Source organism: Sminthopsis crassicaudata, chromosome 3 (genome assembly GCF_048593235.1).
Source record: "Sminthopsis crassicaudata isolate SCR6 chromosome 3, ASM4859323v1, whole genome shotgun sequence".
Lineage (NCBI taxonomy): Eukaryota > Metazoa > Chordata > Mammalia > Dasyuromorphia > Dasyuridae > Sminthopsis > Sminthopsis crassicaudata.
Window position 1 is genome coordinate 266565542 of NC_133619.1, and position 542409 is coordinate 267107950.

At 34.5% G+C, this 542409-nt stretch overlaps 7 protein-coding genes and 2 long non-coding RNA genes across 34 annotated transcripts; 7 read left to right on the forward strand and 2 right to left on the reverse strand.

Annotated features, from left to right (window-relative positions):
- Positions 1-10931: 10931 nt before the first annotated feature.
- Positions 10932-18371, forward strand: LOC141561292 (uncharacterized). The gene is made up of 2 exons (XR_012488012.1): positions 10932-11014; positions 18103-18371. It is a non-coding gene; the product is annotated as an uncharacterized LOC141561292 (long non-coding RNA).
- A 33349-nt stretch (positions 18372-51720) lies between these two features.
- On the forward strand, positions 51721-61866 carry ATP5PO (ATP synthase peripheral stalk subunit OSCP). The gene is made up of 7 exons (XM_074300726.1): positions 51721-51863; positions 54112-54162; positions 55484-55594; positions 58218-58347; positions 59358-59470; positions 61232-61318; positions 61680-61866. The coding sequence occupies exons 1-7, from the start codon at positions 51828-51830 to the stop codon at positions 61791-61793; spliced, it is 642 nt and encodes a 213-aa protein (XP_074156827.1). The 5' UTR covers positions 51721-51827; the 3' UTR covers positions 61794-61866.
- An 18833-nt stretch (positions 61867-80699) lies between these two features.
- On the reverse strand, positions 80700-323443 carry ITSN1 (intersectin 1). Of its 4 annotated transcripts, none has more exons than XM_074300709.1 (39): positions 323379-323443; positions 273925-273984; positions 269458-269550; positions 265121-265184; positions 262198-262358; positions 256839-257018; positions 254414-254507; positions 250865-250965; positions 246335-246398; positions 242508-242645; positions 240430-240545; positions 236238-236500; positions 234702-234851; positions 234026-234166; positions 222458-222545; positions 222133-222272; positions 200740-200867; positions 194694-194914; positions 192415-192536; positions 183646-183893; positions 182006-182165; positions 178315-178520; positions 177043-177125; positions 167300-167466; positions 165418-165463; positions 163254-163375; positions 156056-156173; positions 150083-150274; positions 127723-127844; positions 123336-123442; positions 113916-114099; positions 109049-109147; positions 107246-107413; positions 96077-96289; positions 94727-94848; positions 87077-87159; positions 86628-86711; positions 85280-85453; positions 80700-80976 (listed from the first exon to the last, which is right to left on the reverse strand). In XM_074300709.1, the coding sequence occupies exons 2-39, from the start codon at positions 273950-273952 to the stop codon at positions 80828-80830; spliced, it is 5139 nt and encodes a 1712-aa protein (XP_074156810.1). In that variant the 5' UTR covers positions 273953-273984; positions 323379-323443; the 3' UTR covers positions 80700-80827. The 4 variants fall into 4 exon arrangements, with proteins under 4 accessions (XP_074156810.1, XP_074156808.1, XP_074156809.1 ...); XM_074300707.1 differs by having other exon boundaries at positions 323044-323394; XM_074300708.1 differs by lacking the exon at positions 323379-323443 and adding an exon at positions 306307-306557.
- On the forward strand, positions 213661-319382 carry LOC141561300 (uncharacterized). The gene is made up of 3 exons (XR_012488018.1): positions 213661-213835; positions 217447-217611; positions 319161-319382. It is a non-coding gene; the product is annotated as an uncharacterized LOC141561300 (long non-coding RNA).
- A 556-nt stretch (positions 323444-323999) lies between the features above and the next one.
- CRYZL1 (crystallin zeta like 1) lies at positions 324000-384998 on the forward strand. Of its 8 annotated transcripts, none has more exons than XM_074300720.1 (14): positions 324000-324182; positions 345616-345687; positions 347408-347485; positions 353651-353723; positions 362764-362808; positions 364102-364170; positions 367297-367430; positions 368737-368848; positions 372291-372311; positions 372798-372896; positions 376196-376317; positions 378134-378239; positions 384110-384159; positions 384654-384998. In XM_074300720.1, the coding sequence occupies exons 2-14, from the start codon at positions 345622-345624 to the stop codon at positions 384666-384668; spliced, it is 990 nt and encodes a 329-aa protein (XP_074156821.1). In that variant the 5' UTR covers positions 324000-324182; positions 345616-345621; the 3' UTR covers positions 384669-384998. The 8 variants fall into 8 exon arrangements, 7 of the variants coding, with proteins under 7 accessions (XP_074156821.1, XP_074156819.1, XP_074156823.1 ...); XM_074300718.1 differs by having other exon boundaries at positions 384114-384159; XM_074300722.1 differs by having other exon boundaries at positions 378134-378231.
- Positions 384999-385792: 794 nt separating this feature from the next.
- On the forward strand, positions 385793-405227 carry DONSON (DNA replication fork stabilization factor DONSON). Of its 5 annotated transcripts, none has more exons than XM_074300717.1 (10): positions 385793-386301; positions 387276-387356; positions 388350-388553; positions 389721-389899; positions 394954-395132; positions 395703-395811; positions 395906-396007; positions 403135-403333; positions 403772-403984; positions 404574-405227. In XM_074300717.1, the coding sequence occupies exons 1-10, from the start codon at positions 385957-385959 to the stop codon at positions 404709-404711; spliced, it is 1749 nt and encodes a 582-aa protein (XP_074156818.1). In that variant the 5' UTR covers positions 385793-385956; the 3' UTR covers positions 404712-405227. The 5 variants fall into 5 exon arrangements, with proteins under 5 accessions (XP_074156818.1, XP_074156813.1, XP_074156815.1 ...); XM_074300712.1 differs by having other exon boundaries at positions 385816-386301; positions 403772-403988; positions 404578-405227; XM_074300714.1 differs by having other exon boundaries at positions 385816-386301; positions 403135-403189; positions 403772-403988; positions 404578-405227.
- A 64-nt stretch (positions 405228-405291) lies between these two features.
- Positions 405292-440081, reverse strand: SON (SON DNA and RNA binding protein). Of its 11 annotated transcripts, none has more exons than XR_012488015.1 (13): positions 439757-440081; positions 436942-437108; positions 428868-435197; positions 427446-427606; positions 425510-425656; positions 425084-425272; positions 417482-417592; positions 416082-416198; positions 412407-412486; positions 411558-411705; positions 407177-407248; positions 406956-407071; positions 405292-406366 (listed from the first exon to the last, which is right to left on the reverse strand). XR_012488015.1 is itself a non-coding variant. In XM_074300700.1 (12 exons), the coding sequence occupies exons 1-12, from the start codon at positions 439831-439833 to the stop codon at positions 406208-406210; spliced, it is 7794 nt and encodes a 2597-aa protein (XP_074156801.1). In that variant the 5' UTR covers positions 439834-440081; the 3' UTR covers positions 405292-406207. The 11 variants fall into 11 exon arrangements, 7 of the variants coding, with proteins under 7 accessions (XP_074156801.1, XP_074156803.1, XP_074156800.1 ...); XR_012488013.1 differs by having other exon boundaries at positions 405292-406419; XR_012488016.1 differs by having other exon boundaries at positions 407171-407248.
- Positions 440082-440368: 287 nt separating this feature from the next.
- GART (phosphoribosylglycinamide formyltransferase, phosphoribosylglycinamide synthetase, phosphoribosylaminoimidazole synthetase) lies at positions 440369-485337 on the forward strand. Its single transcript, XM_074300711.1, is given in 26 exon segments — positions 440369-440565; positions 441011-441077; positions 445713-445865; positions 447367-447462; positions 448256-448430; positions 449790-449901; positions 451823-451891; positions 452669-452794; positions 454003-454090; positions 454301-454386; positions 454552-454720; positions 455661-455895; positions 457668-457762; positions 459108-459217; positions 459550-459618; positions 459620-459658; positions 459661-459726; positions 459728-459752; positions 465947-466198; positions 466379-466531; positions 472267-472473; positions 473776-473916; positions 475058-475188; positions 481788-481929; positions 484148-484263; positions 484373-485337. Coding segments are annotated over 24 exon segments (3039 nt in total). The 5' UTR covers positions 440369-440565; positions 441011-441077; positions 445713-445720; the 3' UTR covers positions 484565-485337.
- A 24418-nt stretch (positions 485338-509755) lies between these two features.
- On the forward strand, positions 509756-514258 carry DNAJC28 (DnaJ heat shock protein family (Hsp40) member C28). 2 transcript variants are annotated; one of them, XM_074300727.1, is made up of 2 exons: positions 509756-509858; positions 512677-514258. In XM_074300727.1, exon 2 carries the CDS (start codon positions 512712-512714, stop codon positions 513861-513863), a length of 1152 nt encoding a protein of 383 aa, XP_074156828.1. In that variant the 5' UTR covers positions 509756-509858; positions 512677-512711; the 3' UTR covers positions 513864-514258. The 2 variants fall into 2 exon arrangements, with proteins under 2 accessions (XP_074156828.1, XP_074156829.1); XM_074300728.1 differs by having other exon boundaries at positions 509807-510271.
- Positions 514259-542409: the final 28151 nt, after the last annotated feature.

The window sequence follows — 542409 nt, forward strand, 5'->3', positions numbered from 1 at the left end:
AAGGTGGTGGGAAGGGGGGGGAAATCTGGAACACAAATGTTTGTAAGGGTCTATGTTGAAAAATTATCCATGTGGGGCAGCTAAGTGGCATAGTGGATAGAGTACCAGCCCTGAAGTCAGGAGGACCAGAGTTCAAATTTGGTCTCAAACACTTAATGTTTCCTAGTTGCATGACCCTTGACAAGACACTTAACCCCAATTGCCTCAGCAAAAAAAAATTAACCATGCATATGTTTTGAAAATAAAAAGATTTAATAAAATAAGTAGATAGATAGATCGAAGTACAAAAAAAAAACTGGCTATAAGTCTAGGGCATTTTCTTTTTTTTACTCAGATTTTTTGACTAGAATAAAAATTCCAGGGAATCTATAAAGCCAATAGATAGTAAGTTATTTAAATGATCTTAGACCCCTTTGACCAAGTGCTACAACTACTAACCCAAAGAGTCCAGAGATAGAGAGAAAAGAGCTATATGTGCAAAAACACTTTCAGGACAGCAAAGAACTTGAAGTAAAATAGATGTCCATCAATGAGACTAGATGAACAAATTGTGGTAGGTGAATGTAATACCTTGTATACCTTGAAAAATGATGAAAGAAATGGATTCATAGAAATTTGGGGAGACATTTATGAAGTGATGTAGGGAAGTGAGCAGAACTAAGAGAACAATTTAGAAAATCACTTTGAAAGCTTTGAGAAGTCTAATCAATGTAATAATCAACAATAACTCCAGAAGAAGACTGATGATAAAGTATGTCTGCCATCTCTTAATAGAACAATGATGGATTGGGTATAGAATGAGACATACTTGTTTTGCTTGACTCTATTTGCTACAAGATAAGACTTTTATTTTGGGAGGGAAAATGGTGTTGGGAGACTAGCTGATATAAAAAGAAAAAGAGAGTGTTATAAAAAGAAAAGAAGGAAAAGAGCATTAATGAAACATTTAAAATGTAAAGAAAACAATTGATTTTCAGAAGAGAACACAGACAAAAAGAATTGTTATTATTCTGTTAAATTTAGTGTGTACATTTTTTAAGAAGCTATATGTAGTAGAGATTCAGTTTTATTCAATATCTTTCTCAGTTCTTTATGCAGTAAATCTTCTTAGGGCTATTTCCTTAAATTATATTTTATTGGTGGATTGAGTCTCTAGTGGTTTCTTGCTATTTTGGATCCAATAAGGCACTGTATATATTCATTCTCAAAACATCTTTGTCCCTGAAGGTGTGTTTTACATTAATAGTCAGCTTAAAAACACAGCTAGAAAAGCAAAGTGCTAAGATAGGAAGAATAGCAAAACAAAATAAATGCACATACTCCAACTACCCATAAGCTTAGAGCACACTCTCCTATAAATATGTCCAAAGTCCATGAGAAAAATGGACATAACTCAGAGTGCAATGATAGTAATGCCCACATGCAGAAAAGAAACATGGTGGAGGAAATTTAGAATTCATTTACTACATGGCTCCCATGCTCTTTCTTTCTGAAATCTTCAGAGAGCTGTCCCCTTAGGGGAAAGCATCTATTTTGGTTAGGACATACAAGAGAATTCCTCCACAGAGCAATTCTCAAGTGCCAAGGCTAACTCTCACTTTGATTCTTAGGTAACTAGATAGTACAGTGGTTAGAGTGCTAAGTCTACAGTCAGGAAGATTTAAGTTCAAATCTGGCCTCAGACACTTAATAACTGTCCTGGGAAAACCATTCAAACCTCTGCCTGTCTCAGTTTCCTTATCTTGTAAAATAGTAATAATAATAGCACCACCTCCTATTGTAAGGATCAAATGACATAATATTTATAAAGCACTTAACACAGAGCCTGGCACATAGTAGATGATTAATAAAGGTGTATTCCCTTACCCCTTCCATAAATGACTCTCCTTTTCTGCTCCCAGAAGTCTCATATCTTAAAGGTATTTCTGTCCATGATTGTTTCTCACTGAATCCATGCTATCCGAAGATCTCTCTCTGCTTCTTGCTAGATGGAGTTTCTTCTACTGGTCAAGTAGATCTACTTCCAAACAATGTAAATGGAAGAAGAAATCCCCTCCTTGTCAAGAGCAATCCTCTCAGGGACTGAGTTTCCTTTCTTCTGACTCCTGATTTGGATTGCCTTCAGAGTGAGCAACTCAACCTTCTGAAGCATAGCTGATCTTTTGCTCCTCTAACTACCAATCTTCATTTAATTCCAACAGGAAAAGGTGTTCACATTCTTGAAGGAGTTTATTGTGGATTGTAAAGGAATTGGGTAACAGATTAATAGCTCCTTAACTTTTCAATTTAATCTTTGTTTTCTGTTACTACCAAATAAGGGAGAAGGGGTGCAATCAAACCCCAACCTCTTACATTTGTAAAGAAAACATTCATGCTTGCTAAGTTCATGGTTTTTTTTAAAAAAGCAAATTTATATTAAAGATAAAATTATAATTGCTTTAAAAAGAAAATGGTTTTAGAAGTGATGATGTCCTTGTCCAATATGGAAAGAAGAGTGGGAGAGCTGAGTGTAAAGAAGGAACTAGACAGGCTTTTCACAGTACAGCTTCATTGTTACTCACAAAATGCTGTGAATTCTTAGAATGTTGGGCATTCAAATGTTATTGCAATAATACATTCCAATGCCAAATACCCACCATGTTGGATCACAGTACTACTATTTCCCTAATTCCCCATGGATAATCAAAAATTTGTGTTTATATTATGATCTGCTAGGCTACTAAATCTAAGTAGTAAACTGATGTAGTTGGCCTATGCTACTTTTCATGAAATGTATGCATCAGTCTCACTCTCTTCTGATCCATCACCCAAAAAACTCCCATAACTACTCATCAGTGCCTACACATTTTAAAATAGAAACATTCATTTCATTCCAGTCTTATTTAATTTCCATTCCACTATTAAAGCAGAGGTTTAAAATGCAAATATCCCTAAGAAATAATTTGCTGACTAGAATTCATACTGAGATATAAATAATATAAGATGATTACATGTTCTAATATGGAAGAATGAAATAGAAGAGTAAGAAGGCATCAAGTAACTGAAGGAATAAATTGCCACAGAGTAAAGAGTTTGAAAAATTGGTAATATAGTCACCTAAGATCAAGAAAGAATGAATGTAAAAGAGACAGCTCAAACTCAAGACTATAGCTTGAATATTCTTATAGTCAAATGGCGGCTAGAGTGAAGGGGAAAGGGTATTCTGGGGGAACTAGAATCATCTACTGGATTCTGAGTCATTGTCAATCTTGACTTTCATCCTGCCACTGGACTTTGATAACTCTGGAAGAGAAAGTGGAATTGATGACTTTGTGCAATCCAATATACCCATGAGTCAAAATATTACCCATGATATCATTGATGCTCTTTGAAAATGAAAAACAAACAACATCAAAACAACAATAGTTATAAAAGTGACAAATGAGGTTATTACTTAGACTGGGTTTAATTTTACCAGTCAGTCAGGCTAATGAATTTTAACTTTCTCCTTTAGGCAATGGAACCATTGGTGGTTTTTTAAGGATATGATACAAAAAATGTTTGAGCAAGTTTAACTGGGTAACACCTCCAATTGTGGTTGGAATTGTTCGTTACAACAATTTCAATAATCCCAACTCTTTTCCTCCTTTTCTTAGTTCCATCCATATAAGAAGACAGTTTTTTTAAGGTATGACTTGAATAACTTCAAGATAATTTTCATTATTTGGTTAGGGAAGGTTAAAAAAAATAAGAAGAGAGGCAAAGAGGTAGCAACTGTCACCAAATGTAAAATTATCATTTTGCTTTATGTTCATATTTCACGTGGATAATGGTCAAGTTCTCTACTCCATTTATAGATGTCAATAACTTGTGAGGATAGAGATTAGCCATACCTGGCCACTTTAAATGCTATTCTATGATTTTATAATTATTTACAGGTCTCCCAGGGCTATCCATCATTCTAACATGCAGTAGTTCACCCTGACCTTGCTCAGGATATGGGCCATGACTCATGCAGCCTGGACACTGCATGACTGAGAGGCTCTTAGAGACCAAAGCTAAGCAACTCACTAGTCTACAGCAGCTAGGCTATTAGCTTTTATTAAAGTCCTGGAAAATTTTCCAATGTAGTCCCTGCTTCATAAGTTGTACCTTCTTGATCTAGAAAACTAAGATGAATCACAAGACATGGTTGCACTGCTTAGGTTTTTTATTTTTAAGAACACCCATATGACAAAAATGATGCACCTCAAACCATGGATACAAATTAAAAAGTAAATAATGCATTTGGAAACTTGCCTATATTTTGTAGGTCATTATGAAGAAAGGACAATTATGATATAAATAAATAAGTTTTTCTATAATTTGTCTGGGAAGTCTAAGATTATTCAGTTTTTGGAATGAGTTTAGAATCCCCTGACAGAGCTTTCTTTTCTAATCTATGGGATGAGGGAAAACCAAACAGCAGAAATATTAGAGCCCGATAATTATAAAAAGATGTGAAAGCTTACATAGAAATATATCAAGGACTGCCCTTTATTTTCTATCATCACTAACCAGCATTTTGCATCCTATCCTTAGAGAAATCCTACCAAGAACTTAAAAACATTAATGGATCTGGTCAATGGTCAGCAGGTATATTCCAGTCTGTCTCTATCTTAAGTTACCTGTTATCACCTTTATCATATTATTGTTTACTTCTCTCTCCTGAGATATTAATTCCTTCCATCTTTATGTTTAGATCTAGAAGGGACTTTAGTAGCTTAGTCCAATCACTTCATTTTACTAAAGCAAAAATTGAGATCCAAAGAGGTAGTACTGATTTGCCCAATGTCTCCCAGATAGCAAGTAGCAAACATGAAATTAGAATCTATATCATCTTCTTTGGAAATCTGTGCTCTTTTCATCAGAATATCTTTCTTGTCTCTCTTTTGTCTCCTTGTATTTATCTCTACAAAATTATTTCTTCCCTTCCACCCTCCCCAAACCCAAAAAGAGTCATAAATTGTCACCCTTGTTCTGTTACCTAAGAATCCTAACAGATACAGATGTGGTTAATTGAGTTTATAAAAATAAAATTAAGACAGGAGACTATGGCTGGAGCAGTTTATTAGATGTGTTTATAAATAACTCCATGTTCTGAAATAATGAGGTATAGGTATTTCTTATGTAGGAATACCAGCTTAAGGGTGGTGTTTCCTTGCTTTTAGTTGGTAAGGAGCCTCAAAATCACTGAAATCTTAAGCAATAGATAAGGGACTCTCTTTGTTTTCCCCTATGAATAGAACTTAAAAAAAAAAAAAAAAAGCACAAATGACAATTTCATTCATATTGTTATAATAATTGAGGTCATTATCAGTACCATTGACATCAATAATTTTCAGTAATTATTTTTTTCCCTTTTTTCTTGAGGCAATTGGGGTTAAATGATTTGCCCAGGGTCATATAGCTAGAAAGTGTTAAGTGTCTGAGGCTAGATTTGAACTCAGGTCCTCTTGACTTCAGAGCTAGTGCTCTATCCACTACACCACCCAGCTGCCCCTCATCTTCAGTAATTATAATTTGAATACAGGGACACAAGTGTAGCTGATCTTCCAAAACTATTCCCCCCAACTTACACTCACAAGTTGCCCCCTAAAATTAACTATTACCCTATTACCTTGCTAATCCCCACTTCTAAAACTATAGCTCTTAAGCCCTCATCAATGAATTGATTTTTAATAGTAAACTAGAAGACAATTAGTTCAAACCAAAGACATTTTGCTGAAAAGATATAGTAAGAATAATATCTCCAAACATTTCTTTTCCCTCTATACATTTGGGGTTCACTTTCCCAAAGGACTACATAGCATCACTAGGAAGAGTAGAGTATCTCTATATGTAAGGATATGACACATATAGCCAAGGCAACTAGAGTCTAACTGGGAGTGGGAGGGAACCTAGACACTATACTAAGTCCTTCTTATATTTATACATCATTTTAGTTTTGAACACTATAAACAAGGTGCTATTATGATTCCTATTCTACATCAGGAAATTGAGGCAGTAAAATATTAAATTAAAAATTAAGTACTTACAGGGACTGAATATGGATCCCATTGTTGTTGCTCTGTTTAATCATTTTCCTCTTTTTGATCTGATTTTTTTCTTGTGCAGTATGATAAATGTGGAAATAGGTTTAGAAGAATTGTACATGTTTAACCTATATTGGATTACTTGCTATCTAGGGTAGCGGGTTGGGGGAAGGGAAAGAGGAAAATTTGGAACACAAGGTTTCTCAATGATGAATATTGAAAATTATCTTTGTATATATTTCAAAAATAAAAAGCAATTATCAAATTTAAAAAAATTAAATACAGGATCACATAATAAGTGGCTGAATTTAACAGTTCTTCCTGACATAAGATCTTATATGGAGACTTTTGAAGTGGCCTGCAATAAGTGTTCATTATTTTTCTTCTCTATCACTGCTAAATAATTGCTATCTATATTCAAATTGCATGCTGGTCTCCCTCCTAGAAAAGAAGGTAGAAGGACTAAAGAAATGTCTCTATTCTGTTAAGATTAACAAAGGGGGAAGGGAGGGAGAGAAACAGAGACAAAGACAGAGATTTTTCATTGTAAAATAATTTTAAAAAAAAAAATCTTAACAAAAAGAAATAACTCCTGATCTTTGTCTGAAGATTGGAGAGGAAACCTAAAACAAAGGACCAAAAGAAAGAGAATAACCACCAAAAACTTGTGGATAAGTAAAGGATATGAAGCTCAAAGCAAAGAACCTTATAATTAGATCTCTGAAGAGAAGGTAGCAGCTTGTCCTCTAAGGAATGATGATGTGAATATACTGATGGGTTCAGGGAAGAGATTTTCTAGGAAGGATCAAAGGAAGAAGAGAGGGGCACGGGTTGTGCTAACTCCTTGCTGAGAGAACAAGCTAACCAACTAAATTTTTTTCAAAAGATGTGCAAAAGATAAGAATAAAGGAAGATGATGAAATATATTTTCTACCCTTCTGTATCAAGTTGAGGAACTAAAGGTGGTTTGCTATTTACAATGTCAGATGTCATCTCTTTTTTGATTAGTTTTATTTAATTATCATTTTTGTTATAAAGGAAGGTTTGATGATAGAAAGGAATTTGGGGAGATGACTATGGAATAAATAACAAAAGACTAATAAGATGTTAATAACTTTTTATTTTAAAATAACAGATAATGCCAAGATATTCTTATTTGCCAAAATATTCTTTTTTCCTTTTTTGGCAGGGTTAATAAATTAGTTGATTGAGAGAGTGTCATAGCTATAATTCCAGGCATTTGACAAAGTCATGTACTCTTATGACAATCAAACTATTTTTGTGGAAAAGTTGAAAAGATGAAGGCTATTGAAAATATCTGTTTATTTGGAGGCAGCTAGATGATTCAGTGGATAGAGCACCAGCCCTGAAGTCAGGAGGACCTGAGTTCAAATGTGATCTCAAACACTTAACACTTCCTAGCTCTGTGACCCTGGGCAAGTAATTTAACCCTAATTGCCTCAGCAAATAAATTTTTTTTTGTTTTTTCTTCCCTGTTAGACTGAGCTCTTGAAAGTGAGAACTATCTCTTTCTTTGCCTCTTTTTGTATCCCCAATACTTAGTATAGTACTTGGCACATAGTAAGTGCTTAATAAATACCTATTGACAAATTGACTGACCTACTGATAAGACAGTTAAATGAATTCATAATAGGTTGAGTTAACTGGAGCTAGATGACTCAATGTCAACTTGGAAAAAGGTCTCTAATATATTGTCCTTATGATAAGTCTTTGGTCTTGCTATTTAGCATTTCTACCAATGACTTGGTTAATGATAGTGATGATCAGATTTTCAGATGACACATAGGAAGCATGTTTTATGATAGAGTCAGAATTCAAAAACATCTTGTTGGCTAGAATATTAGGCCAAATGTAAAAAGACAAAATTTAACTGGGATAAATGCAGAAGTCTGATACTTGGTCCAAAAAATTCAGTTTCAAAGTTCAAGAAGAAGAAAGTATTGCTAAATAGCAATTAGTCAACAAAAATTTCCAGAAGCTTAATGTAAAGGACCATGGATAGCACAGACAAAGCAACAACCAAAAAAAAGCCTTAATAATATTTTAGGCTGAATAAAGAGAGACAGATTGTCCAAGATTTGAACTCTGTCATAGGCAGATCATATCAGAAGGTACTATATTCAGATCTGAATATCACATTTTAGAAAGGCTATTTATAAACTAGAGAGAATTAAGGGAAAAACCATCAGGAAAATGAACAGATAATGCCATAGGAGCATCAGCTGAATAAACTGAAAAAGTTTATCCTAGACAAAAGCAAAAGGGAATTCATGATAGCTATCTTTCACTATTTGAAAGACTATCATATAGAAAAGAGATTAGATGTGTGTTTCTTACACCCATATGGCTGAAATAAGAGCAGTAAGTACAAGCTATAAGACACTTACTTTAGAAAACATAAGGGGAAAACTTCATAAGTATTAGAATTAATTGTCCAAAAGTGTAACAGACTGCCTTTCCCCCTCCCAAGATCAAGCGTTCACTTTTACTAGGGGTTGTCAAGTAAAGGTTGAATGACCATTTGTCAGATATAATCTAGAGGAAATTCTTGTTCCAATTCAGGACAAACTAGATGGCTTCTGGGGGGGGGGGGAGGTCTCTTCTGAATATGAAACTCTCTGATTCTAAAAATTGTAGCAGAAAGAAAAACCCACCTAGGTAATCAATATAAAATCAATTTCTAGATGAAAACATCAAACATAGATGAGTCAAAGAAATGATTACCTTAAACTTAACGTGTCTGAAATCAAACTTAGCTTTCTTTCACTTAAAACTTGCTCCTCCTCCAGACTTCACTATTTCTCTTGATGGCACCAACCATTCCCCAGGCCTAACCACGTAAGAAACTGTTGCTGACTTTGGCTACTCCCTCTTCTTGATCTCTCCTAGCCATTCAGTTACATTGAATCCACCTCCATATATATGTGTTTACATTTCCTCCTTTCTATTTTTCCCAGGCTACTATAGAATCTCTTTATTCTCTTGTATAGAATCCTAACAAGTTTCTCCACCTCTGTCCTTTCACACCTCCAAATTATTCTTATCTATATGTAAATATGGTCATGTAATTTTTTAAACCCTGTGATGTTAAATAGACCCTGCCTATTTAAGTTCAAAATCTTTTGCCTCCCACAATCTGACACCTTAACTTTCCAGTCTTTTATTAGATTACTTTCTTTTAACATTCTCTTCACTCAGACAAATTGGACTAAACTACCTTTATTACCTGCTTTGTGGATAGAGAACTCTTGCTGTCATCAGGAAAATCTGGTTCAAGTCTGGCTTCTGACACAGTAGACATACTGGCTAGTCACTTAACCTCTCAGTATCCTTCACAATTTTTTAAGACTTAAAGTTGTAAATGAGTAGCTGATCTACACTGGTGAAGTGAGTTTTTTACTCTGGGAGATCTAGATACAGATAAATTCACAGATTGAATTTTATCCATCTCTTAATCCCCAACTAAATCCCACAAGAAATCTTTCCTAAGGTTGGTAATTCTTTTTTTTCCTTAGCTAATTCTATACTGACAACTTTATTATTTTATTTATAGCTTTTTATTTTTCCAAATATATGCAAAGATAATTTTCAACATTCACCTTTGCAAAACCTTGTGTTTCAAATTTTTCTCCCACTTTCTCCCCCACTTCCTACCATAGACAGCAAGCAAAGGCTGATAATTCTAAAATTACTTTTCCTACTTCAGACCTCACATTGTACTTTATACTTTACTTGTATTAATGTTCAATTTTCTAATACAGCTTTTATGTACAATATAAGTTTTTTGAGAGCAGGGATTTATTTTTGTCTTTGCATCCTCATCGCCTACCAAAGGGTAGAAATTGTTTAGTTACTTGACTGTATCTTATTCCCCAATCAGAATTATGGAGACAAGGGAGCAGTTAGGTGATATACTGGATGGAGCTCTGGGAGTCAAGAAGATCAAATCCAGCCTTAGACACTAGTTATATGACTCTGTGCAAGTCACTTAACCACTCCCTGCCTCAGTTTCCTCAACAGTAAAATGGGAATAATAATAACATTGACCTCTCAAGGTCATTATGTGAATGAAATGAGATAATATTTGTAAAGTACTTAGTACATAACTCACCAGTGAACTAGAAGGGGAAAATTCCCAGGCAAAGAACAGATTTTATAAGCATTAAACAGCAATAACAATGCCTTTGAGGTAGAGAACACAGGAGAAAATAGAACATGAAGAGATAAGCAGATAAATGAAGGGTATATGAGGAAAGTAATACATCAAGATCTGTGAAAAAAGGTATTTTTCAATTTCTCAATTTTTTCCCAAGTCTTCTGGTGACAATCCCTGACCATAAATTGTAATACATATAACCCATCTGACTTTAAACTATTTGATACCTAAAAACAACATTTGTATTTCATATGACGCAATTGTACATTTTATACATAGAATCACCTGTCACAGCTTGTCTCTGCAAGCTGCAAATGAATGTTTTTGGCTAGAGGAAAAATAATGTGCTGTGTGGAGTCACAACTCAGGAACTGATGAATGAGCTAAATGATGTATGCTGCTATGTTGCTAAGCAATCTGATGCCCTTCAAGAAAATCCAGCAGCAGCTTGGAGAAGCTGTGAAGCTGGTTATGAGGGGCATTTGGCATGGAAAGATAACGTTTTTTCCTGATTAGTAATAATCCCTCTTCTTCTCCCTTTCCAAGATAGATGAACAACCCTGAGGGTCTCCTGAACCATCCACTGAATTGGAGCTAGAAAATATACAATCTCTTAATTACCTAACAATCTGACTCAGAGTAGTGGAATTTTACAACATAATCCCATGATATTAATTCCATTCTAGAACCTTTCCTCTTCACAAAAGCCCATCACAAGAGCGTGACTCACCAGTTACCTCAAGATAGATGTTTGTCAAAGCTGCCATGAGTCACGAACACTAAGGTTTATTTTTCTTTTATTTTAACTAGCATTAATCAGTAATACTTGGCATTACAGGATGGGGTTAGAAGGAGGGAGTTGGTTGGTTTTGATTTTAATTTTGATGCAGCTCTGGGTGTATGTATGTAAGTAATGAAAATAATAATAACTAACATTTATATTGTAAATTTTAAGATTTACAAAACACTTTACAAATGTCTCATTGGAGCCTTATAGAAAACCTAGAAGGTAGGTGCTATTATTATTCTATTTTACGGTTGAGGAAACTGAAGCAGTCAGCAATTAAATAGATTACTCAAAGTGATGCTACCAAGTGTTTGAGATAGCAGGATCTGAACTCATGTTCCTGATTCCAGACCTAGAGCTCAATCGACTGCCTCTCCCTCATCCTTAGTTTCACTTAACTGTAAATAATGGTGGAATGGCAGTCTTCATATACCAAATCCAGAAAGTTATTAAAGAGTAAGAGATCTGATATGCTTAAAAATAGAAGAATCAGAAATACCAAGTGATTCTTGAAGGTAATCTCTGCCTAGCAATTAATAAAAGGAAAAGGGATGTGATGCATTGCTTATTCTTAGTATTTCACTAGAGTAATAGCACATCTCTTTCCTTTCAAGAGCGGCTCAAAACTTTTTTGCATTCAATAGCTATCAATGGTAGTAGTAATAATAAAAATGACAACAATAATAATAGTTAGCATTTATATAGTGCCCACTATGTACCGGGCACTGTGCTAAGTACTTTACAAATATCAACTTATTTGATTCTAACAGTAACTCTGTGAGGGAAGTGCTATTATCAATTCCCATTTTACAAAAGAAGTAACTCAGATAGACAAAGACACTAAGTGAATTGTCTATGATCACATAGCTAGCACTGGATTTATGAGGATAGGGTTAAGATAGGATAAGAATTTCATAGGAGAGGGTACTAAAAGAAAAAAAGGGTAAGTTTGCAGTACGTAAGATTAACTGAACTAGAAATCAGGAGATTTCTATGTGACCTTGTTTCCCTTTCTGGCATATAGTTTCTTCATCTGTAAAATGGAAAGTGGACTTAATAAACTCTAAGATCTCTTCCACATGATTATCCTATAAGAAATGATGAGCAGGTTGATTTCAGGAAAATCTGGAAAGACTTACATATGAGCCTGACAAAGAATTGGAAAATGAGTAGATGTCCATCAATTGGGGGAATGGCTGAATAAGTTATAGTATATGAAAATAATTGAATATTCTTGTCCTATAAAAAATGATGAGCAAGCTGATTTTGGAAATGGCTGGAAATATTTACATGAACTGATGCTGAGCAAAACAAGTAGAACCAGGAATACATTGTACACAGTAACAGCAAGATTGTTTCATGATCAATTCTGAAAAACTTGGTTCTTCTCAATGGTTCAATGATCCAAGGCAATTCCAATAGACTTTGGACAGAAAATGCCATCTGTATCCAGAAAGAGAAGTATGGAAATTGAATGTAAATCAACACCTGCTATATTCACTTTTTTCTGATTTTTTCCCCTTCTGCCATGGTTTTTCCCTTTTGTTCTGACTTTTCTCTCCCAACATGATTCATAAAGAAATGTGTATTTAAAAAGTATTAACATATAATCAGAAAAAAAGTTAAAAATTTAAAAATGAACTGATGCTAAGTGAAGTGAGAAGAACCAAAAGAACATTGTATACATCAACAATAAGATTATGTGATGATCAATTATGATGGACATGGCTCTTTTCAACAATGAGGTAATTCAAGTCAATTCCAACAGACTTGTGATGGAAAGTTCCATTCACATCCAGAAATAGAAATATGGATACTAAATGTGAAACAAAACATTTTTGTTGGTGATGTTTATTTGCTTGTTTTTTTTTCTTGTGTTTTTCCCCTTTTGATCTGTTTTTTCTTGTGTAGCATGAAGAATACAGATATATGTTTAGAAGGATTGTACATGGTTAATCTATAGTAGATTGCTTGCTGTCTTGAGAAGGGGGAAGGGAGAGAGAGAGAGAGAGAAAAATTTGGAACACAAGATTTAGCAAAGGTGAATGTTGAAAACTATCTTTGCATGTATTTGGAAAAAATAAAATACTATTTTTAAAAAAATTTAAAAAGAGATCTCTTCCAGCCCATTATATGTTATATATACATCATATTTACCTTTACAAAGTAAATATGAGAATCTAATAAAACAAGATGGATGGAAAGTGCTTCAAAAATCATAAAGCACTATGGTAATTGTAAGCATTTTTATTCTTAGGTAGTTAGCAAGTAGTTTTTGAAAGACCAGTACCTAATCAAAAAGGAACCCATTAAAATTTGTTAAACTATAAAATTTCAATCTTGGTAAGTGGTTCTTTTAAGAGTTGGGTGAAAATCCTTTGAACAAATTAGAATGGGAGCAACACCCTAGGATGAACAGTGATTGGCTACATATGGCTGACTTTTAAAAGTTAATCCAGAATATCTAGTTAAAATGACTTGAAAGTTCCTAGAGGAAACCAGTATTCCGCAAAACACTCAATTGAAGTTCTTAAAATCTATAAGAAGGAATAATAGTAAAGAAAATGAAAAAGGAATAGCTATATACTCCTCTATCCACTATAAGGACTAAGTAAGACTTCCAGAACTAACAAGTACTCAAAGTGAAGACAAATCAGGGAAAGAAGAACCCATTGCTTAGAGAGTTTATTCTTGGAGCCTCGGCCCCCAAAAAAGGAGCCAGTACAGCATCCAGGCAGCCTACACCAGAATCACAACATGAAACAAGACCAAAAAAAAAAATCTGGTATCTTGCAGAAAAACCGATACCAGAATAATTTACAACACTGAGTTGGCATCTGTCAGGACCACACCAAGGGACAAAGCCAACATCTGGCTGGAGACTATATAAGTAGAAAGGAACAGGGGCACTAAAGTTAATGCTCACATTGGCTCATTGGGAAACTAGGGGTTCCAAAAGAGGAACTTACTTCTAGCCTACTTCTAGCCAACACATTCAGAAAGACAAAAGTATCAATACCCAGACTACAGATGGAATTAACACTGAGCAGTTTCTGAACTTCCCATCCAAGAGAGCATATATATAAGAGAAGTGTGGCCCAAACACAAATCCAGAAACCGAGACTGGATTTATGAATCAAAAGAAGAAAGCAGTGAACACCAGAAAAAAATACCATGGCTTAAGAGAAAACTAAGAGCAGTTAGGTGGCACAATAGATAGGCAATAGAATTGGGCTTAAAGTCAAGACCTTAATTCAAATTTGACCTCCGACATTTACTAGCTTTGTGGCCCTGGACAAATCACTTAACCCTGTTTGCCTCGGTTACCATATCTATAAAATGAACTGAAAAAGAAAATGGCAAATCATTTCAGTATCTTTGCAAGAAAACCACAAATGGGGTCATAAAGAGTCAGACAGATACTACTGAAAATGATTGAATCACAAGAGATAAATCCAGAATAGAGAAATTATATAATACTTAAACATACAAAAAATTATTTGGCCACAGTGACTATAAGAATTCTTCAAGAAAAGGAAGCAAAAAATTAAAAATGAAATTATAGTTGAAATAAAAGTGCTAGAAAAAATTGAAGGAGAATAACTAGCTTAGAATACAAGGTAAGAAAAAAATGACCCAGATAATAGGCCTGTATTTTTTTGAATATCTTTCTCCTGGTCAGGCTAAGTAAATCATCTTTTGGTAACTGCTGAATGACCTACAAGTGTCTCATTTGTTCCAATATTCAATTTAAATTGCCAGGCCATCCTATATTATAGTCAGAAGCATATCTCAAGTCTAAGAGAGGAGCCTTAACTCCTCATGTGCTGGCTTTTGTAGTTAGGCCACCAAGAAACTACATCAATGGCTTGAATTTTGGAATAATTAAGTTATGAAGATGGCTTTAAAACTTTTTTTTTCTGTTTTAATTTAATTTTTTTTTGTTACATTTTAAATTTCAAACGGCCTCCTTCCCTCCCACCTCAATCTACAATAGAAAAGGCTATTATTTGACAGAGACTTATAAATATATGTAAAAACATATTATGTATACTTCTGTTTTTCAGATCTTTCTCTGGAAGAAGAAGGCATCTTTCTTCATAGGTTCTTTGTGGTTGATTTGAGTATAATACTCAGAATAACTTGATTGTTAACAATTATTCTTTGAACAATATTGTTACTACATATGATATTCTCTTGGTTCTGCTCATTTCATTTTTCAATATTTCATTATTTTCATGTTTTTCTAAAATCAATTAGCTTATCATTTATTAGCACAGTAGTATTCTACTTTATTAAAGTAGTATTCTACTTTAATACCACATTTATCAGACTCCCTTCTAAGCATTTTTTTCATTATTGAACACCAAATTCTTCACCTCTGATTTCTCAGATTAATTTTTTTGTTGTTGTTTTTTCCTAGCTCTATAAAGAAATGATAGTGTGATAGTTAAAGTAAATTAATTGAAGTAGTGTTATCAATTTTATTATATTGGCTCAATCATCCCAGGACAAAGCAACATTTCTCTAACTAATTAGGTCTAACTCATTTCAGCAAAGAATGTTTTATATTTGGATTAAAATAGTTTCTGGATATATCTTGGCAAAAATCCTTTTATTATCTTTGTGTAGTCATTTTCAATGGAATTTTTACATGAAGTGATGCTGAGTGAAATGAGCAAGACCAAGAGATTGTTGAATACTTCAACAATACTACATGATGATCAATTCTGATGGATGTGGCCCTCTTCAACAATGAGATGAACCAAATCATTTCCAATAGAGCGGTAATAAATTGAATCAGCTACACCCAGTGAAAGAAGTCTGGGAAATGAGTATGAACCACTTCATAGAATTCCCAATCTCTCTATTTTTGTCCGCCTGCATTTTTTATTTTCTTCACAGGTTAATTGTACACTATTTCAAAGTCTGATTTTTTTTGTACAGCAAAATAACTGTATGGACATGTATACATATATGTATACTTTAACATATTTAACACGTATTGGTCAACCTGCCCTCTGGGGTGGTAGGGAGAATGAGGGGGAAAATTGGAACAAAAGATTTTGCAATTGTCAATGCTGAAAAATTACCCATGCATATATCTTGTAAATAAAAAGCAAAACAAACAAACAAACAAAAAATTGTTCTTTGGCCAGTTCTTTGGAATTATATTACTTGATTTTAAGTTACTTTTTAATTTTCATTTCAGAGATGCTTTGTTGAATATAATTTTAATGCATTATGATCATTAAATTATCTGTTTTAACACTTCTATATTTTTGATGTAGTCTATTTTTCTGATACATGGTCAATCTTCACAAAAGTTCAATGCACCACTGGTAAGCTTTTCTTCTCTAAACTCATTGAAATTGTCTTTCATATACAAGTGAACAGAGATGATACATACCTCATCAAGCTCAGATATAACTTTGATTTCCTAGGCTAAATACTTATATTTTGTTTTTGTGTTTTTTTCCAGGTGTATATACTTTGAATGTTTTTTATTCTGTGTAGCTTATAGCTTATTAGTGCTTGTGACAATGACATCTATTTAAATTTTGTTCTTAAATTTTATGAATCATTATTTTATTCAGACAATTGGGGGCAACAGTTAAATCCGTGATAATGTTCTGATTTCAACACATTTTATTGATTGAATTCTATGAATATATTAAAGTCTATATTTGTCCTCCATCAATTGATGAAAGAAAGAAAGCTTCTGATATATAATTTTAGCCAAAATGGTATGTCTTACCAAATATTTAGTAGGCAGTAAATCTTTTGACCTGCAGTAATGTGTTACATAGTCTTCATTATTTTCTTTCATCTTCTACAAGAAGTCTTTTCCAATTCTCATAGATGCTAATACCTTCTCTTCTAAGAATACTTTCTCCTTACTCAATAATATGCATGAGCCTATTTATTTTCATGTTTGCTTTCTCCATTAGAATATGAGCTCCTTGAGAGCAAAGATTATTTTGCCCTTTTTTTGGTATACTCAGCATTTATCACAATGCTTGTAATATACTATTTGTTTTATAAAAACTTGAGGATAATCTGATTCTCTATATTGATCTCTAAATCTGGATTCCTTAAGAATAACTCTTCAGCACTTTCTGATGGCAAGGAATTATACCTGAATTATCATCATAATCCCCTCTATTTTCCATGAAGAACCTTTTGATTGCACTCATGAATTTTTTGCTTTCCATTCAAAAGTAAGTCACTTTTAGAAATGTTCATCAAATCTCATCATGCATACCTGTTATCAGCCTTTAAAATTTTCATAGTGCAGTAATAGCTTCTTATTCCAAAAGAATTTGTGTAGATTTTTAACCAATTTATTGTGGGCTTTAAGAATATCAATCTTCTTCATCCTTTTTAGAAATGCTAATCATTCAATATAACTACCTTGGGATGATGGGTTCTTTGTTTTGTTAATTATTTTATTGTTATTTGTTTTATGCCTTTTTGTTTGGATACTTACCAAATGTTACAATCCATTTTACAATTTTAAATGAATGCATTAAGACTAAAATAATTACATATATTTAGCACAGACTGAATGAGGTTTCCTATTGGAAGCAAGATAGTTCAACAGAAATAAGAAAAGGAAGAGGAGAGAGGAAGAGAATGAGAGAGAAGGAGATAAGGGGAGAGAGAGGAAGAAAGAGAGAAAGGGAAAAAGGGGAGGAGAAGAGAGAGAGAGAGAGAGAGAGAGAGAGAGAGAGAGAGAGAGAGAGAGAGAGAGAGAGAGAGAGAGAGAGAGAGAGAGAGGAGAGAGAGAAAGAGAGAAAGAAAGAGAGAGAAAGAAAGAGAGAAAGAAAGAGAGAGAGAGAGAGAAAAAGAGAGAGAGAGAGAGAGAAAGAGAGAGAGAAAAGAGAAGAGAGGGAGAGGGAGGCAGGCAGGCAGGGGGAGAGAGGGGGAGAGAAAAAAGGGGAGAAAGAGAGGAAGGAAAGGAAGGAGAGAGAGAGAAAAACTCAAAGGGAATTGGGGGAATAAACCAGAAATCTGGGGCATTTTGTGGTGCTGGCTCCTCCATATTTCTGTTGATTTCTAAAGTCTTTTCTTTCTCTCCACAGAAATGATACTGAGAAGAATCTGGGCCCATATGTGTCCCCTCTCTCAACTTGGGAAGGAAGAAAATGTCTTTGCTCCAAAGCTTTCCTGCCAACTTCTCCTCTCTTACAGGCTCAGCATGGAGTCACCAATCTCTTCACTACTGAAGAAAGTATTATGCAAATGTTCCAGGCTTAAAGCCAAGGTTTTGTTAGTATTGAGTAGGTGTTAATTGCTTTAAAAGTTTTCTTCCCACTCAGCTTTGATTTCAATAAATCTCTTTACATACTCAGCCTTCTCCTTCATATCTTTATGACTGATATGTCTTACCTGTAAGACACCAATGTTTTTGTATATGTCACCTTCATCCACTGGTTCAATGTGATCTGCAGATTCAGGCTTGCAATGTTAAATATCTCTCTTTTCTTTAATGCATTTTGAATTTATAATTATCAAGTACAAATGACATTTTTATATCATTAGAGAAACATTTTACTCTATGTATCGCTATACATCTTGTAGGAGCAAGTTAATTTATTTTTTAATGGAGCAATGTAGCTTGATATATATAGCAAATGATTTTATGTTCAAGGTTCAAGTTGTTCTTTAATTTAGAAGTTATACATAGCTCTATTTAGGGGAGATCATGACAAAATTAAGGTTAGGCAAAACTATGATAGGCTTAAACTGTTTTCCTCAAAAATGTCATGTTTTATATAAATAGTACTTGACATAATTGTGTTGGAAGTATTATTATTGTGAAACACAATGATAATAAGTGAGTATACTGTTAATTTGCTTCTGTTTTCTTCATTCTTCACTTTCATATGTCTTCTCACATATTCTTGTTTTATTCATTGTTGCCACTTCTTTCGGCATAGTAATATTCAATTAAATTAATAGACTGCAATTTGTTCTGCCATTCCCCAGTCATTGGACATATGGATTATTTATAATTTTTAGTATGATAATGATTCTATGAACATCTTTATGCTAATAAGCCTATTTTTCTTTCAAGTTCTTTTGTGTCATTTAGTTATTTATCAAAACAATATTTTTGTCATCTATGCTGGTGATTGCATCAAGATTGAAAATAGGTTTGGAGGAATGGTCTATAGTAAATTCTTATAATACCACTCTAAATACCTTTGCTTTAAATTAATTGTGTCCTCTCACTGATTTCTGAATTGTAAAGTGGCTCATGACCTATAGTTTTAGGAGTGTGAACCCAGAGAGTATCTTGAACCTGGAATAGTTGTCTTCCAAAAAATTCAATCTGTGAATGTAAATTGAGTGAAGCCTATAGAACTCAATACATATATATAATGGAAATTTGGCACATCTGTGTGTTTTACCAATTTTCTTGGATGATATAGCTTGAAGCTCCGACTTGAGGCTTGCTTTCAGGATAATTATGATGACATGTAAAGGAAATGACTTGAAGAGACTGGAACATGAGTAGATATTCTGTAATTGGCTCTAGTCACCTAGCCAGCTATTGAAGAACAGCTTTTTCTGGTTCTTTGAACAACTAAAGGGTTCAGTGACTTTTCTCCCAACATCCCAGAGACTATACAACAAGAGAAAAATCACAAGCTCTTCTCCAGTCTGATGCCACATGGCAGCAAGAAACAGGCTTCAATCTTTGGACTTTCTGTGTTTATTAATTTCCATTCTAGGTAACTTTAACCAAGGAAGTTTTAAATGGAGAGATAGTGAGCCACAGGAATTCAGGAGTCAAAATCTGTATTGGATTAAACTAATGAAGCAATGATACCTTGAGGAGCAAGGAGTGATCTTCAAGCACAATCTGGGGTACTCCACCTCCTTGGAAGGATTCATCCTGGAATCATGCCCCTCATCTGAAAATGAATATAGTAGGTTCAATACTATATAAGAACTGAGCTAAGTTTTGAGTCTAATATCCCAAACAAACCAAGATGACATAGACAAAAGTCCCAGAAATATTAGGGAGAATGTTTGTACTTTGTTCTTGTTCTACTTTTGAAATAAATGCCTCTTTTTATGTTATTTGATGTTAAATGATTAAATGGAACTGGAGATGCTAGTCACAGGTTCCCCCCCATAAAAAGGGAAGAAATAGCCAATGACATTAGACAACAGGCATTTTGCAACCTCTTGCAGTACACTGTAACTGTGAGGGAGAGATTCAGCAACCCTGACCCTGAGAAAATGTGGTCAGAGTCACATATCATTAGAGAATTTGAGAAGGTAGAAGAAAGTACTAATAATTGTCATGATCAGAAAAACCTTCCCTTAGCATATTCCACATGACAGAACTCTTAAAATAAACTTCAGAGGAAAAAGTGGGATCAAAAAATTTTATCATTGAAAAGAATCTTGGATGAGATCAAAAGTCCAAGAGGTTAATATGACAAAGAAAAAATTACCTCAGGTAGAAAGGATCAGTAAATGTGAGAAGGGATTTTTAAGAACAAGAGTATGGGAAATGAGGGAGCTTGCAGTAAGATGGCCTCATGTTTCTCAGTAAAGCAGGAAAAAAAATTATTGAAAGAGTGGAAAGTAAACTAATATCTGGTACTTGAGGAGAGAAAAAGGTTGAAAAAAGCATTTATAAGGAATATGATAATCAGGGATGAATAAAAGGACAAATGTGACACAGTAGACACTCAATTGAGGTTAAATAGCATGAATCCATACTAGATGTCATGAACATGGTTTAGTCATTACCTCCATAAGTGCTCAGCACAGTACAGAAGTAGGAAGAAAAAAAGGCAGAAAATGCATGAGTCTAATATATTACCATATGGGATGACTTGGTTAACTCTGCAGGGCTATGAAGGAAGGAAAAGAGTTATGAAATAGAACTGTGGCAGAAAATCATAAGTAAACTAAAATGGTTAAGCTCAGATCAATAGAATGAAACTGACACAGATATTATCAATGTGTTTGTTTTATTCCCCTTCTAAATTGCAGACAATAAGGACAAGGATTCCATTCTAATTGATCTTTGTTTAGCACCTAAGGCACACTGACATATATATATATTAACTATATATATATAATCAACTATATATATATAATCAACTATAAATCCTACCCCAGGTTTGAAGTATTCTGTGTCAGCAACTACTCAAAATCATAGCTAATAAGTCCTGACCTATTTGCTTTTGCCAGTCTACCAAAGGATACATTTATTCAAAATATACTTGATCCAACAACATAGCAAAGTAATGAAAAAAGATCCTCCCATGTGGAGTATAGAAAACACATGTGACCAAAAATACCTCTAGAGGTCATTTGTATAAGGAACAGATGTGGACCTGGAAGATATGTAGAAAGGTACATTCAATCAAGGATAGATAATTCTACAAGATGCCTCCAGCACAATAAAACTTACATGATTCTTTGATACTATCACTCTGTTCAGTCACTCTCAGTTTTCTTCTGATTCCCTATCTCATTCACCATGAAAGTTATTAACATTTTTATTCTCATGAGTTTTCCCCCTTCAAGTCTCTATGTGTCATTGTTTGTCAAAACACCACTCCTCCCGGCTGCTCCCTCATCCTTCCACCCCTACCTCAGCTGAGGACTTTACCATTTACTTGACAAAGAATACAAACTTTTCATCTAAAATATTTTACTTCATCCCTATCCTTTCTCCCCCTTTTGAGAATGGTGAGGTCCTTGCCAAAACCAACTCCTCTCTCTACCCACACATTAAGGAAAAGAATAAATTCTTTTATTAATAATATATATTATATGTATATATAATATAAATTAAGAATTTATATTGTGCTAAGCACTAGGCTAAGTACTTTACATATATTATTAAATCTGATCTTCACAACAACCCTGGGAGGTAGATGCTTTTATTATCCCATTTTACTGTTGAGGAAACTGAGACAAATAGAGGTCAAGTGATTTGCCTAGGATAACACAACCAGAGCTAGATTTCAATCTAGATATTCCTGACTCCATGCTCAGTACTCTATCCACTGAATACTTTAGCTGGCTCTAACTGCATTAGATCCTACCTTCTGCAGTAAATTACAGTTTCAATCATCCTTTTCTCTATCTAATATTCAACCTCTCCCTACCTAATGATTCTTTATGCTTTTGAACATGCCTAAAATCTTCCCATTCTTTAAAAAAAATAACACGACAAGTTCTTCAAGCTCTCATCCTACAATATATCTTGCTTTTAAGTTATCTGTATTCTCTGCTTTCACTTCCTCTCTTTTCATTCATTTTTCAACTCTTTGTATTTGAGCTTCTAATCTTGTCACTCAGTTGAAACAGGTTTCTCCAAAGTTAGCAATGATCATTGGATTTTCAAATTTGATGGTCTTTTCTCATTTTTGTATCCTTCTTAACTCTACCTTGTGCATTTGACAATGTTAATCACTCTCTTTTCTTGTATACTATATCTTGCCTGTGTCTTCATGACACTGGTGTCTTCCTCATTTCTTCTGAAGACTCTCCATTTCCTTTGCTGACCCATTGCCTATATCATGCCCCCTAACTGTAAGTATTCCTCAAGGCTTAATCTTCAGCCCTCATCTATATTCTCTTTCAGTAAACTCATAAGCTCCATATATTTAATTATCATTTATATGTAAATTACTCAGAGATCACAATATCCAGTCCTAGTCTTTCTTCTGAGATTTATTCCTGCAATACCAACTGCTTATCAAACTAGATATTCTGGAGACAGCAAAAAATTAACATTTCTAAAACTTATCTCATTATTTTTTCCTCCCAAACCTCCACACTTTGAAACTTCCAAATTTCTTTATTTTTTTATTAAAGCTTTTTAATTTTCAAAACGTATGTATGGATAATTTTTTCAATATTAATCTTTGTAAAATCTTTTGTTCCAATCCCCCCCTTCTCCCTACTCCTCTAGATGGAAAGTAATCCAATATGTTAAACAAGATAAAAAATATATGTTAAATCTACTATATGCATATAAGTTATACAATTATCTTGCTGCACAAGAAAAATCAAATCAGAAAGAAAAAAATGAGAAAGAAAATAAAATGCAAGCAAACCACAACAAAAAGAGTGAAAATGCTATGTTGTGAACCACCCTCAGTTCCCACAGTCCCCTCTCTGGATGTAGATGGCTCTCTTTATCACAAGATCATTGTAACCTACTTGGATCATCTCATTGTAGAAAAGAGCCATGTCCATCAGGATTGATCATCATAAAATCTTGTTGTTGCCATGTACAATGATCTCCTGGAGATCATTTCATCACTCATTTCATTTCACATCAGTTCATGTAAATCTCTCCAGGCCTCTCTGAAATCATTCTGTTGATCATTTCTTATAGAATAATATTCCATAACATTCATATACCATAATTTATTCAGTCATTTTTCAATTGATGAGCATGCACTCAGTTTCCAGTTCCTTGCCATTGCAAAAAGGGCTGCTACAAACATTTTTGCAAACATGATCTCTTTGGGATTGTATCCTTTAGTAGAGATTGTAGCCTAGTACTAATACTGCTGAATCAAAAAGTATGCAGTTTGGTAGCCCTTTGGACATAGTTCCATATTGTTCTCCAGAATGATTGGATCAGTTTACAACTCCACCAACAATGTATCAGTGTCCCAGTTTTCCCACATCCCCTCCAACATTGGTCATTATTGTTTCTTAGATCTTAGCCAATCTGACAGGTATGTAGTGGTATCTCAAGAGTGGTCTTAATTTTCATTTCTTTGATCGATAGTGATTCAGAGCATTTTTTCATATGACTAGAAATAGTTTTAATTTTTTCATCTGAAAATTGTCTGTTCATATCCTTTGGCCATTTATCAATTGGAGAATGGCTTGAATTCTTACAAATTTTGAGTCAATTCTTATTTTAGAAATGAGGCCTTTATCAGAATAAAGAGTGTAAAAATGTTTTCCCAATTTATTGTTTCCCCTCTAATCTTGTCTGCATTAGTTTTGTTTGTACAAAAACTTTTTAACGAAATATAATCAAAATTATCTATTAGTTTTTTTTTTTTTGTTCAATAATGAATTCCAGTTCTTCTTTGGTCACAAATTCCTTCCTTCTCCACAGATCTAAGAGAAAAACTATCCTTTGTTCTTCTAATTTGCTTATAATATCACTCTTTATGTCTAAATCTAAACCCATTTAGACCTTATCTTGGCATATGGTTTTAGGTGTGGGTCAACGCCTAGTTTCTGCCATATTAGAAACTTCCTAATTTCTGTCGTAGAACATCCTTTCAGTTATCCAAATTCATCATCTCAATATTATCCTTAACTCTTCATTTTCTCTCACTCTACATATCCAATTAGTTGCCAGATATTGCTGTTTTTACTTCCATAACTTCTCTTACATCTGACCATAGCTTCCACCTTATAATCATAGTGATCATTGTATTATCTGGACTAGCTTTCTGGAGGTCCTCTAGAAGGGCTTTGATCTCAGCACGATAAACGCCACAAGAATGGACAAGAAGAGAGTTCAAAGTCTTTATTGTCTCTTAACAGTCTGTGTCTGTCATAGTCTGACCCAGTCTCAGTCTGATCCATCCAGCAGTCTGACAGTCTCAACCAGTCTCCCCCTTGATCTTAGTTCAGGAGGCAGGAGAGCTACCACAAGGATGGTCAAAGATAGAATGTCTATCTTCCAGTCCTTCTTAGCTCTTATATATCTTATTGTAATTTTATCATGACAGTATACTGAATATGTGTGAACTAGAGAACCATTATCTCATCAATTCCATTGAGTTAATACTTTGTTTCAAACATACTTCTCCAGAGTTCAGGTTCTGTACAGATCATAATCACTTCTCATTTAGATTATTGCAACAGACTCCCATTTTGTCTCAACTATCTTACCATTCCAGCATATCCTACATTAGTTCAGTTGTTTTTTAAGTCATGTCTGATCTTTTATGACCTCATTTGGTTTTTGTTTTCTGGGGTTGTTTGTTTTTTTTTGGCAGAGATACTGGAGTCATTTATCATTTCATGCTCTAATTCGTTTTACAAAAGAGGAAACTGAGATAAACAAGGTTCACTTTCTCAGGATCACACAGTGAATACGTGTCTGAGGCTGGATTGGAGTTCATGAAGATGAACCTTCCCGACTCTAGACCTTGCAGTCTATCCACTGTACCACCTAGCTGCCTGTTTATCCTACATACTACTGCCAAAAAGATTTACCATTTTACACCCTGATTTAATCTATTCCAGTGGTTCCCCAGATGAGAACGTGATGAAGGCAAATACCAAAAGTGGATGAGCAGCCTTGTAAAGGGCTTAGCAAGGCTTCACAGAATGACTGGTAATCTTCCCTGAACACTCCTTGCACCCCAAGAGTTGTTTCATTCTTTATACTTCCATTCTCCATGCTTATCATAGTGCCTAGCAGATAGCAGGCAGTTACTGACATATTTACGACATAACAAAGCTTTTCTTTTTATTTACAAAAAAACAAAACAAAAACAAAAACTGTCAATTTAATGTAATGAAATGGTCTCCTTTGTCTTTTATAATTTAATGCTATCCTTTGCTTGATTAAGAGTTCACCTCCTATTCATAACTGTGCTTAAGAATATATGATCTGCTTTTCTTTTTTTTATATTTAGATCACATAACTATTTAAACTGTATTCTAGAATATGGTATCTAACTCTACTTACTGCCAGATTGATTTCCAGCTTTCTAAACAATTCTTATCAAATAAGACTTTATTTCCTAAGGTAATTGATGTTTGGGGAGTTAATCAAATACTCACTTGTTGAGTGTTTTTTATTCTTCTTTGTCTAGGCCATTTCATTTATCTACATTCCTCTCTTCTTCCTTTCTCTTTTCTTCTCTCTTTTTTTTCTTTTCTTTTTTAAAAAGCTAGTATTAAGTTCTTTGGATAATTGCTGCTTCGATTTATGGTCTAGAAGTGCTATTCTACATTTCTCCCTTCAGTTTAGATTTGTCTTGCATTAGTGAAGGCAAAGAAGATCTGAGTCTTCACATTAAAGGTATTTTAAATTTGGGGGGAAGGAGATTGTGGGCAATGAATGGTTTGAACTGTGGGAAAAGTACAAGTAATATCAAAACAATGCTGTGTCAGATCTAAGTTGGTTGTTTACTTAAGATGTGACTTCTATCAAGTTTGGCAATCTACAGACTTAACTCCCTTTCTTTGGCAGAGCTTGAAAGCTAAAGATTATCCCCTAAATCCAGTGGCATTTTTTAAACTACCATGATCTTTCAGGCACTAAACCTTTTTGTTTAAGAGCACTCCCTATTTAAAAGGCTCAAATATTTTTGTTATCTTGACATAATCTATAAAGATATTTGCAACAATTAAGATGTATATTATTTACTTACTAACTTACTAGTACTCATTTACTATTGAGGAACTAGCTTTGGGTATGAGGAATCTTTATCTCAGAATTTAAGTTCTTGAATGAAAGAAGTTCAAACTTAAGTAATTTGTGTAAGTGAGAGTACATTTGTGTGTGAGAGAGAAGTTTTGGAAAGTTAAGGAATTAGAGGGCCAGAATGCATGGAATACTTCTCATAGGGCTTAAAATAAGAATTCAAAAGGAAAGGATAAATATTTTCTTTATGGTTGTTTTTATTACTGTCATTAGGAAATCAGATCACTATAGGGCTGAATGGCAGAAAGGAGCATAGGGGTGTTATTTATATTCTAGAGTATATTGGCCTTGAGCATAGACAATTGAGTTCTCTCTTCTTTCTACAAATTCTGCTTTACAATTATAATCTCTTTTGATCCTCACAACCACCCTGAGAAGATTCTATTATTAACTCCATTTTATGCATGGGGAAACTGGGGTAAACAGAGGTCAAATAACAATAATTAAGTGACTACATCAACTGATGCTGAGTGAAATGAGCAGAACTAGGAGATCATTATACACTTCAACAACAATACTGTATGAGGATGTATTCTGATGGAAATGGATATTCTCAACAAAGAAAAGATCTAAGTCAGTTCCAGTTGATCAATGATGGACAGAATCAGCTACACCCAGAGAAGGAACACTGGGAAATGAGTGTAAACTGTTTGCATTTTTTGTTTTTCTTCTCAAGTTATTTTTACCTTCCGAATCCAATTCTTCCTTTGCAACAACAACAACAACAACAACAAAATTCGGTTCTGCACATATATATTGTATCTAGGATATACTATAACATACTTAATATGTATGGGAATGCCTGCCATCTAGGGGAGGGGGTAGAGGGAAGGAGGGGAAAATTCGGAACCGAAGGGAGTACAAGGGATAATGTTGTAAAAAATTACCTATGCATATGTATTGTCAAAAATATTATAATTATAAAATTAATTTTAAAAAATAATAGTTAAGTGACTTGTCCAGGCAAAAATAGCTAGTGTAAGTGTCTGAACTGGACTTGAATTCAGCCTTCCTAATCCAGACCCAGTCAGTCTATCTGATGTACCACTTGGAGAGATAAACCAGCAAGATTTGGCAACTGCTTATATATGAGGATTAAGAGTAGAGAGTCAAGGATTATTCCTAAATTGCAATCCTGAATAAGTGGAAATGGTGATGCCCTTGACAGAAATAGAGAAGTTTAGAGAAAAGATAGATTTGAGGAGAAAGAGGTTGTGTGATATTTTGAACATGTTGAATTTGATGTGCCAATAGGATATCGAGGTGGCAGTTTGTATCAGTAGATAGATGTTGTCCTGGAGCTCTTGAGAGAGATGAGGGCTAGATGTGTAGATTTGGTGGTCATAATCTGCATAAACTTGGTAGTTGAATTCATAGGAATTAATAAAATCAAGAAAGATATTTATCCAGTTGAAGTGAGATATCTAGTTTGAGGACTGCCCAGGATAAAAAGAAAATGGATTCATTTCCTCCACTTGGTGACCCTCCTTTCCTCATTGGATAGAAGACCTATCTTTATTGTTACAAAATATTTACTGAACACCTGCTATGTTTAAGGCATTTCACTAAGTGTTAGGCATTCATAGATAACTAATAGCATTTATATAGCAAAATATATTTAGGATTGAAGTGTTGCGTAACACTTTAATGTTATTTTATTTTATCCTAACAACAACCTTGTAAAGTAAAGATTACTATTATCACCATTTTATAGATTAAGAAAATGAAACTCAGCAAGTTTTTAAATAATTTACAATGGGTCACATAGTTAATAGATATCTGAGAAGAAAATTTAAACTCAAGTCTTCTTGCCTACAAATCTAGTGCTCTACTCACTATATCACCTAACTGCTTGAGCAATGAGAAACTGTGGGTCAGAGGATATATATCCACTATGCTACCAAGCTGACCTAAAATAACTAATTATAGCCCTTACATAACATAACATTTATGTTCTATGTTATTGTGTTATATTTTACTGCCTTACTGCCTGGAGGACACATAGGATACATGTCACTCCTCCCTTAATATAAATTATGTAGCATTTAATTAATTAATTAATTTAATTTAATTTAATTTATTTAATTTATTATTAATTATTTAATTTATAAAAACTATGTTCTTTGCAAATGACTCCAGCTCCCACTAATGGTATTCCTCCAATGGATAGAATGCTGAACTTGAATCAAGAAGACCTGAGTTCAAATTCCACCTCAGATACCCATTAGTTGTGTGACCTTGAACAATCCAATTAATCTCTATTTGCCTTAATAAGAAATGGCCAACAATTCCAGTATCTTTGCCAAGAAAATCCCTCAGGCAGTATGGTCCCTGGAGTTACAGTCAGCTGCAAATGATTCAATTGAACAAGTCAAATTCTAGCTTTTGAAAAAAAAAATCTACTTCATATAATTACAAATATATCCCTGAAGTCAGGAAGACCTGAGTTCAAATTTGACCTCAGACACTTAACACTTCTTAGCTGTGTGACTCTGGGCAAATCACTTAACTCCAATTGTCTCAAAAAAAAAAAAAAAAAAAAAAAAAGGAATTAGAGTAGGTAATGAGGAAACCAAATTATCACTCTTTGCAGATGATACAATAGTATACTAAGAGAACCCGAGAAAATCAATTTTAAAACTATTAGAAATAATCCACAATTTTAGCAAAGTTGCTGGATACAAAATAAATCCACATAAATCATCAGTTTTTTATACATCACTAACAAAATCCAACAGCAAGAGATACAAAGAGAAATTTCATTTAAAATAACTGTCAATAGTATAAAATATTTGGGAATCTATCTGCCAAGGGAAAGTCAGGAACTATATGAGCAAAACTACAAAACACTTTCCACACAAATAAATTCAGATCTAAGCAATTGGAAAAATATCAAGTGCTCTTAGATAGGATATATATACATATATATATAAAGAATATAATATAATAATATATAATAATAAAGATGACAATATTCCCTAAACTAATCTATTTATTTAGTGCTATACCAATCAGACTCCCAAGAAACTATTTTATTTTATTTTTTTTTAATTTTTATTTTATTTTATAATTTTAACATTTTTTGACAGTACATATGCATGGGTAATTTTTTACAACATTATCCCTTGCACTTCTATTCAGATTTTTTCCCTTCCTCCCCCAACCCCCTCCCCCAGATGGCAAGCAGTCTTATATATGTTAACTATATTACAGTATATTCTAGATACAATATATGTGTGTAGAACCGAATTTTTTGTTGTACAGGAAGAATTGGATTCAGAAGGTAAAAATAACAGTTTACATTCATTTCCCAGTGTTCCTTTTCTGGATGTAGCTGGTTCTGTCCATCATTAATCAATTGGAATTGGATTAGCTCTTCTCTATGTTGAAGAAATCCACTTCCATCAGCATACATCCTCGTACAGTATCATTGTTGAAGTGTATAATGATCTTCTGGTTCTGCTCGTTTCACTCAGCATCAGTTGATGTAAGTCTCTCCAAGCCTCTCTGTATTTCTCCTGTTGGTCATTTCTTACAGAACAATAATATTCCATAACATTCATATACCATAGTTTACCCAACCATTCTCCAATTGATGGACATCCATTCATCTTCCAGCTTCTAGCCACTATGAAAAGGGCTGCCACAAACATTTTGGCACATACAGGTCCCTTTCCCTTCTTTAGTAGTTCCTTGGGGTATAAGCCCAGTGGTAGTATGGCTGAGTCAAAGGGTATGCACATTTTGATAACTTTTTGGGCATAATTCCAGATTGCTCTTCAGAATGGTTGGATTCTTTCACAACTCCACCAACAATGCATCAGTGTCCCAGTTTTCCCACAGCCTCTCCAACATTCATCGTTATTTGTTCCTGTCATCTTAGCCAATCTGACAGGTGTGTAATGATACCTCAGAGTTGTCTTAATTTGCATTTCTCTGATCAATAGTGATTTGGAACACTCATATGAGTGGAAATAGTTTTAATTTCATCATCTGAAAATTGTCTGTTCATATCCTTTGACCATTTATCAATTGGAGAATGGCTTGATTTCTTATAAATTAAAGTCAATTCTCTGTATATTTTGGAGATGAGGCCTTTATCAGAACCTTTAACTGTAAAATTTTTTTCCCAATTTGTTACTTCCCTTCTAATCTTGTTTGCATTAGTTTTGTTTGTGCAGAACCTTTTTAATTTGGTGTAATCAAAATGTTCTATTTTGTGATCAATAATGGTCTCTAGCTCTCCCTTGGACACAAACTCCTTCCTCCTCCACAAGTCAGAGGTAAACCATCCCATGTTCCTCCAAACCATCCCATGTTCCTCCAAGAAACTATTTTATTGACCTAGAAAAAAATAACAAAATTCATCTGGAAGAACAAAAAGTCAAAAATTTCAAGGGAATTAATGAAAAGAAAAGCAAATGAAGGTGGCCTAGCTGTACCAGATCTAAAACGATATTATAAAGCAGTGGTCATTAAAACCATCTGGTACTGGGTAAGAAATAAAGCAGTTGATCAGTGGAATAGGTTAGGTTCACAGAACAAAATAGTCAATAACTATAGTAATCTAGTGTTTGATAAACCCAAAGACCCCAGCTTTTGGAATAAGAATTTATTATTTAACAAAAACTGCAGAGAAAATTAGAAATTAGTATGGCAGAAACTAGGCATTGACCCACAGCTAACACATACCAAGATAAGGTTGAAAAGAGTTCGTGATCTAGACATAAAGAACGATATTATTTTAAAAAAATTAGAAGAACATAGGATAGTTTACCTCTCAGATCTGTAGAGGAGGAAGGAATTTGTGACCAAAGAAGAACTGGAATTCATTATTAAAAAAAAAAAACAGATAATTTTGATATATTAAGTTAAAAAGTTTTTGTACAAACAAAACTAATGCAGACAAGATTAGAAGGAAAGCAATAAGCTGGGAACACATTTTACATTCAAAGGTTCTGATAAAGGCCTCATTTCTAAAATATATAGAGACTCAAATTTATAATAGTTCAAGCCATTCTCCAATTGATAATTGGTCAAAGGAAACAAAAGACAATTTTCAGAAATTGAAACTATTTGTAGTCATATGAAAAGCTGCTCCAAATCTCTATTGATCAGAGAAATGTAAATTAAGACAACTCTAAAATACCACTACACACCTGTCAGATTGGCTCAGATGACAGAAAATGATAATGAAAACTGTGAACAGCTCCAACCCTTCTGGAGAACAATTTGGTACTATGCTCAAAAAGTTACCAAACTGTGCACACCCTTTGATCCAGCAGTGTTTCTACTGAGCTTATATTCCAAAGAGATCTTAAAAGAGGAAAGGGACCCACATGTGCAAAAATGTTTCTGGCAGCCCTCTTTGTAGTGGCTAGAAACTGGAAGATGAATGGATGTCCATCAATTGGAGAATGGTTGGGTAAATTATGGTATATGAATGCTATGGAATATTATTGCTCTGTAAGAAATGACCAACAGGAGAAATACAGAGAGGCTTGGAGAGACTTACATCAACTGATGCTAAGTGAAGTAAGCAGAACCAGAAGATCATTGTACATAGCAACAAGATTATATGATGATCAATTCTGATGGGCGTGGCTCTCTTTAACAATGAGATGATTCAGACCAGTGCCAATTGTTCAATGACTAAGAGAGCCAGCTATACCCAGAGAGAGAATGGTGGGAACTGAGTGTGGGCTACAACACAGCACTCTCTGTCTCTCTGTTATTATTTGCTTGCATTTTGTTTTCTTTCTCAGTTATTTTTCTTCCTTCTTGATCTGATTTTCCTTGTGCAGCAAAACAACTGTGTAAATATGTATATATATATATTGGACTTAATATATATTTTGACATATTTAACATGTACTGGACTACCTGACATCTAGGGGATGGGTGGGGGGAAGGAGGGGAAAATTTGGAACAGAAGGTTTTGCAAGGGTCAATGTTGAAAAAAATTATCCATGCATATGTTTTGTAAATAAAAAGCTTTAATTTTTTTAAAAAAAGACAAATATATATGGAGAACCTAGATACATAGTTAAAACTTGGGGAGAAAACCCTGGGGGAAAAGTATAATCTAATTTACTTGGTCATGAGGCAGTAAGGCCCAGGATAGTCAGTATTACATGATGTTATGCTTATTATATTATATTATCATGTTATTATATTGTATTGTATTATTATCATATGCTATTATTTTATATTATGTGGTTTTATATTTTGTTGTGTTATGCTATGTTATATTAATATTAGGCATTTAATAAATGGTTGCTGACAACTTTTTATTCTACTTTGTATCTAGTACTATCCTACTCAGTACTTTATAAACTAAGCTATTCTGTAGCAAAATATCATCTGGTCTGTTTCTTGAAGGAACAAAGTTAAAATAAAAATAAATATAGGAACAAGGTTCAAACTAGAATTGTTACCAGTAAACTGAGCCAGAAGCATATAATTCCTATAGAACTAATGATTAGTTATTAACTAATAGAATCCAAACTATAGAGGGAAAAGGACCAAGCATTGCCTGACCACCCCATTCAATATTTTAGAAAGGAAAAGTCTTGTCCAAGCACAAAACCACAAGTTAAAGTTGAGGCTGAAGATATAAGTGAATAGGAGAAATGCTGAATAATGTGAGTTCAGAAAATACCAAGTAAAAGGTAAACTCATAAGAAGAAAATAGCCCCACAACTATAAGCAAACTATAGCCTATAAAAACTGCAAGAATGGTCAGAAGAAATAAGGAATAGATTTAAAAAGGACATTGTAAATGAAATGTGTTCAGAAAGGGGAAAAAATTAGAGGTACAATCAGTAGCATAAGTGGGAAATCTGATCTAAATAATAGACTCACTGAAAAAAAGAAGAGAATAAACAGAATTCAGTGTCTCCTTGAGACACCAAGAAATATATTACAGAGTCAAACAACTGATTAAAAATAAGAGAAAATGCAAAGTATCTACTATTGAAAACAACTGATTTGGGCAATAAGACAAAGAGAATAAATTTAGGAATCATTAGATTAACTTAAAACTATGACCAAACAAACAACCTAGACACTATATTTCAAGGAATAATATAAGAAAACTGATTAGTCTATGAGCTGTTGAGGAAAAACTAAAAACAGAAAAAATTCACTAATTATCTTCTGAAAGAACTGAAAACCAAAAAACACCCAGGAATGTCATAGTCAAAAGCAAAAGCTTCCAAAGAAAAAATAACAAAGTATCCAAAACAAACACAACCGCCAAATCAGTTCAAGTACCAAGGAATCATAGTCAAGATTAAAGAAAAAATTTCATCTAAAGAAAATATTGCAATGCTATATTCCCAAAATACAAAAGATACCTATAAAACTGAGTATAATTCTACAAGGAGGAAAATGAGATGTTTAAAAGATGAGAGGATTTTCAAAAATCTTTGATTAAAAGAAGACCAGTGTGAATAGAAACTCTAAAAAGAAAGGAGTCAAGAAAAACACAGAAAGCACATACATTTATGAATTCAGAAGGAGCAATATTATGATATAGTTAATTTCTAATTAAGGGGAGAAAAAACAAATGTCTCCAGAATTATATGTCTATAAGAATCACAGAAGGAGTTAAATTAGACAAAAGACCTCAGCATGACTTTATTCTGTTTTGTTGAATTTAAGAAAGCAAAGAAAAATAGAGAAAAAGAAATACCCCCTAGAAAAGAGGAGGAAAAACTTGCTATTTTACATAAATGGATTGCACAAAAAGAAGAATATCCAAATATGAAGTTAGAAGTAGGAGGTGAAGAGGGTTGTGGACATTTCATAACATCACACTTAAAGTGAGTTGGTGACTCAAACAAGGTTTTAGCCTGCCTTGATTATATTTAGTTCAAGGTGATGATTCAGGGGTAAATCTATTGCAATCAGCTATTCCCGAACCTAGCACATGTTTGCCTCCAGGGCTGCAAATATTCCAATTTCTCCCATCCAACACAACTTTTGTTTTCATGGACCTTCACTCTCTCCTTCTAGCTGAGAAAAACTATATTTCTTATCAGCCCATTTGCTACTAGAGATCTACAAAATAAAATAACAGCTTCTAGGTCATATGAATAAGATGGAGAACTAGTCATTTTCTCCAGTCTTTGTGACTTCAAACAACTTCCCAAGATAACAATTATGCAAAAAAAGATGAAATAATTATAGTTACTCTTTAGTCCAGGACATCATAAACCCTAACAAACTAATAGTCTGTTGAATGAATGACAGAAAAGGATAATCCCGAATCCTTTTTTCATTCACTCAGTACCTCCTCCTACAGCAATCCTCTAGTCTGGCAGGGCACCATGAGGGAATCCATGGACTTGTTCTGTGGGATCCACTCAGCAATTTACCTGCTGCAGCTACAATCTTTTCTCGTGTACCCCGATCTTGCCCTTGCTCCAATATTCTGTGGTAGCAAGCACAAGGCCTCAACTCTGCTCTCATCCTCTATCCTCTGCCCATTTCTCCTGTCAATTTATCAGGTTGTTTTCTCTTTAGGATTCTTGGAATCATGAGAACCAGAGAAAAAGCCTATTTTCTTCTAAATTTATTACTGCATTGATTTTATTTATTAAAAATTTTAATTTTATGCAAACAAAACTTTCCATTCTGTTTTCTTCTGATTCTATTTAGCCTTAAAGTAAAGGTTACGAACATTCATTTCATCAAATTCACTTCTGAGCAATGAACAGTTATTCCCTTGCTAGCATGTAAGATATTTGGACAATTCATCATTGGGCTGAGTCAAGTAAATTGTTTCTCAAGTCTATATTGCCTAATCTACTCCATCCCCTGAGCTTATTCAACTCACAGTAGGAAAAAGCAAAACACAATGAAACCTATGAAGAACCAAACATTTGCAATTATATGTCTACCCACATGGGAACATGACTCTTTCCTAGTGCTTTCACTAGGTAAGCATCCCTTACCTAGGTCACTCCCAGGAAAAGATCAGGTTTTGTCTCTTCATGCCATTATTTATGAACACTCAGTCTTGACTAAACAACTTAATAAAATGCTTTTCTTTACCACATAGTAAGATGACAGAAAACAGAAAATATCTTTGTATTCTCTGAAATAAGGGTAGGGACCTCTATTATACATACTCAGGAAGAGAGCCACAGATATCTTCACATGGGGAATTCGGCAGTAGGCATAGATTTTTGCATAGTGAAATGACTGGACTTTAATTAGCCCATCCCTGAAACCTACTCTCCATTACACTTGAATGATTTCTACATAGAGATAAGAGACATCTCTTGGTGAAAAGAGACTAAGGTTCTGTTCCATTGAGCCAACTGCTTTTTCCTTTGTTTCATTAGCAATTAGTTCAATGGATTTTTATTGGCATGTTTTTATATCATCATAAATTCCTCAAATACAATCCTCTCCATCCTTTCCTAGAGAACTATCTCATATAACCAATAATATTTTTAAAGAAAAAAATTAACAAAACTAATACATTGGAAAAAGTCAGAAAACATGTTCAATGCACCATATCTATAGGCCTCCCACACTTCAAAGGGATAGAATAAGAGCTTCCTCACATATATCTTCTTTAGAGCCATACTTATTATTTGTGATTTTTCAACATTCACTTTTGATTGTTTTATAGTTGTTCTTTTAATCTTTGTTGAAATCATTGTCTATATTTTTCTTGGCTCTGCTTATTTCACTTTTTTATTTATTTCATGTAAATTTTTTCTATTCTCTATATTCATCGGGTTCATCATTTTTTATAAAGCAGAATATTATATTACTCTCATGCATCACAAACTTGTCTAGCCATTTTTCAAATTAAAGAACATCTACTTTGTTTATAATTATTTGCTATCAAAAAATGCTGCTCTAAATATTTTGCTGTCTATGGGGATTTTTTCCTTATTAAAGGCTTCCTTGGAGGCTGTCTATAGAATTTTCAGACCAAAGAATATGGACATTCTATTCACTTTGTATAATTCTAAAATGTTTTCCACAATAGTTACACTGATTCACAGCTCTATCAACAATTCACTAATATGGCCCTCTTCCTACAACCCCTTCAACATTTGACCATTCATATTATTTATCATCTTTGCCAATTTTCAAAATATGAAATTAAATCTCAAAGTTGTTATGATTTGTATTTCTCTTATTGTTAGTAACTTGGAACACACTGACTTCCTAAATGTTCCACAAACAATATGCTCCATCTTTCATCTCTGGACATTTCTCTGGTTGGCCTGGAACACTCTCCCTCCTCAGCCCCAACTACTGACTACCTTGGCTTCCTTTAAAGTCTCAACTAAAATTTCACTTTTTGCAAGTTTCCCCTAAACCCTCTTAATTCCAAAGCTTTCCCTCTAATTTTGCATTTGTCATATGTGTGGCTTGCTTTGTATATATATTTCATATGTATGTAATTTGTACATATTGTATCTATTTTACATATTGTCTTCCCCCATTAAATTATAAGTTTCTGGAGAATAGGTACTGTCTTTTGCTTCATTTTATGTCCCTAGCTCTTAACACAGTGCCTGACATAGTATAGCCTTAACAAATATTTTTGATCAATTATTTCATTGTTTTTATATACATACACATTTGTATGTTATATAAGCTATACATATATATGTATATATACATAAATGTGATTATACTTGTGTATGTGTATAAACATATATGTGAATATACATATGTTTATTTACATATCCTAAATACTAATATAGGCAGAACTTGCACCTTATTCAGGTTTAATGTTAGGATGAAATTAGGACCTCAAAAAATTTTTGAATTTAACAAAAGGTTTACTTTGTCCTAACACAGCAAGGATATACAACAAGATTGTAGTGGTATTTTGTTTCTCTAGATATAGTCACTTAAGCTCCATATGGAAACACATCTGATCAGCAAGGAAGGGTATGTTGACTCATGTTGCCTTCAGAAATCCTCCAAGCTGAAGGAGCCCAGATTTTTTTTATGCCCTTGGGTGAGCAGGAAGTTGAATTGAGACTAGAGTTCAATCAAATCCCAAGAACAGTTTTCTTGCCTTTTAATGAAGAAAGAAAGAGCTCTGGTCCTGCCACACACCACTTCTATAGTGTCAATGTTCACCATTTAATAATTTTCACCTCCTGGCATGAAAAAGAAAGAAAGAAAGATCAGAAATGCTACATACTTCCCACCCCAGATCACCAAAAATAAAGAAATGGAGGAAAAAATGTGAATGATAAAAGCCATAGATCCTAGGCATTCTTTTCCTCATTTTCAAATCTCAAATCTCAATGATTATCTAGGCAATGTGATGACTGATGCCAAATCCTTACAGTTCACAATGGACCTCCTAATGCAAGATGATGACAGTGAACCAGTACAACATTACAAATGTCAGGGACACAGCAAGGATAATGACATCTCTAGAACAATCAGATTCTTCTCTTGATGTAAGGTAGTAATGATAAGCAAGAAAAACATCAGGACTATCAGGGCCACAACACAGATGATGACACTGCTAGCAAAATCAATGATTCTTCATCATGTAACATGATCATCTGTTGTAAAATTCTTAAGAGATCATAAACATATAATCTGTCCTGGGATTTAAGTTGACAAAATGCTTTCTCTCCAAAATCTTCCCCTTCCTGAAAGCCATAGGAAATGTTACAAAATCTTTGCCCATACAAAGTCTTTACTCCTTCTTTCATAAGTGCTAAATAAGGACTTTACTTTACCCTCAGAATTACCACCAACTTAACTAAGAAATCCTCTTTCTTCCAAAGTAAATATACATCTACCATAATTTTATACTAACAGTATTATCTTCCCCCACTCCATAAATTTAGAAACAAAGGCATCTCTGAAAATTGGGAAATTATTGAAGTATACAAAAGTAAAAGAATAATCTATAAGAAATGATGAGCAGGTTCATTTCAAATACTTAGATGAACTAATGATGAATGAAATGAACAAAACTAGAACTTTGTACACAGTAACAGCAAGATTATGTGATGATCAACAATGGTTCACTTGGCTCTTTTCAGCAATACATTGATCCAAGGCAATTTCATAGACTTGAGACAGATAATCCCATGTGCATCTAGAGAGAGAACCATAGAGATTAAATGAGAATTGAAGCATGTTTTTGCCTTTTGGAGGCTTGCTTTTTCTTTTTCATAGTTTTTCCCTTTTGTTCTGATTTTTCTTTCATAAAATGACTAACACAGAAACATATGTTTAAAATTATTGTATATGTGTAACATATATCCTTGCTGTCTTGGGGAAGGGAAAAGTAAAAGAGGGAGATGTCAAAAACTATCTTTACATGCTATTGGAAAAATAAAATACTATTGAATTTTAAAATAAATAAAAATTAAGGCATCTCAAAACATCACTTTTTGGTCTCCCAAGTCTGTCTGGGAAGAAGTTGCCCCAGCCATCCTGAAGGAAAGGAGTTTGTCTATTGAAGAAAACCTGAAGTATTCTTCTAACATGTACAAAGCTGGCTAAGGGGGCAAGAACCTCGAGACTAAGGCATTTTTCCTTTGCAGAAGGAATAAGAAAGGGCTAGAAAAGATCAACAAGAATTGTATTCAAAAACATTTCCATTTCTTTCAAGTAAATCTTCCTGGATACTGGATCCCAGACTGGAAAGCCCTTTCTCTTCTCAGGGGGGTGTTAATTTGTCACGGGCATAGCTTCTGTAACGGACCTGGGCAGTTTCATGCATGATATTGCTGCAGGGGAAGTCCTCTTGCTCTGAGATATGAGAATGCTATTTGCCCATTGAGGTCAGGTTTAGGATCATTTGATTTAGATGGGTCATTCAATTGGCACAAGAAATCCAGTTGGGCAGGAATGACTGCTTTGTCCTTAATTAGGGAAATCATATGATACTGTGCCCAGCAAAACATCATGATCCAAATGTGTATATTGGCAATGGACTCACTCTCAACCCCTGCTGTTTTGAAATGGCTCCATTCTGGTTATTTAGCACATGATGTCTTTGATAAATGCTGATATGGCTCACGACTTTTTGTAGTAGGAGACATTATCAAAATTCCTTCACTGGTCCTGACCCCAAAAGGGAGAGCCTTTGATTGTACAATCCTGTGATCTCTAGACCCCAGATTATTTGGCCAGACCTAAGACCACTGCCTAGTAATTAGCATAGATGAAGATTTTTCTCTTCCCCATTCCTGAAGGTTCTCTCACATGCCAACATTAGAGTTCAACCTACCAGAAAGACTTATCAGGACACCTATTTCCCAGAATATCCCCTGTTACTATATTAGTGACTACTGAAAATCAGGTTGCATACACCTCTCTTGAAATCGATAGAATCATCAGTAAAGCAGATAAAATTATTTTCCTTAGTAGCCAGGTACTTTTAGAGGGGCCCATTGAACTAGCAACATAGGCAGAGTTGGAGGATCTGGAATGGAGACCTTGAGCTCTAGCATAATCATGATCTGTTTTGAAAGGTTACTGATAACTGAGAGAACCAAGTAAGTATGATTTCAAATGTACCATTTCCATTTAGAAATTGAAGGCTTCTGTGCTCTAACCATTTTGTTAGAGAAGATCATCCAATCCATCATCGGAAACTTATCAAAGGGTGATTAATTATATGACAAAGAGACATCTGTTCAGTAGAAACTAGGGTTCAGTAACAGGCAGGAAACTGCTTTTTCAATTCTGATACAATGAATGACTGCTTTGGAGAACTTGAAACTTTAGAAGCCTAAAAAGTCATGTATTCTGATCACCTCTTAGTGTCAGCCAAGAACCTGGTCTTTATGAACAGAGATCTCCAGAAATTGGGACCTTGTCACATCATAAAGGCCCAAGGGGAAGGAGTGCTAATCGGTCTGCTTTAGATGTTCCAGGGCTATAATGCATCTAGGTCCTCTTTGAAAGAAGTAGATTTATGAGTGACTTGGTAAGTGGGCATCATCAGAATGCATAGGTGAAAATTGTCAGTTTTCTAAGAAAAATCCACTAAATCCCTCTGTTTCCTTCTTAAATTTATAGGAAATCAGGCATTAGTAGCTTATTCTAGATTTGTACCTGGAATCCTCTAGGTTTGCTACACAGACTATATTCTCCAAAACTTAACTAAGCAGGTTGGATCCTAGATTTCTCTAGAGATTTCTCTAGGGTTGATTTCTCACCCCTTTGTCACCATAACTTCAACTGTCTCAATCAACATTATGTCATTACTATACAGTAGTAGAGTATACAAATTTCTTTAAGATGAAGAAGTTATGTTATATTAATGTAATGGTATACTTTTGTGTTATAAGAAATGATGAAAGGGACAGTTTCAGAGAAACCTGGTAAAGTTTGTATGAACTGATGAAGAATGAAATGATCAGAACCAGAACAATACAATTACAATGTTTGAAAAAACAAACAACTTTCAAAAACTTAAAAACTCTGATAGTGCTATGACTAGTCACAATTCCAGATGATGAAATATGCTACTCATGTACTGGCAAAAGAGGTATTAGAATCAAGACACAGAATAAGGCATATATCTCTGAATAAAGCCAATAAGAAAGTTTGTTTTGCTTGACTATGTATATTTGTTATAAAAGGTTTGGTTTTTTTTTCTTTTTTTAAGGGAGGAAGAATGGAGTAAAGACAAATTTGCAAAAACAAGTTAAGTTGAGAAAAAATATCATAGGTCGACTAGCTTATAGTTTTAAAACAAGATAGGACTTTGTGAACCAAATGGTTTAGCCTTATTATTTTTCAGATGATAAAACTGAGATATAGTATAAGCTACTGATTGCAAGACCCATGTCTAACACACCTGGCATGGTGCTTTATGAAATAAATATTTCAGGTTATTTTTTTTTTCTCTTTCTCATTATACTCTAAAAATTTATTTGTATCTACTCCACAATTCAGGTAGAGAAAAAAAGTGAAGTTTATTCCAAAGCTGGAAGGACCTTGAAAAAGATTATTTAGTCCAATCCCTCTTTTCACAGATGAGAAAATTGAGGCCCACAATACTTAAGACACTCCCCAGCTCATACATGTAATAAGCAGCAGAACCAAGAGTCCAAGCTGAGATATAGGATCACAGATATAAAGTTGGAAGTTACATTATAGGCTATCTATGGCAACCCTTTCATTTTACAGATGAAGAAATTGAATCGGTGGAATTTAAATGACCCGTTCAAGGTGATGCTAACAGTAAGTAATAGAGATAGATGGGATTTCAGATTAGTACCTTTGTCTTCAAAGCCAGTGTTTTTTTTCAACTACTCCATGCCTCATTTTATAGGTGAGGCAACTAAGTTCTACAGGGATTAAGTTATTTTGGTCAGAGTCACAAAACTAGTTAATGACAGGATTGGAACTAGACTGTAGATCTTGACTCCCAATTGGGTTCTTTTTCTCCATACAACTCTACTTCAGTCTCAGAAAGTGAGGTTGATAGATAAAATATTGAACAAATAGGAGAGGATGTCAAATAACAAGCAACTGAAACATATAGAATCCTATATGGTTTAGTAGTGGAAAAGACCACTGAAGTATAAGTATAGGAAGTCTTGACTTGGGAAAAGAATGCTGAACTTAGAGTCAAAAATAATTGGCTTTGAACCCCACTTCAGACACTTGCTAGTATTTTGGGGAGGATCTAACTGACTCCATTTTATGCTGTATTTGCTGTTATATAAGTGTATTGAATATCTCCTTCAGTACCTCTCTAGAGCCAATCACTTTATAGTTTATCAAATAAAACTCACAGGACTTTGAATAGTCCCAGAGATCCTCCCATTTCTTTTTAGTCTATATAAAAAGTACATAGTAGTGCTTAATTAATCAGATAGACCAAAGAGAAGTAAGAGGATTCCTTGTTGTTTAGTCATTATCAGTCCTGTCTGACTCTTTGTGATCCTTTTGGGGATTTTCTTGGCAAAGATGCTGAAGAGATTTGTCATTTCTTTCTCCAGCACATTTAACAAATAAGGAAACTGAAGCAAACAGAATTAAGTGACTTGCCTGGTGTCACATAAGTAGGTCTGAGGCTGAATTTGAACTTAGATTTTATGGTCCATAGAGATACAGAGGGGACATTTTCCAACTCTACTGGGCCACCTAGCTGCCACAACAACAGCAGAGATAGATATAAATATTATATGTGCACTTGTAAGACACATTTTTCCCTCGCCTACTGATGTATATCATTCTTTTTTTTTTTTTTTTTTTTGATGTATATCATTCTTAAGGGGAAAAATAAACTCCATTGTACCTGTCTATTGTAACCTGTGCTGGCTTATTCATTCAGTAGTTAGCAAGGACTCTGAAAATTCTTGCACCAGTGGAAAGGACCACTGAAATCTAGGTAAAGGCAGCATTGCTTTATGTATTGAATGCTAGGCTTAAAGTTAGGAATAACTGATTTAAATTCCAACTTAGACACCTAGAAGTAGTGTGATTCCAGGAGTTATTTAATTTCTCTGTCTTCGTTTTCTTGTTTGTAGGATAAAGATAGTAATAGTACTCTACTTCATGGGATTGTTGGGGGCCTCAAGTGTACATAAAAGCACTTTGCAAACAGAAGTGCTACATAAATTTAAGCTGTTATTAATGTTTGAGTTGTATATTAGGAACTATTTCTTCAAGTCCATTAAAATAATAAAATACTCTACTGTTGATTCTTCAATTTGTCTTTTTCCCCTGACCTTAGCTATCTCCATCTATGGTATGAAGACAGAGGATATAATAATTACCTGACAGAATCAGACCAAACCTCCCATTCTTCCCCACAATGAAGTATTACTACAGATATACCACTAAGAGAAAAGGGATACAATCATTTGGATAATGTGCGATCTGGACTTTACAATCACTGTTTCTCCAGGTCTGTTTCCTAATCTGTAGAGTACTGTAAGTGTTCTAAAATCTCATCCAATTCTACCATAGTCAGAAGACAGGGCCCTACTGTACGAGAGCTCCATGTACCAGCAAATGGCACCATCTAGTGTCAGACAAATCTTTCTGAAGCTGAATAAAAAAAGGTTCTAATCTAGACAGTGACCTTGAGATAGCTGTACTATAAGTGTTTTAACAGGGACTAAAGGGTGAAATGAAAGAGTACAATAACAGAGTGTGGGAGGACTTGAAGAAGTCTGAGTCTTTCTGGTGATAAAATGAGTAAATGATTCACAGTGGAGTTCATAACTGCTGCTGTTTACTGTCTTTTTTATGGGTAGTATAAGAATTAAGAATTTATGTAGGCTTTTTGGACAAAACCTCTCTTATGTCTTCCTCCTTGAAAAAAAACATTTTCTTCTTTAATATCATAAATTCTGAGCCTAAAAGAAAAGAAGCATACATATACACAAATGTTTATAGCAGTTCTTTTTGTGGTGGCAAAGAATTAGATGTTGAAGGGATGTCCATCAAACGAGGAATGACTGAACAAGTTGGGGTATATGATTGCAATGAAAACTGTTTTGCCATAAGAAATGATAATCGGAATGCTTTCAGAAAAACCTGGAAAGACTTACACGAACTAATGCAAAGTGAAATGAGTAGAACCAGGAAAGCATTATACAAGTAAAAGCAACATTGTACAAATATCAAGTATGAATGACTTAGCCATTCGAAGCAATACAATGATACAAGATAATTCCAAAGAACTCATGATAAAAAAAAAAAAAATGCTATTTACTTCCAAAAAGAGAACTTATGAAGCTGAATGCAAATAAAAGCATACTATTTTCAGTTTGTTTTTTTTCATGTGGTTTTCCTTTATTCTGTTTTTTTTTTCTCTTATAACATGATAAATATGGAAATATGTTTTACATGATTGTACATGTATAAACTCTATCAAATTGCTTACCATCTTAGGGATAGGGGAGGTAAAAGAGAGAGGGAGAAAATTTGGAACTCATTTTTTTAAATGAATATTAAAATTTATTTTTACATGTAATTAGAAAAAGTAAAATACTATTAAATTTTCTTGTAAAAAGAACTCTAATGGAAGTAAGAAAACTGGAAGGAATTATAGGGGAGAGACTTAGAAGGATGTGTTGAATGGGATTTAGGAAGATGAGAGGATGGGATCCTTTTGGAAGAGTGTATAAATTGAAATAGAAAGAGGAGTAGGGGATGGGGCAGAGTCTTGGAGGGCTGGATGAACCCTTTGCTGATTTTGTGAAGCCAGTGCATCTTTATCAAAAATAAAAAAATTAATAGTATAAAGAGCTAAATTTAGAAATTCTCTAGAGTTACTTGTGGCTCCCCTTTTCTTTTGTTTTTGGAGGATCTTGAAGTCTCTGTTTTTCCTCTCTACTGTTGCCTGTGTTTGAGGATTAAAAGATATGCCAGTGGTGTGTAAAATCTTATAGTGTGCACAAAAGTGTGCAAAATGTTTAAAAATACACGCAGGTTCATTATCTGTTTTTATTGCTTGTGGCACAGCCATGATTGCAAAAGCTTGTATAAGGAATTCAGTGACCACTCAGGCTGTCTCTTTTGATGCTGGTATTGCAAAAGTAAATCCTGAAAAGGTGTCCACTACAGCATGGATAAAAGACAGACGACCAAAGGATTTATAATAGGTCACATCCATTTGCCAAATTTCACTGGGTCTCAAACCATGAGGCTTCTTCCCTGGAGGGAGTGTAGAAGCATGGAAAGGAAGGCAAGCTGTACAGGCTTTTACTATGCTCCTAGCTTCCTCTTTTGTATCCCATATTGCAAAATGTAAAGCTCAAGTATCCTGATGATATTTAGAATGAGATTCTTGAGCTGCCTGAAATAAAGGAGTATTGGCTAACATGGTTAGAAGGCTATCTGTCTTTGAATTTCCAAAAAAATAGGACCTGGAAGTTCACTATAAGAGTGGACATGCAAAATATAAATACAGCACAAATGTAAAGATCGTTGATCCTTTAAGAGTAACCTTAGAAACATTTTCTTCAAAAATCCATTGCCAATTATATAATAGCCGGATTATCTTTAACAGAGACCCATGTGTAAAATTTGGAGCTGTGGCCAATAAAATTTGCCACTCTGGGATGGTTTCACAGCATACATTGATTTGTGCTTTGGTATAAAAGGTGTATATCTTGTCAGGTTTTATCTCAGATAATTGTACTACTTACTTAATGGCCTTTAATAAAATTCTAGCCACAAGCAATGGGTAAGGAGTTAAGCTTTGGTCTGGTTGTGCTGGGAGGTTCACCTGCTCTATCACACTGTCTCCTTAATGAAGAACTGCTGTAGGTGCCTCTTTTGTAGCAAAAACTGATATTTCCAAGGGTTTCTGAGTAACTCTTTCAACCACATTGGATAAAGCCAGTACAACTTCTCTCAAAGCCTCTTGAGCTTCTTTTGTAAACTAGTGTGGTGAGTTTAAAGCATTGTCTCCCTTTACAATGTCACATAATGGTTGTAATTGATAGGTAGTTAAGCCTAACACTGGGCGCATGCATTGGATATCTACTATCAATTTCTGAAAGTCATTTATGGTGTTCAACTTCTCTGTTCTTAAAGGAAGTTTTTGTGCTTATAGCACCTTGGGATATATATCCTAAATATTGAAAAGGAGTGTGCCTTTGAATTTTTTCTGGAACTATATGCAATTTGTAGTTCCTTAGTGTTTCTATGGTCTTTTATAGACATGCTTCTAACATTTGCTCCTCAGGTACACACCCCAAGATGTCATCCATGTAATGTAATAACATAACTTTTGGAAATGATTTTGTTACAGGAGTAAGAGCAGCAGCAACATACATTTGATATATGTGGGTTATTTTTCATTCCCTGTGGCAAAACTATGCATTCATATCTTTTATAAGGCTCAGCTAAATTAACGCTGATTACTGAAAAGGCAGATCTTTTTATATTCTCCTTATCCAGAGGGATAGAATAGAAAAAATTCTTAATGTCTATAGCCCAAAGAAGCCATTCTTAGATCAATCAGCATCCTCCATTTTCCATATTTCTTTTTTTACAACAAATTCAGGGGAATTCCAAGGACTTAGAGAAGGTTGTAAGTGTCCTTGGTCAAGTTTCTCCTGTACTATATCTAAGAAGGCCTGAATTTTATCACTTGCTAAGGGCCACTGTCCTACCCACAGTGGTGTATCAGTTTTTCATTGAATGGGAACAGGTGAGAGTGCAGGCAAGCCTTCAACAGCAGCCCTGCCTAAAAAAACTGAAGTACCCAGTTGTAAACCTGTGTCTCTTCCCCACAGATTGATGAGGATCTTTTCAACTATAAAAGGAGTAAAAATTCATGTTTCACCTTCAGAGGTTCATATCAAAGGCGTAGCACTAACTTCAAGTGCTATTGATCCTCCTATGACAGTTACATGTCTGTCTTGATCTTTGGCCAGTGACCGGGCCAGTTGATACCTCTAATGACTGTATGATCTGTACCTGTATCTATCAATCCTTCTAATGATATGCCATTTATATAAATAGTGAAGATAGGATGGTCATCTGTAACTGCTGCTGGAATATGCCTGGATTTTGTTGCTTGGTGTCATAATCTGGAAAACTAACACCAGATTGCTTATTAGGAGTCTGTATCAGTAAACCTGATGCTACTACTTCTCCCGGTTGATAAGTCACACTTTGTCTGCCTGTATTAGTGACTGGGATATTATCTACACATTCCCCAAATTTGGGAAATTCCCCAAAAGATTCTGCATGTAACATGGACTGCCATCATGCTCCAAGTGTTTTTGGCCTGGGATCCTGGAGTTGGGCCCACTTCCCATTTCCCTGAATCAATGTACATTCTGATGCCCAATGGAAGCCTCTGTGGCATTTTGGAATTGGGATTTTGGATCTTGTTCTCTCACCCTGTCTTCTCTGCCAACATTGAGCTTTCAGATGCCCTAGTTTACCACATTGAAAGCATTGACAAGTCTCTCTGGAAGTCCCTTGCCAAAAGAGACCCTGTCTTCCCATGTTCAGATTTTGAAAAGTCTGCATCATAGCCTGGGTATAAAAGGTATTTGTGCCCACTATGTCACAGCATCTTATGGTCTCTTTTAAAGGAGCACCCTTATGTAGTCCTAGTATGATTCTTCTACAAACTTCATTAGCATTTTCTCTTGCAAGTTGCCTTATCATAATTTCTGTTGCTACATTTTCATCAATAGTTCATAGTACAATTGTCTTCAGATGTCCCACAAAATCAGCAAAGGGTTCATTTGGACCTTGTACTATTTCCATGAAGGCTTCTCCTCTATCTTGTCTTCCTGGGAGGGTACCCTATGCTTTGATAGCAGCAGAAGCAATTTGCTCATATGCTGCTATAGGATAATTAATCTGTGCTAGAGTGTTTGCATAAGGACCTAAACCTGCTAGTATATTAACTTCAGGTCGCCTATTTTGTTGGGCTTGTATTCCTCAGAGTTCACTATATTCAGAAAGCCACAACAAGTTTTGCCCAAGTTCCAAACATGTCTTTGCTATAGATTTCCAATCACTTGGGGTTAAAATTTCATAAGCCAAATTCTCTAATACCATCTTAACATAAGATGAGGTAGACCCATAAAAAGTGCAAACCTTTTTCAGATCTTTGATAATTTCCAGATTAAAAGAAATGTATCTTCTTCTTTCTTGACCTGAAGAATCAAACTCTTCAATCATAGGGTATGCCTCTATTTTTAAATCAGATGTATCCTGTCCTTCATATTTAGCTTTAAATAATGCCTTTTGTAATCCTGTCATAGGGGGTGAACAAAGCTGCTGCATGGGTGGAGCTATGATGTCACTACCTCTCCCACTCCTCCCCCCTCCCCCCCCAAGAAGGTGAAATTGAGGGGGAGGGTCAGAAGATGGGAAATGCCCTAAAGACGCCTGCTGAGAAGCACCAAACTCCTAAGTTCATCAGCACTGTACTTAACTCTTTTTTTCCCAATTCTTCATGCTTTTCAGCTGTTTTGTGCATACCATCATCCTCCTGCTCTTTCTCCTCACACTTCCTTGTCCAGCTGTCCACATTAAAATTTTTTCCTTATTTTAAAATTTGTGGGATTCCTTAAAGCCAACTGTATTATGTTGTATATATAGAATGTTTCCTCAGGAACTGAATCAGGACCCTTAGCTTCATAATATTTAATTAGTTGCTCTAATAAGTTTTAATAACTAATAACTCTTCTAAGTTTTCACATATCTGGCTCCAGTTTTTCTTCCTTAGAGAACCAAGGAGACGTGCACTCTAATATTTCTAAGGGTCCAGTGATCTGTTCCCAAGTTACCAACAAACTTTGCCTCTTTATTAACCTAACTATGCTTGCTACATACTTCCTTGGGGTGAAGAAGGTTTTTTTCTTAGTATCTGCCCCATTTCAGCTGAAAATAAAAATGAAAGTGACCTAGTTTAGCCCTTACCAAAGTGTCCTATTTGTCTATTTTTGCACTTAGCTTATTTCTGACTCACAGGGACTTCTCCACTGAATTTATGATTGTGTCAATCAAACTGCTGAGTGTAGGTCTTTATGTCCAGAACCTCGAAATGCAGTATGCTTTTTTCAGTGCCCCACGTTTAGTGCCCCACATTTGGATGCCAAAATGTAATGTCCGGGCTAGCTTTCTCTAGAGTCTGAGCTTGAGCACACTCTCATTCGAGCCTTTCTCAAGTCTGCTTATTTCAAGTCCTTTCAGCCAATTACATCACTACAGCACACTGAGCATGTGCCAACTGTAGAACCATTACATCACCATACTAAGTACTAAGTATATATGAACTAGAGAACTATCTTCTCATTAATCACACTGAGTTAACACTTTGTTATAAATATCTTTGCTTCAAGTATACTTTTCTCAGACTTCCCCAACGTCCCCTACATCTTTCATGACTCCATTTGGACTTTTCTTGCCAAAGATACTACAGTAGTTTGCCATTTCCTTCTCATTTTACAGTTGAGGAAACAGAGGCAAACCGTGAGTTGCCCAAGGCCACACAGCTAGTAAGTACCTGAGTTTGAATGTGAACTCATAAAAATGAGTTTTCTTGATTCCAAGACCGGTTTCTATCCTATATGTGACCTAATAGAGGGATTAATAAAATGAGTTTCTCATCCACTGCTACTTAAGTTTGCCTATTCAGTGTAGGGCCTCTACTTTGCTCTGCTCCTTTTTTTTTTTTTTTTTTTTGGTGAGGTAGTTGGGGTTAAGTGACTTGCCCAGGGTCTCACAGCCAGGAAGTGTTAAGTGTAGGAGACTAGATTTGAACTCAGTCCCCCTGACTTCAGCACTAGTGCTCTACCCATGTGCCACTTAGCTGCCCCTTCAATGTCAGGCTTTCAACCTTAAATCCCTATACATTCAAATATATAAGTCCCTGTGTTTTATGAATTATCAGTACATCTCTTAACCAGATTTTTACCAAATGCAATAAATAATACAAGACACAGTATTTTTCAAATATACACTAAAACAACAAATTTTGATACCACATGGGGGTGATGTCTTTGTTCACTAAAACAGTTGTTACAGGTATAAAAATGTGAAGTGGCAGTGTATACTTGATTCAGTTACTCAGTCAATAAACATTTCTTAAGAGCCTAGTTTGTGTCAAACACTATTCTAATACTGGGGATACAAGGAATCTAAAAGGCACCCATGTTCTCAGAAATTCATCCCACAAGTACCTATTAGACACCTACTGTATTCTCCTCTGAATGTGGCTTATATTATAAATTCTTAGCCTGGGGTTCATATTTGTCAGTAAGAATCTGATTCACTTTCTGCCTTGGCCACACACTAGGCAAGTCATTTGACCACCTCATTGCCATCACCTGCTCTCTAAAAGTACAAATCTCTGAGGAGGGGATCGCACCTACATTTAGGTACTAATGAAAGCACAGGTTCAAATCTTTATTCTCATGAAAGTGGGAATTGAATAAATCATGCTAATTCCATCTGGTGACTATTCTAGAGCTTTCTCAGTTCTTTTTTTCCCATCAGTTATGAATCTAGTCCAATTTCTGTCTTGTAAAAAAAAACACTTTACTTAGTTGTAGAAATTGTAAATAAACATTGTTTGAACCTACTCTTGTGTGACTAGGAACCTACCTGTTTCTTAGAGATCTTTACTAAGGAATTAGATTGATGTAAAGAGTTTTCTCACATTATACACAATTGTCTCATCTGAAAACTGGCCACAAATTGGCCTCTTGGTTACTGTGTCCATGTTCCTTTGAGTAAAGGAGAAATTTGAGGGGGAATGGACCCCATTTTTTCTGATATCAGGAAATTGCGCCTTTCTCCCCCACCCAACTTGAAAAGTTCCTACTCTTCCTAATCTTTCCTCCAGTTAGAAGTCAAATTGCCTAATTTTGTATCTTGTATTTTTTTTTTTATTTTGTATTTTGTGTGTTTGTATCTTGGTTGATTGTTTTCTTTTACTTAATTGTTCTTATTTTATTGCTTTTAATACATGCAAGTCTATCTCACTCTGTATTCAGACTCTATACTCCCTGGAGAAGAATCCACTGACCCTTTTATTATACATCTGTTTTGATAAATCACATACTGGATTGTTTTCTCAGTGACAGAGAAATCTGGTGGGGCAGCAGTTAGGGTAGAGCTGAATTCAAATGCAACCTCAGACACTTCCTGGTTTTGTGATCCTGGGCAAGTTCCTGTTTGCCTCAGTTTCCTCAGCTGCAGAATGGGAATAATAGCACCTATGTCGGATGGTCGTTGTGAGGATCAAATGAGATGTTAGAGTGTGTGTGTGTGTGTGTGTGTGTGTGTGTTTGTGTGTGTGTGTGTACACACATATATAAACCCATCCATCCGTTTAGGTTTGTATGTGTATATACACAAACATGGCCTCCCCATCAGATTTTAGAATGTAAACTCTTTGAACGTATCTAAATGCTAATTTCCGTTCGTTATAGGACGCACAAATGTATATTTCCTATATAATTCAATATATTCAATTCAGTATAATTCAATATAATTGATTAAATTTCTTCTTGCTGATAGGATGTAAAATTGCACTATTTTCAATGTTTAACAAGACAATGAAAATTTAGCTGCAGCAAATCAGTCTAACGTGGCAACAGAGAGCGACTGCTCCCTTCAGAGGCTTCTAGGTTTAGTGCAACCTCGAGTCAGCTTCGCCCCGCCCCCATCCTCAATTCCGGCAGGCCCTTGGGCGTCGAGCCTAGTTCGTCTCTTTGGAAGAAACTACAATTCCCAAGAAGCACGAGCATACTACTCTTGCGTCACCCAGGTCACTCTGCGGCCGGCCGGAGGCGGGGGAAATAGTTCTGCGCATGCGTCTCTAAGTCACTTCCTCCTCCCCGTTCCGATCCCCGGTTTGACCTACAACGGCTACAGGAGAAGATGGCTGCGCCCGGGGCTACCGGGATGATTCAACAGGTAAGGTGAAAAGAGAGGAAATTTTTCCTCGAAGGTGACTGTGGTGGAGTTCTCTACCCGGAAACTCCCCCCATCCCTAGTTGGAAGTGTCAGTTATTCTCGTCCGTCCCGTGGGCCTGGCTCCCCGCTTTCCCCACCTTCTCCTTGGCTGGAGAGTAGGGTACGCCCCCGGGGAGCGCGAGGCCGCGGAGCGCTCCCGTCTCCTTCCTCGTCCCCACCGTTCCCTGAGCCCTGGTGCTCGAGTTTAGGGCGCTAGAGAGGCCTAGTGGGACGTGACCTTGAAGGCGTCCCGCGTATCACCGGATAGTAGTTGAGAAAGGGCGGTGCGGTGTCACTACCGCAGGCCCGATGAAGGAGAGCACTAATTTGTGGGAGGGAGTTGCTGGTTTTGCTAATAATGGTAATTTCTTTTCTCCTCCAGTCCTGGAGCCTCATAGATTGGAAAGAACTTTGGAGAGCAGCCTCCTCCTCTTTTCAGATGAGCGAGAAATGGGCCCAGAAAAGTTCAATGTTTGCCCAGGGGTCACACAGAGAAGGCAGATTTGAACTCGGGCCTACAGACTCTTACATCCGTGATCTATCTATGACTTAATTTTAATTCGATGAGCTCCCCCTCCCCCCCAATCCTCAGCTTCCTTGACCAAAGTGTTTGACACGGCCGATCACCTTTTTCTCTCCGTTAGTGAGAGACTAAGCACTGGAGTTAAAAAATAGAAAGAATGAAACAATCCTTAAATGCAAAGTGCTTACTTTGCGTCATAGTTAATCATCACACAATATTCTCCTGATTCTGCTCCGTTCATATAGGTCTTTTCAAGCTTTTCTGAAATCAGCCTGCCCATTATTTTTTATAGGACAATAGTATTCCATTACATTCCTATATTAACTTGTTCTGCCATTCCACAAAAAGGGCTGCTACAGTATTTGTGCGCATAGGGCGTTCGTGGACCAAAATGGACCCCATTTCTTATGCATTACTTTGTCCTCTCTCTATTCTGTCTGTGCATACAACTGCTGATAGTTTTTGGCAGAACAAATCCCATCCTTCTTGATATAGAACCGAGCATCGTTGTCTTATAATCATTTTTATATTCCTGTGTATGGCCTCCTTACAACCTTTTTCATTCTTTGTCCTGCATACAGTGGGAGCTGAATGTTTCTTGAATTGTAACAAATTTCTTTTTTTTTTTTTTTTTTAAATTTTTTTATTATATATATATATATATATATATATATATATATATATATATATATATTTTATAATATTATCCCTTGTATTCATTTTTCCAAATTACCCCCCCTCCCTTATTCCCTCCCCCCGACGACAGGCAATACCATACATTTTACATGTGGAATTGTAACAAATTTCACAGCTAACTTTCATATAGCATTTACAAGAGGAATTTAGGTTTGCTGGTCCAGAAATAGAATCTGTCAGAGAACATATTAATAAGAAAGGACCCTGTAGTGCAAGGACCTTATTTTCACGCTTGATTATTTTTTTTCTCAGAATCAAGGTCCATTGTGCTGTAATATTACCAAAAATATATTAATCTCCATTTTCATCATCTCATTTAGATTACTGAATAAGGGTTTATCCCACCAATATTTAAGAATACCACTTCCTGAATTATCCACTCAGTTCAACCAATTTGTAATCCTAGTTGCTTTTCCAAATGCCTGGATCAATTTTAGGGGTCCTTGAATTGGAAAAAGATTACATATGCAATTTAATGGGTTTTTTAAAAATTATGAACATAGGTAAAAAATATATATGTATTCTAAGATGTCCATAGCTTTTAACAGACTGCCAAAAAATCCATGAAAGAAAAAAGGTTAAAAATTTCTGCTTTAAATATGCAATTCTTCAAATGATTCCTACTATTTTTCTGTATGTACATTGTCATCTCCCTCCCAGAAAATTGACCCAGTCCAGATGTTGGAGAAAAGAGATTGGGTATTGGGAATGCAAGGTGCTTCACAAGTTAGCAAGCTTTTAAGTGCTTACTATATTTAGGCCCTGGAGATTCAAAGGCAGAAATGGGACAGTATCTGCCCTTAAGTAGCTTATGTTATAGGAAGAAGACCACATTAACATACAAGAAAATTTAGGGACAGAAAATGCTGGAAACTTGGGGAACCAGGATAGTCTTCACAAAGACATTACATTTATTAAATATTGAGTATTTTATTTTTTTCACAATTTAATCTATAGAAGTTTCAAGTAAAATTTTCTTTTGTTTTTAAGGTACGCCATTTTACCACTTCAGTGAGCAGACCATTTGCAAAACTCGTAAGGGTATGTTTATTTAATTACTTGGCGGTATATAACCTTTATCAAGAATTTGTAATTATTGTTTGGATTGGAGTAGGATACACTGAGTTACATTGATTGGATATGTCTATAACCTTGTCTGTATTTCACATTTCATCCCCTGTAATGTTCTTGGAGAAGGAAATCAATCTGCTAGATAATGACAGTTATTTACAGATGTATAGCATATTTCAAATTTTTGATTTTCAGTATTTATCAAAACATGGATTTATCAAGAAAAACTAATTTGAGCACTAGGCTTATTAATAAATGACCAAAAATAAGTTACATTGGACCTAAAGGTAAAAAAGGAAACTTAAAGGATAATGTCATAAATCTTATTATAAGTAACATTATAAGATAACTTTAAAAAATTATATTTAAAATAAGCCTATATTATAACTAATATAAATTTATGCTTTCAAGTATATTTTCTAAACTTGTTTCTGTGTAATATGAGAGCTGACTTTGGCTTCAATTTTCTTATAGAACGCTTCGCATTCTATTTTCCAATCAAACGGCTCCCCCCAAATTTTGACATTCCATCTCTAATAATTTTGCACAGATTCTTCCTTATACTTGAAATATATACTTCCCTCATCTCTGCCTTTTAGAATACCTAGCTTCCTTCATTAGAGAGTTCCTCTTCCTTTGTAAAGCCTACCATGATCTCCCCAGTTATTGGAACTCATCCTGAAACTCCCTAGTATTTACTTTATATGCATATGAATCCTCTCCATTAAAATGTAAGCTCCAGAGTTGGAGTCTTAAATTCCTGCTCTGGGGTTCCTTTGTAACTTTGCATGTTGTAAACATTAAATAAATCAACTGATTAGTATTATATTTGTATACTAAAATATAAAATATAATACTAAAATATATTCAATTGTTCCTCATTCTTTAGACACCCAGATTTTTTTTCCAGCTTTTTTGCTGTTGCCAAATTGTAGAAATATTTGTATACAGCTGGTTCTTTATTTTCTGTCATTTTTGTCCTTGGGGATATAACTCTACTATTAGAAGTGGCAAATATAAAAGACCCTTCATAGAATCAGAGCATTTTAAAAGAATGAAAGAGATTTTTCTAATTGGATTTTCTCATCTATATAAGGAAACTGGGGACTAGAAAAGTTCATTGATTTTTTTTTTTTTTTCACAAGTTCATAATAGTGAAGTTGCTGATCAATTCTTTAACTTCTGCTTAGTCTTTCACAATAGAATATATAAACTTCAGGTTTTAAAGTATGATATTAAAAATTTAGTATTAGCTATCTTGAATAATTTTCTTTCCTTATTTCTTTTTAAGCCTCCAATTCAAGTTTATGGTCTGGAAGGTCGATATGCCACTGCTCTTTTTTCTGCTGCATCTAAGCAGAATAAATTGGATGTGGTAGAAAAGGAGTTACTCAGAGTAACAGTAAGTGGTCTTTCTGTGCTTTTAATTTGCATCTAAGCTGTTTCTTGGTTGTTTTGTTGTTTTCCAGTTTTAATTGTCATTTGTAGATAATTGAAAAATTTTTGGCCTGTGCAATTGATTGTGTTGTTTTGTTTCAGAACTTATCTTTTGTAGCTTTAATTTTGTTTTCTGTTAATATTTAATTTCATTCCCAGAGTGAATATGGAAGTCAAAGAGCAGGTAGGTAGTTTAATATTTTAAATTAACTACAAGTGGGCAACCAAACGGCATAGTAGATAGAACAGCAACCCTAAAGTCAGGAGGACTGGAGTTCAAATTCAGTCTCTTGCACTTAATACTTACTAGCTATGTGACCCTGGACAGGTCACTCCCAATTGCATCATCCAAAAAAGGGTCGGGGATTAACTATAAATATTCTCTGTGCAAGGATAACAAAAATGATGTTGAGGATAGGGCAAAGAAACCATCTCACAGGGTGAAAAAAGGTTAATAAACTAGTCATCAAACTAATAAGTTCCTTCTGTGTGCTTGGCACTGTGCTAAGAGCTTGGATAAAAAGGCAAAGGATAATCCTCTCAAGTAGCTCAAAGTTTAATAGGGGAACCCACATGTAAGCAATTGCATACAGAAAATATATATGCAGAATAAATTGGAGACATTATCACTAGGGAAGTCACTAAGATTAAGGAAGACTGGGAAAGGCTTCTTATAAAAGGTGAGGCTTTAGCTGAAAGTTGAAAAAGGTAATGGGAGCCAAGAGGTGGAGATAAAGACAGAAAAAAATTCTAGGCTTAGGGGATGACCAAGGAAAATGCACAGTCAAGAAAAGAATTTTATCTTATGTGAGAATGTAAGGAAAGATTGTAGAATTTATAAAGGGGATTAAGGTTAAAAAGGATTGTAGAATTTATAAAGGGGATTAAGGTTAAAAAGGGTAGAGAGGGACAGGACTAAAAATAGAGGATTTACTATTTAATCTAATTGAGAGCTAAATGAAAAATGAACTGGAGTAGGGAAGTACTTGAGACAGAAACCAACCTGGAAAAATCTAAGGAGATGTGGGTCTACACTAGAGTACTGGCAGTGTCAGAAGTGAGAAGGGCACAAATGAGAGAAGTTTCAAGTGTATATGATAATTGAGTGAGAGGTCATTGATTACATTTAGATTGGGAGATAAGGTAATAGAAAATTTGGTGATAGCCTTTAAAAATAACAGGCAAATTAAGAAATAGTTTGATTTTAGATTTGTATCCCTATAGTGAATCCAATTTAAGGTATTTAATGAGACAGGTCAGAAGAGAAGTTAGGGCTGAACATGTAGGTCTTAAAATCATTTGAATAGAAAATAATTTATTGGAGCTAATGAGATCACCAAATGAAGTAATATAAAGGGAAAAGATAAGAAGACACAGGTCAGAGCCTTGGGAGGCACCCACAGTTAGAAGGAGATAGATAAGGTGGTATTTGTAGAAAGAAGAAAAGGCATTGTCCAAAATGTTACAAAGCATAAAAATCTTTGTAATTTTACTAAAAGTAAAAACATGATTAATTTTCATTGAATTACTAGGTATCCTCGAAGGTTATTTAATAATAGTTAATCTGCATCTTGGAAGTTGTACTCATGTTGAATGAAAATGGAACATTTCTGTAGGAATCCAGGAGGGAAATTGCAAATACTAACAATGAATATCCAAAATACAGAAGCTTTCATCTAACTATGGAAACTTAGATCCTTATCAGTTGATATTATTGAATGAAAAAGTGTTTTTAAGTATTTATGATTTGCTCAGCATGAGGATGGAAATAGAAAAATGAGACATACTGCTTTTTGGAATTCATATTCTAGTCACATAAGAGAGAGTTGGGCCCAAAGACAGATGGAAAGACCTGAAAGTTCTAAGATAAAATTTATAACTTCTATAATCAGCAATAAGATTAGGAAGTATTACAGTTTTATCTCTACTTCTTAGAATCTCTAGCTTCTTAAAAACATAGTTTGTGTCACCTATTTATATCTTTTCCTTTCTGATTCCTTCCTGTTGTTAGTGCTCGCTACTTCTGAAAATTAGTGTTATATTCATTTAGCTATATACGTATTCTGTTTTCCTCTTCCACAGTCTTTTTATGTCTAAATGTTTTGACTTTCTCTTGGTAAACTTAAACAATGTAAAGTGTTGGTCTACACCTAGTTTCTACCAAACTGCTTTCTACTATTCCTAGCAGTTTTTATCAAATTTTTTATCAGAATTATTTTATCAAATAGTGAGTTCTTTCCCCCAAAGCTTGGATTTTTGGGTTTATCAAACACGTTATTACTGTGATCATTTACTACTGTATGTTATGCACCTAATCTGTCTGGGAATTGCTCTGCTCCTTCAGTTTTGGGACACCTTCATTAGGATCTGAAGGGATCCTAATATTAGTCTTGATGATAATTTCTAAGAAGAAAGCATCCACTTTTTAGTTATATTTCAAAGTATAGTTTTTGTTTAGAAGAATTTGACTTGATTTTTGTTAAGAGTTCTGAGATATATCTTACTATTAAATTATTAAAGTAGAAGTTGCATGTAAGCTAGACCTTCTGCTCTTTAAGTGGTTAACAAAATTTGTGTTTTACTTTCAGAAACTTTTGAAGGAACCCAAAATGGTTGACTCTATTATGAATCCCCATATAAAGCGTTCTATTAAGATAAAAACTCTAAGTGACATAATTGCAAAAGAGAGGTTTTCCCCCATCACAACCAACCTCATGAGTAAGTATGTGTGTGTGTGTGTGTGTGTGTGTGTGTGTGTGTGTGTGTATATGTATATATATAGGTTGTTGGGTTTTTTTTTTTTTTTAATTGTCAATAAAAAAATACACTTGAAATACTAGGTGTTTAATAACTAATTAAGCTTGCACATCCATTTTCTGTTTTGGTTAAACACTTTCTTCATTAGTTATAAAAATCCTTTAAAAGAAGATCCAACTCACTTCCAGTTGATCAATGATGGACAGGGGTAGCTGCACCCAGAGAAGAAACACTGGGAGGGGAATGAAAATTGTTAACACTAATATCTGTCTGCCCAGGTTGCATGTACCTTCGGATTCTAATGTTTATTGTGCAACAAGAAAATGATATTCGCACACATGTATTGTACCTAGACTATATTGTAACACATGTAAAATGTATGGTATTGCCTGTTGTCGGGGGGAGGGAATAGAGGGAGGGGAGGTAATTTGGAAAAATGAATACAAGGGATAATATTATAAAATATATACATATATATATATATAATAAAAAAAAATCCTTTAAATATTAAAAAGTAAGATTTTTGTAGCCCTTCTAATTGAAGATCAAAATATTCTAGGGCATTGGTTTGTGGAGTATGGTTTATAGATCACTGGTGTTCAAAGAAAACCTATTTGACTTCCCTAATTCCTTACCACAGCCAGCTGTCTTCCATATTTGTTAGATTTAGATTAGGTATAGAAAATAGTTTCTAGTTCATTAAAAATCCTAACTATGAGTTGAAAAACTTGTGAAAGTGAATGTCATTCTCTCTATATAAATGGTTTAGATGCTGTAGTGATATTGAAGCTAATAGGAAAAAGAGATTATAGAGTAGATCTTAGTTCTTTGTACAGTGTTTTTTCGTTGGGTGACCTGATGGCATTTTATATAGTTTTTAAAATTTTGTACTTGAAGCTAACATGAACCTTGCCAGTGACTTGTTTGTGTAAATTAATCATGTTGAAATGCTTTTATTTTATCTCTTACAGAATTACTTGCTGAAAATGGTCGCTTAAACAACACCGAAGGAGTCATTTCAGCATTTTCTACCATGATGAGTGTGCATCGTGGAGAAGTACAGTGCGTAGTTACTACTGCATCTGTAAGTAATGACTATTTAGCTTTTAACATTAAAACTCTGTTCATTCAATGAGCAAATTAAATGGTTTGTGGCCAATACAGAGAAATTTTTCATCCTCAGACTACTTCTGGTGATTAATGTGTTCCTTTCTAGGTCTTAATCCTGTTTGCTGAAGCTTACTGTCTTATAATACAAATTTTTTGCAACCTTCCCTCCTTTTGACCTCAAAACATTCTAGTAGGAAAAACACTGATGATTAATGAAAATGTTCTATATGATATATGGTCTGTTTTAAGATAAATATTGTGGGGTTTAAATGTTTTGGTAAAGTTTTTTCCCCCCCCCCCCCCCAAATCATTTATTTATTTATTTATTTATTTAATTTGCGGACATGGTTTGCAAAGCCTGTTCGTGAAAAGAGAAATTATGACCACAGAACAAGTGAAGAAACTTGGAAATCAGGAAGATATAAATTCACATTTATTTATTTTAGTGTTTTAAAGTTTGCATGATGGATGTACAATATCTCTGGATCTTCACATCAACCCTGTGGTTTTGTGGAAAGAAACAAATAATTTCATCTGTGCCTCAGTTATGTCATCTATAAAATTGGACTATACTTGTATTATATGACTTGTAGGGTTGCTGTGAAGGTCTCATTAGATAATGCATATTAAGCATAAGGCATATATTTATGTTATTAGAAAATGGCACACACCTATCTCTACACCAACCCCCCTCTCCAAAAAAATAAAAGTTTAAAATTCACACTAATGGTTTAGGCTTAATGTTTTAGGTTGGTAACCCATTAAACCTTTTAGCCTGGTAAAGTGGACTTTAAATCATGGTTTAGGCTATATTGATTCATTTATATAGATTGTGTTGCTGTTTAAAGTCATAAGGAAAAGGTTTTTATTTATTTCCTTACAGAATTGCATTGAGTCCAGTTGTGGGTTTTTTTTTTTTTTTTTTTTTTTTTTTTTTTTTTTACCTCCATAAGGAATAGAAAATTGATAGACCAAAAATGTTTTATTTTTACTTTTTTAAGAGACAATTTAGTATAATAGTCAGAGTTCTAGACTTCAATTCAAGAAGACCTGGATTCAAATTTTGCCTCAGCAACTTATTAGCTGTATAACTTTGAGCCAGTAGTCACTTAACCTCTCTCTCAATAATGTTTCCTTACCTCTAAGAAGAGAGTATTAGACTAGATGTCCATCCAGCTCTTAGTCTATGATTCTGATAATGCTGTGACTTTATTTCCCTCTAGCACTACAACTTCTTCCATCACTCCATTTCTTGTACCACTAAACCCTTTTGATAAAGAAAAAACCATTTAAATAAAGGCTTTTGACATAAGAACTTCATTTGATATTATATTCTTCACTTTTTAATTGAGTAATATTTCTTTACCAGAAAAGTTTTTCCTTAATTAGCTCTCTGTCCATTGAGTGTATTATATTCCCTTTCCATGTGTAGCAATAGATAAGTGGATTTTAAATTCACATGCATGTGAATTGTGACTGTTATGGCTGGGCCCTTTAATGTTTCCTATGCAGTGGTGAGCATGTATTTAATGTGTTTAATGTATTTAACAACACATTGTATTGCAATCTGCATTGTAGAACATTTGAGTCATCAGGTTTTGATAATGTAAAATTATATCATCAAGGTTTTTTGTTCTCTGAGTCTTGATATTTTAAGATCATAACATTTTGATTTTCATTTTTGATGTGTTGGAGTTTTCTTTTTTTAATGTTTCTTTGGTTTCATCTACCTTAGGCTTTGGATAGCGCAACTCTTTCAGAATTAAAAGCAGTCCTGAACAGCTTCCTCAATAAAGGCCAAGTCCTGAAAATGGAGGTTAAGGTCAGTTTTTACCTGTTATTTTTTTTCCTCAAGCCAATTGAAAAATAGTAGGCAAAAATTCATTTAAAAAATAATAAAAATCAAATAAAATACATCTATTATGCTTAACTATGCCATTTATGTAAAAAACCTGGTTATCTGTCAAAACTAAAATTCAAAAACTAAATACTAAACAAATAATCACCATACAAGATTTATGTATTTTTCCAGGTGAATTGTTTTATCCTAGTAGTAATGTACTTTTTTTTTTTTTTTTTTTTTTTTTTTTAAGATATTGTGTCATATTTGATTTAATGCTTCTCAGTGGGATAAGACTGATAACATACATTTTTCTATGTTTTTAATATAATTTTCTTCTCAGACTGATCCTTCAATCATGGGAGGAATGATTGTTCGTATAGGAGAGAAATATGTTGATATGTCTGCAAGAACCAAGATCCAGAAGCTAAGCAGGATTATGAGGGAAGCTATTTGAAGTAACATCTTTCCACAGTTCCTCAATGAAACTAACAAAAATTGTGGAAATAATAAAAGTTCTTGGAAATTTTTATTGTGGTGATGTAGTTGACGTATGAAATACTAACCATCTTGAATTATCCTCTGATAGAAAGCCAATGTGATTTTGGTTGAAAAAAACGAGAGAAAAAAATTACCTGATTTGTGAATGAAATTTCTTTAAACTTTTTGTCACAAATTTGCCAGTAATCTACCTATAATATAAAACTATCTTATATACTGAACAGACATATATTAAATCTAGTATCCAAGATATCTAAATAACTATAACAAACATGGGTAATATTTTTTCCAGGGATTACACCACTCATTGTGCAAAAATTTTGTGTAATGTGTTGTTTCATCTCCTTACAGCAAGAACCATGAGTTTATAGACTAAAAATGGGAATTGCAAATAGTAAGTTGGGACCAAAACTGAATAGGAGGAAAGCAAATTGGATTACTTTTAGGAAATCACAAGGTTGTTTCACTGACCTCCTCTCTGGTTTCTTCAAATCTGTTTTTAAATTTTTCATTTCTGTATTTATCTCTTCTACCCAGAATTATTCTAACAATTTTTTTTAATGAGAAACACTTAAGAAAAACTAGATATGACAATATACAATAGTCCATTCCCGCTTTCCCCACAAAAGCAATGAAGAAAGTATGTTTATCATCTTTTTTTTTTTTTTAACATTAGTATTACTTAAGTTTTGTTAAGAATCATGGGGTAGTAGCGGGGTAACGTGGTAGTTGTAAGGAGGCTGCAAAAACACTACAAACAAAATAATTATTCAGGAGAAGGTATAATTTAAGAAAATTAATTGATCACCAAAAAAAAAAAAAAAAACCTTGCTCTGGGTGTTCTGATATAGCAAAGAAAACAAGGAAGGTCCTTAGCATCTTGGGTGAACCTGTGGTGACCATTTATGGGAAGACATTGATACAAAGCATATTGAGGCTGGCATAGATGGGTTTTGATTTTATTGTTGGAGGAAATACATTGATGAAATCACCGATGTCTGCTATCTTTTGAGGTAAGTGATACAATGGAGACTTGGACTTAAATTCAAAATCAGCTTCATGGACTAGCTCTTTGACTCTGGGAATATCTTTTAACTTGTTTTATTATAGTTTCCTCAGCTATAAAATGAACATAATAATAGTATCTACCTTCCAGGGCTGTTGAGAACATTTGAGGTATTTGTAAAGCATCTGGCATCCAGGAAGTGCTTAATAAATGCTTGTTTCCTTCCTATTTTACAAATGAAGAAAATCAAGTGACTTGTCTACAAAATCAAATTTGAAGCCAGTCTCTTTGGATCTACTCTAATCATTGTGCTAGGAGCAAAAGACCTGAAGGACATGATAGCTGAAAGAATTGGCATTGATTCCTCAACAGTCCTACGTAGGCTTTTTAAAATTGAAAGAATAGCAAGGTCACTTTTGAAAAGCAGGGCTAAAGATTTGAGGCAAGTCAATACAAAGACTGAAGAACTGAAGATTGGGAAAAGATAATTTTTACAAATGAAAATATTTTTTCCAAGCCTATGGTAAAAATTGTCAAAAGTCTAGGTGAGTCTAGACTGGCCTCTTCATTAGGTTTTTAAAATACACCAAAAAGTATTTTGAGGTTGTTTTACTTGTGATAAAGGTATTGATGTATAAAAAATTTAAGAACTTACTGTTTGTGCTAGGCACTGTGCTAAATACTGGTAATAAAAGCTAAAAACAATCCTTGCTTTTTTGCTGAGGCAATTGGGTTTAAGTGACTTGCCCAGGGTGACACAGCTAGGAAGTGTTAAGTGTCTGAGACCACATTTGAACTCGGGGCCTCCTGACTTCAGGGCTGTTGCTCATATCTACTGTGCCATCTAGCTACTCCAACAATCTTTACTCTAAAGGACCCCCCCCACACACACAGTCTAATGGAGGGAACGATGTGCCAGTAATTGTACAGACAAGATAAATAAAAGATCGGGTTTTTTGTTTTGTATCTCCAGTACCTAGTTATAGGTATGCTTGTCATAGAGTAAACTCATCATCTTACTAGCATTTGCATAGCACTTTGTCTTGCAAAATTAGAGGTGATAAGGCAAGACTTGGGGAAAATGTATATTTTGTCAGTTATCCTATGTAGTTTAATAATGAATTAAGGGCCATGTCCAAATCTCATGGATTCAGTATCAGATTATATAATGAGAAGTGATAAGCAGCAAAAGCACACATTTATCCTAGATAATTTGCACTATGTAAAGTCACTGGTGATATACTTTGTATTGTTTGTAATCTTTTACAGTCTGTCACACATGCTTCCCAATTGCCTCAATGGCATTCCATGACTTGTAATCATATATCAATCAGTGGAAAAAGGCTTTTGAAGAGATAGCAAGAATCCAATCTGCTGCTCCCACTCCAGTTCTGAGTCCAACTTGTTTGCTTGCAATGTCTGTTATTCAATTACTTATCCAGCACCACTACCTGCCATTTACATGCTATCATACACTGCATCATGTGTAAAATTGATTAACAAATTTTGCTTAAGTGGAAAAAGTCATAGGTAGTGGCATTACATATAGTTAGAGCTTTCAAACAAAATTCTTTAACCCATTGGTCGTCTCATTGCTAGACTTGTTAAGCACATGATGGACAGGTCAAAACCCTCTTTGGGCAAAATGTTCCTATTTTTGAAACATGTTTTTATGTGTAAAGGTTATGGACTATTACTGGACATCAGAAATGACTAAGAATATAAAATTGAAATGTAGACATGAAAAAGTGGAAGCAAAACAGGATGCTATGATCCATGTCCACGGGTGTTGCTGAACAAAAATTTAGTGTTAGCATTTACACCTTAGAATTCAGCAGTCTATAAACTGATTGGATTTATTGTTTTTAATTATGCAGATTAAACATTTAAAGTGTAAAATTGAGGGTTTTAAAATTTTTTTAAAGAAATGCTTATTAAGCATTTTACTAGTACAATCCTAGATCCAGCTATGTATTTAGAATGTGTAAGTAATGTACAGAAAGGGTGCTTTGAGAAATTTGAAAAACTAGGAATACTAGAAAAGCATTTAATCAAAGGAGTGACACTTCAGTTGGACTCAATAGCTCTGTAGGCAGAAAAGCCAATTCTACTTATAAAAATGCATTATTCCAGTGGGAGAATGGAAAGTAAAAATGATGGGTATTCAGAAGTGTTGTTTCATCTCAAATTAACAAGCTTGTCACTAAAAGTTTCTACCTTAGTTAAAATACTTAAGTTATTTCCAGTGTCCTTCCTCTCTGAACTATTCCTTTCATAGTCTTACCCCCACCTCCAAAAAGGGAGAAACAAGTTAACCAATATGTTCACTACTTGGCCCTTTAAAAAATAATCTTGAGAGAACTTGTGTACTCAGGCTGCTTTTCTATTGGTCATTTCTTACTGAGCAATAATATTCCATAATCTTCCTTCATATACCATAATTTACCCAGCCATTCTCCAATTGATGGGCATCCATTCATCTTCCAGTTTTTAGCCACTACAAAAAGGGCTGCCACAAACATTTTGGCACATACAGGTCCCTTTCCCCTCCTCAGTATTTCTTTGGGATATAAGCCCAATAGCAGCAATGATAAATGTGACCATTTAATGAATTGCTAGCAGATATGTAGCCGTTTCTATTTTTGGTTCAGCAGTAATAATTCCCTTTTATACATGTGAAACCTATAGCTCAGAGCTTAAGATTTGCATATGAGATTCTTGTTACTGAAGATGACTCGATGCACCATGCTGGCTTGAGGGAATGGGTTGATAAGAACTTGGGTGAAGAAAGTCCTCATCTTCTGTATTCTAACTTTGAGAGGAGACACAAGGAGCCTAGGTTAGAAAGGCTCTGGAAAGAAGCTAACGTGTAGAAGAGCCAGGATCTCAACCGTGTCCCTATCCCAAGCTCACTATTAGAGAAACTGGAAAATTTCCCCTTGGAAGATATTTGGGACTCCCTTTTTATTAAATATAAGCTTAAACCTAAAAATAATTTATATTGACAAAGTTTAGGTAGAGTAGATATAATTCTCTGAGGAGAATAGAGTGGTCATACTGTGGCCCCAACTCTTATTCCCCTCCAATCAGGAATCAAATTTTCCCCCCTAAAGAAAAGTGGATGGAGACTAGAAAGGTCTTATTCCTGCTTCCAAGTCACAAATAAAACCTACATGGGTAAAACTTACCACACATCTCTTGCATACCCTTTAAAGTTTGCAGTTTTCTTTATACAAACTCTTAGGAGATTGTATCTCCATTTTATATATTTGGAAACTGAGGGACATTAATTAGAGCAGGTACTAAAACTTGGATTCTCCCACATGACTCCAACTTACAGTGAGCTTTCCACTATTCTGTCCTGGCTTGAACAGTCAAAAAAGGATGCCACAACAAATTAGTCCAATGAATAAAAAGCAATAAACTGTTTATTAGGGCTAGTAGTAGCAACATAAATGTAAAAATCTAGTGTCTTGATTATCCTGAAAATGCTAAATGGGCTATATTAGAAAATGTTTCCCAATTTTCCTCAATGGCAATCATGGAAAGTCCATAAATAATTTCTAGAAATCGCTGGAAACCAATTATGATTTAGTACCCTTATCTGAGCGATAAATAGATGGATTTATGGCATTTCTTAGGTTAAAAAAGAAAAATCTTTTTATTAGACCAAAACATTTGTTCCAATATGATATTTATTTTTACATAGCTCTAATGTGTAAAAAATGAAAGAAAAATGCAAGTAATTTTTTGAAAAAGTTTATTTTTGCATAATTTCACTTGCACAACTACAATCTTGTTTGTGTGAAATAAAATGCACAGGAGTAGACATTTGTAGTGTCATTAATTTCCTCTGTCAATACAGAAAGGTAACTCTGATAGAATGTTTTTTTCTAAAACAACCCCGTCCCACAATCCACTAGAATAGGCTCTTCCTTTTCTCATTCCTTTCACAAAGTACATGACCTTAAGCCAATAAACTGCAGACCAAGTGTCCAGGTACATTTAAAGAGATTTTTTTTTTTTTAAATTCAAGGTATACAAGAATAAAAATTCTACTGGTTTTGTGGCTGCTTTAAACTACCTCAGAATTTAAAACAACTATCCCAAATTTTGATGAATCTACAGAATGAATACTCAAGGTATGCCTTAACTTTGAGCAATAAATTTACATCTCAGCCTCTTGAATTTGATTGTCATTGCTTCCCTGGAACTCAGACAAGTACACATGACAGCAATTTGTAACAGCTCTCTATTCATTTTGATTATTTCATCAACACTAGGTACTTGTACATTACTGTGTTTTCCTTTTTTTTTTTTTTTTTTTTTTTTTTTTTAAGAAAAAAGGGAAGACTCCTTTGGCTGTTAGAAGTATTAAGACAAAACTACTGGGAGGAATTTTAAAAGACTGAAAATATTACATCCCACTCTCCAGGCCTCTACCTTATATTTTCACAAACACTAAACTCATGCTCATTGATTTGGAGGGGAATATTCACCATGGACTGCATATCATTCCAGGAATTCACTTTCTATGCTATCATCATCTCAATCTCACTGAAGGAAACCCTGGCTAAGCAGAGCAGTTTCTCTTGAAGCTACCTCTGGCTATTTACTTTGGTGGACCAAGAATCAATTTGGTACCACTTCCTGATAGCATAGCCTGTCAGTACAGGGCAACCCCACAGAAATTCCTTGCCCAGTGACTTATTTGGGAACCTGTCTCGTTTATTCTAGGTAGTGTTGAAAGACAAGGGACCTATGTTACTTCTGGTAGAGAAACAGGTTTTGTGGAGGTATATTATTTTGCCTATATGCTAATGGACCAATCTTGAAATCCAAGATTGAAGGTACCTTCAGGCTGGCTATGCAACTAAAGAAAACTCACATTTTTCAGAGGAGTCAAACCTGAACCTGGTTCTACTGAATGAGTTCTGTTTAAAGGAAGGAGAGCAAAGACTAGTTAAGATTTTGTCCTTGATATCAGAGAAATGCTAGATCCTTATGGACTGCATTTCCTTGTCTGCAGAGAAATCTCTCCATTTCTGTTATCCTTTCTGACAAGACATTCTGAAAATCCACATCCTGGACATAATAACTTTTATAAAACTAGCAATCTCTTCTGTTAGCTCAGCTGTAGTATACTTTCTATCTTATCAGAGTACCAGCCAATTATTCTCAATCAAATCTGGGAGAGATATGACCTCCTTTGAATTGCTTGCTAGCAAGTGTATATATGCTTAATACTAATATGTGGAGTCTACAGATTTTTTTTTTAAGTATAAGAAATTCAGTTGAACTGAATCTAGGTAAGCAGTTTATGCTCACTGAATATATTAGATTGTGGAGTTTTTGTCTGCTACAGTTAAATGCACTTAAATTAGGTCCTAAAAATATTTTGATATGCATACAGAAAAATAATTTCTCAAGGACAATTCACATTTTAAAGTACTTAAAGAACAAGTAAAATATGATGCCTACAGTATTTCCATTAGTTTTGTGCATTATTTAACAGTATAGACTCTTTTATATACTGATATATACATCTAGTCACACACATATCCCCATATACACACAGGTGAATTTCCACAAGTTATCTAAATGCCATTATATTTTTCATTCATTGTAATAGAGGTGCAAAATACCCCTGATTGGCTGGAAACAGAATGAATGAAATAAATGCAGCAACCAGGAGTTCTGAAAATTACACAGGAATTTTTTAAACCAAATTTCACTCATAAACATCTATTTATATAAATACAGACTATACTAAATGAAGGCCAGTTGAGGTGATAACCAACTTCTCTATCTACTAGGGAATGTTTCAGGGGCTGAGCCAGAACTGACACATGAGTGCAAATGCTACTCCTAAATGCAGTTTTTGTAATTTTCATATGTATCAGCAACCTTTCAATGTATCTTTTTAAAAACATATCTCTAAACATCAATAATATTCAAAAAATTATTATTGCCAGAATACCTACTTTTAAATGAATATGTAATAGGCATTTTTAGGGATTGAAAAAAAACCCGAACATTTAAAACCCCATAAAAGTTGATGTTGATAAAATACATAATTTCAGGCATTTGATTATATTGCCTTTCTATGAAGGATTTAAGTAGAAAAAAAAGAAAGAAATCTATGAATGGAGCTTGTGGTTTTATTTAATGTTGCCTCTGTTGATTTAAGAATTTATGGTTTGGCCCTCTATCAATATTAACCCTGGCAAGTGTTCAACTCCCAAATAGGCTTCTGAAGCATGACATGGGTTATTTTTCTACATATGTAAGAGTTTGGTCGATTATAAAAGCAAACAAGTTCAGAGATTCCAAAAACTACTGAATGGATCAAAGAAACAATTTGTCCTAAGAACTAGAAAGGCTACAACTATTATTCAAAATACGATTATGAAGACCATTTTCTAATGCTTGATAAACTTGGCTACAAATACAGTGTTTTGTTTTGTTTTGTTCCTGAGTTTGTAGCATACCTGTAACATAAGAAATTTGGACTAGATAGTCTCTGAGGTTCCTTCCAACTCTAAAATTCCATCATCTCATACATCTCAATTGCTGAATCATACAATCTCATTAACAAGCGTGTGCCTTCCAGAGATGTAGTTCACGATCCATCCATGCCAGCCCTTTCAAGGCAGCTCTTGTCCATGTTCTCTCATAAATTCATCACAGAGACCCAGTGGGGCTCATGGAACTACAACCCAACCCATTTCATGATCCTCTTCCTTAAATAGACATGTAAAATAAAATTTGTCTGATAATGTGATAATCTTAAACTATCTAAGGTACTTTTTCTCACATAATTTGTAGTGGAGGACTTATGGGATGACTAGTACAATTTCATTCACAGAGTACAGAATCACCTCCACCTTGGATCTAGGAGTGGTAACTTAAGGGAGTTTATCTCTTCACTGAAAAATAAAATCTGATTTTCTATACACAAAAATAATTTCTGACCCATCCCAACAACTTCTCTCCTTATTCTCCCCAATCCAACTGATAAATGATCATTGTACTTTGACAAGATCATCTGGTCCATCTATTTTCCTCACTCAAAACTGGGATAAAGGAATATGACAAAATATTATTTATTTTGCAAACCTCATTGAAATGTCCTTTCTTTTCCTGACATTGGTATTGTTCAGAAACTCTCTGGAGGTATAGTTACTGCACCTAAAAGAGAGAAAAGGTCAAAAAGGACATTTCTCTCTGCAGGGAAGTAGAACAGCACCTGATCCCATAAGATTAAAGAGACTATTTAGAAATATAAATACTTTATTCCAAAAAAGGGGAAATTTGTGGATAACTTCATTGTATATTTACTAATTTTCTGGGCCAAGAATTTCCAGGGCTAAGTACACTGAACTATATTGTACAAATATTGTAGAAATTTTGACCACTCTTTTTCTCCCAGTCCCACTCTCAAATATACAAGCACACACACACTCACATTCACACCCGTGAACTCAATGGGCTTTCTTCATTCCACCATAGTCTTTTCCACTAACATGCCTTAAGTTCCTGAAGTGAAAGGCACAGAAAAATACCGAGCATCTATTATCTGGCTTAGGTAGGAAAGAAGAATCTAAATATAAATAGGAATGGCTCACAGAAGGGGAGGGAGTTAGTAGTTGGGCTTGCTCTGTTCTGGTTTGGCTTCTTTTCTGCAAAGTAGATTGAGGGAATACCTGGGCCACCCAACCTCTTTGACTGAAGGTACAGGGGAAGCAGGGTTCTATACACAGATTCTGTGCCCAGGGACTTGGAGCTAAAAGTACTTTTAAGTTTCTAACATGAATAAAGAAAGGGGAGAAAGATAAAAGGATCCTTGTAAAAAGCAATATAAGAGACAACAGTTACAGTAAAAGGAACTCTAGATTGGGATTCAGGATTCTAATCCTAATTTTACCACTGCCAGTGTAACCTTAGACAAGTTGATCGACTTCATTGGCTCTTAGTTTTCACCTTTATGGTTCCTTTTAATTCTAAAACACAAAAACCTGGGGGGGGGGGAGGGTTGGTCTTGTTTTGGGTCATCACCAACCTATTGTTCGATATCTTTTTGCTCTTAATTCAAAATTTGCTCCTTAGTTTGAAAATAGTTTCTGGATTCTGGATACAAAGCTCTGGAAATAGTGATGGCACTAATCAAATATCTTTCCCAGTGCCGCTACTCTGAACTCATTCTACAAGTTGAAAGGGGTGAGTACTGAAGTTTCCTCCTGAAATACTTGCTTTCTTCCAAGATGATGAAATGATATGATTTGGATTTGGAGTTGGAGGTGCTAGTTTTTGAATCCCATCTCTGTTACCTGTTTGTGGTGTGACCTCAGGCCAGTGGGGTTAAATTTAAATAGAATTGAAGGCTATGTGAGAATCCTGAAGGTAGCATATGGACTTACTTTTGAAATGTGATATTGTCTATGTTTTATTGCATTTTTGTTTATTTTCTCAAATATTTCACAATTACATTTTAATTAGTTCAGCTGCACTGTGCAGCTTGTGGACCATGTATTTGACCCCCGTGCCTTAGGCAAGTCAAAGGGAGGAGATGTATTACATGATCTCTAAGATCCCTTCCTGCTTTAAATCCTCTATTCAGTATTTCTATAGATGAAAGGAACAGAAAACTAGATATAGAGAGAGGTAGAAATAAATGGGATGGGAAAAAGAAGAGTAACTCACAAGAAGCTATCTTTAGAACATCTCAACATCATCAGTTTAAACAAGTAAATATTGATCAAAATTCCCAGCAGAAGTAATTTCCATTCCTATCACTGCAGAGAAACCCTTGATTCAGGTTATTGGCCAATTCTCAAGAAATGTTGGACAGTCTAAATAAATAAACTACCTTCCAATGAGATTTTTTTACTTGGAGAAATTTCACTATTTATTTTGAGACATAGGTTTAAGAATTTAAATTCTCATGATAGCACCTGAGTAGGCATTCAGTAATAATAAATGGCCTAAGATATAGCGTACACCTCCATTATAATAAGATTTGTCATAATATAAACTCTGATATATGTATCTCCAAAGTGTATAGCCCAGAACTTAAGTTATAAAACAATTAGTTTGTGATGTAGATGAAAGTAGAATGTATTCTCCTTGAAGACAGACATGCTTATATTTACATGGGCAGTACTTAGCACAATGCTTTGTATAAGCAATTAATAATTGCTTGTTGAACAATCAAAATTAGTGCTGTCTTGCTTTCTAACACCAGTGTTTTTTGTCTTTTGTTTTTTTTTTAAAGGGGGAGAGGGTGGAGATCTGCCATATTTTGTAAAATTGAATTGAATTGGAAGTTAAATTAAATGTTTAATTTTGACTAAGATATAATGGTTGCATGGAGATTCAAATGTTAATCTGGTTTTGTAGTTTTGATCCCCTGAACTTGAAAGGAATTATCTGCTAAGTGTTAACTATTATTTAATTGACTAATTTTTCTTTTCCTGAGGTAATCGGGATTAAGGGTTAAATGACTTGCCCAGGGTCACACAGCTAGGACGGTTAAGTATCTGAGGCCACATTTGAACTCAGGTCCTCCATTTCTTCAGGGCTGGTGCTTTATCCACTATCTATCCTAATTGGTTAATTTTTACTATTCTCCACTATGAGTATTATTGTTCTGTGATTAAGATATAATACCATAGTTTTCTAGTGTTAGAGAATGTGTTTTTTATTCTGCCAAGATACTTTGGGTAGACTCTAAATGCTAGAAAATTATATAGTTTCCAAAGGCTTCTCTTATTTACTTTTCCTGCTTATCAGTATTCATAGATTTATAACCACAAGTTCCTTTGAGATCATCTAATTCAATTCTCTCTCATTTTACAAATGAAGATAACTTAAGTTTCAGAATATTTTGCAAACAATATAGATTATTCTTAATCACCCCACGCCTTCCCTGGGTAGTGCTTACCCCAGGAATTGGGGAGCTGCCAAGCTGTATGCTAACAGAATAGGACAGAAATATTCTGAACTAAAGCCTATAGAGGCTATGTCTTAAATTTTCCCCTACCCTAAAGAAAGGAGAAGAAGAAATTTCCCAAGAAATGAGAAGTGGGAGGGAGAGCAGGGGAAAGAAGGAGAGGAGACAGCTGTGCTGGGAAGCTGCCCAGTGTTGTTACTGCTCCTGCTGCTGCCACCCCAACCCGGGAGTGAAGGTTTGGAAAAGACCCTGGCAGAACCCTCCGAGAGTCACATGAAGCATGATGCAGTGTGGGTGCAGCTGGACCTGTTTCCTGAGAACAAAACCACTGACTGCCCCTCACCTTGCACTGGGCTTATGTGCCCAGCCTTCATTTCTTTAAGAGTGGCATTTTGCATGTGTTTTCAAAATAAACTGGTTATTTTATCCATGTGTGTGTGTGTGTGTGTGTGTGTGTGTGTGTGTGTGTGTGTGTGTGTGTGTGTGTTTGTGAATGTAGGAAGGATTAAATACAGAGGAGAGGAAGTCCAAGATTAGAACAAAGAGAAAGACAGACAGAGACAGAGAGAATTCTCTGAGAATTCAAGCTTGGTTTCATCTGAATAAAGGACTTTATTAATATCTATCTTACATCTCCATAAAAGCAGAAGGGAGTAAATCAATCCATAACATTCTAGATATAGGGTGTTCCAGTAATTATGTGATGACCAGAGGGCAGAAGTCAGACTTGTGCATCTGAAGCAATGGGTGAACAACTTTCTTTCTTATTTATTTTCCCTCTCAAAGTAAGTTTAAAGAATGCTGTGTCCCCTCTCTTTTTCATTAGTGCATGTAAATGACTGAACACTCAAGTGAGCAGGTAGAAGGAGAGGCATTCAAAGAAAGGAAGATAGTCATGTGGTCAACTGCCTTTAGAAAATAAGATTGACTTATTTCAGAGAAAGATTCAGGATATTAGAGGAAGAAACCTGAGAAATTATTTTACAGATGAGCAATCTGAGACTCCTGGGTAATTTGCCCAAGGTCATATGCTTGGTTATATTCTCATATCACATCATCAAGGTAAACTACCAACAGATGTACAGATGTGTGAATTTGGCAGAAAATTATACCAAAAAATAACAAGACTGTACATCTTGTTATTTTTTTGGCATAATTTTCTGCCAAATTCACACAAAGCTAAAATCCACCAGTACCTTTTCTTTTGGAAAAGAACAAAGCAAACTGTCCAGGAAATAATGAGAACTATATTAGTTATAGTCACAGATCAGTTATTAACCTCAAAGGAAGATCTATGGTAATTCATAGACCCACAACCCTAAACTTATCAACCTATTTCTAGACCAAAGGTTCTTAACTTGGAGGTCTGTGAAATTATAATAAATTTTTTAAAGATATATCTTGATAATTTTATTTCAATATAATTATAGTATGTATCTTATTTTATTCATTTAAAAAATATTATTCTGAGAATTGATCCATGGGCTTCACCAGACTCACAATAACAACAACAAAGATAAGACTCTGGTACCAAAGCTCATGGATCCCAATAAATGAACTGCTACTTTTTCCAGAAAACTAATTAGAGAACCCGTATGTGTTTGTGTGTATTGACTTGGAATCAGGAAGACCTTGACTTCAAACCCTGTTTTTCTGAGTCTCATTTTCCTCATTTGTAAAAAGAAGACAATACCTCTAATACTCACATAAAAACTTCTTTTGAGGCTCATTTGAATGTAGATAAAGTACTTTATGATTTTTAATCAATTATTATTAACCATGACCAGAAGGGAATAAGGGGTCAGGTAGCTTATTTTTCTGCTTCTAGTCTATGGTAACTAATGGTTCAGCAATATGCAACCATATGGAAGATAATCTTTAGCAAGAATCCTCTAATGGAAATAATGATGAAGGAAGGAAGAGAAGGGAAAAGAGACATATAAGAAAAGATCAGAGAATTGTCAGAGGATTTAGAGGTAGAAGGAAACTTAAAAAACATCTATTCCAATGAAGAAACTAGGTACTACATAAGGGAAATCACTTGCTCTAAATCACACAACTAATGCAGAGCACAGGTGGGATTCAAAAAGTATTCAAACCTCAAATCTATCAATTTTTCCAATAGCTATTTGATGTCAGGAGATTCCCAAGGACAGATACTATGACAGCATCCCACTCCTCCCATTAGCGATAAAGGACTGGAGGAGCTGACGAGGTAACTGTTGGAAATATACTTGTTTCTGCCACCAGTGTGCATCCAATTTTTAGACAGAATAATCAGCTGCTATGCAATATCCATCCAACTATTAGATTTGGGAGAGACCTTAAGAAGTGACTCATTCTAACTCTTCACTATACAGCTAAGGAAACTGAGGCTCATGTTGGTAGAATGATTAGCTGAAAGCCACAGCCAAGGCTGGAATCCAGCTCTCTCTAGTTTTCCCTATTCTTTTTAGTTCCCCATTCTGATCAGGCTTTTGGAGAGGCAAGTAATTCCCTTTGGAGAGTTACTGTCAAGTATGCTTCGAGAAATACAAAGGAGCTTGCCCAAACCAACCTCCCGCATCTACCCCAAACCAGCTCCACCCATCTCTCTGAGGGACACTCCACTGACAAAGAAAAATGCCTGACTGTCCCAACTACATCTGTCCATCAGTGATGTCTGCAAAGCACCCTCATGTAAAAATATACAGCAATAATATACAGGATTCATTAGGCAAAAGCTGTGAGTGGGCATTTCAGGATCACGGTGTGCAAAAAGAAGGGATGGTAGCTTTAGTAAGCTCCCTCTGTGAAAGCTGAAAGCTGCTTAGGCCACAGTGTCTGAGGGCTCCAAAGTGTTATTTATTTCCTTCATTGGGTGCCCACTAATATCTCTGTAAATAAAAGCATTACCCTGTAACACCAAGAGAGTTGTGGATAATCAAAAACAGTTGCTTTCTTTGACTTTACCTTACCAAGTAAAAAGTCCTACTCTTCAGAAACAATCTGTTCTTGATCAAATCAGTTGCCCTATTGAACACCCAAGGCTAGGGCAGCTAGGTGGTGCAGTGGATAGAGCATCAGCCTTGAATTCAGGAGGAGAACACCCAAGGCTATAATCATCTTAACCCACTACAGTCAGATGCCCATGATAAAGTGCTAGTGTCTACTATAAAGCCCATTTTGTGACCCCCTAGAAGCTGGTGAAGAAAGAAAGGATCACTTGGAGGTCAGTTCATTGAAGACAACTTAGAAGTTATTATAGAATTTCTTAGAGAGGACACATACATACCATACATACCCTCTATAAATCACAAGTTCACACATTTTTACTACTGATACTAAAAACCAAAAAAAAAAAAAAAAAAACCAAAAAAACCAGAACAACTATTCACATGATCTCATTTGGAAGTCTTTTTACCTTATATATCCCCTCCTTCCCTTTATAACTTAAAAAAAAAAAATTCATATTCAACCTCAAATGTCATTTGCCATATGGCTCTTGATAAAACCATTTCCCCTGGGATCTGGAGAGTGTTCTATTCTATATTCTAGATACCTGAGGATCTTTTGCAGATTTCTAAGCCAATTCAACTTTAAAGTGTCTTTGAATCAGATTATATTGGGTGAGTACCAGATTGACAATCTTAAAAAAAAAAAAAAAAAAAAAAAAGCGTGCCACAGTTCACTAAGCCATTGATGTGAGATTATGAACTCAAATTGTATGTGGCCCTGAAGCAGTGTTTCTCTACCTAAATCATGTTACAAATCAGTAACATTTCTTTGAAATGCTCAAGTTTAAAGATCTTATCAAGATTCGGCTTTCTCTAGGTTGAATCTCAGAACACTGATTTAAGGGAAATATTTTTTTTCTTTCCCCTTATTGTTCCTTCCCTCCCCTCTCCAATCACAGGGAATTTCCTTCGACAATGAAATCACCTCCAAAAAGCAAACTCAAAAAACTGGTACTATTCAACAAGGTAATAGAGAGAGATGTTTTTATACTTTAAGCACTCATGCCCTTATATCAAAATGAGAGAGGGTGAGGAAACAGATATGATAAAGGCTTTATGCAGTTTTGCTGCTCTTTGCTAACTCCAAATGGTCAAATCTACTGTGCAGCCATGAGAGCTAGTCATTGGACTATTAACCCAGGAAGTACGCTTGATGTTAATAAAATTCCTGATCTTCAGAGAAACCCCTTCAGCCTGGCACTCATTCAACCTGACCTAATGCAGAGATGTTTTGAGATTGGATAGGAAATATTTTTAAAAGATGCTCAGCTATATAAGAAATAGGATAGAGCAAAGCTCTTAAGCTGTGAATTGTGACTCTATATGGGGCAGTGAAATTACAATTTATTATCAGTAAATGTCTGGTTTGTATACCTATTTTATATACCTATATATCTAGGGTCATGTAAAAATTTCTCAGGTGAAGAAGAATCACGAGTGGGAGAAATTTAAGAAGCTTTGGGTAGAGCTCTAGTAGAGATAGAAATAGTTTTATCAAGGACTATATGGCAAATGGCATTTGAAGCTGGATGGGGGTTTGCTTTTCTTCCTCCTTGAAGCATAAATGTGGCTAAGTACTAAGGACCCAAGTCTCTCATCATCTAAATCACAGTTCTTATGGTGAAAGTAAAGACAAAGACCTCACACTAAATGTATATATTTTTTTGGTCCATAGTACAATAAGTCATAACTTTGGGAATGGAGATAGATAGAATGAAACCCCATTTCCTCTACCTCTCAGAATGCAGACTTCTTTTTGGATGGGAAGTTAGTCTGCTCATTGAACTTGACAGGGGAAGGAAAAATGTTTTGTTTTTTTGGTTTTGGGGTTGATTTTTTTTTTGTTTGTTTTTTAAAGAACTAAAGTATAGCAATGAAAAAAAATCTAACACTTGTGGATCTGAGAGGTTTAATTAACCTTTTGGGAATGTTTAGGAATTTGTAGCACTTCAATAATACCATGCTTATTCTTGAAGATCTAAACAAACAAACAAAAAAAAGCTGTAATTCAATTCAACAAGCATTTAATAAGCACCTACTACATGCTGAGGACTTTATATTAGGGTGCTGGTGATATAAAGATAAAAATAAGAACAAAATCACTTGTTAAATTCAAAGTTAGTTAGTTCCAAAGTGAAAAGGATGTAGATTTCCTAAATGGAAGGAAACCTAGCAATTTCTGAACAGCAACCCAATCTTGGAATGGTTTTCATCTAAGTCAGTCTTAACAACTGAGACATTCGTTCATGACACTCATCACACATAGTGCAGGGGAGGGGGGAATCACTACATATATGAGCAGGAAGGAAGAAAATGGATAACCTGAGGACATGTTTCATCTCAAAAAACATGAAATTAGGAGACAAAGTGGAAGAAAAATCTGAAGAAATGAGAAGTGAACTTTAGGGTTTCCCCTAATCACCTACATTCACCGATAAATCCATCACTTGTAAAAAGAACAAGGTCTGGAGATGCTCTCCACAGATGGGTGCAGACAAGTTCTTAACATCGTCCTTATCCATCTATAAAATACAGTCAGGGAAGTTATTCTAGTAAACAACACCAATGATATCAACATCTAGACTTTAGGTAACACCTAGTATCCAGAATATATTTACTATAGACACTTGTTGGGGGGGGGGTTAAGAACTACATTTTGTTTTTCATTTTATTTTGATTCTGCTATCAGAAACTGCAGTGGGTAATTCAGCACATCCAAAAGAGACATAAGATGCTTCCACTGGAAACATATCAACATTCAACAGCTCATTTAAGATAATGGGAAAAACCAGGAACATAAAAAGTTGAACACAGTGGGTCAACGCAACTGCACGTGAATAATTTTAATGATGCTTTGACCTATCACAACACCATGGACCTCAGGAATTTTGGGTTTAATATAATGCAGTAATATAGAAAGTAGGATCATAAGTCTCCAGCTGGTACAGACTTTATGGGTCATTTATTCCAAATCCCTCATTTTACAGATAAGGAAATTGAGACCCAGGGAATTCTGAGTGACTTGCCTGTGGTTACACAGGTAGTAGGTGTCGAAGGTGAAATTTGAACCAGGTCCTCTGATAAGTACAAAAGCATGAGTTTCATAAGCCTATTTATAGATTTGATTTCAAACAATTCTTCAACAACATTGAAAAAATATAAACTAAAGATACTTAAAACTATATTTTCTGTCAGTAAATGATCAACACATGCATGCCTGAAGTGAAACTGGGTCTAACCTTGCTCCGTTAAATGTTTCTAACTAAAGATTGTATCTCAGGTTCAAAAAAATACTTATGTCTTTTGTTTCTGATACAAAATTCTACACTAGCTTTAATAAATAAATAATAAAATGTTTCTTAAAAGTATGAAATGTAAACTTTGTTGTTCTCCCAACATAGTACAATTTTTTAATTGTTTGAAACACAATAGTGCTCTGACAAGAAATCACACTACAATGTACAGAGTCTACATCATATCGTACCTATCACTTAAAATGTTTTCTCCACAATCCTAATGTACATCTAGAAGATCCATACCAGAAAGAACACCACTGAATATAGGAAAGAGACAAGTCACTACCAGAGAAAACATGCAAGAACCATACAGCCTACAGAGATCAGGGTTTACACAAACTCTAACTAACCAACATGCGAACAAAACCATCCCACCCCTTTCAACAAGCAAACTGAGTTACTGCCTAAATACCAACTTACCCCTGGCATTTAAGCAAGAGAGCAGAGAATTCAACAGAATAGTTCTTTAGCTTTACAACTGCAAACTCAGGCATTTACTCTTTATTCTGTGAACATATCACCTTCCCACACAGGGAGTTGGGTCTCTATACCAAGTGCAGGATGGTGAATCTCTATGGATCTGTTTTCCTCTTAACATGTGGGACAGGTATGCCTGTGATTCCTCTCATCCAAGAACAGGATGCGTTTTCTCCACTTTGTTCTACTCCATTCTTTCTCTTTAGCCATGTTTCCTTTTCAGACCTTAGGAAAGATGCCTGGCGTTCAACACATGCTTCTTGGTTAGGATACCAAAAGAGCTGCTCCAATTTTTCATCACATTCAAAGTCAGACACATTCAAACACAAAACAGGCTTATGACTGGTCATCAGTAGATTGCCTTTGTCATGAAATAAATGCTACAATATCTCTGGGTCAATTTAGGTCTTTTTCCAGCACTGCTGGCCATTACAGTAAAATCAGTGTTCACACAAGTAGGGTTTCAACACACTTACTACAGTAGCTGGGAGTGGTTTTATTAAATTTGTAATGAGACTTATTGAAAAGACCACTTCCAAACATGCTGTGAATCTCTCTCCCCGACTGCTTGACAGCTGAATAATTTATTTTTAGCCATTAATTGCTGTTATATCTATTCCCCTACAACCAAGTATTAAGGATACAACAGCAGGATTCTTAAGCTCAACCAGCTCTTAAAGGCCCAATTCTGTGACATGTTCAGAAGACCATCCATATGCCAAATGATTCCACGTCAGCATTCCAAATAAGAACTGTGCAGACATTATCCTGAAAGGAATGGAGATCTCATGCCCCTAGAATGTATCCACTTGCAATCTGTCTCTAAACCAGTGCTAAGGGACTGAAATCATTGTCAAAGTGCTTATGTAGGGGCTACAAGGAGGCAGATGTCGGAAGAGTTACATAAAATCTTCAGAATTAGAGATGTTGCATTACTGAATCAATTATACAGTAAAGAGAATGGATGTAGCCAACCACAGGACAGATCAGACTTAGAACAGGAATCAGTTTTGACTCTAGCTATAAGAAGCCTACATGTGAAAACACACATTTGCCTCACAGATTAGAATTGGTCATTTTGGGGAAGAATTGTCTAAAGGTGATCTTGGGAGCTTAGGGAGCCCCTCACCCCTAATTTAATCCCATTGTTTTATAGATGAATGACTAGCAGTGGCTACTTAGAAAAATAATACCAAATTTCAGATAATTTCTGCAGGGCTCTGGTGCCAGAATGAGAAGACTTATGGTGGGAATCCTGCCCCACTATGGTTCATCAAAGAGTTGCAGATCCAGTCGTACAACAATTTCCCCTGTTGGAACTTCATGTAGAAGGAGGCATTTGGTAACTGGCCCCTTTGAACCTTGGTCTTTTTTGATGTCTGCCACACGGATTTCTGTCCGACCCAAAAAATCTAAAATGAAAAAAGAAAAAAAAAAAAAATCGAGAGAACTTATCACTACTTTTCAATGTTAATAGGTGACCAAAAAAAAAAAAAAAATCTCCCTGATTTTACTTTCCTTAACATTTTAGAATTTCAAAAGGCTTTATTTTGTACCCTCCTTTGAACAAAGAAGAAAGCTCCAGATTGGGAACAAGGAGTCCTGAACTCTAGTCCTTCTTCCACCACTGACTAGCTATTCAATCTTAACTGAATCACTTAACTAATTGATGCCTTAATTCCCTCATTCATAAAATGGGTTTATTATCACTGCCCCTTATTCTTGTTTTCCAGAGTCAATAAAAAAAAAAAAGAGAGAGATATAAAGGTGCTTTGAAAGTGAGAAAGCCTATTTAAAAGAACAAGCATTTAAAAAGGTCCAATCAGTGCCAGGCATTATGCTAGGTGATTTATAAATATTAAAATTATCTGATTTGATCCTCACAATAACTTTGTGAAGTAGGTGCTATTATTATTCCCATTTTACAATTGAGAAAACTGAGAGACAGAGGTTGAATGGCTTGCCAAGGATTAATAATATAAAAGTGTCTGAGGCTAGATTTTAACTCAGGTCTTCATGACTCCAGGTCCAGCTCTCTAAGTAATGTGCTATTTAGCTGCTTTCAAAATTCAGTTGAAATGGGTCTTCACTATAAGAAATAACCCTTCATTTGGACAGGATTATTTCTCCCCAGATGTGAATTATGGAGGCAAGCCTTTACTATAAACATTAAACTAGAAAGGCATGTTTGTGTGCCAATAAGAAATAATAAGATTGTGCTTTTTTCATGGACTCTTAGTTGAAATCTCCAGCTCCACCAAATTGGATAAGAATCTGATAACCTTCATTCTCAGGAGTTTGTAAATATAAAAGAGAGTGAGTCTTTTGCAATGATAATATCATAGCATTATCAAACAGGGAGACGGCTTCAAAATTCCAACAAAATGGTGGACTAGACATTCTTTCTGATCCTCATGATCTCGCAAAGCTTTCCAAAACAGAAGTTATGTGCAAAGATAAAGTAAAATCAACTATCTCCATCACAGAAACCCCCCAAAAAGTTCTTTTAAAACTTCATGAATTGATGTCTACTCTCACCACCCACCATGCTTCTGACAGCAAGACTGCTTTAGCCAACTGAGCTTGCAGCAAAACCCAACCTCATAGTCCAGTAGTCCCCTCCCTCTCTCCAGTGCTATGGAGGTTTGGGCTGCAGGTGCCCATTGGCAAGCATTGTGGCAGTGCTTTGTGCTACAAAAAATTTCTGCAAGAGAGAGGAGGAATGGAGGGAAAAGGTCGGTACCCCTATCTGGTGGGTGTCCTCACACCCCCCTCATTCCTCCTCCCAGAGACTTAGAGATCCAAAACTCCAAATGACAAGCCATCCCTCGATGCAGTGTCACCCCTCCAAACTAGCACAGAAAACTGAGGAACAGAGGGAATGAGATTGGACACCATTGTAGGGCAAGAGGGGAGCTATATGATATTCCACTGATCTTGAGCAAATAAACCCATCATTAAGCTAAGGTCAATTCTCCATCTAAAAACCACTTTTGGCAGAGATTTAGGTTGTTAAACTGTGAGTTGCTCAGCATGGGAGGATTCTAAAATGCATATCCCCTGGGAAGCCACTATCAAAAGGAAGGAATCAGAAAATGAGTAATCGAAAAAATAAGAAGAAAAAAAAAAAAGACTGAAATTACCAAAGATCTCAACAAGAAGAAAAGTCAGAGACCTTAATCATAAGGATATGAATCAACAGGGACAACAGTAATAGCAGAAGGGAATATGACCTTCATATGTAATGAAAGAGTTGAAATATCTATGAATAAATTTTACAAAACAAAGGAAAATGATTCAACATTTGATGAAACAGAGGACCCTTTGGAATTTGAGGAGAATATAGAACTACAAGACACTGTTACTGCATGTTTTCTTTCTTTCTTTCTTTCTTTCTTTCTTTCTTTCTTTCTTTCTTTCTTTCTTTCTTTCTTTCTCTCTCTCTCTTTCTTTTTCTTTTTTTCTTTCTTTCTCTCTCTCTTTCTTTCTCTCTTTCTTTCTTTCTTTCTCTCTCTCTTTCTTTCTTTCTTTCTTTCTTTCTTTCTTTCTTTCTTTCTTTCTTTCTTTCTTTCTTTCTTTCTTTCTTTCTTTCTTTCTTTCTTTCTTTCTTTCTTTCTTTCTTTCTTTCTTTCTCTCTCCCTCCCTCCCTCTCTTCCTTCCTTCCTTCCTTCCTTCCTTCCTTCCTTCCTTCCTTCCTTCCTTCCTTCCTTCCTTCCTTCCTTCCTTCCTTTCTTTCTTTCTGAGGTAAATTGGGGTTAAATGTCTTGCCCAGGGTCACAGAGCAAGGAAGTGTTAAGTGTCTGAGACCAGATTTGAACTCAGGTCCTCCTGACTTCAGGGCTGGTGCTCTATCCACTACACACCTATCTGCCCCTTACTGCATTTTTTAAAAGAAAAATGATAATTATGAGCATAGAATTTATGTCCTGCATAGGAAAAATAATAGGCAGAAGAGAAAATTTGAATCTACAACAATAAATCTCATCAAAGGAACAAAAGAAAGTATATAGTTGGGAAGGCAAATATATAAAGTGAAGGACATTCTCAAAAAAGAGAAGCCAAAAACAATATTATGAAAAGAAAATATGTTCTCTAACCAAAAAAGCATACTGATCTCAAAAACAGGATGTGTAGAGACAATCAAAGGAGAAAAAAAACCTGAACTATAATGCAAGAAATAATACTTTTCTGCCCAGAACTTCTGAATACAGAAAGGGGAAGGGAGATAGTACAGAGAGAAGGGAGTGTGTGATGTGCTCAAGTCAAATTGAGGGCTAGCAATGAGGGGAAGGTGACCCCCATAGTCTCTCAGGAAAAGAACCTTTAGGGGAATGGGTGACAAGGAGAGGAGAAGGACTAAAATGGAAAAAAAAAAGAGGATGACTTTGTTTTGGTAGTGGGAGGGCATTCTACTGAAGAATGTTCCTAAGAATGAAGAGAGATATTCTGTGAAGGAAAACGTAGACCTTATTTTGAATGTTATCAGGGAGATTTGAAAGACCACTTATCCTACCTTGGAAAGAGAGTAATTAGGGGCACCTGGGAGAGTGGGAAGACAGGGAATAGATTGGAGGAGGAAGAGTCAGAAAAAAGAGAAGGAGAAAGAAGAAAAAGGAAGAGGAGGAGGAGAAGGAGAGACTGAGAAAGAGAAGAAGGAGGAGAGGGAGGAGAAGGAGGAGAAGAAAGAAGAGAAGGAGGAAAAGGAGGAGGAGGAGGAGAAAGAGAGGTGAAAGAGGAGAAGAAGGAGGAGGAGAAGAAATACATTAGTGTTAGGCTACTTAATATTATGGGGCAGGAATTAACATTGTTCTGAGAGTAAGGCACCACAAAAAAAAAAAAAAAAAAAAAAGCAGCATGAGGATTTAGAGTAGACAACAATGGAGGATATAAACTGAAGAGAATAATAAAAATAATCTCTGTAAAGAGGTGCCCCAAAAATGAAATAAAAAAAAATTATAATAAACAAGGCTAGTTAAAGGGGAGGAAAGAAAGAGAGAATCTACTAGACTATCTGAGAAGAGGGAAAAGTAGGGGAAATTTTAATAACCCTTCAAAAGAGGGGGAAGGGTGAATTAAGAAGCAAAACTACTTTTCTACCTCTTCACAAGATGAAATGGCTCAATTGGCTTTCTTTGTGCAAACTAGTAAGAGTGGAAAGATATCTGCTACTTTAAAGTATAAAGAGGCTGGCACAATTCCCACATTTACTTTTTGGAATTTTTTTTTTTTTATAGAGAGTATACAACTTCATAAGACTTCACTATCCAATCGTCCAGCTTTAGCAGTTACTAGCAGGAGGAAGAAAGCTCCTTGTCAAAATCTAAAGGAATGCACCAATGCAAAAACACAAGTTTGTAAGCCATTTTGATTGACTGAGGTATTGAGATTCTAGATTGCTACCTAAAATTCCTCTTGCCAAATGCTCTACCACAATACCCCTGCTTCTAAAGTACTGTGGATATTATATATTTAGTACTCAAGAAATATTGGTCGAATGAATGAATAAGTTAGTTGGATACCAGGTGGATCTTTTTTTCAAGAAGTTCCACATTAGACAATATCTTTACCTTTAGTCATTCCTTTTCTTAGAAATGAAATTCAAGATGCTTTAAGGTCTGAGTATTCCAAGATAAAAATAAATTTTTTTGGAAGTGGAAATAAGATGTCAAGGAAAGAAAGAGCTTAGAACCAGTTTGAATACCGACTTATACTCACCATCAGGAGAGAACTGGTCCCTCTCAAACACAGTTATGCAGAGGACATCCTGCTCTAGGTCCTTGATAAAGAATTGGCAGTTAGAATTCCATTTGGGGTTCAGTGTATCTTGTATTGTCTTCGTTATATGACACTGTGAGCCCATTGTCACCTCACAGTAGGGATTACTCTTACCTGGATTGAGTAAAGTAAGTGATGAGTTTCTTTTCTGTCAGTTTTATAGGTGAACACATCCATAGTTGCCAGCAATATTATTCCCCCACCCCTCAAAGTTCACCCCCTGCTCCAATGTCATCTTAATAAACTAAATCACATAAATAACTAAAATAGTAACTCCCACTAAGTAACACTATTTCAGGAAGCAAATGAGAGCCAAAAAGCTAATCCATTAAGTATGAATCTACTAATCTATTTTGAGCTCTAGCCTTGCATGGTATGTTTCCACTGGGATGTCTCAACAGAAGCTTAAAGTCATTATGTCTCAAACTGAACTCACCAAAATAACCCTTCTTCAAGCTTATCGATTTCTGCCGAGGGCAACACATTCCTTCTAGTGATGCAGGTTCATGACCTTGGAGTCCTTTGGACCCTTCCCTCTTATTTACACGCCAATTTTGGTCAGTCAACAACAAACATTAATTAAGTGCCAAATTACTAATTTGTGCCAAGTTCTAGGAAAACAAGCACCAAGAAACAAACAATATCTATACTTAAAGGTAAGTTCTATTGATTCTTCCTTGAATCTGTCTCCTCTTCACTCAAATAGCCACTACTCTATTCATCACCAATCACCTAGAGTATGGTAATAACCTCTTAATGCCTCCATTATTCCCTGTATCCATATATTCTTCACATATACCAAAATAATCTACCTCAGGTTTAGGTCTTACAATGCCATTCACTTACCCTCTAAATATTCTGCCATTTCCTATCACCTTTAGCATAAACTATAAAATCTTTACCTTGGAATCCAAGGTTCTTCTCACTCAAGAACCTATTTACCTTTCCAACCTATCCTATTTAATAATGTCATTCTTTCCAGCTCTTAGCCAAATAGAAGGATTTGCTCTTCCCTGAATTAAATATTCCCTCTCTCCTCTATGCATTTGTGTAAACAGTCCCTTAGGCTTGGAATGTGCTCCCTACTCACCTCTGCCTTTTAGTCAATCAATCAATCAATCAATAAGCATTGAAAATATATACTTTCTGGAATATTATTACCTTTCAGGTATCTTTCTTACATATAGAATGGTGGCTAGGATAAAAGTTTTGAACATTTCACGAGTGTTGCAAAGAAAATTCTGATATAGCAACTGCTAAAGAGAAGGAAAAGCAAAAACATCCTTACCATGTGACCAACAGGGCTTTAATTCAATGCCTTCAACAATGTTCACCATCAATCTCCCGATACCTGTTGCCCTTTGGGAGCGAACTGTGATAGGGGAGAAAGGGTAAAAAGGATGCTAAGTATTACAATTTAATATTTTAATATCCTACTTTCCCACATCCATCTCCCTCAACCAATAGCCCATATTTCTTTCCCTTCTCTATCCCATAAAGTAATAGTTTCCTATTTCCCATTAAAAAAGAATAATGAGTCATACTTTTTGTTTTCAGTATGAACTCTCCACTCTTTCTCCCATACTCAATTCCCCCTCAGCATCCATCCCTTTTACTACCCTTCTCAATTTCTATTTCTAAATCTTCCAGCCTTGGGGATCCTGATTTGAACCAGGATGGACCCTTTGGAATTGATTCTAAAAGAAAAGATTGCCTTTGAAATTATATGTCACCTACCTAAATATGCCTTTTCCCTCTTCTTTTTCTCAGTTTCAATGTAGAATTCAGAAGCAGCTTTAATTTTCTGTACCCAGGCAGTTCTTAGAAAGGAGAGGAGAGAAAGTTGCTAAACAAGACTCAGTCTGAGGATCTCAGTGCCCAACACAGAGCCAGTATATACCACAATAAGTATTTGTTGAATGAAATGAAGTATGTCTTCTGTATGTGCATAGCATCATTTAACAAGAATTTCATTTAGAAATTATACATATTAAAACCTGTATAAGTTTCAGGAACTCTCCAAAAAGACAAAAACAGTTCCTGTCTTCAGTAGAGGACATAAACATGAAAATAATTAAGGACATATTAAATCTATATAGAGTAAACAAAAGATTATCTCAATGGGGAAGGAAGCTGGGAAGACTAGGAAAGGTCTCCTGAAAAAGATGAGATTTGCGCTGAGTCCTGTAGGAAGCCAGGGAGACTGAGACATTAAAGATGAGAATAAAATACATTCCAAACAAGGAATGTAAAATAAGGAAGAAAAAAGAAAAAAGAACTCTTAGCCAGTGACTTAATTTTTCTGTGAAGAATGAAGAGAGGTCCTCAGGAGAGAGAGTATGATCATGGAGTACCATGAGAGGCTTGAAAAGAGATGAGAAGTTTAGAACAACTAGTCTGGAACTGTGTGAATCAATTAGGGAGGAATAGAATTATTGCCCCATTATAATAAAGGCACAATTGATATTGTAGAGGGCCCAATCATCACTGTTTCATAATTTGTCTCCAGTTCTGTTCAACAGCGTGTGAATCCAAAAGACAGAGGCAGATAGTGCGTGCTTGTCAAGGGCTGCTGTTTGGGAAATTGTGATCTGTCATAGAAGGGGAGAGGAGGTGAAAGGTTTGAGAGTAGAGAATAATGCAGAGTTGAAACTCCATTAGGAGTTAAGACAGAGAAGAGAGGGGACTGCAACTACTGCTCTGAGAAGGAACTGAGTAATGGAGAGAATGAAGGAACAAAGGAAAAGAGTTGAGAATGAAGAATAGGAGGAAGAGTTGCAAAAGATGGAATGATAAAATATTATGATTATATAATATATATGATTATATAAAGTGAACAATGAAATCTTGTGTTTATGGCAAGATCAAAGGTATAACTATTTTGAGGGTATATTGTGGTAGGATGGAGGAATAAATCATGAGAATTAAGTAGATCTGGAAAATTAAGAAATCAGGATATCTAAAAGAACATTAAAATGCATGTGAAAGTCTCCTAGAATGAAGTTAGGAGCTGGGGGAAGAAAGAACAAAAGCCAGATATTGAATTCTTTGAGTAAGGAAAATGTTCTGGGGATAAAGGAGAATGATCATCAGGATCTTGATCGGTTGATAAATTTAGATAGTCTGAAATCAAAGAAGCAGTTTCCAAATGATCATGATAAAGGAAGAATGGAGGTAGCAAAGGAAGCAAATGGAATCTGTGAGTGAGAGAAGTATAAGAAAAAGAGGTGAGGAGAGCTGTGTCATCAGCAGGAAGTCTTGTCTAAGTGAGAACCACAGCACAAAAAGAGTGAGAAAGAAAGAGTTTTAAGATGAAAGACTAATTTTATACTTTTCTAAAGTGCTTTACATTTAAATAAGCCTTCAGGAGACTTCTTTATAAATGGAAAAGCATGAATATTAAGGAGTCAAAGTTCACAGCAGCAAGTTAAGAGTGGGGAGGATAGAACCTATATGGAAGTAAACCCCATGAGGATACAAATTGTATATTCTGGCTTTCAAGAACAAATAAAGTGCCATTTATAATCATCTTAAAGCACAGATCCTAACACGGTACACATGCCAACTTTGAAAAAGGCCTCTATAAATGGGTGAAATAATTGAGCATGAGAGAAAATGGTTATACTGAAAGTTTGCTAAAATACATTACATTCCTCTATCATTGGACTGATTTGTCCTCTAAACTTCTCAAACCTATAACGGGTAGGATTAGTTTTCTTTCCCTTTTAAGTATGACAATAAGTTTATTTTTTTTAAATAATAGCTTTTTATTATCAAAATAATGCAAAGATAGTCTTCAACATTCACCCTTGCAAAAAACCCCTGTGTTCCAATTTTTTTCTTTCTCTCTTCCCCTCATTCTCTCCTAGACAGGAAGTACTCAAATATATGTTAGACATACACCCTTCTATACATATTTCCACGTTTACTGTGGTGCACAAGAAAAATCAGACCAAAATGGGAAAAAAGAGAAAAAAAGAAAGCAAACAAAAATGGTGAAAATATTATGTTATGGTCCATACTGAGTTCCCATAGACCCCTCTCTCTGGATGCAAATGGCTTTCTCCATCATAAGTCTATTGGAATTGGCCTACAGAACCTTATTGTTGCAAAGGGCCAAGTCCATCAGAATTGATCATCCCATAATCTTGTTGTTGCTGTGTTTAGCACTCTCTTGGCTCTACTCACTTGACTCAGCATTAGTTCATGTAAATCTCTCCAGGCCTTTCTGAAATCTTCCTGCTGATCATTTCTTATAGAACAATACTATTCCAATACATCGATATACCATAACTTATTCAACCATTCCCCAACTGATGGACATCCACTCAGTTTCTAGTTCCTTGCCATAACAAAAAGGGTTGCTACAGACATTTTTGTACATGTGGGTCCTTTTCTCTTTTTTATGATCTCTTTGGGATACAGACCCAGTAGAGACATTGCTGGATCAAAGGATATGGGCATAGCTCCAAATTGCTCTCCAGAATGGTTGGCTCAGTTCACAATTCCACTAACAATGTATCAGTGTTGCATTGTTGGTGGAGTTGTGAAAGAATCCAACCATTCTGGAGAGCAATCTGGAATTATGCCCAAAAAGTTATCAAAATGTGCATACCCTTTGACCCAGCCATACTACTACTGGGCTTATACCCCAAGGAACTACTAGAGAAGGGAAAGGGTCCTGTATGTGCCAAAATGTTTGTGGCAGCCCTTTTCATAGTGGCTAGAAGCTGGAAAATGAATGGATGTCCATCAATTGGAGAATGGTTGGGTAAACTATGGTATATGAATGTTATGGAATATTATTGTTCTATAAGAAATGACCAACAGGAGAAATACAGAGAGGCTTGGAGAGACTTACATCAACTGATGCTGAGTGAAACGAGCAGAACCAGAAGATCATTATACACTTCAACAATGATACTGTACGAGGATGTATGCTGATGGAAGTGGATTTCTTCAACATAGAGAAGAGCTAATCCAATTCCAATTGATTAATGATGGACAGAACCAGCTACATCCAGAAAAGGAACACTGGGAAATGAATGTAAACTGTTATTTTTACCTTCTGAATCCAATTCTTCCTGTGCAACAAAAAATTCGGTTCTACACACATATATTGTATCTAAATTATACTGTAATATATTTAACATATATAAGACTGCTTGCCATCTGGGGGAGGGGGTTGGGGGAGGAAGGGAAAAAAATCTGAATAGAAGTAAGTGCAAGGGATAATGTTGTAAAAAATTACCCATGCATATGTACTGTCAAAAAATGTTATAATTATAAAATAAAATAAAAAATTAAAAAAAAAAAAAAAAAAAAAAAAACAAAAAAACAATGTATCAGTGTCCCAGTTTTCCCACATCCACTCCAACATTTATCATCATCTTTTCCTGTCATTTTAGCCAATCTGAGAGGTGTATAATGGTACCTCAGAATTGTCTTGATCTGCATTTCCCTGATCAATAGTAATTTAGAACATTTTTTTCTACAACTAGAAATGGTTTTAATTTCTTCATCTGAAAATTATCCATATCCTTTGACTTGATTTATAGGATCAACTTTCAACTGCCACATCCATATATCTTATCTATTTTATAAATTACTTATAGGTATATTTTTAATTTTGAAATTGAATTGCTTTGCTCTATCATCTAACTAGCACATTATACAAACCAATGTCAATTTGGCTTTTTTATTTTCCTATTTTGGCAACTCTGAGTGTAGGAACTTCCTCCATCTTCCCCTCCCGTCAATGAAATTGGAGTCCAGTGTCCTGGACACTGAAAGTTGTGTAATCATGTAATTAGCATCAATTATATGTCAGATATGAACTTAACTTCAAGGGCAGATTTCAACCTATAACACTCTCCTGTCACTCACTCAATGTTAATTTTAGTCTAAGTAGACTAAATTAGGAATACAAATCCTAATGCATTCCCAAAAAGCAACTTTTGAAGATTTATTAGTTGATTTCCCTGCAAGCTGCAACCACTCTGCTACCTTTTGTCTATATACAGTAGAGACTCCAAGAAAGAAGGGAAACTTCTCCTTCAGCAGAGCCTTCTCTTGATTCTGTTTATTAATTTCACTGCTAGCACCATCACCACCTTTCCGTGATCAAAGACAGAGGATGACTGTATTTCAGATTTAGAAGCAGCATTAGGGAATATCTAGTTCAGCTTGTACTTAAGCTTTGAAAACCTCCTTGGACAAAGACAGGTGTATAGTGGTACACGGCATGTAAATATGTTTTATATTCTGCTTGAAGACCACCAATGATGGGGCACTCACTACCTGGCAAGATCACTTATTTTCCTGTGCTTTGGTTCATATTATTAGAAAAGTTTTTCCTTCTCTGTAACTTGACACCCATTTCTCCTCCTGTTCTGCCCAACAGTACCTAAGGAGACTAAACCTAGTCTCCCTGATAGAATAGCTTTAAATACTTGAAGATATCAAAAGAAACTCTTCTTCAGGGAAAAAACAATTGGGACCTCTTGCAAAGACCCAAAAGTAAGAAAGCTTCATGTCCTTGAAGTCTGTGCCACAGGGTTGCCTTACAGTAAGTCATCAATATATTTCAGTAAATAAGCCCACTTGCATGGAGCAAAAGAATATAAAGAATCCCATTATGTGGAACGGAACAGAGTAAGGTCCCAAAAGTGTTCTGTATTGAACTGTTTTCCATTCTGTCTTCATATTGTGTATTGTGTGACTACCAGATTAAATTGTGAGAACAAAACAAGTGGATTTAGTTTATTCGCATGTTAAATAATGATGATGATGATAAAAATAAAATGAAATAAAACTACAGCTATATAAAAGTATCTAAAACCTGCATTTGTAAGATTCCACGAAAAGTTCATATGAAGGCACATGGAATATGGATTATGGAAACTTAACTCCTCTCTTCTTGCTCTCTTTCCTTGGGAAATTAGAAATATTGATCTCATTCAATGACATTAGGTAGGCATCTGTCTTAAGGCTCTAAGAAGGGAAGAACCAAAGTCAACATCATAATTGGAAATCAATTTAAATCAAAGAGTAAAGGCCACTGGGGAGAACACCACAGCAGGATGTCCTCCTTTTCTTTACTGGAGAAGTAAATCAGCGTGAACGAGCTAAATGCTTCATCTGCACTCATGCTAAGTTGAATGCTGGAGGCATTGTTATATAAAGTTATTTTTCATGGAATCCCTTTTGTGAAAAATTTCATTTCTAGAAGTGTTTGTGAAAGTTTTTCATTCTAATGCATTCTGTTGTCATCAGTCTCTAAACTACAGCAATATGTGCCCCAAACAGAGAAATGTGCTTTTAGTCAAGGGACAAAACCCTGATTTAAGTAAAATGACTGAAAAAGAATATGGACCTGGTGTACTCATTAGTCACCCACCCCTGGCTGCAATCTAGCCATTGGATGGAATTCAGTATTGATTCCCAGTCTTGGCTTTGCCATGCCACAAGGTGTCGCCCTTTATCCCCGTAATCATGAAATTCAAAAGCAATTTCCCCAAAGGATGTCAAAGGAAAGACACAAATGCACCCAAAGGTACAAGCCTTTAGCTTTCCTGGGCTCCTGGGCTTGCTTAATCATATTGGGACTTAGCCTCAGTTCTGGATGCCCATTTGTTGAGAATGCTACACAGCAGAGATTCATTTTGAGTATGGCTGGCACTAATAAGGCCAATTCCAACTTGAAAATTCTTTGATTCTGGAATCCAGTGACTAGTGCAGAGACAAGAGGAGAGAGGGAATTTTAGGGTAAGTGAGAAGCTTGCTCTGAACACTAAAGAGTGACTATATTGAGTGAATCTGGGTAATGGGCCTACATACTATTTATTTAATATTTAATTTTTTATTAAATTTAATTTTTATTTATAATTTTATTAAATTATTTAATTTATTTAATATTTAATATTTTTCCTAGGTACATTCAAAAGAATTTTTTTACATTTATTTTTAAAATTTTTGAGTTCTAGGTTCTCTTCCTCATTCTCACTCACAATTAATAAACCACATGTGAAACTATGAAAAACATTTCCGTAAAAGTTAATTTGTGAGAGAAAACATAGATCTCTCATCTTAATGAAAAATTAAGTCAAACAAAGAGAGAAAAAAAATAAAGAGAGAATATTTCAATTTGTATTTAGACATAATCAGTTCCTTCTCTAGGTATGGACAAGATTTTTCATCTTAAGTCCAAGAATATACAGTCATCCCAGAACATTGTTATTACTTTGATTATAGAACTTTGATTGAGTTCAGGTAGGACTATCCAGGTTTTTTGTTTGTTTGTTTTGTCCTAAGAGCATCCTGCTCATCATTTCCCATAGAACAATAACAATAGAATACAAACACATGACACACTTTATTGAGCCATTCCCCAATTGATGGACAGTCCCTTTATTTCCAATTTATTTTTTGTAAAGGGCCTATATACTAATATGAGAGGCTGTTAATAAGTTTGGTCTTTATTATATCAAATCAAGTCAACAAGCATTTAACTAAGTGTCTACTCTGTTCCAGGCACTGTGTTAAGATGAATTAGGTATTTTCTGGGATGGGAAGAAGAAGGAAGTGTCAGTTTTAAGAAGAGCACAAGTTAAGAGAGAACTGCATGACTCCAGATGAGAGCTGTATAACAACTCCCTTCATTTTCTTTAGGGGCACCTGCAAGGTTTTGTAAAAGAACAGATAGGTAATCAATGCATTTATCAGAGGAAATATGACACAAAAGAAAAATCACTGGGCTAGAAAACAGAAAACATGGGTTCTAATCCCAATCCCATCATCCATTTATTATTTGAACATTCTTAGGTAGAGGTAGCAGGTGGCCCTGCTATGCAGAACACTAAGCCTGCAGCAGGAAAACTTGAATTCAGATCTTGCCTCACATATTTAATAGTTGTATGACTCTAAGCAAGTAATTTTAAAACAGCTATTTGTTTCAATTTCCTGAACCACAAAATAGGGATAATTATAGCATCTAGCTTGCAGAGTTACTGTGAAGATCAAATGATACAATATTTGCAAAGTGTTTAACACAATGCCTGGCACAGAGTAGGCACTTAATCAATCAATTAATTAATGTGAATTTTCTTTCCTTTCCCCTGGGACAAGTCACTTCCCTCAGTTTCCTCCACCATAAAATAAGTACAATACTCCTTGTCCTGAACACCTCATACCACTAAGTATGAAATAGGATAAAATATCTGAAAGTGTTTTGAAAACTGTAAAACTATAGCATTATATAAAAGATGGTAGCGTTATTACGAAAACAACAAGAAGATCTCTATTCAACTTATGTAAATGATATATGAAGGTGAGATGGGTGAATGTCAGAGAGCCTGGTTTTATACCAGAAATGTTACTGGATCTTACCTTTCGTTTATGCTTTCTGCACGAAGAGTGTAGACTCTATCAATGTGGGAAATGTGGAAGATGGGCTCATCTCCAGAAGGGTCAGTGGGCAATTTTACTAGGACTTCATTTAGGAAAATGGGCTGAAAAATACCATGCATTGGTATCATAACACTATTCTGATGGTATATACTATGAATAAAAAGATAGCATTTGTACTATCATCCCTCTTTTCCAGTGATTTATTTCTTACCACCAATTTGTACATTTTTATTTTTTTTTTAAATAATCCTTTGTATACATGTCTCCCCTCTATCCAACTCTCTAAAAAAATTTTTTTTGGATTGGGGAAACTGTTTAAGATATGATTTACCTATCACCTGGTAACTACTATGTTGGGTATTTTTCCCATATAGGAATGATTTTTTTTCTCCCCCTGAAAATAACCACTATATAGCAAATTGACCTTTAACATATCGCCAAATTGATTTCTTTAGGTATTTTCATCTAAAAGTTTATCACAGTGCTTAGTACAGTACCTGGCTCATAGTAAGTACTAATAAATGCTTGTTGACTAGACCATATATACTTCTCTCCCCAAAGGACTCTCATTGCAGAACTATCACAACTCTAGGTGCCCTGTGCTAATTCCTAGCAATACTACCAAATAATATCATCAGGTAACTCCTTTTAACTTATGCCCCCCTATATTTGTTGTTTTCTCCCTACAGAAATATCAAATCCTTGAGGACTGACAAATTATGCCCTCAAATTTAACACAGTGCCTGGCACAGAATAAATGCATAATAAACTATTATTTTTTCATCCACTGATTCATTCATGAACAATGGTTGTGCCCCCCCAACCCCAAATAAAGCTAAAAGGTTTTTTTGGTTTTTTTTCTGGGACAACACCCACTTACAGACTAATCTAGAAAAAAACAAAATCCTCCAACTCTCTGCCTCAGTTCCCAACACAAACAGCCATGAACATCTGAGCAAGATACATATATTTCAAGGACCTAATTTTTGAAGTGCCAAATGTCTGGATTGACTTCTGTCAGAAAAAAAAAATGAGAAACAAAAAAATACATAATTATCCTAAGGATTCTGATGACTTTTCATGCCCATTTTATGGTTGTTTTGAGTTGCTGTCTTTCTGATAAAATTGAGGTGGTTGTATAGTGTAGATTAAGTCTCATGCTTTAAATTGGCTGCCATAAGTACCCTATGAAGTCTTATATTTTCCTTCTATGTTTAAGCCTCAAATACTGAAGACCTACTGGCTTCTCTTAACTCCAGATCACTTTATTTGTTTGATTAAAAAAACAACCCTATACTATGTGCAGTTGAAATTTTGAAAGAGACTTACCGTCTTATACATTTTATACTGTAGATTAGATTTAGGGCTGAAGACTTTGTCAGTCCCAGACGAACCCAAAGGCTTTATTATCTGAGTCAGAAGAAGAAAGTCATTGAAAAGGAAGCCATACAGTTCCTTGTTGCTCTTGGCCTTGTACAATTTCCCACTGTGCAGAAATTTCCGTGGTCCCAAGCAATTGGTGACTGAGTTGAAGACAAGTTGCTAAGAAAGAAAACAGAACCCACAGAAGAAAAGATGAATATGCATCTGTTACTAAAAACATGAGTTTCTAATGGAATCCTGACCTAAGCTTGAGAAGCTACACTTCTTGGATGTGAATCAAGGAATGCTTTGTAAATATCCAGCAGCGCCTATCTAAGCTGGAAACTCTACCTTCCTACTAAGATAAACAATCAATCAAAAAAAAAAAAAAAAAAAAAAAGGCTCTGTGAGAATTCCAACTCAAAAGTTTCCCAAAGACTTCTATTTTCTTCCCTTCCTACTATCCCTCCTTCCCCACCTATCTATTCTGTCAATTGAATGTTTTAAGCCTGAACTCTGCCTCAGATACTAGCTGAGCAAATCACTTAACTTTTTCTGCCTTTGTTTTCCTCTTCTATAAAATGGAGAGAATAATAGCACCCATCTTCCAGGGTTGTGGTGAGGATAAACTAATATAATATTTGTAAAACACTTTGTAAACATTAAACCACATATAAATGCTATTGTTATTTTTATTAAATGAACTCTGTTTCCTTTCATCTTTTATTCCTATGGTCAAAACATCTAAGAAAGTTATGGTCTGGGACAATGGTTCTCAAAGTATAGTCTGAAGACTCCTGTAGTCCTAAATCCCTCTCAGAAATTAATAAGATTATTATTTAAATAATAATACTGAGATATTATTTACTTATTAACATATTAATCATTTTTCCTATTATATATGTATGAGGCCACACTTTCTTCATATACTTCAACTGAAAACAACAGATTGAACGTAGAATGGCATATGAAAATTCAGTTGTCTTCTAATAGTAATGAGGCACTAAAAAGATTTTTTAACTATATAAAACAATCTAACTTCTCATTAAGTTTTGAAGGAAATATACTTATTTCTTTTAAATTAACCTCCAATCAAATCATACTAGCATTTACTATGCTAGCATTATACTAGCAAACTATACAAATACAAGCAAAATGAAAAGCAGTTCTTCAAAAAGCTCATATTCAATTATTGTTCTATAAGAAATGATCAGCAGGATGATTTCAGAAAGGCTGGGAGAGAGTTACATGAACTGATATTAAGTGAATTGAGCAGAACCAAGAGAACACTATGCTCAGCAACAGCAACATTATACAATAATCAATTCTGATGGATGTGGTTTTTTCAACAGCAAGGTGATTCAGGCCAGTTCCAATGGTCTTATGATGAGGAGAGCCATCTATGCCCAGAGAAAGGACTGTGGAGTCTGAATGTGGATCACAACATAATATTTTCACTTTTTTTGTTGTTTGCTTGCATTTTGTTTTCTTTTTTGTTGTTGTTGTTGTTGTTTTTCCTTTCTTGATCTGATTTTTCTTGTGCAGCATGATAATTGTGAATAGAAGAAGTGCTCATGTTTAACATATTGGATTGCTTGCTGTCTAGAGGAAGGGATGGGGGAAGAGGGAAAAAATTTGGAACACAAGGTTTTGCAAGGGTGAATGTTGAAAACTATCTTTGCATGTATTTTGAAAAATAAAAAGCTATTATTATAAAAATTAAATTAAAAATTTAAAAGAAGAGGTAAAAGGAAGCTAAAGCAGGATTGGGATGAGAAGAAGGGATGACTCAGGGAACAAGGTGGAGGAAATTGGAGAGTTCATAATAGAACTTGGAGAGGGATGAAGATATGGCAGGTCTAGACAGTTTCTTTAAAAAGTCAAGTTCTGACAAGAGCTAACAAATCAGAGAAAGGAACCATAGGGGTGGAATAAACTTTCAGCTTCCTGAACTGTCAACTGAAATAATTATTTGTTTATAAATAAACATAATAAACATTTTCTGTTGAAGGGGATGTGGGAGAACTGGGACAATACTACATTGTTGATGGACTTGTGAACTGATCCAACCATTCTGGAGAGCAATTTAGAACTGCAACTAAAGGGCTAGCAACCTGTAGCAACCCTTTGATCTAACAATATCACTGCTGGGTATATCTCTCAAAGAAATCATTAAAGAGGGAAAAGGACCCACATATGCAAAAATGTTTATAGCAGCTCTTTTTGTAGTGACAAAGAACTGGAAATTGAGAGGATGCACATCAGTTAGGGATTGGTTAAATAAGTTATGGTATATGAATATAGTGGAATATTATTAGTCCATAAGAAATGATGAGCAGATTGACTTCAGAAAAACCTGGATAAGCTTACATGAATTGATGCTATATGAAGTGAATAGAATTACTGATATAGAATATCACATACTGGTAGCTAGATAGCTTACTGACAATCTATTATATGCACCAGTGTCTTTATCAGTACATATATTTTCTTTTTTATTATGTAAATAGTATTTTGTTTTTCCCAATTACACATAAAGATCATTTTCAACATTCATTTTTTTTTTTAAATTTTTATTTTTTATTTTTTTCCCCCTTTGGCTGGGATTAAGTGACTTGCCCAGGGTCACACAGCTAGGAAGTGTTAAGTGTCTGAGACCAGATTTGAACTCAGGTCCTCCTGAATTCAGGGCGGGTGCTCTATCCACTGTGCCATCTAGCTGCCCCTTCAACATTCATTTTTAACAAGATTTTGAGTTCCAAAATTTTCTCCTTCCTTTCCCCCCTCCTTCCCAAGATGGCAAGCAATCTGATATAGGCTATACACGTGCAATCATGTTAAACATATTTCCACATTAATCATGTTGTGAAAGAAGAAACAGAATAAAAGGCAAAAATCACACACACACACCCTCAGAGTGAAAATAATATGCTTCATTCTGCATTCAGATTCCACAGTTCTTTCTCCAGATATAGATAACATCTTCAATCATGAGTCTTTGGGAATTGTTTTGGATCATTGTTATTGCTGAGAAGAGCTAAAACTATCATAGTTAATAATTGCACAGTGTTGCTGTTATTATAATACATATATTTTCAACAGACACTACATATAGATCTTGACAGGAGTCCAGAATAGAACAGGAGTGGAGAGCAAGCTGAAATGCTTTGGGGGCATTGAGCAGTTCTTTTAACAATCCTTGATAATTTTTTTTTAAACACCAATGTTCTCTAAGTTTTGCTAAATGACTATGAATCATAGAAGATCATGCTCTCCAAAGAAATAAAACTGTAGGTGGTCCAAAGGCCAGTGGAGGAATTCAGAGTGCATGTAAGCCAGCTGATGAATTTTAGTGATGATAATTAGCATACTAAAAGTGGAGTAAAAGGAAGAGTATAATCTATAAAGGAGTGCAACCAATTGTGTAATAAAAAATGAGGGAACACAGATGTAAAATCCTTAGAGATCCTCCAGCACATCACATAGATAATCTATATAGGATTTGAAGGAGAACAGACAAATATTGTACAAGCTGAGATAACATATGAAGGGAGTATGAAATCACAGACACATGAAGGAAAATTTCTAAGATTCACTCAAAAGCATCGTGATGTCCCTTTTAATGTAGCTATCAGTTTTGGAGAGAAAGTGGCAGAGAGACTCAATTTTTTCCTTAAGCATGGGTATTGATATAGACTAGGTTGAAGTCATGAGCCTGAATTCATCATTAATCAGCAGGGGAACTTTGATCTATTCCGTTGTGAATGACAGCTCACAATATCAATTCTAGACTTAATGAAGTCTAGTCTTATCAGAATCCAATTAGTCTGAGTTCCAATCTACAAGTCTCAGCTTCCCTGAATTTACCAGATTTACAGATATGTACCACCATATCTGCACTGGAGAGTTAACTTTCTGCAGTTCTCTTTTGCTTCATTAGCACTTCTGACAGGCTTTTGGAATGGCCAGTTGAGGTAACAATGTAATTCTATTGGGATCTGATACTGTCTCTCAAAATCAAACTTTGAGATGGGGGACCAAATCACCTTTACTTCACTGTTACTTACAAACCCTTCATTCTTTTTTTTTCTTTTCTTTTCTTTTTATTACAGCTTTTTATATGCAAAACATATGCATGAGTCAACATTGACCTTGCAAAAACTTCTATTTCAACTTTTCCCTTACTTCCCTCACCCTCTCCTCTAGATGGCAGGTAGTCCCATACATCCATACATGTTAAATATGATAAAGTATATGTTAAATACAATATATGTATACATATTTATATAGTTATCTTGTTGCACAAGGAAGATCAGATTTAGAAAGAAAGTAAAAATAACCTGAGAAGAAAAAACAAAAACGCAAGCAAACAGTAACAGAAAGAGTGGGAATGTTATGTTGTGGTCCATACTCATTTCCCAGTGTTCTTTCTCTGGGTGTAGCTGGTTCTGATCATTACAGATCAATTAGAACTCTATAGGAATATGCTTGGAAAACGGCCCTTCCCACTATCCTGTGCTGGCCCAATCTTTTGGTGTATACAGAGAATTGGGGGAGGGACTAGGTGGTGGAGTGAGAATAGCCAGGGTCATTTCTTAGAGAGAGCCAAGGAAGTGAGGTTACAGAGATCCTACACATTTATTCCCCCTTGATTTCTGCCGCTAGAGACCAAGAATAAAGACTTTTGCTTATCCTGACTCTGGCTGATCCTGAGGTGCCCAGGGTGCTAATGCGGTTGCTACATCTGTTCATATCCTTTGATCATTTATCATTTGGAGAATGGTTTGATTTCTTATAAATTAGAGTCAATTCTCTGTATATTTTGGAGATGAGGCCTTTATCAGAACCTTTGACTGTAAAAATGTTTTCCCAGTTTATTGCTTCCCTTCTAATCCTGTCCCCATTAGTTTAATTTGTACAAAAGCTTTTTTAACTTAATATAATCAAATTTTTCTATTTTGTGATCAGTAATGACCTCTTTTTCTTTGGTCATAAATTCCTTCCTCCTTCACAGGTCTGAGAGGTAAACTATCCTATGTTCCTCTAATTTAATTATAATCTCATTCTTTATGCCTAAATTATGGACCCATATCGACCTTATCTTGGTGTACGGTGTTAGCTGTGGGTGAATGCCTAGTTTCTGCCATACTCATTTCCAATTTTCCCAGCAATTTTTGTCAAATAATGAATTCTTATCCCAAAGGCTGGGGTCTTTGGGTTTGTCAAACACTAGATTGCTATGTTGACTATTTTGTCCTGTGAATCTAACCTATTCCACTGATCAACTAGTCTATTTCTTAGCCAATACCAAATGGTCTTGGTAACTGCTGCTTTATAATATAATTTTAGATCTGGTGCAGCTAAGCTACCTTCATTTGATTTTTTTTTTTATTACTTATCTTGAAATTCTTGACCTTTTATTCTTCCAGATGAATTTTGTTGTTATTTTTTCTAGGTCATTAAAATAGTTTCTTGGGAGTCTGATTGGAATAGCACTAAATAAATAGATTAGTTTAGGGAGTATTGTCATCTTTATTATATTCACTCGGCCTATCCAAGAGTACTTAATATTTTTCCAATTATTTAGATCTGACTTTATTTGTCTGGAAAGTGTTTTGTAGTTTTGCTCATATAGTTCCTGACTTTGCCTTGGCAGATAGATTCCCAAATATTTTATACTATCCACCAAACCTTTCATTCTTAAAAAAAACAAAACAAAACAAAACAAAAAAACAAATCCTCACTTGATCAGATTATCTGTTATCTCTTCCCTTTGTGATTAAATTTGTTGAGAAAGCCATCTACACTGGGTATTTCCTCTTCCTCTAATTTTCTTCTAAACCCTTTGTAAGCTGGCTTCTGACTTCATTATTCAACTAAAACTACTCTCTCCAAAAACATTAATGATAATGATAGCTCTCTGCCTTTCTCCACCCTTTTTTCCCCTCTCTCCTTCTTCCTCTCCCTCTGTCTCTTTCTTTTGCTCTCTGATTGTCTCAATCTATCTCTCTATTCTCTCTCTCTCCCTCCTTCTTTTTCTCTTTCTTCCCCTCTCTACCCCATCTGTCTCAATTTCTGTCTCTCTTCCTCCCCCCTCTCTATTTCTTTCTCTGTGTGTCTCTTTCTGTCTCTATCTCTCTTCCTCTTTTTTGTCTCTCTTCCTGTCTCTTGATCTGTCTGGCTCTCTCTCCTTCCCACTCTCTTTTCTCTCTGTCTCCGTTTCTGTCTCTCTCTGGCTCACTGTCTCTCTGTCTCTGTCTTTCAGTCTATCTGTTTCTTTGCGTTTCTATTTTCTCTTTCTCTCCTTCCCTCTCTCTTTCAGTCCTTCTCTGACATCACAAGTCTCGATTTCTGTGTTTCCTTCCCTCCCTTCCTATTTCTCTCTGTGTTTCTTCCTATCTCTCCATCTTGTTCCCTCCCTCCCCCCTCTCTTCCTCCCTTTCCTCTTTTTCCCTCCCCCTCTCCCTCTTCCTCTGTCTTTTCCTTTAGCTCTCTCTTCCCCCTCCCCCCTCTCCACTCCTCTTTCCTCCCTCTCCTTTTCTCTTTCTGTATTTCTGTCTCTGTCTCTCTCCCTCCTTCTTCTCTCCCTGTCCCCTTCCCCCTCTCCTTCTCCCTTCCCTCCCTTTCTGTCTGTCTGTCTGTCTGTCTGTCTGTCTCTCTCTCTCTCTCTGACACAAGTTCACATGTGCCAGTTTATACTAGGCTTTGTACCCCCCAACATCCTTGTTTGTAAATTACAGGAGACAGGGAATCGTTAGTTGACTCCTAGTTGTTGTTTTCCAAATCTTTCAGTTTATGGTAAAATGTTAACAGTTCACCAGCAGCAAACCACTAGTAAAAACCATCAATTCACTACTGCCCACATTGGGGCGTTGTAAGAAAAGGAAAAAAATTGACTATCCCCAGCTCCTGCTGGGGATTTAACCTAACAAAATTTTTGCACACAACACAGAATGAGGAGGCTGGGGAGCAGGCAAGATTACAAGGTCTAATGTTGAGAACAAGGAAACATTTCACATCACACATATTGCCCTGTGCACATTTCCCCCGCTGAGTACAATCATTGATTCTGCTCCAATGCTCTGGTTTCCTGTGCTTTCCCCTCACCCACCCTGTTCAGCTATCTTCACTGAGGAAGTAAAAGAGAAAGTGGGGGAAGGGAAGGAAGAAGAAGAGAAATAGTTAACCAGGAACTTCACCAACTGTTCAATCAACCTGCCAACCAAGTAGCATTTATTAAGCACCTACCACATGTCCTTGAGGTTAATGTCTTTTTAAGCTAGAGCTGCCAATGCTTTGAAATTCAAGCCAATGCAGAGTCTGTTGTACACACTGAACCATTTGAGGCGGTGTATATTTTTCCAGCTTTCAGAGTGATTCTTGTCTGGAACCCAAAACTCTGGTTAAAGCCCTGAAATGGAACTGCCTGAAGATGGCCTTTTGGTCCTCCAATTAGATAGTAGCTAGGCCCTCTCCTCACCCCCTGGCTCTGCACTTTGCCTGCCATATCAGGAGTGGGTGGCAGGAGAGAATATTGTCAAGGAATATGGCTGAGGCTGGAGAAAGTTCAATTAGCCTAAGCTCCCTCAATTAGAAACAACTACCTGGTCCTCTCCCATCTTAGCCAGTCAGAGCCTGTCAAGGAAGTGAGATGGGATAGGGGAAGGCCTGGGATCTCCAGCAACACTAAGCAAAGTATCTGGTCCAAAGTAAGTGCTTAATAAATGCTTGTTTACTGGATTAAAGTTTTAAAATCTAAGGTCCAATGATGGATTCCTTTGTCCCTACCATTTTATCCCCATCTCCAAGAATCAGAATTCAGCTTGTCCTAGTTCCCAACCAGCAAAGTGAAGCATGCCCAAGTCTGTGTGTATCCATCAGTATCTAATGTTCCTTCCCAGGACCCTCTTCCCAAACCCTCTTTCACAATCAAAATATCTGGAAAAGTCTCTTCTTCACCTAAGTCTAGGGGTTGAAAAAAAGAGAGCCCAGGCCCAACTGCTGCCCTCCCTGAGCTAATATTTAACCAACAAAGCCCAATGAATGTTTTTTTCCCCCCTCAAGGTTGTCCAAAGTTTATTACTTTCTCTTGAGTACAAAGTAAACCTTTGCTATTGAACCTTCTGGAAGGCAGATAGTATAATAAAAGAAAAATGCAGTTTCTTATCTTCACTTTTGGTATTTTGCTTTCAAAAAACATACCACACAATTCCTTCTACACTTAAGCCTGCTTAATCTGAAGGATGGGGGCGGGGGGAGCTGAGAGGCAGTGAAGACATAAGAAGAAGGGAAGAGGGAAATGGGCTTTGAGGCTAAAGAATCTGGGAGCAGCTGGAAAGGCGCTGCCCTTCATACAGAAGATCCAGGCCTTAGGTTTGCCAAATCTAATGACATTTTGTAATCCTCTTCCTTCTTGACTCTCTTCCATCTTTGACATTATGATATTCTGGACATTCTGGATACTCTCTTCTCCCTAAGTTTTCATAACATTGATTATCCTTGGTCCTTTTCCTACCTACTCCTTTTCCATCTTCTGTCCCAGATTTCCATCCATAGCATGCCCATCAATGACAGGTAATTCTTTGTCTCAAGCCTTCTCTTCTTTCTGTATACTTCTTCATTGGGTGATCTGGTGAGCTGCTATGGGCTTAATTATCATCTTTATACAGATGTTTTTGAGATATATATTTCCAAATCCAGTCTCTCTCCTGAGCTATAGTCCTATATGACCAACTATCTTTTGGACATCTTAAACTGGATGTCCTGTAGGCTTATCAAACTCAATATATCCGAAACAGAATTCACCATCTCTTCCCCCCAAAACTTTCCCACCTTTCAAACTTCCCTATTACTATTGTCAAGGATATTACTATTCTCCCAGGTATCTCATAACTTTATAACTTCCATGTCACTGACTTTTTACTTGCATTCACTATATGTATCTAATCTGCTGCCAGATCTTGTGGTTTCTGCCTATATGACATCTCTCATTTATTCCTCAATATAAGATGTCATCGCTTTTTTTTTCTACTATTGCAAAAGTTTTCTAATTAGTCTCCTTGTCTGCATTTTTCTGCTCAGCCCAATCATTCTCCACTCAGCTCTCAAAGTGTAAGTCTGATCATATCACCCCTCTATTCAAAAAACTCCATTAGCTCCTCTTTACCTGCAGGATCAAATATAGAGTTTTACACCTAACATTTAAAGCTCTTCACCCTTTTAGCTTCTTTGTAACTTTCTGGTCTTTTGATATTTTATTCCCCTCTAGCCACATAAGCCTATATGCTATTATTTATACATGAAATTCTATCTCCTGACTCTACTTATTCTTGGCTGTCCCCCTTGACTGTAATGCTTTTCCTCCTAACCTCTGCAAAAAAAACCCATTCTCTAAATTTTTTATAAAAACATCTCTGATAAAAATGTGTCATTTTTCAAATATATAGAGAACTGAGTCAAATTTATAAGAATACAAGTCATTCTCTAATTAATAAATGGCCAAATGATATGAACAGGCAATTTTCAGACAGAAATCAAAGCTATTCTATAATCATATAGAAAAATACTCTAAATCACTATTTGATTAGAGAAATGCACATTAAAATAACTCAAGTTGCTGCCTCATACCTAACAGATTGGCTAATATGACAGAACAGGAAAAGGATAAATATTAGTGGGGATGTGGGAAAAGGGACATTAATGCACTGTTGGTGGAATTGGGAATTGATCCAAACATACTGGAGAGCAATTTGGAAGTAGGCCCAAAAGGCTATCATACTGCACATATTTTTTGATTCAGCATTACCACTGCCAGGCCTGTATTTTAAAGAGATTTTTTAAAAAGAAAGAAAAAAGGATCTATCTGTACAAAAATATTTATATAGAAGCTCTTTTATGGTGGCTAAAAATTGGAGATTGAGGGAATGTTTATTAATTAGGAAATGGCTGAACAAGTTGTGGTTTACAATTATAATAGAATATTATAATTATTATTAGCAGGATAATTACAGAAAAGCTTGAAAAGACTTACATGAACTGAAGCAGAGAGAAGTGAGTAGAACTAGGAGAACAATGTACATAGCAATATCATATGATGAACAACTGTGAATGACTTAAATATCAACAAAATAATGATCCACTACAATGAGTCCCAAAGCACTCATAGTGAAAAATACTATCAGGGTCCAGAGAAAGAACTAAATGGTGTCTGAATACAGACTGAAGCATACTAGTTTTCCCTTTCCTTCCTTCCCTTTTTTTCTTTTTTTTTTCTTCCACAAAACGATTAATATGGAAAGGTGTTTTACATAGTTAAACATGCATAACCTATATCAGTCAGATTGCTTACTGTCTCATAGAGGAGGAGGAAGAAGAAGGAGGGAAGGATAAACTTGGGAACTCAAAACTTTTAAAAATGAATGTTGAAAATTATTTTTATAACATATATTTATGTATCTTCTATTTACAATTATTTATACATTGTCTCCATTATTAAAATACCAGCTTCTTGATGTCGGGGATTGTCTTTTTGCCTTTCTTGCATCCCTAGTGCCTGGCAAATAGAAAGCATTTAAAAATATTTGCTAATTGACTCAGTATCATGGCCAAGTATCCCCATAAGTTAATACTGTTCCCAAACAGGTCACTACTAGACTTTCTACTCACCAACACTACATGAGCCAAAGAATCCAAGAATTTTAGCTCTATAAGGATTCTTGAAAGTCATTTTGTCCAACTCCCTCATTCTACATGTTCAGAAAGACAATAAGTGGAAGCAGGGGCAAAGAGATAATGGAAATAGTGACATCCCCTAATTAGTTGTTCTTGCTATTCCCTAGTTCCAATCCCATGTTACATAACTTGGGGGAGATAAAAGGGGTATATTTCTCATGTCTAGGGAGAAACATAAGTGGATATGTATGAAAAAAAATGGAATGAGAATTCCATTTATTTTTTTTTTTGGTGGAATGAGAATGGAAGAGAAGGAAAAACTAAAAAAAAAAAAAAAAAAGGATTTGGGAGATGAATGTTTTGTCTTTTTCCCAACTCTTATTTTCCTTCTTCCCTCAGCCTCTTTCCAGATTCCAAGATTATCTAGGGAGGACTCCCCTTGCCCTCACCCGCTAAGGTCACTACCTCAGATAGACCTTCGCATTGTACATGTGCTTGGATCCACTCCAACCGGTCTGAATTCTCCTTTTCCCGTACACCTTCGTTGACTTGGGAACACAATTCTTCAGCCTTCTCTAGAGCATGTTTCAAGTGACTGTAGTCAGGGTGATTTTCAGGAGTGTTTTCTAAGATCTACAGATGAGAAGAAGATGATAAAAAAAAAAAAAATCTTTACAGAGAAGACCTAAGAAAGTTGCTAAAGGGAGGAAAAGTAATATATGTTATATGATAGTATATATCCAAATGCATATATCTCACAAGCATAAAAATATTCTACACTGGACAGTCTTTCATGCTAAATTAAGTTTTAATTTAGGATTAAATTATCCAACAATCCATAGAAAACAAGAGACCCAAATCTTCTCTTTCCTTAAGAAGAGTTCTACTTGATTACTTGCTGTCTTAGGGAGGGGAGAGATAAGGAAGGGAGGGAGAAAAAAAAATTGGAACTCAAAATCTTACCAAACTAATTGTTGATATATTTTAATATATATAACATATATTGGATTGCTTGCGAGGTGAGGGAAGGAGGGGAAATTTTGGAACACAAGACTATGCAAGGGTCAGTGTTGAAAAATTATCTGTGCATATGTGTTGAAAATAAAAAGTTTTAATAAAAAAAATAAAATGAATGTTGAAAACTAACTTTGCATGTTATTAGAAAAATAAAATATTATTAAAGTTAAAAAGAGAGAGTTCTGCTTGTCAGTAGGTCTGCTGTTCTTGCCCATTTCTGTCCCCATTTGTTTTGTAATCTTTTAGCTTCTTGAGAATCACAAACAGAAAATAACTTTTGCTGTCATAGAATGAGTGCTTTAGATTATCCAGGTATAGATCAAGCAGCTAGAACAATTAAAACTCTTCTAATTAGCTTTTCTCCTTCTACTCTGGTCATTAAACATCACCAGGGATAAAAGGAGAGAATGTTTTAGTTAAATAGAATTTTTTTTTCTAAAGAGGAAGATCCTAGAACTGTTTCAGGTAGCAATGATAGGAAGCAAGGAAAACAAATGTACCTGACAATCTTTCAAATCTAATATGAATCTAGTACTATACAATATTTTCCATGACTTTATAAGTATAATGAATATCATATTTTTGTCCTCTCAATTGTGTGTGAGGAAATTGAGGAAGAAACTCTGGAGCTGAAAATAACAATGAAAAACAAAAAAAATTAATATAAAAAGAAAATACTTACAAAGGAGAGGAAGCAATTCAAACTTAATTATTTCTGAATTCATTATTTCTTCCTTTAAATACGCTTCTCCTTCTGATTTCAATATTTCATACTCCTAAATTTGTGCTGATCTTTGACTCTTCTCTATTCTGCACATATAATTAACTATGGGTATCCTTAAAACTCTGTCCTAAGATATCTTCTCTCAGTTGTGATCTTATCAGTCTTCATGGATTTCACTATAACCTCTATGCAAACTACAGTAGGACATAATTATATTTGTAACAAATTTTTCATTTAATTTTCCTTTACAATGTGTGCTTTAGTTGATAATGTCCTTTGTGGAATGCAGAGAGGACCAATATGTTGCTTAGCAAATAGTCCTAGAGTTAAGAAATAAATATAGGTTTCCCATGAAATAGTGAATCCAAGAATTTGGTCACATACTGCTAAAGCTATACTATGGCTATTTTCCACCCAAGTTCTGCCTTATAATCACAAAATATAAGTGCCCAACTCCCATCACCATTTGTATGATCTCTTAACAGTTAGTAGTAATCCTCAACTGAAACATTAAGATAGGTACTTACATTTTTAATGATTAGTGGGTATCTTGTTACCCGCTGCATGGGCTTCAAAATAAAACTAGAGAGTGGCATCCCTTTACATCGAGGATCCATGGCTAATCTCTAAAAAAAAAAAAAAAAAAGTTTGAAAAAAAATTATATTTAAGAAATGTGCAGCTTTCCCTTTAAGAAAGCTAATAACTAAAAGGGAGTGATCTCCCAATCACCAAATCTTAAGGCTTTTTTAAAAAACCTTTTTGACCTCTCTGCAGTATTTGAAACTCTTAATCTTCCCTATTCTTTTTCCCTAGTTTCAGAAATATCATACTCCCCTGGATCTCATCCCATCTTTCTTACTACTTTCTCTCTTTTTTACTGGCTCCTCATTTTCCTCCCAATTACTAAAGGTTCGTTCTTTCTTTCTCAATACTTATTTAATTCAGCCAGGTAAGGTAGGTAGTACAGGGTAGGTCATGCTGGGCCTGGAGTCAGAAAATTCAAACCCCCCCTTAGATACTTACTAATTGAGACACTGAACAAGTTACTTAACTTCTGTTTGATTCAGTTTCCTCCAATGTAAAATGGGGAAAACAACAGCACCCACCTCACATGGATGCTGTGAGAATCACAAGAGATGATCTTTATAAAGGGCTTAGCATAGTGTCTGGCAGATAGAAGACACTATTAAATGCTCATTCCCTTCCATTCCCATAATTCAATCCCAGTGAGTTCAATGAACTCTTGTTTCTGCAAGAGATTCCTAAATCTCTATTTCTAATCTTTCTTCTGAATTCTAACCTGAGATCTCCAGCAGCTTCTAGAAAATCCATTTAGAGTTCCCATAAGCAATTCAAACTCAATTATTTCCAAATTCACTCTTTCTTCCTCTAAATATGCTTCTTCTGATTTCACTAAGCTCCCAAACTTGGGCTGATTTTTGACTCTTCTCTATTTTGCTCATATATTAACTATGGAAATCCCCTAAAGCTCAGTTCTAGGACTTCTTCCCTCAATTGTGATCTTAGCAGCCTCCATGGATTCCATTATCATCTCTATGCAAATGTTGCTTAGATCTACATATCCAACTCTGACCCCTTTCCAAGACTACAATCTGACATCAGCTGTTTGAATAGCTGGACATTTCATTCTGCATGTCTCATAAGGAACTCAAAGTCAACATGGTTAAAACGGATCTCATTCTAGTCTTACCTCCAATCCATTCCCCTTTCCAAACTTTCCTATAACTATCAAGAGCATCCTAGTGATTCACCCTCATAAAATTGGTGTCAGCCTCAGTCCCTCACTTTTTCTCATTTACAAACCCAAACCATTGCCAAATTTTATTATTTTTACCTTTGCAATAATGCTCATACATGCAGCACTACTTTAATTTAGGCTTTCATCACATCTCATCTAGATTATTGCAATAGCTTTCTAATTGATCTCCATATTTCATCTTCCCACCTACACCCCATTCACTCTATTTTCCACTCAGCTGCCAACATGATTTTCCTGAAGTGTAGCTCTAACAAGGACTCCCCCCCCCATTTAATAAACTCTAGTGGCTCCCTTTTACCTTCAAGAACAAATATGAAATCTATTTAACATTTATAGCTCTTCACTATCTGACTCCCCCCTCCTACTTTTTGGGGCTCCTTACACTTTCCTGCACATTCAACAACCACTCACAGCTGACTTACTATACTATTACTTATATACTATTGGCATTTTTGTCTTTCTATTTAAAGTGTGAGCTCCATAAGGAAAGGGACTGTTTTTGCCTTTCTCTGTATAACACTTAGCACAGAATAACCATTTAACAAATGTTTGTTGACTGACTGACCACTTCTGAAATCCAAAGTGTTACCAAGTCCTGTCAACAGTATCTCTACGGTATCTTCAGCATCTATTCCCTTTTGCTCCATCCATAGAGGCTTGAAATCCAAGGTGTTACCAAGTCCTGTCAACAGTAGCTCTATAGTATCTCTAGCTTCCCTTTTTCTCCCTTCATAGAGGCCTGAGGATTGGTTCCTAGTTTTGACATCCCATCATGCTGATGCCTACCCAGGATTATGTTTTGTGGATGGGCATTTAATCAGGTGGCATCTACCTAAATATACTGTTATTTACTTCTCCTTTTTGTCCTTTATCAATAGCATGAGAGATTTTATCAAATTCATTATGAAATAAAGGAATATAGTGTCTAAGGTATCCCTCTAACATGACCTATTCTTGATAAAATCATTTTAGCAATTTGTGATCAGCTTTCAGTTCAGTTCAGTTCATTAAATGAAGTAGGCAGAATGGTGAACCAGGATTCAGAGATTCAGAAAGACCTAAATTCAAATCCTGCCTGAGACACTAGCTGTGTTAACTTGGATAAGTCATTTAGCCTCTCAGCTTCAGTCTTCTCATCTATAGAATGAGAAGGCTAGATTCAATGGTCTGCCTCCAAGTTCCCTTCCTGCTCCAAAATTAGGAAAATTGAATCCCATGAATGTTCTATGCTTGGCAGGGTACAGGTGATTGATAATGAAGGAGTCTTTAATTTCGAGGTATTTACTAGAGAAAATAAAATATGTTCAGATAAGAAATGCTGCTTTTGGGATCTGATCTGAGGCTTAAAAGGAGATAGAGGCTCCAGAATGCAAAAGTGAAGAGGAAAAATGTTTCAGACAAGAGGCAGAAAGATGGCAGATGGAATGTCCTGGACAGAGAGGAACACAGAGGCCAGTTTGACTGGAACATAGGCAGTAATAAGTGATAATAATAAAAACAACAACAACAACAACAATAATAATAATGATATAAGATTGAAGTTCAATTATGACTTTTAAAACCAAACATGAGGGCAGCTTAGTCAAACAGTGAGTAAGGGTGATGTACCCAGAACTAAGATTAAATACCAATTCATATATTTACTAGCTGTATATAAGTCTGGGTAAGTTACTTATTATTTGTTTGCTTCAGTTTTCTCAACTGCAAAATGATGATGAGTAAGGATAAAATGAAATAATATATGTACAGACAGCATTTTGCAAACCTTAAAAGGCTTATGTCAATACTAACTATTTTAGTTATTTAGAGTAGTTGGTATTTATTCTAGAGGCATTTAGAAGTCATTGATATTTCCTGAGTAAATGAAAGATATGGCCAGACCTGTGCGATAGGAATATCAATTTGGCAGCAATATTGAGGATGGATTAAACAGGGTAGAGACTGGATGCTGGGAGACTTAAATTTAAGCTCTTTACAATAATAATCCCAGTCAGAGGTGAAAAAGCCTAAACTAGGGTCGGGGTTGTGTGAATGGAAAGCAGAAGACACTTGTTGTGGGGGGAACCTGAAATTTTGAACCTTCTCTAATCATCCCTTTATTCATTCCAGAATATTCCCATGAATTAAAGTCAAGATTTCCAGCCTGTAGTTTTCAGATTCCATTTTCCTCCTTCTTTTGAAAATTATGATACTTGAGTCTTCCTTACCATTGTCTTTCAAATGTCACTCCTAATAAGCAGTTCAGAAACCAGAGCAGCCAGTTCTTTTAATACCCCTTGAAACAATTCATCTTTACCAATTGATCTACAGCCACTAGAGACCCAAAGGTGCATTCTTACTATCTCCTTGTTTAGGCTGGGCTTTAAATCCCTACTGGCTTAACTTTGTTCTGTCCTTTCTAGTCAAAATATTATTCTCATTGTTAAAAACACAACAAGAAAAAACCCCCAAATCAAACCATTAAACTATTTGAATAGCTCTGCCTTCTCTCTATAATCATCACCCTATCCATCCCAGGAAGCAAATGATCCTGTTTTTTCTTTTATTCTTCTTCCCTCTTCTTACTACCTCCAATGCTTCAAAACAGTGAAATTTAGTCATCAGATTAACAAGTTTTTGGAAGTGGTCTGTGATATACTAGACACATACCGTGGGAAAGAAGCAGAATTCTATTGTTAAGGCTAGGCTGCCTCAGCCCTCCTCAGCAAGGAGTCACTTGCTACTGATGTTTTTTTCTTTTTTCTCTGACCTTTCCTGTCAGATCTTTCTCTCTTGATAGTTCCTTTTACACTCATATATCATTCCCCAGGCAAAAAACCTTAACTCAACAACTTAGTTCCAAAGTTCAGGATCCTTCTTCTCTTTCTCCTCTTTGTCACATTCTTATACTCTCCTAACCCAGATTAGGATCACCGTTTCCCTCTTCATTTCCTTTTTCTCCTTTTGTTTTTGACTCAAGGATCTTCTTCCATTCTCTTCCCTCCCTCCTTTCTTCCTTCCCTGTCCTCCCCAACCCCTGTCTGTCTGTCTCTCTCTTCCTCTTTCTCTCTCTCTCTCTCTAAAATAATACTGCATTCACTGATGACTAATATTCCTAAATCCTTCATGTACAAAAATAAGCAGAAAAGGAAAGCAGTGAGTTTTTTGGTTACTCTCTCTGGTAGCAAAGATACTGGGATAATAAATCTGATAAGAACCTAAATCACTTAATCCCTATTTTCTTCAGTTTTCCCTTCTATAAAATGGAGATCATGATAGCACTTACTTCCTTTGTTGTTGTTAGGAGACATATTGAGATGATACTATGAAAAAATAATTGTGAAAAATGTTTAGCATAATGACTGGAACAGAATTGGTGCTATATAAATGTTAATTGCTATTATTATTGTTTGTCAATCATAAAAGTCAATATCAAAGCCAGAAGACAGCCAAGAGAAGGATTGTCTAGACCTATGGATAGTCAGCTTTCTTGAGGCCCCCAAGTTTAGCTCTGTAATACAGACACTGATGACTTTTAAAACTGTGTTCCAATGTACTACTGATTTTTTCCACACACCCAACAAAATACAAAGGATAAACTCTGAAAGAGAGTCTAGCAGGTTTAACTCCTTACTTTGACAAATTCCTTGAACTCAGGAACTTCATCTGTCTTCTGTTGGATGAGGGCTGCTCCATTGAGCTGGCAGCTACAGAAACGTATGTAGGGCTGCATGTGGGGCAGCTGGGCTGTCAGGATATCACCAATCATCTTCACGGGCATCCTCTCCCCAGACATCTTCTTCCGAACTCTGAGGGCTCTACAGCCAAAACGTTATAAGTTATCTTTCACACCATGACTACCCGTGTATGGGAATCATTTGTTGGTCCTCGTAGAGGAATGATATTTACTAGAAGCCCCAAGTCACTAATAGATCTATTTAGGAGACACAGAATGAAAGAAAATGAATCTAACCAATCTACAGAGGCTTCAGAACATCAGTTCTATCTGATAGGAAGTAAAACTACTTTTTTGAGATTTAAAAAAAATTTTTTAATGAGAAAGATTTACTTTTTCTTATGTAGTTTAGGGAAGCATAGGCAAACACCCCATTTTCCATTTGTGAAAATCCCATTTTGGAATATTTGTGACAAAAATATACCAGCCTGCTTTAGCCCTTCTAAGAAAGCTTCCAAATCACCTCTATAACCATCCCATTAGTATATCCCAGAAAAATGGTAGTTTATTTTAATATTAACTGAAGCAATACAAATATAAATTATTTTATATATTATCATGTGACTTCTCTCCATCATCACAATAGCTAATTGATGGTGTTGGGCAAAAACACAAGGATTCTGAAAATAACCTTCAAATATAGTAATAAATTCAAGCTGTATCCTAGAAACTGAGAAGAGGTGATGGTAGAATTAGGAAGATATATTGGCTTTGGAAAACACCTACTTGAATTTTAAGGACTGTATTATACAAGGGTTCTTTCCCATGGATATTTTTATGGCACATCTAAGACTTAAAGTGCAGTATAACTTTGCAACTTAGAAAATGGCTACTTTCAAAATGGCAAGCATTCAAATGCCATATATGGGCAGTAGCATAGTACTTAATCATGTATATACAGGTAGAAAGAAGTAGTAGATATTTATTAAACATTTGTTGAATGAATGGTAAACAGAAATGACTAACATTTTCTTTAGTCTTGAAAAGAAAGTGATAGGATTTTACAAATATAGAAGATGTGCCTAGAAATGCCCCAGTTAAAGTCCCATTTTCTTTTTATATTGACTGAAAAAGATATGAAATTCTTAGGTCTAGGTTATCTCTTTGACAAGGCAAGAATTTGCTTTGTTCTGAGTATTTGTGGTCTTATTTAACAACACTTTTAATGATGAAATTCATGGTTTGTTCATAAACCTAGACTTCACTCTAGGCTCTGTGTTTGAAAGGGAGCTACGTAAAAGGCTCCAGTGGATGTAAAATGACTAGAGAGATGTGGGACAGAGAGAAGAGAGAGGTGTTCTCCAGTGATCTGAATCCTTCCCTCTTATAGCAGGCCCCCCACAACAGAGTAGAGATATTTTAAGTTAGTTTTCTTCGAAGTGGACCTTCATAAGTATGGGGGACAAAGGTGGGACTTAGATTGTTAGATTCTTGGGCACAAGTTCTTTGCAGTTTCTCAGAAATAAAACCTGTGGTGTTATTAACATTAATTCTTGACCAGAAGTTGAAGGCCCCTCCTATTTTTTTGGTGAAAACCTAGACATGAACCAGTTTCTAATGTTCCTGGAGGGAACTGGGGTAGGAACATGAGTCACAGAAATTTCAGAGAGAAAGCACTAAGGCTAAGTCTAGAGTTCCAGTTTAGGGACATGGAAAAACTAAGATATCTGTGAGATAAACAAAGACAAAAATAAAATTTGTGTGATGCCTTAGAAAGAGTGCTGGATTTAGGACCAGGGTCCTGAGTTCGAATTCTAATTCTGACACTTAGTAATTCTACAATCTTGGGTAAATCTCATATGATCTCTCTAAGCCTTAAGTTTCCTCAGGTATAAATGAGAGAATTATACTAACTGACAACTAAACCTATGATATTATGAAATCCAGTGAACAGTCCAATAGACAGCTGCCAACTTTATAATCTACTATGCCATGATCTTCAAGAAAACAATATTTCTACATCAATTAGAGTACAAGAGTTTGAGCAAGTAGAAAAGGAATTGAGTGAAAGAAAAAATGGAAAAAAGTAAAATTTGAATTTTTATTTTTAAATATAAAAGAACCATAGTTTGAAGCAAGGTGGTACTATTTACAAGATGTAATATTTAATTGTCTATAATCTGGCTGCTTAATCAAAATGCTGATCCTAAATTCAATTAAATGGTACCTGAAACATAATATCACTATCAATCGTATGACAGTCTTCTTCTTTGGATTTCTATTTCAATGGTAAGACTGCCTAGGATCCTGGCTTACAAAGATTGGGGAATGGGGACCAAGGAATGGGGAATTTGCTTGGATTTAGTCCAAATTTTGGAATAATACAGTTCTGGTCACTGTAACTACAGTCTCAAGAATGGTTTTCTCCTTGATAAGTGCTTATCCCATCTAGAATGATGGAAACTCAGAGTTAGAAGGGAATTTGCAGGTGATCTAGTCCATCTGAACAGCATTATCTTTAGCAACATTTATTTAAGATTTTATTTTAAATATAAATTTATATTTATTTATATTATAAAAATAAATATAAAATGTATTTAAAATTTTCAAAAAACAACATTTAACAACATTCTAATAAGCCATCATCCATCCATCCTCCACTTGATGAGGAAACTCACAATCTTCTTAGGAGTCATGCTACTGTTATATATTCCCTATGCCCTGCATTACCATGTGTAAAGATATCTGATTAGTTCCCTTGATTTTTAAATCTATATCTCCACACTCATGTACACATACGACATGCGTACATACACATATGAAGACAGATACAGGTATATATACCTTTACTTCCATGTATATGTGTCTCTGTATGTATATCCATATATGCATTGCAAGCATGTGTATGTATATATCCACACATATACACATATACACACACACATATATGTGTATATATATGAAGGTTTAAAAATTTTAAAAACAGAGGTACTATGAACAGCAGTAAATAAATTAATCAACATTTCAAAGGCAATAGATACTAGATTAAAATATTCTGAAGTCTACAAACCAAGGCAGGAATAGAATATGATCTCTGATGCCCCCTATTCTCCTTTCACTTTGTTATTACCCTGGTACAAGCACTTAACACTTAACTGGTTTGTAATCTCTCTGCCTCAAATCTCTCCCTAACTGAAACCATCCTTCACTGTGATGTTGCTGACTGTCCTTCAATCTTAAAGATGATTAAAAGGCATTGCTATATAGGAATATGTCTGACTTTGACTGATCAGACCAATATGAACTTGAGAGGTTGACCACAAATTGTCTACATAAAGATTTGGAATAGAGATGGCTTTGAATTTGCATATATTATGTTTCTTTTGAACTACTGCAATTTTGCTGAGCTCATAGACCATTTCCAATACCTCACAATCAATTCCCAAAGTCCTTCAGAGACATTGAGAGTATGTTCTCTTGCAACAAGAGTTGTTAGTCTTTCAAGTCTACTGAATTTCTTCTTTTCCATAAATGCACACAATTCATGTATCGACATTGAGTAAAATCATCTTTGTCAATGTTTTTATACTTTTTGTGTGTTTTGACAATAGAATCTCCTTGCCATGGTAAGCAGGCCAGGACTGGATGAAGAAGACAATTTTTAGTGCACCTTTTCTAGCCCTTTCCTCACGCCAGGAGGTGAGCAGTATGATCCTTCCAAAACGTTGCTCAGACCCCCAGGGAGCTACTGAATCCCAGAGCTGCTTTAGACCAATGAGAAGATGAGCCTATGGCCTGTGCTGCCCATGTTCAGGGCTGTGACTACAGTTCCCAGTATATTTTTATCTGCTGCTTGTCACTTGCCTATTGCCACAAGACTTTGACCTAGGTAAAAAGAGTAAAATGAAATGGGTGATGTCTTTTGAAACATGCATAAATCAGATTTAAGTAAGGCAGAATTGCCCAAATCTGTCAGCCTCATTCTCTCTTTCCAGAGCCATTGAAGCCCAAGGACAAGACAAAAGTCAAGATGGCTCAGAATGCAGTGGATGGATGACCTTGGAGTCTTTGATGTTTAACCAAGCCCTTCGTGCTTCACAGGACCTGCTTCAGCTGCCTTCATGGTCGTTGGAACATACTTTTCTCATCCATCCATTCTACTGGGGAAAGTCTTCACAAGCTTAGGGCTGACAATCCCCTAACTCACTGTTGGATCTGAGATCACTCAGTTTTACCCTCAACCTGCTTTAGCTGATCTACTAAAATGATTTACCATAATATGGGCACTCCATGCTCCACAAGGAAGCCAGAAGTAAAAACTGGGCAAATTAGATGGATACCAAAGATGAAAAGCAGCCCTTAAAAGATCTCAGTAACCCTCACACCAGAGGTTTTAGTCCTCCCAGAACATGATACCGAGCCATCCCTCACTCAGCTGTCAAAGTGATCTTAAAGCGCTGATCACCCCCATGTCAATTCCTGCAGCTCTCCAACCTTCACCTCTGACCCACTTCTTTCAATATAATTTAGGAATTCCCTATTACTTCAAGATCAAAAAAAAAATTTATATATATATATATATATATATATATATATATATATATATATATATATATATATATATATATATATTCCTCTGTTTGGTGTTCAAAGCCTTTCCTAATCTTCCTTCAATCTTTACCTTTCCAGTCTCCAAATACCTAACTCACCCCCATGTATTCTATAATTCAGTGATACCAGCCTTTTTGTTATTTCTTAAAGAAGACACTATTCTCTTCATTCTGGGCAATTGCTGTCCCCTCTTGGCTTCCATCAGGTCCCAGAAAATATCTTAGCTTCTAAAAAGAAGCCTTCTCCTTAATGTGAGGGCTTTCTCTCTGCTGATAATCTCTAATTTATCCTTCACAAATCTGTTTTGTTCAGTTTTTTGCTTACTGTCTCCCCCTTAGATTATGAGACCCTTGAAGGTAAAAACTGTTTTGCCCATTTTGGGAGGAGAGATATTGCCAGAACTTAGCACAGTAAATGGCACATGAGAAGCACTTAATAAAAACTTGTTGACTTGGCTTGTGGATGTCATAATAAAAGCCTCATGTGAGGGAAAGTAGAAAGATATTGAGAAATTAGAGGTGAGGAGAGATAGATGAGACTCCCAAATTCAATTCCACTAACATTTATTAAGATATTATTGGCAAAGACAAACTTTAAGTCACTTAAGGCCAAAAGAATTCCTACTACAGAGATGCTATTTATCCTTTTGCTAGGACCTCAGAGACACTTCCTGATTATAAGTTAAGAAAGTAAAAATTATGTTAACATTGAGTCACTAGTATAACCAAAACTGAATTCATTAATAATACCTTTTCGTAGCTCACATTTTTATTGGGTTAACTAGACTTACCCCCGAGTCTAGATCCATTCCAAACATAGCTCTATTAAAATATCCTTATCCTGATTCCTTTGTTTTGTTATGATTTCTTTGAACTTTGCCAATTTAAGCTCTTCATTGGGAGGTACCAAATAATCTTCAAAAGAACCATAGATTAGAATGGAAGTACAATCTTATACTCAATCTCCAGAGAACTGAAGCATAACAATAAGTCTTAAGGAAGAAAGGCAAGGTCAGATGCGGGATTGCCTACCAGCTCTCCTGCCTACTCCTTTGCTGCAATAATAATGCAAGTTGGGATAAGCAGTTGACTTCTGAACCATTGTTGTTATCTTTGGTATATTAGAAGTACTGGTTTGAAAGTTGGAATGGAAAGATGTGACCTTCAAAGGTCAATGGTATGATGGAGTCAGCTCTAACAGGCTCCCCATTGTTAAATTTTCAGCATGAACATTTACATCTCTGGAATCAGCAAATGTAACAAATCAGGGCTTGATTTATTATTCTGTTGATTGCCTAGGCTGAAGACTATGATGAGGAAAATATTATTAATGTAGATTAAATTTACAAGTGTGTGCCTGTGTAAGTATAAAATTTTGCCAGGTAAAAAGTCAGGGAGTAGAATGAAGGAAGAATAAAACTGTAGAATCAAAGCATGTGATTTTTCCTCTGACAGTGATATTTGGAGTTAGGAGACATTTCATAAACTCTTGCCCAGATGTGCTTTCTCTTTTCCTAGATGACTGCAGTCCTGTTAATGAGGTCTATTCTCCTGGTTCCTGAAATATGTGTCCCTAAAAATAAGTATAACCCAATCCATTTCCTTTTTGTAAGAATGATTGAGAGATGAATAGAGAGATGAAAGAAGAATTTTTAAATTAGGACTAAATTTTCAAAAACTTGTTATATTTATTTTTGAGTTAAATTTTTCCTTATAATTAATGCATATTTTGAGGAGAAAAAATTTGTATGAAATTTATTGAGGTGAAATCTATAAATTTATGCTAAATAGCCGATATTTTAAAAAATTATTGAGTTTACAAGATAAGTTCTGCTGGAAAATTTGAGGGGGTGGTCTTCTCATCACAGAACTAGGGCAGAACTGAAAGGAGAGGTACAATCTTGGTAGCAGTTCTACTGTTCAAAAAACAGACAACTCTTTTAATAGTTGTGATGGAAAAATTGAGGAAAATCATAAAAGTTTCCTTGGAGTCTTGATTATATAACCTGGAAAGCAAATGGGTCATACTTTTTTTCTTTTTTTGTGCATTTCCCTGTTTCCCCTACGACTGAACTAGAGTGGAGAGAGTGGACAGCTTGGAGTGATTTTGTAAGAGATTTTGTAGGAATAGAAAAGAGAGGATTTGGTAGATTTATCAGGAACTAGAGAGAGAAAAGGTAAATATGATTCAAATTTTTAAGTCTGAGTGACTAGAGAAAAGAGGTGCCATTAGAAGAAAGAAAAATGTCTAGAAGAGTAGGAGGTTTTAGGAGAAAGGTAATAAATTTGGTTTTGAAACTTCCTCAGCATTCCTCCCTTCTCTTCACCCCCCAATGGCTCTCAATGGCTAGCCATGGTTTCTATACTACAAACCAAATATTCCACACTATAAATCAAATAAAGTTATGGTGTCCCATTACAGGTTTACATTCTTCTGCTAGTTTATTGCAGTTACTTCCCAAGAGGTCTTCTCATCTATTTTCCTTCTAATACATGTTTTATACTGCTGTTAGCCCAATACTTCTTATCTTTAGATATACATCAAAATCTTCGTTGGCTCCCTGTTGATCACTGTCAACCACCTAATGTTTAAGCCTACCATCTGGCATCACCATCCTGCACCAACATTCTCTCAAATCACTCCTATTCATATACCTAATATTCAGCTAAATTAGACATTTTCTTTTGTCTACAGGAACACATACATCACTCACACTTCCATACCTTTGCTTATGATGTTACCTACCCTGGGACTGTCTACCCTCCCTCTTTTCATCTATCAAATTCATACTAATCCTTTAAAGACTGGTTCAAATATCGCACCGCCATGATTGACCAGAATGACTTAAGACTTTCCTACCCAGATCTCATTAAATATATTTTTGTAATCCCACTCCCAAAGTGTAGTGATGAGAAACTCATTCCTTATTGCTGGAGATCAATGCCCTGTGTTTTTGTGGAGGGAGAGAGAGATACAGAGAGAAACAGAGAAAGACAGAGAGACAGGCAGAAACAGAGACAAAGAGAGACAGAGACAGAAACAGAAACATAGACAAGAGATTGTGTGTGTGTATGTGTGTGTATTTCAAATCTCTTCAGGAGTTCTGGGTTTGGGGCTTCTGGTTTCTAACTTTGAGAGAGAAGATGAGTGATACCAACCCCAATTCAAGTTGCTAAAGATTACACAGCAGACTGGCAGAGGTGAACCCACATTCCCTGACTCCAAAATCTACATGACACCTCATTACTCTGAGGTTGTATTTCTTGTACCATCTAGCATTATTGCCACTGCAAAGAAAGGACAGTCCCATGGCAGTGGAGATAATTACTTTTTAACCAAAATTTCATTAATTTTAAATGATTTTTTGATTCTTTGGATGGATTAAGAAATCTTAGAATTCACGTCCTCCATCTATCCCCTAACCAAATGCGAACACACACACACACACACACACACACACACACACACACACACACGAAGCTCATTAATCCAATTTCTATCAGTAAGCTTGGAGTTTATTCACAAGATGGTAGATATAGAGACAGACTGAATTTTAGAAAGGGCTAGACTTCTACACATCACAATAGAAGCCTATTTAACACTGACATGAGGGGACAGGAGGAACTATCTCCAGTAATAGACTAAGTTATATCAGGTTTTTATTGTAAAAGGGTTTTGCATTCTGAAAAACCATAATCTTATCTATGTTCTATACCAATGCATATAATAATCAGCCATGTTCTGCTGGAGTTCTGTTGCACACAAAAATTTTAGGACTAGAATAGACTTTGGAGACCATTAAGTCTCCTCACCTTACAGATGAGAAAATAGAAGGTAAGAAAGCAATTAAGAAATACCAATAATAATAATATTTATATAGGGTGTTCCAAAACAATCTGAGTGCGGTTATAAGCTTAGTAGTACTACTAGCTAAGTTCTTAGTAATGTACAAATCCACTCAAACATTTGGGATATTCTTTATTTTTATTTTTTTTTAATTCTGTCCCACATCATGCCTATAAGGTATGTAATATTAGCATTATTTTACAAAAAAAGAAAACTGGTTCTCAAGCTAGTCAGGGACTTGTTCAACAAGGCTCTAGAGTCAGTAAGTAGCCAAATTCGAATTTAAACCCATGTTTTCTGACTTTAGCATGTGGCAGAGCTGGGTCTCAAACATGGTATTCTTTTTCCTAGCTCAATCCTCTTTCTACTGCAGTAAGTTGCCTTTGAGGATTCAAAGAGAAACACTTCTGGCCAACAATTCTGTGAATGCTGACACTGAAATATATTTCCTTAAGAAAGCTGATATTTAAGTGGAATGAATAGTTCCAAAACTCTTCAGGTACATGAGCCAAGAATTTTTCTCAAATATTCCTGGCCAGGATATGCATGTGACTGAGTGTAAATATTGTGAAGAGTGTAAACCCTCAGCTGGGCTTTTAATTCCACTTCCCTGGAATGATATTTAGGAAGGAAGAATTAAAATGTTTCTTTAGAAGCACATTCAAAATAAGAACAGATATGTTTTTAATATGTATTATCAGCAATGAAAATGGGAGGAGAGGTAGGAGGAGCAGAGACATTTCTAGAAAAGACCAAAAAAAGGGATTATAGACTTATGAGTGAGTATTTGTGTGAGTAAAACAGAAAAACAAAGAGCATGATTAAATGAAACAAAGAACCTCCCCCTTCCCACACACAAAACCACTAGTCTGAGAAACCAAGAAAGCAAAGCATTGTGGTAATTAGAGAAAAGAGGCTTACTTCAGCAGTTTGATATTACACATTATCAGCTCCTTCCAGTTAACAAAAATCATAGCCACCTCTTTTTCTGTCAGCAGCTCAGACTCCATCAGCGGTTTCTGAAAGATCTACAGATGCAGAAAATGAAGCAGTTCAGTAAGCAAATGGTTAGCTTGTAGGGTGAGGGGAGCTGGTTTAGAGCAACCAAAACTAATGTCCCAGTTATCATTTTAGAGGCACAGAAGCTTAAAGTCCTCACAGTCAAGAAGAGATTATCTAATAAAAATCCCTTAGTTGGTTGGAAAATGAAACCATTTTTTGTAAGTGACTGTTAATTTGATTTTGTAGAAGATGGGCTAGCTACCCTTAATTCCAGATCAGTATTAGACTTTAGTCTATGATTAGAAAATTTACCTATTGAAAAACTGAAGGGAGCCTCAATTAATTCTTCCCTGCTTGCATTCATCCTCTCTAAAACTACCTAATTTGCTCTTTTTTTTTTTTTTTCTTTTGGGGGGGGAGGAGGGAAACAATCAGTATTAAGTGACTTGCCCAGGGTCACAAAGCTAGTATGTGTCTAAGATGGGATTTGAACTCAATTCCCCCTGAGTTCAAAGCTGGAGCTCTATCAACGGAACCATATAATTGTCCGCAGTTTGTTTCTAAGAAGGAAAGAAAATTTTCTAAGAGAGAAGGTATGATGTTCCCCAGATACCAAAGAATCTTTTCCCAAGCAGCCACCCAATTAACAACAGACCAGATTTCATTGCTGGTTTCAGGGGACAATATTTACTGATTTTGGAATGGTATTCTCAACTTCAATGGGCTTGATTTGTCTAGGAGAGTCCAGAGGGAATCAATTATTCATTTGAAGGAATTGAGTGAGCCACAGTGACTCCATTTTATGACTCAATTCTGGAGCTAGCTCAATTCCCTTTCTATTTAATTATAGGCCTAGTCCAATTTTGTAAGGAAAATTTATTAAATTTGGGGAATTGTAAAAAGACTTTTATGCATTGTTTGAATCCAGTCCTGCGTGACTGGGAAGCTAGACCAACTCTATCTGTTGCTTAGAGACCCTTAACTATGGGCCTAGGTTGGGTTGACCAGGAACCCAGTCACAGATTGATACAAAGAATTTTCTCATAATTATACATCTCAAACAACTCATACACTTATCTGAAAACTGGCCCTGTGCTAGTTAATTAGTTATTATTTCCATATCCCTTCAACTGAACATAAGAAACTTGGGGAACATGGGACACCTCTGTTTCTGATTTCAGAGAACTGCACCTATTCATTCTTTTCCTTCCTAATTCAGAAAGAAAGCTCCCAATCTTTCTTTCAAATAGAAATCAAATTATCTAATTTTGTATCCTAGTTAATTGTTTTTCTTTAATTAATTAAATTAAAATAATTTATTTTGATATATAAAAATCTGTCTATGCTTTTATTCGGGGTCCAGTACCAAAGCATGTGTTGCTTAATAAATTGATATGCTTGAAAGCTTTTACTTTTGATTTCCCCAGTCATTTCATATTTCACCCATTACACATTCTAACCTGGCCTTTAACTGATAACTTATGCTTCTCTAGAAGCTAGGGCACCAGGAAGCAAAAAATCTCTTTCAAAGTAGAGAGTCACAATCTGAAGCTAGAAGGGACCTTGGAAATCATCCATTCTAACCCAATTTTTTTTTTTTTACAGGTGAGGACTAGGATATGAATTCACGCCTTGTGGCTACAAGTTCAGCACTCTTTTTACTGCATTGTGCTATTTCCATTTCATGGGTTGAACTAACTCATTCAACTATTCAGCAGGAATGTCAAGTCTTGCCTTCTGCCTATTTAATTGTTATTGTTTGAATTACTTGAAATAGCTATTTGAGGGATTTTCAAAGTTCAAGATTCCATAGTCTCCTTCAGAAAGCTGCTCTTGTGTTTAATACATAAAAATTGAAATAAAATCAAGTCTAAGACATCTTCTGTAGTAATAATTCAAAATATATCCTCCTGCATTCAAAAAAAGGTAGGGTTATACACATTATAACTATGCTACTCCCCCCAGCACTACTCTCTCCTAGCACAGAGTCATTTAGCTCACAAGTTCCTATTTTGAAATGATACAGATTTCATTTATCTTACTTGGGGCTAATTTAGTGTCATAGTGTTGTGACCACATGAAACAAAGTATACGAAACTGTAGCTATAAAGTCAGCATATTTAGTCTTATATTAGTCTCCAAAGAGGAAGCCCCCCATAGACATGTAAAATGAAATTTTCCACAAAGCAAGGACCAAAGAGTATGCTTCAATGGTTACCCTGATTTACAATAGGCTCCCACTCCTGACACTTCAGAAATTCCTGGAAGGATAAATGAAATCAGTGTCATTTTGGGGATGAAGGGTCTGCATGAGGGTGTCCTGAATCATGATGACAGATTCTCAGAGACAAAGACACAGAACATTGGTATTAGGAGGTCTTTGGAGATCATCCAATCAGTCAATCAATCAATAGTCAATACTTACTATTGGCCAGGAAACTGTTCTAGGTAAATAGAAAAAATAATCTAGTTACTGTCCTCAAGGAGCTTATTACACTCTTTTGACTAATCCCTACATTTGGGCAGATGAGGAAACAAGAGTCTCAGAAAATTGAACTGACTTCTTTAAAGTGTATTGGTAGTCAAATAGGACCTTGAATTATCATTAAAATCACGAACTGTGTTCAGTACCCTGTGGGAAGGAGAGAGAACAGGAAGATGCACAACTCAGAGTCCTTTGGAGTTAAAAAAAACTAAAGAAAGGGACAGAGAGAGTCTTAACCCTAGGGAGAGAGGAGGATGGTGAGTGAATGACAGAATCAGGGATGCAGGCAATTCCAGTTGTTTGAAGTTGGTCTAGAATTTCTGTGTTTTAATATGAAAGAATGTTCAGAGGATTTAGAAATATTTGGCTAGGAGAAGCTATCACTAGTGCCATTGGTACTCACATTTCTATAGTATTTTAAGTTTGGCAAAGTATTCCTCACAACAAGCATGTGAGGTAGGCGGTACAACTAATTTATAGAAAATGAAACTGAGAGCCAGAGGGGTTGTGACATAACTATGCAGCTCCTAAATGACAAATGAAGCCTATGAAATCAGATCTCTTCTGAATCCCAATCTAGCAATCATTCATTCACTATTATCTCTCTATTCTCTAATATGTATTAATGAAAGCACAGGGGAAAATTACACAGATATTTGATTTGGAATTATAAAAATATTATAGTCATAGGCACAAAAATATTTTATAATTAATTTCATCCCTTCTCTTCAAACTACTATTATGTAGCACCTCCTTGGCTTGGGATTAACCTAGAATGGTAATATATAGCTTGAGTGAGGGAGAGAGAAATCATTTTGACAAAGGTATTTAGTAAAAAAATTGAAATAGATGAGAGGGAATAATTCCTGGGAAGAATTCAATTTTTACTATTCATCTTTCATCTTGGATATAATCTCATCTCATTTAAGTAGGAGATAATATTTCTAGAGTTCCCAAAGAACATTTTATTATAGCAAAGCAATCTGTGGGTTAAACTAAGGTTATCTAGAATGGCTCCCTTTGAAGTTATTTTTCTAATAAACTCACAAAAGTATAGGATATATAGATGTTACGGAGAAGTATTTCACACAAACTGGGAATTGAGACTATCATTCAAAGGCAGCACATTTTGTTTTAGCTTCATATACTCTCATAGATTCTCATTATACTCAAATACATTTATTTATTTATTTATTTATTTATTTATTTTTCGTTTTTACCTTAGTTCTAAGTACTTGAATGGGGCAGAAGGAAAGGTTTGTTTTTCTCATCTGCAAAATGAGAAAGTTGGATAAGATGATCTCAAAGGTTCTTTCCAGCTCTAATATGCTATGATTTTATTGAAGAATTCAAATCTTTTCACATGTATAATATTGAATTGTTTGCTTTCTCAATGAGATAGGGAGAGAAGGGAAAGAATTTGGGACTCAAAATTTGAAAAAAAAAATTTTAATTGTTTTTGCATGTAACTGGAAGAAATACTAAATTTTAAAAAAAGAATTCAGATCTCTTAATTTTCTGCCCATTTTTCTGAGCACAACATTGCTTCCTGCTTTAGTACTATCTAAGAAAACATTTTGCTTTTTCCCTAGTAATGGATCTCCGAAGTAAGGATAAGAATTTGTTTCTATTTTTTCCAAAGGATACGTCATATGTCACATAGTATATATAGTCCTGGTGTCTTTTATAAAATTGTTATTCCATCAAAAAGTCACACACAGTAAAACACTTGGCCAAACAACTCTAGATCCCCATTTCACAATGTTACCACATTTCAGATGAAGCAACACCAAATGTTGCCCTCCCCATTGCTATTTTTACCTCTGTGACTAACTGAAGGTCATTGACATAGTTCTCTTCTGTAACAAGTAGCTCATGGATATATCCCTGTCGTTTCCTTTCAGTTGGTGTTAACATATCCAAAAGATGTAAATCTGCACACCCTGGAAAATACAATGGCATTGGACAATTTATTCAGAGACGCATAAAAGCCAAAGGCCATCAGCCTAAAAGGTTACCTCCGTTCTTAATTAATCCTAAATTAGTGTTAAAAAGCTGAGCATCCAGTGCCTGGCACATAGTACACACTCAATAAATGTTTGTTGTTTGACTGATTGAAAAAAAAAATCCTAAATTAGATTATTTTGATTTGTTCTCTCACCATATTCTTTTTTTTTTCAAACAAAAATATTAAAGTGTCATTAAAAAATGATTACTCAGTAATTCTCTGAACCAGGGTCAACAAACTGAAGACTAAGTCTAGCCCTTTTGTATGGTCCCAACTAAAAGTGATTTTCTTTTCTTTTCTTTTCTTTTTTTTTTTTTTTTTAACATTTAAAAAACTATAATAAAACTTTATTTTAAAATGTAAAAATCAAGGTTATACTAAATGGGAAGGATTTGACCCCACATTCTATGGTTTATCTATTGCTTCTCTGGACTAATTCTTTATGGTTCACTAAAGGTACAAAGTTCAATCACTGGAAAATATACCATGAATAAAAACACAGCTATTAAATTAAGTACATCTGTATATTCAGCAGGATCATTCCAGATCATCATTAGGAGGGTAAGATTCTTGGGAGGTGTTCTCAGATTAGTCTGGGCAACTTCTTTATATCTGGCATCTTCAAGTCTAATCTACCTCAGGGTGGTCTCTGGAGATACAGGTTCCTACTAATTACTATGGGTATAAGATATTCATCAGGCTCCCACCAACCTGATTTTTGTCATTGAAAGACTTAACATTCCCTAAATGATGAGATGATTTTTATTATGTTATAGAACCTCAGAGCCAGAAGTCACCTCCGACTCTCAGCTGCCCTGGCATGTTATTAGACTTTCTATATAAGTTATTGTAATGGCTGCTCCTGAACAGATATGCCCAAGAAGGTGTGCCAGGATTTTTTGACTTAGAAATTGAAATGTTAGTATATGGTGAAGTATGAAAAGCAGCCAAAGAGATAAGATACATTACTGTGTAAATCTAAAGTAGAAACTCACAAATGTGAAGCAAACATATCTGTCAGGTACTTGTTGGAGAAAACAACCCAGTTCAGGGATTCTCACAGTTAAGACCTCTTAGAGGGAGATTGACATTTTGGGTAAAGAGCTGTCTTTAAAGCCAGGAAGATTAGAGAGTTCAAATACTGCCTATGACACTTAGACTGGCTATTTGATTCTGGACAAGTCATGTAAGCTGTCAGAATTCCAGAGAATTCTCCAGCAAGGAAACTGTCAGTCTACACTGGCAAATGGAGTTTTTCATTTTAAAGTTTATAATACCAATGAAATCACAAATCTAGTCCTGATTCCTATATGAAGTTAATAAGAATTGTGAGACTAACTTGGAGAAGAAAAGACTAAAGAACAACTTAATACTTAACTTTTAAGTTCTGAAAAAGGCTCTTTTAATTTAACAAGCATTTAGTAAGTACCTATGATATGAAAACACATGTGCTAGCCATAGGATTTACTGAAACAAAACAGTTCCTGCCCTTAAGGAGCTTACATTCTGCTGGAAGAAAACAACATGTAAAACAACAAGAAGAAAATATAAAATATGTTCAGGATAAATACAAAGTAGGAGGACCAGGAAAGATCTTGTTTAGAAGATAAGAAATTGGGGCAGCTAGTTGGTGCCGTGGATAGAACACCAGCCCTGAAGTTAGGAGGAGCTGAGTTCAAATGTGACCTCAGACACCTAATGCATCCTAGCTGTGTGATCCTAGGCAAGTCACTTAATCCCAATTGCCTTATCAAAAAAAAAAAAAAAAAAAAAAAAAAAAAGAAATCAGGGCCACTAGATGGCAAGGTGGATAGAGTAGCCTTGGAGTCAGGAGTTCAAATCCACCCTCAGACTCTTTACATTTCTGAGATTATGATCCTGGGCAAGTCACTTAACCCCAATTGCCTAGCTTTAACAAGACAACAATACAACTGATTTAAATGGCAGTGTAAAGGAGAGTGAATGAGGCAAGGACGGCCCTGAGAGTGTGGGTTTAGATGATTAGAAAGAGGATGGAACCTTCAATAAAAACAGGGAAACTACAAAGAGACTTAAGGGAAAGTTCATTCTTCTTTGGCTGTATTGGGCTTTACATGACCCGTGAAAAAAGAAATATATAAAAATGAGCTTTGGGGAAACAAGTAGGAATTAGATAAAATAGAAAGAAGGGGCGCTGCCTAGCATTCATCTGACAATTTAAGGATTGCAAAGCACCTACATATTATTTCAACTAATGCAGCATTCCAACTGAGATAATGGCCTGAACAAAAGTTTGCTCAGAGCAGTGAGTTCAAGATGGACAAATAAAATGGTTAATAGGATCACAGACTTAAAATTGGAAGGAACCTCAAAAGCTTAGTCCAATTTAACCCAAACTCTTCATTTTTTGTTTAGTTGCTTTTTAGTTGTATCTGACTCTTCATGACCCCATTTGAAGTTTTCTTAACACAAATGGTAGAGTGGGGTGGCATTTCCTTCTCTAGTTCATTTTGCAAATGAAGGAACTGAGGCAAACAGGGTAAGCGATTTGACCAGGGTCACACAGCTAAGAAGTGTCTGAAGCCAGATTTGAATTCAGGAAAATAAGTCCTCCGGATTCCAGCCATCTACATTTTATAGTTAAGAAAATTGAGGCACATCTTATGACACACAGGTAATTTTGACATGCAAAACCTCAAACTGCAAATACAAGGTCCTTTCCATTTTACTTCCTCTGAACCCACTTTTTGCACTGGGATTACAGTGCAAAAAGTATATTCTGACTTGGTTGAGAGGTCTTATCAAATTCCTCACAGAGTGTCTCCAGACATCTGCTTCCTCTGTTTCAGTGTGTAAGCCACAGTTATCTTTTACATAGTCTTTTGCTATTTATTGACATGTATCATCAGCATTTTCTTCATCATTTTTTGGGGTGGGTGCTAAGGCAATTGGGGTTAAATGACTTGTTCAGTGTCACACAGTAGGAAGTGTTAAGAAACTAAGCCAGATTTGAATTCAGTTCCTTCTGATATCAGGGCCAAGTACCCTATCCACTGCACCAACAGCTGTCCCATTTTCTTCATTGTTTTGAACATTATTTGGTGTAAAGAAATCACCCCAAGATTCATACTGGCTTGACCAGCAAATATATGTTTTTCAATCTGGTTCAAGCCAACATTTTTTAGCACCTATTATGTGCATATCACTGTGCTAGACATTGAAGGACAAAGGTTAAAAAAATAAATAAATCCCAGTCCCTATGCCAAGCAAGGGCAACACCAGGTTAGAAAACTAATTCAACTGCAAAATTTTACAGCAGAGGATGGTGGGATATTACCAGTGATTTGTGATTGCTTCACAAAACAATGAAGAGTCTTGGCGGGAGGGATATAAAGAGTGCAGCAAGTTTGGCATAAGATCTAATTAAAACAAATTACCCTAAGAGAATTAATAAACTGGAGTCACAGAACCTGAGATCAAAATTTGCCTCTGATACTTATTGTGTGACCTTTGGAAGTTACTTATCTTTGTTTTTCTCATTTGTGAAATAAAGGAGCTATATTTGGTGACCTTGGAAGCTCCTTAAGATAGGAGAAAAATGAAAAAAAAAATCCGATACCTCTTATCAATATTTTTATAGTAAACTTTTTAATATTTGTGACAGTGGAAGCACTACAGCTGAACTAACATTTCAGAGGTCCCTGATATGGAGGTGAAAATGAAAATGAGGCTAAAGAATATCAATGGGAAGAATAGTTTGAACCAGATCAAGTACACAGAGAAGAAATTCATATTGGCAGCCCAATAATTTTAAAACATCAATGGATTGATTTTTAAGATAAGAGATGATAAAAGCCTACAACTTGTTAGAAAAAAGATCACAGAATATCTTCTCCAAAAAGTTGATCAGGAGATCCTCAATGATTGTTGACACAGATCCTCTCTTTCATCTCTATGAAAGTTTTTATGAGAATAGTCAATATATATATATATATATATATATATGTATATATATATATATATATATATATATATATATATGACATTCTTGATAAAAAATATTTAAAAGGAATAGTATTGCCTTTGTAATCAGTTTTCTAGCAGAGTACATCTCAGTCACATTAGTGACTGAGAGGTATAACAATCACAAGATTCTTTTGTCTTTATTGTTTGGCTTATTTGGTCTTGCCACTGGACTTCAATGATTCTGGAGGAGAGAATGAGGCTGATAACTTTGCAGCAGCTCTGTTTCATTTAAATCCAATTCATGAGCATTCATGAGCACATCACTCTTGTGATGTCATTGGTCCTCTTAGAGAATAAAGGACGAACAATAACAAACATAAATAAAAAAGCATTTGATTCAGTAGAGCAAAATTCCTTAAAGGTTCTCTTCAAAGATAAGTATCTCCATATATGGTAAGATCATAAGCAATTTTATAATATATGGAACCACAGAGATTACTTTATCCTTTCTGGTTAATAATGTCATGCAAGAATAAAGAAAGAAAGAGAAAGAGACAGAGACAGAGACAGAGATAGAGATTTGTGAAAGGTATTTGCTGCTATCATGAAAGATATCTAATCCAGGGACTGGCTGGAACAAGGATTCCCTATAGTGAGGTTCTCCAGATGCTCCTTTCTTCCCTGATAATAAATTTATGTAAAAGAACCCTTTTCTTGTCCTTTTTATAAAGGGAGAAGAGGAAGAGGAGAAGGAATTGATGCTCCCAGGTGAGTGATCCTCAAATGCCTACTCTATAGATATATACCTCAGGCCATTGAATACCCAGGAGGTCAGGACAGCTTTGAACTACACTAGAAATTTAAACTTGATATGATTTGATGCTTTGCTAGAAAGGTCAGAACAAATTAAACACTGTCCACTGCCCAAGTAGGTTTAACTAGAATCTGAGCTCCATACGTGCTGAAATTTCTGACAACTTGGTTAAATGCCAAAAGACATTAAAATAAATGAGACATCAGAATATGAATTCTTTGAGGAGGAAAATATCTTATCTTTCTATTGATATCACCAACATGTTGCACAGAAATTTGTACATAGTAAATGCTCAATTAATGCTTTATTCATTCATTCAAAGACAATTCTTGGTATATTAATGTTTTAGAATGTTTAACAGTCATGTGATTATCAGATACACATTATTTAATAAGATTTCTTTTTTAAAGTTAGTTTTCCATAGGAATTTGTGTTTTAGTCAAACATACTTATAAATGGCTAATAATAATGATAATGATTATAGCTGACAATTAATTATAATTATATGACATTTTAAAGTTTGTATGGCATGTAGTGTACAATATCTTATTCAATTATATAAAACAGGTATTATTAGACACTTCATGTTGTTATATAAGATAGGTTTTATAGGCATTATGTGAGAAAAATATTATTATCCTAATTTTACTAATGAGAAAACTGAGGTTCATGAGATGTTTTGCCCAGATTTATATGATTTTTATGTGTTGAGGTGGAATTTAAACTCAGGTTTCTTCTGTCTTCAAAGTCAGGACTCTTTCCACCTACTTTATGTACAGCACTATTAGGCAGGAGCTATGGGTAAACCAAAACCAATACAAATATGAACTCTGCCCTCAGGGAGCTTAAATCTAGTTAGGAAGACAAGTCTAATACATAAAACAATTTAAAGATAATACAAGAGTATTAAGTAATATGATGGATTATAAACATTGTAAGAATTTATTCAGAGAAAATTATGATAGATTAGAAAAAATTGGTAATAGCTTTATGGAGAAGATGAAATATGTTCGATCTGTAAAAAAATAAGTAGGGTTTGAATAGATAGAAAATGGGGAAAAAGTATTCCTAGCTGTGAAGTTTCATAAACTAAGACCAAAACAAGGGAAAGGTTTCCTGTAGGCAATTAGTGGGAGGTAAGATGGCAGAGGTAAGCCATGAAATTTAGTTGCAGGAATTCAAACGTGATGCAAAGGAGATACTTGTGTAGAGATTTGTAGGATAAAAATTATATTCTACATAAAATGAATGAGAGGTGGAAAGAATCTGGAGAAGAGGGGCATCAGTAGGTAAAAGTGTGTCTTGTTCACTAATTGTGAAGAGATTAGATTCCCTTTTGTAAGTGTAACAGTACAGTGAAGAAAAAGGAATGAACTGGGTATGTTGAGACCTGGGTCATAGTTCTACATATTTATCCATTCTTTCACCTGAACAAGTTATTCATTTGTCTCTCCAGACCAAGATCCCTCATCTATGAAATGAAAGAGGGCCTTCCTAGCTCCAACTTTCTTCATTTCTTTAATGCTTGCATGTGTTTCAGTCCTTGTGAATTGACTAATCTTCTAGATAATCTTTTCATTTTTTAGAAAAGGCAGAATGAAGAAATGATAAGTATAATTTATCCTAATAGGAGGAAGATATTGGTTTGGAATGGGCGTAATCAATGGAAATTTGGAGGACCTTTACAGTCTCGAATCTGTCAGTGAGATATAGTAGAAAGAACATCAGACAAGGAGTCAGAAATTTGAGCTCAGTTTCTGGATCCAACAAAGCTGTATGCCTGAGCCAATTTGCTTTAACTCTCTAGGGTTCAATTTCCTCATGTTCCAAATATAATCACTCACCATAATAACCAACTGCAATTCCAAAGGATTCATGATAAAATGTTCTCTACCTTTAGTTAGAGAAATAATAGTCTCAAAGTGCAGCACATTTTTTTCCTTCCTCCCTCCCTCCCTCCTTTTCCTTCCTTCCTTCTTGCTTCTTTCCTTGCTTCCTTCCTTTCTGTTCTTTTTTTGTATCCTTCCTTTCTTTTTTGGCATGACAACTTCAGCAATTTGTTTTACATGACCACGTATACTTTTAATGGGGTTTGTTTTTATTTCTCAACAGATAGGGACAGGACAGGAGAAAGGAGAGAATTTGGAACTGAAAATAAAGTAAAATTTATTTTTAAAATACAAATAGTTGTTGTACTTCATTCTCAAAGAGGACCAAAATGACATCACTGTGTTAGAGTCAAGTTATAGTGTGTCCAACACTATGGCTGATCAGACCAATATGAGCTTAGAGTACTCTGCCATAGGTCAGACACAAATTGTCCCTATGAACATTTGGTGCATCTCACATTTCTTCTGAGCTAAATCAATTCTTCTTTGCTTGGAGAGCACAGAATCTTCTCTGATGAGGGCATATTCGGCTGGGCAGTCCTGTGCCAGTGTCTCCCATGTCATACAATAAATTCTAAAATTCTTAAGAGAGACCTTGAGTGTCCTTGTATTACTTGTTCTGACCACTTGTGAGCACTTAACCTATGTGAGTTCTCCATAAAAGTTATCATACAACTTACATTTATTTCACAGAGTTGCTGTGAAAATCAAAGGCTATATATGCATATTCTATATAGACACTGATAAGAGTGCTTTGTAACCAGATACCTTATCATGGTGTAAAGTTACCTAAATTCTTGAAGGCTCTGCTGGTGGAACATAAATTCTAGCAGTTTTTCCTATATTGCAAAAGTTTTGTGTACAGCCTTAGTAAGAGATAGAATTTTCTTCCTGAGGACTAGTTTAGCTAAGTAGAGATAAAATCATCACCAATATGCTGGTCCCTTGGAAATGAATTCTTTGGCCATGAAACCCATGGATAGAAATATATGCTTTTACTAATTATTACTACTACTACTACTACTACTACTACTACTACTACTACTACTACTACTACTACTACTACTATTATTAATGGAATAAGCCTGTGATTTCACTGGTGTAGAGATAACCCAATGAGGAAGCTTCCTCCAACAATGTATTTTTGTTACCAGCTAAGAAATTTAGTCTTAGAGAGTTGAAAAGAAGCAATGTTATTATGATCAGAGAGCTGATCCTGGAATCAGTTCTCTCTCTGACATATTCTCATTATGTGACCCTAGGAAAATCTTATAACTTTTCACTTCTATGTTATTAATAATTACTATTATATGATATGGGATATAAAATCCCAGAGTGAAAAGCACTAATCTAAGAAAATTAATATCATTCAATATCAATGTCAGTATCAATAAATGATCAATCACTAAAATAATCACTAAATTTTTTATAATAATCACCAAGATTTTTAATAAATAGATTTATACAAGGAACAAAAGTTAAGTGAATATGTACTAAGCATCAAATCTGGTCTCAGGCAATTAACATTTCCTAATTGTGTGACCCTGGGCAAGTCACTTAACCTAAATGCCTCCACAACAACAACAACAACAAAAAGAATATTGATGAAGAAAGGATTGTGAGCTCTAGTATAAGAGCACAGGGCACAGAAATAATGGTGTGGGAAGGCTTCATGGAGAAAGTAGAACATGAGCTAGGTCTTTAAGCTAGGTAGAATTTGGACAGGCAAAAGGATTAAAACATATTGCATAAGGCAGAATGGAGAGGTAGCTGGGTGGTGTGGTAGATAGAGCATGGAATCAGGAAGATGACTTCAAATCACTCTTCTGGTATGTATATATATATATTAGCTATGTGACTGAGCACTTAAGCTCTGTTCCATTGATTTCTCATTTATAAAATGAGCATAATAATAGAATCTATTGTTCATTTGATACTTTGTAAAGATCTAATGAGATAAAATTTTAAAAATACTTGGCAGAGTGCCTGACATGATAGAGTATAAATGTTTCCTCTTGCCCTCTTTCCTGCCTTTTACTCACTCCTTTCTTGTTTCTCCCTCCTTTCCTTCCTTCCTTTCTTCCTTCCCCCCTCCTCTCTCCGTCCCTCCCTTCTTTCCTTCCTTCCTTTCTTCCTACCACAAAAGGATAGTTATAAGAAATACAATATGTGCTTGAGGGACAGATAATAGAACAGCCTGACTGGTACAAAGGGAAGTCTGGGAATATTAAGAGTAAGGTAGAAACAAACTGTGGAAGACTTTGAATGCTAGACTAGGGTTTGGACTTTATACTGTACGCAACAGGGGACATAGGAAAAGTTTATGAAGAATAAAAATATTGATACAAAATCACAGCATGGATTACAGAGATCAATGTCAACATGCCATTCTTGATATTTCCATCGAAACTGATGTCTGAGGAGAGGTAGCATGGCAATAATACATAACTCCTTAGTCAAATTACTAGCTATTTCCAAAGAAGATACCCAGATACTAGCCTCCCGGACTTTCCTGAGAATAGGCTTGCAGGACTCTAAAGAGTTTTTTTCAGATAATTCTGAAGAAAATTGAATAGGTCAAGTTTGTGGCAGCCATTACATCAAGGTGTCCTTGAAGGTTCAAAGTACATTGATGTTCTTCCCTAAGTTTGAACCCTTGGAGGACTAGTAAAATTATACCCCCCTGGGGATTTTTTGACTAGGAGCCAGTTCAGACTCTAAAAATAGCAGCATGCCTTCTTCCCCTGACTTGGTCCAAATTAAAGGGACGGATTTGTGGGCTGAGAGGCTTCAGAGTCCTTCAATAACCCAAGAATGTTAGAGTAGGGTTTTCAAATTCTAGTAGTATTATGTTCTGAATGGAGTTTTGGGGTGCGTGTGTGTGTGTGTGTGTGTGTGTGTGTGTGTGAGAGAGAGAGAGAGAGAGAGAGAGAGAGAGAGAGAGAGAGAGAGAGAGAGAGAGAGAGAGAAAGGGGTGGGGAAGAGAGATGGAAGGAGGAGAAAGAGAGAGACAGAAACAGCCAGAGAGACAGCCAGTGAGACAGAAGAGAGAGGGGAGAGAGAGAGAGAGAGGAGAGAGAGAGAGAGAGAGAGAGAGAGAGAGAGAGAGAGAGCACGAAAGAGACAAAGAAACAGGAAAAAGAAAGGAAAAGTAACTTAACCCCACAGAAAAACACCCTTTAAGTGCCTTGGGGCACTCCACTTATCTGTGGAGATAAAATTTGGGAATAAACTTCCTAGGAATATATATCCCTTAGCCAAAAACATAACATTATTTTAAAAGATATCAGTGGTTGGTTTGTTTAGATACTGAATATCTTATTCTTTGTTGGCAAAAATTTCCCAAGATAAGAGTGCATCAATTTTTTTCACCACTCCCATAACAGACCAAAGTTCTCCATTATTGTAAGGAAGAAAAACTAAAGCTGTAAAATTCTGTAAAGCAGAGCTAAACTTGAATGAGTCTTTAAAGATATACACTACAGAAATCTATAAACTCAGATTTTGATTCTGGCTATTAATGAGTCACTTAGACAAACAGCAGATTGTTTAATAGGAAATCAATTATCTGGAATGAGAGAGTAGTTCTGTGACTCTAGGATATAGTCCCAAAGGAAGAGTCTTCAAAGAGAATTGCTTAACAGCTCAACCCATTTATGCATAAATCAAGAAATTGATTCCTAATATAGTCCCATAGAATAAATTATGAAACAGAACTACTTGGCAAAGGCGATGATGATTCTAGTATCAAATCTTGTAAGCATTGTCAGATGGGGAAGTTGAATCAGATAGTTTTGCTTAATTGTTCAAGCTGGAGAAGAATTAAAAGGCTAAAAGGATAAAGGCATCAATAAAAGGCAACTTTTTAAAAAGCTAATCTGATTAGCAAAACTAATTTTTAAAAAATTTGTTGAGGCTAATGAGAATGGACCCTCAAAAGAATTCAGTACCTAGCACTTATTCATTTTTCTTGCTCTACCTGAGTACAATAAATCACGCCATCTAATATTTTAATATTGGTCTCTCCATACAGGAATAAGCCATACTAGGAATAATTAAGATATACAGCTATCCAGGGTGCAATTTGAAGGAGGGCATGAGGCACAGGATAATTTAAATACATACTCACTAATTTTTTGACAATTCACAAAGGATGTCTTTTTACATCTGCTTATGAGTCCTTTATGCCCTAGCACAAGATTAGTTTAAAGGTCCTTTGTTTGAGAAATGTTTTTTAATATTACAATCCAAAAAGTACCACAGGTAAATAAAATTTACTTCATTCAGCAATTTGTTCAACACTTTATTTTCTTTATTGCATTATTTTGGGGTGGTGGTTGTTTTAACAAGTTTTGACAAGCAAAGTTAAAATCTATTATTATTATTGTGTTATTATCAATTTGTTTTTTTGCAATTAGTTTCTATCTTTTCTGTGAAAAACTTAGCTGAAATGCCAATTCAGAGTACATTCATTTAATCTTGTCATTTTTTTTCCCATTATCTATTCTATGAAGCCTAAAGTAGTTTTCCTGTTGGTCTCTCTTGAGTTAATAAATTTCTATTATTGACTTGGGAATCTTACTAGAAGAATCATGCAACAAATTGTGTATGTAGTAAATCTTTTGAAACAGAGATAGATATTCATCACTAGTTTTATAAATTTAGAGTTTCATATGTTAATTTTCAAAAGTATTAGATTCTAAGATATTCTCTGCATTTGCTTCTCTGGTTCCAACTCCACAGAATAAAATTCTTTCTTCTTGTTGACATAATAGTATATATATATATATATATATATATATATATATATATATATATATATAATATATATATAATAGTATACTATATATATATAATAGTATATATATATATATATATATATATATATATATATATATATATATATATATATATATATATATATATATATATATATATATGTGTGTGTGTGTGTGTGTGTGTGTATATAAAACATACCAAACTGACTACTGATTTTAGAAAAGGGTAGATAGTGGAAAGAAAACATTTGGAACTCAAAGTCTTGTAAAAGCTGAATGCTAAAAATTTTTCTTGACATGTAATAGGGGGAAAATTAAATACTATTTTAAAAAATTCTGTCTTCTCCCTCCCCCTGCACTGTTCCATAGTCTAAACTCATCATCTCTATTATCATTATAGTGCTAACCCTTGATTGACACCCCTCTATCAGCCTTTTTTTTTATTTTAAAATACTGATAGGAGGGCTGTAAAAGGCAGCACCAAATTCCTCCCAATGCCTTTGTTTTTAGAGGGCAGGGACTGCACTTTTTGGTTTACTCCACTCTGCTCTGCCTTGGATCTATGGAACAAGATGCCTCCACACCATGAGTACCATTCCCCTACCTCCCTTTTTATATTGTCTTTCCTTAGTTTGTAAGTTTGAGGATAGGGACTATCTTTTTATTAATTATGTTCCCAGAGTTTAGTATAGTGCCTAGCACATAGTAAGTACTTAAAAGTTTATTGGATTGGCCATTCTCATAAAGCTATTTGTCTTAAGCCTCATTTCATTTCCCTGAGAGCCCAGAATAAGCTCTTTAAATAAAAAAAAGGAAAAGAATCTCAAATCAAGAAGAATTTTAAGGAAACCAGATGGTGGCTTTGAGGAACAAAATTTAGAATCTGGGAATGGGAATGAGAAAAGGAACTATTTTGGAATCAAAGAAAATCTTTCAAATTCAGAGTGATTTCAATAAAACATTAAAACTTTTAGGTATTCTTCCAATTAATAAAAATGAATAGAATTCATTAGTGAGGTAGTAAAAATAAAATATTCCCACTCCAAAAAACTGCTCTAATGACTGTTCATTTTCATATATCTTCAAGGTGTTTAATCAGGAGATTATATGTCTGATAGACTTAAAAAATTCTTGTTTCATAACCACTAATCAATTGCTGTGAATTAAAAAGCAGGCACTATATTCAGGACTAAGATTACAAATCAAGCAAATGTCCAACAGACATTTATTAAGCATCTACTCCAGGACAGGCATTTTGATAAGTATAAGAAAAGATAAATAAAATATAGTCCTTATTGTCTTGGGAATCTTACTAGAGGAATGATGCAGCAAATTGTGCATGTAGTAAACTTTTTTAAACAGAAATAGATATTCGTCCCTAAGGAATTGAAAATCTAATATAAACAAAATATACATGAATAAGGAAGCTAAAAGGAAGAATGTGATAGAGACACACAAAAATCTCAAAACAAAATGCTGAAAGAAAACAAATAAAGAGATCAGTTTAGAAAGAAAAGAAACAAATCAGGGACGTTTTCTTGGAAAAAGTGGTGGTATCTGAGCTGAGCCTTAAAAAAGAGAAGGATTTTTAGCAGGTCAATATGACAAGAGATGTGTTTTGAACTTGGAAAGAACAATACACTATATTAATGTCCAAAATTGGTGACTGTAGAAGATGATTAAGGAATGGTTATAAAGTTGTTTGAAAGCAAGGGCTATTTTTCCTTTTGTCTTTGTATCCTCAGTGACTAGCAAAGTGTCCTTTCATGTGGTAAATAAATAACAAACACTAATTGAATTGTAAATAGAACACATGAAGGGTAATATGAAATAATGCTGGAAAAGTCCACTGGGGCCAGATTGTTGGTTGTTACAAATGGCAACTAAGAAGTTTACATTTCATTTGAAATGCAATAGGGAGTCACTCAAATTTTGATATTATTGCAGAGAATAAACTAGCCAGAATTCTTTATTAGAAAGATTGTTTTGTTGGCTGTGTGGAAAAGGAATTGGAAAAGGACTTAGACTGGGATCAAAGACTAGGTAGGATTTTGTGACAAACATTTATTTGTAATAAATGACAAGGGTATAGGCTAGAGTGTTTGTTGGCAGCTATGGAAAGGAGGGGATGGAAGTAAGATATATGATAGTAAAATGAACAGGACTTGGCAATTGATTAGAGGGTGGGGCAAAGGATTTGTACCATATTAATTGGAATTTTGGTAGAAGCAGCAATAGAAATAATTAAGCTATGGAGCAGGGAAAGTCTCGGGAAAGATGATGAGTTTGATTTTTGATATATTATGTTTGAAGTGTAAGTGACTTTTCTAGGATTGAAGGTCAGGAAAGAATTCAAAACTAGAGTTAGCTGAGAGACATCTGCCTAGAGGTAATAAGCTAGAGGCATGGATAAGATTGCTAGATAGTGTGTAGAGAAAGGGAGGTTAGTGAGGCATTCACACATGGGAAGGATGGTTAGAGAATTAGTGAAAGAGACAGAGGACTGGATAGATAGGTAGTAGTAGAAATGTGCAAGAATGGTGTCATAGAAGCTAAACCAGAAATGAAGAATAAACAGGTGTCAAATGATCGTGCTTGAGGAATAAGTAAATGGTGAGCAACAAATAGTAAATATGGAATATTTTCTATAAATTAGCAGTAAACATACATAGGACAGGACAGATTCAGGATAAAAGCCTTAGAATACAGAAAGATCAAAGAAAGGAATTTCTTGGGATAGGACAACTCGGTCCAAGAATGTAAGCAAATGGGAAGGATCCAGTGGAGAGGGAGAGATTGAAGATGAGAGATCTATGATCTATGAGGTAAGGTTCTCAAGGAGACAACAGAAGGGGACAAGTGGAAGGGTTTGCTTTAACAAAAAAGTAGGCTATTTCATTCTCTGAATGAGTTAAAAAGAACTGTTGAGGGCAAAAGTTCAGAAATATGATAAAATGAGATAATATTGGTAAAGCATTTTGCAAACTCTATCATACTATCATCATCATCATATGAAGGAGGAGAGATGAAAGAACTTAAAACAGGTGGCCTTGATGTCTATATTGAGAAAATTAAGGATATAATTTTGAGAGTTAGCATGGTTTTGATGGAAGAGAAAGGAATATATGTTAATAATAATAGGTAGGATTCACATAATGCCTGAGATATGCCAAGCACTTTACAAATATTATCTCATTTGATCTTCACAATATTCTGAGAGGTAGATACTATTATCCCCATTTTATATATGAGGAAACAAAGGTTGAGAGAGGCCAAATGATTTGCCCAGGACATAGATGATAAGTATTGGTGGCTGGATTTAAACTCAGTTGTTCTTAACTATCCACTATTCAATCTACTGCAATATCTATTCAGTTGTTTTTTTGTTTTTTGTTTTTTGTTTTTTTTGGTTGTGTCTGACTCCATGTGGCCCATTTGGGATTTTCTTCACAAAGATAATGGGGTTGTTTGCCATTTCCTTCTCCAGCTCAATTTACAGATGAGGAAACTGAGGCAAATAGGATTCAATGTCCAAAGTCACACAGCTAGTGTTTGAGGCCAGATATGAACTCAGGAAGATGAATCTTCTTGACTATAGACCTGGCACTCTATCCACTGCATCACAACTTCTTAAACTTTGGCTTGAGACCTCACGCAGGTGGGGGAAGGAAGGGGTGTGTGTGTGCTATAACTGAATGTGGGGGTAGCAAAATTATGATTTGTTATCACTGAATGTTTGATTTGCATACCTGTTTTATATACCTATATGCCCAGGGTCACATCATTTCTCAGGCAAGAAAGAATTGAGAGTAGAAAAAATTAAAAATCCTTTTCTACTACATCACCTGAACCCCTATTATACTACCTAGCTTCCTCTAATACCTCCATTGATGCTCAGAAGCTCTGGGCATAGCCCCTTCAGGCTAATAGCACAAAGGTTACTTTTTCTCAGAAAATCTTTCGTTTTCACTTTATATATCTCACAAGTAAAGTTGTTTGCATATTATCTCACCCATTAGAGTTCCTTAAGGTCAGAGACCATGCATTTCCTTTTCTCTATAGCCTCATAGTTTTGCACAGTAAGCTCTTAAAATGCTTTGGCAGGGCAGGAATAATGAAAGAATCAGGGATCAAAAGATGCCTTGTTGAAATGATTGACTTTGAAAGTAACAACATAAAGGCAGACAAAGGATATGGTCAAAGATTCCTCTGAAAGAGAGGTTCTCCAAGGTCCTCCAAGACTCATTCAGGGGGTCCAGAGATCAAAATTATTTTCTTAATAATACTATCCCTTTGCCAATTACTTATCTGTGTGAAGCTGTATTTTCTTCTAACATTTCAACCAAAACAATTATTGCAGCAGATTGTATGCAGAAGCATATTTGTTCATCCAGCTGTCTCCTGTTATGCTAGACATTAAAGAAATTTGGAAAAATATGCAAAACAAGGATACGCTCATTAAATTTTTTCTTGGAAAATAATTATTTTTCATAAAAATGTTGTTTACCTATAATAGATTTGTAGTTGTTATTTTTAAATGGATTATTTTTAAATTTGGCATTTTATATTTCTTAAGATGCAAAATGCAGATATATAACTCAAACTTTGGGGTCCTTCAATAATTTCTAAGAGGATGAGGTAGTTCTAGAAATACAATCTATACACTACTTATCTAGAACAGATTTTGAGGACCTGGGATCATGATGAAAGGGAAGAAAAGAATCTGAAAGAATGACGCATTGCCAAAGAACTAAAGACTGAATAACTGAGAGCCTAGACAGTACAATTTCTAGTGTTGGTGAGTTTTAAGGAGTGACCATCACTGTGGGTAGCTTTAGTCAAATGAAGATGGAGATCATAGGAAAGGTGGAAGTTGATAAATTGTAAAGATGGAGTTTTATTTTGGAGGGGTCACAAAAGTGAATACTGAAGTCATCAAAAATGATGACTTAAGGTAAAGAGCAAAATTCAGGATAAAATTCTTCCTGTACAGTTCTAGGGTAGTAAGACATTACTAACTAAAGACTCAGTTTTTCCTATCACCTAAAAACCCTTCTCTGAATCTAGCTCAGTCAAGGCTAAGATATGACAAGAGACCTCACCAGCAATCTTTTCCCTTCCAACAATGGTCACTATTTGGAAGAAAGATGCTTCACCCTCTTCAGATGACTTGAATTAATTTTTGTTGCCTTCTCAGTGGACAAAGTGTGTTTAAAAGATTTTCCTAAACATAAAGAGATACAGCTGGGCTTCTTATCTAGTAGTAGATATAGATAGTAAGTTAAAAAATAAAGATACTTTTCATATTCCTGATAAAAGCAGAGGAATAAAGAGTAATAAAACAGAGGTAAAGGCAAAGGAAAAAAGATTTGCTATAATACCTATCAAATGCCATGCACTGATAAGCATTTTAGAAATATTAATTAGTAACTCTTTCCGCCATCTTCTATGGGATATAGAATTCAAAGTGGCTAATATTTCCTTCAGCAAAACTGCATAATTTACCCTCCCCAAACCTTCCAGAATCCAATTTATTTACACACATTATGTCCAATGTCTTAATTCTAGAAGGATATAATAACCTTAAAAATACCATCTCACAGAAACCCTTCTCAATTTAGACTTACATTAATGACATTCTCCTGCTGTTTGGATATGCCCCCTATGTATGTTATACACAGTATATACACTTCTGCTTTCTCACATCAGGACCCAATTTTGTGAGATTTAAATTTAAAAAATCCATAGCTATGAAAGTAAAGGTCTTCATTCAGATTTCTTAGTTTCTTTTTCTTTCTCTAGAGAGGAGAACTTTCGGTAAGTCAAAAAAAATTATAATCCCTTTATAATCAATGAGCATTTATTAAATGTCCCTTAGGTCCTAGATGATAAGGATAAAAACAAAAACAACCCCCCCAAAAAAAAAACCCATTTGCATCAGCAAATGGTTGTAGGAGGCCGTAGGGTCCTACGATGTTTGGTCCTTTTTGAAATTGCATGTAGCCTAGCACTTTACATATACATAAGAGTAAGGAAAGCTACTGCTAGGAGAATTGGGATATTATATAGTAATAGAACAAGTTACCCCAGGGATAACAGTGCAATCCTCTTTGAGAGCCCTTATCGAAAATTAGGGTTTATTATCTCGAAGTTGGATCAGGACATCCAAATGGTGTAACCTCTATTAATGGTTCGTTTGTTCAATGATTAAAGTCCTACGTGATCTGGGTTTAGACCGGAGAAATCCGGTCCCTGCCTTTAAGCTTACATTCTAATATATTTGGAGAGATAAAATACCCATATAGTGTAAGTACATGTGATTTTTTTTTTAAACTAGATCAGGAATTGCATTGGTATAAGTAGATCCTGGTGAGGTATTTTCTTTTTCAGTGTTTTCTCTGTGACTTAGAGTCACAAAGATTTGCTTGAGTCATTGAGAAAGTTAAGTGACTTAGTTAGGGTCATATAACCAATCTGAACCCAGATCTTCTATCCACCAAATCATGCTGCTTTTCATAAAAAATAAGTGAATTTTGGTAGAAAAGACATCAGTAGCCAGGGAGATCAGGAAAGACTTTATATGAGTCTGTCTTTGACCTGAACCTTTAAAGAAATCAGAGCTTCTAAGAGGGAAAGGGAAGGAGGGAGTATGTTCCAGAGATGGAAGATTGTGCAAACATAAAGAGAGATCGAATGTTTTGTGAGAAGAACAATTCTTACTATTCTTAAGCCTTGAAAGGACAGCTTGGGATGGGATAAATTAAACATTATCTAGAAGAGGCTAGAAAGAAAAGTATGTTGGGACCAGGTTATAAAAGTTTTTAAATGCCAAACAGAATCTTAGATGTAAAAAGTTTTATTAAGGAAATGGCATGATCCACTTTGCACTTAAGGAAAATCCCTTTAAGCAGTTGTGGAAAAGACAAAGAGATCAAATCAAGATTACTGCAAAAATCCAGGTGAGAGTTGATAGGGACTTGAACTAGAGTTATGGTAATATGAGTAAAGAGAAGAAAGAGATTTGAAGAGATAGCATGAAAGTAGAACTGATAAGATTTGGCAGTTGACTGAATCTATGGAGAAGTTGAGGGTGACACCAAAGCCAGATACATTAATTTAAATGAAAATTATTTCACCAAACAAACCAAGACAAATTTGATGACTTAATGACTACAGCTTTTTTTTTTCTTCTTAATAAGGTCAAGGAAATACTTCATACTCTTAAATTCTTAGAATAAAAAAGACATTTAGTAATATTTTATTTATTCATTTAAAAGTAGATTGATTTTTCTCTCTGATCAATCAGATTTTCAAGATCAGGTTTTAAAATTCTAAAAACACAATTAATAGAAGCTGTAGTGAGTGATTCCAAAATAAAGACAATATGGACACAAATCTAGAATGGCAATAGCAAATTTAAAGCACATGACCAAGATATAAAATAAGCAAGCGTTTAAGTCATATGGTACAAGATTGCCAAAAAATTTAATTTTATATACTAAAAAAAAAAAAAAAAAACACTTTACACAGTGATGACCACTATTTTTGATATATCCCACTATGAAAAAACATTGATTATATCATTCCTACTTATATGCAGGAGATAAGAGAAGAAGAGTGGAAATGGCAGATTTGAAGGCATGATTCTACATGTTAAAGGACAAAATTTGAAACACACTTGAATGATTTGTCACTTTAATGGACGTGCTCTCCTGGGGTATTACTATCACCAGCATTACAAACACATGATAATTCTTTGTTGTGGCTATCAAGCATCCTCTTTCCTAAGCAGTATTGGGAGGGAGGTAAAGAATATTTAAAAATTAATTATTTTATCCACTCTGCTCCTTCAGGCCACAAGGGGTATGGGGATACAAAGAGAAAGGAACAGAAAGACCAAGATAACATGAGATTTTTAGGACTTGAAGGAAACAGTGAGGCTTCCTAGAGAAATTTCTCCCCTCTAGAAGTTGGCAATGGCTGTACAAGAACCTATAGGAGTTATTTATGATTCAACTAATCAGTAGGGGAGAAACAATCAAGTGATAATTTAGACTTCTCACTGGTTCTAGGTAGGCATACAGAAGACCTTAGTTTGACTATAGGGACCTCAGTTTCTATCATCTATAAAATAAGAATTACACTTATTCTACCTATCTCATAGAATCATTGTGGGGAAGCACAATGATGTGTTTTAACAGCTCAGTAAATATGAACGATTCTCATTCATGAGAAATATCTGTTGAATGAATAAATGTTACAAGTTCAGCAATCAAGGCACATATGCAGATATATATATATTGCTATTATTGCAGCACACATATTCTTCGGACCACCATCACAGGGAGGTACAATGTTGACACTGGCTCAACTGCCTGAATGGTAACTTAAATATGCATAGCAACAGTAGTCTAGTAACAGATCTGGAATGAGGATGAAGTAATGTTGACTGGTGGGAATATTACCTTCTTTAGCTCTGTCACAGTCAAGATGCAGCGTAAAGCCCCATTATATAATATGGTTTCTTGTTATAAAGACTTTAAAATGCTACTAATCAAATCACTCACTCCCAACAAAACTGTAACAATACAACATATGGTACTGCCAATTAGGCTAAGAGTTCTAATGCTTGATCCCCAAATTTTTTTCTACTGTGTAATTGTAATCTTTTGTGTGTTAGGTTAACTCCCAGGAAAGTGAACTCAAATATGGCTTGAAGATGAAGCTGCAAAATGTCACTCAAGAAAATCTGATTAAATTTGAATTTCAAAATGAATAAGTAATCATTAGTAACCAGGCAACAGTCAATGTGTTTGCACCATCAGTTGTTTGGTTCATCATTCTTTTGCCCAGTGGTAGATTCCGACAGCAAGAACACAAAACCATGTGGATCTAACCTTTATATGAAGAATTTAATTATCTACACATGAAGTTAATTGTAAAGCCTGTATTACAATTGTTAAAGCTGCAGATTTTATATAGTTATATATTTTACATTCATATCCATTAAAATACTGAAGTGCAGGTGAATGAGTGGGATCATCCCTCATTATCTGCACCACAAATGGAAAAGGAATTCTTTAACACTGTCAGCATAGAATTTCAGAAGAAAAGGAGACATAAAAACATAAGATAATGAAATATTAAAAGTCATTAGTAGAACTCATATATTGTGCTTGAGACACTTTTTTTTTTCTTTGCTGACAGCACTAGGTATTTTAATAAGAGCTTTAGACTAATGTTTAAAAGACAAACATGCTTTGGCTACAGTACAGCTACTACATAAAATGGATTGTAATTTCCATTTAATATTAATCTATATAAATTCCACAGTCTAGTTAAAAAATGTAAACACTGGAAATTAATTGCAGGGATATTTCTATACATTCTTTCTTGTCAAGATAATCACTTGTTCAAAAGATGTCATTCCATTGTCATAGAAAAGTAATTGTAATAAAACTTTATGTAACAAGACACTAAAAAGAGATTGGGGGTATTAATGATAACAGCTACCGGGATGTAGTTTACTGATTTGTGATAAGAAAAATGCACAATACCTTCCTCCCACCCAAGGGAACAAAAGAAACCCCAATGAGATAAATCTGAGACAAACAAAATCAGAAATGCTTCCTTATGGAGCCACAGGGTAACTGTGCAAAATAAAATTAATGTAGTCTGATTACAGCATCATACAAGGGTACTGTCTTTTGCCATGAAAATTAATTGATTCATCTGTACAGGATATAGAATGTGCTTAACAAGGTATACCTGATAACATACAAAAACTAGCACACAATTCCTTATTTCTGTTTAACTGGTCACATTCTTAATTTCCTTAAAATTTGATTTAACACCTGTACCTTTGCAATAGAAAACAAAACAAAACAAAAGACATTTTGATCAGCAACACTGGACAAGATGAAAAAAAAAGTCTCAGATTTATGGATATTTGGAACATTTTTAATAGCACATGCAGCATTCCTTGATAGTGGGTCTTTTTGCAAAACCAAAATAATAAAGAAGTAGTTTAATTTATATTTTTTTCTATGAAAAGGCTAAAATATGCATTTAAAAAATAATTTGAAAACTATTGAAAACACCTGTGCAAAGGTGGGGAAAAAATCAGTTCCAGTAACTACGAAAGCCACAAAAGGACCCACTATCCTGTGTATTTTTGTAATTTTTGCTTCTATATCTGTAAATAATAACTCAAACATTGCGATCACATGCAACTAATGTAAAATGAGGTAAACTGCTCTGCAGTGTGTTCTTCTACTCAGAAGGCAGTAGATGATCATGCTGGAAGTCACATGATCAAGGCTGCATCTCCCATCATCCCTCTGGGCAGTGATATGGGATAGTGGGTCTCTTTGAGGACTTTCAAGCCTGAGTGGGGGATGGACAACATATGATTCCTAGAAAAAGGAGGAAAACAACACATAAGCAAAACAAAACAATGAGCAAAATTCAAGCTAGGAAAATGAATCAGGCATGTAAACAGCATGGTGCCGAAATGATTTAAAAAAAAGGTAACATGCTATCAAGAGGATGGAACTAAAAAAAATAAAATAAAATAAAATAAACCCACAAAATAAGGTTTTGCATAATGAAAGGTCTTCAAAGAGACTTTTGCAAATACAGCAATGGTTCTAGCTTTGAGTTCTGCAAACTATAGCAGAATCATAGCAATGCTGCATGTTTTACTGTTAAGATATCACAGAGCAATGGAGCCAATAAAATTACTTACATTGCTGGCTTGGGTCCATGTCTGTTGTCATTTTCACATAATTGGATGGGAAGAGTCCCACTTGTCCATTGACTTCTCCTTTCCACCAATCGGGGTCTTCCTTATTAAGAACATTGATGATCTGGCCTTTGTTGAATGCCAGCTCATCATCATTCTGTGCAGTGTAATCGTACATACCAATCACTTGGCACACTGTAAGATAAATGAATAGACTTAGGGAACAATACTGATCAAAGATCAATGAGTTACAAGTTGGAAGATAACCTAAATATCCATCCACTACAATCTTTTCTCCTTACAGGTAAGGAAACTAAGACCCAGAGAAAGTATGAGATCAGTCCCAAGAGCAGGCTGGGAGTCTAATGCAGGTTTTTTGCTTAAAACTCCTTAATAAGTATCTACTATTTGTCAGAACCTGGGCTAAGCTCCAGGAATATGAGGCAAGGAAAGCAATAGATCCTGTTCTCAAGGACATCACAATGTGATGGGGAGACCATATACAAACAACCATGTACAAACAAGATAAATTCAAGTTACAAAAATGAATCAGGCATATAAACAACCGGGTATTGAAGTGAATTTTATTTATTTATTTATTTTTTTAAGAAACAAAGATAGCATGCTACAAAGAACAATGGAATTAAAAAAACAAACAAACAAACAAACCCAAAATGAAGTTATACATAAATGAAATTTTACATTATGGAAAATCTTCAAAGAAACTTTTGCACATAAATCAATGGTTCTAGCTTTAAGTTCTACAAACTATTTATATAAAGCCATTTTAATATTGGAAAGAGTTTTAGACTGAGATCACTAAGCCATATTATTCTAGAGAGAAGATATTTCAAAGAGAACCCCAAGAATGACATACTTGAGAGAGTTAAATGGGGAGACTGATTCTAGTATTTGTGATTTCCAAGTTGTGAAGTCAGCAATTTCTCATACCTGATTAGATCCATTGTTGAAATATTTAAAGATCTTTGTATTGTTTGTTATCATACTGCTTACAAATTACATACTTAGAACTGGAGCAGTCAAGTAGTAAATCAATAGTAAATAGAAACTTGACATGATTGTTAACTCATATAGCAAACCACATAGAGACCATTTAAGTTGAACCTGTGCATACACGCGCGCACACACAACCCTATTGTTCTTCCCAATAGAACATAATCTTTTTGAGAGAGTGTTGTTTTTTTTTTTTTCGTATTTGTATCTCTACTTCATAAAACAGTGCCCAACACATAGCAGGCACTTAATAAATGCTTGTTGATTAATTGATCTTTATACTATTCTCTGAATTATTATAGCATTTTATTCATCCTTTTTACACTCATCATCCTCTTATTTTTAAATAGAGCTATCTCTACCTCTTCTCATCATTTTTACTGGAGTGTAAGCTTCGTAAGAGTAGGAATTAAGCTTTTCATCTTTGTCTCTTTGTTGGCTCTCAATATTGATACAGGGCTTCTCTTATGAGAGGATTTGTTATTCCAGTGTCCATGATTATGAGATTGTTTTTTGTATTGATCCAGAAATGTTATTTCACTGGCATTAGGACTTCCAAGTAAGGAAACTTTCTTAACCAATGTGGGTCAATATGTATCTTACATTATTTTTAAATTTTCTGAGAGGTTAAGCATCATAAAGTCATTATCTGGTAGAGGGGGAACTTTAACTAATAATCCTCAGGCATTAAGGCCAGCTTCTTATCCATGATTCCATGTTCCTCCTCTGTAAGACTTGTTATGGATGCAAAAGCCACTATAACATGAAAGTATTCACTAAGGAACTATCCATTTATAAAACTTTGTTCCCACTAATACATCCTTCCCCCTAAACTGCTACCTATCCTGCTTTATGACTTTTGCTGGCAAGTCTTAAAAGTGCTTCAAAAAAGAAAAGATTTGAATATCAAAGAACTAAGAGAAGAAAATTAGTAAAACTTATGTTTAAAACAATAACTCTTCTAGGATCATGAGGCTGAAGACTCATGAAATAAAGGACTATAATTTCTAATATCATATGTTGTTAGAAAAATCACACCAAACAAAAATTAACCTGAATAATACTTTGTTCTAGGAATTAGCACATAGTTGCAATTGTAACATAAATTGTTTATTATTAAGATAAAATAGATCTATTTTAATAGATTTTATTTGAAATTTTCAAGATAAATCAAAATCCCATTTCATTATAAAATGTTGATTCTTATCCTTATTATAATTTTTTAAATTTTTCAACATTCACTTTTATAAAATTTTGAGTTCCAATTTTTTCCTCCCTTCCTTGACCCCATGACAGCAATCTGATATAGATTATACATGTATAATTATATTAAACACATTTCCACATTAATCTTATTGTGAAAGAAGAATCATAACAAAGGGGGGAAACCACACAAAAGAAAAAAAACTAAAATTAATATGCTTCTCTTTGCATCTAGACTCCATAGTATGGATGTGGATAGCATTTTCCATTATGAGTCTTTTAGAATTGTCTTGATTGTTTTGCTGAAAAGAGGTAAGTCTATCCCAGCTGATAATCTATCTCACAACGTTGCTCTTATTATGTATAATGTTTTCCTGGTTCTGCTCACTTTACTCAGCATCAGTTCATGTAAATCTTTCGAGGTTTTTTCTAAAATCCTCATTTCATAGGATTTTAAAGCAAAATAGTACTCCATACATTCATATACCACAATTTGGTTAGTCATTCCCCAATTGATATCTTCAATATCCAGTTCTTTGTTACCACAAAAAAGAGCTGCTCTAAATATTTCTGTATGGGTTGTTTCCCCTTTTTTATGATCTTTTTGGGATACAGACCCAGTGATGGTATTGCTGGATCAAAGACTATGCACAGTTTTATAAGCTTTTTGGGCACAGTTCCAAATTGCATTCTAGAATTGTTGGACCAGTTCAGAACTCTAATAACAATGTACTAGTGTTCCAATTTTCCCATATCCCTTTCATCATTTATCATTTTTCTTTTCTTTCATATTTGCCAATTTGATATATATGAAGTAGTACCTCACAGTGGTTTTAATTTGCATGTCTCTAGTCAATAGTGACTTAAAATATTTTTATATAATTACAGATAGTTTTAATTTCTTCATCTAAAAACTACTTGGTCTTTGACCATTAATCAATTGTGGGAATGATTTGTATTCTTATAATTTCAATTCAGTTTTTTATATACTTGAGAAATGAGGACTTAATCAGAAACATTGGCTATAAAAATTGTTTTCCAACTTCCTGTTTTCTTTCTAATCTTGGTTACATTGTCTTTGTGCATAAACTTTTAAATTTAATATAATTAAAATTATCCATGTTGCATTTTATAATGTTCACTATCTCTTTGTTTGGTTATAAATTCTTCCCTTCTCCATAGATTTGAAAGGTAAAGTATTTCTTACTCTCCTAATCTGCTTATGGTGTCACCCTTTATGTCTAAATCATGTATCCTTTTAGACTTTATCTTGCTGTATTGTGAGATGTTGGTCTATGCCTAGTTTGTCATGCTATTTCCTAATTTTCTTTGCAACTTTTGTCAGATAGTGAGTTTTTATCCCAGAAGCTATAATCTTTGGTCTTTCAAACAGTAGATTGCTACAGTCATTCACTATAGTGTCTTGTGGACCTAATGTATCCCACTGATCTATCACTCTGTTTCTTAGCTAGTACCAAATGGTTCTGATGATTGCTGCTTTATTATACAGTTTGAGATTTGGCACAACTAGTGGTAGATTCATGATAGAAGTCTTTTTCCTCAGACAAATTAGTTGTACAAAATAAGAACTTCCTATATTTATATCTTAGATGAACTTTTGCAATTATATTTTAGTCTTATGTTGATCATTCTGGGCCAAACTCTATGTGATTTGGACTTTCCAGGTATTTTTGAGATCCTAATTACCATGATTAGGTATTACTCTATTTTTTTTAACCTGATTACTCTTTTACTAATTCCTAATTGCCATTGCTCTCTGACTTGACAATTCTAGAGAATCTCAAGTTTATCTCTCGTGTTATATTAACATTTTAGATCTCTAAACAAAACAGTCTTTACTTTCAAGTAGTTACAACAGAGAGATATAAATGTTTGCAGATAAGTAAGTCAATTTGAGGGAAAACCATATTAAATAATTGGTACTAGATCTGACATTACTCTTCAAGAAAGATATGAATTTTGAGATGCAGGAATGAAGAGAAAGGGCATTCCAGGTATTGAGGGAAGATGGTGGAAGTACAAGGAAGAAGGAGAGGGTGTATTAAATAAATACAGGGAAAGGCTAGTAGTCCAATTTAATTATAACAGAGTTCCAATTTTATAAAATTGGAAAGGGAGTTTAGAGCCAGAGTGTAGAGGTCTAATGACAGGATAAATTTTCATTTTATTCAAAATGCAATGAGAAACCAGAGGTTTTTTAATAAGGGGTTGATAAAATTCAGATTTGCATTGTATAACACAGTTACATGAATGATAGGGAGGGTAGAGAATAGAAGCAGATAGAGCTATTTATTGTATTAGTCAGATACCTGAAGTAGTGGTGACCAAGGAGAAAAGGAGAAAAATTCAATGGGATGTGGTAGAGATACAACCAATTAGACTTATCAACTGACTTAATTTGGGAGTGAGGGATAGGGAAGAGTTAAGGATGATTCAAAGATTATAAATTTAGGTGGTTGAGAAGATAAGGATTTGGAACCATTTGATACTGGCCTAACATATTTAAATTTGGAAAAGGGGAATGTTTAGGAAAAAAATGAGTCCCCATTTTTGATGGTTGAAGATCATGCTAGTCACATACACTGACTGCCCTCCTGACCAGAAAATTCCAAATTTTAAATAATTTTAAAATCTTAGATTATTGATACACGTTACTGTGGGACATGTGGATCTAAACTCATCTTTTGGCCACAGAGTAATTGTGCTTGAACAGGTTTTTAAGTGTGAACTTATCAAACAAGTTTTTGTACACAATGCATTCTAATTGTTTCTCTGATCTATTTCTCTAAACTTTTTCTACTACCAGATAATTATTACATAATTATTGTTTAAAGTGGATTTTGAGTGTTGGTAGTACTAGTTCCCATTCACCAGATGAACCATTGTCTAACAAAACATGAGAACCCTCAGAACACTGTACTGACTAAATCCTTTTTCATCTTTTTCATATTTCCTTATAGTTTCCATATTTATTTGTCTTTTGGGGGGTATTTTTGCAATTCTAGGCTTTTTTCTCACAGCTTCCTGGAAAATTTGAACATAGGATCGTAAAATTAAAGTTACAGTCCATTTTATAGATAAGTAAACTGAAGGAAATATAGTTCATAGCCAGGCACTGTGCTAAGTGGTTTTGTTTTTGTTTTTAACAAACATTATCTCACGGGAGTCTCACAACAATCTGTGATGTAGATACTGCCATTATTTTCATATTATAGTTGAGGAAATTGAGACAACCCTTCCTGCATCCCTGTGCCTTCCTAACAATAACTCAAATATTTAGAAGAAAATCAATAAATAATACTGTTTTTAAATGTAAAAAAATTTGTATGATTCTTTCTAGAAGAATATTCCAACAAAGACATTTTGGTATTCATCGTTCAGTTTTTTCGTGACCCCATTTGGGTTTTTCTTGGCAAAAATATTGGAGTGATTTGCCATTTCATTCTCCAGTTTTACATATTTTACAGATGAGGAAACTGATGCAAACAGGTTTAAGTGACAGCTAAGTAAATGTCTGAGGTCAGAATTGAACTCAGGAATATGAGTCTTTCTAACTCTGGCTTTGTGCCTAACCACTGCACCACCTCTCTATTATCTATGGTACTATATCCACACAATAAAGCCTGTCATTTCTAATTAACTATTGAAAATGTTGAGAGAAAATTTTGATCAAGAAAGAAAAAACCTTGACTATGAAGACTCTCAACTGAAAAACCAACTTTTGAGATTTTTACTTACCTGTAGGTAGTGCTATTGATTTAGGTGGCTCTGTTGGTGTTATTTTGCTGGTACCAGGACTTAAAAGTTTTACATAATTAGCTGGGAACCAGCCTATCTGACGCTTTTTCCCACGTGCCTAAGAAGAAAATAAATACATTTTTAAAGTTCAGACACTAAATAATCACAAGAGGACAATATCACAAAAGAGGATAAAAATCAAAGACTCCTAGAATTTGGGAGAGACTTCAAAAGCTGGAATCCTATCTACAACATGATAAATAAACATCTCCCTCTACCTAAAGACTTCCAAGAATAAAGAACTCATTATTCCACTCAGGAATCTAATTCACTTTTGGATAGCTCTTATTAAAAGGAATTCTTTCCCTTATGTTAAACCAAAAAAAGAATAAACCTAATTCTGCTTTCACATATTAATCATTTAAAATAGTTGAAGACAATGATTGCATGTATCCTAAGATTGCTCTTCTCTAGATTAACCATCTCCAGTTATTTCTAGTAATCTTTATATAGTATTTTACATCTTCTCACCATCTTGTCCACTTTCCAGTTTTGTTAATTTTGCTTCAAAAATGTGATGTTCAGAAAGGACTAATTTGTCTCTCGCCTTGGACAATATATATATTTTGATTTTATATCACCATTTTCAAATATATTCTTCCCTTCTCCCCTACTCAGAGTCATTCCATGTGACAAAGACCAAAAAAGAATCTGGTAGGTGGGAGATTGAGGGGGGTAAGGGGAGGAAGGGAGAGTTCAGCAAAATTAAACAATATATTAAATTAATTAGGATTGCATATAATTTTTCATGCCCATAGATCAAATCTGACAAAGACAGAATATTTCCTCATTCCTTCTTCAGCACTAAGACTGGATAATTATACTGCATTCAAATTTTGGAGTCTTGTTGTTTTCATTTACATGTAGTCATTGTGTATATTGTTTTCCTGGTTTGGTTTGCTTCATTTCATATTAGTTCATAGATTTTTCATTCTTCTCTGTATTCATCATATTCTCTGTATACATCATTTTTTATAATTCAGTTTATATTCATTACATTTATGTTTCATAATTTGTTTAATAATTACCAAATTTATAGGCATCTCTTTTGTTTCCAGTTCTCTGCTACTTCAAAAAGTGCTACAAAAAATCCTTGGAACATTATCTAGCAATAGGATCTTTGAATCAAAGGATATGTACATTCTAGTCTTTTTCTGAGCATAATTCCAAATTTCTTTCTACAATGATTGAAAGCACTTCACAGTTTCACCAACAATCCATCAGCGAATCTTTAATTTCCCACTGATTGTCCAACAATGACTATAAACATCTATTACACTTTTGCTAATTTGGGGGAGCCTAAGTTGGAACCTTGAGGTTTTGATTTGAACTCTTACTTATAGTTATTGTTTTTTTTTTTGTTTTTTTTTTTTTGTACCTACTACTACGTAGTGCATGGTACACAATAAGCACTTAATAAAAGTTTGCTTGTTGAGTGAATATTTTTATTGGAAAGAGTGCTAAACCTCATATCAAAGGACCTGGGTTTGAAATATCATCTGGTTTCTTGCTATCTATAAAATATTGGGCAAATCACTTAACATCTGAGTCTCAGTTTCTACCTATATAAAATGGAGATAATACAACTTATGACACCTATCCTATTGGGTTGTTGTAAAGAAAATGCATTGTAAACTTTCAAATGCCTTATAGTACACTGCTCTTATTGCTGTCATTTTGGTCCCTTAATTATTTGTTTCAGATAACTGAGTGATTTACTGGCTATTCACTTGGGATTCATCCTATGAGTACAAGTGAAAAACCCAGAGAAATATTTTTGTACTGAGAGATTTGTTATATGTAGACATCATGCTTCAATTTTTTTAAAATGGGTTTGTGATTTCATTGATGTCAAGAACTCTAAGTATAAAAATTCTCTCAACCAACACAAACTAGTAATTACTTTTCTCTGGAATATACAATCTTAAAGAGCTGCCGAGGCAGTTTAACACTAGTTATGATATTCTCTAAGCAGAAATAAAAAAAATTTATATGTTTATTGTACACATTGCAAATTTCTCTGTACAAAAGCATCTCTTCTGGGGTTCTTGAAATTTGTACTTGTACTCACATACTCACAGGATGAATTCCAAGATCCAAAGTAACGCTACCTCAGTTTCTAGGGGAAAATATTTGGGTCTATATTCTAAATACTATAACTCATGAGTCCCCCATTAGTCTTTTTTTAGTGTCAGCCAATAAACATTTCTTTTTTTGAGAAAAATATTCAGTAAGAGGAAATAGAACACTGACTTTGTGAATGTCAGAAAACTTCAAACATCCCCCCCATAACTCTGGGGAAGTGTCCCACAACTATGCACAGCATCCATGGAAAGAGAAGGCACAAACTTGGGGTATAATGGCAGTGAAATATGTAGAATACATGTGAAATAAAGGTAAATTTCAAGACCTGGTAACCTGGGTTTGGAAGTTCTTTTATTCTTCATAGGATTTTAACACTAGGTTCCTAGGTTCAATTCTTCTCTGCCACCCAACTCTATTGACAAAGATCATGCTTTTTGAAGTTGCTTCCTTCAAAGAAATAGATGACTATCTCTCTGTATCTTTGACAATCTGAAACATATGTCCCTTCTGCTCCCCACTGAATGCAGGGTATCCTTCTAATCTAACAGCTCCTCTTCAAAACAATGTGGCCAATGGGAGAAGGGAGAGGAGAAATTCCTTTCCTCCCATAAGCATCTTCTCCACAAGTGGCTCCTGCTTGCAAATGCCTTGGTACTCTCCAATTCAAACTATTGAAATTCATCCAAGGGTCTGTTAGTTAAAGCCCCTGGAGGTGTGGCCAGTTTATCTGTTCTATCAATAGACTATTTTCCTCTATAACAACAAAGAGAGACATTCACACTTTAACCATGATGTTAAAAAAATTTTACAGTTAATTCACTAATACTTCCTGATTACATTATGAATTTCCCAGGTCTACCATTAACTGAGATTAACTGAGGAACCCACCCCATCCCTTGCATAAAAGTGCTACACTTCATTATTATATTTGGATATGCCTAATCTAATCTAAAACTCAATTTAAAATTCTTTAGGCCTAAAAATTTGCGTTGATTACATTCATATTTTTCCAATGTCGCCCCTTCTTTCTTGAAATTCAATTCCTCACATATTCTCATACGTGCCAAACAATTGTGTTCAATGAAAAGAGATAAATGATATGGTACCTATCTACCTGGAGCTGCTAATATAGTCAGAAAGACTAGATGGTTATAAAGTGTCTTTGCCCTCCTGGATATTAGGCAACATACAGATTTCCCTTAGCAGTATGAATAAGAGGATGAAAATCCTGCCCCTTTTCTATCTATCTTCACTCAATATGGCTAAATGAGTCAGAGTGTGTTTTGAGAAGCAGGAAGGAAAGAGGAGAGGTAACTTTTTCTTATAAATGGGATAGTTTTTTCTTGGACAAATACTGTGGTTCCCAATGACTCACATGGACACACTGTAGAGGTAGCTTTCTGTTTGCATGAGGCAACCATGTACTACTCATTCCAAACTGATTTATCCACTCACAGATCTTTTTAAAGAGGAAGCTCTAAAAGAATTTTTTTTTTAAGTAAAAAAAAGGGGAAGTTCTATCACTCTTAGAAGTAGAAATGAGATTCAGCCTTGGGTTTCACTGGAGGTTACAAGACTAGAAGTATTGTAATCTAGTTTGACCAGAAATAATAAGTCTGGCACAAGATGTATAAAATAGAGAGTACTTAGAATAATTGGCTTCAGCAAAAAAAACTGAAAATGGTAATTTTAAATTTAGAACAAATGCTTGCATTGTGAACTGGATTTTGTGATTTGTTTTGTAGAAATATGAATGCAAATTAATTAAGAGTTGGTCTTTTTTGATAACTTATACAGCAAGAGTTTTACATATGCTACTATTTCATGTGTGTGGATTCTTAGAATATCCCATTTATTGATTTAATAGTTCTGATTTAAGTTTTTCTATCTGCTTTTAGATTAGCACATTCTATAATGCTTTTTGAAAAACCTGACCTATGATTTCCCTGATGTAAGGAAGTTCTAGTAAAGAACCTGATTAATCAACATAAACACATATATATTCTGCTTTTATTACTTCAAAAGTTGCCAGGGACTCTGAGAGAATAAATGACTTGCCCGGAGGCTTCATTTGAATTCAAGTCTTCCTGATTCCCAGATTGGCTCTCTATGCCACACCGACTCTTACTTATTTTATTTCTTTATGATAATTTGTCAAACTCATCTTTTGTTGCTACTGCATTATAATAATTATGTGGAATACTGAATTATAAATGAGATATGAGAGTAAATATTCAGGAAGAAAGGAAAAGAAATAAAAGCTTGAAAGAGGCAACAAAAACTTAATAGATACAAAGGGTGAATTGTCTCCTAATACAACTGCAAATTAACTGGACACTTGCTAATATCTTAAGTAATGACATGAAAATTAATCACTGCATAATATTTATGCACATATTTTGATATGACTTGTCATGTATATTTATAAACAGTGGGATTTCCTTTGAAGAGTAGAACCTTCTGGGATTAGAGTCATTTCTTTCTATTTGACTGTGATTCTTTTTTGATCAGGGGAATCACAAACTAGCTTAGATACCTGATAAGTAGCCAAACTAAATTAGAAGATCAAGTTGACATTAGAAATTATTAGTGATAAGGTAAACACGCTAGGGCATTAACATCTCACCAATGGGGGAAAAAATGTGAACAGTCTACTTGCTGAAATGTTGATGAAAGGCATAGTGAAACCATAATAATGGTTCTTTATAACATGTCTAAATACTGTATACACAAAGAGGAGCAAAGGAGAGAAGGACTGGCGGACCATATCCACAAATACGGTAGTGACAGGACTTTTCTGACAATTTTGAAAACAAACTTTACTCAGGATCAAAATAAACTAAGGCCAACGAGACAACACAAAGTTAGTTTATAACTTATAGGCCCAAACCTGGCAGAATGTCAATCAATAGCATCATAAGGTAGCCCATTTTTCACTTTTCCCCAATAATCTACTGGGCTACAGTAAGTAATCTTTTGGGTATTTATCTAATTTGTTTACAGAAAGTAAAAAGTTTACAAGTCCAGACTGAAACTAGAAAAGGTAATCTAGAAGAAAAGAATATTTCTAAAACATCCATACCATAGGAATCCTTGGTAGCAAGAAGAAGAGGACAGGCAGAGGTGTGCTGAAGCCAGCTGGAACTGACTCAGATGTTAAAATTTCAGTATGAGCATTTACACCTCGGAAATTGGTAAACGCTACAAATCAGGTTTTGGTTTATTATTTTGTTGATTGTCTAGACTCAAAAGAAAGTGATGGAGAAAATGTTAATAATGTCGATTAAACTTAAAAGTGTTTCTAGCCAGGTATTAAACACTGGTACACCCCTTAGGACAGAATGAATGTATCCCTAACAATAACTAAAAATTCTTAAAATTTTAGTACACCCCCCCACCAAAAGTCTTATAATTGTCTTTCTTTTCCCCCTCTTCCCTTCTTGTCTTCTTTACTAACAGAATTTTCTCCCAGAACCCTTCAGGCTAGAGTTATTACTTTGGATGTATTATCCTAATTCCATTGGGATTACTCAACTCTCAACAATGAAGCCCGATTATTAGTACCACCAGCATCAGCTACCAAAGGCATAATTGCAATGATGGACTATTTTTGACTTAGACAGTAGGGTCACAATAAGTGAATTATTTCAGTTGAATACTGAATGCCATCAACAGAAAATGAAGGTTTATATACCCTTAAAACTAAGGCCTTTTTTTTTTTTCAGCATTATTTATAAGTTAAACTATTCCTAATTACCCAGGTACCATCCCACTGTCCCCAAATAAAATTTTAACTTGCTCATATTTTATAAAGACTTATGTATGTAGCCATTATCTCCCTATTCAAGGAGCTGGGACTGTTTGTTTTTGTCTTTATCTCCTGAGCACTTAAGCACATTCCCTGGCACATGCATGTTAAAGATATCGTTGCTGACTGATAAAGAAGATACCTCTTAAGTTTTGCTTTTTGCTTATTTTTGTTTCCCAGATAACAGCTTCCCTTAGCTCCTGCCTCCCCTCAGAAAACACTTACTTTTCTCAGGGATATTTCACAAGCCATACTCAATATGACAAAATGAAACAATGAGAAAGTCCCCAGGCAGGGTCATAAGTTTACTGTAAGTATTTTTCCACTCAGCCTTCTTTTAGAGTATAAAAAGGTCTTTCTATAAGGAACATTTTGAATCATGCAGAGCTCCATTTTGCATTCCCAGTAGCATATAATGACAAGCTGTACCAGTTCTTCAGTAATCAGGAATTATCCTGAGATGTTCTGGATGATAGTGCCTTATTCATAGTAGTTACTACATAAATATGTGTTGCACTAAATTTGTATTTTTGTTTTGAGGAGTGATATATTGGGAAAAAAGGGATGGAAATACAATTTTTTAAAGCAAAACAGGACATGTTAGCAGAAGCATGAGAGGAAAGAAGTTATAACAATAATAATCAAAATAATAGCTAATACTTTTCATGTGCTTTAAGATTTATAAAATGCTTCCCGTATATTATTTAATTTTTTCATATTTCATTTGTTTCATTTTTGTATTAAATTTATATCATTATGTCACTTCAAAGTTAAATATGAAGAAGTACTTTCCCCATTTTAAAGGAAAAAAAAAAAAACCAGCTTAAAATGAAAGATTAAGTGACTAATCTAACTTTACTTAGCTAAAAAGTGGTAGAGCTAAGGCTATTTCATCCCAAGTGTTCTGATTCCAAATCTAGGAATCTTTCCACTCTCCCATAAAGAGGAGGAAGGAAATGCATAGGAGTGTGCCTCCAGAGCAAAGTTTGCTGACTTCATTTTTCTGCCTGGATCCATCCTGAATCTTTTTAGATTGGAAGGGAAGAAACATACAAACTGCTCAAATTACAAGGTAATTTAATTCTGAAATGAAGAGAAAGGTGGTTTCCAATTTTGGAGCTAAAAATTTCCATCTTTAAAATGTATGGCTATTTCAAAGAGTTCATCCACTTCAGTGTTCTCTTTTTGACATTTATATGTTAGAATTGGAACACGGTATTTTATACAGATTATATAGGAACTAACTTGAAGTTCTCCTTCCCACCATCCTCCTGGATTCTTTTTTCGAATCAAAATTAGTTGTCCAGGTGCCAGGGTAAGCTGTTCAGGGCCAGTAGCAGTATAAGATGCAATAACTTGGGCAATTTCTGAAAATAAAAAAATAAAAAATGAGTGACTCAGTGGAGCAAATCTAGCACCGTTGTGGCTTGTCCATAACTTTAAAAACTCATTTATTAGTTTGATTTAATATCAAAACAATCAGAAAAGTTCCTTGCTCATTACCCCCTAAAGTGCTCACCTCACTTTCTAAGGTCTTCTGTAATTCTGGGATTCTATGATTTTGTACAACTCAAATAAAAAAAGACATATGGACAGTTTTTTAATTCTTTTAGTCTATGAAGAAAGGGAAATTATATTTTTCTTACAAACAGAATCAATTTCTAAAAACTGATTTTAAAGTCTAAATTTTCTATAGCCCTTGCTACTACTATTATGGGAAGTACTTCAGGGAAAACATTTTTCCACTAATCAATCTGGAGTCTTTGAAGATATAAAATAGTTTTTTGACTTCAAGGGCTTTAGGTGGGGAGAACCCAAAAGTTAGAAAATATATTTTATGTGCAGTATCAATTTAGCACATACATTCAAAAGGGAAATAGTTCCATAATTCTCCTGAATGTTAAAATCTCAAAGGAAAAATTCCAAAAGTATTACAGAACAGTTCTGAAAATAAATTTTATTGGCACTACAGGTTTAGAGAATAAAAAAACAAAATTTTCCTTTCAGTGAAAACTGGCACATCTATAATCATTCTCTGAGCCTCCAGAAACACTACAGAACAAACTTGTCTATTTCCCTATCCCTACTTTTGGACTAAATCCCTGGCCCATGATGGAATTTGTTCCTTCCCTATTCAAAGCAAGTAGGAATTATCACACCTTCCATCATTTCCCATTTTACATTTATGGGTTAAGCTGCCCCCACAGAAATGCTGATATTATTGTCAAATTGAATAAAGCAAGATGATTCTGTTTGAGAGTGAGTAATAATGGGTCTCAAAGCTCTCATCAAGAAAACTGGTGAAAGCCTCTAGATTAGAAGAATTTTTCAGAATGGACAAAATCCAAAGTGGTGACCTATTTAGCTTCCAATGTTCTCTTTCTTAAATGAAGCTGGCACATGCAGAAAGCAATCTGCCACCAACTTTGTTTCTCTCTGTTTTCTCAAGATATAGACAAGCTACACCCAGCTCACTAACCCAAGGAGGGTTTCAGTGAAAGCTTAAACTCATGTAAGCATCAAATATAAAAGCACTTAAGACATTCTAGAATCATTCAATTATTCTCAGCAGTGCTGAACTTTGAGATAAAGCTTTATTTGCTGCTCTCAATGCTCCAGGTCAAATTTCTGGAGTTAAAGTGAAAACTCATGGCGATTTATTATCTATTTTTTCTTACTGTGTAAGAATTGTAGAACTTAGAGAAAATACTTTCTCCCAGCAACAAATAAGCTACTTTACAAAAGTCATTCAATGGAACATCAAACTATGTCAGATGAGATAAATGTGTTATACAAATCCCTTTATGTCAGTGGTATACTTGTTCTTTCTCAAGAATTATTTGTGATATTTTTATTTCTAAAAGTATGATTCACCAACTAAAAACCATATGAAGACAAAGAAATTACTGTAATTTTGTATCTACAATAGATGTGAGAGAAATTACCCTATGCCTATGAAATGAACCTGTCCTTGCTTATATCCTATCCTTACGACAACTGTGCTATACTATTCTCTTCTACTGTTTGTATTAACTGTTGGATGAGCATAATCAGACTTGCAACAGCCTCCCAAAAAAGGTGTGATTGTGTAACTGCCAAGTACTAGCAATCTGGTAGTCCCATAAAACCTTTTTCATCATCCTAAAGATATAGATTTCCTTACTATCACATTTTTTTTTTCTACTACTTACTACTGCCATTTTACATTTTCCCTTTTCATGAGGTACTCATGGCACAACATTAATCTTTCTTAATTATATGAATAATTCTTATATATTCCTGGAAATAAGGAAGTATGTGAGGAAAAATTTCCTATGTTCTTGTTCTAAATGTTTAAATTTAATTAAAATGACTGAAATCAATTATCACTTATTTAAAGTATTTCAAAATACTAGGACTTACAACTTACCAGGTTTCTTTCCTAAACTCCCTGCTTTTCCAGTAATCCCAGGGGCCTAAAACAGAAGGAGAAATAAACTTTACATAAACTCTCATATAAGTATCATCCTCCCTCAAATATTTTTTTCACAGGAGGTAAGAGAAGATAGACCAAACCAATAATTTCATTGGCAGAGTAAGGAAACTCCCTCTATCAATGCTTCAAATGAATAAATCAATAAACAATGACAGCACCTCCCCCCATTAAGGATAATTTATTTTTGACATATTTTTTAAACACAATGTCCCAGAGAAGATATCGCATAAGTTCTGTAACTCCATGAAGCTATGATAGGAATCAAATTATAAATATATAGTAAGAGAAGAAGCCTTGGCTCAAGAGATCAAGCTGTGAGTAAATTATCTTTAAAAACATGATTATTTTACATCAATCCTGCTGCATTTTTACATAAATTATTGTAAGACAAGGAAATACAAAGTCTATGCCCACAACATGAGAAAAAAATTTCAGTGTTCAACTTCTTTTCTATTCTATGCCTAGCTATGGACTAGAAGAAGATAAAAGCTCATTAATACAAATTAACCTCTTTTGAGTTATCCTTGAAGCTACATCTCAAAATCAATTTAGCATGAAAAAGAGTATAATTCAGAAGTTCTTCAATAATCTAATTAACAATTAAAAGGGAGAAAGAAAAAAATTAAGTATCTATCTTTTTGACTAGCATTGAAACATCTCGTTTTCTCAGAGTTTTGTGTCCATTATTTTGATATGACTGAAATTAATCATTTCAGTAAACATTTATTAAATCCCTTGGGTCTGGGGCAGCTAGGTGGTCCAGTGGATAGAGCACCAGCCTTGAAGTCAGGAGGACCTGAGTTCAAATCTGGTCTCAGACACTTAACACTTCCTAGCTGTGTGACCCTGGGCAAGACACTTAACCCCAGCTTCAGTTGGGGGGGGGGGAATCCCTTGGGTCTGAAACTTTCCTATGTTTTCCTTAACATTTTGCTAACAATCAATTTATATGTACATCAATATACCCGATTTTATATGTAACAAAGTACTTAAGCACAAGGGGCAAAATTCCAGCTACTCAAGGAAAGGATCATCATTAGCTCAAAGAAAGTTAGTTTCTAACCAAGACGGAATCCATTAAGTTAAAAACCTTAGCAAACAAGCATATTCAATAAAAATACCAACAGACAGTCACTGTAAAAATAAAGTTGAGATGATCTCTAGTGGAAAACATAGATAATCTTGATATGTTATTTTCTAAGTCAATCTTTGCCCACAGGACAAAAATGATTTAGTGGTATAACAGCCCCTAGTTTCTATTTGAAGTTAACACCACTAATCTACATTGCCAAAATAATGAGAGAAAAATATTGCTAGGACATTTAAAAAATCATCAGGAAGATTAAAACATCCATGTGTATTATCTTGTACAGGACATATTAGGTGTTATTAACAATTCATATACTCTGAATCATGAAAAAAAAGAACTATCACCTTTGTGTGTATCATAGTTGTTGCTGAATTATTTCAGTTGTATTCACGACCCCATTTGGGGTTTTCTTGATAACCATACTAGAGCAGTCTGCCATTTTCTTCTTCAGCTCATTTTACAGGAAACAAACTAAGGCAAATAGGGTTAAGTGACTTGCCTAGTTCAGATTGTATTTTGCTTTATTACTAAAACCTTTAAGGGAATCAAGAAATCAATGATATATATGTCAAACAATAATACAATAATGCAACTCTATCTTCATTTTCTTGCTCTAAAACTTTGTAACATTCTTGAAAAATATTTCATATAACTGAGTATACTTTCAAAACCTAAAAGTGACAACACAGAAGGAGTGGAAAGTGTCTGAAGTTAATTAAGATTTACCTCTGAATCTTTGAGCCTCACATAGTTCGAAGGGAAGACTCCAGATTTATCAGCCACCATTCCTGTCCACCAATCACCATCTTTCTTCGTAACCAAAATCACATCCCCTTGCTGAAAGGTTAAATCGCCTTGTTCAGAACTCTCATAAGTGTACATGGCAATATATTCTGGGGGGGGAGAAATGATGACAGAGTTTAACCTGTGAGAAATCCTATAAATATAGAGACCTTAACAACTGGACCTTTGAAGCTAATAAAATTGCTTCCTATACTCACTAAGTTATAATATAACCAATAGTCCTGTTTTTCTTGTAATTTTTTTATTTAATATATTATTTTCCCCATGAAAATATTATTACTCATTTTAAAAAATTGAGTTCCAAATTCTCTCCATCCTTTCCTTTACACCTCACTGAGAAGACAAACAATTTGATATAGCTTATACATATGCAGTTAAATAAAATACATTCCCATGTTAGTCATTTAAAGAAAACAGACCAAAAAATAAAAAAAAAAAAAACCCACAAGAAAATAAATAGGTTGCTTTCATCTGCATTCAGACCCCATCAGTTCTCAGGAGATGGATAGCATTTTTTATTATAAGGCCTTCAGAAATGTCTTAGATCATTGTGTTGCTAAGAATAGCTAAATTATTTACAGTTGATGTTCATAGAATATCAGAGTCATTGTAGACAAAGTTCTCTTGGTACAATCTTTTTTATTAAAGATTTTATTTTTCAAAACATATGTGTGTACAATCTTCAACATTAGTCCTTGCAAAACTATGTTCCAATTCTCTGCCCCTTCCCCTACGCCCTCCCCTAGACGGCAAGTAGTCCAAAATATGCTAAATATGGTAGAAATATATGTTAAATCTATATACATATACATATTTATACAATTAAAAGAAAAGCAAAATAAAATGCAAGCAAACAATAACAAAAAGAATGAAAATGCTATGTTGTGTTCCACACTCAGTTCCCTCAGTCTTCTCTCTTCATCACTGAACAAATGGAACTGTTTTGAATCATCTCATTGTTGAAGAGAGCCACGTCTGTCAGAACTGATCATCATATAGTATTAGGTTCATACTAGGTGCTAAGTCTCAGTGGCTCCCTTTTCCTTCCAGGACCAAATACAAAATCCTCTCCTTTAGGTTCGAAGAAGCCCTTCATAATCTAGTCTTCTTCCTTGCCCTTCCTTGCCTTGTAACGTGCTGTTGTCTCCAGAAGCTGCCCATCGCTCTCTGGGAGGAGATCTGCTGTCTCAACTCAATCTCTCGGTCAGATTCTTTTTCCTGTAGAGCTGCCAACTCTGACCTAGAGTAGAGACTCCTTCTCCTCCAGAGTGCTGCCCTCTTTTATCCTCCCAGAGAATTGGCGTGGGATAATGCAAGGGCTTGTGGGAAAATTACTTCTACCAATGAACTTGCTCCTCTTAAACATTAAGCTCCTTCCCAGAAATTCAAAGGGGTAAAACTCCCAGTAAAGACCAGAATTAGAGAATTGATAACAACAATATCATACAGTATCATTGTTGAAGTGTACAATGATCTGGTGCTGCTCATTTCACTCAGCATCAGTTGATGTAAGTCTCTCCAGGCCTCTCTGTATTCATCCTGTTGGTCATTTCTTACAGAACAATAATATTCCATAATATTCATATACCACAATTTATTCAGCCATTCTCCAAGTGATGGGCATCCACTCAGTTTCCAGTTTCTGGTCACTACAAAGGGGCTGCCACAAACATTCTTGCACATACAGGTCTCTCTCCCTTCTTTAAAATCTCTTTGGGATATAAGCCCAGTAATAACACTGCTGTATCAAAGGGTATGCACAGTTTGATAACTCTTTGAGCATAGTTCCAAGTTGCTCTCCAGAAGGGTACAACCTATAATCTTAAGAGCTTCCTAGTGCATTAAAAAGTTATGGGACTTGCCACAAAGTCACAAAGCCAATATGTGTCAAAGGTAGGGCAGAAGGCATTAATTTATGAAAACAGCCTGCTCTGAAAAACATGGTTGGAATCAGCAATGACTGATGTGACCACTCAGCAAGAAGATTTCTCCAAGTGTTCTAGGATTAACAAGAGACACTGCCATTTAGTACTTGAACCTCCCATACACAATTGTTTGGAAATATACTTTCAAATGTAGAACAAATCTAAGTTGGAAATTTTTAGTGAGGGAAATCTTTTTTTTAATTCACAGGACTGCTTTCCTTTTGAAGCTTCCAGTTCTGACTTTTCATTTCATTATAATTTCCTCTTTAAAAAAATTTGCATACTACCTAATAATTATTCATTACAATAAGCCATGTTAATAAAGGTTTGTTGGCAGATTTCCCTAAGGAAGTGGAATCTAAAATTTTGAAGCTACTTTCAAAAAAATTTGAGAAATTACAGAAACTTGAACTTTGGTTGAACTTAAATCATGCTCCATGAGAAACAAAGGAGAATGGAAATAAGTTAAGGCCTTGTTGCTTCATCTGAAATATTCCAGGCATGTGCAGACCCATACTTAGCATTAAAATGCAAACAGCCTATTATGAAGTTTTAGGAGTAACTTAATTAATTTCAGAACTAGCATGGAAAATTTTGTGAAATTTTGCTTCCAAAAAAACCAATACAAAGTAAAAATTATTGATGGTTAATGCCTGAATGAATATTTAGAGATATTATAAAACAAAGTTCACACAATACTGTTTATAATTTCATTACTTGAAACTGTAAAATTCCAAAGTAGCCTTTTCACGATACTGTAAACATATATTTATCTCCTATCCAAATACATCACTACTTTTCTCCACCCCATGATAAATTCTATCTTCTAATGAATTATATTATATGAGATTCTCAAGAATCACAGAATTTCAGTGTTAGAAGATCTCAAGGAATATATATATACATGTATCTAAAATAAAATCCCTTTACTATGTCTGTCCAAAATTTCAACAAGTGGTCTATCAGTCTTTAACTGAAAAACTCTAGTCATGGTTGTAGTCACCTTTAGAGTAGCCCCATCCTTCTGTACACTTTTGTTAGAAAATTGGTACTAAGTAAAGCCGAAATTTGTTTCTGAAACTGAGGCTGGTCAGAATAAAGCTAATCTATCATGAATGCTCTCCAAAATTTTGAAGATACTATAAGCCAATTTAAAAAACCGATATTCAAGTCATGGTATCCAGCTTTTTTGAGTATTTTGATTGCTTCTCTTTGGGATTCCTTCCTAAAATGTGATGAGCACAATAGAATATGATATTATATAGATGCGATCTGGGTATGAGTACATCTCTTTCACTCTGATCATGATCTTTTGTGATATAGGATAGCAGTATTCTTTATCACTGTTGATGCATATTGAGCTTGCAACCAGTCCATTAAAGCCCTCAAATAGTTTGTAGAAAAACTGATACTTTACCACGTTTCTCTATTTGTATTTGTGAAACTAATTTTTTTTTAATTCATAGGTGGTGATTTGTATTACTCTCTATTAAATTTCATTTTATTTGATACAGACACCCACTGTTTTAATTGGGCAAGATTTTTGGACCTTGACTGTAATCTAATGTGTTAGCTAGCCTTCCCTGCTGTGGGTTACCTAGAGATTTGAAAAGGATGTTCTTTGTGCCTTCACTCAAGACATTGATAAAGATGCTTTAAAAAAAAAAAAAAGCAATAATATTCCATAACCTTCATATACCACAATTTACCCAACCATTCTCCAACTGATGGTTGGGTAAATTGTGGTATATGAAGGTTATGGAATATTATTGCTCGGTAAGAAATGACCAGCAGGAGGAATATAGAGAGGCCTGGAGAGACTTAAATCAACTGATGCTGAGTGAAATGAGCAGAACCAGAAGATCACTGTACACTTCAACAACAATGCTGTATGAGGATGTATTCTGATGGAAGTGGAAATCTTCAACATAAAGAAGATCCAACTCACTTCCAGTTGATCAATGATGGACAGGGGTAGCTGCACCCAGAGAAGAAACACTGGGAGGGGAATGAAAATTGTTAGCACTAATATCTGTCTGCCCAGGTTGCATGTACCTTCGGATTCTAATGTTTATTGTGCAACAAGAAAGTGATATTCGCACACATGTATTGTACCTAGACTATATTGTAACACATGTAAAATGTATGGTATTGCCTGTCGTCGGGGGGAGGGAATAGAGGGAGGGGGGGTAAATTGGAAAAATGAATACAAGGGATAATATTATAAAATATATATATATATATATAATAAAAAAAAAAATGAAAAAAAAAAAAAAAAAAAAAAAAAAAAAAGCACAAGCCCAAAAAAGAACCAGCATTCCAAAAACAAACACACAAACAAACAAACAAAAAAAAAAAAAAAAAAAAAGAACCAGCATTCCACTCGTGAATTCTAAATTCTACTGAGTTTTTAATGACTATTCTTTGGGTATAGCCATTCATCAAGTTCCAAATTGACCTCAGGTACTACTATTTAGCTCACATCTCTCAATCTTGAGGAAGCTTTTATTATATACAATAAATAACCAAGAGCCTCACAAATATCACAGAACTAGAATTTAATAAAAATCTAATGGCCAAAAGCAATACTGATTAATCCTGCTGATAAAATCAAAATGCTTTCTTTCTTTCTTTGGCACTATTTTTATTTATTTTTTTCTTTTTTATTAAAGTTTTTTTTATTTTTCAACACATATGCATAGATAATTCTGCAACATTTGCCGTTGTAAAACTTTGTGTCCCAGTTTTTTTTCCCTTCTGTCCCCCTCCCCATGACAAGTAGTCCAATATATGTTAAACATGGTAGAAATATATGTTAACTCCAATATATACAATTTATAGAATTATCCTGCAAGAAAAAAATTAAATCAAACTATTAAAAAAAGATGAAAATAAAATGCAAGCAAACAACAACAAAAAGAGTGAGAATGCTATGTTGTGAACCACACTCAATTCTCATAGTCCTCTCACTGGGTGATCACAAGACTATTGGAACTAATCTGAATCATCTCCTAGTCCATCAGAATTGATCATCATATAATATTGTTGTTGTTTGGCACTATTTTTAACGTTATTTTTCTAGGTTGCATATACCCTCCATAGTACTACCCAAACCTGGTAGTGTCCAAAATTAATCTTATGCGATTTCTTTTCCCTAATGCTCTTTGGATAATATTTCTGTTAGATTATTTTTATTAATAAAATGTTAAGAATGATAAATTCCTGTTTATTCTATAATATTATAGACTCATCCACTGTAAATGAAGAACTCTGGAAACCAATAAACTTAATGTGTAGCCATAATGGAAGAAAATTAACTCTTTTGATATAGTAGTTGTAACTTTGTCATACCACAGAGAACTGGCCAGTAAGTAGTTAAAAGACAACCATCTCTAAAATAGCAACAATGCAGGTGCACAATGGATTCTTTTGACCTAAATTATCAGCCTGATTTACAATATTATAGAATATTAAAGCTAGGGAGAATACTAAAGGCCATCTAGTTTACCTCCCTACCCAAGGACTTAATAAAGGCTAACAAGAAGTCATTTAGCATTAACCTGAAAATCATGCAACTTTTAGATAAGTATAATTATTCTGAAGTTTTTGTTTATATTAGATTGAAACATTCCTTTCTGCAGCTTCAACCTGCTATTCTCATTTCTCTCAGTTCTGCTCTTTGTGGCCAGATTCTTCAAAGATTCTTCAAATACTCAAAAAGATCAAATATGTTCTTCCTTTTTTTCAAAAATTTCAATAGTATTTTATTTTCCCCAACTACATGTAAAGATAGTTTTCAATGATCATTTTTGTAAAATTTTGAATTCCAAAGTTTTTTTCTCCTTCCCTTTCCAAGAGAGCAAGCAATTTGATATGGTATATATGTACAATCATTTTAAACACATTTCCATATTAATCCAAACATAATCCCTCTAACTTTTCTCTTCTCCAGGCTAAACATCATTAATTTTCTTGTAAGACATAATCCCTAGTCCTCTCATCATTTACTTTCCTATGAAAAAAATTCAATAGTCTTCCATGCCTTGATCCTATCCCTGGATGACTCATGGATCTAATATAAACTCCTCTGTTTGACAATTAAACTCCCTTCTCACATTCCAATGTCCAGTCATACTGGCCTGCTTGACCTTCTGTAACCATGACACCCAAAGGTCCAGAGATGTCTGTCTTTTAGGCAGAAACGTGCTTGTTCCTCACTTCTGCCTTTTGGAATCCTTACTTTTCTTCAAAACTTCAAGGGATACTTTTTATAGGAATCTTTCCCCATTGCTTCCAGCAATCAGTATACTCCCTCCCAAATCTACATTATATTTATTTATTTTATATACGTTCTGCTTATACTTATAGGCATACATATTGCCTCCTCCATTAGGCTCTAAGCTCTTTGAGACTTTCATTTATGTCTTTGTACCCCCAATGCTTAGTACTATATCTGGAACATAATAATAACTGCTTGTCAATGGATAGATTGACAAAATAATTAAATAAAACAGAACCATGGGCAAATTCTTGGGACATAGTTGAGATCTCCCACCAAGAAAACACACACACACACACAAAAAACCAAAAAAACTAATGACTATTAGAAGACTAATGATTCAACCAGTTTTGAATCCCACAAACTAATGCATATCAGTATAAGAGATTGTCAAATATTGGGCTAAAATCTAGAGATACCAAGTCTTTAACTTTTATCTATTAGTCTTGGAATCTTGTCAAAAAAGGAATTAAGGTTATTCAGGTAATCCCTCTTTGTTATAAGCCATACTGATTATACTAAACATCAATCCTCTTTCCAAATATTCACAAACCATTCTTTTAATAATTAAACCATTCTATTGTAAGCAGATTCCATCAATTTCCTTTAATGAAAACTGGGACACTTGTTCTCCTGGCTTGGGACAATTATTTCCATTTTCTATGATTTTTTAAAGTTACTTAAAGTCACTCATCAATCATATGTGTCAGGTCTTCTGTTTCCCTAGGATGTACTTTGTATAGTGTTGGAAATTTGAACTTATTGAGAGAGGTTTTCTTATTATCTCTCTATTTATCTTGATGTTCATTTCCTTATTTGCTATTTCCATTCTAGTCTTTCTCAAACTCAATTCCTTTAAAAGTGGAACAAAACTAAGAGTTGAAAAGTTCCACATTTTCCTGTTAATTATCTTCATATCATAACACCTTGAACAGTGGTCACACCTCTTCTTTTCATTTCTTTCTGCTTTTAATAAAGATTAAAAAAAATGTCTTTTTTGCTATTCTTAGTGGATATTGCCAGCTGGGTAATTGGGGGGAATCAGGATTGATTTTTTTTAACATGACTTATAACAAAGTGGGACTGCTTGACTGACCTTAATTCCTTTTTTGACAAGATTCCAAGACTATTTTATAAAAATAGCTATGATTAGGTTTTTAATATAAGATAACTTACATTTTCTCTTATTTTTCCCTAATCTTTTGACTTTAATATTTCTAGTTGTCTCATAGAGTCAATCATTTCTGTTTTGTTCATTCAATTTTGAAGGAATTTGTGACTTGGTTATAGTTTTGCACCTCTTCTGCGGAGCTAGTAAATTGTCTTTTTCAATTCTTAGTTTCTTTCCTAGGAATTCTAGTGACTTGTGTACAAGGTGTGGAGATTTAGCTATATGTGTGGTATTGTCTTTGTCAGCTTTATGGTGAAATTCTCTTTTGTGTCCTTGTCAGCAATAACTCTTTGGTGAAATTCTCTTTTTTTTTTACTCTTTTTTCCAGCCTTATTTCTCTGTTAGGGCCATGTTCTTCTGGATGGAATAACTGAGCTTTACTTGGTGCTGATTTGAATTCTCTTAGGTCTTTAGTCTGCTTTCTCAAGGACTTGCATACTGTATTCCTCAAGGATGTCAACAGAACTTCAGATTCTCCCTTTGTCTGAACTATCTGCTCTGGTTTTTTCAGATCAGAGTGGGGACTAGAACAGAGGCCTTACTCACTCCAAGATCAGCACCACAAAGCCTGTCTGAGGTCCACAATTTCTCCATGCTCTGCTCCAACATTTCTAGATGCAAGTCACCTACACCTCAGTCCATTAAAGATATGAGACCTAGGTTTGGGATTATGTGAAGAAGTTTTCAGCTAGCACCTATTCCTGCTCCTTGGTCAGTATCAGAGCCTTCCAAACTTGATTCTCTTCTCACACTAGTACAGCTCCAGACCCCAGTTTAGTCCCCTTGTTAGAAGGTCTAATGTGGTTCCTTCTTGGTAGAATCCCATCCATAACATCCAAAAAATCTCTCTGCCTCCCTATGTGGACCCGAACTAGAAAAATTATTCATTGTGATTTTTTTCCTTAGATTTTCCAATCAGGACTTAGAATGGTAGTTTTCTAATACTTTGTTTCAGCAGTTGTATAGGAATAAGGAGGGAGGTAAGCTGTACTTTTTGACTGTTTTCTTTTTTTACTATGTCACTTTCAATAAAACTTAAAATTCCATTACCTTTTTAGTTACCATATCACAATGTTGACTCATATTGTGATAAACATTGTGATTGTAATGCATTAAAATTCCTACATCTCTTTTCATTTGAATTACTATTTTAGCATCCTTTCACCACATTTGTATTTATGAAGCTAATTTTAAGAACTTGCATTCATTTTTACCAAATTCACATGATATTCAACATAATATATATTTCAGCCTGTCTAGATATTTTTGAGTCTCAACTCTGCCATCTAATGTGTTAGCTACTCAAGTTCCCTGTTTGGTTTCTGGCACATTGTCATCATTTAATAAATATTTGCAAGTTGACTGACCTTCCTATTCAATAAGCAAAAGATCTAGGCTATTATCCAAGTCATTGATACAAAATGTTAAAAAGTTCAGGACCAAAATATATAAATTTGAGACTCTTCACCAAATAGGTTTTTCCATGTTGATATAGTCATTAATGTCTACTCTTTGGGTGCAATCAGTCAAAAATCAACTTTGACTTTTGTCTAGTCTTCATCTCTCTAATTTGTCCACAAGAGAGCTTAAGAAACTTTTTCAAATATTTGTAGATTTTGACAGTATGAGCCAATGAAACCTGGTTTGAATTCACTCCAGTTCCTAGGTTCAGTTGATTGAGAGACCTTCCGACTATCCCATACATTTTTTTTATGTTATGGCAGAGTCAGAGTTAAGTTTCTTGGCTCCCTGTCCTTGGCTTTCATTAGACAATTCAGAAAATACCTTCAATTCACTGGCCTAAAAACTTGACTCACTGAGGATAGGATAGTCTCCTATTATTGCTGTCAGCTTAGTCTAGAAACTCTGTATAAGTTTGAGCTCTGAGTAATCCTGAGCCTTTTATAACAGTGAGCATCCTGCTGCATATCTGAGGCTCTAGCTATATGTTTCCTGTGGAATTATTCACAATGGATGTTCTGTATCTTTGTTGTTTCCCTTTGGCATCTGTTCTCCCATAAATGCTATTCTCACTTGGGAGTGTCTTTTCAGGAAAAGCTCCCACTTTTTTGCATTGCAGAAAAATGCTGTATTTTGAACTGTTTTTAATTTCTCCAGAAACTACACAATTTTCTTTAAATGGATAATTTTCTACTTTTACCAGAACATTTAATACATTATGAGTTAACTACTATAGTGTATTTTAATATCTGAACACTTAAATATAGCATGTTTATTGAGATTATCTTACTAATATATTTTGAAAATAATATTCAATTTAGTTTCTTACCTTCTCCTGGTATTGAAAGTTTAGCTGCTGGTGATGCTACTCTCTTTAGAACAGCGGGACTTTCTGAAGAACTTGAATCCATACTTAAGAAGAGAAAATAACAGAAATACTTTAATATCCATTGGAGCACAAGTATGCACACAAAAGAAAACTACACTGAAACATACCACTTAAATCTTGGAAAAAATGAAAGTCAAAATTAACAGCAAATAATGACATAAGAAAGGGAGCATGACATATTTGATTGAATAGTGAGCTGACCTTGGGGGAGGCAAAACCTGGATTCAAATCCTCTCTTTGATACGTGACTATGTGGCCTAGTCACTTAACTTTTTAGTGTCTCAGGCCAACTCTCTAAGACTGTAAGTTGAAGAAAAGTTGCTGAGCTGTCCTGGTAGAGGAAATTTTCTAATTGGTAAATCTCTTAACCCAGACAAAACCATCCTATTGGAAAATCTTCCCATCCTTGCCCCTAGAACCCTATGGTGTGTCTATGTACAATGATTAGAGCTCATTTTAGTTCTTAGCAATATATTTCACTGTAATATAGTCTTATTTACTTCAGAATTTGAAAAACCTTAACAAAAAAAAGCTAATTTCATAAATTCCCTTTTTAAAATTTTCATGTGTTAAAACTAATATTTTATATTTATAAAACTTAATAAAGAATGCCTTTTTCTGACCATGACAGTTACATCTTAATTTGAACTAAACAAAAGCTGTGTTTGAAACCGTGATGTAAATATTCCATAGAGAGGGAGAAAATATTCTCCCAAAAATAATCTATCAAAATAAAATGTAATTATCATGATCATTGGAATTATTTTTGCATCCTCTATACTAGTTATTCTACAAAGATGGATGGAACTGACATGGTCACATCTTGCCCTCATGCCCTGAAGTTGATTTTTCCTACTCTAAATTCCAGAGAAAGAAGATTTTCAAAATGCTTTGATTGAGAAAATAGCCATCAAATTGTAGCTATATTTTATTGTCCCTCAAAATAGTTCATCACATCATTGACTAAGAAGTAGGAAGGGATCTTAATTATGATTGCATCTAACCTCTCTCATTTTACAGATACTGGAAAGTGAAGCCAAGAGAGGTTAAGAACCTATCTAATAAATCTAATAAACACCAGAGCTAGGAAGTAGAATCTGGTGTCCCTGAAAATCCCAACCCAATGCTTTTCTGTCTCACCATGGTTCCTCTCTTTTCAAAGTACAATTTTTTTTTCTCCTTCTGATAAAAGCATATAAACATTACAAATACCTTGTTGATTTTCTTATGGGTCCTGAAATGAGCTTCACATAAGACTTGGGGAACCAACCCTTTTGACCTTGAACTTCTCCAAACCACCACATATCTTGCTGTTCCAGGACTGTGATGACATCATTTTTGTTGAAATTTAAATGGTTGTCCTTTTTGGCCCTCCAAGGGTACAAAGCTTGTGCTTGTAACCCCTCTACCTTTTCACCCTTATATGGAACAATATAAAGGGGTTTTTGGTTACATAGCAGTTTGTTACAAACAAAAACCAAAAAGAATGAAAAAAGAAAGAGGAAATAATATATGACAAACACACTTTTCATCAGGATCATAGATGTTAATATCCCCAAATACATAGTAAAGCTGAAATGATAATGATCAGAAATTAAGTATGGGAAGTCTTAATTACTTTATTTTTATTTGTTTTCTGAGAAATTTTGCTTCTGATAACTCCCATTGTTCCCTTATATAGGGATCTTATTATCATAAAAATATCATGAGAAATGGTGACCAAATATAGGCTTTGATTTCCTTTCTGCTGCCTACAAAGTAATTTTCCTAAGGCATAGTTCTAATCCTGCCACTCCTTAACACAATAATTTTTATTGGCTCTCTATCACCTTAAAGTTAAATACAAACTCCAAGTTTGGCATTTAAAGTCTAATCAATCTAACTTCCACCTACATTTCCAGGTTCATTAAGAAATTCTTCATGTGCCACATGATCCAGCCCAAATGGATTTCTTGCTTTTCCTCAAACCTAACACTAAATCTCCTGTCTCCATGACTAAAACATGATCCCTTCCTCTATTCTCCTCTACTTAGATTTTCTAGTCTCTTTCAAAACAGTTCAAGTATCACCTTCCACATAAAGCCTTATCTGATTCCCCCAAATGCTAGTGCTTTCTTCATCCCTTCCAGCCTCTTTGAATTTTTTCTATATATATGTATTAAGGCTCCTTGAAGGCAGTGTTTTATCCTTGTCTTTGGATCCCCTTCATCTAATAGAGTGTCTGGCATTTAGGAAATGTTTAATAAATGCTTGTTGATTCAATGAACAAAGAAATTAGATATAACTGCTTATTATGTTGACTATTACATAAAAGCATCAAAGTGTTTCAATATATCAGTGAAAATTTTAAGATTTCTTCAAAAGTGGGAAGCAAATGATAATCCAGAATGGTAGATAATATGAAAACAATTTGCAATTGCCTTTGAAAAATGTTTTGGCAATTTTATACAAATAAACATTAGTTAATGATTTTATAATACATGCATATAAAATATTATGAAACTCAGTTAAGATCAGTATCAACACAGATGACTCATAAAAACCTGATTATGCCTTCCTCAACTTACCTTCACTGATCTTTAGTTACACTGTAATAGGCATACCTCAGCTCTTTAAAGGTAAAATTGTTTGAAATTCAATATAATAAATTGGGAATTTCCCCTTTCTGACCACAATTTTCTTACCTTCCACTTCATCTGGCTCTACAGCTTCTTCACAGTCTATTATTCTCCTTCCGCTCCCCACTGCAATCTCCCTTTCATTCTCCTGAAGTTTACTGGTCTATTATCCTTTACTTCACTATGGGAACCAAGCTAGGTTATTAGCCATTTCAATCATGCTGACCTTTCTGTACATTATACCTGGCACAGTGTGCAAAGGACCCCTTAAAAGACAGCAAATGTACATAGTGCTTTATAGACTGTAATCTCTTTTAGGGAGGACTTCTTAACTTGAGGTCCATGAATATATTTCATGAGATTGCTAAACTTGGATGAGAAAAAAAAATTTTTTTCATCTTTACTTTCACTAACCTCTAACAAAATTAGCATTTACTTCAATTATGAATATAGGCAATAAACATTATGCTGAAAAGGGGTTCATTGGTTTTTAATAGACTGCCAAAAACGAATAAGAGCCCCAGCTTTTAGGGAAGGGAGGAGGGACTGTCTCTCACAGTGCCTTACACACTGTGTTGTACTTAAGAAATGTATGTTTAAATGAATGAAATTCTGTCACATTAATAGCATTTTGTTTAGCCCATTCTTGGAATCTACTCTATTGAGTAAATTCTATTATCCTTTTCATCTCTTGTATCCTCAATCTCTTACTCCATTGTTTCCTTCCCCTATGCCTAAAAGCACACTTTGTTCTTTATTTTAATAAAAATAAAAAATAGCAACCCTCCATCACCCCTCACTTGACCCTTGTACCCAATCACTTCTTCCTTTCTTCCTTTTACCAACTAAGCATCTAGAACTACTTTATATTTGCAGATTGTCTTAACTTCCTTATCACCCACTTACTCTAAATCACTTATAATTTGACTTCTGAATGCTCTATCAGAGATATCTCCCTTCCCAAAAGTTACTATTGACTCATTTTCCCCCCACTCAGTTCTTATTCTTAAATTTTGTAGCATGTCACTGTAGTCTAATCACTCCTTCCTAAAAATCATCATGTAACTCCTGTGGCACTGCAATACTCAATTTCTCCTCTAGCATCTACCTTACAGGGTGATTATGAGGATCAAATGAGGTAACAAATATAAAACATTTTGTAATCTTTAAAGCATTATATTAATGCTATCATCATCATCATTTCCACCAGGCAGGACAAAGTATTTACAAATCCTTAAAGAATCTTTAAAAATCACAATCCTCAGTACTTCGACCATACTTACCATTTGTCACTCTCTACCTAAGAGCCCTTACTCTTAGCACATGGCAACTTAAAATCACAAAAAACCAAAAATTTTCTTATATAAAAACCCATTCTAGTATCTATAATAAATAAAAATAATAACAATAGCCCAAACTTTTATAGTGGTTTAAGATTTGCAAAGCATTTCATATGCATTATCTTATTTGGTCCACACAGCAAACCTATGAAATATCATTATATAATTCTATATACATTATTACACACATATCTTTTACATATATATATATTATTATTTACTATAATTATCCCAATGTTATAGATAATCAACAATGAAGCTTGAAGAAGTGACTTGCCTAGAATCACATAGTTGGTAAAATTAATTTTTTTATTTAAAAAAAAACCTATATGTACAATATGTTCTTTGTTGTTCTCATCTACTACATCTGGATGGCTGCCAACTTAGCTTACCCTTAGTCTAAATTCATTTTATATAGCCAAAGTGTATAACTGACTATCCCTTGTGCTTTTTTTTTTATACCTCTGTGTCTTAATACTGAACAAAATCACACTGTAGAAGTTTGACTTTCCAGCCTTCCTCTTTCTGCTTTCCTATTTCCCAATATATACTATGAACTACATCACCCTCACACAGAGAGTGAAGAATTAGTCCTAAGAAAAAGTGAGTCATCTTCTCAAATATGCTGGTTCATATCTTTTTAGGCAGGAAATTAGACTTTTCTGCTGACTTAGCATTGTCCTTTATGTTGATAATATATAGACAACACGAACCACATTCTTTCCTGTAACAGAAGCTGCAGATGAAGAACTACTGACATACACACAAAAAAATATGACTTCTACCATATACATTTTAAAATTCCTAGCTGGGAATCGTCTATACAGTATCCTGAGTTACATATTAGGCAGGTTCATTTCTGATCAATAATACCAATAAATACTTATTAAAGATGTTTGCATTTTACAGGACATAGTCATTCAGTCAGGCATATTTGCTATTTACCTGGCCCAAAACAGGAGAAGGTGATGAGCCAGTAACAGTAGCTGGAGTAAAGGCTGATCTTTGTCTTAACTGCCCTGCACTTGGAACAGTAAGAGAAGGCTGGGTTGCCCATGCATCCCAATTATCTGTTTCTGGTTTCTCATTAGTGTTTGTTGGCCACCTAGAAAAGAAAAAGAAATACTGCATGCAAATATATCATCTTTTCATTAGGGAGCTTCAGGACATTTGTTCATAGTAGCTAAAGTCACGTATGAATAAGCAAATCACTTTGAGAACCAAAACGTATTGCCATCCTTCTGCACTATCCACTGGTCCCCAGAAGCACTACTGAATGCTGGAATTGGAAGACAGGCAAGTAACTACTGTAAAGGCTATTGAAGTGTGGTCATAGGAATGTGTTACTTATCTATATGGGGAATTCTGGGGGAACTATAACAAAACCAAATCCATAGAATAGCAAGGAACTTTATAGCAGGGTGCATTTGTTTTGTCTTTGTGTGTGAGTGTGTGTTCCAGGCTAATTATGGCTTTAATTAAGTCAAAATTATTTGCTAACTTAAAATTAATACAGGAAAGGAAAACTAAAGTCAAAAATACACCATCGAATTTGTAGTGGAGAGTTCCATTCTTCAACACTATAAGGATTTTTACATGAAAAAAATTACCATGTAAAACTTGTTTCTTCTTGCCCTGCCAGACAGTGATCTTTCCAATTCCTGTCCTTCACATTGTTTTTCTCTCTTGTTTATAATTTCTATCTATTTCTAACATCTGATCTTCTCTTTTGATTGCTTTCTCTTCATTTTTTTAAATTGGCACAATCCAAAAAATACAACTCTAAACAAGGAACACTTGGTAACAGACACAAAATGAATCATCTCATTGATAATTTTACTTTTCAATACATCTATTGTATTTTAACCAATCTAAAAATATGAATTGTGGAACTGTAATAAGGGTTCATGATTTCATAAACTGGATCATTAAAAATGAAACTTCTACCTAAATACTATGCTGACAATCAATTCTTCACAATTAAGAACTGAGAAATCAGCATAATTTGATGGTGCCCAGTAAATACTGAAACAGAACAAAGCAAAATTTAGAGGAACTTAGAGGAACCAGCTTCGTCTCTTATTTCAACCACAAATGTAGTCTTCATTTCTGCATCTATATCAACAACTATTGCTATTCAGATGCAGGAAATGGCTATGAATAACTGTTGACTGGCTTCAATGTTAAAAGAGATCATTAGGCAATGTATGTATGCTTGTTCTAGCAAGAATAAAGACATTAACTAGTCATTAAAATAAACAGATTATTGATACTTAACTTTAACTCACACAGAGGTGACTAAACTTTTGTTATAATTTAATAAAATTTAATATGTCACCCATAATTTTCCTGACCTTCAGGGCAATGACTCTCATTTTTCATCTTTGTTTATTTAGGATCTACCCTAGTACTTTCACAAAGGAGTCAATAAATATTAGTAAATATTTGCTGTGACACACTGGGGATGAAAGCAATCTAGTGAGCTCTTTGTTTGAGATGGTATAAATAGGAAGGTTTGATGTACTTGGAAAATCATGATAGTTTATTAAGATTTCAATTATAATGAACAATAACACCACACATACGTAGAGCTGAAGTCTGCCCAATTATTGGAGGTTGTAGAAGATTCTGAAGAGGTTGTTGCCACAGGAGTTGGGGTTTCATGTAAAGCAAGTTTAGGTGTGGGCATGGGTGCAGAGTCAGCTGCTGGTTTCAGAGGGGTGGGGATCTCATTCTCTGGGATTTTCTCTGCATAGTTAGCAGGAAACCATCCCGTCTTTCCTTTTAATTCCCCTCCAAGCCACCCAGGTTCTCCAGTTTGGCTTTCATCCACCTGTAAGAAAACCATAGATAGAGTGACATTAAGAATAAATACACAAACATACCAAAGGTAACAAAGCACCTTGTCTCTCTCTCTCTCTCTCTCTCCCTTAATTCCCTCCCTCCACAAAATCCAATAAATAAAGCAGAAGACACTTCATTATGCTCTGGTTATAGGGTTCAGCAAAATACAATGAAAATATTTAACTTTGTAAAGATGTGTATAATAAGGGTTTTTCTGTAAGTGTTTTTCTGACCTACAACACTCTATTTTCCAAAAGAGACAGTAGAAATAGTATGATATTGTGAAAAGGGTAGGGAATTTAAAGTAGAAATACTTGGGTTCAAATACTAGCTGGGTGAATTTAGGTAACATCTTTAGATTTCAGGTTTTTTCATTTCTGAAACTGGAGAAAGGGGAAGGGAAAGAGGAAAAAGTTGGGTTGATGATTTCTGAGATCTTTTCTAACTCTAATTCTATAATCCTAAATCACAGAGTTTGAAGTCTAAATATTATTCATTTATTGAAGGTGTTTCTGAAAATCTACTTTCAGGATTTATCATTAAGGAAAAAAACCTCAGTATTTATTTTTATTTTATTCATTCTAACTATTAAAACATTATTACAACCTAATTTTTTTATACAATAAGAATTGTAAAATATTTTTTGCTTGGCATGAAAAGAGTTTGTTTAGAAATCACTAAGGTCATGCAGAAAAAAGCCCAATCACTTATTTTAGATACAAAACCTAAAATAAATAAGGGGGAAATGAGGAATGGTTTTATTAGAATAATTAAATTTTACCAACAACTTAATTTTTTTTATAACAACATTCACCGAAGCTAAGTAAAATGTTATGCCACAATTTAAATCTGATATTTAAATTCAAAGACATGATTTATCACCTATTATTTAAGGTATCACAAAGATAATTTACTACAGTGGAATAAAGTTAGGTTTTTAAACATTTTAATATTTTAGTGATAGTTTTATATATATATATATATGTGTATCTCATCACCTGCATATAAGTGAGTATGTCAATCAAAATTCTGTTTTTCTTTCTTTTGTGTTCCTAAGACATTGGTAAAAATCACAATCAGCCTTATTTTTTAACATTAACCTTAATTTTATAAATCACAAACATGCAAATAGGATCAGGACAAGTTTGTCACACTCTAATAAAGGGGAAAATAAAATGTTTTCAAATTTTAAAAATTATGAGGAAAAATGTTGTCTAGCACCCAAAGGCATGAAAACTTAAACACACTAAACAATTATACTGCTCATCTTATAAATAAATAAAATATTTCAGCTATTTTCCCAAAACGTTCAGCGGACTTTATTTCTTCCCTCTCACTTTTAGTCTTTTAAAACCTTTCTCATGAACCAGAAAAAAACTTAGTTGTCATTTTTCAAAACAACAAGAAAAAAAAAAGTGAAAAATTAAATTTCCAAACATATTTTTGCCTCTCGAGTTTGCTTTGTCTTTTTCCATTGACTCCCATTTGGCTATTATTATCTGTTTCTCTATTTCAAAATTTTGTATTTCCTAAGTGTTTGTTTCTTCTTTTTTTTTTTTCCTTTTCTGAGGCAATTGGGATTAAGTGACTTGCCCAGGGTCAAACAGCAAAGAAGTGTTAAGTATCTGAGACCATATTTGAACTCAGGTCCTCCTGACTTCAAGTTGGTGCTCTATCCACTGCGCCACCTAGCTGCCTCAACAAAAATGAGGAGGGAGTAATAATAAAAGGGAGTGGGAAAGGGGAGAATGCTAAAAGAAAGAATGTGAGAAGGTTTCTCTCTGAAGAGGTGTTCCTAAGTGGATTCCTAAAGGAAGACAAGAATTCAGATAGAGATGAGGACAGACTATATAGCAACCCAGAAAGATAAGAAATAAAGTGTTGAGTCTAGCTAACTAGTAGTATTCTTGAAGGGGAATATTATGAAATTAGGCTGGAGAAGAAACAGATTTCAAAAGGCTTTAAAATACCAGTCTAAGGAGTTGGCATTTTTTTTAGAAATAATGAGGGTTTTTGAACAATGGAGCGACATAGACCAATGTTTCAGAAAGGCTCTTTTGTCAGCTATGTGGAAAGTGAAATTGGATAGTGGAGAAAGTGAAAGCCAACAAACAAATTATGAGGCTAGAAATTACAATAACATAGGTAAGGAATGGTAAGAGCCTGAACTAGAGTAGAGACTGTTGATAGAAAAAAGGAAATATAAGCAAGAGATATTATTGCAGAGGCAGAATCAATAGAATATGGTAATTGACTGGAATTGGGAAGCAAGGGTAAAAGAAGAAGGAAAACCTTCAGGTCAAAAGTCAGAGAAACAATAAAATCATGGTGGGGCTCTCCAAAAAAGCAGGAAAGAGTTTGGGCTTGATGGAGAAGATAATGGGCTCAGTTTCACATGTGTTAAATTTAAGGTTATCATGCACCTAAGAGAAAAAGCTAAAAGGCAATTGGTGACATAAAAGTGGACTGATTAAGAGCGAGACACGGTTTAGATAAGTCAGTCATCTGGAATTAAGTAATAATTGAAAAGGTGCCAGTGAAGTCAACAAGCTAAAGAGTGTCTATTAAATAAGAATGCCCAGAATTAAGGACAGCAAAGGGGACTAAGGAGAAGCATTGAACAAGTAGCAGAACCAGGAGATAGTAGGAGCACAGAAGCCAGAGGAGGTTAATAACAAAGAAGAAGGTACGTTATGGTTAATATTGAGAAAACTATGGAGACATCAAAAAACATAAAAGTTGAAAAAAGGTCATTGGATTTAACTGCTATGGCTGAGTTGATAATTCCAGGGACAATGATTCTAATAATGGGGAAGTCAAAATACAAAGGATGAAGAAGTGAATGGGCAGTGAAACCAAGGAGATGATAAGAAAGTTTTGTGGTGGCATGGAGAAGAGATAAACGTCAGTAGCTAGAAGGGATGGTAGAATTAAAGGAAAATTTTTAAAGAATGGGTTAGATCTAAGAATAATTATAACCACCAGATAAAGAAGTCTGTGGACAAGGAGAAACTGAAGATGACAGAAAGAAAATGGTGAGGTAAGCTTAAAGAGGAGAAAGGATTCTATAAAGAATAAAAGTTGTTGAAATGTTTCAAGATATAAAGTGAGATTAAAGTCACTTTAGATTGATTTTATTTTATCTTTTTTTTTTTTTTTTTAATGTTGTTCAGTTGTGTCAGTGATTCCTACTTTTTATGACCCCATTTGGAGTTTTTTCTTGGCAAAAATACTGATTTGCCATTTCATTCTTTAGCTCATTTTATAGGGTCACACACTTGATAAATGGGAGGCCAGATTTGAACACAGGTTTTCCTAACTCCAGACTCTGCAATCTATCCACTTGTGAAGAAAGTTATTGTGATTTTCATAATTATCAATATGAAACATGTAATGAATATATTAATAATCTAGATTTTTCAGAGCTACTATTTTCCCAGCAAACTTTGATTTCAGAGTAAAGTCTTATAATGAAGCTTGAAATGATCAACATTTGTTGAAATTGACAACACTCTGCTAAGTTAAGTGAAGTGAATCAAAGATTGCATAATCTGTTCCTCTCAAGAACTCTTGTCCTGTCACCACATCAAGCAACAACCCCTGAGATTTGAAACAATCATTTGAGAACTTGTTCCCACAGGACAAGAGAATATCCACATTGTCTTACACTTAGGGGTCTGTCACGGGAAATCATTCAGGCCCTGAACATGATTGTATTGTAAGCCATCTTTCCTCTCTCTTCCTAGTTATGATTTGTGTATAAAATCTCTATCTTTTCTGAAACAGGTAGAGATCTCCTGCCAAGGAAAACTTCCCATTTACAAACAGTATTCCTCACTCTGAAAGTGATTAAGTAAACTGCTACTTGATTTCTCTAAGCCTGTTTTGCGTGGCTCTAGCCATTCACAATTTAGAGTACAGTAAAAATTCTGTTAATGCTTTGTATCACTTAGCTGCCCCTTTTTAATGACAAGCTTTGATTTTTCTCATAAAAAAGGCAAAGTTATTAATTAGGGATGGGGAGAGAAGAGTTGAGGATTAAAGAGACAGGAGAATTTTAAAAAGAAATTCAAGAACAATTGCTAAGAGAGAGAAAAGAACAAATCAAGAAAGAATAAAATTGCTATTATTTAATATTAATTTGTAATGGATTTACTTGGCATCATTGCACAATTCCTTCAGTGATATTCAAAAATGTAGCAGTATGAATGAAGAAGGAAGATGGTAAGTGAATCTAGAACTTTGGATTGACAGGAGAGATATATTTGAATTGTGCATAAGAATAAGGATGTAGAAAACAGCAATAGGAGAGATTTGCTTTTTCTCCTGTGGTAAAACTTAATCAGATTCATTGAATATTGAGGCCATTTGATATAAATTCCTTCTTCTCTCCCTTCATCTTCAAATCCCATGATATTATTTTGAATCACTCAATTCATCAGTGCTCCACTAACCTTGATCTCATCACTTACTGTCTTCTTCAGCAAACGGCAACCATCTGCTTCAGCAAATAATCAACCCCTCACTACCTTCCCTACTACCTTATTAGACTTTACTATCTCCTCAAGCTATTATTCCATATGCTTTCTTTTTTAACCAGACTTTTGAGAAGAAAAACAGTCTATATTTACTTCCATTTCTCTCATGTACTCCTAAATCACTTCAATCTGGATTTCATCCTCATCACATGACTAAAATTACTTTCTCTAAAGCTACTAATGACCTCTCTTTTTCAGAATTTTATTTTTTGTTTTATCTTATACTTAGTATCAAATAAATGAGCATTTCCATATATGTTGTGTGTGGGTGTGTAAATATATAATAGAACTATACATGAAAAATACAGCTTTTCTTTTTAAATAAATTTGTTTTGTACCTAGACAAAAAAAAATTTCCAAAAAACCTCAATGAATTTGCATTATTTAAAAAAAAAATCACAACTTGATAGACAAACTCAGGAACATATTTTTGTTTTCAAGACTGACAAAAATATGTTTTGGACACAGAATTAAAGTGATAAAAATACATTTAAGAAAGTATAGACTTCCTGACAGCACTTACCCATTCCCCTTTAACCTCCACCAGGAAAGCAAAGATTTGAAAGTAAGGCAATATTACAATATGTTTCATGAAATCTTTTATTCTTACCAACATATTTAAACTATGATTATCATCATGTTTGTTGTTAAACTGAATCTAATGAGGCTGGAAGTTAAATGGTCAATTAAATTGAGGAGGGAGAGCAAAATTTAATGTCAGTTTTTTTTTTTTTAAACATCTTTCATGATTGAAAAAATACAAAATCAGAGGTATATACTTGAAATAACATAAGCTGGGTATTTGTTGAGCATCAAGAAGAATTATGAAGGGCTATTCCTTATATACATTTTCTGTGGAAAAGATATGATCTATTTTTTTAAAAAAATGTTTTAAAATACAACAGAAACTAAGTTATATTCTCATGATTCAAACTTTACAGATAAGAAAGTTTGCTGCTTTCCTGCTGAATTCAAGAAGAGATGATCATTTACAAGGACTCCAAGGATGGGCCTAAGTATCCCCTAGAAAAAGAAATAGTTTCTTATCACAAAAAGAAATGCACACGGTCACAGATTTAGAGCTGGAAGGGACCTTAAAGGTCTTTTCTTTTGAAGATGAGGAAATTGAACCCAGAGAGATCAAATAACTGGCCCAATGTCACACAGGAAATATCAGAGAGGAAATTTGAACTCGGATCTGCTTTCTCCAAATCTGCCACTGTAGCACTTTGCTTTTCATATTCCTCATTTCTTCTGATACATTAATATTCCATTATATTTCCAAACTACATATATTCCACTGAGCCATTATTTAATCTATGGGCAACTATTTAATTTCTAGTTCTTTGCCACCACCACAACAACAAAAAAATGTTGCTATAAATAATCTGTAAACAGTTTTGGTTTTGATCTCAGGTATTCTGATAAGTTTACAGAAATTTTGGGTACATTTATAAATTGGCTTTTTCTCAAAGGGTGGACCTACCAACAATGCACATTTGCATATCTCCAACATTATTTTTATCATTCACCATCTCTGCAGGGTGAATGGTGTTGGTGAAAAATTAAACCTCAGTTGTTTTAGTAAACACTTTTGTATACTTTAGTGATCTAAATTACTATTTCTTATAAGATCATGGATTTAGAAATAGAAAGGATATTAGAGGCCACTGAGTCCACCCCCCACATTTTACAGATGAGGAAACTGAGTTCTAAAGAAATTAAATTACTTGTTCAAGGTTACAAAGACAATAAGTAGCAGAGCTAAGATTGTAATTCAGGTCCTCTGATCCTCTTGATAGTTATGTGACACAATGGATCAAGTACCAAGCCTAAAGTCAGGAAGTCTCCCCTCCAGGACACTCCAGATCTGACACCTGTTATCTGTGTGATCCTGGGCAAGTCATTTAACCCTTTTTGCATCAGTTTCCCTATCTGTAACATGAACTGGAGAAGAAAATGACATATCACTCTAGTACTTTGCTAAGAAAACCCTAAACGGGGTCATGATGAATCATGATTGTAATGACTGAACAACAACCTCTAAGTCCCAACTCTTTACTTTTACCATTGACCAATGTACCACAATGCTATCCATTCTTTACCCACTCCCTACCCCTTCTATTTCCTAAAAAACTTCCCATTCATTTCTTTAACTACTGGGAAATGTTTCTTGTGATCTTAAAACATTCTTATTTATTATTAAATGTTTTTTGTTATCAGTTATTAAAAGTTATTAAATGTTTGTGTCAGGACTCAATATATCTGTGGCAAAGATCCCCCCCCCAATTTATTGTTCCTAAATCTAATTTACATCTAATTATAGAGACACTGATGATGTTCATTTCAATTTTAATTGAAATTAAAAGGATAATTCCTGTTCTGCAGGGCATGAACAATAATGAACTAAACAAAAGTTTAGTAACTTTTATAACATTAGGAAAACTGTATATTTTCTTTCTGTTATGCCAAGTGAAAAAGAACTTCTAACTTTTTAACACAACATAATTAAATTCAAGTGGTATTCAAAAGGTTGTTTTCAAGAAGCTATGAGATATAAGAACTATAATAAGGAAAATACAAATTGACATTTCAGTATCCATTATAATGCTCAAAAGTAATTTCTTATAGTTTTAGGCTTCAGATACTGTATAATAGTCACTGTAAAATGATTTTCTAATTTACTTATTAATGTGCTTAAAAATATAATGACATTGAATTAACTAAGTTTGAAAATTGCCAAACATGAGGAATCCAGAAGAGCAGATATGATACCTGATAAGCCTTCCATAATAGCTACCAAATAATAAGAGAAAGGAAATTGAAGAGAGGATTTTCTCTTTTCTTACATATCCCTAAGGATTCTCTATATTATTTCTCTATATATTTATCCCTCAAAAAATTAACATAAAATACTTATTCTTTATTGCAGATAAAGAGGCAATACAGAGTATACAAAAAAATATGATTCCATATGTAAATGACAGTACAACAGATTTAAATAATACCATCCTCCTAAGAGTATTACATATTCAGGAAGATAGACTTATTTTGAATGTGTACATATTCGAAATGTAAAAATTTGTATGCCTTTTCCTTATACCTGATTTAGTATGGATGAGGTAGGAAGGTATTTCAAAATGCAAATTGAATATAGTCAGAGACATTAAAGCTAACAGAAAAACAAAATACTAATAGCTTTTATTTTGTGAACACTTCTATAGTCTTTTAGTTTTGCTAAAAGTACATTTTTGGAATTGCTGGTTTTGTATTCTTAAAAAAAAAAAAAAAAGGGGGGGGTATTTGGTAACACCCTATTGGTTTTATTTAGTTCCTTGAATTTGGAAGTCAAATGTGCACATTCTTTCCTGTCAGAACTTTATGACAAGAAGTTTTAAGTTTAAAGAAACTAAAGAACAAAAGGAGAAAATGTCTAGATTGCTTTTTGGGCAATGTTTTAAGAAGGGTATTACAATGCAAGTTAAAATACATTTAATTCAACATATCTTATATAATTCACATTCCCAGTGGTCTTTGAAGCTTCAAAAATAAACAATAAATAAAAATTTTCACCCATACCTACCAAAGCTACTATTGACAACTATAAGGGTGTGCTAGAGTATTTGTATTTTAAATAAAAGCATTTCTCTGAAAATGTCTCAAAGCATAAAATTTATCCAGAGCAACTTTGATATTACTAATTATTTAAATATTTATAAGGTAGAATTTTCTATAAGGTGACTATTTTAAAGTGACATTTAGATTTTCAGAATGTCATATTTATTCCAATAGGACATGGAATATAGAAAAACAAAACATGTTGTACAAGTATAAAAATTTATTAACAATCCAGTGAATCCTGGATTTAAAGAATACATTAAAGACTGCTTATATGTACAAATGACTATGGGGAAATTTACAAAGTAGACAATGTTGTCAACAAAAACAAACTCTCCTTAAATTCTTTCTTACCATGACTATATCCCCAGGTTGGATGGTGATTTCATCATGGCTCCTTGATTCAAAAGGGTACAGTGCCCGGTAATACACTACCTTTACATCTTCTTGAGTAGAAATAGTAAGTGGACCTTTTTCTGTTTATAAAAATGAGGCAAAGGAGAAAAAAAAAAAATCCACATTAAATATTGAAAAAATAACAAAAAACAAAAATCAAATAAAAATATCAAAATCAAAATCTTCCCTTAGATCTCTCTTAATATTCCTATTTCAAAGCTGTTTTGGAAAATTTATAAAATTCAGTGACAAGGTAGATTAAACTCTGCTCTTAGAATTTCAAACATATTTGACAGTTAGTTAAAGTCCAAATTTTGGATACCAAAAAAAAAAAAAAAAAAAAAAAAGCCTGCTTCCTCTCTGGAAGAAAAGAAAAGAAAAAAAAGGAAGAAGAAAAGGAAGATGAAAATAGAGGAAGGAAGAAGATGGAAGAAGAAGAATCAGAGGTCATATTTTTACTCGGCTTTCAAATTTGCAAACCACTTTTATTATCTAAATACTGACAATGGGTTCAGTTTACCTTGTTTTCACATTTTCCTTCTCTCTAAACTTGGGCTTGGGTTTTTATAATTTGCAAATATTTTCAACAAAAGTTGAATGGAATGAAGTTTATTCAGCCAAGGAAAGACTCTATTCAGTGATTTTGAAAATTTTCACATGTATAAAAAATGTGGAAATAACTTTCAATGCAACACATTTCCATTATAAAAGTACTGATTTCACAAACACTGGATCTAAATCCCCTGAGATTTTTAAGTCTACTTGTTTCTTTTCTTTTCTTTTTTTTTTTTTGTTTTGTTTTGTTTTGTTTTTCTGAGGCTGGGGTTAAGTGACTTGCCCAGGGTCACACAGCTAGGAAGTGTTAAGTGTCTTGAGACCAGATTGGAACTCTGGTCCTCCTGAATTCAGGGCGGGTGCTCTATCCACTGCACCACCTAGCTGCCCCAAGTCTACTTGTTTCAAAGCAAAAATAACTTAATGAAAAGAAATACCATTTTTTTCTGTAACAATGCATTTGAACTCCTCATAGTTCAAATGCCATGACCCACATTCATCTTTCTTTGATAGGTTGAAGATGATATTAATTTTCATTGAGTTCAGTTTATAGTGTTACACATTTGAAGACTGTAACTGCCAGGAGGGCATGTTACAAAATTTCCTTATAATACAAGGTCATATTTTTACAACTAAAGAAACCAGGGCACAACAACATTAAGTGGTTCCTTGCCCCCCAGGAAACAGAAAGATAGCAATGATAAAAATCAAAATTCTTTACAAATACAAAGAAAAAACATTATTTCCACCCTCCACCCCACCCCCAGGCAAGGGACAAGTGACTAAAACAAAGTTATACTCACTCTCACTTAAAGAAATTCTTTGGAGATATAGAAACTCAGTCCAATCACATATAACTAATGAGTTCTTACCTAGGCTGCCCTATTTCAATTTAACCAACCATTATAAAGCACTTCTTATGCGGGGCTCAGTACCACTAGCCACTGATTATTTCTTAAAGGATAGATCTTTTTTATTCCTTTAAAAAAAAAATTCCCTCTCCACCAAATTATTAAGATTTTATGCAAGCCAAAGAAGTCAGCAGACTTTTCAAAAGGTATAGTCCATAATATATTAGATATCAAAAATGGTGTGTGTGTATGTGTAGAAAAGGTTGTATTTCCCATTGCTAAAAGAATTGTACAATTCCTATAGAAAGCTACATCTGAAAGAATAGCAGAATATTAAGATGTTCCATAGAATAAAGAGGCAAGATGAGAGAGATGGATATGATAATGTTTCACATTACTTTTAGTGACCCTTCTTCATCAGTGGAGCAAAAAGATATTGGAGATGTGGAAAAAGGATGGGTCATTGTGTTTCATTACAATTTGCTTAACTGTATTTCCTTTTTTCATAAGGGAGGGTGCCACATAATAAAGTAGATGTTGTGAAATGACAGGATTTTTTTCTCCAAAAACCGTTGATAAAGCATTTTTTTAAACAAACATTTTGAGATAATTAAAATAATTACTTTAAGTGAATAGGTGAAGACATACACTTACCTTTTTAAAATTATAGCCTTTCAGTTATATCAGTATTGTTGGTCAAAAAAAGAGATTAAAGCTTTCTTCTGTATGTATATCAGGCAGAGTTTGAATATGATTAATGAAAGACCTTACTCGGTCACAAAAGGATGTACTTTTCTAAAACTCTTTTACCCACATTCTTTTCTTCCATACCTGTAGATGAGCTGGGTGTCTGAAGAATGGGCTTAGCTGGTTCTTGGTGTTGCTGGAAAAGCTTATTCAGCTTATCTTTCATTTCCTGCTTGCCTTTTTCCTCACCATCTTTTTTTTTGACTGGTTCTTCTCTTAGTTTCTCTTCATCATGGATTTTTTTTGGCCGTTGATATTCTTCATCCTGTGGAACTCGGTCAAGCCACTGCTTATCTTGTGAACGTCTGTCAATAATTATTTTTTAAATAACAAATTAAATTAGTATCCTATAATAAGACTTAGTGTGAGGACTGAAAAAATTCTGGATTTGGTGTCAAAAGAGAGAATTCAGTAGTATTGGGTCTGGTATTTAACAGAAGCATAAATTACCTTAGTTTCTCTGATTCTGTTTCTTCCTCTACAAAAAGAAATCATACCATTGGTATATACCTCATAGATTAAATGAGATAAAATAGTTTTATTAACCTTAAAGTGCAACATGAATTATAGTTATTATTACTAACAGTTCTTTCCAAAACAGAGGTTGGACAATGGAACATTTAACAACAAGATATTTCTTGAGAAATACAAAGGGTTAGACACACAAGGCTCTGAATTATATATTTCTTACTTTATCACTGTTTTATGTTCCTCTGGAGCACCTGATATTTAGAGAACTTATCCAACTTCCTTATTTTTTTAAGGATAAATCATACTAATTAACCTAGAGAAGCATTGTAATGATTGGAGAAAATTTATTTCTCATTGTGGTATTTAATTGTAAAATTTGTATGCACATATTTTTTTATAACTATAGCATGTTTTTATTACAAACATAATTATAAATATAATTTTGCTTTAACAATTGAATAGTTCCTTTAGGCAAAATGTATCTTCAAGATTCTTGAGCTATACACGTACCTGCGTGCACACACACACACACACACACACACACACACACACACACAGACACAAACACACACACATTCTCTCCCTCTCCCTTTCTCTTTCTCGCTCTCTTCAATATGAGCATAAAAGCCAAAACAGCAAGATGGTTATTTTTTAATTTTCCAGATGTTATTAACTAAAAGTTTTATTGAATTTGATTAGCATTTTCTTTTCCAACTGATTTACATATACAAAGTTTCCTCACTCAGCTAACTTTGGGAAGTAGAAAATCAAGATAGTCACTAAAACTTACAGGAAGAAAGGTTTGAAATTATTTTTCTCCCACATCATAAATTTCTTACCACATAAACTACTACATATGTACAATTTAAAAAAAACAGTTCTATAGTCCCATTATAGCCTCTCTCTCAATTTTTTCCTTACTTGAATTGCTGAAAAAAATTACCATAAAGAAAACCAAAATACAATAACCTATTTTTGAATATATCTAAGAAGTAAGCTTGAAGTATTAAATTTTGTATTTGAGGAAAGGGGAAAAGAGAAGAGTAGCAAATTTAAACTGTGGTATCAACATATAAAATGACAATTTCTAGTCTATTACATAATTTATTTTAATTGCCTCTATTGGAATTCAGTAAATAACGAGCATGATGTACACAATAGACAGTCTTATAATGATACATATTGTAGTCTTTATGTACTGGTCTTTGCCATCCTCTTCCCTCAAATAGAACTTGCAGATGAGAAAGCTTCTTCACCAAATATAGTATACAAATGGAATTAAAGAACTCAATAACATATAAAACCTTTTTCAAAACAAAATATATATAACAATGTTGTAAGAGAGTTTTCAGGTTAAATTTAAAACTTTATTTCTAAGATAGGTTAAAAAAAAAAAAAAAAAGGAGGAGGAAAGGAAACATATCAACCAAAGAAATTAAGTACCTTCTATGGGCCAAGCTCTGCAGACAAAAATACAAAAATTAAACAACACCTGTGCTCAAGGAAATGACAGTCTATCTGGGAAAATGATATGTTTATAGCTGTCACTTATAAATATAAGAAAAAAAAATGGGGAGGGGGTAAGTGGAGGGAACTAGCAGCTGAGAGGAGCCAAGATATATTTCACACAGAAGGTTATCACTTGAGCTGAACATTGAAGGAATCACAGGGATTCTAACAGGTGAGGAAGCTTTCAGGACACATGGTGCAAAGACTAGAGACAGGAGATAAAGAGTATAGAATGTGTGAGGAATAGGGAGAAGGCTAATTTGTCTGGACTGTAAAATATAGGAATATAGGAAAGGAAATAATAACCCCATAGTAGAATGGGGTTAGTTTTAAAACCAAAGAGCTGACTTTATATTTTATCCTAAAGGCTATAATAGGCAATCATAAGTTTATTAAGAAACAGAGATGATCAGCATTGCACTTGCTCTCCTCCTTTAAAGTTCATTCAATACATATTTATTACCCAATCAACACTGAGAGCTGTTATTATCTATAGACTTTTTAGGTTTCTTAGATACTCTCAGGAAACTCTTCTTCCTTCTCCTGTTAGAATCCCTTGACTCCTTCAAAGTTCAACTGAAGTAACACCTTCTATGTGGAATATATCTTGGTTCTCAGCTGCTGGTGGCCTCCACCTACCCTTCCCCCCAAAAAAAACCCTCTAAATAGCTCTTGTATTTCTATATGCCAGCTGATATATATGCTATTTTCCCTGAAAGACCATAATCTTGTGAGCACAGGTAGTGATTAGTTTTTGTCTTTTTGTCCCCAAGGTCCTAGGATACAGCCTTCCTGTCCTCCTCAAATGTCAAAAAACTATCCCACCACCACAAACTATAACAATAAAAAAGACATTCACCAAGATCTCCTTTTTACCTCCTCCCCACTTTGTTTGTATCACCCTGATGCTTTCTACCAATATTTCTTCCTTCACTACAACCTCATATGAAAAAGTAGTCTTTCTTCTTTCAAGGCTGTTATACCACAGTTCTCTTTTATTATCCTAACTCAGTTTCCCTAATTATCCTGACTCAGTTTCCCTAATTTGTCCTGCTTTGGTTTCTAATTGTTTGGCTCAATCCTGCAAAACTACCCCTCCCTCTTAATCATCAGAATATTTTATAAGGATGAAAGAATTTATATTTTAGAATATCAGAATGCCTCTCCCCCATCCCAAGCTATGGGAATGTCAGATACCGTCTTATCAAGATGCCACTCCCCATCTCCAGTGCCTCCCCCCATTATGTCATCCCCATCTTCCAAGGCAACTGGAGGCTAAATGACTTGCCCAGGATCACACAGCTAGGAAGTGTTAAGTGTCTGAGATCACATTTGAACTCAGGAGCTCCTGACTGCAGGGCTGGTGCTCCATCCACTGCACTACCTAGCTGCCCCCACTTCCTACTTTTCCAGCCTTCTTATATATATGCATATATATATATATATATATATATATATATATATATATATATATATATATATATATATATATATATATATGTTCTGTGATAGAATAACACTGGCCTCCTTACTGTTCCCTTAGGCAAAACATTATTTCCCAACTCCATGCATTTTCATTGATTTTCTCCAGTGCCTGGAATTCTCTCCCTCCTTGTCTCAGCTTCCTACTTTCCTTAGCTTCCTTCAAATGTCCCATTTTCAAAATTTGTCCTGGTACCCCTAATGATAGATCATTCCCTCTGCTGTTATTTCCAAAAAATAATAAATGTTTGTTGTTGTTGTTGACCTGACACAAAGAATAAAGAACAGTACCAAGGCTGAAAACCTGTGATTATTGATTAGGAGGATATCCTTGATGGGGACAGAGAAGTTTAAAGGTAAAAATAATAAATATAGCATTGGATCTAGTGAGTTTGAAATGCCAATCCAATTCAAAACATATAATAGATAGAGCTATATGACTAGGCATCATAAGAGAGACTGTATTGAATTTCTATATCTAGAAATATACACATATGCATATTTATTTGAATATTATATATACAATATACACATGTGTACATTTACACATATACATGCACACACATGTGAATCACTTGCATAGAGATCATAATTAAAGGATTATCAAAGGATATTAAAAGGAGCTGATAAGGTCATAAAAGAAAGAAATATACAGAGAGAAAAGATGACCCAGAACAGAAACTTGTCAAACACTTACAATTAGGAGCCATGATATGGATGATAAACTTTCAAAAAAGATTGAGAGGAAAAAATCCAACAGGTAGGAGGATCATGAAAAGAGAGCAGGTCATGAAAACTCATGTTTTCTCTGTTAGTTAACACTAACAGAGTAACCAGGAAGAGAATGTGGTCAATTATGACAAATAGACATTGAGGCAGACAAAGGTCAAAAAGGATGAGGGACTGAAAAAAGTTATCACATCTGGAAAATAAAAGCTCAATGGTAGTTTTGAAGAATTATCTTTTTCAAGATATCTTTTTCTAGGAGTCTAGCTGATATAAGATGATAGCTGGGAAGGATGGTAGTGTTAATGAAAGTTTTGTTTTTTTGCTGAGGCAATTGGAATTAAATAACTTGCCCAGGGTCACACAGCTAGGGAGTGTTAAGTATCTGAGGCCACATTTGAACCACTGCCCCTGCAAGTTTTTTTTTTTTTTTAAAGTGGTTTTATTTTGTTTTTTAAGTGAGGATACTTGAGCACTTTTGTAGATAGGAAATAAGGAGCCAGAGGATAGGAAAAGGTTGAAGAACAAAAAGAAGGGAATGATTCTGGGACAGTTAATTGGGGAAACATGGGAAGAAATGGGATGAAAATTGCATGTACAAGGTGTTGGTCTTGAATAAAAGAGTTCTCCCCATCAAAAACAGAGCCTTCTCCTCCCAACTTTGCCATATAAAAATGCAAAAATGTTTCCACTACCGGTTCATGGCACCCACCACCAAAGCAAGAACATGCTAATCTAAATTGAACACACCAGTGTTAATACATTTTATTAATATTATATTAATGTTCAATGTATTATATTAATATTTCTACTTATAAAATACTTAAAGGTTTACAAAGCACTTCACATATATTATCTCACTTACCAGGCGCAAATCACATATGATCACTAACTTACACAATAACAAAAATTGATAATGGTTGGCAGTTGACTAAACATAAAAGGAAAGGAAGGATTCAAGTATGACTGAGAGAATGATTATGAATATCATTAGAAAAACGGAAAAGTCAGTAAAATTTGATTCAGTGGGCAAGGAAAGTTTGGTTTTGGAAATATTAAGTTTATTGGAATAAAAAAATTTTTTAAGAAATACGAATTTATGTTCTTAAAGCACAAGGACATCATGGAAATCCTTTTTAATATTCATCTTTTCATTAGATCTAACCACATAATCCAAACATGTAAATTGTTTTCTCATTCCAGAGGCAAAATGAAATCCAGATCAGTCAAAGGGACTTTATAGAGGTGATCAATGCATGAAACCTACTGCTAGATAAAGTGTTTAATACATAGTAGGAGCTTGATAAATGTTAATTCATTAATTAATCCCTTCCATTGTGTTCTGATAAGTTATCATTCTTAAACATCTCTTTGGTTCAGAGGTTTAAAGTGAATTGATTGAGCTTTCCCTAAACTTAAAAGTATTAAGTTCTTTTGCTTAGCTATGTAGTGTACTCAAACAAAAATAAACATGCCAAAAAGTGTGTATATATGTGAGTGGGTGTAATTTGTACTCTAAGCAGCTGTGGCCAGTTTTCTCTTTTTGTGCTCAAGTCTATATTTACTATAGGAAAAAAAAAGGAAAAGAAAGGGCAGAATGACACAATGTGTGAGTTCTGCTAGAGGAACACTGAAGCACATCACAGTACTTTGATTTGGTTTGGCTCTCCTGATTGTCCCTGTTATTAAAAAGCTGTGAACTGGAAACATATTTTGGTTTTCTGCATGCAAAGGAGTAAACCAACCATTCCCATTTCCTTGTATAATTCCAATAAGGACACAGCAATGGGACTAGAGAGTTCTGGGAAACAACTCAAAGGGGCTACTTGGACATGCAGACTTTAAAAAAAAAAAACTAAAACTGTTTGGAGAAGTCTGGGTGAGAAAGAATGAATGTATTAAATCCCTTTCACAACTGCCCACAATATAAAAAAAAACTTACCTTTGGGTTTCCTCTTTTTGCTTTTCTAATTCTATTGTTTTCCTCTCTTTTTCTTTCTGTTTCAATCTTTCTGCCTCTAAATTCTTTTGTTTTTGGAGCTGTTGCCTGTTATGTATTTCTCTAAGTTCCTGAAAGAAACCAAAAAACCAGAAACCAGCATTTATACAAGGTAATAGCCATTTATAGCTTTTGTTAACATTCAAGGTTTCCTTACAGAGGAAGGCTGTAATTTTTATGATCTATTCTTAGAGTCACTCATTCTCAACAAGGCTTTCACTGGAGTAAAATAATCTTTTTTATTCAGTTAGGGCAGTACCCATAGATAAAGCACAAGACCAGGAGTCAAAAAAACTCACATTCAAAACTACCTCATGACACTGTGTTATATCCTTACTTCCTGGCCTGTTGGGTTTTTCATGATGGTACTTTCTCCTGTTTTTCCGACTACCTTTCTAACTATGCCTTCTCATTACACTTTGCTGGATTTTTGTCTCTATAATATTCCCCAAGGCTCTGTACTTGGTGGTCTTCTCTTCTTTCTCCTGAAATTCCCTCATCTAATGACCCTTTCAGCTCTCTCAGATTTAATTTTTTCTCTATAAACATGTCCTCCAAATTCATATATACCCAGCCCCAATACCTCCTATAAACTTCAGTTCTGCATCATCAATTGCATATTTTATACTGGATATTCCAGAGGCATCTCAGGTTCAGTATGTCCAAATAGAATTCATCTTTCCCCTCAAACCCACCACTTTTCAAAAATTCCTTATTTGTGTCAAGAACCACTATCATTGTGATGTACCAAGTTGTAATCTTGAAATTATCTTCAACTTCTCATTACTTTAATGTACATATTCAATTAGCTGTCAATTTCTCCATTTCTACCTTCACAACACCCTTTATAAGTCTCCCCTTCTCCATTCACATATCCGCCACTCATATATCTTTTTAATTGGCCTCTTTCTACTCCAGTCCATTTCCCCTTTATCCCACATAGATATCAGTGACTTTTTTTTTTTTTTTTTTTAAAGTACATAGCTAATTGCTCTATTCTCGTATTCAGTAAACTCCACTGGCTTGCAAGTTCCTCCAGACTCAAATAAACATTCCTTTCTTTGTCTTTTAAATCTCTCCTCACAACCAGACCCCAACCTCTTTCCAACTTCACTACACATTATTCCTCCTTCCACATGATTCAAACTAGCCAAAATGACCTTTCAGTTCCTCCATCTGCCACCTTTGTACCCTTGTACTGACCATTCCCTTGTCTGAAGGGCATTTTGTCAACATCTCTGATCCACATAATCTCTCTCTTCCTTCAAGATATAGTGCAAGTAATTTTTAGTACCCTCCCTTTAGTAACACTGCTTTGATTTATTTCCTTTATGTTTATTTGATATATACTCATATGTGTACTTGCAGCTCTCCTGTTACACTGTAAATTCTCTGAGGAGAGTTGCATTTTTGTATTTGTATTCCTATCACCTATCATGATGTCTGACACCTGAAGGATTAAGAAATGTTCATTGATTGGTTGATTATAGGAAAACAGATTTGGCTTGTAAAACAATTTACTTTGAAAACTATACGCTTTTTGGTGCATTTTAACGACATTTTACTTTCAAAGAGTTATTCAACTCCTAAAATTATTTATCATTATTTGTTAGAAGAAACTAATGTCATAAAAGCATTAATAGAAACTATGTCGGTTGAACAACTTAAAGAGGACAAGTTAAATAATTTTCACAAACAAAAGAAGGAAAACCTTATCATTCCTTTTGCAGAAATAAACTAATGGCCCTGAAAAATACTACATAGGTCCCTTCAGAAACTCTTTCCATTATTTATCTTTTTTATCCTGCTGAGTGCATTTTTTCTTGACTACATTGGTTTCTCTTTTCTTTTCACATGCTCCATGTTGTACGGTATTTTTGAAATAATTTTCTACCCCACTTTATATAAATGTTCAGTTTTCTTCAAAACTTTCCCTCAATACCATTCCTAAAGAGAAGGTTTGTGCTGTCATCAGTCACAAGATAAAACTAGTAACTCCAACATCAAAAATGAAAAACATTCTGATGATTAAGTTTAAATTTATTTCCTCACTTAAAACCATTCTTAAGAGTTTGAGTAGTAATTTTCTTGACAGGCTCCTGAAAATTAAATGTTTGCTAAGTCATTTAATTGTTCAAAATGTAAGTAAGAATCAAATTTCTGATTCAATCTACTTCAAATGCCCTTAGTTTTAGGAATGGAAAGAACCACTAAAAACACTAATAGTAAACTAGTAAATAGCTAATAGTAAACCACTGAAAAGAATTGATTTATTTTCCTAACAATAACCCTGTGAGGTAGAAAGTATAAGTATTAACACCCCCATTTTACATTTCATGAGATGGAGGCTAAAAGAGGATTACTAACTAGATCAGACACTAAGTGGGAGAACCAAGGTCTCCTAACTTCATATTCTGTGCTCTTTGGACTCCTCTGCCTTTCTTTTTTACTGGATTATTTACAAAGACAGAATTCAATACTATAAAAACAAGGTGCAAATATTTATTTACATGTTAACCTCCTAGGATATCTAAACAGGCAGAACATGTGGCCACCAAGATAGTGTAATTTAGGAAGATCATAATGTCTGTAATTTTCTCCAGGCCATGACCCACACCCTTCCTTCATGTCTAGAAATTTCTACCATTACAGGGACCCCCTTTTAGGTGAGATAACAAAAGACATAAAAAGATAACTTTCTCCAGGAGGCTAATATTAATGGGGATGAGACTAGGAGAACTTTCTATCCTTTTCCCTATGTTAGTAGCTTGAGAGAGCTGTGATTTTATCTTTTCAGGTATTACTTCTAATAGGGTATTTGGCAACCCACCCATACCTTCTTAGCCTCTTTGGCTCTTGTTGTTGTCTTGCACAGGGCAGTCATGCATCATGTTAGAAGCTAACCTCAATTTCAATTCATATATAACTCTCTCTGATGGCATCCCTTTATCCCAGAGATGTCAAACACATAGTCCTCACATGACATGTGACCTAAAACACTCAGAAGTGCAGCAGGTTTGTGCTGCAAATCAGATTAAAGCATAATTGGGGAAGACCTAACAAAACAAAAATACCACAAAATAGATAATACCAATATAAATATGAAGCCCATAGGGATCCTTAAGTATAATTTAATGATTCTTTTTAAATTTTACACCATTGCTTTATTACCATTTCTTCTTTGAAGAAATGAGCATTCATGTCCTTCAATATATACTTCTTCATTACATTCTGGGTGACCCACAACTTTCATTTTAAGTAATTTAACATTTAATTTTTTAAATTTAAATTTTGACTGCGTAATATATCATGATACTTATTAAAACTATCAAGTTATCTCATAAGATAAATAGAATCTGGCCCTAGAATCTTATCCCAAGATAAAAGTCAGATACATTTAAAGTAGGCATTGGTAAATAGGCACATAGCAGTGATAAGATCAGGGAAGGGACAGGGCATGCAAGGAGAAAAGAAGGAAAATAGACATTTAACATGGCATGGTAGGCTCTGGTTCTATATCACAGTAGAAGCCCTAGGCTACTGTGGAAAGCATATAGCTTTTCAGCCCTGGGAAGATAAGTTCTAGATAGAGAAGCACCTGGGCTGAGTTCCTATAGAGGGCATGGGAAGACAGAGCAAAGATGGGAACAAGGGGAGAAAGAAGGGCAAACAGGATGTGATGAAAACAAACATGTCTAGTACTGAAAGTTTGTCTGATTATCAAAATTCTGCCTTATAGATGTAAAACGACATTGAGAAGGAATATTTAAACTTGTCATTACCCTTATGAATTGTAGAAGTTTCAAAATGAAATATAATATAATAAAATGATATGACATGTAATATAAAGTGATATATGATATGATACAGTGATATTTGGTTAGACAAGAACTTTAATCTATATTTGATTCAAATGGGATAAAATGTTAATAAAGTAAATCAAAATTAGCCTTTTTAAGCTTGTATTTTTAATTGCTTTTAGTGATACTGAAATTCCATTGTCCAATAACTTTAAAAATTAAAACTGAGACAAGTTTGACTTACTGTACATTCAATGATCATTTGATGAAAAAGAAGCATGTGTTCAAAACTTTAATTTTCCTTAATTTAAAGTTTTATATTCCATAGAATGAAATCTTTAAAATTCTCAAGGTTTAAAATCCATAATGAGGGCAGTGTGCTACAGAGGGAAAAGTCAGTGGCTTAGGATTCAAGAACCTGATGTACGAGTTACTAGCTGCACTGAGCTTGGGCCCACTTAAACTAATAGGACTTCAAATAACAAGATTCTATGAACTTCTTATTTATGAGTTTCTCCTATCCAATTTATTTTCTAATGCCATTTTCTTTTTTGGGTTTTATCCTAGCTGAAAACTTTATTATACATGTCATTAATCAAATGCATTGGGGATTACTTATTTTATAAAAGCATTCAACTTAGTGAAGTCTTTATGCATTCATGTCTATTTTTATATATCATTATTTATATGGCAGAGTGATGAGAGAATGGGGAAAGGGAAAAAAGATTTAAATAATATCTATTATGTGCTAGGCACTATGCAAAAATACTTTACAAATATTATCTCATTTGATCTTCACAACAAGCCAGCAAAGGAGGAGCTGTCATTAACCCTTTCTAACAGTGGAAGAAATTGAAGCAAGAAGGTTAAATGACTTGTTATGGGTTGTACTGCTAATAAGTGACTGTGGTCAAATTTGAACTCAGGATTTCGCTATTCCAGGCCCACTACACCACTTCTAGACTAAAAGGCAGAAGCAAGTTAAAATTGAGATACTAAAGTCAATACCAATTAAGAATTAATATGAAATAAATACAAAGTGTCTCTGAAATATATCAATGGAAAATGTTTTTCAAATTTATAAAAATCCTAGGAACATATTCATTTCTATCTTTTTTTAAAGTTTTCTATTTCCTTATTGTATTTTCCAGCATTTACCTATAAAGACAACTGCATTGAAGAATACATTTGTTGCTACTGATTTAAAACAAGTTTTACATACATTTAAAATATCCAAAAAGAGTTGACAGTAGTCTCAAGAAATTGCATTTTTACTAAAGGCAGTGAAACACATATCTATAAATAACTCAAAATGGCCTGGGCATAGTAACATGATCAGTTAAGTTCTTTGGACAATGAGATTACTCCAAGAATTATCTTCATGATTCAAAATGAAATGAAAAAACATTTGAAAGTGTCAAAGAGACTAATCTACAACTCAATTCCATTTAGCTAGTATTTATTAAGTCTCTACTATGAGCAAACACAAGTAGAAACTGAGAATATAAAAACAAAAACAAAACAAACAAACAAACAAAAAAAAAAAAAGAACAGCCTGCTCTTAAAAAAAATTAAAGTGTAAAGAATATAAAATCATATCAAAGTTTTTCCTTTCTGGAAAGTAACACTGCATAAATACTCGAGTATAAACATGCTAAAAACTGGTTGTAGGGATGGAGCATTTGTATGCTTAGGAAGTTTTTTAAAATAATTTTCTTTCTTACTGGAAAATGAATGGATGCCCATCAATTGGAGAATGGTTGGGTAAATTGTAGTATATGAATGTCATGGAATATTATTGTTCTATAAGAAATGACCAGCAGGATGAATACAGAGAGGCTTGGAGAGACTTACACGAACTGATGCTGAGTGAAATGAGCAGAACCAGGAGATAATTATACACTTCAATAATACCATATAAGGATGTATTCTGATGGAAGCAGTTATCTTCGACAAAGAAAAGATCTAATTCAGTTCCAATTGATCAATGATGGACAGAATCAGCTACACCCAGAGAAGGAACACTGGGAAATTAGTGTAAACTGTTTGCATTTTTGTTTTTCTTCCCAGGTTATTTTTTCCTTCTGAATCCAATTCTTCCTGTGCAACAAGAAATTCAGTTCTGCACACATATATTGTATCTAGGATATACTATAACATATGTAACATGTATAAGACTGCCTGCCATCCAGGGGAAGGGATGAAGGGAAGGAAGGGAAAAATCAGAACAGAAATGAGTGCAAGGCATAATGTTATAAAAAAAAAAAAGTTACCCATGCATATTGTACTGTCAAAAAAAAAGTTAAAATTATAAAATAAAAAAATATTTTAAAAAAGAAAATAAAAAGCAAGCAAATAACAAAAAAATTTTTTTCTTTCTTTGAATTCTGAAAGGTCAAGGATAATGACTTATTTGATTTTTGTATACTACTACTATGGTGTACTACTTTTTAGAAGGTGCTTTTGGAATGCTTGATTCATTGGAAGAAAATAAAAAGACATTGTTCCAATTGATAATTTTCTATTAACAATTGAAATTTATGATACTCCTGATCTTGCAAATGAGACTAAATTGATGTTCTTTACTTAACTTTCCTATATAAATTTAGATATAATTAACTTTTAAAAGTTTTTTTTTTTCAAACAGGAAATGTTTTAGATGAATCCTGTCAATACATTTATGTCATCATCTCTTCTAAACCATTTGTAATCTCTAGCTCTCTCAATGATTTCTTAATTGTCCGATCTATATCCTTCTTGATCTCTCCCCCAATTCCCTTCTTGAATGTTCTCGTCCTTCTGTCTCAATTTCCTTTACAGGATCATCATTTGTGTCACATTCAATAGCTGTAGGTATACCCTAAGTATCTACCCTGGTTCCCCTTCTCTTTTTTTTTCTACATACCCTCTCACTTGATGATCTTAAAAGTTCCCATAGTTTCAATTATCATTGCTATATATTGCTATAACTTCAATATCTATATATTTACTTCGAATCCCTTTCCCGAACTCCACTCTATATTATCAACTGTCTATAAAACATACAAACCAGATGTCCTGCAGGTATCTCAAAATCACCAGTCTAAAACAATTCATTATCTTTTGCCCAACCTACCCAAACTACTCCCCTAAGCCCACAATTCTTCCCAAGTTCCCAATTTCTATTGAGGATACCATGCTACTTGTCAGTTAACTGAAGTGTCATGTTCAATTCCTCATTCTCACAAAATCCACAGATCCTATAAGTTGCCAAATGTTTTGTTTGTAGCCATAAAACATATCTTGCATATATTCCTTTTCTATACTCATAGATACTATCTTTATTCAAGTCCCTATTACCTCTTACCTAAAATTACTGCAATCGCTTATTTGTCTTCCTACCTAATCTCTCCCCCACTACAATCCTTCCTCCCTACAGACAGCTGCTAACGTAAATTTCTTCAAGTGCTAAAGTGAATTCTGATCATGCTACTCCTTACTCAATAAACTCCAGTGTTAACAGATTACTTATAATATCGAATAAAAAGGATTCTGATTGGCATTTAAAGTTGTTCAAACTTGGACCCTTACTAACCTATAATCAAATGAAATAATATTTGTAAAGCACTTCACACAGTGACTGACACACAGTGGTTGCTTAATAAAAATCTGTTCCCTTCTTTTCCCCCTTTTTCTAGTTTTCTAGAAACTAGTTTCCTCTCCATTCACTGTGTTCCAACTGCACTGGACTATTTGTTGTTATGCACACATTATGATTCTCCTCTTTCACTGTACAAGAACTCTTTTTCTGGTCCCCTGCCTGCTAGTGCCACCTCCTTAAGACTATCTGGCATCCACTCTGTATGTATACAGCAATATATGAACAAATTATCTTCCTTATTAGAATATAAGATCCTTGAGGGCAAAAACTGTTTGACTTTTATCTTTGTACCCCCAGCATTTGGCAAATTCCTGGCACATCAGGAATTAGTGAGTGCTTAATAAACATTGAAATGATTGATAACTATTGGTGTAAAACTCCAAAACTTACCAAAGTAGTCTCTTCAATTTAAAAAGAGAGTATTTTTATATTTCAAAACTATATCAACCTGAAAAAATATAGCTCTAAAGAAAGGAATTAATATCAAATTTTATAAAGCAATTTTAAAATAGTTGCCTACATTTGAACAACCTCATAAAGTTTTGGAAATCAAAATAGAGTGAACAAGAACAATATATATTTTATTACATCATTTCATAAATCTATGGAAAAGAAATACTTTGGAAAATTTTTTCTTAAACAAGACTGTGGGAAAATAGTTCTTCTATACATATGCACTGTACTTAATATTAAAAAAAATAATTATATAAATTCACACTGATTTTTCTTGCTGTCTGAATTTCCTCTTCCTTGTTTTTTCTTTCCTTCATTGTTTCCCTTCGCATGCACTTTTTTCTCCTGACTTCTCATTCTGCTCTGTGGTTCTTTCTCCAATTCTTTTCTCTTTTCCCTTGGTTGCTAAACATTTTGCCTCTCACTGCCTTCAAAATGAATGAGCCTGCCAAGAACTCAAGAGTCTGAAACCAAGAGCATAAAGGTCTTAATTAAGCAAACAAACAAGAATGTAACTCTTTTTAATATTAATTAGCAAGTATAACAGATATTATCAAAGATCATATTTTCAGCATCTTTTTACTAACCAAAACCATTGGACTTCAAGAAATCAAAATTTTCCAGCAACAATACTATGGAAGACAATTTTTAATAATTCTTAAAATATCCAAAAGAAGGCAAATTTGCTTAGAAGAAATAAACAGCATCCAAGTCGAGTCATAATGCTTTATATCTATTACCATATACCCGATGGATCTGGATTTCAAGTATACTGGATTTGGAATCAAGAGGCCCAGAGATGACTCCCTAACATTTACTGGCTAGATGGCCATGGGCAAGTCATGTGAACTCCCTGAGGTACAGTTTCATCATTTGAAAATAGGGATAATTAATTCCTGTGGCACTAACCGCATGCATATGGTTCTTGTGAGGATCAAAAGTGCTTTACAAACCTTAAAGCACTATAAAAATGTTAGCTATTAATTATATAACATATAATTATATATTATAATACACAATTATATAATATATAATTATTAATTTATAATATTATTATTATTTTCTATATTTTAAAATGGCTACATATATAGTGGATACAGTATATTTATACTAACTCTTGTATGAACAGTTGCTAAAATGCAATGCTATTGTTTAAAAGGTTTGCTCTATACAAAATGCAAAACTAAATCATACAGTATCTTATCCAGCTTGTAATTCGGGGCTTATATCAACACATATACTACTTGGCAATACAATACTAATCGAACCTATAATAATTTCTAGCTTTTGAAAAAAAGGCTCAGCATTTCTTATTAAATGCTATATACAGAAACACTATGCACTCATCTGTGTATGGCAAGCTGAAACTCAGAGGTGGAGATGGTTCATCAGTCTCAGTCTGAGAAAGATGAGCAGGGAATGGAGACTTTTAGAAAGGAGTCTAAGTGGTTGGCACAGCCCTGGAGAACTGACACTGTTTCTTCCATTAGCATTGATTGGAAGAAAGACAACTCAAATGTCAAGATATGTAGCTCTGACAACTGTATATCTTTAATTGACATATGAGAAGAGCCTCCCAAAATGGATGGAAATGTAGCATATTATGAAAGTTAAGTAATACCAAATCATCTTGGACACAAGAAGCAAATAGTAACTAAGAGATTAAAAAAAAATAATAACACAGGTTAGCAGAATCATTAATACTTGCTATTTTCAACTCATTCCTATTCTGAAAAAAAAAAATGACCATTACTCTAGAATGACTAAATTAGTTAATATCCAATTTTAAAGACCAACTTTAAAAATTAAGTGGAGGCAGAATCTTTTAATTTGCTCAATGGAATGGCTTCTATAAAATATAATATTATTGTACATATATTGTGATTATAAACTATTATTCATTACTATAATGATACTGTTATGATAATATGTGATATATTATATGATATATATATGTGATATAAAGTATAATATAATGAGATATTACTTAACATAACATACTTTAAATAAATTACTTGGACTGTAGTAAATATTTTATTCATTATAAGATAGTTTCTCTCTTGCCCTTTAAAAAACTGTCCTATGTTTAAAGAAATTAAAATGCTTATTAGAAAAATAGTATTGTGACAGCTAGGTGGTACAGTGGATAGAGCACCAGCTCTGAACTCAGGAAGACCTGAGTTCAATTCTGGCTTCAGACACTTAACACTTCCTAGCTGTGTGACCCTGGGCAAGTCACTTAACCCCAATTGCCTCAGGAAAGAAAGAAAAAAAAATCAGCATTTAAAATATTAATACATGGTTTCCCTCCTTTTCACTTCTCCTAGCAAGGCGGCTTTGGATAAGAGAAATATTATACTATGAGATTAATTTATGAGCAGAGATTGAATAGTTGCTAACATTTTTTTAGCATAGTATATTAACATCAGGAACAATTTGAATTGCTAAAGAGCTGCCAACTGGCAAAGTGGATAGAGATAATTTGTAGACTCCTGCCTAGACAAGTAATTTGAGCTCCGAGTCTCTTGCAACTTTTTAAGACTTACCACCTAAATTGTAAATAGGTTTCATCTGTTTTGGAAATCACAGTTACTAAACATATGTACAAGTATAATCTGAATTCCTAAAGATTGAGAAAATATGGTAGGGTGAATAGGTTGCTGAATTTGGGAGTTTTGAATATGTCTCTGATACTTATTAGCTCTGTGATCACTGCCAGGAAATTTTTAACCTCTTTAAATTTCAGTCTATTCATCTGTGAAATGTGCATAATAGTGTCTAAAGTACTTATACCAGAGTTTTTAAAGACTCAGATAATGTCTACATAATGAATTTAAATAGCTATTTAAATTTCACATTATTATTATTATTACTAAGAATAATGCATATACATAGATATTAATAACAATAATAATATTAATGTGAGGGATTGCCTATCAATTGGGGAAAGGCTAAACAGTTGTAGTATGATTATGATAAAATACTATCGTGCTATAAGAAATGAGAAACAGCTGAATCATTACTGATCAGAGAAATGCAAATGAAGACAACTCTGAGATACTACTACATACCTCTCAGATTGGCTAAGGTGTCAGGAAAAGATAATGACAAATATTAGAGGGGATATGGGAAAACAGGAACACTAATTAATACATTTTTGGTGGAACTGAACAGATCCAACTATTATGGAGAATAACATGGAACTATGCCCAAAAGTTATCAAACTGTGCATACCCTTTGATCCAGCAGTGTCTCTAATGGGCCTGTATCCTAAATAGATCATGAAAAAGGGAAAAGAATCCACATAAGTGCAAAAATGTTTGTGGCAGCCCTTTTGTACTGGCAAGGAAATGGAAACTGAATGGATGCCCATCAGTTGGAGAATGGTATATAAGTTATGGTATATTAATGTTATGGAATATTCTATAACAAATGATCAGCAGGATGATTTCAGAAAGGCCTGGAGATTTAAATGAACTTATGATATGTGAACATTGTACACAGCAACAATAATATTATATGATGATCAATTCTGATGGTCGTAGCTCTTTTCAACAATGAGGTAATTCAAGCCAGTTCCAATGGTCTTGTGATAGAGCCATCTTCATTCAGAGGACCTTGGGGACTGAGTGTGGAACACAACATACTATTTTCACTTTTTTTGTTATTATTGTTGGCTGGGCTTTTGTTTTCTCAATTTTTTTTCTTTTTGATCTTAGTTTTCTTTTGCAGCATGACAATTGTGAAAAGATGTAGAGAAGAATTGCATATGTTTAACATATGTTGGATTACTTGGCATCTAGGGGAGGGAAATCAGGGAAAGGAAAGGAGGAAAAAAAATTTGGAACACACACAAGATTTTGCAAGGGTGAATGTAGAAAACTATACATATATTTTGAAAATAAAAAGCTTTATTTAAAAAAAAAGAAAAGAAAAAAAAATGAGTAGCAGGATGACTTATATGAACTGATAAAAAGTGAAATAAGCAGACTCAGGAGAATACTGTACTCAGTATCAACCAGATTATATGATGATCAACTGCGAATGACTCATTCTCAGCAATATAATGATCCAATACAATTCCAAATGACTCATTATGAAAATGCTAGCAGTCTCCTAAGAAAGAACTGATGGAGATTGAAACATACCTTTTAAAATTTTATTATTTTCTTTTAATCTGTGACTTCTTTTGCAACATGGCTAAAATGGAAATGTTTTGCATGACTGCATACAAAAATTGCTTATCTTTTCAAGGTGAGGGGGAAGGGAAGAGAATATGGAAATCAAAAAAATTTTTAAAGTTAAAATTTTAATTTTTTTTCACAATTACTTTTAACATTTTAAAAGTATTTCTATAATAAATGAGCAATAAATGTCATAAGAAAATATTTAACCCATAAAACTACATGAAAAATTGTTGCTAGAGAAAATCTAAATCTTCTAGTGTCTCCAAAAAATAAACATGACAAGCAGGATACTTTAACTAAAATTTAATTGACTCCCAATGATATTCAATTAAGAAAAGTGCAATGCTTGAATGATGAGAATTCTTATTCCTAATTGTGGAAATTGCTTCTCATTCTATATTGTTGTTCCATGGATCCAGTTCTATCCATACTTAACTGTGCTCTGTTAGTGAAGAAAGCTTGCATGTCCTGTATGCCCAGTTGTAAATTCTTGTCCCTAGTAATGCTATTGCTGCATATGAACAAACCCAGCCTGTTGCTTTTTCTGGTTCAGACTTTGCCTTTTCAAAAGCACTTTGTCTAGCCAACATCTAGTATTCATAAAGTATTTACTATGTGCTAAGTGCTTTATAAATATTATGCCATTTGACCATTTGGTAATCCCTCTTTTCATATTTCGACTCTTTGGGAGCTCTTATATGTGGAAATTCCTACAATTGGAACATTCCAAGCTAGAAGCTTCCAGTTTCATAGCTCATTGGTATCTTCCTGCCTGTGACCTCATGTGTGTGAAACCAATCAGGCCTGTCTGAGCAGGACCACTTCCCTTTCTTTAAACATCTGGGGTACCTTTTAGCTGAGAAGGCTGTCTTGAACACAGATTCAGAAATCCTCAAGCACCATGTATCCATCCCTTCTTCCAGCCATGGCTTGAAGACCATCGTACTCTAGACTGCCTGGTAACAAGCCTGGTTGTATCCCTTCACTAACCCCTTACTAGTTTTATTTTGAAAGTAATTCCATACCCAATGTTAGGGGATTAAGTGGACTGAATAGATGCTCTAGCTTGAGATGTTACTTCTGGTGATAATGTGAGGGAACTAAGGGGCTGCCCAAATAATTTGCCCTTTTTTGGTGCTACATCCTATTCCTTTCAGGGTCTCTCGTTAAACCATATGGACTTGCCTTTTAAATTCTCCCTTAAATGCACCAAATAAAAGGGCCTCTTGCTTTTAGCAATGACTAGATCATCTAATTATTCTGCAGAGTCCCTTTTGGATCCAGCAAAAGTCCTTGAAATTAATCCATCCTTGACTCTCCAGCACCCCTCACATTTTCCAATCATTTATCAAGTTTTTTTTTTGTTGTTGTTTTGTTTTGTGTTTTGTATACTACTTCAATATTTCTTCTTCGATATCTGAACCATAGTCTTCATTTGTGCCTTTTACACCATAATTCAGGTCCTTGTCACTTCTCACTTGGACTATATTATAGTGGTCTTCCTTACCAGGCTTTCTAAATATAGCTCTCCTTTTCAAATATTCATCACATCCCTAGCAACATTTTGTTCCTAAAGCACAACTATGATCATATCACATCACTGCTCCAAAAACTCAAACATAGACTCTTTTATTTGACATTTAAACCTTTTGTAACTTGGCTTCAGTCTATAATTCCAGACAGATTACATTTTCAGGCAAAGTGACCCTACCTCCTGGTCTTCATATATGACATATCACTTCCTATATTTGCATTCTTCTACATAGAAGCCTTGAACTTGGAAGACTTCCCTCCTTACTTCTGCCTCTAAGAATCCTTTTCTTGAATAAGATTCATTTCAAGGGCTACCTCCTATAAAATGTTTTTATGATTCCCCCAATAGTTAGTACTCTACTTTCTCTAAATACTTTGAATTTATTTTAAGAATATTTTACACTTACCTACATATGTATAGAATTCTGAGCTAAATGTGACCAACTTGAAGGCAAAAACTATGTTAATTTTTACTTCTGTATTTATAGGACTTAATATTTCTTGGTCATGGATTAGATCTGAAGATTCGCTGGTATAATGAACTGCTAGTGACAAAACTGGCAACGTGGTATAATGGATAGAGTGTCCTGGCCTAGGCCCAGGAAAAAATTAATTCAAATCTAGCCTCAGACACTTACTAGCTGTCTGGTCCTGAGCAAATTATTTAACCTCAGTTTGCCTCAGTTCCTCATTTTAAAATGAGCTGAAGAAGGAAAAAGCAAATACTCCAGTATATGTCAAGAAAACCTCAAATGGGGTCATGAAGAATTAGTTACAACTGAAATTGCTAAACAACAAAGTGATAAAACTCAAATCAATTCAAACTAGAAATTCTTCTGCAACTGAAAGCTGTGTTGTTTGCCTATGGCAAAGATTCTTACATTGTGGTCACAATCCCATAGGGGGTACTGTTACTGAATATAGGGGTTTTGCAGTTTTTGAAAGTAACAACCAAATATTAATTCAAAATCAAATGCATAATGAATCTGAGTTGTTTCTAGTAGCACTTGTCCATTGTGACTTCATTGCAGCCTTGGTTCTGAACATACTACATGAACACTTTGCCCTGTGCATTCACAAATGCTGCCAGAAATAGCTCAGATTCAAGAAAGGATTGTGTAAAAATTTCTCATGTGAAAAGGCGTCCTAAGCATTAAAACTTTAAGAAGTCCTGGGCAATAGCACTGCAAAGGCAATTAAGTGTTTTGCTCAACAACCACTATGTTTTAGAAGTAGGATTTCAATCCTGTTGTTTCTAAGTCTAGCTTTCCATAAACAATGACACTCAATTGGAACATAGTTGGTACTTTAAAAAAAGGTGTCAAAGGAAATTATTCTGGCCATATTACTTACTATCCTCATCATTCACTTTTCATATCTGTAAAGTTACAAAAGGTATGGCCATAGGCTTAATGAAAAAGGCCAGAGCTGATGTCAAGGACTGGCCTAGCTGAGCCTGGCTATCCATCTACAGTGGACAAGATGTCTGGTCTTTATGAGGACAGTCTACACTTGAGGTGCAGAAGGCTTATTTTGGCACCAGCAGAAATTTAGATTACCTTAATAGTTGACAGCTGTCAAGCATAGATTCTTGAAATGTTGAGATAATAACCCTATCTCATTGAGTAATTTCAGGAATAAAAAGTATGAGTAATTAATTAGTAATCATCATGTAAAGTGTTCCAAAGATGTTAAAGTACAACAAAGATGTATCCTAGTGATGAAGTTAGAATTTATAAACATTGTATTCATTATACAGAAATTTCTGTTAGGGAAATTATTTGTTAAAAGTTTAGTTTTAGTTTTTCCTTTTTATTTTTTTCCCTTTCATCCCCCCCCAACACTCCTATAAGCAAGCTATAGGTATGAAAGGATTTATTTATGAAGATATATGTAGATATACACATACATACACACACACACCAGCCCCCCATATACACGTCTTTCCTATGCCTGCTGACATTTTGCTTTAATTCTGCTTAACTTGCCTCGCTATTACTTAACCTCCCAGTCTGCCTATCCCTCCCTCATTTCTTTACATATTTTGAAGGGAGCTATACTCTTTATGAAATATATGAAGTGTTGCCTATTTAACCCATTCTCAATTAAGGTTTTCAGAACTACGGATCCTCCTCCCACTTCTAATGTCTCTCTTATTTATCCTCTGCATCTTATTTGTATAACATAATTACTATTTTTATCTTAACTCGGCCCAATCATTCTTTTGAGCTACCCTAATGTTGACGTCAATCTTAAACGTTTTATTCACTGCTCCCATAAAAAGCAATTTGTCCATATTGAGTTCCTTGAAGCTGATCTTTGATATTGACTCTTACATGTTAAATTTTCTATTAAGTTCAGGTTTGGTTGATAGGAAGTCCTAAAAACCTGCAACTTCACTGAATGATCTTTTTTCCCCCTCATTCAATGTTATAGATAATTTTGATGGATATGATATTTTTGGACACAGTCTTAGTTTTTTTGATTGTCTATAGATATGAGTCCAGGACCTGAAGTCTTTTGTTAAAGTTTAGACAGGACAAACCGTTTCAATAACCAATTATGCCTAGTTTCAGATGACTAGAAAAATTAAATAAAAATTAAATAAATAGGTCAGCCTGTTATTTACAAATTTTGAACATAGCAACCCATCAAACAAAATAGCAAAATGGGCTTCAGAACTCTGCATGGCTTTAGAATTCTGCATTTCCTTTCTACTTTTGTTGCTGTTGTTTACAGTGATGGTGATAGAGTGATGAGGAGGGGGCCATGCAAACATAAGGAATTAAGAATGACATAGTATCTTTAGATGCTCTTAAACACCAAACACAAGAACTTTGTCACTGACCAAATATTACTAAAATGGAAATATTACCAGAGAAATTAAATCATAATAATGTTTAAATTGTAACTATAAGAAAAGACAAAAGATTCTCCTTAGATGTGCAAACAAAAGATGTGCAGAATGAATTTTATTTCACAATCTAAGTCAACTGAAAACATCATTTCATGGAATATTGGTCATTTTGTATTGCAGTGTCAATGATAAATATTTGAAGAAAGAGCAAAAGGAAGAGCAGTGCTTGCTCATGAGTCAACATTATTGCAGAAGATGATAAAGTAGAGAAATTCTAAGAAGAACTTGATATGGCTTCCTGAGTTAAACCAAAACACTTTACTATTCAGTGACTTCAATGTAAAGGTGAGTATAGGACAAAGTATATGTGAAGAAACATGACTCAGGAATTAGAAATGAAAGACTAAAGTCTAGTACAATAGAAACCTCACAGCCATGTACCACAAAAATACTTTGGGAAGGGATACAAAAAGAAATGAGTAAGGAAATAACCAAATAACATCAGAAAAAATGAATATAAAATGAAATTGATTATATTTTAAGAGATAGAAAAGGCTGATTACAAAAGAGGGTTATTTCCAAATTAGCTGTTTCTGTATAGTCAGACAATCAATTCATTAAAGCCAAAGATAAAAATCAATACCAATATTAGAATAATAAAAATAATTAGTTGGAGATATTTTAATCTAAACTATTTAAATGAACTTTCTATGGCACCAAATAGGAAAAGGATAAAAAAAAAACAGACATGAAAACAACTATAATTTTTTTTTCTCAAGGAAGTTTAATTGATATAAATTAATCATCATACTAAAGAAAGCAAAGAAATCTAGATCAGCAAAACATAAGAATTCGCTCTTCCTCCAAGCAGTAAGCTATTAAAAGTAAGGATAATACCAACATATACATATATACATATATTTGTATAAACATATTCACACACACATTTGTAAAATTTTATGGAGAAAAATTATCATTATGAACAATTTTACTTCATGAACGTTCTAGATGGCATAGTGCCCGGAGCTCTGGATTTAAGAGTCAGGAAGACTTACATTTAAATACTGCCTGTCTGATCCTGAGCAATTCCCATCAATAAAATGGGGATAATAATAGCACCTACCACATAGGGTTGTTCAGATAATACATATAAAGTACATTGCAAACCTGAAGGTGCTACATATATTTATAACTGGCTATTATTACTATAAAATAGTTAAACACAATGTAGAGGAAAACAAATTTACAGAAAGTCTAACAAGAGAACCAACTAATCTTCCAAAAGACATTTAAGGATGAAAGTACAAGGAAGAAAAAGAACAGATGAAAATGGAAAAGATCTGTCAAGACTTCTATAATAAGCCCTCTTTTTCCCCTTCAATAATACTGAAGGCACACTCTATGACTCTAAAGCAATGTACTGTCCAAGGAAGTAAAAATGACACTAATGACACAATGAAAGAAAAAACATGTGCAAACCCAGTGTACAATGAGATGGCGTATACTGGAGATGACAAAATGAGAAGTTTGCTGATATCTAATGAAAATCTTAAGATATCTGAAGGGAAAATGTCAAGTGCTTGAGAGAAAAGAACCATAGACGTCTTACCACATCTCTTACCTTCAAAAAAAGTGAAAGAGAAAACTATAAATAACTGAATGACATGTCTATTTTTCCATATTACACAATATTAAAAATAAGCCAAAAATCCATTGAAGGCAAACTTTGATAAAGTTTTGGAAAAAAAGCAGGCAGGCTCTAGAAGACATTCTTCAGCAGACCACATCTTGGTTAAATGAAAAGTGTAAAGAGTACAATATCCAACTATGCCTGTTTCTGGTCACTTTTAAGACCCATATTAAAAATTTGGTAACACAAAAACAATGCCTTAAAGGTGTTCCTGATACAAGATGTTTCCCAGGTAATCGTAAAATAGCAAGGTTACCTTTGCTTGATAACTTTATTATTACTATAAAATGAAATACAAAATGAGTAAATGGATGTTCAGCAAAAGTGTCTGCTACTGTTATGGAAGATAACAGCACAGAATTCAAATGGAAGAAAGATTCTGCAGATGCTCCTCTTGGCAGATAACATTGTGTTAGCTGTATCAACCCTGAAACATTGTAGAACTTAATAAATGAAATGTATAATAACTAAAAATAACTTGGCTTAACTGCCCATAATGGAAAAACCAAGTGAATAAGAAAAATTTCATGTTTAGATAATAGTATGAAAAAGAATGGAAAAGTTATAGAACTGTCTAATACATATATTTTAATAAGCCCTGGATAGAAAACAAGTTGGGATCCAAAATTAAATAGGAATTGGAAAATGATCTGGATTTCCTTTAAGTTACCTAGTCTTTTAATGATCCTAAGTTTGTTGCTGAGACAAACACTCATCTTTTTTTTTTCCCTAAGGCTGGGGTTAAGTGACTTGCCCAGGGTCACACAGCTAGGAAGTGTTAAGTGTCTGAGACCAGATTTGAACTCAAGTCCTCCTGAATTCAGGGCTGGTGCTCTATCCACTGCGCCACCTAGCTGCCCCCAACACTCATCTTTTTAAAACAATATGTTTATAGTTGCATGACTGTAAGTCATGAACTACCACAATCTCCAAAGAAAGTTATGGATCATCCAAAGACATTGGAGAAATACAAAAGGGCACAGCATGTAAGAATGAGGTGTGCAGAGGTAATGATCTTGGAAAGAATGTCCATATTAATGAGATCATAGCTTCAGTCAAGTATTGAAGACAAAAAGGGGAGGGGGGAGAAATTATATTATTTTTATTGAGAGAAAAGAGTAATTTTATCTAAAAAGTGTAAAAAGCTCTTGTTAAAAAAAATCTTAGTGTATGATAGTTTCACACTGCAAACAGCATTACTTCATGGAACCAAATGTATATAATAGTCAAATTATATAATATATTATACCAATAATAATCAAAAAGTATTATCTCCATTTAAGTGTTGAATGCTAAAAAGAGGGATGACAGAAGAGTTGAAGCATCTAGCTCAATCTCCATATCAATTTAATCCTCACTTGCTTCTACAGGGCCCACTGGGATTATCATTCCTTTTTTCCACCTTCCTTTTTTTGAGTTATGTCTTGAGATAAGCCAAACAACAGTATAAAACTTTATTTTAATATTTTTTAAGAAGTTGATCACTTTCTTACAAGTTCATACATTATTAAAATACACTCAGTTCTCAAAGCAATATCTTATTTAAATTTAAGAAATAAGTAACAAGTCGCAATGAGATCTGGGGCTAAGATTATGCATTGTTTATATTTTTAAAGAGAAGGCAAAGTTGTAGCCATATCTCTAGGATATGCAATTTCTATGACAAAAGAAAATCACAGATCAGAAAATTCCTTCAGTCAACATAGGTCAGCACTTTCTCTGCAAATGAGTTAGAGAACTGCCTAGAGAAATAAGAGGTTAAAGTAACTTACTAAAAGTTAACAAAGACATTCAGAATTAAAGATGAGCTTTGATGCCAGATTTTCCTGGTTCAGAGGTCAGCTTTCTGCACAGCATTTACATAAATATTATATACATAGTCACAAGACTGTACCTGCATATATGGAATCTTTCATATAAGGATACAAAAGATATAAGGGAAAACTTGAGAACTTCGCTTTCCCTGAAAGTCTACTCATTTGGATTTGTAAAAATATGTAAAATTTTCTGAAGGGTCACACTAGGCAATTGCAAAAAGAGCTATATAAACCCAATTAGTTTTAATATTCTCAAACTGACTGAGAATTTCAAAACTGAAAGAATGTGAAGGACAAATTTTTTAAAGCATGCAAGATTTGAACGTGTCTTTCATAAGAGAAATAGACTATTTACTGCTAATATAATTTGGTGTCTGAATCAAGTATGAAAACTTTGAATAATCCAAATCTTAGGTTTTGAAAAATCTAAGATTTGGATTATTCAAAGAATTAGAAATAGTTGCAATAATACTTCCAGGTAGATTCAAGTTATATATAAAATCACAAGCTATACTTCCTTCTTCAAAGGAAATCAATTTACTACATTGCAAAAGGAGCAATATAAACCCAATTAGTTTAGTATTCTTAAAGTGACTTAAAACAATTTTAAACTGAAGAAGAATAACAGGAAGAGACTGTTTTCAAATCACTATTGCTTTAATAAATCTTAAGTAGTTTTTGCTTTTTCTTGAAGTGCAAATAATAACAATAACAAACCACATAATATTTTTCCCACAAAGAAAGAAGCAACGATCATATACTAAACAACAAAATAAAGACTCAGAAATCATCTTGAAGTTATGGTAGAGCAGAAAAAGTATTGGTTTAAAAAAAAAAAAAAGCTATTTTATAATGGCATTAAAAAAAAAAACTGGGAGGATACAAGTTCCACATAAAAAGTCATCATTATATTGGTATAAGAGATAATTGTATTAAATTGTGTCACAATCAAACTGAGATAACTGGTTCATACTTTACCTGAGACTATTCAAATCAGTCCTAATTTAAAATACAAGAGAGTCTTCAAATTTCTCTCTCATCTTTCCACTCTTCTTTTCTTCTTCCTGCTTCTCCTCTTCTTCATTTCCTTCCTCTGTCTTCTTTCCCTCCCTCCCCCTGTTCTCTCTCTGTGTATCTGTCCTTGTCTCTTGTCATATCTTTCCTCCTTCTCCCTTCCTCCACATTCTTTCCAATAGGGAAAAAAAATGAATTTGTACTTTTCCCTTCTCTATAAACTTTTAAGACTTTTGAAAAGTTGACAAATCAGGTTAATTTTACTGCCTAGGATTAAAACACAAAGCAATTATCAGATAAACCAGAAAAAGGGAGAGCACACATATAAAAACATATAACAATTACCTTTAGCTGATTATTGAAAATATCAATCTCCTGTAGCTTTGATCTAGTTTCTTTCTCAACTTCATCCAACTGATCTCTCAGCTGCTGACGAGCAAGCTCTTTTGCTTCTAAGGCTCTTTTAAGTGTAAGAAGTGAATCTCCTATTAAAAATAAATATGTATAAATAAATAAACAAACAAACACGCACATATATATGAATTGGACAAAAGCTAAGATAATGATCAGTAAAAAAAAAATCCTTAAATTTTTTTTTTTGATGTTTCAAAAAATGCTGGCCAATTAGGAGGATGAATGAAAACTTAAAAAAAAAAAAAAAAACACCTACTGTGCAAACTGTTTTGTTGAACTTGTTTTAATTGGTCATTGAGTAACTGTTTTTCAGGAATCAGCCTTCCAAGCATTTGCTGAGATTCCTAAAAGAAAAAAAACAAGCATAGAATAAAATAACGGATAAGAAAAATTACCATGTCCTAATATCAATTTCCAGGCAAAGAATAAGACATTTTCTTTTTCTTAGAGACTGCTCTCATAAACTCAACCATTCAAATGGGAAATATAACCTAAGTACTATTTGAGATTAATTTTTTAACTGAATTTATCTCAAATCACAATGGTTTCTGCTTTCTTTCAAATCACTAGAATATGATTGAGATAGTTGTGCATTTCCTGAAGTTGCTTTTATGGTTCTCAATACTTTAAAAGCAAAAAAAAAAAAAAAAAACAAAACTGAATGATTTCAAGAATTCAGTAGAATGGAATGTATATACTAAGATATGTTGCATCTTTTGGAAGTTGGTTTAATAATTGAAGCAAAATAACATTTAAATTTCATTAGAGTAAATTTTAGGTCTTTCATTGTTTTGTGGTTAGAAAACAATTCAGTGGTCAAGATGTCCAATAACATTATTTTTTCTACCCAGAGTATAGATAAAGTTTTAATTCTAACCAATCTTTTTGTAACTGGAAAAAAAATGCTATTAATTGGTTACATGCCTATATATATATAAAGGAAAATTAATGCTAACTTTTCAGGCAACCATATATTTAGGAATCTAACTTGTGCTACAAGTATCCACCTGTGGTTTCCAGATAATACATAAAACAAGACAAAAGTTGAAAGTCACTGACAGGTTCTATTTTCTTTCAAACTATAAAAAAGTTTCATATTTAATCTTGTTACCATAGAAAGATGAGGAGAAATTTTCTTTATCTTTCCTACTCAAATTCCAAGGTTCTTAATCATAAATTTCAGAGAGTTTATGAAGTTGGGTAGGAAAAAAAAAAAAGGACATTTATTTCAATATAATTGCTTTCCTTTACAATCCCTATGTATTTAATTCTATGCACTTAAAAGCATTATTCTAAGAAGGGTTCCATAAGATTCACCAGATTGCACAAGGGATTTATGACACACACAAAAGATTAAGAACCACTACTCTAAATATCTGACTAAGAGTAAGTCAACACTTGAAGTTTCTTTTCAAATCCATGATTACTAATAGTAACATGAGGCATGTCATACTGAAATTTCATTGCTGACTTTAAGCTTTTAAACAGGATTTTTAAAAAAATGTATTAAAAAAATTTTTAATTAATTTTTTTATTATACCTTTTTATATACAAAAGGCATGGGTAATTTTTCAGCATTGACCCTTGTAAAAACTTCTGTTTCAACTTTTTCCCTCCTTCCCTCCACCCCCTCCACTAGATGGCAGGTAGTCCCATACATGTTAAATATGTTAAAGTATATGTTAAATACATTATATGTATGCATATTTATACAGTTATCTTGTTGCACAAAAAAAGATCAGATTTAGAAAGAGGGTAAAAATAACCTAAGAAGAAAAAACAAAAATGCAAGCAAACGATAACAAAAAGAGTGGAAATGTTATATTGTGATCCATACTCATTTCCCAGTGTTCTTTCTCTGGGTGTGGATGGTTGTGTTCATTACAAATCAATTGGGGGCATCTAGATGGCGCAGTGGATAGAGCACCAGCCCTGAAGTCAGGAGGAAATTCAAATCTGGTCTCAGACACTTAACACTTCCTAGCTGTGTGACCCTTGCCAACTCACTTAACTCCAGCCTCAGAAAAAACAAAAACAAAAAAACAAATCAATTGGAACCAATCTGGATCCTCTAATTGTTGGAAGAGAGCCACGTGCATCGGAATTGATCATCATATAGTATTGTTGTTGAAGTATATAATGATTTCCTGGTTCTGCTCATTTCACTCAGCATCAATTCATGTATTAAACAGGATTTTTTCAAAGACATGATATTGTCCTTACAACAGGAGTGAAGAATGCCCAGCCTGAAGGCTGTATAAGACCAGCAAAATCATTTGTTGAGGTAACCGCAGATAATGATAAGCTAAAAGCTAGGTATAAAACAATCTCCCCCTGCTTGAATTCTGTAAGTTGATAATTTTATATGGCCCATAAATCATGTTATAAATATCTAAAAGGCCCTTGGCAGAAAAAAAGTTCCCCACTGCTGCCTTACAGGCTCTAAGAAGCATTCTGAATTCTTATTAAATCATAGTACTATTTTATTTAGGTGCAGGTTTGGGCATTTGCATGATTAACAGACTTTCTGCGATAGTCATGAAGTTAAAAAAGAAAAATTATTTGTCAAATGATGTAGGCAAATCTGCTCAACTAAATGGACTAGTGTCAATTTTTAGGATGGTGCCAATTTTTAAATAATGATAATATATATGTACAATGGCCATTTTCAAGAGATAGTCACTAATGGGAATTTAAGAATAATCATCATGCCTAAATTTCCCAACTTTGTGTTCAGCAACAGTTAATAAAAAATATAACAATTAAGATATTTTCGAGAAACACATTAATATGTTAATATTAACAGACATAACAACATTAGTGAACATTTAAGATGTGAAAAGAGCTTTTAGGGACATAATTTCATTTTATTCCTATAAAACAACATTGAGGTAAAAACAGATGAAGAAATAATAGATATTTTTTCAGGCTCATTTAACACTTGAGGAAATTAAGGCTAAAAGAGATTACAGAGCTCTTAAGGGTCAGAGGCAGGATTTGAAACCAATTCTCTTCTTACTGGAAATTTGGAATAATTAATGCTGAAAAAAAGTTAAATAAAGGCATTTTAAAAGGAAGTCTTTGTAACTTATCTTCAGATCCTTTTTCTGATCAAAACCACTCAATTGTTGGAAATATCAATATACAAAGAATATAGATCTTCAAGAAAACCCTACTGGTTTTTTGGCATTTCTTCAATTATCAATTCAAGAGAGTTGCCTAGATATTTTTTTTATGCACATCCATTTCAAAATGAGATCAATGGAAATTATTGTGGTTTTTTTTAACCATGGTTTTTTAAGATGAAAGCTGAACCGAGTGTATACAATTAATAGGGGGGAAAACATGCAGAAAATTAATGTGTGAAAGTTTAACTCTCTCAAGAAAGAAGACAAAAAATCTATTTCCTTACATTTTAAATTTGAGGTGTAGTCAAGATAACAAAGTACAAGTAACCCCACCATTATCTCCTCCATAAAAATCTAAAAAAGGCAACCACCAGATGAATTTTGATCAGGAAAACCAAGAGAACTGCCTATGGCAGTTTGAAGTATTATTGAAGGAGGAGCATCTCCAATGCCCAGGAAGTGAAAGAAGGAAGAGACTTGACACCAGTTCAAGAAACAATGGGGCCAGAAGGTATCCCAGAGGATTTCAGAACTAATGCAAAGTACAAGAATGGATACCATCTGGCAGCTGTCACCCATCACCCGTTTTGAGTTAAGAGCAAACACAAGTATGATTCCTGGCTGTGTAGAGAGCAAGGAATAATTCTAGGACCAAACTCTAATTGTATAACTTTGAATCTTGGAGACGGGCAAAGACTCAATTTTGTCCTCAAACCCAGCCTTCAGTGAAATAACCAAAGCAAGATTCCCAGACCAAAGGGGAGTCTATAATTCAGTTGTGCCAAACCTGAAAAGGCTCTGAGCAAGCTGAGTCCAGCTGCATTCAAGTGGGTAAACCCAACAGCAGAGTACTGAAATTTCCAAACTAAGAACAAGCTAAGAAACCAAAATATGGGTCAAGAATTGGAAAAGTTCAAACAAAAAGCAGATTTTATCCTGGATCACATTACATAGGGTTGATGATAGTTTGCAGGTCCTCAGTCTGAGCTATGAATGCTACTGAGGGATATAAGTGGGTGGAAGTTCAGGACTAACAAAGTCCAAAGTCAAGAAGTAAGGTAGAAGAATGAAGAAACAAACAAACATCCAACAACAAAAAAAGGTGTGTTATATTGAACAGGAAATATAAGACACAAACACAGAAGAAAATGAAAGTAAAATTTCAAAGCAAAATGCAACTTGGATACAAGTCCAGCAAGAATTCCTAGAAGAACTAAAGCAGAGAAAGACAGAAAGGGCAGTCATGGAAAAATAGGCAAAGTAGAAAGTACTAATGAAGAAAGTTATAAAAAGATGTAAAAAGAATAAACAGTTTAGAAAAAGAGATTCAATCTCACTGAGGAAATTCACTGAAAATCAGAACTTTTGGATTCTACAAGACATTAAGAAGTTATTTCTTGAGTCAAAAGATGAAAATAGATTTTTTTAAAAAATAAATGAAATATTCAAAATTTAATTAAGATAGAAAATAGATTGAGGAGAAAAAAAACTGAAAATCATTGAACTACTTCGGAGGTATAACTAAAATAAAAGAACTTAGATATCACATTTCAAGAATCATAAAAGATAATGCCAGATCTGTTAGAACCAAAGGGAAAAATATCTTCAGGTCACTTCTTGATAAAAGGAAAAAATTTCTGGAACATTATAGCCAAAATCTAGAACCCACAGGCAAAGCAGTCCAAAAAAAAAAAAAAAAAAAATTCAACTATTAAGGAGTGATATTAAAGAAGAACTTACCTAGAAAACTGAATAAAATCCTACAGGGGAAAAAAATTTAAGAATCTTTAAGAATACAGGATTTCCAAACATTCCTGATGAAAAAACAGACCTGAATAGAAATTCTGACAGAGAGAAGAATGTAAAGAAAAGTTTAAACTAATACTGCAAGAAATCATGAGGAGCCAAAACAAGGTAAACAGCTTAAACACATATAGACAGATGACACATAAAGCACCTGGAAATTATTTTATGTTTTGATTATCTCAAAAGGACAGAAATGGTAGGGAAAAGATAGTCACTGGGAGAAGGAGGGGAAGAGAGAGGAAAATGGAGAAAACTATCATAGATAAGTGAGATGTACACAAATAGACATCTACTAGAGTATAAATCTATATAGTATAAGTATAATAGACTTATACTTACACTATAAGTCTATAACAAAAGGATAGTAGTGGAAAGTGGGTCACAAGTGAGCCTCACTTTCATCTATAACTCATTAAAGGAGAAAAGAATATAGAGTATAGAAATTTATCTTACCTGAAAGGTAAATAATGATTTTTTTTTTTTTAAAGAGGATAAAGAAATGGGAAGAAAATAACAAGAGCTTCGGGGAAATGATAAAAATTTTTAAAAAAGGATAAAAGAATGGGGAGTAAATAAGAGGGAGTTTAATGAAATTGATTAGTCAGAAGTAAAAGTGTCAGGGAAAAAAGAGAAGGAAAAATATAGAGAAATCCACAATTAACAAACATAATTATGAATGGGATGATCTTACCCATAAAAAAAGTTAAAGGATATCAGCATGGAATAAAAACTAGAATTCATACTTGAAGAGGAATGAATGAAGGGAGAAAATAAGCACTTAATCTACTATGTGCAAGGTACTTTGCTAAGTGTTTTATATATATTATCTCATTTGATCTTTATAACACAGAGTTAAAAAAACAAGAGCAGAATCTATTATGCTTTAGCAGAATTTTTAAAGAAACCATCAATAGCAAGATTTCAGAAAAAGCAATAGCAAAAAATAGGTGAAACAAGAAAATTATTCTTAACTAAAAGGTACATAGATAAGAAATATTAATACTAAACTTATACACACCAAATGGCATAACAATCTAAATACTTAAAAAGTTAAATAAATTACAGGAAAAAAAACACAAAACTAATGAAGGAGAAATATTAAATGTATCTTCTGTTATCCATAATGTAAGTGGTCTTTGAAGCAAAGATTAAAAACTAATTGAAAACTAAATGGCTTAATTCTTAAAAAGTGAGTGAGTCAAAGAAGAAATCATAGAAATGACCTGAGACAAAATATCAAAATTTATGTAATGCAGTCATAGCATTATTTTGGGTGAAATATCTCACAATGCTTTTATTAATAAAAGAACCTATTAACACATTAGACATGACACTAAAAAACCCCAGGTAACTAATTTTAAAACCCAATTACATGCAAATATGTAAATCCTGAAAATAATAAAACTGAAAGCAAAAACCTCCATTAATTTAATTAATTGATTTAAAAAAATAATAATCCATTAGCTAATTTGATTTCAAAAAAGAAAACAATTATCAAAACAGAAAGCAATATTCAGACCAATTTTACCCAGCTAAATATCAAAGAATTAACCATCTAAATGAAAAGGATGAATATTAGTAAAAATATAAATTATCCATGTTTACAGAACAGAAAACAGAATGTTTAAATAATCCTATGTTAGAAAAAGAAATGAAAAAGTCATATAAATGAGCTCCCAAAGGAGTGAAAAACCAGGATGGATGGATTCAAGTGAATTGCTCCAAACATTGAGAATAATCAGTACCAATACTACATAAATTATTTTTAAATATAAGAAAGAATCATATAAAATTTCTTCCATGGCACAAATATGATCCTAATACCTAGATTGGAAAGTCAGAATAGAGAAAGAAAACTACAGACCAATGAATATTGATGCAAGCATTCTAAATGCTATCAAGCACAAGGACACAATAATATATCACAAAGATCACACCAGCCGATTCACTATTAAATGAAACTATAAGTATAATTGACCATATAAAGAACAAAAAAAAAAAAAAAAAAAAAAAAAAAGATGATTGCTTCGACATCTACACAAAAATATTTTTGAAAAATATAAAATTTATTCCTGTTAAAAAAACAAAGAAATAAACTAGAAAGCACAGGAATAAAACAGATTTTTCTTTAAAATGCTAATAGCTATCTAAATGTAAGATTCAGAATTATCTGCAATGAGCTATGCCAGAAGCCTTTTCCATAAGATTAGGGGTAAAGCAAGGATGTCAATTATCAATCACTAACTATTCAATATAGTACTAGAAATGCTGGCTATAACAGTTCCCTGAGATAAAAATTTATTGATAAAAGTTACAGAACTTCAAAACCAGCAGGAATCATTGGATTCTCTGAGACATGATAAGACTGATAAAGGACTTCAAAATCTGCAGGAATCATTGGATTTCCTGACACATAATGAGACTATCACAGAACTTCAAAACTTGTAGGAATCACTGGATTCTGACACATGAAGTAATGGACAATAAATTGATTTTGAACAATTTCTAGGACTTATGGACATGTATAATTCTTCATGTGGTTTATTTGTAATATTCCCATGTTGATGGATTTATGTATACCTGTTTCAATTGAGACCCTTCAGAAACCCACTAATCTGGTTTGATTCCCCATTTTCCTTTGGTTTTCATCTCCCTTCCTGAGATGTCAGGGAGGGTGTGATCACCTTTTTTTGGTGTTTTCACCTCTTTTTTGAGGAGTTAAGGAAGGCGTGATCACCTCCTTTTTGGGGTTCTCACCTCTTTGAGAAGTCAGGGAGGGTGTGACCACCTTATGTTCTAAAACAAAAGAAAGCAGGAGATATTAAGAGCCAGAACTCTGAAACAAGGATTCTTAAAAGGTGTTAAGTCAGTGGAATTGATGAAACAAAGGTTATCTGATTTAGCATAGTGCTTAATAGTTCTCTAAGTTCAGTATGATTGATTTAATCTTACAACAAATAATGGTTTCCTAGTGATATAATGATCGATTTATACTCAATGTAGAGCATCTAAGCTGGGACTTAGATGGGAGAGCCAGAAACTCAGAGAGCTTGGAGACAGAACCAGAGACAGACCCAGAAAGGCCAGACACAGACTCGGGAGGGAGGCAGAGCCAGATTCATTCACTTCATCTCATTTGATTTTAACAGCTGGCTATTCTTGTGGTGATTACTGAACTGAAAAGAAGGCTGCTCCAAGACCTCCAGAAAACCAAATAAGAACACTACAGAAATGAAGGAATAAGAATGGTCAAGGAGAAAACAAAAATATCACTTTTTTTGTAGATGATGTTGTAAAGAATATTTCAGAATCAATTTTGAAACTATTAATATAATTTCAGCAAAGTTACAAGATATAAATCCATACAAATCATCAGCATTTCAGTGTATTACTAGTAAAATCAAGCAGGATATATTAGCATGTAAAAAAAACTATAACAATATAAAATATTTGGGAGTTCACCTGCCAAGAGAAATACAGGAACAACATGAATACAATTACAAAACACTCTTTACATAAAGATATCTAAATAACTGGTGGACTATATTAATTACTCATAAATAGGCAGAGCTAATAAAATTAAAATGACAATACTAAGTTAATTTACTTATTCAATATCATAATCAACTATCAAAGGATTACTCTCTAGTATGAGGATAAAATAAAGTTGATCTGGAAAAATAAAAACTCAAGAATATGAAGAGAACTAATGAAAAAAAATGGGGGGAAGGAAAGAGGCCTAGCAATATAGGACCTCAAATTATACTACAAAACTATAATACTCAAACCAGTTTAGTATGGGATGAAAAATAAGAGTTGATTAGTGAAAGAGATGAGATACACTACAGAGAGAAGCAAACACACAGGAATCCATTGCTTGAGAAATTCAAAGATCCCAACAAAAATTGTTGAGAAAACAAACAAACAAACAAAAAAAAAAGAGTCTGGCAAAAATTAGTTGTAAACTCACAACTCATGCTGGAAACCAGATAAGCTTCAAATGGGCACATAATTTAGATATAAAACTAACATAGAAAGTAAATCAGAGCAGTATGGAAGAAATTACGTGTCAGATCTATGGATAAGAAAAGAGTTAATGATCAAACAAGAGAAAAAAATGGTTTACAGAAGTTAAAACAGGCAATTTTATTACAATTTTTAAAATCTAACAAAACCGATATGATTAAAAATTAGAAGAAAAGAGAGAAACTGGGGGGAAATCTTTGCAGCAACTTTCTCAGATAAGGATTTTCATTTCTAGGGTATATAAGAAACAGTTAAATTTAGAGAATAAGTGCCATTCCCCAATTGATAAAATGGCCAAAAGATATGAATAGACAGTTTCTGGAGGAGGAAATCTAAGTTATCAATATGAAAAAATGTTCTGTTTCACTAATAACTAGAAAAATTCAAATTAAAGCAACTGTATGGTACCAACTCATACATATCAAATTGACAAAGATAACACAGGTAAATAACAAATATTAGTCAATTGTGGGAAAGTAGGTTCTTTCATGCACTGTTGGTGAAGCTATGGAGTAGTCCAGACAATATGGAAAACATTTCACAACTATGCTAAAAATATATCTTTTGATCCAGTGATATTGCTGCAAGAGCCCAAGGAGATCAAATAAGAAATGGACCTATATTCACTAAAAATATTCATACCAGCTCTGCTTGTGACAGTAAAGAATTGGAAACTTGAGGGAGGCTATATATATTATGGCACATGAAGGTGATGAAATATTGTTTTATTATAGGAAATGATGAAGATGGTGTTTTGAGAAAAACCTCAGAAGACTCATATCAAGTGATGTACAGTGAAATGAGCAGAATCAGGAAAATAATATATAGTAAAATAGTCTATAGAATAACAACATTAGAAAGAGAAATAGCTTGGAAAATCTTTGTAACTTTTTGTAACCATGAATCTAGAACTATGATGAAACATTCTACCTACCTACCTTGATAGAAAGGTGATGGACCAAATTTTCAGATTGAAGATTCTTTACTTTTTTGATTTAGCTAAAGTGAGAATGTTTTTTCTTCACTATACATATTTGTAACATTTTGTTTTTCTTGGTGCAATGGGTACAAGAGGGGGTGAATGGGAAGGAGAAAGTTTGGAACCAAAAATAAAAGTGAACAATTTTCTCCATATTACATATTCAAGACATAGAGGAAATAATTTTTTATTTTGATTGACTTATCTTGAGTTAGAGTTTCATTCATTCATTATGACAATGAAAAAGCTTTTAGATAAATACTTGTATTCCACAAAAATGTGCTTTCAAAATCTTCCCCCTTAAGAAATTTGTTATTACCAATAATTTCTTCCATAAATTCTTATAATTGAGCCATGTTATTTATAAATATGTTATTTATAAGTAAATAATGTTATTTACGTAAATAACATTACTATAAATTAATTAAAATAAAAATTAAATTAAAAATAAAATTAAATTAAAATGATATTTGTATAAATAACATTAACATAATGTTATTTATAAATAATAGGCATTAATTAACCCCATTTCACAGATGCTGAACATAGTAATTATGGGACTTATCCAAGGTAAATATTGGAGTGTTCTAATACTCAGTTTTGTGACTCCTACACTTGAACACTTAAAAAGCTTATAACTGCCCCTTTTAAAATAAATGTATGGGCATATACAACTGAGATTTTTATGAATTTGCTCAAAAGCAATGCTTTATTGAAAGAGATCAAGGCAGCATATGTATTTATTGCCATATCCAGAGGGATCTTTTCAATTTAAGAAGGCGTCTTCTTTTTTATATTAAATCACAAGATGTCAAAGCAGCCAGAATATTTTAGCTAGTAAATTCTTGTTTTGAATTTCCAAGTTTTTGAGACCATTGTGTCTAGGATTCTAGCTTCAAGGTAACATCATTATTACCCTGGAGATTTTATTTCTATGTACATTCCAATTATTTAGATTTCTTATGTCTACTGAACTGCGTAAAATATGTGCTAGCAAGCAAAATATAAATAATATACAGAGAGACAGATTAAGGGGTATAAAACACTGGTCATGCCACCAAAAGACTGACTCAATTTGAATGAAGATATTCTCAAAGACAGGAAACTTGAAGTTATTTATGTGATTGACTTGCTTTAAACATGAGATTGACGTGAACCTTGAATCAAAGGAATAAGGAAAGGTTTAGGGGTAAGAGAGTAGCACTAAGTGAGTATTAACATTATCCTGCCAAATCATAGAGAGAACACAAGAATACTGTCTTTCTTCCCTCTCTACTAGATGTTCCTAAACTGAATATGTAGGGTCAAAACATGGATTCTTAATAATGGTGGGATATTATCAATCTAAATAACACCAGAGGAGATCATAGTTTATGACACTATTTAAATAGAGCAAGGTACAATTGTCCCACAATATACTGAAATAGTATAGGAGTAAGCTATATACAGTATTTGATTTAGATGTCCTACTCAAATTTCAATTGGGATTAGAATAATAATTTATTACTTTAATGTTTATAAAGTAGTTCACATATATTATTACATTTGATGTGATTATTATTTATATTCATAAAACATAGGATATCATGTTATCAGTTTCCTGGATTATAACAATTACAATAAAAATACTACATCTATATCTATTTAACCATATTATATGGTTGATAAAATCAAACAACTAGCCACCAAGTATTTATTGATTTGGCCTATATTCCAGGTTACAAATAACTGACATCCTTTAAGGTGAAATTTAAGGCATCAGCTATAAGAATTTGATGACTGCTGGACCACAACACTTACTCACCATAACTGGTTCTGAAAAATAAAGTATTCAGTGGTCAGATGGGGCATGCAATTCAGTTTCTAAATAGTCATATTTCCTCACCTGTAATTGTTGCTGCAGGTGGGTGATTTCAGCAATTCTAAGTTCTCTGGATTTGTTTGTGCTTTCAATTTCTTGCCTTTGCATGGCTAATCGACACCTGATATCTTGAAGTTTTCCTTCCAGTTGATGTTTTTTATCATTCTTCAACAAAAGATATAGGAAGACAGAATTATAATAAGGCATTTCAGATTTCTAGAATAACAATCAAATATAATGATTCTAGAAAACACATAAGAAACAATGGCTAAGTCACTAATTACAGATAGCTTTCCCTCAGTGTAATCCACACTTCAATCAAAAATGATTTAGTTGAGTTCCCCATGTATAGCCTTTGATGCTCCTGCCCAGGACTGTTTCCTACCATTAGAAGGGTCTCTCTCCTGACCATCACCTTTTAGAATTTCTAGCTTCCTTCCAGCTAAACAAGCATCACCTACTTCAAAAGGTATTTCCTAATTTATTCAGTTATCGCAGCCCTCTTCGAAATCATTTTTTATTTATTTCATATACATTCTATATTTACTTTTCCAGGAACATAACACTTTTAGAACAGAAAAGTTGCTAAATCAATAAATATTTGGTGAAAGTAGCACTTAATTTACCACCACGAATTCCACTACCACTTGCAAGACTATATCTCAAAATAATTACCAAGGCAACATAGAATTTCACTTACTAGAGCTTCTAATTCAAATTCCAACGTCTTCTTCTTTGCTTTCAGAACAACTATGTCTTCTTGCTCCTTGTTTCTTTGATTCAATAATTCTTGTCGCCGATTCCGTTCCCATTCAAGTTGTCGTTGTCTTTCAAGTTCTCTTTTTGCAGCCTATATTTTAAGGAGAGAGGTAGAGAGCCAGACAGAAACAGAAAGGCAGAGGGAGAGAATGGGAGAAAAATAAAGAATGAAAAAGATGAAGGGAGAGAAAGGGGAGGATAAAAGGAAGGAATGGAGGGGAAAAAGAAAAAAAGAGGGGAAAAAAAACAGAAAGAAGAAAAGGGAGGAAAAGAGATGTTTTGTTTTCTGTGATGTTATTTTATTATTAAAAAGTATAACGTATAAAATACCAAATAAATTTCTATTTGTATATAATTAGAGGTTATTTGCATTATATTTTGCTTAGGCCTCAGTAACAATCTTTATATATTTGATATTGAACAAAGAGAAACTTTGGACCATTATAATATACAAAATATTTCTTTCTGATGTGCTTGACAGTAAAGAAAATTTCTGTGCTGCATTATGTCTTAATTTTTGTTGGTCTAAAAAACTAAATTTATTACAAGTTTGAAGGATATCTGAATCCCTTAACCAAAACTTGATTCTTAACTGAATTACCTTCTCTCCTAATTTTCAAGACTACTTCATTTTGGCTTAGATAACAGCATTACAGATCTAGAACAAGAAGGGACATCTAGTCTAACCTTTTCATTTGGCAGAAGAGGAAACTGAGTCCCAGAAAAATTAAATGACAGACTCTAAGAAGTTGTAAAACCCTCTTTCACTTAAAATACAGCAATTTTTCTCACAGTGCAAGTCTTCATGAAAATATCCTATGTTTATTCTCAGGAAAGGAATTTGAAAGCTAAGAGCCACCATTTATTGTGTATGTGTGAATGTATGTATGTACATATGTATACAGTACATATATATTTACAGTAAGTTTATTGAATTATGATATCATCATTGCAAATATACTACTTCCACTGACACATTTTAAGTTTTTCTAGATCTTTTATGGGTTGTTAATTCCAATAATCCTATCTAGAAATGAGCTTCTCCAATTTAAAATGATTATGTGTTCTACTCTATTGCCTTATTATAATATAAAGAGGATTTGTAGGTCTACAAGTGCTATGCCAGAAAGCACAAGTTGTTGTAGGTCCTCCTATCTAATTAGAATATGACCCTAGTTGTAGACTGCCATTCATGAATCTGACCTTTGGAAAATTGACTATGTAATGAATATGTTTTGTTTATGGCAGAAAACTACCTACTAAGTTATAAAGCAGTACTTTTCACTATCAATGAATAAAACAATTTATCTTCAAAGTACTGAAATATCATTAGAACAAGGAAAAAAATTTTGGCTTTATGACTCCAGAAGCTAGAATCAGAATCATTGGGATTGGGATTTTTAAAATTTTTGACTTTAAATTTTATTTTATCTAAACAAACCAAGCAATATTGATAGGCAATTTAACAGCCACTTACCTCACGTCTTTCAATTTCTTTCCTCCTCTCTTCTTCCCTCTGACGTTCCAGTTCCCGCTGTTTTTCCAGCTGTTTTTCCAGTTCTACCTGTCTTTTTCGCTCTTGTTCTTGACGTTCTCGTTCTTTCCTTTCCTGCTCAGCCCGTTCCAACTGTGCTAGACGCTCCTGTTCTTTACGTTGCTGTTCTAATAGAGCCTGTCTTCTCTTTTCAAGTTCTAGATTGCCTCGTTCAAAATTTTCACGTTTTTTGTCTTCAAAAGTCACTTTAAATGAAAAAAAAAAACCCACAATCATTTTGAAATTCTAGTTTTTAATTTGGCATACAATTGTAAAAAAAGGGAAATTCCATTAAATCGGGAATATGCAAAATAAATCTGAACTATGAAAACATATGTCCAACTAACAAAAGCAATTCACGACATTATAGCTGAAGTTTCTTCAAATATTTTGGAGTACTATAAATTCAAATTCTGACAAGTTCTTCAGTATGTAGAAAGGGTATGAACTATTTACTTCTAAGACATCCAGATAGAATGGAGTGTTGAACTTGAAGTCAGAGAAGATCTAATTCAAATCCTATCTCAGACATTAATTTTATGATCTTAGGCAAGTCGTGGACAGTGAAGTTGTGAAGTGATTAGAATGCCAGATCTGAAATTAGAAAGATCTGAGTCCAAATCTAATCCCAGACACTTACTATTTGTGTGACTCAGCATTTGTAAATTGAACTGGAGAAGGAAATAGCAAACTACTCCAGTACTTTTGCCAAGAAAATCTCAAGTCGGGTTACAAAGAGTAAAACATGACTGAAATAAATGAAGAACAATGAAAGTCACTTCAAGTGATTTGAGTCCCAGCCTCAGTTTCTGATAGAAATGTTAGCTGCTATTACTATTTTCTCGTTCAATTTTACTTTTACAGATAAAAAGGTTAAATGATTTATATTAAACCAAAAGTTAGTAATAATAATAGTGCTAGTCCTTAGAACTCTGATTCTTGGTTTCACTAACCTCTATCTATTACCTCATCTGTCCTATTCCCTAAGCATTTTTTACACTTCTCCAGTGAATTTGCTATCCTTACCATGGCTCTTCCAAATATTTATATCTATTCTCTAAGTCTCTAAGTCTCTACACACAACTGCCCTGCCTTGCATATAAAGCACTTTATTGTTTAATAATACTTGTTTCCCTCCCTTCCCTTCTTCAACTCCCCACTCAGCTGAGGACCTTATTTCATACTTCACCAAAAACAGAAGTCATTTGACAAGAGTTCCTCTTTTCCTTTCTTCTTCTCACATCAACTCAGACATTTCCTTCACAAACTCTTCCTTTACTCCTATTTTCTATGAAGAGCTGTCCCTTCTCCTTACTAAGGCAGAGCTTTCAAAATCCACTCTAAATGCCATTCCCTCACTCCTTTACCAGCAGACTGGCCCTTTTATCATCCCCACTTCTAATCTTCATTCTCTCCTTATCAATTCACTTTATCAGATCATCCCTACTAGCTATCATATGGTATCTATCCTCCCTTTCTTAGTTATACTCCTTTAAAAATTTGTCTATGCCAAGTTCTTTCTTATCTAAACTCACCTCAAACTGCCTTCTGACCACCTTATTCAATTGAAACTGCTCTCTCCAAAGTCATCAATTTCAAAGTTGTTTGGCTTTTGAAGACCTTCCTAAGCTAACCTCTTCTTTTCTCAATATATACCCCATGATGAGGCTATACTGGCCTACTTGATGATTCATGACTCTTCATCTCCCACATCTAAAATGTTCTCCCTTCTCAGTTTCTCCTCTTGTTTTCCTGGTCTCCTTCAAGACTCAACTCAAACCCTATCTTCTGCAAAAAGGTTTTCCCAGGCCCTCCTTTTTCCCACAGTCATTAGTGCCTTCTCCCTTAAATTACCCTCCATTTGTACTATATAATAGCTTTTCTTCTTATACTAGTTGTGTTGATTTTATTTGTACAGAAATTTTTCAATTTCTTGCAATCAAATTAGGTCATATTATCTTTTATGATTGCCTTTTTCCCTTGTTTGGTTAATATTTCTCCCCTTAATCATATTTACAAAAGTATCTGTTATTTCAAAATTTTTTTTAGTGTGTTTTTTTTAATATTCAGAGCATATATCCATTTTGAGCTTATTATATATGATGTTAGCTTTTGGTTTAAAACTAAATTTTGCCAAACTATTTTCCAGTTTTTCTAGCAGTTCTGATCAAAATAGGGACTCCATTCACCAAATAACATATATAGAAGGTTCTTCAGTTTGAAGAACTTTTCTCTTTTTTAACCCCTTCCACTTTATATTCTGGAATATCAGTTGCATAGATAACAAACTTGATTGCAGCCTAAATATTTTCTTTCCCATACCTTCCATTTTCTAGTTCTCACAGAGATCTGACTCCCTTCTAATGACACTGTTGTTATTCTACCTCTTCCTCCATTTTATCTCATTATGGCATCTGCAAATATTCACTATGATTTTTAATCCTCTGATTCCTTAGTTCTTTCCCAGGATATCACCTATAATGGGGTGACTCTCACTCTTCCTTTCTTCATAGTGACGCCTTGATAAACCTGTTATAGCTATTGCTCTCTTCTTTTCTTCAGTACTCACTTATCTTATTGCCCATTTATCCCTGTCAAGCCCAAGCCTTAGATTATCCATACCATCTACAACTTTCATTTTTATTCACATGCTGCTGAACAAAGCTAGAGAAAATCACTAAGATGCAATGACTGGGTCTTCTACAAATTTATGTTATATAATCTCAACTGGGCCCTCACTGCAACAAAAGACAATTCTTTTATACCTTCTTAATCAACTCAAGTTTCATCATAGCAGATTTTGTTTCTAAACCTTTTCATTCCTCCTCAAACATCCCATACTTCCACCTCCCCTTTCTTCTCAGATGAAAACTTTGCCTAATTATTGTGGCTCTTTGCCAAGAACTCTCTTATCCTTGCCTCAGTTACCTACTGTCACATATGAAGGAGAGCACTTCTTGTGAAGACTGACCCCCTTTCCCTGAACAGGGATCCAATTTTCTACCTACAAACATACCCATTTCTCCCCAATCCTCAAAAAATCCTCAACTGTTTTGTACCTTCCTACTAGCAATCATCTTATCTTGAAAAGATAAGGATGGAGATAGAATTTGGAAGGCTTTGAATACTTGAATAAGAAAAGTATTTTATTGCATAGTCAATAGGAAACTAATGAAAAATTATATAAAAGGTGCTTATCCTCTTGATTTCCAAATCAGTACATGACGAGCAAAGGGCAGACCAAATAATTCATACTAACCCTATTTCTATTATAAGCTTCTTTATGGTAAAAACTGCAAACTATCTATGAATGTTCCCTAGTGCCTATGATAGTACATTATAGAAATAAAAAACAATAGTTGATCTCATTAATTAGGATTTAATCTCATTAATTAGGATTTCAGTCATGCTTTGCCTCAGTCTCACCTAATCTTTCTCCAGACTTCATTTCTTTTTCTGAACCTGCCACAATGGCACCTTGGGAAATTTTGGGGTACAAATAGCCTCATTGATGACATCCTTCTAAGATCATAATTTTAGGAATAACACCAGCCAAGTGCTATCTCATTCTCACCTTAACTCTCTTTGAAGTCTTTCTCCTCCTAGCCTGCCACTAAGTTCCATCTAGTTACACTTTATATACTAATATACACACACACACACACACATATATATGTGTACATATGTGTGTATGTGTATATATATATATATATATATATATATATATATATATATATAATTTTAAGCTTCCCTTATTCTAATAATAGTTCTGCGATGACAATTTTTTTTTGCTTCTATTTGTAACATAATACCTGAAATATCTTAATAAATTCTTGTTAATTTGACTAACTGACTACATATAGCACTTGTTACATAAGCAACTACCTTCAGGTTTTTTATTAATCCTATTGTAAATACAAAGTTTTAGCCTAAGACCTATAAACTACAAGTAAAAAGAGATTAGTATATTAACACTTCAAAATAACTAATATTTACATTTCTCATCTTTTTTCTTTCATATTCCAAGTTTCCTTCTTTACCAATCTCAATTAAAAAAAAAAAAACTTTTCTTTTTTCCTTCAAAAGATACTTTTATAGATAATATAACACAATTGAAATATAAAGACCAACTCACCAGGTAATTTCTTTTCCAGCTGTTGCTGTTCCTCTTCTAACACTGGTTCCTCTGGTAACCTTTGGTCTACAGATACAGAACTTATAACAGATATGCCACTGCCAGAGCGAACCCTTCTGCAAGTTAAAAAAAAAAAAAGACATTCATTATTATTTTTTTCCAAGATTAACTGTTCAGAAGTTATCTTTTTTTTAAACAATGAAACGATAAAATACAAAAGATCATCAAGGACATCAATGATGCTGAAATATAGTTATCAAAATATTGGGGAGAAAAAACAAGTTAAGGATCCTAGGTCCAAGGGAAGAACTACTGGATTAGATATTCTTTTAGGTTCCTTCCAGATTTAGCTCAAATATCAACATGCTTCTTTTTTCAGTGATGGTTGTAGAAAAGGAGGGTAGATATCAGTCCTATTTTAAATACTGGAAAATTGAAGCACATAATGAAAAGGTTATTTATACAATCTGAAATAATCATTGGCAGAATCAGGTCAAAATCTGCCTTAGATACAAGAACTTAATTCTCATGACTACAGACATTCACACCAATCAGCTGCATGATGCATAATTGAGGAAAAGTGATAATTTTGATGAAATTTGCTCCACTCACTTCCCAATTGGGAAAGAAAAAAATGTATAGTGTCAGTCACAAAATTTATCAAATCACAGCTCAAGACCTGCATGTTTAGTATATTAGTGAAAATGAAAATACAAACACTACATTGATATTTCTTATTATTTGATACATTAACAATGTGACATTAATAAGGAAGAGGGCTAAAGACATTTTAGATTTTTTTTTTTTTTAGTATATTTGGAAAGGTTACTTTCAAAAACCAAAATATTAACTCTCAAAGTGACATACAAAAAGAATTATTAAAATCAGACATTTTTCAGAGTCTCTGTTCTCAATATCTTTTACTCTATCCTTTTCACAACGAATGCAGTAAAAGAATTAACCTCCAATTTGGGCAAGGAGAGCAAACAACAGTAAAGAGTTTCTTGCAATTTTGTTTTAAGAAGATATTTTGCTAAGAAATAAAAAAAATTACAATGAAAAAGTAAAATTACTTTGTAGAAACAGTCTATGGATTAATACAGGCGTAATAACAACTAGGACTTATAAATTTTCATTTACTTTCCACAAGACAGTATAATAATGATGATAATAGTTTGCATTTATATAGTTAACAAACGTTTATTTAACGTACTTTTCCAAGAGTGAATCATTCTACTGCTTTAATTTCCTCATCTGTAAATAGGGGATGCAAATAGTACTATCCTTCAAAAGTTCTTACAAAGATTAGATGAGATTACATGTAAAATGCTTTACAAACCTTAAAGCATTATAAAAGTGCTAGTTATTGTCACATGGTACTTTAAGACTTATAAAATACTTTCCCTATGTTATCTCCTTTAATGTCCAATCAGTCTGGAAAGATAATTTGGAGCTTATGAAGGGCTTTAAATGACAAAGAAGATTGTATCATAATTTAGAAGCACTAAGAAGCTACTAGAGCTTTTTAAACAGAAGAATGACATGGGTAGAACTGTGATTTAGGAATATCAAACTTGGCAGCTCTATGGAACTAGATAAGAGAAAGAAGAGGTTAAATGCAGATAGCTCAGTTAGGAACCTATTACAGTGGTCCAGCTGTGAGGTGATAAAGGTCTGACCTATGATGGGTCTTGTGTGAATGAAGAGAAGGCTGGCTGGGGTTCAGAGAAGATTAGGGCTTGAGACAAAGAAAAAGAGAGATTTGGAAGGGGGATGCATGGTGGGAGATCAAAGAAACAGAATGTAATAAGGGAAGGGGGCTCACAATAACATGACAGGGTTGTGACAGGGTTGAGACAGGGTGTCTAGTAAGTGTCTAAAGTAGGATTTGCACTCAGTGTTTACTAACTTTCAGTAACTCTGTCCACTACTCCATGTAGACTCCGGACAGTACAGATATAAAGTTCTCAGAAAGATCAAGGAAGATGAGAACTAAGAACATCATTAAAAGTAATTATTAAAAAATATTCTTAAGTAGCAAAGTTTGACATACAGGAAGAGAGCCACATTATTCGTACCTAAATGAAGGAGGAATATATTCTGGAGGCAGTACTGGTGGTAAGGGTTGGCCAGACATAGCCACATCAATTAGGTGCATTGCCAGAATAAATTCTTCTGCTGTTAATTTTCCATCTTGATCAATATCTGAAAGATTCCTATTGAATAAAACATCAAAAAATGTCCTTATAATCTTTTATTAAAACTCAAGAACTTAATTAGTATGACCAAAAACAACTTTTTAATTTTTGTCTTCAATACCAACAAAATTAAAACTCGATGTATTTAGGACATGCAATCTAAATATGTTCAAATACTGTACCAACATATTTTCTCATATCAAACGAGCTCCTCAAGATTCAAATGTATTTTCTCTCAGTCATTTTTATGCCTTTTTTAAGAAAAAAATGTCAGTGTATATATATATATAATTTAATTTATACTCTTAACATATTTAACATGTATTGGTCAACCTGCCATGGGGGGTGGGGGGGGGGGAAGAGAGAGGAGAGAGAAGGAGGGGAGAAATTAGAAGAAAAGGTTTGCCAGTTGTCAATGTTGTAAAATTATCCATGCACATATCTGGTAAATAAAAACTATTAAAATATTAAAAAAAAAAAAAAAAAAGAAAAAAATGTCAGGCTACTGAGATAATAATATGGTACACTGGACAGATATCTGTTTTTAAATTCTGCCATGTTGCTTACTACCTAGAAGGCTATAGGCACATCAAACAACCTGTGTCTCAGCTTCACCATGTGTAAAATGGGGATAACAGCTGCTTTACTAATTTCATAAGGACAAAAAAAAAGTGAGTGTGTGTGTGTGTGTGTGTGTGTGTGTGTAGAGGTATGTATGTAATGTTTTTATGTGCACATATATATTATATATTGTGATAGATACCATATATGCAAAATATATGTACTTATTTTGTATTTACACTGTGAAAATATAATTATATCTAATATAGTTGAATATAGGTTATACAGAGCTAAACAGAAGAGCTTCTTTTTTTATTAAAGAAAGCCACTGGAGTTGGAAGAATAGAGGAGTCAGGATTTGTGTTTACAAAAATTTATTTTGGTAGCAGTACACTAGATGGACTATAGTGGTGAGGGACTTTGATGCAAGGAGAATAAGTAAAAAATCTATTGTAATAACCACAGCAAAAGTTCATCAGGTCTGAACTGAAACGGTAACTATATGAATGGAGAGGAGACTGAATTTGAGAGATGTCATGAAGGTAAAGATTTAGTAATTATTTGGATATGTGTGGTGAGTAGGATAAAGCCCCAAAACTAAAAGACTGGAAAGATGTGATTCTTTTGAAAGAAATAGGGAAGTCTGGGAATGGGGAATACTTAAGGGGAAATATCATGAGTTCGATTTTAGTGCAAGGTTCACTAAGATATTTCTAGGATATTCAGTTTGAAATGTCCAAATGTTCAATGCTTTTATATCTTCTAGTTTTGCTAAGAATGAATATACATATTGTTATGGTTCAAATAATCTAGTAACATGTCAGTTTGCTGATTCATGAACAAAGGGTTCATATATTGTATATCAATAGTTTACATTTATAGTTATTCTAAAAAATCATATGAATCTTGATATAGTTCCTTTTTCCATTTTGTTGTAATTATTCCAAAAACAGAAGGATCATACAATCACAAAATTATAAATTTAGATAGTGTGGCGCAGAAAATAATTGAAGACATATAGTCTTATTTCATCCTCATTTTATTTTTAAAACATTTCAAATTGTTCATTTCTGAAAATCTCTGCCCAAGTCCAATGAGCGGTTTTAACAACCAAAACACAGTTCAGCAAAACTACCTAATGAAATAACCATGTCTGACTATAGACAAAATATCCTATAGTCATAGTCTCATTTCTAATATGAAGGAAAGGTAGTGCATTTTTATAGCCATGAATATTTTGTTATACATATGACACTTCCACCTCTGGCATCTTTAAGGTATATGCCAAGCAGTGGGATCTTAGTAACAAATGGTAAAGGTCATTTACTTTTTTTTTAAGCTAGCATAGCACCAAATTACCTTACAGAGCAGTTATTCCCATTCATATTCCACCAATAGTATGAGAGCACGTCTTCCTATAACCACACCAATATAAACTATATGTCTTTTGTCATTAGTGCCAGTTTCCTGGCTGTGAGGTAAGATCTCAGAATTGTTCTGATTTGCACCTCTTTTATCATTGATGACTTGGAGCATCCTTTCATATGGTTATTAATAGTTTCCAAGTTTTCTTTTGAGAACTGTACTTATCCTTTAACATTTATCTATTAGTGAATGGCTTATCCTTCCAAGTCTCTCCAGCTACTCAGCCCAGCATATTGTTCAATATGCCAAAGTTCTTTTTCAGGAATATTAAGGGACTTAAGAGAAAGATATATGCAAGTAGACTCCCTATAGAGGATTTATATATGGGAGGACATGCATAAGAATCACACAAAATAATAATTCCTTGTCTTAGAAGGGTGATGCATTATGATGAGACTATGGATCCTGTAAAATTATATTTATAATGTCACCACCATTTGTTAATTTTTAGAACTGAAATTTCACAATGACAACAAATAGAAATTGATTACTATAGTAAGCTAATTTTCCACAGTAATTACAAGAGTTGGGGGGGGCAGCTAGGTGGCGCAGTGGATAGAGAGCACCAGCCCTGAATTCAGGAGGACCCGAGTTCAAATTTGGGCTCAAACACTTAACACTTCCTAGCTGTGTGACCCTGGGCAAGTCACTTAACCCCAGCCTCAGAAAAAAAATAAACAAATAAATAAATAAATTTTAAAAAAGAATTACAAGAGTTTAAATGAAAAAACAACTGAAGAATGATGCAAAGTTAATGCTAGGTTTATGTTAATGCATGACTAAGAGAATTCTACATTGGGAAACTGAATGATCTCCATGCCATAAATCAAGAACATTTTCCTTCACTCTTCAGTTGCTTTAGAAACTCTAAAGTGATTATAAAATCGTATGAAGTTTTTATTATATGTAAACTTATAGCTAATTTGTCCCCAGGCACCAATTTTAAAGGGAGGCAGAACAATTTATGAAAAGATAAATCTTTGTCTTCTCTTCCAAAATGAATTATGGTTTTAACACTACCACTGCTTTAGCTACGGTAGGTAAGTAGATAAGAAAACCAAAGCCCTCACTGTATAATTGGTATTATATATTTGGTGGAAAAATGAGCCCATAATATTCTTATAACATTTTGTAGAAGAGGCCAGAATGGTAAAATGTAATTCTAAAAGCACATCCTTAAAAAAGCCTGGATGGGGCCTAGCTATTTAGTAGTTTCCAAAGGCAATCTATAAGTCATCACGTATACAAATAAGAAATTCAGGCTTCTGAGGCATACAATGGCTATAATGTAATTAATAACAGGTGTCTTTAGTTGTTTTTTTTTTGTTTTGTTTTTTTATTTTTTTTTTTACCATTCATATCATCAAGAAGCAGTTGACAAGAGTTTGAGACAAAAAAGAATACATCAAATTAATCTCTCTCTCTCTCTCTCTCTCTCACACACACACACACACACACACACACACACACACACAAATGATCTATTCAGCACATAAGTTCACATAATAGATTCTATTTCCTTATACAAGTCACTACAGCAACTATGTATTTCAATCATACCTAACAGTGAAATCTCACTAGTTAACACTTACTTAAAAAACAAGATAATGATAAGAAACCAAAAACAGTATTTGAAATTCAGCACTCAATCTAAGCCTAAAAGTTAATCTAAAATACTTCTAAGAGTAAATATTTCTGAGAATAAAAACACAATTTCTTACCATATTGTAGCCAGCTGAGTCTGTGGTAAACTTGATTGCATAAGAATAGTTCTTGCTTGGGGACCTAAAGATACAAGGAAAAAATTAACAGGATGATTCAGTAGTTATTCATTTAAGGTAAAAATCAATATTCTATATATTGATATTGTTCAAACTTGTGTATTTGAATAGATTATAATGATTTTTGGTACATACACTAGAAAACAGAAAAAAAAAAAAATCAAATTATCAGTAAAATGGAAGATGTGACTACCAAAGAAGAATGAACTAAATATTAGTTTTAAAGTTTAGAATTTAAAATTTAACCTCCCTCTTCTTTGATCAAAACTCTGGATTTCCATTATGTGAATATAATTTATTATTCCATCCTTTTTAGCTTGATCAAGACTTCTAATTCCTCCAATGCACTCCTTAATACATTTCTCAAGCTATTACTACAACTCTGATCTCATTTTTCTCTCTTTTCAATCACAATCCTAGCATTAACCAAATCGACTCCAGACTATCCTCCTTTCTCGAATTATTTTGCCTCTTGTTCCATTAATATTCATCCCGTGCCAAACCCCAGCCATCTGTCTCCTTCACTCCTATTGCTGAAAAATAGAAAAAAAAAAAAATCACACAATTATACTGCAATAAAGGTACACAATAAATTTGTTATTCCAGTTCAACTGAGTTCTCACTACAGCTAGTTGATCCCATTATTCCTAATTGATTCCTTATTTCAGTACCATAGAAGCTTCTTGAATCTTTCTCTTTTTTCATCAAAGTTCTCATACTTCCCTTTCTCAACATCCCCTCTACTGATCACCTCCCTGTTTTGTTTTGGTTTTTTGTTTTTGTTTTTTTTTAACTAGGAAAAGTGAGGCCATTCTTCTTTTCCCTTTCTCCATCTCAAAATTTGATCTTAATGATGACTCCTCTTTTTCCCCTAGTTTATTATACTAAGGAGGCACTTGTCATCATGAACAATGCCTCTGCATATACTTCTGGTGTCATTCTTTTTCATCTTTTCCAGCAGAGTATCTACTCAATTATCCCCTCTCTCACTCTAATCTTTCCTCCATGCTTCACCATTGTCTTCAAATATGCCCAATTCTCTCACTCTCTGCAAACCCTCCTGACTCGTGATTACCATTCACTCAAGTTATCATCCTCTCACCTCTACTTCTCAGACAAATATCTAGAAAAAGATGTCTCCACTTGTTGTCTCTACATTTCTTTAATTCAATTCCTCATCATTTGGCTTTTAACTTCATCATTAACACAAATTTCTTTCCAAAGTTGTAAATGATCTCTTAACTGCTAAATTTAATGGTCTTTTCTCAGTTCTCATTCTTTTTGACCCATCTGCTTTCATATTACACTGTTGCTTATCCTACCCTCCTATGTTTTCTTCTCCCTTCTGAGTTTTCAAGATTCTATTCACTCCTGGTTATTCTACCTGTGTTCAACATGGTTTCAATCTCTCACATACTCAATTCCTTCACTCCAAAAGCCAAGTAATAGCAAAATTTCAATAACCTCTTCACAGAGATGATTCCAGAAGTATTCTGGGAAGATGGCAGATTAAATAAATAAATAAATAAAAAATTCCAAGCTTTCCAGGTTTCCTCATAAACAAGACAAAAGTGGCTTCAGGGAAACATAGAACCATTAAAAACAAACAGAAGTTGGGCGAGACCAGTGATCCTCCTGGGACAGCCAGAAGATATGAAGAAAGATATTAGGAAGGAGTGTTGGCCTGTGTGAAGCATGAACACTTTCCAAATAGTTCCACTGAAACAACTAGTGAGAAGCAGGAAGTGGCCTCAACCCCAGACACAGGAACTTTTACTTTACAGACAGTGTGGGAACTCAGGCCTCTGAATCAGGGAATAGTGAGGGAACCTCTGCTGAGAAGGAACACTATTAAGTCCAGTTGAGTTGCAGTTACCAGGACCTGGGTAAAAAGCAACCAGCATATACCAGGTGAATGCAAAAGCAGTAGGGCAGGGACACTTGTACATGTTTAACAGCCAATTCTCAAGTAATTTTAAGAATTGCAGTTCTTAGAAATTTGCTGGCTCTCTTTAGCTATTGACTAAAATTATAAGGTTCCCCCCCTAAAGCAAATGTATACAAAAGTACGAATAAACAGGAAGGGGAAGAAAGTAAGAAAAGCACTTAGAAGTCCATTATAGACTGGTCCAATGATTTTGGAGAATATATTGGAACTTTATTCAAAGGGTTATAAAACTGTGCATAGTCTTTGTTTGACCCAGCAATACAATACTAGGGTTTTTTTTTGCTACAGAGAACAAAGAAATGCAACTATATATACAAAATATTTATAGCAGCTTTTATTGTAATGACAAATAATTAGAAAAAATATTGTGATGTTAAATATAAAGGAAATAAATTTTTAAAAATAGAAAAGCAACATGAGTCACTGAAAAAGCATAGGATATAGAATCCAAGAATATAAAATATGAAATCTACCACTTAATCCTTGTTTGATCATAGACAAATCATGTAATCCCTGCCTGGTATCTCAATTTTACCATTTCTAAACTGAGATATTTTTATTACAGTGATCTCTAAGAGAGCTCCAAATCTAAAATCTTATGATCCAATAAAAGGCATATTTAGTTATTTCTTAACTAGTATAAAATAATTTAAAGTGTTTTTGACAAGGGAAAACATATTTTATAAGATTTGTCCTTAGGAATCATTACTTTATAGATTTTGTTAGCTATTCCTTATTTGTTCTTTTTCCTAATGCAAAATATATGTATGTGTCTCTTTCTGATTTTACAGTATGTCAGTGGCAATCATATTCAATTTGTCTTATTCATCAAATCCAATGGCCTTTTTTAGTCCGTATCCTCTTCAGCAGGAGGCTTTTGAATACCTCTTCCTTTTTGAGACCCTATCTTCTTCTTAGTACTATTCTAGTTGTCTCATGGCTCCTTCTTGTTAAGTTCAAGGTTTTGTCCTTGGTTCTCTTTTCTCTACATTTTTTGTCTTTAATATGTAAATAATTTTCATAGCTTTGTTTATCATCTCTAGGCAGATGACTCTCAAATCTGGATATTCAGTCGTGATCTTCTTCCTGAACTCCATACCCAAATCACCAGCTACCTGTAGGGTATTATAAATACCTCAATCTCAAAATTGAGCTCAGTACCATTCCCTTAAATCATGCTCTTAAGTTTCCTTCATTATTTCCATGAATAGCATGAGCTCACCCAGCAGCCCATGTTCAAAATATTCTTTTTTGATTTATTCCTTTGCCTTACTTTGTAGATCTCATAAGCTACCAAGTTCTTTCATAAACTATATTCAAAAAATATTTCACCTCTGACCTAATTAAAAAAAAATTTTCCCATTTGGAATTGTTTCCTCTAGCCACCCATGGAGAAGAAGTCAATAAATACTTTATCCATTATACCTGTAGAGTTATGCGAATGTTTTCACATTAGTCAAGTTATGAAAAGGAAAAAAAAAAGTATCAACAAAAATCAAGTGAGAGGAAATCTGCATTTAGAGTTCAACTGTTGGGGCAGCAAGGTGGTGCAGTGGATAGAACACCAGCCCTGAAGTGAGGAGGACCTGAGTTCAAATATGACTTTGGACACTTAACCTTCCTAGCTGTACCCTGGGCAAGTCATTTAACCCCAATTGCCTCAGCCAAAAAAAAAAAAAAAAAAAAAAGTCGAGTTCAGCTATTCTCTCCCTGGAAGTCTATAACTTTTCCATCATGAGTCCTTTGGAATTGTGAAATATAGTTGTCTGATTATATTTCTGTGTACAATGTTCTCACTTCACTTTGCTTCAGCTCATACAAATCTTGGCAGATTTTTCTGAAACCATTCCTGTTTGTCATTTCTTATAGCACAATAGCATTCCAACACAATCATATATTATAATTTACTCAATAGTTATTCAATACTTTTTCAGTGATCATGTTGTTTTTCCATTTTAAAAAATCTTATTTCCTTGATATTTAATGTCACAATTATTAAATTTTATCTTTCTCTAGGCATTTTTTATAACTGTTAAAAAGTTTGCTTTAAAAATATGCTAATAGTATACTTTAGTATACTAGTATACTAGTAATAGAATCCTCCTGAAATGAAAATAACATAGCTAATATATGTAAAGCAATTGGAAAACTTAAACAGAGGTTTCAAAACCTTTAAAAAAAAAAAAAAAAAAGTAAAATCTATTGTATAAATACTATAGTTATTATTATCACATTCGAACTTCCTCCAATTCCAAAAACCAGAGTTTTCACATAGAGAATCTACTATGGTATTCAAAAACAAATTGGCTGGGCATTTTCAATAGATAAACATAAATGAGGTAGATAGAAAAGGAAAGTACTATACAAGAATAGGCAAGCTAAGAAAAGTACTCTAGCAAAATTCTTTTTTAAAAAGTTCTATTGAAAGTATTTAAACAGAAAAATGACATAGCCAAGAATGAAATTTAAAAATAGACCACATTTTTCAAAATTAATTTTCATATGTTAACCCATCTGAATACCTGTTAAATGTCCACTCATTGTTTTGTCGTGGCTATTGAATAATTGCCTATATTTCAGTCTTGATGACTGAGGGACAGCCCATTCTGCCACAGGAGAGGCACTAAAAGAAGAATTTAAAAAGATAAGAATTAGTAGCAAGATATTGTCTGTGTATATGATTTGCCTTTGATTAACTTCCTTTTTTAAAGAGCACTTTAGTTTTCATTTATTATTCATTTTGTTGTCTATTAATTTTCTATTTCAATATACTTATTTATAAAAAAGATGATCTATTCCTTTTTAGCACAGACATAACAAATTCAGTCCAAATGGCTGTTTCAATTTACAGACTCTATTTACTATATGCAGAAGGCTAGCCAAAAAGATTAAATAAGTGCTAAAAAGCAAAAGTGATTACAGTATTTATTAATTCTGTGCCATCTCTTGTCATTCTAAGGGCAGTAAATGTCAGCCTCTGAAGGCACACACCAAAAGTAAAAACACATTTTTTATTAAAGTAAAATGATAAGATGCTACCATTCTGAGAGGTTTAATTTAACTTCCAATTAACAGGTACAAATTAGATCTGAGATTCCATTGACAGGGAACTTCAGGTAAGGAAATTCCTTCTACCAAAGTAAATCAGCCCTTTCTCTGACACTTCAAAGAGTCTTAGAAAATTGCCTGATGCAATTAGAGGTTAATCAAATTTCTCAGAATGTGTTGGAGCAGGGGCTCTCAAACTATGGCCCACGGGCCAGATGCAGCCCGCTGAGGACATTTATGCGGCCCGCCGGGTTATGGCAAATGGGCTGAGGGGTGGAGACAAAGTGTCCATACTATAGTCCAGCCCTCCAACAATCTGTGGGACAGTGAACTGGCCCCCTATTTAAAAAGTTTGAGGACCATTGTGTTAGAGGCACAGCACTCTGCTTCTGAGGCTGACTCTAAACAACCCTACACATGAGGAACCAAATACTATAATAGTCACAAAGTAAATAGATGGCACAGAAAATGAAAAATAGCAAGACAATGATCATCATTCTCTTGCTAATATGCCTTTATGCAAACCTGAAGAAAATCTCTTCCCAAGACTCAATTTGGATCTAGACCTTTTTAGGAATTGATTACTTAAAAAATATTATACTCAGAATGCCAATTTATTTTTGATAATGACAATCCTATATTAGTAACTGAACAAATCCTGCCAAGAAAAGCAATCTAAAATAACATTTTATTTAAGAATAATGATGATAAACCACTGTGGATGGGTGTTACAATTACTATTTCATCAAGACAATTTCTCTTACCCATCAATGGCTACTTTCCATGTTATTTTGCAAAAATTGAAACAACCAGAAGTTTAGCACATGAATTTTTAGATACAACAGTGAATATTCTATAGTTGTAAAATTTCTTTGTAAATTTAACTTCTTCAAGTTACAAATAAGTAGTAGATTCACTTAAATGCTTTATTTTACAATACTTTACTTTCCTACAAACATATATATTCACTCATATTAATTTCTGAAAAGATGAAAAAAAAATTACATTAAATTCCTTAAATGGGGAAAAAACACTTACAAGGAAGACTTCAACTGTGAATTCCGCTGCAATAATTCCTTCATTTTACATGAGTTAATATTTTGCCAATTTTTACTCTTACGTTCTTATCAAAAGTTAATTTATCTTTCTACTGCACTAACAGAGTACAGGGAGTATTACACATGAATAAGGTCCCAGATTAGAGTTATCAACTGTTCTATATGTTTCCTAAAATGTAACGTTTCTAAACTGGTCATAAATTGTGAATATTTGTAAGAAATTTAAATTATTATTATAGAAAATATGACATCTTAAGGTGAGCTAGTTTTAAATGCACTAATATAAAACTACTTTAACTGTACTGTCATTCACTTAACAAAAAACCCTTTAGATTTTAAAAATCCCTGTGCAAGGGATAGAAACAGACTACATTCTATAAAGTCTCAAAGAACTAAAACTACAAATTAACTGAAAATTTAGAAACATTCAATATTGAGAAATAAAAAGCAGCAGATAAAAACAAAAACTCACATTGAAGATTCAGTTTTTTTAAAAAACACCTCCAAGTTAGTTCATGGAGTCAGAACACATTGTGCCCAACTTCTTATATCTAGTAGTGTATAAACACGAAATCATAAGATAGATATTTTTGTGTGGCTTTCATCATCACTACTGAACAGGCACACCATAAATCAATGGCACTATACATTTTTTCTTCTATTACACTCCAGAGAGTCTTTAGTAGAAAAATAGAAGGTAAATGAACCAAATCATGTTATAAAGATTTTCAATTAAAAAAGTGTTCTTAATTCACAATCAATTAACCAGAAAACTTAACTGAACAGAACATTTCCATTGAAATGAGATTTTGCCCCAAAAGACACAAAAAAATTATGAGAAAATTCTGAGGAACATTTAAAAAACAAAATCCTCTTTTGTAACAGCAAATAAACACCTTTGCTTAGTAGCTTTATAAGAAAATTTCATTCTCTACTTTAAAATGTCTAATTCTATGCAGTTAAATTTATTTTTTGTACCTTATTTTACTCTTAACCACTATCTTTTCATTCTCCTGTTAGAAAAGGGGTTCTTAACCTAAATCTCTAAATTTTTAAAGAAACATTTTGATAACTAATTTCGATGTCATTGGATTTCTTTGTAATCCTATGTATTTTATTTTATGCATTTAAAAATATTCTTTGTAGCCTATAGGCTTCAAGAAATCACCAAGTCAATGACATAAAAATGGTTAAGAAAGTTTGTTCTGCGTGGCCCTCTTCAACAATGAGATAAACCAGATCAGTTCCAATAGAGCAGTAATGAACTGAACCAGCTACATCCAGCGAGAGAACTCTGGGATGACTCTGAACCACTACACAGAATTCCCAATCCCACTATTTTTGTCCACCTGCATTTTTTATTTCCTTCACAGGTTAATTGTATACTATTTCAAAGTCCCTTTCTTTTTGTACATCAAAATAACTGTATGGACATGTATACATATATTGTATTTAACTTATAACTTTAACATATTTAACACGTATTGGTCAACCTACCATCTGGGGGAGTGGGTGGGGGGGAGGAAGGGAAAAATTGGAACAAAAGGTTTTTCAATTGTCAATGCTGAAAAATTACTCATACATATATCTTGTAAATAAAAAGCTATAATTAAAAAAAGAAAGAAAGAAAAAAAAAGTTTGTCCTGCAAAACAGACAACATATAAAACTTTTCTTTAATAGAAATATTTTTGCAGATGATGATAAATAATGAAGAAATACTATGCTTTTGGGAAAAGCATTTTTGGTCATCAAAGCACAGAGAAATAATAAAGCCCATTTTTCCTTAAATATTCACATCATGAGCAAACATGTATAGAACACATATTTTGTTTATTTACAGAAATTATGTGGAAAGAAAATAATAAAGGCTGTTAGCTCATTTTAAAATGTAGGCATTAAATAGTTAATAAATTTATTCAGTTAGGCCACCCATCAATATAATTGAAAGGCATACATTAACTTACCTAGCCACATCAAATGATTGTGCCTTCTGTAATTTTGTATTTAACTGTGAACCTGGACCAGATCTACTAAAAGAAGAACTCTTTGGCAAAGTGGCTGCAATAAGAAATTCATTGTAAGTGATTTTTTTTAGGCAGTCATGGAGTGTTTTTAAAACATAGGAATATTAAGTTCTAAAATCTTCAAAAAATTAATCAGAAATCATTCTTCATCCCTCTCCCATAGAACACTATTAAAGAAACAAGAAGACTGACTAAATTCCTTCAATTCTCTCCACTCCGTTAATTCCTGATTTAGTACTAAAAAAGCCCTGAAGCAAATAAATCTTTCTTTCTTCCATGGAAAGTATTGCTAATTTAACATTATCCAAGTTACTTATAGAATTATTTAACTGCTTAAAGATTTTTTTGGTAGACTGAAAGTATATGAAGCAGCTATACATATGAAGCAGCTATACATTTTCTCTAAATAAATGTAATACTAAGTAAACATGCAATGTCATCTGGACTCATTGATGCAAATATATTTTATGTTACAAATACGTTTTAGCTACTATTCACAGGCTGGTTTGTTTTGTTTAGGAAAAAGCTCCATTTCATATTTACAGACTACACACCCCACCCTATCTGTTTAAAAATGTATAGTATTAATTTGGAGGCAGAAAATTTGCAACCCCATGAACAATACCAGAAAAACAAGAGGAATGCTTTTATTAATATTGATTGAATTACCACAACTTCACATGAAAAAGTCAAACAACCATTTCATATACACCTAATGTAATCCAATTACTGTATGAAGTAGTAAGGATAGAAAGAAAGGCAAAAAATAGTCAACTGTTCCCAGGAGCTCATAGTTCGATGAGAAAGAGAACATGTAAACAACTATGTACCAAAAATACATATATACAGGAAACTTGTCACAGGGGGAAGGAGGTTCGGATTAAGGAGGACTGCTTCTTACAGAAGGTAAAACTTTAGCTGTGCCTTGAAGGAAAACAGGGAAGGCACTACAAAAGGCAGGAGGTATAAATGAAGGAGAGTATTTTAGGCATGGGACAGAGCCAGTTAAAATGCTCCCCAGTGGGAGATGGAATACCATATGCAATGAGCAGCAAGGAATTCAGTATTCACCTAATTACATTACACATGGTAGGGAATACTGCATAAGACTACTAGAAAATTAAGAAGTGGCCAAGTCTATAGGGCTTTGAAAGCCAAACAGAGGATTTTATATCTAAACTTGGAGGTATGTGGATTATTTATTTGGAATTTAAGGGAACATCAAGACCAGTTTGGTAAATTCCAAAGTGACTCTATAACAATTATTTCTAATTGCAAAAAATAAATAAATAAATAAATGAAAGTAAGTGGTTAACATTAATTTAGTGCAACTACACAACTATATCAGATTGCTTGCTGTCTTAAGAAGGGAAGAAGAAAAAAAAAAGGAACTCAAAATCTTACAAAAATGAATGCGGAAAACCATCTTTACATGTAATTAGAAAAAAAATACTATTGAGTGGGGGGAAAAAGAAACAAATCAAAAATACTACATTAATTTAATGATGACTTGGTGTATCATAATACTTTTGTATTTATGAGAACTTATATTCACTTCTTTTAGTATATCTGCATTAACAGATTCATATGCTAAAGTGTGGTTGTGTGTGTATATATATGTATATATATATATACACACACACACATATATACATTTATATATATGCATCTGTATATGTACATTTTTCCTACATAGTTTCTCATCTTGTGGACTGTTTGGTATGTCAGTGGCAAGTTGAATCCTTCTTAAAGTTTAGTAAAAGCAATTAAAGAATATGAATAAATCTTTGGATAAAATATGATAGTGTATATATATATACATATATATATATATTTATATACCTTAAAATGCTATATACATATTAGCTATAGTTATTGTGAATAATAGTAAAAGCTTCAATTCATGCTTTTGTGTTTTGTTTTGTTTTTTTCAATTAAGCCATTACAAGAGATTTGTTTTGGGAGCTACTGATATTTGGTTCATATCTATTGATAATGTTGCCCAGCTGCAAATTGTTCTCAAACTTGCACCTCTCTAGAATATTATGTTTTACCTATTTTTTTAACCTGCTAAAAAAGAAATTATATGAATCAATACAATACGACATTACTCTCTGGACCAAAATCTACCCTGGAACACATATTGGTTGTATGACTCTGGGCAAGTCCTTTAATCTCTTGCTGATAAATAAATTATCGTGTTCAGTGGTAGAGGGAAAGAAATTGTCTAATTCTCTCAAGTGAAATGTCTTAACTCATAAAAATCAAGTTGCACTGAAAGTTTAACAGAAAAAGCATTCATTATAAGCAAATATTATCAAACAAGTGATAAAAAATTAGGGTTAGGTTATAATAGTTTACAAACCAGGATGGGCAAAAGCTGGCAGAGGTTGTATAACAGAAGGAGCGCCATTAGCCAGGGGAGGAACTGCTGTTGTAGGAACAGAAGATACAAGAGGTGGGGACATTCCTACTACTGGAATTGATGCCATTGGTACTGGAGCAACAGTTGTAAGAGATGGCATGCTGGCAATGCCTCCTATACCTATTGAGAATAAAATATTTAAATTAAATATATGTGAGCCATTTACAAAATAAGATTCTATTATAATAAGTGTAAAAATATTTTTTTTTCCTATTGTACAATGTCAAATTTAGGCTTTGTATAGGTACTAAAAATAGCAACATGATAATTTGTTGAAAGTTTAACAATAAAAATTCAATAACTATGTGCAAGATTTTAGGAATTCAAAGCTAAAACTGGAACACAAGTCACATAGGATTTATATTCTCTTTTGTGGATGGTGAATGAGATTTGGCCACATAAATAACAAATACTTTTAAGGAAGGACATGGAATGATTGGTACAAAAGGATATTTGAAAAGGAAGAAAATACTTTCAGTTGCAGGAGACAAGGAAGAGGAAAGCAGAAAAGACTGAATGGAAAAATTAGCAAATGTAAATTTTGAAGAAGCCTTTATAACTTTATTCTTTACGTAATTTTCTCCTTTAGACTTACTTTGTAAAAGTAAAGAGGCACTGCCCCCAAAACAGAATGATAGTTTCATATTTCTACGATTGAGAATATTTTTAAAGTAAAAAAAAACCAAAACTTGTTAGCTTCTACATGTTAGCAATACTATTATTAATATCTATTAAGAAAATAAATTCTAAAAAGCTATTAAGAATTTATTAATGCTTTTAACTAATTTTTAAGTATTAAAATAGTTTCTTTGTATAAGTGAAAAATTATAATATAAATATGAACAGGACATTTATTCAAAGGACATGTTTCCTTATTATTTTTTAAAAGAATTCTACTGATAACACTGATTTGCATGATTAAGAATTGAGATGTCTGACATAAGCAATGAATTTCAACTTTACATCTTTGTCCACATATGAATTCACAGATGCCACTTGCTTTAGAAGGGAGGGGAGAAATGAGATATCTCATATGAATATGGAAGCAGTTTTTAAAACCATACTGACAAAGCCAAGATTGAAGATTAGAGGCAATCCAGCTGAACTTTCTTAACATTCCCCTTCAAACAATTTAAAATTAATATCTTAAACCAAATTTTGAAGTAGCAGAGCCAAAAAATAAGTCAGAAAACAGTTTTCCCCCCTCATCCTTGAAAACTTAGGAGATTAGCAAAAAGATTCTGACATTATGATAGAAGGCTCTTCAAAGCCCCAAAACACAGAAACAACTACACCAGCAGCTTCAGGAACTCTCAACACCAGAGACACAAGAGGGTCAAAGCACTAGTTAAACAGCTAGATGGCACAGTAGATAGAGTACCAGCCCTGTAGTCGAGAGAACTTGAGTTGAAATCCAGCCTCATTTACTGGGTGTGTGTGGGTGTGTGTGTGTGTGTGTGTGTGTGTGTGTGTGTGTGTGTGTGTGTGTGAGAGAGAGAGAGAGAGAGAAACAAATAGAGACACATACTCTAACTGGACAGACAGAGAGATATATCCTGTCAACTCTATTGTTGTCAGTTTTAGGTAAAACTTCCAAGTTGGAGAAGAGTGCTAGGGTTTGATTACAAACCCACAAACCAGCATAGAGGCTCTGGTCACAGAGCTCCACAGTCCCAAGTAAATAGAGTCCAACTTTAACATAAGGACCAAAGTCAAGACAGGAAAAAAAAAAAAACAAAAACAAAAACAAAAACAAGAAGAAAAGGAACTTGACCATGAAAAGCTACTATAGTGACAGGGAAAACCAAGACATAATTTAGAAGAATGGGAAAACAGCCAAAAAACAAAAACTGAAAAAAAAAAAAAAAAAAAAAAAAAAAAAAAGACACCAATATGAAAAGAGCTACATGCAAACCTCAAAGAAAAATACCAATTGGGCTCAATCACAACAAGAATTTCTAGAAATAATAAATAATGAGATGTGTAGGAAATAAAAAAATTAAGAGAGTAAAGCAAAAAATTATAAAAAGAGAATAGTAAAAAAGGTACACACACACTCTCTATCTATCTCATAGTAAAAGAGACACAAAAAAATTCATAGAGAAAAGAACTTTAAAAGCAAGAATTGGGCAAATGGAAAATGATATACAAAGACTCACAAAGAAATATTTCGAGACAGGTAGGTGGTGCAGTGGATAAAGCACCAGCCCTGAAGTCAGGAGGACCTAAGTTTAAATCTGACTTTAGACACTTAACACTTCCTAGCCGTGTGACCCTGGATAAGTCACTTAACCCTAATTGCCTCAGCAAAAAAAAAAAACAAAAACAAAAAAGAACTCCCTAAAAATCAGAACTGGACAAAAGGAAGCTAATGGTTCCACAAGACATCAAGAAACAATAAAAATAAGTCAAAAGGATAGGAAAAAAATTGAGGAAAATATGAAATATTAGAAAAATGGAAAATTACTGACCTGGAAAATAAAATAAAGAGAAAATTTAAGAATTATTGGAATACTTGAAAGTCTTCATCAAAGAAAGAGCTTAGACATCGTATTTCCAGAAATTAGCAAAGAAAACAATCTTAGATTAAAAGAATAAAATAAAAAAATGAAAAAATTCATTAATTACCTACTAAAATAGAGCCTAACATGAAAACTCCCAGGAAAATTATAGCCAAATTCCAGAGCTTTTCTGTCAAAAGAAATCGATTAGAGTAGCCAAAAAGAAAAAAAGAAACAATTCAAATATTGCAGACCCAATATGTGATCTTGATCACATAAGATTTAGCAGCTTCTACATTACAAAAAAAAAAAAAAAAAAAAAAAAAAAAAAAAAGATGTTTTGTAATATCATGTTCCAGAAGGTAAAAGACCTAGGAAAACAATCAAGAATAACCTAACTAGGAAAAGTAAATATGATCCCTTGGGGAAGGGGGATGGGGGCAACAAAAGAAGACATTTAATGAAACTGAGGACATTTAAGCATTACTGATTGAAAATCAGAGCTGATTAGAAAATTTGACATTCTAATTCTTCAAGACTCAGGAGAATCCCCAAAAGGTAAACATGAAAGACTAATTGCAGGGGTTTTGGTAAAGTTTAATTTTTCACATTCATATATGGGAAAATAATACATGTTTAACTCCTAAGAACTTTTATCATTGTTAGGACAAGAAAGAGGGGTTTATGTAGACAGAAAACATGGGTGATAAGTCGATTACATTAGGAAATCTCCAAAATAAATTAAGGGGTGAAAAATGGATACAAGGGAGAAGAGGGAAGAAAATGGAAGAATATAGAAAATTTTCCCACAAAAAAGAGGCACACAAGGAAGAACTTTTACAGTAAAAAGGAAAATGAAGGAATAGTAATAAAGTAAGTAAAAATGAAGGAGTAATTAATTCCTCTTTGGAATTAGTTCAAAGATGGAATAACGAATATACATAATCAGCTGTATGTAAAAATGAAATATACTCAATAGGGAAATAGAGGAAGGTGATAAGAGAAGGAGGGGTAGGAGGGAGGAAAAAATGATAACAGGGATATAGTTGGACTAAGGGAAGGTGCACTAGTTATAAAAAAAATCATAATTATGATTGTGAAAAGAATGAGTTCACCTATAAAATGGAATCAAGATAACAGAATGGATTAGAAACCAGTATACAACATATATTTTTATAACAGACACATTTGAAACAAAGAAACAATCAAAAGTTAAAGGGCTAGAGCAAAATCTAGTATATACTTCAATTGAACTTAAAAAAAAAAAAAAAAAAAAAAAAGCAGGGATAGCAATCATGATCTCAGACAAAACAAAAGCAAAAATACATCAAATTAAAAGAGCTAATCAGGGAAACTACATTTTAGTAAAAGATACCATTGACAATAAAGTAATATCAAAAATGTTTACACTAGTTTTTCTGCTAAAGGTCTTATTTCTCAAATACACTGGGTATAGAACCGAATCAAATTTATACTAACAAGTCATCCCCCAATTTAGAAATGGTCAATGGATATGAATCGGCAGTTTTCAGACAAGGAAATCAAAGTGATTTGTAGTCATATGAAAAAATGTTCTAAATCACAACTAGAGAAATGAAAATTAAAACCACTCTGAGGTATTTTCTCACATCTATCAGAAATGACAAATGCTAGAGGGGGTTGAGAGAAAAAGATATATTAACTTTTGGTAGGATAATGAATTAGTGGAACCATTCTAGAAAATAATTTGGAACTAGAGCTAAAGAGTTATAAAACTACGGCTACCTTTGATAACAACAATACTCTACATAAAGTCTGTATCCCAAAGAGATAAAAGGAAAAGGACTAAAGTACTTATATCAACTCTTTTTTATGGTGGCTAAGAATTGAAATGAGGAGATGCTCAAAAATTGGGAAATAGTTGAACAAGTTGTGGCACATGATTTTAATGGAAGACTATTGTGTGGTGGAAAATGATGAGGGAGGTATTTTAACAAAAAACATTGCAAGATCTATATGAACAGAAACCAAATGAAGTGAGAAGAATCTGGAAGTCACTGTGCACTGAAATAGCAATGTTTGTAATGATTATCAACTGTGAAGGACTTGATTACTCTAATTAATACAGGGGTCCAAGGCAATTCCAAAAGATTCATGATGAAATGTTATCCACTCTCAGAGACTCTGAAAGAAGTGTTGAAATGAGAGCAAATCAAATTATAATTTTCTTCCTTTTCTGTTGAAATATGGCTAATATGAAAATGTTTTGTATTAATTTATGTGTATAATTAATTATATTGCTTGCCTTCTCAGTAGGTGGGGAAGTAGATGGGAGGAAGGGTGAGAATTTGGAACTCAAAATTTAAAAATGAAAAGAATGTTAAAAATAAATAAAAATTTAAAAACAAAGAAAAAAGCAATTATATTGCTACAACCATAAACTTACAAATCACATAATATAGTATTACTACAATGCTTCAATGATAAATAGTGATATTTTGATTATCAGTAGGATTAAAGAGGCTACAGAATGAGAAGTAAAAAGGCAGTATGTGACAAATGGATATCAAGAATTCAGTGAAATAGACATGTGAAAGTGAAACCAAGAAGATGAAAGCTTTTTCTTTGTTAGTACTGTTTTTGCTATATTGTTATGAATTTTCAATTGCTTGTGACATCATCCACGATAAATCTATTTTTCTTCCACAAAACATAAAATATCCATGAACTAGCATATTACACTCTAAAGAAAACAGGGGTATCATTTTTGTTTCTAAACAATAAAAGAAACTTAAAAGTTAAGTCATCTTCAAACTTACCAAATGTGGGTGCACCAGAAATAGCAACAGGTTGCTGTTTCATGACCGGAGGAAGTGTAGCAGGTAGTTGATAACCTTGTAGCTTCAGTTTGATAAGTTTCATTGCTATAGAAAACTCTATCTGATCCATTCTCCCATCATTGTTCATGTCAGCTAGTGCCCTGAAATTCAATGTCATAAACCTTTTTGAGAACTGTAACCTTAAAGAATCTTTTTAAAACCCTAAAAACTGAACCCCCAAATCCCTTAACTTTATAGTACCCCAAACTTCAAAACTATAAAACTCAAGCTGATTAGTTGACTTAAAATGGCTCATTTAATCTGTAGTACTGTCAATGTCTCTTTAAAAAAATTTTTTTAACTTTTCTTTATTAAATTGTGTTTTTAAAATGTTAAAATATATAACTTTTGAAAACTTATGTTTCAAAAAGATTTTTAAACTAAAAACAAAACTTAATAAGAATTCATACTTTGGGAATTACAAAGAACTTAAATATAAACAATGTATTTTGAAAGAAATTTAGTAAAAACTCTATAAACTCTATGTGGGGTTCTATAAACCTCACCATAGGAACACTAATTATTAACTGACAAGTCAATATTTCCACAGTTAGTGCTGTAACTCCTCTTTATTTTCTAGCCCAGTGGTCCTCAAACTTTTTAAATAGGGGGCCAGTTCACTGTCCCTCAGACTGTTGGAGGGCCAGACTACAGTAAAAACAAAAACTCATACTCTGTCTCTGCCCCTCAGCCCATTTGCCATAACCCGCATCTGGCCCGTGGGGCCATAATTTGAGAACCCCTGCCTAGCCTTCTGTGCCTGAACATATCATCCATGCTGTTGCATAAAAGGAGTCTAGCATAACAAGTCAAATTTGAAATTCAGTCTAAAACCCAGGACAATAGAATTACAAATGTGAAATTCCTCAATGATTAACGTTTTCCCAAAATCGGAAGGAGCACAAACAACAAAAATTAAAACTTAGCACTATCTTGTAACATTAAGAAAGATAAACATTTCAAAAGGAAAAAAGATGGCTACCTAGCTACATGGTTATTTCTACTTTCTTTTTGCACACACAAAAAAAAGACATCCTGGACTTTATTAAGACAATGATTGATACTAGGGGACCATGCCAGAACATCAGAAGAATAATAGGAAACAAGGACTGCAAGAATTGATGCTCTGAAGAAGCTTGGCTAAACTGATTAACATCACCAGTATTTAATCATCCAACTACCACTTCTTGGAATGTGATTAGCTTGGGGAAAAAAAAAAAAAAGTTTTAAAAGACTAGGAAACAGACATGTGGGAATTCATATAAGAATTGAATGACTCAACCATGTTTTTTTAGAAATTGAAAAAAATCAAAATAGAACAAATACCAACTGAAGAGGACTAATTTTTTTTTCCTTTCCTAACTTTTTTAAAGAAAAATTCAGAGAATATAAATATTTGGGAAAAGTTGATTAGCATTTCAAGTACCTATATGAATATTAAATCAAAACCATTTTCTTTTTTTCTGTCAAAATAATATAATGTTTTTATATTTCTAAGGAAAACCATTGAGCTACTCTTTGGTGTTAGGAAAGACCTGTCCACAATACAAAACAGAGAAGAGGTTTCAAATTGTAACTGACAATATTTTCTGCATTTAAAATAAATACAATATAAAAACCCTTGGGAACTTTAAAAAGTGTAGATGAATTTATTTCAAATCTGCAGATATATAAGAAAATATTGGATTATTTTGTTTTTCATGTTAATTTAAAATGTCATTAATTCCATATAAGCTTGGAATTCCACAACAAAAATTTAAAAGTATTGTTCAAGGAATAAAGCAATAAATTATATAATGAAAATCTCTTGGCCCCAAAACATATTTCAGATTTCTGAGATGTACACTGGTGCACTGGTAAAACTATATGCACTACTTTTAACTATAAAAAGAAGAAAACTATCTCTGAATTCAGGCAAAATACTTAATTTTATAATCTGTATGTGAACTTAGTGTCATATTGTACAAAACATGTCTGTACAAAATTATTAAAGAAATATGGTGTTCTTTGTTAAATTTTGCTAAACTTATGTAGTAAAAATGCTAACAATCCATGACTCTTAGAAAGAGAAAAAAACTTGTTAATTTATTTTAGAAATCAGGAAGCTAAGAGGCAGAGAAGTAAATAACTTTTCCAGCGTTATACAGCTAGTCTGCAGTGTAGCAGAAGCAGAATAAGGACCACAGGTAAGATTCACAGACAAGGGCTAGAAAGAACCTCTCAAAGTATCTAGTCCAAACCTCATCTTACTTATGAGAATACCATTATCTAGGGAACTTGAGTTCACAAGACCACACACATCATGAGCATCTTTAGAGAGAGGCTCTGGTTCTGATCCTCTGATGTCCAAGATTGTATTTTTTTCCTGTATTCCACACTATTTCTCCACAATCCAGGTCTCTTGATTCCTAATTTAGGCTCATGCCAATATATACTACACTACTTATTGCTTCTTAAAGAAAAGCCATTTCTAAGTTCAGATTGTGTTACCGTGGAACTATATAACTAGAAAGATGATTACTTCTTAGAAAGATTTTCACTTTGATACTAACAAAAAAAGTTGAAGCTATCTGAAAAACTCACTCCAAAACAACTCCTTCCTGCAAAAGACAATATGAGCCAATTTTTTTTCCAAAGAAATTGCCTCCAACCTATAAAGAATTTTTTCAACATAGTTTCTTTATGCTTAAAAATGCCTGTTTTAATAGTTAATTTTAAAACAAAAGATATTTGACTCAATTTTGATTTTAGGAATCTTGATTTCATTCTCCAGCATTGTCCTATATTCTTGTATAGAATATATGATATAAATGTCACCAAGAACAAGTGAACACATATTTTGACATATACATTTTCAACTTACCATATCTGTGCTAAAACAGGTTGAGGTAACCCAGATTGAAAAAAAAAGTTTCTGGCTTGATCACCTGTAAATTAAAGGAAAACTGTTTCAAAATAAATTAGTTATCAAAAACTGACTAAAGCAAATCTATCCAAAATACAATCGCAAATTTAAAGAAGATGCTGAAATCTTTACAAAGACTGAGCTTATTTTCTTCTAATGTGTAAGGGAAAAGAAGACCAAAGAAAAATCAAGTTGATTTCATACAGGCATATGTCACCTTTTATTGCACTTTGCAATATTGTGGAGTGTTTTTTGTTTTGTTTTGTTTATTACACTTTTAAAGTTTGTGGCAACTCTGTCATCAAGCAAGTCTATCAATGTCATTTTTTCAAATGCTCCCACTGTATCTCTTGGGCACTTTTTGGTAATTCTCATAATATGTCAAGCTTGTTTATCATTATTATATTGTAATTCATGATCTTTGATGTTATTACTGTAATTGTTTTGGAGTATCACAAACTACCCTCATATAAGATAGTGAACTTAAATCAATAAATGTTGTATATGGTCTGATTCCTCAACCAACCAGCCATTTCCCCCATCTTTCCCACTCTACTCAGGCTTGAGATAGACACAATATTGAAGAATATTATATAAAGTCAGTTGATAAATAAGTGGCAGTTTGAGGGGATTTTGAAAGAAGGTAAAATGCTATCAAATAGCATTGCATGCCACACAGAAATCTTTTGTGAAGACAAACTTTGTTGTTGTCATATTTTAAGAAATTGGCATAGTTACCCTAATATTCATCAACTCTCCCCACCCCAATCAGTCGGCAGCCATCAGCACTGAAGCAAGACCCTCCACCAGAAAAAAAATTTATAATTTGATGAATGCTCAGATGATGGTTAGCACTTATAATCAATTCAATATTTTTAATTAGTGTATATACATTGGCTTATTAGATATGATACTCTTGCACACTTAAGAGACTATAGTATAAATGTAAACATAATTTTTATATATAGATGGAAGTCATGAAATTTGTGCAACTTACTGTGCTGTGATGTTTGATTTATTGCTATGATATGGAACTAAGCCTGCAATACCTCTGAGGTATGACTGTACTCATACAATAAATAGTTTGGAAAAGTATTGTCTAATACAGTTTTACTAGTTAATTCCATGCTAAAGATAATTCATCATTAAAATATAACTCTTAATTTCTATTTAGAGAAGAAGAAGACAAATGTGTTTTCCTTTTGCCTTTTGTTTAGAGTTTGTGAGCCAGAGAAAACTGGGATGATATATATCTTCTCTGCAAAAAAAATATTATTTCCAAATAAACACTGACACATAAACAGGAATTAATGGAAAAACTAAAAAAGTTTAGCAAAAAATAACTTCAAACCAGGAACTTATGCAACACAGCCCAAAAGTTCCAAATGGATGCTTAACTAAAATATCAAATGTTATCTATAACAAAACAATTAAAAGAGAATAGACAGAGATACCTTTCATAAATATGACTAAACAGAAAATTCTTAACCACTCAAAGGTGGAAAGAAAAAAAAGAAAACACAAAAGGTAAAATCATTTGATTACATGAAGTTTAAAGAATTTTATATCAAGAACATCGATGTAACAAGGATAATAGGGAAGCTTTCAATTGGGGGATATTTATATCATATTTATTTGATAAAAAATCTAATATCCCAAGATATAGGAGAGAAATAGCACAAATATAATAGCTATTCCCTAATAGCTAGTCAAAAAATATGAACAAATAGTTCTGAGGAAAAGAATTTAAACTATTTTCAACATTTAAGATTGCTCTGAAACACTAATAACAATAGAATTACAAATGAAATCAATTAGGAAATTTCACTGGACTATTTTTAACTCCTTATTCCAAAAGAAGAATCTCCAGGGAATAGATAGAAATAGGGAATGAAGGTAATAAAAAAACAAAAAAACTATCAATAAAACAGAGAAAAAGAGACAGAAAAGCAGAAATGAGAATATTTTTTCCCCAATCTAAATACTGAACAATTAAAATATAGAACATTTTTTGATGAAGCAAAATTTTCCATTAAAATGAATAATTATATTTAGAATAGTGAACAAGTAAGTATATATCCAGAAGAATGAATAACTATAATAATTAAATTAATCTGTCCCATTCTTATTAAGCCAACTCCTATATTCAAGTTATAAACATAAGTTAAAGATACAAAGAACAAAAGTACAAAGGCACAATGATGGGAAATTTAAGCAGGATAACAGAGTACTATCTACCTAATTTCAATTAGGGGATAACATCATATCTATAAGTAATAATCAAATAATTATTCAAGATAAAAAACTTGGATGGAAATATTCAAAAGCTTGCTTTTGCACTTATGAATCCAGATCCCTAATTACTCCCTTGTTATTTTGAAGCTATTAGTCATCTTCAGTTTAACTTCCCAGTCTTACTCAGATCTTGACCCAATGATTAGTCATTCCAACAACTACAATCCCTTTAATTCTTTACTGATTCTCACTACATTATACACAAGTAAAATTTGAAAATATTTTTCCTTAGATCTTTTATTTTATTCTTTTCTTCTCCCTCTAAGCAAATAGAAGACATCTAATATGAATATGCTTAATTCTCCTCTATAACTCTCAATGTCATTACTTATCCTCACTTCCTTAATTGTTAAGAAACATCCCTTCTCTGGGTCAATGCTGATATTTCTACCTATTCTTTCAAATTCATTCCCTAAAAAGACTTTATCCATCAATTTTTCTCATGTATCTTCAACTTCCCTCTACTTGGTATATTTTCAGAATAAGCTTACAAGAAATCTCAGGAATGAGCACTGTGAAACATAGAAACAAACAAAAAAACAAAGGAAAAAAACAGACTAAAATCACTAGATCATCTCTATTCCTAGTTTCAAAATCAAATCACAGAAAAGAATAATCTCCTCAAGATGGGGGAGAAGGTGAGATGTATGGATGTGGTTGCCTCCAAGTCTCTGTCCTTGTTCCTCTTTTTTTCTCATTTTACAAGCCTTCTCTACCAGGATTTCAATTAGCAATGCTAAGTAGACAACTCTCAGATCTATATCTACATCCCAATCTCTCCTTAGAGTTCTAATCCTGTCACTCTGCCTGAATATTCATTCATTTATTCTGCAAAGATTGTTTATGTGCAACATACATGCTGAAGAAACATAAAATTTAACTATAACATAGTTTCTATTTTCCATGAAATTTACAATCTAATAGAGAAAACTATACTAAAACTGTCTAACTATACAATGTTATATAAGTGCATTCAAAAAGTATATGAGAAATTCAAAATAAAATGTTTATATTAAAGTCTGGGGAAGTTATAATGAAGACTTCATGAAGGAGACACTATTAAATTAGATTTGTAAAGGATAAATGATTATTCCATACAGTCATGAAATGAAAAGTGAACATCCAAGGAATAGTGAAAAAAGAAGCATAGCACATTTAAGGGTCAGTTATTCAGATTTGTAAAGTTGGTCTAAAGTTAAATTTTGCTTCCCTGAAAATCTTGTTCCATTTATTCTCTATTTCTGTTGCTCACATGACTATCTTTCCAATCCTTCGGATTCAAAATCTAAGTGATTTTTACTTTTTCTTTTCCTCAAATGAAATTTGATATTGACTCCTGCTGATTCTACGTCTATAATATTTGATTTTATCTTTCTTCATCTCATTAACCAAACTCATTGTTTCCTGTTTTGGACTGCTGGTATAGCTTCCCAATTATTCTCTCTTCCATTAGCATATGCCCATTCTAATACATCATTCCAGTGATTTCATTGCTCTCATTCATTTACTCAAAATATTTAAGTGACTCCCATTGCCTACTTAACAAAATATAAATTCTCAGTCACAGCATTTAAGGCCTTCCATAATCTGGCTTCAAACCACCTCTCTAAAGGTGTTCCATACTTCATAATATTCTATACAATTCACTGAAGTATACGTATAAGCTATTCTTCATGTTTTTGCTATCCCTCATTTATGTGTTTTTGTTCATATTTCAACCCCATGCTCCACTTCATCTTATTCGATGTTTATCATATTGTTCCTTTCATCAGTTATTTGTATTCGCATATTTTATCCTCAACTAGGTAGTAAGTTCTTTGGCTCATTATCTTTGTCTTACTGGTATCTAATAGACATCAATGAATAAATGTGTTTTGAATTCAGGACAGAAAAACCAGGCAAAATAACAGTGTCATATTCCAGAGATTTGAATAAAAATATTTTTCACAAACATATACCATCAAAAAACAAAAATAAAATATAAGCAGTTATACAACTACCAGTAATAAACCCAGATGTTGGCTTGAGACTATGGAACTGCTGATCATGCTTTGTTCTTTCTTCTACAGTTATGGCCCAAATATCCAGGCTGCCTGTAAGTTAATAGGGGAAAAAATAAAAAACAAGAAGTAATGTTACTTAATTGCATTAATTCTCTTAACTTTTAAACTTCCCATAAAAATTCAAGAGATTTGTAATTTCAACAATGTAAGCATACCCTCATACATCCTTCTCTCCTCTGTCCTACAAGATGATCAATACTGTACACCTTGGTTGCTTACAGTTTAAAATATGTAAAATTTGACCCTAAACTGTACATAATCTTGGGCAAGTCCTCAGCTGTAAAATAAGGAGTAGATAGTCTCTGTAGTTCCTTCTGACTTTAGATCTATAATAATTATAACAACATGTAAGCATACCTCCTTCAACCAATGAACAAATCATAATTTTTCTCATGCTTTTTACTAAGAAGTCATTATTATTTACTATGGCTAAAAAAAGTTCATTGCCAAGAAGGCAATCTTGTTATAATGATTCTCTTAAAATCTGGTTTGGTGGGTCAGCAGATGCTGGACATCATTAACTCCTTGTTCAAAGGCTTTCTAGCTTTACTGGAATTTGGTTCAGAAAATTAGCTATTTAAAGAGCTTTCATATCAAAGTTGTCAAATAAGTCAAAAGGTTCTAATCTAACAAATTTGTTTTAAAATGCCAGCAGAACTGCATAAAGTACACACATTTAGAATCTACTTTGGCTTTAGGTGCTGACTAATGTCTTCTCAGAACAACTCTGTTATATTGGTCACTGGAATGACCCATACAAAAGAAGGCTCCATCATAATTTATATTAACTATACTTGGACAGCAACCAAATATCTCCAATTTTCCAAGGAAACCTGTTATTGTATCAAAGAGTATGTGTCAAAGAATAAGATTTAAGAAGACTGGAAAGGGAGGAGGGAACTAGTTTGTGGTGGGATCTGAGAACCAAAATGATGATTCCTTATTTTTAAAAATAGGAATGTATTTATACACAAGGTTATAGATAGAATTTTCTAGAGTTACACCATTTAAACACAAGCCTATATTCTTATCTATAATGTTCCATTTCTCTAGATTGCAATCGTTCTCTGGGAGGAGATTTCTTGGGGAGCTTCTGGAGCCAGCCTTAGTTTTAGTTTCGGTTCAATAATCCCAAAATGCAGGCAGGAGTTAAAGTCCAGATCCTATATTGTGTCCTTCAAAGTCTTGAATCTTTTCCTGTCAGAATGTCTCCAGCCAGCTTCAGTCTCTAGATCCCTCTGAATCCAAAGCTTCCAGCCAGCACGAAGGTAGACTTGGGAATGAAATCTTGACTCTGAATCTCCTAGAGTGTGGGAATCAGATTCTGCCTCCAAGAGTGTGGGATTGTGGGTTTCCCAGAATTCAATCCTAGATGTGAATCTCCTGAAAGTCCATGAGCAGGTTTTTCCTTTAGACTTGAGAATCTGCTAGACTTGCAAATCCACTGAATCCTCACTCTGAATCTCCTTGAGCTTCCCTGAAGTTCTCCTGGGAAGTCTTGTTCTTTTCCCAGTCTAGACTCTCCTTCCACTCTGCCATCTAAACTCAATCTCCCAGTATAGACTGACCTCCAGATCCAATGTTGCCCTCTAAAAGAGAACGGCCTGTGAGAACTCCCAGGCGCCTGTGGGAACTCCTTCAACCAATGAACTTGCTCCTTTTAAAGATTGTGTAAAGGTGTAAATGCCTTTAAATGTGTAAACTCCTTTTCAGAAGTCTAAAGGTGTGAACTCCTAAAGGTGTGAACTCTGAGCTAGAGAATTGTTTAGATAATTTGAGTTATCACCTTGATAATCACCAGAAATCCTAATGCCAAATTATCCTATTCCAAAAGTCATACCTTTCAAATATTCTGATGCATTGTTAATAAAAACCAAAAAATTATTTGACAGACCACATGTCCTAATTGTTGGTTTAGAATATCTAGTCATCACGCTTATACTGAGTTAATGCCTTAGTAATGGAGCATTAGTGATTCTCTAATATAGTTTCAAACAAATGAAAAAGATAGGGATGATATAAAGTTTCCAAAAATTCTTAAAATATAAGGTATAAGGAAGCTGACAGACTAAAAAGTGTTTGAAGTTATAGAACATAAAATAAAAATGTTTAAGATTCTGAAAATCATACATCCTTTTCTCCTCTATCCTACAAGGATAGATAGATAGATAGATATCTACAAGATGATCAATACTGTACACCTTGGTTGCTTACAGTTTAAAATATGTAAAATTTGACTCTAAACTGTACATAATCTTGGGCAAGTCCTCAGCTGTAAAATAAGGAGTAGATAGTCTCTGTAGTTCCTTCTGACTTTAGATCTATAATAATTATAACAACATTTATACAATGTTTTTAAAATTAAAAAACCAATTTACATTTAGCATCTTGGTATATGAATGTAATGGAATACTATTGTGCAGTAAAAAATAATGAACAGGAAGATTTTAGAAAAACCTACAAAGACTTGCATGAACTGATACAAAGTAAAATGAGCAGAACCAGGCAAACATTGTACACAGTATAAGCAGCACTGTATGAAGATCAACTATAACTGATTCAGCTGTTCTCAGTTACACAATGATCTAAGTAAGATAAGCATACAAGGACAAAATGCTATCCACATCCAAATGAAAAACTGATACATAGCATATATTTTTTCATTTACTTTGACTCTTTCTTGTGTTATTTTTTGACCTGTTCTTTTACAAATGACTAATGTTTTATATGATAGCACATGCCTAAAATATATCAAACTGGCTACCATCTTCAGAAAAGAAGAAGGAAGGAGAAAAACTTCAACTCAAAATTTTGTAAAAATGAAAGCCAAAAAAATTTTTGATATGTAACTGGAGAAAAAAATAAAATTATATTAAAAAACAACAACTTTGAAATAGGTGCTATTATCCTCATTTAACACATGAGAACAATGAGTAAAAGAGAGAGAAAATATTTTGTGTATACCTAATAAACACTTCAGACTAGATTTAAACTCAAGTATTCCTTGTTTCACATCCTTAACTACATTCATTTTCCTATCATCCCATGACTTTATCATTCACTACTCCTTTTCCCCCACCAACCCACATTCTTTCCCTTTATACACTGTATAATCTATCCAAGCTGTAGTACTAGAGTACCTGATCTCACATGGTTCTCTCCTTCCTCTTCCAAGACTACACTCTTTTCTACATCACTAGCAGACAAAATCTTCTATCCATTCAATTCCCAATTCAAATACTTTCTTTTCTCTAAAACTTTCCCTACTAGTATACCATTCTCAAATCTTATAAAACACAGGATTTTTCCTTCGCCTTAATACATTCTACCTTTTTCCTTACTTATTTTTAATCTCTTCTATTACACATATCCTGAGGAAAAAGACTTGAGTTTGTTAAAAAAAAATATTATTTTTATTCTCAGCACATATAGTAGTCAGTCCCTTATGCCCTTGTACACTATAGGCACTCTGTAAATGTATGATAAACTAAAATGATTTATAAGATATGGGGGAGGAAGCTAAGGGTTACAGAAGATTAAGCACTGGATATGGAATGAGGAAGCCATAAGTTCAAATCCTATCTTGGACTTTTAGTGTCTCTGTGACCCTAAGTCAATTGAGCTTAACTACCTCAGTTTCTTCAACTGTAAAATGGGTATTATAATAGCACCTGCTTTACAAACTATTGTGAGGATCAAATGATTTAATAATATGTACTTTATAAATTTCTTCCTTTCCAACATCTATTTCTTCCTTCCTTCCTTCCCATGAAGTTCTATTGGCACAAATTTCTATAACTATATTAAAAAATCTTTTGGACAAAAAAGTCCATGAAGAATAAAAACAATTCTCCTATTGCTATTTTTAATACACATCAAATACCAGTATGTTAGGCACCTTAAAGAGATACATCCAATCCAAAAGGATACAGAATTTATGGTTTTATACCAGATATTAAGATAGATTGTTCTACTAATAGGATATTATACTGGTCTGACATTAATTTGATAGTGCATCAGTGGAGGGAGAGAAGTTTTTACTTTATTCTTCAGGGATTACATATTATGAGGATTCTAAATGTAATCTATTCACATTAGAATGTTTGATACAGATCAAAATTTTTAAAAAGGGAGGGCTTATTAATTCTAAAATAAAACATTTCAATGATCAGTGATTTCATTAATATGGGTAATCCATCCTTCCATGTAGATCACAGCACTTCAGTATGTTAGTATACAGTCAAAAGCTCCATATCAGATATACTTCTAGTATTCAGCTAATACAGCTTTTGTGACCTCCCAAGATAAACTTAACAACTTGATAAAAAATTGTCAGAGTTTCAGTGTAGACCTTTCCATCAATGCACTGTGCAACTTGCTAAAGAAAAAAATGTGAAAACTTACCACCAAAAGATGTCGGAAATTGAGCCATGGTTCTGTCACTTTTAGCTCGCTAATAGAAGCCTGTAAAGAAAAATGCAGTTAAGTTGATGTAGAAATGTATTTGAAAATACTTTATGAATAAAATTTATCGTTATCTAGGCACTCTGACATGCAGAGCATAGCATGTGTTTGATAGACATTTTAAGAAAAGTATAATAATGGATACTACTATTCATTTAGGATGGGATGATATATTCCCTATGTGTTATTACTATTGGTATTATCATTCAATTGTCTTTATGGAAGCATTGTGAACAGAAACAACTTTCTTAGACAGATTTTACATGATATATTATCCAAATGTATTATACTGATAACAGGTATTATTATTATTATTATTTTTTCGCTATTGTTGCTCTAAGGAAATTGGGATTAAGTGACTTGATCAGGGTGACACAATGTCAGGTGTCTAAGGCAGAATTTGAATTCTGTCCTATTGATTCCAGGGTAAATGCTATATCCTCTACACAACTTAGCTGGCCAAACAGGCAATATTTTCTGAATAAGAGTCATACAGCTGAAGATCCACCAATGTGAGAATTTCCCTCCAGCAGACAGTAAGTCCCTCTGTTTACCAATAAAAAAATGATACTGTTTTAAATGTTGGGCAAGTGACATTTTATTACTCAAAAAAAAATTTGGTAGGCATTATCACTTTCAAACTTCAATATCCTTGATAGAAAAAGGCAGAAATTAATATTCCCATTTTCTAACCTGGCCTGACATCATAAAACAAGTCAATAGAAAAGCAAAGCCTTGAATCCAAGTTGCCAAATTCTTAATATATTCTTTTTTCCCCCATCTTTATTATCACTTCTCAAAGTCTGCCAGAACTAAGATAATTTCTGATAGATTGCATAATGATTAGGAAGTTTTGCTGAGAAAATATAAATTAAAGTTCTAATTTTTTTTTGGAAATTTTTTTCTAGAAAACTATTTGTACTAATCTTTACTATCTTAAAATTACAATCTTATATGAAACACCCTATGATATTGCAATGTGATTTGTTTACATCATCAATGTATATTCCAGCATATTCTAGCCTTTTTAGTTAATGTGGTCTCTCTTCCCATAAATCTCAGAGGACTTTTCTTCTGAACATCTTGAATACCTATCCTCCAGAAATTATATTATTTTGTAGATACAAGTGCAATACTTGGACTATCAACCTGTTATATCTCATCACCACTTGACTGACTTGCATCTTTCTCCAGGCACATACATCCTTTGTTTTTGATAATCCCTTTCTTTGATATAAGTCCTTATTGGTAACAGAATTGGATGTTACACATGCTCTTCAAATAAACTATATATTCCAATGGCCCTTTTAGATTATAATTTTTATTTTTCAAAAATAGTATTATTTCCATTTCCATGCTGTCATCTTGAGAATCTTAGTATTCTATTTAGTATTAGTACTTTCCATCAAGTAATTACTTGTGATTATACTTAAAATACTAGACAATTTCCTAAATGTAGTAAAATCTACTTACATTGTACCTGCTATTTAATTCTATGTTCAGATTATATCTATATTCTTATCATTATCCATGTGCCATGCTTATCAGTGACAACTGTAATGATCTGAATGGACACCTCACTGAACCAAGAGTCCTAAAATAAAGGACATTCATCTTTCTTCCATTTGGTTTTTCTTATATAGATTGTTCAGCTATTATATTTTAAGTATTTTAAAAGGTTAGGAATTTCAATGGTCCTGTAGTATTCTCAGACTTTATGAAATCAGGACACAATGACATCCACAAAAAAGGAGATTCCATACAGTTTCATCATCAAAAGAATATCCTTTTCCATTTGGTGTTAACATAGGATATCCTCCATAACAGTGGCAAAATCCTCTGGAAATTACATCTCTCTGATATAATAATAATAATCAGAAAATCCCTATATAAAGTAATTTACCATGTGAATGTAATGATAATTTCTTTGTTCTAGAGAATAGTCTGTGAATATCTGATTATTCCCAGCTTATTTTTATTCAGGATAATATGCATATGAAGAAAGGGATGTATAGCTTTTTTTTGTTTGTAAGTTTACTTTTGCCACCTTAATTGTTTTTTAATAGTATTTTATTTTTCCATGCAAAGATGGTTTGCAACATTTACTTTTGCTAAACCTTTTGTTCCAAATTTTTCTCCCTTTCCTTTCCCATACTCCCCTCCCCAAGACAGCAAGCAATCCAATATAGGTTAAACATGCACAATTTTTCTAAAAATATTTCCAAATTTGTCATGTTGTGCAAGAAAATTCAGATCAAAAAGGGGAAAAATGTATAGTACAATATTGTATCATATTTTACACATATTTTATACATATTTTATCCCTCTATGATATTTGTGATCTTTTTATTTTAAGTTGTTAAAGGTAATCCCTAATAAATTATTAGCCCAATGCCCTTCACATAGTAAATGCTTAATAAATGCTGACTGATAATTATTTTAAAAAAAAGAAAGTAGATCAGCAGAACAGAGTAAGGAAACAACATACAAACAAAAACAAAACTAGCAGTCAAATATATGATCAATCCAAAGATTCAAGATACTGGAAAAAGGTTTCACTGTTTGACAAAAATGCCTTGGAAAACTGGAAATTAGTTTAGCAAAAACTAGACACCTTATACCATATACACACCTTATACCATAAACCAAGATGAACTCTAATACATACAAAACTTAAACATTAAGAGAAATATCTTAAAGAACAAATTAGAGAAACAAAAAAATTTTCCTTTTTAAGACTATGGATAGTAGAAGAATTCCTGACTAACCCATATGTGCAAAATTTTGTAGCAGCCCTTTTTGTAGTGGCAAGGAACTGAAAATTGAATGGATGCCCAACAGCTGGAAAATGACTGAATTAGTTATGATATATAAATGTAATGGAATATTATTGTTCTACAAAAAATGATCAGCAGGATGATTTCAGAAAAGCCTGGAGAGACTTACATGAAGTAATGCTAAGTGAAGTGAGTAGAACCAAGAGAACATTGTACACAGCAACAACAACAATATTATGATGATGATCAATTCTGATGGTAATAGCTCTTTTCAAAAGCAAAACGATTCAGGCCAGTTCTTTTTTTTTTTTTTTTTTTTTTTTGAGGCTAGGATTAAGTGACTTGCCCAGGGTCACACAGCTAGGAAGTGTTGAGTGTCTGAGAGCACATTTGAACTCTGGTCTTCCTGAATTCAAGCCTGGCGCTCTATCCACTGCGCCACCTAGAACCTACTATGTGACATGTACTATGCTAAGCACTTTACAAACATTATCTTATTCAATCCTCACAACTACCTATTTTACAACTGAAGAAATCAAAGTTATCACACAGCTAGTAAGGGTCCTAAAGCAAGATTTTTTTTTTCAGTTTTTACTGTTTATTGTCTAGTAAGGGAATTTCTTCATCATTCCAAAGCTTTCAAGTTCTTCAAAACCATGTTCATGTTGCTGGAAGGAGATGGAAAAGTTTTTTTTTTTAATTAATTTTATTATTATAACTTTTTTTTGACAGTGCATATGCATGGGTAATTTTTTAGAACATTATCCCTTGCACTCACTTCTATTCTGAATTTTCCCCTCCTTCCCTCCATCCCCTCCCCTAGATGGCAGGCAGTCCCATATATGTTAAATGTGTTATAGTATATCCTAGAGACAACATATGTGTGCAGAACCGAATTTCTTGTTGTACAGGAAGAATTGGATTCAGAAGGAAAAAATAACCTGGGGAAAAAAATTAAAATGCAGTTTACACTCATTTCCCAGTGTACCTCCTGTAGTTGATTCTGTTCATCATTGATCAGTTGGAACTGAATTAGATCTTCTCTTTGTTGAAGATATCCATTTCCATCAGAATACATCCTCATACAGTATTGTTGTTGAAGTATATAATGATCTCCTGGTTCTGCTCATTTCACTCAGCATCAGTTCTTGTCTCTTCAAGCCTCTCTGTATTCCCTAAAGCAAGATTTGTCTCACTGCTTTCAGAGTTGTTTTTTTTAATTATTAACTAAGAACCTCTAGATTTTATCTATATTTCTAGTGTGTTTCTATTTCAAGAATCTTTAAAGATTATATATGAATTATTTTTCACTTTGTCTTATAATTCTAATAATTTGGAACAGTTTTCTTTTAGGATTTTCTGTGGTATCCAAGTTTACAATTTGTTACATTTCAGGGAATGAAATGATTCTTAAATTCTCATATTATTTTAAAGGTTAATTGCTTTTGACAACAGATACCTTATTTATTCATTTAATTTTTCATTTTTTTGTCTTTGTTCCAAAAACCTCCTATTGCATCATTAAATTTAATAATATATTATTAATAATAATTAAATTTAATATTATGTATTATAATATTATATTACTATTTCAGGGCATCTACTGCTTAGATAAGCATTTCTATCTTCTGTTCTTTGTGATTTTTTCCAAACCTATGGGGGTGGGGAGGGGGGAAAGGGAGAACAGGAGGAAGGGGAAATTGACACAAAATATTATAAAGAGCAATTACTGCAATGCTATTTCTTTTGGAACTTTTTCTTGGGATTCTTTTAGCCCCCACAGCATTTCTTCACTCTATATATGTATGGTTAAAAAATATTAACAAGATTTGAGGGTTTTTTTTAAGCTATATTTTTACCTTTGCTTCCTTTAGGTACCTTGTATATTGATCCCTTAGTGCCTTTACAATTATCGTGCCCTTCCAGGACAGATGTCTTCTGTTTAGAGTTGGCCCATTAAACATTTCCCCCCACAATTTTGTTCTCTTTCATGCCATTTTTACCTCTTCTTTTATTGTTCATGACTATAATAAGAGAGATCACTATAGTCTATTGTCCGTTTCCCATTTTGTCAATATGTTCAAATAATTCAAGGCTAAATCTTTTAAACTGTATGCAATTTTGGGGAAGATTCTGGGAAGATGGTGGAGTAGGTTGGTAAATTTCAAGCTCTCCCAATTTCACTTACAAACAGAACAAATTTCAGGGTGAACACATACCAGTGAAAAATCTAGAAGACTTGGAATAGAACAAGGATCCTCCAGATAAAGCCTAAGAAGAACTGAAGAAAGACCTGGGGTAGCAGAAACACCCTGTAGGAAGCCCTGGGGCTAGCTGGATTAGGCAGGAGCCTCAGCAGGAATCATAGAAACATTCACCTTAGGCTGTTAGTGGAATCAGGGTCTGAGTTCAAGAAGACTGAGGGAACTTCAGCTAATTGGGAACGGCAGCTGAGCTATGCTGGGGGACGCAACCCAAGACAAGAAGGAACAAGCATCCTTCAGTGCAGAGGTAGTGGGGTAGGGGCACTGGGGCTGTGGGCACTTGCAGGATAGTAAAGCTCTTGTTTTGAGGTTCCTGGTCAGAGAGAAGAGCTAAAGTGAAACCAGATACTAATACTTTGTATTAAAAAAAAAAAAAAAAATAGGCAGCAAAAAAGAAATAACCTTACCATAGAAACATACTATGAGGACAGGGAAGACTGGGGTTCATCTTCACAGAAGGACAATGAAGTAAAAAAAGCTTCTGTCCTAAAGAGTAACACGAAATGGCTCCCTGCCCAGAGAGAATTTATAGAAAAACTCAAAGAAGAATTTAAAAATCAAATGAGACACATTGAGGAATTTTTTTTTTTTTTAAGCAAACAAAGGACAGCTAGGTGGCACAGTGAATAGAGCACCAGCCCTGAAGTCAGGAGGACCCGAGTCAAACATGACTGCAAACACTTAACACTTCCTAGCTTTGTGACCCTGGGCAAATCACTTAACCCCAATTGCCTCAGCAGAAGGAAAAAAAAAAAAAAAAAAAAAAAGCATTCAAGTTCAAGATTATGAAAAAGTTAAAACTAGAAAAGGAGATACACAGTCTCAAAGATGAAAATAAACTATTTGAAAATTAGAATTGGGCAAGCATTCAAGGCAAGCCAATGATGATATGAGAGACCAAGAAATAGCAAAATTAATAATAAAAGATGAAAAAAAATATAACAGAATGGGAAACATAAGAAAAACAACAGATCTGGAGAACAGATCAAGAAAATATAAGAATAATTGGAGCACCTGAAAGTTGTAACTAACAAACAAACAAACAAATAAAAAAAAAAAAAAAAGAAAAGAAAGAAAAAGAAAGGACCTTGAAACAATATTACAAGAAATAATTCAAGAAAATAGTCCTGGAGTGATAGAACATGAGAGAAAAGTAAAAAAGAAAAAAATGCACTGATCACTACCTCAAAGAAATCCTTTGTGGGAAACACATAGGAACATAATTGCTAAATTTCAAAACCCTCAAAAAGAACATTTTGCAAGAAATAAGAAAAAAAAAACAATTCATATTTGGAGCTACAATTATAATTGTACAGGACTTATCAGCTACCCCAATAAAAGACTTTAAGACTCATATCTACTGGCAATCAAAAGAACCAGGCCTCCAGAAAAATTATCTATAGTATTGAATGAAGAAAAAAAATGAAGATTTAATGAACTTGCAGCTTTTCAGGACTTTCTATCAATCTTAATAGAAAATTTAACATATAGCAGCCAATATCAAAGATCAATTTCAAGGAACTCAAGATGGATAAAATGGCTTGTTTTTGTTTTTTTTTTTAACATGGAAAATTTATATCATATGTTTTAGATCTACATCAATAATATAACAGTTCAAAATTAAGACTGGGGTAGAATTAAGGTAAATATAATAATTTGTCATACAAATGAGGTGCAGAAGAAAAATAGACACAGAGGCATTAGAGGGGGGAGGAGGGTTCATAGTTCTGAAAACCTATCACATCAGAAATAAATTAAATAGGTAACACTATATAATATATATACTATGAAGGGAATAGCAATAGCACCTTATACAAATCTATAAATAAATAAGCAGGGAGGGATGGGCAGACCAGGAAGCAAAGGGATAGGAAGAAGAAAAAAGAGGAATCCATTAATAGGGGAGGTTTAAGGTGTTTTATGAGGGGGAGGGTGCATGCATGTGTGAGTATGTGTATATATGAGTGACATGTATGTATGAGTATGTAGTAACTTCCTTTTTTAGGAGAGAAAATTATAAAATTGCTATTTGAGATAAAAGGAATATGTTCTATAGCACTTTTCATTTGAAAGATATAAATACACTACATAGAGTGCTCCAAAAGTTTTAATGCTGTTTTCACCTATTAAAGCTTAAGCTAAAATTGCGATTTGATTTGTATATAAAATTAGTATTTTTGGCATATTTACATGGGAACATATAGGAGATTAACTATCAAAATATGCTGAAAAATCTACAAAAATCACCATCATTTTTATTATTAATTTGAGGGAAAACCTGGAAGAACTTCCAGGGGAAAAAAGTTTTCCTACCTTCTCTACCATACTTCTAATTTGAAAGTTAACAAATTCAGTCTTTCCCCTCTTCCCTATATATTAATTTGTGTACTACTTTGAAAGTGCAATGTCACTCCTAGTCCCACTTATAAGGCAGATCATACATGAATATGAATTATTAGGGAAATTTCTAGTTCCCAAATATATAGTAAGATGACCAAACATAATAACTCATATCTCTAAGGAAACTGTAAGAATTTTAAAACTAAAGGAAGATCAAAAGAACTTGATGAATTTAATCCAAATATCTCACATCTAAGTGTGATAAAATTCAGAAGAAAGGGAGTACTGAAATTGATCAGAGTAAAGAAAGCATTCTGTTTTGTTTGAACACAATACTTCTTAAAACTGGGAGACAGGCCTTTCATTTTATTCACATATGAGAAAGCAAAGAGGTGAAAGAGAAGACCAGATAAACAGTGGTGAGTAAGCTAGAAGTGCATTTTATAGCAAAACTTTCTGGCATCTCATAAAGAATAGTACATTTACTCACTATTCACAAAGACAGATGATGGTAACATCAAGCCTTCAAAATTTCCACAATTCAGATAGTTATTTCAGTTATTCAGTATCATTCTAACCCTATCATTTGTGAATAAGAAGGGATTCACCAAAGCACAATGAAACTAAAAAGATAACATATAATGATATATGAGGGAGTCTATAGTAAAAGAAGGAAAGAGAAGTTAAAACTACCTCTCAAATGTCTCATTTTCTATTCAGTTTTATTAACTAAAAAGTGAAAATCTGAAAAAAACATGCCATCAATTACAATTTGTCTACATCTTCAAATAAGATTGCCTCTTACATACAAGGAACCTGTATTCTTAACTATATCCATTTTCAAAACCATTATTGAGAGTCCATCATTAGCATGAAAGATTGAATGCATCAAAGAAAAAAAGCAGTACCAATAAAAGAATATTTTTAAAAAGAAGGGGAGGAGAGGAGGGCAGGGATAAAATTTTAGAGAAACCCAACTGTGAAGCAATACAATCTTATATTTAAATGAAATAGAAAGTTATGGTAAACTTTTTTTTTTATGTTTCTACTAAATAAACGACATACACATACAAAATGAGTTTTTTAAATCAAATACTCAATCCTAAATGATTAAATGAAAACAGTTAAAGTAACACAAAAATTAAAAACACAGAAAGGTCCATTTTTTTCTTAATAAAACTAAGATGACAATGAAAATAACCTTGTATCATAGGGGAAAGTAAAAACAAAAACAAAAACAAACAAAAACCCTAAGAAACTAAGTTCTCTTATGTCAATTTTGCTACATTGCCATGAAAATCTTATTCAAACAAAACTTTTGTTTCAATAACACACTCTTTTCAACACAGATCTCATGTGACCATTTATTAAACAACCAAAATGTTTAATTTGTCTAGTACTAACTTAAACCAGATCCTTAAGAGTACATGAATATCAATTAATATAAGGAAGCATTTAAAAACTTTGTAAAATGCATGAAATTTATTTTCTATTTTGTGGATTATTATTTACTTAATATTTCATTCTTCAGATGAAAGCAGATTAAAGAATGAGCAAAATAAACTGAGATTATTCTTAGGTTTAAGAAATTAATTGACCTCTTCTTTACTGTGATACTTCCTCCACTCTCAAATTACCTCAAGCCTGAACTTACAGCAATAGCCTACTGGTTATTTCCCTGCCTCAAATCTCTCCCTATTCCAGATTATCCCAACTCAACTATCAAATTTATGTACTTAAATAGCTATGTAACCCTTTTAATCAACAAACTTCACTAGTATTTTACTACTTCCAAGATCAAATATAAATCCTGTTTGGCACTCAAAGCTCTTCACAAAATGGTCCCTGTTTATCTTTCTAGGATTCTTAGACCTTACTCATCTCTCATGTATTCTGCAATCTAGTAACATTAAACATAATTCTATATTATAATTCCATGCATTTTCACTAGCTGTCCCCTGGAAAATTGGCCTCATCTCTCTTTCCTGGCTTTCTTGACTTTTTTCAAATCCTAGATAAAATTCATTTAATTAATACTAATTAAGGAGGATCAGGAAAGGTTCCTTTTTTAAAGTAAGAAAGAAGTAATGCTAGTGCTTCTGTGAACCATCTCCAAATTATACTACTTACATATTATTTGTAAATAATTGTTTACATATCGTCTCCTCCATTAGATTGTGAGCCCCTTTAGAATAGAGACTGTCTTCTGTATTCCCAACACTTAGCATGGGTCTTAGCACCTAGAAGGAGCTTAAGGAAGGCCCTTAAGGAAGGCCCTTTAGCTGATAGAATGACAATCAAGAATGTAGTAAAGAGGATCAAATGAAAAGAATGACCAATCAGAATACAACAAAGAAGTGACAGCAGTTACTTTTTTACGGTGAGAGAGATCTAAAAATATTAGGAGGGAAAGAAGAAGGGAGGGAGGGAAAGAACTAAAAAAAAAAAAAAAAAAAAAAACCTTTAAATTTCAAACAAAAACAGAAAAATATTACCAAGTCAGAAAAACTTAATGAAAATGCTAGGAAGTTGGTTCCATATAGAACCAACAAGATAACAAAAAAAAAATACACACAAATTAAAAATAAATTTAATTTGTTATGGACACATGATGGAATAAATGCCACCATAAAGGCATAGAAAAATAGTTTCTTTACCAAATAATCTTATAGAAATGAAAGTCGGAGTCTAGTTAAAAGGAAAAAATAGAAAATTGGAAGCAATCTGTCTCCTTGTTTCATGGATATATTTTTGACAGAGGTGGAGAAAGCACAATAGAATTACTCCTTAAAACTAAGCAAGGCAATCTGAAAGTGAAAGTATGAACTATAGAATAAATCTTTTAAAGAAATGTATTAGTATTGCTTTGTTTAACTATATCAACTCCATCAAATCTAATAAAAGCAAATAACTTTTAAAAATGAGAACTATTTGCTAGCCCATGATTTAAAATATCAGAGGAAAACTAAAAATATTTCTTTCTTTTAAACATTTTAACCAGGTTATCTTGTTTAAACAATTACTTTGTGAATTTTTTCTTTATAAATAATTCAATGATTAACATGGATATGCCAGATCATATTGTAAAAGATTCCTATTTAGTTATATCCAAATATTAATGAGGTTTCTTTACATGTGGGTTTCTACTTCAAACAATACTTTAATAGATTTAGCAATACTATACAAATGGAAGAGTTAATAAGAAAAAATAAATTCATTATTAGCTGCATAATATTTCATTTGGAAAACTTATATTAAACATCTTAAGTTAGACCCTAATAACTTTTTTCTATAAGGTTCTATATACTAAAACTGAGTTAGGCACTTCACTGCCAAAAACTTATGACACCTTAATCAAAGTTGTCACAAACCCTTCAATAGCATCAAAACTAAAATAAGATATTACTACCAAGTTGAGGTTCCTTTTTATCTTTGTAAAAAACAATGTGGGGGGGCAGCTACGTGGCGCAGTGGATAGAGCACCAGCCTTGAATTCAGGAGGACCCGAGTTCAAATCTGGTCTCAGACACTTAACACTTCCTAGCTGTGTGACCCTGGGCAAGTCACTTAACCCCAGCCTCAAAAAAAAAAAAAAAACAAAACAAAACAAAAACAATGTGGACAAAACACTGACCTGGAATAAAATCCCACCTCTGACAATTACTACTTGTGTAACCTTAAACAAATTACTTGATAACTATGGGTTCACTTTCCTCATATGTGAAATAAATTAGACTAAATGGTCTCTGAGATTCTTGCAGAGCATCCTATGATAGAAAGACCCAAAGGAAACATGATATGCCATCTGAGGATAAAAATTTCCTAAACACTTTTAGATCTAGGGTCAGATGAATTTATTTTCCCAGTTAAAACATACTTTTTTGAAAGCAAGAAACTTTCTTTTAACTGTTTAAATCAAGAGTATGCTGTTACCGTAAAAGAAAAAAAAAAAAAATGCCAAAAGAAAGATGCCTAGTAGTTTCCATTGGCTGCCAAGCTCAAAAAAAAAAAAAAAATCAATAAAAATGAATACTATTTTAAAATGCATTTTACAGTATATTAGAGCCTGGCTCCTTTTATTATATGTTCAGTGTGAAAACTGAAAGCTTAAAAATCAGCACAGTGGCAAACCACAAATCAGGGCTTGATTTTGTGTGTGTGTGTGTGTGTGTGTGTGTGTGTGTATGTGTGTGTTTTAATTGTCTAGGCTTAAGGAAATATTAGAGAAAATGCTAATAAAGGTCAAACTCAAAAGTGAGTGGAACATACATTTTTCTCTCCAGAGAGCCATTATGCATTTACCAACACATCCTATTCCTGCTATACATAGAGAATATCTTCTATATTCATGTTAAAAATATAATTCAGAACAAAGGAATGCCATTTGTACTTATAGGACAATTCATTATCTAATATGAACTCAAATCACACTAGATAACTAGGAAAACAGCATGAACAAAAGTAAACACCTTGTAATAGAAGAATTCTTCCACCTGAGAAATCTAAAAACTATCTCAATGCTGAACTTGGAATTAGGTATAGCAGAAAAAGAAAAGCAAGATATACAAGGCAATAACATAGAAATTATTTAGAAAAGATAGTTCAAAATCAGATCTTTTGAAGTGTTAATTTCAAAGAGAATAAAAGAGTCTAAAGAAAGCATTAAAAAGTATCCGAAGGACTATAAATCAAAAGAAAGTGGGAGGGAAAGAAAGGGGATTAACGAAGAAAATGAGCGTAAGAAACCCCTTTTATATAAGAGAAAATTAATAAAAAGTAACAAGCAAAAAAGAATTTTAAGTAGAGGAGAAGTAGGATTTTACTTAACTTCTTAACTATTAAGAAAAAAATACCATATTAGGAAATAAAGTGACAAATGAGGGTAGAGTATGTTTATTAAATAAATTTAAAGAACAATTAGTACTAATGCTGCACAAATTATCCCCCAAATTGTAAAAGCAAACATGGTCCTAATACACAAACCAAGGAAGGATAAGGGAAAGAAAGAGAATTACAGGCCAATATTATTAATTAATTTCAATTTAAAATGTTTAAATAAAATCCTGTTAATCACAGACAACAGCAAGTCACTCAAGAAATGCTTATTCCTTCTGACCAAGTTGGATTTATAATAGGGAAGGCAAGAATGATTCAACATTTTAAAAGCAATAAATAATATTAAATTAAACACAGAAATATCCCAAAACACTTGATTATCTCAACAGATGCAAAAAAAAAAAAAAAAAAAAAAAAATTGGCAAAGAACAACACTCAATTATGTAAAATAAAACCAAAAGACCCTTTTACAAAAGTATATACATTAAAAGGGACTGTTATAATATAATAAAAAGTATATAACTATGTAAAAGGAAAAGCAAGTATCATATGCAAAGAGGATAAACTAAAAGCCTTACCAATAAATTCAAAGGTAAAACAAGAACGCTTACTCTCCCTGATAACTTGTTCTAGACTTGCTAGCAATTGCACTTACACAAGAAAAAAATGAAAGCTATAAAGATAGACCAAATTATCCATCTTACTAGTGACTTAATAACTTACTTAGAAAATTTGAGGCAAACAGAAAAGATATTGAGACAATTGAGAGCTTCAATAAAATAACAGGCTACAAAAGAAATCCTCACAAATCAACTACATTTCTATATAATAAAATTTAAGCAGTAATAATAGAAAGGGACATCCTATTCAAAATATTTAGGAAATGCAAGAAACATTTGGGGATAAATCTACCAAAACAGACAAAATATTCAATTATAAAATGTTCCTAAAAGAAAGATTAAACTATTTTAAAAGCTAGAATAATATTCATTATTCAAGGCTAGGTTGTGCCAATATAATTAAAATGAAAATACTAATAAAGTTATAGTCTTAGAATTCTTCAAATCAAGTTATCAAAGGAATATTTTATCAAAGAAAAGAAATTGGCAAAAATTAAGCTTAAGATCAACATCTCACACCATATTCTATAACAAATTCAAAATGATTTTATTATGATTAATATTATTAAATATATCATTTTTAAAACTAGAAGAAAAACAGATCATATAGCCTTCACAGCTCTAGGTAGAGATTAAATTTCTTAAACAAACAAATGTTAGGGGTAATTACAAAAGATAAAATAGATAATTTTGATTATATAAAATTGAAAAGCAAACAGAAGTAATGCATTTAAAAGAGAAGCAAGCAACTCGGAAAAATCTTTTTCAAATTTTTTTGATGAGGGGCAACTAGGTGGCATAGTGGATAGAGCACTCAGGAGGACCAGAGTTCAAATCTGGTCTCAGTCACTTAACAATTCCTAGCTGTGTGACTCTAAGCAAGTAGTACTTAACCTCAACTGCCTTATCAAAAAAAAAAAAAAAAAAAAAAGAATTTCTTTGATGAGTAATTACTATTCCTTCATTCCTGTGTATCCAAGTTACACAAACAACAGGTGCATACATAATTATAAGTATATACATTGACATATATTTACAAGACTAAGAAAAAAATCTCCAATACAAAACAATCAAATGATATGAACAGTTTTTCAAAGAACTACAAACTATTAACAACCATGTGAAAGAATCCTTTAAAATGCTATTAAGAAGATATACATAACATCAAAATATCCCCAAAACCCTAGCTCACAACCAGGAAATTGGAAAAGATAATAAAAGATAGTAATAGGAAGATAGGAATAATGTTGTTGATGGAGTTGTGGAATTTGATTTTATGCAAATCAAGTGACAAAAAATGTCCAAACCATTTGGCCCAGATTTTCTTATACCAAAGAAATCATTGACAAAAACTTTCTGATATACACCAAATTATTTATAGTAGCACTTTTTGTGGTAGCAAAGTATCAGAAATAAAATCATTGCTCATCAATTGGGGAATGGCTCATCAAATTATGTAACTTGATATAGTACATTACTATGTTGCAACAATAATGAATATAATAAAGTTAAAAAAAAAAAAAACCAACAACCATGAAACTATTTGCATAATCAGATGGAGATGGAAGAAGTACCAAAAAATAAAAAAAAATAAAAACCCCAATATATAAGATGACCATATAAACACACATATATATGAATGGAAACAAACACAAAACAGTCAGCCAATAAGCTTTCATTAAGCCCTTATTATGTGCTAGGAATTATATACTAGAAATACAAACAGAAGCAGATAAACAGTACCTTGGGAAGCCTATGCTCAAATAATTGAAGACAACACATATAAAGAAGGGAATTACTAGAAGGCACCCAACTCAGTATGGTAGACAAAATCTTATGGAGATGAGTCAGCAGTATAACCAAAAAGTTTTTGGCCCAGATCTCCTGAATTTAAGGGTCGTGGACGAGCCAATTAAACAAAGAAAGATGGCTCTGGGGTTGAGGGTAGTACTGAAAAAGTGGTATAGAAGTAGCATTTCCATAGTGAAGTGGTTTCTGTGGCATGGAAGAAAAAGTTCAGAATTTCTAGGGTGCAGCTAAAGCAATCCTCAGGACAAAAGTTAAATCCAAAGAGATAGGGACAAATATCAGTAGGGAGTCAAAATCGGTGTATGGCCTCATGTTCTCATAGGAATGTAATAAGACAAATACTCTGTTCAAATGTTGCAAAACTATAAAGAAAAAGCATGGACCCAATGAAAAAAATAAGAGAAGACAGCCCTACCCTACTACATTACAAAAGTAGGAAACATTTCATTTTCAGATTTTTTTTTACTGTATTAATACACTTCTTTTCTTTTTTCCTTAAAACTTATCATTACTCATAGAGGAGCATTACTTATGTACTCTCCAGGAGAGGGAAAACAATGGGAGAAATTCTAATGATGTAAAAAACAAATTATATTAATATAATTTTATTTTTAAAGCTTTTTATTTTCAAAATATATGCATAGTTTTCAGCATTCACCCCTGAAAAACCCTGTATCCCAAATTTCTTTTACCCTCCCTTCTCTTCACCTCCTCCCCTAGATGGAAAGCAGTTCAATATATGTTAAACATGTGCGACAATTTTATCTTTTAATAATTGTATGAATAAAGTTGATTCAGTTCCTAATCACAAATGGTCTAATGTCACTGTAAATAAAAACCTTACCCTGAAAGCCATAAAGCCAAAAGGTCATAAAAACACAGAGATCATTAATCTCACTACCCCATAAAGATCCAAAATTTCATTGTCCTAAAATTAAGATATTTGAGTACTTTTATAAATACCTTGGCTGTTCAAGTTTTAAAGACTACAAAAATGAATTTTGAAAAAGCTATGCTTAGCAATTAAAAAAAAAAAGTTAAGGTTTTTCAGTGTTCATTATATATATTGAGGTAAGTACTGTTAATTTTGAGGTAAATGACTGTTAAAAAGGTACTGTAAGTACCTATTGTTTTACAGGTTAGAAAATTGAAATAGAGAGGTTGAGTGACTTGCCCAAGATCACACAATCAAATGTCTGAGGCAGAATTTGAATTGAAGTTTTTTCTGACGACAGGCCCAGTGTCCTATGTATCTCATAATATCTAAATATCATAAAATTTTTATAGAAATTAAAACATCTAATTACAGTAATTCATACAATATTTTTGTGAAGTAGAGAAGAAATATAATTATCTATACTTGATAAATCATACAGCAAATCACAGTCCAGCAATTTACACATTTTTATTAGACTGTACTGCTACTTAATCATTATTGAGCAAGTCAAGATTTAACTCAAGTGAACACTTCAACTTTTTGTTTTACAATAGAACTTTAAAAATTAAGACCTATGGAAAAACAACATTTGTAGGGAAAACTTAAAAAAAAAAAAAGTATATAAATTAAGAAGCTGTATAGTTTGGGATGTAGAAACATGAAAATTTCATTTCCTAACTCTCCAATTTGAACAAACAGTTCTTACTTCAAAGGACAAAAGAAGTTCAACTTAAAATTAATGAAAGATTCCTGTTTGATAAAATTTTATTTCTGCTGTCTTTTTAAAGCTTTCTGAGATTTAGGTGGCATATTATTAGGGTCCAACTTATACTTATTCAGTATATTTGAATCAACAACAGTTCTTCACATTCTTTCCCCAAAAATATTCTGGCAATGTAGTCTAGGATAACAATAGACCACAACTTGATTTAAAAAAAAAAACAAAAAACGAAGACATGGCTCTCTTCAACAATGAGATGATTCAAACCACTTCCAATTGTTCAGTAATGAAGAGAGTCATCTACATCCAGAGAGAGGATAAGAAATTATGAATATGATAAATAATACAGAGAAGCATGGAAAGATCTACATGAACTGATGCAAAGTGTAGTGAGCAGAACCAAGAAAACAACATTCCCTATAATGACAAGAGTCAGAGAGAGGACTATGGGAAATGAGTGTGGATGACAAGACAACATTTTCACTCTTTGTTATTATTTGCTTGCATCTTTTTGTTTTCCTTCTCAGGTTTTTTTCTTTCTTGTTAGATCCAATTTTTCTTGCTCAGCAAGATAACTGTAAAATATGTATACATATATTGGATTTAACATATTTAACATGTATTGGACTACCAGACATCTAGGGGCAGGGGTGGGAGGAAGGAGGGGAAATTTTGGAACAGAAAGTTTTACAAGGGTCAATATTGAAAAATTACCTTATCCACATGTTTTGTAAATAAAAATACATAATAAAAAAATTTAAAGAAATTGAAAAAAAATTTAAAATAAAAAAAAAAAAACATTGAGTAGCAATTTTATAAACCAATACATATTCAGTGAAAATATTAGTTCCTTTCTTAAAATACAAGCTTTCTGGGAAAGTCATTCCTTTATAAGGTTTATTCAAGCTTTTTGTTTATATCAGGATCAGCAACTGTGGTCATTGTTACAAATTAATCCAAACTCTAGAAAACAAACACTTCTCAAATGGCTTATTTCTTTTTTTTTTTTTTTTCTCTTTCTTTCCTTTTTTTTTTTTTTTTTTGCCTGAGGCAATTGGGGTTAAGTAACTTGTCTAGGGTCAACACAGTTGGGAAGTGTTAAGTGTCTGAGATCAAATTTGAACTCAGGTCCTCTTGACTTCAGGGTGTTGCTCTGTCCACTTCACCACCTGGATGCCCACAAATGGCTTATTTCTTGAGCTACCACTCAAGAAGGATTTATTTATTGAACAAAAAAATCCAAAGGAAATATGCTCCAACAATTTAATTATTTGAATTACAAAATAAATGACACTTAGTATTTCTGTTATCTATCCCCAAAATCTATCTCTTTTGCTAAATTCTTTTTCTGTTGAGGGACATGCACTGTCCATCTAGACAACCAAGCCTTTAAATTCATTGTAATACTGGGTACATCTTATTGTTGACACTTGTTGTGGAAGTAGAATTGACATCTTTCTCATGTGTCTTCTAGACCTATTTTATATTCCTGACACTATTAGAGTTATTCTCTTTTATATTCTTTACATTCTTTTCATAGCTTGCCAAGTTTTTTTAACTGAAGAAGCTTCATGGTTCTTCCCTTTCTCCCCCTGCCCTCCAAAAAATCTGAGGAGGCTTATACTTTTAAAGGAATGTCTCTCACAAAGGACAAAAATAGTGGGGGAATGTCACTAAGGGAACAAAACATTTCTTGGTGTTTTTTTTTTTTAATTAATTTTATAATTATAACATTTTTTGACAAGTACATATGCATAGGTAATTTTTTACAACATTATCCCTTATACTCCCTTTTGTTCCGAATTTTCCCCTCCTTCCCTCCACCCTCTCCCCTAGATGGCAGACATTCCCATGCATATTAAATATGTTATAGTATATCCTAGATATAATATATGTGTGCAGAACTGAATTTTTTGTTGTTGTTGTTGCTGCAAAGGAAGAATTGGATTTGGAAGGTAAAAATAACCTGGGAAGAAATAGAAAAAATGCAAGCAGTTTACATTCATTTCCCAGTGTCCCTTCTCTGGGTGTAGCTGATTCTGTCCATCATTGATCAATTGGAACTGAATTAGATCTTCTCTATGTTGAAGATATCCACTTCCATCAGAATACATCCTCATATAATATTCAAAACATTTCTTGTAAAAAGGTAAAGGACAGGGAAACAACCCTGATGTCAGAAGGACCTGACTTTAAATCTGGCTTCAGACACTTAATACTAGCTGTGAGACACTGAGCATCTTGATGCTTACCCCCAATTGCCTCACAAAAAAATATAAAGGATTTAGACATATATGTATGGAGTTTCTTCTTTCTTCCTCTCTCCTTAAGATACCACATCATGAAGCCACTGAAATTAATTCCACTCACTTCTTCATGGGAAAAGGAAAGAATCTTTTCTCCTTTCTATAATGATCCTGGATACAACATTCTCCATCCTGCATCCTACCCTCCCTTCTCTGGAGGAAAGAAAAAAAAAAAAAAAAAAAACTCATAATGTAGAACAATTACTTCTGAATCAACAAAACAAGAAATAACTCTGACAAGGCAATAACCTAATAAATGAGCAGTAGAAAATGTTATTCCACTATTGCAATGTTGCATAAATAAACAAACACAAAGGGTTATATACTGAGATATCCCCAACTCAAGAATCTACTGACATATGACACACCCTCTAATGGTCCAGAATCCCTCACAACAGATGCTCAATCAAGTGAAGAGGAAATTTGGGGTGAGAGAGTGGTGGTTAGGAATAGAATCAAACTGTCTTCTGCATAGAACTGTCAAGAGAAAACTATGGTACAGGACAAGTATGATTGGCAGCACTAAGCAGGAAAGGGGAGAGAAACCCAACTGGATCTAGTCTTGACCCTTCAAAGCTACTAAAGATAAGGGAGGAAAGAAGGATACATGGGGGAAGAGTGGGAGGAGAAAGAAAGGAAGAGAAAAAGAGGGGCAAAGAGAGGAGGAAAAAAGATGGGAATAGTTGGTATAGGAGGGCTGTGTAAAGATTACTACATTAATGCATTTTAGTGAGTTGTATAGTCATTCTAAAAAGCAATTTAAAACCATACAAAGAAAATTACTAAAATGTCCACAGATTTTGAACCATCATGCCACAACTATGCATATACAATGACACAGGAGGAGAAAGTGCAGCTGGACTTTGCACACCCTCCCTCACTTATATCCAATTCACTGACATGTCAATGGCATCACTTCCCTGATATGTCATGGGTTTCTTTTGAAAATGACAACCAGTAAACACAGAGAGCAAGGAGGTTTAAAAAATAAAAGGCTCAAAACACAGTTAAATAATCAAGGCAGCAATTTTTCTAGTTGCAAAATGGAAAAATAAAAGTCTCTGATTAGAAAATGATTAAAGAAATTATGATAATGGAATATTAATGTGCTATAACAAACAATTGACAAGATAAACACAAAGATGGAAAGACTTACATGAACAGATACAAAGTTTAAAAAAAAAAAAAACAGAACCAAGAAAAACAATATATACAATGACTGCAACAATGTAATTTAGGAAAAACAACCCTGAAACTAAACTTTGCAACCTTACAGAGAACAATCAATCTTGGCCCCAAAGAAGAAACATGAGAAAACACCTGCTGCTCTTCCTTCTTTCCAAACATGTTGTCCATGGGACTGTAGTATTATGTCAAAGATCAATTTGTTTTCATGTGTTAATTGGGTTTGATAACTTAACTTTTTTCCTTTTTCCCATTCTAAACTTAAGTCAGAGACTTTTGTTAGTTCTCAAATTTATTTCTTGCTTGTCAGAATGCAGCTCAAGGCTGCCCTGATCCCAATTTAAAGTACCACCTCCATCAATCACAGTAAATTAGTAACTAATTTCAACTAGGTACTCACTGTAGCTATCATTTTACTGCTCCTAACTGAAATCTTGACATTATTTTAGCTATACCAAATATTCCATTTCCATTTCAAGCCTTCCATACCAGACTCTTTCACGTTCAGCATATTTTAATCGTACTTTACTTTAAAAAGAGAAAACCAAAAGAATGATTTATACAGTGACCAGAAAGAAAATAATTTAGAATGACTGAAGAACTCTGATCAATATTGTGACTAGACAAAAACTGATGAAGTTTCCTTCCCATTTCTTGTCAGATATATAATGAAAAGTGTAGTAAGAGATTTATATGTTCAGATGTAATCAATGGATTAATAGTTTTTGTTTAACAACTTATGTATGATAAAGCAGTTCTTTGGAAGAGGTAGAGAAATTTTGGAGAGTGACAGTTTGTTGCAAACAAAAGGAAAAAAGAAAGGTTTGTCAATTAAGCACAAAGAAGTGAACAGTATTTCAGAGCGAATAAACTCATGTGGATTTTAACATAAGTCTTTAAAAATATAACAGAAATTCAAAATTTCACATACAATCCCCTTCTCTATTCCTTGAATATTGAAATGAACATATTTGTTAATATCTCTTAAATTGATAGCATATAAGGAAGGGCAGTTTCACATTTCCATCTCAAAACAATATAGTCAGTATAAGGACCTGATGAAGTTTAAATGTATATATAAAATAATCAACATGTTATGGTTACTTGTTAAAATGTGAGTTTTTCACTGGGTCAGAAAGAAAGAGCTGGTTAGCTAACCAAATAAGTAACCATGTGTCTGATGGTTTTAAATAGCAGGAGAAATTAGAGCAATGAATCAATCCAGGGTGTAGTCTAGGTTCAGAACCTAAGGATTCTAGTTCCAGAATTGGATGCAAATCCCTGAGAGAGAATTTCTTTTTCCTCTCCCTACATTCCCATTGATCATATTCATTGGAGAGACTGTTCAAGCAGGATACAATACATACAATTGAAAGTAAAGTGATAGCTTAAGAAAAAACCTGAACACAGAAAAAATTTCCAAGGATGTAATTTCAAGGAGCTCAATGACTCTTTGACAATGTTAGTTTTATACTCAACAAAGGATTTCCAAATCATGAAATCTCAGAAACATATTACTTTTTTTTTTTTTTTACCAATCATATATCTTTAAGTGTAGCTCCCTACTATTACACTGTATATTTGCACTCACACCCAAGAAACTATCTAGGTTTACAGGAAGGTGTAGGGATTCGAGGTAATGCTTTTGCACTTTTTACTTAGACCATTTTAATTAATACCTCTGGTAAAAATTATTCAGACTACAGTCAGCCAACCTCTGGAGAGCCTAAACTACATCTGAGTATAGATACTTAATCCTACAACATATGAAAAAATGAAAATTTCACAACTTCTTTATTCCTTCACTGGCACTTTCACATTAGCACACATTTATTTTCATAGAAATAAAAGAAATGTTTTTAAAACTAAACAGAAAAATAAATGACTTTTATGATTCTGGTCATTTCTCTAGCTATCAGAGAAAATAATGTGATTATGTTACTGAAATCATATAATTTGAAATATTTTCTTAAAAAAAATTTTAAATTAAATAAATTTTAAAATTTACTCAAAATTATCTGTGCTTATTTATAACCTTTTAAAACAGCAAACGTATTTAAAATTTATCATTAAACTTATGTTCTTTATTTTCTATTAAGGGTAAATGATAGCAGCTTTCATTTATGAACAATTTCTTGGGGTCTCAGCTTCTCAATCTAAGAAATGAGAAAGATGGGAAAAGATACTCTGTCCAGCTCGGAACACTTACATGCAGCTCCAAAGCTATGGTATTATAAATCAAAAAGACAGAAAGGGTAATGATTGGATTAACTTGACAATTAGTAACAAGACTGTGAGATAATCTTAACTTTTCTCTTTAAATGAATAATTTCAACTTTTGGTAATTAGCTTATAAGAATAATTTGATACAAATGGGCACTGTTATCTGGTGTGATGTGCACAGTTCAGAAAATACTAGTGCTGAAATTTCTTAAAAACCATGTGTTCAGGTTACCAGAGATGGTCTAGAAAAAATCCTTCAAAAATCCTATCAGCTTCACAACACCAATTTCTTTTAGTTTTCTGACTTTAAAAATCTTATTTATGGATGCCACTAAGAAATAAACACAGGACTTAATTAAATATGATTTCATCATTCTGATTTAGTTTTTATCAAATATTTATATATGTTACTAAAGCAAGAGCAAGCAGACAGGTGGTATAATGGAGAGAGTTTAGGACTTGGGAGTCAGGAACACCTGAGTTCCAATCCTTCCTCAAATATTGATACTAACTGGATGACACTTAAATCAGTCACTTAAATCAGAATCTCTCTGACTCAGTTTCCTCAGCTGTAAAATACAGATAATAATAGCATCTACCTCACACACTGCTGTGACAAAAGGAAATGATATTTATAAAAAATTTTACAAACAAAACACTATGCAATTGCTAGCTAACAGCAGTAGAAATAGTATGTATTAGTAGTTTAATTTCCAAAAATCTTTGACTGAGATTATGAAGGGCTGTAAGCAATGGCATTGAAATAGCATTCCTAATTCAAATTCACAAATTTGCCAGAAAGGAGAGAACCATCTGCATTTAGAGAGAAGACTATGGGAACTGAATATGGATCACAGTATTTTCACTGTTTCAATAGGGGAGCCACCTGTCAGTGGCTGCTGGAGAACTAACTCAGACCTGTAGAATGGATCTCTTCATATATGATGATGATGATGATGATGATTGATGATGATTGATGATTGATGATGATGATACAAGGAGACTGAGAAGCAATTGCTGTTCTCTGACCTCCCTCCTCTTCCCTCTTGCCTCCAATTTACTTCATTCCCAATCCACAAGGAACATCTGCATAAGTAAAGGCTCCTTTGCAACTCTCCTTCAAGTGTTATGATTCATAGCTGTGAAGATTCTAGGAGAACTGACTTGCCTCTTCACTTAAGTATAGTCTTTAACATTTCACCTTTTAAAAAAAATTTTGTTATTGTTGTTTACTTGATTGTTTTTATTCTTTCTCGTTTTTTCTCCCCTTTTTGATTTAATTTTTCTTGTGCAGCATGACAAATGTGGAAATATGTTTAGAAGAATTGCATATGTTTAGCCTATGTTGGATGACTTGATGTCCAGGGGAAGAGGAAGGTAGAAAGAAAGAAAGAAAAATTTGGAGCATAAGGTTTTGCAAGGCTGAAAACTATCTTTGCATGTATTTTTAAAAATAAAAACCTATTATTATTTTTAAATGAATTTGCCATCAAAATTTTAAATCAGTTAAGAGGGTTGAAATCATTTTCTAATTCCTGAATTTCAAATCTGGAAACAAATGAGAAAGCCAAAAGGAAATCAAAGTATAATAATAATAATAATAATAAACAACTATGAAATCCCTCTCTTCTTCCCCTCCTGCTCCTCAAGGCAAACAATCTGATCTAGGTTATACATGTGCAATCATGTAAACATATTTCTCCATATTAATCATATTGTAAAAGAAAAATAACCAAAAAAAGCCACAGAAAACAAAAAGAAAAAAAAAAAAACAACCTTAATTTTAGTTTCAAGTGGCATTCTAGATCATGAAAATTTGTGTATATTCATTTCATAAATATTTTTAAGAACTAACCAATATACAGATACAGTGTGCAAAAGTAGGAGTTTGTACCTATAACCCTTTACAATTACATAATGTTTTCTCAGCTCATTTATTCCTAACAAAAACACAATCAATAACATTAGTTCTATTTTAAAGATAAGGACACTGAGGTTTGGGGTCATTTAATATTTTGCCCAAAGTCACAGTATTCAGAAAGGAATCAGAAGCTAAGCCTTCTTAATGTTCTTTCTATTACACCAGGAAAAAAAAAAACTCAACCTACTCTACCCCACTCTTTCATCTCAACCTCATGCCTATACTATATGAGTCATTAAAGATTTTCTTCAATTAGAAGTGATAAAACTGTTCCCCCTTTTTGATTAGGAAGTAGTTTAGGATCAATAAAAACACAAATAATTTGCCAAACGTAATCTAGACCATGCTGTTCCTTATATTCTGAAACAAAATCCCCCCTCATCACTAAACTTTGCCCACCTTTTGATGAAGTGATATTCCTACTAGTCCTACACCTCAAAGAAATTTTTAAAAAAGGATACATATGGACAAAAATATTTAATAGCAACTTTTTGTCTAACAAAGGCCCAGAACAAAGTAGGTACCCATCATTTGGGGAATAGCAGAAAAAATCTTGCTACATGAATAATGGAATATTATTGAGAATACTAACCTAATAAAAGGAATGATTTCAGATGAACTGGGAAGACATATAAAAGAATGCAGAGTGAAGTGATCAGAACCCAGAGAAAAAGGTATATAATAATATTATAAAGAAAAACAACTTAGAAAGATCTAAAGAGATAAATAAACAGTGATGTGATATAAGAAATTAGGGAAGCATGAGAAAATGTACCTATCAGATCTATGGATAAGATAAGAGCTTAGCAACAAGAAATAAGAATTGATTATAGGAAGTAAAATAATTATAATCACATGAAATTTAAAATATTATACACAATAATAGCAACATTGTAAGGTTGATCAATTGTGAAAGACTTAACTACTCTGATCAAGACAATTCCAAAGATCCATTATGAAAAATGGTATCTACCTCCAGAGAGAGAACTGATGAACTCAATGCAAATTGAAAAATAATGTTTTTTAGTTTATTGTCATTATTTTACTTTATTTTGGTTTTCTTTTGTATGTAACACGGCTAAAATGAAAATACATTTTACAAATGTTTTTATATGAATTTGCCTTCTCAAGAAAGGGAAAGGGTTACTGAAGGAAGATAATGAAAAACTAATTGTTTAAAAAATGCTTCACACAGGGGGCAGCTAGGTGGTGCAGTGGATTGAATTCTTGAAGGACCCGAGTTCAAATCTGATCTCAGACACTTAACACTTCCTAACTGTGTGACCTTGGGCAAGTCACTTAATCCCATCCTCAGGAAAAAAAAAGAAAAAAAAATTTAAAAAATAAAAAATAACAAATGCTTCACACATAATTAAAAACTTTAATTTTTAAATTTTTTTTAAAGATTTAAAGAATCCTGAACAATGCACAATAGCAAAGGTCTAGTGATGAAATATATCACCTGACCAGATAGAAAGGTAATGAATCAAGATGCAGAAAGCAAAATATATTTCTGAACATGGCCTAATACCAAGGGTTGGCTTTTTTTTTTCCCCCTCTTTCTTCTACATGGGAAGAGAGAAGAACTATTGTTAGGGTCATTTTTATTTTTAAAAGGTATTAGTACGGAACAGAACAAAAGTCAATAGGATACATATTAGTAAAATAATTTTAGAGATGACATGTTGAATTTATTATCTTTTTAAAGAGAAAAGCAAGCTGTTCATAATACAGATTTAGAGCTTCATGTATTTTGTGTTGGATAAGTTCAGAATAAGAAAAAAGGAAAACTATTTCAATTCTCTACTATTGGAAAATGGTTCTGTGAATTTAGAAATCTAACAGTTCTCAATGTAACTTTAATATCAGGTCTTTATCAGAAGTTATTTGCTGTTAAGACTTCTCTAAAAGCAACTGCTTCTTTTCTAGTTTTATGTATTGCAAATTACCTTATACAATCACTTCTTTTTCCAATTACATGTAAAGATAGTTTTCAACATTAATTTTTCTAAGATTTTGAATTCCAAATTTTTTTTCTCTTTCCCTACTTAACCTCTCCTCTATTCCCCCAAGACAGCAAACAATCTGATATAAGCTACACATGTACAATCATTTTAAACATATTTCCATCTTAGTCATGTTGGAAAATAAAAACCAGAAAAAAGGAAAAACGAGTAATAATAAAATAAAACAAAATAACAAAGAAAACAAAATAACAAAGAAAAAAGGTGAAAATAGTATATGCTTTGATCTGTATTCAATCTCCATAGTTCCTTCTCTAAATGTATATGGTATTTTCCATCCCGAGTCTATTAGAACTATCTTGGATCAGGAAATCGTTGTATACTTCAACAACAATACTATATGATGATCAATTCTGATGGATGTGCCCATTTTCAACAATGACACGAACCAAATCAGTTCCAATGGAGCAGTAATGAACTGAACCAACTACACCCAGCAAAAGAACTCTAGGAAATGATTATGAACCACTACATAGAATTTCCAATCCCTCTAATTTTGTCCTCTTCATATTGGATTTCCTTCACAGGCTAATTGTACACTATTTCAAAGTCCGATTCTTTTTATACAGCAAAACAACTGTTTGGTCATGTATACAAATATTGTATTTAATTTATACTCTAACATATTTAACATATATTAGTCAACCTGACATGGGGAGGGGGGGAAGAAGGAGGGGAAAAATTAGAACAAAAGGTTTGGCAATTGTCAATGTTGTAAAATTACTCATGCATATATCTGGTAAATAAAAACTATTAAAATATTAAAAAAAAAAAAAAAAAGAACTATCTTGGATCACTATATTGCTGAGAATAGTTAAGTCTATGACAGTTGATCACACAATCCTGATGTTACTGTGTATCTCCTGCTTCTGCTCACTTCCTTCAGCATCAGTTCACATATTCCTTCTAGGTTTTCCTGAAGTCAGCCTGTTCATCATTTCTAACAGAACAATAATATTTCAATACATTCACATATAATAATTTATTCAGTCATTGCCCAGTTGATGGGCATCCACTCAATTTCCAATTTCTTGCCACTACAAAAAGAGCTGCTACAAATGTTTTTGCCCATGTGGACTTTTTTCTCTCTTTCATGACCTCTTTGGGATGCAAAGCCATGTATGATCACTTCTAACAGCTTTTAATGATAGCTACTAATTCTTTCCATAATCACTGCAATATAAGGAATTTAGTAGCTCAATAAAATTCAACACAAACATATACACCACAAAAAATATAATTTATCATAAAAAAAATCTATTCCTAATTAGATGTGCTACTTATGAAATTGTGAAACAGTGAGTTGTAGCTTTCAATTCCAGTCTGTCAAATCCAAAAACAGAAAACTAAGGACACAGTTGGCATAAATAGCAACTAAGGTCATTTTGGTAACAATATCCCACCTTTCTTTTTTCTTCTTTACTTGTTCCTTATTCTATTCCTTTTATTTTTCCTACTCTTTCTTCCCTCCTCACCTCTCCCCACTGACATTAGTTAATTTCAATGATGGCTAAGGAGACTCTTGCCTCAGACAGCCATTATAAATTTAAAAAGGACATTAAAGATAAGAATGTATAGTCCTAGGCAATGCTTGATACCCAAATCTCATTTTCTTCATACTTATATATTAATAACAATTAAAAGAAATTCAAATTCAAGGGAATAAAGCTTCCTTTAAAAGCTTACACTAAACTTTTCTTAAAAGTTAACTAAGATGGCTATGTAAAGGGGAGACAGACCATCTAGATCTCATATACATAATCCAACAAAAACCTGAAATTTGTAAACCCTTTAGAGACTATTTTACTTTTTTGTAACCCCAATGTTTAGTATAGTGCATGGCATTTGTTTATGACTGACCGATTTGTTCCACATCAAAAAATGAGCAGAAAATCCAATTTTTAAAAAACTACACTAAGTGACTTCTTCTATCCTAGAACTGCACAAAAGATCAGACAAAAGCACTTAATAAGGGGAAAAAAATTGGAATAAATAGGAAATAGGAGTACAGAATAAATAGCAATAAGGAAAATGCACAAAGGACAGAGTTCAGCCCAAACACAAAGCTCCAATTTAGAAACCTAAAGATGAACATGAGAAAATATTAAATAGTATTTTAAATTACTGGAAATCTAGATATTCAACTTGATCTCATTAGCTCTTATAAATTCATTTTCCCTATGAAGATAATTCCCAGATTTGCCTTGCCATACATAAGTTCTCAACCTCCAAACTCATATCTTCAATTGCATATTGAGAGGTAGACTATTTTCTGTTTCTCTAATCTATTATCTCATTCTTTATGTCTAAATCATGGACCCATTTTGATCTTATCTTGGTATATGGTGTTAAGTGTGGATCCATATCTAATTTCTGCCATACTAATTTCAAGTTTTCCCAACAGTTTTTTTCCAAATAATGAATTTTTGTCCCTAATGTTGGTATCTTTGGGTTTGTCAAAGATTAGATTGCTATAGATATACCCTTTTTTGTCTTTTGTATCTAATCTGTTCCACTGATCTACCGGTCTATTTCTTAGCCAGTACTAAATGGTTTTGGTGACTGCTGCTATATAATATAGCTTTAGATCAGGTACACTTAGACCACCTTCCTCTGACTTTTTTTTCATTAGTTCCCTTGCAATTCTCGACCTTTTATTCTTCCATATGAATTTTGTTGTTATTTTTTCTAGGTCATTAAAATAGTTTCTTGGGAGTCTGATTGGTATAGCACTAAATAAATAGATTAGTTTGGGGAGTATTGTCATCTTTATTATATTCGCTGGGCCTATCCAAGAGCACTGAATGTCTTTCCAATTATTTAAATCTGACTTTATTTTTGTGGCAAGTGTTTCGTAATTTTTCTCATATAATTCCTGACTGTTCTTTGGTAGATGGATTCCCAAATACTTTATACTCTCAACATTTGTTTGGAATGGAATTTCTCTTTGTATCTCTTGCTGTTGCATTTTGTTGGTGATATATAAAAATGCTGAGGATTTATGTGGATTTATTTTGTATCCTGCCACTTTGTTAAAATTCTGAATTCAATTGCATATTGAACATTTCAAAATTAATTTCTCATAGACTTCTTAAAACTCAGTGTGTCAAAACTAAATTCACTATCTTTCTCGTCAAAAATTCCTCTCTTCCTAACCTCCTTTTTACTATGGAGCCCAATCACTAGGGCTCACAATTTAGGTTTCATCATAGACTCCCATCTCTTATGCTTTATAATATCACTTTTTAAAATTTAATTTTACTCTTTTACTTTTACAATATCATTTGTATAAGATCCTTTTCCTCCTCTGACACTGCTACCATTATGGTGCAGGCCCTCATTACCTGTAGTTGTACTACTGATTGGTCTACTTGCCTCAAGTTTCTTGCCATTCCAATTTATCCTCCATTCAGTTTTCAAAGTGATCTTTATAAAGTTTCATTTCCCAAGACACCTTCTTATTCAATTAGCTCCAATAGCTCCCTATTACTTCTAGGATTAATTTTTTTTAATCTATTATTTGGTTTTTTAAATTCTTCAAATCTTGAACACTACCTAATTCAGACATTCCATCTCCCAATTCAGGCATTTCATTTGTCCTACATGCTGTAATTCTTTCCCTCCTTATCTCTACCTCCAAATTTCCCTAGCTTCTTCAAGTCTACTACATTCCTGTATTCTAAACTCCTACATTCTACACATAGCCTTTCCTAATTCCCCTTCAATTACTTCCAGTTTAATCTAAATATATCTTTTTAGTTGTTTGTATGTTCTCTCCCACCTCCCCCAACTCCATGCTCTAGTCCTCACCCTCACCTCACATTAGACAGGAAGTTCCTAAAGCTCAGGACTATGTCCTAACTTTCTTTGTATCTTAACCCTAGCAGATAGTAGGCACTTAATAGTTGCTTACTAACAGTAACTATAGCTGAAATCAATGACTCAAATAAAAATGAATTTTTTATAAGGTCTTCATCCATAAAAGAAATGAAGCAGAGATAAGAAAAGAAAATAAAAGCTCTGCAGCAAAGAATTAGGGAATAACTTAAAAGATAAAAGTGATTTGTAAATACTCTCCCACCCTGAAAACTAAAACAGACCAAACAGAAATTAATGATCTCACCAATCATCTCCTAAAAAGAGACTCAAAACATTTCAGGAATGTCAAATTCAGAGCTTTGATGTCAGAGAAAAAATACTCCAAGAATCCAGAAAGTAGCAAGTATCAAGGTATAAGAGGATTAGATAGAAAGACATGGGAACTACTACCATTAGCAAGATCTTGGAATACTGTATTTAAAAAAAGCATTAAATTAGGCTTCCCAATGAGAACAGATTATCCTGAAAAACTCAATATAATGTTATGGGAAAACTTTATTGGAATAGAGGATTTTCAAAGATTTTTTGGTGAAAACACCAAAGGACAAGTAAGAACTATGAAATACATACAACAGAATATAGAGAATCTAGAAAGGAAAATTTATTTAAGAAATCAGAAGGGGTTCTTTGATGATACAAAATTAATATTCAAATAACAGGAAAGGAAACAAGTATCTCTTCAAAATCTCAATATGTTATTTTAACATGTCTAACATATATTGGATTGCTTGCCATCTAGAGGAGGGGATGGGAAGGAGGAAAACATCCGAAACACAAGGCTATGCAAAGTTCAAAGCATATGTTTTGAAAATAGAGCTTTAGGGGCAGTGAGGTGGCACAGTGGATAGAGCACCGGATCTGAAGCCAGGGAAGACCTGAATTAAATTCTGGCCTCAGACACTTAATACCTCCTAGCTGTAAGACAAGTTACTTAACCCCAATTATGGGCGAAAGGAAGGGAAGGAAAGGAAGAGAAGGAAAGGAAGGGAAGGAAAAGAAGGGAAGGAAAGGAAGAGAAGGAAAAGAAGGGCAGGAAAGGAAGGGCAGGAAGGGAAGGGCAGGAAAGGAAGGGCAGGAAAGGAAGGGCAGGAAAGGAAGGGAAGGAAAGGAAAGGAAGGAAAGGAAGGGAAGGAAAGGAAGGGAAGGAAAGTAAAGGAAGGAAAGGAAGGGAAGGAAAGGAAGGGAAGGAAAGGAAGGGAAGGAAGGGAAGGAAAGGAAGGGAAGGAAAGGAAGGGAAGGAAAGGAAGGGAAGGAAAGGAAGGGCAGGAAAGGAAGAGCAGGAAAGGAAGGGCAGGAAAGGAAGGGAAGGAAAGGAAGGAAGGAGCTTTAAAAAACTTTTTTTAAAATCTCAATATGTTCAAAAGCTACAGAAGGAATAACATAAAAAGAGAGTGTCGAGGGTGTAGAACAACCAAAACAAACTATACAAATAACTAGCTTAAGAAGAAATATTTGGTGAATCTTATTAGATAAAAATCACTCTTAATATATTCACATCATTCTATTACCTTCACTCTAATGCCATCACATCATACTATTTAAAAACTACAAATCAGTCAGACAACTAAATAGCATTTGTAAAATCATTTCTCAGCAGAAAATAACTAGATAATAATACTATTCATTAAGATAGGTAGCCTAACAATTTAGAAAGTTTTTCTCAATCACACATTAAAAAAAGAAATTCTTTGCCTCTCCCATATCAATGGAACTTCAATAGTCATGTTTCTCTAATCTTCTATACAACGTTTGTCAAGTTGGTTGAGTTAACAGCTGAACATAAGTACCTAAAAATAAGAAATGGCTATTGCAGAAATATGTTTTGATTGATTTCATATGTAGAATGAGTATGGTATTTATTTTTAAATAAGTGAGAGAGGGGTGGAGAAAGGAAATATGAAACTAAAATTTGAATTAAGCAATAGTTACATTCAGAAAGAATTATTTTCACTGGATCCATCAATTAGTATTTATTAAGTACCCACTTTGTGTCAGACACCACAGTTGCAAAGATCAAAAATGCTCTTTAGTTAAATCATAGAGAAAATATATACATATTTAAATATGGTCTAGTTAGGATCTGGCAGGTGGGCTGTGTTGGTGCACTGTACTAGATGACAAACAGTCCAACCTTTACCCCTAACTACTACTAGTTCATTTTCTTATTAATTCTAATCCTGGATTCTAATGCAGCTAAAGGGTCTGTTCTGAGGTTTCCTCATAAGTTAATTGAAAGGGACAAGTTTTCTAATTCGTTAATTAAATTAACTCTAAAGACTCATAGCTAGTTATAAAACAAAAACAAAGAAACCTCTTTTGCCATAAAGTTTCATCTTTTAGTATCAATCACTGATATCACAGGCTTAGATAAATATCCATGTTTCCTGAATATACAATTTATCAACATTATAACAAGTAATAGACAGACATTTAAGTAATTCAATAATATATCAGTTGTGAAAAAAATCACAGCCACTGACCATCATCTGCAATAGTGGACTTGAACTATGGAAATACACTGGAACTATAATCAGACCATTCAGTCTTTTTTAGGATGGCAGTCAATGTTTCTTTATCTACTCTACCCAACAATTCTTTTTTAGAATATCTTCTGCACAGGATGAATCAAATTCAGATCTTATATCATCTCTTCAGACTTTGATTATTAATTCAGTCTCTCAGAAAAAAAGTTCTGTCTTAGTGTTTATTCCAAACTCTCTCCAAAAAGACAGTTTAACAGTAACCGACCAACATTCTATTTCGGCTCAAAGATTCAATAACAATATTGATAGTTCTATGGGAGAGGCTATTTAAATAAGAGTTAACACAAGTACATATGTATCCATACAAAGTAAATACAATGTAGTTAGGCAGAGAGAGGATTAGCAGTTTGGTGTTATAAGAAAAGGCAAAATATAGAAGTTAGTACTGAGCTGAGTTTTGAAAGCTCAGGGATTTTATGAGGTGAAGATGATGAGATAATTCATTCCAGACATGATGGGTAGGTGGTCAGTAGTACAAAGAGATGAAGACTAGAAATGGGAGTATCATGAATAATGAAGAGAGAAGTCCCAGTATAGCCTGATTAGAAAATGTAGAGAATTATAATAAAGAAACTAAGGTTAGGTTGAAAAGGGTTTTGATTTTATCCCACAGGTAAAAGGAAAACACTAGAGATTACTAAATAAGTGAAATTATAAAAAGGAATAAAATAGATTTGTGCCTTCATTTCCATGGCTGTGTGGATTAAGACTGGGAGCGATGTTAGGCAGGAAGAAAATGGCTATTCTGATCAAAGATGATGGGGCCTGAAACAAGATAGATGTCTATGCAAGTAAAAAAAAAAGTAATCAGGTGTGGGAGAAAAATTGTGGAGATAGAAACAGCAAGATTTTGCAAATGATTGAATGCATTGCTTAAAATGTTTAATGAAAGAAACTATCATTTTTTACAAAAGGTACAGAAAAACTACATCGGCATGGGGATAAGGACTAGTGCCCTGTGGTTTCATTGATATATATAGAAAGTTCCAATTAAGAAAATTCTCCCCACCAACACAGCTCAGCACTTTACCTGTAATGTTGAATTTTAAGTTGACCAAAGTGCCTTGTCCAGGATCACAAAGGTAATATATTTCAGAGATCAGAAGTGAAAGAAGTCTTCCTACCTCTGAGAACTGTTCCCTAGTAATTTTACACTAAGCTGCTTCTATATATTTAAATATTTTATGTAAAATTAACATAATCTAGGTAGGCCAAAGACAGATGCAGAGTTTCAATTTTTTTTTTTTTTAAGGAACAGCAATTTTACTTTTAATAATCACTTACTTGGTTGAAAAGGAAAATGGCTTACTTATATTTTACAAAATATCTGGATCAAAATGAATAAGTCATTACTGTAAGAAACATAAAGCAACTACTTGCCTTTACAAAAAGTTCTTTGTTTATAATATATTGATGTTATTTTTCCATATACTTTTCTAAATCTAAACCACTGTTGTCAGATACATAAGGATCACTGTGGCTGCACACTGACTTAGAAAATTATTTATTAGCTATGTTTTGTTGTATTTTTACTTATTTTTAAAATATTTCCTAATTATATTTTTAATATGATTCTCTGCAGTGGGAATATTATGGACAGAATATGGCCCCCAGGCTATGGTTTCACATCTCTTGTCTAAATTTCTCAGTGAATATGTAATTTAAAAAGAAAAAACAATTTACCTAAGGTTCACAAAAAGTAACTAGTTTTTATTTTGATATAATCAAATGTTGCATCCACTACCACAAATCAGTTAATTTAGTTAGTTAAAGCCTGGGGATAATGAAACTAAGGGTCATGATCCAGTGCTTGATTTCTTTATATGCCAATTTTTATGTTTTTAACTAAACAAAATATAAAATTTCCAATTCCAAGAAGGACTTGGAAAGAAAAAAAAAAAAATACAGCTGAATCAGAATAAATTTATCATTACTACTACTAAAAAAAAAAAAAAAAAAAAAAAAAAAAGCCCAAATCATATGCCTTCACTTCCATGGATGGAGAATTCAGTTTATTTAAAATATCAAGATTACCTACTTACTATCTTTAAGACAGCATGACATACATATGAAAAGGTGCTGCAAGTCATTATTGATCAGAGAAATGCAAATTAAGACAACACTGAGATGCCACTAAGTCCCTCTCAGATTGGCTAAGATGACAGGAAAAGATAATGAGGAATGTTGGAGGGGATGTAGGAAAACTGGGACACTGATATATTGCTGGTAGAGCTGTGAACGAATCCAACCAATCTGGAGAACAGTTTGGAACTATGCTCAAAAAGTCAAACTGTGCACACTCTTTGATCCAGCAGTGTTACTATTGGGCTTATATCCCAAAGAGATGTTAAAGAAGGGAAAGGGACCCACACATGCAAAAATGTTCGTGGCCAGCCCTTTTTGTAGTGGCTAGAAACTGTAAATTGAATGGATACCCATCAACTGGAGAATGGCTGAATAAATTATGGTATGTGAATGCTATGTAATACTATTGTTCTGTAAAAAATGACCAGAAGGATGATTTCAGAGAGGCTTGAAGAGACTTACATGATTGATGCTAAGTGAAATAATCAGAATCAGGAGATCATCATACACAGCAACAAGATTATATGATGATCAACTTTGATGGATGTAGCTCTCTTCAACCATGAGATGATTCAAACCAGTTCTAATTGTTCAGTAATGAAAAGAATCAGCTACACCCAGAGAGAGAACTATGGGAAATGAGTGTGGACCACAACATAGCATTTCTACTCTTTCAGTTATTGTGTGCTTACATTTGTTTTCCTTCACAAGTTTTTTTTTCCCTTTCTTTCTAGATCCAATTTTTCTTGTGTAGCAAGATAACTATAAATATGTATACATATATTGGATTTAGCATATATTTTAACATATTTAATATGTATTGAGCTAACTGCCATTTAGGGGGAGGGGGGGAAAGGAGGGGAAAAGTTGGAACAGGTTTTGCAAGGATCAATATTGAAAAATTATTCATGCATGTTTTGTAAATAAAAAGCTATTTTTAAAAAAGACAGCATGACATAGTAAATAGAATTTTCAATTTATAGCTAGGAGAACTTAAATTCAAACCTTACTCACAGTCACTGAATAGTAGTGTGACTGAACAAGTCACTTTGAAACTGAATCTCAATTTCCTCACCTATTTAAAAAAAAAAAAAAAAAAAAAAAAAAAGACAAGGATAAGGAAAACACCAAACCTCACTGTTCTGGTGAGGATCAGATGAACTAATGTTTGTAAAGACCTTTGCAAACCTTACAACTCTATATCCCTGACAAATAGTTATGTAGCCTCTGCCCAAAGAACTCTAAGAGGGATGGAAAAGGAAACAGGGAAATACATCACCTTCTATGTTCAGTTCAATCCATTTTCCAATACCTCTAAGTGCTAGGATGTTTTCATTAACATGTAACCTAAATTTACCTCTGTATAAAACTCCCTTTTAAAATTATTTTTATAGCTTTTTATTGACAAAATATTTGCATGGATAATTTTTCAACAATGACCCTTGCAAAAACTTGTTCCATCTTTTCCCCTCCTTCCCGCCACTCCTCCCCTAGATAGCAGGTAGTTCCATACATGTTAAATATGTTAAAGTATATGTTAAAAACAATAAATGTATACATATTTATACAGTTGTCTTGCTACTTAAGAAAAACTGGATTTAGAAAGAAGGTAAAAATAACCTGGAAAGAAAAACAAAAATGCAAGCAAACAATAACAGAAAGTGTGTAAATACTATGTTGTGGTCCACACTCATTTCCCGGTGTTGAGTTCCACAAAACTCACACAAAGTAGGCTATGGTTGGCCTCCATTCTACTTAGCCTTTAATTAATTACTGAATGGGTGTTGGCTTACAGTTAGACCTGGGAAAGATCTTAGCTTAAAAAGCTCAAGGTCTTCTTCCACTGCATCCTAAACCACAGCTAATAATCTGGACCTATGTCTTGGGCACTAGTTTCTGATGACACTGGGGTAGAGAATGAGGCTTAAAGCCTGTGCAGCTGTGTCTCCTGTGAATCCAATTCACTCACAATTCACTCACTGCTATCAGTGGTTGTCTTCAATAACGAAAGACAACAGCCTCTACAACTTTCACCAGTTATTCCTGATTCTGCCATATATAGATAAAAAGACCAAATCTAATCTCATTTCCACATGACTTACCTTCAAATACTTGAGATTATCACATATTTCCCAAGTCTTCTCTTCTCCAGACTAAATATGTCTAGTTCCTTTAATCAACCTTAATATCCTCTAGCCACTATCCAGTTCATCAATGTCCTCCTACACAGTGGATCACAGAACTGAATACAATATTCCAGATAAGATCTGATAAGGGTATGCAAAGTGCTTTATAAATGTTGTCTCATTTTATTCTCTTAACAATTCTGAGAGGTAGATGCTATTTTTAATCTCCATTTTACAGATGAAAAAACTGAAATAGGCAAAGATTAAGTTGATTTGTCCAATGTCACAACTAATATGTCTAAGGGAAAATCTGAATTCAGTTCTTTCATATTTTAGTTCCTTTGCTCTAACCACTGCACTGCTCAGCTGTTCTTCACTCTTTTATTAAAATCCTCAGTTTTGGAACTCCTACTCTAGGGCTGAGCAATCCTGATTAAAGATTATGTGTGAACACCCAAAGCAAAATATATGGAAAAATATATGGAACTTGTCCAAAAGCTATGTGAGCAAATATTGTCTTCCACTCTGCTGCAATCACTATTTTGTTCACCAGGAACAATGCCTTTTAAGATGGATCTTACAATGCAGTTAATCCATTCAACCTTTAAAACTTCTATCCTGGGGCATAGCTATCTCTAATGACAAATGAGGAAAACATAGCCTACTAGATCTAGCCTGGCACAGAGCAGATCATGTTTTATATGTATCCAGCTATCTACCAGAGCCATCTTAACATCTTCTTTAATGGTTTAGGCATATATACTCTATCTCAACCATCATGGTTATCACCTTCCTGATGTCATGGTCATCTTAGAGAATAAAGGACAAACAACCTCTATAGATAGAAGCTGCCTCACTGAGCACAAGGCAACAGAGCTAGCTAACTTGTTTGCTTCCTTCCTTCCTGGATATATTGGAGTTAAAGACCTTAACTTAAAAAGGTTAAGGTCTCCCACTGCATCTAAGGGCCATCTATCTTGCCCTTGCATTCAATCAGTTTTGTAGGAGAAATTGAGGCTGGTGAACTAGCTTAGGTCCCCCTCACTCAAATCTAATTCACTTGCATGTCATGGAATCACCCCATCAAAATCATGTTATTCTTCAAGAATAAAGGACAAACAATAACAACATCCCCTCTATCCAACCTCAGTTTTCTACCTCTCTAGTTCCAGGCAGGGTAATTAATCCATACTACCAGGACTTCTGTAAAGAGTATTTTAAGCTAGAATCCCAAAAGATTCACTATCCCTCTGATTTCAGAGACTAAAATTCCCTTTCCTAGCTTTATTCCCTCACATATGTAGTGTCTTCCAATTAGAATGTAAGTTCCTATTACTCATTAGCTGAGGTAAGAACTATCTATCTTACTTATGAAACTATATTCAGGGTTTAATTAGCAAATTGCTCAACACAAAGTTATCATTTAAATGTTCATTTCACTCATTCATTAGCTTTTGGGAGGAGAGGGGAATAATAACATACTGCTGATTGATTATAGTCCCCTAAAACCCAAAATTTTTTTATAGAAAAATTGTTAATAACTGTTTGGACATGTATACATATATTGTATTTAACTTATACTTTAACATATTTAACATGTATTGGTCAACCTGTCATCTGGGGGAAGGGGTGGGGGGAAAGAGAGGAAAAGTTGAAACAAAAGGTTTTGCAATTGTCAATGCTGGAAAATCACCTATGCATGAAATTTTTGTAAAAATTAATTTACTTACTTAATTAAAAAAACAACAACAACAACAAAAAATTGTTGTCAAAGCAGACTTCCCTCTTGTAATTAGAAGTCAGCTTTAAATTTTTTTATTTTTTTTTTTACTTTAAGACTTTGCATTTATGCCCAATAAATTTCCTCTTTTTAGATTAAGTTCAGTGTTGTAGCATGTCAAGGTCTTTTTTTGGATCCTGACTTATCATCCAGTGGGTCAGCTGTCCCTCCAGGCTTTGTGTCATCTGCAGAGTTGATGAGCATGCCATCTATGTCTTTAAGTCAATAAGAGAAATATTAAACAGCATCAGGTTAAACACAAATCCCAGGAGTATTCCACCTGTCACAATGACAGTAAACAGTAGCCGCTCCTTTTTTGAGTCTAATCATGATGCTAGTTCTGAATCCATCCAACTGAATTATCTTGTATATCTCACCATATCCAGAGAATGACAAACTTTGCCAAAATCAGATAAACTGTATATATATTTATTTTATATGTATTATATGTATATAAATATACAGTGTGTGTATATATATATGTGTGTGTGTGTGTGTGTGTGTGTGTGTGTGTATGTCAGTCATTTCAACCATGTTTGACCATTCATGACTTTATTTAGTTAGAATTTTCTTGGCAAAGAAATGGAATAGTTTGCTATTTCCCCTAACTCAAAAGCTAAAACTAACAGGAATAAGAAACTTGCTCAGGGTCACAGAGCTATTAAGTGTATATATTAAGTATACACACATTGGATTAAGTGCATGAGGCCAGATTTGAACTCAGAAATATGAGTCTCTAACTCCAGGACCAGTGCTCTATACAATTCACACGTGTGTGTGTGGGGGGGGGGGGGGAGGGGTATGGAATGGACCAATGATTACATTGGTATAGGGAAATGAATACCCTCTTGGCAACTTGTAATTTTAGAGAGTAGCCTAGAACACTAAAACAATAGAAGTCATTATTTTATCATTCTGAACTTGAACCCAAGTCTTCCTGAGCCCACCCACATCATTAAAAAAAAAAAAAAACCCATTAAATGATTAGTGACTTCTAGCAAACAGGAAAAAAAAAAAAAACACCTTCCTCTATTAATCCAGATTGGCCCCTTCTCTACTATTTATTTAAGAGGTGCCTGAGGCACTTGAGAGGTTATGTGATTTGCCCAGTGTAATAAAATCAGTTTTGTATAAGAGGCAGGACTTTATCCATTAAGTCATGCTGCCTTTGTAATATATATTTGACAATTATATTGGTGTTGTATATGAACTTTGTGACATATATATTTGTTTATATGTATACAAATATGCATACAAAAATGTATTTGTACTTTCATATATTTTAATTGGATTTGTACATATAATAATTATTTTAATGTATAACTATTAGTTACAACTTCTAAGACATAGGATCAAGCACAAAGATGGCATTTTTTTATTGTCCAGTTATTAAATGGAATAGAATATATATTTCAATAATACTTTTAGAATTAGGAATTTAGGGGCAGCTAGGTGACACAGTAGATAGAGCACCAATCTGGAAGTCAGGAGGACTTGAGTTCAAATTTGGCCTCAGACACTTAACACTTGCTACCTGTGTGACTCTGGGCAGGTCACTTGATCTCAATTGTCTCAGCAAAAAAGAAAAAAAAAGGAATTAGGAATTTCCGTTTTTTCTGAGAAAATCTATTTTCATGGAATGACCTTAATCTTAATCATAGGCAGGAGCATCTTACTACAGATAATCTAGGATTTATTTCTGCTAGTATAAATTTAAGTTTCAGGGCCTGAAGCTAAGTGTTTTATAAGGGAGTATTCCCTCAGTTTACCTCCAAAAGTTTCTGACATGCATCCTGATAGGCCCCCTCCATTTTGAAAAAAAAAAAAAAAAAAAAAAAGTTCCTATCTAAGGCATAATTGAATGGATCCCACAAATCACATAGAAATACTTTTCACTGTTTTTAGATACACACTGAACTTTAAGGGACATTTAAGTGTTAAATAGATGGATGCTTAAGCAATTTAGTGAAGGATAGGAGGTACTTAACAAATGATTATTGATTGATTTATACAAAGATTTAAGAAACTTATACAAAATGAATAAAAGTTAGGTTTGAGTCAAAAAGACCTGAGTTTAAATCTGGTCTCAGGCACTTACTGTGACCCTGGGCAAGTCACTTAAATCCTGTTTGTCTCAGTTTCCTCATAGGTAAAATGAGCTGGAGAAGGAAATGGAAAACCACTCCAGTATCTTTACCAAGAAAATACCAAATGACATCAGGAAGAGCCAGGGCAGAAAAATGACCAAATAACAAAAAACAACAATAAGAGACCTTTGCCCTTGAGGATTTTATAAGTTAGTTAAGAGAAAAAAATACAATACACACATGTACATAACATATGCATGTGGTACATACACATATATTTGCACATGTACATTTGTGTATGTGACATTTGCACACTAATACGTATAAAGAAGTTAAAAAGAAAAAAACAAGGTCTGACAAACTAAAGATCTAATCAGAAGTTCCAGTAACAAAAGCAAAAGGATTAAAAAAAAAAAAATTGAGAAATAAGCGAAGACCTCAGTAAAAAAAAAAAAAGTCGAGAAAGCCAGTCCATACATTTTTCCCTTTCAGATAATTAACAAGTTTTAAGAAGCTTTAAAAAATCAAAGATGAAAGTTATTAATCTTTCTTCCACAACCTCTCATCCACAAAAGATCCAAGAATCTTTATAAGCAATGAATGACATCAGAAACAATTCTTATTTTAGTGATAAGTACCAAGAAAATGGAAATTGCTACATATTTGCCAATAGCAAAAAACATTTCAAAGAATGACAAGCATGTTTTGTGGAAACTAATTTGCTACTATTAGTTAATACTCTATTGCACAATACAAAGTATCTGGCTAAGTCTCCCCTATCCTTTAAAAAACTTCACTGAGATTCTATCATCCCAGTCTGCAGCTATTCTATAGCTCTTTTCCTCTTTTCAACTTAATTTCTTGGAAAGGCCATCTATCCTCAGTGCCTCCAGTCTGTCTCTACTCATGCTCTTTTAAACTCTGCAATCTAGTTTTTGGGTATAATTCAAATGAAAATCCTCTCTCCAAAGTTACTAACAGTCTCTTATTTGCCATAACTAATGGCCTTTTCTCAATTCTCATGTAGCATTTGATAATGACGACCAGTCCTTCATCTTAAAACAGCCTTTCTGCTTTTGAATTTGTATGTCACTGTTTCTTGGTTCTTGTCTAAACGCACCTTCTGAGTAGTCTCCTTTGTTGTATCATCATGAATGTTATACCCACTAAACTGTTAGTATGTTCCAAGAAATTTCTCAGGGACTCTTTTCTCTCTATTCTACTTGATCATCTCATTAGTTTCACATGACTTCAATTATCATCTTTACTCACATTACTCCCAGATTTCTAAATCTAGACTGACTTTTTCTTGAGCTCCTGAACTTTACAAAAAAACTTTAATGGACATTCTGAGCTTGTTGCATGATGGGCAACTCAAAATCAAATTCACCTCTAATTCATACTCCAAATAACTACCAAAGTGATTTTCCTAAAGCACAGTATAACCTGTAATGCTCCTAATTCAATAAATTGCAGTGCCTCCCTATCATTTCTAAGTTCAAATATAAGTTATGTTTAGCCTCATCTTTCCAAACTCTTAGGTATATAATTCCCCTCTACAGCATAGTTATCATGATGTCTCCTTGCTGCTCTTCAAATATGACATTCCATCTCCATGCCAGGAATGCTCTCCCTTAATCTCCTGACTTTAGTCTCTTAAAAGTCCAAGATTCATTCAAGACTGAGCTCAAATTTCATCTTCTACCTGAAGGTTTCACAGGGCCTTCCTCTTAAAAGTTATTTGTTGTTATATGTACCTTCTACATACCTATTTATGTCCATGTTGTCCCCTGCTTAAGAATGTAAGCTCTTTGAAGGTATATTTAGAATAGTGCCAGATGTTTATTAAGAGTTAAACAAAAATTTGGGGGCAGCTAGGTGGCGCAGTGTATAGAGCACCAGCCTTGAATTCAAGAGGACCTGAGTTCAAATCTGATCTCAGACACTTAACACTTCCTAGCTGTGTGACCTTGGGCAAGTCACTTAACTCCAGCTTCAAAAAAAAGAGAGAGAGAGAGAGAGAGAGAGAGAGAGAGAGAGAGAGAGAAAGAGTTAAACAAAAATTCACAAACCTTGAATGTTCTGAACATTTGCCAATTTCCTCTCTCATTTAGTCAAAATAAGTATTTTTGGAGGTCATACCTCAAGAATTCTCAAAAAGATAAATCAGAAATAATGAATATATATATATATATACATATACATATACATATATATATATATATATATATATATATATATATATATATATATATATAGACACACACACATACATATCTATGTCACCACACATATTTATCAAATTAGATCTCTTACTACAGACAATCACGAAAACTGATGCTTTGGAGTGAGATGGGAGAAGCTGTAGAAATTTCAATGTCACTACATTGTGAAATTATTCACAAAAATTCAATGTCTCTCAAATTTTAGTCTAACTTAAAGCCTCCTCATCTCAAACTTCCTATTTCCTTTTGCTGAAGAATGAAAAATAACTTCAATATAATTCAAAAGACTGTACTATTCAAATAAGAAACTTCACAAAGAGAAGCAGAAAAAAAGGGGAGGGGGGCAAAGGGGAATCACATTCTTTTCCTTTGACACTGATCAGCATGGAAGAAAAAATAAAAATAGTTTGAGCTTTAGTAGCAAATTGATCTAAAAACAAAGATATTCTAATAAAATAACTTTTCCACTTCAAGATTGAGAGCACCCCCTTTCAAATCAAAGAGAGGTAGGTCATAGCTCCAGCTTTTCCTATTACTAGTTATATCACCTTACTAAGAAAAAGAATCATTTTTGTGCCATCTTTTCTCAACAATATTAAGAAATTCACCTTTTCTGAAATAAGAAAAAAATTCCCCCCTTAGATATATTTCATCAAGAAAAAAAAATCACAAAAGATAAAATATTTTAATTATGCAAAATTAAAAAACAAAATCAATGCAACTTATATAAGACAATCTATTGACTGGAAAGCTAATCTTTGCATTGTATATAACTCTAATAAGTATTTCACATTCAAAGTAATGAGAAATATAACACAGATGTATAAGATCAAGCACTAGATAAACAAAGGATATGAACAAATAGTTCTCAAAATAACAGCAAACTATTAACTTTATACATCCAAACTATTAACAATAAAAATGCAAATCAAAATACGTGAGATTTTAACCTCACACCCAACAAACTGGCAAAGATGGAAATAGTCAATGGCAGAGGAGCTGTGAAAGACAAGCACACTAATTTGTTAGTAGAGCTATGACTTTGTCCAACTATTCTGGAAAACAATTTGTAACTATGAAAAAAATTTGTAATTACAAGTAATTTCTAGTTTATGCAAAATGAATAGAAATGTAAAAAATATTAATTGAAGTGTTTTTTAATGTTAACAAAAAAGTGAGAAACTAAGTAATTGCTCACAAATTGGGCAATGGCCAAACAAACTGGATGCATGAATGCAATAAATATGGCAAGAAAAAACAAATATAAAAAATGAGAAAAGCATGGCCAGACATATAAAGTGAAAGAGTAAATAAAATCAGGAAAATGACATGTGAAAGATAAATGCAAAGGATATAAAATAAAACTGAAAATCATATAATTATGACAGTCACGTATATGAGTTAAGAAAAATACCTATCAAATTAAAACAATTCTCAGGTTCCCTATTCATGTCCTTCAAATTGGCAAAGATGATTAAAAAATGGAAGGAGGGGATTTTGGAGGCATCTTGGGAAAGTGGGCAAACTGAAGCACTAATGATAGATCTATAAATTGGTTTAAACATTCTGAAATTCAGTTTGAAATTAAATCCCCAAAATCACTCAACTATTCATATTCTTTGAACCACCAATATCATTACTAGATATACCCCAAAGAATTCAAAGACAGGAAAAAGATCCCTATAAACAAAAATATTTATAGTGACACCTTTTATTATAGTAAAGAAATGGAAACCAACGAATATCCATCATGTAAAAATGGGCAATGACCAATGGTGACTTCAAAATATATGAGAGAACTTGTTTCCCACACTTTGACAGAGAGATGAATAAGGTCCTGAATAAAAAATACACATTCAGACATGCCTACTATGTCAATATGTTCTACTAGACTATACTAATTTGTGACAAGAAAACTATTGGAGGGGTGGAATTATTGAGAAAAATGATTGGATAGTGATGATGATTGGAGGGGAAAACAGCAAAGACTATCAATCAAACATTTATAAATTAAATAGAAAAATCCAAAAGAAGTTTAAAGGTATTAACAGATGACTAGGACAGTTTTGTATTAAACTAAAACACCTTTAAAATATAATGGGAAGGTGACAGATTCATATGCAATCCTCTTTTTTCTGTTCTTTGCATATTATCATCATGTTAAAAGTTCATTTAAAAAAAAACCTGATTCCCCCTCCCCTCTCTTTTGGTTTTGCTACAAAAGTAGGTATAATGAGGAGGAAATGGGAAAGAAAGTAATCATAAATGATGATGATATGAAATAAAAGTTAGCTAGGAATAAGAAACAAGAGGCCAGATTACAAATCCTAGATTTTGTATCACCATCATCACCACCCTCAACATCACTTACTATTTATTTCAAAAGGATCAGTGATCATTAACTAAACTGTTAGGCTCTAGTTAGTACATAGATCACAATCTGTTCAAACCACCTTATTCCAAAAAAATTTTTTTCTATGTTCTACAGATTCTCCATAGAAGAACTGCTCAGTGGGCATGAAGATTTTCTGGCTTGTTTTATAAAATATTTCATCAAAGAGAAGAAGAGAATGAGGACAAAATTGGTGAATCACAGACATTACCTAAAAAAAAAAAAAAAAAAAAAAAAAAAAAAAAAGAATCAAGAGGACAATAGTATCTTTCACCTTATTCTCTTGTCTTAATGAAATCTTTATAACAATGAAACTTATACATGTATCTAGACTAATCTTGATGAAAATGGGGGGAAATGGGCTTTTGCAAAGTTTCTATATTAGAATATATCTTTATAATAACTCAAGTCTCTCTACATAAGTCCCAAGAATAGAAGATCTTCTGTGTTTACTATTAGATAAAAATAAAAAAGCATTTAACAGAGTAAACCAAATGAAGCTTGAAATGCTCTCTACCAACAAGGAATGTCATGCATATGTTAAGATCAAATAAGATTCCCAGATAATGTAAAGATAACTATTCAGCAATCCTCTCTCTTATTGAGATCAAATGGAAGTTTAAAAGTTAAAATTGTTAAAACAGTGTGATAAGCATATCTTTACTATGTGCCAGGCACTGTACTAGGAAACAGGGCTGTGAAGGCAAAAAACCAAAATAATCACTGCCTTCCAATAATTTATAATCTAGCAAGGGGAGATAATACATACTTATATTGGTATATGCAAAATTATTTGGAGGAGAAAATGGAAAAGAACGGAGAAGAGGGAGAAAAAGTAGCACCTTAGCTGATCTTTGAAGAAGATGAGGGATTCTGAGAGGCAGAGATGAGAAAGTACCAATAGAAAGGCACAGAGGGCAAATCATGTATGTAAGAAATGCATAGACATGTATGTCTGGACTATATAGTATACAAAAAGGAAAATAAAGTATAAGAAGGCTGCAAAAGAAAGATGGGGCCATGTTAGAAAGGGCTTTAAATGCCAAACAGAGTACTTTATAGTTGACCCAAGATGTAAAAGAGATTTTGATGCTGAGGTTGTGATATTCAGTTATGTCTGAGTCTCCATGAACCCTTTTGGAGGTTTCTTGGCATAGATGCTAGTTTCAATTCAGCTTATGGATGAGGAAAAACAGGCAGAGTTAAATGACTTTTTCAGATCATACAGCTAGTAAGTCTCTGAGGCCAGATTTGAGCTGCCCAACAGGGGAGCTACTAGAGTTTATTCATTGAGTAAGGAAGTAACATGATCAGACCTGTGCTTTAGGAACATCAATTTCACAGCTGTGGGGAGAATGGATTAAAAGAAATTAGAGACCAGGTAGGAAGCTATTGCAATAATCCAATAAGAGAAAATGAGGACCTGAACTAGGGTAACAGTTTTTCCAGTAGAAAAAAATAGAATATGAGATCATGTGGAGGCTGATTTGACAAGATAAATAAAGGATAGTAGTTACAAAACTAGAAAGAATATAGATCAAAAGTGCCCTGAAGAGTTAAAGAATTTAGAGGTTTTACAGGTGAAAAATTAAGGAGTTTGTATTAGGCATTAATTTTCAGGTATCTATGCAACATACACTTCAAAATATTCAAGAGTCATTTCATGATATATGCCTGGAAGTGAGAAGAGTGACTAGATACTATATCTGAGAATTGGATTGCTAAGAATAAAATAATTTGAGAGTTAAAGAACCCTTAATGGCCATCTGGTCTAAAAGAATCCCCTTTACAACATACACAACAGGTGGTCAGCTTTTAACTTGTGATTAAAAGCTTCAAGGAAGAGGAAATTACTACCTCTCAAGGTAACCCGTTCCATTTCTGGACAGCTCTAATTGTTGAAAATTTTTTCACAATCTTAAGCTGAAATCTGCCTCTTTACAACCAATACCGACATAGCTCTTAGTTCTTCTTTCCTCTGGGGCCAAACAGAACACATGACTACCCCTCCATTGAACACATAGCTTCCTGAGTCTTTTCTCCTGGCAAAAACATGCCTTCACTATCCCAATTGCCCTCTTTGCTTATAATGCCCTTCTTAACCCATGGTACCCAGAACTCAACACAATATTTCAGATGTCTGCCAAGGACAGAGTTTAATGGGATTCATTCAACATAATGTATATCTGGAATAGGTACGATAAGACAATTGAGTTGAGACCAGAATGAATTGGATTGCATTTGAGTAAGTATATAGTCTACAACAAACCCAAAATAATCCCCAGCACAGAAATTCTTCATCTTTAACTCTCTCTCTTGATACTGAAAGGTTTCAGATGTCACAACATCTAAAATGTCAAAGTTGGGAATGATCCAAAGGGCAATGAAGTATTCTATCTTCATATGGATAAACACTCTATTTCCAACAATGAATTATAAGCAAAATAAATGTAAGGACAAGAGGAATATCTTCCTCCCCCCCAAAAAAAATATACTTAAAAAGGTGGAAGACCAATCAGACAAAACCCCCAAGTTTAGAAATTCTTCATGTTATATTTAAATTTCTTTTTTTTTCCTCACAAAAAGTAAATGATAACTAGTAGATACTAAATGAAGTTTTCCTGTTTGAACAATATACCAAAATGCCCTTGGGAGAAAATCTGCAAATAGCCTTAACCCAATGAATGCTATCACAACTAATCTGTTTCCTAAAAAGCGAAATCTTATTTTCATAAAAACACACACACACAGTTGAGCTAGAACAAAAGATACCCATAGGAAATGTAATCTATAAAGTTGTCTCCTCATTCAAAGACAAACAGAACTAAAGGAAAAGGATGATGATCCCATATTGGTTTCCTTTTCCTGAGGGTTCCAACTACATTTTCTTGTTTAATTGGTCGTGTCCTCCTCTAGGTAGGGGACACAGCAATCGTTCTTTCAGTTGGAATCATAAAACTATACAAGTAGAAAGGGAAAAAGGAAAAACAGGAGAACACACATACAAACACGCACAATTGGTAATGACCTTATCCAGTCAGGAGACACAACTGATTACAACATAAAACTGAGTGCCGGGGGAAAGGAGGGAAAGTGAGAAGCAAAAGCAGCAAGATGAAGAGCAAGATGAGAAACCATGCCTCTGGTGGTTATCACCAGAGAGGGAGATAACAGTAAGAGCATATATATTAAAATAGGATCGGTGTCCTTCAGTGACTCTGGTTTTTGCGAAACCTAGATAAGGATGAGCCAAGGAGAAAAGATTGAAAAACCTAAGTCAGTGAGCCATAGCTTTGCCAAGAAAACTGGGGAGGTTATGGCTTAGATTATCAAACCTAACCAAGACTACAGGAGGAGTGGGGGAAGGGGAAGGCTTGTAGAAGAAGGATCCAGCTCTTCCACCACCACCCCCCAACACGTAGGGGGGCGGGGTGGGGAAGGAATAAGGGAAGAGGGCTGCTCTTTTCCCAGCCAGGTGTTGAGGCCCGATTAATCTGAAGCCCAAATCGCCAAACAAATTGCCCTCACCCGGGACTCCCAACTACAAATCACCGCCAAGGTCTCCCTTCTTCCAGTCCTTCATCTCCCCTGGGGCCTCGAGCCCATCCCTCACCCCGGCCCTGCCCGCCTCGGCGACGAAAGAGGAGGACGAAAGAGAAGGGCAGGGCGCGGGGAAGCCCGAGCTCGGGCTGGGGGCCAAGGGCGACCAGAAGGGTCGCGGAGAGCAATCCGCGAACACCACAAGGGAGGCTGCCCGATTCTACACACTGGCTGCCATGGCTCCCCGACCCCCCGACCCAGCCCCGTAACCTCCCAGGGAGATCCCCTCCCCACACGCGCACACACATGCGCGCGCAGACACACAAACACACAAACACACACACACACGCCGCCTCCAACAGCCCCGCGATCCAGTCTTTTCTCTGTTCCTGCCCCCTCCCCCACTGCCTCAGCCCACCGCCCTTCGCTAACACCCCACCTCATCTCCGGGCGGGATCTGCGCGGCCCCGGGGAGAAATCAGTGCTGGGCACACGCCCCGAGGAGAGAAGAAGACGCTGCCGCTGCCGCTGCCGCCGCCGCACCGCACACCATCCCCTCCAGTCTCGGAGATCTCTTGGGATTCTCCCTTGCGAGCCGCCGTACTATGGAGCTACCAACTCTAGCTATCTATCTACCTCCCTATCTATTTATTTATCTAGCTACCTATCTCTCTTTTAGCCTTCCCTCCAGTCTCGCGCGTCCTCCCCTTCTCCACCTCGGTCTCTTTCTCTAACCCCCACTCTACCCCCCAGTCCCGCTTGCACTCTTTCTACCTTGCTCCCCGCCCACAGATGTGGGGGGAAGGGCAGCAACCTCTCAATCCCGAGACTGTGGCCCCTCCCACCTCTCGGAAAGGAGGACTTGGATGGTGGGAAAGGCGGAGAGAGGTGGGAAGTGAAGAGGGACAGAGGACTTTTGCAAGACCCCCCCTACCCTAGGAAAGGAGGAGGGAAATAATGACATCCAAATGAACCAATAGAAGCTTAGATTTAGAAATTGGGAGGGGACTTCGCGGGCAAATTAGGAGGGGGTGATGTTAGGAACTGGGCAATCTGACATTGGTTGGGCCTTTCGGTGTAATCATTGTACAATCTCGGCTTTTTCACCTTATACGATGCTGTCACATGCTACGTGATGCCAGACTGAGTCTCTTTCTATGCTCCGTCACGATAGCTATTAAACATATTTAGCTGGAAGGGAAAGAACAACCGCCATCTCCCCAAATGCAAGAAGGGGCCTGGAGTTCAGGGAAGGGGGCGGGGGATAAGAAGGGCGTCTCCTTGACGACTTACTCAAATTTGCATGAAAGGATTGCCTAAACCATGAGACCACAATGCCCAATATGCTTTCGTGAGCAAAGTCCGTCTTCTGCTAGCCGTGGCTGCCGGTGAAGCATGCTGGGAGACGTAGTCTATTTTAGTTACTATGGCGCTTTCTTTCTCACGCTACAAGCAATAGCTGATAGACAGAGGGTATAGGGCCAATAAGAGCGAAGTACTGGGTTTAGGGGCGGGCTTTAAGCGCCACAACCCCGGACTAAAGAAGAGGGGAGTGTGTCGGTTCCCAATTCTACGCAGGTAGGTATTTTAAGAAACCTTAAAATACTTCTTTCTAGTGAAGGAGTAGGTTATCTGGTTTGTGACGCGGCTTGGAGACTTTTGGAGGGTAGGGTGGGAGGGAAGACTGTGGTGGAAGACGCCAATGACCGCCACGGCCTTAATCCCGTGGCTGGGCCCCGACGGAGTGGACGCGGTAATGAATTTTTGTTCCGGCCATCCTAGGACTGCAATTTTCCCTGGATTTCGAGCTCAAAAGGACCTTGGAGACCATTTAGTACACATTGCCACATCCACTCGTCCCTTAGGGGTGAGGAAACAGACGCGGGAAAGTTATAAGGCTTTCCTTACCTTGTTGAGTTTCCCCTTTTCTACGGAAGAAAATTTGCGTATTTTAGGTTTGGACTTTCTAAGTTGGGTGGTGCAGTGGATAGTGTTGTCGATGGCGTAGGGAAAACCTGAATTCAGATTCTACCATAGACTTTTTCTGGCCACGGAAAGACCTGGCTTCACCGCTATTGCCTTTCCCCTCGATTTTTTAAACATAAAATGGGGTAACGTTAACACTTTCCTCCCTGGGTTATTGTGAAAATCGAATCAGTCAGATATTTTATAAAGCATTTGACACAGTGACTGGCATCAGTAAGTACTTAATAAATGCTTTTTTCCCCTTCAACTTTTATTTATTTGTGATTCGAATAAAATTGAATTTTCTTTTTCTTTTTTTCCCCCCTGTTATTTGGCAGCATGTTGTTAGTATAGGATTCTAGATAAATCCCCTAATCTCTTTGGGCTGCAATTTTTAGAGAAAGGATTCGGGCTATAGATGATACCTCAGTTGCCTTCCGAGGTCGGAATCTGGATCTGGGAGGTGTCATTCTGTTTTTTATTGCCACATTGGCCTAGATTTCTCTCTCATTCGTGCTTGCATGACGTTTCGAGTTAGTTTTGCAATCACCATTAACCAAAGTCACAGGATTCTTGTATGCCTTATTGCCAAGTGTATCATAATGGTCTAATACTTGGGGGGGGGGGGATTAGGGGTCCTTAACTGTGATTTGTGTGTGCAGAATTCCCGTGGTGAAAACTTTCCCAGCTGATTAAGAGGGTGAACTCTTTCTTCCTCAGACTTGAGAGCTTTAGAGAGGTGGGGGGAAAGGGGAAGGGGAGGGAGAGAAGGAAGGGAACATTAAGTCATTACTCTATGCCAGGCACTGTGCTAACTGCTATGTAAATATTATCATTGCATGTAATGCTGCAGCTCTGGTAAGTAGATGCTATTATAATCCCTATTTTATAGTTGAGAAAATTGGCAAACAGATGACTTGACTAGAATCACCTAGCTAGCTTGTAAATGGCTGAGAGTGCATTTGAACATTCAGGTCTTCCCTGCTTGAAGCCTGTCATATTGCTTGAAGCATTGCAAGTTTTAGTGACAATTCCCATACACTCATAGGTACTGTTGTCAAGAGGCAGGTCTTGAATGCAAGTGATATCAACTCTACAATGGCACTGTTATCCCATCTCTTACACTTTAAAAAGTTGCTTAATAATTCTCAGAAAGGAGTCTACCCTTTAGTTTTTATATTACAGTTATAAGCATTAACTTTAGAATTGTGTTGAGCCAGAAATTTATTACTAATCAAAGTTGACTATTTCAGATGTGGTTTTTTTGTGTCTATAGTTTTCACTTTATACCACTTCATGCAAATCTGCCAGTGTTTTTACAATTGTTTCTAATTTTTTTCCTTAGTGCTTAGCAGTATTCCTTATTCTTAATTTATGCATATTTGTTAGGTTTTTACTGATTGTTTAGCATACTTTATTAGATACATAATATTGCTAGAAAAGTTTTTACAGATCCAAGACTTTTGTTTCCAACACTAATTCTGGAGTACAAACTCACTATTTTTTGAATCTCTGTTAAGGGATATTTACAATTCAGTAACTTTTCTAGCATAATCCCTAATTGTATTTCAGAATACCTGAACATCTTCACAGCTCCACCAACAGTAAAATTAGCTTGATGTTTTCCTACAACTCCTTAAACAGTAAATTTTCCCATCTTTTACCAGCTCAGAAAACAGAATTCTTGAAAAGCCAGGTGTTATGTAATTCTATATATGTATAAACAATCTGGCACACATGAGATTTCCTTTACCACATTTCAAATATGCTTTCTTTTTATATTATCCAGTTTCTGCTATAGGTAAGTATTTCTGGTCTTTAGCTGTTGAAATGAGAAGTAGAAATTCCAATACTTGTGATGAAAAGGACTATCTGGATTCAGAGAGAGAGGACTGTGGAAACTGAATGTTGAGCAAAACACACTATTTTCACCTTTATTATTGTTGTTTGCTTGGGTTTTTTTTTTTCCTCTCATTTTTTTCTTTGATTTTTCTTGTGCAGCATGATATATGTGAAAATATTTTTAGAAAAGTTGAACTTGTCTAATTTTTATATTGGATCAGTTGCTGTTTAAAAAAGGGAAAGGCGGGAAGGGAGGGAGAAAAATTTGGAACACAAGGTTTTGCAGAATGGGTGTTGAAAATTTTGTTTGCTTATATTTTGAAAAATAAAAACCTTTTTTTAAATGAGAGAAGTATGGACAAAATACTGTGCTAAAAATGGAAAGTGTGGCATGGCTTATGGTTGTAGAATGCAGCTCCATCTATTCAAAACCTGGTTAACAGTGTTCTGTGTATAGAACTGGCCTGCCTCTAAGTAAACTGGATTATATAATTGTGCCATATTCTTCTGGCAACTTTGATAGAAACTATTCCTCTCATAATCAGAAATAAAATGGATTCAATTCATTTTACTGTTACTTTGAATAGTGAAAAAAGTATATAAATTCTTAAACTAATACTTGCCTGAAAATTAGAAAACCCAGAATACAAATTCAGCCTCAGTTACTAGTTACATAGTTACTTTAGGCAAGTCACTTAACTTTCTGACTTAGCCCCAATTTTCCCATTTATAAAATTGATATAATAGTACTTACTATACAGACTTTATGTAACTGTTACTTAATAATACTGAATTACCAGTTTAGTAATAAATCTGTAATTCAATAATTCTGTAATAAATACCTTCTTTCCCCCTTTGAACTGTACAGGTAGATTTCAAAGATTTTATTAGATTTGCAAATTCCATCTATTCATTGAACAATTCTATCCTAAGAAAAAGAGTTTTTCTAGGGAAAGAAATAATTTAAATACAAACATGTCAGAGTATAAGCATATGAATTATTTTCAGTTTTCATAAATTATTTTAAACATTTTTGCCTAATGTTTTTCATTCCTTTATAAGTGTTTTGTTATTTTTATAATCCATTTTTTACAACCCAAACAAGAGAATTAAATTATTTCCTCTTATAGTAAGTTAAAAATTAAAATCTGATATCCTGAACCATATCAATGTTAGATGCTTCTGGAAAATTAAAAATATTTATTACTTTTGCTTTGATTATTGGTAGAATTATGGTTTCATTGACATAGGCTGCAATTTGTACTGACAAGACACCTATCCACTCTTGTCTGTGACCTTCCATAAATTCTCCTTAAAAAAGAACCAAGCATTCTTGGAGGCTTTTCTCTTGTTCTTCATGCGTACTAATATAGCATTCAAGCTAATCGGTTATTACCTCTCACCCATTATAATCTCGCTTCTTTTATGATTATCTCCTTTATACCACTTCTGAAGAATAGTCCTTTATTGGCAACATCTTGCAGCTTACACATACTCTCCTAGTGCATATATATTAACTTTGAATGACCCAAAATTTTAAATCTTCAGAGACTTTAACATCCCAGACAGTACAATATAGCATCACCAGAAAAACAGTGATATTTTTAAAATGGGCCTTTGTTTCAGATCTGTTCTTTGAAATATAAAAGGCACTGCACAGTTTTTCAAAGGCAAAATGAGCCGGCACCTCCAGTTTAGTTCTGGATCCTATTCATTGTTCTCGTGCATAATTTTTCCAAAATATACATACTAATGAACTACTTCAGTAGATGGTCCATCTCACTTGATATTGGAGTCTGAATAATAATAAGCATTTTTCATATACTTAAATTTTTCCTGAATAAAGAGTTTTAAATCAAACTCTTCAGTGATTATATATCTCCTAATTGAAATCTGTATCATAAATACTAAGTTCCCACCAATCAGTACAGCATTCTTCACAAACAGGAACACTTTCACCATCTACCTAGAATCTCTCTTCCATTTAGACTTTGTGGGATTTTCTCTTTGATAGTGGCAAAGACTTTTAGAAAGAATCTATCTCCCTGTTTATGCACATCCCTTTATATTAATAATCAGAAGGTTGCTGTACAAACTCATTATCATTATTTCATACTTCAAGGAATCTTGTATGATTTAGACAACAGTTGGTGGAATGGAGAACTTTTAATGTAATGTTTTTGCACTAATGTATCAAATGCTTTTTAATAGACAACATAATCTTAGCTTTATACCTTTTATTCAGTTGTGTGAATAAAGATGTGGTATGTACAAATACATACCTATTTCTTCATACTTTCTGGTAAAAAAAAAAATTTGTATAGAGCCCCAATGATGAAGTATGGATCAATAATTATTGATATTTTCCTAGTTGCCTTTTTGAGGGTCTGGATTTTTGCCTCAAGAGTTTCATGCCTTCCGTTCTTTCAGCTATCAATACTCTTAAAATTGTCAGACTTCACATATCTTTGATCTAGTCCAGATATTCTTCTTGGTTTTCTTTAGTGCCACAATTGAATAAGAGGAATTGTGCAATACTTTTTTCAAAGGTTTTTGAACTGCTTGCTCCCAGAAGAACATAGTGTTCAAATGAAGTGTGTGGCTATACATCACAGAACACTATCATCTTCAAATGGTAATACACACACACACACACACACACACACACACACACACACACACACACACACACACACACACAGTGGTACCTGGCACCTTTCTGCTTTGAGACTCATCAAATTTGGTATTCCACTTATTTCAACAAGCAAAAAAATGTTTTAGTAATTGACACTTGTCCCACACTCATTGCTTTTGGTTCTTGTCTTGCTTGAGTAGTACAAATAGAGATTGACCAGGCAAATTACCCAATCGCCAGCTGCTTCTCTTGCCTTCAGCTATGGGTAGCTCCTCCCTAGTGAAGATGGTGGTTTACAACTCATGTTGGACACTATGATACCGACTTTGTACACTGACTGGGCAGGTCATGGAGTAATTCTTGCAAGGTGATGTGTCTGTAGCATGTAGTCTCCCCACTCCCAAGACACTACTGGAAGGGGCACAGAATTGCTTTTGTGCTCAGCCAGAAGAGAAGCAATGGGAGCAGCAGTGGGAGCCCAGCATGAGAGGACCCAGGACTTCTAGTGACCCCAGTCCCCAGGCACGGCCAACAACCCTGGGCTACAGAAGGTGCTTCCATTTCCACATTCAGTCTTTCCCCCCAATTACCAGCTTAGAAAGTTAGAGTGAGGGGAAGAATATAAAGGTTGCTCTTCTCAGAAAGTGAGTTGGGTCAAGAAGGGAAGAACTCCACAGCTGGAAGCCCCTTTTCCTTATTTGGGAATTGGGTGGGGAGGAATGATTAGGCTTCAGACTGGAGCAGTACTCCTTATGGAAAAAAAAAATTGTTCAGTAATCATCATTTTCACCACTAGTCATACTTTCTAGAACCAATTAACAAGTGCCAAGCTACCACTGTATATGTGTGTGTATACTGAAAAAAGAGGTAGGCCAGCCATAAGAAAAAAATGGTTAGTCATTCTGACTCTTCTACTGGTATCCACAAAATATTAAAAGAAATAAAGGAAGGCTTCTAGACCATGGAACAGATTCTCCCTGGAAGATTTAGCTAAGAAAATTAGAGGAATTGCATGGGATGAAAAGATATGAATGGGTTTTGATATATGAAACTCTTTTTCTCTGGAAAATATCTCATTAATGTCCCTTCTCTCTTCTGCAAGAGATTTTCTTTTGTCCTCCCACAGCAATGAATTTATACTCCAATCATGCCATCAATAAGTAAATATCTTTTAAGCTCTTTTTATTTTATTAAAGCTTTTTATTTACAAAACATATGCATGGGTAATTTTTCAACACTGATCCTTACAAAACTTTCTGTTCCAAATTTTCCCCCCTTCCCCTAGATGGCAGATAGTCCAATACATGGTAAATATATTAAAATATATGTTAAATCCAACATATGCATACATATTTATATAGTTATCTTGCTGCACAAGAAAAATCAAATCAAGAAGAAAAAAAACTGAGAAAGCAAACAAAATGCAAGCAAACATCAATAGAAAGAGTGAAAATGCTATGCTTTGGTCCACACTTAGTTCCCACAGGCCTCTTTCTAGGTGTAAATGTCTCTCTCCATCGCAGAATAATTGGAACTAGTTTGAATCATCTCATTGTTGAAGAAAGCTATGTCCATCATAATTAATCATCATATAGTCTTGTTGCCATGTATGATGATCTCCTGGTTCTATTGATTTCACTTAGCATCAATTCATGTAAGTCTCTCTGAAATCGTTTGGTTGGTCGTTTCTTACAGAACACAATAATATTCCATAACATTCCTATGCCCTAATTTATTCAGCCATTTGGAGAATGGTTGTTGGTCATCTACTCAGTTTCCAGTTTCATGCCACTTTACAAAAAGGGCTGCCCCAAACATTTTTGCACATGTGGGTCCCTTTTCCTCCTTTAAGATCTCTTTGGATATAAACCCGGTAGAAACACTGCTGGGTCAAAGGGTATGCACAGTTTGTTAAGTTTTTGATCATAGTTCCAAATTGCTCTCCAGAATGGTTAGATCTATTCACAGTTCCACTAACAATGTATCAGTGTCCCAGTTTTCCCACATCCCCTTCAACATTGGATTCTATTGTTGCCTGTCATCTTAGCCAATCTGACATGTGTGTAGTAGTATCTCAGAGCTGTCTTAATTTACATTTCTTTGATCAATAGTGATTTGCCAGTAGTTTTGATGACCACTGCTTTATAATATAGTTTTAGATCTGGTACAGCTAGGCCACCTTCATTTGCTTTTTTTTTTTTTCCTATTAATTCCCTTAAAATTCTTGACATTTTGTTCTTCCAGATGAATTTTTTTGTTGTTGTTTGTTTGTTTTTGTTCTAAGTCAGTAAAATAGTTTCTTGGGAGTTCCATTGGTATAGCACTAAATAGAGTAGTATATATAGTATTGTCATGTTATATTCGCTCGACCTAAGAGCACTTGATATTTTCCCATTTGTTTAGATCTGACTTTATTTGTATGGAAAGTGTTTTGTAGTTTTGCTCATATAGATCCTGACTTTCCCTTGGCAGATAGATTTCCAAATATTTTTATACTATCAACAGTTATTTTAATTTAATTTATTTGTATTTCTTGCTGTTGGATTTTGTAAGTGATGTATAAAAATGCTGATGATTTATGTGGATTTATTTGTATCCTGCAACTTTGCTTAAGTTGTGGATTATTTCTTATAGTTTTTAGTTGATTCTCTAGGGTTCTCTAAGTATAACATCATGTCATCTGCAAAAAGTATTAATTTGGTTTCCTCATTACCTACTCTAATCTTTTTCTTCTCTTATTGCCAAACCTAGCGCATTTTTAATACATTTGTAATATAATACTGAATAGTAATGGTTTTAGAGGGAAACCTTGTTTCACCCCTGATCTTATTGAGATTGGTTTCAGTTTATCCCCATTACATATGATGCTTGCTGATGGTTTTAAATAGATGCTACTGACTATTTTAAGGAAAAGTCCATTTAGTCTTATACGCTCTAGTATTTTTAATGGAATGGATGTTGGATTTTATGAAATGCTTTTTCTGCATCTATTGAGATAATTTTTTTTGTTAATTTGGTTATTGATATAGTTGATTATGCTAATAGTTTTCCTACTATTGAACCAGCCCTGCATTCCTGGTATAAATCCTACTTGGTCATGGTGTATTATCCTGGGGATGATTTTCTGTAATCTCTTTGCTAATATTTTATTTAACATTTTTGTATTAATATTCATTAGGGAGATTTGTCTATAATTTTTTCTCTCCGTTTTCATCCTACCTAGTTCAGGTATTAGTACCGTGTCTGTGTCATAAAAGGAATTTGGTAAGAGTGCTTTGTTTCTCTATTTTTTCAAATAGTTTCCTTAGTATTGGAGTTAATTGGTCTTTAAATGTTTGGTAGAATTCACATGTAAATCCATCTGGTCCTGGGGAATTTTTCTTTGGGAGTTGATTAATAACTTGTTCTATTTCTTCTTCTAAAATGGGACTATTTAAGTAATTTATTTCCTCTTCTGTTAATCTGGGAAATATATAGAGATATAGATACTTTAGCTTTTTATTTACAAGCTATATATGCATGAGTAATTTTTCATCATTGACCCTTGCAAAACCTTCTGTTCCAACTTTTTCCCTCCTTCCCCCCACCCTCTCCCTCAGATGGCAGATAGACCAATACATGTTAAATATGTTAAAGTATATGTTAAATACAATATATGTATACATATCCGTACAGTTATTTTGCCACATAAGAAAGAGTTGGACTTTGAAATAACGTAAAATTAACCTAAGAAGAAAATGAAAAATGCAAGTGGATAAAAACAGAGGGATTGGAAATGCTATGTAGTGGTTCACACTCATTTCCCAGAGTTCTTTTGCTGGGTGTAGCTGGTTCTATTCATTATTGAACAAATGGAACTGATTTAGTTCATCTCATTGTTGAAGAGAGCCACGTCCATCAGAATTGATCATCATGTAGTATTATTGTTGAAATATATAATGATCTCTTGGTCCTGCTCAGGAAATAAATATTTTTGTAGGTATTCCTTCATTTCAGTTAGGTTATCAAATTTATTGGCATAAAGCTGGGCAAAGTAACTCCTAATTATTGTTCCTAATTATTCCCCATGAAGGGGAAGTTGAGGAGGGAGGGTGATGAGATGGGGAATGCTTTAATGGCTCCTTCTGTGAAGCACCACACTCCTTAATTTCATCAGCATTGTACTTAACTTCTTTCTTGTCTTAATTCTTCATGCTTTTTAGCTATTTTGTCAGTACCATCTATCTCTTTAATTTCATCAGATATCTGTTTCTGGTTTATGGGAGACTTCATCCCATTCACATTCACAATTAAAATAACTAATTCTATATTGCCTGCCATTTTATTTACCCTAAGTTGTGCTTTTCTCTTTCCTTTCCCTGGTCCTTCCTCCCCAGTATTTTACTTTTGATGACTACCTACCTTAAAATAGTCCTCCCTTATTAGAGCCCCTCCCCCCTTTTATACCTTTCCTCTAATTCTTTTGTTTTCCCTTCTATTAGTCTTTCCCTTTCTTTTCCCCCTTTCACTCCTTACTTCCCTGTAAGATGAGAAAAATTTCTTTGTGAAATCAAATATGTCTGATAATCTCTTTTAGAGCCAAATCTAATGAGAGTAAGACTCAAACAATGCTCATCCCCCTTCCTTCTTTCTCTCATTTATAATAGGTTTCCTTTGCCTATGATATAATTTCTCATATTTTACCTCCTTTTCTCCTTTTTTTCCAATATGATCCCTTTTCCACCACTAGTTTCTTTTTTATATTATCATAATAAAATCAAATTATATTCACATTCTCAAAGTATATATATTCTCTAAGTTCCCTTTAATAAACTGAATTTCCTTTTGATCTGCAATCCCTTTTGGAGTCTCATCCCCTCCTTGGGAAGGCATATTCCCCCAGATAAGTTATCTTCTGGGGATGCCAGAGCCTTTGATTCAATTAGAAATCCTGGTCAAAAAGCACCCCTTTGAAGTGTTGTTAATTCCAGTAGATCATCTGGGCTGAAAACTGATAAGCATCTAAGCTGGGGAATCTTGGCTCCTGAAGTCCCAAGATTCCTTAAAAAGGGCAGTATGTAGTCTCATTCTTTAGAAGGCCTAAAATAGCTTGCTAAGCTGCTAGGATTCTTTACCCGTTGAGAATACCTTCTCAGCATAAGACTCCATTTCCCTAATAGGTTTTTGCCACCATAGAAGTCAGTCTCTTAACAAACTATCTAACAATAAACTTTCATTTTGCCAATTAATAATTTGGGCATGAGTGAATTCTTTCATTTTGCCAATTAATAATTCGGGAATAAGTGAATTTTTTCACTTGAAACCTGCAGCTGACAGAAAGGAGATTTTAACAAATCTCATTGCCAATAACTTCATCATCACTGGGAATTGAGGGGATACAAACCTCATCATACCCATAACAAATATATTTCTCAAGAGTTCTTTCCTTTTTATGTTTTTATGTTTCCCTTGAGTTCTGTGTTTGGAGATCAAATTTTTTGTTCAGTTCTGATCTTTTCATTAGAAATAGGTGAATTTTCTCTATATCATTGAATGTCCATCTTCTTCCATGAAACTTAATGCTCATTTTATCTGGATAGCTTATTATTGGCTATAATCCAAGTTCCTTTGCCTTTCAGAATATCAGATTCCAGGCCCTTCACTCCTTTAAGGTGGAAGCTGCTAGGTCCAGAGTAATCCTAATTGTGTCTCTTCTGTATTTAAATTGTTTCTTTCTGACTGCTTGCAATATCTTTTCCTTGGTGCAATAATTCTGAAATTTGGCCACAATATTCCTTGGGGATTTAATTTTGGGGTCTCTTTCAGGAGGTGATAGGTGAATTCTTTCAATGGCTATTTTATCTTCTGATTCTAAAATATCAGGGCAGTTTTCTTTTATGATTTCCTGTAAGATAATGTCTAGGTTCTTTTTTTCATCATGGCTTTCAGGTCCAGTAATCCCTAGATTGTCTCTCCTTTATCAGTATTCTAGGTCAGTTGTTTTTCCTGGTAGAAATTTCATATTTTCTTCCCTTTTTTCATATTTTTGTTTTTGTTTGACATTCTTGAAGTCTTATTGAATCATTCCCTTCCATTTGTTTAATTCTAACTTTTAGTGTATTATTTTCCTTAGTTACCTTTTTTAGCTCCTTTTGCAGTTGGCCAATTGAATTCTTTTTCCATTTCACAAATTTTGTTTTTCAGTGAATTGGTGTCTTTTTCATATCTCTTTTGTAGGGTATTATATGTTTTTTCCGTTTCTTCTTGCAGTGATCTCATTTTATTTCCCCATTTTTCTTCTTCCTTTGAAGATCATTTATGCAATCTTTGAAGAAACCCTTGTGAAATGGGGACCAGTTCATGTGGAGTTGCTTTGCCTTTAGGAATGTCAGGATTTGAAGTCTGTTCTGTCTCTCCATAAAAGTTGTGTATGGTGAGAGTTCTTATTCATTTTTTAAGGCTTGAAATCTGTTTAATGCAAAGGAGTGACTGCAGCTTTAATTTGCCCTGGGGCAGTTCTGCTAATTGATTTTCAATGCTGGTAATGGCTGCTAGATCCCACATTGTTCTCTGCTCAAAGTTTCACAATTTGCCTTTTACAAAATGCAAATCTGCCAAACCACTTGCTTGCAATGAGGAAAGAGTGGCCTAAAAGGCTCACAGAAGATTCCCAGGTGTGTGAAAGTTACTATGCTCTGACTCCTTGCCCCAGCTACTTGTCCCTGGCTGGCTGTGCTGAGGTGTGGGTTCAGCAGACTGCCCCCTTGCCCATTTGAAACAGACCTGTTCTGAAGTTCTTCCAAAATAACTTCTTCTAGAAATGTGTTGTACTCTAAATATTTGTGGATCCTTTGACTCCAAAACCAGTTTAGAGTCTTAATCTGCTGTTGGTTTGAGAGAAGGTCAAAGAAGGTCACAAAGCATGGTCTGTCCTCCTCCATTTTGGTTCCACCCCTCCAATCTCCCTTCTCCCCCCCCCCCCCCCATATGCCTCTCTTAAGCTCAGTCGTATTTGAACTCTGGTCCCTGGTCCTCCTGATTGCGTCATCTAGCTCACTCTCTATTTCTTCTTACCTAATCTAGTGTTTCTCTCTACCCTGAACCCCTATCCTTATATTTGGACACTTGAGGATATAAATTGTAAAATCTGCAACTTCTGGTTCATCAATTTCTTCATCATGACCTTTCTCTTCATCCCACTTCATCTATCCAAAACAGTAGAATTTCCATATTCCATATTCTTGAACTCAGAAGTTCTCCCTTTGTTCATAATCTGATCACAAATATGCATCTTTTCCTTTCCCTGATTCCTCCTAAGCCTATTTTTTTAAAGATGTAAAAGGTATACATATAACTTTGCAGTTGCCCTAGTCTTGATTATAATAAAATATGGTTAATCAGATGTCTGGCCACCTATGCCTCCTTATAGGCATCTCTGTGTGATAATGTTGTAAGTAGAAGTAGAAATGCTTTACAATGACTTTTTTAATCATAGTTGATTGCTGTATTGATAAGAGTTCTGAAATAATTCAATTTTATTTTCCTTTTCATTTTATAAATTCAAGTCTTGGTTCTCCTTACTTGTTTCTGAATTAGTTTATCTAAACCATCCTAAATGAAGAGTAGTAAATTGTGGTCTAAACAAAGATGTGTCAGTTCCTTTTCTCTCTTTCCTTCCTTCCCCAAAGTAACCAATGGCGGGTTCAGCAGCAAAGGAATTTGCTACTTAATGCTGTATGGAAACATAGTCTTTATTGATTAGAATGGAAACACCGGAGAGCCGGTGGGCAAAATGGCTGCATGGTACAAGGCCATTTGCAAAGAGAAGATTCCCGTTCTCTCTTTTATGCAGTGATGTAGGGAGGTTCCTGAGAGTGATGTAAATTAAGATAAGGATTCTCTTGTTATCTTTTGGGGACAGACAGAAGTCTCTTCCCAAAAGGAATTTCCTGATGCCGTTTGGTCTATCTGAGCAGATTAGAATGGGGGCTGTAAAACCCTGGCCACCTCAGATAGCCCAAACTAGTTTGACCAGATCTTGTATCAAAGGTCCAAGTCCCAAAAGAAGTTGGAGATCAAACAAAGAATACCAAAGGGCTACCGCCCTCAACACTAAATTTTCCTGAATTCATTATTCCTATTCTGATTTTAGTGTTCACTGATCACCCACTGCATTTCTAGCTCTTTGCTACCACAAAAAGTGCTGCCACAAATATTTGTTTCTGTATCTGTGCTTTAGTCTCAAAAGCTCCAGTTCTCCATTCCTCCATGTTCTCTTGCTCTATGATTCTTCTGTTATTACTTTATTACCTTTGCTGTCTTGAGTCTATGGTTAATCAGTTTAACCTTGAACTGTACTCCATTCTGAATCTTTATCCCTTTTTCTTTATAACAGTTTATGCCTTATAAATTCTGAATCCTGAGTTTATCAACCTTTCCTATACTTCCCTCTTTCTCTGGTAAATATTTCATTAATGTCCCTTCTCTCTTCTGCAAGAGACTTTTTTGGTCTTTTTTGGAAGAGCATATATTGATAGAAGGCTTAAGGCTGAATTGAGGATGATCCTAAAAAATAAAATTGGGTAGAGAGAGATAAAAAGGAATAATTACCTCATACAAACAAGGCATGGAGGACTTTGTAATGCCAGAACCCTCTATCAGAACTAGGTTACAAAGGGAATGACATTTACATCTAGAAAGGTATAAAAATCTTAATTTAAAGAAAAATAAAAAGGTAAGGTGATAGGATAATTTTAGAAAAACATGGAAAAAAGTAATGAATGCATGAAACAATGAAGAATGAAATAAGCATAACTCAAAGAATGTTGAAGAATAACTGAACTTACAAAGGATTTATGAACAAAGAGTTTATCAGAAAGAAATTGATAAAAGTTATTCATAGTTGCTAAGTAAAATGAGCCAGGAGATCATTATACACTTCAACAATGATACTGTATGAGGATGTATTTTGATGGAAGTGGATATCTTTGACAAAGAGATCTAATTCAGTTCCAATTGATCAATGATGGACAGAATTAGCCACACCCAGAAAAGGAACACTGGGAAATGAGTGTAAACTGTTTGCACTTTTGTTTTTCTTCCCAGGTTATTTTTATCTTCTATATCCAATTCTCCCTGTGCAACAAGAGAACTGTTTGGTTCTGCAAACATATATTGTATCTAGGATATACTATAACATAATTAACATGTATAAGACTGCTTTCCATCTAGGGGAGGGGGGTGGAGGGAGGGAAGGGAAAAGTCAGAACAGAAGTGAGTGAGTGCAAGCGATAATGTTGTAAAAAATTACCCAGGCATATGTTCTGTCAATAAAAAGTTATAATTTAAAAAATTACTCATAGTATGGTTTTACGTGCATATTATTATAAGTGTAAACATGTAGATGTCTCAAATAATAGCCTTCTCTAATGTGGGGTGGGAAGAAGAAAGGAAGACATTGGAACTTAAAATATAATGAAAAATAAGGAAAAAATGTTAAAAGTTTAAACTTTATGTTCCTTTCTTTCATGTAAAATTCTTCAGACTCATCACCTACTTTCCACTTAGAAGCCTATCTTTGTAAGAGATACATGTATCAAGCAAAATAAATCACTATATTGGCCATGTCTGAAAATGCATGTCTCATTTTGTTACTTCTAGTCCACAGAAACTCAGACTAAAATATATGAATGGTTAGAGGGAAAACATTCAAGCTTTTTTCTTCTACCATAATTCTATAATTTTGCTAAGGTGATTGATGTATCAGGAAATACTTTTATTGAATATTAATTTCTTACTTATTAATCTTATTATTTCTGTATCCACATTATTTCTTGTTGCCCTCTTCTGCTCACACAGACAACAAATGAGTTCAGGCATTGGCTCTAGATGAGGACTTGATTTCAGCTTCCACCTCTGACTTTCATTTGTGTCTTCTAGCAAATCACATGCTCTCTTTGGGCGTCAGTTGTCTTACCTATAAGATGAACCTCTTAGATTTCTTATAACTTTAAATCTGTAATTATATGACTATTTTCGTAGTTTTCTAATTGTTCTCCCTACCTAATGCCTCTTATCCCATATTCAGCTGCCAAAATGATTTTTTTAAAATATCTTTATTAACATTGCTCTTCAGTAAACTCCATTGGCTCCCCATTGCCTGCTGAATAAAATACAAACTCCACTACTGGCATTAAAAACTCTTAATAACCTACCCCCATTTTAATCTTTCCCATTCTTTCTGTTCTAGCCAAACTGACTTTCCTCATATTTCCTTTCTTCTGCAGTGAAGGGAAGAAAATAATTTTGTGTTTTTTGTTGTTTTTTTCCCAATTTTTCTCAAATCTGAGCCGAGTATAATTACATAAATTTTTATTAGTTTTTCACCATTTGCATTGTAATACTCCTGTGTATTCCTTTTTTTATTATACTTTATACCACATCACTTCATGTCCTATTCTTCTCTGAAATTTTTTTGTATTTGTGGCTTCTGAAAGTAATATTAAATTTTATTCATATGTCACAACTTAATTAGTTATTCTCTGATTAGGTTTCTACTTTGGTTAAATAAGTGTCTATTTTGTTTCCAGTTCTTTGGTGCCACAAAAAGTGCAGTGAAGTGTGTTTTTGATGTATGTGTATATGTGTATGACATAATGGTCTTTCTTTCTGACTTTTGACTTCATCAGAGTATATGCCTGTTAATAGGAGAAGAGGACCTCTAGTTCAAAGAAGATGGCCCTTTTGTTTCTCTAACCATAATTTCAGACTGCTTTCTAAAATAGACTAGTTCACAGCTTCACCAGGAATGTTTTTCTTTTATCATCATTGCCATTGCTGGTTGTGATGTGAAACCTCAGACTAATATAATTAGTTGGTTTTTATTTTGTTTTTTTTTTTACCTTGCAAAACCCTAAATTTTTTTTTCTCCTTTCCCCCACACCATCGCTTAGACAATAAGTAATACAATATATGGTAAATATGTATAATTCCTCTATACATATTTCCTTAATTACCATGCTGCATAAGAAAAATCAGTTAAAAAGGAAAAACAATAAAACAAAAAACAAGCAAGCAACAACAAAATAAGGTGGAAATACTATTTTGTAATCCACATTAAGTTCCCACAGCCCACTCTCTATTCAGCTGTCTCTCTCCATCACAAGTACATTGGAATTGGCCTGAATCATCTCATTGCTGAAAAGAGCCATGTCCATCAGAATTGATCATAATATACTCTTGTTGCTGTGTACAGTGACCTCTCCAAGCCTCTCTGAAATCATCATACTGATTATTTTTATAGAGCAATAATATTCCATAGCATTCATATATCTTAACTTATCCAGCCATTCTCCAGCTGTTAGGAATCCACTTAATTATCAGTTCCTTGCCACTGCAAAAAGTGCTGCTACATTGCAACATGGATCCTTTCCCCTTTTTTGTGTTCTCTTTGGGATACAAGCTAGTAGAGACACTGCTGGATCAAAAAGTATGCAGTTTGAGAGCCCTTTGGACATAGTTCCATATTGTTCTCCAACAATGCATCAATGTCCCCATTTTCCCACATCCCCTCCAACATATATCATTATCTTTTTCTGTCATCTTAGCCAATCTGAGAGGTGTGTAAATGGTACCTCAGAGTTATCTTAATTTTCATTTCTCTGATCAATACTGATTTAGAACATTTTTCATATGATTAGAAATTATTTTAATTTCTTCATCTGGAAATTGTCTGTTTATATCATTTGATCATTATTGGCTTGTATTCTTATAAGTTTGAGTCATTTCTCTATATATTTTAGAAATTGGGGGGAAAAAAAGAAGTGAGGGCTTTAATAGAACCCTTGGATGTAAAAAAATTTTCCCACTTTTCTGCTTCCCCTTCTAATCTTGTTTGCATTGGTTTTATTTATACAAAAACTTTTAAACTTAATAACATCAAAATTATTCATTTTGTATGGGAGGTAAACTATCTTTTGTTCTAATAATTTACTTAGTATCACTCTTTATCTAAATCATGAACCCATTTTGACCTTATCTTGGTATAGGCTATTAGTTGTTGCTCAATGCCTAGTTTCTGCCATACTATTTTCCAGTTTTCCCAGCATTTTTAGTCAAATAGTGAGTTCCCAGGAGCTGGAGGATTTATCAAACATTAGATTACTATAGTCATTGACTATTATGTCTTGTGAACCTAACCTATTCCACTGATTGACTACTCTTATTTCTTAACCAATACCAAATGGTTTTAATGATTGCTGTTTTATAATATTGTTTTAGGTCTAGTACAGCTAAACCACCTTCATTTGCATTTTTTTCATAAATTCCCTTAAAATTCCTGACCTTTTCTTATTCCAGATGTACATTATTATTTTTTCTAGCTCTGTAAAGTAATTTCTTGGCAGTTTCATTTGATATGTGGTATTGAATAAGTAGATTAATATAGAATTATCATTTTTATTATATTAGCTTAGCCTACCCAGGTACATGTGGTATTCTTCCAATTGATTAGATCTGACTTTATTTCTATGGAAAGTGTTTTGTAATTGTGTTCATGTGGTTCCTGCTGTCCATGTGTTTCATGTGATCTTGGCAGATAGACTCCCAAATATTTTTTATTAGATCTACAGTTATTTTAAATGGAATTTCTCTTTTAATTTCTTGCTGCTGGGCTTTGTTGGTAACATAGAAATGCTGATAGTTTATGTGGATTTATTTTGTATCCTACCACTTTGCTAAAGTTGTTAATTGTTTCTAATATTTTTTAGTTAATTCTCTAGGATTCCTTAAGTATATCATAATACCATCTGCAAAGAGTGATAATGTTGTTTCCTTATTACCTACCTACTCTAATTCCTATATATATATATATTTTTTTTTTTTTGCTAAAGCTAACATTTCTAATACAAGATTGAATAGTAATGGTGATAATGAATAATAATTGAACAAGCCCTGCATTCCTGGTATAAATCCTACTTAATCATAGCATAGCCAGTTTTTAAAACTTTATTTTTTTCCATATTTTTCTCAAAAAATGCATGTTGCATTTTATATGGATGAATTGCATATCTAGATCCTAATAAAAGCGAATGAATTTAACTGTGGGTGTAATGTTCTCTTCTCTGTAATATAATGTTCTCTAAGACCAGATTTCTTGGGGAGCTTCTGGGGAGCAGCCTTAGTTTCAGTTCAGTTCAATAATCCCAAATGCAGCTAGGAGTTAAAGTCCAGATCCTTTATTTTCTCCTTCAAAGTTTTGTCTCTTTTCCTGGGGCCCCGTTAGCTTTAGTAGAGGCCTATCTTTCTCTGTGGTTCCGAGAGCTCTCTCCATATGTCTCCAGCTGGCACAAAGATTGAAGTTGGAATGAATCTTCTCCACCTCTGAGAGAGGAATTGTGGGCTTCTGTGGGCTTATGGGTTTGGTCCTAAGAGCTTCTTTCTTGTACTTCTGCCCAACTTGCGTATCTCCTTATATATACTCTCTAAAGGTGTGAACTCCTTTAAAGGTGTGAACTAAGTACATAAGTATTATCTCTATCTGTGACTTAGCATTTTGTTTCAAATTCTGGCCCATAACATCTCCCACTTTCTTTTGATTTAGAACATAAGGTGGTCCTTAACTTCTCAGGAAGTGCAAACCCCAAAAAAGGTGATCACTCCTTCTCTGACTGCTCAAAAAAGAAGTGAAAACACCATAAAAAGGAGGTGATCACGCCATCCCTGACTTCTCAGGAAGGGAGATGAAAACACCAAAGTAAATTGGAAATCAAATCAGATTAGTGAGTTTCTGAAAGGGCTCACTCTTTTAAACAGGTGTACATAAATCTATCAATATGGGAGGTATTTCACATAATTACATAAATTACATAAGCACATAGCAATATAACACAAGCAAGAAGTGATGTAACAAATAACATGAATCAACATGAGGAATTATACATGTCTATACGTCCTAGAAATAGTGCAAAAGGAATCCTTGTCCATTAGTTCCTATGCCAGGAATCCAATAATTCCTGCAAGTTTAGAACATCTGCACCCATGTCTACCAATCCTTTTAATGGTATGCCATTTATATAGATAGTGAGCATAGCTTGGTCAGCTGTCACAGCTTCAGTACAGAATATTCCTGGACTCTGCTGCTTGGAGTCAGAATCTGGGCAACTATCATGAGGTTGCCTATTAGGGGTATGTAACAATAAACCTGATACTACGACTTCTCCTGGTTGATAAGTCACACGCTATCTACCTGTGTTAGTGACTGGGATATTAGCTACACATTCTCCAGTTTCCCACATCAGTCTATTTTGTAAGCACTCTCAGGAGGTGAAATGGTCAAGCCTACTATTCCTGGAGGCAAAGGATCCATAGGCTGAACAGGAACAGATTTCACCTCTCCAGGGAATATCTCAGTAGTCCCTACTGCATACAACTCTATTTTTCCTAATTGCAATCCCTTTCTTCCATCTGATTGCTTTTTGGTCAGAGTGCTGACCTTCTAAAGACTCTTTGGATGTAAACTCAGCTGCCATCATGCTCCATCTATCTTTTGTATATCTTGGAGTTGGGCTCCACCTCTCATTTCCCCGGGTCAATCTACATTCTGAGGCCCAGTGGAAGCCCTGTGGCATTTTGGACATAGGGTTTGGGGTTTTATTCTATTACCCTGTCCTCTCACTCTATCTCTATATCTACACTAAGCTTTAAGATGTCCTATTTTTCCACACTGAAAACATTAACGATTTGCTCTAGAAGTCCCTTGCCAAATTCCCTTGCCAAGAGGGATCCTGTCTTCTCGTGTTCATCATAGCTTGGGTATAATGACCATTTGTGCCCACTGTGGTACAACATCTTATGATCTCCTCTAAAGGAGCATCTTTGTGTAGTCCCCATATAATCCTTCTGCAAACCTCATTGGCATTTTCCTTAGCCAAGATGTCTGGTCATTATTTCTGTAGCTGCATTTTCTCCAGTAGTTCTTGTGACATCTGTTTGCAAACATCCCACAAAATCTGCAAAGGGTTCATTGGGACCTTGCTCTATTTTTGTGAAGGCTTCCCTTTGATCTTTTTGTCCTGGGAGGGAACCCTAAGCTTTTGTTGCAGCAGTTGCTATCTGCTCATAAGCTGTTGTGGGGTAATTAATCTGTTCTGAATTCTCTCCATACTGACCTTCACCTGCTAGTTGGTCAAAAGTGACTTGTACATTAACTCTTGTTTACCTGTTGTGACTGGCTTGAATCCTACATAATTCATGATACTCCGAAAGCCAGAACAAGTTTTGTCCAGGTTCTAAACATGTCCTAGATATGGGTTTCCAATCACTCGGGGTTAGGATTTCATAAGCCAAACTAACTAGCAACATCTTAACATAAGATGATGTAGCCCCATAAAGTGCAACCTTTTTTCAAATCCTTAATTTTTTCCAGATCAAAAGGAGTGTATCTTCTCCTTTTTTGACCTAAAGAACCAAGTTCTTCAATCACAGGGTCTGCATTTATAAAATCAGATATATCCTTTCCTTCATTTTTTGCCTTGACCAGTGCTTTTTGTAATCTTGTCATAGGCTGCTTAATAGGTGTCACTGCCTCTCCTCCTCTTCCTTCTCCCTCCACCCATGAAGGATTAATTGATGGAGGTACTCCATTCTTATTTGATTCTTCATCCTTTTCACCTAGTTTATTTGGCACCTCCCCCTCCTGCTCTTTCTTCTTTTTCCTTATTCTATAACATATAATTTTTTAAAGCCAGTTGTATTAAATTGTATGTATTAAGTGTGCCTGTGGAAATTGAGTCAGGTCCATTTTTATTGTAGTATTGACAAAGTTGCTCTCCTACTAATTTCCACTCCTCTAGATCCAATTCTTTTTCCATAGAGAATCAAGGAGATGTGTACTGTACAGTTTCTAAAAGTTCAGTGATCTGCTCCAAAATCATAATCAAACCTTGGCTTTTCATAACCATGACAATGTTCTCTACACATTTTCCTTGAAGAGAAACAGAAGGCTGTTTTCTAAATATCTGTCCTACTTCAGCTGAAATTCTACTTTAGCTCTTTACCAAAGTTTCCTTGTTGTATCACCCTAATTTCTGGGTTGAAGAGACTTTTCCACTGGATCAGGATCAGAGGCTTTTCCACTGAGATCAGGATTGTGTCTGCCTTAACAGTTTCAGAATTCAATTATTAAAAATGCAAAGCTCTTAAAATAGATGGTAGGATTTTTTTTTAACAATTATTATGTTTTCTTATAATTCTAGTATCCATTTACTCCTTTGGTGAAGAACTCAAGTTTTATTCGAACATGAATAATTCCTAATATGTTGTTGATACATGCTGATTCTTGGAGAAAAAAAGGTGGTATCACTAATCCATTGTCAATAGAAATTGGTTTAGATTTTTTTTCCCTAGTGTTGATACACTTTGTTGACCAGCAAATATTGTATCACTGGTGGTCTCATGAATAATATGACATGTATATAACAGGATCTATAGATTAAAAGGCTTTGCTAATCAAATTCTTTATTGATATAGATGATTTTTAAAGTCAGTTATATCTTTGTATATTATATTGTTTTTACTTAATTTTTCTTTCAGGTCACTATGAAAGGCTTGTATTTTCAACAGAATTCACCAGGAGAAGAAATTTCATTTGTATTTCAAGAAAAGGTAAGAAAAATTTTACATAGAAAATTAGGTTTTCTTTTTTCAAATTTCCTTTTTTTAAAATTCTGAATTTAACAAACATAAAAAAGATCATTTTTATATTAGAGTATAGCAGAAGATTTATATGTAAACTATGTATCTATTACATACAGCTTGCTTTTTAAAAATATATATACAATAAATGTAACTATTTCAAAGTTAACTGCTTCTTTGTCTTTCCTGATGAATCGCCTCCTCCTCTTTTCCTGTGCATTTAAAAAAAATATTTTAAGAGCCCTTTTTAAAAAGAAATTTTTTATATCCAATAGTCTAATGTTGAATCTACTTTAATAGATACTACAGTAATGTATAGATTTTGTGTAGCAATTAAAGGAGTATATTCTTATCATGTCAGTTTCCTCATAGAGGAGATTAAATGGCTTCTTTAAAATTACTTGCTTAAAAGTATTTTACTTTAGTAATATTATATTTAAAATATTACACATATGAAGTACTGCATTTTTAATATGTAGATCATACCAAATGTATGTTATGGCATTCATTTTGCTATAACATTACTGCATTGTATTCAAATGGATCATATGTTGGAACTACATTATAGTATTATAATAAGGTTTTTCCTAGTATATTCAATAAACAAACTATCGTTTTGGAGTTTTAAAGTGTTTTACGTTTTATCTGAAAAGCTTGCAAAATCTTGTATAAAATTCTATAGTAAATTAGATTATGTATTTGTAAGACTTGTGTTTTTTAAGGTTATGCTCATATTTTTAAAAAAAACTGCTATTTGTTTTTAGATAGATATATAGTAACAGAAAATACATATTTTTTTGTTTTCCATAATAGGAACCTTTGACAATCTCATTCATTCTAAATTTTATATAATCAGAATAGTAATATAACTTGTGATATTCACCAATCTAAATGTCATCCTAAGTATTCTTGATAATTTTTTAATGTAAAATTTTTAAAAGTAAGATTGGACTCATGATAGACTAATAAAAAGGATTTTGGTTCACTTGCATACATAAACAGTTATAAAATAAGTAAAATAGGTAATAAAAATTAGGTTAATTTTTTAAATTTCTATTGATAATTATTAAATGATGAAGGTGTTCAATAATTAAATGAGAAATTTTTTTTGCCATTATGATAATTATATTTAGACTGAAATATGAAGAAGAATTCATGATGGCAGACCCTCAGAGTTTAATTTGTCCCTGAGTTCAATAAATATGGTTTAAAAGTTCAAGGAAATTCATTAGGGAAAAGACATTAAATAAGTTACTTTAAAAACCAATTGGCAAAATAGCTACAAACATCCCAAAAGACTGCTTTTGCATTAAAAAGATGGAAGATAAACTTTAAACTTTTTAATTTTTGTTACATGACTTTACTTTCCATAATTTATCAGTTAATATTTTTAAATCCTTTTTCTTTACAAAAATTATTGGGTTATTAAACTCTTATTATCTACAATACTAGAGTCAGTACTAGAATACCTTTTTTAAAACTTCCCCCAAAATTGTATGAGATAAAACTCTATTAATATCTCTGTAGGCCTACATTGTTGTCTATAATTTTGTGTAGATTAATTTTTTCAGCATATGCAATTAGTATTCACTTTTTGATCTCACTAATGAGTGACTTTATTTTTCTGACTTTAGGTAAAGTTTGTTTATGTATAACAATTCTCATGCTATTTTATATAAATTTTGCTTAGGAAAATCTTCCTGATATAAAGGATAACTATGTGAAACTTCAAGTGAAAGCTTGTGCTCTAAGCTGGATAAATATAAAGGTATGTGGTATTCCTTTATGTTAACTAAAAATTAAATTAAAATGTCATCTTTATTTTACCAAGTCCTTTTAGCCCTAACATTGAAAATATATTCAAAAGAACAAATACAGCTCACTTCATAATTTTTAACAAAACTATTTTTGTAGCACGCATGTTCTACTAGGCAGGTAGGCCGAAACATCCTAAATTTTAAGACCTTGTTACCAAACTTCTAAACAATGTTTAGATCCACTTTAGGATTCACTTTGTGAAAATACATATTTTTCATGAAAGCTGAGAGGTACCATCAGTGGATTTATATTAATGCTGTAAAGCCAAAATCAAAATTGAGATGTGCCTTGATTTAATGCATTTCCAGAGATCTTAAGAATGATGTAATATGTTTAAAAACTCAGGATTATGATAATTTGATCAGAATTGATGAACAATTATCATTTAGTTCACAAATCTGGCTACTTTTTGTATAGAAATAAAGTTGATAAACTTTTAAAATTGATTTTCTTATTACTGCTAAAAATCTATGTTTTTATTAGTTAACAGATACTACCAGTGTTATTATCAATTTTAAAAAATTTCTTATCTTGGCCCACAATCAAAAAACTTGCAACCCCCTGCCTTAAAGTAAAATCTGGCTGTTGTGCTCAGCAAAGAACTAGCCTGTTCACTAATTGTTCATTAGTGTATACTTTTATTCTTATGGCTATGTTTGTTATATATTTGTTTATGTAAGGTGTTTTATCTTAATAAGAATTGTTGTCTTTGAAACTGATTATAAGTTTTACTTTCTGAAGTAGAAAAACAACAGTAAATATTTACTAAGTACTTTTCATAAAGGCATATTTATTTTATTTATTTGTTTGTTTATTTATTTACATAGCATATGCATGGATAATTTTTCCAACATTGACCCTTGTAAAATCTTTTGTTTCAAAATTTCCCCGCCTTTCCTCCAACCCCTCCCCTAGATGGCAGGTAGTTCAGTACGTGTTAAATCCAATATATATATACATATTTATACAATTATATTGCTGCACAAGAAAAATACGATCAAGAAGGAAGGAAAAGAAAAACTGAGAAAGAAAACAAAATGCAAGCAAATAACAACAGAGAGTGAGAATGCTATGTTGTGGTCCACACTCAGTTCCCATGGTTCTCTCTCTGGGTGTAGATGGCTCTCCTCATCACTGAACAATTGGACCTGGTTTGAATCCTCTCATTGTTGAAGAGAGCCACATTCATCAGAATTGATCATCGCATATTCTTATTGTTGCCATGTATAATAATCTTCTGGTTCTGCTCATTTCGCTTACCATCAGTTCATGTAAGCTTCTCCAAGCCTCTCTGAAATCATCCTGCTTATTGTTTCTTATAGAAGAGTAATATTCCATAATCATATTCATATACTCTATACCATTTATATGACATAAATTATTCAGTTATTTTCCACTTGATAGGCATCCACTCAATTTCTAGTTTCTTGCCACTACAAAGAGGACTCCCACAAACATTTTTGCACATGTGGGTCCCTTTCCCAATAAAGGCATATTTCTTAGGTAAAAAAATTAGCTTAAAAATACAGTATAGCCCATATTTAATACCGTACACACCAAGGTCAGGTCAAAATGGGTTCGTGATCTAGGAATAAAGAATGAAATTATAAATAAATTAGAGGAACATAGGATAGTTTACCTCTCAGACCTGTGGAAGAGGAATGAATTTATGTCCAAAGAAGAACTAGAGATCATTATCGATCACAAAGTAGAAAACTTTGATTATATCAAATTGAAAAGGGTTTGTACAAACAAAACTAATGCATATAAGATTAGAAGGGAAATAATAAACTGGGAAAACATTTTTACAGTCAGAGGTTCAAGTAAAGTCCTCATTTCCAAAATATATAGAGAATTGACTCTAATTTATAAGAAATCAAGCCAATCTCCAATTGATAAATGGTCAAAGGATATGAACAGACAATTCAGATGAAGAAATTGAAACTATTTCTAGTCATATGAAAAGATGCTCCAAATCATTATTAATCAGAGAAATGCAAATTAAGACGACTCTGAGATACCACTACACACCTGTCAGATGGGCTAGAATGACAGGGAAAAGTAATGCAGAATGTTGGAGGGGATGTGGGAAAACAGGGACACTGATACATTATTGGTGGAATGGAGAGCAATTTGGAACTATGTTCAAAAAATTATCAAACTATGCTTAATCCTTTGACTCAGCAGTGTTGCTACTGGGTTTGTATCCCAAAGAGATCCCAAAGAAGGGAAAGGGACCTGTATGTGCAAGAATGTTTGTTGCAGCCCTCTTTGTGGTGGCCAGAAACTGGAAACTACATGGATGCCCATCAATTGGAGATTGGCTGACTAAATTGTGGTATATGAATGTTATGGAATATTATTGTTCTGTAAGAAATGACCAACAGGATGATTTCAGAAAGGCCTGGAGAAAGCTCATTCAGAAATGAGCAGGACCAGAAAATTATTGTATACTTCAACAACAATACTATATGATGATCAATTCTGATGGATGTGGCCCTCTTCAACAATGAGATGAACCAAATCAGTTCCAATAGAGCAGTAATGAACTGAACCATCAACACCCAGCAAAAGAACTCTAGGAGGTGATTATGAACCACTACATAGAATTTCCAATCCTTCTAATTTTGTCCACCGCATTTTGGATTTTCTTTACAGGTTAATTGTACACTATTTCAAAGTCCGATTCTTTTTGTACAGCAAAACAACTGTTTGGTCATGTATTGTATTTAATTTATACTCTATCATATTTAACATGTATTGGTCAACCTGCCATCTGGCCGGGGGGGGGGGGGGGGGAGAGACAGAAGGAGGGGAAAAATTAGAACAAAAGGTTTGACAATTGTCAAATGTTGCAAAATTTATCCATGCATATATCCGGTAAATAAAAACTATTTTAAAAAAATTTTTAATACAGTATAAGTATAAACAATAACTTAATGAATTCCCTAATATTTTTCTATGCTAGGGATATTAAGCATTGGTCTCTAAATGTGATACATGATGTATCCTTCCTCCACCCCTGTACTTTTTATACCCATTATATGGACATATATATATATGTATATACAATTTCTACAAGACCCAGCTATTCATTGACCTTGAAATGCTTAGGAAATCCAGCTTAAATTTTATTGTGCCAAAAAAAAATTTTGTTTCATGACATCTTCTTCAAAGAACATGAAAACCAAAAGGAATACTAAAATCTTCTGATCCAATTCATTCCTTTTTAAGAAACCCTTGTAGTCCAGACTGGTGAGCCTTTGCATGAATACCTTGCATCCTCATTTTCCTTATCTTTGAATCTACAGCTTCTAGATACTTTTGTGACTCCTTTCAATGGCCAACTAAGCCCAACCCGTCTCCTTATTGTTTCATTTGACAGCCCCTCAAATAGTGAAGAACAGTCTCATGTTCTAGCAACGTCTTTTGTCTATTAATTTAAGTTCCCTCCAGCCAGTCCTTAGCTCCTATCCTGGTTTTCTTCTCTAGTCATCTTCTAACTAGTCCATCTCTTTCCTAAAGTGTGGTGTCCAAAACTGAACACAGTCTCAGTATGGCCTAGCCCTGGACTTCAGGACTTTTCTGCTTTAGCCTGAACTACATTAGCTTTTCTAACTTTCTTGTCCTACTTTACATTCATATTGAGTTTTTAGTTCACTAAAACTTCCAGATGTTTTTATAGGAACTCTTATTTCCCCATGTCCTTTCTCTCACTCTCATATAATGCTATGTATTTTTGCAGCCTAAAATATTGTCTTAGCCATTTGTTTAGCCATTTAACTCTGGGCAAATCACTTAACCTCTCTCAGGTTGTTTCCTCATCTATAAAATGAGGATAACAGCAGCAATAATAATAGTAATAAGATAGTTTTTATGCTCAACAAGCTTACATTCTACTTGGAGCATACAATATATACATAACATAAGGCAACCTGAAGAAAACAACATTATATATCACTAGGCTTAACACCCCTCCTGGGTTTTATCAGTTCCTGACATAGTCCTTGTAAGAGCATGCTATATGTTTATATTATTACTCTATTATTTGTATATTCTGTATATTTAAAATTCTGAATTGGCATTGAATTTCCTATAAATTTAAAGCTAACACTAAGCTGCTCTGACTTTTTCTTCTCTTTAGAAATGTCTGCCTCTCTTTTTAGAATTTGATCATTGAGAGCTATCTATCATCCTTGGGGCCACTTTTTAGAAAAAGATTAGTCTGTTGGAAACTACTTGATTTGCAAGTCACTTTACATATATTGTCTCTCCATAGCCTTCTGAGGTATATAGCATTATTGGCCCTATTTTGCAGATAATGAAATTGAAGTTTAGGGCAGAGGCTCTGATGCTGTGGATACAGCACCAACCCTGAAGTCAGGTAGTCCTGAGTTCAAATCTGGTCTCAGACAACTTAACACTTCCTAGCTTTATGACCTTGGGCAAGTCACTTAATTCCAATTACCTCAGCAAAAAAAAAAAAAAGAAAAAAAGAAAAAAGAAAGAAAGAAAGAAAGAAATTGAGGCTGAGAGTAAGTGGCTTGCTCAGAGTCACTCAGCATCAAATGTCTGAAACAGGTTTTTCATTCAGATCATTCTAACTCCAATTCTAAGTGTTCTATTACCCAAATGGTTTCTCATACCATGAATTCCAGGAAGGAGATTCTTGGGATGTCTTTTTCAGCAACCAGTTCCTTCTTATTGGTTCAGAAATATCAGGTCTGATACAGTAATTCCCTTTGTCACCTCCTACCTTTTCAAATATAAAATCTCAGAAGTATTAATTGTTCTGCTTTTGGCAGACTGAGAGTGCCAACAAATTTCTGGATAGTTTAAAGTCTCATGATGCTATAATAGTGCCAAGGTAGTGCTGTTTTTCACACTCCTGTTTGAATTCCTCCTGTTACCTAGCTAGTTTCTTTTATAAAACCCTCTAATAGTATCATATCTTTTTCTCTGTTGAACATCACCCCAAGGCCCTTCCCCATGTTTTCCCCAGGGTAAATATTCTTGTTATAAATATTATTCTACCAACACTTTTGTTAATTTTGTTTCTTTGAATTAGGCATACTCTTCCAAATTTTCAGTAATTAATAAATACTAATTCTAGTAATATTAAGGAGATCAAATTTGCTTTCTTTTATTAGTATCTCAAGTTCATCCTGTAAATTGTCCAAACTTGCAGGATTTCTATGTATCCAGACAAATGTCTGGCTTTTTCTTCTGCTCTTTCCCTCATATTTTGACTGTCCTAGCCTCTATACCAAGCACATCAGTGTATATGGACAGTTTGGTCTTTCCCTCTCACTTACTTTTTTTTTTTTTTTTTGGCTGAGGCAATTGGGGTTAAGTGCCTCACCCAGGGTCACATAGCTAGGAAGTGTTAAGTGTCTGAGGTCAAATTTGAACTCCTGTTCTCCTGACTTCAGGGCTGGTGCTCTATTCATTGTACCACCTACCCTTCTCCTTTTTTGAGTGGTTTTCCTGAATCCTTACCAAAAGCTTGTCATTTCTTTGTTTTAAGTCTTTAATCAAAAATCCATATTCCATTCTTAGATATGCCTTCCCCTTTTGATTTCTCAACTTTCAATTTGGAAGAAGAAATGATAATAATAGTAGTAGTAATAATAATTATAATAGTAATAGATGATATGTATATTTAAGGTTTGCTACTTTATACATTATTTTAGTTGATCTTCACAACAGTTCTGTTAGTTATTTGCTATTATTGTGCCCAATTTAGAAGAATACTAAGACTTAGTGACTTCTAATGAAAGTGTTCCTAAAATGTGCTTTCAGATATATTAGAATATGCTATGTTGAACAACATATTTTAATGAATTTCTTTTTTTTTTTCTTTTGTTTTTATGGGAACTTGTTTTAGCATTGCTAATCCTTTTTTGTGTAGTGATTTCTTTTCTTCTAAAATGTTTGTTTTCCAATGCATAAAAACACATTGTAGAATCATTTTCTGTTGCCTTAATCTGGGATGGAAGTCTCTTAATTCTAAAAATGGGACCGTATTTAATTTTTTTTAATCTTTGCTAATTTTGAGGGGATAGACTAGAATTTATTCCAGATAGGGAAATTTTTAACTATTATTATGATTTAGCTTTTGTCAGAAATGAAACTGGAAAAGGAATTTTTTCCTGTTGGGAGAGAAATTGCTGGAGTTGTACTAGAGGGTAAGTTTACCAATATAAGTACAGCAGTTATATATTTTTAGAAAAAATTAAAATTCATTAATTGAATCTTAGCCAAAGATAATTTGAAGTGAATAACAGTAGAATATAAGAATCTTTGTTTATCTTGGCAATAAAATTATCATCTTCATTTATTTTATTATGGAGAGGTTAAGTCCTTACTAGTTGGTTGTAAATGAAACTGCTTATAGCATTCATATAAAATGCTGAAATGTAAGTAAAATCTTTTTCTTTTTTGCAAAAGAAACTTCTCTGTTCTGGCATTTTGCATTTGAAGTCATATGTACAATGAAATGAATATTTTATGGTTATGCAATTAGTCTCACAAATAATGAAATATATGGAATAAAATGAAAGTTTCCCTCAGGCAGCAAACATTTATTAAGTGCTTATTATGTGCCAGACACTATGCTCAATACTGGATATACAAAGAAAATAAAAGACATGGTCCTTTTCTTCAAAAAAGTTTATATCCTAAAGAGAAAAACAACATGCAGTGGGTTAATATAGAAATACATATATGTATGTGTGTTTACAATATATATTTATATATGCAAATAAATATATATAAGCATATATATTATATACATATATTATAAGGGGGAAGAGTAATTGGAAAAAGCTTCTTGCAAAAAAGGAGCATTTAAGCTGAATCTTGAAAATCAGAGAAGCCAGTTAAGTGGAGCTGAGGAGGGAGAGTGCTCCAGACATTTGAGGACAGCCCATGAAAATTGACAGATTGAATGACCATCAAGTAGACCAATTGTCTACTTGTACTAATTGTATAGTGTGTGAGAGTGTGTAAAGAAGATGGATAGATGGAAAAGAGCTAGATTGTGAAGAGCTTTAAAAGCCAAACACAAGATCTTAATGTTTTATCTTTGAGAATATAGGGGGGCAGCTAGGTGGCTCAGTGGATAGAGTACCAGCCTTGAATTCAGGAGGACCCAAGTTCAGATCTGGTCTCAGACACTTAACACTTCATACTTCCTAGCTGTGTGACCTTTGGCAAGTCACTTAACCCCAGCCTGGGGGGGGGGGAGAAAGAGAGAGAATATAGGGAGCTATTAGACTTTATTGAATACAGGAATAATGACAGAATCACAATTGTGATTTGTAGGGTTATAGGGATAGTATCAGAGAAGGCTTCATAGATGAAGTGGTTCCTGAGACATACCTTCAAGAATAGAAAGTTTCACAATTAAAGATTGAGGAAATCATATTAAAGGTATAGTAGATGACATTAAAAAAAAAATAAATAAAAAGGTAAGAATAAGGACAAGTTGGGTTTATGATGAGTGTCATTTAGGTATAGTGTATACACACACACACACAAATGATGAAATAAAGCTAGAAAGCTAGGTCAGAATCAGATTATGAAGTGTCCTGGCCAAAGAACTGACAAAACCTTACAGTGCTTATTTTTTAAGCTGATAATTTTGTATGGCCCGTGAATGATGTTGTAAATATGTCCAGATGGCCCTTAGCAGAAAAAACCTTCATTGGATCTGGTTCTGTGACTTAATATACCTTCTTAAAATCTTTGCCATAATTTGGGAGGTAATGAGTACAACAGAAAGAGCATTGGACTTGGCATCAGGTCTTGGATTTGAACCCCAACACTGCTCCTACTCTGTAACTGTTAGCGTGTGACTTAGCTTTTTGTGCTTCAGTTTGCTCATCTGTCAGGTAAATGAGCTAGATTTTTAGGTCCCTTCTACTACTCTGATCATTTACCAACCTTTGAATTACTTTCAATAATTCTCCTTGACTTTGGTATTTGGCATATATATGTCTTCCTTTTTCTCCCTTTCCCTGATATCATTCTTGGCAACTTCAGTATGAATCATGAATGTTGACTCTGCTTCCAATACTGTCCTCATATCTTGAATTCCTTCAGCTAACTGTTAACTATATCTTAACACTCCTTTAGCTTATAAGAAGTTCTCTTTTTTCATTTCTCCATTTCTATTTTTTGAGGAGTTGTTTTTTCCCCATTTTGCCATATTTATTTATTTATTTTTATGTTTATTTTTTAATTTATTAATTTTATAATTATAATTTTTTGACAGTACACATGCATGGGTAATTGTTTTTACAACAGCATCCCTTGTATTCCCTTTTCCAAATTTTCTACTCCCTCCCCTAGATGACAGGCAATCCCATATATAATAAATGTGTTACAGTATATCCTAGATACAATATATGTGTGTAAAACCAAATTTCTTGTTGCACGTTAAGAATTGGATTCCGAAGGTATAAGTAACCTGAGTAGAAAGACAATAGTGCAAACATTTTAAACTCCTTTCCCAGTGTTCCTTCTCTGGTTGTAGCTGTTTCTGTCCATCATTGATCAACTGGAACTGAATTGGATCTTCTCTATGTTGAAGATATCCACTTCAATTAGAATATATCTTCATACAATATCATTGTTGAAGTGTATAGTGATCTCCTGGTTCTTCTCATTTCACTCAGCATCAGATCATGTAAATCTCTCCAAGCCTCTCTGTATTCATCCTGCTGGTCATTTCTTACAGAGCAATAATATTCCATAACCCATATACCATAATTTACCCAACCATTCTCCAATTGATGGGCATCCATTCATTTTCCAATTTCTAGCCACTACAAGAAGAGCTGCCACAAACATTTTGGCACATACAGGTCCCTTTCCCTTCTTTAGTATTTCTTTGAGATATAAACTCAGTAGTAGCACTGCTGGATCAAAGGGCATGCACAATTTGATAACTTTTTGGGCATAGTTCCAAATGCTCTCCAGAATGGCTAGATTCTTTTACAACTCCACCAACAATGCATCAGTGTCCCAGTTTCCCCACATCCCCTCCAACATTCATCATCATCTTTTCCTATCATCTTAGCCAATCTGACAGGTAGGTATGTAGTGGTATCTCAGAGTTGTCTTAATTTGCAGCCGAATTTATTTTTTAAGGAGTTGTTTTCTGTTTCCTTTTCTAAGCTATTCATTCTTTTCCCCAACCTTTCATACTTCTACATAGCACTCATTTCTTTTTTCCATTTTTTTTTTTCAATTTTTCTTTAAAGATTCTTTTTGAATTCTTTCAAAAGAGCCCTTTGAACTGGAGATGAGTTTATGTCCTCCTTTGAGATTTCATATTAAGGCATTTTGCCTTTGCTATCCTCCTCTGTTCTAATTTTCTGTGTAGTAGCTTTCTATAGTCAGAGATCTTTTTGCTTTTTTGTTCATTTTTAAAAGTTGAGCTTTGTTCCAAGAGCACAGGGGAAATTGTCCCAAGCTCTTTTACAGGGTTTCAGAAGCTTCTCATTGACTGACCTGAGCTGGGATAGTGCTGCTGTAGGCTTTCCTACTGTGCTGATCCCACCTGTTATGCTAGGGTTTAGAGGTTCACAATTTGCCTTCTTAAGTTGCATTGGAGATCTCACACTGGTAGCTGTTCTGTTGATTCACTGACCTTCTAAATCAGGACAGAGTAACCAATCCTGCTCTATTTTGGCTAAGAGCCTCCCACTAGAATCCCTGCACCATGCTGGAACTCTGTCATCCCAGAAATTAGCCGGAGTCAGGATCACTAAACGTCTTTATTCTTGATCTTTTACGGTCAAGGTCAGGGGATTAGGTCTAGCAATCTCACACACACCTTCCTCCCTCAACGCTAGGAGAGACTGAGAGTGAGTGGCTCAATTTCCTCTTCCTCCTCCTCCTCCTCACACACATCACTTCCCCCCTCTTTGTCCCACCAATCAAGTCAGCACAGAATAGCTGGGGAGGGTCAATCTTCAAACAAGTTAATAGGGAACCTTCCAATTGGCAATTAGTCTCACGTGCTTCATTTGTAATATGCCCTCCTGGCAGTTACTATTACCAGTCTGTCCTAAGGCCAACAGGTACCTTTGACCACTGACCTTTGCAGTGTCAACTCTACCCGGCTCGCCTCCTCTGAGGCCTTCAAAGGTCTCTGGCCACAATTTCTTGAATCTATAGTTTTAATAACCGGTAGCACACTCAAGAACAGCCATGGTAATCTTAAAAGCCTTTATTATACCTACTCACATAATGCCCTGATTTAATGCCCTGACTTGTAAACTTCCCTTGAAGCCTTAACTTGGGAGTTATCTCCTTCATGAAACCTGTTCTGTCCATTTCCCCTGGTGAAAAAGACCATTCCCTTCTATTATTTCTCAGAGCACTTTTACTTTGTACTTATTTCACTTTTCTTTGCATTATAGTTATTTGTGTGGCTTTGTAACTCAGCACCTAGCCTTGTGCTTTGCAAGTGATAGACAATACATATTATATGAATGGTCAAGATCATTCTAAGGTAGCATGAACTGGCACCATGCATAAAGTGTAGGAGATTCAGGAAGACCTGATTTTGAATCATGCATGAAGGTTTCTAGCTGTGTTACTTTGGGGATGTCATTTAACCTCTGTTCCTCCATTTCCTCATTTGTAAAATGGTGATACCTAGGTTCCAGGAATGTTATAGGGATCAAGTGAAAAAATGCTATATAAATTTTAGCTATTATCAGATTAAAATGGATTTGGATATTATGTATCAATTTCATTTATTCATAGTTTAATCTAGTTTCATATTATATCCTCATTTCTATTTATCCTCTAGAAAAGGTGCCATAAATATATAATATATAAAATATATAGTTACAAATTTTGACTAGGCCAAATTCGCTATAGGTGAACACGTACACAAAATTTTAAAAATACATAACCCTTAGAAACCATGTTCTTTCTCATGTTAATTTCCAAAGATGTCCTTCTTATTCTTGCCATCCTCCGTAATTGTTGTACCTCTTTGATCCGACACATTGATATTTCTCAATCTAATGATATGCTCTTATCTTCTTCAGTCTTCTTTCTAAATCCATATGCTCATAGATCTAGAGCTGATATGACCATCTAGGCCTAAGCTGTCAGAAATATGACTAACATGGGACCCAAATCATATCGAAATATAATTGGGAGATATTTTACAAAATAAATAAAAATACAATAAAAAGATAATGTTAGTATATACTTTTAAGTCAGTGTGTACCCACAGGGTCAGGGATCTTTATTATGTTTTAAAGACCCTCATTTCTATTTGACTTTGATAATATTACTAATCTTTTCCAAACACCTCATTTTACACATGTGATCACTTGAGGCCCAGGTTAATAAGCAGAAGCAGGATTTGAAAATACATTTGCCTGTCTTTTGAGCTAGGGTATTTTCCATTGTACCACTGCCCTTTCTCTGGCCTTGCTTTTCTTCCTTTTTTCTCTTGACTCTAGTTAATCAGGTCTCTGCCCTCTGACCCTTACTTATTTGTCCTGTCAATATTTATGCCAAGTTACAAAACCAATTATTGGTTTTAGATATTATAGCTATCCCTACTATCTGCCTTCTCTACATCTGCTTGTGTACTGCTGAATCTGCTCTAGAGTAAATCTTAACAATAACTGTGTTAGTCTTTTACAGATTCATGTTATTTAATCTATATTGAACCCTTTCTCCTCATCTATGATGTCAATATTGTCTCATTTTTTACTTTCCCCATTAAGTATTCTAAGCCTTCTCTATTCTTCCCCTTTTTTTACACCAGTCTTTCCTGTCTGTCTTCTACTTTAGTAATAGACATCCATCCATTGTGAATTATCACTTGTCAAAGAAAAAAATATTGATATTAATACAGTACATTGCATTTAGGCACCCATCTGTATGAAATAGTTTGTTTCAATTTATCGTGTGTGTGTGTGTGTGTGTGTGTGTGTGTGTGTGTGTGTGTGTGTCTCCAAGGTATTTCTAGCTTGGAGAGAATGATATTCAAACTGGCAAAATTCCCCATGCCTTCTGACTTGAACTCTCTGCCCCATGAAGATTTCAGATAACATTTGTAGGAATTTTAAAGAAAATCATAGGTCAAAATTAGCATTCTTTTTTGATATCTCCTTTCTTCCTGAAGTTAAACAAAGGAGAACTCCTTCCTTCCATTGTTCTTATATCTTTCTCCTTTGGAGAATAGTAAATTCTAGCAGTCCGATTACTCACTTCTGGTCAACAGTTAGAGAGGAGCCTGCTTCCAGCCAAGTCTATAACCTAGTTATAACTTCTGGGTTGAGAAAGGTAGTAATGTAATTAAAACAAGACTTACACTTTCTTTAAAAGTTTCATTCCACCCTTTATTCATTTGCCTAGGAGAGCCTTTTTTCCTCCACCAAATGACTTTTCCCAAGATTTTTGAAAGGTGTTTAGAGTAATATACTATTTATTATTTAAATTTTTTTATTGAAAAGAAGTTTTAAAAATATGCTTCCACATTCTTCCTCCCTCTTCCATACTTCAAAGTTCTACATCAATCTCTATTCTCTCCTGCTTGACTTCATTCTCTGCCTAGAGATGGTTTCATCATGCCCCTGCCATCTAATCCTTAACTCCAGCAGCTCTATTGTGGTCTCTCTTCTCCCCACCCCAGGCAATTGGGGTAAAGTGAGTTGCCCAAGGTCACACAGCTAGGAAGTGTTAAGGGTCTGAGATCAAATTTGAATTCAGGTCCTCCTGACTTCAGGGCTGGTATTCTATCTACTTCACCACCTAGTTGCCCCTGCAGCTCTCTCTTAACTCAAGGATTCAATACAAAGTTCTTGGAGTGGCATTTAAAGCCTTTAGGTCTGGTTCCTTCATATCTTTCTATTAGTTCTACATTTTCTTCCCTTCCACAGAGCTCTATGATCAACTAAGAGTGACTGTCTTTATGCTATATCCATTAGACTTTCTGTTTCCCTCCTTGGTGGCATTTTTGTAATGATGTTCTTGTCCCTCATTCCCGTCTCCCTCCATCAGCTCTTGGTTTTCCTGGTTTCTTAGAGACTTAGCCTTCTGCAGAGGGTCTTTTTGGATCTTCTTCCTTGCTTGTCTCATGCTCTTGATGAGGAGTAATTTGGGGCTCTAAGCTCTGTGGATCAGCTCTTTTCGTGGTCTGATTATCTCTCTCTCCTTCCCAAAGTAACCCAAGGGCAGGTCCAGTAGCCAATGAATTTGCTACTCTAATGCTGTATCAAAACAAAGTCTTTACTGATAGTAAAGGGATAGACAGGCATTTGGCCTTCAGAAAGGCCAAACTGCCTGGCAAGGGGACGGCAGTTGGCGGACACAAGGCAAGTATAAACCAAGTTCAAGGAAAACAATTTTAGAAATTCCTTTTATACATAACTAGGGTCATTAAACAACTTTTGCACAGAGATGTTATTCAAGAGGTTCCGGAGATATTTGTAAATAAGACAGGAATTTCTCTTAATCATTTGTATCTCAAATTATCTCCTTTAACCTCTCCCAAGACAAGAATTTTCCTGCTAATTATTTTTATCTTGGGCTATCTCTTTTGACCTTATCACTTTCAGATGATATTCTGTCTACTCTGTATCAAAAGTGAATTTAGTTAATTAGGGATTGTCTTCCCCTAGTGCTTAGTATGTTCCTCACCATACAAAGCTTGTTTCTTGACTGATAACTGAGCATTCTCTCTCCATATCCACTGGCTTCTTCCCTGCTAGTTCTGATGTTATTTTCCCTCTTAAAAATCTTAAATGACTCCGTTCTGTCCTAAATATCAATAAATGTATCAGTAAGCATTTATTAAGCATCTGCTATATACCAGGCACAGGGCAAATGCACATATAAAGAAGAAAGACAATCCCTGCCCTCAAGAATCTTACCATGGCAGAAAAAGCACAAAAAGAAGCTGAAAAGCAAGAAATGGAGGGAGGCCAAGGAAGATACTAGAGCTGGGGGCATGATGGTCTGAGAGAAGTCTGAAGTAGTACAGCCAGATAAGAAATTAGAATATTGGGGTCTCTTCTTAAAAGGAGGTTTGCAATTCAGGATCCCATACTTCAGTGATAAAAGAATACCAAGACTGATGAGATCTTACCAGGTCATGAGGTTATCCCCATATAATGAGCTTCCTAAGGCATGGTTGGAAAAGTCTTTCCCCTTAACCTGCCTTCTAAGGTGCTCTATAACTTAGTACCTCCTTATCTCTTCAGGTTTCACCTCATTTTCTTTTCTTGCATACACTCTATGTCAATGGGATTAAACAACTTTGTCCCCCAGATATAAAGTGTATCATCCTTGTCCCCTATGCATAGAATCTCCTACCTACCAGGCTCTACCTATTCAATTCCTACTCAAATGCCACCTCCAAAAATCTTCCCTGATCGCTTTGAATGATAAAGATTTTCCTCCTCCATTTCACATAGTACTTTGTGTAATATAATTACTTTGTAAAATTGTGCATTGTAGCTATCTCACAGCTTTATTTAGCCTAGAGCCTTTTGAGGACTGAAACACTTATCTAAGCTTTTAATCTCTGTGTGTTGTGGGCATTGAAGTATTTAATAAATGTTTGTTGATTACCAGCCAATTAAATAGGATTATGCAAATTAACTGATATAATATACTACTCTGACCTAGTTATGGCATTTACTTTCTGCACACATATAAGTTACTGCCTATATGCAGATTCAGAATTTGCTATCAAATTTCAAAATGTTTAAATAGCTTCAGAATCTGAAAAAGTAAGGCCTGTCAGGGTTTCTTTTTACCTACATAAAACCAGTCCCTATTATTTTCTTGAAAGACTGGCATTAAAGAAATCTTAAAGGAATGAACCAGATAATAGGGAACTTGATTGGCTTGAGAAGTTCAACAATATCTTTTGCTTTTTCATATAGTAAAAATCCTTTATCATTTTTGTCCTTCAAAATTCTATCAGAAAGGAAGCTGGGAGAACTTTAGGAATAAGAAGCTAGTTGGCTTAACCAGAAGGCTATAAAATAACTACAATCCAGTAATATCTTGAAATTGTGGTATAAATTTGCCAGCATTAACCTTTGTACAAGTTAGGTAATATGTATAAACAAGAAATAGGTAGAATCTTAATGATCTGAATGACTTAACAGATAAAAAGTAATTACCACAGAATGTTTTCTATTATGTATTAATATTTTTCATGTTGTTTTTCTTAAGTTGGAAACAAAGTATCATTCTTTCATCCAGATGATGAAGTAGTAGGTGAGTTTCAGTTCATATTCCTATTTTTCCATTGTTCTCCTAAAGTATTTTTCTAATTTTAAAAAGTCAGTCTCAATTATTCCTGCTATGGCAGGAATTGTAGTTTTAAGAAACATACACTCAATCCTATCCCTGTCCTGACAAGGCTTCAAGTATGAAACATGAAACCTAACTGGGCATTGGCAGGAAAACCAATTCAGATAATCCAATTGAAGATAACTGTGTTTACTATATTTAGAAGATCCATTCTGCACACAGAAAATTGAGTAATTTGGGATGGTTTCCCACCCCCTCTCCCCCATTAATCCATACATCTCATTGCAAAAATCTTTTTATAAGATAATAAAAAATGCACTAAAATCTATTTAAATTTTTATTTTTAGCAGAAAATATGAGCATAAGCAATGATTTTTACAAATATTTTCTGCATAACCTTTGAAGTTGCTATTTCTCTATCCAAACAAGATGCAAAGAGGCAAGATTTATTCCATACTCATTTTTTTCAACAGCTAAGAAAAAGTGATTATTAAATAAAATCTTAGCGATTTTCTTTGTTTTTCCTTGATTATACTTTATATTATTACCTTTTGTAATAGTAAAGTTTTGGTTTTTTTGTATTTCCAGTTGCTTTTTTATCTTTATTTTTGATGCTATAGTGTTTTATTAGTTACTAGTGTATTAGTGACTACATTGGTGAAAAACACAGAAAGCCACAGAAAGGGAGAATGTTTTTAAGATCTCAACAATAAGGCTCTCCACATTACCTAGAGCAGAATATACCATGTGCATTGAGATCAATACATCATTTTGTAATTCAATCAATTTGTAAATTTTCTAGGCAACTGCTCTTACATGCAGAAAAATGTCGGTATATCTATTGGAATAATAGTTAAGGTGTCCTGTAAAAGAATTATTACTTTTTTTCTCTCCTCTTTTCTTCTCTTTCCATTTTCTTTTATTTCTTTGTTCTTATTCCATAGAAAGGCTCTACCTAACAAGAATTGTTGATTTTTTTTTTTTTAATCCGTAACAAAAAGAAACACAGATGAGTAGAGGGAAAAGTGGGAGAAGAGAAGGAATTAAAATTCTAGAGAAGTAAAATTACTATTATTATCTTTTTTTTTTTTTAATTAAAGCCTATATAACCCCAATGGCAATTCTTCAGAACAAAGATGAACCCTTTTAGCAGCAATGACTTTCTACTAATCTTTCATTTAAAAGATACAAAGATAATAATAATGAACATTACATGTAGGTGTACTTTTCTGAGTTAACTTTTTTTTTTTTTTAAAGGAATTTTGCCACTGGATTCTGAAGAATCCGGTCTCTGCGAAATTGTTAGAATACATGAGCATTATTTGGGTATGTTACAATCCAGCCTTTTCTAAGTTTGTATTAATCTTGTCTTCACTCATATGTAATAGGTAATTGTTCATCTACTCAGTGTATATATAAGGAATGAAATAATATAATCCATAAAATGTATTTTCCAACTAAACTTTGTGAAAAGCCCTTAAGTTTTACTTTCTAGGATCATTGATTCAATACTTTAAATGATAACTAATAAGCTTCTACATTTTCCCAAAGTTTAATATACATTATGGGCTTTTCCCCTTGAAGTAATTTGAAGTAAAAATAAAATTAACAGCAACTCTTGGCATATCTGAAATTGGAAAGAGTGGTTGAGTACTATACATATTAGTCCTTGGTTTCCATTGTTAACATATTTAGGATCTACTGGTACTGTTTATTTATTTATTTATTTATTTTCACCCTGAGGCTGGGGTTAAGTGACTTGCCCAGGGTCACATAGCTGGGAAGTGTTAAGTTTCTGAGATCAGATTTGAACTCAGTCCTCCTGAATTCAGGGCTGGTGCGCTATCCACTGCGCCACCTAGCTGCCCCTGTACTGTTTATTTTTAAATAAAAAGGAATTATTTTAAAATGTTTACAACATTTGGTTCTATTAGTTTGATATTATCTCCTAATTGTTTAAACAAAAATGGATATAGTTTCTAATTTGAACTAGACTAATATCATTTTAATACATAACTAAGAATGATTTGTAATTTGTAGATTTTTAATGCATGGATGAATACTTTAAAAAATGTTTTTTGCTTTATCATAGAGGTTAACAATTTCCTTTGCAATATTTTTTTCATTCTTTGTTTTAACAGGTCTTTTTTTTTTTAATAGTAAAAAAAAAAAAAAAAAAGAATAGCCCACTTTTTGGAATTGATACAAATTTCAAATTGAGGATGTTCAAATCATTGTATGTTATTGTTCTTAAAATTTTCAGGTAGCATTTTATCATTATTATGATTTCAATAAAAGGGAGGGAATCACATTTAATTTTAAAATTAAATTCACAATTTAAAAATGTTTCTACAGCTATTAAACTATGGACAAATTGGACACATAGAAACTCCTACAAATCTGAATTCTGTGAATATAATTATATAGGCATTATACCTAGCTATATAGCCAAAAATCTTGCTAGTTTACCAATTGTTTATTCATTATATAGTTATAAAGGGCAGCCTTATTACAAGAAGTTATGAGCTTTAGTTAGCCCATAGAACAATTTTGGGTTTTTGATGTAAGTATTCTTTTTTCATCTATGGTTTTCTGAATGCCACTAAATATGGTTTCTATGAAAGATATTTAATTACTAAGTACTGGTGTTTTATTTAGAATTATTAGGATTATGTTTATACAGTGTGGTAGAATAGAAAAATTTTAGAAGACAGCCGCCCTTAGTTTAATCCCAGTTCTGCCATTTACTACCATTACAGCTTTGACTAAGTCTTTTAATCTTTATGGGTAAGAGAAAATCTCAATTTTTTTCTTCTGTAAAATAAGATTTTTTTGGACTCATTTAACTACAAGATCTCTTCTAGTTATAAATCTGTGATCTTATATGATTATTATATTGTTATAGAAAAAACTATTAATGTTTAATAAGATAGAAACTTTTGATTATTTCTGAATTATTCATAATTATATATAATGGAGAAGATGAAAGGCAGAATTAATTTCAATACAGTATTCCAGCCCTTACTTAAGACAATTGCCTTATAAAATGCCTTTTGTAGTTTCCTTTTAAATTAATTTCCTTTCAATTAATGTAAGGCATTAAACAGAACAATTATAAGTATGCCTTGTTATAAAGAAATAATATGCCAAACTTTCCACAATGATTTACAAAATACAGGATTAGTTTAATATGCATTATCTGAAGATAAACACCTATTAAAATGGCAGTTCTCCTCAGTGTTTTGTTCCTTTTCCGTGTTTAATGTTACTTTAATCCATCCTTCACAATTCACTCAAAAAGTAGCCAGTTTGAAACAGTGTAAAGTGTGCTAACTTGGTAGTCAGAAGATCTTAGATATTAGTGAGACACCCACCATTTCCAAATTACAGTAAGCAAAACTGATATATTGAGCCTGGTGTACAGCACTTTGGCTGCCATTTCCTTAGCTTTTGTATTATCTATCCACCCTTTTCCCTATATGGACAATGGATTAGATTTTTTGGAAGTTATTTTAGATATTTCTTGATATTATGTAGAAGAGAAACCTAAGAGATCATTGTTTTCCAATTCTTTTTTGTTACTTAAACTGTTTTCTAAAATAAGCTGTTTTTCTTTTTAAGCATTTTTTTAGAAAGAAAGTAACGTTCACAACTTTCCTCAGTAGTTTGCTTGCAATGTATATACATAAATATTTAACATTTTCAAATGTGTATATGTGTGTGTGTGTGTGTGTGTGTGTATGTATGTATACACATATATACACATTTGTCTGGATTGTAATTTCACCAGAATGAGATGTGAGGCAGCTAAATGATGTAGTGAAATACATGCTAGATCAGGAAGATCTAAGGTCCGACTAGTGACTGATACTTACTAGGTGATTTATCTTAGTTGAGTCATTTAACCTTTCTGTGTCTAAATTTCCTTGCCTGTGAAATAAGGGGATTGGATTTGATGGCCACCAGAGTCTATGATATTTTGTAAAATTCCTTTTATCCAAACAGATCAGCACTTATCTTTAACTTTACAATCTTAGAAAACTCTCAGGGGCACATAGCTAGCATATATCAGAAAAGCACTGACTCCAGGGCTTCCTGACTCCAAGGACAACCATCTGTCCATTTTTCTGCCTTGCCTCTCAGGCTTTTCATGCCACATAAAACTTGTAAACAAATGGCAGTTCTATACCTTGAATATTATGATAATCAGAAACCTGTAAAGCATCTGTCATTTTCCCCATGTAATAGAAGGTTAAACTGAGATACAGTTGAGATTTCTGTTAAGCAGTCAAAACCACAAGTTAATCTTTAATATGGTATACACTGACTATTCCCAGGAAATTGGCTTTGGTTTTCTTTTTCTCTAAAATATTCGGTAGTAAGATACAATGTGAAACTCTAATAAAAATGACTTTAAAATTTTTTTTCTCCTCTATTATTCTCTTTGTGCAGTTCATAAACCAGAAAAGGTCACATGGACTGAAGCAGCAGGAGTCATCCGTGATGGGATACGTTCCTATACAGCTCTGCATTTTCTTTCTCACCTCTCTCCCGGGAAATCAGTGCTCATAATGGACGGAGCAAGTGTAGGTACAATAATATATGATTTTTTTAAAAAAAGGAAAATGAGAGAAACAAAAAACAGACTGCCCAGTTTGCTATTGTAGTCATTATACTAATAATTCTTTGTCTTTTCTATTATCACATTTTGTGTTGGCATTGATTGGCTTTCATCACTATCAAATGTGACAAGAAGTATGTATTAAATGTAGCTTAATTTATTATCTTTATTCTGAAGCTCCTAAAAAAGTTAAAAAGAAAACAATCTAAATTAATATATTGTAGTTTTGATACATATCTGTAGGCATAGCCCATGAGGACCTAAGGCTTATGATTGAAGGATTTTACCTTGCTTTCAAAAAAAAAAATCCAGGAAAAAAGTATTCTTTCTCTCTGCAACTTAATTAAAAACATAAATCTTTTATGAGTTTCACAGCAGTTTTTCTCACGAATTTAAGAATCGAATTTCTGTCTTCATAATCTTGTCAGCAATACTTCTAAAAAATTATGCCATTTACATTGTTTTCTTCTGCGATGTCTATAAAACTTAAGATATTATTAAATGCACTTTGGTCTTAGGGCTAAACACTGGTCTGATAGGAATCCTTCATCATTGATTCACTGTTCTTTAAAACTGGAATGGTAAAGTTTGCACTATGTTTATGTCAAGTGTTACTGGAAGGATATTGCATTTAAAAATGCTTTGATCTTCAAAGAGAAGGGAGTCTTATAGCTAGGTGTATATGTATATTTAAATATATAAAATAGAATTAGTTCAGAGTATATTGCTAATCAGACCAAAGGTCATAGGTGTATTCCTTTAAAAAAGTCTTTACATATAATGTTTTAATTTTTTAAAAGTCATTTAGCTTTTAAAGTTGCCATAGCCATAGCCTATGTCTTACCCTATATCTTACCCAGTTGTCTTTACAAAATGTGCCTACTATTTCACTCAGTGTGTAGCACATGGCCTCATACATAAAGTCTTATTAAATTGAGTTGAACTATTAATGAGAAAATGAGAGAGAAAGAGCTTAGGTTTCGCCAAGCCTGAAAACCAGGTAAAATGTTTGCCCTATTGGCTAACAACATCTGGAACATAATATATTAATGAAAATATATCAGAAAATTGAATTTTAATTATTACCATGTTGAAATAATAACTATATATCAAAAACTTTTTAGGAACTTCTAAAATCAAATTAGATATGCTCTTAGACACATTCATCAAGCCCTTAATTTCATATCTGTGTATGAATTATATTTTATATAAAAGAAAACACTTGTGCATGTATATGAGATGTATATGTGTGTGTGTTTCTTCTTACACAGGCATTTGGTACAATAGCTATTCAGTTAGCATATCACAGAGGGGCTAAAGTTATTTCAACAGCATATAGTCTTGAAGATAAACAGTACCTTGAAAGACTTAGACCTGCAATAGGTAAGTTTTTTAATATATTTCTAATGCAAGGGTGTGGTTTTGTTTGTTTTTATTTCAATAGTATTTTATTTTTCCAATTACATGTAAAGATAATTTTCAACATTCATTTCTGTAAGATTTTTCATTAACAAAGTTTTTTCCTCCTTCCTTACTTTATGTCCCCCCCTAAGACTTCAAGCAATCTGTTATAGGTTGTACATGTATAATCATTTTAAACATATTTTCATATTAGTCATGTTGTAAAAGAAAAATCAGAACAAAAAAGGAAAACAGTGAGAGAAAAAAAGTAAAAAACTAAAGAAAAAATGAAAATAGTATGCTTCAATCCATATTCAGTCTCCATAGTACTCTTTCTCTAGATAATGCAAGATTTTGAAGATAAAATTATATTGTACAGTTTTAATTTTTACTATAAACAAAAAATAAAACATTTCAAATCAAAGAAAATATTTTTAAAATATATAATTTTCTGTGAAAATTAGTTCATTTAAGTGAATTTTAATCTTTTTATGTTTAATATCATATTTTTGTCTCTCAAGCTTTTGAATAGAGTAAAATTTGAAGTATTGAGACTTTAAACCTTTCCTGTTTCATTTGACCAGTTTTTTTCTACAGCATCTTTTTCCTAATTTTTTAAATTCTTAAACTTAAGTATTTTGGTCTCAAATTTAATATGTGATTGTCTGAGATAGATATGTGATCCTCTTGAATTTAGTTTGACAGGGATTTTTCTGTCTGCTGGCCAAGTAGCAGTTAGGGAGTAGATGGTGGAATTGAGAATGATACATTTTTGAAAAGCCTTAACATGCTTGAACAGTCATGAGGATGGCAAGGAACATCATATTAAAAAAAAAAAAAAAAAAAAAAAAAGGGAGATGGAGAGGAAATAACAAAAAAGGAAAATGAAAGGTGCAAAAGGAATGGAAGAGAATGAAAGGAACCAAAGGATTAAATTTGAGAAAAGAAAGAGGAAAAAGAAGATGAAGCTGAAAAAGCATTTAAGAAAAAAAAAAAAAAAAAAAAAAAAGGAGAAAAGAAGACCACAGTTGCCAAGTAGAGCAGCTTCTTGCTACTCCATTTACATTCTTGTCAGGCCACTCTGTAAGTTCTGCAACACTGGAGGGAATTGCATTCCCTTTGTCTATGTTGACTGTGGTGCTCTGTGTTACTGCCACCACCATCATTGGGCCTGGTTCTTGAGAGGTCACATCATAGTGGTGCAGCTTCCACCCCTGCTCTCACTAAAACCAAAGAAATAGAAGGGTAAGAACAAAATAATAAGAAATATTTCCCTTGGATTTCCTCTAAGTCTTTTATATCCTCCCTCTGACCAATACATTTTTGTCTGCACTTAAACCATTATCTCCATCCCTAAGTTCATTTCAATGTGCAAAAGTAACTTATTGTATTGGGGAGGTAATCTTTCATTGTTGCAGTCTTGGAGAAGAGGAACTGTACAGGAGGACCCTTCCACTGTTCAATACTTGACATGTTCACAAGGTGCAACAGTTGTTTTCGCCTATCTCTGATGACACTACTTAGTTTGGAAAACATTACAAACAAGAGTAGGCACAAATTGTATTACAAGTCTACCATTGTATTAATATGTTTACATTTTTGCAGTAATAAAGGAAAAAACATAAGACAATTCCAAACTATCTCAGCATGATCTATTTATAAACATTTGTAAACTTTTTCATTCAGCAAGTATTTGCTAAGATTCTACTGTGTATCAACCAGGACTAAGCGTAAATGATAAAAAATAAGCACTTAATAAGTGCTAAACACTGATACAAAGATAGGCAAAATGGCAGCTCCTGATCTCAAGGAGTTCTTAGTGTAATGGAAGAAATATCCTATTAAAGAACATGAAGCCCACAGATGGAATCTTTCTCTGGGGGAAGCAGTAAGAAAAAAAAAAAAATTAACTGAAGACTCCATGAACAAAAGTCACATATAAATAAGCCTACCTATATAGGTTACAGACACCTACTATGTAGTTGGGAAAAGATTTAAATATCAGAGGAGTTTGTATTTAATTTTAGCAGGGGAACCACTGTGATATATTGAACATGAAAGCAACGTGACCTTTGTTATAGGAATCATACTTTGACAGCTGTATAGGAGAATGGATTTTAAATGGAAGAGACTTGAGACAGGAAGAGCAATTAGAAATGCATTCTTTTGTACAGATAAAAGTTCATGAAGACCTGAACTAGAGATGTAGCCAATGTGAATAGAAAGGAGGTTTAAGAGATAATTTCACAGGTGGAAATGAGAAGACTTGACAACTGAATGGATAGGTGAAGTGGAAGTTAAAAAGTTCAGTATGACCTAAGACTACAAATCTGAGCAACAGGAAGGATAGTTATAAACTTGAAGGAAGTTATCAAGAGGGAAAATATGATGAGTTCTCTTTTGCATTTGAGATAATTCTTAATAGCACATCTATTATGAAGTATAGGTAGACAGTAATGTGGTACTGAAGTTCAAGAAAGACACTATGACAATAGATCTAGAAGTGTTAAGAGTTAAGAGGTCACCAAGAGATAGTATGTAAAGAAAAAAATAGAAGAAGGTTTAGGACAGAGATTTCAGCATTTCTAAACACACAATTAAGAGATAGGATGATGATCAAGTAAAAGGAGATCCAAGAGAAAGAAGTATCAAAAAATCTATAGATCAGAATTATCTGGGAGGAAATAGTGGTCTTCATTATCAAATGCTGCAAAAGAAATAAAGAAGGATGTTGATTGAAAAAAGGCCATCACATTTGTCAATTGAAATTGTTTGCAAATGTGTGATACATTATTCTAGCTCCTTCCTTTTGTTGCAGAGGTTCTAGGAAGATGTGGGGAGGCTTTGAATAGGTAGTGTTGCATATCAATGAGTATTTTCATTTTATGGAATTGTGGCTTTTTAGGGAAAAGAATTATTACAAAAGAAAGATTAATGAGAAGAGGCAAGGGTATATTTGAAATTTAATGTGAATAGGGGTAGCTAGGTGGTGCAGTGGATAGAGAACCAGCCCTGAAGTCAGAACGACCTGAGTTCAAATCTAGCCTCAGACACTTAACACTGCCTAGCTATGGGACCCTGGGCAAGTCACTTAACCCCAATTGCTTCCTTCAAAAAAAAAAAAGAAAGAAAGAAAGAAAGAAATTTAATGTGATATAAAAACAGAAGGCATCAATAAAATTTCATATAATTTCTTCATATGTTCAAACTAATTAAAAGGCTTTTGCCATCTTTAGTAAGAGAAAGTATTGTATAGTAAGAAAGTGCCCTTTTTATATTGTGGAAATTTTTTTTTAATTTAGTATTTCTGATTATTATTGTACCTAATTGTTGGTTTTGATTTGGTTATTTTTTTAGTTGAGTGCTAAAATAATCATATTCTTTTTCCATATCCTCATTTTGGGGGATGCCTATGTTTGAGAAGGAATAAAACAACCCTTGGTAGGTAAGTACTATGTGACCTAAATCTGTTTGTTTTTATTAAGGGTAAAAAATATCTATTATACTTAAACAAAGTGTGATCTGAAGCCAGAATTGAAATTTCATAGCTATCTTTAATATGGATCATGTGATTCTTTTGAATTAAATATTTGTATAGTTTGAATTTGTAGATTGATTGTAAGTCCTTCGTTTTAAATAATTTATGTCCAGTATGTACCAGATAGGACTTGGTCCTTATTAATGTCTATATTTTCTGAATTTATTCTGTCAAATTTTCTATTTCCCTCTTGAACTTGTTCCTTAAAATTGTATTGTATTAAAGTTATAGTTTTGGTTTGTATTTTTCTTTTTTTAATTTATCAGTCATTTAATACATTTTGAAGGACAGAATTTTTATTTGTTTTTTTTATAGTCTTCCAACTCCAGTCCTTGGTGAGTATGTTTTGATTAAGAATGTTGTGTAAACTCTATAATTTTCTGTCTTTCATAGTTCGAGTGATAGATGTATCCAATGGAAAAGATGATTTTACTGAAAGCTGTTTGGAAGAAACAGGAGGCATAGGAGTAGATATTATCCTAGATGCTGGAGGTTTGTAATCACTGAAAAAAAAACATACTAAATAAATACCACTTGTAATTCTTTAGTTGGTTGAATTTCATCGATATCCCTTTTTTTTTTTTTTTTTTTTTTTAATTGGAGCTTTTTATTTACAAGATATATGCATGGGTAATTTTTCAGCTTTGACTCTTGCAAAACCTTCTGTTCTAACTTTTCCCCTCCTTCCTCCCACCTACTCCCCTAGATGGCAGGTAGTTCAATACATGTTAAATATGTTAAGTATATGTTTAATCAAATATATGTATACATATTTATACAGTTATCTTGTTATACAAGAAAAATTGGAATAGATGTCCCTTTTTAAAAATAATCTATGTGATCAAATGTGGGCTCTTAGGATAATGTACAAGAACAAGAAGTAATGAATTAATTGGGATCATTCCTTATACTTTTATCAATTTAAAGAACTCATTTGTTTAAACTGAAGTCTCCTTTGTTACCATTGGATCTTCTTTTTTTTTTTTTTTTTTTTTCCCCCCCTGAGGCTGGGGTTAAGTGACTTGCCCAGGGTCACACAGCTAGGAAGTGTTAAGTGTCTGAGACCAGATTCGAACTTGGGTCCTCCTGAATTCAAGGCTAGTGGCTCTATCCACTGCGCCACCTAGCTGCCCCCTACCATTGGATCTTCTGGTAAATGTTTGACAACTGGCTCTCTGGGGAGAAAAATTTATATACATAACACAACTTTTATGATTAATCTAAATTATTAACATTTCTCCATCACTTTAATAAGTCTAGATTATCAGCAAAACAACAAATAAAGTCCTTATAGAAATCAGAAAATGCTGCAAATATTATTAATGCTCACACTGAAAACTGAACAATTGGCTCTTGAGAGCCAGTTTAACCTGGCTCTAGCACACACTTCTTTCATTTGTATATGTTAGAGAAACTTAAATCTCATAAATAATTATGAATTACATATTTTTCTTATTTCAAAGGATAACTACTATGGAATTTATATTTAAATAAACTAATATTTCTCAGGAAGCTAATAAAAGATTCTTTACAAGAAAACTATAAGGGGCAGCTAGGTGGCGCAGTAGATAGAGCACCAGCCCTGAATTCAGGAGGACCCGAATTCAAATGTGATCTCAGACACTTAACACTTCCTAGCTGTGTGACCCTGGGCAAGTCACTTAACCCCAGCCTCAGGGGGAAAAAAAAAAAAAAAAGAAAGAAAACTATAAACAGGATCATAATAAACTTAGTAAAAGTTATCCCAGATTTATGGACATTAGCCCAAGTTATTAGTTAGGCTGTATCACTGTAATATCAGACACTTGATAATTCCAAGAAAGTACTTTTCTTCCCACCCCTTCCATAATAGGCTGCAAGGGAATGTATTTGCCCCCATTTCTTGGGTACATTTATTAGCATCAAGAAATACTCTCTGAGACTTACATGAACTGATGCTGAGTGAAATGAGCAGGACCAAGAGATCATAATATACTTCAACAACAATACTATATGATGGTCAATTCTGATGGATGTGGCCATCTTCAACAATGAGATGAACCAAATCAATTCCAATAGAGCAGTAATGAACTGAACCAGCTATACCCAGCAAAAGAACTCTGGGATATGACTATGAACCACTACATAGAATTCCCAATCCCTCTAATTTTGTCCACTTGCATTTTTGATTTCTTTCACAGGCTAATTGTACACTATTTCAAAGTCTGCTTCTTTTTGTACAGCAAAACAACTGTTTGGACATATATATACATATATTGTATTTAATTTATACTTTAACATATTTAACCTGTATTGGTCAACCTGACATTTGGGGGGAGGGGGGAAGGCCGAGAAAGAGGGGAAAAATTAGAACAAAAGGTTTGGCAATTGTCAATGCTGTAAAATTACCCATGCATATATTCTGGTAAATAAAAATTATTTAAAAGAAAAAAGAAATACTCTCTGATCTAGTGCTGGTCATTAGAAATTAGCTAGAAGTTCATAAAGGAAAGAATATGAACTTGCGTGAGTTCAGAATGACAGGAATTCAGCAAATGTATATTAAGCATATATTGCCAGTGCTAAACAAAAATATAATTTACATTTCTGTGAATTTTCTAAAAGGAGAGTATGTATGTGCTTGACTCAAGGATTATTTGTTTCTTTTTCACGTAATTGGATTTAAAAAGCAGTCATTTATTCAGAAAATATTTACTGGGCAATCACTTTCATGTAGGTATTTAAGTAGTTGGTGTTATGCAAAAATAACCTTAATTACTGTATTTTGTGTAAAGAACAGCTAGTTGAGCATTTTTTGTATTTTTACCCATCACTTAAAAAGTTTTAGTATCATCAAATAATGAAGACAATGATTTTAATACTTGGGAAAATGATTTTCAATTTTGTTAATATTTGCTACCTTTTACAAAAACCATAACTCCAAATATTTTTAAAAGTTGAAGTATAGGTATATATTTTTCCCTAATCAAGTTAATGGAAAAAAATCCACTTATTTATAAACTTAAATGACCATTTCAGAAAAGATAATAGGATTAAAACTTCTGGATTCCTTTAAAGTCTAAGATCCATGTTAGTGTGATTGCTAGTAAAGATCTGTAGTTTCAAGCACACACCAAAGCAGATTAAAATTGGGAAATATTGAACAAAATGAATAGAAATACAACAGATGCTATTATATTTTAAACATCAACATATGGTCCACAATTCTTATATACAACTTAGTAACTATGTTTCTATTTGAATTTTACACCCACTGCTATAATAGAATATTTTGAAATTTTGTATAGTTTAAAAAATATATTCTTTAATATTTTAAATGATACTTAAATTATAAATTTAAAATATTTACTTTTAAATTTTTTTTATTTTATTAAATATTTTTATTTTTAAAATATTTTTTTTAATTTTTAAAACTACAACCTTTCTTTTTTTAACTAAACTTTAAAGGCCATCTGTCATGTTAGCTTTATGGTTAAATTGCTACTGTAAATTGTATGCCATTATACTTGGTTTACTTTTCAAATGCATATAAATTTTACATGTAAGTTCATTTATACATAGAATTATTCAGTTTATAATTTTAATGCCCAGTTTTTATACTGAAAATTTAGTTTTAAAGTTTCAGAACACAAAGTGTATTTTGTCTTTGTTTTTCTGAACTGAAAATTTTCATTATTCTTGTGTTTTTAAAACAAGTGAAAGGATAAAAGGATTAAATCAAATTTTTGAGAAACAAGATTATATTCAAGTAAATATTAAATAACTTTTTTCTTTTCCTATTCTCTATTAAGTGAGATTGTATAGTAAAAATGATGAGCCTGCTTTAAATTTACAATTACTACCACACAAGCATGATATCATCACACTTCTTGGTGTTGGAGGCCATTGGATAACCACAGAAGAAAATCTTCAGGTAGTAAATATCACAAACTCTTAGAAAACCTTTATTAAGGGGATTTTAATTAGTATAGAACAATATCCTGAGAAATTCATGTTAATTGAAAGGTCTTAATAAATATGTTTTGTTTTCTTTTTTAAAAAGTCTAAATTCTAGAATATTTTTAAAAGAAATGTAGTTTTATCATTTTTGACTATATTTGGTACCCAAGACTAAACAAAATGTTATGTAGGCTAATAAAAATTGTAAACTACTTGGATAAGAATGACTTATAATTAGCTTATCAGTGATTTGGAAATTTTGACATCTGAAGGAATTGAAGTTTTTAAAAAATAGTTTATTCTCCTAAGTAATTTAGACATTTTCTCCAGGAAACCTTATTTATACTGTCAAATCTAATTAACTTAATTTTTATGCAATACAAAAATAACTTTTATCTTGACTCCAATTCCTAATGCAAATAAAATTAATGAGACTTTTTTATGTATACACAAATATCTTGGGTATATATGGGTTACTAATATGTTATTTTGTTTTTTTATAATAATAGCTTTTTATTTTTCAAAATATATACAAGATAGTTTTCAACATTCACCCTTGGAAAACCTTTTGTTCCAAATTTTCCCCTCCTCTAAATAGCAAGTAATCCATTGTAGGTTAAACATGTACAATTCTTCTATACATATTTCCACATTTATCATGCAGCACAAGAAAAATCCAATCAAAAAGGGAAAAAAATGAGAAAAAACAAGCAAGCAAACAAAAACAAAGTGAAAAATAATATGTTGTGATTCACATTCAGTCCTCACAGTCCCCTCTCTTTCTAGATGCAGATGACTCTCTATCACAAGCCTATTGGATTTGGCCTGAATCACCTCATTATTTAAGAGAGCTATTTCCATCATAGTTGATCATCAATTATTGCTGTTTCCATTCTACTCATTTCACTTGGCATCAGTTCATGTCAGTTTCTTCAGGCCTTTCTGAAGTCATCCTACTTATCATTGTTTATAGAACAGTAATATTCTATAACATTCAGATATAATAATTTATTAAACTGATGGGCATCCACTCAGTTTCTTGCCATTACAAAAAGCACTGCTACACACATTTTTGCACATGTGAGTCCTTTTCCCTTTTTTACAAACATGTTATTTTAAAGGAATATAACTGAAATAGAATATTTATTATAGGAGTGATACAATTGACATGTTTTTATTCATGCCTATAGTAGTGTTTCACACTGAGTAAGTTGATCTTTGAAACTGTTCCCATAATAAAATTTTGTCATTGGAGAGCTAGCAACTTTTTTGTAATATTTATGGCATTCCAATGTTGTTTTTCAGTAGTATTTAATGCTTGCTAAAGATACTGAGGTGGTTTGCCATTTCCTTCTTAAGTAAATTAAGGGAAACAAAAATTGAGTGACTTGAGAATAGGATCACATAGTTAGTAAGGTCATATAGTTAATGTCTGAGGTCAGATTTTTAACTCAAGTCTTCCTAACCAAAACCAGTGCTCTATACATAGAGCCATCTAGCTGCTTTTAATGTAGGAAATTGCAAATTATTTTATATTCTTGGGTTTAATGTTATTGGGGGGGGTGGAATATGTGTGTGTGTGTGTGTGTGTGTGTGTGTGTGTGTGTTTTCTCTTGTATAATCTGTTATCAAAAGGTACATACCAATTCCTTTTGACTAGGAAATTGTTTTTTAACTGTCACAAATAAAACTTAAAAAAACATGCAAATTTAACTTTTTGAATATAACTGATCACAAAATTAATCAGTAATGCAAAATGATTCAATTAATATTTGTATATTTTATTGAAGTTGGATCCTCCAGACAGCCACTGCCTTTTCCTTAAGGGAGCCACAGTTTCTTTTCTCAATGATGAAGTTTGGAATTTGTCAAATGTGCAACAAGGAAGGTATCTTTATATCCTTTTTTAGTGAATTGAGATTTCAACTTAAAATCTTTTGGAAAAACTGTATTGTGAAAGGAAAACTTATATTCTTAACAGTATAGGCCTATCACATGTAATTTTACCTCAACCTAGGCTGTCATTTGCATATTATAACTAGATTAGGTTGTAATCTTTCTATATTGTCCATTTACAGCAGCAATTTCACTTTCATTCAACATTTATAAATATATAAAAGTCACTGGGGACCATTGTCTGTTAATAATGTTGTTCTGTTCTCAGGAACCCTTTATTTCCATAGTGGGGTACAACATGTATATACATAAATATATACAAAATTAGGGAATGTGGTCCAGCAATAGCAGTTAAAGGAAGACATGTCAGGAAAGGCCTCACACAGAGGTAACATTTGAACTGAATTTTGAAGAAAACTAGGGACTCTTAAGGAACAGAAGGGGAGGAGGTTTTACATTTCAGACCTGGGGGACAGCTTGTGTATAGGCAAGGAAATGGGGAATAAAATGTCATGTTGGGTGAAAGACAAGAAGGACAGTTTGGGTGCACCAAAGATAAAATGAAAGATAGGATAAAGTAGAGTAAATCTACAGAGGTAACTTCTTTATAGGCTTTGAAGGCCCTTGAATGCCATCCACAGGAATTTGTATTAGAACATAAAGGAATAGGGAACCACTAGAATTCATAGAGCAGGAACAATGACTTGGTCACACAATTGAATTTAAGAATATCTCTTTGACAACTGGGTGAAAAATGGACTAGAAAAGGAAAAAGCTTGTGATAAGAAAACCAATTAGGAAACTATTACAATATCCAGGTAGGAAGTGAAGGCCAGAACTAGAATGATTGCCCCATGAATGAAAGGGGAAGGGCATATAACAGAATTAATTAGTCTTGGTGTAACTTACTAGTTATGTGTGAGGTAAAGGATAGTGGAGTGTGAAGGAATCTGGGTAACTGGAAAAATGATAGCTTGACAGAGATAGGGAAGTTTGAAATGGAGTTTGTGGAAAAAAAATGAAATCAGTGAAACCAATGCAATTATATATCCTTGAAATATGAAAAAGGCAGTGAAATGCTGATTCCACATTTTTAAAACATTAAAGTTAATTTTTAAATATTTATATAGAAACTTAGAACAGTTAACTAAAGAAAATCAACCTTTAAAGGTTTTGTAAAATGAAATTTTAAAAATATCTTCACTGTGTTCAGAAAATAAAACTTTGATTAAAAATTTAGCTGTTGTTGAGTTCATCTTTTCAATTCTTCAAAACCTCTATTTTCAATGATATAAATGACCAATAATAGAAAAATAGCTAAGTAATAGTATAATTATCAGATGAAATTTTGCTGTTAAAATCACAATTACATACTTGCCATATACCTTTCCTGATGTGACTAGGTTTTGGTGCTTCTTCAAAAAGTTACTTTGTATTTATTATATGTATATATGTTGTCTCTCATTACAGAATATAATTTCCTTGAAGTCAAGAGCTAATTAATTTTTGCTTTTGTGTCTTCAGTGCCTGTAGTCCTTATTAAGATGTTTATTGATTGGTTGAAATAAAGGAATAGCTGGGGCAAGCTAGGTGGCAAAAAGGATAGAGCACCAATCCTAAAATCAGAAGGACCTAAATTCAAATGTGATCTCAAACACTTAACATTTCCTAGCTGTGTAACCCTGGGCAAGTCACTTAACCCCAACTGCCACAGCAAAAAAAGAAAAAAGAAAAAGAAACAAAGGAATAGCTTCCTTATTTTTATAATGAAGTAGATTGTAAAATGCTAATGAATTTTAATCATTAAATTTTTATTGATAGCTTTGTTTTTTTCATCTCCTTTATTTTTGACTGTCTATGCTTCCCTATCAAACATTTATTTATTTATATTATTATATTTATATTGTTTAAAAAAAAACAAAACAGTTCAACAAAATTAACCAACATCTCAGCTGTATATGTTGAATATGTATTATAGGCAACAGTATATGCAGTGTTCCACACCCATATTTGCCATCCTTGTCAAAGAGCCCAGCTTGGTCATACTAATTATAATGTTTGATTTAATTCTTTTGTTTATTCCATTTATGTTTTTGTAGTAATTATGTATATTATTTTCCTGTTTATGCTTTCTTTACTGCATTAGTTCACATCAGTATTCTCATGCTTCTCTTAATTTTTCATATTTGTCTATTTAAAACACAATTGAATCATTCTCTTACATTCAAGCATCACACTTTATTAAATCATTCCTCAGTTGATGGCCCTCTATTTTGTAGCATTTGCTACTCAGAAAAATGTTGCTTTGAATATGTTGTGAATATGTAGGCTTTTTTTTCCCCTTTTCTTTTATCTCCTCGATTTTTATTCCCAATTTCTGGATCCAAAGATGCAGACATTTCAGACACTTATTAAGAAACATTCCAAATTCCTTTCCAAAATATTTGGATCACTACATAGTTCCACTAACAGTAGATTAGTGGTAAACCACTAAATAATTCTGAAGATAATTGAAACACAGAAGGAGAAGGATTATATTAACTCTATTAATAATACTTTTTTTCCCCTGAGGCAATTAGAGTCAAGTGATTTACCCAGGTCACAAAGCTGGGAATATTAATTGTCTGAGGCCAAATTTGAACTCGGGTCCTCCTAACTTCAGGGCTGGTACTCTATCTATTGTGCCACCTAGCTGCTCCTATTACTAATACTCTTGAGAAAAATGTTGTTTCATATAATTCTTTTCACAAAACAGAAACTAAAATATAATTCTTGGCATAAGGAAGAAGTAAGAAATGGTTTTATAGTTGATTAAAAGTCTTATTATAATCTTTTAACATGAGCAATGTGCTATTACTAAAATTATTCAATACTAATAACTTAGAAGACACTATAGGACAGATCCCCTCTGCCACTTCTGTTTTAGTCGTATGAGAGGAGAAACAGATTTAACGCCATAACTAAATAGGTTAATGTGACTTGGAAAACTTCTCTGAAGTCTTTGTATTCTGCAGAACCACAAGTAAATTATATACCTGGTGTCAATCATTATCTATCTCAAAATAACTCTAGGGAATCTTATTAGTGGCAATATTCTCTATATTTGAAGGCATTGGGGACTTTGATAAAGTAACGGGTTTTATATTAATACCTATACCCCTGTAAAAGCACAGATGCCATTCCTAATACTATAGTCTAGCTACTTGTGCTTCATCAATGGAGTATATTCTGGGAATGACCAAACATTCAACAATCAACCAACAAGCATTTATCAGATGCATTGTATGTGCCAGGCACTGTGCTATCTACTTAAGCTCCAGAAACAAAAATGAAATAGCTCCTGCTCTCAAGGAGCTTTCATTCAGTTGGGGGAAAATAATTTATTAATTGTTTATAATAAGTAAATATAAATAATTCTAGAAAAAATGAGGGAGAGAGAGAACTTCAGCAATCTTATCCTAAAGGATCACGAAAGTAATCATGTAGAATTTTGAAAGAAAGTTTTTTTTGAAATGGAGACAAGGAAAAAGTACATTCCAAGCAGAGAAACAGATATAGTGTCATCTTAAATTCAGTTCAACTAATATTTATTAAGTGCCTACCATATGCTAAAGGCTGTGGATACAAAAAGAAGCAAAAGTTCCTATCCTCGTGGAATTTACAGTCTAATAAGAGAGAGACAGCATGCAAATAAATATATATAAAGCAAGCTGTATATAGGATAAATGGGAAATAAGCAAGAAAAGCCACTGGAATTAAAAGGGGGAAATTGATTGGGAAGTGAGGAATAGCAAGAAGACTAAGTTTGATTGAAGTCTTAGAGTCTAGGGTATGAAGAATGATATGTAAAGTTGATAATGTAGTTAATGGACCAGGTTGTAGATTAAGACGGGTTTTAATGTCAAGTAGAGGAACTTGTTTGATTTTAGAATTAAGTCATTTGAATTAATAGTCAGTTAGGAGAGTAACATGGTCAGGCATACACTTCAGGAAAATCACTTTACAATTGTGAAGAATGGATTGAAGAGGGAAGAATCTTGAGGCTTCGAGACCAATTAGTCTTACACATTAGTTCAGGGTAAAAGTATTGAAGACTTATGACATCCATATGAGAAAGAGAGGGGGACAGATCTGAAAGATATTGTGGAAGTAGCAATAGCAACTATTAAGTATTAACAACTGTTTTCACATTTGGAGTAAGGTTGAGTGAAAGTAATGCTAAGGTGACAAAACTAAATGTCCAGGCAATTGAAAGTATCCTTTACAATAAATCAACACATTAGCCATGTATGTTTCATTCTTTAGCCTCCCTATTAAGGTTATCAGTTTTCTGAAATAATGATTCATCACTACTTTGATCAGAGTTTTGGCTTTCTTTTACATCATTGAAGTCGTTTTCCTAGTTATGTTCATTTCCCTCTACAACAATTCACACAAGTCTCTAAAGTTTCTCCAGACCCATCATGTTTCTCATTTCTTAATATTTCATATATCGTTATATCATAATTTATTTAGCTGTATCTCACTGATGAGCACACATTTTGCCAAAACAAAAGGCACTTCTATAAATATAGTTGTGAATATAAATCCTTTTCCTTTGTCTTTGATTTTTTTTGTGTATATATCTAACAGTGAGATCACCAGGTCAAAGTATTTACCAACCTTTAGGATATAGTTAACAAATTGCTTTCACAATTCTACCAACTGTTTATTAGTGTGCCATTTTAAAATCAGTTTACTATATTAAATATATTGGAACTTTGTTGAATAAATTTTCTCTCAATTAACTGCTTTGAAATTGAACTCTAAAGTTAAAATAGTAAATTCTTGCCTATTTCGTATTTTCTAAATATCTATCATTGCTATTTCACAATTCTCAACACTTTGCCATTGAAATTTTTTTTTCAGGGATTTCACTATTTCCCTGTCTACATATATATATATATATATATATATTCTGAGAATCATTACACTAATTGATAAATGATAAAAGTATGTGAACAGACTTTGAGAAGAATCTAAACTATCAATACCCATAGGGAAAAAAAAAAAATGCTCCCAATCACTAATAATACAGGCATACAAATTAAAGCAATTGTGAGGTTGTATCACTTACCTATCAGATTAATTATATTGATAAAAAAAAGGAAAATGACAAATGTTGGAAGGCATATGGAAAAAAGGCATATTCATTATTAGTGGAGGTATGAATTAGTCTAGCCACTCCAGAAAACAATTTAGAGCTATCCCCAAAAAATTAATCCATCAAGGTCAATAACTGATGGGTAAAATCTACTTTATGCTTAACTTAATTTTAAGCTTAATACTCAATTAGGAAGTTATTAAGCAGACCATGGCATGTGACTTTAAAGCTCATGTAAAATTACTAAAAGAAAGGTTTCAGAAAAACCTGACTTGTATGACTTGTACTTGGATGTAAACAAAACAAAGAAAACAGTTTTCACAGTAATAATATTTTAAAAATAAACGGCTTTGAAAAATTTTAAAACTCTGATCACCATAATGACCAACTGTGATTCCAAAAGATAATTGATAATTAAGAACCAAATATGCAGAGAGATTTTTGAACTTGGTTAATGTTGGAATTTGTTTTGCTTAGCTATGCATATTAATACTGGTTTTGTTTTGTTTTTTTTCTCTCCTCAATTAGGTGTAAGGGATGGAAATTTTTAAAAAGTAAATGTTTCATTGAAAAAAAAAATTGTTAAAGTTGCTTCAAGCTTCAGAAATAAATATTGAGGACAAAGCTAAAAAGACAAGACAGGCCATTTCTATCTTTTAATTGTTCAGTGGTTTCTTCTAATACTTTGCCCATCATTTGCAAATTGCTAACTTAACAAACCTTTCAGGTACGCATCTTAAAAGATGTGATGGAGAAACTATCAACTGGTGTTTTCAGGTAAGATGTATAAATAAAACATTAGAATATTTCCATTCTTCAGATAACTGTCTTTTCAATAATTTTACATGTTTGTGGTGCATTTTGGGACTCAACACAGAAATTATTGCTACTTTAAGTTAAACAGTTCATTTGGTAAATATTTTTTATTCTTTAAAACAATGACTTGTAGTGGTCCTTTGGACTACAGCCTTTGTCCATTTTGCTACCTTCTGTCCTACAGATTGAAAGAGACAAAAGCTTAGATAAGGCAAAGTAGAGTGAAGATATCCAGTTTGAAGATTTTGTTTTTTTAACATTGGCAAAAGACAGAGCAGATAATATAGAGGATTTTTGCTCTCTTGGCATTTGAACCTTGTCATTCTTAACAAAATCAAAAGTAGAATTTTTGCCCCTGTGAAACTTAGAAAAGGCCAAGTTCAGCTGTACTTCTTAAAATCATGATTTAAATTGTACTTAAACCAGACACTTCTAATGAATTCATTCTTCTTTAGACCTCTTTTGGATGAACCTGTTCCACCATATGATGCCAAAGTTTCCATGGAAATTGTTCAGAAAAGTCAAGCAAGAAAAAAACAAGTCATCCAGTTTTGAAGTACTATTTCCTGCTAAAACAAGAAGCTCAAAATTATATGATGTATTTGAAAAGTCAGTTATTGTACAAGCATTCTATATATTTTTAGATGATTATTTAACATTTTTAAGACACTCTCCCATCTCCAATGTATTCTGGAAAGAGTGTTTTGAAAGCTGATTTTGGTTGCACATTTTGTACCTGTATATCAAGCAATTAAGTACTTTCAAAATCATTACCAAGAAAACTGCTGTCTTCAAGAAAACCTGCTGTATTAATGGGTCTGTGTTTTCATTTTTCTACAGTTGCTCTTTGAATCCCATTTTTAGTTCCCCTACTCAGCACTTTCTTTTATGCATATACTCAAAAGCTAGTCATGTTAACTAGTTTCTAGCTACTTTATGTGACGTCACAATATTTTCTCTATTCTTCTCAGGAACAAAAAGAAGTAGCCACACTAAGCCTTCCAGAGCCAAATCATTCCTTTTCATCCAGGCACAGGCCTCCCAACTGATGAGCTCTATATGCAACTGACAGGATTGGGTCCGGATAGCTCTCACTAATCCATTCAGTTATAATTCTGGATGAGAACCTTAAAGCCAAGGCTTTAGTGTGCTTATTTGTCGTAGCTGAGTGGTAGCCCTCTGGTGATTTTATTCAGTAATTCCTGATGCACATTTGCACCCTCCTTGGGAAGAGTACTAATTATTTCTCGGTCTCCTTAATATACAAACGTAATTGATGGTGACAGACCCCTACGGTTTCGATGTGACGAAAGGAGACGAGGAGCGCCTCTTTGGTCCCTGCGGGAGGAGGGGCCTGGGACCTGATTAAAGCTCCTACAGAATCGGGAGTCAACCACTAAGCTGAGGGGTGGCTTTCAGATTTGTGCCCTAAAACCTGACGAGTCTTGGATTTCTTGCCTTAAATGAGAGTATGAGGGTCGGGAAGAGAAGCCCCTCTTTGCAGAACCCTTCCTCACTTAAATCCACGCATCCTGACCTCACCTCCTTGACGTCATCGTCTTCTAGAATGAAGGGCAACTCCAGGGCTAGGAATACAGGCCTTCTAGCGTCAGAAGTTTCCCAGGCAGCGTTAAGTTCTCGCGGGATTTGGGAGTTGAGGGACTGAGACACGCCTTGCTGTCACTCTGGCGCCGGCGCACTTTTCCCGCCCTCGATGTGGGATCGGAGCAGACGCGGGAGATTCCGAAATTCGCCGCCATGTCGGTGACAGTCCCCGGCTACTCTCCCAGCTTCAAGAAGCCCGCAGAGACACTGCGACTCCGGCGGAAACGGGCCCGAAATCCTGCGGATACTGGACCAGTAGCTGCCTTCTCCCCGGAGAGTCCTGCCGAGCTCGGGCCCCGCCGTGCCGCACTAGCGGCGGGGCTCCGCCTTCGCCCTTTTCCTTCCTCGGGGAGCAGGAGCGGAGGAGTCGCCGCGGCTTCTCTCCGGAGAAACCCCTTTGCCCGCCTGGACAATAGCCCACGGCCGACCGTGGGAGCCAGGCCTGTCACCGACCCTACATGGCCGCCGACCGACCCCCTGCAGGACACGGGGGAGCCTGTGAGTGACCCCTCTACCTCCTCTGCCTACTTAGAAGCGATCTTCGCTTACCCCACCTCTGGGCCATTAACCAATTCTGGTCCTGGGAAGGTGATCTTGAGCCGTCATGGGATCGTCGATTTGGATCTAAAAAGGCGCTCCCTCTTGCCCCCTCCCCAGTCCATGCACCCCACTTTACAAATAATGAAACTGACTTGCTCAGGGTCACCCAGTTGTTTGACCCCAGTGTAGACAAGCCTTCAAGCCAAGGCAGGCGGCCACCCGAATGTCTGTTCTCTTCTTGGGCACTTTTTCTCTGCCTTGTAAGATTACAGAGGTCACAGCACTGTAGTTTTAAAGAAACCTCCTTTCACACTCATTAATTCCCCCTGAATGTGTGATTATCCCGGGAAAAGTCCCTTCTACTTCATGGTTATAGATGGATTTTCAGAGATGAGTAAAGCATGCTTTATGCCCGTTAATTTATGAACAATAGTTTGGGTACTAGACAGTATAATCAATTGGAGTTAAGTCATCTCAGAAAAGCTGGTGATTGGGAGGGGAAAAAAAGGTGACAAGCAAGGGAAATTATGTTATGTGGTTCAGTCAAACCAAAACAACTAAACCTCTTGAGATTTATTTTGGGCAATTGAAATTATTGACTAATAACTTTGTTAATCCCCCAGTTTTTTGCCAATACTTCCTACTATCACACTCTTAATTAGCCTAGAGTTAATAAATTGGGGCTAAACAGTCTGGTCTCATCAAATTTCAACCCACTTTCAAGTGAAAAAAACCAGTGTTCTTTCACGATCTTTTTGGAATGGGTGGACTATATGGGGTACTTTGCTGTGTATGCATATTCAAGTAAACTACAGTTTCTTTTGATATATGTAGCTGATCATTTACATGTGGATTAAATAGTTTTGTTTAAGTAGAGCAATTTAAGGCTGAACTCAAGTTTAAGCAACGCTTCAAAAGTTTTTTCTTCTCAGTATTTAGATTTTCATCAAGAAAATAATGTGAACTGGAAAGAAGAGTTTTCTGAAAGAGCAACAGTTAAACAATTATCGATGGTAATGATTTTTAAATTATAATGAAAGGATATTGAATGCTTTGCCATATACTTTTAGCTTCTTACTAGCATTTTCTTTTTACAGAGCTATATTTTTCTTCTCTCTAATATATATTCTACCCACCGTCCAAAGGCCAGGTCTGATGTCATTCTCCTGCTCAGAAACTTTCAGTGATAACCTTATTGCCTCTAGAATAGAAAATCTGGTTGCAACCAAATGTTTTGTAAATTACCTGAAATTCACAGTACTTCATTTCATGAACCTTACATTCCAGCCATGCACTTCTTCCTAATGTTTCTTACACAGAGTTCTTATCCAGGAGGGCTCATCTCAGAAACCACTTCCTGAAATTTCCCCTGGTCTTTCCAGTTTACTTTGTTCTTTGTCTCAATATATTTTATTCCCTTAACATATACTACTTAATAGAAAGGTGACAGAACCTAACTTTAGAGAATATCTGGATTCAGATCCTGCCTCTACAGTACATTAGCTATACCAGATATGGTCTTGTTGCTTCTCAGTGTTCCTGGTAATTTAAATTATAGGTAATATAGTCAGTTATAATAGTCAATTGAGGAAGTTTCTTATACCACTAAAATCACAATCCAAATTAGTGTCCCCTACCTAAGGGTCAAGATTGGTCATTGTCTTTATACCATGTTTAGTTGCATCTATATTGTTGTCATTGTGTGTCTCATTTTCCTAGGTTTAAGTTTTCTCATAATAAGTCTCTTTTTAAAACAGTCCTGGAGACTGTATTTCTTTTCTAGTCTCTCCATTCTTCTCATGCCTTGCTATTATATCATTTAGGGATGTGACTAATGGAAAGTAATTTAGACCTCATAAAGAAAAGAGGGTACCATATCAGGTTGATATGATTAATGACTTTAAACATGTTATGGGTAATTTTTAAATTAGCTGATGAATTTTTTAGATTGAAAATATTTTTCTCCTAATTTCTGCTCTTTTTTTTTTTTTTTTTTTTTTTGAAAGGCTCCTCATCAACAGCAGTCCAAACATGATATTTCATCCTCACAAAGTGTTGAGTTTCCTGTAGACTGGAGTATTAAAACTCGCCTTCTTTTTACTTCTTCCCAATCTTTTACTTGGGCAGATCATTTGAAAGCTCAGGAAGAAGCTCAAGGTTTTGTCCAACACTGCAGGGCAACAGAAGTTCATCTTCCTGAAAATATACAGGTACTTAATTCTGAAAAAATGACTCAGTGAAATGTCCAAACATTTCTTTGAACTGCCTAGGTAATGCTGATTATTTTCCTTCCATAATTGTTGTTCTTGTTTTTAAGACAGAATTGAGAATTCTTTAGCTTCTCATATATTTCTTCAGTTCCTCTTTTTTTTTTTTTTTGGTTTTGCCATGTTGAATGGCAAAAGTTAGACATCTTCATTGAATTAAATAATAAAAAAAAATCTTCAAAAGAATTTGAGCAAGTAAATGAAATGAAAGGTAACTTCAGGATCCAAATCAAATCCAAAGACATAAATTATTTACTTATTTTCTTATATAATTCACACTATAACTGTAGTATGCCAAAATATGCAATATATTGGACTGCTTTGGATTTTTTTCCCCTAAATTTAGATTGGCCTTTTTGAATTAGCATATATTTGTAAATATATGTATATGAAAATATTGATACTTCATTTTCTTAACATAATGCTTTACAATAACTCAAAGTAAACTCAACAGTGTGGCCTAGAAGTCTGAACAAACTAAATCACTAGCTAGAGATTGATCTTCCTTTAGCATATCAATTTTCTTATAAGTATATGGGGAACAATAAAGGAGCTTAAAAATTCTTTTTATTCATGTACAATTTAAAATGTTCCCTCTGTTATTTTCTCAGTATTAATTCATGTTTAAATAGGAAAGGTTTGCTTTACTTATGCAAATTTAAGTTAAACTACAGAATAATTAACCACAAATTTTAATTGAGTAAAGTTTTCCTATAAATAAGAAATGTGTCATTGTGGCGTAAAAATTGTATTAAAAAAAAAAAAAGGTGGAGAAAAGTGACTTCAAGATCAAGAACTGCTTCAGGTTTCACCTCTGACATCTTCAGTAACCCAGGGCAACTCATTTAACCTCCTGTTATCACAGACAGCTATTAAGCCACCAAATTGTAGAGAAAGTACCAGTCTTGGATTAGTAGAGGAAGTGTCCCACCAGGAATTTCTTATACAAGTGAAATAATACTTTTATTAAAATCATCATCATTAGGAGAAGTATTGAATTGAATGATTTTAATATATTCTTTTTATGAAATCTGTGTATCTAAAGGAGATGAAAGTTTTAAGTTTTCCACCACACTTTAGGAGTCAAACATTAATCCATACATATTTTAGGATCCACGACTCTCCGCTGAACTTCGTTGTGCATTCCAGCAAAGTCTTATTTATTGGCTTCATCCCTCCTTGCCATGGTTACAACTTTTTCCACGTATTGGAGCTGACAGAAAAATAGCTGGAAAAACAAGTCCTTGGTCAAATGATGAAGGACTGCAACAAGTTTTAATGAGTGAATGGTAAGATCAGTGAAATAATTTTGAAATTAAATCACTAATTCTTTTTTTATTACTATGTTGAATTTAGTACATGTAATAAAAATCCAGTCATTTTATTCATGGTTAAAAGATATCGAATGGATTGTTTTGGTTAATTTAAGAATAGTGATAATTATGGATTACAAAACTCAGGTGCAACAATTAAGTGACTTGCCTATGCTCAAATATCTAATTGTCAGAACAGGATTTGAACTCAAGTCCTTCTCACACCCAGTAGCTCACTATGCTGTGTTGCTGTGTCTCTTAGAAACTGACATTGAACTAGATCTAAAAGACTCTGTATTCAATTTAATAAAAATTTATTTAACACTTAGGTTGAACATAAGGGACAAAGACTATAGGATCTGAAGTCAGAGGGCAGGGATTCAAATACTCCATCATCAACTCGTCTACAGCTTCTGCAGATCATTTAATCTCCCTTCAATTCCTTATCTGTAAATTGAGAGAGCTGGACTTGATAATAATAGATAGTAATGTGTGTGGGTTTATTGCCAAAATTATGTAGGTGATGTAGATACCAGATAATGGAAGGCACCAGAAGTTAGGGTTCGGTCATGTGAAGACCATTCTCTTTGCAAAAAATAGATTTATTTAGGGAAGAGGTCACAGAAAAAATGAAGCGGTACACAACAGACGCCAAGCATGGTAAATAGGAAATAGAGTGGGAGAGCATATGAAAGAAAAGTTCCTCACAATTATCCACTGGAAAGGGAATACCCCTTGAGGTTGGGGCATGTCCTTGGCTGGCAAGCTACATCCTGAGAGGGACTGAACATCCTAAAGGACTTAGCTGTGAGGAGAAGTGGAGTTGAGAAGTATAGTAGAGTTAAGGGAGATATCCCCTAGCCTGGCAGAAGGTGCAATCAGAGAGAGACACCATGAGACAGACAACCAAAGGAGGGCAGTAGTCATGAGATGGCCCATAAGAAAAATTTAACCTCAGGGACATGATTAGGATTTCTGACAGGGCATGGCAAGAGGAAACTGCTGGAGACCTCTACAGAGGATGAGTCTCAGAAGTTTGACATAACTTAGATTTCTGACTGGGCAACCTCCCGGAGGGTGGAATCACAGAGCCAACCTGATCTCTAGCAGTGGCTTCTCCATACTTTGCCTTAGTGATTAATTTTTATCAATTTCTCTGTTAACCACACCTAATATTGAAGATCTCATTAAGTAGCTGATATAAAGTGATAAGATGTACAAAGCATTTTACAAAGCATTTCATTTTGTCCTCACAACAACTAAGGGGAGATAGGTTATATTACCGTGTTTCCCCGATAATAAGACCTATCCTGAAAATAAGACACCCACATACTCTTTAATATTCAGATGAGGAAACTGAGGCAGAATATGTGACAGATGTTTGACTCTATTATTTTTTAATTCTTAACAATTCTGACAGTAACATCAAAAAACATGAGCATTTTCATATACAGTACATAACAGAAAAAGAAAATACATGAAGGTGCAAGTCTGTACTATGATCACTTATTTTTCTTTTAAGCTTATAAATAAATTCAACATTCTGTTCTTTTTCATCAAATTTTTCTAATATTGTGTGGGATGGGGTGTTAGGACAACCCCCCCTTCCCCAAATTGACTACTTGGAGGAGTCTCCAGGTACAAACAAAGCCTTTATTTGGTTCTTGCAAGAAGCAAGCCAGCACATTCTCACTGGGCAGTCTAGTAGTGTGGAGCCACACAGTAGAGAAGTAGAAGCAGGTTATATAGCTGAAATACCATGCGTCACCCCCACTCTTAACCTGTTGATTTTTAAATTCATTGGTTTAACTTAATTATTCAGGAACACAAAAGGGACTATTGACCAACATAGAACGACACTTATTTGGCATGTTCAGTGCTGATGTGCCAGGGCAGATTCTATTAATGGCCGTGGCTTTTTAGAACCTGAACTTAGGCCTAGTGTCTGATCTACTTTACCCTCTAATCTCTGAGAAATCTTCATCTGTCCCACTTATTAATCTGCTATATACAAGTCAACAGGCTAGGGGGAATATAGTGTGAAACATGTTTTTTTTTACCTTCTATTGGCAGAAAATAGGCCTATATCCTATATGGAGGATAATGGTGGTAGTTAAGTATGTTTTCCAAGCTGTTCTGCTTGTCTGTATTGCCCGCTGACCTTCAACTTGTTTTCTATGCATTTTAAAAAATATTTTAATATGACCCTCCTTTATTTCTCGATCTTTTTTTTAAAGTTTTGGTAGCCTCATTGTTAACTTCCTTTTCAGTACTCACTCATGTTTACCCTTCTCTACCCTGGAATTAAATATGCATAGTAAGGCAAAATAAATTTCCTGCCTTGGCCATATCTAAAAACATACATCTAATTCTGTTTGTCCCTTGATTTCATCAACTCTTTTGTCAGGAGGTGGGTAGCATGTTTTATTTCTGGTCCTTTGTAATCATGTTTGGTTATTTCAATAAACAAATCATTCATGGTTTTTATAAATGTTTTATTACATAAAATGTTCAGGTTCTCTGCTCCCTTTACTGTAATTGTTTCAGGTTTTCCAGGTTTCCCTGAAATTGTCCCTTTCATCGATTCTTATAACACAATAATAATAATCCATTAATTTCAATTTGTTCTACCATTCCTTAACTGAGAGACACCTTCCTTCCCCTTAACCATCATAAAAAGAGCTATTTTAAATGTTTTGTAACTTGTGGGTCTTTTTCTTCTTGTTTTTTTTTTTTTTTTTTTTTTTTTTTTGCTTAGGCAATTGGAGTTAAGTTGACTTGCCCAGGGTTACACAAGTGTTAAGTGTCTGAGCCCAGATTTTTTCTTCTTCCTTTGATCTCTTTGTAGCATACTCTTAGTAATGGTAATTCTGGGTCTAAGGCTTTGCCGTGTTTAGTGACTTTTTGGGTCTAGTTTCAAATACCAATTCACTGCTCCACCAACTTTGAGTTAACATCCTTGTGTTCCCATATTCCCTCCAGAAATTGTCATTTTCTATTCTTTGTGAATTTTGCATTTCTATAATTATTCGTGATTTCAAATATTTTTTCATATCACTTAATTGCTCTTTTTTTTCCTTTGAGATCTTAGATCTTATGGTTTTCAGATCACTTTTCACTAGAAACTAGTACAGTATTCCTACATAGATTGAGAGGGATAATGCAACATATTATTTTCAAAAATGTCTTGCTCTTCCTATTGATCCTCATTCATTTATATTCTTTGACCTTTTATTTTCTGGGAAATAGTGATTGATTCAGTTTCTAATGTTTTTTGAATAATAGATAATATTAGAGAAATATTCTGCAAAGATTTTTTTTTCTCCATTTCCCTTATCACTCTAATTGCATTCATTTTGTTTATGAAAAAAACTTCAATTTTATATAATCAATTGTCCATTTTATCAATTGAGATTCTTTCTTTGGTCAAAATCTCTTCATTCGCCCAGTTACAATGGCTATTTCCTTCTTTGCTCCTCTAAATTATTTACAATATGAACTTCAGTGTCTGAATCGTGTATGTGGAGCTGTTTTATGGCATTTTGTATGAAATGTTGCTCTGGACTTAAAGACAGGCTACTTTCCAGTTTTCCCAGGAGTTTTGGTCATATAGTGAGTCTTTGCCATAAAAGTTTAGATTTAAACTATGAGGAACCACTACATACCTCACAAATTGGCTAAGATGACAGGAAAAGATAACAATAAATGTTGGGAGGACATATAGGAAAACTGGGAATCTAATACATTGTTGGTGGAGTTGTGAACTAATCTATCCATTCAGAGAACAATTTGGAACTATGTCCAAAATCAAACTGTAAACACCCTTTGATTCAGCAGTGGATCTGTATCCCCATCTACTGGGCCCACAGAGATCTAAAGGAGGGAAAAGGACCCAATTCTTATGGATGTGTCTCTTTTCAACAATGAGGGTGATTCAAGCTAATTCCAATAGACTTGTAATGGAGAGAGCTATCTATATTCAGAGAAAAGACTGTGGAGACTGTGGAGCACAACATAGAATTTTCACTTTTTTTGTGGTTTGCTTGCTTTTTCATTATTTTTTCTTTTTTATCTGATTTTTCTTTTGCAGCATGATAAATGTGAAAATACTATAGAAGAATTACATGTTTAACATTTTGGATTACTTGCTATCTAGGGGAAGGGAATGGGGGAAGGAAGAGAGAAAAATTTGGAACATAAGGTTTTGCAAGGGTAAATGTTGAAAACTATCTTTGCATATATTTTGAAAATTAAAAGTTATTAAACTTTTTTTTAAAAAAAGTTTGGGTCTGTGCAACTGTTTTTTTTTTTGTTTGTTTGTTTTGTTTTTTCATATGTTCTATCTGTTCTTTTCAGCTGAGTGGCCACTAGTTTTCAACTAGTAATTTAATCAATAATTTTGAAAATTGTTACTTCAAAGTATATTTTGAGATAATTTGTTTTTGTTGACATCTTATCTATTTCAAAACACACCTAACATATGTTGTATATAGGGTAGCTTTAAAAAAAAATTAACTAACTTATCCTATCAATTTTTGTACATAGAGCATTGGTGAAGTGTTTCACTTTAAAAGTGCTAGCACTACAAGCTAAAATCTGAAGGGATTATCTAGGAACTGAATTACTTTGTTTAACCAACTTGGAATTGTTTAATCACTTCTTCCATAAACTCCTCAATAGTAAGATTCACAAATGAACTAGATAGAGAGGAAAATCAATTACCTCTAAAATATTTTTAAAACTGATAATTCATCCCAGTGGATTTTTATTTCAACAGCTTTTTCAAACCTAGTCTTCCTTCAATGTTTATTTAACCAAGGTTCTTTAAGTTAGGATTGACTTTCATTGTAGTAAATTAGGCAGAAGTATCTAAATAGTTTTAGGTAACCCTAAAACTTAAAGAGGTAAGTTGCAAAAGCAAACAAGTTTTGAAATATTTTTTTAAACTTTTAATTGGATGGTTTAAAATAAATATTGGAGTTTTTGTAATTTTAGAATTTCTTATTAAAAATTATTTCTTTAACTCATAGGTCCATCAGCTTCACTTCTTTGTATAATCTACTGAAGACAAAACTTTGCCCTTATTTCTATGTTTGTACCTATCAATTTACTGTGCTGTTTCGTGCAGCAGGGTTAGCAGGAAATGATGTAATTACAGCTGTCTTATCACCCACAACCAGGGGTTTAAGAGAAGCTATGAAAAATGAAGGTAAGTGTACCTTTTTTCATGAGGTTCAGAATCACCATATAGCAGTATCTATCTCCCTTTGTATAGATGTTTTTCTAAAAAAACAAAAACTATAAATGGAAAGATAATTGTCATATTTCTTGGAAGGCTCTTTAAAATTGTTATTTACATTATGAGTTTTAAGAATTATCTGCTCGCATTCCTGGCTTTCTGTAAAATGCATAATAATCTGTATGATAGCTTGCAGAAGGTGAATTCTATTGCATTAGCAAATCATTGCTACATTGCAGTAGAAATGTAAAGTGTGAGAAGGCAGCTAGGTAGCGCAGTGGGTAAGGCACCAGCCCTGAAATCAGGAGGAGCTGAGTTCAAATTTTGGCTTCAGACTCTTAACACTTCCTAGCTGTGTGACCCTGAGCAAATCACTTAACCCCAATTGCCTCAACAAAAAAAAAAAAAAAAAAAAAAAAGGAAGAAGAAAGAAAGAAATGTAAAGTGTTTAGGGTTTTCTTAAAGTAGAATAAGGCTACCTACATTTGTACAAATCAAATGAAATAAAATTTGGTTGTTATTCTTGCTTTTCTTGTACAGGTATTGAATTTACTTTGCCTTTAATAAAAGAAAATGGCCAGCAGAAACAAAAGGTATCTGAACGAAGTTTACATGTAGAAGAGAGTGAGTGTATGGCAGAACCAGAAGAGTATGTGATTAAAATAATTTTATGAATCATACACACAGTAATTTTGTGAAATGTATAATACAAAAACCTAAAACTAAATATGATATAATCTTAGGGAACAACTTAACAGTGATGAGGATGAAGAAGAAAGTTTTTCCTGGCTGGAAGAGATGGGTGTACAAGATAAGATAAAGAAACCAGACATTTCTCTCAAGCTGTATCCTTTTAATTGCTGCTATTCATGTTATGGGTACTTAACTTTTTTTTTTAATTCAGTATTAATTAACCTTAATGAAGTTTTGCTTTAGTAATATAAATACAATACTTTAAAACTTATGCATTTCCATTAAAAATTGCCCACTCCTTTACTGATCCTTGAACTAAATATCTAGTTAAATTAAAATTGAAAAAAAAACAGCATCCAGATTTTGATTCTATTTAATTTCTAGTGCAAATTATTTTTAAATGGAGAAATACTTAAACTAATAGTTAAGATATTTACTATCAGGGTATTATAAGTAATTAAAATACTCCAGGAAAACTTTTCTTAAGGAGAATATTGGATTAAAAGTTTGGAAGAGTTCTTGTACTGTCCATCAAAATTACAGTAGATACATAAAAAATAAGTAAAATGATTTTAAAGTCTTGTAAGAAACTCAAACAAAAGAACAATTCGTTGAATGACAATCTCTGAAAAAAAACTCAGGAAGAACTAAAATTGGCCACCAGGAGATTTAAAAGAACTAAATGCTAAAAACTATCAGAAGATGATGAAAAAACTCAAGAAAATGTTCAGATTAGAATGGTAGAAAAACAAAATCAGAAGAAAAAAAAGTTTAGAAGATAATTGTGAAGCTAAAAGATATAACTTTACAAATGACTACATGAAAGTACACTATAAATTGATAAAATTAATAGAAAGAACAATTTTAAACAACCAACTTTAGCTTACACATAAAAATTGAATGTTCTTCCTGTCTGTTGAAGGGATGATATGGAGGCAAGCACACATATACTACTGGTAAAGCTGCACAATGTAGTATAACCATTCTGGATATCCATTTGAAAATGGAACAGAACTCAATGAATTTTCTAAATTTTGACCAACCCATTCTCAAATTCAGAGCTCCAAAGAAGCCAAGAATAGAAACAATAATCCAATATTTTTGAGAGTATTCATAATGGCACTCTTTGAGAGCCATAAACATACATATATAAAAACAAATTGAATGCTTATGGATTAGAAATGAATAAAAACACTGGTGTTTAAATAAAAAATTTTATATTATACTCTGAAATGAAGATTATATTTTCTAGTCTTTCCACCCTCCCAAATTGGTGGTTTCAATCTTTTGTCACTGTCAGTTTGCTGGATGTGAAGTTGTTTTGATTTGCATTTCTCTTATAATAATCAATTTTAAGTATTCCTGGCTATCCTTGGTAATAAACTTGCCATTCTTTAAAGAACACTTGTGACCTGTGCAAGATTATGTTTTTGTATTTTAAAAAAAAAGGAATTGACCCAAGGAAATCGAAACATGATGTCTATAAATTAAATTTTTTAAAAGACATGATTTTGATTTTATATTCGGATTCAAACAAATTAGGAGAAATGGAAAATAAAGTACTTAGGACTATAATTGTTAATTGACATCACAAGGTTATTGTGAGAAATCACTATATAAGTAATGATTTATCACCATGAGAGGTGGTATGATTATTATTATTATATTTATTATAATAATTGTCCTTATTATAATTAGTTAAATTACTGGATGATACAGTTGACCATACCTATTACCATTTTTACTTTATCATGCAATTCATGGAGTATAATAGATCCAGATGTGGTAACTTCCTATCATTATTGCAGATATTAGTTTGTAATAGAATTCTTGGTTCATCTTAATTTTTTAAATATATTTATTGTTTTTCCAGTTTACTCACCAAATGTTCTTGGGATGATCTTGGCACATACAGATTTTATGAATTTTTTTCTTTCCCTCACTTCTTACTTTATTATTATATGATAATTTTCCATCTATAAAATTTGTTGTTGCTATTGAGTTTGGTCCAAAACTTGGTGATGCATTTGGGCTTTTCTTAGCAAAGATACTAAAATACTTTACCATTTCCTTCTGCAGGTCATTATTTTGCAGATGAAGAATCTTGAGACTAGCAGGGTTATGTGACTTGCTCAGGACCACATAGCTATTATGTATCAGGCCAGAATCAAATCCGGGTTCTTTTGACTCTAGGTCACCGATTCTATCCACTGCATCAACCTACTTGCTTCTGCCTTTAAAATTGCACCAGCTATTTTAGATTCTAAACTGATTTTGTTTGGAGTTCCCAAAAGTATTTACTTGTCAGTTAGCTTAAATAGGTCTAAATAGATTTCTAATCTCTTGATCCTTCCATTGTGACAGATGGTTTGCATCAACTAATCTTGCTTAGGAAATGGTGATCATCTATGTTAATATGTTTCGTCTATTTTTTCATTTTAATTTCATGCCCATAACTTGATATTTTTCTCATTGCTCTAACAAGCTAATGCCCAATTTCCACAAAGGACCCAGAACACATAAAGGACTTGAATGTTAGAGGATTTTTTTTTTAACATATCAGAAAATGTTTAAGGTTCTAAATGTGGTTAGGATTTGTGAGACCAGACATCTGATTTCATTTATGTATACTATTCCAACTATAGATAAATTGACTATAATTTGTAGTTTTATATTAAGTGACTTGCCAATGTATACTTCAATAAACATTAGTTATTACACATTATGTTACTTATGTGTATGAGGAATTGGGGGTGCAAATACAAAGAGTGAATTAATACTTCCACAGAATTCTTTAAAATTCTGTTTTGAACTTGAACATAAGTCTTATTAACTATATATACCTCTTCATAAATGTTTTAGTAATTGAAACTATAAAGTAGGAAATTTCCTTCTGGGAAAACAAGTAACTTAACAAAGAGTGGCAGAACTAAATTTCAAAAAGGTGACATTAAACATTGCTGGATTCATCATAAAGAATGAGAGGGGGGAAGCTAGGTAGAACAGTGGATGTCAGGAGGACCTTAGATACTTAATACTTCGTAGCTGTGTGACCCTGGGCAAGTCACTTAACCCCAATTACCTCAGCAAAAGAAAAGAAAAAATGAGTAACACTAGGTAAATAACAGACTCGTGTTATTTACAGGAAATATGTGATAGAAAAAAGATATATACATAGATGTAAACCAAAGAGATGAACAAAAAGCTATACCTAACTTAAGCAAATCTGGCTTTGCAATTGTAATAGATCCTGAAAGCACTAACAAGGAAGGTTTCCTAATAAGTGACATATGGAAAGTTTTGAGGTATTCCTTGTTTTACACATCTCATATGATTTAAAAAAAAAAAAAAAAAAAGCTGGGAGAGGTTGATGCTATCATTTTCTATTTTACAAAGGAAACTGAGGTTAAGACTAAAGGGCTTATCCAGAGACCCACAGCTATAAGTGTCTGATTCAGAATTTGAACCCACATCTTACTGCATTACCTAGCTGCATCATTATTTGCGAACATTCTGTGTATGATTCTGTCCATTTATTCTTAATCAGTTCCTACAAATTTTTCCAGATTTCTCTTTATTATAATTCTTAGCAAAATAGCATTGCCTCACATGCAGGTATCACAATTCAGCATTTCCCCAGTCAGTAATCACCCATTTTGTTTCTAGTTTTTTGCTACCGCAAATTATGATGATCTAAATATTTTGGTACATACAAAACTTTTTAGTCTTTAATCTTCTAGGGTATATAGGCTCAAATTCAGATTTCTTATCAAGGACTATATATTGAACTATTTAATGATCCTCATGTGATTCTAGATATGAAAAGCATACAATTTGAAGAAAAAATTAATTATACCAAAAGGTACATGTTTACATGGACATTTAATATTTCCTTGAATATTCCTTTTATTAAACCTCAGAAAGTAATGTTTATGGTATATAAATGTCCTTATGCGATAATATAATACATAATAGTGATACATCAGAGAGGTAGCCAAAATCACAAAAGTGCAATGAAAACAAAATGCTAAATTGGTAAAAATCCAGACATGTAGTTTTAAATCGAGTAAAACATTAGCAAAATTAATTCTAAAAAAAGGAGAAATATTTAACATTTCATTGGATGAAAAAAAATTTCATTGGATGGTATTGATGAGTACAGATTATCAGTACCTGCTCATTTCATTCAATTTTTGTTCTTTCATAAAACCTTTGTTTAGGATCTATCCAAAACACATGGGTGGGAGTAAGGATAGGGGCTTCTTTTTGCATAGGTAATAGAGCTACTATCCAATGTTTTATCCCCTGACCTTGACATGTACTATACCCATCTCTTCTGATAATATCTTTCATAGACTATTTGCATTGTCTTAATGGTAAATATGCAGTAACTATGTACAGGTATGTTATATCTCTCCATTACCCTTTGGACTACTCAACAGTTTTATTTTTCAGAAATTGTGTTTTCTAATACTTGTAGATATATCATAAAACAGTAAAATGCTGATATTAAAGAGAGAGGGTTTTATGTTAGAGAACATCATGAAATAGGTGAATGAAAATGCTGTATTTTCCCAAATGCAATATCATCTGTGTTCTCTGGACCTTTCTCAAAGTCATATTAAAGTACCTACTTAAGATCAATAGAACCAATACAATGAGTTGCTGCCTATCAAACAGTGTTCATAGTCTAATCGATGTTGATATTTTTTCCCATGTAGATTATGATAATCTCCTTTGAGTGATACTGTAGACCATAAACGTCAGCCAACACAAATACTAAAGATGTCCAAAAACAAGTGTAAGCAAGCTTGTCCACTTTAAGTCAACATAATCTTTTAAATAGTTTTTATAATAGTAAATAATGAACAGTAAGTTGAAGAAAACATAGTCAGTGAAAGGTTAAAATAAATCTGTTTGCAGGTAATATGTTCATAAGATCCAAGAGAATCTACCAAACAATTGAGGTAATATAAATTAAGGGAAAAGACTTTTTGCCTTTTTCTGTCATAAAAATCTGGAAGAGTGATAACAGTAATTTCAATGTAGCAAATACTTCACATTAAATTTAGAAGTCACACTTGAAACCTAAGACATTAAAGCAATTTTAATAAGAACTGAATTAGAAGAATAACTACTCAGCATGATTACCTCAACACAACAAAAGCAAATAGTTCCCAAATAATTTTAATAATTTTTTTTTTAAAGAGATAAGTTTCATTTAGGTTATTTATTTATTTTTTTGCTGAGACAATTTGGGTTAAGTGACTTGCCCAGGGTAGCACAGCTAGGAAGTGTTAGTGTCTGAGTTCACATTTGAACTCAGGTCCTTCTGATTTCAGAGCTGGTGCTCTATCCACTACACCACCCAGCTGCACTATTTCATATATATCTATACACACATATGTTTTAAGTATTTATAACTATTTAGGATACATAAACGACAAAAAAAAAAAAAAAAAACAACCTAATTGAACATGAACACTTTGTGAGACTTACTTTACTGAAAAAAATTGAGTTCTTTTTCTGTGGGTGGAGGACTAAGCCTATTAACTATTAACTCAGGAATGATACAGCTGCATTGTGGGAAAGCTGAATATGCCTTAGATATGCTTAACAAGATAGTCCCAGGATTTTGACTTCCTTTTGTGTGCGATATAGTTGACAATGTAAATAAGATGTATTGCTTTAAGTTCACATCATTCCTGACCATGAAGATGGGAAGAATTGTTTTAAAGTTTATATCATTCCTGAGTTGTCAGTCATTTCTTAATAGTTTGATTTGATGGTCTTTTGTTAATCTTCCTTGTGTGCATTGAACACTGCTGAGTATGATCTTTTCTACTTATTCTCTCCTCTTTATGGTTTTTTGTAATTTCTCAGATCTAGCTATTCTTTTACTTCATTTTCTTCATTCCTACTGGTTCATCATTCATTCATTTCCCTTAACTGGCTATGCACAAATGCTTTATCAATTATCCTTTCCATATAGTTGACAGTCAGATTTTTTTCTTTTTTTTATCCAGCCTTTGGTCCTCTTCTGAATTCTAGTTCCTCATCAACATTGGACATTTTTTTAACTGGATGTCTTATAGATATTTCAGACTTAAGCCACCTAAGTTTCCACACTTGGATTTTCCCTGTTTCTTAATCTCTATATGTAATTAATTGCAAGAGCTTATTTTTCCATAGCATCTCTTCCATCCTTTCCTTTTACTCCACTCAGATTCACAGTCATACTAATTCAGTCCATCATCTTAAGCTTAGAATGTTACAATAGCCTTGATGAGATTTGTATCCTCTCAATACTCTGTGCTAATGAGGTCCTAAAGACAATTGTTAAAAAGTCCCTTTTAATCGACTATCACTTATTCCCGAATTATCATTGCAAAATGAAAATTTATTGTTAGATAGAAACCAGTTTGCTAAGAGACTGACTTTTCTATAGTAGCAGAATCCTATTGGGGAAATGGAACCTTACACTCTGAATGCTCAGGGAGCAGGTTCCTAGCAAATTGCTTGGTCCTCTGCAAGAAATTGAGCTGAAGGAAGCTTGTTATACAATTATCTTGGTGGGGGGCTGGGACAGCCTGAGCTGATCAGACCAGGATTTCTCAATTGAATGAGAATTTAGAATTTCAAAAAGGTCAATGGGAGTTGATTTGCCCTTGAATAGTGTTACTTCTCATCCTGTGAGCCTGGGATATCCTGATCTCTCAGATCAAAAAAGGGGACTTAATCTCTGATAATTTTAAAGGAAAAAAGAATGCTGTAAAGGGAAGTTTCACTCCCTCTTTAACAAGTTGTATTCTCAGATTCATGTCACTGGCCTACTATTTAAACGCTTCTGTATCCCAACTACCTTTCTACATATTGAAACCTATTTGTGCACACACTTCAGTCAAACTAACTTGATAATCTAATAACTATATCTTCCTAATTATCCCTGTTATTGCTTTGTTCCATTCTTTCCATGTTTCCATGTTTGTCCATGTTTCCTCAGTGCCTGATAGTGCCTTGCATGTAATATTAATAAATATTGATAATTAGTAAGTATTAATATATTATAGTCTTTTAAGTATTTGTTGATTGCATGCCTCCTCTTCCCCACCAGTTTTTAGCTTTATATCCCCAATGTCTAGCATACTGCCTAATAGAATAATTAAGAAATAATATTGGAATAAGAAGTAGACCTTTATTCTTAATGGAAAATTGAAATCAATTATTCAGAATTAAATTATCTGCATCAATTTTTAATTTCCTTGACTGTTGACATCAGTCGAAAAGAGAAGAATGAAGTACAAATGGATCATAGGCCCGAGTCTATTGTGTTGGTAAAAGGAATCAACACCTTTACATTACTAAACTTCTTGATAAATTGCAAGAGTTTAGTTGCCACCTCAGGTCCTCAGGCAGGACTTCCACCAACACTATTGTCCCCAATAGCTTTCAGGGGTGCCACAATGCAAATGCTCAAGGTAAAAAAAAAAAAAAAAAAAAAGATCCATTTTGGCAAGGTTAAAAGTATTATATTTTGTTATTACAATCCTCTACTTTTTTGTAACCTTGAAATTTTACCACAAAAATATTTTTGTAAATCCTGTTCTGAAGAGGGTTGAAAATTCTACTGTAATATAGGCATTACTAACATGGTCACTTTCTTGGGTTTCATTTTTCATTTCTTATCTATAAAGTTTAATAAAGGAAACTTTGTAGAAACTTTTGATAAGAAAAAAAAACAAATATTGGCTTCATTCAATATATGGTGGGAGGTAGAGAAAAGGCTGCTTGAAAGAGATGGCTAACATTTTACTTAAGGTCCCGTAAAACACAAGAATTATACTTTCTTTTCTCCTTAGTACTATCTTGAATTGTATAACACTGTCATCATCCCCCCCCCTTTTTTTTTTACCCAGGCACGAACGGTAAATGTGAAGACACCAATTTATTCTGGTTATAAAGATCAATTTAGTTTGGAGATTACAGGCCCCATCATGCCACATTCTCTGCATTCTTTGACTATGCTGCTTAAATCTGCACAAAAAGGATCTTTTTCTGCGGGATTATATACTCATGAACCTACATCTATATTTAACACATGTACTCAAATGGGAAAATTACCAAATAAGGCAAGTAGACTATTTGATTATTAAGGAATCCGATTATTCCAACTGAAGAAATTGCAAGGTAAAATTGAGAAGGAAGCTGGTTTGGAGAAATTGAGTTATGTCAGAGAATGCAACTTAGACATTGATTAAGCTCACTGGCTTGTTGTTTTTTTTTTTTTTTTTTTCCTGATTTGTATTTTCAAAAAAATATCCCAAACCTTCAAAATGTCTAGACTAGAAGAGTCATTAATGATTCAAAGAACATTTGTTTCCAAAAAGATGTAATTCTGCTGAGGCAGTTGGAGTTAAATGACTTGCCTAGGATCTCACACAGCTAGGAAATAATTGTGTCTGAGACCAGAGGCCTGATTTCAGGCCTGGTGCTCTATCCACTGAGTCACCTAGCTGCCTCTAAAAAGATGTAATTAATTCGAGTTTAATCTTTTTCATAAACTTTTCAGAAACTGAATATGGCATTCACAAAACCTTTTAGTTTTTATGAAACCTTTGACCCTTAGGAAGAGTTCCTAATTTAAAATGTCCTATAGCAGTAAAAGCAGATGTATTGGGTTTTTTATTTATTTTTTAATAAGCATGTAAATTTTTACAGGAAGTGCTTGAAAAGGAGCTTGCTAATTGTGGACTACATCTTGAAACTCTAAGTCAACTTACCCAGTTACCAGTACTAGGAAAATCATCTTTACGATTCATGGAAATGGATAATTACATGTGTAATTGGAGGTCTTGAAAACAAGTGGAACAATGTTAACTGCGAGATTTTAAGGAACATCTGCCCCAACCATCTTAAAAAAATAAAAATAAGCCTTTTTGTTTGAAAGTACTTATCTCAGGTTTGAAAAGGGAACAATATTCCAAATTTTATTTGCAATAGGTTTGTGTAGCAGGAGAACCTGTGACATATGTGTAATAAAAAATGTTAATTTCACTTCTTAAACTGATCATACTCCAAACATGGAGAAGTATTTTGTGGCCATAATATATATATATAGTTTGAAAGCAGACTTTGATGTGATGACATTCTGAGAAAGACCTGATAGTGGATTTTGATGCAGATTGTAGATACCCCAAATGGTTTCATGAATTGTTTTTATTAAACATGTTCTTACATTTACTATTTTTAACTTAGAAAATTTAAGAAGGAATTTTTCTATAATTTATGTCAAAATATCTGCTTGTTAGCATATTTTAATCATTAAGCATAGTTAATATGTATGTTTTTTTAAATAAAGTTGTTTTCTCTTCAGTGAGTATCAAGTGATAGTATAATATATGTCATTGCAGCTGAAAAAATTAAAAGGAACACCACATTTATTCCAGAAGTTTGTATTTGGGCCTTAAGCATTTTGTAAAATAAAGTTTAAAGACAGCATATGAGTACCACTATAATGCACATATGAAATGAAATTTTCTATTAGACCCTAAATTAACATGAACTTATTTTTGCAGTCAACAAAATAGTGGCCTGGTGCTGATTTTATTAGATAAGTTGGTTACAGCATTTGCATTATCATCTTGAGTCTATCTAGTTGTAGCTGAAATTCAAAATGCACATTAAAGTAAAAACTACATCACAACTCAATGCCATTAAATCTTCTTGGCTTCTGCATTGGAATTCTAGTGGGTCTTCATTTTGGACTTCTTCCTTCTTATGGCATCAGTCTGGCTTAATCCTTTATTTTAGAACATAGGACATAAAGCTGACTGTAACACAGCATACCATATTTGTTAAACCCTAATAAAATTTAAAGGGAAAAATGGTAGCATTAGCCCTGTGGAACAGAACTCCGATTATCCAATAACACTGGCCCAATATCTGTCCAGCAGAACCTTCATGAAATAGTCTAAGGTGCACAGCCCTTCATTGATTATAGGCAAGTGTTACAGCAGCCTAGCCATAAAGGGAAAGAATTACATCATAGTACAAAATACAGTATAAAAGCGTTATTTAACATTCCACACTTAGGATTACTGATGCCTTCAAACAATTGTTTTGATGTTAAGCCACTTAAACAAATACATCACTAAGGTAAACAATATAAACATACCAAAACCCTGTATGGTTAAATACAATTTTCATGGTACAAAACCAAAGCTTGGAGATGTTTGTACAGATTGCTTTTTACACAATGTCTAAGTTGCCAAATTATTTACAACATTAAAGAAGAAATACATTTCTGATGCAGAGTAAAATTATCTGAAATGATTAATATAAAACCTCAATCTCTATCTACGTGAGGCACTCCTGAAGCAAGTGGCATTAGCCATGAGGTCCTTTGGTACAAGGCCCATTGCTTGAAGAACCACAGTAGCTGCTGTGGCTTTAGCATGCTTCTTATTAGGGCTGGCAAAGCTGGGCTGGTAAGCGCTTCCATTAATCAATACCTATTCAAGAAAAACATACAATTGGGCTGGTAAGGGCTTCCATTTCTCAATACCTATTCAAGAAAAACATACAATAAGAACAGCATCAAACTTTAATATCTATAAGCTTTTTATTTTTCACTAATATCTAGGAGATTATAAAATGCAAACCCCATATCTTAACCCTGTCAAATTAACTTCAAGCCAGCACTTGGAAAAGGAGATAATTGAAAGCTTATTTATCTATAAATGTGAAATTTCCCTTGTAACTATTTAAATGTAGCTATTTAGTAGCTAATCATTCTCAGACATTCCCTTCCTCCCTTTTCAAAATCTCTTTATTTTTAAAATTTTCAAAATTTTTAAAATAAATCTCATCTTTTAAGCAATGTTAGACATACTTTCAAAATCCTCAGTCCAATTAACTTCAGACATCTACCATCCAAGTGCTGACCCCACCCAAAATCTTTCTCACTCAATCCATCACCAAGAAAGAATAATTTCCAACCCTTTCCTCCTCCCACCCTCCCTTTGTGACTAGGCCAGTTAAAAAATGACAAATTAAGAAATACCCCTAGCTACTTTTAGAGTCTTAGAATTGTATGCTTACCCTAAAGAGAAAGTGTTTGCGGTGATCAGGGCCACTATCATGAACCAATAGAAATTCAGGTGGTTGCCACCTTCTTTTATTACAGATTTCCATCAATGCAGATACAGGATGTTTACCTAAGACCCAAAAGTTAACTGATCAGAAACTAATTTCACTAGTTTTAATGAATAAATTATGAGTTTAATATAAACAGAGAAAAATTAAAAGTAACGTACTCTCACCTGACAGATCCTTCATCGCAGCAGAGAAGTTTCCAGATCTTTTTTGTGCTCTCTCCCCCACAGCAACAAGACCTAAAGAGGAGGACATGAAATTACCATAAATCTCAAGTATTTCTTACTTGCAGTGAACATTTTTATAACAAAATACAAATTACTATAGGGTCAAATAGTTTAAACAAGCCAAATTATCTCAATATAATGACTAATATCAATCTTACATTTTCCCAGTTTCTACCTGACATTTCTGAAATGCCTTATCTATATGATCCTTCTACTGATCTACTCATACTACAGTATGCCACCAAAAAAAAAAAAAAAAAAAAATCCGAGAATGCTATGTAAATGTCTAACTTTGCAAAACTTAACATGCATTAAAACTATTTAGGTAAAAGTTTCAAAGATAAGAACAAAACTGTTAGTTTAAACTGATAATTAAAAATATCCTTTACAAAAAGTGCTATTAACACCAAAAGTAATTATTTCCTCATCTGTCAGTGAGAAAAATATAATACAATGCTTAGTCCTAAGACTAAATTGTAGAAAGTAGGAGCCAATCAATATTAGTAAAGATAGTTTCTCATCTAGAGCTTTGTACTGAAATCTCAGAACTGATCGTCTAAAATGTTAAGTTCCAAAGAAAACAGCCATCTATAACTGGGAATTTTCTGATATCAGCTATGTATTACAATAGAAACAAAAATGACTTTTGGAGATATCTACAGATCTTTCCCTCAATAAATAAATATTGAACATCTTCACCAATATGTAATCAAAAAGAGCTGAAAGCTAACTTAAAATCACTTCTTTAATATAATTTTCCTAGTTCCCTAACAACCCACCAACTACATCCCAATGATCTTTGTTTTCAATAAATTACACCTCCACAACTTATAAAGCAATATGCCAGATTTCCATCAAACACAAGGACCTGAAAATTTTAATTCAATGCCAAACAAGAGACTTTTTCTAATTTACCAACAACATCCAGATGAGGCCATTTTTTGTGTAAATTAAGTTATTTTAAACTGAGTTTCCTTGTCTATAAAAACTCTCAGAAGTCAGGGTAAGTTAAAGGTAAGTAACTAGATTATTTGTAAATTATCTTTTACTGTTGAAAATCAATTATGAAGTATACAGCACTAAATGTGTAATTTTGAAGATTGATTCTATGATATGCAAAATTGACATACATAATTCTGACTATTATTTTATTAAATTTCATATCACTTCAAGTCAAAGAAAAATAGTAAGGACTCAACAAATATTAATTCATTACAAATTGGAGTAATTTTGGTGTTCAAGTCTTTCAGAAAGAGTTAATAGTCACCTCAAGTTACTCAGACATTTACTAAGAGTAAACTATTAAGACACAAAATTTAGCTAAATAATCTTAATTAAACAGGTAGTTCACATTCCCCAAAGTCTACTTCTATATTTTGTTATAATGTGGAAGTGGCCCTGGATTCCTAAATCAGCATACTTGATAAATTCTAAGACAAATTAATTCATATACTGACGAAGAAAATGAACCAACACAGCACAGTGGGAAAAACTCGACTTTTCAAGACAGAGGCCCAATTCTTCCACTTCTTTCTGTGTGTACTTTACCATTCTAGTCTCAGTTTCCTCATCTGCAGAATGAGACTTTGTTTCTAATCTTTTAATTATGTCTATGCTTTTCATATTATTTTGAATCTTAAGATAAACATTTTCCCCAGACATTTTAATATTTCATGTCATAAGACATGGAACAAGTTGCCCCTAAAAGAAAAGATAGCTCACCTATTTTCTACAAAGAAGGAAACAAAGCTGGCAGAATCCTTTCTCTTATACACTCAACAGGGGGAGAATAAGATATTTCATGGAAAATCGGATCAGTTATGTCAGTTTGCACTGCTCATTTTGAGTGTAAGCAAGTAAACTATCATAAAGGAAGTTTAGAGGCTATGACCCAATATTTGGGGCAGAGGATGAAGTAAAGAAATTTTGTGAGGAACCTGATAAGATACTCTAAATCAAGTCAACCAAATAATTTCAATGTAAGGGTGAACACAGAGAAACACAGCAAAAGAAAATAGTAGAAAACTACAAATAGGAATTAAGAAATGAAAGCAGACTTAAGATCATGAGTACTTTCTTTAGAAAAGAGTCAGAAGACAGTGCACGGTAAGGATAGAACAAAATCACACATAAAATGAGATGTCCACATCTTAACAAGAAACAACAACTGGTGACAAACAGGAAATCTTTTAGAATTGAATCTGTGACATTACCACCTGAGAAAAGGTCAAAATTAGCATCAGCTTAGAAGAAAATTGAGCAGACAATACAATTAAAATTCCTATATGAAACTGATATAGGTAAAGATACTTATCTCTAATTCTTGGAGAAATTTAACACACAAAAAAAAAACAAAAATATAAAATAAAACAAAACAATAAGGAGATGAAGAGTCTAGAAACTACATTAGCCAATAAAGACTTGAACTCTTTGCCATGCAGTGATATGGAAGTCAAGGACAATACCGATTCAGAACACAAGCTCAAATGTAGAACATTTTGGAAAAGAGAGAGAAAATTACAACCAACTATCTTATGAAAAGAAGCTAGCCATCAAATATACAGCAAGGAAATTGATGCTGCAGATTTTAAAGACATTCAGGAACCTGTTTTCAAGATAATTCAAAAGTGAAAAAACAAACAAACAAACAAAAAAAACACCAGGAGAATAAAAAAGACCCTGACTCATATTAACTGAAAAGTATTATTAAAAAGACATCAACTAATAACTAATGTCAATTTATTCATCGATCAAAACATTTAACCATGTAAATGGGGTAGCTATGATGAAAAGGAGTCATAAAGACTTTGAAAATGGTTTTCTAGATCAGTCTACATTTAGTGATACAACTAACTGAAAGGTAGAGAATATATGATCCCACTGTGTTTATAGTTTAAGTTCATTTTAAAAATCAATGATTCACTAAAGCAGAATCAAGCAATCTCCCATACAAAAGCACCAATTACCAAAATAACTGTGCTACAACCATCAATCATCAGGCATTCCTGTGCATTATTTACTCTCTATGTTTTGGTAGGCCCCACAGATGGGGGCAAAATTGCCAACATAATGTGCATTGGCATTTTCAATGATCCCAAGGAACGAACTCTGATACAAAAGACCATATTCTCAACAGGAACATTGTCTCAGCAACTGTATAGGTGACTCTATATTCATTGTGAACACCCTAACATGTGTGTTGGGACACTGACAGTCAGCAGCAGCATATTATCAAGAATGACTTACTTGCTCCTATAAAATAGTTTGAAGGAATGAAGGACAAATCTGACTGGAAACAGGATCAGACAGTGAGGATAAGAGATGGATGACTCTTTCACTCTCATTCATGAAATGTCAAAAAACAAAAAGCTCAGAGAATACCTGCAACTGGTTGAACAGAGCCTCTACAAAGGATTTATGGAAGGGCAAAGATAAATTGTACTGATCTAGACCAGTGAAGCAATATCCACTGAGATCTAATGAAGTAAAAAGATAATTTAGCTGAAAAGTGTTAATTTTCGATTTTAAAGGGTCTGATTATTAAGGCACCATTGTACGTGCTCTACCCTTTCTTTAGCTTATATGTAATTAATCTTATGATGTTCAGCAATAGAATGTTGCTATAATGATATTATCCCCTAGGCAATATTGGTTCTTTAAAATTAGTCTTATGTTTTCCAGCCCCAACCAAAAGAAGAGTATCCACTGTTATTCATCCTGAAGTTTAACAAAGGAGGAAATAAGGGAAAAGGTCCAATAATAAAAAGTGACATTCCTGAAGGAATCATGATGTGTTTTAGCAGGGAGTTTTGCAGCATTTAAGATAATTCTTTAAGAAAATAAGGTCAATGAAAAGAATTTAGGCTGAAGGAGGGGAAAAGAAAAATAATAGAACTGAAATTAAAAATAGAAACAAATGAATAAAACTGAATATGTCCTAATCATTCAAAGTAAGACAACCTTGTTGATTTTAACAATTATAATCTAAAATTTGAAACATAATTTTTTATTCATAACCCTAATACCCTAATGAATTTAATAAACTTTGGTAACTGAATGAACCTGAGAACTCATTTTGTCAAAACAAACAAAAAGCCAAACAAAAAAATTTTCCAAACTGACAAAATGTTGTAGTCAACCTAAGATCATAAAGACAATGTCCCCCAAATTCTGGAAAAGTTCCTATGTAACTGAAAATGCACTGTTTCCAAACAACAAAATTTGAAAAACCAAGTTCAAATCTTACCATACTTTAAGAGAACATATTATAGAGCAATGAAACATAGAATTATACAAAGCTTAAAAAAATTCAAAGAATTACCTTTTCTGTCTGTCTTAAAGTCAACAAGAATAGGCTCTTTATTTCCTTCTTTGTTTTTTCCTAATCCCTCTCCTTCTCTCCAGCCCATTTTTCTCATCAGAACGGCTCCCATTCCACCAGTTACAGGGGCTGCTCTTAAGAATTGATCCTATCCAAAGAAAGAGAGGTAAAATGTTCCAATTCTAAAGTTAGAATCTGATTATGAACTCAGTCAACTTTCTAAAATTATCTCACTTTACTTCTAGATGTTATATAGAATAATATAGCAATAAATGAATATTTCCATGATTTACCCATACTGGAGACTCTATGTTCTAATTTTTTAAAGTATTAAATAGTAGGTTTTATTGGAAAGTCGATTACGATGATTTAAACTAAAATGGCAATTTTAAAACAATGGCCCATATGTCCAAAAAAAAATTAGAACATTCCTTTTTTCATCCACTATTTACGTTCACTGGTATCTCTTCTTAGCTTGCAAAATAAAAAAAAGGCAGTGTTAAAATATTTGACATTATTAGCTCTCCCAGGTGTACCTAGTTAATGAACAAAAAGAAAAAACAAAAAACAAAAAACAACAACAACAAAAAAAAAAACTCAGAAAACATTTAGAAATAAAGTTCAAAGTTTGAAATATACTTTTGTCCAAAATTCTTCCAAATGCTACCATAGCACAAATATAAAGCTTTTACTTAAGACAATCCAAGTCAATATTAAAATTATTCTTACATGTTTACATGTCTATCAATAGTTACGACAATCACAGACACACTGTAAGTATACCAAACTGAATTCTTTTAAAACCTGAGGTTAAAAGACTATAAAAAACTTCCTTAAATGTTTACATACCTAGGCCTCGGTGGCCGCAGTGTTGTGAATAGTAGGGCTGGCACTGACCGGGGCAAGAAGGCAGCTACAAGCATTTGGCCCTGAAACAAGTTTCCATATAGAGGGGTGAAAGTTCACAGGTTATTCTGTGAACTATCATCTCTCCTGTATCCAACCCACTGAACCATAATTTCCATCAAAGCAGCAAACTGCTTAATGTCTTAAAATACACAATACACTGGCATTTTCAACACAGTCAGGTATTTTTAAACAGTAAGAAATATATTAAAGGGCATCTAGATATACCCAAAATGAAGATACAAGAGTTGACTTCTATTGAAGCAATTGTTTTAAATGCAAAATGTGCTTCTTTCCTTTTTTAAAATTGCATTTTTAACTGATCTAACAAGTATGTTATTAAGAATTATTAACTTATCAAAACGGGAAATGATAATAAACAATTACAATAAATTACCACAAAATTAACACTTCCTGTTATTGCTAAGTTAATACTAAAAAATATCCCCAAACTACACTGAAGCTGTGTGATCTTGTTTCCCTCAGCTATTTAGCTACTGGGGGAACATATGCCAAAAAGTCCTAATTGGACATTAAGTTTAACAATGTGCTCTGATGGAAGGAGGTAGCTGTGGAGATTAAAAAAAAAAAAAAAAAATACACACACATACATACATATATACATACATACATACATACATATGTATGTATGTATGTATATATAATGTGTGTTTGTGTGTGTATGTGTGTGTATATATAGCCCTGGTTCAGTTCCTCAGGCTAGAAAGTTCCTCAATTGGTGCAGGCCATACAGAGTGTGTGTATTTAAAAAAAAAGTCAATTAATATTTATATATTAAACTGCCTTGATGCTACACACCTAAAATTATTTTTTAAACTTACTTCCAGGTTCATTTTTTTTCCACCAACCTTTCCCTAAAGAAAACACTGTACAGTGTATAATTCAAAAGCAAACTACAGAGCACCCTAGACTTCTTCTGAATTCTTTAGCATGTTTTATTTATATAAAGTTGACAAGTGGCTGATTCATCTCACAAGGTTATTACAGAAATTTCAAAATATCTAAATTAATTTTAGAAAATATACCAACCAGTATAACAAACATTTAGTACGACCAAAGCAAATTTTTTATAATGCCTTTTTTTTTTTCCTCTAACAAAGAGACTTTTGAACTTAAATTCAATTTCTACAATTGGGTAAATGGAAATATTCATGAAGATATTAACATTTAAATTATTTTATAACAAGCAGAAAAAACAAAAGGCTATCACAAATCTTTATACTGATCAATTAAAATTTAATTTTTATGGTTATAAAATAAGCAAAATTTGTGAATTCTTTTAATCCTTAAATGAAAACCAAAATAAATGAACATAGATTATTTTCCGTCAGGGAAGATGCTGCACTTCTAAATTAGTTTGCAGTTCCCTTCTTTAATATGGGCATGATCTTTTATATAGAATTCCTTTTCAGTTCATATAAGCCACAAAAGTTGTTTAATGAATGTAAATATCAAATTTTACTGATGACAAAATTTGATTAAAAAAATTTATTCCTCAGGGTTATTCTAAATGATGTTTTAAATACCTGTAAGCAATCTATTTCCCTGAAGATAAAAAGAAAAAAAAATTTTGTAGGGAAATTTGAAGAAGCCAACTACTACATCAACATAATACCAGGCTTTTAAAAAATTATTACTTTGAGAAATATACTATACTCCATGATCAGTCACAGTCATCACTTCATTACCAAAATCAAACTGGAAATCTCCCAAGTGAAAGTTTCTCAGCTATTTCTTTCCAATAATGTTTAGAGTTGTGGGATCATAATATACCTAAAGGTTCAAGGTATGTTATCCTCTAATTCTAATTTCCTAAAAAGAAGCATTCAATCCTTAAAGACATAAAGTGTAGTAACAAAACTTTACAGAAATAGATTAAATGGACAAACTTCGAAAAGAAAAAAGGAATGCCATTTTAAATGCTACAAGAAAGTATTTTTTAACCTATTATCAAGAATAAAAATGTATCTAAATAACAGTGCTATGTGTATTAAAACTTCAAATAATATATCAGTTTCTAATCCAAAGTGTTCAAGAACTGTCTCCAGAGAATTAAATACATAGTAATTCCATTAAGAGTCACACAGGATATTAATCTGGCCAGTTACTCATTGTACACATTGTCATGCAGCTATTTTCAAAAATAGCAAGCAGAGAATACCCAAAGTTCAATACTGGCTCTGTGAAAATGAGATCTACAAAACTTAATGTTTCAGAGGTGAACAATCAAGTTATTTATTAGGTACACTTGCCTGGAGCAACTAGCAAATAACATCAATACCTTCAATTATAGCACCTTAGCTTAGTATTTATATATATACTATATTCTCATCATGCCTCACAACCCTGTGAAGCAGGTGATAAAACACTATTGTCTCCATTTGGAGAATCTGGAGTGCCAAGAAGTTACTTGCCCAAGATCACACAAGGAGTCAGAGGTAGAGCCGGACATAGAACCCTTCCCAGGCCTTTAGACCACGCTGCCTCCCAGTTTCAGCACTGGTATGATGCCAATACTCCTGAAACAAATTCCCAACACCCTCCCACCAAGCCAATTTCCTCCATCATCATGCCGAAAAATTCATTTCTTCAGGAAGCCCTTCCTTAACCACCTAAGGCTCCCCCAACAATGAGGTAGCTGTAGGTGGAGTCCGCAGATTTTATTGCAGAAATCTGAAAACAGATGCACCTATGTCTTCGCCGCACGAGTCGTCCATCCATTCCCTTTGTTTATAGGGTCTTAAATATCCTGTTGTTCTCCTGAGATCAGTGGTTCTCAATCTGAGGTCTGTGGACCACCAGTGGCCATGAGAGCCTAATTGGTGGTCCATAGCATTCCCCATTCCAACCCTTCACCCCCAATTCCCACCCCATCACCACTGCCAATCCCACCACTGCCAATCTCCAGCCACCCTCCCCCAACCCTCCAGTCCCATGGCAAAATTGCCACATGCAATTGTTCTAGAGCTGGGAATCTCCCCATTACTTCTGCCTAAAAACCAACTAACTAAGAACCAATGGGAAATAGGAGAGGGGCTGGAGGTCATGAAGGGGGTGAGGAAATGGGGCTGAGGGATTCTGTGGGAGGGTGCAGGCACTAGGGTAGGGACAGGGAATTAAGGGAAAAAACAGTGGGTGGAAAGTAGGAGGTGGTAGAGGGATCTCAGGGGTAGTGATCCACCAAAGATAAACCTTTCACGCGTCCCATGATGAGGAAAAATTTGAGAACCACCGCTTTAAGTTATTAGATTAGTAGCCCAACAGGAACTGTGGAATATTCTTTACAGCACCTGGCACACAGTTAGCACTCAAAAAATGGTTAACAAAAATACCACCACCAAAAGCAACAACAATAATAAATTTTAAAATGACCTAAGGATATAAACTGGGTGGATCATGAGCCAGTTTTAAACATTTGCCATTTTTCCATGGATCAGGTCCATCTTCAATGTCCATCCTAGAGTATATATACATAGCAAATTTACTTATGAATTTCAGTTAGAACCAAACAATAGGTTTGTCACTCATGCACTTTAAAATTTTTTAAATGTTTTAGGATTCTATTTGGATGCATGTGTCTATCTGCATAATGAGTACCTTTTTTATCCAGGCTTGAGCACCAGTATTTGCCAACTGTTCTTGTGTCAGAACTTGTACTCCTGTACTTCCTGTGAATTGGCCTGGTATTGAGTTTAGTTGAGCCCAGGCATCAATCTAAAGAAAGAAAATAATCATATTTGAATTAAAAAAATGAAATTATTATATTATAAATAATATATTATATCATATTATAAACAATCTCATTTGCCTTTTGAAAATGACTTTTTTTTAAAGATAAAATAGGGATCATGGAATTCTCTCATTATCTCTTTATTATACAGATGAGGAAATTAAGGCCAGAAGGGGTCCAAAGTTACACTAACAGCTTTAAACCCATGTCGGAAAATCAGAGATTCAGAACTAAAAGTGACTTCAAAGGCCACAATCCAATTTTCATTTCACAAAATAGGAAACAGAGGCATAGGAAACTTAACTGACTTGCTGAAGGTCACAGGTAATAAAACTAAGAAAAAGGGTACAAACTCAGGTCTTCTACCCACTTCCAGAGTTCTTTCCCCTGTACTATGCTACTTCCTTAAATGTGTATGTATTTTACATTACTGAAAGTTTAAATCATCACTTGGTATGCATTTTGCTGTTACTAGAAAATGAATAAAAAAGTGAATGATCTACATTCTCCAAAAATAAAACAAAAACCGTTAGAAATCATTATTCCTATTGTGGCACAAAACAAGAGGAATTAAAAGGAAAAAAATGCAAAGTAAACTTTCTTGCTCCCCAAGAAATGTTTGAAACAAAAACTGATGATATTCAGCTAACTTATTTTGAAACAAAGTCTCTCTTGCATGTATCACCTATGTATGTTGTAAAACAATTTTTTTTCCCATTTTAAAACATAGAAGCTTTGAACCTAATCAATGTGAAAAACACAGAAATCAAGATTAAAAAAGCAAAGACAGCTAATATTTAAAATAGGGTTATCAATTTAGGTAAATTTTCATTCCTCATATTTTCACTAAATGACAAAAATCAAAAATAGCAAAAGTTGGGTTCTAAAAATCCTGCTGTCAAATGCAAACATCAGACTAAATACGATTTGCTTATTACAAGGAGATTCACACATCCATACGCTAATCAAGTCTCTCCTCTTTACACGCATGAATAGGTCCTTGTTTCATATTAAAGATTTTAACTACAATTAAAAGGCAAAGTGAACCACTAACCTAATGATCAAGATACACATTCAAAACTTGCATCACCTAAAATAGTCATCTTAATTAAAATAAATTACTCCTTTCAATATCCTATATAACCAAGTTACTCTTTTAACTTTATTTTCTAAATCTAAAACAGGTTTAAAAAAAAAAAAAAATATATATATATATATATATATATCCAATGAGTGGATACCTGAATTACAGTAGACTGTTACATACCCGCTCTTGTGCTCGATTTAACATGCTCATGGCCTCAAGGTCAAATGCATTTTCACTAAGTCTCTTCTGAGCAAGTGCACGCTCACTCATTGCTGTAGAGATGTCCACAGGCTAAGGGAGAAAAAATTTTTTTCAAATTATCATGACAAAAAGATATTTTTCATACCAACTTATGCCCTTAGTTATATCAAAATTTAGCAGGAAGGAAAACAATACCAATACTGTATATTTTCATAGTACCTTACAGTTCCCAAAGTGCTTCTACATAAAACATTTAGTTCTTACAAAAAAATCAGTAAAAACAAAAGGTGTTATGAACTACTTTTCTTTTTGATTTAAAAAAAAAAAAAGAGAAAACTGAAACATGATGTTCCTCAAATGACAGAATAACACTGCTAATAAAGTGGAATAAGCAGGACTAGAACCCAGGACTTCTATTACTTGAGTGTAATTCTTATTGTATCATACTGCCTCCAAAAAGAAATTCTACAAAATTGAAATATTAATTCAATCTTTTCACTGAATAAAGTCATTTTTTCTTATATTCAATTTAATTCCATTAGAATTTATTTTTTATTTTGGAGATGCCTTGACGTACAATTACCTAAAAAAGGCCAAAAGTTTGAAAAGTTAAAGACATTATGATTTTAAACTTCCTTTCAACCAATCGCTAACCCAAATCTTTTTACTTTGATTCAAGATGATTTGGAAAATCCAATTTCTTGGAAAATTATTAATCCCGTTACAATTCAGTATGACATCAAAACACGATGGTATAGGGCAGCTAGGTGGCGCAATGGATAGAGCACCAGCTTTGAATTCAGGAGGACCGGAGTTCAAATCTGGTCTCAGACACTTAACATTTCCTAGCTGTGTGACCCTGGGGCAAGTCACTTAACCCCAGCCTCAGGGAAAAAAAAAAAAAAACAAAAACCTATGGTATATAGGAACAATAGATTTGGAGTTGAAAATCTTGGGATCAATTTTTGTTCTGCAATCAATAGCTAGGAACCCGTAGCCATTTAATTAACCTCCCTGGGCTTCAGTTTTCTCATCTATAAAAATAAGGAAGTGGGTTACATAGTGTCCAAGTTTTATTCCAGCTGTAAATCTGATAAATATTTTTCATTATATTCCAATTTGTATAAATTTGTACATATAAAATGAAATCTTTTGAAAATTCCAGCATTTTAGCCCCTATTTTGTGTATAAAGTATTTCTTTAAATAGGGAGTCTTTTATCTAGATGAAAAGCAACAAGGGTTTTTTAGGGGCCCAAGTATCTGAAAGCACTTTGAAATATCACAAGATAATACTTGATTAAGATGTACATGTAAAAATTAATTGACCCAAACTAATATTTACCAAGTGCACAATTTATAGCATCGACCCAATTCTTAGGATTTTCTTTTCATAGTGGGAGGAGCAAAAAATATTATTACATATATGATCTACATATATGCATCTCAAATTATTTTATAATTTTTTTAAAGCTAAAATTGAGTTGAAATGTGTGTGTATATATAAAAAGGAGCAATTAGCAAATCATGGGAACTGGATGCTATAGTTCTATTTCCCACCTACTGTCCCATTCATTAAGATATCTTGACTTACAAGATCTCATATTCAAGCATTAATTTGAATACCTCCACTTTTAACAAAAACGGTTGGGTATTCCAAAATATTTACTTCTTGGATCATTGTGTACAGGCGTGACCTTGGCCAAGTTACTTTCTTTCCATAGGTCTGGTAATTAACTTAGAAAATGAGAGGACTGAGGTTATGTGGCCTTTAAGGTTCCTTGCAATTATTCTAATATTCCATGATCCCCTACAGGAGCTTAAAGTCCAAAACAACCTAAAATAATATGCACAAGCATTGTTTGAAGTAAATTTTGCTAGTGAGAATGACTATTTCAAATTTCTGATGGCTATTAGATAATCTGCAGTAAAATCTTGTTCTATTCAATTCTGGTTAAGTTTCCATTCTCTAACATTTCTTTTCTATAAAGTACATGCTGAAAAGAAATTCACTAGGGATCTGTGTAACATTTAAGCCCTTGGAAATGATTTTTAAATACAATGTATGAATATGACCAAAATGGGTGTGGCCAGATTAATAATACTAGCCAGTAATGTCGATTTCAAGAAACATTATTGATGAGGCAGACACCATTTAGTTGTTAGAAGCAAAATTGGATAGAAGAGTGTAATTTAACATTGTGATCTGTATCACTGTATCCATCTTGTGTGTATTTCAATGAATTCTTCCCCTTTCTCTGTATATGTATGTATATGAATATGTATTTTCCCTACTTCATTTTTTGATGAGGTGCTGTTACATATTTCAATAGTAAAAAGTCGAAATGTTTCTTTCATCTTAAATGTTAAGTCACCTACAAAAATCAATAAAAATGTATTTTAGAAACTATTTTAAAACAAGTTGACTACAATTTGTGAAAATTTGAATTTTTTTAAGATTGATCTTAAAATTATACAATTTTAGTTTCTTCTTATAATCAAACCTGACATCTAATGCTGTTTAATTTTAGCTTCATTACAAAACAGCATGTTGACTATCAACTCAGTACTCACCATTTTAGAGATTACAAGGAGACATCTTTAAAATAATAAATCAATACCACCTTGTAACCTTTTAGAGACACTGAAAGTTTGCCTCAAAAGCCCACTTCTCTGGCTTTTCAGGTTAGCTGGGACAATAATCAATAATGCACAATAAAAGCTTATTTGAATACTCTCTTTGAGAGTACTGAATCACTTTAAGTGCCAAACCTAAATATAATGTTGATTCTAAAAACTACCCAAAACTCCTAAAAAACTTTATATCCTAACCTTGCATTCTAAAGGCAGCTGCTCAGCAGCTCAAAAGTAATATAAATATTCCAAAGAATGCAAAGCCTATTCTCCAAAAAAGTTAATGTAAAATATAGGTAACATCATCTTCAGGGATATGATTATTCCTACATATCTTAACTAACTTTAATTAGCTTTGATATCAATGTTGTGAACTAGGACAACTCTAAAATTGATACTATTATTATATATCAATTTTCCACATGTGCCAGAGAGCAAATCAGCTGCAAAGTCAGCTCTCTAATACTTTTAAAGGTTGTGATATATGTGTTTAGAGTCCAGAATTTCAACTGCAGTTTTACCATTATCAATAACCACTGTCCATTTGGTAATCTCTTTTTTTCATCTATTAAAGAAGATTACTCTGGCAATGAAGTTAATCTACTTTGCTTTATGGTCGATATATTCACAACCTGAATCATTCAAGTTTTTCCCTGGTCCAAATATATATATAAAATAATTGAGTTAATTTTCCTAAAAGTTCAACTTATTCTATTTAATCTATCAGCATAAGAAACTATCCTACAGTAAAACAGAATAAAAGTGAACCAGTTTTAAAGTCATAAATCACTTTGATTAGCATCTTATATGGGGCATAAAGTAAAGAAAATTTTGAAAAATAAAAGGATTTATTATATGGCAACTAGAAGGATGAGTGAAACCTGCAAGAAATGGAAAATGAGGTCAGGAGTCAAAGAAATTATATCGTTTTATAAGTAATTTTTGATTATCTTTTGTGTAAATATATATAGATATATATCTAGGAGGAAGGGATTGTTTAGAGTAGAAAATACAGGATATCTGCCCATAAGCTAAGTTCAAGTCATATCTCATATATACAAGTAATTTTATCTTTGTATCCCCAGTTTTTAGCACAGTGCCTGGCACATAATATGTGCTTAAAACTTTTAAACTTGACCTGTGTGATACTGAGTTAGTCGTGTTAACCTCTCAGTTTCTCCAATGAGAAGTCTGAACACTATTATATGCATATCAGAGCACTTAAACTATCATTTTAAAAAAATAAGTTTCTGATTGCATTAATAGAGGGAGGTAGGGCAACTGGAATTGCTTTCATCAATGAAATTATAAATTCAGATAAAAGATTTATCAAGAAAAATCAATTTGGTGTCTGAAAATATTTGTCTATTAAACATTTAAGCCTCACAAAAATAATGTACACACCAAAGAAAACTCTAATTGTATATAAAAATTAATTTCAACCTATACAAATTAATGCTATTGAGACAAGAGATGGAATAATGATTTTAAAAACTTAAGTTAAACTAACACTTGATAAAATTAATAAATTTCACTTGTGAGTGATATTTATCTATATGAACTAGAAAAGATAAGTAATTTTCGCATGCTTGCACACATACACACACACGTACACATACACATCTACCTTGAATAAAAGTGATTGCTAATCTTTAAATATTACAAGTTTTTAAGATTTGGCTGTACTGAAATATTCTTGACTGCACTGGGGTGGGAGGAAGGGAAAAAAGGAAACTCAAATTCAAATGTATTTATGAAATATATTTCATAACATGTTAATAAACTTAAAACTAGAGTTTCCTTGATTGTTTAGATAATTTTATACCACAATATTTACAAAGGACTAGAAACAAATTATTCCTGGCTAGATACAGTATTAATATTACTCTGATTTAAGAAACTTTTCTTTTAAATCTCTGAAGTAGTTCATTTTATTTGATTTACCAAAAACCAATCCCTTATTCTACATTTCTCAAACATTTATGACAATATGACCAAAATTATACAGTCCTCTGCTGCAGACTCTTCACATACAAAGATGTTATTACTGACCCACTGTCAATAGAATAGTTTTTTATAGTAGCAACGATGGTTTTATGTTGATCCATCCACATCTTTGTGTAGTCCCAACTGGGACCAACAGTAGTACTCATTTTTGTAAAACAACTGGTTGGAGTTAATGCAGTTTGTGGCCAGAGCTAATTGGTTTATATAGAGAATATATCTTTTTAACCTTTACATAATAGAATCGTTATTTGATATGTGCAAAGTTCATTTCCTTTATTAAATGAAAAGCTCCTTGACAAATAATTCTACTACCAAAAAAGATATTGCTGCATTAATTCACTGTACTGCCGAGGTCATTTCAACTCCAAAAATGTGGCATTTTAAGAAGGTATTTCCCCACAAATCTATCACTAGCTCCTGAATAGATGTAGTTCCCCTTAAAAATTTGTTCACTGGGTACTTCATAAAATTGATTGTATTTAGTATATAATGATACCAATATTTCCACTTCCAAAATTTTCTTCTAGATGTTTTAATATAACTATGTAACATGTAATATGTGAGTAACAGGTGAAAAGGATTAAAAAAAAAAAAAAAACCCACTTCATCCTTTTGCAATCTGTGTACATCTTGGAATTACTTAGTCTAAATTAAAATCTAATGAACACTTTTGAGGCATTCCAACTAGCTAATTACTTAGGAACAGAACAACAGTTCATATAGTCAAGTAGTTAATAGTTGAATTCCATGAAAACAATGTCATTTTTTTTTAATCTAATTCTCCAAATAGGAATATAATGGATTCAAAGGTAAATGATTTAAATACCCTCATTTAAACAACCTACATTGGGAGTGGCAATCTCAAAGGATTAAGGAATATGTTCAAAAATGGTGATGGGACAAGTGTGATTGGAATAGACTTTGGAATTAAATTTATACACCTTCCTTTCAGTTGAAATAAAGTTTGCTAAGCATTCTCCCATTGTTTTCTTCTGTCCGCTGTTAATGTTTGCAACCATATTAAATATTCCATGGCAGTTTAGGATCTTAGGATACATCATTTGGAAAAAGGTAAAATAGTTCTTCATTTCCGCAGCAACACTTCCCATGTTAAAAAGCTTCCTGGCTATTCACATTAATTTTGAATGTGTCCCCACCCCACCCCCCATACTTTGTTAAATGCCTAATTATATGCACTAAATTCATTTAAGACAAGTGTATGTTAAGAGGAAACCTAAGTCTAAGGCTGTTCAGAATTCCCAATCTAGTTTTTTACATAGTAAAGGAAGTCACTAGGCAAATGTTAATCAGGTCCCTTTTGAGAAATTTAAAACCTTCATGTAACTTGATCTGGGTATTAAATGTTGCCATTAATATTATAGTTACCAAACAAGGTAAAAAACAAAAAAAATTAGCTAAGATGAAATAAGATGACAAGTTCCCAAGTTTTCTCCATATTGGGGACATTACAGCATGTTTCAATTCTGTGGAACCACAATTAGATGAGAATCCCCAAAGCAATTATCAGCTGGTAAATAGACTTTTCAATGGCTAGTTCCAATGCCTAGAGTTCGCTGCATGTCAAAATGCAGGACTTTAAAAGTGCACAGTGAAAATGTTGCCTGTGAATTGACAGGCTAAAGGGAAAAAAATACTGCTATCAAAATGTTATTATGTTTCTGATTTGGGTTCTGTTCACTTTCTAATTTTAAAAAATGGATGTTTACTTATGACATTAAAGGTGTGGAGTGATAGAAGAGTATTCAAGGTCTCAGAAGGGGTATGGATCTATATAAAGGATAGGTCTCTTTCACCTACAGACACCCGCCTGCAGGAATATAAGGATGTGGGAAAACCAGCCCACCACTTTTATAAGGCTTTGGGGAGCTACTAAGTCCATCCAGTCCATGGAGGTGTGTTCAGGCTAAGGGAATAATGGGCAGGAGAAAGAAAAGATGGTTGAGGGATCATTTGGGAGTTCCCACCCCCCTACTGAAATCTCCACCCTCCCAGATCCCCCAAGCGTGATTTTGCACAACAAGTTAAATAAAAGTAAACTGTTTATTAAAAGATACAGCAAAGGTACAGATACAGAGATACATACAAAGATACAGATATATATATATTTACATATATATACAGTCTTGCTGTTCTGATGTGCACTATAATGAGTAGCACATTATTTAGTCAGGCAGCATTTTAATGGGGGTTGTTTGGCATTATCACCACATCATTTTGACAAGATACTACTAGAGCCACACAAGTATTTCCAAGTGTGGATTCCACTTCTCCAACTTTTAATAGTAGCAGAGAGGGGGAGAAGGGAATGGAGAAAGAGGCTGAGCATTAGGTTAAACACAAGAATAAAAAAGGGCCAGGGTAGTGCAGGGGAAGGGAAAATGAGGAAAAACAGAAGGGTACCTGACAAATAATCTGGAAGTACAATTAAGGAACTTTTATTTATGGAAAATGGACTATGTACCCAAGTTGCTTGTCAGCCTGCAAGGACCATTTCAAGTTTGATTCAAGTGTTCAACCTGAAGCTCAGCCTATCTCCCTGATTCCTCTACCCACTAAACTTGCTACCACCAAAATCTAGAGCTATAAAGCCTGGAAGCAAAACGGGAAGCTAAAGAAAAGTTGTACCTTGGGCTACCTCCCCATAAATGCAAGGAGGGCCCAATGTTGGGTAAGGACGTGACAACACTGTTCTCTGCAATTCGATGCTGTTCACTTTGTGGCGTGGTTCCACAAAGTGAATTGCATCGAGTTACTGTGAAATGAGTAGCTGCGGGTTGTCTCATCTGTCGTCTAACCCGGCCCTGCCGTTTAACCCGACCCTAAGAAGAGTGAAACAGAATCCAAATCAGATATAAAATAACAATAAAATGGCAGTTTTAGGTATTTTAAGAAAAAAAGGGTAAAATGTTACTTTTACTTACCTCAGTAGGCAAATTGCTACTGAAGACATTATCATCGTCTTTGTTTTCTTCACCATTTTTCTCTACAGGAACCCACTCTCCATAAACACTATCTGCTTCCTTTTTTCTGTGTTGAGAGCCAGACGATACAGGAAATTCTTTTGTCAATGTTACCTGATTTTTTGGTGGAGTTGGTTTTGCAGCAGCAATCTAAGGAACAAAAAGAATGTTTCACAAATTAAGATTTGATATAAACACTAAATTTGAATAATTGCCACATCTCTACTGATATTCCAGACACATATATTCTCAGGCACTTAATTTTACTTCTCAGAAAACTAAACAAATTTAAAAACATAATTTCCAAAATGGAATTTAAAGACAAAATTTCAATATAAACTTTTAAGTTACCAGATTTTGACTTCTTGTATTAATTGTAGTACTCACATTTAAGTTGAAAAAAATGGGTTTAGGTTCATTGAGTTTAAAGGGATGATGATAGAAAGGACGTTCTTCCTCCTCTTCATCCGAAACATGGGGCTTGTTCACTATAACATCATCATCTTCTTTACTTTGTGCAATCTGTTTGCATTTCTTAAAGAGTAAAAAAAAAACAAACAAAAGATAATCTTACACACCCAGTATACACAGACAACACATCACTTCTTAATGGGACCAAAACCATGTAAAATAACTTTTAAAAGTACAAATTTACATTTACAGACAGATGAGTTATCTACTTAGCAGACTCTGGCCAGTCAGTCAGTCAACAACATTTATTGAGCACCTACTGTGTGCAGAGCACTGTACTGGGTACTGTCAGGGAGATACAAAAAGTAAAAGACATGGTCCCTGCCCTCAAGGAGCTTACAATCTAGATCAAAAGACAGAATACATACACATGAAATAACTGAAGAACGCTTTTACAGAGCAACACATTAACAAGTGCAAACTGATATAATACAAACTGAGTACATAAGTGCTGAGGGAATGCAGGCTAGAGTGAACAGAGTCGGGTGGGGTTAAATTATCAAGGACGATCCCCTTAAAGGGGTTTAAAGCCAGATTGTGAAGGGACACTGATTCAAGAGATGAAGGAAAGGTATTCTTAGGGGGTGGTTAGAACAAGATTCATAAGATAGGAAAAATAAAGATGTCTGTTCATAACTTTGGGGAGGAGTGAAGGGGGAAAAGGGAAATTAGTGACATTTTTTTTTCCATGAATGTTTTATAGACCAAAGACTGAATGGGTTCCATCTTGCATACAAGTAGAGTTCAATTTTTTTTTTTTTTTTTTTAAAAAGGTAAAAAGGGCAGGGAGTTAATGACAAGGTCTGATATATGAAGCAGACAAAGTCAATTCCTTCCTGAGAAGTTAGGTAAAGGCTCTGTTGCCTGGCTTAAAAAATGACAATGAAAATTTGGATGGACCTGTCTCTGTTTTCTCTATACAAGCACTAGAATTCTTCACATCCATTATCAATTTGAAAATATCACAAAAGGGGGCTCATTTAGCCAAAAGAACAAATTATATAAGGCTTGTGACCAAAAGGAACAGAAAGTATTGACAGTGGAGGGCTGGCATAAGGCTAGCCAATAACAAGTTTCAACATATGAAACAATGTGGTATTTTCTGGATCCTAGCAGCAATATTTCAGCGTTCTCAAAAAAAAAAAAAAAAAAAAAAAAAAGGAACAAAAAAAGAAAGGAAAAAAAAAAAAGAAAAAAAGGAAAAAAAAAAAAAGAAAAAGAAAAAACCCCACAAAACAAGCCTCAACTGAAAAGACCAAATGAAAACAGTAAATATGCTTAATATATGTTACTGCCAAAACCCGAACCGCAGGAAGAACTGATAATGGCCGGCCATTATCGACAACGGCTGGTACCGAGCGGCCAAAACCCGAAATGTTGATGCGAAAGAAGTTCCTTTCAGGCAATGGCCGGCTATTCTCATTAATTTCCAAGCTCCGGTGGCAAAAGATCATTTCTGAAGATTGTCTGTGTCTTTGCGTATGTGTAGTACACTCGTGGCGGTCAGTGAACACGTCGTGAATGGAAACGAAACGGTAGGCGCGCTTCTGCGTGTTGCTCACTCAACACCTCCTCCATTCAAACGAAACGTCCCGCGCCTCAGTCAGTTTGGCTTCTAAAACTGGAAAGCAAAAGTAATGGGAAGTAACTTTTAGCTAGCGGAGCTTAGCCATCCCGGATAATGGCCTGCTAAACGGAGCTTCTGCCGCTGCCATGTCTGTATTTCGGGTTTTGGCTGCTCAGTGCCAGCCATTATCAGTTCAGCCCGCAATTTGGGTTTTGGCACGCTCCAGAGTCAACATCACTGAAATAGTCAATTTTAAAATTGGAGGCAAATTTTGAACTAGCTTACCTCAGTGAGCTCTTCTATTGTGGCTCCTCCTGACTTTTTAGCAACTTTCTCTTCTACTGTTGGTGGAGGTGCAGGTTTTAGGTTTGGCGGTAAAGGAACACCAGCCTTAGCACACATGGCAGCTGCATTAGCTTTGGCTATTTCAAGTAGTTGAGCCTTATCTGTAAGGACAGTAAAAATTTACAAGTAGTGTACTTTTCATATTATACAATCAAAATAGCTTTTTTATTTTCCTAAAGATTAACAAGCATCAAGATTCTTAAAATGTGTTCTTCAGAAATGTTTTCTAAGAGGGAAAAATCATACCCATGACACCTATTTTTTTGTATCTCCTCGTTTCCTTCCTCTACCACCCCACTTTTAGAGATGCAACCTACTTTGATGGAAAAAGCAGCTACCCTTACACACTAGAATGATATATTATCAGTCAATATTTAATGCTATGGTGTAAGTCAATGTGGGTAAAACTGGAAACAGGATTTTACCTATGGTAATGAAAACTCAAAGCAGGCCTGGTTCTCTGAAGTCTAAAATTACCAATAATACATAACCTTACTAAAACTACCTACTACTAAAATGACCCCCACAAAAATTTTATTATAAAAAAAAAGCAAACATTGTGCCCATAAAAGTTATTTCAAAATACTTGTTTGATCTATACATGGTACTTGCTAAAAAGAGTGACAAATAGAATTTTAAATGGCATTCCAGGCACCCTTGTGACAATATATATTTAGAATCTAAAAGTTAAATATTTTGAGTAAGAAGCTAGAAAAGGAGAGTATGAGATTTATATGTGTGTTTAAAAGCTTTAAGGCCATTATCCTAACCCTTACATTCCCCAAGGTTTAAATCCTAAATCTCCAAGTTATCTTTTTGCTAATCCATTTCAAAAGAATATCAGAATATTAGGTCCATAAATAAATTCAGTTCAACACTGGTTAACCATTTACTGCAGTACTACAAATAGAACAGTAATTGAATAGACTCTGCTACCCAGGAGCAAATAAACTCAAGAAAAAAAGACTATATGGTTGGGTTCAAGTTCTACCTAGCTATAATATCTCAGTGTCCCAAATTCTGAAACTCTTTTCAGGTATGGTATTTAAACAAAAATATTCAAAGCAGCAATCATGTCATCATAAACTTAAGACTACAGCAAGTTAACAGTTTTCATCACTGTATGCATACTCATCCCATACCCAGGAATTCTCCACACAGGTAAAGTCAGTCTTCCTCTTGATCCCTCCCAAAACTAAAGTATATAAAAACCCCAGAGATTGAAAAAATCCAGAAATAAAGGTATTATAAAACAGCAACTTAAAAGACAGACTAGAAAGCAATCAATCAAGTTGATTCTTAGTTTTTTGCAATTCCAAGTTTTTTTTTTTTGTTTTTTTTTTTTAAATTAGACTGACTTACCCAAATCTGTCAGACGTTTAGGTGGTGACCTGCCTCTTTCAGAAGACCTGGACCGTTTTCGGCGAATAGGAGATCTACTAAAACGCCTCCGCAAGGGTGTCCGTGACCGTCTTAGTCGAACTGGTGATATACTAAAGCTTCTTCGTCTCACCACAGATCTAGATCTTCTTCGGCGACTTGGAGTACGGCTCCGTCGGCTTGGGGTACGGCTTCGGCGGCTTGGGGTGCGGCTCCGGCGGCTTGGGGTGCGGCTCCGGCGAACAGGAGAAATGCTAAAGCTCCTCCTTCTGACCACAGATCTAGACCTTCTACGTCGACTGGGAGTATGACTTCTACTGCGACGACTAGGTGTACGACTTCGGGCCCTGGCTACTTTTCGAGTATCTCTAGAGCTAGATCTTTTCCTTTTCCTTTCCCTAGACTTGGACCTGTGCTTTGGAGACCTTTTACGTTTCTCTTTTGATAAAGAACGCCTTCCTCTTGACTTTGATCTTGATCTGCTGCTTCTCCTCCGACGTCTTGAACGTGATCGTGAACGCGTTTGGGATCGATGAGACTTGGACTTAGATGACCTCTTTCTTGCTCTTGAACGGGATTCACTTGTGCGTCTGCGTGATTTGTGTTCTGAAGATTTAGAACGCTTACTTCGAGATCTTAATGAAGAATCTCTTTTCCTCTCTTTCTCACCTTTATCACGGCTTTTAGTTTTCTTGCTCTTGTCATGTGTGTCCTTAACTTTCACAAAGATTTCATAATCATCTTTTTCTTCTGATGAAGATTCTGAAGCTCGTTCAGGAATGCTAATAACAACAGGGCTGGCAGTAGTTATTATGTCACGTTCAACTCCACTTGCAGATAAAGGTCCCTCTATCTCAGTTCTAAGGTTTGTGACACGTTCCATATCCTTAGGAAGTAAAGGTCTCACCAAATCTGCATCATTAAGATCACAAATGTTGGTACCAAATACAGGCCCATGTTCAGTATTTTTAGCAGGAAGTGGTGTCTCTTTATCTGCTTCACTACCATCATTATGACTGATATCAATTACCGTATCATGTTCACTATCTTTCATAGATAATGGTGCTTCTGGATCAGTTTTACTAAGTAGATTAGCAGACAATACATCTCGGTGAATGTCATTAGCAGGTAAAGGTCCCTCAATATCAGCTTCACTACCACCACTAGGACTAGTTGAAATTACCATATCATGTTCAATCTCTTGAATAGGTAAAGGTCCCTCAACATCAGTCTTACTTACTGAGCTGGTAACAGATGCTGCATAAAGTTCAATCTCCTTAGTAGTTCCCTTTACATCAAGTTCATGAATATGGGAACTGGTGGTAGACACAGTTCCAACAATATTGGCTTCACCCAGGCAGGTAGGCAACATTGTGTTAATTTCAGTCTCACTGCCAGACAAAAATTTCTCCATACCAATTTCACTAACAGGGCTAGTGGCAGAAACAGTGTTTTGTTCTGTCTCTTTTGCAATTAAAGGACTATTTACATCCAAGACTATATTTACATGGTGTATGCTTTCATAAGAATGACTCTCCAGTTGACTTTTTTCATTATTTGTCTCTTCACTTGACTGAACTGACATTTCCTGTACAGTAGCCTGTTGAGAAAGATTAGATTCAACAGATGAGGCTGCATCTGTTCTTTTAATAACATGTTCTGAAGTCATGATCGAGGATTCCATCATCATTGGTGTAGGCTCTGGAACCATGACAGTTACTTCAGGCACTGTTGCAGATGTCTCTAGGACTGTGGGCTCTGGCATGGCCACCTCCACCACAGTTGGCTCTGGAAATGCTGTAGTCAGTTCTGGCATCACCATAGCAGACTCCTGCGCTGCCACTATGGGTAGCTCCTGAAACATTACCTCTGCAGATCCTTGGACCATCACCTCTGTCAGCCCCTGATCAATCACTTCTGCGGGCCCCTGGTCAACCACTTCTGCGGGCCCCTGGACTGCCACCTCAGCTGGCTCCTCGACTGCCACCTCTGCTGGCACCTGGAAAGCTACCTCAGCCAGCCCCTGGAAAGTCACCTCTTCTGGCCCCTGTACCACCACCTCAGCGGACCCCTGGACCGCCACCTCAGCTGGCTCCTGGACTGCCATCTCAACTGATTCCTGGACTGCAATCTCATCTGGACCCTGGATTGCCATCTCGGTCAACCCTGTGACTGCCACCTCTGCTGGCTCTGGAATTACTGTTTCTGTTGGCTCTGGGGCTGCCATCTCTGTTGGCTCTGGGGCTGCCACCTCGGAGGCTGTCATATCTGAGGGTTCTGGGACTGCCACCTCAGTTAGATACATAATCTGTTCTGAGATAGATCCCGAAGCTAAAATAGGCTCAAAGGTTTCCACTGATTCTGTCACAATAGGAGGTTCAGTGGGTTCTGCAGTTAGTATAGCAGTCTCTGACACTGCAATGGGCCCAGAACTTAGAACAGCTGCCTGTGGCCCTATAATAGTATGTTCTTGTGTCATATGAGACTCTAAAGATGTTGATGTCATAGAAGATTCTGGCTCTGGTGGTGGCTCTGGAACAGTTACACTTGTCTCTGATGTTAATACTGAAGGCTCTGGAGCTACTACAGAATAATCAGAAATTGTAGACTCTGGAATCTCTGTCTGCATCACAGGCGGCTCCGGGGGCAAAGCTGATTCTTCAGAAAGTAATGCTGTTCCGGCAGTAGCCCATGTGTTTTCAACAGGTAATGCTGACTGCTCAACAGGTAATGATGGTCCCTCAGGGGGCTCCTCAGGAGGTAGTGGTGGTGTCATGGGGGGCTCCTCTGGTGGCAAAGGTGGCATGGTAGGGGGCTCCTCAGGAGGCAAGGGTGGAACCATGTAAGCCTCAGTATAGGAATCCGTATAGGAATCCGCATAGGAATCAGCAGTCATAGACATCATTGAACGGTCAGCAGTATAAGATGACATCATGGAACGATCAGAATAAGATGACATCATGGAACGGTCAGAATAGGATGACATCATGGAACGATCAGCACCCATGGACATCATTGACCTTTCAGCCATTGGAGACATCATGGAGCGCTCATAAGCCATCATAGAACGCTCATAGGCTGACATCATAGAGCGCTCAGCCATGGGAGACATCATAGAGCGTTCATAAGCTGACATCATAGAACGCTCATAGGCTGACATCATGGAGCGCTCAGCCATTGGTGACATCATAGAACGTTCATAAGACATCATGGAGCGTTCAGCAGCATAAGATGACATCATAGAGCGTTCAGCAGCATATGACATCATCATAGAGCGCCTAGATGCTAACATTAGGGGCCTGGGTGCTAATCTGTATGGTCTGGGTGCTATTCTATATGGCCTGGGTGCTATCCTGTATGGCCTGGGTGACATTCTGTAAGGGTCAGGAGCTAGCCTATAGGGATCATGGCCTAACCTATAGGGGTCCTGTCCTAATCTATATGGGTCATGACCTAACCTGTAAGGGTCATGACCTAACCTGTAAGGATCCTGAGCTAACCTGTAGGGATCCTGGGCTAACCTGTAGGGATCAGGTGACTTGGGACCTAGCATAGAGGACTCTGGTGTACTAGAAGCCAACATCTGGGCATCCATGGTGCTGGAGGCTAACATCTGGGAGTCCATGGTGCTGGAGGCTAACATCTGGGAGTCCATGGTGCTGGAGGCTAACATCTGGGAATCCATGGTGCTAGTCGCTAACATCTGGGAGTCCATGGTGCTAGTCGCTAACATCTGGGAGTCCATGGTGCTAGTCGCTAACATCTGGGAGTCCATGGTGCTAGTCGCTAACATCTGGGAGTCCATGCTGCTAGTCGCTAACATCTGGGAGTCCATGCTGCTAGTCGCTAACATCTGGGAGTCCATGGTGCTAGACGCTAACATCTGGGAGTCCATGGTGCTAGACGCTAACATCTGGGAGTCCATGCTGTTTGTAGCTAACATCTGGGAGTCCATGCTGTTGGAAGCTAACATCTGGGAGTCCATGCTGTTGGAAGCTAACATCTGGGAGTCCATGCTGTTTGTAGCTAACATCTGGGAGTCCATGGTATTGGAAGCTAACATCTGGGAGTCCATGGTATTGGAAGCTAACATCTGGGAGTCCATGGTATTGGAAGCTAACATCTGGGAGTCCATGGTATTGGAAGTTAACATATGGGACTCAGGGGCCATCAGGGGATCCACTGATACTGTTACAGATGTGTCCCCCACTAATGTAGTAGGTAGCTCCTGTGCTACTGTACTGTATGATTCCAGCGCTGTCGTTGAAGGCACCTCCAGGGATTGTGAAACGGTCATCGTTGGCAGATCCGATGTTGTCATCACAGAATGACCTGACATTTCTAGCGCCACAGTTGCCACAGGCTGCCCTGGCAACTCTAGCGCTGTAGCAACTGTGGGTTGCCCTGACAGCTCTGATGCTACAGGCTGCCCAAGCAACTCCAGCGCCACAGTTGCCACAGGCTGCCCTAGTGCCCCAGACTGCCCCGGCAACTCCTGTGCCACAGTTGCTGAGGGCTGCCCTGGCAACTCTGACACCCCTGTCACCGAAGGCAGCCCCCGCAACTCCGGCACCTCAGGCTGCCCAGGCAACTCTGGTGCTGTTGTAGCCACAGGCTGCCCAGGCAGCCCTGCTGCTGTCATCACCTCAGGTTGCCCCGGCAACTCCAGCGCTGGCATCACTGTAGGCTGCTCCGGCTCTGTTGTCATCACAGGTTGTTCTGCCAATTCCAAAGCCACAGTCGCCACAGGCTGCCCGGGCAACTCCAATGCTGTTGTCACCACAGGTAGCCCAGGCAACTCTTGTGGCATTTCCAGCGCCATCGTGGGTTGCCTTGGCACCTCCTGAGGCAACTCCGACACCATCGATGGTGCTGGAAGCCCAGGCAAATCCTGTGACAACTCAAGCACTGGTGTTGCTGAGGGCCCCGGCAACTCTGATACATATACCAGTGTCGCAGGGGGCCCTGGCAACTCTGGCACCAGAGTCACGGGGGGCCCCGGCAACTCCGGAATCTGCACCGGTGTTGCAGGGGGCCCCCGAAACTCCAGTACTGATGCCACAGGGGATCCCGGCACCTCCGGAACCGGTGCCTCTGGCACCGGAATCACAGAGGGGCCCGACACCTCTGGCACCGATGTCACGGAGGCCCCTGGTAGCTCCGGCACTGATGTCATGGAGGGCCCTGGCAGCTCCGGCACAGATGTCACGGGGGGCCCTGGCAGCTCCGGCACAGATGTCACGGGAGGCCCTGGCAGCTCCGGTACAGATGTCGTGGAGGTTCTCAGCAGCTCCGGCGCCGATGTCACAGGAGGCCCTGGTAACTCCGGCACTGGTGTTGTGGGGGGTCCTGGCAGCTCTGGCACTGGTGTTGTAGAAGGCCCAGGCATCTCTGGAATTGAGAATGCAGGTAGTTTGGGCAATTCCAATACCGTAGTTGTAGGAGGCTCCACAGACAACAATGGTATTGTTGTATATTGCTCGGGTAACCTCAGAACTTCAGTTACAGATGACTCTGGCAACTCCAAAGCTGGCGTTGAGCTTGACCTAGAATGGACCTCTGCAGGTGTGTCTGATGCTGTCACCACACAAGTTTCTGATAACTCTAGCCCTTTTGACACTGGAGGCTCAAGCAATGTGGTCTTTGTCTGCTCTGAAGATGGAACCTTCAGCATAGATCTTGAGTTGTATTCTGTTGATGCTGTTACATGTGCCTCAGATGACTTCGGCACTACAGTTGTAGTAGGCACTGGCATCACTGCAGGTGATTCCAATGTCTGTTTCACAGATGATTCCAGTGTTATAGCCACAGATGACTCTGGTCGCTCTAATGTGGAGGGTTCTGGGACTAATGCTGCATGGAGTTCTGATAGTTCCCCAATTGAAGTTGGCTTCAGTGCTACTAAAGTATGTGGTTCTGATACCTCTACTGCCATTGTAGGAGGTTCCAGAGCAACTGCAGGGGATTCATTCAGTCCCAATGTCATTGTTGGTGACTTCAACATTACTGCAGGGGGCTTAGGCAGCCCAAGTGCTCTTACAGGGTGTTCCAGCCCCATCACTGAGGGCTCTGAATCAAACTTCAAATAGGAATCAGACTCTAACCCTACATTCCCACCATGATGAGATTTCAGCTTTGACTCAGATTCTTCTGACTGTCTCTTGTATTTTTTCTCTTTCTCTTTTTCTTTCTTCTTTTTCTTCTTTTTATTTTTGTGTTTTTTATGTTTCTTTGATTTTTTGGTGGGAATTTCATCAGTAGGGTCTGTTTGGACAGATACACATCTACTTTTTCTGGAGGCCTCCTTTAAATCTAAAAAAAAAAAAAAAGATACAAAATTAAAGATTTTAGATCTCTCTCAAAATTGAGGTTTAAATGAGCACGGCAAAATTAAAATTTACATTTCATACAATAGAGTTTTTCCCCTAAATAACTTAATAGAAACAGAAAATTCAATCATTTTCTCAAGTCAATCTGTCTGAAAACTATCCAGTGGGAACTTTATCAAGTAATATGTCCAGCAATTTACTTTGTCAAGTAAATATTACCACCAATATTTAAAACATAACAGATGACCTTAAGAGTCTTCCACAAAATAAATGTCCATTCATTGATTATTTTACCTTTAAAAGTTATGTTAATACCCATACTTTTCATACTTTAAAAGATAAAATTCTAATATTAAAAAAATAATAACACCCATATACATAAGTTTTATTTCTTCCACATGATGCATATCTACAAAAGAATTACTTTCGTGGCATTTGTCTATTATATATACACATATACTAAGTCTGATCATCAATAATAAAGCCTAAAGTGACTCAAAAATATCAAGAAAAGCATTCAATTCCCCATGAATTTACATCTTAAGAAAATTAGTCTTTAATACTAGAACACCAAGAACCTCAAACCACACAACTATTTAATGAAAAAAAAAAATTTTTTTAAATTATCTCTTATTTCCTTTGCCTTATGGATTTAAAAAAAAAGTCCACTGACACAGGTTGATCTTTTGAGATATTCCTTCTAGTCCTTCCCATGTTAAAATGAACATTCAAAAATTGACAAGTAATTTTTCAAAGAGAATTATTCCAAAAATGTCATCCAGGCAAAACTTTCAGAATCTTGAATCTTTTAACTTAATAAAATTCATACTCAATTAAGTATTAACAAACACCTGCATTCTCTTATCAAAAAGTATAGACTAGAAGAGAACAAAAAGAACTAAAACAGCAGTCAGAATGTTCCAAGACTTATTGGGGGGGAGGGGGGAGAAGATCTATTAAAGATTTTTAAATTTCAAAGTACAATTGAGGTTTGCCTAACTTAGATGTAGGACTATCTTATAGAAATACCTATCCTAAAACCTAATTTTCTGTCATTTAATTCTTTAAAAAATAATTTTCAAAATGGCTTAGAATCTTGAAAAGATTCATGATTTTAATGTTTTAATTAATATGTATATCCTAAAAAGAATCCAGTATGGGTCAGCCATCAGGCTGATAAAAACAAAACAAACAATAGGGATGTTAATTTTATGCTTTCCTGAAAACCCCTTAATGAAAAGCAATAGTATTGTCACACAATACTGGAAATACAAACTGGGAATAATCTACCTTTCATCTTTTCCTCTTCTCTTTGCCTCCCCATCAGAACATATTTATGATGATATTCAAATCACTTAACCTGTTTTCATCTCCAAAATGACAATTTGACTACAGAACCCAGCTACAAATTCTACCATCTTAACATTAACTTATCACCAAAATACCCCATTATGAAGTTCAGAATCATGCCACTAATGGAACTATAAACCTCAAACGAAGTGTTCAGCTTCAGCGTACATAAATGAACACAAACTTTTTAGATTTTTCTATAATGTGAAGTTTCAAGGTTTTGTTTTGTTTTTAATATTTATCTTCAATTAGCCAGAAAATTTCATTAATCTAAGAAAGCAGGTTAGAGCAAAGGTTTCTTGTATTATGAAATATGCTCAAACACACTGCTTCTAGGGAAGGGTAATCCTTAACACATATAATCCCTTTTACTTTACCTGGTTTATATCGCAATTCTGTGTCTAGGACCCCAGATAGCACTTCTTCTATCTTCTGCACTATTTCTTCATTTGGTAGGCTCCTTGCACAGGCAGCTGCATCACCTGACTGGTTTCCTTCAACAGGTGGGTTTGTTTCACCATTCAGCTGACCTTCAACCCTGCCACTGATTTAAAAATAAAATGGCAAAATTCATCAACGTTATGGATATCAATATACAATAAACCAACACAAAATAACAGCCTATCAATAATTTGCTAAATTTTAGTAACTTTAATTATCATAGCCGAGTATAAGATACACACATTGTCATCTTTAAAAGTTTTTGTAAACTTGTTCCTTAAACAATAACAACTCTTCCTCAAATTTTATTTCTAATCTACTTTCAAGTAGGTTAAATTCTAATTTTATATTATCACAATTTTAAAACTGCAAATGAAATAAAATCCCTCAAAACAAAAGTTTTCTGAGCTCACCTATTTATTTCAATATTCTCAGAAATCTAAGCTGAGGCTTTTGGTTACTTATATTTAACAATAAGAGGGGAAAAAAATCGACTTAAAAAAAAATGTATGGCCTAACATACATAAAAGTGCATATGGATATAACATTTTTAAAAAATTATATTTTAGCCAATCTGTTTACATATTAGTGATCATCAGCACAAGACACACACAAGTTAGCAAAATGCACTTAAAATAAATCACATATTGTGTTCAAGTTTAATAAAACTTCGATGTATAGGAAAAAAAAAAATTCGTGCCATTTTTCTATAAGAGATTGCCCTAAGATGTTAAATAAATCAATTAACTCATAATTCATTACACTTCAAATCATTATCATTGTACACATTAAAAAAGCATTTTCAGAATATGATTAAAATATCAGTAATCTTATATTTAAATCTGACTAACTTTTCAGGCTAGTTATGGTTGTCTTCAGGTCTTTTTAACATACCCAATAATGAACCTATGTATAAGCTCTTTCAATTCATATTCTAAAGCATTTAAATGAAGATTCGTAATTCTAATTCTGTTCCTTTCAACCAAATTAAATTCAGCAAATTTGATCTGTCAGATAAAATTACAATATGCCCATAAACTAAATCTCAAAAAAAAATTTTTCTTTTAATTACGATAGAAAATATAACCAAGAAATTACCACAGAAAAATTACTATAAAACCAATACAACTAATTCTGACTAATTTAACAATGAAGTTAGTAGTACATAATCCAAAATCTAGTCATATTTGGTTCAGAATTTGTTATATTAATATAAGATTACAAGATGGAGAAAGATATAAAAGAGAGTAACTGATATTCATAATTATTTTAGCTTGTACTAATATTAAAATTGGCTTCAGTTTCCTCTAAGCACACCTTTAATGCTGACAGTGTTTCGTGGTCCAGAAATTTGCTATGCATAATCAACAAAGTGGACAGCAAACAGGCAGTCAATTGACTGTAATCAAATGAAATTGAATTACACTACACAATTTAATACCTTATGCATTTAAGTCTCATCTGAAAATTATTTTTTTCACTCATATGACCAATATTTTGGCATCATCATGCATCTCCCATATTTCCACCTCCCTCCAATACAATTTAGCCCACTGCTCAATAAATGAGAATTAAGAATTAATTTGGCATTTGACTTACTCTTGGAGATCCAGTTAATACTACAGTATGACCAACAAACAGACATGATCAAGATGCTGGAGTTTAAAGTTAGTGAACAGCCACGGAAAGTCTATATGAAACTGTAACAAACACTTAAGTTTCAGGGAATTTTGTTTCTATCTAAAAGGCATATGTTAAATATATAAAGATCATGTAAGGGAAAAACTAATGGAAAAACACTCAAAAGCAGTATCTCCTCGCTGTTTTCTTTTCTGGGTAAACAGATTTGGTTTTTTGGGGTTTTTTGCAATATTCTTTTCCTCACATTTTTGGTAAGAAAAATGAAAACGTAAAGAAAAATAGTGAATTGGGAATACTCCGTTAAGTCAACTCAACTTTCCTTGTTATTTGAACCCGGGATAAGAGAAAAACTAAAATTCAAAAGAAAACCTCCCCTACTTTCGACCTCTAGCCAAACACCGCCGCCACCCCCCCCAAAAAAAACAGTTTCAACCATCTCCCCCCCACAAGGCCTGAGTAGCCACCAACAACAAACCCGACAAATTTGAACTGCTTCCAACACTTTTAAAAACAGGTGGAGGGACCAAAGGAGAAACTAAAAGCCTGGATAATCTATAAAGTGGATTGCCGCATGTTGAATAGAAAATTAGCAAGAATGAAGTTTTGGGTTTATGCTACAAATTCGCCGTTATACATCTTTTCCCGGGCCAGGGACAGAATGGAGAAATCTCCGGAGACCCAGGCGGGGGGAGGGGGATAACGGGGGGAGGGGACACGAGGAGGGGGAAGACGACGAGGAAGAGGAGGATCAGAGGAGGAACCTAGGCCCATCCCAAGGTGGACAACGGGGCCTAGACGGAAGGGAGGGAGGTTAGTCGGAAGAGAAAGGGAAGTCTACGAACGCAGCCCGTAGACTGGGGGTTAGTGGGGGCGGGGGGAGGAGGGGAGCGCCACGGAGCGAAAGACGAAAGCCCTCCCGCGCGAGGAGAGAGAGGAAGGAAGGTAGAAGATGGGGGAGGGGGCGGGGGCCAGGAAATAGATCCCAGGCCCGGGCGAGGCTCCTGCAGGGCCTAGGCCAAAGGACGATGGCGGCTTCAGGGGATTTCGCAGTGGAACACTGTATCGGTCCCAGTGGTCAACTAAAGGCAGATGCGCCTAAGAACACGTTACCTGGAAAGCTCTTGCTGAATTTCCCGGAATTTACTGACCACGAAGGACCTGAAGATCTGCTCGATGTTTGTCGCCATGGCGGCCGCTCCGTTCTCTCAACTCCTCCTCCCAAGACCTCCAGGCTCCCAGCATGCGTCGGGAGTAGGCGCTACGGCCGGTTCCTTATCTCTCTTCCCTCATTGGTTCTTGCCGGTGCTCCAGGGAAGGCACGCTCTGTCACTGGACCAATCAAAGAGCACGTATCCGTTTTCTCGGGCCGTTCTTGCGAGACGAGGGCGGAGCCGTTGACGTAAGCTACAAGCTCGGGGCTGCGGCGGCCATGTTAGTGCCTGACGCAGGCGCCATTACAGGGCTAGTATCTGCGGGTGAATCCCGCCAACGTGATCAACTTAATCCCCAGCGTTCGGGGCGGGAGGTGGGCTTGTACTTTTGCGGTTTGGGTTGATTCAAAGGCTTAACTATCCAGATGAGAGACTGGCAACGAGGTGACAACTAGCCAGTTTTCCCGCGAAGCCCGCGCACGCCTGAGGGGGGCGCCAAGTCCAGCTTCACCGACTTCCTCCCAATGCTTGTATAGTCCTGTGACCCTGGAAAATACAGATTTTCCTTCCCTCCGCCCCTGACCCCTCCCCCGTCCCTCCACGTTTGAGTCAACCTCAATTTCTGAGCCCCAAGCTACTCAGTCGCCGAGGCTGGTGAGCATCCTCGGGCTGCTCCGGGAGCCTTAGGCGGTGTTCTGCGGCGGAAAACCGCGCGTCCGTCGTTATCCTCACGAATAACCCGCCGGCCCTCGGCTGTGCGGGCTCTCGGTACGTTTTTCTAGGGATAAACTATTTAGGGGTCCTCGACAACGTAAGAGGAGGTTTAAAACTGAAGGGAAGGGCGGGGTGAGGATGTGAAGGCGGGGAACTCGTAAGAAAGGTATCGTTACGTAATACGTGTGAATATGGTACACTTGGTCTGGGTAGAACCTACTGGGTTGGAATCTGTGAATCCAGGAAGGGGCATCCGAGGGACTGTCCGACATGGACATGAACTTGTCCGGAGTGTTCCTGAGTAGGTGGAGGAGGCTGTCGCCGCCATCCTGGTTCCGAGGGCCTTTGAGGGAGGGGTGGGAGGGTTTTGTGCTCTCGGGTTCTGTCAGTAGTAGGAATGGGGCTTTTGGGATGCCTGGTTACGAACTTATGAAAATAAACAAGCGCCCAAGACTGGTAAGTTTCCTGAATTTACGAATTTCCTTTCCGCCCCTCACAGACTTCCGTGGAGCAAAGGACTTTGGGGTTTGTTCTTTTTGGCGGGTCTTAAAGCTTGTTCCTAGCAGGTAAGTAGGAGGGAGCCGTTTTTATTTGTATAGATTGTTTTTTGTAGGGGATTGTACATATATAAACGTCCTTATTTAAGTTAGATTCCTATAACACCTTGTGATTTGTTAATGTGTACAATTTGTTTTCTAATTCTGTGGGTTGGCCAGGTTCATTTTCCTCAACCCTGTGGTCAATGGAGCATTTTTCTTGATATGTACTTAAGGTAGAATTCATTTTGTTTTTTAATGCCTTGGGAATTGCCCTGTGCTTTTTCCTTAATCTCTCTATTAACAGCAGGAGCTTTTTTAATAATGTACTTCAAAGATAATTTTTGTTTTTAATTCTGCAAATTTGGCCATGTGCTTTTTCTACTAAACCCCGCGACTAATGGAGCTGTTGTCTTTTTTTTCTTAATAACTTATTTCAAATAGAAATCATTTAGTTTTTCAATCTTATGGGATTTACCATATCTTTTTTCCTGAACATTGTGACTCAGAAGTGTTTTTCTTCATAGGTACTTTGGGTAGAAAGCATTGATTTTTACCACCGTGGGCTGGGCCATGTGCTTTTGGTTTTACCATGTGCCCAATGAAGAGTTGATTTTCTAATTTTTTGCCACTTGTTTCTTAGCATATAAAATATCCCTGCTCATGGTTTTGGTTTTGAATTTGTGATAAACTACTTTTCCCATCTTAAGTCAGATCCTTTTCCAACTCAAAAAAATTAAGAATCAGTCAATTCTTAATACATTTTTTTATGTAGTTCAAAATGTTTTCAATAGGTACTTTTACTCTCACATAGTATATATAAATTAGAAATTTTGAAAGTAGCCATATTTCTGCTATTAATTCAATGCACCAAAAGTTATCCATGTAAACTGAACAATATTGTATCTTGTCTAAGAGAAGAGGTAGGTATATCTGTTTTAAAGATGACAGAACTGAAGGTTACCAAGGTTTAGATGGCAAGTAAAGTTTTCAAAAGAAAAGTTTTGCCCAGGGTAACACTGAAAAGTGTGGGAGGTCAAATTTGAACTCTGATCTCCCTGACTACAGGCTCAGTGTTCTATCTGTTGAGCCATCTTGGCTGTTCCTTGTTACCAGTAGCACATCTAATTAGTTGCCAAGTCCTCACAATTCTACTCTTATCAATTAACTACTCTAGTTCAGGTCCTTATTCTTGCTTAAAATATTACAGATAGTCTCCTGATAGTTTTCTTTGCATCTAGCCTTTCTAATTTTTACTGCCAAATTGATATTTCTTTTTCTTTTGTTTTTTTTTTCCCCCCTGAGGCAATTGGGGTTAAGTGACTTGCCCAGGGTCACAAACCTAGGAAGTATTAAGTGTCTGAGACCAGATTTCAACTTAGGTCCTCCTGACTTCAGGACCTGTGTGCTATCTAGCTTCGTGGTGTGCCGCCCACCCCACCCCCCTTAATATTTCTAAAATATAGATCTGTCCCTCTCATTCTTCTGCTCTAAAATATTTACTGGCTCCTTCTAATAACTTGATCCTAGAATCAAATCCTGCCAGCCCCCTGTTTTTGTATGATCCCTGGGCTAAAAATAATTTTTTGCTTTTTAAATACAATAGAGCTTTTTAATTTAAAATATAAACACCATTCTTAGCTCCCAAAAAGGGATGACCTAAAGATGGCCCATAGAATAAAATTCAAACTCTTCTCTTTGGCCCTCAAAGCCCTGACTCCTGTTTATTTTTTTCCGCTTGATCAAACATCTTTACCCTTCATATGTTCCATGCTTCAGTCAAATCAGCTTCCTTTCTCTTTCTTGTATACAACATTCCTTTTCCTTTTTCCTTCCTTTCCTCATGTGGTTTGTTCTTTCTCTTTACCTCTACTATGTATATCCTCCATCTCCCTTAGTGACTCATTTTAAATGCCACATTCTTTAAGAGGCATTTTCTGATTTTTCAAATTGTTGGATTCCCCTCACCCTGAAATGATTGTGTATTACTTTTGTATATAGTCTGTATTTTTCTGAGAACATATATTACCTTCCTTGCATTGCTGTAACTAGGTAGTAAATTGAGTAGAACCCTAGACCTGGAGTCAGGAAGTCCTGAGTTCAAATATGATTAAATACTACTAGCTGTGTTGCCCTAGGGAAATTAAGTTAAAACTCTACATCAGTTTCTTCTTTCAACTGTAAAAATGGGTATATAACCGCCAGTATCTGCCTTTGTAAAGTACTTAGTACAATGCCTAGTACATCGTAAGTTCTATTTAAGCATTTGTTCTCTTTGCCTCCTTAGTATAGTAGCATGTGATCTTGATGTCAAAAATTGTTGAGCTTTGTATTTATATCACCAGTATCTTGTCATATTAGGATATATTAAACAAGTGGGATTAATTAAAATAAGTCTGAATTTGCATCTTTTATCCATTCTTTCTAGCTTTTCCTAAGCTAAAGCAGCACAATCTAAATCTTTTTCTGTGTAATAGACTTCCAGACACTTGACAATCTTATTTCATTCAGTTTGATTCAGTGCATACTATGTGCTGTGTTCTAGCCCTTGAAGATGCAAGAACAAAAATGGAACCTATTGTAAGCAAGTCAGTGAGAGTTAGCTATGAGTTTAAAGCTTAGTCCTAGATATCTGCCCCCTATACACCTAGATATATTGTGAGGTTTCAATGATCAAAATTTATATCTATTTGCACAGAGTGCCCACAGGTAAGGGCGTGATTCCCTGTGTAGACAAAGGAAAAGAAGGAAGGAATATTTATATTAATGAGAAAATGAAGAGGGAAAAGAAGTGGGTAGAAAGATAACCAGGAAAACTTAGGCAGCTTGTAACTTTTGACCATCATTTCTTATTAGATAACTAGAAGAAAGACAAGTAGGGAATGGTGGTCAACAGTTGACAAATTATTAAAAAAAAAAGTAAATCAAGATGAGTACCACTGGACTTGATGAACAGGAAGACTAATAATAGATAAGTTTGAAGTGGGGGATAAGGATAAAAGACTAATTGCAAAGGATTGAGAAAAATTGGAGAGGAGGTAAAAGTACTAGATCTTAGAAATAATGTGATTATATAAGGTAATGAGATTTGAGATGAGACTCTAAAATGGAAAGTACTTGGCCTTGGGAGTTGTTGAATTGCAATCAGATTGTTAGGCAGATACATTAATGTGAATATTGACATCCCTGGGGAAAATAACAGAAGAATTCAGATATCAGAGATAGGAAGAACTGTTAGAAACCTATTCTAGTCCAAATGTATGTTGATGTGGGCCTAAATTGACATTAGTGGTAATGAGAATGGAAAGAAAAACACTAGACATGAGAAATAGTCAGGACTAAGCAACTAAAGATAAGGAAGGAAGAACAGTAATACCGAAATTTTCTTGACAAGAGAATTGTGGCATTTTTTAAACTCAGAGTCTGTAGACATTAAATGCCTCCAATATGAATGAGCACACCTATGTGAAATGACAGCAGAAAGTATTAAATTGGAGTGGGGAAAGATAGGTTGATTTTGCACATGATGGTCAAAAGTGACAAGTTGCCAGAAGTATTGGTGAGCCAGGTAAGGGAACATGTCCAATGGGCAATTAGAAATATGTCCACAGTCTCATTTTCAAATGCATGCCAGGCATATCTACCAGAATACCTGACCAGCACCTCAGACTCAACATACCTAAAATGGAACTCATTCTTCCATCCTTCCCCTCTTCCCCCCCCAAAAAAAAAAATTCCCCTCCTCTAGCTAATCTTTTTTTGTTCCATTCATTAACTGAAATTTTCTTAGTCTTCAGCCTGAAATTCACTGTCCTATTTTATTTTTTCCAATTAAATTCTGTCTCCTAAATACATATTTCCTTCCTATCTCCTCTATAACCTCCTAATCTAAACTTTTGTTACCTCCTAAGTATTAGAGTAAAAATTTCTTGTTTTCTTAAACCAAACCTTCATTGTGCCGTAATTGTTGGCGTGGTACCCAAGTTTGATTAGATTACACATTGTTATGTTCTTACTAGGTGCTAAGTCTATACTTAACAATCTTTACTCAAAAAGCTTCAGTTATTTCCCTTTGCTTGCAAATTAAAATGCTGTATTCTTATTATGCTCTTCAAATCTGGTTTTCAATTTGAAATCCTAACCTTCAAGGCCTAATTCCCATATTTGTCTTTATGTCTCTTTGCTCTATTGTTTCATTTGAGGGCAGCTGTTAGGTTCCTTACAGGCAGCATCTGAAATTCTTAACTGAACCCAAAACAATTCCTTTCACACAATAGTTACTTAAATATTGAATCATTGTTGGAGAGATTGAGGCTAGAAAAGCTGACTAGAAAATAAGTTGTGTTGAGATGATAGTTGGGGGGGGGAAGGCAAATGATAGAACCTCAAGGAGTACTACCATTTGGGAGGAAGAAAGGAAGAGAAAAAGATTCTTATAAAGGAATGCTCAGAAATGCAAGAGAATTAGGCTACTACTATAATATTTTTTTTTTAAAGCCATAGAAAAAAAGTTTTTCGAAAAGGAGATGATGGTCAATAGTGTCAAGTTTTTGCCAAGATATAAGGAATGAGAAAAGTTGAGTTGTTTTTAAAAGATTTTTAACTGAACTTGATTCTCCTCAAAGTTTGTCAATTTTTTTCTTTTCTTAAATCCCTACTCTACAGATAAATTAATGGCTGTGTCTGTGCTTGTAATTGGTAATGGGGGAAGGGAGCATACACTGGCTTGGAAACTTGCTCAGTCTGAGCATGTCAGCCAAGTGATAGTTGCTCCAGGAAATGCTGGAACAGCCAACAATGGGAAGATTTCAAATTCAGGTAAAGACATTTTGATTTATTGAATCTTTAATCTATAAAAGATCTTAGAGATCATCTAACTAATTTTTATTCATTTACAGATAAGAAAATGAAATATTAACTAACAAATTTATTTTGTATTAAATATCTGCAGCATCTGATTTTTTTATTGTTGTTTTGTTGTAGGGTTTTTTGATCATTGAAAGCTTCTCTCTTTAATAGAAAGGTGTGAAGCACCTTGCTATAAATATATGAAGTTCTATTTATCTTAGGGAATCAATTTTATAGCAACATCTTATTAAAATAAGCTTCAATGCAATATTTTTAAAAATCATTTCATAATATGATGATAGTCACATAGCTTTCAGGTTTGTGCAGAAATTTATATACATTATCATTTCGTTTTAATAATCTCGTAAAGGTAGGTGCTCTTAATTTTTCCATTTTGCAAATGAGAAAACTAAGGGTGACATAAACTTTCCCAGGCCCACAATTAGTGTCTAAAATATAATTTGGTTCCAAGTCTTCCCTATTCCAAGCCCATCACTGGCTGTTATGACACAATCAGAAAATGTCCTAGTCTGGTAACATTTCGTAACAATCAAAAGTTTTGTCAAATCATTGCATATATATAGTTTCAATTAGTGAAACTGGAGATAATATTAATAGCTAATATAGTTAAGATTTGTAAGTGCTTTATGCAAATTATCTCATTGGGAATAGAAGTAAGGAACATTATTCTGAGGTTTGTGTTGTTTTGAATTAGATGTGAATGTTTCTGATTATTGTCTTTATAAAATTCTATTTGATTGGCAATCTGTTCTTAAACTTTTAAAAGAGATTCTCTTTTGAATGAACTTGACATAGTAAAAGTTGTTTAAAATGGAATCCTATTGCTATGTACATAAAGGGTGCTTATTGATTAACAATAGTGCTATTTTCAAAAAGCAAATGTATTTGAAAGTAATATATTGATGCACAGGGATGTATGAAGATATTGTACAAAAATGTAGTGTCAGCTGCTTCAAAAGTGTAGTATTCTAGGAAAGCTATTTTATCTTTCCCCTATAATTATTTTTCCAACTTTCTTTTAAGAGATTACTAAATTTTAACATAGTAGTACTTAGACTTAGGTATGAAGAAGCTATTTACAGTAAAATCAAAGAAATTCCTCTTTGTGAATTGTTAAAGAGAAACTAATCTCATTATTTAGTAGTTAAAGTAATTTTCAGAACTTTTGGACAGGTTACTGGGACTTTCACATGGCAATTTAAAATAAAATTAATTAACTCTTTAGCTTAATTCATTTTTAAAATTATCAAACTCAGATGTTACATAGCACCACCACCACCGCCCCCCCCCCCAAAATCAGATGTTGGCAGCTATACCTAGGTAGATGATACCTAGGTAGGTTTTACAATTAGATAAAAAAAATAAATGGGTGGTGGTGGTGGTGGTGGTGGTGGTGGTATTTTTGTGTATATGTGTATGTGGTTTGTTTATGGTTTTTTTATCTTTACAGCTGTGTCAGTCAGTGACCATACTGCTCTTGCTCAGTTCTGCAAAGATCAAAAAATTGAACTTGTAGTTGTTGGACCAGAGGCTCCTCTTGCTGATGGTAAAGTTGGAAAAATTCCAGTTTACTTTTATAAGATTGACTTTATGGAAGAGAATTTTTAAATCAGAATTTTAGGGTTAAATTCTGCCTAAGAAATAAACTAGCCCAACTTCATTTATACTAAGAATTTATTTAAAACTTTATATTGAATAGATTTTTAAAATTTAATTTCAAATCCCAAATTTATTTTCTAGATTTCAACTGGTAATTACGTAGGAGTATTTATTTTTTAAAAGAGGTTTAAATTGAAACAACAAAAAGTTCAATAAACTATATTTCTGTCATTTTTCAATATATAGACTATTTAGTTAGCTTTCATGATACCAGCAACAACAACAAAAAAGCTGGGTTAGAATCCCATTTGTTTATAAAATTGATTAGATTGAATACAAGCAAGAAGTTGTCTTAAGAAATATTACAGATAATTTCTATTAGATATAATAAATAAATGAAATAAATACTAATTCACATTTTGTGTGTCCCAGTCATTTTCGACCTAATAAGTCCAGAACATATGTTACTATTCTATCAATGAAAATGGAGTCATTGATATAGAAATTTGAATTTTTTGTCTATGATAGATTATTTGAATTAAATACACCTAAAATCTGGGTAAGCTAGAGTCATTCAAAACCAGTCTGATCATGACAACATCCCTTGTTCTGGCAATTTGGTCTCTATATGGAGCACAGTATTAATGAAACTAGGCACATCAGTGGACGTAGTAGGAATGAACTGTAATTTTTTCCATCTTAATTTGCAAAATATGTTTTAAAACATTTTTTGTTTCTAGGAATTGTTGGGAATTTGACATCTGCAGGGGTGAGGTGTTTTGGTCCCACAGCAAAGGCAGCTCAGTTAGAGTCCAGCAAAAAATTTGCCAAAGAGTTTATGGACCGGCATGGAATCCCAACTGCAAAATGGAAGGCTTTCAGCAACCCTGAAGAAGCCTGCAACTTCATTATGAGGTAGATTCCTGCATGTGAATATACCTATACATATTGGAGAAGGGAGTTTTTCTACCAACTTCCCACCCCCAAGAAAAGAGAGTGGTGCCTTTGGTGCCTTGTCCACTGGGTTCTTTACCTGACACCTAAAATAACTTCTCTTTCTATTCTCAGTCCTTTAAAAAAAACCCTTACTTAATTGTGCCATATCCTTTAGCTAACATCTATTTTCTCAGACTAACTCCTAAAAAAATATCATTTGTATTTGTTGCCTCAACCAATTCACTTCTCATGCATTTTTCACATATTATAGTCTGACTTCTGACTCAGTGCTAAAAAGAAATTACTCTCCCCAAGGTTACTCACAGTTTTTTTTTTCTTGGCCTTTTTTCCATTCTTTATCTTCCTAGACTTCTCTTTAGGGTTTGACATCAAATCCTTTGCTAGGTACTCTCTTCTTCCATTTTTGTGACACTGAAACTTCTAGTTTTCTTCCTGTTAGATTGTAAGTTCCTCTATTAGAATGTGAATTTGAGTAAACTGTGGCTTTTTTTTGTTTGTTTGTTTTGTTTTGTTTTGTTTTTTTGTTTTTGCCTCTTTTAGAATCCCTAGCACTTAGCACAGTGCCTGACAGATAGCTACTGACCTATCTCTTTACCTTTTCCTTCTCAGTTTTCTTTGCTGTTATTAGGCATGTAATAAGTGAGTAGTTCAACAAATAAGTCACAGGCAAGAATTTTTTCTTACTTCAGAATAATTAACTATACTTTTTGTCTTTTCAATCATGATTACTGCTAAAACAAAAAAAAAAAAAAACTTCTAGACCACTCCACATCAAACTTTTTCCTATAACAAAGAAAAACAATAAAGCAAAAGCGTTTGCCATAGCTAATAGTCCCCAGGAAATGTGTTTTCATTATTTGTTTTCCACAACCATCTTTAGTCTTTCAGTTAGTTGTAATATAACTTTATTTTAGTGATCCTTGAATGTAATTGTGCATATTATTTATTTGTTTATACTTATTTCTTTCTGCGTTGGTTTGAATTTTCCTATGATTCTCATAAATATTCATGTGCCCACTAAAAAAACAGAAGCAGTTTTGCTGAAGAATAGCACTGAGTCAATCTATAGCAGTCAAGGGGCAGCTAGGTGGCTCAGTAGATAGAGCACCAGCCCTGAATTCAGGAGGAACCGAGTTCAAATCTGGTCTCAGACACTTCCTAGCTGTGTGACCCAGGGCAAGTCACTTAACCCCAGCCTCAAAAAAAAAAAAAAAAAAAAAAAAGGTCTTCAATCTATAGCAGTCTTAATTTCAGAAATGGATAAATTTGTACAGTAATGTTTTACAGATATTTGTGAAAATTTCTATTTCCTTACAGTGCAGATTTTCCTGCTTTGGTTATAAAGGCCAGTGGTCTAGCTGCTGGAAAAGGAGTAATTGTGGCTAATAACAAAGAAGAGGCCTGCAAAGCAATTCAAGACATAATGCAGGTAGGGTGAAGAAACTTTGGAGTTTTCTAGACTAAGAATGAATGAACTGCTGAACATCACATTTAAATATTAATTGTCTCAATATCAGAGATAGATCATATAAATATCTATAATATTCCATGTAGTAAGTATTACAAAAGTGCTCTTACTATATATTGAAAACATACTCATTGTAATAGAAATAACAAACAAAAAAAACCTAAATTATAATTATGTCCCTCTTAGATTAGCTGTAGCTATGGCTGCCCAAGTACAAAAGGAAGGAGAAAAATTTCTGGCTCACAGTTAAATAATTGCCTTCCCATTACTAATTGAGATAATATACAATGATCAGAGTTTTTACTTGGAAGTTTAAGAATTTCTCATAACTTTTAATGCTTTTCTTTTTTAAAATATTTAATTAAAGCCTGCTGTTGGTGCAGTAATTTGATTTTAAAATATTTCCTTCCTTCCCTATGTCATAGTCATCTCTTAGGATATCATTGTCATCTTTCTTATCCCCATTTCCTGCCCTTGTATTAAATAATATAATGAAGCAAAACAATTCAACACATTGGCAGTGTGTGACAATATGTCTCATTCTGTACCTCTAATGTCCTATCTCCTTGATAAAAAGTTAGAAACTAGATTTTTCATTGACCTTCTGAAGTCATGAGAGGTCTCTTTCTTTAAAATAATAGTAAAGTCATTATACTTTACATTGTTGTCATTAATTTGTTCTTCTCTTTTTATCAATTCATGTGCATCTTCCCAAGTTTCCCAGCATTTCTTATGATCCAATAATAAACCCTTACATTATTACATTTTTACTACATTACTAGTTTGTTCAGTGGCAAACCATTTGACGAATACTAACTTTGCTTCTAATTCTTTGCTGCTACCAAAAAAGTACTTAAATATTTTTGTAAGTGTGAGTCCTTTCCCTCATTGTCTTTAACTGACTTTAGTTTTATGTGGTATATTACTGCCATAACAATCAACTGTTCTTTTATTTTGGACCATAAATTCAAATCTACCAGAAAAAAGTGGTAGTAGCCCTAAAATCCTAGAAGAATCCGATTGGAAGGAAATTTGCATGTATTTTGTTATAAGAACTTTATTAGCAAACTCATTTGTATTGAACTGAAGTCTGATTATGACTTTATTCATTCTAATTCTTCTTCTAGAGACAGGATAAATCTATTTTTCTTTGTGACTACTATTTAAAAATACCTAGTTATATCCCTTTCAGCCTTTTCTTCACTTTTAATTTTAGCCAAGTTTCTTTTTAGCAATTATCTAAAGTATTGTGGCTTTTAATCCTTTTGTCATTATGATCACCCTCCTCTGCACAAAATGTAGTTTATTAGTGGCCATGCTAAGAAGTGATACCCAGAATTGAATACTTTGTCCTTTCTTAAAAAAAAAAAAAAAAATAGAAATTATACTACATTTCTCTTTATCTTTACTCTTATCTTCCATTAAAATCTACATTTTTCTGATTGTTCATTGGTATATATTTGAGTTCTATGTACATAGTCATGATGTAAGGAATAGTACTATGATTTATATAGAGTTTAAGGAAGGGAATTAAAATATATGTATAACATGGGAATTTATCCATTATTCAAGTTATCAGTTTAAATGATAAAAAACTTTTTTATACATAGTTAAGGAAATCGTTGCCAATGCTGATATTTTGCTTTCTTAGGATGAGAGCATTGATTTTGGATCTTCACCAAATAAAATAATAAACTATTAACAAATTCTGTGAGTCTCAGATATCAATGCTCATGTTATATTTCAGTTTGAAATATATCATCTTTGAGTATGGAAAAAGAAGAATTGTGTTTTCCTAATTCGCAGGGGGTGGGGGGTAATAAACTTTATAAAATAAACTTTAAGGTAAACCTATAAAGTAAACCATTTTATTTCAATACAGGATAAAGCTTTTGGAACAGCTGGTGATACTGTTGTAATTGAAGAAGTTCTTGAAGGGGAAGAAGTGTCTGTAAGTAAATTTTCCACCCCTTAATTAAATTGTTATTATCCCAACACTTTGTTTTACTAATAAACTATTTGATTTATTCTTCCCTTCCTCCCTCTCTCAACAAGAAAAAAAAAAAAAAAGATTTCCTCAGTTTTATCTTAAAGAAATAAAGCAAGAGTTCCCAAAAGAAAAGACATAAGTATCATAAATTAAAAGGCAAATACTGAAAAAAATTAAATCTTGCACAGCTAGAAAGAGGCTGCCTTCTCTTCAGCCATACCAGTAGTGTACTTTATAATAAAACTCAAAATATCTATTATAGTATATTAACATTACATCAAATATTTATTATATGTATAATTATTATATTAACATAAAATAAATATTATAACATTTATGATAAAACATAATATTTTTATAAATTATCTCCCCTTTATTTGCCAAAGTAATAATATATATTTGAAAATAATTAATTTTCTTCTATAGTGAGTTACAAGGTAAGAAGCTCCAGATAAATAGAACTACTTACAAGTAATGAGAAATGACTAGTAGAGACTAGGAAAAGAAAACATCCTAAAATATTCAATTTCTCTATGAGTTCTTATGTGGACCTGTTTTTTCTGCTGCAAAGAGGTATCCATGTGTTATCTTATAGAATGAATTTTGCTACGTTTACATCAAAGGTATTAAATCACTTCATAAAATAAATAGAATATTAAATAATTTGTAGTTGACAAATAACCGAAATTCCTTAAATTAATAATTATAGTGAATGGAAAAATTATGTTTTCCCTATAGTGTTTATGTTTCACTGATGGTAAGACTGTGGCCCCAATGCCCCCAGCACAAGACCATAAGCGTTTATTGGATGGAGACCATGGTCCTAATACAGGAGGAATGGGAGCTTATTGTCCAACACCTCAGGTAAATAAAATAACAATCGTTTTTACTAAAGAGATCAAATACTATGTCTATTTTATCGTTCAGGAAACACAATCACATTAAACAATTTATTTATGGTCATAAAACTAGTAAATGGCTATTCTAATTCTTAAATTCATGTTTAATTTCCAAATTTTTGCATAAAACATATGATTTCTTCAGTTTGGATTCCTCCTGGTCCATACATATTGCCTTATATCATGCCTTCTTTTTTTCCTTTTGTAAGAAAAAGTTCATACCCTAATTTTTTTTATCTTTTGAAAAATAAGCTGAGCCCAGGTGCATGCTGTATATAGAAATATTTATATATATATAAAATACTTTAGATCATTGGCCAGACTTTTTGACTTTAACTTTGTAAGGGCTGATGAATCATAGTTTCTGAGGTTCTTAAGTAATGAGAAAACACAAGCTCTCTATCTGCTATGCCACACAATTTCTTTCCTGAAAATTAACTTGTTTTTCAAAATTCATTAAAAGTTTCTGCTATTATTTTTCACTAACAACTAAACTAATTTAGTTTAGGAGTTCTTTGTAATTATGCTTCAGCTATCCAATCTTGCTTACCTAAGGAAATTTAAGAAATACTATAAAGTAACATAAAAACCACTACTAATTACTATCATTTATATTGCACATTAAAGTTTGCAAAGCACTTTAAAATATGATCTCAGATCATTCTCACAATAACCCTAAAAGGGAGGTGCTCTTGTTATTCCCCTTTGACAGACAAGGAAACTGAAACCAACAGAAGTTAAATGACTTGCTTAAGGTCAAACTGACTTTTGACTAGATTTGAATTCATGTCTTCTTGACCCCAGGTACAGTTCTCTGTCCATTTTACCACTTAACTGCTTCATAAATGTCTCTGCTGGTTTTTTGTTAAATTTTCTAAGGGTTTATTTTTCTGAATAAGCTCTTAGAATTTTTAATGCAAATTAATAGTACTTAAGGGACGTTAGCAGGAAGTTTGATGAGTGATAAAATCAATGTAATTTGTTGACAAGTTCTACTTGATTAACTAAGAATATGTCTAATTTACTTAATTATGGTACCTTAATAGTCATTGATCATATTGTACTTTTAAAATAACATGCTAATTTCTCCTATTTATTCATAACCAGATGTGATGTATGATAGGAAAAAAATAACAAAATTGCCTTAAAATTTTATTTCTGAATTTTTCCTAGGTTCCTAAAGATCTGTTATTAAAAATTAAAAATACCATTCTTCAGAGAACAGTAGATGGCATGCGACAAGAAGGTGTTCCATATGTAGGTAGGAACACTGATCTATGAGTTTCATTTTGAGGAAAATCTGAAAGTTGTTATTATGGCATTTTCTTTATCAGTCCCTGAAATGAACAATAAATGACCAAAGTTACTCAATTCATAACAAATAAATCAGAACCCTTAGAAGATCATTATAAAAAGTTTGAAAACTAAGTACTTTATTGTCTTCATTTTATATTTCTGCTCTTTATCAAAGGAATATTGTATGCTGGTATAATGCTTACCAAAGATGGCCCAAAAGTTCTAGAGTTTAATTGCAGATTTGGGGATCCCGAATGCCAGGTAGGTAAATAATAAGTGTCAAAAATAAGTGAAATAGAAGTATAAAAATTAGATTTTCATTTAATACTTCCCATCCTTTTTGCCATGATTTTTTTTTCTAAAATTACTTATCTAAAAGGTATTAAAATTTATCTTTTAACTACTCTGTATGCTGTATTTTTATAGGTAATTCTTCCACTTCTTAAAAGTGATCTTTATGAAGTAATCCAGTCAGTTTTAGATGGTCAGCTTTCTAATTCTCTGCCAGTCTGGCGTGAAGATAGTGCTGCTGTAACAGTTGTCATGGCAAGCAAAGGCTATCCAGCAAATTACACCAAAGGCATTGAGATAACAGGTAACTCAAACTACTGTTTTGTGCTAACTCAACAGATGGCACACACAGCTTTCTTAGCATTGGCTACTGAGGCTTTAGAGAATTCACAAATGTTTTTACAACTTTAACTTTTAGGTGTATATAAAAGAGATGCTAATACAGATTCTTGTGAGTTTGTTTTTCAGTATGACTTTCCACTTCCAGTATAATATCAGAATCACAAAATAACAGAAACTGAGACTTTCCAAATTTTAATTAAGAAATTTCACTGTCTTTCATGAAACAGCTTACTCATGGGAAACTATAACATTTGAGTGTATCATTCCCATCTAGCCCTCTTCTTGTTCAAAAGATCTGTCCTGTCCTGTTGTAGAAGTACCCACTTTAGTCAGTACTTTGTCAGCATTTATTAAACAACTGCTATATACCAGGTCCTGTTCTAAAGACTAGGGATTGGATGACAAAAATGAAAGTCAATGCCATTAAAACAGTACATTTACAGGCTGTGCAAAATAAAGATTCTAGCAAATGCCTGCCTACGTATGTACCAGGCTCTGCAAATACAAATTCAGCAAGTGAAACAATCTCAACTCAACAAGAAGTTTATGTTCCAGCTGGGGAGACAAATGACATAGAGTTTCAATTTGAAAAGAGGGAGTATATAAGGTAAAAATGGAAAGGGAGAGTATATCCTAGGCATGGAAGATAAAATTGTTTGAGAGAAAGAATAAGGCCAGTTTGACTTTATTGTAGAATGTGGGAAGGAGAGTAATAAGCATAGACAGCTGAGTTAAATCCAGACTATGAAGAAATTCAAATATTGTTTTAACTGAATCCAACCTTTTAAACTAGACTTATCATTTATTTTTTTGTATTTTTTTTTCTTCTTATGGCCTGTTATGTGATTTGGGATTCAATTTGTAGTTTTTAATGTGATTTGTTTAAATGTCATCTCTTCTAGGAATTCCTGAAGCTAAAGCTTTAGGCCTGGAAGTTTTCCAAGCAGGCACAGCCCTGAAAGAAGATAAAGCACTAGTAACTAATGGTGGGAGAGTCCTTACAGTAACAGCCATCCAGAAAGATCTGGTGTCAGCTCTTGAAGAAGCCAATAAAGGAATAACTGTTATAAAATTTGAAGGAGCAGTTTATAGAAAAGACATTGGCTATAGAGCTATCTCTTTCCTAAAACAGTCCAGGTAAAACAACTATAGAGAAATAATAGTTATGAGCTCACATCTAGCCTATATTGATTATTGTTAAAATAAGATACCAATCAATGAGCATTTTATTCTGTACCAACAAGTACAGGATTAGTGTATTGTTTCCTTAAACCAGATTAATTTAGACCCCAAATGAAGATTTGTATTTACTGCTGTAGAATAAAGCCATCATGAACTGCTTTGAACCAAACTTAGACACAGCAGATTTCAAGTTGAATAGAAAAAGCTTTAGTACCTTCCTGTAAGTTACTGTTTTTATACCATTAATTTTCATATTCTTTATAATAATCATATATGGTTTTGATTGTGTTCATATCTTATTGAGGGACATAATCACTAATTATATTAAAATGTTACCCATTCACATTATATGTCCTTCATCTCTGATTTGATTTTGATCACTGTTCTGTGTGCAATTATCCTGTGAAAACAATAAACTTAAGTTTTTTTTTAAATCTTGTTATATATATCCTCATTTTTATAATTACACATTACATATGACCTCATTCATTAAATATGAAAAGATATTGAATACCTGCTATTTTGAAGTGGCAATTTTCCCCTAGATTTTAATGCAATTATAGCAAATTGCCAAAAATCTATATTATACTTTTTAGAACAAATGCCAAGAAAGGATTTCTTTCTTTTTGTTTGCTCATTCCCCTATCCAGTATTGAAAATGTGTTTCCATTATTCACCTTAATCGAAGAGCTACTTTTAAAATTCCATCATAGCCTTTTTAATTAAAAGCTATATGTGAGAGAAATGAAAATCTGTTTGCTTCTATAGAAAGTCCCATACTTTTATAGCACCCTAATATAAAAATGACTTTATTCACAACAATTACCACTAATATGGGTAAAGCAAAAAAATCACCATTTTATACATAAGAAAACTAAAGCTCTGGGACATTATGATTTGCTTATGACCCAGCATGTTGGGTTAAGTTCAAATTTTGCCTAATTTAGAGCTATATGACCCTGGGTATATATCACTTTATTTCTCCCAGCCTCATTTTCTTCATCTGTAAATTGAGGGAGCTAAACTGAGTGACTTCCAAAGTTCCTTCCATTTCTAAAGCTTTGAACTCATTTGGTGAGGAAGTGGCTGAGATTGGATTTAAGATGAAGTCTACTGACTGAAGTTAAGCATTTTATCCACTATACCAGATTACCTATTATTAGAGTAATACATTTAAAAGAGAATAATAGTGAATATTGCTTTGTTTTTTCATGGGTTTTTTTATGGTTCTTCCTTTTTGCCATATTTTCATGATGAAACTGAAAAAAATATTACAGATACTTAGCTAACTTAATTGTTCAAGGCCTCATTTTCTAATTTTATAAATGTTCATGATCTTTATTGGTACTTAAACCAAAAAAAAAAATGAAGAGACAAATTGGAAATTGGTCATTCTGCCTTCAAATCAGAAATAATTCTGATAAAAATTTTAATTATGGTAGTAATGAACAAACTAGAATTTTATTTGGGAATTTTTGTACTTCATTAGTCTGTGCTATAACTGACCCACATTCTAAAATAAGCAGCCTTATGATTAGAAATTGTTTTCTATACTTGTATTCCTAGGACAATGCTGAGCAGATACTTAATTACTTTTTGGTAATCACAAATTGATAATTACAAATCAGTCATGCATTTATGCATGGACCATATCTTATTAATAATGTTGTGGTGAAGTAATTAGCCTATGCAGAAAAAATTATAGTTCACAATTTTTAATGTTTTAGAGGCCTGACTTACAAGGAAAGTGGGGTGGATATTTCAGCTGGCAATGAACTGGTTAAGAAAATTAAGCCATTAGCTAAAGCCACTTCTAGACTTGGTAAGCCAAATCCTATCTTTGTGAATCCTTAATGATTTATTTAATCATATAAGTATATTTTGTTGATTATTCTGGTATTTTTATGGTATATAAGATCTGACTTTATACCCCCCCCCACTACAAAATGAAATATAGCAAAATAAAACAGTTAAACAAAACCACCGTCTGACACTGATCCTCATCTGACTGTGTGCAATGTTCCACATCTGCAGTCCACTGCTTTTCTGAAAGGAGATAGTTTCTACAGCTGTTTTCCAATTCTAGGTTGGCGTTATAAAGTATAATTAGCATTCAGCTCATTGTGATGGGTAGGGTTTTTTCCATTTATATGGAATATAGATCTTTAATTCTTCATCTTTATGGCAGGATAATTTTATGTACTGTAATTTTCTGACAATAGTTCCATATGGTTTTACACTTAGAAACAAATATTTTAAATTAATGCTATCAGAAGATATTAAGGTAATATAAAAATCAGGTCAACTGTTTGCCCTATTATAATATATATTAGTTCCTACCTTCCTATGATTAAATGCTACAGGATTTGAAAGCATCAAATACTACTTACTTTATGATCTAATGTTATTGTATTAAATATAATTTTAGTAGATTATTTTCATTGAAAATGAATGAAAAATAATAATATTGACATATTGTTACTCCAGAACCTTACTCTAGTTAGAACACCATATTTTAAGATGGAATGGTTTGCCTCACTGTTGTCAACATCAAAGGACCAACAATAGGAAATGACTTAAAACTTTGGTATATGAATGGAAAGAATGTTAATGTACAATTTAGAGAAATGTGGAAAGATGTGAATGAAATAATGCAGAGTGAAATAAATAGTAAAACCAAATAACCATTAATACTGATCAGAGGGTGAGGGAGAAAATTAAGTTCCCAGTAATAAGCTGATGAAATAGAATTCTCTCTCTGAAAAGGAACAGAATATTGTATACATTACTAGACTTGGATTGAGTATTGGCTGTTTTTGCTTAATTGGAGCAGCTAGGTATCATAATGAATAGAGTACTAGGTTTGGAGTCAGAAAGAACTGAGTTCAAATGCTGCCCTAGACATTTACCACAGTGCCTAACCCAATGCACTATAAAAATGTTAGCTATTGTTCTTTGTAACAAGAAAGTATTTGTTATGGAGACGGGTGGGAAATAAATAACTGATGTAAATTCAATAAAATTTTCTAATACTTACTAGTACAGTACAGTGCTTGGTGCTGACCTATCCTTTTCTTTGAATCAATTGTCAATGTAAAGAATAACAGTGTTGACATGGTATTCATGGTCTTCCTTTATATAGCGTATACTGTTTCCCTATTTAATAGGATGTAATGTAGACCTTGGAGGATTTGCTGGTCTCTTTGACTTGAAAGCAGCTGGTTTTAAAGATCCCATTCTGGCATCTGGAACAGATGGAGTTGGAACCAAATTAAAGGTAACCAAATACTAGGGTTTTATGAAAAATCATATTTATAAAATATTTGTCTCATATTTCTTATCAAAAGGTTAAAAAATGACATGCCACATATTTGTGTTAAGGTGCACGATATACTTATGAGTTGATAAAAGACTATTAATGGTCAAAGATAAATTATAAATGAGGGAGAGTGACTTTTCATTTGAAGGGGTTTTTTGATTGTTTTTGTGTAAGAAAATAATTCTTTTGTCCAGCTCTTTATCAGTTTCTTTTTTTTTTTTTTTTTTTTTAAGCAAACAGCTTTTTGTTCTTTTAGAGTGTAATAAGAGCTCTATATTATTTTTCTACAGATTGCCCAACAATGCAATAAACATGATACCATTGGTCAAGATTTGGTTGCAATGTGTGTCAATGATATTTTTGGCTCAAGGAGCAGAACCTCTGTTCTTCCTTGATTATTTTTTCCTGTGGGAAAACTTGATGTCAGCACAGCTGAAACTGTCATTGCTGGTATAGCAAAAGCATGTGAAAAAAGCAGGATGCGCCCTTTTGGGTATGTTGGTATTCCCTATGACATATGCAGGCTTTTAAAACTTGTTTTTTAAAAAACTTTATTGATGCTTTTTAGCTTTTAAAATCACTGACACTTCTCAGTGATACCCTCAATAATCTTCACTTGAACAATTTGTTCTTTAAACCTAAAACCTACCAGACTGCTTTCCATTTTGCCTAGCATTTCACATCAAATAAGAAGTTCATATAAAAATGAGAAATAACTAGGTAAAATAAGAATGTTCAATATTCTATTTCCATAATGTGCAACCTCATCACTTTTTGTTTGAACTCTGGTTGTAACCTGCTAAGTGATCTCCCTGTCTCAAATCTCTTGCCTCCCCAATCCATCTTCCTCAAAAGCTACCAGAGTGACTTTCTTATTAATAAACTTTGATTCCATATTCTCTCTAGAATCAAATTAATATTTCCTCTAAAGCTTTTTAAAACTAGCTCCTGAGGGAGCTTAGGATATAGAACTATCTTTACCAATATAAATTGGTGCCTTTTCTGAGGTGAATCAGGTTGAAGTGACTTGGCCAAAATCACCGTGCCAGGACTGAATTTGATCCTGGGTCTTTGATTCATAAGTCAACTCTCTAACCACTGTAATTATTTATTTCTTTTCTTTTTTCTTGAATGTGAATATTTTCATGACAGAAAGGTAACAAAGGGATTATATTTGAAACTGAATCAAACCTTAGATTTTTTTTAAGTCTTCCTTCTAAACACTTTTCTGCTCTCTATATTTTTTTGCTTTATTGATACTTCTTTTCTTTCTTTTTTTCATCATCCTTCCTCTCATGATATTGCCCCAGTCCCTCACTGAAAGTATTTTCTTGTCAAAACAAATCTGTATTGTATTTGTTGTATCTGAAAATGGATGTCTTATTCTACACCTGTTCTCTTTCATCTTCTGGAGTCCTATTGGTTATTACATCAATGAAGAAGTCTTTCACAGTTGTCTTTTACAATGTTGTAATGTTCATATCTTTGTTCCTTCTAGTGGTATTATTTGTACCCATGTGAGTTTGGTAGAATTCATCAGATTTCACTAGTCTTAGGGAATTGTCTTATGTCCTGAATGTATTTCCTGGGAAGACAACAGATCTCTATTGTTACCTGATCAACAAACAGCTTCCTGAATACTCTTCAGCAAGGAGTAACCAATGACCAAGACATGTGAAGTCTTCTTCTAATACATGCTGGTTGACATTTTGCCTGACAACATCTTTTCTTTGGACGACAAGCAGTTGTTTCTTCTGAAGAGGCCTTAATACTCTCCCCTTAAGTCCAATGCTTAATTTCATTTCAAATGCTCAGTGGTTTTTCTATTTTTTATCTGTACATAATTTTTCTACTTTTCATTCTTTTGACCCAGGTCAGTCCTTCTGCCTCTTCTGATAATCTCTTTTAATATTTGAACCATTTTATGTTGTGAAAAAATTTTTGTTCATTTGTTTGTTTGTTTGTTTGTTTAAAGGAATATTGAAGTCTCAGGGATAGGAAGGAATCTAACCCACACTCTGAATATAGAAGTCTGGTTGCAACAGAGCTAAAATCATTGCATTCACACCATAGATCATTGTAAAGTTATTGTTGCTCTGTCTGTTTTCCAGAAATATAGCCTCAGTCCTTTCCTGTCTTGCTCTTAGCACCTCTGGACTTTTGAGAATTGCTAACACATTGCTTTTTGGATGATGTTTAGGTCTTGAATTGTTGCTGTCCTCACCTATCATTAACACTTTCAGAGCCATACCTACTTCTTTTCCCTTTTGCTCACTAAACTCTTTAACTTCTATTACCAGTGCCAACTACTTTTTCTCAATTTTTTTTTTCCATCCTACTTCACATGAATCCTTGTTTTCCCATGGAGCTTAGAAATAGGTAGAAGTTCCTATTTCAAACATGGTCTGGATATCTAGTCTGGCTCATCAGAGGAGGCATTTCATGTACAATATCACTAGTAAGAAGCCATTAATCTTTTTAATGTGATCTTGTACTTCCTAAATTGTGGCATCCAGACTCAACAAAATATTCCAGATGTGATTATGGCAGAGTATACATTGGGATTGTCATTTCTCCTTTTAGACACAATGTCTATATTAATGGAGCCAAGAACTACATTAATAATGCCTGGGACATGTAGTGAGTATCTAGTTAATGCTTAATAACACACCACAAAAAAATAAACTTTCTAAGTATCAGATGGGAGAGATGTGATTGTACTGCATTATATATAGAGAGAGAGACAGATATATGGAAATCAAAACTCAATGAAATTCAGCAATAAGATATAACTTCCCCAAAACAACAGTCTTGAACTACATTAATAGAAACATAACTTTTAGTAATCAGGAGGTGGTAATAACCTTGTGGTTTGTCCTCTTTTGGAGTAACAAACATACTTAGTTTGGGGAAACATAGTTTTAGAAAATAAGCATAAATTGGAGTGTGTCCAAAAGAGGGTCAGTTTGTCTGGAATATAATCTATATGAAGGTAAGTAGTTTGCAGTAAACCTGTGAAGGTAGGGTAGGATCATAATGCCAAAGCCTGTAAATATCAAATTGTGGAGTTTACATTTTATCCACTGGAAGCTCTTACTCCCAAGGAGAGTGACATAAATGGATATGTGCTTTAGGAAGATTATTTTGGAAAGAAGAGAGACCAAAGCCCCAGATTCCAATATAAAAAAGGCTTTCTAAACTAGATTTACTTGGAGCTGTGTGATCAGAAAAAAAAAAAAAAGAAAGAAACAAAATGACAGGGATGTAAGACAGGATTTTTTATTAATTGGGGATTGGGATTTAGGAAAGGTTTGAAAGAGTGAAAATCAAAATGTTTATGTGGCACTAAAAGATTTTACAGTGTTTATGTATACATTTTGCTATATAGTAGGTGTCATAATTCATACTTCATAGATGAGAAGTTAAGAAATTTGTTTATACTCACAATTTAATGTGTCCAAGATGAAATTAGAGTCCAGGGCTTTCTAACTCCAATTATCTATTATAATTTAAGTCTGAGTTGTGAAACAAGACCTAAAAAAGCCTTTTTAGATTTAGATCGATAATCTTTTTGAATTTTTTTTTGAATCTTTGGATTTTGAATCTTTTATTACAATGTTAGCTATCTTTCAATTTACAGGGTATAAAGTTTAATAATAGTATTGTTCTTCTAGTGAGGTATTTCACATTTTCTTCTATTTTTTTATTTTATTTTTTTGGTTTTGTTTAACTGATTCTTGATATCATTGTCATTCACTTCTATTTGTCCAATTCTAATATTTAGTTAATTGTTTTCTTCACATAGCTTTTTTACTTCCTTTTGCATTTGTCAATTGCACTTCTAAAGGAATTGTTTTGTTCATTGGATTTTTTTTTTTTTTTTTACATTTCACCATTTGTTCTTTAACAAGTTGTTCTCTCTTTTTCCATTTCACCAATTCTCCTTTTTAATAAAGGAGTTTTCTTGTTCCGTTTCACAAATCTATTTTCTAAGAAGAGATTTTCTTCAGTATATTTTTCCATTTCATTAAACATGTATTTTTTTAAAGTTTTTTTTTTCTTCAGACAATTTCTGTTTTCCTTTTCCAAACTCTCCTGCCAAGCTCTCATTTCCTTTCCCCATTTTTCTTCTTTTGATTTGGAGACCAATTCATATCCCCTTTGGAGGCTTTGTCTGGAGGCATTCTTCAGTGTTCTCAGGGTTTGAAGTCTCTTCTCCCTGTCTCTATAACACATATTTATGGTCAGAACAGTTTGCTTTTTTTTGTTCATTTTTAAAGGTTATGGTCTGCTCCGAGGGCACAGGAAAGATTGTCCTGAGCTTCCTCTACAGGGTGTTAAGGGCTTCACACTGCTCTGGAGCCAGTACTACAGATATCCTCTCCATTCTGGGAAGTCCTTCCAAGATGTCTTATGCTGGAAATTTGTTATAAAAAATATTTGTGGTTCTTTCACTCCAAAGTCCATTCAGAGGCTTGAGTTAGTATTGATTTTGAAGGAAGCCTCAGGAAGAGCTCAGGGAAAGTCCTATCTACTCTCTGTCATCTTGACTCCACCCCAACAGGGTTATTTTTATTTTCAGTTCTTTTTTTACTGATATGGAACATTGTAAATGTGGTTATAAATACTTTGCAATTCTTTTGAGAACTATTCATATTATTTGACCACTTATGTATTGAAGAATGGCTATTAATGACCAGTAGCCATTGTTGGCTAATTTATATTTTTTATATATCTTGAATACCAAATCTTTATCAGATAAATTTCATACAGAGATTTTTTTTCCCTTTTGACCAAGTCCCTTCTTATCTTAAGTAGATTAATTGTTATCTTAGCAGTCACTTTCCAGTTTAATGTAATAAATAATTTATTTTAGATTTTGCTTCTTATCTATGAGAATATTACCTACCCATGCCTATGAGAGGTATATGATCTCTCTTTCCTTACTTTATAATAGTATGATTGTTAACATTAAGGTCACTTATCTTTTACAATGACTAGTCTAAACCTAATTTCTACTTGACTACTTTTTAGTTTTCTTAGCACTTTTTAATCAAAAAAGGATTTTTTCCCCCCTAGGATAATTAATATTTTCTCTTCATCAAACACTGAGTTATTGAACTCCTTTGTTTCTGAGTCTCTTTTTAATAGTATCAAATAATTGATGACTGCTGCTTTATAACACTTTTGGGATTTGGAAGTGCTATTTTTTTTTTAATTAAAGCTTTTTATTTACAAAACATAATGCATGGATAATTTTTCAACATTGACCCTTGCAAAAATTTCTCTTCCAAATTCTCCTCTCCTTCCCTTCATCCCCTCTCCTGTTTGGCAGGTAGTCCATACATGTTAAATATGTTAAAATATATGTTAAATCCAATATATGTATACATATTTATACAGTTATCTTACACAAGAAAAATTGGATTAAGAAGGGGAAAAAAAAAAAACAAAGAAAATAAAATGCAAGTAAATAACAGAATGAAAATGTTATGTTGTGGTCCACACTCAGTTCCCATATCCTCTCTTCATCACTGAACAATTGGAACTGGTTTGAATCATCTCATTGTTGAAGAGAGCTTGCTATTACTGTAATTTTTTCCATCATTTCCCTTGATCTTATAAATAATTTGTTTCCCTATGAAGTTTAACTTAGTTCTAAAAAGTATTTCACTGACAAAATCAGGAATTCTTAAAATATTGAAGCGTGCAAGTACTGCTTTTTAAAATCTTTTTGGCTACAACTTTTTTCTCTCTTGGGCTTATAAGCAATTTAGTATTCATTCTGACATATATCAAAATAACATCTCAAAAACCATTAAGCTAATTCTTGTCGGAACTGTTGTACTTGATTGTCATCAAAGTTCCAATGGCTACCCATTGTCCTTAGATTATAATTAGTAGCATAAAATAGAATTCCCTCCTTTGGCTTTTAAAGCCCTTTAAGGAACCTTAAAAGGCATACATTTTTACATAATTTAAATTTGAGCCAAATTGATCTACTTCCTAATCTTTATAGTTGATATTGCATTTTCTATTTCTGTTTTTAATTAGGCTTTCCCCTATTCCAGTAAGGCACTCCTTCACTTCAGCCAGGTACCAATCCTTGACTTCCCCCAAATCTACTTACTACTTGAGTGAGACTTGTCCTGATTCTTCCTGAACTACTGGTGCCCTCTATCCCAAAAATTGTTTGGTGATGTAGATATTTGCATTTGCTTAAATCTGATCCTGCCATTCTGCTTATAGAAAATAAACCCTTTAGAAGTAGTAGGTTTGGGGGCAGCTAGGTGGCACAGTGGATAGAGCACCAGCCCTGAATTCAGGAGGACCCAAGTTCAAATGTGGTCTCAGACACTTAATACTTCCTAGCTGTGTGACCCTGGGCAAGTCACTTAACCCCAGCCTCAGGGGGGAAAAAAAAAAGTAGTAGGTTTGATACATAAATAAAAATTCTTAATTTTTATAGCATATGCCATTTTCCTTAAATCATTTCTTAAGTTTCTTAAATTTTTTAATATTTGCAAATGTTTTCTAATTAAGCAATTGCTAAGGTACTTAATTCCCTTTGGGTAGTTATGTATTATATATATATAGAAAGAGAACATAGTGGGTTAAATGGCAAAGTGGTCACTTATAAGTATTTCCTTATTTCATTAATTTATCTTCATATATTCCTTTAACTAGGAGGTGAGACAGCTGAAATGCCTGGCATGTATCCTCCTGGAGAATACGACCTTGCAGGTTTTGCTGTTGGTGCCATGGAGCGGAATCAAAAGCTCCCTCAACTGAACAGAATCACTGAGGGAGATGTTGTCATTGGAATAGCCTCTTCTGGTATTCATAGCAATGGATTCAGCCTTGTAAGGAAGATTGTAGAAAAATCTTCCTTCCAGTTCTCCTCTTTAGCTCCTGATGGATGTGGTAATCAAACTCTAGGTAAATTGCTGAATATATTAAGGCTTTTAAAATGTGAATGAAGTATTACTTATATAATTGAATTATGAATTTATCCATAAAATAATGGCATTAAAGAGCTATTTGCTTTTAATTTTTACAATCCACCTGTCTTATGTTTCAGTGTTTAAATGGGACTGTCTTTTATCTCACTCTTACCAGGGGAATTGTTGTTAAATCCAACCAAAATCTATAGCAGAACATTGCTACCAGTTCTTCGTTCAGGGCATGTTAAGGCTTTTGCCCATATTACTGGAGGAGGACTGCTTGAAAACATCCCTCGAGTTCTTCCAGAGACACTTGGGGTGGATTTAGGTAAGGAGAATAACAGTATTTTTGAAGTGTGCAGCGGTAGAAAACTGCTTTTATGATATATGACCTTTATTTTCTTGGGAATTTCATGAAGTTTATGTTGGAGTATATGCTTTTTATAGGTTAGTTTCTATTCTGACCAATGAACTACAGATCTATTTTGTTTTATATTGATATTTCTTGCACACAAGACCTGTCGTCACTGGATCTCCAGTTATCCTGACAGTTCCTCTTTCTAGTGATCTATTATTAAAATCTCTCTCTGTGCTTTACCCCTTCTAATAATACTATTCTTGGCTCTCATCATGACTACTAATTCCTTCAAGTTAAATCAAGACAATTAGCATTTATTAAGTACCTACTTTTGTGTCACATGCTGAACATGGAATGAATGGAAGAAAAAGTCTATCTCAAGGAGCTCATGGTCTAAAAGAGGGGTACAGCATGCAAATTGCTATGTACTCTCAGAGGGAAGGCACCAGCATAAGGAGTATCAGGAGAGTCTTCCAGAAGGTGAGATTTTAGCTGAGACTTGAAGGTTTAAAAACTGGAAAGAGAGGAGGAAGAATGTTCCAAGCATGAGGAGACGGCTAATGGAAATAGCCAGCCCATGTATGGAATGTGTAAGGAACAACAAGGAGACTACTCACTGGATTGCAGAGTATATGGAGGAATGTTAGGTAATAAAAGTTGGCATGTATATAAATATTATTACTATATATCTTCCACTAGGCTAAGTTCTTTATAATTATTATCTTATAGGGGAATTAAATGCTATTATTACCATTTTACAGATGAGGAAACTTAGGCAAGCAAGTTTGTGACTCCAGTCATACAACTAATTAAGTATCTGATCCCTGGTATGAATTGAGGTTTTCCTAATTCCAGAAACCAGTGCTGTCTCCAGACTTTGCCATCAAATTGTCCCCAAGACGTAAGATGCAATAAGGTTGGAAAGGAGCTAGATTATAAAGGCTTTTAATGAAATGAAATGAAATGAAATGAAAAAATCTGAGTGTTTCTTGGTAATTAATAATTAGGCTACTGATAATTAATAAATTGACTTATTGATTACCAATTGATAATCAGTATTATTGTCAGTAGCTACTCTCTGTAATCAAAGACACATCCATGAAAAGTCTGAAAACCTTTTATTTATTTTTTTTTAATAGGAAAAAAGAAAAACAAAAAGGAATACAAAGCAAAATAAAACAAAAGAGAACATTGTTGTGTGTCTAGTAGAGCATTAGGGAGGATTCAGAATATATAACAGGCCCTTAGGGAGCCTGAAAGCCTTGCTTTTTTGAAAGGGGATGCCCCTGACAAAAGAAAAATCAAACTTTGATTTAAAAAAAAAAAGAAAAAAGTGAGGATGGGAAGAATCAACCCAGATTGGTGGACATTTAATGAGGAGGTGGTTTGGAAGTCTTCAATTCCTGCTGAGAAGGTGGCTTAATCATGAGACTTAGCCCAATTTTGCAGTCTTGATAGTGGGACCATTCTGGTTGGTTTTCTATTTCATAAGCTGGGTCATCCTAAATTCCAGGGAAGTACAAAGACAGAGAAAGGTTCTTTTTTCTAGGGCAAGAACCTGCACTATCTGGATTCTCTTTTCACTTACTAGTTAGATCTCTTAGTTGGGTAGAGTCCCACCCAATATTGAAGAGCTTGTTTCTTGAGGGCTGGGACAATCTCAGAGTGACCTTCAGAGTGACTTTCTACAGGGGTTGGACTAAAGGAATTTCTCTCAGTCCTGAAGGTGATAGGGAACCACTGGAACTTTATTTGATTTATTTTAAAATTATAGCTTTTATTTTCAAAATATATACATGGATAATTTTCAACATTCACCCCCTACAAAATCCTAAAGTTCTAATTTTTTCCCACCCTTACCCTTACCCTCTCCCCAATTTGGCAAGTGATCCAATATATGTTAACATATTTCCACAAATATCATGCTGCGCAAGAAAAATAAGATCAAAAAGGGGGGGGGAATGAGAAAAAATGCAAGCAAACAAGAGTGAAAATACTATGATATGCTCCACATTCAATTCCCATGCTCCTCTCTGGGTGCAGATGGCTTTCTTCATCACGAGACTATTAGAACTGGTCTGAATCACATCATTGTTGAAGAGAGCCACATCCAGCAGAATTGATCATTGTATAGTCTTGTTGCCATATATAATGATCTCCTGGGTCTGATCATTTACTTAGCATCAATTCATGTAAGTCTCTCCAGGCCTCTCTGAAGCCATTCTGCTGATCATTTCCTATAGAACAACATTCCATAACATTCAAAGACCTTAATTTATTCAGCCATTCTCCAGCTGATGGGTACCCACTCAGTTTCTAGTTTCTAGCCACTACAAAGAGGGCTGCCACAAACATTTTAAGATCTCTTTGGGATACAAGCCTAGTAGTAGCACTGCTGGATCAAAGGGTATGCACAGTTTGATAACCCTTTGGGTATAGTGGAACTTTATTTTGTAATGCTGGAGAAACTGAGCAAGACAGAGTTAGAGGACAATTCAATAATTTATTAAATGGGGGAGATTTACTGGGACCAAATGGATCCATAGTTTGGTTCCAGGGCTGAATGAGACTGTTGTCTCAAAAGAATCCAGCCTTGAATGTCAGATAACAACATTCTTTTATTGAGTTACAATAACTATGGCATAATGGGTTTTGAGGGGGGTGACCTAATGGGGGGAGGAACCTAGGATGAGGATGACATAATGGAGGCAGGCACCTAAGAGGGGGAGGTACTGGAGAGCCTCCTGATAATTCTATTGATGTCTGAAATGGATAAAGATTTTAGCCTAACCTTAAGAGGGAATGGTTATTACCTGAGGCAAAGTAACTAAATAGAACAATTAGGGAAACTGGGTCAGGACATTAAAAGAGAACTGTGGCACTACATACAATTTGAATAGGCAGTGGAGTAATGTGGTCAAACCTGTGCTTAACTAAGATTTATTTGACTGCTGAGTAGATATGAAATGGGGTGCGAAGACACTTGAAGCAACTATAACCATTTAGTACTGGAAAAGTTGTCATCAAAAGAAAACAGTTTCAGTGAGTACAAAAAGACTGAGAAAAGAAGAAAAGAAAAGAAAAGATTTGAGATAAAAGCTAATTTATTACCTCTGGGGCAGAGCACAACAGAATAGATGAGTGTTCCACTTTAGAGTAGAGCATTAGGTGGGTGGTTGAAGATGAATAAAATTAGTCAGTGGGGAGAGTTTAAATGATGGTATCTGAGGTTCCGAATCAAACTGAGATAGTGGAAAAATTAATCTTTGAGGACAGAGTTCTGGTAAATTAGCATTGCCTTGGAGCAGCAAGGAGGCTTAGTAGATAGAGCACCAGCCCTGAAGTCTGGAGGACCTGAGTTCAAATTTGGTCTTAAACACTTAACACATCCTAGCTGGGTGACCTGAGGCAAGTCACTTAACCCCAATTGCCTCAGTCAAAAAAAAAAAAAAAAAAAATTTATGGTTGCCTTGAGGGATTTGGCCTCAGGGTAGAATTATCTTAGATCATTAGGCAGAATTGCTACTTAGACCTAGGAAGGGAGCTTCCTTCTAGGATTCCAGCCTGTTATAAATTCTCTGGTTGGCTTGTTAAAATTTCACTTTCCTTCTTTCTCAGTCTAGTTAACCAAATTCAGTTCCAATGCTGTCCTCCATTGTAGAATTCCTTACCGATTCTGAACCTAAATTATCCCACCCTTATCAATCTTGAATTTCCTGAATGGAGCTAAAGATATCACATATCTAGTCCAATTCAAATTTATGTTAAATAGTCTCAACTAGACACTTACCTTAGCAAAGCTGAACTTTTAATTCTACTCCCTCACAAACTATTACCTCCTCAAACCTTCCTTGCCACATTCCCCCTCATATCTCATACCCTCTCTCTTCCTTTTATTCTTTCTCTGATAATGGATTGGTCTTTGTCAAGGCCAGCCCTTATACATGTGCACTTCATCTTGTACAGTCCCATTTTCTCCATTAGATTTTCCCACCTCCAACACTTCCATTTTCTTTTCTTTTTTTTTTTTAAATTATAAATTTTTTTGACAGTATATATGCATGAGTAATTTTTTTTAATAACATTATCCCTTGTATTCATTTTTCCAAATTATCCCCTCCCTCCCTCTACATGACAGGCAATCCCATACATTTTACATATGTTACAATATAACCTAGATACAATATATGTGTGTAAATCCCATTTTCTTGTTGCACATTAAGTATTAGATTCTGAAGGTGTAAGTAACCTGGGTAGATAGACAGTAGTGCTAACAATTTACATTCACTTCCCAGTATTCCTTCTCTGGGTGTAGTTATTTCTGTCCATCAGAATATATCTTCATACGGCATTGAAGTGTACAGTGATCTTCTGGTTCTGTTCATTTCACTCAGCATCAGTTGATGTAAGTCTCTCCAAGCCTCTCTGTATTCCTCCTGCTGGTCATTTCTTACAGAGCTAAATAATATTCCATAACCTTCATATACCATAATTTACCCAACCAATCTCCAGTTGATGGACATCCATTCATCTTCCAGTTTCTAGCCACTACGAAAAGAGCTGCCACAAACATTTTGGCACATACAGGTCCCTTTCCCCTCCTTAGTATTTCTTTGGGATATAAGCCCAGTAGTAGCACTGCTGGATCAAAGGGTATGCACAGTTTGATAACTTTTTGGGCATAGTTCCAAATTGCTCTCCAGAATGGTTGGATTCTTTCACAATTCCACCAACAATGTATTAGTGTCCCAGTTTTCCCACATCCCCTCCAACATTCATCATTATTTGTTCCTGTCATCTTAGCCGGTCTGACAGGTGTATAGTGGTATCTCAGAGTTGTCTTAATTTGCATTTCTCTGATCAGTAGTGATTTGGAACACTCTTTCATATAAGCCACACTTCCATTTTCAATCTTTTCCTTTTCTTAGCTTTCTTACTGCCTTCATACATTTCCAAGATTACCCTTAAGTAATCCTCATTAGACCCTGTCTCTTTCACAGCCAAATATCTAGAAAAATTATTTCCCCCTTTTGCTCTCTATTCTATCACTGGTTTCTGATCTCATCACATTTTTTCTTCTAAAACCAAAATGTGTCATCTTGGCAAGCTCTTCAATTCCTCACTAAACTCTAGTATTCTGAGGATACCCAATGTATAATTCTTGACATTTCTAACTCCATATCTTTTGCTTCCTTCCCCTTCTCTCTATTCATGTAGTCACCATCTTTCTTAATCTTGGCCTTCTTCACTCTTCACCTCTCCTTTGGGAGACTGCAGTCTTCTACTTAATCTTCTAGTTCTTCCTGTGTAGTTCCTTCATGTGTAGATCTTGCCATATCACTCCCTAAATCCTTTGGCTTTTAAAAGCCCTTCCCCTTGCCCTGCAGTCTGTTTCTAACCTTATCCTATATCATTTCCTATCCAATATGATGAATTCTGAATTCTAGTGAATGATGCTTAGTTTTTAACATTTCTTTCAAGATAACTACAGCTAAGGACTGAAACAGCAAGTGTGCTAGAACCATAACCTCACATTGACACCAGACAGTAAAGGGCTTTAAATGGCAACCTGAGGAGTACTTTATGCTTTATTTTCAGTAATCCTAATTATATTTATTATATACTTGTATATCTATAAATGTAAATAATCCCATGTTTTATATGCAAAACACTAATCTGATATGGCATTTCTATCCTCTTGCCAGATGCTCGATGCTGGAAAATCCCTAGAATATTTTCATGGCTTCAGCTTGAGGGCTGCCTCTCAGAAGAGGAAATGGCTAAGACATTCAATTGTGGAATTGGGGCTGTCATGGTGGTACAAAAAGATCTAGCTGAACAAGTTCTGAAGTATATACACCAGCAAGAAGAGGAAGCTTGGATAATCGGGAATGTAGTTACTTGTCCTACAGGTTTTATCTCTTAATTTGTTATTTTACTCTGTAATGTAGAAGGCTCTGCAGGCTTTATCAATAAGAATGCAAAAAAATATTCAAAAGATATTTTAATGCATTGTTTTTCTCACTAAATAGTTCAGTATGTGGCTAATACATAAATTCTATGTTAAAATTATGACTGTAGACAACTACTCCTATCAATACTAGATTTGGGATGTACATTTAAAAACTACCAACTATTGGGAAGAGCCAAGATGGTGGAGAGTAAAGTAGACAGGAGCTGAGCTCTCCCTGAGCTCTCTCTGAGCTCCTGAGCTCTTCCTAAATTCCCTTGAAATCAGCATTAGATCAAGCTTCTGAGTGACAGAACCCACAAATCTTCTAAATAGAGTAATTTTTCAGCTTAAGATATCTTAGAAGAACTTTAGGAAAGGTCTTGTCTCAATTGGGTGGGAGGGGAATGCAATCCCAGAGGCATAAGGAAACCCAGAGCATAGATTCTAGTGGAAGGCTCTTAACCAAAAATAGTGGTGTTGGCTACTCCTTGTTCACTAGTTCAGAAAACCAGTGGGTCAGCAGACCAGCTGTAACACAGCTATAGAAGGTAAATTATGAGCCCCTGAACTCCAACATAGCAGATGAGACTTCAACAGAAACACTCAATGTGGTGGGGAAGCTTATAGCACCACCAGTCCCAGCACATTCAGTGAGCCTGTCACGCTGCAGAGGAAGGGCGGGACAGTCTCACTTATGCCCTATGAACAATAAAGCTTAAAAGAATACTGGTCATGGATAGCCACTATGGAGTCAGAAAAGATCAGAAGAGGAGAGCAAAGGCAAAATGCCTTGAAGCCTCAGAGAGGAATATGAGTTACAGAGAACCTTAGCTCAGAAAGCTCTCAAAAAAAGATCTTAAAAGAGAAGAAAATGGGGGGAAAGAAATGAGTTTTTTAATGAATTTGGGGGGTAGGGGAGCACAACAGTTTAGAAAAAGGAAGCACAGAAATTGAAGATAACTCCTTAAATTTTTTGACAAAATGAGAAAAAATCCACTAAAAATCTACCAACTAAACATTTTGGTAAAAGTTAATGATTGAGAAAATATCTATTAGGAATGGTGGCCTTTGAATTAAGTATTTGTACATCTTAGTAATTTTATTGGTTATAATGCTTATAAGGTTAAATATTAGCATCTGAGTCTTCAAAAGAAAGTACTTTAGAAGAAAAAGTTTCTCTTAACATAAAATAAGTTTTGCCATCTAGTAGTCTTACTAATTTGCCACTTTTCTACTCTTGTTTTGTGACTTTTAAATAAAGGTTATTCCCGTGTGAAAGTCAATCATTTGATTCAAACAATGCAAAGAAATGGATCAGTCTCATTAATGAATGAATCTTTAAAGGGTTGCCTTAGTGTCCAACCAAAGAGAGTACAAGTAGCTGTCTTAATATCTGGAACAGGTAAGGTTTATTTTCCTGTGTATATTGAAAGCAATTAATAAGACTGTTAAAAACTAAAGGGTTAGAAAGAAATTAGAACTTGGCAAAGAATTAAGGGAAAGTATTTTACATCATCAGATTGAACTAACACTGAACTTTTGAAATTCTGAATTCTGATGATTTTAAATTTGGGGTAACAGCTTTAGCATGTCTTTTTTTTTTTTTTTTTTTCCCTGAGGCTGGGGTTAAGTGACTTGCCCAGGGTCACACAGCTAGGAAGTGTTAAGTGTCTGAGACCAGATTTGAACTCTGGTCCTCCTGAATTCAAGGCTGGTGCTCTATCCACTGCGCCACCTAGCTGCCCTTTAGCATGTCTTTTAATTTTAGGGTTTTGTTGATGTATTTTATTTTGAAGATAATAGATATGTAACTACTAATACTGATAATTAAGAGTATATACTGTTTTTTACTTTAGAGTTGTTTACCAGTTGCAGACAGGAGTGCTAGAACTGAGAAATACAACTCTAATCTCTTCATTTCCTAGTCAAATAGTTTGACCCCTCACATCTTAAAGGAAAAGGTATTGAAGCCCAGAGAAATTAAATCTTTTAATAAGAATTCCTCATTAATCATTTATACATTTTTAAGAATTCACTATTTGACAAAGTGCTTGCAAAGCAATCTGGCCAGAATTAGGTTCAAAACAACATTTTACATCACATTAAACTCCAGATTGATAATGATAACCCAAACATAAAAATCATATTAAAGAATTGGAAGAGCTGAGGAGATACAGTCATATCAACAGTTCTTTTCTATGTTTTAAGCATAAGAAGTGAAATATTCCAGGTATTTTTATCATTCACTAAATTCATTCTTCAGTAAAATAGTTACCTTAGTAGGGCAAGCACATTGGATAGCATTTTTTCAGCTATTAAACATAGTGTCCTGATAGGAAAATATCACCCATTTTATCTGTGGTTCATAGGAAATTGACATAGATTCTTAGAAAATTTATAACTGCTTTTGAATCTATCTTCACAGTATCATATGTAGTACATATACAACTATTTAATAAATCATATTTATTAACTGAGCAGAAAGGATCATATTTATAAATTTGTACAAATAGATTTATTTGCATTTTTTCCATCTTTTTCAGGCACAAATCTCCAAGCCCTAATAAATGGTACTCAGGAACCAACTAGCTGTGCACAAATTGTTGTTGTTATCTCTAACAAAGCTGGAGTGGCAGGGCTAGAAAAAGCAGAAAATGCTGGTATTCCTACTAAGGTTGGTTGTTTTTTGCATTGGTTGAGGTTGGGGAAGAGGGGGAGATTATCAAGTGACTCTCCCTTAGTCCTATAACCAATCATTTGTCAAGTATCTCTCTCATCCATCTCCTTTTGTACATTCATATAACAGCCACCCTAGTTCATTCAGATCCTGAACATCAGAACTGTTGTAACAGCTTTCTAAATAGTCTCTCCCTTTCTCATGTCTTTCCTCTCCATCAGTCATCAACATAGATGCCAGAGATATATTCCTAAAGCAAAGATCTGACTTTACTTCCTATTCAACAAGGTAGAATCTGAGATATAGAAGGGAAGAAGGAAAAGAGAACAAGCCTTTATTAATAGCTTATACTGTGTGCCAGGCTCTATACTAACTGCTTTACAAATATCTCATTTGATCCTCAAAACAATCCTGTGAGATAGGAGGTTTTTTATTCCTATTTTACAGATGAAAAAACTGAGGTATATAGAGCATAAGGTCACATAATTAATAAATGTCTCATGCTAGATTTTCATTAGGTTTTCTAACTTTAAGGTCAGAAACACATACCTGCCCAACATTATTTCCAGGATAAAATACAAATTCCATTGTTTGTCATTTAAAGTCTTTCATCATTTGACTTTAGTCAATTTTTCTCCAAATTTACCCTTTATACATTTTATGTTCGTGATATACTGGTCTACTTGCTGTTCTCACACAGTTCCATGTTCTTTTTCCAAGCTTTTATACAGTCAGTCTTATGCCCTTGCATTCTTAAAACTGAAGAGTGGAGATTACTTCCATGTGTTAGAATTTTTACCTCCTTAAAGTCTTAAGGACAAAGCCATGATGTTGGAGGAGAAGAAAGTAGTACAGGAACTACCACCACCATCCTACCCCAAATCTCTGACCAACAGACCAGGGGAAATGCAAGACAAAGTCACAATAAATCATTTTTCCAGTCCACATCTTTATAGGGAGACAAAGAGGGCTCAACACTCTTCAAGAGACGATCTGTCCTTGAATACCACATATGAGAAGCATTCCCATCTAGGATTCGAATATTGAACAGATCAAGCAGTAGTCCCAAACCCTTACTAAGGTATCAAAACATGTTAATAGGGATAGGTGCCACCTGCAAGTGTTGTTGCCGTGTCCAGGTTTGATATTGCAGGGTAGGGAGGCTCTGGATGGTTTACGAAGAAAGGAATAGATTCAGAAACAAACAGCAATAATTTTAGACACTGAACCTTGCAGAGAAATAACTCCTTTAGGAGTATACAGTAATAGTAATACTTAAGACACACACTTGGGGGGGGGGAGAACTTTAAAGAAGACTTAAATGGTTTTATTAATGACATAAGAGCATGAGAGGAAGAAAATTGGAAAAATAAATGAGAGCTGTGGAAAAAAGAACTGAAAATGGTAATTAACAATTTGGCATAAGAGGTACAAAACCTTGCTCAAGCAACAAACTCCCCATAAATTAGAATGGATTAAATAGAAACTAGGGACTCTTTTGAGACAGGAAAGAATACTAAAATAAAGTCAAAAGACTTTTCAAAAAAACGAAGAAGAAAATGTAAGGCTTCTCACACCATGAACAACTGTCCTAGAAAACAGATTGAGGAAAATAATTTTATGAACTGACCTAAAAGCAATGTCCAAAGCAAGAGCCTTGAACACTATATTTCAAGAAAACTGTCTAGAACTCTTGAAACCAGGGGGAAAGTACAAATAGAATCTTCAAGCCACAACCTAAATGAAACCCCCAAATTAAAACTTCTAAGAAAATGATATGCATAATTCAGAGCTTCAGGATCAAAGAAAAATACCCCAAGAAGCCAGAAATCAAGAATTAAGAGCTGCAAAGAGCTGTAGTATCACACACAGTTTAGTAGTTATCATCATGAAGGAGCAGAGTTTAGAATAAGAAATTTCAGAAGAAAAAGGATACAGACTTATAGCCAAGAATAATTTAATCAGTAAAATTGAGTATAATTCTGCACCAGAAAAGTGTACCTTTAGTAAAATGGAACTTCCTAGCATTACTAATGAAAATGCCAAAACTATATAGAAATTTTAAGTTTGAACACAGGAGTTAAGACATAAAAAGTTAAACATAAATGAATAGTCATAAAGGAATCAACAAAAATAAATCATATTGGGGGGTGATAGAGTCAAATTGGGAAACTTAAGAAAGTATTTCTATGCATGAGTATTTTTTTTTATAACATTATCCCTTGTATTCATTTTTCCAAATTATCCCCTCCCTCCCTCTACTCCCTCCCCTAGATGACAGGCAATCCCATACATTTTACATATGTTACAATATAACCTAGATACAATATATGTGTGTAAATCCCATTTTCTTGTTGCACATTAAGTATTAGATTCTGAAGGTGTAAGTAACCTGGGTAGATAGACAGTAGTGCTAACAATTTACATTCACTTCCCAGTATTCCTTCTCTGGGTGTAGTTATTTCTGTCCATCAGAATATATCTTCATACGGCATTGAAGTGTACAGTGATCTTCTGGTTCTGTTCATTTCACTCAGCATCAGTTGATGTAAGTCTCTCCAAGCCTCTCTGTATTCCTCCTGCTGGTCATTTCTTACAGAGCTAAATAATATTCCATAACCTTCATATACCATAATTTACCCAACCAATCTCCAGTTGATGGACATCCATTCATCTTCCAGTTTCTAGCCACTACGAAAAGAGCTGCCACAAACATTTTGGCACATACAGGTCCCTTTCCCCTCCTTAGTATTTCTTTGGGATATAAGCCCAGTAGTAGCACTGCTGGATCAAAGGGTATGCACAGTTTGATAACTTTTTGGGCATAGTTCCAAATTGCTCTCCAGAATGGTTGGATTCTTTCACAATTCCACCAACAATGTATTAGTGTCCCAGTTTTCCCACATCCCCTCCAACATTCATCATTATTTGTTCCTGTCATCTTAGCCGGTCTGACAGGTGTATAGTGGTATCTCAGAGTTGTCTTAATTTGCATTTCTCTGATCAGTAGTGATTTGGAACACTCTTTCATATGAGTGGATATAATTTCAATTTCATCATCTGAGAATTGAAAAGACAAATATATTAAGAGACAAAGGAAAGAAAGGTTAGGGAAATTATCTCACATAACCAAGGTATAGATCTAGACGTGTGCAAAAAAGGGGGGTTGGAATTAAAAGTTTGAACTTCTCATCTAAAGTAGGTAATAAAACCAAAGAATCATATGCACACAGAAAGAATACAAAGTTATATCTCACTTAACAAGGAAAGGAGCAAATGCAGATGGAGGAATTGAAAAGGTTTTATCTTTACCATCTATTTTCGAAAAATGAGCTTTTATTGAGATGGCAAAAATGTAATGGAACATTATTGTACTGTAAGAAGATTGCAGAGAAACCTTGACAGAGAGTGAAGTGAACAGGACTAGGAATGTTACTCATCTCCAAATAGAAAAGTGAAAGACTTAGTGAAAAATGAGGCATTTATTTCTTAGCCATAACCAGCGTGGAATTTTGTTTTGCTTGACTATGTGTCTCAAAAATTTTGTTTTCCTTTCTTCTTAGTGGGGGAGGGGAAAAAGAAGGAATGTGAATTTTTTTGTTTATGAAGTTTAATTTTAATACTATTGGGTTACACAAATGGAATAAACAAGCAATGTTGCCATTCTGCTCACTGTGGTTATGAATTACAAAGTACCATAGAATCACATTGAGTTCTTTTACATTTTTTTTGACAGTACATATGCATGGTTAATTTTTTACAACATCCCTTGCACTCCCTTCTGTGCCGAATTTTCCTCTCCTTCCCTCCTTTCCCTAGATGGCAGACATTCTCATACATGTTAGATATGTTATAGTATATCCTAAATACAATATATGTGTGCAGAACCGAATTTTTGTTGTTGTTGCACAGGAAGAATTGGATTCAGAAGGTAAAAATAACCTGGGAAGAAAAACAAAAATGCAAACGGTTTACACTCATTTCCAAGTGTTTCTTCTCTGGGTGTGGGCTGATTCTGTCCATCATTGATCAATTGGATCTGAATTAGATCTTCTCTTTGTTGAAGGTATCTACTTCCATCAGAATACATCCTCATACAGTATCTTTGTTGAAGTGTATAATTATCTCCTGGTTCTGCTCATTTCACTTAGCATCAATTCATGTAGGTCTCTCCAAGCCTCTCTGTGTTCATCCTGCTAGTCATTTCTTGCAGAATAATATTCCATAACATTCATATACCATAGTTTACCCAACCATTCTCCAATTGATGGGCATCCATTCATTTTCCAGTTTCTAGCCACTACAAAAAGGGCTGCCACAAACATTTTGGCACATACAGATCTCTTTCCCTTCTTTAGTATTTCCTTGGGGTATAAGCCCAGTAGTAGCACTGCTGGATCAAAGGGTATGCACAGTTTGATAACTTTTTGGGCATAATTCCAGATTGCTTTCCAGAATGGTTGGATTCTTTCACAACTCCACCAACAATGCATTAGTGTCCCAGTTTTCCCCACATCCCCTCCAACAAGGAATGTGAATTTTTGCTGGTTTTTTTTTTTTTTTTTAAACTATATAGCTAAGCATCATTTTTCCTTCCTACCTGGAGCCTTTTCTGATTCATCCTTTAGCCGCTATTTTCCACCAAAATTACTTTGTATATGTTAGTATTTATTTATATTCCCCTCTGCCTTACTAAAATGAACTATTTCAGTTTTTTCTCTTTGTATCTCATCTAACCCCTGTAATAAATGCTTCTTGATTAAGTGATAATGATTTCAATCTTTGACTAATAGAATTTTGCTATCAACTTCAGAAGATATCTGATGTCATTTGGCATGAATACCCTTACCAGTACTAATCAAAACATCTCCATACCTTAGTAGATGATTTCATGAGTTGTGACCAAAAGATATTTTATTACCTAGTAGTCAAATTCCTGGTGTTGAATCTGTCTGAACTTGGCTAAGCTGATCATCGGATAGCAGTCATCAGAGGAATTTTAGACCTGTATCTGAAAATCCCCTCTACACTTTCCCCAACAAATCCTTATCCCACCATTATTTGACAGCCTCTACCCAAAGGCACTTTTATCTACTAAGATAGCCTATACTCTTTTCTAGACACTCTCCTGCCCATTAATGTCTTCCCAAAAATGTGCTTAGAACAGAATACAGACTATCACCTACCATATTCTGAACAGTACCCCACTCAAAATGCAGCCCAAGATAGTAGTAACTTTTATATCTTATATTACCGTGTTTATTCAGGTTATGTTTGTAATTAAACTCTCAGATCTTTTTTCCCCACAGAAACCATTGTCTATCCACATCTCCTTAGTATGTTTCAAACATATCCCTTCCTTGCTATACACACTGCTTTTACTCTTCTGGAGTCTCTCAGAACTTCTCACCTAGACTGTTTAAAAATAGTTTTTCATTTTAAGTAATATACCTGTGTCAGTCTCTTCCTTTCCCAAAACACAAGTCTGTTTTGCTTTCCTCCTTAAATTCCTTCAAGGACTTCCTTTTATGTGTAGGAAAAAGTAAAAGTTTTGGTTTTAGTGATTCCATCCAGTTTTATTGCATGGACATGTTGTGCCCATATACATATGCCAGCTAGCTAATCTGAACATATAACTTCTCATTTCTATGCCTACTCTTATTCCCAAATCATGGGAATGCCAGTCATTTTTCCATGCTTTGTTCATATTTCTTCTGGTAGTATGATATAGTAGATAGAGTCTTGGAATCAGAAAGACCTCAATTTAAATTCATCTTCCGACATTAATACCCAGAACTTGAGCAAGTCAATTTCTCTGACATTTAGTCACCTTTAAAATGTAGGGGTGAAACACTTATCAAATCTATCTCTAATGGAATTTGTGAGACAGGGAAAAGAATCTGGAACTCATTATTTAGGGAAATTCAATGGAAGAAATGATACTTGAGTAGGTCCTAGATGGGAAAATACACAAGAAATAGAAACTAGAATTTGCTACATTCAGGCTTCCTCTTCTTGCTGGTGTATATCCTTCAGAACTTGTTCAGCTAGATCTTTTTGTACCACCATGTCAGCCCCAATTCCACAATTGAATGTCTTAGCCATTTCCTCTTCTGAGAGGCAGTCCTCAAACTAGTCCTAGAGTTCTAGGAATTTTCTCCCAATATCTTATGTATTTCTCTTTTGTGGACTTTGCATTCTACCTCATATGGTAGTCATGCTAATTTGTGCAAATGTTTTATCTAACTACTACACCCCCACCCAATTGATAAGATCTTTTAAGAGTCTGTAGTATAATTGCTTTTCATTCTTATATCCCCACTTCCTTTTCTCCTTAATAATTTGATTATATGTTTTAATTGAATTTAATCAAAAAGAACAATAGATCGGCAGTGAGTGGTCCTAATACCTAATGCCTTTCTATTCTCTTATGTTGTTATCCTCAAAAAAAAAAAAAATAAAAACAACTAAGGTAACTTTCATGCCTCAGTAAAATGTTTGATCATGACCTGTGTAATTGTAGTATGTGTCAGTTTTAAAGACTTGATTATACCTTTGAAATATATTATTTTTATGTACTATCTTTTATTCTACAGGTAATTAATCATAAGCTATATAAAAGTCGTTCAGAATTTGACAGTGAAATTGACAGTGTTCTTGAAGAGTTCTCTGTTGACCTAATCTGTCTTGCAGGATTCATGAGAATTTTGTCTGGTCCTTTTGTCCAAAAATGGAATGGTAAGCAGTTTATTTATTTAACATATTAGCCTAAAAAAGCAATCTGTGGTATTAAGTTTTTGGAAATGCATCATATAAGGTGAAACATTTGTGATAGTATTTTATTTCTGTATAAGTGCAACTACTCATTTTCCCTTGGTCTGCTACTTATTACTTACTTACTTTTCTAAAATTAGGATAAATTTAGAGGGATTTTTTGTTTGTTTATATGCTCAGTGATATTTCATTTCTACCAAAAATCCTAGAAATATTTTGAAATTGTCAGACTTTTTATTTAAATTATGTGAGAAGGCTGAATTGATATGGGGGGAATAAGAGCAGATATATACATTTTGACAAATTTAAGTCCAGAAAAATTAAATGAATTAACTAGAGCCACATAGTTAATTAATTACAAAGCAAAGTCTAGAAACCATATTTCACTGCTTTAAAGTCAGGGAAAATAGTAATTATATATACATTCCCTATATAGAAAGTTTTACTTCTGATACTCTCCTCATATACTCAGCTTCCCAGTGATTTTTCACCACATCCTGGGTCCTATTTAACTTCTCCAGTTTCTGTATCTGTAACTATACTTTAATTACACACAGAAGTGGTTTCACCTCTCTAATCTTACCAATATCATCTATAACTATTCTCTATTTGCATAAGTCTGAACTTTGAAATTTTGACTCCAACTCTTCAAAAGATAGTGTTCCATTCTTTTATTTCTATTCAAGTTTTCTCCTCCTAACCCAATTCTTCATCCTCATTGCACCCTCTCTTCAACCTGTTCCTTTTTCTCCTTTTTTGGCCTTCCTTGTTTTGACTTCTTAACTATAGTTTGAAAAGAGGAAGAAGGAAGAGAGAAGAAGGGAAAAGGAGAGAGAGAGAGAGAGAGAGAGAGAGAGAGAGAGAGAGAGAGAGAGAGAGAGAGAGAGAGAGAGAGAGAGAGAGAGAGAGAGAGAGAGAGAGAGAAAACTAAGCGGGGGGTGGAGGAAGAGGAAAAGAGAGTTAACCACTCCTATATATTCTTTTCTATTCTTGAATTCCTTGCCACCCACCATTTATCGCCTATATAATCCTGCAGTGTTGAAAGAAACTTCACAACTCCCAAGTGAGTCTACTATACTGGGTTTTGTGTTACCTAATCTCTCAGTTAGGCTGTAACTGCTCAGTAATCATTCTAATTTTTCCCTGGTTGGTTTTCCTTAAACATCTCAAAATCATTGTATCCAAAATAGAAGTCATTATTTTTACATCTACAACTGTTCATCTTTTTTCTAACTTCCCTATTTCTGTTGAAATCCCTCCCCTTTCAATCTCCTAGAGTTATCCTGGACTTTTCCCTCCTCATCTTTAATTATTTGACAAGTCTTGGCACTTGTACTTCCATAACATCTTTTGCATCTCTTCAATTTTTAGACTGTTAAGAATTCCTCAACTTCTCAGTCCATCTTCTTCCTTCCAGTCTCTTCACTAGCTAATCCATCTACCCCACTGTCAAAATAACTTTCTTAAATTATGTCTTAGCCATGTTATTCCACTGTTCAAGAATCTCCTATAGTTTTCCTCTTGCCCTAGAATAAATTATATATACAGTTTGAAATCTATAATCTTAATCTATCTAAATCTGCCCTTGTAGATTTATTTCATATTGTCTCATCACGTACTCGTGTTACAGTCAAACTGACCTTCTTACCATTTTTTGAACTGGGCATTTCATCTAACTACCCATCCACTTACCTCATATATTTCCATATCTTTGTACTAACTAGATTGCTAGGTGTGACACTAGATATAGCTCTTATCATGGAGTCAGAATAAATTCAAATCTAGCCCCAGACTAAGTATCTGAGTTTGCAACCCTGGGCAAGTCACTTAACTTCTGTATTCCTCAGTTCCTGTAAAATAGGAATAACAATATACCCAGCTCACAAAGCTTTTGTGAGGATCAAATGAAATTTCTTTATATGTTGCAGTTTCTCCTCCATAAGAATGCAAGTTTCTTGATTGTTGAAATCTGTTTAAAATAATGACTCAATTATAGCACTATTAGCATTAGTTCTGTATATAGTTTATAGTATGTGTCAAATAGGTTCTTGGTAAAATATGTAACTAGTATAAAATCATCTTGCATGTGGTGGGCCCTGAGCTATTCAGCAGTACAATTCTACATGAGGAGCATAGGAAGTCTAAACTCTTTAACTAGTTTTTTGTTTTGTTTGATTACTAGGTAAAATACTCAACATCCATCCATCATTACTCCCTTCTTTTAAGGGTTCAAATGCCCATGAGCAGGTTCTTGAAGCTGGAGTGAAAATCACTGGTTGTACAGTACATTTTGTGGCTGTAAGTCTACTTTTCTTAAAAATGAACTATTTTAAGGTTATATAAATAGTTTGTATTAACTAAAAGTTAGCTTTGGATATATTGAAAGCAGCTTTTTTTTTCTTTGTAGGAACAAGTGGATTCTGGACAAATTATTGTTCAGGAGGCTGTCCCAGTAATGAGAGATGACACTGTTGCAACTTTATCAGAAAGAGTAAAAATAGCAGAGCATAAAGCATTTCCTGCTGCTTTACAGTTGGTGGCCAGTGGTGCAGTGAAACTTGGAGAAAATGGAAAGATTTGTTGGAGTAAAGAGGAATAAATAACCATAAATTTGGAATGAATTAATTTGGATTTATGTATCAAGTGTTGTCATTTGTACTTTCTGTCATGTATACAAAACAATAGCTAGCAGGAAAAATCTTTATATCTTTGTTTTTGTGAAAAAGAAGATTCCTTACTAACAGACTTCCTCATGAAATTAATATATCTCCCATATGTACAAAAATAGAGCTTTTTTTTTTTTTTTTTTTTTTAATGGCAAAGAATTGGAAATTGGGGAGATGTCCATAAGTTGGAGAATGGCTGAATAAGTTGTGCTGTATGATGATAGAAAACTGTTGTATTACAAGAAAAGCAAAATGGTTTCAGAAAAACTGGGAAAGGTGTTTATGGACTAAAATAAAGTGAAATGAGAAGAATCAGAACATTGTAACAGCAATATTGTACAGGTGTGAATGACTTAACTATTCTGAACAATACAATTAGCTAAAACTTCCTAAAACCAGATGAAAAGTTATATTCATCTCCAGAGAAAGAACTGATGAAGGCTGAATGCAAATTGAAGCATACTTTTTTCTTTTTTGGCTTGTGGTCTGTTTTCTTTTTTCAAGATGGCTAATATGGAAAAGTTTTGCCTGACCTCATATGTGTAATTGCTTGCCTTCCCAAGGAAGGGAAAGAATTTCGAACTCAAATTTTTTTAATGACTGATAAAAATTTATTTTATTACTTGTAATTGGGAGCTAATTCTATGAAGTGAACAAAAATATATTTAAAAAGAAACAGAAAAAAAAATAAAATTAATATATCAAAGACTACTGATTTTACTGAGAAATCTGTCTCTAATCTAATACCAAACTTAACATAATATAGAATATAGTTCTCTATATATCAAATAAACATACAAATAATCCTATCATATCTCACATGATTATCCAAGCTTTACGTAGAGGGTTATCTTTTCATTCTCAGTCAAGCAAAGTGTCAAAAATCTTCTACCAAACAGCACTTTATCCTAGCCCCTTAATTTCTCATCTTTCATTTTCTGGTCCTCTGATCTTTATTACTTGGCATTCTTCAAATATTTCCTCCATTAAGCAAACGAGATGGATTAATGTGTGGATTTAAATTGAAGTTAAGTCTTCCTCAAATTTTATCTATACTGTTTTCTCCCTCATTGAGCTTTATTTTGGAAACTATAATCATCCTTAGGTAATACCCCAATTTCACAAGGAAACTTTGGCTTCTTGTGTCTCATTAAATAGTAATATGCAACTTTTAACTTGCACCTATTTTGACATCATAATTGCATAAAAGATAGTCAAACCAGTGTATTGTCTTCCGATCCAGACTCAGGTTTTGACTCCTACAAATAGTTATAGGGCTTATCTCATTTGATCCTTAAAACAATTCCATGAGTTAGGGCTTTAATTTAGAACTTCAAGAAGATTAGAATGGGACACTGTTTATAGGCCTTGTTACTATGTGAAAAAGTCACTATCCATGATAACAGTGATTTTTGGGAAAGCTCATAATTCTCAGGGCAAAACCCCATTTTGGAATTTTTTTGGTGAATGTTTTAACAGTATTTTCCCTTTTATAAACTACAGTATTCATTTATGCTCATGGAATCCTTTGGAAAAATTGTTGCCTACTTGGAAGTCCATTAACAACTAACTGAGCAGTTTTCAATTTAGAGCAAAGGAAAGCTTATTCTCATTCCACAGGATGTGTTTGAGTAACAATTGGAAAAAGAATCAGGTATGTGATCTCAAATTGATAAGAATGTTTTATTAATCTGATATATATGAAAATAAGATTATTTGTAATAGAACTAGCTTTCTGGAGGTCCTCCAGAAGGGTCTTGGTCTCAACAGGAGAGACACCACGAGAATGGACAAGAATAGAGTCCAAAGTCTTTATTGTCTCTTACACAGTCTGTGTCTGTCATAGTCTGACCTAGTCTCCTCCAGTAGTCTGAGTCTGACTTTGTCCCTAGTTTAAGTACCCTATTACAATTACATCATTACAGTACACAGTATGTGGGAACTAGAGAGCCACTGCCATACTAAGTACTAAATATATATATATGAACTTGAGAGCCATCATCTCATCAGTTCCACTTACTTTGTACCTTGTTTCCAGTATACTTCTCCAGAGTTTCAGCCCTCTACTATATCTCCCACTTAATTTGTTTTAGAACACAGGTGGTCATACCCTCCTTGACTTCTCAGGAAGAGATGTGAAAACACCAAAAAGGAGGTGATCAAGCCTTCCCTGACTTCTCAGGAAGGTGAGAACACCAAACCAAATATTGTTAGCAGGTTTCCTCTGGAAACCACCAGATGTTTCTTAGGTCTTCTCCATCTCTCTCTCTTATGTACAAGACAAATAGGACTCATTGGCACCCATCTGATTCCTTCTCCATCTGTAGAGATAAAAGCAAACCCCGTCCCCTAAGCAGTTAACCTATCTGGTTCCTTCCATTCACCACTTTTGGGTCTCTCCATATCACCTGGTGATTATCTAAAGATAGAGGAACTGCTTGCATTGGACCCTGCCCTTCCAGTAGGTTATAAAATCTGTCTGCTAGTGCATCTTTGTCAAAAATCAAGAAGTTAATAGTATAAAGAGCTAAATTTAGAAGTTCTCTAGGGTTACCTGTGGCTCCCCCTTTTGTTTTTGGAGGAGTGTCTTAATATCGCTATTTCTCCTCTCCACTATTGCTTGACTTTAAGGATTAAAAGGTATGCCAGTGGTGTGTAAAATCTTATACTATGAGCAAAAGTGTGCAAAATGTTTAGAAGAATATGCAGATCCATTATCTGTTTTTATTGCTTGTGGCACACGCATAATTGCAAATGTTTGTATAAGGAATTCAGTGACCATTGGGGCTATCTCTTTTGCTGCTGGTATTGCAAAGGTGTCTACCACAACATGTGATAAAAGACAGACAAGCAAAAGATTTATAATGGGTTACATCCATTTGCCAGATTTCATTGGGTCTCAAACCATGAGGGTTCTTCCCTAGAGGGTAGGAGCGTGGACAGGAATGCAAGCTGTACAAGCTTTTACTATGTTCCTAGCTTCTTTTTATAAAATGGGACTATTTAAATACTCTATTTCCTCTTCTGAAACTGTTTTACATATACAAAAGAAATCAAAAGATCAGATATTTTTAATATATACAAAAGACAAACAAACCTTTATGTACTTTATACATAATATGAATCAAAGATTCTTATTGTTTCATATAGTATCCTTTTTGTATTCTATGTATATTTATGTTCCCTTTTTTGGAGTTTTAAGGACTTTTTTTTTTTAAGCTTTTATTTTCAAAACATGCATCGATAATTTTTAACATTCACCCTTAAATGTTAAAAATTGTCTTTTTTCTTTCTCTTCCTACCATTCCCTTCCCTGGTTGGCAAGAAATCCAATGTGTTAAACATGTGCAGTTCTTCTATACATAGTTCCACAATTACCACACTGCACAAGAAAAATCACCAAAAAGGAGAAAGAGTGAGAAAGAAAATAAAACGTAAGCAAACAAAAAAAGGTGAAAATATATTGTCATCCACATTCAGTCCCCACAGTCCTCCTTCTAGATGCAGATTGCTCTCTCCATCACAAGTCTACAGGAACTAGCCTAAATCATCTCATTGGATGAGGTTGGAAAGAGCCATGTCCATAAGAATTGATCATCACATAATCTTGATAGCCATGTACGATGATCTAGTTCTGCTCATTTCACTCAGCATCATTTCCTATAGGTCTCTCCAGGCCTCTTTGAAATCATCCAGCTGATCTTATGAAACAATAATATTCCATAACATTCATATACCATAACTTATTCAGCCATTCTTCAATTAATGGACATCCATTCCGTTTCCAGTTTCTTGCCTTTACAAAAAGGGCTGCAAGAAACATTTTTGTACATACAGGTCCCTTTCCCTCCTTTGGGATATAAGCCCATAGAGACAGTGCTGGGTCAAAGTAAGCACAGTTTGATAGCTAATTCGGCATAATTCCAAATTGCTCTCCAGAATGTTTGGATCAGTTCACAACTCCACCAACAATGTATCAATGTCCCAATTTTCCCACATCCCCTTTAATATTCATCATTATCTTTTCCTGTCAAATAAGTTAAGAATTTTTAATATTTTACACACACACACACACACACACACACACACACACACACTCTTTAACCTTCCTAATAGATTGGGGGGGAAAAAACTTAGCCTGATTTTAATACCTTCTCATATACTGCTTGGCAAATAAATCCAAAGACATGTGGCAAGTGAATAGATATCAATTTGTCCAAAAAGAACTCATTATCTTTCTCTTAAATCCTGCTTCCATCCCCTTTCCTATTCCTGAAGAGGGCAATACTATCCTCCCAGTTGTAGCAGGAGAAAGATTAAATGCTTGAAGAAACAAAGGTTTGAACTTCCAAGCATATTAAACAATGCATGACAATTGCCTAACAAAGGGCCAGTCTCCTTCCTTAGCTTAGAACTGGACTTTGAATGAAGGGGAAAGACTTGTATAAGTTAAAAATAATCAAATAAGACCAATCAATAAAAAAGAAGCAATACAACATTAGGTAGTCTGACTTAAAATCTGTTGAAAGAGGAGGGAATTTTCAAGTTGGAAGGGAGAAATTGAATAGTTTAAATTCAGAAAAAGTGGAGTATGCTATGCCTCCCAAAAATCTGTAAATAAGCAAAGGAACATGAAAACAATGACTAATATGCACAGGGACAGTTTTCAGATAAGATTTTAAATTGTTTAAGTTGTACAATTGTGAGAAAACTTGTGTTGATCTTCAGCATAGCCTAGAAATAACAAATTATTTCATTTTTCACCCACCACATTCCCAAAGGCTCAAAACTTAGTACTCATCCTGAATTCCTCTCTCGCCCTACTGGCCAAATTGTCCCAAACCCATACCAGGGCCTTCATTTACTCACAACTATCTCCTTTAAGATTTTTTAAACTAGTACAACTTCTCTCTCTGCATTTGATGGGGAAGATAAATGTCTAAGTGCCTTTGCCAAAGAATCCCAATAAATTCCACAAAGCCCAGTTCTCAATGACCACCCAAATGCCATTTTTAAAAGTCTGATGTAGTAAAAAAAATTGGAAATTAAGTAACTGCTTTGATCAGGAAAAAGCCAAAAAATTTTGTGATATACAGATATGACTACAGAACCACATGAAAAGATTTACATGATCTGGCATGCAGTAAAGGGAAAGCCAAAATATATTTACAATGACTATACAAAACAATTAAAAGTTGATGTTACAAAATTTTAAAGAAGCATGTCTCCAAAGAAATGATAGAAGATAGCCCACATATACTTCTTTGCCTAGGTGGGAGGTACACAGATTGGTAAATTGCACATATTTTCAGACTTCAATGTACTGGTCAGTTTTGCTGCAGGAGATGGGAGTTTCATTTATGTGAGCTAGCTCTCTGAAAGGAGGAGAGAGGACAAAGATACTGTGAGAAATTTTGATTGCACTTTTAAAAAGATTAGTAAAATTAATATAAAATAATTTAATAATGATTAAATTAAGTAAATAATTTAATAATGAAGAATATCAATAAGAATTTGTTGTTTTTTTTTTTTAAATTAAATTTTGTTTAAACCCTGTAGTTCCTTCAGCGTATTTTCATATTAACACATGATTATAGTCTTGAGGCACTATTGGGAATGTTTTCCTGGGCTTTCCAGTTTGTGGGCCTAGAGATCTCTGCAAATGCAAGTTATCTTTAGGATACAGTTCTTAAAGTCACAGTATGTTCTTACCCATCTCTAGTTGCTAAATAGCCACAGATATTGTTTGTGATTGAATCCCTCAATAATAGTGAGGGAAGTGGCTTCCATTCCCAGAAGCATGGACACCACTCAAGGCCCACTTTTTATCCACATCACTGATCTATCTCCCACTTTGAAGAGCATTCCATCACCTTTGATTAAGATCAATCACCAATTGGTTTTTTTGATACCTTTAACTGAATGACCTTTGAACATCTTAAACTTGTTCTGTCCAAAATGGAATTCATTGTCTTTTCACCTATACCTGACCTTACTCCAAACTTACCTGTTTCTTTTGAAAGAAATCCTTGAATCACTAAGGTTCAGAACTTCACCTTCCTAAACATCAAGTTTTTTCAGTGTAGTTTCTTGTTTCCTCAAGGACAAACTATAAATGATCTTTTCAGGCATATTTGACACTACTTTTCTTTATATATTTAAGAGTTCAGCCAAACAACTGAAATGTTGTTCCTCAAATTCCATCATATTCCATCATTTCTCCTATCCATAAAATGAACTCTCTTCAGCTCTTTCTCTTAGAATCTGTAACGTCCTTCAAAGTCACCTCCTATATAAAAACTTTGCTGAACTCCCTTAGCTATTAATCTTTCCTCAAATTATCTTAAATTTGCTGCTTAACTATTAGAAATGCAATAATATAGAGTTTTCTAAACTGTGGTGTGTGTCCCCCTGAAGGAGTGGGAGTAGGGTTGAGCTATGAAACATGGCCAAAATTTTTGAATAATTTTAGTACAACTCCCACATTAATGAACCTGCTATTTTAAATGAAAATGAAGTTTAATAAAGTTAACAAAAGTAAGACTGACACAACACATTTAATCCAAATAGAGTGCAGTGATTGGGAAAAGGGGAGCATGCTATCACTGTAACAAATGAGAATAGGGTGAAACTTTTTAAGGAGATTGGGCATTCTAATGCTGATCTGATGACTCCCACCACTCTCTGTGAACACAAGGACTTAGAGAAATTCCCTGGTAGTCAAGCAATGGAATGCTGACCCCTCCAAGCATGCCCAATATGTCCTAATAGATTACCTATTATTTAGCAAATGGAAATGGTGCCTAAATCTGGCAAAGATTCTGAGCTTTATTCTCCCTTTTGGGTCTAAGTTTGTTCAACTATAAAATGAGGATGTTGGACTTGATGACCTTTAAGAGAGAGCTTCCATCTCAACTATCTCATAATAACAATAATGAAGCACAGCAATAATTTACACTAGTTTATATTTAAGATTCCATTGAGTATTGCTATAAAAGTAATAAATTCTAACTTTTATGTGAAAAAGAAGCTGAAAAAGTTATTTGCATTTAATGTAGATAATGTATATTTGCATGTAATATATAGAGAGCCTGACAATTTAAAAAAATTAGAAATCATTGGTATAGTAGAAAGTGAGCTCTCTAAGAATAATAACTATTTTTTCAATTTATCTTTGTATCCCTCTGACCTACCAGAATGTTTTGTGCCTATGAGTCACTTAAAAAACACTTGCTAAGTGTTTGAAAATTACCTCTGAATTACAAGTGTCTTCATAATGGCTATTTTACTATTTGTATGCCATAAAGTTATCTCCAAATCCATTAGATGGAAAAGAAGGAAATTTTGATTGGGGAGAAGTGGAATCCAGGAGAGGAAGGTCTCGCTGGAATAGGAATATAATCTGTGCTGGCAAATAGTTCTATAAAATTTCTGTTACACATTCACCCTAATTTTCTCTTATTTTGTCATCCACAGCAATATCCTCCAAACTATTTTTTCTTCTCCACCTCATGAATAAACATGCTTTTTAGTATATTTGTTTATTTACATAATTGATATAATTAACCAAAATTAAGTAAATTATGTAACATTTATATATCACATACATTAGAAGCACACACAAAAATAAACATTTTTAAAGGATAAGATGAAATTAAACAAAATTTAAATATTTTATCTTAATGCTATAGAAAACCTTTTTTCTTTTACTAAACTATTATTCATAGTAATATTTTGAGTGAGAGTAACATGCTTTGTTATTTTCAAAAAATTATCATGTATGTGTTGGGGAGACTGTAAAAACACAATTATTTGTTGGTGATTAATTACTGATTTGATCAATGCAGCAAAACCAAGTAGATGAATTTTTGAGTAATTTGTATTGAAAGATGAAAACAATCAAATCAAAGGCCATAGTATACAAAATAGCTTTTCAACAGTGATGTTTCTCTTCATATTCATATTCAGTATATGAACAACACTATAAAAACAACTTGCAAAAGTGAATTGTCTCTGATGGGTTCAGGCTATCTACAGAGGCAGTATATGGATACAGTGAAGTGATTTGCTAGCCTCACAATGGGTGAAGAGTAGGTATGATTATGTTGAAGATTAGCTAGCTCCACAAGTGACTTTTATAAGGAAAGTAAGATTCAATTTTGTTACTCCTTCTGGATCCCTGCATCCTTCAATCCTTATCCTTTTTTTAGTCTTTCTTATGAATTCTCATTCTTATATGAGAATATAAGCTCTTTGAGAGTAAAAACCGTCTTGTTTTCTTGCTCTCAGTGCTTAGCATTGTATCTGACACATAATAAAAGGGCTGATTGAGGGGTCCAATTTATATGTCCCCAAGGAATCTGGGGCAGTTGAGATTTTTCCCCTAGTTTCTTATCTAAGGAATATTTAAGGTCTTAAGTAAATTCTCATCCTATGGGACAGGTTTTGGTCAGGTGAGGTTAATGTTAACAGAAGACAGGCTTTTATTTATTTTTAATTAAAGCTTTTTATTTACAAAACAAATGCATGGGTAATTTTTAAAACATTGACCCTTACAAAATTTTCTGTTCCAAATTTTTCCCATCTTCCTTCCACCCCTGCCCCTAGATGGCAGTAGTACAATGCATATTAAATATGTTTAAATATATGTTAAATCATATATATATATATATATATATATATATGCACACACACACACACACACACACACACATATTTATACAGTTAATTTGCTGCACAAGAAAAATTGAATCTAGGAAAAAAACAAACAAACCTGAGAAGGAAAACAAAATGCAAGCAAACAACAAAAAGCATGAAAATGCTATGTCTATGGCCCACACTCAGTTCCCATAGTACTCTCTCTGGGTGTAGATGGGTCTCTTCATCACTGAATAATTGGAACTAGTTTGAATCTCATTGTTGAAGAGAGCCATGTCCATCAGAATTGATCATTATACAGTCTTGTTACCATGTATGATGATTTCCTGATTCTGCTTATTTCACTTAGCATCAATTCATGAAAGTCTCTCTAGGCCTGTCTGAAACAGAACTCAAGACTTTTAGTAAACCAGAAGTTGCAGAAGTCCCAAATAATAAAAATTAATAAAAGGAAATTAAAAATTCTCAACAAAAGTATTGTCATGAGAGAAATAGTTATCCGAGTTCATGTACACAGAAATTATAGAGGCAAAACTTTGGTTTTATTATTACGCTAAAGCATAGATGCAGAACATCAGAAAGCTTGAACCCTCATTGGGAGTTTAACCTCTTATAAGCCCTGTTATAGATAAACTTATATCAGAGTGACAGAGAAATAATTCTTTTACATATTGCAATTTTGTATATCTCTTAGACCATAAACATTAAAAAAGAAATAGATCTATATTCCCCAAGCTTTCTTCAGTATCACAACAATGGAAGAAATTTAGTTAAACAGAATTACAAGTAAAGTCTACAGGTAGGTTAGATCAGGTTATAAATTAAACTCCATTTAGGGAGTTCACAAATAGGCAATTGAAGGGGAAGGTTTACATATCACCAAGGACTCTGGGACATTTAAGATTCTCCTTTCAACTTTTTATCTAAGGAATGTAACAATCTCTCAAATAGGAGAAAAGGCTTTGACCTCCTCTTAACATTGAGAAGGTATTTTATTTAAATGGAGTTAATAAAAATTGATGAGATTTCATTACTGGCCTATCCTGCTATCTTTTGTTTCAGCACGATCCTTTTAGTCCTGACCTGACACTGATGAAGGTTGGGGTCCCTTTAAGATTCCTTTCTAATTGCCCAACTCATGGCTGGAATATCCGGGCCCAGCCCCCACCATCATCAGCTCAGCTTCCCCCAGCCCTCACCTGATCTGAGCTAACTGAAAAGCCCGCTTTTTTTTTTATCAATCTAGGTTTTGGGGCCTGTAAATTCATTTTACAGGGGACACTGCGCCTCATGGGATTATCTATGCGCTGAGAAATGGGGTTCCCCCTTTCCTTTCCCTCATTAATACTAATTAGCTATTAAACCATGAGTAGTTTTCTCATTCAGAAAATGAGGGGACTAATAAGTCAAAATTCAAAAATTTTCATTACACACCCTAAAGATACTTAAAGAAAAACAAAATTATCTTATTGTTGAATACTTTTTATGAAAGCAAGTAGTCTATTTTATTTTATAAAGATTTCTAAGGAAAATTACTTTCCTATCTAAAGTCCTTACTCAGAAAAATAAACTACTCAGAATATCTCAGTCAATCAATAAACATTAATTAAACACTATTTGCCAGGCACTGTGCTAAGACTGGGAATACAAAAAGGAGGTCAAAAAACATTCCCTGTTTCTTAAGGAAATTACAATCTAAGGAGAAAGAAAACAAATTGTGTGGTCCGTGTGTACATAGGTATGTATGCATTTTGGCAAAAAGGAAAGAAACCACAAAGGGAAGGCTCTAACATTAAGGGGGATTGGGAATGGCTTTGAATGGGACTAATTGGATGAAGTATTTCTCAGTCACATGATCCCTGTTCCCAGAACTGGGACCTTGGGGAGGTCATTTGATCTCTGAAGGAATGAACTTTGAACCATGGAACTTTGAACAGGAAGTTGCAGGAAATGATGTGACTTGTGGGAGGCAGCCAACATTGGTGACCATTGGTCAAGGATGATTATGTCCTTTTAGTCTATTCCAATGAGGTTTGGGTCTTTTGCTTTTAAACCCTGGACAAATGAGAAGCTGGCCACGGTCCAGGCACACATAGTGGAGTTGGGATGGTTCCAGGTGTGTCTGGGCCTCCCCCTGCAGGGATTAAATAAATGCTTTCTCTTTGTACCTGATGATGTCTCTGATTAGTTAATTGGGAAAGGGGGTCGTGCACTGGCCCTCTCCCACACAACTTTCTATGAAAGATGGGTTAATTGGGACTAAAAGAAAATCCAAGAATTCAGTAGATGAAGTTGAGGCGGGAGAGCATTCCAGGCAGAGCATTCCAGGCATGGAGGTCAGCAGAGAAAATGCTCAGAGCTAAGATATATGATCTTTTTAATGGAATAGCAAAGAGACCAATGTCACTGAATGAAGAGTACATATTGGAAAGTAAAATGTAAGACTAGAAAGATAGGTGGTGTCAAAGAGTATTTTGTATATGCTCCTGGAGACTATAGGGAAACACTGGGGCTTATGGAGTAGGGAATAGCAATGTGATCACATCTGCATTTTAGGAAAATCACTTTAGGAAAATTTCCACTCCCGATATATAAATATTGGATTGAAATGAAAAGAAGCTAGCAGCTGACAGACCCACTGACTGGCTGGTGGTGAGTGAGGGTGAATATTTGAGAAATGTAAAAGTGAAGTTGACAGCCCTTAGCAAAAGGTTAGACATGGGGGAAGGGAATGTTTAAGATATTCAGTTCTAGGTGTCTGAAAGATAGTTGAAAAAAGACTGGCGTTTAGGGGAAAGGTTGGGGCAAGTTTAACTGGATGAAGAAAGGTAGATGGGATAGATAGATAAAAGGACAATCTGGAGAAAGTAGTGTCCAGAGAAAACTATTCCCAAGGTTCCTGCTGCTAACTCAACCTCGTTTAGGCCCCTTTCTCTTCCCCTTGAAGGGTGGAGTACCTCCTCCCAATACCTTTTTATCTGGCAGAAAGTAGATTCTCAGATCACTCCACCCTACATTTGCTGCCCTGATAGATTTCAACTTCCAAACAAGATTTTCTTCTACAGGTACCTCCTAATATTCAGGCCATCCCCTCACTCTTTTCCTGTTTCCTTTCCTCCAACCTTACAGTAACAAAAGAAAAGAACTTTTGTTAGTTCTAAGACTCACCTGCTTTTTAAAAAATCCTATTTAGTGGGGCATGTGTAGGATAAGCCAGGGAAACAGTGATCTAGGTAAGGCTACAAATACATTATTTGAAGTTGATGAGGTGGCCAGAACTTATCTTGGAAGGAAGCTTCTAGTGGAAGACCCTAGGAATCTATCTTTGGTTTTGTATTTATAATGTTTATTCAAAGGTTAGGGTGGATTCTTTATCAGATATGAAAAGAACCCAAAGGGGAGAGGAATAACTCTTTTAATCAAAGGTATTCAATGAGATAGTGGCAGAGCTGAGGCTAGAACTTGGGTGTCCAGACAACCAATATATCTTCTATCTGAAGTTGCACACAGAGGAAGAATACTAGATTAGTAATCTAGAATCTGGTTCCTAGTCCCATTACACAATGAAATTAGCAAGCATTTATTTAGCGTCTACTGTGAGCCATACACTGTGCTAAGTGCTAAGGATACAAAGAAAGTTAAAAGATCCTGCTCTCAAAGAGCTTACAATGTAATGGAAGTAACAATATGTGGGGGGGGTGGGGGGGAAGTACAAATAAAGTAGATACAGGATAAATGGGAAATACTCAGCAGAGGGAAGGTACCAGAATTAAAAGATCTATAGGGTGTTCAGGTAGGACTAGCACCTCTGGAATAAGGGCTTGGCAAGCCCTTTTCAGCACTGCTCATTTACCTTTGGTAACTTTATCTGTCAACCAACTCTCACCTACGGTTCCAAGGGAGTATGCAAGCTGTAGCTTGCACAGTGGCCACACTCTATACAACCACATCATGAGATGTGCTAAATTAGGTTGAAGTCTTCAAACCTATTGGTAAAGGGATTTTTATCTCAAGCATATGAAGACAGTGGAATGGTGCAACAGCCATGAAAGTGGCTGAAATGCTGTGGAGCAACTAAGAACTTGGTAAGGCATGAAAAACACCAAGATCACCCACTACATCCCAGTCATCTTGCTTTTGTCTTGCCATTCGACTTCAATGGCTGTGGAAGAGAGAGGCTTGGGTAACTTTACTTTAAGCCAATTCAAGGGCAAGTTATCACCCTGGGAAAAAATGGAGGTCCAAAAACAAATGTTAATTAACTGAGTAAAAAAAGAAGCTGTTTTTGGTCTGTGTAAATGGTGTTGACCAAAAGTCACAGTTACACAAGATATGGGTAGTAACTTGTTTTATTACAAGAGAAAGTGTTGAGGTTCAAAAGGAGACCCCAAGAGGTTGGGGTCACAGACTAGTGTCGAAAGGTGTCTCAAATGAATTTGAACCTATCTCCAAATCAAGGGGCAAAGTTTATTGCAATGGTAATGCCAATCGAAGCAGGATAGATTCCAAAAGAATTTTGGAAGGAGGAAGGAGACAAATTTATCTAGCTCTTCGTGTCACTGATATGCTAATTTTATGGCCCAGAAGTGGAACTGAAGAGTGGTCTCAGAAATTTGGTTATCACTGACCAGCAGATTATCTGTCTGACAGTCAGCAGTGTTTGTAGGACTATCCTAAGGCCAGAAGACTTTAGAATCATTGATAGACAGATTGTTAGAACAATAGCACTCTAAGGTCGGAAGACCTTAGGATTATTGCTGCATTTTCCCTAGAATCTGTATCCTATCATTCCTCTCTCAGTTTGAACCTCAAATTCATTTGGGGCAAAGGGACAAAGGTCTCATCTTCTGGAGCTACTTCAGGCTGATAAAGGGCATAGAGCTGTCCCTACCCAGTAGAGTCCAGTGACTTTTAGGTGGTGGCAGCAGTGTCCAGTGCTGAGTCTCAGAATCAGGTCTCAGGTGATTTCAGGTTGACCAAGTGATTGGAATTTCATGGCTTGGAGTCTGGAAGAAACAAGGCTCATAAGTAGATAAGAAATGACGGGGCCAAATATGAGCAAAAAAAGAATAATTATGCACAGTGAAAGGAGCACTCAGATGACCTAGGGTGCAAGCACCATAATGTTTAAAGGCATACACATTGGGTAGAGAGGATGGCAGATAATCTTTTTTTAAAATTAATTTTATAATTATAAATTTTTTGACAGTATATATGCATGAGTAATTTTTTTATAACATTATCCCTTGTATTCATTTTTCCAGATTTTCTCCTCCCTCCCTCTACTCCCTCCCCTAGATGACAGGCAATCCCATACATTTTACATGTGTTACAGTATAACCTAGATATATGTGTGTAAATCCAATTTTCTTGTTGCAAGTTAAGTATTGGATTCTGAAAGTATAAGTAACCTGGGTAGATAGACAGTAGTGCTAATATTTTACATTCAATGGCAGATAATTAATCTTAAATGGGTTTGATCTCCTTTAGCAAAAACTTCCGAGCCTTTTTATTATTACAAGGGAAGGCTTCTACCCAATTAGTAAACAAAAGTGTCAACAAAAACCAAAAGTAGAGGGGGGCTTATAGGTAAAATCCATCTGCCAGTCCCCCTGGTGTGTACCCCTCCTCTGGATGGGCTTCAGGATGGGGGTTTTAAAGCCCCTTCAGGATTTACCTGGGCACAAACTGGGCAAGCCTGACAGATCTGTTTAATAGTTTCTCCTAGTTTGTGGCCTGTGAATAGGTTTCACAAGGAATTGGAGAGCATTTTTTCCAAAGTGAGTAGCTTGGATGGAGGCCATAGAGAAGTTTCCACTGGCAGGCCTCTGGGATTAGAAATTGGCCTGAAGGTGTTTGAAACCACTCAGGAGAAAGAGTATACCCCCTTTCTTTAGTGAGGGTTTGTTCCTGGGAGATATGAGGGAATGTAGGAGTCGGGGAGCTGAAGACTTAAAGGTGCCATGGTCAGGGGCAAACAGGAGCAACACAGGCAGCTGAATCTGAAAGCCCGTTTCCCTTGGCCTTAAGTGAATCCTCTTTTACAAAACATAACAGAAACCTCTCTAAGTCCATGGACAGTTTACAATAATTGAAGAATTTCTCTTGCATTTTTATTTATTTATTCTTTTTGCTGTCAAAAAGTCTCTTTCTTTTCCTATAGCCCCATGAGCATGCAAAATATGAAAGGCATATTTGGAGTCTGATAGTATTCACTCATTTCTTTCTCCAATTATAAAGCTCTGGGGAGAGCAAAAATGCTCTGAACCTGGTGGGAAGTTAGACCCTCCAATAATTGGCCTAGGGAAAGCTTAGAGGCTTCCTCAATTAAAAGGGCTGTGGCAGACATTGCTCTAAGGAAGAAGGGTAATCCCAAAAACACCAATTGAAGCAGGCTACATTCCAAAAGGAGTTAGCAAAGAACCAGGAGCAAGAAGACAAATTTATCCAGTTCTTCATGTCACTGATAGATAGGCTAATTTTGTGGTCCAGAGGTAGAATTGAGGAATAGTCTCAGGAATTTGGTTATCACTGATCTATAGATTATCTAACAGTCAACAATGTTTGTAGGACTCACTTAAGGCCAGAAGACTTTAGAATAGGCAGACAGATTGTTAGAACAATATCTTTTTAAGGTCAGGAGACTTCAGCATTATTGCTATATTTCCCATAGAAGTAGTACCCTAAGGGACATGTATGTGGGAACTCCTTATAACAAGGAGACTGCCCTACTTCGTAACAACAAAAAGAGAAGGTCTTCTCATAGGAGTGAAGGACAATCCCATTCATAAAATGACATGGGAGGAGGAAGGAAGTGAGAGGGCTTGGGACTGTTGGACACTGAGAGAGGATGTTTATCATTATCTGAAAAAGTCCCAGCTGCAGTTTGTCAGTCTGAACCTGATTCAACTTCAAGGGCACTGAAAATTTAATAGTGTTTAGTTGCAAAAGATCAATGCTAGGTTAGTTCCAAGAGCCTATTCTCTCAAAAATAAGGCAAAAGAAGAAAACAGGTCCAGAGAGGGGGCCTTCAAAATGGTTATGCTAAAGGCTTTATGATAATTAAATATCTTTTTCCTTTTGCTAAAAATTGTACCTTTTTTATTTATACATCCTTTATCTGTTTATCTACATATAACCTGTGCTGTCTTATTACTAAAGTGTCCAGGAAAAAAACTTTAAAATTCTTTTGTTACTGAAAAACTCTCAAGCTATAGTAGTCTTCTTACTTTTTTCTTATCTGATAGTATAGAGAATGTGGTTCAACTATATGGAGGACCCCTTTTATTAAATTTTCAGTGTGAACACTTATATCTTGGAAATCAAGATTGAGTATATTGTTTTATTGCTAAAATTTAAGAAAGTAATGGAGAAAGTATTAATATTTGATTTAATTGCTATTAATTATGATTTGATTGCTATTACAAATTAAGTTTATGCCATTGATGAGGGTGAAACCAGAGTGATGTAAACAAACTTAAATGGATTTACATTCTCTGGAAGAAATTCTAGATAATGGCTCTTTTCTTATACAAATGGTCCCACTCTCTGGAAGCAGGAAGAAAGACTATCTAAAGATTGGATGCAAAACTTAAGTGGCCTTGCCTATTCTGTTCTATTGTTCTGTTTCCATATAAAGTAGGCCTTCAGAAAATGTCTCTTTGCAAATCACTTCTCTCTTGAAAGTGATATTGCCCACCAAGAGAGCCATCTTGCTGTCTTTTTTAACCAATAAAAGCTTTTTATCACAGACTTGAGTATGAGAAATTCATTCCCTAGGAACCCACCCAAAAAGCTCTGGAGACAAGAGCAGACCCATCCCTGCCCCAGATCACACCCTCATCACTATGCTAATAAAAATTATTCAGAATTTGTTGATAAGTGCTACCAATCATACTTATTAAAACATTTTTTTTATTTCATAATTCTGGTTATTACCATAGTATAGTATTTAATGTCTGCATTAGTTTAGTTTATGATTTACATAAAGGTACTATTTTGTCTAGTTCCAATTGTTTAGTAATGAAGAGAGTCAGCTACACCCAGAGAGAGAACTATGGGAAATGAGTGTGGACCATAACAATATTTCTACTTTTTCTGTTATTGTTTGCTTGCATTTTTGTTTTCCTTCTCAGATTTTTTTCCTTCTTTCTAGATCTGATTTTTCTTGTGCAGCAAAATAACTGTATAAATATGTATACATATATTAGATTTAACAGGTACTTTAACATATTTAATGTGTATTGGACTACCTGCCATCTAGGGGAGGGGGTGGGGGGAAGAAGGGGAAAAGTTGGAACAGAAAGTTTTCATTGTTGAAACATTACCCATGCATATGTTTTGTAAATAAAAAGCTATAATAAAAAAATAAAATAAAATAAAAAAGGTCTTGAATACACCCAAAAAAAGGTACTATTTTCTGCAAACTTTATAAAATAGCCTAAGTGAAGTGGGTGGGTAGGGACAAATTTACATTAGATAAAAATCAATTTACATAGGAGTCTATGGAGGGATCCACTTAAGTAAAGCAAGAACTGTCTGTAGTAGATTTGTCCCTAGATCTACCCCTGCCCCCACCCTCCCATAGCATTTTATTTTTTTCCAATTACTTGAAAAGGTAGTTATTAGATTTTGAATTCCAAATTTTTTTTTTCTCTTCCACCTCTCCTCTTTTCCCAAGACAGCAAGCTATCTGATATAGGTTATACATGCACAATCATATTAATCATATTTCCACGTTAGTTATGTTGTGAAAGAAAAATCAAAACAATAACAACAAAACTATGAGAAAGGGAAAAAAAAAAACTCTCCAAAGATCTGCATTTAGATGCACACTTCTTTCTCTGGATATGGGTAGCATTTTCCATTTTATTTTATTTTTCTGATTATACATGTACATTCATTTTTAAAAAACATATTTCCTTATGAACCATGTTGGGAGAAAAAAATTAGAACAAATGGAAAAACCACAAGAGATAGAAAAAGAAGAAAAAGAAAAAAACTGAGCATAGCATGTGTTGATTTACATTCAATCTCCATAATTCTCTCTCTGGCTATATTTTATTATTGGTTTTATTATTTTTTTATTATTTTGTTTTATTATAGGTTTATTGGAATTGCCTCAGATCACTGAACTGGTGAGAAGAACCAACTCTGTCATCATTGATCATCGCACAATCTTGCTACTACTGTGTACCATGTATTCTTGGTTCTGCTTGTTTTACTCAGCATCAGTTCATGTAACTTTCCAGAGCTTTCTAAAATCAGCTTGTTCATAATTTTTTTATAGAACAATAAGATTTATTTTCTTATAACATAATTTATTTGGCCATTCCCCAGTTGATGGGCATCTACTCATTTTCTAATGTTTGCCACAACAAAAAGAGCTGCTAGAAATGTGAGGGATGCAGAAGGCCCTTACCCAAAATTTTTGCACATGTGGTTCCTTTTCCCTCTTTTATGATTTCCTTGGGATCAGACAGTAGTGGCACTGCTGGATCAAAGATTATGCACAGTTTTTTTTAGCCCTTTGGGCAGAGTTCCAAATTGCTTTCCAGATTGAATGGATCATTTCACAACTCCACCAACAATACATTAATATCCCAATTTTCCCACATCCCCTTTAATGTTTATCATCTTTTTCTGTCATTTTCAGTCAATCTGAGAAGTCTGAAATGTCAGTTGTTTTAATTTGCATTTCTTTAATCAATAGTGATTTAGAGCATTTTTTTTATATGACTAGTGAAGGTTTTAATTTATCTGAAAATTGTTCATATCCTTTGATCATTTATCAATTGGGGAATGATTCGTATACTTATAAATTTGATACAGTTCTTTATATATTTTAGAAATGGAGCCTTTATTTTTTTTCAGCTTTTATTTTCAAAATATATGCAGATAGTTTTTAATATTCACCCTTGCAAAACCTTGTGTTCCTAATTTTTTCTTCCTCCTTTCCCCCACCCATCCCTTAGGTAGCAAGTAATCCAATATATGTTTAAAAAAAAAAAAAAGTGCAATTCTTCTATACCTGTTTCCACAAGTATTATGCTGCACAAGAAAAATCAGATCAAAAAGGAAAAAAGTGAGAAAGAAAACAAAATGCAAACAAATAACAAAAATGGTGAAAATACTATGTTATGATCCACATTCAGTGCCCAATGTCATCTTTCTGGATGCAGATGACTCTCTCTATCACAAGTCTATTGGAATCGGTCTGAATCACCTCAATGCTGAAAAGAGCTACATCCATCAGAACTGATCATCGGTGGGGGCGGAGCCAAGATGGCAGAGAAGATGCACGCCACTGTGTAAGCTCCTTTCTTCCCTCACAACCAACTAGATTTAATCAGCCTCAGAAATAGCGCTGGACTGATAGAATCCACAAGGACTGGAAGCACAACTTATCAGCTGAAGAGAATCTGGAGTTTCAGCAGGAAAGGTCAGCTCCCAGGGGAGGAGGAAGAGAGGCCAGTGCAGATGGTGGAGTAGTGGCACACTGCGCTGGTTGCAAAGGGGAGGGCTCTGGGATCAGAGAATCCACTGACATAAAAGAATCTGGCACAGGCTGTTAGCTCTTCTCTGCTTATAAAACAGCAGTTCAGAGGAGAAATATAAGCCACTTTAAAATTTAAAACTAGATTGGATCTTCCTGGATCCCGGGGGTGACTCAGCAGATCTCGGCACTGGGGGTGTGGCCGACATAGGCAATCCAGGCTTTCGCCTTGGGGTAGTTAAGAGATTGAAGAGTGGGCGGGGCGGTAACTCATAGTGCCTGGCTCGGCTGGAGGCTGTGGAACGGAAGTCCCAGAGAAGCGGAACCTTTGAACTAGGGACCGTGGTTCCTGGCAGACACTTCCAGTTTGAGCGCAGGGGCTTTTCACGTCACCTGCTGCAGACATCCACGCCCCACGGGGACGCATAGGCTAGGCTTTGAGTCGCCTTTCCTATTCAGTCTCAACCTCAGGGAAGCCGCTAAAACACAGCGCCCTCGGGGCACAGCAGTGCTAGTCACCTCTGAGGCACTTCCAGGGAGGGGGTGGGGAACTCTCTCCCAGAACTCTCTCTTAGCTCAGGCGCAGGGGCCGCTGCATCCATCTGGTCTGGGAGGAAGCTGGTAAAGAAATAAATAAATAATTTCCTACCCCAGGGACAGACCCCAAAAGATTTTTTAAGTATGAGCAAGAAGCCCCAAAAAACCATAGATTCCTTCTACACAGAGAAAGAGCGGGTATCCAACCCCGAGGAAGTTAACAGCAGAGAGTCAGCAGATAACAACCTAAAGGGGAATGATACCTGCCCCCCATCACATAACTCTCTCCATGAAGAGACTATTAAAAAGTTAAGAGAGTTTGAAGAAAAATGGGGAAAGGAAAGGGAAGCTATGATAGAGAATAACAACGTCCTGAAATTGGAGTTGGAAAAAATAAAGAATTCACAGGAGATGCAGGGAAACAAAATTAGTGAATTAGAAAAGGTAAAAAAATCACAGGAAAATAGGATTTCTGAATTGGAGAAGATAAAAAAGTCCCAAGAAAATAGGATTTCTGAATTGGAAAAAGAAAATAATTCTCAAAAAAAAAAAAATTAGGGAAATGGAAAAAAATTCAATAGAGCAAAATAATTCATTTAAAAATGAAATTGGGCATTTACAAAAAGAACTAAAAACTGTGAAAGAAGAAAATAACTCCTTAAAAGTCAGGATGGAACAAATAGAAATGAATGATTCACAGAGAACCCAAGAATCAGTCAAACAAAACAAAAAAAAATGAGAAGTTGGAGAACAACGTCAAATACTTACTGGGAAAATCTATAGACCTGGAAAATAGATCTAGGAGAGATAATCTGCGGATCATTGGACTTCCCGAAAACGATGACCAAAAAAAGAGCCTAGATTCTATTTTACAGGAAATTATCAAAGAGAACTGTCCAGAGATAATAGAAACAGAGGGGAAAGTAGATGTTGAAAGAATTCATCGAACTCCTTCTGAAATAGACCCTAAAAAAAGAACACCACGGAATATTGTGGCTAAGCTGCAGAATTACCACACAAAGGAGAAAATCCTGCAAGCAGCTAGAAAAAAACAAGATCTGGCTGCCTCCACATTAAAAGATAGAAGGGCCTGGAACCTGATATTCCGAAAGGCAAAAGATCAAGGATTGCAACCAAGAATAAACTACCCAGCTAAGTTTAGCATCTTTTTCCATGGAAGAAGATGGTCATTCAATGAAATAGAGGAATTCCATATGTTTCTAAGAAAAAAACCAGACTTAAACAAAAAATTTGATCTACATCCACAAGACTGAAGAGAAACAGAAAAAGGTACACAGAACCCTTGAGAACTATATCTCTGTTGTGGGTATATAGAAAGTACGCATGGATAATTTGATTTTACTGATATAAAAGAAAAAAAAAGGAGGGGGTGTAGTAAAGGGAAGGGGGTAGTATCAGAAAAAGGGGAGGGTGTGATAAAAAGAGGGAAACTACATCCCAGGAAGAGGCATAGAAAATACACCATATCTGAGGGAATTTAGAGAGGGGGAGAATCATTGTGTAAATCTTACTCTCATCAGAAAAGGCTCAAAGAGTAAATAATTGTCATATTTGTTTTTCAGAGAATTCTCTCTCACCTCATTAAAAGGGGGGAGAGGAAAAGGGAAAAGGAAAAGGAGAATAAGGGAAGGGACGTGGAGGGAGGGGGGAGGGATACTAAAAAAAAAAAGGGAGGGCTGTGCGTCACAAGGGGGGTCTATAAATTAAATATTGGGGAAGGGGTTCAGGGGGGTCAAGGGAAATCTGGGGATAATATGATGGCAGGAAATACAGAATTAGAAATTTTAACTGTAAATGTGAATGGGATGAACGCTCCCATCAAATGGAGACGGATAGCAGACTGGATCAAAAATCAGAACCCTACAATATGTTGTTTACAGGAAACACACTTAAAGCAGGGAGATACATATAGAGTAAAGGTAAAAGGTTGGAGCAGAATCTATTATGCTTCAGATAAAGCCAAAAAAGCAGGGGTAGCTATCCTTATCTCAGATCAAGCAAAAGCAGAAGTTGATCTAATTAAAAGAGTTAAGGAAGGAAACAATATCCTGCTGAAAGGTAGCATAAATAATGAAGCCATATCGTTACTAAACATATATGCACCAAGTGATATAGCATCTAACTTTCTAAAGGAAAAGTTAAGAGAGTTGCAAGAAGAAATAGACAGTAAAACTATAATAGTGGGAGATCTCAACCTTGCACTCTCAGATTTAGACAAATCAAACCACAAAACAAACAAGAAAGAAATTTAAAAAGTAAATAGAACATTAGAAAAACTAGGTATGATAGACCTTTGGAGAAAACTTAATGGCAATAGAAAGGAATATACTTTCTTCTCAGCAGTTCATGGATCCTATACAAAAATTGACCATATATTAGGACATAAAGATCTCAAAATTAAATGCAGGAAGGCAGAAATAATAAATGCCTTCTTCTCAGACCACAATGCAATAAAATCTACATTCAGTAAAAAGTTAGGGATAAATAGACCAAAAAGTAATTGGAAACTGAATAATCTCATCTTAAAGAATGACTGGGTGAAAGAGCAAATTATAGAAACAATTAATAATTTCACCCAAGATAATGACAATGATGAGACATCATACCAAAATCTGTGGGATGCAGCTAAAGCAGTAATAAGGGAAATTTTATATCTTTAGAGGCTTATTTGAAGAAAATAGAGAAAGAGAAGATTAACGAATTGGGCTTGCAACTTAAAAGGCTAGAAAAAGACCAAATTAAAAACCCCCAACCAAAAATTAAACTTGAAATACAAAAATTAAAAGGAGAAATCAATAATATTGAAAGAACTGATCATCGGTTACTCTTGTTGCTGTGTACAATGTTCTCTTGGTTCTACTCATTTCACTTAGCATCAATTCATGTAAATCTTTCCAGGCTTTTCTAAAATAAGCCTGTTCAACCTTTTTTTTTAGAACAATAATATTCCTTTACTTTCATATACCATAACTTATGCAGCCATATATGGGTACCTACTCGTTTTCCAATTCTTTGCCACAACAATAAGTTGCTACAAACATTTTTGCACATGTTGATACTTTTCCCTCCTTTAAGATCTCTTTGGAATAGACCCAGTAGAAACACTGCTGGATCAAAAGGTATTCACATTTTGATAGCTCTTTGAGCATAGTTCCAAATTGCTCTCCAGAATGGATCAGTTCACAATTCCACCAAGAACCAAGTTCACCTTATTCAGCCATTCCTCAATTGATGTGCAGGGAATGTGATGTGAGGGAATCCTCAATTAATACTCATTCCTTCAGTTTCCAATTTTTTTGCCACCACAAACAGAGCTACTAGAAATACTTTTTGCATATGGAAGTCTTTTTTCCCTTTTTTATGATCTCTTTGGAATATAGACCTAATAGTGGTTTTGAAGCAGATTCCCACCCCTCCTGGCTGAGGCATATCCTCCCCAGACAAGTTTTTCCAGGATGCCAGAGCCTTTGATTCAATTACAAATCCTGATCAAAAGCATCCTTTTGAATTCCAATAGGAATCCAGGCTTGTCCCAGCCCCCACTGGATCTGAGCCAACTTGGGCTCTTCAAGCCCCCACTGGTTTTATTCTGCTCCAATTGTCCCAAACCCCACCAAGACAACCAATATAATAAGCTTCCATCAACTAAGGTCTTTGCAGATAGACCTTGGCAGCTCCCTTTACTACCAGGACCTTCTGTCCACTGAGAACTGCATTCTCAATGCAAACCTCCATTTTCCATAGATATGCCACTATAGAAGTCAGTGTCTGGTTAAACTGATTTCTATCTAACAATAAACTTTCATTTTGCACCTAATAATTTGGGAATGAGTGAATTTTTTCACTCCTAAAACCTGCAGCGATTTAAAGGGGATTTTTTTTTTTCCTGAGGCTGGGGTTAAGTGACTTGCCCAGGGTCACACAGCTAGGAAGTGTTAAGTGTCTGAGACCAGATTTGAACTCGGGTCCTCCTGAATTCAAGGCTGGTGCTCTATCCACTGCCACCTAGCTGCCCCAAGGCAGCCACTAACAACTTTTACAGCCACTAACCTCTAGAGCACTCTAACAGCATCAGTATTGCTGGATCAGAGTGCACACAATTTATAGCCTTTTGGACACACTTCCAAACTGCTGGCAGAAACATTTTAATAAATTGTTTATTATAAAAAGAAAGGAAAAACAAAAACAATAGTCCATGAAGGGCACTTGAGGAAATCTTTCCTAGGACAAGGCAGAGTGAGTATACAACTGTATACTCTGTATACACAAGGTGAGTATACAACCGTATACTCTGTATACACAAGGTGAGTATACAACCGTATACTCGGTATACACAAGGTGAGTATACAACCGTATACTCGGTATACACAAGGTGAGTATACAACTGTATACTCGGTATACACAAGGTGAGTATACAACTGTATATACTCTATATACAAGGTGAGGATACAATTGTATACTCTGTATAAACAAGGTGTATACTTTGTATACACAAGGTAAGTATACAACTGTAATTTTACAGAAGGTTTAAACATCAAAGAACCCAGGACAACGGGAAGATCCACAAGTTAGCAAGGAACTAAGGCTGCTATCTCTAGCTAGAACGTGTAAACTAACGCTCATGCTCAGAAAACACAATTAGCTGACTGAGCCAGAAATTATTTCAGCATTAACCAGTGACTCACCTAAATTAAACTTTTCGCAGGTTTCACACAAGTCAATTCCAGAAAGCTACATTGAAATTCTCATAACGGTTTTTTCATTTGTTCTTCCCTCTCCTATTCCCTCCCTAAGGCCCTCCGACGACAAACATTTAACCAATACACGTCTGATTGTATTAAATGTTGCCTATATTGCTTCCCAACCTCTAATACAAACTTCCAGGACCTCTAGTTACTAAATACTTCTGGGGTTCGTACTCCCTAAAATTAATAAATACAAAGAAACCAACAGACTATCCTGGAAAACCCCAGATTCTTCTTTTCCTTTTTGCTGGGGTCAGTCCTCGTTCTCAGTCCCATTTTTGTCCTCCTCTTCTTCCGTAGAAATAAAGAAATAGAATAAAAAACCCCACGTGTCCAACTTGGTCTCGAGCAGCTCAACCTAGACTTACACCCTTCCCCCCACCCCCAAGTCCAAACGGCTCAACCATCTTGGGGGGGGGGAGCAGTGCTACGGGACCCAGTCAGTAAGAGCACTACTGACAAGGTGGAAGAAACAATGACCTGATTCTGTTGAATAAATCCATTTCTTGTTAAAGATATTAAGTGCTATGGTACGGTGCTTCTTCTCTTTGCCACGTAGAGATAAATTCTCCCTGCGTGGAACCCTTCAAAGCAAAGATTCTAATGGTCTGATCCACCGGCTGGGCTGAAGCCTCGCTCTCACACCCAAAACTGAAACTGAACCAGCCCAAGGGGAAAGGAGGGCTGGGAAGGACATCTAAGGAAAGCGCATGCGCCGCGGCGCACTTAGCGGGGAGGGAGCCGAGGCGGCAGCCGAAGGCTTGCTTAAAGGTGAGATGTGGGAGAGCCCGCGCCAGCGAGCCCCGGCCTCTGGCGTAGTGAGTTTTATGGTGGGCAGGAGGTAGTCGCTTAGGCTGGGGCCCTAAAGACTTCAGTAATCTGTTTATTCCGTGATCGAACTCCTTCGTCCCTCCTGCGACATCTCTCGGATTTAGGGATTATGGAGACACTAACTCCGAGGCTCCCCAAACTCATCCCGAGTAATGTGTATCGAGTATATAATTTATTAGGCGCCTTTACCAGGACCGGTGCTAAGGAAGGGCTACCCCTTATCCCAAATCCAGAGCAAACTGTATACATGCTGGAGACGTTCCCAGAGGCACTACATTAAAGGGGGAGGGGAACAGGCTTCTCGCAGAAGGTGAGGTTTCAGCTGGGGCGTGTAGGAGCCGAGATGAGAAGGGGTACGTAGCCCGTGCAAATGTCTGGAGTCGTGAGATGGGGAGTCGTTTGTGGAGTTATTTTTATAAACATTCTGCCTTTGTAAGGTTCTGTAAATTGGTTAGGATTTTTTTTGGGTGGGGGGATTTTGAAGTCTGGATTTGTTTTTGTGACACTACTTTGTAGTATTAGGCTTATGCCTTTGGGCATACGCTCTACAGACTGAGCCTCAGTTTCTTGAATTATAAAATGGGCATAACTTTTGTAATATTACCTTTAATGGTGCTGATAGCACTTGCTTTATCTAAATAAATCTTTGTAGACTCTGGAGATAACGTAGGCTTTATCTTTGTATTCATTCACACTTCCTAAAATTTCAGACTTTTTACTGGTCAGTTTCTCTATCCTCTGGGGGCCTGTCTTCCCTTCTTAAAAAAAAACAAACAACCCCGCCCCCCAAACTTGGACTTCATTAAGGCCAAACATTCCGCCTTTAGGAGAAGGATATTATCTTCTGATGATCTTTAGATTGTAAACTCCTTGGAGACCGAGGCCATCTGTCTCTTATCCCTAGCAATTGGCACATAACCTGCACAAGATTAAAATGCAATTTGGAAATATTTTTAAATAAAAAAAAATACAGACAAGTTAATATGTGACTTTCCAAATTTTTATACTGCTGGTGGGTTCCATATATAAAGTTCAGTGTTTCCCATTTTTATTTGAGTTTGATGCCACTGGTGTAAATAATAAAGAGGGAAAACATACTAGGATGATGAGGAAGGGTTCCATTAAGCTAAGGGCACCTGAGTTCAACCTTACAGGAAGATAGGATTCTAAAAGATGGAGATGAGGAATACATTTCTGGTACAAGGAACTAGGCAAAGGCAAAAAGACTTATAATAGTTTATAATCAATGAGTTTTTGAGGACCTGAACCAAGTTAGTTGTGTGAGTAAAAAGATGGGCATAGAGCTGAAGATCTTGGAGAAGCAGATTCCATGGAATTATTGACTTTTAAGGCCCTCAGGAGTCTGGGTCTAAGTGGTGAAGTTGATAGTGGCAGGCCTGGAATCAGGAAGAATCTGGCCTCAAATATACTTACTAACTGACCTTGGGCAAGTCACTTAATCCTGTTTGCCTAGGTTTCTTCATCTGTAAAATGAGCTGGAGAAGGAAAAGGCAAACCAATTCAGTGTCTTTGTCAAGAAAACCCCAAATGGAGTCACAAAGAGACAACAACAATCTTAATACAATGTAGGAGAATACTCCTACATGTTTTACATTCCACTTAATTTGGACAGCTTGCTGTTGCCCAAATTTGCCATGCCATTTCCAATCTCTGTACATTTACATAAACTTTTCTGGGGTGCATAGAATGAACTCTTTTCTCATTCTTTTAGAATCCCTATTTTTTTCCCAAGATTTAGTTTAGGTTTTGCATTCTCCAGGATGTATTTACCCTCTCTCACTTTCTTCCTTTTTAGTACTCTATTCTTCCTCAGATATTTTGATGTCTCTGCCTTTTAATCCTTAAAGCAGTGGTCCTCAAACTTTTAAAAAAGGGGGCCAGTTCACTGTCCCTCAGACTGTTGGAGGCCCGGACTAGGGTAAAAACAAAACCTCACACTCTGTCTCCTCCCCTCAGTCCATTTGCCATAACCGGCTGGCCACATAAGCTGCATCTGGCCTGTTGGCGGTACTTTGAGGACCCCTGCCTTAAAGCTTCATAGGTAATAGGGATATCACAATGTGTCTTCAGTTAAAGAGGACTTCCTCTACCAACACAGGCTCCCCATTGTCTTTGCAGTAGTCTTCCTGAGCTATGAGAGACCATGGTCACGAAACTATTTTGTGTTGGAAGCTGGATACTTTGGTCCTCCTCCCTGGAAAGCAAGCTCTTTCTCCACTAGCTAGCTTGTCTTTCAACCCTTCATAGCAGTTAGAGCTGCCAATTTCATCTTTACAGTTGAAATAACATAGGTCCATAGAGGTTAAATGACTTTTCCAAGTAGTGGAGACACAAACCCTTTCTCCAAAGTTAGCATCTTTTCTCTGTACTATCTTGCTTCTATTCTAATCTGTATTTATGTATTTCCCCAATTCCTACCTTATAAATAAGTTCTTCAAGGTCTGGGAACTGTTTAATTTTTGTCTTTGTTTCTGTAGTGCCCAGCAAAATTCTTTGAACATAAACACTTTTAAAATAGTATATTTTATTGTTGCTTTTAATAAAATCATTTGAGAATTGATCATCTTGTTAGCAGTGTTATTTGACAATAAAAATCATACTTGTGCTTCTAAGTTTCAGTTGAAGACTAAGTTTTTATCATTCCTTTTTTAATATTAGAGATAAATCGTGAAAATAGGTGAAGTTACAGTTGTGATATGATTTTTGTTAACTTGTTTTTGATTATATAATTTTGCAGGTCATTGCTTAGAATGCAACCGCATCTGAACAACCATGAAGTGGCTGTGTATAATTATGAGCCCCAAATTAAGATACTCTGTTTTGGTAAATATATCAATGATTCCAAATTGGATGAAAATTGTTCCATATCCTTATGTCATTATAAATAGAATGATGTCAAATCATAAGCCTAAAAGGAACATCACAGAATATTACAACATACTTAACCTTGATGAAGGCTGTTCTACTCTTGAAGTAAGAGAATCTTTTCATCAGCTTGCCAAGCAGTTTCATCCAGATTGTGGATCCAGTACAGCTGATTCTGCAACATTTATACAGATAGAAGAAGCTTATAGGATAGTACTTAACCATGTAACGGAGAAAAAAAAGAAACAAAATAAAGTTGAGGAAGAGGAGGAAGAAGATATGCTCAAATATAAAACACCACAACATAGGCATTATTTAAGTTATGAAGGTTTTGGTTTGGGGACTCCAAGTCAACGAGAAAAACAGTATAGACAATTTAGAGCAGATCGTGCTAGTGAAAAAGTACTGGAATATCAAAAGCGGAAACTGGAAAACCAATATCATGCTAATAATGTGACTGCTAAAAATGTAAGACAAAGTAAGAATCAAAAAATAACTCAAGCAATTGACCGCTTAGTAGAAGATCTGATTCAGGAGTCAATGGCTAAAGGAGACTTTGATAATCTCAGTGGTAAAGGAAAACCCCTGAAAAAGTTTTCCGGTTGCTCATATATTGATCCTATGACTCACAATTTGAACAGAATTCTGATAGATAATGGATACCAACCAGAATGGATTTTAATGCAAAAAGAAATAAAAGATACTATTGAGCAACTCAGAAAAGACATTCTATTGTCAAGGAATAAACTTGGGCATCCAATGACACCCAGTGAGCTAAAGCAGTGGAGCCAAGATTGTGAAAAGTTTCAAGAAAATATTAAAAAATTAAACAAGCGAATTAATTATTTTAATTTGATTGTTCCTATTCTGAATAGGCAAAAAGTTCATTTTGATGCAGAGAAAGAAATTGCCAGAGTCCTAAAAAATTATGATAACCTAATAGCAGAGAAGGTGGATGATAAAAGCACAATTAACATTGAATCAAAAAATGTTAAAACAGCTGGATTCAAGACAGGGTTTTTTAAATGGCTAAATCTATGGAAACGAGTTAAAATATAAGGATTTCAAGATTAAGTGCCATTATATTTCAAAATCTTTTTTAAAAAAAAAAGATATGCTGATTTCAAACATGAGATATATGCTATCACATTTGCAAGAATTTATGTCTGTTCATCTCTCTGTTTTCTTCTTTTCTCAGTGACTCTGGAACTTATCGAATGAATGAATTTCCAACTAGTTTTTAGGATGCATGTGCACATCAATTATATGTCCAAAAAAACCCCAACAATCCAAAAAGTACAAACCCAAGGACACTAATTTTGAGGGGTGAAGAAACCACATTCAACAAACTTTGCACTTAAGAACATTAGTCATCAAGTGAATGAACTGGGATAAGAATATGGGAGGAGTAAATTCAGGGTATGAGGTCAATAAAGATTGCTTCTACTATTAAACTTTTTTTGCCTTAAGGCTGTGTCTATTCACCCTATAAGAACAACCTATTGTTTAACCAGACTATTTTTTCATCTCTTAATGATTAATGCATCTCATTACTTGATCATTTTGACTGCAGTTATTACTCGAGATACTCAGAATAAAAGGAACAGCCACTTCAGATCCTGACACATTTACAGTATGTATACATATAGTATTAGCAATAATGGATTTATGAATGTGTCCCTACTTTGACAAATAAAGCGATATTATCAATGAAAAAGAATGTTAATGGAGATAGCTTTTGATTTCTTTAGTTGAGAAATTGTTTAGCTTTAGCAAAATTAACCTTTAGTAAACTGAGCAAAATTGAGTTTCCCCAAATTCCTCTTTTATATCTATGTCTTTCAATTGGTAGTCCTTCTAAAACAGGAATGAGGAACCATTTTTTTTTTTTTTTTTTTTTTTGCCAAGGGCCAATTGGATATTTACAACATCATTCATAGGACACATAAATCATTAACTTAAAAACTCAAAACAGTGAAAGATTGTTCTAGCTTTTAGCTCCTCATCATCCATAGATAACTTGGCAGGGCTAGAGCAAATGATTTTGCAGGCCCTTTTTGGCCTATGGACCAGATATTCCCCACCCTTGCTCTAAAAAGAATAGAATGGAAATATTAAAGCCCAAATAGAAAAGTGGGATATTAACATTTCTAATCACTGTGATTATTATGAGAGTATACTGTATGTATCAGACAGGCAGAGAGAGAGGAAAGAAATAGACACAAAAGATTTATATTGAAGCTTATAAGGTCATTATTTCATTCAAAACGACTATGAAATTTATATTGGTAATAAGACCTAGTGATTCACCTCATTTTCCAGTCATAAACATCTCCTTAATGATACTGCAACAGTATAAATCAAATGTATTTAGATAATATTTTGATTAATAAAAAGCAAATTCACTGAACTTCCTAAATTCATTATATATTTTTGCAGATATTAGTATCAGCAGAGATTGTTAGTACAACTACTATATTTTAAAAAAAAAACTACTAATCTCATGCCTCCCATTTTCTTTTAAGTGATCTGCAAATATTAAGAAATAAGCCAAGACCTGAATTTTCAAAATTAGAAAATTGGGCTCATTGGTTGCAGATAAAAGTTTAAGCAAACCCTTGATTTAGACATAGTGTACTTTAATTTGCAGAAATTATAATAAAATTAATCAATTAGACTAAAAATGTAGATATATTCAGAGAGCAAAAGAACCTCTCTGATACATTGGGTAGTTCTGCTATAGAGAATCTTTGTGAGAAGACAGGCAAGAATTACACAGGATGATGTGGTGGGAGTGGGTTTTGATCTGTGCTGATAGAGGAAAATTGCCTGCTCCAATGAGATCATATATTTGTTGATACAATTATCATAATATATGCAAGTATACTATCTATACTTATTCTGTATTAGCACTTAGTATTCTCTATTAGCCTTGAATGCATGGTATTTTTATACTTTGTTAAGAGCACAACACAAAGCAATCATATAAAATAAAAGCATTCTTAAACTTCAGGTGATACTTTAATTTACTCATTCATTGAGGAAGTACTTATCAGGTGCTAACTACAGGTACAAGATACTTGATAGGTATAGAGTATTTGTGTGCATATAGAGATAAATAAAATAGGATCTCTGGTCTCATTGAGTTTTTAGTCTAATAAGAGATTATAGCCAAGCTATTGTAAGCATAATGTAAATAGAACAAATTTCCAGAATAAGAAAGGCATTTGGACAAGCCTTTTAAGTTAGTTGAAATGCAACTTAATCCTTAGGTCAAACTTCTTCCACTTTCCATGTTAATTTCCAGCTTTCTAGCATGTTATTTGTTTTCTAGGGAATATTTTATTTCTAAATTTATTCACTAAATAGAATGAGCTTAGGTTATAGGACATAGTATAGATTTAGAGCCAGAAAGAGACCTAAAGTGTGATTTCATCCAACCTCTTCGTTTTTCAGGTGAGGAAACTGACACACTAGGACAATGACTTTGCTAAGTTCTGTGGCAGAGTTGGGAATCAAACCCCAATCTACATCTCCAGTATATGAAAAGTTAATGGTGTCTGTAAATCTATTCCTAAAGGCTTGATTTCAAATGTTAATTTTAATTGCTCAGAAAATGCCATCTGCATCCAGAAAAAGAACTAAGGAGATTGAATGTCAATACATGCTATGTTTGCTTTTTCCTGTTTGTTTTTTTTTAATCTCTCTCATGGTTTTTCCCTTTTGCTCTGATTTTTCTCTCCCAATACGATTCATAAAGCAATGTATATTAAAAATAAATTTTAAAAATATTTAATTGCTGGATATGAAAAGAAAATTGCAGAAGTGTTGCCAACTTTGATAAATTTGGCACTATTTTTCCATGGACAATAAAATATAAAAAAAAATTTAAAGACAAAATGAATTTTCATATTCTAAAGAATACAAATTTAGTTAATAACTTTAAAACTTGTTTTATCCAGTTTAATAGAAGAGAATGAGATTGTCCATGCTCAATAGTTCAATATTTCACAAATCTGTGCTTTCATCAATTTTATCAACTCCTTTCTTTGGGGATATTTTTAATTTTTTACAACTCTATTGTCTTTGAAAGTTGCTATTACCAAAAAAAATTTCATCATCCTGTTTCTAATATAGGCTGCCTATTGGGTAGAAAAGATTACTTAAATCCTTTCTAGCTTGGTAGAATCTTCTAGAACTTGTGGAGCTTTCATAAGTCCAATATATTTATTACCTTCAAACCATGAGTAGACTGAAGAGGAATAATTTATTATTAGCAACATATAATGTCCTAAAATATCCCAAATTGTTTTAAAAGCATAATATTCTAAAGTAGGTTAGCAGTTATTTTTATAAAGGAATTTTCACTAACATCTATGTAGCACATATATTTTGATAATTATTTAAAAAATCAAGTGACAAATGACTCATCACAATAATCAAATGCAGTATGTAAGCAAGCTACTAAGTTGTGATTAGCAGAATTGGAGGCATCTTTCAGATGTTCTTTGGACTAATCTTGGGGCCTGTTATCATATGATACCTCTGAATGAGATGAGGTGAGATCTTTCAAGACAGTTGTGAAAATCGAGTAAGGCTTCATCTACTTCAGAGTTTGAGTAGGCCTGAAGGACTCTGAAGGGCATTGCCTTCCCCTCCTATGACATCTCCCTATTTCATCCAAATATGGGCAACTATGTACTTATTGGTCAAGTTCAATTTCATGGGTAGATCTCGCGTTTAGAATGTAAGACTCTCGGCCAATGAGGATGAGGGTCAGTGGTGGGAGGGGGCATTTTGCGTTAGGGATTAAAGGTGCTGTCCTGCCCACAGGAGGCGCTTCCTCTCTTCTATAGTCTACTCGAAGAGAGGGACGCCCTTCTCGCGAGAATGTACAATAAACTTTGCTTTTCTCTAGAGCTCTCTCCAGCTTTTTTTATTAAATGGTGTTCCCTCACCATTTCCGTACCACACACCTCTTACCAGTAAGCATTTCCAGTCTCATTCTGAGATTTATGGTCATCTTGGACCAATCTGGATTTTATTTAGTGATTGAGAATTTTTGGAGTAAGAGGTCCATCAATCCATATGGAAACCAAGCATTGTCATTTTAATCTTTAGTGCTAACAAAATACAAAGAATCCCAGTATATTAATATCTTACATAAATTGAATGTCTTACATATATGTGTACTGCTTTTTCAAATGTATTTAGATAATATTTTGATTAATAAAAAGCAAATTCACTGAACTTCCTAAATTCATTATATATTTTTGCAGATATTAGTATCAGCAGAGATTGTTAGTACAACTACTATATTTAAAAAAACTACTAATCTCATCCCAAGGGATTGGGAATCACTCTTTTTTTTTTTTTTTTAAAATTAATAATTTTTTATTATATATATATATATTTATAATATTATCCCTTTTTTCCAAATTATCCCCCCTCCTCCCTCTATTCCCTCCCCCCGATGACAGGCAATCCCATACATTTTACATGTGTTATAATATAGTCTAGATATAATTGTTACAATATAGTCTAGATATAATGGGAATCACTCTTCTAAATCTTTCCTTACTTTCTCGCACCAATCATAAATTGAGGGTCTTGCTGAAGAGACAACTTTGAAATAATTTCCCATTTTCCTTTAGTTGTGTTGTGGAATTCTGAGACTGGTTAGGTTTAGACACAATATAGGTAACTTTAGATAAAAGCAAAGCTGGAAGCTATCATGAGCAAAACCTAATCTTTTAAGAACAGTCTAGTTAACACATCCCATGGGAGCATGCTCATATCTGCCCTTCCTAATGGGTTATATAGAGCCCAATGTTTTAAACTGGGATGTTACCCCATCTGGGGGGGGTCTCACAACTAAATGTGTGAGTTGTGAAGTTATGATTTGTTATCAGCAAACTTGATTTGTATATATCTCTATACTCAGGCTCATATAAGAATTTCTCAGAGGAAAAGGCATTGCTAGTGGGAAAAGTTTAAGAAGCTGTGATATATTTCCAATCCAACTGAATTCATGGCCAACAGACTACTATTGTATGATATCTTCTGATTGGCTGCAGAACTGCCAACATATGATCATTCAGGATTTATTGAGCCAGAAGTGAATTTAGAAAAAAAAAGATATAATTATCTGCTCTTCTTTGGGTGAGGAATCCTTTGAACTGGATGGCCACCCACCAAGCTCATAAACATGGTCCATGACTATATAGAATCTGTTTTGGTTTTTATTACTTCCTGATTGTAGATAAATGAATATTCTGAGATGGAAGTGCCCAGGTAATCTAGTGAGATTAAAAGATCCAGAGGTTCTATCAACACTAAAACTTGGTAGAAGGGTCCAGCAGAGGCTGTGTTTTTAAGGAGTCAGGAGGTACTTCACTACCATAATATTTATAAGTTTAAATTTGAGCCTATTCTCCCTATTGCATTAGTATATCCCTGGAATGATTTGTCTCAATCGTTCTCTCAGGAATTTTTTTTTTTTTTTAACTATTTCTTAGGCATTACTCCACAAACTGGCCTTCTCTCTATTTCATTTGCCTTTCAGCACTTTGTCCCGCATATGCATGCTTTTCCGATTTATTGAATCTGGGATTTCTACATGAGGAAGTTCCCCTAAATTCCCAGTTGTTAGCGCAGTCTCCCAAACCTACTTTTATGTATTTTGGGTCTGTTATATATGGGAAAACCTTAATGCAGTTTTAAGTTATTAAGTTTTAATAAGCTATATGTTGTCTCTATTCTAAAGTAAGTTCTTTGAGAACAGAGATGATTTTACTTTTGTCTTTTCACCTCCACTCCTTATAATAGTGATACACTTGATCTATTGATAGTTAATTAGCCAGATCAAATCAATTAATTTGAAACTTGTTTTTGGACAGCCTTTCAATGTGTAATTACTGTGCCTAATTGGGGAGTGAGATGGGCACACATTTTAATTTAGTCATAAAATCTGTGTCATTCTGGGGTCATGCTACAAAATTCAATATTTGACATTAAATGTGATTGGGGAGGAGATTGTGAATTTTATTTGTGATTCTTTTCTGTCACTAATTGCTCTGAGTTTGGGGGAGCTTAGGCAGAGAAAACTTAAAGGACTAGGATGGGTATAATACCTCAAAAATGAGCAGGAATTTGCTCCAGAAATTTTGATGTTTTTACAGTTTTGCATAATTAATTGCTGTAGGGTTATGAAATAAATGAAACTCCTACTGAAGAAAATTCTAAGCTGGTGATAAAATAGGGACAGAATATCGGATTTTTTTTTTTTTTTAAATAAAGAGCCAAATGTAGATGTCAGTCTTAACAATGGATGTTAAATTCATAGGGCCTAGCTTCAAATCCATGCTTTGCCATTTAGAAGCTGCATGACTTTGGCTTTACTTTTCTGGGTCTCAATTTTGTTGTCTTTAAAATGAATAAATTGGACTAATAGAATTTCTAAGGTCCCTTATAATTGTAAATCCTCTAGTAAGTTTTAAACTTACCTGAAAATAGTATTCTCACTAAATACTTCTCCTTGCATCCCCAAAGAGAGATGACCTTAGCTAACAATATTTGCTTCATTTGACTTGTCTTTAAGGTCATAGAGGTAAAGGAAAGATTTTTTAAGTATACACTTATCTTCTAAATTATCAGCAAAATCATAATGACTAATTAGATCTGTAGAGTACAAGCTAGTTCTCTGGAGGCCTCAGGGTCAGCCAGAGTCAGGATGAATTAAAGTCTTTGGTCTTTAGGGGGAGAAATGAAAGAAGCAGCCAAGCAGAATCCTGGATTTGGGAGTCCAGAGTCATCAAATTCTCTCCTCCTGGACCTGCCACAAAGTGTCTCTGCCTATCTTCCTCCCCCTTCAATCCTTGCCTTTGATGATTTTAACACCAAACATTCAGCAAGCACCAACATTGAGAAGAGCCATTGATCCAAACATGTGCTAATAGAATCATTGTCTCACATTTAATAGATAATTAGCCTTAAGTGCTTGGTTGTCCTTTTCAAGCAAACCTTTTTGGAGTTTAAGGCCTCTACATCTGCTTTCTTTTGTTTTACAACATAGGTGGTCACGCCCTCCCTGATATGTCAGGGAGGTGAGAACCTCAAAAAGGAGGTGATCACACTCTCCCTAACTTCTTAGGAAAGGAGGTGAAAGCACTAAAAAGGAGACGATCACCCCAATTGAAATGACTTCTCAGGATGGGAGATGAAAAACACCAAAGGAAAGTGGGGAGTCAAACCAGATATTTTTAGCGGGTTTCTGGGCTGAAGGGTCTTACTAGAAAAAAAAAGGTATTACACAAGCACATAGCAATAAAGCACAGGCCAGCAGTGATGACTCTCTCCACAGCCAGGCAAGGTTTGTTTATAACTTGGGAGTAGATTGGTGAACTCTTGGATACATTAGAATGCATGTCCCCTTGTTTCCTCAAGGAAGAAGAAATAGAGGCAGATAATTGGAAATTAGTAGGAGATCAACTGTGTGAATATTACAATGATAAAGGTCTTGATTCAATTTCTAAGGAAACATTCTAAATGTAGAACTTAATGCAATTGGCCTTAAAGAATCCTGCAAGTTCTAGAAAAAAAGAAAAGTTTTAAGAACAGCCAGCTAAGGAAGTGTGAGGAAAAAGAGAGAGAAAAGGGAGAGGATAATGGGAAATATTACTATAGAGGGCATGGGGAGTTAAGTAAATTTAAAGAATGTGACTCTCACTCGCACAATCCAGCTTCAACTCTGCTTACACCCAAGCAGGCTCTTGACCCCCATCAACTTCACCTTCCTGGGTAGAGGGAGGAAGAGGAGTGGGAGGAGCAGTGATATCACCAGCACCTCCCGCCTTAGCAATCACCCCCTCCTATGACTCAATTGCAAAAGGCACTATTTAAAGCCAAAGAAGAAGGACAGGATTTAGCTGATTTGAGAATAGAAATGAATCCTGTGATTGAACAGCTTAACTCTTCAGGTCAAGAAAGAAGAAGATACACTTCTTTTAATCTAGAAATCATCAAAGACCTGAAAAAGGCTTGCACTCGTTCTGGGGCTACATCAGCTTATGTTAAGATGTTATTACAGAATTTGGCTTATGAAGTCTTAACCCCTCGTGGGGTTAAGGGACTGGAAATATATAGTAAGGACATGCTTAGAACCTGGACAAAACTTATGGCTTTCTGAATATAGTGAACTCTTTAGGATACAAGCTCAATAAAACAGGCATACTGGTGTTAATACTCCAATCACCTGTGACCAACTAACAGGTGAAGGTCCTTATGTAGACATTTCAGTACAGATTAATTACCCCATAGCAGCATATGAGCAAATTGCTGCTGCTGCTATCAAAACATGGGGTATTATCCCAAGTAAACAGGACAGAGAAGAGGCCTTCACCAAAATAGCACAAGGGCCAAATGAACTCTTTGCTGATTTTGTGGGACGTCTGCAGACAGCTGTCATACAAACTAATGATGAAAATGCAGCAAGAGAAATTATGATAAGGTAACTTGCAAAAGAAAATGCTAATGAGGCTTGTAGAAGAATTATACTAGGACTATTTAAGGATGCTCCTTTGGAGGAGATCATAAGACACTGTGCCACAGTGGGCACAAATATCTTTTATACCCAGGCTATGATACAGACTTCCCAAGGTCCAAACATGGGAAGACAGGGTCCCTTATGGCAAGGGACTTACAGAGAGACTCATCAATGCCTTCAATGTGGTAAAGTAGAGCATCTGAAAGCTCAATGTTGGCATAGAGATAGAATGAGAAAACAGGGTGGGAGAACGAGACCCAAAACCCCATGTCCAAAATGCAACAGAGACTTCCATTGGGCAGCACATTGTAGACTGATTCAGGGAAATGGAATGGGGGGCCCAGCCCCAGGGCCCAAAACAAAACAAAAAATACTTTGGAGCATGATGGCAGCTGATGCTACACCCAGAGAGTCTTTAGAAGTTCAGTACTCAGACATGATCAATCAGTCAAGAAGCAATCTAATAGGAGAAAGGGTTTCCAATTGGGGAGAATAGAGTTGTATGCACCTGGGACTATAGAGATACCCCCTAGAGAGATGAAATCTGTTCCTCTCCCGCCTATGGATCCCTTGCCCCAAGGCCCAGTAGGCTTGATCATTTCACCTCCTGAGAGTACTTACAAAACAGTGTCCATCCATACACTGATGTGGGAAACTGGGGAATGTGAAGATAATATCCCAGTGACTAATACAGATAGACAATGTGTGACTTATCAACCAGGAGAAGTAGTAGCATCAGGTTTACTGATACAGACTCCTAATAAGCAACCTGGTGATAGTCACCCAGATTCTGACTCCAAGCAACAGAATCCAGGAATATACTGGACAGCAGCAGTTACAGCTGACCAACCTATGCTCACTATCTATATAAATGGCATACCATTAGAAGGACTGGTAGATACGGGTGTAGAACGTAAGTCATTAGAGGTGCCAACTGGCCCAATAACTGGCCAAAGATTAAAGTAGACACATGTCTCGTGTAGGAGGATCATTAGCATCTGAAATTAGTGCTACCCCTTTGAGATGGATTTTTGAAGGCAAAAAAGGAGTTTTTACTCCTTTTATAATTGAAAAAATCCCCATCAATCTGTGGGGAAGAGACATTTTACAACAATTAGGATTACAAATGAGTACTTTGGTTTTTTAGGCAGGGCTGCTGTTGAAAGCCTGCCAACACTCTCACCTGTTCCTATTCAATGGATAGGGGATGCAATGCAATGATACATCAGTGTGGATAGAACAGTGGCTCTTAGCCAAAGATCAAATTCAGGCCTTATTAAATATAGTACAGCAGCAACTTGACCAAGGACACTTAACAACCTTCTCTAAGTCCTTGGAATTCCCCAGTATTTGTTGTAAGAAAGAAATCTGGGGGCAGCTAGGTGGCACAGTGGATAGAGCACCAGCCTTGAATTCAGGAGGACCCGAGTTCAAATCTGGTCTCAGACACTTAACACTTCCTAGCTGTGTGACCCTGGGCAAGTCACTTAACCCCAGTCTCAGGGGGGAAAAAAAAAAGAAAGAAAGAAATCTGGAAAATGGAGGATGTTGACTGATTTAAGAAAGGTAAATGAACAGATAGAACCTATAGGAACTCTTCAGCCTAGACTTCCATCTCCTACTCAATTGCCTAGAGAATGGCCTCTTTGGGTTATAGACATTAAGAATTGTTTCTATTCTAACCCTCTAGATAAGGAGGATATGAAAAGATTTGCCCTTTCAGTGCCCAGTGTTAACTTAGCTAAGCCTTATAAAAGATATGAAGAGAAAGGTTTGCCACAGGGAATGAAAAATAGCCCTACTATGTATAAAATGTATATTGCTGTTGCTCTTACTCCAGTAAGAAAAGTATTTCCAAAAGTAATGTTATTACATTACATGGATGATATATTGGGATGTGCACCTGAGGAACAAATGTTAGAAACATGTCTACAAAAGACCATGGAAACACTAAGGAACTATATATAGAGAAATTGAATATAGCTCCAGAAAAAAATTCAAAGACATGCTCCTTTTCAATATTTAGGATATGAAGTATACCCTAAGGTGTAAGGATGTGGTTCCCGAAAAACAAGAGAAGGGAATTGTAAGGGCCCTTTAAATGGGCAGACACAGTGCAACGGGAGATTTAAGTGCCCCAGGAAGTAATCTCTGTGGATATTAGGACTGCCTTGTAGGTGGGATCTTGGCCATACTGAGATAGTTTCGTAATGGGTGACTCTCTCGCTGATTGGCTGTGTATGTGACCTCACAGGCCCCTATATAAGCCCACTGCAGACAGCAGTCGCTCTCTTTAACCTGGTGCTCTTTAACCTGGCTCCCTAACCTGGGTGGCCAAGCTGAGATGGATAGCCGAAAGAGGTAAGGATTTTGGTAGGTCCCCGTTCGGGCGCCAAATTGCAATGGTCCAGCCTAGCTACTCTGAAGGACTCAGAATAAGTTCTTAAATGCAAAGTCTGGGCTAGCTCCTCTGAAGGGCTCAGAATAAGTCCTTGTCAGGATAAACAAAAGTCCTTGCCCCACATTATGGACGCCAATTTGTAACGTGCTGTTGTCTCCAGAAGCTGCCAATCGCTCTCTGGGAGGAGATCTGCTGTGTCAACTCAAATCTCTCGGACAGATTCTTCTTCCTGTAGAGAACCATTGTCTCCAGACAGTTGCCGTTAACTCTGGTCCAGAGAAGTGATTTCCCTTCCTGCAGAGAGCTGTCTCAAGTCTGGTCTAGATCAGAGACTCCCTATCTCTGTAGTGCTGCCCTCTTTTATCCTCCCAGAGAATGGGTGTGGGATAATGCAAGGGCTTCTGGGAAAAATTACTTCAACCAATGAACTTGCTCCTCCTAAGCATGCAAGCTCCTCCCCAGTAAAGGCCGGAACTAGAGAATTGTCAAGTACCGACTTAGCACTTAGTAAGAACTTAATATTTCATTATCTCATTAGCACTTAGTAAGAACCTAACACTAAGGTGCTTACAGTACAAAAACTTTCCTTACAAACAGAGAAGCTAAACACCTTGAGTGACTTTCAGAAATTAATAGGAGATACCCAATGGATGCGTCTAGTGTTAGGCTTGACTACCTACCAATCACAACCATTATATGACATTTTAAGGGGAGACAATGCCACATCAGCTTACAAAAGAAGCTCAAGCGGCTTTGAGAGAGGTTGAACTGGCTATATCCAATGAGGTTGAAAGAGTCATTCAAAAACCCTTGGAAATACCAATTTTTGCTACAAAAGAGGCACCCACAGCAGTCTTTCATCAAGGAGACAGTGTGAGAGAATGAGTGAACCTCCCAGTACAACCAGAATACCTTACTCCTTACCCAGTGCTTATGGCTAGAATTTTACTAAAGGCCATTAAGGGAGCAGCACAATTATCTGAGATAAGACCTGACAAGATAAATACCTTTTATACTGATGCACAAATTAATGTATGCTGTGAAACCATCCCAGAGTGGCAAATTTTATTGACCACAGCTCCAAATCTTACACATGGGTCTCCATTAAAGATAACATAGCTATTACATAATTGGCAATGGATTCTTTTTTATTATTATTATTAATTTTATAATTATAACTTTTTTTTTGACAGTACATATGCATTGATAATTTTTTTTTTACAACATTATCCCTTCTGTGCTGAATTTTCCCCTCCTTCTCTCCACCCTCTCCCCTAGATGGTAGACAGTCCCATACATGTTAAATGTGTTATATAATATCCTAGATACAATATATGTGTGCAGAACCAAATTTCTTGCTGCACAGGAAGAACTGGATTCAGAAGGTAAAAATACCTGGGAAGAAAACAAAAGTGCAAACAGTTTACACTCATTTCCCAGTGTTTCTTCTCTAGGTGTAGCTGATTCTGTCCATCATTGATCAAATGGAACTGAATAAGATCTTCTCTTTGTTGAAGATATCCACTTCCATCAGAATACATCCTCATACAGAATTGTTGATGAAGTGTATAATGATCTCCTAGTTCTGTTCATTTCACTCAGCATCAGTTCATGTAAATCTCTTCAAGCCTCTCTGTATTCATCCTGCTGGTCATTTCTTACAGAACAATAATATTCCATAACATTCATATGCCATAATTTACTCAACCATTCTCTAATTGACGGGCATCCATTCACCTTCCAGTTTCTAGCCACTATACAAAGGGCTTTGGCAATGGATTCTTAAAGAAAAGTTTTCTAAAGTTCTTCTTAAAGGATCAATTATCTTTACAGTAAACACGGGAAACCTCACCTGGCCCGGACACGAAAAGGATTGACAGATTGATAGCTCTTTCTCGATTCTGATTACAGACATAACATCTGTGCTGTATACTCTCATGACTTAACTATAAAATGAATACTCAGAACTCCTTTTCAGTCCACTCAGCGGAATGAATTGTATGCAATCATGCTAGCTCTTACTTATTATCCAGGAGATATAAATATAATATAATAAATAGAATAATAAATATAATTCAGCCTATTCATTAGATGTGGTACAAAGAATTGCCACAGCCCAAATAAAATTTGTAACTTATAATATATATCAGCTCTTTAAGGAATTTCAAGAGCAAGTGAGAAAGCATCCAGGTAAGATTTATGTCTTGCATGTCCACTCTTATAGTGGACTTCCAGATCCTATTTTTGATGGAAATTCAAACGCAGACAGCCTTCTAATCATGTTGGCCAACACTCCTTTATTTCAGGCAGTCCAAGAACTTCATTCTAAATATCATTAGACTGCTTAAGTTTTACATTTGCAATTTGGGATAACAAGAGAGGAAGCTAAGAGCATAATAAAAGCCTGTACAGCTTGCCTTCTTTTCCATGCTCCTATCCTCCCTCCAGAGAAGATTCCTCATGGTTTGAGATCCAATGAAAGTTGGCAAATGGATGTGACCTATTATAAATCTTTAGGTCATCTGTCTTTTATCCATGTTATAGTAGACACCTTTTCAGGATTTACTTTTGCAATACCAGCAGCAAAAGAGACAGCCCCAATGGTCACTGAATTCCTTATACAAACTTTTGCAATTATCGGTGTGCCACAAGCAATAAAAACAGATAATGGACTTGCATATATTTCTAAGCATTTTGCACATTTATGTGCACAGTATCATCACAGATTTTACACATTATTGGTATACCTTTTAATCCTCAAGGACAGAGAATAGTAGATAGGAGAAACAGAGACATTAAGACACTCCTCCAAAAACAAAAGAAAGAAGGAGCCACAAGTAACCCTAGACAACTTCTAAATCTAGCTACTATTAACTTCTTGATTTTTTGACAAAGGTGCACAGGCTCTGGCAGACAGGTTTTATAACCCACCAGAAGGGTGGGTTATAGTGTGAGCAGCTCCACTTAGATAATCGCCAGGTGATGTGAAAAGACCCAGAAAGTGATGAATGGAAGGGACCAGATAGGTTAACTGCCCCAGGGGAGAGGGCTTGCTTGTATTTCTTCAGATGGAGAAGGAATCAGATGGGTGCCAATGAGCCGTATTTGCCTTGTCCAGCAGAGAGAGATGAAGCAGACCCTTGAAATGAAGAAGACCCAAGAAACATCGGGGGTTCTCCTCCTATGTTCTAAAACAAAAGAAAGCAGGAGATGTAGAGGCCTGAAACTCCAAAAAGGTTTGCTTGAATCAGACAACTAAGCACTTATGGCTAATTGCCTATTAAATGTGAGATAATGACTCTATTAGCATATGTTTGGATAAATGGCTCTTCTCACTGTTGGTGCTTGCTGAATGTTTGGTGTTAAGATAATCAGAGGCAAGGATTGAAGGCGGGGGAGATAGGCAGAGTCACTGTGTGACTCTGGACTGCCAAATCTAGGATTCTGCTTGGCTGCTTCTTTCACTTCTCCCCCTAAAAACTAAGGACTTTGATTTATCCTAACTCTGGAAACCCTCCAGAGGGCTAGCCCGTACTCTACAATCTACCATTTACAGACTACAGTGAAGGGAGTGAGGAATCCTGTTAGGATGGCTAATCATCTCTAGGAGATGTGTAACATATAGGACAATAGCAAAGTCACAGCTGGGGAAGGACCTTAGAATGTGTGATTCAGTTTATTGCAACAAATATGTATTAAGCATCTACTATTAGCAAGGCACAGTACTAGGTGATAGGAATACAAGAACAAAAGAATCCTCTATAAAGAACTTATAGTCTACTAAGGGATATAACACATAACACAAGAAAAAATATGAGAACAATACAAAGGAATTTTAAGAGGAAAAGACCATAAATACCTTTTGTATTTAAAGAAGGCAACTGAACTGAACTTTGAAGAAAGCTCAGAATTTTACATGGCAGAGATAAGGAAACTATATTCCAAATCTAGGTAAACTCACTTGTGTAAAGGGACAACATATAAAGCAAGAAGCAAGCTTGGCAAAATGGGAAGTAATGTCAATTATGTCCCTTTAACCTTTTGGGGAGCCCTGAAACTGTGTCCCCTTTAATCTGTGGGGAAGGGTGATTGGGGTCTGAAGCTGTCTTCTGGGAGGGGCCACACCCTTCCCAAGATAAGTAGTCTCTTTTCAATCTGAAATCTTGACCTCAGGCATAGTCAACATCAAGTGGCTCAAACTCCCAGTTAAGTAATCTCATTCAATTTTGAATTGAATTGAAACCCCAACCCTCAGAGGGCTAATAAAAAATAACTCTTGAATCCTGAATCTTTGCAGAAATCCTACCAGAACCTTGCCCACTAAGAATGTCTTTCTAGCAAACTGTTTTCTTGATGTAAATAAATCCCATTCTTTGCCACAAACCTCCTGCCTGTGTTGAGGCAAATGATGAGGTTAGTGGTAGTTGTGATGAGGTGTGAGAATTGGGGTGAGAAATCCCTCTGGTTTGAGCTGCAGATCTTATGTGAAAGAATTTGCAAACCTGCAATCTGTGTGGCAAAAAGGGATTTATTAGGGGCAGCTAGGTGGCGCAGTGGATAGAGCACCAGCCCTGAATTCAGGAGGACCCGAGTTCAAATCTGGTCTCAGACACTTAACTCTTCCTAGCTGTGTGACCCTGGGCAAGTCACTTAACCCCAGCCTCAGAAAAAGAAAAAAAAAAAAAAAGGGATTTATTGGCATTGAAAAGACAGTATCTTCACCAGTAGGCAAAAATTCTCCTGAGGGCATAATCCTGTTACAGATTTCTGCAAATATTCAGAGTTCAGAGTTTTCTTTTATTAGCAGTCTGAGGCTGGGTCTTCATTTCAAAATTGAATGAGATTCCCTCAATTGTTGACAATGCTCTGGGCCTAGAGGTCCAATTGAAAAGAGAGTACTTATCTTGGGAGTTCCAGATACTGGGAGTGGTTCCAGATTAATCTTCAATTCAATAGAGAGTGCAACCACAACTGAATGAGACCACTTAACTGCCCTGAAGGATGGAGCCTCTTTCAAAGGAGAGTTTGGACAGTTTCAGAGTTCATCCCCATCACCTGTATTCATTGGGATTTGGGAATTCTTTTGCAAAGCCTACTATGGAGCAAGGGATCTATTACCCTCAATTCCCTGCTCCTCAACATGATTAAAAAAGGCAGGTAGGAAGAAGCCTGCAGAGGGCTTTAAACTCTCCTAGGCTAAGGAACTTTTACATTATCCTTAAGGCAATAGGGAAACACTAAAGATTTGGGGTAGGGAGTGTTATGGTTTGAGTTCCTTCTCTCTCTCTCTCTCTCTCTCTCTCTCTCTCTCTCTCTCTCTCTCTCTCTCTCTCTCTCTCTCTCTGACTCTCTGTCTGTCTCTGTCTCTGTCTCTCTCTCTGACTCTCTGTCTCTGTCTCTCTCTGTCTCTGTCTGTCTGTCTGTCTCTCTCTCTGTCTCTGTCTCTCTCTCTGACTCTCTGTCTCTGTCTCTCTCTCTGACTCTCTGTCTCTCTGTCTCTCTGTCTCTCTCTCTGACTCTCTGTCTCTCTCTCTGACTCTCTGTCTCTCTCTGTCTCTCTCTGTCTCTCTCTGTCTCTCTCTCTCTCTCTCTCTCTCTCTCTCTCTCTCTCTCTCTCTCTTTTAAAAACTACCTAGCTGGCAAGTTATATGGACTATTGGCTGAGATATTGAAGGTGGGGAAAAAAACATTTATTGCTATTAGACAAGATATGATGAGTATCTGGAATGGAAGAGAGATTATATGAGAACACAGAAGAGAATACATGCCAGAGATGTTGTGCAGTAGGATAAATAAAGTTTGGCACATGATTAATCTATGGGGGTAAAAGGAAAAGGTATAGACTCCAAGGTTAGAAATCTGGATGACTGATAGGATAGTAATTCCATCATCAAAAATGGAGAAGTATGGAGGATAGATGGATTTGGAGAGAAGGTATCACCTAGAAAGGAGACTCATAGAGAAGATAGTATCATGGGCCAAAAGAGAAGAGAATATCTAAGAGAAGGATACAGTGAAAAGTGTCAGAGTTGGGAGGAAAAAGCTTAGGGTTGGGTTAGGAAAGGCCTTGATGAAGGAAAGGAAAGGGGGAACCCCGTTTGCCGGAGCAAAGATAGTAAGATAATCCTATCAGGCGCAATGTCCCTTGTAAATGAATTTACAGGCCCGAAAACCTAGATTGATAAATAAAAGGTTTATTGTAGAAATTTGGAAGTAAAGCTCAGTTAGAAAGACGCCAGGGCCAGAGGTGGCCACTGGGCAGGCAGGAACCCTTACATGGCCAGAAGGATACCGTGTGTTGGGGGTGAGGGCTCCTGCAAAGAGAGAACTCTGGCTTGGCTCTTTTATACCTAAAAGATATTTCTTCATCACTGAACAATTGGAACGGGTTTGAATCATCTCATTGTTGAAAGCCATGTCCATCAGAAGTGATCATTGTATAATCTTTTTGCTCCTATATACAATGATCTCCTGATTTTGCTCCTTTCATTTAGTATCAGTTCACATAAGTCTCTCCAGGCCTCTCTGAAATCATCCTATTGATAGTTTCTTATAGAAAAATAATATTCCATAACATTCATATACCATAACTTATTCAACCATTCTCCAAAAGATGTCTCAGAGCGGTACCTGCGACAGCCCTCTTGATAGAGGAAGCCTCCAAACTGACCTTGGGGCAGCCATTACAGGTTTTAACACTCCACTGGGTCCAAGCATTCTAGAAGCCAAAGGCCATCAGTGGCTCTCAAGTGGGAGACTTACTACTAAATACCAGGCTCTCCTGCTATATACCCCTGACCTGACTCTTCGAACCTGCCACACCTTAAATCCTGCCACCCTCCTCCCTGACGTCTCTCAATCTAGAGAGATTGTCCATAATTGTGAGGAAATTATAGACTCTCTATACTCTAGCAGAGCTGACTTAAAGGAAACCCCCCTTGAGAACCCAGATGAGGAATGATTCACAGACAGGTCTAGCTTCCTCAAGGATGAGAAGAAAAAGGCGAGTTATGCAGTGGTATCTCTTTATGCACCCTGGAAACCAAGCCATTGCCTCCTGGCACCTCGGCACAGAAATCCGAACTCATAGTGTTGAGGGCAGTAGCCCCTTTGGTATTCTTTGTTTGATCTCCAACTTCCTTTGGGACTTGGATCTTTGATACAAGATCTGGTCAAACTAGTTTGGGCTATCTGAGGTGGCCAGGGTTTTACAGCCCCCCATTCTAAATCTGCTCAAACAGACCAAATGTCACAGCAGGGGAAGAGACTTCTGTCTGTCCCCAAAAGATAACAAGAGAGTCCTTATCTTAATTTACATCACTCTCAGGAACCTCCCTACATCACTGCATAAAAGAGAGAACGGGAATCTTCTCTTTGCAAATGGCCTTGTACCATGCAGCCATTTTGCCCACCGGCTCTCCGGTGTTTCCTTTCTAATCAATAAAGACTTTGTTTCCACACAGCCTTGAGTAGCGAAATTCATTCGCTAACGGACCTGCCTGTTGGGACTTTGGGAAGGAGAAAGAGAGTATGAGACCTCCTGAAAAGGAACTGACCCATCTCGGTTTAGACCCTTGTAATACTCCTCATCAATAGCGTTAACCAGGGCTTTAGAACTGGGGAAGGGGATGAGAGTCAATATTTACACTGATTCCAAATATGCTTTTCATGTTTTGCATGCTCATGGAGCTATTTGGAAAGAAAGGGGCTTATCGACAGCAAGAAACTCTCTCATTAAACACGTGGGAGAAATTCTATGTCTTTTACAAGCTGTCCATGAACCCAAGGAGGTCTCAGTATATTTTGCAGAAGTGACTCTCCCTTCAGGCTAAGGGAAATAGGCTGGCAGATGCAGCTTGCTAAAGTGGCTGCCCTTTCGCCCCTATTGACACCTTTAATTCCCCAGCTTGTCTGAGTCTTTTATTCCTTCCTATAGCACACAGGAGAAAGCTCTTGCAGAAGAAAGGGGGTACACCCTTTCTCCCTCTGGTTGGTTTCAAACGCCCTCAGATCACCTCTTAGTCCCAGAGGCAAATCAGTGGAGATTGATCTCTGGTCTGCACCAAGCCACGCACTTGGGAAGGAATGCCCTCCAATCCTTGATAGGACGTGTTTTCACTGGCCATAAGCTGGGAGAAAGAATCAGGCAGGTCTGCCAGTTCTGCCCAATTTGTGCCCAGGTGAATCCTGAGGGAGCTGTTAAGCTCCCACCTCTCCTGAAGCCAATTCAGAGGAGAGGCACTTACCCTGGCGAGGACTGGCAACTAGATTTCACGCATAGTAGAGGTTTCAGGTTGCTTCTAGTGTTTGTGGACACATTCACTAACTGGATAGAAGCATTTCCTTGCAGGACTTTAGATACCACGAGATATCTAAATGCTGATGAACAAGATCATACCTCATTGAGGTTTGCCCAGCTCTTTACAAAGGGATAATGGGCTGGCGTTTATCTCTCAGGTGACTCAAATTGTAGCCAAACCCTTTAAAATTACTAACCATCTCCACTCCACCTGGAGACCCCAGGCCTCAGGGAAGGTGGAGAAAATGAACCATACCCTCAAGCGAATCCTCACTAAATTATAGCTTGGGACTCCAGAAGATTGGATTAAGAATCTCTCATTAGGACTCCTTAGGGTTAGAATCGCCCCTCGAGAGGCCTTAAGCTAAGTCCATTTGAGCTCTTGTATGGAAGGCCTTTTCTAACAACTGATATTCTTGTTGACCCAGAACAAAAGCTGGTCACTCAGTTTGCTACACAGCTTGGGGCAGTTCAGAAGGCCCTTTCTGAATATGCAAATGAGCATCTCCTTAAACCCACATATGCTCCCACCCAGACTAACTCCCTTGTAAATCCTAGGGATATGGTGTATTTAAAAAGCTGGAAACCCCAAGGGGCTGATCCCCTAGGCGTAAAGTGGAAAGGCCCATACAAGGTCATCTTAACTACTCCAACTGCAGTTAAACTGGAAGGGTCCCCCAGCTGGACTCATATTTCTAGGATTTAAAATGCTGCTTCTGTTTCAGATATCCCAGTGTATTCCTGTGAGCTCATAGAGGACCTGAAGTTTCTCTTTCCAAGACTCCTGGGAAAAACGCTGGAGGAAGAAGCCTCTCACGCTAATCTCCTTTCTTCCTCATTATGAGGACCCTACTCCTGATACTTTCTCTCCAGCTTTCCTGGTCCTGGGAAATGGGGTGACAACTTCCTGGTCAGACTAGGGAACTCTGCGGGGAATGTTGGTGTCCAGGAATGCTGGGTGTGCCATCACCACCCCCAGGGTGGGCCCCAGATGCGGCCTAATGCATTCTTTGCAAAGGCTCCATTCCCACAGGCCACCAGCTCCTCAGTAGATGCCACCCCTTTTGTACTAGCCAACCCCCAGGGGAACTACTCTGACCCAACTGTTCCCTGCTTTCTGGCTGGGAAGGATCTCATATCTATCCATCACCACACCCCAGAGACAGTGGTTGTCATCGTGGCCCCTAATGGCCATGTTCAAATCCCTGATGTGGGATATTGACCTGTACCACCAATACTGTGGGTGCCAGCGAATGTGACTCCTCTCAAAACTGCCGAAATTTCACCTCAGCAACTTGCACAAGCTGCGACACAGGTCAAGTGCACTTACGATTATGCACCCCCCCCCCAAAAGTTGACTGTAGGAAACCCATTCAAGGATTATCCTGGCAAGCTCACCCACAGTGCTAATATAGCATCTTCTTTGAAACTTCTCCATAACCTCCTCAAAACTAACATTCCAATCGATGTTATGAGATCATAATCATCCGTGGGGACAAGCAACCAGGAGACTGCTACAAAATATAACTTCGGGGATCATCTGTGCACCAAAGGGGTATGCTTTCCTTTGCAAAGTAAGTCCTCCACTCTACCTTTCTAAGGGGACTATTAGGAGCAACGTCTCTGATTGGAACCCTCCCCCACCTGTGATTCTTTCCACTTGCTGCCTTACACCTTTTAAAACAGGTCTTGCACCCTGGGTTACCTAAGCGTTAACTCCCAGTTGCTTACCTTATGGAGGTCAACTGGTTTCTTACCTTCCCCAGGTCTTCGGATGTCTTCGGCTGGAAAAAAATAGGTAAAGAAGGAGTTCTGCCAAATTCCTTTTATGACACAAATATGGTACTGATACCTAAACCAGGAAAAGCTAAAACAGAAAAAAAAAAAAATTACAGATCAATCTCCCTATGAATATTAACATAAAAAATTAAAATATTAGCAAAGAGATTATAACAACTTATCAACAAGATAATACACTATGACGAAGAGGGATTCATACCAGGAATGTAGGGTTGGTTCAATCTAAGGAAAACTATTGGCATAATTGGCCATATCAATAACAAAGCTAATAGAAATCATATGATAATCTCAACAGACGCAGAAAAAATGTTTGATAAAACACAGCACTCATTCCTATTAAAAATATTAGAGAACATGAGAATAAATGGAGTTTTCCTTAAAATGATAAGCAGCATCTATCTAAAATTATCAGCAGTATTATTTGTAATGGGGAGAAGCTATATGCATTCCCAATAAGATCAGGGGTGAAACAAAGATACTCATTATCACCACTGTTATTCGATGCTGTAGCAGAAATGTTGGCTTTAGCAATAAGAAAAGAAAAAGAAAAGAAAGGAATTAGAGTAGACAATGAGGAGAAAAAGCTATTACTCCTTTTTTTTTAAGAGCCTAGTAATGAACTATATGGATATTTTCTTTTTTTCTTTCTTTTTTTAAAAATTTTAATAGTTTTTATTTACCAGATATATGCATGGGCAATTTTACAACATTGACAATTGCCAAATCTTTTGTTCTAATTTTTCCCCTCCCTCTCCAGATGGCAGGTTGACCAATACATGTTAAATATGTTAAAGTATAAATTAAATACAATATATGTATACATGTCCAAACAGAATCGGACTTTGAAATAGTGTACAATTAGCCTGTGAAGGAAATCCAAAATCCAGGCGGACAAAAATAGAGGGATTGGGAATTCAGTACAGTGGTTCATATTCATCTCCCAGAGTTCTTTCGCTGGGTGTAGCTGGTTCAATTCATTACTGCTAAGAGGCCTCTTTTTAAGGGTGAAAGAGGAGCATAGCTGACTTGAAGCTTAACATTAAAACAACAACAACAACAAAAAACAATGTACTAAGATCTTGACAACTGATCCCATTATTTCTTGGCAAAGAAAGGGAGAAGAAATGGAAGCAGTATCAGAATTTATATTATGTTTAACGATTACTGCATGAAATTAAAAAATGCTTGTTCCTAGGAAGGAAAGCTATGGTAAATCTGAACAACACACTAAAAACCAAAGTTATCTATCACCTTGCTGACAAAGGTCCAATTTTTTCAGAGCTATGGTTTTTCAGTACCAATGTATGGCTGTGAAAATTGGACTATCAGGAAAGCTGAGTGTCACAGAATTTATGCTTTCAAATTGTGGTGCTGAAGGAGTCTTTTGAGAGTCTTTCAGACAGCAAGGAGATCAAAGCAGTCAATATTTAAAGAAGTTAGTTCAGATTATTCACTGGAAGGTCAGATTCTGAAGCTGAAGTTGAAGTATTTTGACTACATAATGAGAAAATGTAAAAGTCCCTGGTTTGGGGACAGAACAAAAGCAAAACGAAAAGGGGATGACAGAGGATTATAGAGACAGTGAACATGGACTTTGACAGTCTTTAAGAGATAGTGAAGGATAAAAGGGCTTAGTGGGCAAGATCTATAGTCACAAAGAGTCAGATATGACTGAACAACCACAAAGAGATCTACCAAAGATTGAGAGTAACTAATAACTACAAGCATATCTGCTTGTATTGTAGGAATTCCTCATTCTAGAAATTCCAAGACTCTCCTGGAGAATAATTACTCTTATCTTCATCCTTTTAGTGTACCTCAAAACTAGACTAGAAGATTAAAAAACTTATTCAGCAATAGCTGAAGGGCAAATGCCAGGAGGACAGCAACTGCTAAACAATATATATATATATATTACAGTTTTAAGGTAACATTTTAAGCATGAGCTATGAAGTGAGTCTATTCAGCCACTTTCCTTATTTGGTAGGTTAAGTAATAAGGAAAGGATGTCAGGTGATTTCGGGGAGAATGTGTTAACCTTGAGGTCTCTAGAGTTGCCAAAGATTGTTTGTTTTAGTGTCAACACTTTCTCTGAAGTTAATAATACCAGAATATCTTAGTGGGGCAGGAAATCTGTTAGTGGAGGTCTTCTTCCAGATAGAATCAGTGGGCTTCTGTTAAATAAAATACCTACCAACAGTCTATCTCTATGCTCTACCTCTATTTATACTACACTGTATCTCTTTAATCTCTAAGATTACTTTTTTTATGGGGAGATGATTTTCCCCCTCCCCATACTCACAAGCATATAGGTTCTATTCATTTCCAAGAAAGGGGGGGGAAAAGAATTTTCCAGAGGTATTACATAAATTCCTGGGAGAAATGAAGAGATTGGAGAAAAAAAAAATCCCAAAGTAAAGAATTATAAGGAGAATAAATACTTTTCAAAGTACTTAGTTGATAAAGTGGAAAGTTTACTGGTTTTGGAATCATATTTGTGCTATTGTTTAGTCAGACTTTTCATGACCCCATGTACTATAGCACACCAGGCCCTTCAGTCCTCCACTATCTTTTGAAGTCCCATCCTTTGCCATCTCCTTTTCCTTTTGATCTTTCCCAACATCAGGTTTTTTCCCAAAGATCTGGAGTCAGAGTGTGGCGTCAAATATTTTCTATATCTTCTGATATCCTCTATATGGGTGACATGTCACTTCTCCCTGGGACTCAATTTTCTCATCTGTAAAATTGGACTAAAATATTTCTGATCTTTTTTACAGCTCTAAATCCTCTGATTCATTCATTTGACAAGTATTTATCAAGCTCCTGCTGGCACTATGCTAGTTATCAGGTTTACAAAGACAAAAAAAGACACAGTCTTTGCCCTTAGAAGCACTTAAATTCATTTGTGAGGCAACAGCATGTATACAGTAAATTAAGTACCAAAAAATGTAGAAAGTAAGTAATTTCTAAGAAGAGAGCACTCCCATATGAGGAACCGCATACTTTGAGTCACCCTTAGTAGTTTTGGGCCACAGTTCCCCTCTATAAAATTGAACAGATCATGGATGTAATATTGGAAAGGACATGAGCAGTTATTTAACCCAATCTAATTATTAAATAATTGAGGAAAGACCCTATGGAAATTGAGAGATTTTATCAGATAACTTAGTAGCAGAGCCAGGATATAAAGCAAAATTTTCCTGTTCCAAATCCCACGCATAATAGTATGACCATGCTATTAAAGAAGGCTCTCCTCCAGCATTATTTATAAATCTGCATGTAACATCACATGGGATAACAAATAGATGTATAGTTTTGTCTCATTTATGATGTCACATAGCTTCAAATCCCTTTAACAGTACAATGTCTTTGGAAGCTCTCCAGAAGTTCCCTAACGGATTTGTCCCCATTTTGTGGATGAGTATGGATGGAAGTGCTAACCTTTCAGCAGGGTGCCATAAGTTCTCCAGCCACTAGAGGACGATCAAAACCTGTTTTCTCCCTCTGAGTGGTGGCAGTCTTGCTTTTGCTTTTGCTATTTCTGCTCAGAAATTTCTTGACTTTTTTTGTCTAGATCTATTGCTTTCTGCATTCTAATTTAGGAAATGAATGGGGAAAAAAATGTACCTAAGTTACCTGACTTTGGTTCCCACTAGTCTTGCATTGATTCTAACGCAATGCACGTGGATTGGGTCACTACAGATTTACTATATGAATTAAAATGAAAAGAGAAACATACAAATTCCCTTAAATCTGCATTACTGTTTCTTTCATGCCCTTTCCCCTTCCAGATCTATATGGGGAATGTTCTCACAAACTTCTGAGGCTGGTAGAGAGTGCAGGGTTGGGATGTGCTTTTACTCCTCCCATAAGAAGGAATATAGAGAGAGTCAAGGCTGATTTTCACTGGCTCAGCAATTTGATAGATGACAAGATTAATAGCATCTTGAAGTCATAAGCAAATTCTGTATTTTAGATAATACAAGCACTTTTCCCCCTGTGGCTTTGTTTTCCCTGTAGCAGCTCTCTCTTGACTCTGGAGTTCCAAGAGAGAAAACCAGTAATGTAAAACCATTTTTCCTTCTATGATGTTGTCTATGAGCCCAGGACAATTCTATTTTCCTTAGAAGGGCTCTAGAATCTCCTTTCCCTGAGTTTCCTTTGAATCATTCTGGGGCCTTTGCAAGAATCACAGTAGCAGCAAAAATGGGGCAAATCTCCTGGGGTTATATATGAATACTAAGAGTATCTTAGAGATTGAAGCAATCAGCTTAGTATTCTATAGTTTCTTTTGGCTACAGAATGCTGGAGCCAAAAAATGCTGAAGACAAAATACTGAGTTTGTATTGTGAAATCCAGTTTAACTGGTTGTATGTGAAAAGGAGCAGCTTGGCAGTTTCATTTTAAGGCGGGCTAGATAACCTGTCAAACACCCACATGGGACTTTTTATTTCTGTGATAACTTTCCCCACTCTAGTCCATGGTAAAAAAAAATGTATGGGGGTGGAAGGTGTCACTGTCACTATTCATTGATCATTGAGAGGTTTCCCCTTTGATGGAGAGGCAGGGGAGCTTCCTCAATCCAGGCACTATAGTTTCCTGGTGTAGATCAGATATACAGGGTTTGATCAGTTTGTAAGGATTTTTTTCCTTCTGTAGAGTGGGGTGACTGAAACTAAAAAAAAAAAAAGTGATCAAGAACTTTAACTGGAACTCAAATTACTAAAGCACTGGAAGTACATATTTAAAATCTGAATTCCCTAGATGGCATGATAAAATATAAAAAAATAAAATATAAACCATTCCCTGGCTGTTTTAGTTAGGCTAATACAAGGGTATTAGCCTAACTAAAACAGCCAGGGAGTGGTTTATGTCTAATTCCTCCTGTGGTTTGCGGGGTTAATACTAGTTGACAAATTGGACCATAGGGAAAATTAGGGATCAGGCTACCAGGTTCTCTAGTGTGTGTCCAGATCCTGTCATGAGGGATTTATTCTCATGGTTGGAATTTGGCTTCTGAGAAAGCTGGATCCAGTGTGCCTTCCAAACCCTGCCTGGCCTTCTGCATAATGAGCAAGGTTGTAATTCTGATTGAAATCTTCAGTGTATTGCAATTCATCCAGCATTAGTTTATTAATTCCCTGAGAGGAGAGCTTTTGATGTAGTTGAAGGGGTACTGGAGCTAGAAATAGGTTATGAACCTGTGAAAACCAGTATAACAAGTGTGGTCCAATATTTCCCATTTCCCCACCTCCGGATGTATGCTTGAATTAGAGACTAAGCATTATCGCTCCTGCTTCCCAGGTATTTGCTGAATGGCATTTTAGAGTTAAATTCCCAACATTCCTGCCCTTCTTCCTTTACTTCTTATTAGGCAATTTAGAAAACAGCCTCTTATGACAATTTCCTATTGCTGTCATGATGGCTTTCTCTAAAACTCTTCTCTTTCCCTTTTGAGTTGCAATTAAGTTTTGTTCAAAGCTATCTCTTGGTGGAGCTTCATTTAATTTCCCTGCCCAGCATATAACTCCAGGCATATGTAAATAAGTATGTAATCAGTAGACTCCCTCCCCAATCAGTTTAGACTACAGTATAATCTTTGAAGCACCTCCTTCCAGTGATACTTGTCCAAATATTTTCTGGTGGGCCACATTGTTCCTTTAATGATGAAATAAATTTGATGAAAAATTTTGAATGATGGAAAATGGAATGACCTCCCTGGGTGGTCCCTATGTCCCCAGGCATGAATGTCTGCTCAGAAAGGATTGATCACTAAAATAAGTAGAGGCAAGTGATTATATAGTTAAAGTAATTCCAATAGATTTTGGACAGAAAATACCATTTGCATCCAGAAAAAGATCTAAGGAGATTGAATTTAAATCAATACATGCTATGGTCACTTCTTTTTTTCTGTTTTTTTTTTTTTTTTTCCATCTCTCCCATGGTTTTTCCCTTTTGATTTTTCTCTCCCAACATATTTCATAAAGCAATGTATGTTTAAAATAATTTTTTAAAAAGAAAAAAAGCTTAATGGAATAAATCTACCCTCTAAACCTATTAGTCTCAGTTTGCTAAGCATATTAAGACACTGTGGTTCCTTTTTGGATCTCTACTGAGAAAGTCTCACTCTGGTAAAAACTGGGGAACTGCAAACACATGTGCTGGCCTAGCTAAGTTTGAAAGTATCTCCAGAGCTCTTAAAGTTGCTTCTGCCTTTTCTTTTCTTTCTGAGAATGAGATCACATGATGATTCTGGAATCAGCAACCCTATTCCTTAGGAAATAGGCCTAGGGACAACCTTATAATTTCAAGACTTCATTAATGCTGGCTACAATTTGGGTGAAGTTCTCTGTGCTACTAATATGCTTGTCTGAGATATGACTACTTATAGAATTAAGAATTTAAATTCTTAACTGGCTTTCCAGATTTGGTAGATTTTGAGAGAGATTTCAGCCAAGGTAACAGCTAATATTTACAGACTATGTTACCAGCGGCCGTGCTAAGCATTTTGTAATTACTATCTCATTTGATCTTCACAACGACCTAGGGAGGTAGGTGTTATTAATATGCCCACTTTACAGATGAGGAACCAGAGGCAAACAAGAGATTAAGTGGTTACACCCATAGTGAAGCAGCCAGTTTCTTAGCCTAGGTTTTATAGTTGGGTCTTTATGACTTCAGGCCCTGCATCCACTGCTTTACTTGGGAATAGGAAATGCCAATTCAGCAGATTCATATAACATTGTGTTTTTAGGATCAACTTTGCAGTTAAGTGCAACAGTAGATGTTACTGTGACCAGGAAGAACTTTAGGGCTAATAATTTTTGTGCGTGTGGATCTGTTCCATATCTCCACGTTTACACATCTCTACCTCCAGGATTCTTCCAAGGTGAGATAAAATTTCACTTTCTGCAAAGTGAACCGGGACCAAAGGACCATAGTTCAAAGCTGACCTCAGACAGTTCCTGGCTGTGTGACCCTGGGCAAGTCACTTAACACCAACGTCAGCCCCAACACCCTTTCCTTCTCAGAGTACCTTCGATTTCTCTTGTTTGTACAGTTGTTTGAAGGCCTCTCCTCACTGCTCCACCGCCTCCATTGTTATTAGTTCAATGAAAGCAAGAGCTTTTGACCTTTGTGTTTCTTGTGCTTAACACGGTGCTTAGCACGTAGCAGGCAATTAATAAATGTAATTACTTCATAGATGCTCATTGCATTTGATTCTGCTTTATATTACAAATTATAAACCTTCGTACTTCCTCTTTTGGACACAGTAATTGAAACTTTAAATGACTTTCTCAAGACAAACCCGGAGACGCTAGTTAGAATACACTGACCAGACTCTTAATTTAGGATCTTTGGTCTTTAACATCCCACTCCGCTCAACACCCCAAAGTCCCTGAAGTTGGAGACAAGCTCAGGGTGGCCCCGTGGTCAGTGCCTCTCAGGCCAGGCCCGAGCTATATCAGGCCACTTTAACGTGTGGCTCGTTTTTTTTTTTTTTTTGTTTGTTTTTTTCTGGGCGTCTTGGACCCGATGCAGCGGTGGGAAAGGCTCATCC

Excerpts from the sequence above, each read along its gene's own strand:
- ITSN1 (XM_074300709.1), bottom strand. The coding sequence starts at position 273,952 with ATGGCTCAATTTCCGACATCTTTTGGTG. Across the intron at positions 183,894-192,414 it reads AACCTGGGGATATAGTCATG|GTGGATGAAAGCCAAACTGG; the intron begins GTAAGAAAGAAT and ends GTTTTCTTACAG. Across the intron at positions 182,166-183,645 it reads TGGGCAGACTTCAGCTCTAC|GTGGCCAACAAACACTAATG; the intron begins GTATGTGTGGTG and ends TTTCTTTTCTAG.
- DNAJC28 (XM_074300727.1), top strand. The coding sequence starts at position 512,712 with ATGAAGTGGCTGTGTATAATTATGAGCCCCAAATTAAGATACTCTGTT.
- CRYZL1 (XM_074300718.1), top strand. The coding sequence starts at position 345,622 with ATGAAAGGCTTGTATTTTCAACAGAATTCACCAGGAGAAGAAATTTCA. Across the intron at positions 345,688-347,407 it reads CATTTGTATTTCAAGAAAAG|GAAAATCTTCCTGATATAAA; the intron begins GTAAGAAAAATT and ends AATTTTGCTTAG. Across the intron at positions 372,312-372,797 it reads AATAAAACAACCCTTGGTAG|TTCGAGTGATAGATGTATCC; the intron begins GTAAGTACTATG and ends TGTCTTTCATAG.
- SON (XM_074300699.1), bottom strand. The coding sequence starts at position 439,833 with ATGGCGACAAACATCGAGCAGATCTTCAGGTCCTTCGTGGTCAGTAAA. Across the intron at positions 437,109-439,756 it reads ATTCAGCAAGAGCTTTCCAG|TGGCAGGGTTGAAGGTCAGC; the intron begins GTAACGTGTTCT and ends TTTTTAAATCAG. Across the intron at positions 425,657-427,445 it reads CAATAGAAGAGCTCACTGAG|AAATGCAAACAGATTGCACA; the intron begins GTAAGCTAGTTC and ends TTACTCTTTAAG.
- ATP5PO (XM_074300726.1), top strand. The coding sequence starts at position 51,828 with ATGGCTGCGCCCGGGGCTACCGGGATGATTCAACAG. Across the intron at positions 51,864-54,111 it reads CTACCGGGATGATTCAACAG|GTACGCCATTTTACCACTTC; the intron begins GTAAGGTGAAAA and ends TTTGTTTTTAAG. Across the intron at positions 54,163-55,483 it reads CATTTGCAAAACTCGTAAGG|CCTCCAATTCAAGTTTATGG; the intron begins GTATGTTTATTT and ends TTTCTTTTTAAG.
- DONSON (XM_074300717.1), top strand. The coding sequence starts at position 385,957 with ATGTCGGTGACAGTCCCCGGCTACTCTCCCAGCTTCAAGAAGCCCGCA. Across the intron at positions 386,302-387,275 it reads TGCAGGACACGGGGGAGCCT|TATTTAGATTTTCATCAAGA; the intron begins GTGAGTGACCCC and ends TTTTCTTCTCAG. Across the intron at positions 388,554-389,720 it reads ATCTTCCTGAAAATATACAG|GATCCACGACTCTCCGCTGA; the intron begins GTACTTAATTCT and ends TACATATTTTAG.